This window comes from Geotrypetes seraphini, chromosome 3 (assembly GCF_902459505.1).
Source record: "Geotrypetes seraphini chromosome 3, aGeoSer1.1, whole genome shotgun sequence".
NCBI classification, from domain to species: domain Eukaryota; kingdom Metazoa; phylum Chordata; class Amphibia; order Gymnophiona; family Dermophiidae; genus Geotrypetes; species Geotrypetes seraphini.
Window position 1 is genome coordinate 241,771,658 of NC_047086.1, and position 501,224 is coordinate 242,272,881.

The 501,224-nt window shown below is 44.1% G+C and overlaps 3 protein-coding genes, 1 non-coding gene and 1 pseudogene across 8 annotated transcripts; 3 read left to right on the forward strand and 2 right to left on the reverse strand.

Annotated features, from left to right (window-relative positions):
- Positions 1 to 6,958: 6,958 nt before the first annotated feature.
- On the forward strand, positions 6,959 to 7,029 carry TRNAG-GCC. Its single transcript has one exon. It is a non-coding gene; the product is annotated as a tRNA-Gly (tRNA).
- A 373-nt stretch (positions 7,030 to 7,402) lies between these two features.
- Positions 7,403 to 178,984, forward strand: KATNA1 (katanin catalytic subunit A1). 4 transcript variants are annotated; one of them, XM_033937758.1, is made up of 11 exons: positions 7,406 to 7,659; positions 14,187 to 14,356; positions 36,920 to 37,077; positions 53,646 to 53,847; positions 89,944 to 90,062; positions 104,053 to 104,158; positions 121,364 to 121,522; positions 144,122 to 144,248; positions 147,059 to 147,193; positions 163,094 to 163,220; positions 178,166 to 178,984. In XM_033937758.1, exons 2-11 carry the CDS (start codon positions 14,195 to 14,197, stop codon positions 178,362 to 178,364), a joined length of 1,494 nt encoding a protein of 497 aa, XP_033793649.1. In that variant the 5' UTR covers positions 7,406 to 7,659; positions 14,187 to 14,194; the 3' UTR covers positions 178,365 to 178,984. The 4 variants fall into 4 exon arrangements, with proteins under 4 accessions (XP_033793653.1, XP_033793649.1, XP_033793652.1 ...); XM_033937761.1 differs by having other exon boundaries at positions 53,664 to 53,847; XM_033937759.1 differs by lacking the exon at positions 7,406 to 7,659 and adding an exon at positions 7,768 to 8,165.
- Positions 178,985 to 230,047: 51,063 nt separating this feature from the next.
- GINM1 (glycoprotein integral membrane 1) lies at positions 230,048 to 333,520 on the reverse strand. 2 transcript variants are annotated; one of them, XM_033937798.1, is made up of 8 exons: positions 333,269 to 333,510; positions 327,841 to 327,897; positions 327,154 to 327,250; positions 302,372 to 302,508; positions 289,273 to 289,432; positions 249,702 to 249,832; positions 241,373 to 241,536; positions 230,048 to 230,641 (listed from the first exon to the last, which is right to left on the reverse strand). In XM_033937798.1, exons 1-8 carry the CDS (start codon positions 333,371 to 333,373, stop codon positions 230,506 to 230,508), a joined length of 987 nt encoding a protein of 328 aa, XP_033793689.1. In that variant the 5' UTR covers positions 333,374 to 333,510; the 3' UTR covers positions 230,048 to 230,505. The 2 variants fall into 2 exon arrangements, with proteins under 2 accessions (XP_033793689.1, XP_033793690.1); XM_033937799.1 differs by lacking the exon at positions 241,373 to 241,536 and having other exon boundaries at positions 230,477 to 230,641; positions 333,269 to 333,520.
- A 28-nt stretch (positions 333,521 to 333,548) lies between these two features.
- Positions 333,549 to 474,128, forward strand: PPIL4 (peptidylprolyl isomerase like 4). The gene is made up of 13 exons (XM_033937797.1): positions 333,549 to 333,998; positions 340,269 to 340,336; positions 342,026 to 342,090; positions 369,874 to 369,991; positions 384,349 to 384,491; positions 388,516 to 388,612; positions 392,189 to 392,305; positions 407,704 to 407,828; positions 426,075 to 426,141; positions 442,917 to 443,028; positions 458,010 to 458,106; positions 463,876 to 464,014; positions 472,986 to 474,128. Exons 1-13 carry the CDS (start codon positions 333,929 to 333,931, stop codon positions 473,220 to 473,222), a joined length of 1,455 nt encoding a protein of 484 aa, XP_033793688.1. The 5' UTR covers positions 333,549 to 333,928; the 3' UTR covers positions 473,223 to 474,128.
- On the reverse strand, positions 366,164 to 369,462 carry LOC117356675 (annotated as a pseudogene).
- Positions 474,129 to 501,224: the final 27,096 nt, after the last annotated feature.

Below are 501,224 nucleotides of genomic sequence, written 5' to 3' on the forward strand. Positions count from 1 at the left end.
AAAAGCAACGATTAAACAAAACATTGAAACAAAAGGAAAAAGGATAGGGATACAATATTAAAATAAAAGGAAAAGGTACAGGAAAAACATCAGGCAAGTGGGGTTATCCGAAATAAACCTTCCCCCCCCCCACCCCGTTAAATCTCAAAAGCGTCTTTAAAGAGTAAAGCCTAAAGGCTGTCCTGTTCTTTACCCTCTAGTCCTGGCCCTGGAATGTTTGCACATTTAGCCTATCATACCTCCCTTTTACAAAACTAGTACATTTTTTAGTGCTGCCTGTGGCAGTAACAGTTCTGATGCTCATAGGAATTCTAAAAGCGTTGGATCTGTTACCACCATGGCCGGCACAAAAAACTGCACTATGGTTTTGTAAAAGGGGGGAGGGGGGATAGTGTTTGTAGTAATATAAAAACTACAGTACTTTGACCAACTTGTTACCCAAATGCTGGCCTAATTTAATGAGATGAAAGTTGGCCATTTAAATCTGAAACTCCCTATCCACATTGATGATGGAAGCTAATGTTTATGACAACAGAATTGAGTACCTCAAGCATTTAAAACATGGGTACCACTTTTGGATAACAGACACTATGGGGCTCATAATCAAAACTGAAATATGTCTAAAAACCCACCCAAGTCGGCACTTGGACGATCTAAAAGACAGGTCGTCTAGTGCTGGTAATTGAAACGGCTTTTTAGATGTATCCAGGGACTTTTTAGGATTCTGAACAACAAAAGATAGAAAAAAAATAATTTTATTTTCTGTTTTGTGATTACAATATGTCAGATTTGAAATGTGTATCCTCCCAGAGCTGGTGTTAGACAGCAATTGTGAACTAGGATCTGAAAGAGAGAGGAAAAGTTGTTTTTATTTATTTTGTTTACATCACAGAGCCAGCATGGGGTTGGAGAGGTTGTAATTGGAGAATGACATGGGGAAAAAATTTGTCCCCGTCCCCACGACCACCATACCTGTCACCACCCTGTCTCTACAACCAATGTCCCCATCCCATCTCCGCAACCACTGTCCCCGCCCTGTCCCTGTGACCACTGTCCCCGCGACTACTATCCTTGCAGCATCCATACAAGCCTCAGTACTGCAATATTTAGCTTACTAGTATTTTAGCCCGTTACATTAACGGGTGCTAGCTGGCTGTCTTTTTTCCCCCCCCCACTTCACTGTGCAGCAGCCACAGCAGCATTTCCTCCACCTCCATGTCCCTATGCAGCAGCATTTCCCCCCACCCTACTTCCCTGTACAGCAGCATTTCGATCCACCCACTTACCTGTGCAGCAGCCACAGCAGCAGCATTCCCTCCCCCCAAACCACTTCCCTGTGCAGCAGTAGCATTTCCCTTACCCCCCTTCCCTTCCCGCGGTACCGCCCCCACACAGTACCCTGTGCACAAGCAGCATTTCCCGGCCTTCCCTGTGCAGCATCTGTGGCCATCCCTAGCGGAAACAGGAAGTAGTCAGAGAGGGCGGGCCACAGTGGACAGAAGACGGCGAGGCAACGCTTTTCTCTTAATTTAAAGGCGGGTGAGCCGGCTAGAAGGAGGCTTTGGTGGTGGTGGTTTGGGAGGTGAGTGAGGGCGGGAGGGGGGAGTCGGCGGCTGTGCTGTTTCTCCGAGTTGTCTGGCCACCGCATCCGCACTCCTGCTTGCCATGGACCTACTGATCACAGATCAGAGATCATGGAAGCACGCAGGTAAGTGCGCATGCGCAGCTAGGGTTTTATTATATAGGATTCCTTCCTTATAAATCAAAGTTCTGGCTGCTGAACTAGAGAGAGATGTTCAGCTGGCAGGACTTTGTTTATAAATTTTTATAAACACAACTAATATATTACTTTATCCTACAGCAAAAAAAAAATAGAATTTTTTTTTTCTACCTTTGTTGTCTGGTTTCTGCTTTCCTTATCTTCTCATTCAATTCCTTCCATCCACTGTCTGTCTTCTCTCTGTGTCTTCCATTTGCTCTGTTACTGTGCCTCTCCCTTCACCCCCCCCAATTAGTCTGGCATCTCTGTCTTCTTCCTTTCCAGCATCTTCTCCCCACTCTCTGTTCCCCATTTCCCTTCAGCATCTTCTCCCCATCCTGTCCTCCACATTTCCCTTCCGCGTCTTCTCCCCACTCTCTGTTCCCCATTTCCCTTCAGCGTCTTCTCCCCACTCTCTCTACCCCATTTCCCTTCAGTGTCTTCTCCCCACCGTCGTCCACATTTCCCTTCAGCGTCTTCTCCCCACTCTCTGTTCCCCATTTCCCTTGTGGCTCTGCCGGTGCCGGCTTCTGCGATGGCCCCGGTCAGCGCCCAGAATAGCCTGCGTCTCACGTGCTTCCAGAAGAGGCTGGAAGTCCTGCTGGTTTCATATTCAATAAAGAAGCACAAAAATGGTCAGGAACAATGAAGTTCAAAGTAAAATAAAGCCCCAATTTATTGAGTTCACAAACCCTGGACAGGGTTTAGTTCATTCTTTCCATGAACAAAAGCAAACATGAAAGAAAAACTGGGTTGCAAAAACAAACAACCTACACCTTCCTTGCAGGTATAACAGGTGAGTAATTCCAGAGTCTGTGCTAGTCCATTCTTAATAAGTCTGCCTTTAGTCAGCAGGCAGGAATAAGATTATGCACTTTCTTTGTGGAATGGAAGTGCTGCAATCAGGCCTAGGTTGAAGCAGGCCTGTCCCAACCAACTCACAAACAGTTGGTGGGGGAGGGGAGTAGTTGAATCCACTTATTTAAATCTGCTTTTAAACAGTATGCCACAATTGGCCCTACAATCCCAACCAAGGATCTTGTGTGGATTCTCCCCAAATCTACCACCCCTATATAGAGTCCAAATTGCAGTCTCAATCAGCCTCCAAAAGGCAAACACAAAGAAAAAACTTTCAAACAAAATAAACCTGATTTGAGACTTCCAGGTTTAGGCACCTTTGCAGTGTGAGCCCAGCACTGCTCACCGGCTCCACACAGGTACATGCAGGTTTTCAAAATCCCCAACAGTCCACAAAACTAAGCACAGCAAACAGTAAAGGAATTGCACTTAGCTTTCATCTATTGCAGTGGTTTCTGAATCCATGGCAGTGTCCATAAATTCCATGGCCTCTGGGTTGTCTGGCTGGCTGGCTTCAGAGACAGGGGTAACATCTGCCATCTCCACATCCTGATTCTGAGAGGGTTCAGGAGCCCACTCCCTTGAGCCTCCTTCCTGGGCTGCCCCAGGACAGACTGATTGGTTTCTCCTGAGCTGTGCCTCTAAAGCCCTAAGCTGGACACGCCCTAACCTACAGGGGGGAGGGACGATCTGTAGCTTCTGCTGGGCTTTCTGGTTAGCCCTAATTGGGCTCAGCAGTTGTGCCTTGGCTGTGTTGTGAGCCTGCCTCCTAGGCTTTTCTTTTATCAAAGGCACCTCCTGCTGCACCGGGCTATTCCCACTCTCATCTTTCCCTCCCCAGTCCTCTTGTTGTAGGGCACCCTTGCCAATGACTGAGCTCTGGGAACTGTTTGTAGGAGGGCTGCTGTACTGGTCTGCTCTCCTAACAGTCAGGGGTTTTTGTCCCTTCTCTGTCACAAACCTCACTCTGGTGTCGGGTTTGTGACACCCTTCAGCGTCTTCTCCCCACTCTCTCTTCCCCATTTCCCTTCAGCGTCTTCTCCCTACTCTCTCTACCCTATTTCCCTTCAGTGTCTTCTCCCCACCCTGTCTTTCACATTTCCCTTCAGCGTCTTCTCCCTACTCTCTCTACCCTATTTCCCTTCAGTGTCTTCTCCCCACCTCATCCACATTTCCCTTCAGCGTCTTCTCCCCACTCTCTGTTCCCCATTTCCTTTCAGCGTCTGTTCATCTCCACCCCCTTCAGCATCTGTTCCTTTCCTTTCCACCAACATCCTTCCCTCTCGCCACCTCATCGCCCTTCAGCACCTCTCGCACAGTCCGAGCATCTCCCTCCCTCCCCTTATCTTTGCGGCACGTTTTAAGTTTACAGAGCAACCTGCTCAAGCCGCTGGAGTCTGCCTGCAGTCGCGTGCGTCTGTAAGTGGAAGCTTCTCTGATGCAACCAGAAGTTGCGTCAGAGAAGCTTCCACCCACAGACACATGCAACTGCAGGCAGACTCCAGCAACTTGAGCAAGTTGCTCTGTAAACTTAAAACATGCCGCAAAGGTGAGGGAGATAGATTCGGCCGGTAAGGAGGGAGGGGGCCATGCGCGATCGATGACCGTGCGCATTTCCTCCCTTAACTGCAGGGACAAGGTGATTCATCGCTCCACGGGGCGGTGGATGGCCTTGTCCCCGTACCTGCCGTGAACACTTTTTCCCCCACTGTTTTGGCGGGCTACCCATGGGTAACAGCCACTGTGTCATTCTCTAGTTGTAACCTTATACTTCTACTAAGACTAAGGGGTTGTTTTATTAAGGTGCGCATTTAGTGCGCACTAAATCAGTGAGCGTACCTTAATAAAAGGACCCCTAAGTATCTTAATAAAAAATTTGGCCCGCGACTTAGCCTATGTTTTAGCTTTCAGGCCCTTATGTGATTGAGTTTGACACCCTTGCTCTAAAGAGAAGGCTTTTAACCTAGATTTGAACACTGCTAGAGATGAACTTGATGCACTGACTCAGGCAGTCTGTTCCAGGCTTATAGTGCAGCAAGACAGAAGAGACAGAGCCTGGAGTTGGCAGTAGAGGAGAATGGTACAAATAAGAGACACTTACCTAATGAAGAGAGTTCCTGGGGAGGAGTATAGGCAGAGATAAGAAAGGAGAAATACTTAAGAACTGCAGAGTGAATACACTTGTAAGTCAGAGGAAACATCTGAAAATAACAATTGTTTCCAAGGTCACTCAATTTAGGAGAAAAGCTCTTTTAGCTTTGAAGTCAAGTTTATTTATAATTTGGTATACCGACCATCGACAAATATCTGGCTGGTTTACAAAACAAAAAATATATAAAATAATAAAATAGGGCAGATTGTAGGCTGGACAAGAGCAAGGACAAGCCTAAAGTATTGTCCTTGGGCGCAACTTATTTTTTAAAGTTTCCTTGTAAATCTTTGGTTTCCTTTTAAAACAAAGACTATTTTCTTTGATTCTCTACAACTTGAACAATTTTTTTAAATGCAAGAGAAGTAACTGGTTAAGGCCTCCTTTTACGAAGCTGTGTTAGGCTTTTTTATTGCCATCCGTGATGGTATTAGCTCCGATGCTATGAGTATCGGATGCTAATATCGCCGCAGCCGGTGATAAAAAAAAGCCTAACATAGCTTCATAAAAGATGGGGTAAATGAGGAGTAATAAATGAATACTGTGCTTTAGATTGTGGGAATTATTTTTCTATTATTTCTTGATTGTTATGTAAAAGATAGTTACGCTTCTATCCCTTAAAGTAGACTAGATTGCAATCTTTATTTTCTTTGTACTTTGAGATGATATCTGTATTCTGAATCTAAGAGGTAATTTTGAAACTCTAATAAAAAATAATCATCAAAAAGGAGTGAAGGAGATGAAAGTTCAAAAAAAGAAGGAAAGCTAGGAGTCAAAATCAAAGTTCCTGGCTTTCTTTCTTTCTGTCTATCTTTTTCTTTCTCAGGTTCCAGCCTCCTCAATTCCCTCTCTCACTACAACTGCAGTTCTGTCTCCTCTAAATTCCACCTCTCTTTCACTTCTTTAGGGCTGAGCTGAAGCTGGAAGCCCTGAATATGTATACCCTAGACTAGCTTTCCACTTCTTCCATTCTGTAAGCTTGTATTTGATGACTTTGTATTGTGACCACTTCGCTGTTTGTCCAGCACCTTTTGTTGTAAACCGCCTCGAACTATCATGGCTTTGGCGGTATATAAGAATAAAATTATTATTATTATAGGAAAGGAGGGACAGGGGAGATATGTTTCAGACATTCAAATATTTGAAGGGTATTAATGTAGAATAAAATCTTTTCCAGAGAAAGGAAAATGGTAAAACCAGAGGACATAATTTGAGGTTGAGGGGTGGTAGATTCAAGAGCAATGTTAGGAAATTCTACTTTACGGAGGTGGTGGAGAGGTGGAGAGGAAACAGTGATGGAGTTCAAAGAAACGTGGGATGAACACAGAAGATCTAGAATCAGAAAATAATAGTAAATATTGAACTAAAGCCAGTACTGGGCAGACTTGCACGGTATGTCTGTATATGGCCTTTTGGTTGAGGAAGGGCTGGGGAGGCTTCAATGGCAGGGAGGGTGTAGATGGGCTGGTGAGTTTTGATGGAGATTTCAGCAGCTGGAACCCAAAGCACAGTACCGGGTAGAGCTTTAGATTATTGACCAGAAATAGCTAAGAAGAAAAAATAAAAAAACAATTTAAATTGAATCAGGTTGGGCAGACTGGATGGACCATTCGGGTCTTTATCTGCCGTCATCTATTATGTTACTATGAAGTCCCTGATGTCTACTTTATTATTAATTGAGTCAAGCTCCTTCTGGTTGAAGACCCAGACTATAAAACTAACGGCCTCTTTTACAAAGCCGCGCCATCGGCTGCCAGGCGGCAACAGTCCCGAAGCCCTTTAAATCTCTATGGCTTTGGGGCCGTTAGCGCAGCTTTGTAAAAGAGGCCCTAAGTTTTAGTTTAGTTTTTAGTTTAAAGCAAAAACCAGAAAAGTGAATGGCCAGATTCAGGATAAAAGTGTGGTACCTGTGTTTATAAAGGTTAATAAATATAAATAGAATATGACATATTTTCACTTAAATACTTTTAATACATTTTTGACCAACTGTCAGAAACCAAAACCTCCTTTCTCAGGAGGCTAACTACAATATGAAGTCTTATTTTTTTTAATTTATATTTGTAATGTACAGTATGTATAACACCATCAGGGGAAAACTTTTGCTCATATCAACGGAATCCTTATGAGTTAGTCAAAAATTATGATACAGTAAAATGTATTCAATGAAATGTATCCACCTCTTCTTCAAGTAGGCATTGGTGGTTCAGTGGTAGAATTCTCGCCTGCCACGCGGGAGGCCCGGGTTCGATTCCCGGCCAATGCAACTATACTTTTTGACTTTCACCATTTTTCTTTTCTTAAGCAACAGCACTATTGAAAATATTTCAGTTAAATTTAAACAGTGTTGGTATTTTTCATCCGGAGTTAAATAAGTCATTATTTTATCCAACGCAGTCATTAGAACAACCCTTTTTTTAACTCTCGAAGCATTGACTGCTAAAAAAAATCCTTATTCCTTTCCCCAAGTTCGATCAGTAATTTCTGTCTCTGCAGGACCACGGTGAAAGCGTGTTAATATCGCCCATAGAAGTAAAAAAAAAACAAAAAACAAACACCCGCAGGAGGTGAGGCTTACGCGCAGTTGCGCACAGAGGAAATGACGTAAACAAACTGACTTCAAAAACTTTAGTGCCGGGTATTTGCGTTAGGTTAGGTTGGGATACAGCGAGGGAGAGTGGAGCAGGAGGAGGAGTGGTGGTGTAGGTGGGAAGGTTGGTTGCGGCCGTCGTTTCTAAGTTGGACATTTCACTTGTCGGGGGCAGACTGCAGCTGCTCCTTGACTGTATTTTCGTCGGTTGGTTGGTGGAGGGCGGCTTGAGCTTGCCAGCCCTAGCCGAGAGGAGTGCGAGAGCAGAGCAGGAACAGTGCGCGCGAGAGTCCGCGTGACCCACAGGTGAGCGAGAGAGTTCGCGCGCATCCCTCTCTCGAAGGGTTGGTTATGTTTCCGCTTGTTTGTCCTCCTGTAACACAGCTGGCGCTACCTCTGCTAACAGCAGTAGTTCTACTTTTCCCTAGTTTATCGGCATCTTTTGAAGTCTCCAGTCTTTTAATAGATGTGTCTAGATGCCAATAACTTTATTTTGATCTTAGGTGTGATGTTTTCTTTTTCTGTGTTTTGTTTTCCTTACTTTTTTGATTTGTTACAATAGCTGCCACCCTTTAATTTCGTAAGATGCCTGAAATGCGTAGTTTAAGATTATCTTTTTTTGTTGTTGTTTAAATTTTATTTATTTAATTTTTTTACGATTTTGCTACTTGTAAAAAAATAATAATAATAAGTCCAGAAAAACAAACGTAGCAGTAGCTGAGGTTGTTGCATTGTTTGTTGGTGCTTTTGCTGCTTCCTGTAGTGTCAGAGGTGAACTGTGGCATGGGAACTTTAAAAGGCTGCAACAGCAGGTGGGGCTTCTTTAGTTTCCTACTAACATCCTGCATGATACTTCCCAGTTCAATTGTATTCATCTTTAAAGCTGAGCTGCCTGTTTTTAATAAGGCGTCATTATGAGAGACCTGCCCTGAATTGTTGCTTCTGCCACTTCTGTATTTGCCCTTAAACAGTAGAGGAAGACATTGTTGACTGATTTGGTAGAGGTAACCTTCACTCCAAGTTGAGGAATCAAAATACAAATCCTTTGGCCTCATAATTTTAGCATTTGCAGGGGGTTTTCCCATTAGACTTGTGTTTGTGATTCTGAACCTTCCCATCACATTTTTCAAGTGTATTATACATCAAGTTGTGTGTTTTTACTGTGCTATTTATTTGGATTTATTAATTGCCTTTATGAAGAGAGATTCAACTAAGGTGGTGTACTACAGCAAGTACAATTGAACATATTATATTGCTTTCCAGTGTTTGTAATACACACACACACACACACACACACATTTATCTTAGTATGATGCTTGGTCAGTTTTGGATCTCGGAGGAATAAATTGGGCACTCAAAGGTGGTACGTTTCTGGATGAAGAAAAAGACTCTGTGGTTTCTTGCGGTACAAACAAGAAAGTTCCTGGATCTCAAACTGTGCCCTGGAGTTTCCAGGATTGTTTCAGAAGATTTAATGGTATCCCCTTGCAGGTCTCCCACAAAGGAGGTGCTGTAGGCCACCCTTCAGTTCAGTGCCTTCCCCCCTCCCCTCCAATGTACAAGTCTGATCTACTTTCTTGTTCAAAAAACAAGGACAAGAAGGAGCAGCCCTATCTTGGACCTAAAGGTGGGGTGGGAGGACGGCAATACTGCTCTATGGGTTCCACGTTTTTATGATGGAAACCTCATGCTCAGTCATTGCAACTGGGCAAGTTTCTAATTTCCCTGGATATGATGGAGCCTATGCATTCAAATCAGGGAGCTGCACAAGTGTTTTCTTGCAGTTTGTTTTGCTCAGATACTTGAAGGTGACAAATTTTATTTTGCAAGTCCAACAAGCCCTGTATCAGGGGCTGCAAAAGGGGAAGCAGCCTTTAGAGTGTCTAACCCATTAGATAAAGCAGTCAATTGAAGCAGACTATATTTTCAAGGTTCAAAATTGTTCTGGAAGAAATGAATCCAGGTTTCATCCTGGTCAGAGACCAGAAGATATCTGTAGGATGGCAGTATGGTTGTTATGTTACAAGCTTGATGTCCTGGCCAAAGAGGGTGGATTCTTTCTTCCCCTCTCCCCCCTCCCAAGAGAGGCTCCTAAGATGTCTAGCTGAATGATGAGGAAGGAGACATTCATACCTTTTTAAAATTAATTTTCTTGAATCCTGCTAGATCACTCCAGGGTTTGCCCTGGTAGTCTAGGGCAGTGTTCTTCAACTTTTTCACACCTATGGACCGGCGGAAATAAAAGAATTATTTTGTGGACCGGCAAACTACTAAGACTGAAATTTAAAAAAACATTTTCACCCCGTCTCCGTGAATTCGGTCCCCGCAAACCATCTGATCCCATCTGCACAAGCCTCAGTTATGATTTTATATTGAACATATTTTATTAAAGTATAAAAAGAAACAATATTCTGTACAATTGTCATTTTATAAATACAAATATATAGAGCAAGGACCAACAAAACCCTTGTTTCCCTTCCCCTCCCCTTCACATATATCCCCTCCACTATCAAGAAAACTGAACAAGCCAAATTATTACAGAATGCTACACAGAAATATCATGTTAACAGAATACTGTAGTCACACATGACAGGAATAGTGTTAGGGGAGTGCTGGAAGCTAAAGAAGCACTGCCTGGGCTTTGCAGTCCCCAGTTATGTCTCTAGAAGGATATATAGTTCAAATCTGATATATTCTAATGACAAAATAGAAATAAAATTATTTTTTTCTACCTTTATTATCTGCCCATTTTGTTCTGCTTTCTTCTGTCTTTTCTTAAATTTATTTCCAAGGTCTTCAATCTATCTGCCACTTCTGTCCCTTCCTGTCTTCTACCTATTATTCCAATATCCAGAACCTCCTTTTTCTTCTTACTGCATCCACCCTGTGTCCAGCATGTCCCACCTACTCCGTCAAGTCCTACTCAGTCAAGTCTGCTTTTTTCTTTCACCCTACAACCTCCATGTCCAGCATCTTCCTGTGTTCTTTTTTTTCTTCCCGTTGCTGAGCCAGCCAGCCAACCCACCATCTTCCCCCATCCCATTCCAGTACCTCCCCTCTTTTCCCCATCTTAATCCAGCAGATACCTTCCATCACTCTACTCCCTCCATTCCTTATTCAGCATCTTCTTCTTGTCTCCTTATTCCCTCTTCACCATGTCCAGCATATCCCTTCTGTCTCCATACTCCCTCTACCCATGTCCAATATCTGACTTCTGTCTTCATACTCCATCCTCATGTTCAGCATTTTCCATGTCTCTCTGCCCCCTGCAAGGTCCAGCATCTATCTTTGTGTCCCTATTCTTCCAATTCCCACCTAGTTCCAATAACTATCCTCCTCCAAGGGAATCCACCATCTCCCTTCTGTCACACCAATCCCCCCTCCTGGGTCTACCATCCCTTTCCCACAACATCTATATCACATTTTTCCCTCTCCTCATAATCCAGCATCTCTTATTTCCTCCCTTGGCTGCTGGCCCCGATCCACTCTTCCAGCACTCGATTGCTATTAGCCCTGCCTTCGACCCCGGTCCTGCTAAACTTGGCAGCAAAAACAAAGACAAATCCTACCCTACCTTCAATTATGGTCCCGCTAAATCAGATGGCTAGAATGAAGACAGAAGCCGCGGGACCTTTCCTCTTGCCTGAATTGCTATTCGCTACAAGCTCTGCTGGTCTCAATCCTGCTCCTCAAACACAGGAAGTCACTTCAGAAGGGAGCGGGATCAAGATCGGCAGAGCCTATAGCGATGCAGGCAAGAGCAAAAGTCCCGTGGCTTCTGTCTTTCTTTTTGCCGGCCGTTTGTAGCAGTACCGCAGCTGATCTTAATGCCGGCCCTGGAAGGGAAAGGGGAACAGATGCCCAACAGGAAATTTAATTTGTAGATCTCGCCGACCCTGCGCGGACCGGCAGAAATTTTCTGCGGACCGGCGGTTGAAGAACTGTGCTCTAGGGTACTTAGGATTTTGTTAGAAGTCTCTCTGTTTCTCTCTATTTTAGAGTTTGGGATCAGAAGAATTTAATATGTTTTGCAGAGTTTCCTTAAAGGATGCTATTTGAATCTGGGTCCTTTACTTAGGCTATAATATAACAATACTGAAGAATTTCAGCATGTACCAGCCCTTATACTGATGTCACCAGAATGGTTCATATGCTCTACCTTTCTATATGCTGGTTAGAAAGGAACGCAATCTGCTGGTATAGATTGGTCTAGCACAGTGGTCTCAAACTCAAACCCTTTGTGGGGCCACATTTTGGATTTGTAGGTACTTGAAGGGCCGCAGAAAAAATAGTTAATGTCTTATTAAAGAAATGACAATTTTGCATGAGGTAAAACTCTTTATAGTTTATAAAACTTTCCTTTAACAGTTAAAAGGAAAGATATATAAACTATAAAGTTTTACCTTATGCAAAATTGTCATTTCTTTAATAAGACATTAACTATTTTTTCTGCGGCCCTCAGGTACTCTATTTTTTCTACAGCCCTCACATTTAAAGTTTAATATCTTTTCTTTCTCAAAACTGACACATTTCAATCACTATATTGAAAATAAAATCATTTTCCCTACCTTTGTTGTCTGGTGACTTTATTTTTCTGTACTTTCAACTATGTTTCCAGGGCCTTCTTGTCCTTTGACTGTTTTTCTCTCCGTCTTCACATTCATCGTTTCATCCATCTTTGGCATTAACTTAATGTTCAATTTTTCTGCTTTCTTTACAAAATCTACGTTTCCATGTCTTCCCTTCCCTTCCTATCTCTCTCTTCTTCCGTCCTATTTTCATGGTCTGGCATCTCTTTTCTTCCTTTCTCTCCCTCTCTCCTTCCTTCCCTCTCTTTCCCCAATTGGGTGCAGCAGCAACAGAAGCAGCATTTCCCTTCCCCCTTTCCTGTGCAGCAGAAGCATTTCTCTTCCCCTTTCCCTCCCCCTCCCTTTCCCTGTGCAGCAGCAGCAGCATTTCCCTTCCCTCTTTCCTGTGCAGGAGAGGCATTTCTCTTCCCCTTTCCCTCCCTATCCCTTTCCCTGTACAACAGCAATATGCAGCAGAAGCATTTCTCTTTCCCCTCCCCTTCCTTGTGGAGCAGCAGCGTGTCTGGCCGGCTCAGTTGATCTTTCCATTCAAAGCCGTGGGTGGCGGCTCCTCGCGAGGTCCGTGCCTGCGTCTGAAGCCTCTCTGATGTTGTGACGTCAAGAGAGGCTTCCGATGCAGGAGTGGATAGCACGAGGAGCCGCCAACCCGCGGCTTTGAACAGAACGATGGACTGAGCCGGCCAGACACGCTGCTCCAAAAGGAAGGGAAGGGGGAAGAGAAATGCTGTCTTGATTGCGTCCAGACCGTGGGCCGCAAAATAGACCTGGAGAGCCGCATTCGGCCTGCGGCCCGCTTGTTTGAGACGGCTGATCTAGCACAAAGGTAGGCAATTCTGGTCCTCAAGAGCCACAGGCAGGTCAGGTTTTCAGGATATCCACAATGAGTATGTATGAGATGGATTTGCATACACTGCTTCCTTGAGATGCAAATCTATCTCATGCATATTTATTGTGGATATCCTGAAAACCTGACCTGCCTGTGGCTCTCGAGGACTGGAATTGCCTACCCCTGGTCTAGTAGGATTCAAGAATTAAGGAAATTTTAACAGAATGAATAAATGTCATCTTTTTTGGTATTTTTCTTTAAAATGTACTTTTATTGTATAAAACAAAGTTTATATGCCATCTTTGCTGTAAAGGAAACTTTTTTCCAATGGATTTCAAAGCCTGATTAGAAATGGTCTGTTCCTGATGGCTCATTGAGGTCCTTGGTTTGATTCCTGGGTCATCGCTTTTCCTTGCTGTTTGCTGGGGGGGGGGGGGTGTTGATTCTTTTATAGGCTCTGGGAAATAGACTAGTAGTAGTAGTAGTAGTAGTAGTAATTCAGTTGGGTAGTAGTAGTAGTAGTAGTAGTAGTAGTAATTCAGTTGGGAGTGGAGACAGTTTGCTGGAGTCTATTGGGCTTGGCATCGGGAGATCTTCTGTGTCCCGCCTGCTCTCCTGTTCTTAGAGATGATAGTCATTCTACATAGATTGAACTAAGGGCTCCTTTTACTAAGGTGCGCTATGCGATTTAGCGCGTGCTAAACACGCGCCCATTACGTCTATGGACGTGTTAGCATTTAGTGCGTGCTAAAACGCGTAGCGCACCTTAGTAATAGGAGCCCTAAGTCTTTACTTTTTCTCATTATCTGAAATTATATTTTATTTTGAGTTTATAATATTATATTTTGCTAATTTAGGTTGAATCTTTGCATTACTCCCCTTTGTGTTAATCTATAATACCTCTTCCCTCTCGGGTATTTCTATTTCCTACCTATTTTATTTTTCTTCTTACATTTGTTTTATTATTTTTTTATTCGTTTTATTTATATTTCATATATCTTTCTTTTTTAATTAGTTAATTTTGTTATGTTAAATGTTTAATAATGGTTCTTTAGTTAGTGTGAGCTTTTCTGGACCTATAGGGAAGTTTTAAGCATCTAGTGCCTACTACTGTAACCCTTTCTGGGCTCCTGGAGAGGATGGGCTATAAAAATGAATGAATGAATAAATAAATAAAAACACAATGACAACAAGAAGTGACTGGATTTAAGATGGATGATTGCAGGGTTTTGGAAAGAGCTGTGATGCATGGTATTTGGCCAAGTACCACTAACAGACTTAGGAACATTATGAAACAAAGATATATTGAGGTACTTGAGAATGAAAGTTCATGGTGCAATAGCTCAACAGAAGCCTGTCTTGTTTGAGATAAATAAAAGCTTTTGACTGGATGATCTCCTCCTCTTCCCCCCCCCCAGTATTCAACATGAGTCTTGTGATGATTAGTGAGAATGTAAAACTGGCCCGTGAGTATGCCTTGCTGGGAAACTACGATTCTGCATTGGTCTACTACCAAGGAGTTTTGGATCAAATGAGCAAATACCTTTACTCAGTCAAGGATGCTTTTCTGCAACAGAAATGGCAGCAGGTAAGAGACTACATAAATGTTTCAGTATCTAAATATCTTCTGGTATGTTTATCTATGTGCTGAAACGCTTTTTAGTTAAAACAAAGATTATAAAATGACAGATTACAAAAAGTTCCCCCCCCCCCTTATTGAAATGCCCTTGAACACAAGATTGGGCAGGAAAATCCACAGTTGATTTAATCGATGTACACTCTGTGCTTAAAGCTCTTGCACCTTATGCATGTAACATTATGTTGAGGTTTTAAATGGTATAGAAATTTTTAAAATAAATAAATGGTCCCGCTCTTATTTCAGTATTTGGCTGTCTAAAGGTGGACTTCTTTGAAATGTCCAACATGCCACTGATGTCCAAGCTTTAGCAGTTCATGGCTCTTGCTTTTGTTTCCACTGAATGGCAATTCTGTTGGCACTAGAACCTGTCTCTATCATGAGATGGCACCTGATACACTGCATTTGCCATTGTGGCTAAATCTTTGCTGCTTTTCTGGCAGGTGGAGTCTGGCTGTAGTCTTTTCTATATTACTACTCTAACTTATGATTCTGCCACTGCTATCTGCTGTTTTCTGAAGCACTGTCCTAAGTGCCTAGATATATTGTTGCCCAATTGGAAAGATTGGCTGAATGACCATCTTGGGTTCTTCAGTGTACTATGGGTTTCATTGCCTACTAGGAAACAACCTTGTTGTGACTAATCCACTGTATGATATCCCACCCAAACCTGCTCCTCCAGATTATAACACCAGGATTTGATCTAGTTTTGGGTTTATCCTTCATGCAGGGTTTGTAGTTATGATTTCTTAATTCCATGCCCTAAGAAAATCAGGTCTACAAGTCCCCACATATAATTAGCTAAATTCAGAGCGCTGTTGACCCTGTCAAACAAACCTGGAGCCAATTGGCAATCTTTGTCTACCCCTACTCAACTACTTGCTTCTCCGTTCCTCTCTTCCTTAACCATACTCAGCTGCAGTATCCTTTTTCTTTTCCCACCCCATTACAATCTTATTCTTTCCTTCCCACAGACTTCCCCTTTCTAACTTCCAAATCCTAATTGGGGAAAAATACCTCTGGTATACCTCAGTAAGGGTCAGACAGGCTGATTGACTCATCACTTATCCAGTTGGTGACATCTGTGGATGCTGATTGATTTTTGGTGGCCATTTCTACATTTGGTGAGACCTGAGAAATTCAACTGACCTTGTTGAGTAGGCCTTTAGTTACTCTTTCTCTTTGGCAGAATCACTTAGGTTTTATAAATAAATAAATCTTAAGTGGGTTACAAGAATACATACATAAAATACAATTAAATCAGTAATATAATCCTATTATATAAAGTGAGCAAGCTCTGGTTTATCTTGAAAACAGTTCTAAGGATTTTGATGAAATAGGGTCTAAAGTACCTCACTTGAAAGATGGTGTTCCTAATTGCTCTCGTGTCTCGTGCTCTGGTTACGGACCCGCCTTTTACGGTCTTTCATCATGACAAGGTGGTCCTTCATACTCATCCCAAGTTCTTACCCAAGGTGGTTTCAGGTTTTCACCTCAACCAGTCCATTGTTCTGCCAGTGTTTTTTCCAAAGCCCCACTCTCATCCTGGTGAAGTGGCGCTTCACACTCTTGACTGTAAGAGAGCATTGGCTTTTTACCTCCAGCGCACCCAGTCTCATCGGAGGGCTCCTCAAACTCTTCCTATATTTTGATCCCAATCGGTTGGGCCGTCCTGTTTCCAAGTGCACCTTGTCCAACTGGTTGGCTGCTTGTATTTCCTTCTGCTACGCTCAGGCTGGTCTTCTGCTGCCGGGTCGGGTCACGGGGCATAAAGTCATAGCGATGACGGCGTCTGTCACTTTCCTCAGGTCCATGCCTATAGGGGAGATCTGCAAGGCCGCCACTTGGTCCTCGGTTCATACATTCACCTCTCACTACTGTCTGGATACTTTTTCCAGGAGCAACGGCCAGTTTGGCCAGTCGGTTTTGCGTAATCTGTTCTTCTAAATTGCCAACCTCCAAGCTAACCAGAGGTCACCCACATGTCGAGAATATGCTGCCTGATTGTCATGGGATAAAGCACAGTTACTTACCGTAATAGGTGTTATCCAGGACAGCAGACAGATATTCTCGCAACCCTCCCACCTCCCTGGGTTGGCTTCTTTGCTAGCTATCTGAACTGAGGACCACATTGAGGAGACGTGCCCTTTAGCTGAGCGGGAAGGCACACGCATGCGCGGTGCATAGCTAGCAAACTTGAGATCTTCAATCAAGTTTGCTTGAAAAGCTATCCGCGACGGGGCTCCGTGGATGACGTCACCCACATGTCGAGAATATCTGCCTGCTGTCCCTGGATAACACCTCTTACGGTAAGTAACTCTGCTTTTCCTCAGATTACTCCGGAGCCTATCACCTCTTAACTTCATCCTATGCCCTCTCATTGCAGAATTTCCTTTCAAATGAAAGAGACTTGACTCATGCACATTTATATTATGTAGGTATTTAAACGACTCTATCATCTCCCCTTTCCTGCCTTTCCTCCAAAGTATATAAATTCATAGAAACAAGTCCTTGGACTTTTATCTTGTTGAATTTGGTTATTAACTCTGGAATAATTCAATATGCATCAGTAAGCAGCAGAAGGTCCCTTTTCATAACACCTCAAGCCCTATCAACCATTGCACCTACAACGATAAGCAAGCGAGCAAGACACCAGAGTGGTAACTTGCTACCCTGCATATAAAAGGGACTAGCACCTTCTCATACCTTAAACTCTGAGGTAAATACAGTAATATATTTTGTTAATAGGGGGAATAGCCTGATAAGGCAAATACTTTTTTAAGAAATCTAAGTGGAGAGAGAAAGATGGACTTGAGGAAGTTCTTCAATGCCCTAAGATTGTTTATTGTAGTTTTCCATTTGTTCAATCTTACGGTGGATAACTAATTTGTCCTTGATAGTTGCTGAAACATTTTCCTTCAGTTCTTTAACTTCATCTTGCACTTGCTTCACTTGACCCATACATTCTATTTAACCATATCCACACTTTGAGACAAAGTCTCAATCTTACACACAATCTGGGAAATCTCTTGTGCTGATTTCTCTACCATTGCATCTAGCTTTTGCAGGGCTTTCCAAATCCCTTTCAGGATGACCACCAAGGGAGCTTTATAGGTCTCTAATGTTCCTCTGTTGGCAGTAGCAATTGAGTCACTGGGTCTTCCTTCCTCTCTTTTGCAGTCAGCCTGTATTACCTGAGTTTCAGTGTTTTCTCCAAGGAGACCCCGTAGCTTTGTCGGACACGATGGATTGATAGCAGTTGATGGGGACAGTGAAACGTCCCAAAGCTGTGTGACACAGGGCACCTGGTCAAGGCAGGAGATGTCCTAGTCCATCAGTTGCCTAGAGACCTGGGTGGTCCGTGTGACCCTGGAGGAGTTTCAGCTGCAGGGAAATAAATTGGAAAATTCCATGGTTGTGTTGTACATCAACAGGCAGGGCAGCACCAGGAGTCAGGCTGTGGCCTTGGAAACAGTCAGTCTGTCAGTAGGCAGACACGCATATGCAGGCTCCTATGGGGTCCATATTGTAGCCAAAGACAATGTGCAAGAGGATTTTTCTCAAGTCGCTCTCCTGGATGTGGGAGTTTGGAAGCTGGAGCTTTAGGACTTTCAGCTCACTGTGGACTGCTAGGGTCCTCCCTTAGTTCAGCTTTGACATCCAGAACCAATGCAAAAGTGGAGTGTGGGGTTTTTTTTTTGTTGTTGTTTTTTTCAGTTACTAGAAGGACCTGGCATCTCGAGGTAGAAGCTCAACTACTGGCTGAGACTGTGTCTTCCCTCCTTGGCTTCTCATTGGCCACTTGTTGCACAGGATTGTATGCCATCATCTGGTCTTGCTGGTGATGCTAGATTTGCTTTGCAGATCTTGGTATACGGATCTCTGGCATCTGCTGGTGGAGGATCCAGTCAAGGGCTGGTAGAGATGGAAAATCCAGGTCCCTTTTGGCTTACAGTATGGCCATGGAGAGGTGACTATTAAAGAAACGTGGGGTTTTCCTTCTGTGATTTCAACCCTGCTTCACTCCAGGAAGTCCTCTGAATATCTGGCTTATGTCGGGGTCTCTGCTGTTACAATAGTAACCTATCTATGGTATGATCAAGATTTTTCCAGGTTACTCAGAGGCATGAAACTCTACAAGGAAGGGGTATACCCTCCCAAGAATGGAACAGAGTTCACTTTCCAATCATTGTAACTGTTTCAATAAAGATCACACTTCAAGCTAGGATACAGATAAATAAAGAATGTATCACAATTTTTCAATGCTTCAATGTGTCATTGCTTTCTTTTCTTCATGAATAGTGTTAAGTTAACATCACTGAAACTGGGTAAGTTATAAAATAATAACTTAACTTTATGAAGGGTTTGGGGTCCCAACGTGGCCCCGTTTCGCTTTCTTCCTCAGGAGACCCAATCATAAATTTGATAAAAGTCCTTTAAAACTCTGAATAATATTAGAATTGGTGATGTATAATTGCTTCACTGCTGGAAATTGCTCTCTCTTCACAAAGTTATTCTCAAACTGCCAGCTGGATAGTAACCAGCTGCCAGCTGGCAGTTTGTGAATAACTTTGTGAAGAGAGAGCAATTTCCAGCAGTGAAGCAATTATACATCACCAATTCTAATATTATTCAGAGTTTTAAAGGACTTTTATCAAATTTATGATTGGGTCTCCTGAGGAAGAAAGCGAAACGGGGCCACGTTGGGACCCCAAACCCTTCATAAAGTTAAGTTATTATTTTATAACTTACCCAGTTTCAGTGATGTTAACTTAACACTATTCATGAAGAAAAGAAAGCAATGACACATTGAAGCATTGAAAAATTGTGATACATTCTTTATTTATCTGTATCCTAGCTTGAAGTGTGATCTTTATTGAAACAGTTACAATGATTGGAAAGTGAACTCTGTTCCATTCTTGGGAGGGTATACCCCTTCCTTGTAGAGTTTCATGCCTCTGAGTAACCTGGAAAAATCTTGATCACACCATAGATAGGTTACTATTTTAACAGCAAAGTCAGTTCACATTTTTGACTAAAGCAATTTTTGACTTTCCCTCGTTTTTACTAGTATTACCCCCGTGATATCAGAAGGAAATATATTATGTCGGGGTCTGGCATATGCTTGAATCTTGGAGTAGGGAAAGGTCTCCCTAGAGGGCTCAGATTCCCAATGTTGGGGGTTTTTTGGTTTTTTTTTTTTTGGTAGCAGCAAGGCCTGGAATAGGGCTGGCCTTGCATTCCTGGAGAGTCCAGGAGGCTGTGTTGCCCAGCTTTCAGGGAAAGTGAAGGGCATCTCTTTGGCTTTGTATAGAGAGGTGGTTCAGTTTCTGAAGGGGAGTGGTGCATTAGTGCTCCCTTTGCCCTTCGTTTTCCTTCTTGGGACCTCAGTCTGGTCCTCTGAGTGCTGTATGAGGCTTTATTTGAGCCTTTGCTTCTGGCTTCTATCAAAGATCTTACCCTTAAGATGGTATTTTTGATGGCCATCATCTCGGCTAGGAGGGTTTCAGAATTTCAGATCCTTTCATATCGGGAGACCTAACTCTCTCCTTGGAAGATTTCATGTCTTCATGCATGATACCATCCTTTCTTCCAAAAGTGGTGTTTCCTTGTGAATCAGGTTTGTTTTCTGTCCTCTGTAGGATCAGGATTGTCGCTGGAGGACCAGAGTCTTTGCAAGCTGGATGTCAGGAAAACAATGCTCTGGTATACTTCCATGGCCCTGTAGGATCAGAATAGTCGCAGGAGGACCAGAGTCTTTACAAGCTGATGTCGGGAAAACGCTGCTTAGGTATACTTCCATGGCCCTCAGAAGAACAAGCAGTCTTGAAGGCCTCCATTGTGAGGTGGATTAAAACTGCTATTGAGCCTGCTTACATAGGCAAGAACTACCTGGTTCCTCAGGGGCTCAAGGTCCACTCTACTAGGGCTCAGGTTGCTTCCTGAATATAGGCAGTGCCCCCTAAGAAGATCTTCATGGTAATGATGTGGTTGTTCCTTTGCTAATCACTACGGTTTTGATGTGCTGGCCAGAGCTCACTCTAACTTTAGCAGAGCTGTTATTTGGGGGGGAGAGGAGATCTTGTCTTTCCCCGCCCAATAGATCTGCTTTAGTACATTCTATTGGTTCAGAACATTGGAAGCTGTTGCTAAGAGAAGAGAAATCATCTTCCCTAGTAATTTTCTTTTCTTTAGTTAGTGATATTATTTTTCTAAGGGTAGGATTTCAGATCTTGGCTTGAGTTCTGGGTGTGTGCTCTTTCCTTTCAGTTAATTTCAAATAAAACAAACAAAAAGGGCCAGTTCTAATTCTGATTGGCACCCTTACAAGGTTTCCTGTGAAGTAGCTATTCCCTTTTATATACAGGGTAGCAAGTTGCCACTCTGGTGTCTTGCTCGCTTTCTTATCGTTGTAGCTGCAATGGTTGATGGGGCTTGAGGTGTTATGAAAAGGGACCTTCTGCTGCTTGAGCAGATGCATACTGAATTGTTCCAGAGTACCACAGCTTATACTGTGGTGTTACTGGTAAAATTTCGTTTTCTCTGCCTCCATCTGCTGATAGGAGGAGATAACAGCCTATTGGTTCAGAACAGTGTTGCTAACTAAAGAAAATAAATGACCAGGTAAGACAGTTTCTCCTTTTCATGCTAACAATGCAACCATTACATGTTACCTTTGATCTTAAGTTATTTCCTCTCAAACTTTTATTAAAAAATAAATCAATCTTGTGGCAGTATTTCCCAATAACTGCAATGTATTTAGCAGTTTCTCTGCAATACTGCAACTTAGTGAATTACAGTAATCCAAGTGAGGAAGTATAATTGATTGAACAATTATTTGAAAACTTTGAGGACTTAAACTAAAGCTTAAAAGAGAATTTATTTGTTCAAATCCTTTACACAGAAACCCTAAAAATGTCAATTAAAAAACCATTTGACTTATCCAATCTAGCCATCAGTACCAGCTTACTAAACTCCACAATTCCTTCTCCGTCAGAGATCCTCTGTGCTTGTCCCCATACTTTCTTCAATTCAAATACACTGCTTGCTGCCTCTACCTCCGTTAGGGCAATGTGATGATGTGTGGCCTGACTTTTCAGTAAAAAAGTACTGTATTTCCTTGGATTGCTGCCGAGTCTGTCCCCTTACCCCTTTATTCTATGTCCCCCTCACTCAGAGCTCATAAATACCTCTTATTCCAAGTGATAAATATCTGTTGTGATATATGATTCAACCACTCTTAATAGCTATAAATTTCATAACTTTACTGAAGCTTCGGACCTCAGACTCACCACTCATTGCTCAAATGTTTATCATAGTGATAAGCTTGACGTGTTGTCACCTCACTGGCCCACTTTTTTATCCTAATTGGATTTCAATATTTAAAGTGCAGCAGTTTTTAAAGTGCTTAAAAAGTGCCTTAAAGTGCTACTAGTCAAATGCTTTTACATATGTACTAAAGGTTTATGACATCTCGGTTTTTATGATCATAGAAACTTGGATCCGACATGTTTCGCGTATTCAACGCTTTATCAAGGATCGTTTACCACAATCACTCCGTTGTCACCCGACCATTCATTTACAGCAGGGGTGCCCACACTTTTTGGCTTGCGAGCTACATTTAAAATGATCAAGTCAAAATGATCTACCAACAATAAAAATTAAAAAAACACTAAGCACACTGTACGCAGAGAAAATGTTAATTATCATTTATATTTCGGGGATTTTCAAAGAGGTCAAGGCAGATGACTTATGCAATATCACCTCAGTAACAATTATACAAAAATAGACAAATATACCCCCTCCATTTTTACTAAACCACAATAGCAGTTTTTAGCTCAGGAAGCTGCGCTTAATGCTCTGCGCTGCTCTCTATGCTCATAAAATCTAAAAAAAATGCTATTGCGGTTTAGTAAAAGAGGGCCATAGTGCAAAATATAGACAGCAGATATAAATTCTCAAAACGGACACGTTTTGATCACTAAATTGAAAATAAAATCATTTTTCCTACCTTTGTTGACTGGTGATTTCATGAGTCTCTGGTTGCACTTTATTCTTCTGACTGTGCATCCAATGTTTCTTCCCTTCTTTCAGCCTCCTGTATGCTTCCTCTCCTCCAGACCTTATTCCTTCCCCCAACTTTTTCTTCCTCTCTCCCTGCACCCCTCCGCTTTCTTTCTTTCTCCCTGCCCCCTTCTTTCTTTCTGTCTGTCTTTCTTTCTTTCTCTCTCCCTGCCCTCCTTTCTGTCTTTCTCTCTCCCTGCCCTCCTTTCTGTCTATCTGTCTCCCTGCTCCCCTCCTTTCTGTCTGTCTCCCTGTCTTTCTCTCTATCCTCACCCAAGCCACCACCGCCGCATTCAGGAAACGGGCCACGGCGGCATTCTGAGCTCTTTCTGCTTCCACACCGTAAAGAGGACTCAGAAGCACCGGGACCAGCCTTCCCCACTCGATGTCAATTCTAATGTCGGAGAGGAAGTTCCGGGCCAGCCAGGCAGTGATTGACTGGCCCGGAACTTCCTCTCTGACGTCAGAATTGACGTCGGGTGAGGAAGGTTGGTAGGCCTGGCACTTCAGCTTCCTCTTTATGGCGTCGGGAAGCAGGTCGAACACAAAGGCAACACGAGTCTATCATGGAGCCTGGGATGGGCTCCGCGATCGACTCGCATTGCCTTCGCGATCTACTGATCGATCATGATCGACTTTTTGGTGTGGCGCCGTGGCGAGAACAGCCATGCTGAGCAGTGAGCTTAGCACATATGCACACTTCGCACGCCTGCCAAATTAAAAATAGGTATATTGGGGGGGGGAGGCTTGGGGGGGGAGGCCTACCTGCCCTGTCCCTACCTACCTGCCTGCCTTCCAACCACTAGGCCTGCCTGCCAGCCACTAGGCCTGCCCTTTGTCCTGTCCCTACCTGCCTGCCCACCAGCCACTAGGCCTGCCTACCTTGTGCCCTGTCCCTACTTGCCTGCCGACCAGCCACTAGGCCTGCCTGCCCTATCCCTACCTGCCTGCTAGCCACTAGGCTTGCCTTCCCTGTGCCCTGTCCCTACCTGCCTGCCAACCACTAGACCACCAGAGAGGGGACAGGTTACAGAGTCTGGCAAGGAGTGTGGGGTTGGGTGCAGAGCTTGGTAGGGAGAATTTGGTTCAGAATACTTTTTTTCTTGTTTTCCTCCTCTAAATCTAGGGTGCGTCGTATGGTCCGAAAAATATGGTATATCCTGGTATGTTTGCATCCCATCCATGGGATTCACTGAACCATGTCTCTATGATAGCAACAATATCCAGGTCTGCATCTAACATCAGGGCTTGTAGATCATGAACTTTGTTGCTTACACTGTGAGCATTTGTGGTCATCGCTTTCCAGCTATTTTTCAGCAGTAATCTCCTTTTTTGTATAGTTTTTGTTTTGTTTCACTTCCCATTCCAATGCTAAGAAGTGAGTTGCTAATATTGTTTATGTTGCAATCTTTTCTACCATCACATCTTGTTTTTTTGCTGGGGGTGGCCTCTATAATTGTCCTTCATACATACGCCACCCCGTCCTTCTAGTTTAAATGCCTAGAAACATATTGCCTGAATTTCTCAGCTAGGATTCTTTTTCCTTCCATGGTAAGGTGCAGCCCATTATTACAATATAGTCTCTTGTTTTTCCATGTATTGCCTCATCCTCCTATGTACCTAAAGCCTTCTTGATGCCACCTATTGAAGTTCTCAGTGTTCTGTACTCGTTCCACACCCGTTCCAGAAGTAGGCTGTACTTCTGAAAAAGCTAGTGTCTTTACAAAAGGTTTTAACTCCTCTTCCAATTCCCAAAAAGCTTTCTGTGCTGCAGGTAGGTTATTGTTGACTAGGTCATTTGTTCCAAGGTGGATAACAACATCAGGGTTCAAAATCTTTACTTCTTCTCTAATTACAGTCAGTATTGGTCTGGCATTCCTGGTAGCTGAGGATCCAGGAAGGCATTTCACTTCTTTAAGTTTCTTGACCTGTGCTCCAAGGTTAATCCCTCTGATGATGGAATCCCCTAGCAGTAATACTTTTCTGATTTGAGCTTTTTTATATGTGCTTTGGGGATGCTTTTCTTCACTGATTCTAGTTCCTCCTCAGTTCTTTTATCTTTAGCATCACATTGCTCTAATGGAGCCCAGGGATTCTTTAGAGGCAACAATTGTGAAGGTGGATGTCTGTGCCACATGCCGCAGTCTACCTGAGCCTACTGTGATCCATTTATTCCTGGGTTGTTTTATTCTTAGGTGGAGTGGTGGTAAATTGGTATATTTGTATGGGGTAATTGTAGTTGCTTTAATTGCCTCCAATTAAAGTATACAGAGTTCCTCTTTGATACTCTGTTTATTTATTAGACATCTGTGTGGAACACTGTCAAAGGCTTTGCTAAAATCTAAATACACCACATCTAGTGCACATCCTGTATCCATTTCTCTGGTAACCCAGTCAAAGAAATTGATCAGATTTGTCTGACAAGACCTACCTCTAGTGAATCCATGTTACCTATGGTCCTGTAATCCACAGAATTCCAGAAACTTCACCATTTTCTGTTTTAAAAGCGTTTCCAGCATGTAATTCCCTACTTCTTCCTTACTTCCACTTTTGTGGAGAAGGACCACATTCGCCCTTATCCCAGGACAAGCAGGCAGGTATTCTCACTAATGGGTGACGTTATCCAACAGAGCCCCGATGCGGACGCTTCTTTGAAGTTTTAAGTCGCCCGCACCGCGCATGCGCGAGTGCCTTCCCGCCCAGACCAGGGCGCGTCTCCTCAGTTCTTACTTTTCCGCGGAGCTGAGAAGTCCGTCTTCGACTCTCTGCGCGAAGTTTTCTTCACTTGTGCCTTCTAAGTCTGCGGTTTTGGTTTTATTTGATCTTAATCGCTGATTTTTGTCGTGTTTTATTGTTTTAAAAAAAAAAAAAATTCATCGTTCCGTTCGACCGGGCAGGCCACGTGGCTGCAGCCCCGCAGCTTCGATCTTGTGGCGGAGCTTTTCCGGCCTATGTTCCGGCCTATCATCAGTTTTAAAAAGTGTAACAAGTGCCAGCGTGCGATTTCGCTAACGGACCCTCTTCGACGCTGTGTTTGGTGTCTCGGGCCTGAACATCTTCCGAAATCGTGCCGGCCTTGCTCCACACTCACTGCACGTGCTTTCAAGCGCCGTTGCGTCTTGTGGGAATCGCTGTTCATGGAGTCCTCAACGGAACCATCGACCACGAAGGGACCTTCGCCATCATCCGCAACTCCACAGCCTACCATCTCTGCGGCTCCGAGTCTCATCAAGCCCGCCTCGTTTGTCCCGGCTCATACTCCGGCGCCTGCTGCGATGCCTTTCTCAACCTCCTCAGGTCAGGTAGCCCAACAGCCCATTCCCCTAGTAGTGTTAAAAGTGCTCAAGGCGAAGTCCAAGCACTCGCACACTGCTCCAAGGGAGCGCGAGGCCCGCGCAGGTGGTCCCATTTCAGATGCGGATCCATCCTTGCCGGCCTCGTTCCAGACCATGCTACAGAAGCAATTCATCGAGCTCTTTACCACGATAGGGCCTCAGCTTCTTTCCCAAATCCAGCCTGGGCACGTGGAGGCCTCCCGCGAGGTCGAGCCCCCTCCAGTGCCTCAGCGGGGAACACACTCAACAGGGAGCAGAGTCTCTGCGAGTGTCTGGTCTGGCAACAATGCATGCATCGCAAGGAGCAGAGTCTCTGCGAGTGTCTGGTCTGGCAACAATGCATGCATCGCAAGGAGCAGAGTCTCTGCGAGTGTCTGGTCTGGCAACAATGCATGCATCGCAAGGAGCAGAGTCTCTGCGAGTGTCTGGTCTGGCAACAATGCATGCATCGCAAGGAGCAGAGTCTCTGCGAGTGTCTGGTCTGGCAACAATGCATGCATCGCAAGGAGCAGAGTCTCTGCGAGTGTCTGGTCTGGCAACAATGCATGCATCGCAAGGAGCAGAGTCTCTGCGAGTGTCTGGTCTGGCAACAATGCATGCATCGCAAGGAGCAGAGTCTCTGCGAGTGTCTGGTCTGGCAACAATGCATGCATCGCAAGGAGCAGAGTCTTTGCGAGTGTCTGGTCTGGCAACAATGCATGCATCGCAAGGAGCAGAGTCTCTGCGAGTGTCTGGTCTGGCAACAATGCATGCATCGCAAGGAGCAGAGTCTTTGCAAGTGCCTCCATTGGAACCGATGCACTTTGATGCAAGGAGCAGAGTCTTTGCGAGTGCCGCCGTTGGAACCAGTTCACTCGATGCAAGGAGCAGAGTCTTTGTGAGTGCCGCCGTTGGAACCAGTTCACTCGATGCAAGGAGCAGAGTCTTTGTGAGTGCCGCCGTTGGAACCAGTTCACTCGATGCAAGGAGCAGAGTCTTTGTGAGTGCCGCCGTTGGAACCGATCACTCCGACGGGGTTCGAGCCTCTACGGCAACCACCCCTGCTTCGATCGACCGCTTCCAGCCCCATCCACTACCTGGGGGCCTCAGCGAAGACCTACTCGCTTCGCCCATCGAGGCCGACCTCTCGACACAGTCCGCATCACCGATCGAGGCACTCCTCGAGGCACTCGTCCAGGCAGGCCTCGCTTCATCGGAAGCAAGCATACCTGGAGTATTTGCTACCGACTACTAATCCTCCACCGATGCCAGAGCTCGAGGACACGATGAGATCTCTCTCACCTTCTCGATCCCTGTCCCCAATGGATCCAGAGGCCTCGACCTCATCGAGCCCGTCCCGGGGCCCTGCAACAGCCGACCAATTGTCCTTCTCCTCGTTCCTTCGACAGATGGCTGATGACATGGACATCCCCCTGGATACGGGGTCCAAATTCTCGAAAGAATACCTCGAGACTATGCGCCTCCCTCAACCACCTGCGGAGTCCCTCAAGCTTCCCTTACACTAGCTGCTGGACCAGACCTTCGCACGGTGCCTCGAGACACCTTATTCGATCCCCGCAGTGCCGAGTAAATTGGACACCAGATACCGCACTGTCCATCGTAAGGGGTTTGACAGCTCGCAGCTCTCCCACCAATCCCTTTTGGTGGAGTCCTCACTGAAGCGGTCCCATCCCTCCCAGGTCTACGCCTCCGTCCCACCTGAGAGAGGGAAAGACCATGGACCGGTTCGGCAGGAGAGTTTACCAGAACTCCATGATGGCCTCGAGAGTTCTGAATTACAACTTCCACTTCACAACATATTTGGAGTTTCTTTTGTCCGTATTCCAGAAGTTTATGCCCTACGTGGATCCTAGGGCTCAGTTCGAGTACCAGGAGGCGCTGGCCTCATTATCCCAACTCTGGGTACAGCTTATGCAATCCTTCTACGATGCCTTCGAGCTTTCGGCTCGAGCCGCAGCATGTTCGGTGGCTATGCGCCGGCTGGCGTGGCTGCGTACCATCGACATGGACCCCAACCTCCAGGACAGGCTTGTCAATGTTCCATGCGCCGGCTCCGACCTCTTTGAGTCCATCGAGGTGGTAACCAAGAAGCTCTCGGACCATGAGAAGTCCTTCCAGTCCATCCTGCGTTCGAAGCCCAGGCCTGCTCCTCCTCGTCAATCACACACACCGTTGATCTACCAGCGGCATTACCCCCCGAAACAGGCTCCCCCCATCCGACAGCCTGTGAAGAGGCAGCACCCGCAGAAACATCAGCAAAAGCCTCAACCATCTGCTGTCCCTAAGGCTCCTCAGCCCTTTAGACTGTCTCAAAGAGGGCATAACCTCTGTCGTTCTGCCATTTTTAGTGATTCCACCTATCGGAGGTCGCATCCATCATTTTTTCCATCGATAGACGACTATCACCACCGACCTCTGGGTCCTCTCCATCATCAAGGAGGGATACTCCCTTCAATTCCACCAGGTTCCTCCGGAACATCCTCCAAGAGAGTATCCTTCCAACTTGACACAGACCGCCCTTCTTCTTCAGGAAGCTCAGGCCTTGCTGCAGCTTGGGGCTGTCGAGCCGGTCCCTCGGGACCAACAGAACAAGGGGTTTTACTCCCAGTACTTCCTTGTTCCGAAGAAGATGGGTGATCTGCGACCCATCTTGGACCTTAGGGTGCTCAACAAATTTCTGATCAGAGAAAAGTTTTGCATGTTGACCCTGGCATCACTGTACCCCCTCATCGAGCAGAACGATTGGTTATGCTTTCTGGATCTGAAGGAGGCCTACACTCGCATCCCCATTCATCCGGCCTCCCACCAATTTCTCAGATTCCGGGTGGGAAATCTTCATCTGCAATACCGAGTGCTTCCCTTCGGCCTGGCCTCATCCCCCAGAGTCTTCACCAAGTGCCTGGTAGTGGTAGCCACGGCACTCAGGAACCACGGCCTCCAGGTGTTTCCTTACCTGGATGACTGGCTCATCAAGGATTCCACGTCTCAAGGAGTCGACCTCGCGACTCAGAAGACAATTTGGTTACTACAACATCTGGGATTCGAGATAAACTTCCCAAAATCCCATCTACAGCCTTCCCAGACTCTCCCCTTCATCGGGGCGATTCTGGATATTACCAAGCTCCGAGCATTCCTCTCTCCCCCATGCATGGAGGATCTGTGTTCTCTCGCCCGTCCATCCTGGCGAGACAGATGATGGTCCTGCTAGACCACATGGCCTCTACAGTACATGTGATTCCATTTGCCAGATTTCACCTTAGGACTCCTCAGTGGACCTTGGGCATCTCAGTGGTCCCAGACGTCCGACCCTCTGACTCAACACATCCAGGTCACTCCTGCTCTGCAACAGTCTCTTCGCTGGTGGATGCTATCCTCCAATCTCTCCAGAGGTTTGTTGTTCCAAACCCCCCGCCATCAGAAAGTCCTCACGACCGACTCGTCGACTTATGCCTGGGGGGCTCATCTGGACGGCTTCCGCACCTGGGGTTACTGGACCAGCATGGACTGCCAGTGCCACATCATTCTCCTGGAACTCAGGGCGATCTTCAACGCTCTCCAGACCTTTCAACATCATCTTCGCGACCAGGTTGTCCTCATTCGCACAGACAACCAGGTCGCCATGTACTATGTGAACAAGCAGGGAGGCACGGGTTCGGCCTCCCTCTGCCAGGAAGCTCTGAAGGTGTGGGATTGGGTGACTCGCAACAACACCTTCCTCAGAGTGGTCTACATTCAGGGGACGGACTTGAGCTTGAGCCGTCTCCTGCAACCTCACGAGTGGACTCAAGTCCACACCCCTTCATCACATCTTCTCCCTGTGGGGAACACCTCAGATAGACCTCTTTTCAGCCCCCCACAACTTCAAACTGCCTCACTTCTGCTCCAGGATCTAAACCTCTCAGCGCCTCGAGGCAGATGCATTCCTCCTGGACTGGATGAATCGCTTTCTATATGCGTTTCCTCCATTTCCTCTCATTGAAGTCAGACCATGCCACCATGATCCTGATTGCTCCACGGTGGCCCAGGCAACCTTGGTATTCCCTTCTATTCCAACTCAGCAGCAGGGATCTCTGCTTCACCCCAGCCTGCAGTCTCTACACCTGACAACTTGGTTCCTCTCAACGTAAGGACTTTTCATCTCCTTTGATCCGAACAAGTTGGGACGTCCTGTTTCTAAGTGCACCATCTCTAACTGGATGGCGTCTTGCATCTCATTCTGCTATGCCCAGGCTGGATTGCCCCTTGACAGAAAAATCACAGCCCATAAGGTCAGAGCGATGGCAGCTTTTGTAGCTTTCCTCAGATCAATGCCGATTGGGGATATTTGTACAGCTGCCACTTGGTCCTCGGTTCATACTTTCACTTCACACTACTGTCTGGATACTTTCTCTAGACGGGATGGACAGTTTGGCCAAACTGTATTGCAAAATTTATTCTAAGATGCCAACTCTCCCACCATCCCATTCTGGTTAGCTTGGAGGTCACCCATTAGTGAGAATACCTGCCTACTTGTCCTGGGGTAAAGCAAAATTACTTACCGTAACAGTTGTTATCCAGGGACAGCAGGCAGCTATTCTCACGTCCCACCCACCTCCCCTGGGTTGGCTTCTCTGCTAGCTATCTGAACTGAGGAGACGTGCTCTGGTCTGGGCGGGAAGGCACTCACGCATGCGCGGTGCAGGCGACTCGAATCTTTGAGTTTTTCTTCAAAGAAGCGTCTGCATTGGGGCTCCGTTGGATCACGTCACCCATTAGTGAGAATAACTGCCTGCTGTCCCTGGATAACAACTGTTACGGTAAGTAACATTGCTTTCTCCAGTCTTCCGTTACTCCTCCTGACTCTAGAGACTCGTTGAAAAGGTCAGTCAGCGGAGCTACCAGTTCTGCAATCTTTTGTAGTTTATGAAAGCCTAACCTCTTATTCCTTACCTTCTCAGCTACTACTTTTGAGAACTAAAGCGGCCTTCTTTTCCTCTTTCTTTTACTTGCTTGCCTCACAAAAAGGTTTGTCGCCCTTACAATCGTTCCTCTCAGTTTTGTCCACCGCATTTCCACTCCTTCCAGACGTTCCCATCCAGACAATAATTCCTTGACGTAAACCCCCATCCAAACAAAGTTAGTTTTTTTTTTTCCAAGTCTAGAACCTTTGCTTTTGAATGAGCCCTCTCTATACCCATCTTAATATTAAACAGTACCATGCAGTGATCACTAGATGCCAGATGATCACCTACTGTAACATCAAAAACACTTTCCCCATTTGTAATAATAATAATAACTTTATTCTTCTATACCGCCACAATCTTGCGACTTCTAGGCGGTTTACAATCAAGAGAGCTGGACATTCAGCGAAACACAATATGCAAATATACATAAGAAATACAATTAGCATAGACTTTAAGAAAGCAAGAATATAGAAATACAATTTGCTTAGCAAGAGTATAAGATGTACAATTTTGGTAGGTAATGTCCGAGAGGACCTGTTTGGAATAAGCCGCATGTTTTAGCAAATAACAACGAAAAATTACGATATTATAAAGATAATAGTTTATATGTATCACAATTCCGTGAGATTCAGGTGGACTAAGGAGTGGGGGGATAAAGGTAGGGGGTGATGGGAAGAGGTAAGGGGGGGTAAAGGTAGGGGTAGGAGAGACCGTTCTTGGGGAGAGAGAAGGGAAAGCGGGTCAATTGTTTAGGTATTTCAGGAACAGGTATGTTTTTAGGCACTTCCTAAATTCCCCGTAGATAGTAGGCGAAAGCAGTTGATTTAGGTCTTTACCCCATAGGGCTGCTTGGTGAGAGAGAAGGTGTTCGTGGTGTTTTTTCAGTTTGCAACCTCTAACTGGAGGAGAAATGAATTTTGAGTGTGAGTTTCTCTTGCGTTTGTTGTTGGAAAATGAGAAAAGGTCTGTTATGTACTTGGGGGCAAGTCCATAAGTACCGTATTTTCACGTAGATAACGCGCACCCGTGTAAAACGCGCACACGGGTATAGCGCGCGAAAAACACAAATTTATGTACAGAAATTTTTATATACCGCGCACACCCGTATACCGCGCATGCTGCCCGACTCTCCTTTCGCCCGCCCCGACTCTCCTCTGGCCACCCCGACTCTCCTTTTGCCCACCCCGACACTCTATTCTGATTGGCCCAGGCGCCTTAGGCCCCACCAGTAGGCAGAGCTTTGGGACGGATGGGCCAATCCGGCCTCATTCCGTCGTTGGCTGCCTGCCGGACAGGCGAGTTTGACTCCCGTCTGTCCGGCCAACTACACAAAGGTACGGGGAAGGGGGGTGGGGGTGTCGTGGGGGTCGGCCAGGGGGGTCGCGGGTCGGCTGGGGGTGGCGGTCGGAGGTTCTTGGGGGGGGCTGTCGTTGGGGGGAGGGGGGTTTGCGTTGAGGGCAGGATGGCCTGGAATCCCTCCTGCTCGTAATGTAGTGCGGGGTGGGGGTAGGGGGTTGCCGTGGCCAGGAGGGTTTGGGCTCCCTCCTGGCCCGAACAACTAGCGGGGGGGGGGGGTCACCAGGGCCAGGAGGACTTGGGCTCCCTCCTGGCCCGATATTGTCGGGGAGTTGGGCAGTGTTCCCGCTAAGCTGCGTTGACGTGCGCACGCGCACAAAATATTACCTCGCAGCGCACAAGTTTCTCGTCGCAGCGCACACAGTGTAGAGCACAGTTCTTCAACCGCCGGTCCGCAAACAAAATCTTGCCGGTCCACGAAGGATTCGGTCCCCGCCGCAACGAAAGGCCGGCGTCAGCTGACTTGCAACTTCCTGTTGCAGTCGCTGTGCCGGGACTCCTGCCTTCGCCGGGACTCCTGCCTTCCACCGCGTTTGCCTCCTGCCTTGTCTCCGCACCTCCAGACCAGCAGCGGCAGCTGTGTATGCTTTTAACTTCGGCACAGAGCTGCCCCTAATCAATAGTTTAGCGCGGTTTCATAAGGCAGCCTCGGGGCCTTTGCTAGGCCGGCCCACATCGCATCATCGAAGCGGGCCGGCTATCAAAGGCCCCGAGGCTGCCTCATGAAACCGCGCTAAACTATTGATTAGGGGCAGCTCTGTGCCGAAGTTAAAAGCATACACAGCTGCCGCTGCTGGTCTGAACTCTTGGGCCGCTGAAGGAGGGCAAAAAGCAGCTGTCCTGGAGGTTTCCCTTCCTCTCGCCTTTACAGGTTCCTTTTTTCCACCTTTTTTTTTTTCCTTCAAACGGCAACGGGCCCCAGCATCGACATCAATCAAGTAAGTTCCACTGTCAATCAAGCGGTTCTGCTCGGCCAAAGCTTCCCCTGTGACATGAGCCACCCTCAGGGGAAAGAAAGTGACCCACAAAGGTGAGGGGAAGGGGGGCAGATGATGGAAGTTGGGGGGGGGGGAGAGAGAGAGAGAAGGGGCAGATGATGGAATGGAGGAGATGAGAGAGAGAGAGAAGGGGACAGATGATGGAAGTGAGAAGAAGGGAGAGAGAGCAGAAGGCAGATGGATGTCAGTTGAGAAGGGAGAGCAGATGCTGAATGGAAGTGGGGAAAGAACACATACTGGATGGAAGGAGGAGATAAATAAAGGGGGAAGAAAATAGTAAGATAATGGAGGGGTGAGGGAAAGGGGTGACAAGCTGTGTGTAGACACAGTGAAAAGAGGGAAACGGGACTAAATAGTAAGAAAGAATTTAATTTAGATGGAGGCAGAAAATAGAGAAGGAAGACCAGAGAAGAAAAGGGAAGAGAGAGCAGAGAATGATCAGATCTGAGTGGAGGAAATGAGAAGAGAGATATGCTAAAAACCACAGGGGGGAGGGAAGGATAGAGATGCCAGACCATGAGGGGAACAGAAGGAAGATGATGGATGCTAGACCAAATTGGGGGGTGGGGGGGGGGCAGGAGGAGAGATGGCAGGGAAAGACAGACAGTGAATGGAAGGGGCAGATGCTGGACTGAAGAGACAGAGAAGGTTATCATGCTGCTGTACCGGGCCATGGTACGCCCTCACCTGGAGTACTGCGTCCAGCACTGGTACTTTAAGAAGGACACGGTACTACTCGAAAGGATCCAGAGAAGAGCAACTAAAATGGTTAAGGGGCTGGAGGAGTTGCCGTACAGCGAAAGATTAGAGAAACTGGGCCTCTTCTCCCTTGAGCAGAGGAGATTGAGAGGGGACATGATAGAAACATTCAAGGTACTGAAGGGAATAGACTTAGTAGCTAAGGCAGGGAGAACGAGAGGGCACTCTCTAAAGTTGAAAGGGGATAGATTCCATACAAACGTAAGGAAGTTCTGTGGTAGAAAGCAACATATTTATTTGGCTCATAACTTGCTGGCGCCCGATATTTTTAGCTCACAGTGAAAAAAGTTTGCTCACAACACCCGCCCGCTTAGAGGGAACACTGGAGTTGGGGAGTCGGCGGGGCAAGAGGGCTTGAGCTCCCTCTTGCCCCGATCGTGACGGGGGTGCCGCGGTTGGCTGGGGCAAGAGGGCTTGAGCTCCCTCTTTCCCCGATCGTGTCGGGTGTCGGGACCACCAAGAGGAAGCAGCAGGACACCGGTAGGAGCTTCTACATGATGGGGGGGGGGGTCGGGAGGCTGTGGGGGTGCGAGCGGTCCTTCAGGGTGGGGGTGCGGGTGGGAGTGCGTGCGAGCGGCCCTTCGGGGTGGGGGTGCGAGCGGTCCTGCGGGGGGGGGTGAATCGGACGTTGGGGGGGGAACTATGTAAAAAAAATTTTGTACAACGCGCTCACGCGTATAACGCGCAAGGGTATGCGCGGTACGTAAAAACCACGTATAAAGTGCGCGTTATATGCGAGAAAATTCGGTACTTTAAAGCAGATGCAGGCAAATTTAAACCTTACTTGTGCTTCTGTTGGTAGCCAGTGCAACTGCCGATAGTAAGGTGTCAAGTGGTCGAATTTCTTCAGCCCGAAGATAAGCCTGACCGCAGCATTTTGCATTATTTGAAGTCGTCTCATATTCTTTTGGGAGATTGCTAGATAGGCGATGTTGCAGTAGTCGAGTTGACTGAGTACGAGGGATTGCACTAGGATTCTGAAAGTAAATGTATCGAAGTATGATTTAATGGATCTGAGTTTCCAGAGTGTAAGAAAATCCTTTCTGAATAGGGAGTCCACTTGTTCCTTCATAGTTAGGCATTGGTCTAGAGTAACACCTAATATCTTTATGTTGGGCTGGCTAGGGTAGTTGAGTTTATTGATGCATAGTGGGGTTTTATTGTCAAGTGGGTGAGGGGAGGCAACGAAGAATTTTGTTTTTTCTGTGTTAAGTTTGAGCTTGAAATCTGTCATCCATTGTTCCATCTCATTTATGGCATCGGATACCTTGGGAATGGTTTTGGAGATAGAGTTAGCGAATGGGATGATGATTGTAAAGTCGTCTGCGTAGCTGAACAGTTTGTAAGCATTAAGTCCAAATGACCCCCATCCCACGTGGGTTCCATTACCAATTGCTGGAACAGTTCTCCTTGTAGAGAATCCAGGATCTCCCTACTTCTAGAAGACCCCGCAATAGGGATACTCCAATTAACATCCGGCATGTTAAAATCACCTATTAATAAGACTCCGCCTTTTTTAAATATATTCTGAATGTCTACTATTAAATCTCTTATCTACTTCTTCCGTCTGTGAAGGAGGCCTGTATATCACACCAATGTAAATATATTCACCATTCCCTCTTTCCAAATTGATCCACAGTGCCTCTTCCTTGCCTTGCAGATCCTACAATTGTGTGGCTTTAATATGATCTTTAACATAACGCTACTCTCCCTCCTTTTCTTCCTATCCTGTCTTTCCTGAACAGTTTATATCAGGGGTGTCCAACCTGCGGCCCGAGGCCTGTGAAGTATTTTGTGCAGTCCCGGTCAAGGGCGATGCAGTGCTTCTTCTGCTTCCCCCGGGTGTTTACCTTCTTGCCGGCTCCCTTCTCTGTCTTGCTGCAGTATTTACACGTTTGTGAGCCCCAGAAACATTTTTTTCAGCCAATGCGGCCTAGGGAAGCTGAAAGGTTGGACACCCCTGGTTTATAGCCTGGTATAACTACATCCCAGTCATGGTTCTCCGTGAACCACTTCTCTGTGATTGCCACTATATCCAACTCCTCTTCTTCCATCACAGCTTCTAGATCCAGAATCTTATTTCCCATATTTCCAGACATTGCCCTTTTTTTCCCATCTGTATAGAGGTATTCAGTATTACTTACCTGAGGGCTTAATATGCACCTGGGAGCTTTTGAACACTCCAGAGCTTTATTTTAGTAGAAAGCTTCTTTAATGTTTTGAAGTGATAGGGAAGCTTTCTCATTTGGAAGTGTAAGATTGCAAGATGAGTACTATTACAGATGATTCTTCAGTTTTATTGAGGATTTTAAATAGTGACTGCTACTTTTTTATTTTATAACTGGAAATGAAGTACTCTACTAGACAAGACCAATCATGTTTCCTTCTGGAATGTTATCACCTGTTAGGATTTTGTCACAATAAAAGCATAGCTAATTTTTGCATGGACTGTCTCATGTAATAAGCTAATGAGAAAATTAAAACTTAACCACCCTTAGCAAATAGTGAATAAAGGTAAGAACGGGTGCTCAACATAGCCATGTTTCACCTAGGGCTGTTTCTGGGGTACATATAACACAGCCCAACCCTATACTGCAGGTCTGGTTGGAGATACTGTGCTTTTATGTGCTCCTGAAGCAGCACTAAGTCAAAACGTGGTCACTTTTAGGCACATATTCTTAACCACCGGAGCAAGTAGTGAATAAAGATAAAGCTTAATTTTCTCTGGCTTGCTGTTAATTTTTTTTTTTCCACATTGGTTCTTGTTAGCCAACTGCCTGGTTTTCTGGCTTAGAGAATGACATGAGATCTCAATATCCCTGTCCCTGCAAGTTCTGTACCCATCTCTCCCATTCTTGCAAGCTCTGCCTTAACCGTACAAGCATCAAACACTTATGATTTTAAAGTGTTCAAGGTTTGTGCAGATGAGGACAGAGCTTGCAGGGACAGGACAGGGACAGAGAGATCCCATGAGGATGGGGAAAATTTTTGTTTTCTAGGAAGGTTTTGCTTTTCTTACAAATTGTCATTGATAAGATGCTTAACATTTTGTTTTGACAGATTTGGCAGGAGATAAGTGTGGAAGCTAAACATGTCAAGGATATCATGGCAACATTAGAAAGTTTTAAGCTAGATTGTACACCTGTAAAAGCCACACAGCAAGATCTTCCATCTCAAGATGGTGAAATCTGGTCCATGCCAGTACCTGTTGAACGTAGGTAAGGGGGAATTACAGGGGCTTCCTAATATGAAATTTGTCATGTAAAGCTTACCAAAATATATGCTGAGTAACAAAAAAATGTTTTGTACATCTTCACAAACTCTTACATTGGTGAATAAAATCCATACTTGCACCTGATCTTTGTTAGATGCTTTTGCATATTGCAGGAATTTGTGCTAAGCCAGTAACTGGCAGAATACATATTGGAGCTCAAAGTCTTATTCCACTTTTGTGCAAGGCCTTCCAGAGTCTTACTACCAGTATTAATACTGGGCCATACTTTATTCTGAAAGTAGAAACTGAAAAGAGAATAAATCAGTTCATATAAGCAGATGTAGTGCAAAGCTACACTATTGTCTTTGCACAAGAAGCCTATATTCCTTAGCAGCAGCAGCAGATGAATCCAGAGACCAATGGGATAGCACACATCTACCAGCAGATGGATATAGAGAAACTGATTATAAGAACATAAGTAGTGCCTCTGCTGGGTCAGACCAGAGGTCCATCGTGCCCAGCAGTCCTCTCACGCGGTGGCCCATCAGATCCAGGACCTGTATAGTAATCCTCTATCTATATCCTTCTATCCCCTTTTCCTTCATGAAATCATCCAGTCCCTTCTTGAACCCCAATACCGTACTCTGTCCTATCACACCCTCTGGAAGCGCATTCCAGGTGTCCACCATCCTTTGGGTGAAGAAGAACTTCCTAGCATTGGTTCTGAATCTGTCCCCTCTTAATTTTTCCGAATGCCCTCTCGTTCTTGTAGTTTTCGGAAGTTTGAAGAAACTGTCCCTTTCCACTTTATCCCCTTCATGATCTTGTAAGTCTCTATCATGTCCCCTCTAAGCCTCTGCTTTTCCAGGGAAAAGAGCCCCAGTTTCGCTAATCTTTCAGCATATGAAAGGTTTTCCATACCTTTTATCAATCGCGTCACTCTTTTCTGAACCCTCTCGAGTAACGCCATGTCCTTCTTAAGGTACTGCGACCAATATTGGACGCAGTACTCCAGATGCACCATCGCCCGATACAACAGCAGGATAACTTCTTTCGTTCTAGTTGTAATACCTTTCTTGATAATACCTAGCATTCTATTTGCCGCCTTAGAGGCCACTGTGCACTTTGCTGACAGTTTTATTGTCTTGTCCAATATTACCCCCAAGTCCTTCTCTAGAGTACTTTCACCCATTACCAGTCCTCCCATCGTATAGCTGTACTTCTGGTTTCTGTTTCCTACGTGCAAGACTTTACATTTCTCTACATTAAACTTCATCTGCCATCTCATTGCCCACTCTTCTAGTTTATTCAGGTCCCTTTGTAAGTCTTACAATCCTCTTTTGTCGTGACTCCACTAAATAGTTTGGTGTCTGCAAATTTTATTACTTCGTCCCTGCTTCTAGATCGTTTATAAATACATTAAACAGCAGTGGTCCGAGTACCGACCCCTGCGGAACACCACGCGTGACTCTCCTCCAGTCAGAGTAGTGGCCCTTCACTCCTACCCTTTGCTTCCTATCCGCCAACAAATTTTTGATCCATCTATGTACGTCTCCTTCCACCCCATGGTTCTTTAGTTTCCGTAGTAGGCGTTCATGGGGTATCTTGTCAAAGGCTTTTTGGAAATCTAGGTATACGATGTCTATTAGAGAATGACACGGGGAAAAAAATCTGTCCCCGTCACCGCCCCGTCCCCATCTCACCATCCTCTGCACCGCCCCGTCACCGCCGTTCCCTTCACCACCCCGTCACCACCGTTCCCTTCACCACCCCGTCACCGCCACTGCCATCCCATTCACCGCCCCGTCACCGCAGCATGCATAAAAGCCTCAAACAGGTATGATTTTATATACTTATCTTTATTAACGTATTCCCATGGGTTACATACTGAACATGTGCTGGATTCCTCCATTCTTGCAGCACATGTTCAGGAATAGGATTCAATAACCCATGGGAATGGACACAGCACACTACTACACTAGTACTCGGATTAAAAAAAAAAAAGAACCAGCTCCCAGCTCAGCCAGACTCCCATCTCCAACCGGTCAAAGAATCCACTCAGATAAAAAAAAAAAAAGGACCAGCTCCCAGCTCAGCCAGACTCCCGTCTCCAACTGGTCAAAGAATCCCCCCCCACCCCTGCCGCTGCCGCCGCCAACCCTGGGCAGGCAAGTAGTAGGAAAGTGTGCACCTTACCTCTACTTGTAGCGCCAAAGTTTTCAATGAAATTTCAGCTCCTCCAAGTCTGCAGCAGTGACTCCTCTCCAATCCAGGCAGCGACTCAAAAAAAAATCCTGGGCTTGCCTCTCAGCTCCGAAATCCCCCGATTTTCAATTGCTACTGCAACCCATTAAATATCATGTGTGGCAGTAGCGATTGGTCCCCTTCTTGAGCAGGAAAGAACTGACTAATGAGGAGCCAGAATATTGAAGGGGGCGGAGTCAGGCAACATGCAAGTCGGGTAGAGAGAGACGAGTTGGAGGAGACCATATGGCCGACAAGCATGGCCGCCGGAAAAAAATCAGACACCTGTCCCGAAGTGAACCTAACACACGGTGAAGACCCGGTAAATCGCGGTATGTAGAAGGGGATACATTTGCCTGCAGGGACAAATCTTTTCACCGTTTTTGCGGGCGGTGAAAACTTTTGTCCCCGTGTCTGCAGTGATTTGGCTATGGAGTCTCCATAGCCCGCAGCCAAACCGCAGCCACGCCGCGGTTCCCCGCGGGGATCGCTCCCCGTGTCATTCTCTAATGTCTATGGGGTCCCCTTTGTCCATTTGTTTGTTAATTCCTTCGAAAAAGTGCAATAAGTTCGTTAGGCACGATCTTCCCTTGCAGAATCCATGTTGGCTTGTTTTTAGCAGTTTATTCCTTTCTAGATGCTCATCGATGCTGTCTTTTTTCAGTGCTTCCGCCATCTTCCCCGGAACCAAAGTCAAACTTACCAGTCTGTAGTTCCCCGGGTCACCTCTCGATTTTTTTTAAAGATGGGCGTAACATTATCTATCTTCCAATCATCCGGGATCACGCCTGTTTTCAGGGATAGATTACAAACCCGCTGTAGTAGTTCCGCTATTTCCTCCTTTAGTTCTTTCAATACCCTAGGGTGGATTCCGTCCGGGCCCGGAGATTTGTCAGTTTTTAATCTATCTGCTTATGTACGTCTTCAAGGCTTACCTCTATGGATGTTAATTTTTCTGCTTGATCTCCTTTGAAGATTTTTTTCAGGTTCTGACACGTTGGATGTGTCCTCTTTTGTAAATACTGACGAAAAAAACATGTTTTAGTCTGTCCGCCACTTCTTTTTCCTCCTTCACCACTCCTTTCCTATCTCCGTCATCCAGCGGTCCCACCTCTTCCCTTGCCAGCTGCTTTCCTTTAACATATCTGAAGAACAGTTTGAAATTTCATGCTTCCCTGGCTAGCATCTCTTCATATTCTCTTTTTGCTCTTCTAACCACGCGGTGACATTCTTTTTGATGCTTCCTGTGCTCTTTCAAGTTCTCCCTGGTTTTGTCCTTTTTCCATTTCCAGAATGAATGTTTCTTGTCTCCTATCGCTTTCTTCACTTCTTTAGTTATCCATGTCAGATCTTTTTGCATTCTTTTCTAAATCTGGGGATATACAGATTTTGTGCCTCGCTCACTGTATCCTTGAATAAAGACCAGGCTTGCTCTACAGTCTGTGATTTCTTTGAGTTGTTCCTAAGTCTCTTCCTTACCATTACTCTCATCGCTTTGTAGTTTTCTTTCTTGAAGTTAAAAGTTGTCGCTGTGGTTCTCTTTCCCTTCGATATTCCTACTTCAACTTTGAACTTGATCATATTGTGATTGCTGTTTCCCAACGGTCCCTCTACTTCCATTTTCTTTGCAGGACCTCTTAGCCCATTAAGGATTAAATCCAAAGTGGCATTCCCTCTCATCGGTTCTCTGACAAACTGCTCCATGAAGCAGTCCTGTATAGCCTCCAGAAATCCGGTCTCCCTAGTGCATTGTGAGTTTCCAAGACTCTAGTCTATCCCGGGATAGTTGAAGTCTCCCATAACGATCGTGTAACCGTTTTGCATTCTCGCTTCAACTCGGCTTTCATGTCTTCGTTTGCTTCAGTTTGCCCAGGTTGATGATAGTACAGGCCCATCTTTATCTCGGCCCTTTCCTTTCCGGTTTTTTAACTCATAGTGATTCCAATTTGTTGGTTGTTGCCGCTGTGTCCACTGTGGTCGAGTGCATGTTTTCCTTTATGTATAGGGCTAATTCTTCTCCTTTCTGGCCTGACCTGTCCTCGCGATAGAGTTTGTACCCCGGCAGTGCTATGTCCCATTTGTTTTCTTCATTCCACCATGTTTCAAAGACCCCAATGAGGTCTAGGTTCTCTTTTTTGGCCATGACTTCTAATTCTCCCATTTTATTCCTTAGGCTTCTTGCATTAGTATACATGCAATTTAAGTCCTGGTATTTTTCTGTCTTCCTTTTCTTTTTCTGCACTACGATCTTTATTTTCTTATCCTGTGCTACGATCATCTTGTCATCCTCTTCTTGATCTGTCAACTCTAGTTTTTTGCCCGTTGCGTCTTCCCAGCATTTTTCCCACTCAGTTTCCTCACGGGATACCTTCTTCCGAATTGTCGACACTTGGTCGACTGTCAGCTTTCCCCTTCTTAGTTTAAAGCTTGCTCTATTCCTCTCCTGACATTGTTTGCTAGAAGTCTATTTCCTGCCGCGCTCGGGTACAGTCCATCTCTCCTGAAGAACTTGTTCTTGCCCCAAAACGTTATCCATTTCCTCATGAAGTGGAACCCTTCTTCCTCACACCATCTCCTCATCCATGCGTTTATTGACTGTACTTCCATCTGCGTCTTTATATCCTATTGGCTGGCACACCTCCTGCATCTTCAGTATGCTCTATCTCCCAGCAGGTGATGGTCGCTATTCAACTAGCTCCTGGATTCTGGCTGTGACTGGATAGTTATTTTCTTCTATTGAAGAGAAATCTCAGTGAGATGTCAATTTTATTCTCCTGTTGAGGTTTCTCTTCAGTGAGACAGGGATGTCCGGCTGAACGTTGCTGGCTTTAGGGGTTACACCTGGGCCCCCTAGGTCCCTGCCTCACCCTCCCTCCAGTGATAGAGGGTATGACTGGATCTCTTTATATTTTTCTTCTTTCCCTTAATTAAAAAAAAAAAAAAAGACCACAGTGACTATTAAACAATTCTGCCCTCATAGTGCTGGGCAACCGGCATCTCCTGGCACTATCAAAAAAGTTGTGAGTATATGTTTTATTTGCACTTCTTTTCTGGTTGTGGTGGAGCTGCGGGTTCGGTGTGAGTCTACAGAAGGAATATGTTTTTTATCAAACGCTATATTTTGTAGAGTTGTGGAAATGGTTTAGTGACTGACAAGTAAATTTACATTTGTATGAAGTTTATTCAGAAAATGGCTTCGGGTGTATGGATAGAGCTCTGTTGATGGAACTAGTGCCTTCCCGCGTGTTGTAGGCGCGCGCTTGTTTTCATACTCTGGCAGCAGTGCCACAGCGGTAGTGGGATTTCACCCTGAGGCGGACTCTGCTTGGCAGTTCCCTCGGCCGGGTGGAGGTAAATATTTGGATGGCTCCGGGTGTGTTCTTCATATAGCTAGTTCCTGACTGAGCGCAAGAGGCGTATGCTTATTTTCCTAAGTTGAGAACGAAGCAGCATTCATTTATTTCTCTCCAATGCTCATTTTAAGCATTTTATACCATAACAGTGGGAAAAATATTTTAATGGTTGGCTCCGGGTAGGTTTTTAATGCATTGTTGATAGAGCCAGCTCATTTCACCATGAAACATGCACGCGCTTGGGTCTTCAGCACTAGTGAGAGCACTGCATCGTTCATGGAGTTTATTTTGCAGCTGACTTGGGTCACTATTCCGCGGCTTCCCTGTTTTGGGGTTCTACGCGTCAGGAGTATTTCAATAGCTTTTGCAACTTTTGCGGTGATATACCTTGTGTGTGTGTTTCCCCACTCTCTCTGCTTGAAAAGACTTAACTACTTTAATTGCGACTGTACTGTTATTCCTCACAGTGCTTAAGAAAGAGATTCTGCCCTGTGCTCAGCCGCCCAGTCTCGGTTTTTTGCCGTTATGGGTTGGCAGAAGGCAAATTGCTGCACAGTGATGTCAGCGGCATGAGAGTACCCTGTGTTTCATATGGGTATCTTCTTGTCTGTCTCGGTGTCTCTGAAGGCTGAGTCTATGTAGGTTTAGAGTTTTTCTTATTCTTTGTGCCTCTGTGCAGCGCTGTGTGTGTCTGATAGATTTCTGAACTGTCTTTTCTATTTCTAGTGTGCCAGGGACTGCAAGTGTCAAAGCTTCTTGCACAGATTTCTCAGGTTGTCATCTTCTCATGGCACCTGCTAGACAGTCCCTCAAACTGGCAGGAAGAGCTGTGTGGCTCTTTCTAACCTTCTACCTATTCTCCCAAATACACAGAGTAGCAAATGCTATGTGGCTGTTGGAATCATCCCTGAAGCTCTCTTTAGGGATGTGAGCTTTATCTGATAACAATTAGGATGCAGATTGTTTCCCATGGGGTAGTCAATGCAGCTTCTAGATTAAGTCTACTACGTCTTCACTTTAAAGGCAGTAAGTTTTTGGCTAACATTACATGGAGTTAGTACTATTTTCAGAATTCCAACATACTCGATCTTACATCGCAAAGCTGGATTTTTTGGGGGGAAGTTCCTTTCTTCTTCCAGAATTTCCAGCTCTTGTCCAGCTGTTCCCCGACTGTCTGCTTTTCATTCTGAAGGGATTTTCACTTCGTCTGGTAATTATGCTTTCTCGTGAGGGGGGAGACACAATGATATCAGGTCAGGGGGCTTTGGACATTTTTCAGGATGCTTGCAGCTTTGAATCCTCCTCCCATTTCAGATTCTTTCTTGGAGTGACCATGTATTGAGCTTCTAAAGGTTACGTTCTTGCGAGACACCTTTTAAGTGTTACTGGTACTCGGGGCAGTAGTTTTAGTTCTTCCGGAACTAAGGGAAGTTATTCCATTTACTTCATAGTGCCTAAGATGGGGTAATTGGTCAGACGGGGGCTGGATCTCATTCTGGTAAATTAGTTTCTCAGAGTTAGACATTTCCAGAGAAAAACGGTGAGAATATGACATTCCAGCTCTTTGGACATTCCAGCTCTTAGTATAAAGGTGAGATCTGCTAGAATTAGACCTCATGACCTCATCTCGAAATTCAAAGCTTCCTAGCTTCTTCAGCAGACGCAAGGAGTGGCAGTCAGAGGGGGTAGCAGCGTTGCTTCTTTCTCGCCTCTGGTTTCTCTTTTTAAGTGTTTTCCCCTGGATGGATTGGATGGATTTGCCATCTCAAGCTCGCTTTCAGGGCACAGTAATTAGAGAATCTCCAGATTGGCTGCACCATCCTTGAAATGCGGATATGATGAGTCTTTCGACGGCCGAACTGTTAAGATTCCTGGTATCTCCGGATTTACTCACCTAGGGTCTGACCAACATGGATATTCGTACTATTTTGGTATTACGACCTAGCTTTTGAAAAGTCATGGCTGACGTATAAGGGTTATTCGAAGCAGGTTATTTCTTCTCTTCTCCAGGTGATAACAGATGTCTTCACCTGTGGCTTATGCTTCCGTTTGGAGGCTTTTCCTTTCTTGGGTACCTCTCAACATTGGCACGCTTCCAGAGTTCTATGATTTATATTCTTTCTTTTTTGGCACAAGCGTATTGCCAAGGGCTTAGCGTTCAATTCCCTTCAGTTTCAAGTGGCAATCTTAGCTTGTTACAAGGGCTAGGTATCTCGCTCTTCGCTTACTTCTCATCTTCATGTAGTTCAAGTTTCAAGTTTATTAAAATTTTGATTTGAACGCAATATCAAGTATTTTCAATGTGTATAACAATAGTAATTTGGGGGGTCAAATGACAACCGTTAGAACAATAAAACATACAATCTTATCCATAGTTATTTGAAGATACATAAGGAATTCAAGAATAAACTACATTTGTTTAAAATAAAAAAAAAAACTAAAAAAGAAAAACATTTAGGGAAGAACAAAATCAGGAGGGGTATTAAAAAGTTTTCAGTTCCTAAAAGGAGTACAGTATATTCGTACACCTCTTAAGAAGCCCTGTCCGGAGTACAGTCTTAAGGTACTTCTTTGCAGTTTACAGAAGGCTTCATTTCAACCTTGTCTTTTGAGACTCTAAAAGGCTGTGACGTTGAACACAGTGTTTCTTGTGGCCATTGCTTCAGCTTGGTAGTTTTCTGAGTTGCAGGCCTTGTATGGCGCGAATTTCTGATTTACAAATTCTGGGGTGTCAGTTTGGACAGTACCACAATTTCTTTCTAAGGTGGTGTCATCCTTTCTTTTATGCCATTCTCACTTTTCCTTCCTTCTTCCTGGGAGGAGGAATGGGGAGGCGAGCTTTTCTTCACTGCATTTTTTTAAAAGTGCTTAGCATTCACCGCAATCTGTAGGTTTCTAACAACTTTTAGTCGTTTAGATCAGTGGTTCCCAACCCTGTCCTGGAGGAACACCAGGCCAATTGGGTTTTCAGGCTAGCCCTAATGAATATGCATGAAGTAAATTTGCATGCCTATCACTTCCATCATATGCAAATCTCTCTCATGCATATTCATTAGGGCTAGCCTGAAAACCCGATTGGCCTGGTGTTCCTCCAGGACAGGGTTGGGAATCACTGGTTTAGATCACCTCTTTCTATTCTTCAAGGGATGTGACAAACGTATGGCAGCGTCCAAAGCCTCCATCGCTTGAAGGGTCCAGGAGGACATTCTTTACGCTTATTTGATGGCAGGGAAGCGGCTATTGGAAGAACTTCATGATCATTCAACCAGAGCAATGGTGGCTACTTGGACATAGTCCAGAGGTTTTTTTTCCTTGGAGGAGTTTAGTCATGCAACTACTTGGTTTTCCAATAATACTTTATCTCCGCATTACCGGTTGAATGTAGGGGCGCATGCGGAGGCAGTGATTAGTGCTTCGGTTGTTGTGGAGGCGGTGTTTGCTTCTCACCCAGATTGAGGATTGCTTTGCTACATCCCATTGGTCTCTGGATTCATCTGCTGCTGTTGCTAAGGAAGGAAAAATTGTGTTCTTACCTGTTAATTTTCTTTCCTTTAGACGCAGCAGATGAATCCAGAGCCCTGCCCTTTTGTGGATATTGACTGTCTGTTTTTTCATTTGCAACTTTCAAAGTCTGTTATTATTGATAGTTGTATTCTGTATTATTACCTTTTGAAATTTGTTATGGGAAAGAAGTTTTTTACATGCTAAGCATATTGATGGTTACGGATGCTTGGGCAAGGAGCAATACTGAAGATGCAGGAGGTTTCTCTTATCTCTACCTGCTGGTAGATGTGTGCTATACCATTGGTCTCTGGATTCATCTGCTGCGTCTAAAGAAAAGAAAATTAACAGGTAAGAACATAATTTTTCCTTTGCATTCATGCAGTAAAAAAATTGGGTAGTATGCATTATGAGAAGCTGAAGAAGAATACACAAAAGCTTCTGTAAGATTGCATTTCTCTTAATTTTTTCAGCTATTGCTGGTGATGTCTTTATAAGGTGGATGCTCACAGTAAGATATATTACTATATGATTTTATTTCATTTCCTAGGAAAATTTGTGTAAAGACTTATCTTAGGACAAGTATATTCTCACATGTGGTCGATGTCCATGGAACCTGGTATGGACAGTGCAAAAATGTACTGATACTTTTAAGTTTTTTGCAAATCTTGAGACTCTGCCTGTAGTGCACATATGCCGGTGACTTCCCACCTGACATTGGCTCACAGGACCATCAATTCTTAGTTTTCTGCGGAGCTAAGAAGCTGTGTTTGTTTGAAGGTCTTCCAACAGCCCATCGCTCAGGTCATCAGGTGTACCGCTCTCCCATGCCAAGGTATTGTCATACTGAAGTATGCATGCGTAGGACCGCAGGATGGATATGGTACAAACAATTTGAGGCCCTGGCTCTGGGGATCAGGGCTGCTGCTGCCGCTTCCTTTGCTGTGAAGGCCTGCCACAACAGATTGCACTGGATCCTTTCAGCGGTGGATGCCTGACCTCATCTTGTATGGCAGGGGTATCAAACTCAATCACATAACCTATGTTTTAAATTTTGGCACCTTTAAGTCGTGGGCTGAATTTTTTATTAAGATACTTAGGAGTCCTTTTATTAAGGTACGCTAACTGATTTAGTGGGTGCTAAAGATTAGTAATAATAATAATAAGCAGTTTATATACCGCAAGGCCATAAAGTTCTATGCGGTTTACAATAGTTAAAAAAAAACAATAGAAGAAGTTGAATAGAACTAAAAAAGTTGAAAGTCAATAATTAGAGACACTAAAATGATCAAAATAGTGCATAATATTTTTACAAATTAGCAGCCTAAATACTTTGAAAACAGATATGTTTTTAGATGTCTCCTAAATTCCTCATAAGTGTCGGTAAGCAAAAGCAATTGTTCTAAATCCTTACCCCTAACGCTGCTTGATATGAAAAAAGATTTTGATGATTTTTTTTTTTAAGTTTACATCCTCTTAAAAGGTGAAAAAACAAAATTCAGATGTTAGTTTCTCTTATGTCTTTTGGTTGCAAAAGAGAAAAGCTCAATTATATATTTGGGAGCTAAACCAACAAAGCCTTAAAACAGAAGCAACCAAACTTAAACTTCACCTGCGCCTCCATTGGCAGCCAATGCAGTACTCGATAGGAGGGTGTTACGTAATCATATTTCTTCAACCTAAAAATCAGCCTGACTGCCACATTTTGTACTATTTGCAATCGTTGCATATTCTTCTGGGAAATTGTCAAACGGGCAATATTGTAGTAATCAAGCTGGCTTAGTATAAGAGACTGCACTAAAACTCTAAATGATGAAACATCAAAATAGGACCGAAGCTTTCAAAGAGTAAAGAAACTCTTTTTGACCAGAGTCCACCTGGTTCTTCTTAGTCAAGCCCTGGTCCAGTAGTATTCCCAAAACCTTAATGGTAGATTGAATAGAGCTGAATTGAATGGTAGAGCTGAATTATTTATATGCAATGATGTTTTAGTATCAAATGGGTGCTGTGAAGCTACAAAAAAATTAATTTTTTCTGAGTTAAGCTTCAGTCTAAATTTAGTCATCCATTGCTCCATTATACTTAATACTTCTGTTGCTTTAGGAATAACTTCAGGAAGAGAAATAGCAAATGGAATAGTGATCATGAAATCATCTGCATAACTAAACAGCTTTATACCCAGCTGGGACAATTGCGCATCTAATAATGATATATAAACATTAAAGAGCAATGGGGACAATGGTGAACCTTGTAGAACACCAGATGAATTATTCCAAATACCTGAAAGATCATTATTGAAACAAATTTGATAGGTGCGAGACATTCTAACACCTCTCCTCTAATACCAATAGCATCCAAACATTGAAGCAATTTCCCATGGTCCACTAAATCAAATGCAAAACTCTTATCAAATTGCATGATCAAAGCATTAAGACTTTTACTAAACAAAAAATGTAAATTGATTACTGTCTCAGTACTAAATAAAGGTCTAAAATCAGATTGAGATTCATGCAAGAGAGAAAATTGATCAAGATAATTCCATTAGTAGAAAATGGATCAAACCTTCCATGATTTTTACAAAAAATGGGATGGATGTTACTGGTCTATAATTACATTACATTACATTACATTACATTAGTGATTTTTATTCCGCTTGTACCTTGCGGTTCAAAGCGGATTACATAAGAAGAGAACTGGACATTTCCAGGATGGTACATGACAATAGAGAATACAGTTTGAGGATAGAGACTTAATAACAGAATGATAGTAAAGACTTAGTAACATCGGAAGATGTTTTGGACGGCAGTGTTTTGGTTTCTTGGGGGATGGGGTGAGGGAGGTTAGTGATTAATGCTAATGATTCTTTGGGGTTTTTTTTGGAACTGAAGTAGTTATAATATGACCATTATTAGTGAGGAATTTTCCATTCTTTAAATCATTCAGATAATTCAACAAATTCAGTTTAAAATCTAATGGAGCTGATTTTATAATTTCCAGTGGACAAAAGTCCAAAACACAATATGATGTAGCATATTTGTTATATAATTTAATATAATTATTCCATTCTAAATCATGAAAGGAGCTCCAAATCATATCCGCTTGTATTACATTTCCTTGCATATTAGGCATTTGATATTCATGAGTATCATTTATCGAGCAATTATTTCTTAGAGTTTAAATTTTTAAATCAAAATGCTGAGCTAAATCATTTGCTAAAGGTAACATAATATTATGCACATCTCCCTCGTTATTCGCAGGGGATAGGGGCAGAGCTGGACTGCAAATTAAGAAAAACCTCGAATATGTTCTGGTCCGGCTCTGACCCACCCCCGCCTCCCTCCCACCTTCCCCCTGGCATCCCGGCCTTACCTGGTGGTCTAGCGGGCTTTTGGGGCAGGAGCGAACTTCCTACACTCCTGCCCCGTGTAGATTGCCAATAGGAAATGACTGCCTTGAGTTCCCGTAATCTCTTTTTTTTAAATTTTTTTTATTTATGCAAATTTAATAATTTAAAGGTTTTCTATCTGCCTCAAAACATCTCATTTTTGCTCAAAAACAGGTGGGATGAACTCGGGCAGGATACTTCGGATTCATGCCCTTGGGGGGGAGGGGTCCATGATCCAGTCCATCTGAGGAAAGTCAGAAGTCTAAATTTTGAACCAGAGGGAACAGTGCAAGTGTGTCCTCGGTGAAGCGCCGACGGGATTCAGCGGCAAAATCCCACAAAAGTTCAAAACTGGGACCACAGGGGCAGGGATTTCCCCTCCCCCTAAAAAAATTAATGTTTCAGGCCTATCTGATTAACAAGAGTCCTATCAATACATCTGTAATTGCAGCCCTGCTAGCAATGGGGGTTCTCCCCTGCCCAAGCATGCAAGTTCCCAGCTGAAGTGCCATGCGTAATCTGGGGACAGTCTGCCTTTGGATGGCTCGGATGAGGATTCTATTTTTTATGCCTTTACTTTCCATGACAGGAACTTCTACAGTTGGGGTGATGATACTGCAGCCACAGGACTGTAAAACCCAGATGAGGGATGCTCCGGGTCATAGGGAGGACCCACTGTGCACACATTGTTCAGACCATCAGCACTGATGAGGATGATCTTGGAATTCCTCCCAGGAGTTAAAGTTAGAGACTCCTCAGACCTCCCTTATGAGTAGCACTAAACCACAGTCATCTTGTTTCCATACCAGACATCACAAAGGTTCTTATGGATCACTGGGAAGTACTGGAAGAGCCCCTGCGGGTAGCCTAGGCTCTGTTCGATGGCTGTTGGCATTTAACCAGCTTTTTGTTTTTAAAAAGGGGGGGATTCTCTGGTGGTGCTGTGTAATGCATTGCGAGGGGTATCCAGTCCAGGGATGCTGGTCACTTCCCAGAGGAAGTGGTTGTTCAGTCGTTTGGAAGTTCAAGCGATTCGTTTGGCTTTCCTGAAATTCGAAAGTGCACTGTAGAACCAAGGCAGTGTGAGTCTTCTCGGACAATACCATGACAATAGCATATGTCAATCGTCACAAAGACACAAGGAATGCACCTTTACACTTGGAAGCCCAATTGCTCTTTCAATGGGCAAAAACTCACCTTCTAGCACTTTCAGCAGTGCACTTAGCAGGGGTGGACAATGTATAAGTGGATTTTCTCAGCCACCAAACCCTGGATCCTGGGGAATGGTCACTATCCTAGTAAGCCTTCACGTGTATAGTGAAGAGAAGGGGATGTCCAACATTTGACTTGATGGCATCGGCTTCCAAGAAAATGGCTCGGTTCTGTAGCTGAAGACATGAACCAGGAAGCAAAGGTCTGGATGCCATGGTCCAGCCGTGGCCAAAGATGGATCTTTGCTACACCATTCCTCCATGACCCATGATAAGCTGTCTGCTGTGCAGAATCATGGCTCGCCAGGGAAGAGTGATTCTAGTGGTGCCAGATAGGCTGAGACACCTGTGGTATGCAGACTTACTGCATCTACAATTGGGTCAGGGTCTCAAATTTCCCTGTCACACACGTGTCCTCACGCAGGGCCCAAAGCCCTGCAGGAGTTGGAATGTTTGGTCTTACAGCGTGCAGCACTAGTATGCTGGAGCTACTTGGGTGGTAGTGTTGCTACCATTGCAGTGTATGGGAAGGCCTGGGAGTGTTTCCAATCCTGGTGTGCTCGGAAGGGTGAAGATTTGGGCTCTGTGTTGATCCTAATGGTGCTCGCTTTTCTCTAGAAGGCCTGTAAAAGGGCCTAGTAGTCAGTTCTCTGAGAGTTCAGATAGCTGGGCTTTCTTGTTTCGGTACCTAGCCTCATGGGAGATCTTTTGCAGTTCATCCAGATGTGGTTTGATTTCTGAAGGGCGTGTTAGGCTCCGTACTCCTTTGCTGTAGCTGTTTCCCACTTGGAATCTTAACCTGGTTCTCAGGGCTCTTGCAGGTCCACCTTATGAGCCACTGGACCAAGCTTATTTGATGGATCTCGCCATCAAAATGATGTTTTTGGTAGCCATTACCTTCACCCAAAGTTTCTGAACTTTAGGTTTTGTCCTGTAGAGATCCTTTTCTTAGAATTCCAGACTCAAGCATGACTGCGCACAGTCCCCTCTTTCTTGTCGAAAATGGTTTCTAGCTTTCACATCAATCAAGAGGTGCATTTGCCAGTCTATGCACCCTCTGGTTCGAGAAAACATGACAAGCTGTTAATCTCTGGATGTGCACTGGCTTTTGCTGAGGTATTTGGAAGTCACAAATGAGTTTTGTTTGTCAGATTATCTGTTTGTCCTAATGGAGCAGCCTGAAAAGGTCAGCCGGCCTCGATTTCCAGGTGGATTCGTATGGCCATTTCTTCTTCCTATAGCAGAACTGTGAAGTGGCCTCCCATCTCTGAAATACCACGCCACGTGAGGCGTTGCTTCCTCTTGGGCAGAATCGTCAGCGTTTTCCTTAGAAGAGATTTGTAGAGCCGCCATTTGGTCTTCACTACATACATTCACAATGTTTTAGAATAGATGTAGTGGCCTAGCAGGATTCCATCTTTGAATCTTCGATTCTAGTAGCAGGCGCATCAGTCCCACCCTTTGTTTGAGGGATTGCTTTATGTCTCAAAGATTCAGGAATAGAGTGAGGTTGTACAAGAAGGAAAGATTAGAGCAGGGGTGTCCAATGTCGGTCCTCGAGGGCCGCAATCCAGTCGGGTTTTCAGGATTTCCCCAATGAATATGCATTGAAAGCAGTGCATGCACATAGATCTCATGCATATTCATTGAGGAAATCCTGAAAACCCGACTGGATTGCGGCCCTCGAGGACCGACATTGGACACCCCTGGATTAGAGTCTTACCTCGTTAATCTTCTTTCTTTTAAACCCACACTCTATTCCTGATCTCCGCCCTGGGAGATACTGATTCGCCTGCTGTCTGCCTCAATGAGTACCGGTAAGTTGAACTTCCTGTATATCTTTGAAAGAATGCCATCCATGAATATCGCATTCTTCAATCCAGGTGGTCTAATGGTAATATGCCCACACGCTGCTAGTGCAGGCTGAGTTCTCATTGTTCAATTGTTTGTTCTATTTTCCAAATGTTTTATCATTTGTTGCAGTGTTTAATAATATGAGCAGATTAGACATTTTCTCAGGGAGTTCCCCATACTCCTCCTTCTTCTGTGTCCTCTATAGGAATGACTGACTGCTTTGTTACACACTGTAGAATTGGAGGGCTGTTCAGAGGTAAGAGAGGAGGAACAAAAATGTGCAGGATGAAGCTTCCTACAAGAATTGTCATGAGAAGGGATTGACTACACGAAGATTCAGGATGAATAGAGGTGGGTTTACAAGAAAGAAGATTAGCAAGGTAAGTACCTAATTTTTCCTTGTTTTCTCAGTCTTACCATATAGCTGGTTCTTTTATTTCTTCATTTCAGCCTATGTGGCTGATGTTGCTTGGCTCCTGGTCCCTGTACCAAATTCTGCAAGGAAATGCAGAATTATTCACAGGAGAGGAGTTCTGGTGCAAATTGTGTAGTTGCATAGAATTCTGCTGGAATAAAGGGTTTTTTTTAAAGTCTTTAGTGGTAAACATTGATTTAAGTGAGTAAAAGCATGTTTTGAAAATTGCCTCCTCCACCAATATGTGGCTAGAAAGTACATGCGTTTTGTGTCAATATGTATACTTTTTAATTGTAGTGTAAACACTGGGTCTGGGTTGGGGAAATTAAAGTATGTGTGAAAACTTTATTTTCATATTGATAGTATTCTTGCATGCACTTTGAAAGTTGGTACAAAGTACAAGGATAGAAAAATATATACGTACCCCATTGGATCTGAATTTTCAAAGGGAATCTGCTGGAGTTTTCTTTTGACAAAGAGATACCTACAGGTCATCCAGGTGCTTTGAAAACTGTGTTAATATTTTAATGAATAGAACCAGGATTTATTGTCTGTTTTCCCTGACCTCATAGAACTAACGAATAAAATCGAATTGTTTTTGTGTTTTTGTATTTTAATATGTGTAAGACCTTCCCCAGGACTTAGGAAGCGGCAGTCTGCTCAATGTAATGATCAGAGGCTTCAAAATAATCGCTTAAGTGCAGCAATCAGAGGCCAAAGCCGTCCACCTTCTAGAAATGCGAATGATAGAGTTAAACCAGTCCGAAATCGAGAAAAGAAGGATCAACAGAATAAAGGAAAAGAAGAAAAGGTAATTTATATATTAGGATGCTCAGTTTTCTTGTCCTGTAACATGGTAATAGTGCTTATATTCTGTCAACTCCCTGATATCAGGTTCAAAGTAGATAACATATAAATGCAATGTATTTTAAGAATTTAATAGAAAAATGTTTTACATTTTTCAAAGATTTACAGAATAGTAAATAAGATGGAATGGTTCTCAAAATGCAAGAAATACTACACTTTAACTGCTTATTAGAGAAATGAAGTGATCATGGATTTTTATGTTCAAAACTGTTTATTGGTCAAAAACAAATTACAAATACTCAACAAACAATCAACACTGACCAAATTTTCTTATATAATCCCCAAACCACCCCCCCACCCCCCACCCACCCTCACAAAAACAAAACAAACAAGGCGTGGAAAAATAAATAAGTAGAGTTGCAGGAAACAAAATCACATAGAGCTACTCGCTCAAATATTCAATACATGACTACGTGCATACCCAGTTAGGGATACCCAAAAAGGCTCCCAAATAAGCTGTAAAGAACGTCCCTGTACAGAATCCATCTCAGATATATACAAGCGTTCCATTTTTAGTTGAGAAATCATCAAAGAGCGCCACTGCGATAATGTGGGAGGCGTGGCATCCATCTAATGAACCAAAATTGACATTTTCCCCCAACAATAATGCACGCTTCAGAAAAAGACGAATACCTCTCGGTATAGGATGAGTCAATATAGAAGTAGAAAATAACATCTTCGGATGAGGCAAACATCTTGTATTCCAAAGACGTGCAATATGTCTATGAAGAATGGTCCAAAATCTCAGCACCATAGGACAAAAATAAAACATATGTCCCAAGGTGGCATTTACCCCCCACATTTAGGACAACAAGAATCTAAACGGAGTGCCACACGATAAGCCCTAGCTGGAGAAATATAAATACGCATCAGCAGTTTATATTGCATTTCAATCATAGGAATAGAAGCCCAGGATTGTCTCAAGGATTTCAAAAAAGACCGTAATACAGCAACCGAGATGGGAATTCCCAAATCTAAAGACCACCGATCACTCAAAACAGCGAAATCATATTCCGGGGCTGCCTCCAACAAAATTTTATGATAAAAACGCAATGGTATAAAAGATTGCGCTTCTAAACAATATACCTCTTTCAGAGATTCAAAAACAGACCTCGTTAAAGTTTCAGATGGTAACGTACGAATATAATGTTGCAATTGCATATACGGAAATGCATCACCCGGAAGCAGTCCATACTCTTGAACCAAAACAGGGAATGGACGCAACTGCCCCACGGCTGTAAGAACATGATAAAGATATACCACCCCTTTTTCAACCCAAGAGTCAAACAACGAAGATTCCATTCCCGGGACAAATTGCGGATTACCCTTAATTGTCAATAAAGGAGATCTCACAGAGGAGTGTCCAAAGAATGCACAAGTCCATTGCCAAGCCTGACGAACCACACAGTAAATGGGGTATTGAGACAACATCTGGGTTAAATATCGAGCGGGAGCATGCAAAAGAGTGCTAACAGTATATGGAGCAAGAAGTTCAAGTTCCACCGGTGTGACAGAGAAATGGGAAGTCCCTCTATACCAATCATTAAGATGACGAAGTTGACAAGCCACCGCAAAATTATGGATATTTAGCAATCCCAACCCCCCCTTATCTCGTGACAAAGTAAGAGTCGTATAAGAAATACGCGCACGTTTACCTGACCACAAAAATTGCTGAATAGCTCTCCGAAGATGAAGATGATAAACCGAAGAACACAATAATGGCAAAATTTGAAAAATATACAACCATTGTGGTACAACAATCATATTAAATAACGCAATACGCCCCATTAAAGTAAGGGGAAAGGACTGCCAAACACGCAATTTTGTTTCTGTACCCTGAAGCAAAGGTTCCAAATTAAGCAAAGATAAATCAGACAGGGATCCAGAAATCCATATACCCAAATACTTAATCTTGCCATCCGCCCATTTAAGAGGAAAAGTGCCTTCCCATTCAGTTTGCACCGATATAGGAATTTATTTATTTTATTTATTTATTTATTTATTTAGATTTTTATCCCGTCCTCCCAGTAGCTCAGAACGGTCTACAAGTGAACATACACAATGGAGAGTAATTTGACATATAAGAAGTACAACAGATTTAAATGTTTGGACTATAAGAATGTGATGTAATTTATATAAAGGGAGAATAAGCAAATTAAGAGTAGACTTTACATATAAGTAGTTTAGTTTAAGAACAGTTCTATGAGTTTAGATACAGTTTGTCAGTGTAAGGACTAGGAGAGGACTATATTGAAATTTAAGGAGAAGATAGGCAGAGGAGAGAGGGGGTTTAAGGGGGGGAGAAGACAGAGGGTGATCTTTAGTTGAAGAGGAGGGTCTTTATCAATTTGCGGAATGTTAATAATGAGTTCTGTTGTCTGAGTTGAGGGGGGAGTTGGTTCCAGAGGTGTGGAATGAAGTGGCTGTAGGACCGTTTGCGGGCAGTTTCTGTGAGGAGGGACCTTCCGGGGGGGGGGGTGCATAGGCATATCTCCGATTTTGAGCGGAGGGTGCGAGTGGGGGTGTAGATGGGAAGCTTGGATTTTATGTAGGAGGGGGTGGAGGAATAAATTCTCTTGTGGGCAATTGTCAGGGCCTTGAAGGCACAGCGCTGGCTAATTGGGAGCCAGTGTTCAGCACGGAGTGCTGGGGAGATGGGATCGTGGTAGTTGAGGTTGTGTAGGAGGCGGATAGCTGCATTTTGGACCCGTTGAAGGCGTTTGAGATTATTTTTGGTTAGTCCATTAAATAGGGAGTTACAATAATCCATTCTGGAAAGAACATATGCGTAGAGGAGTTGGGCGAGGTCCGGTGTGGAGATGTAGGGTTTGATCCTTTTCAGTTGGCGAAGGTAGTAGAAAGAGGTGGAGATTACTTGGGATATGTGGGCAGATAGGGATAGGTGTCCGTCTAGGGTTACTCCTAGGCTGCGAACCTGATCTGTTGCCGTTAGTAGAGTGGAGTCCCATGCTAGTTTAGGACGTGGGTATTTGGTGTTTTTTTTCCTGATCCATAAGAGTTCGGTTTTAGAGGCGTTAAGTTGAAGTTTGTTGTTTGACATCCAAGTTTTCATGTCAGAGAGGCAGTGTTGGAGGTTAGCAATTTGTCAGAGAATTGCTAAGGCTTCTGATTTATGAGCATTCAATCGGTAACCAGAATAATAGCTAAATTCCTCCAACACCCCCAAAGCATGATGTAAAGAAGATTGTACATTAGTGAAAACCAGAAGCACATCATCTGCAAAAGCCAAAGATTTGACTAAGCCCGATTTAAATTGAACTCCAACCACATCTGGATCCTTTTGAAGAGTTCGTAATAAGGGTTCAAAATACAACAAAAACAACAAAGGAGACAGGGGACACCCCTGTCGCGTTCCCCTATAAATTGAGAAGGGAGCAGAAATACAACCATTTACCAACAAAACTGCTGAAGGCAACGCATAAAGAGCAGTTAACACCTTTCGGAACCACCCTTGAAGGCCCATATAATCTAAAACTTGAAAAAGATATGACCAACTAACTTGGTCAAAGGCCTTTTCCGCATCCAACCCTACTAATAATAGGGGTTCCCGCTCAAACTGACAATGCGCTACCGACAATAATACCTTCCGTACATTTAAAACAGACTGCCTTCCCTTCACAAAACCAACCTGCTCTGCACAAATATATTCTGACAAAAAACCGGCCAACCTAGTCGCCAAAATCCGAGATAATATTTTCAAATCAACATTGATGAGGGATATAGGGCGGTACGAATCAGGACAATGTTCTGGCTTACCAGGCTTAAGAATCAATGAAATCAAAGCCTGATTAGCAGGGGCCGGAAAACCACCTGCATCAATACCAGCTGTATAATAATCCACTAATGGACTTGGAACCAAATGCCAAACAAGCTTATAGAAATCAGAAGAATAACCATCTCTACCAGGAGCCGTACCACTCTTCATTGTCCGGATCGCTTTCTGAATCTCCAAACCAGAAATCAGACTATTTAAAGCACTTAAATGACGAGCACTAAAACGCGGTAATCCCGCATCAGCCAAATAGTCATCCAGAGGAGGACCAGATCCTAATGGCTTTTCCGCGTAAAATTGACTAAAATAATCATAAAAAACCTTTGCGATATCAGCAGTAGATGTTACTCTAGTACCTCCCACCGATTCCAAATATGAAATAAAACTTGTTCTATTAGCAGTATTCAAAATGTTAGCCAAAAGACGACCCGGTTTATTACCATAGCGATGATATGTATGAGCCCTAACATAAAAAAACTGCTTTGCTCTATCATGCAAAAGGGCACTAAGAGCTGCTCGGGCAGATAAATAATTTTCCTTATTATGTGCCGTGGGAGAAGCAATATAAATAAATTTAAATCGTCTACATTTTCGCTCCAATGTAATAATACCCTGTGTTAATCTTCTTTTAAGAGCTACCGTAAAGGCAATAATATCCCCCCTTAATACTACTTTAAGAGTGTCCCAATAAAGCAAAGGAGTATTACAATGTTGTGCATTAAAACGCTCAAACTCTTCCCATTTCTTATAAAGATAATTTTGAAAATGTAAGTCTGACACCAAATACACAGGAAAACGCCAAGGATGACGCAAAAGCGGGTCCCCCGGAAACTGAAAATCCGTCCAAATCAACGAATGATCTGAACATGCCATGGAACCAATTACAGCCTCTACAACATAAGTAAATAAATCATGTGTCAAAAAAATATAATCAATACGAGACCAAGTTCCGTGCGCTCTAGACAAATGTGTAAAATCAGAATCAAACGGATGTAATAAGCGCCAAGGATCTAATAAATGTAAAGCCAGCATAAAGAACGGTAACCCCTTTCGATGACCCATGATCGAAGTACCACTACCTTGAGTACGATCAAGACGAGGATCAGCCACCAGATTAAAATCCCCTAACACCACCAAAGACTTCCCCAAATAAGGAGATACCAAACCAATCAATTTTTGAAAAAAAGCATGCTCATAAACGTTTGGAGCATAAACCACCAACAAATACCAAAGTTTTGTTTGATATTTAATACGGACCAATAAGTATCTACCATAAGGATCTACAGACAGGCAATGGACTTGGCACGGAAGATGTTTCCTTATCAAAACTGCCACCCCACTACCCTTTTTATTTTGATTAGATGCAAAAAACACTTGGCCCACCCAATCTTTTTTCAATTTAGCATGTTCTATTGCAGATAATTTAGTTTCTACCAAGCATGCAATATCCACTGCTGTGCGATTTAAATAGGTAAAAATTTTGGAACGCTTGATTGGAGAATTTATACCTGAAACATTCCAAGATGCCAACCTCAAAGAACTAGGAGACTTCATTACAGCTTAAGTATCCATAAACAAACAAAACCAATAAACAAATTATATAAAATAGTACTGATCTCCCAGACCCCAGCCCCTATCTGAGAGATCTCCATGAAAGAACCATATACAATCCACCTAGAAAATTCCTGCCCACTTTCACCCACACCACGCCTCACAAAATGAATCAAACCCCCCCCAAAATAAACCAATCCCAAAAATATCCCCAAAACTCCCCAAAATCTCACATTCCACAACAATCCCAACCACCCCCAACCTATACCTTCACACAAACAATCCACCCACTGCATCCCCCCAACCAAAACCGGGAGAAATGCGAAGTCACGCTTAATGCTACCGGGACCCCGTGCCCCACCGACCCCAACACCCATAGGAAAAGAAAGCCACCACCCAAAAGAATCCACCAGGCCCATACATTATAAGAACCAGCATAGGAAAACAAAAGTCCTCACAGAACTGAAAACACTCCTGGTGCCCTCAAAATCAATGTCCACAATGAAACATATAGTCAGATCTTTGATCCACCATCCACCGGTTGTAAATTAAGAAACTCCTGAGCCTTCTGAACAGAATCAAAAACAATCCACTGGCCCTCCGAAAAAATCTTCAATATAGCTGGATATAAAAACATAAATTTTTGCTTCCTCTCAACCAACTTAGAACAAACCGCATGAAAGGGCCTGCGTTTATCCAAAAGAGCAGCGGAATAATCCTCAAACAATCGAATGAGATGATCTTCATATTTCACTTCACTCCGCTTTGATTTATATTGCCGCAAAATTTCAGTTTTATGCAAATAATTATGAAATTTTACCAGCACCAGCCTAGGACGAGTCTCCCCCTCACGCCGACGGCCCAGGCGGTGCGCCCGCTCCAAGCGCACCACCCCCGAGCCCTCAGAAAGAGTGAAAGTCTGTCTGAGCCAATGCTCCACAACTCCAATAAGAGCAGAATCAGAAACAAGTTCAGGTAAGCCCAGAATACGCATATTTCCTCGCCGAGAACGATTTTCAAGATCGTCAATTTTATCCGCTTGAGCTCTAACCAAAGTCTGTAAAGTAGTTAACTCCGCCTGAAATCCATGAGTCTCGTCCTCGACAGCAGAAACCCTCGATTCCAACTCCGTCGTCCTCCGCGTGGTTTCGGTCAATAATTGCTCCAAACGGGACATATGCCCCGATAGCTGTTCAAATCGCGGCTCCAATGCCGACACCATTGCCGTGGTAAGATCCGCCAGTGCAGCTTCCGAAAATTGAGTAACTGCGCCACTACAACTAGGCCGCTCCGCCATCTTGTCCTCCACAGATTTTACCTGATCTTTCTTTGCGCCTCTTGCAGCCATCACCGGACTTGGTGGCGTTGTCAAGTATCTGTCCATAGAAAGCCACCTATTGAACACAGTCCTAGGGTGAACCTCTCAAAGTTTCAAGAAAAGTATAAGGTCGATGAGGCAGGAGGTTCCCAGAGCAGGGCTGAAACACGTCCTTCCCCGTTCACAGCATCACGTGACTCCATGGATTTTTTTGTATATTTAACTTTAACAAAATACACTAAATGAGAATCATTAGCTCGAGAGGTTAGGTGGGGGAGGGGAAGAAAAGAAACAAAGAAACTAAATACCCTGTATGAGTAGGAGGACATTCAATGAAGTTACAGGTAAATAGTTTTAAAACCAATAGGAGGAAATATTTTTTTCACTCAGAGAACAGTTAAACTCTAACACATTGCCAGAGGTTATAGTAAGAGCGGATAGCATAGCTAGTTTTAAGAAAGGTTAGGACAATTTTCTGGAGGAAAAGTCCGTAGTCTGTTGAGACAGATGGGGGGATGCCACTGCTTGCCCATGATCGGTAGCATGGAATGTTGCTACTTTTGGGAGTTTTGCTAGGTACTAGTGGCCTGGACTGGCCATCGTAGGGATGGGCTACTGGGCTAGATGGACCATTGGTCTGACCCAGTAAGGCTATTCTTATGTTCTTATCTTATAAATCCAGCATGACAATTTAAAAATAAATCATGTTTTAATTGGGAGCCAGTGAAGTCTCATCAAGGTAGATGTTGCATGATCAGATCTTTTTAATCCAAAAATTAACTTAGTGGCAGTGTGTTGAATAATTTGCAATCTAGAAATCTGATTAGTAGAAATAAGGCAACAGACATAAGAGAAGTTCACATTTGAACTTCGTTTCCCCTCTATTTAGAGGATGTAAACTCAAGACACCATCAACGCCTTTTCTCACATCAGACAGCATTATGGGGTAAAGATCTAGAACAATTGCTTACGCCTACTACTTATGGGGAATTCAGGAAACGCCTAAAAACATATCTGTTCCTGAAATATCTAGACAACTGACCCGTGCAACTCTTTCTCCTCAATAACTGATCCCTTGAGCTGTTAATCACTAGCTTCCACCATGTTAAGTTCAATCTATTTGTACCATCTTTTAATCTTTGTAAAACCACATAGAACTTCACGGTCCTGCTGTATATAAACTGTTGTTATTATTATTATTATTAAAGACTGTTGCAATAGTCTATTTTCAGAAGAACTAAAATATGGAGAAATATATTTAAATGCCTGCTTTCAAACAATGAGCAAAGCCACCTTAAGCAATACGTTTAAAGAAAGTCGCTCAGGGGGAGGGGGAGGGAAAAGGAAAATTTACAATTGTTTATTATGTTTCTAAATTGGTTAGTATTGCACATAGAGTAATGAACCTTACTCCTAAGTCACAGTATGTGGCGTATGATCTTAATCTGTCAAATTTACTGCCAATACTTTCTGAGCCTGAGAGCTCAATGTATTATGTTGAAATATTGACATCAACAGCAAATAAAGGCTGTCTTGCTCATTGAGGCAGCTTATTTTCTCTATGTACTATAAATCCTTGACAATTATGTTTCAAGAATTTATATTTCATAATAAAAATATATTGCCAAAATATATGGAAAAAATGGATTGGATTTAAAAAAGTTAAAATTGCACTAGCAGAGATAGTTATTTACACATTTTTCTGAAGATTAGATTTCTTTAATAGTGGTTTACATGACACTGCTTGTTTATCAAATGAACATTTCTTAAGCTGGTGTGTGTCTGACTGACTTCCCTCCCCCTCCAAAGTTGGGAAAAGAAGGATCAACATTATAGAGGAAAAGAAAAGGTAGTCTTTAATTATATCCAAGTGCTTAGTTTTCCAATGAAGCAAAATGGATTGTTGCATTGCCCAAGGGGGGAGCAAGGCAAATCTACAATGGTTTCTTTTGGGAGCAGTGTCTCTCAAGAAGCTGTATTATCCTAGGACAAGCAGGCAGCATATTCTCTACATGTGGGTGACGTCACCGGAGCCCCCTAGCGGACGTTTTCGCAAGCAGACTTGCTTGAAGACCTTCAAGCTTGCGATTGGCCCACGCATGCGCGTGTGCCCCTCCCGGTCTAGGGCATGCGCCTCCTCAGCGTGTCCTCAGTTCTCTGTTTCTGCGGAGCCAGAAGCACTGCTCCCTTGCTTTGCGCGATATCGTTGTCCCTCTTGCACCGCGGCTTGTTTGGTTAGTTTCTTTTGAGTCGCTGTGCTCATGTCTGTTTTTTTTCTTCTTTTTTATTTGTTTTTCGGTTTGTACTTTTTTGACCGGGTTCCCGGTCTTACTCTGGCTGCCTGGCTTTGCAGGGCCGCGACCATCATTTTTCTTATGTCCTGGTCTCATTCCGGGTTTAAAAACTGTACTAAGTGCAACTTGGTTATCTCCATCTCCGACCCTCATCGTTGGTGTGTGGAGTGCCTGGGTGCAGAGCACCGCGCTGAGTCATGCCCCCGTTGTGTGGCTTTGCAACCGTGGGCTCTTCGGAGAGTGGCCAAGATTCTCCAACTCTTTGGCCCCATGGGTCCTGTGGGACAGGCCTCGAGCTCGGCCTTGGCGCCCTTGTTGGGTGCTTCGGCCTCGAAGTCCCCGTCGGCCTCGAAGGTTCCGGCCTCGGCCCCTCCTGTTACTCCGGCCTCGGGTAAGTCTCCTCTTTCTTCCTCAGGTGTGCCGGCAAAGAAGCCTACCTCCGAGTCTCATGCCAGTGCCATCTCATCGGCATCTTCAAGACATCACTCTAAGCGTGCCTCCTCATGTAGGGAATATTCTTCCTCAAGGTCGCCCCCGAAGGAGCGCACTGCTGCACCTAAGACCCAACCACCTTTGGTCTCGGTGCCTATGTTCGAGGACATGCTTAAAGCTATTCTTACCACGCAGCTTTCCTCGGTGGTGAGCCAACTGGTCCCAACTTCGACGCCTTTGACCTCTGTCTCGACCCAGTCTCGGTCTGACCAGCCTGAGCATCCTCTCGTTTCTCGAGGCCCTGCCCGCAAGACTCGCCAGGTTCCCTCGAGTGATTCTTCATCCCCCGGGTCCCCTGTGACTTTTCAGGGTTCCAGACCAGGGGTCATTTTTCCCCCTGCTACTTCGGGGCAGGTCTCCGCCCGTGAAACCTTCTAGACACACGGTTGTTCTCGAGTTGGACTTGGGGTTGTGTTCCCCATTGACACAGCTACCAGCCTCTAAGGGGCCTTCTTCGAAACCGGTGGAAGACTTCTCCTTTACCCAGTCTTCCCTGAGGTGTCGCCAGTTACTTCCTCGGACCCCGGGGTTTTCACCGGACCACCTAGCACGGGGTCGTTTCTCGATGCCCCCCAGACACTTTAGTAGGGCCTCTTTGGTCTCCCATTCGCAGGACTCCAAGGCTCTGGCTTACTATTCGAGTGAAATTTCTCCCTCTTTCTCGGCTGCCCCCAGATCTCACTCAGGTTCTCCTCAGGAGGACGAGTCCTTTTCTCGACACTCCTCCTTTACTCGTTTCATCTCTGACATGGGTAGGGCCTTAAAACTGGACCTCCAGGAATATCTGGAGGAGATGGGTGTTGATCATCTGCCCTGCGAGGCGTTGCGCTTGCCTTAGCACCAGGTTCTCCGGCAAACATTTCTCCGGAACCTGGAGACCCCCTATGCGGTCACGGCCATTCCCTTCAAGTTGGAGTCCCGTTACTGGACGATCCCAGTTAATGGACGATCCGAGTTAAGGGGTTTGAGAGTTCTCAGCTTTCTCACCAATCCTTGGTGGTTGAGTCTTCCTTGAAGTCCAACCTCTCTAAGGTTTATGCTGCCGTCCCTCTGGTTCGAGAGGGCCGTACGATGGACAAGTTTAGTCGCCGTCTTTACCAAAAGTCAATGATGGCGAATCGTGTCCTCAACTATAACTTTCTCTTCACGTCCTACCTCTGGTTCTGTATGGACACCCTCCGCTTGTTCCGGGAGGATGTTCCGGAATCTCAGGGTCGGGAGTTTCGCCTCCTCAAGGAGACCCTCTCACAGCTCCGCCTCTATATGTTCCAGGCGGCCTACGAGCCTTCGAGTTGTCCTCGAGGGTCACAGCCTTTGCGGTCGCCATGCGTCGCTTCGCTTGGCTCCGTCTTGTGGATATGGATCCGAATCTCCAGGATCATCTTGCCAATCTCCTGTGTGTGGATCATGAGCTTTTCGATGAATCTATCTAAGTGGCCACCAAGCGCCTATCGGACCACGAACGGTCCTTTGCCTCTCTGGTGAAACTTAAACCGAAAGCCCCCCCAGCTCGGCAATACAAAATTCCTCTCTGGAGGTATCCGCAGAAATCTACTCCTGCGTTCTCCCGTCCTCCCCCGAAGCGGCCTCAACAACAGCAGCAACGTCAACCTATGGCCCAGCCGCTGGATCCAACGAAGACTGGGCCGCCTTTTTGACAATTCCTTCCTTTTTGAGCCTTCGAGTTCCCTTCCTCATGGAGCCTTCCCCCCTCCCCATCGGGGGTCATCTCCATCATTTCTACACACAGTGGGAAGGTCTTACCACCGACAGTTGGGTGCTTTCCATCATCTGGGAGGGGTACTCCCTTCACTTAAGTCACGTACCCCCAGACCTTCCTCCAAGAGAGTTTCCTTCTGCTCGGTCTCAGCTGCCTCTCCTTTTGCAGGAAGCTCAGGCCCTTCTTCACCTGTGGGCGGTCGAGGAGGTTCCCCCCAGACCAATGAAACACCGGATTTTATTCCCGGTACTTTCTGGTGCCCAAGAAGACGGGGGATCTGTGTCCAATCCTGGACCTCCACATTCTGAACAAGTTTCTGGTCAGGGAATGGTTCCGAATGCTCACCCTTCCTACTTTGTACCCCCTCTTGGACAAAGGGGACTGTCTGTGCTCACTGGACCTCAAGGAGGCATTCATGCACATTCCGATACACCCGGCCTCTCGCCGGTATCTGAGATTCCGGGTGGGGGATCTCCATCTCCAATATCGTGTTCTTTCCTTTGGCCTGGCGGCCTCTCCGAGGGTCTTCATGAAATGTCTAGTGGTGGTGGTTGCGGCCCAGCGTCTCCGCGGCCTGCAGGCATTTCCCTACCTCGACGACAGGTTGATCAAAGCATCCTCTCACCACGAAGTTCTGCGAGCGACGAATCAAACCATCTTGCTCCTTCAGAGCCTTGGCTTTGAGGTGAATTTCCCCAAGTCTCAGCTCTGTCCGTCCCATTCACTGGAATTCATCGGAGCGGTCCTGGACACGATTCGTCTCCGCTCCTTCTTGCCTCGGCCTCGACAGGAGACCCTTTTTTGCTTATGCCGGAGGGTAGCCCATCTGTCTTCGGCCCCGGCTCGGCTCATGATGGTCCTCCTAGGTCACATGGCCTCCACGGTTCACGTGACTCCTTTTGCCAGACTTCAACTCCGTATTCCCCAATGGACTCTAGCGTCCCAATGGAACCAGGATCGGGACCCTGTCTCTCAACTCATTGTCATAACTCCTTTGTTGAGGTAGTCTCTCCGTTGGTGGATCCTCTCTTCCAATCTTTCCAGAGGTTTTCTGTTTCATGCTCCTCCTCCACAGAAGGTCTTGACTATGGACTCGTTGGCCTACGCTTGGGGGAGGGGCTCATCTGGACGGTCTTCGCACTCAGGGTCTTTGGTCCAGTGCCGAACGACTTTGTCACATCAATCTGCTGGAGCTTCGAGCAATCTTCCTCGCCCTGAAGGCTTTTTATCACCTGCTTCTTGACCGAGTGGTGCTGGTCCGCACTGACAAGCAGGTCGCCATGTATTATATCAATAAACAGGGGGGAACGGGGTCCCAGCAGTGTTCCCTCTAAGCGGGCGGGTGTTGTGAGCAAACTTTTTTCACTGTGAGCTAAAAATATCGGGCGCCAGCAAGTTATGAGCCAAATAAATATGTTGCTTTCTACCACAGAACTTCCTTACGTTTGTATGGAATCTATCCCCTTTCAACTTTAGAGAGTGCCCTCTCGTTCTCCCTGCCTTAGCTACTAAGTCTATTCCCTTCAGTACCTTGAATGTTTCTATCATGTCCCCTCTCAATCTCCTCTGCTCAAGGGAGAAGAGGCCCAGTTTCTCTAATCTTTCGCTGTACGGCAACTCCTCCAGCCCCTTAACCATTTTAGTTGCTCTTCTCTGGATCCTTTCGAGTAGTACCGTGTCCTTCTTAAAGTACCAGTGCTGGACGCAGTACTCCAGGTGAGGGCGTACCATGGCCCGGTACAGCAGCATGATAACCTTCTCTGTCTCTTCAGTCCAGCATCTGCCCCTTCCATTCACTGTCTGTCTTTCCCTGCCATCTCTCCTCCTGCCCCCCCCCACCCCCCAATTTGGTCTAGCATCCATCATCTTCCTTCTGTTCCCCTCATGGTCTGGCATCTCTATCCTTCCCTCCCCCCTGTGGTTTTTAGCATATCTCTCTTCTCATTTCCTCCACTCAGATCTGATCATTCTCTGCTCTCTCTTCCCTTTTCTTCTCTGGTCTTCCTTCTCTATTTTCTGCCTCCATCTAAATTAAATTCTTTCTTACTATTTAGTCCCGTTTCCCTCTTTTCACTGTGTCTACACACAGCTTGTCACCCCTTTCCCTCACCCCTCCATTATCTTACTATTTTCTTCCCCCTTTATTTATCTCCTCCTTCCATCCAGTATGTGTTCTTTCCCCACTTCCATTCAGCATCTGCTCTCCCTTCTCAACTGACATCCATCTGCCTTCTGCTCTCTCTCCCTTCTTCTCACTTCCATCATCTGTCCCCTTCTCTCTCTCTCTCATCTCCTCCATTCCATCATCTGCCCCTTCTCTCTCTCTCTCCCCCCCCCCCCCAACTTCCATCATCTGCCCCCCTTCCCCTCACCTTTGTGGGTCACTTTCTTTCCCCTGAGGGTGGCTCATGTCACAGGGGAAGCTTTGGCCGAGCAGAACCGCTTGATTGACAGTGGAACTTACTTGATTGATGTCGATGCTGGGCCCGTTGCCGTTTGAAGGAAAAAAAAAAAGGTGGAAAAAAGGAACCTGTAAAGGCGAGAGGAAGGGAAACCTCCAGGACAGCTGCTTTTTGCCCTCCTTCAGCGGCCCAAGAGTTCAGACCAGCAGCGGCAGCTGTGTATGCTTTTAACTTCGGCACAGAGCTGCCCCTAATCAATAGTTTAGCGCGGTTTCATGAGGCAGCCTCGGGCCTTTGATAGCCGGCCCGCTTCGATGATGCGATGTGGGCCGGCCTAGCAAAGGCCCCGAGGCTGCCTTATGAAACCGCGCTAAACTATTGATTAGGGGCAGCTCTGTGCCGAAGTTAAAAGCATACACAGCTGCCGCTGCTGGTCTGGAGGTGCGGAGACAAGGCAGGAGGCAAACGCGGTGGAAGGCAGGAGTCCCGGCGAAGGCAGGAGTCCCGGCACAGCGACTGCAACAGGAAGTTGCAAGTCAGCTGACGCCGGCCTTTCGTTGCGGCGGGGACCGAATCCTTCGTGGACCGGCAAGATTTTGTTTGCGGACCGGCGGTTGAAGAACTGTGCTCTACACTGTGTGCGCTGCGACGAGAAACTTGTGCGCTGCGAGGTAATATTTTGTGCGCGTGCGCACGTCAACGCAGCTTAGCGGGAACACTGGTCCCAGTCCCTATGCCAGGAGGCGATGCAGCTCTGGGATTGGGCCATTCGCCACAACATTTAGGGCCAACACAATTGTCTGGCGGACAAGTTGAGTCGTCTTCTGCAGCCTCACAAATTGTCCATCCATTCCTTGACCCTGCGTCAGGTATTTGCTTGTTGGGGGACTCCGGACGTTGATCTGTTTGCGTCCTCCCACAATCACAAGCTGCCCCGTTTCTGCTCCAGGGTAGAGAGTTGCACGGGAACAGAAATCCCACCCGTCCCCGCCAGGATCCTCTCCGTCCCCACCCATCCCCGTCAGGATCCTCTCCGTCCCCGCAAGGAATTACCTTCATCCCCGCCCGTCCCCATAAAAAGCAGCAATTACTTCTGACAGGATCATCAATTCCACAGTTTCTTTTGTGTTTGCGCAGCTGTTTTCCTTGTGGAATCTCTTTGGTGGAACCCTTTTTTTGTTTTCTGTTCAGGTAATTAACTTATAAACCCCCTCTTTTACTAAGGCTGACGTGTCCATTATATTATATGGACGAACCCTGCTTCCAAAGCCTTCCATCCCCGTGGGAGTCCCGTTGGCTAGAGGGGGGTTCCCGTGGGGATCCCATGGGCCAGAGGGGGGTCCCTGTGGGAGTCCCGTGGGTTAGGGGGGACCCCCGCGGGCCCACGGGATTCCTGCGATCCCCATTCCCGTGCAGACTTCTACTCCAGGGTCTACACCACACTCAGACTCGAGGCGGATGTTTTCCTGCTGAATTGGACGAACCTGTTTCTATATGCATTCCCTCCATTCCCTCTGATTCTGAAGAGTCTCGTCAGGCTTAAGTCCACCAGTGCCACCATGATCCTAATAGCTCCTCGGTGGCCCTGACAGCCGTGGTTCTCCCTTCTGTTGCAACTCAGTTCCAGGGAACCTCTTCTTCTGACTGTTTTTCCTTCTCTTCTTACGTAGAGTCGAGGTACTCTGCTTCATCCCAACCTTGAGCCTCTGCACTTAACGGCTTGGTTCCTCGAGACTTAATGCCCTTGTTCCAGTTCTCACAGCCTGTGCTGGACGTCCTGGAGGCGTCTCGGAAGGAGTCCACTCGCCAATGTTTCCATCAAAAGTGGACCTGTTTCTCTTCCTGGTGTGCTACTCGACAGCAGGAGCCGTTGTCTGCCTCCTTATCTGCTGTCCTTGACACTTGTCTGGCGCTGGACTCAAGTCCTCCTCGGTTTGAGTCCACCTTAGTGCCATTGCTGCTTTTCATCAGCCAATTGACGGGAAGCCTATCTCTGTTCATCCTGTGGTTTCCCGTTTCATGAAAGGCCTTTTCCACGTTCATCCGCCCCTTAAACCTCCTCCCGTGGTTTGGGATCTTAACGTGGTCCTTGCTCGCTTAATGAAACCCCTGTTCGAGACGCTAGCCCATCAGGGTCAGTGAGCTTCAGGCCTTGGTAGCGGACCCTCCTTTCACTGTCTTCCATCATGATAAGGTGGTGCTCTGTACCCATCCTAAGTTCTTGCCTAAGATTGTTTCTGAGTTTCACATCAACCAATCCATTGTCTTTCCTGTGTTTTTTTCCGAAGCCCCATTCTCACCCTGGAGAAGTGGCTTTGCATTCTCTTGATTGTAAGCATGCGCTGGCCTTCTACTTGAAGCGCACCACTCCGCATCGTTCTGCTTCCCAGCTGTTTCTCTCTTTCAACCCTAATCGTTTGGGTCGTTCTGTTTCTAAGCGGACCATTTCTAACTGGTTGGCTGCTTGTATCTCCTTTTGTTACGCTCAGGCTGGTCTCTCTCTGCCGGGTTGCGTCACAGGCCACAAGGTCAGAGCGATGGCGGCGTCAGTTGCTTTCCTCCGCTCGACTCCACTTGAAGAAATCTGTAAGGCTGCCACTTGGTCCTCGGTTCATACCTTTACCTCGCACTACTGTCTGGATATTTTCTCCAGGCGTGATGGCCATTTTGCCAGTCCGTTTTGCAAAATCTGTTCTCCTAAATTGCCAACTTTCCATCCCATTCTGGTTAGCTTGGAGGTCTCCCACATGTAGAGAAAATATGCTGCCTGCTTGTCCTGGGATAAAGCACAGTTACTTATCGTAACAGGTGTTATCCAAGGACAGCAGGCAGATATTCTCGCAACCCACCCACCTCCCCGTGGTTGGCTTCTTTGTTAGCTATCTGAACTGAGGACATCCTGAGGAGACGCATGCGCGGGCCAATAGCAAGCTTGAAGGTCTTCAAGCAAGTCTGCTTGCGAAACGTCCGCTAGGGGGCTCCATTGGTGACGTCACCCACATGTAGAGAATATCTGCCTGCTGTCCCTGGATAACACCTGTTACGGTAAGTAACTGTGCTTTATCTGAGTTGTAGCCACTCAGGCTCTGTCCACCAAATAATTGTGAATGAACCAGTTGTCCAGATACAGATGACGTCGGATCTGTTCTCTCCAATAGAATGCTGCCACCACCAGAACCTTCAAGAAGGTTTGGAGTGCTGTTGCTAGCCTGAAGGGTGACACCTAGAAGTGAAAATGCTCTTTGAGGATGCAAAAGCACTGATGCACTTTGACCTGGAATGTGTAGATGTGATTCTTCAGGCCCAGAGAGCAGATAAACTCCCTGGTTAGATGGTCGCTATGAGTTGCCATACTGGGAGAGACTGAAGATTCATCAAGCCCAGTATCCTGTTTCCAACAGCGGCTAACCCAGATCACAAGTATCTGGCAAGATCCCAAGGAGTAAAACAGATTTTATGCTGCTTATCCTAGGAATAAGCAGTGGATTTCCCAAAGTCCATCTTAATAATGGCTTATGGCAGGGGTTTTTAACCTGGGGTCCATAGATAGTTTTCAGGGGGGTCTGTGAGGGTCAGATAACATTTATATTCACTATATAGCCTGGTACTGTTGGATTTTTTTTTTCTCTCACAGATAATGAGAGAGTAGTATTTATTGATTTAATTAATTCTGTTTCTATCCCGTTGTCCCCAAAGAACTCAGAACAGCTTACAGATACATATTATTTAGTTAATAGGTCGCTGTTTGACATAATTATAGTACAGTACAAGTTTATAATGCAAGGTTGTATCCTAACTTGAGACAAAATAGGGGTCTAATAACAACAAATATAGTTTACAGGTTACAATTTGTAGTAGTAAGTAGTAGTAGAGGATTGTATTTCATAATTATGAGTGGTCATCACTTTTGCATAAAGAGTGGTTTTTTTTAGATTGTTTACTTTAAAGTTTAATAATACTTTTATATGTTTGCGACAAATCTTGATTAAAATAAAGTACATTACTTTCATTGCATGCAAAGTTGTGTTTGATTTCTGGGGAGGTGGTCCATAGCTTTCATCAGATTCTTAAAGCGGTCCATGAATCTAAAAAGGTTAAGAATCGCAGGCTTATGGATTTGTTTTAGGAAATAGGCAAACCTTTTTAAAACCCTGCTAAGCTAACTGCTTTCACCACATTCTCTGGCAATGAATTCCAGGGTTTAATTACACATTTGAGTGAATAAATATTTTCTCTGGTATGTTTTAAATGTACTACTTAGTAGCTTCATCTCATGCTCCCTAGTCCTTTGACGTGAAAAACGTCTGAGGAAATTAGAAAGTCATAGGATAGGAGGTAATGTCCTATTATGGATTAAGAACTGGTTAAAAGATAGAAAACAGAATAAGGTTAACAAGGTCAATAGTCTCAATGGAGAAAGGTAAATAGTGGGTTTCCCCAGGGGTCTGCTTTTTAACATATTTATCAGTGATCTATAGATAGGAACAACTAGTGAGAGAATTAAATTTGCTGATACGTACAGAGTTGTTCAAAGTTGTTAAATCGCAAGAGGCAGATGACATTTAACATGAGCAAGTGCAAAGAGAGAGGAACCCAAATTATAGCTATATGAGGCAGGGTTCCATGAGTCACTGGCCAGGAAAAGAATCTAGATATCACTGTTGAGGATGGATTTGATTTAAATCAATTTAAATAACTAGTCAGACTTGATTTAAATCATGTTTATCCCAGGACAAGCAGGCAGGTATTCTCACTAGTGGGTGATGTCATCCGACAGGGCCCCAATGCGGACGTCTCACAAGCATACTTGCTTGAAGAAACTTCAGAAGTTTCGAGATGCCCGCACCGCGCATGCGCGAGTGCCTTCCCACCCGATGCACCGGGCGCGTCTCCTCAGTTCTTTGCTTTCCGCGGAGCTGAGAAGTTTGCTTTAACTCTCTGCGCTGAGTGAACCCGTGTTCTTGCCTTCTAGTGCCGCGGTTTTGAGTTTATTTTCTCTTAATCGTGTGTTTTCTTCTGTTGTTTTATTATTTTAAAAAAATAAAAAAAAATTTTTCCGACCTTGGACTCGGGTTCCCGTTACTCCAAGGAGTACCTGGATACCATGCATCTGCCTCATTCTCCTGCTGAGTCTCTTCGCCTGCCTCTCCACAAGCTCCTCGACCAAACCTTCATGCGATGTTTTGAAACACCGTATTGCATTCCTGCCGTTCCTGGCAAACTGGATGCCAGGTACCGCACAGTACATCATAAGTGGTTTGAAGGCTCCCAGCTCTCCCATCAGTCACTCTTGGTCGAGTCCTCCCTCAAGCGATCTCATCCGTCCCAGGTGTATGCCTCGGTGCCACCGGGCCGTGAGGGGAGGACCGTGGATAAGTTCGGGAGACGAATCTACCAGAACTCGATGATGGCTTCCCGAGTTCTCAATTACACCTTCCATTTTGCCACCTATTTGGAGTTCTTCCTTCCAGTACTTTGGAAGTTTATGCCTTTACATTGAATCTCAAGCTCATTTTGAGTTCGAGGAGGTCGTCGCCTCGCTGTCCCAGCTGCGGCTTCAATTGATGCAATCCTCATATGATGCATTTGAGCTCTCGGCACGGGCTGCCGCCTGTTCTGTGGCCATGTGTCGCTTGGCATGGCTTCGAACCATTGACATGGACCCGAACCTCCAGGACAGACTGGCCAACGTCCCCTGTGCAGGTGCAGATTTATTTGATGAGTCTATTGAGACCGTGACGAAGAAGCTGTTGGACAATGAAAAGTCATTCCAGTCCATCCTTCGTCCCAAGCCTAAGCCTGCTCAGTCTCGACCTTCTCGACCGCCTTTGATCTATCAGCGGCGTTACACTCCCAGGCAGGCTCCTGCTGTGAGGCAACCAGCGAAGAGACAACCCCTGCAGAAGTCTCAACAAAAACCTCAGCCTTCTGCTGTTCCCAAGGCTCCTCAGCCTTTTTGACTCTCTTGTCGGGAGCATAACCAACACCGTTCTGCTATCCCCTGTCTTTCCAATTGGGGGTCGACTCCATCATTTTTATCATCGATGGATGGCTATAACCACCGACCTTTGGGTCCTTACCATCATCAGAGAAGGATACTCTCTTCAGTTCCATCGGGTCCCCCCGGACCATCCTTCCAACTTAACCCAGACTGCCCTTCTTCAGGAAGCTCAGGCTTTGCTCCGGCTTCGGGCCGTCGAGCCAGTCCCTGTGGACCAACACAACCGGGGGTTTTACTCCCGGTACTTCCTTGTCCCGAAGAAGACGGGCGACCTGCGTCCAATTCTGGACCTCAGGGTGCTCAACAAGTTCCTGGTCAAGGAGAGATTTTGCATGCTGACCCTAGCTTCTCTCTACCCCCTCCTCGAGCAGAACTCTGGATCTCAAGGAGGCCTACACTCACATTCCCATTCATCCGGCCTCTCGCAAATTCCTCAGATTTCGGGTGGGACATCTGCATCTGCAGTATCGAGTGCTTCCATTTGGCCTGTCCTCGTCTCCCAGAGTCTTAACAAAGTTTCTGGTGGTGGTGGCTGCTGCACTCCGGAACCATGGTCTTCAGGTGTTTCCCTACCTTGACGACTGGCTCATCAAAGCCGCCTCGACTCCAGGGGTCATCTCGGCGACCAAAAAGACTATTTGGTTTCTGCAGAGTCTGGGATTCGAGATCAACTTCCCAAAATCTCATCTGCAACCGACCCAGTCTCTTCCCTTCATCGGGGCGGTTCTCGATACTATTCGACTCAGAGCATTCCTTCCTCCTCAGCGCCTGGATGCTCTGCTTCATCTCTGCCAGTCAGTGTCTTCTCGCCAGTCCATCTCAGCGAGACACATGATGGTTCTCCTGGGCCACATGGTCTCTACAGTTCATGTGACTCCGTTTGCCAGACTTCACCTCAGAATTCCTCAGTGGACTATTGCTTCTCAATGGACACAGGTGTCAGATCCTTTGGCTCGTCACATCCTGGTCACTCCTGCTCTTCAGCAGTCTCTACGTTGGTGGATGATCTCTTCAAATCTATCCAGAGGTTTGCTGTTTCACTCTCCTCCCCACCAGAAGGTTCTCACGACCGATTCCTCGACCTATGCATGGGGGGCTCATCTGGACGGTCTTCGCACTCAAGGCTTCTGGACCAGTGCGGACCGGCTGTGCCATATCAATCTTCTGGAACTCAGGGTGATTTTCAATGCTCTTCAAGCTTTTTAACATCTACTTCACGACCTGGTGGTCCTCATTTGCACGGACAACCAGGTCGCCATGTATTATGTCAACAAGCAGGGGGCACGGGGTCGGCCTCCCTCTGCCAGGAAGCTCTCGGAGTCTGGGATTGGGCGATTCGCCACAACACCTTCCTCAAAGCTGTCTACATTCAGGGGAAAGACAATGCCTTGGCGAACAACTTAAGTCGTCTCCTCCAGCCTCACGAATGAACCCTCCATTCCAGGCCCCTTCATCAGATCTTCTCTCAGTGGGGGACACCTCGGATAGACCTCTTTGCAGCTCCCCACAACTTCAAACTGCCTCAATTCTGCTCCAGGATCTACACTCCTCATCGCCTTGAGGCAGATGCCTTTCTTCTGGACTGGAGGAATCTCTTTCTATATCAAGTTTCAAGTTTCAAATTTATTAGGTATCTTGATGAATCGCTTAATCAAACTTCAAAGCGATGTACACATTAAAATTTACATTTGTTAGGTAACTGTACAATACATACAAATATAAAAAAAAAAAAAAATTACACTGTTTAACATACTCTTAACATTAGGTAAGGAGGGGTGAAATTCAATTCATTAAAGTAAAGAAGAGACATTCAGGGAAAAAACACAAGGGTAATAGTTAAAAAAAATATATAATAAAGTACAATGGAGTAGTAACATAAAAAAAATCAGTTTGCAAAGGCATCTTTAAAAAGAAAAGTTTTTAAGTTACTTTTAAATTTTCCGAATTCCTTCTCCTCCCTTAAAAAAATAGGGAGGGCATTCCAAGTCTGAGGTGCAGTACATGAAAAAATAAATTGCCTTCTCGTATTTATACTTTTTAATGAAGGAATAGACAATAAGTTTTGTTTGTTGGATATATGCGTTTCCTCCGTTTCCTCTCATTCAAGACTCTGGTCAAGTTGAAATCCGACCATGCCACCATGATTCTGATAGCTCCTCGGTGGCCCAGACAGCCTTGGTACTCCCTTCTACTTCAACTCAGCAGCAGGGAGCCATTCCTTCTTCCAGTGTTTCCTTCACTGCTTACTCAGCATCAAGGATCTCTGCTCCATCCCAACCTGCAGTCTCTCCACCTGACAGCTTGGTTCCTCTCAACGTAACTCCTCTCCAGTTTTCCCAAGCTGTGAGGGATGTATTGGAGGCTTCCCGGAAGCCTGCTACTAGACAATGCTACTCCCAAAAATGGACTAGATTTTCTAACTGGTGTGTTTCTAATCGTAAGGAGCCTCAACGAGCCTCCCTATCTTCTGTATTGGACTATCTTCTACACCTGTCTCATTCTGGCCTCAAGTCTACATCAATACAAGTCCATCTGAGTGCAATTGCGGCTTTCCATCAGCCTCTGCAAGGGAAACCTCTCTCTAATCATCCTGTGGTTTCCAGATTTATGAAAGGACTTTTCCATGTCAATCCTCCTCTCAAACCTCCTCCAGTGGTTTGGGATCTCAATGTTGTCCTTTCTCAACTTATGAAACCTCCTTTTGAGCCTCTCAACAAGGCTCCGCTGAAGTTTCTCACTTGGAAAGTGGTTTTTCTTGTTGCCCTCACTTCTGCCCGCAGAGTCAGTGAGCTTCAGGCCTTAGTGGCGGATCCACCTTTCACAGTATTCCATCACGACAAGGTGGTCCTCTGCACTCATCCGAAATTCCTGCCTAAAGTGGTCTCTGAATTTCATCTCAACCAATCCATAGTTCTTCCTGTGTTTTTTCCAAAGCCTCATTCTCATCCTGGAGAATCAGCTCTTCACACTCTGGACTGCAAATGTGCTTTGGCTTTCTAGCTGGATCGCACCAAACCATACAGAACTGCTCCTCAACTTTTTGTCTCCTTTAATCCGAACAAGTTGGGACGCCCTATCTCGAAGCGTACCATCTCCAACTGGATGGCGGCTTGCATCTCTTTCTGCTATGCCCAGGCTGGATTACCCCTTCCCTGTAAAGTCACAGCCCATAAGGTCAGAGCAATGGCGGCCTCTGTAGCCTTCCTCAGATCGACACCGATTGAGGAGATTTGTAAGGCTGCCACTTGGTCCTCGGTTCATACATTCACCTCTCACTATTGTCTGGATGCTTTCTCCAGACGGGATGGACCGTTTGGCCAAACAGTATTACAAAATTTATTCTCCTAAGTTGCCAACTCTCCCACCATCCCATTGAGGTTAGCTTGGAGGTCACCCACTAGTGAGAATACCTGCCTGCTTGTCCTGGGATAAAGCAATGTTACTTACCGTAACAGTTATTATCCAGGGACAGCAGACAGCTATTCTCACGTCCCACCCACTTCCCCTGGGTTGGCTTCTCTGCTAGCTATCTGAACTGAGAAGACACGCCCGGTGCATCGGGCGGGAAGGCATTCACGCATGCGCGGTGCGGGCATCTCGAAACTTCTGAAGTTTCTTCAAGCAAGTATGCTTGTGAGACGTCTGCATCGGGGCTCTGTCGGATGACATCACCCACTAGTGAGAATAGCTGCCTGCTGTCCCTGGATAACAACTGTTACGGTAAGTAACATTGCTTTTTCTACAGGCTCATTCTTGCTGGTATAATCTTAATTTTTACAACCAGATATCATCAGAATAGGCTAGTTCTTGATATACAGCTCAAAACAGTCCACTACAGAATTCCATCTAACATCTTGTGGAGTATTAGCTTTGTTCACCCATTCTTTTCAGAGCTGCTGCTCTAAAATGATTGCTATGGAAGTATTTAACAATTTCAACAAGGTTGGTCTTTATTTCTTGGACCCTGAAACCTTTGATTATCTGGGATACATTTGCAGCATTGTCTGTAATCTAGACATTTGAATTTTTATTCACTTTTTATTATAGCTTTTCCTGATACTTCCTGTAAGTATTCTGCTCTATGTGCATTACATCTATGTGAGGTATCACGTGTTTTGCAAGAAAGACATTCCCTTCTTCTGTTATACAATCACCTCGTACAATGGTATCATTGTGGATATTACTCCACCTATTAAAACTTACCAAAAAATTTAAACATCGCATGAATATACAACCTTCATTTTACATAATTTGAAAACTAATCCTTATTTTGGACTATAATGTTAATCTTAAATAGAAAACTATCTTTAGATAGATTCCCCCCCCTCAAAATAGCATTTTATTTATCCCCCCCACACACACTTTAATCCTTTATTTGGCATTGTTCAGAAGCAACATGTCTTCTTTAGCTCTTTAGAGAGATCTACATCTCCAAATGCCTGTTTACTTGGAACTGTTGCTCTCATTCAATATCAAATTACGTAAAGAAGCCATTTTACCATCTGCAAATTAAAGGGTTAAATTTTTTAAAAATCAGATTAAAAATAAAATCATTGGAGACCACATGATACTGTGAGTGGAACAGGACTTATTTGCCTGTTGCTGCTCAGGGGAGTCCCCCAGAATTGCATTTCATTTGCTACTAGACAGTTCCTGCCTGCTAGATATTTGGTGCTTTGGGGAGTAAATAGCCTTATGGATAGACTTATAAAGGCTCCAGATAATATGGTTAATTGATCTAAAAATAAATAAATAAATAAAAACACAAAGCTCCTAGTGGTAAGCCACTGACGACAAGATGGCGGAGGCACATTCCTTGGGGCCTGTGCCTCAACCACTGCACTTGAAAGGTGAAATAACCATGGTGGTTGTCCAAGTCCTTGAATCTTGCTTCCAATCACTCGCAGAACAAATTACTTCAATGCACAAATGTGCTCACTGATGTTGCAAAATACACTGGAGAACTGGAAGGACCAGTCACACATTTCCCAAATGAATTTTGACCAGCTGAAACGGTAAGTATTGGAAGCAGCAGAAAAACTGGACAACCTCAAAAATAGATCCTACTGTGATAACTTGAGACTTGTGGGGTTCCTCTGAAACTCTCCAGAGGCATGGCTCACCCTAGTTCTGGAGGACTGGCTGACTGATGTGTTCTCTCTGAATCAGGAGGCACAGCTTTATCGGATCGAACAGGACCACTGCTTGGGCCAGCAAAGGGGAAGATGCAGTGTGGCCTAGGCCAATAATTATTGCTTAATTCCATAGCTATAAGCAAAAGGCGGAGATCCTCCAATGCTATAAACTGAAATTAACTGAAGCATAATATAAAAACTTATCCAGATTTTTCAAGATTATTCACAAGTGTCATTGGACCTATCATGCAGTATAACGTGACTAATGGAGCGCAAGTTTGGCTTCATGTTACTCTACCCGGCTTAGCTAAAGATTTTACATTGACTCTGGAAGCCATTTGAGGCAGCACAAGCAGCAAATGATTCGTTGGTTATTTTCCAGTGAAAGGAGGCAAATGAGATGTCCAAAAATCAACCAGTTACTTTTATAGACCTTATGTGGCTCTTTTTTTATAACATTAATAAAGTCTATAATATAATGTCCATCTTGGTAAAAGGATTTCTAGGAGACTCCCAAGTCTGTCAGGAAGGTCAATTTTAGTAAAGGGATCTCCTCGATAGATATCAGGTAGGTCCTAGATCAGGGGTGGGCAACGAGGGCTGCAATCCAGTCGGGTTTTCAGGATTTCTCCAATGAATATGCATGAGATCTATTTGCATGCACTGCCTCCCATTGTATGCAAATGGATCTCATGCATATTCATTGGGGAACTCATAGAAACATAGAAAATGACGGCAGAAAAGGGCCATAGCCCATCAAGTCTGCCCACTCTAATGACCCACCCCCCTGACTTTACTCCCCTAGAGATCCCACGTGAATATCCCATTTTCTTTTAAAGTCTGACACACTGTTGGCCTCAATCACCTGCAGTGGGAGTTCGTTCCAATGATCGACCACTCTTTCGGTGAAGAAGTACTTTCTGGAATCACCATGAAACTTCCCTCCTCTGATTTTCAGCGGATGCCCTCTGGTGTTCGAGGGTCATATAAGACAGAAGACATCATCTTCTGCCTCGATAAGGCCCGTGATATACTTAAACGTCTCAATCATGTCTCCCCTCTCTCTTCGTTCCTCAAGTGAGTACAGCTGCAATTTATTTAGCCGTTCCTCATACGTGAAATGCTTGAGCCCCAAGACCATCCTGATGGCCATTCGCTGGACCGACTCAATTCTCAGCACATCTTTCCGGTAGTGTGGTCTCCAGAATTGAACACAATACTCCAAATGAGGTCTCACCATGGATCTGTACAATGGCATTATGACTTCAGGTCTCCTGCTAACAAAACCTCTACGGATACAACCCATCATTTGCCTTGCCTTTGAGGAAGCCTTCTCTACTTGATTGGCAGCCTTCATGTCATCACTAATGATCACCCCTAAATCACGTTCTGCCGTGGTCCTAGTCAAGATCTCACCACCTGACTGGATTGCTGCCCTTGTTGCCTATCCCTGTCCTAGATAGATGTCAGGAAGGTCAATTTTAGTAAAATTGACCTTCCTGACATAGACTTGGGCGTCTCCTAGAGATCCTTTTATCAAGATGGACATTATGTGGCTTTTTTTTTTTTTTACATTAAGTAACTTGGGGGGGGGGCGTGGCTTGGACACGGATGAGAGAAGATGGGTAGTTGCAAAGCTCTCCCCTGCCTTGCACTTTAAGTATATTTAAATATATTTATTTTTTTTCAATTCAGCTTGAAACTATTATTTACCTTCATATCTTCATGGCTTCAGCTAGGCAGATGAAAATAGAGGCAGATTTTGGAGTGACAGGAGGAAGGAAGAGGTTGAAACCCGACCCTCCGACACCATCAAAGATTCCCTTGCCTAAAGATATGATGGATATTGTGACGATACTAAATAGTATCAAAGATTTGCTTAGCGATACTAATGCTAAGGTGACTAGCTTACAAGCGGATGTGGCCAATTTATCACAGCAGCTCACAGTCTCTATGGCTAGAACGGATAATCTGGACAGTCGTGTCACGATGGTGGAGGAAAAATTAATTAAATGTGACACAGATCACTAGTTGATTTTAAGATTAAACAGAGATCTTGAAGATTTGAGTAACTGTACTAGACGGAGTAACATCCATTTGCTTAGATTGCCTGAGAATGTTGAAGGGGTTAATACCATCAGTTTTATTGAGGGTTTTATACCTCAGCTTTTATCCCTGCAGTTTGCGGCCCCTTTTGAAGTGGAGCGCGCCCACTGAGTTCCTATGCGGTTGAATAGCAACTTTAAAGGACACCGACCCTTCATCTTTAAGGTACTAAGATTTAACCAGGCACTTGAGATACTACAAGCTGAGAAGGAAAAGAAGATTTTAAAATGGAAAAAGGTGAAAATATCCTTAGGTCTAGATTTTGCTAAAAGAACAGCAGAATTAAGAAAACAAATGTTGGCTTTCAGACCACAATTAAAGAATATGGGAGTAAGATAATGGATTATTTTATCCTTTGGTGATGAAGATCACATTTAATAATAAAATCTAACAATATGACACTACTGAAGCACTTAAGGAGTTCATTGAACTGCATCAAAACACTATGGAACACTAGCAAATTTATCCGTGACTGAGAGACGGTTGGAGATTCCATAACAGGGTTTTTTGTTTTTTTTAAATATATACAGATACAAATGGTTAAAGTTCTTTTGCTTGAATATTCAAAGTAAAATTTTTAATTACAATTAGTACTGCTGAAGCTATATAATTTAATGAAATCTGACAGTTTTAAGGAAAGACAAACCTCCTGAAGCTACCTCTTTGGTCAGTGGTTCCTGATTTCCTCTGAATAAAGATTTAACCTCATCTCAAGAGGAATACACTGGAGAGATGTTCTGGAAATGAGCTAATTAATATAGAACACTTTCACGAGAAAAAACAATAAATGATTTTTTCACGGTTCCGAGTATTTGTGCTATATATTTCTGGAAATGAGCTAATGCCATCTGGTGGATTAGCTGAAGTTAGTTTTCCTCTACAATAAAAATAGCTTTGGTATGGATATGGAGCATTGCATATAGAAGTGAGATTCAACGGGTGTAGTGTGCAGTTTGAGAATAAATATAACATGACGATGGTTGTAGAGAGGGAAATTGAAGCCGATATGTGACCATTTTTGATGGGTTTAACTTATTATTTTTACAACTAATCATCAATCAATGTAACATATATACTAGTGTAAGTAATTCCCATTGATATAGGTTTATATAAAAACAAAAAGTTGCGTTTGCAGTTCTACAAGAATTATCCATCTTTTTGCCGGTTTTCAACTCATTTGATTGGACAGAATTTTCTGTGTGGGATTGGATGGGAGAGTGTCGATCATTAGCTGGTCGCTGGAGGTGTGGTTATTGGGTGTACTTGTGGAAACTGAGAAACGAGGCCGAGGCGGGGTGAAGATGGCTGCTCCCCCTTCAACTTTTTCTAGAAACGCGATATGTCCCCTCTTAAATGTCCAATCTTTATTGCTGAAATGTCATTATGATTGGGGAAGGAGACTGTCAGAGACGCAGCACTTGGTCTGTAATAATATACTGTATAGTCTATGATATAATATATTAAAAGACTTGTGTTGGTTGCAGTGTTATATATTTCATGCAGTAATTTTAATTTATTTTTATTTTTTCAGGAGGGTAGAGTTAAGAACGGTAAAAGTGAAATCAGAATGTAGATTATCTAAATTGGGGGGTTATTTGATAATAGTTTTTGAATGGGTTATAGATGGTGAGAGAATGTTGGGTTAGGATATTTATCTGCTTACTAGTTTTTAAGCCCGTTACATTAACGGGTGCTAGAATAGATGTGTCTGTCTGTCTCTCTCCTTGGCTGCTGTCTGTCTGTCTTTCTTTCTCTCTCTCTCCTTGGCCACTGCCTGTCTGTCTGTCTTTTTTTCTTTCTGTCTCTCTCTCTCCTTGGCCACTGTCTTTCTTTCTTTCTTTCTTTCTGTCTCTATTCTTGGTTGCCTTCTGTCTTTCTTTCTCTATCTCTCCTTGGCCACTGTCTTTCTTTCTGTCTCTCACTCTCCTTGGCCACTGTCTGTCTGTCTTTCTCTCCTTGGCCGCTTTCTGTCTGTCTTTCTATCTGTCTCTCTCTCTGTCACTGCCTAACTTTTCCATCTTAGCATCAATGTGTGTGTCATTCTGTGTATATTCAGTCGGCACCTCTTGCTTTACACTACCCAAACTGTGGTCTTCTTCCCGGTTCTTGTCTTCACCACTCTCATTCTGCTGGGCTGCAAATTCGCCATTCACTGGGACAGAAACATCTGCTCAGGGCTCCTTCCTCTCTGTCTCATTCGCAGCTTCCTCTCCTGTTAGCTTCTCAACGTTCTTCTCAGCTTTGTCCTTCTCAGTCATGCTGTTTTTGTTTGTTTTCTGAAGTGACCCCATCTTTGGTCCCAGGATACGGGATTTCAGGCGTGAGTAAACCTCAGCAACCTTCTCCATTTGCTTTGAATAGGGTTATCGACCTTCAGTGCAAACTTGATCTCACTGTGGAGTTTCCGCAGCTTCTCTTCCACAGATGGCTCTTTTTTTCCTTTCCTTGCTTTATCCACCTTTGGAGGTCTGCTTCTGGTCTTTTCCCCCTCAGCACGGGCTTTGTTTTCCTTCTGATTTGGTTTCCTTGCTGACTCAAGACTGCTGCTTCTTCACATCATCACCAGTGTTGCTGTCACTATCACTGTCTTGCCCTTTTTCCATCTGTTCTCCGGAACTGCCACAGGCTCCACCACTGTACGCATCGCAGAAGCAGCATTGAGAGAAAAGCGTTGTACCGCGCTACCGCTGGCTTTTCTGTCTTCTGTGCACTGCGGCCCGCCCTCTCTGACTACTTCCTGTTTCCGCTAGGGTTGGCCGCAGTGGATAGAAGATGGAAAAGCCAGCAGTAGTGCGGTGCAGCGCTTTTCTCTCAATGCTGCTTCTGCGATGCGTACAGTGGTGGAGCCTGTGGCAGTTTATGGAACGTGTGGCAGTTCGGAAGAACAAATGGAAAAAGAGCAGGACAGTGATAGTGACAGCAACACTGGTGATGACGTGAAGAAGCAGCAGTCTGAGTCAGCAAGGAAACCAAATCAGAAGGAAAACAGCGGTGCAGCGCTTTTCTCTCCATTTAAACGCGGGTGAGCCGGCGAGAAGGAGGAGGTGGTGGTTTTGGCAGTGAGTGAGGGCGGGAGGGGGTAGTTGCCGGCTGTGCTTTCCCGATCTGGCCGCCGCATATGCACTCTGGCCACAGACCTACGGATCAGGGATTACAGATCACGCAGGTCTGAGTGCGCATGTGCGGCTAGCGTTTTATTATATAGGATGGAAGTGTAATATTGCTTATGGAAGTGTAATATTGCTAGAGCCTGATGAATAGAGGCTTATTGGGGTTGGATATTTAAATAGTAATAAAGGTATGGATATGACATGATATGATTGAGACTAGTCGATAGCTTTGCTGTTCCTCTATTTATTAGGTTGAGTTAATTTAGTCTATGTATGATTTGGCTTAGTTAATGAATTTAAGTTAATCTTGCAGGTGTATCTGTTTATTAATTAGCTTATTCTTAAATATGTATGAGCTTTGATAAATTACATATCAGTGTTCATTCATTATTTATTAGGTTGAGTTAATTTAGTCTATGTATGATTTGGCTTAGTTAATGAATTTAAGTTAATCTTGCAGGTGTATCTGTTTATTAATTAGCTTATTCTTAAATATGTATGAGCTTTGATAAATTACATATCAGTGTTCATTCATTATTTATTAGGTTGAGTTAATTTAGTCTATGTATGATTTGGCTTAGTTAATGAATTTAAGTTAATCTTGCAGGTGTATCTATTTATTAATTAGCTTATTCTTAAATATGTATTTGAGCTTTGATAAATTACATATCAGTGTTATTTATTCATTATTTATTGATTAATGGTTTATAACAATGCTGAGATTTATTAGTACTTACAGTTTTAATTATATTGATTATTGGATAATAATTTGATTTTAAAGAGGAGTTGTATGGTATCAAATGGAATATACTGTTAATGACTTATCTTAAATATTTGAATTGCTTTAATGTAATTTATTTTTCATGATTTATATGTGTGAGGAAATTATTAGTTTTTAAGTTCAATGTATATTTGTAAGGGAAGGTTATAGTGTATGTACTGGGTGTTCTAAGATTTTGGTATATAACCTTTTGGTTTAATTTAACATGTATGTATCAATTTTATGGGGTAACTATATGGAATATTATATTTTGTACAGGGGGAGGGGTGGGGATTGCAGGTCTCTATATACGTGTCCAAGTTTGCCATGATTTATTTAACAGATGGGGGTTTGGGTTTGGGGGGTCTTGGATGTGCGTGTGTGGTTATTATTGGAATATGACTTATTTTTATATTTATTTTCATATCCCATTCAATTAGAATGGCTTTAAAATTTTATTCGTTAAATGTCAATGGGCTTAACCATCCCATTAAGAGGAAAAAAATTCTTAATTTTTTAAAACAGGAGGCAGATGTTTGTCTTTTGCAAGAAACACATTTATCACACATTGAGGCTGCCAAGTTGGTTGGGGGTGGGTTAAGTGTTGTTTTTGTGCCTCTGCGGTGGCAAAAAAGGCTGGTGTGGCTATCCTAGTCAATAAAAGATGTTCTGCTATATTTGGTAATGTTCGGCTGATCATTTGGGCAGATGGCTTCATGTAGATATGACCTCGGGAAAAGATGGCCTGACGCTATTTAATATTTATGCTCCTAACTCAAATCAGGATGAGTTCTTTAAAAAATTCCAAAATAAAATTCTGTCACTGGCTACATCTAATTTAATTGTAGCCGGAGATTTCAATGCTGTCATGTTTATCCAACAATGAATCCAACATAGTAAGCCGATGAAATCACTAGGTCTAGAGACAATCTGCAAGCTTGTGGATTGAAGGACATATGGCGGATTCTTCATTTTAATGCTCGTGAATTTTCTTTCTGCTCACTTGTTCATAAATCATTTTCAAGAATTGATTACATTTTTGTGTCAAATCATTTAATTCAACAGGTAAGAAAAGCCAGCATAGACCCGATCCTTTTGACGGATCATGCTGGCATTTGGATTGATTTTCAGTTTTCTGAAAAAGATTATACTAGACCTGTTTGGAGATTTAATAAATAAATTGCTTGCAGATTCAAACTTTCTTGAGGAAATTCAAATAAAAATGAATGAGTATTTTCAACTTAACGCCTCAGAGGAAATCTTTTTTGGAAATTTTATGGGATGCTTTCAAGGCTACAATGAGAGGGCAAATAATTTCATATTCGGTGCACATTAGGATACAACTAAAATTGGAGTTTTCTAATTTGGAACAAAATATATTGACTTTAGAGTCACAATTGGCCTCAAAATGGGAACAAAATACTTTGCGGGCCCTGTTGAAAGCTAAATATAGATATAATGAGATTTCCTCACAATTGGCTGGGAAAGATTTGTTTTCTCAACAAGCTCTGTATTATGGAAACTCAAATAAAGTGGGAAGATTATTGGCTAACTACCTAAAAGCAAAAAAAAGAAAAGTAAAGACTGTGGCTATTAAAGATGAGAAATGTAAAACTCATTCTCAAATTGGAAATATTTTAAAACAATTTCTGGATTATTACAAAGCTTTGTATTCTTCTGAGCTTTTTTCAAATAAAGAAAGTGAGGGTTTAGAACAGGGGTGCCCAACATGTCAATCGCGATCGACAGGTCGCTCGCTCAGGTGACCCTAGTCGATCGCAGAGCAGGTTCCCTTCTTCCCTTCTCTTTTTCCCCCTCCTGACTGGCCTGCTCCTGAATTCTGCTGCTGCCTCCGCTGCTCAACATTAAAAAAAAAAAAAAACTGGCTTGGAGAATTTATGCTCCGGGGGCTAACGTGTGCTTGTACCGGCTTCCTTTCTCTTCTCTCTGAAACCGGAAGTTATGTCCGGGGGGGGGGGGGGGGGATAAGTTCTCTTCCCTCAAGTTCTTCTACTGTGCACAGACAATCAAGTTGCGATGTACTACATCAACAAGCAGGGTGGAACGGGCTCTCGCCTCTTGTGCCAGGAAGCCCAGAAGATCTGGACTTGGGCCATAAGTCACCATCTATTCCTGAAAGCTATTTACATTCAGGGAGAAAAGAATTCCTTAGCGGACAAGCTCAGCAGAATTCTCCAGCCTCACGAGTGGACAATCGATCCTTTCACTCTACAATCCATCTTCGCTCAATGGGGCACTCCTCAGATAGACCTCTTTGCAGCTCCTCACAATCACCAGCTGCCCCTATTCTGCTCCAGACTCTACTCTCCTCACCGTCTGGCAGCGGATGTGTTTCTCCTCGACTGGTCAGATCTGTTCCTGTATGCTTTTCCTCCTCTGCCTCTCATGTTGAGAACCTTGTTCAAGCTCAAGAGGGAACGAGCCACCATGATACTGATTGCTCCGAGGTGGCCCAGGCAGCATTGGTTCTCCCTTCTACTTCAACTCAGTTCCAGGGAACCTTTTCTTCTTCCTCTGTATCCTTCTCTGCTTACACAGCATCAGGAGACCCTTCTGCATCCCAACCTCCAGTCTCTGCACCTGACAGCTTGGTATCTCTCGGGCTGACTTCTCATGATACGCTTTTGTCTCAGCCTGTTCGTTCAATTCTGGATGCCTCCAGGAAACCGGCCACTTTGCAATGTTATCGTCAAAAGTGGACACGATTTTCTTCCTGGTGTCTTCTCCATCATCATAATCCCACTTCTCTTGCAGTGGAGACCTTGTTGGATTATCTTCTTTCTTTGTCCGACTCTGGCCTCAAGTCCACTTCAATCAGAGTCCACCTCAGTGCTATTGCCGCTTTTCATGAGCCAGTCCATGGAAAACTCCTCTCAGCTCATCCCCTGGTATCCAGGTTCATGCGGGGTCTTTTCAATGTGAAACCACCTCTTAAAGCCCCTCCTGTTATCTGGGATCTCAATGTGGTTCTTTCCGCCTTAATGAAGCCTCCTTTTGAACCTTTGGCTACCTCTCCTTTCAAATTTCTCACTTGGAAGGTACTTTTCCTTATTGCCCTTACCTCTGCCAGGAGGGTCAGTGAGCTACATGCACTAGTTGCAGACCCACCTTTTACGGTCTTTCATCATGACAAGGTGGTTCTGCGTACACATCCAAAGTTTCTCCCTAAGGTTGTCTCTGAATTCCATCTCAACCAATCCATTGTTCTGCCTGTCTTCTTTCCGAAACCTCATTCTCATTCTGGGGAACAGGCTCTACATACTTTGGATTGTAAGAGGGCTCTAGCTTACTATCTAGAGCGTACTAAACCCCACAGATCAGTTCCCCAACTCTTTCTGTCCTTTGATCCGAATAACTTGGGACGTCCTGTTTCTAAACGTACGTTGTCTAATTGGCTGGCAGCGTGCATTTCCTTCTGTTATGCTCAGACCGGACTGACACTGGAAGGTTCTGTCACGGCCCATAGAGTCCGAGCGATGGCAGCATCTGTAGCTTTCCTCCGTTCCACTCCTATTGAGGAAATCTGCAAGGCTGCTACTTGGTCCTCAGTTCATACTTTTACATCTCATTATTGTCTGAATGCTTTCTCCAGACGGGATGGACACTTCGGCCAATCTGTTTTGCAAAATTTGTTTTCCTAATGGCCAAACTTCCCTCCATCCCTCTTTTTGTTAGCTTGGAGGTCACCCATCAGTCAAGAATATGCTGCCTGCTTGTCCTGGGATAAAGCACAGTTACTTACCGTAACAGGTGTTATCCAGGAACAGCAGGCAGATATTCTTGCGTCCCACCCACCTCCCCGGGTTGGCTTCTTAGCTGGCTTATCCTAACTGGGGACCACGCGCCTCTGTCGGGCGGGAAGGCACTCGCGCGTGCGCGGTGCGGCCTACCAGAACTTTCCAAGTTTTTAGAGTGCAATCACTCTAAAATTGTCCGTACCGGGGCTCCGTCGGTGTCGTCACCCATCAGTCAAGAATATCTGCCTGCTGTCCCTGGATAACACCTGTTACGGTAAGTAACTGTGCCTTTTGGTTTACGAGCATGCTTCTGGAACAAATTATGCTTGTAAACCAAGGTTCCACTGAATTTAATTCATTCCCATTCCTCTGGAAGGAAGAGGGTATAAAATATTTAGGTATCATGATTCAAAAAACTCTGGAAGACACAATGACGGTAAATGAAAAATCTTTATTGCTGAAAGTCAAAGAAATGTGTGAGCATTGGAACCTATTACATCTCTCTTGGTGGGGGAAGAGTCCAAACTGTCAAGATAATGATTTTGCCTGTAGTTTGCTACCAAATTAGTATGTTGCCAGTTTATTTTCAGGGGTCCTTTTATAAAAAATTAAATGGAATTCTCACTAAATTTATTTGGCTGGGTAAAACTGCTAGAATAGCTTTAGTATCTTTGCAAGAATCAATTGTGGCGGGTGGGGTAAATTTCCCAAATTTTTATAGATACCGTCAAGCTTTTATTATGCGACAGGGTATGTATTGGATCCTTCCTGAAGTCTTGGAGCATCTTCCGGACTGGCTTTACTTAGAATGGCAACTTATGTCCCCATTATGGTTATCAAAAATCAAATTACCAGCTTTCTTATCACTTATTTGTTAATTAATGTTTTTTCTTTATTTCCCCCAATAAATATTTTTTTAATGTTAATAAGAAAAAACATATTAATTAACAAATAAGTGATAAAGCTGGTAATTTGATTTTTGATATATGAATACACCAGTAATTTACAGTGGTACCTTGGATTACGAGCATAATCCGTTCCAGGAGCATGCTCGTAATCCAAAATGCTCGTTTATCAAAGCGAGTTTCCCCATAGGAGATAATGGAAACTCGCTTTGATGCGTTCCCCCCCCCCCCCCCGAGAACCGGCATCCCCCCTGCCTCGAACCAGCACCCCCCCTGCCTCGAACCAGCACCCCCCCCCGCCACGATCCGACCCCCCCCGCCACGATTGGGCACCCCCCCCGCCACGATTGGGCACCCCCCCCCCCCGACGCTTCTTACCCTCATCTGGGCACTTTTGAAGAGCGGCCTCCTCGTCTGCTGGGCCTTGAGCATCTGAGCATGCTCAAGGCCTGCGAGTTCACGTTCATGTCATCTAGAGCTGAAGTAGATTAAAAGGTACACATGCATGTGTAGTTAGCACTGCCAAACTTATAGAAGATTAGAATGCAATCTATGATAATGTGTCCTGCTGTTATTGGAGATCACTTGCTACTAGTGAGTAACTTTAAATTACAGTAAAGTGAATTTAGTTTAAATGCGATTCAGTTTATTTATTATTTTTGTGTGCCAGTTTAAGTACTTTTCTTTTCTTCTAGAACAAGTCATCTGAGGTTTCGGAGTTGGAGCCAAAGAAATTTGATGGTACTGGTTATGATAAAGACTTAGTAGAAGCTCTGGAAAGAGATATAGTTTCTCAAAATCCCAATATCAAATGGTAAGCTTAATTAAGACACTTAAACTTAGCAAGTGCTTAACCTCAACCAATTTTTTTTTTCAAAACTCTTCTTAAAGCATGTGTATTTGTACTTTAAAAAGTGTATATGTTTTTAAAATGTCAGGATTTTATGTGCAAGAAGTACAGAATAATGCAAAAGTATTCGCATAATAGATTTAAAGTATGGTACAGAACTTGCATAAAAACAGAAGCAGGTATGTCTTATATAATGTAGATTTGGTCACATGTGAAGTCCAGTGGGGTGTTGGGTGGGGGTTTGCTTAAGGGCAGCAGCGGGAGAGAGTGGATATCCTTTCCACTACCGGGGGGGGGGGGGGGGGGGGAGGGGTTGCTTGACAGTGGCAAATTTTTCTGCCTGGTCTGAGATGTCAAACCTTACTTTCTTGTAAATGCCTGAGCCAATCCAGCGCTCAGGCACTGACCAGAAAGTAAGGCTATAACAGCTCAGATCTGCTGGAAAATTTTGCTCGCAAATGTAAGACTACAAGGTTGAGGGAGTAAACAGAGAGATAGACAAAGGCGACCCAGTTGACATTGTATATCTGGATTTTCAGAAGGCATTTGACAAGGTTCCGCATGAACGACTACTTCGGAAAATTGCAAGCCATGGAATCGAGGGTGAATTCTCACGTGGATTAAAAACTGGCTGGATCATAGGAAATAGAGAGTGGGGTAAATGGACAATACTTGGACTGGAAGAGCATCACCGCAGGGCTCGGTGCTTGGACCCGTGCTCTTCAACATCTTTATAAATGATCTAGACAATGATTGACATTGAGGTGATTAAATTTGTGGATGATACAAAGTTATTCAGAGTAGTGAAGACACAGGGGGATTGCGAAGATCTGCAACGTGACATACCGTATTTGCCGGAGTATAAGACGACTTTTTAGTACCTTAAAATCCTCCCCAAAGTCGGGGGTCGTCTTATACGCCGGGTACAGTTTACATGCCCTTACTTGCGGGGCTGGATGTACTCAGTCGCGCGGCTCTTCTTCTCCCTACCTTCTCTGCTTGCAGCACAGAGCCGAACGGAAGTCTTCCCGACGTCAGCGCTGACGTCGGAGGGGAGGGAGGGCTTAAACAAAGCTTAAACAAAGCCCTCCCTCCCTCCGACGTCAGCGCTGACGTCGGGAAGACTTCCGTTCGGCTCTGCTGCAGGCATGGCAGGTAAGGAGAGAGAGAGTACCAAGAGAGAGGGGCGGCCGCCCCGCCCCGGTTGCAGCACGTCCGGCCAGGTCCCCTTACTTTTGTGGCACTTCCCCGACCGACCGATAACAGCCCGGGTCCGACAATCCTCCCTGCCCTGTAGCCGCGAATCTAAATTACCTTCTTACAGCAGCTGTAAGAAGGTAATTTAGATTCGCGGTTAAGGGCAGGGAAGTTTGTCGGACCCGGGCTGTTGTCGGTCGGTCGGGGAAGTGCCACAAAAGTAAGGGGACCTGGCTGGCTGTGCTGCACCCGGGGCGGTAGAGAAGGGGGGGGGGGAAGGACTCTGAAAGCACTTGAAGACAGAGGAGGGAGAAGAACGCTGAAAGCACATGGGGGAATACAAAGGGGTGGAGAAGGAAGAAGGGGTCATCTTATACGGCGAGTATAACACAAAACTCTATTTTTTAACTAAAAGTTGGGGGGTCGTCTTATACGCCCAGTCGTCCTATACGCCGGCAAATACGGTAATCAAGCTCAAGAAATGAGCATCGACATGGCAAATGAGGTTCAACGTGGATAAGTGTAAAGTGATGCATATAGGTAACAAAAATCTCATGCACTAATACAGGATGTCCGGGGCGGTACTTGGAGAGACCTCCCAGGAAAGAGACTTGGGAGTTATGATCAACAAGTCGATGAAGCCATCCACGCAATATGTGGCGGCGGCAAAAAGGGCGAACAGAATGATAAAGAAGGGGATCACGAACAGATCGGAGAAGGTTATCATGCCGCTGTACCGGGCCATGATGCACCCTCACCTAGAATACTGCGTCCAGCACTGGTCGCTGTATATGAAAAAGGACATGGTACCAGTGGCGTACCAAGGGGGGGGGGGGGGTGGTCCGCCCCGGGTGCAGCCTTAGGGGGGGGGGTGCACAGCCGGCCAGGTCCAGAAAATTCAGCGGTGAATGGTGTTGAAACAGCTCCCTTTCTCCCTCCCTGCCCCTTACCTTCGTGGCGCTTCCCCCCCCCCTGACCGACTGACCGACAACAGGCCCGGTCTGACAAACCTCCCTGCCCTGTGGCCACGAGTCAGACATCGGTTGAGGATGACTCCAAGGATTTTAATGGTGGAATTGATTGGGTAAGTTAGCCCGTTTAATTTCAGAGAGGTATTTGTAAGTTTGTGGTTGGTACTTGCGAGGAAAAGCTTAGTTTTTTCTGGGTTTAATTTTAGTTCGAATTGTGTAGTCCATTGTTCTACCATAGTGAGAACAGATGAGGTGAGTTGTTCAGTCTCTTGTGTCAGTGAGGTTATGGGGATGATAATTGTAATGTCAACTGCCTATATGTATGATTTCAATTTTAAGTCAGATAACATATGTCCCAGTGATGCCATGTAGATGTTGAACAGAGAAGGAGAGAGAGGGGAGCCCTATGGAACTCTGCAGGGGTTAAACCAAGAATGGGAAAAGGTTCCATTGCTGTGGACCTGGTAAGTGCGGTTTTTAGGAAGTCTGTGAACCAGGTTAGTACCTGTCCCGAAATGCCAGTAGAATTGAGGCATCTGATCAGAATGTCATGGTCAACAAGGTCAAAGGCACTGTTTAAGTCAAACTGAAGTACCAGTGCTCTTTTTCCCAGAGAAAACAGATGGAAGAGGTGATCAGTTAACGTTGCTAAGACAGTTTCTGTACTGTAGTTTGTGCGAAATCCTGACTGGGAATCGTGTAGAATGTTAAACTTCTCTAAGTAGGTCATGAGGTCAAGATTTAACTAGACCGTCCATTAGTTTGAGGAAGAGAGGTATGTTAGCAATGGGTCTGTAATTGGCGGTCAAAGAGACTGGTTCTTTGGGGTTTTTGATAATTGAAGTTACAAGAATGTGGCCGAGTTCCAGCGGGAAGTAGCCAGTGAACAAAGAGAGACCCAGTTAAAAAGTTCAGCTTTGAATGGGAAGGGGGCTGTTTTCATGATAAGTCAGTGGACAGTTATCTAGCAGGCAGTTGGATTTAGCATATTTAGAGTAGAGCTTGATGAATTGGTTCCAATCTGGGTTTTTGAAATGATTCCAGATCATGTCAGCAGTTGAGCCTTCGTTTTTTAGAGCAGGTAGATTGATTGATGGGTCTGTGCATGTAGCTGCGAGAGACGTTTTCAAATTACGAATTTTTGTGGCGAAGTAGTCGGCTAGGTTTTCAGCAGAGGGAGGGAGATCTGTATGGGAACGTTTATGTAGATCAATATCAAATAAGGAATTGACTATTCTGAAGAGTTCTAGAATTGATTGTTTGGGAGTAATGTTTGCAACGCTTTTCTTTAATCATTCTTTTGTACTCTTTAGCTTTTAGTTGCCAAGTGTATCTCATCATCTTTTCCTGATTTGCACCATATTCTTTCTAATTTACATACTTCTCATATTAATGCTGATATGTCGGCATCATACCAGCTGGCTGATAAGCAGCGTCTCTTCTTACATACTTTCAATAGACAAATATAGTTCAAAATATAAAAAGCAGATATAAATTTTCAAAACTGACATTTTGATCACTAAATTGAAAATAAAATCATTTTTCTTACCTTTGTCTGGTGATTTCATTAGTCTCTGGCTGCACTTCTTCTGACTGTGCATCCAATATTTCTTCCCTTCTTTCTGCCTCCTGCATGCTTCCTCTCCTCCAGACCTCATTCCATTCCCCAACCAACATCTCTCTCTGTTTCTCCATGAATCCAACTTTTTCTTCCTCTCCCTGCCTTCCCCCCTACTGAAGCCACCACTGCAAATTTCACCCTGCCACCCGACACACTCTGTTCCTCCCCTCAACTTTTTCTTCCTCTCTTTCTGCCTGTCCCCACGCTGAAGCCGCTGCCGCTTCCTCCCTGCCCCACTGCCAAAGCCAATATGCTCCATTCCCACCCCACCCCCTGCCGCCACTGTAACAGGAGTGGGCCAGGCACGTACAGCGACTGCACATGGCCAGCCCCCAAGCCTCTCCCCAACATAAATTCTGACGTTGGAGAGAAAGTTCTGGCCCAGGAGCAGCATACATTGTAGGCAGCTATAGAGGAGTAGTATTTGCTGTTATTTTCAAAGAGTCAGTATATATATATATATATATGGAAACACAATTTATCAATTGAAGTCTGAGTACCTATATATATATATATATATATATATATATATATATATATATATATATATACAGTGGTGCCTCACACAACGAACTTAATTCGTTCCAGGAGCAAGTTTGTTATGCAAAAAGTTCGTTATGTGAAACGCGTTTTCCCATAACAATACATGTTAAAAAAAATAATTCGTTCTGCAGCATAAAATATGCTAAGATGACATAAAAAAAGATAAATTTGTGAAAATGGTGGTCTTGCTGAGGCCAAACTCTTTGACGAGGTCACACTGTTTTACCCCACATTCACTCCTTCTAATTATTTCCCGTTTCATTTCAACAGAAATCACCTTCCTGCTTCATGATATATAAAAAATATTGAGTTTATCTTAAAAGGACGACTGTATACAGTGAGAGAGGGCAGTTAAGTGCAGTGCCTGCGCGGAAGGATGCAATACATCGGCAGCTCGGGCGACTTCGTTGTGTGAAACGAAGTTCGTTGTATGAATCAAGACATGAAGTTCGTTGTGTGCAGCGTTCGCTGTGCGAGGCGTTCGTTGTGTGAGGCACCACTGTACACACGTATATATACATATATCATCTCGTCACACATTCAGACTCTTGAGGCAGGCCCAGTTGGGGCCGAAACATGACTGTGTCGAGTCTTGAGATTTAATATATGGGATTGAACATCATCAGTCACCTTCATTTTTTCTGCTGTCTTCATTTTTTATAATTGTTTCCACCATTTTGCCCAGCACTGAAGTCAGACTTACCGGTCTGTAATTTCCTGGATATCCCCTGGAACCCTTTTTTTAAAAATCTGCGTAATATTGGCCACCCTCCAATCTTCAGATACTACAGATGATTTTAGTGACAGATTACAGATACTAACAGCAGGTCAGTTTCATGTTAGAGTTCTTTTAGTACCCTGGGATGTATACCATCCGGTCCAAGCGATTTATCACTTTTTAACTTGTTGATTTGGCTTAGTATATCTTCCAGGTTCAGTGAGATTCCTTTATGCTCTCATCCGCGTTCTCAGTAAGGTCTCATTTTACACTATGTCAAACGCTTTCTGGAAGTCCAAGTAAATTATGTCCACTGGATCTCTACTATTCATTTGTTTGTTCACTTTCTCAAAGAATTGAAGTAAATTTGTCAAACATGACTTCCCTTTCCTGAAGCCGTGTTGACTAGATCTTATTAGGTTATGATCTTCCAGGTGTTGTACAATGATATCTTTAATTAGTGCTTCAATTATCTTCCCAGGAACCGATGTGAGACTCGCAGGTCTGTAGTTTCCTGGTTCACCTCTTGATCCTCTTTTGAAAATTAGGATGACATTTGCTATCCTCCAGTCATCTGGTATTTGCCCGGTTCTAATTGACATATTAGCTAAGGATTGTAATAGTTCCCTAATTTCTACTTTAAGTTCCTTTAATACTCTCGGGCGAATTCCATCCGGTCCAGGGGATTTGTCACTTTTTAGTTTGTCAATCTGAAAGTATAACATGTCCAACTCCACATTTACTGTTGCGAGGCTTTCCTCTATGCCTCCGGTGAATATCCTCCCTGTTTCTGGCATTGTTGTAGTGTCCTCATTTGTGAAGACAGAGGCAAAGAATGAATTTAACATATCGGCAAACTGTTTGTCTTCTTTAATTGACCCTTTCCTTCCTTGGTCGTTGAGAGGGCCCACTGCCTCTCTTGCTGGTTTCTTTCCTTTTATATATCTAAAAAAGGGCTTGAAGTTTTTGGCTTCTTGCGCTATCTTTTCTTCATAGACTTTTTTGGCATCTCTTACCACTTTATGACACTTTTTCTGGTCGATTTTGTGACAGTTCCAGGCCTCTGTCGTTTTTTCCCATTTCCATTTTTTAAACGAGTTCCTCTTTTCCCTCACTGCGTCCTTCACCTCTTTGGATAACCAAGCTGGTTCTCCTTTGATCTTTTTTCGCCTTCCTTTGAATATCTTCGGTATGTAAAGATTCTGTGCTTCTGTGATGGTGTTTTTCAGTAGAGACCATGCTTGATCAACTGTTTGGATTTCTGCTTTGCCCTTCTTGAGCCGTTTTCTAACTATGGTTCTCATGCTGTCATAATTTCCTTTTTTGAAGTTAAAGGTTGTGGCTTTAGTCTTGATTAGTTTCCCCTTTCCGATGCCAATGGTAAAATTGATCATATTGTGATATCCCCTGGAACCCTTTTTTTAAAAATCTGTGTAATATTGGCCACCCTCCAATCTTCAGATACTACAGATGATTTTAGTGACAAATTACAGATACTAACAGCAGGTCAGTTTCATGTTAGAGTTCTTTTAGTACCCTGGGATGTATACCATCCGGTCCAAGCGATTTATCACTTTTTAACTTGTTGATTTGGCTTAGTATATCTTCCAGGTTCAGTGAGATTCCTTTATGCTCTCATCCGCGTTCTCAGTAAGGTCTCATTTTACACTATATCGACGTGCTGGCCTCTTCAATTTGTCCTTGGGCTGGAGACTCTGCCTCCAAAACCACTCTAAGCAGACTTCTTTCAAGGGTCAGCTTCCTTTTTTTGTAACGGTCTACGTGTCACCAACGCCAGTGTTGCTGATCGCCCTATGCACAAGCCTCACTGAACATCAGGAGGGCACAATAGTACTTTGTCCCTCCCTCAGACCTTGTTATAATTCCATTCCAATTGTAACATTTCCAGGTATACTTGTACATTCGGCTACCATATGCTACTGCCTCTAAACCACCCCTCCCCCCAAAAAATAGTCCCTATGACACCAGAGGATGGCAGTGCTATCTCATATCAGGGGCCATCTCTCTCAGTTTTACCAGGAGTGCCCTTAAATATCCTTCAATCATGGAGTGCTGGACATCTTTCAAGAAGGGCACAAGGGTAGACTACTTTCGTCTCCTTCTGGACTTGTTTCTGGAGCCTCTGGCATGAAGCCGGAGAAGTAATTAAGAGTACGTGCTGCTCTGCTGCTTCTCTTGGACATCTAAGCAGTAGAGCTCATTCCAGGCACCGAACAGGCTTTGGCAGATTTTGTTCATTGTGCCAAAGAAAAGCTCTGTGGACTGGAATCCAATTCTGGCTATACAGTTGGTCAATACCTTTCTATGGATTTCTCCTTTCCGAATGGAAACAGTGTCCACTGTCTTAGCTGCTGTCTCTCCCAGGGAGTTTCTATCATCCTTGGATCTCACAGAAGTTTACCTCCATATTCACATCTTCTGGAGCATCGCAGGTTTCTGCATTTTCCTGTTCAACAGTATTTCCAGTTTACAGCTCTACCCTTTGGGCACGTAACATTCCCCTGCATTTTCTAATGGTAATGGTGGTGCCTTATCTCTGCAGGGAGGATGTCCAGGTCCATTCTTACTTGGATGACTGATTGCTTTGGGCTTCGTCTTGACAGGAGTGCATGTGAGCGGTGGAGAAAATGGTGTCTCTATTACAACGCTTGGGTTGGATTATCAATTTCAAGAAGAGCCAGTTGACACTGTCACAGCCCTTGGTGCATCTAGGCATTCTCTTCAACACACTGTAGGAATGTGTGTTTCTTCCCAAGCCACACAGACAGAATCATCAGAAACAGACCTCCTGGAACTTCTAGTCCCTCTTGCCTGGCATTTTTTGTAGGTGCCGAGGTCCATGGCAACTTCCCTGACAGCGTTCCGTGGGTCAGGACGTGCATTTACCCTATATAGGAGTTCCCCCCCCTTTAGATGTCGCTCTCCTGATCAGTGCCAGCTTGCAGCAGTTTTCGCTGGTGGCTTCAGGGGGAAGCTCTCTGCCACAGCAAGCTTCCTTGGATCACAGAGTGGTTCACTGTTATGACAGATGCGAGCCCGTTGGGCTAAGGCGCTCACTGCAGAGACTGCTCCATTCAGGTACTGTGAGTTCCTCATCAGAAGCACTGGTCGATCCATTGTTTGGAGCTTTGGAGCATTCAACTGGCATTGCATGCTCTCCTGTCCACTCTGGAAAGAGAAGTGGTATGAGTTGTCTGATTGCTCTACCTTGGTGGCGTATGTGCATTGTCAAGGGGTCACTAGAAGCACTCCCTTGGGCCAGGACACTTGCATGCTGTTTCGCTGGACGGAATTACATCTTCTGACTCTCTCTGTGGAAGGAGTAGGTGCTAGTCCAGCAGGCTTCCTCAATCGACAAGTCCTGGACCTGGGAGATGGGTCTCTCATGAAGTGTGTTCTGTCTTGTGCAGCGCTGGGACCAACTACAGATTGCTTTGCTGGCTTCCACCAAGTACTTGAGTCAGGCGATTCTTTGGTCACAGATCAGAGGGAAGCTGAGGTCTAGACATCTTAGTTCAGCCCTGGCCAGATCATGAGCTCCTTTGTGTTCCCTCTGGGGCCTCTGATTGAGATCTGCCAGATAGTGCCACATCCCAGCCTAGTGCTCCCAGTTGCTCTGGACTGGCCTTATCGTCCATGGTATGTGGATCTTGTACATCTTCAACGGGACAGGAAGTTCCAGCTCCCTCTTCATTGCAGCCTTCTTGGTCAGGGTCCGGTTCCCATGGAGATCCCACAGCGCTTTGGTCTTCCAGCATGGATCTTAAGCGCTCAGCCTTGATGAAACGAGGTTTTACGGACCTAGTCATCTTGACACCTTGGAGTCCAAGAAACCCTCTTTATGGCTTCTTATGCCAAGCCTGATAGGCTTTTTAATAGTGGTGTGCCAAGGACCAGGTGGAGCCTGTGCAGGCTCCCATTCCAGTGGTTCTGGTTTTTCTTAAGGCGTGCCTGGATAAGGGTTTAGCGGTGGCATCCCTTAAGGTTCATGTAGAAGGCCATTCATGAATTTAGGCATATAACAGTTCTAGTGCACTTACAGCACATTCAGATATGCCCAGATTTCTGAAAGGAACGCTTCGTTTATGGCTTCCCTTTCGTCAGCTTTTCCCTACCTGGTCTCTTCATATTCTTCTGCAGTGTGCTGTGAAAACCCCATTTGAGCCACTACAGGTTGCTTTGCTTCATGATCTGATGATCAACAGTGGCTTTCTAGTGGGCATTGTGTTAGCACAGTGTATTTCAGAGCTTTAGGCTCTTTCGTGCAAGGAACCCTTTCTTTGGTTCACAAATGCGGGAGTTCTCTGTACTGTTCCTTCCTTTCTACTGAAGGTGGTTTCGGATTTCCATGTCACCCTAGAAGACTAATGTTCAGCTGTCTGATCATTTTTGTCCTGACTGGCCCATCTTTGTGTGGTAGGCCAACTTCTATGGCCATGATTGCCCTGACTTTGTATGGATATTTCCGTGACTTTCATCACCCACAGCAAGCAGCTACTGATTTCTCTTAAAGTCCACTTAATCTAGAAGTGTTGCTACATTGTGGGCGGAGTCTTGAATGATTTATCCAGATGAACTTGGCAGGGCAGCTACTTGGTTCTCTCTTCATATCTTTATCCGGTTTTACTGGGTGGATGTGAAAGCTCGCTCTAATGCCACTTTTGAGATCTTGGTGTTGAAAGCAGGTTCTTCTGTCCCTCTTAGATGCTGCCATGGCTTTGATACGTCTCCTAGAGTTTGGAATCCAGAAGGGGCATAACAGAATGGATGATACGGTTTTTCAGTTATAACTCCCCTGTATCACTCCATGGTGCGACCTCATCTGGAGTATTGCGTTCAATTCTGGTCTCCCTATCTCTCAAGAAAGAGATAGTGGTGCTAGAAAAGGTTCAAAGAAGAGCAATCAAGATGATAAAGGGGATGGAACTCCTCTCGTATGAGGAAAGAATAAAAAGATTAGGGATTTTCAGCTCTGAAAAGAGATGGCTGAGGGGAGATATGATTGAAGTCTACAAAATCCTGAGTGGAGTAGAACAGGTAAAAGTGGATCAAGTTTTCACTCCATCAAAAATTACAAGGGCTAGGAGGGGACAATCGAAGTTACAGAGAAATAGTGAAGCTCTAGAACGCATTGCCAGAGGTTGTGGTAAGAGCGGATAGCGTAGCTGGTTTTAAGAAAGATTTGGACAATTTCCTGGAGGGAAAATCCATAGTCCTGTTATTGAGAGAGACATGGGGGAAGCCAGTGCTTACCCTGGATTGATAGCATGGAAGGTTGCTACTCTTTGGGTTTTGGCTAGGTACTAGTGACCTGGATTAGCCACCGTGAGAACGGGCTACTGGGCTTGATGGACCATTGGTCTGACCCAGTAAGGCTATTCTTATGTTATGAATTGCCTGCCTTTGTCTGCAGTATCTTCAGCCAGTAGTTGGGCCTTGTGAGGGAGTTCCTTCTTCTGTCAGTCTATATAATACTGGAGTACTGGAGGCAGTTTCCTGTATGTGCTTGTTGTATATAGCAGGTGAGTTCTGCATTGTTCCTAACTATTCTCTGTATTGACTGTTGCCTCTTTGTTAATTATGTTATGTCTTGCAGAGCAGAACAGAAATTGTGTATGTTGCCAGGGAGGTTCCCCCATGCCCCCCCCCTCTTTTGTCATGAATTTGTTTTGGTATGGTTGTTTTGCTTTGGGACTAAACTGCAGGGGGCTCTGTCTTTCTTTGAGGTAGGAGGAGCACATGCTCAGAAAAGTGTTTGGATTTCTGCAACTCGTTTTCTGGGAAGAGTTTGAACACCTAAGAGTATGGAATCTTACAGGGACTAACAAATAAGATTATCAAAAGTAAAAACCTAATCTTCTATTACATAAGAACATAAGAAACGCCTTCACCGGATCAGACCTAGGTCCATCTAGTCCGGCGATCCGCACATGCGGAGGCCCAGTTAGGTACTCCCTGTAGGAGACCCGGATTTCCCGTATCCCTCGATATGATTTGCAAGAAGGTGTGCATCCAACTTGCGCTTGAAACCCAGAACAGTAGTCTCCGCCACAACCTCCTCCGGGAGAGCATTCCAAGCACCCACCACTCGCTGTGTGAAACAGAACTTCCTGACATTTGTCCTGAACCTGCTGCCACTCAGTTTCAGGCTATGACCTCTTGTCCGTGTCACATCTGAAAATGTCAATAATGCTGCTTCCTGGTCTATTTTGTCAAATCCTTTTAATATTTTAAAAGACAGATGACATCTTCCTACTCAGGGGACCCTCGGCCACAAGAGGGCATCCGCTCAAACTCAGAGGAGGGAAATTTAGGGGTGACATTAGGAAGTATTTCTTCACGGAAAGAGTGGTGGGGCACTGGAATAAGCTTCCGGAGCAGGTGGCCAAGGCCAACAGCGTGCTTGACTTTAAGAATAAATGGGACATCTACGTGGGATCCCTACAGAGGCCTAGTAAGACACTCAGACTTGATAGGGCGGGTCAGTAGAGTGGGCAGACTTGGTGGGCTATAGCCCTTTTCTGCCGTCACCTTTCTATGTTTCTATGTTTCTATCAAATCCCCTCGCAGTCTTCTCTTATCAAGGGTGAACAGTCCCAGTTTTCTGAGGCGTTCTTTGTAGCTCAAATTCTCCATACCTTTGACTAGTTTTGTGGCTCGCCTCTGCACCCTCTCCAGCAGAGTTATATCCTTCTTAAGGTATGGAGACCAGTGTTGGACACAGTATTCTAAGTGTGGTCTGACCATTGCTCTGTAAAGTGGCATTATGATGTCCTCCGATCTACTCGTGATCCCCTTCTTAATCATGCCCAACATCCTGTTTGCTTTTTTCGCCGCCGCCACGCATTGAGCCGATGGCTTTAGGGTTCTGTCTATCAGTACCCCCAAATCCCTTTCTTGTTCGCATTTGGCTAATGTCACACCCAATATCCTATATTCATGTTCTTTGTTTTTCTTTCCCAGATGCATCACCTTGCATTTGTGTATGTTAAAATTCATCTGTCACTTTATCGCCCACTTTTCCAGCTGGTTCAGATCCTTCTGAAGATCCTCGCAGTCCCTTTGAGAGCCAACCGCCCGACATAGTTTTGTATCATCTGCAAACTTGATTATATTGCATGTTGTTTCCTCTTCCAGGTCATTTATAAAAATATTGAACAAGATGGGCTCAAGAACCGAGCCCTGGGGGACTCTGCTAGTCACCTTCTCCCAGTCCGAGAATTTCCCATTTATGCTTACCCTCTGCATTCTGTTCTCTAGCCATTTGCCGATCCATCTGTGCACTTCTCCTCCTATTCCATGACTTAGTAGTTTACTCATAAGCCTTGCGTGTGGGACCTTGTCAAACGCTTTCTGGAAGTCCAAGTAAATTATGTCCACTGGATCTCCACTATTCATTTGTTTGTTCACTTTCTCAAAGAATTGAAGTAAATTTGTCAAACATGACTTCCCTTTCCTGAAGCCGTGTTGACTAGATCTTATTAGGTTATGATCTTCCAGGTGTTGTACAATGATATCTTTAATTAGTGCTTCAATTATCTTCCCAGGAACCGATGTGAGACTCACAGGTCTGTAGTTTCCTGGTTCACCTCTTGATCCTTTTTTGAAAATTAGGATGACATTTGCTATCCTCCAGTCATCTGGTATTTGCCCGGTTCTAATTGACATATTAGCTAAGGATTGTAATAGTTCCCTAATTTCTACTTTAAGTTCCTTTAATACTCTCGGGCGAATTCCATCCGGTCCAGGGGATTTGTCACTTTTTAGTTTGTCAATCTGAAAGTATATCATGTCCAACTCCACATTTACTGTTGCGAGGCTTTCCTCTATGCCTCCGGTGAATATCCTCCCTGTTTCTGGCATTGTTGTAGTGTCCTCATTTGTGAAGACAGAGGCAAAGAATGAATTTAACATATCGGCAAACTGTTTGTCTTCTTTAATTGACCCTTTCCTTCCTTGGTCGTTGAGAGGGCCCACTGCCTCTCTTGCTGGTTTCTTTCCTTTTATATATCTAAAAAAGGGCTTGAAGTTTTTGGCTTCTTGCGCTATCTTTTCTTCATAGACTTTTTTGGCATCTCTTACCACTTTATGACACTTTTTCTGGTCGATTTTGTGACAGTTCCAGGCCTCTGTCGTTTTTTTCCCGTTTCCATTTTTTAAACGAGTTCCTCTTTTCCCTCACTGCGTCCTTCACCTCTTTGGATAACCAAGCTGGTTCTCCTTTGATCTTTTTTCGCCTTCCTTTGAATATCTTCGGTATGTAAAGATTCTGTGCTTCTGTGATGGTGTTTTTCAGTAGAGACCATGCTTGATCAACTGTTTGGATTTCTGCTTTGCCCTTCTTGAGCCGTTTTCTAACTATGGTTCTCATGCTGTCATAATTTCCTTTTTTGAAGTTAAAGGTTGTGGCTTTAGTCTTGATTAGTTTCCCCTTTCCGATGCCAATGGTAAAATTGATCATATTGTGATCACTTGTCCCCAGCGGGGCCGTAATCTCTACATCTGCTGTCCTTCCAGTAATGCCATTTATGACCAAGTCCAGGATTGTGTTTCCTCTTGTCGGTTCTCCCACCATTTGTTCAAGGAAGCAATCTCCTATCATTTCCAGGAATTTTAACTCCCTGCCGCAGATTGACGTTCCCAGTTTCCAGTTTATCACCGGAAAGTTGAAGTCCCCCGTGATCGTTACATTTCCTTTGTGAGAAACCTTAGGAAATTGTTATGCCTGCTGAAATTTTATAGCAAATCAAACTTTGCAGGATTAGTTCTATAAGCATATTATCTTTAACCAGCTAAAATTATTATTTTTTTTAACTAATCTTGTTTGGAACCAGTTTGGTGCTGTATTAATAGCTGTGGTATTGTCAAATTCTTTTTCCCTAGGGATGATATTGCAGACTTAGAAGAAGCCAAAAAATTGCTGAAGGAAGCTGTAGTTTTACCTATGTGGATGCCAGAGTTCTTTAAGGGAATTAGGAGACCATGGAAGGTAAGAAGAAAATGTGTGTATCTGAGAGATTATTTAGGTAGGTTTCCACTGACAGTATAGTATGAAACTGAATATTACTATTTGAGCTTTTGTAATGATACATTTTTACTACTGCTATTATTTATTTATAAAGTGCTACTGATGGATGCAGTTGATGAAGTTTTGTACACAAACATGTAAGAGGACTCATCATAGAAAGAACTTTTTGAGGGGAAGCATAAATTGCTCTGTTCTTGTTTCTGTGCTCTGTATTTAGGATTTTGTACACTATTAGAAAATTGTTGTAAGGTCATCGCTGTACTCTTTGAGTAGGAGGGATAGTGGGGATGGGAAAGGTAATTTTAGAACTGTATTTGTGTTGATCTTTTGCTATTTGATATCTTTTATGTGTGACTTTAGAATACATGTGGGTATTTTCCCATCTTTTAAGAGATGGTACCTGCTTGTTAGTGCTTGGTCTATTCAAGACATGCAAATGACAAATAAGGGTTAAGGAATTGCATGTAGTATGGGATTAATTAAAACAATGAATATTGAACAGGTGAATAAGGTGTTAAAAATTGAGAGCAGCTTCAAAAAAGTGTACTTTGTTGCATTACTTGTAATGTAAGCTTATCAAATACTTATAGTAAGTAGGAACTCAACTGCATAAACTTCTCTAGTATTTATTTTTTTTATTTATTCAATTTTCTGTACCGTTCTCCCAGGGGAGTTCAGAACGGTTTACAAGAATTTATTCAGGTACTCAAGCATTTTTCCCTGTCTGTCCCAGTGGGCTCACAATCTACCTAATGTACCTGGGGCAATGGGGGATTAAGTAACTTGCCCAGGGTCACAAGGAGCAGCGTGGGTTTGAACCCACAACCCCAGGGTGCTGAGGCTGTAGCTTTAACCACTATGCCACACACTCCTCTCCAATCCCTCCAGACTAGCACAGATGAATGGTGTTTACTTTCCTTTACCAGCAGGTGGAGACTGAGAACAGATGACTTCTGAGACTGGTATAAGTGGGCTGTGCAGTCCTCCTAAAGTCAGTCTATTCTCAGTCTACAGCAGGTGGAGATGGTAAGTCTGTGCAGTCTGTGCTGTTTATTTTGAGGAATTCAAAAAAGCTTGATTTCTCTCAGTACTATAGTATTTAGCTGGATGGATTTGGGGGCTCATGGGGGTGTCTCCATTAGCCTTAGGGAACTAAACTCAGGCAGCCGAGTCCCTCCCCCCCTTCCCCTACCTCTCTCAGCTACTTAGCTCTTTGCTTTTGGGCGTAGACAGCAGCTTGAAGAGCCTGTTGGGACTACCTATTACTCGAAAAGGATTAATTAAATTCTTGTACAACCCCACTCTATTCCTGAATCTTCATGTAGTCAATCCCTTCTCGCAAGAAATCTTGTAGGAAGCTTCATTTGCATACTTTTGCTTCTCCTCTTACCTCTGGGCTGTCCTCCCCTCAGTTGTCTTCCTACAAGCGAGATAGTAAGAGCTGGTCTTTTCTGCTTGTGTTGATTTTTCTTTAAATTCAGTATTTTTCCGCTGTTTCAGGAGGCTTCTTTTTCGTGCTGCCCACCTGTGGAAGACTCGGATGATCAAGATTCTATTTTCATGCCTTTACTTTCCCTGGCAGGAACTTCTACAGTGGGTGATGATACTGCAGGACATGGATCTTGGGGTATGCTCCAAATCTTGGTGAGAACCCCACTGTACGCAGACTGTTTAAACTGTCAGCGCTGATAGGGACGATCTCTGAATCCTTCCAGGATTTAAAGCTGGAGGCTCCTCAGGCATTGGCTACACAATGCTCACTTATGAGTAGCATTAAGCCACATTCAGACATCACGAAAATGCTTACGGATCACCGGGAGATGCCGGAACGACCGCTGTGGGTGGCCAAGGTTTTGATCAAGCTCTGTCCGATGGATGCTGCATTTAATTAGCTCTTTATTCCCCCCAAAGGTGGATTCTCTAGTGGTGCAAGTTACCATGTGAGGGCAGCATGGTGGTGAAGGATGCCCAAGACTGCAGGATAGATTTTGTGCTAAAAAGATTTTTGATTTGGAGCCTCTGGTTTGAAAGTGGCCACAGCGGTATCATTTGTCATCCAAGCCTGTCTGTCACTCCAAGTTGCTCTATGATCCAGACACTATTGTGGACAAGGATATTCTGTTTTTGATTGCTAGAGTGGATTATGTGTCTGATTCCCTGCATGACCTTTTTAGGGTTGTGAGCATGCTGTTGGCTTACTCTATCTCCACCCGTAGGATACTGTGGATTACAGTGGTCAGGTGATTCTTCCTCCAAGGTTACTCTAAGTAAACTACCATTTAAGAAGAAATTACTTTTTAATAAAGGCTGGATGACCTTATGGCCAGTGTACAACACTGTAAACCAATATCCTTACCAGACAACAGACCTCAATCATCTTGGGGATCAAGTGTAGTACTTTTCATGCCTCCAAGCAATGCCACAAGTATTCTAGAGGTCCCTCAAGCCAGAAACCATTTCAGAATGCCAGATAAAGATTTGAAGGGGCTAGGCACCTGGTCTGCCACTAGACTAAAGAAGCAGCTTTGATGCCAGGCCAGTGGTCAAGCCTCCCTGCATTGGAGGGAGGCTTTTGACATTTTTGGAGGAATAGACAGAAATCATCACATCGCTGAGTGCTGGACATTCAGCGGGAGGATTACAAACTTGAGTTCTATCGTCCCCTTCTGGATCTTTTTCTGGAGTCCTCAGCGGGGAAGCCGGAAATGGCAGCAAAGGTAAGAATAGTAGTCCAGAGATTGCTGGATATAGAAGCCATAGAGCCCATTCCAGAGGAAGACTCTGGCTCAGGCAGATACTTGGTATATTTTATCATGCCAAAAAAAGGCACTGAGGACTGGAGACCAATCCTGGATCTCAAAGTGATGAATGTGGCCCTCAAAATCCCACAGTTCTGAATAGAAGTGGTGAGGTCAGTGATCACGTTGGTGGCATCGGGAATTTCTAGTCTCTCTAGATTTGACGTAGGCCTATCTATGTATTTCCATTTTTACAGTGTACAGGAGATATGAGGTTCCATGTACTGGAACAGCACTTTCAGTTCATGGCTTTGCCTTTTGAGCTGGCATCAGCACCCTGGACCTTCACTAAGGTGATGATGGTGGTGGTCACAGCCCACCTAAGCAGGATGGGCGTTCAAGTCTATCTGTATCTGGGTGATTGGCTCATCAGAGTCCAGTCCGAATCCAAGAGATACCACCAAGTTGTCTAGTTGGCTGCAGAAGCTTGGTTGTATGGTCAACTTTGGGAAGAGCCACCTAGTTCCAGTGCAAGATTTAGAATATTTGGTGGTTCACTTAGCCACGGGAGCAAAGTATTCGTACCAGAAGCACGCAAAGAGAAACTTCTCCAAGTGATCCGAGACTTTCAGAGCACACCCGCTTTGACAGTCTGGCAGTACTTGCAGTTGCTGAGGTTGATTGTTGCAGCCATGGACGTCATACCTTGGGCAAGAGCCTTCTTTCGCCCACTCCCAAGAAGCGCTCCTTTCCAGTTGGTGCTTACGGATGGATCTGCTGGATCAGCTACTCCCTTGGACAGTGGAGGCTTGTTGCAGTCTAGTCACTTTTTCCAGAGGAGTTCCCCTCAGTATCTCAGCATGGGTGATGCCAGCCTTTTCAACTGGGAGCACATTGCGAGGAATGCCCGATCCAGGGATGGTGGTTCCCTTCTCAGAGGAAGTAGTGATCAGTCGCTTAGAACTTTAGGCAATTGTCTGGCTATTCTGAAATTTGAGAATGCCCTACAGAACAAGGCAGTTCAAGTCTTCTCAGACAATGCAGCGGCAGTAGCCTATGTCAATTGCCAAGGGGACACAAAAAGTGCACGCCTACGCCTAGAGACCCAAATGCTCCTTCAGTGGCAAGAAAATCTTCTAGCGCTCTTGGTGGTGCATGTATAGGGGAGAATATGGTGCAGTGGTTAAAGCTACAGCCTCGGCAACCTGAGGTGGTGGGTTTAAACCCATACTGCTCCTTGTCACCCTGGGCAAGTCACTTAATTCCCCTCATTGTCCCAGGTTCATTAGATAGATTGTGAGCCCACTGGGCAGACAGGGAAAAATGCTTGAGTACTTGAATAATTACTGTAATTCATGTAATTTGTTCTGAGCTCCCTTGGAAGAACAGCATAGAAAATTTAATAAATAAATAAAATGTAACAGGAGTGGACAATGTACAAGTGAACTTCCTCAGCTGATAGACCCTTCTCATTTGAAAGCACGAACCAGGAAGTGAAGTGTCTGTATACAAATGCTAGAAACCTAAAAATAAAGTAGGAGAGTTAAAGTATATAGCACAGAATGATGAGATAAATATGATAGGCATCTCGGAGACCTGGTGGAAGGAGGACAATCAATGGGACAAATTATATCGCAAGGTACAAATTATATCGCAAGGATAGAGTACCGTATTTTCACGTAGATAACGCGCACCCGTGTAAAACGCGCACACGGGTATAGCGCGCGGAAAACACAAATTTATGTACAGAAATTTTTGTATACCGCGCACACCCATATACTGCGCATGCTGCCCGACTCTCCAGTCGCCCGCCCCGACTCTCCTCTGGCCACCCCGACTCTTCTTTCGCCCGCCCCGACTCTCCTCTCCTCTCCTCTCCCCCTTGAAGTCCTGTCCCCACCCTGAAAGCCTGATGCCCCCCCCGACGTCCGATTCATCCCCCCCCCGCAGGACCGCTCGCACCCCCACCCCGAAGGACCGCTCGCACGCACCCCCACCGCCTCCCGACCCCTCCCATTATGTAGAAGCTCCTACCGGTGTCCTGCTGCTTCCCCTCTTGCCCTGCCGACTCCCCGACACGATCGGGGCAAGAGGGAGCTCAAGCCCTCTTGCCCCCCCGACTCCCCGACACGATCGGGGCAAAAGGGAGCCCAAGCCCTCTTGCCCCGCCGACTCCCCAACTCCCCGACAATATCGGGCCAGGAGGGAGCCCAAGTCCTCCTGGCCCTGGCGACCCCCCCTAGTTGTTCGGGCCAGGAGGGAGCCCAAATCCTCCTGGCCACGGTGACCCCCTACCCCCACCCCGCACTACATTACGGGCAGGAGGGATCCCAGGTCCTCCTGCCCTCGACGCAAACCGCCCTCCCCCAACAACCGCCCCCCCAAGAACCTCCGACCGCCCCCCAAGCCGACCCGCGACCCCCCTGGCCGACCCCCACGACACCCCCACCCCCCTTCCCCGTACCTTTCTGTAGTTGGCCGGACAGACGGGAGCCAAACCCGCCTGTCCGGCAGGCAACCAACGACGGAATGAGGCCGGATTGGCCCATCCGTCCCAAAGCTCCGCCTACTGGTGGGGCCTAAGGTGCCTGGGCCAATCAGAATAGGCCCGGGAGCCTTAGGTCCCTCCTGGGGGCGGGGCCTTGGGCACATGGTCGGGTTGGGCCCATGTGCCTCGGGCCCCGCCCCCAGGATCCTGCGGGGGGTGAATCGGACGTCAGAGAACTATGTAAAAAAATTTTGTACAACGCGCTCACGCGTATACCGCGCAAGGGTATGCACGGTTTGTAAAAATACGTATAACGCGCGCGTTATATGCGTGAAAATACGGTAGATCAAATTGAAGGGGGGGTTGCGCTATATGTTAAATAGGGAATTGAATTAAATAAAATAAATATTATGCATCACAAAGCAGTGTGGAATTCTTATGAATAGAAATTCCATGTGTGAAGGGAAGGAATATAAAGGTAGGGTTATACTACCGTTTCCCGGGACAAAATGAGCAGACAGATGAAGAAATGTTTTCAGAGATTAGAAAGCTGGAGAAATGGGCAACACTTTAATAATGGGTGATCTTAATTACAATATATAGAAAAAATTATCTGCTAGACACTTATTTCAGCCTTGCTAAGTTCAAAATCCCATCATTGTCTAGGTCAGGGGTGTCAAAGTCCCTCCTCGAGGGCTGCAATCAAGTCGGGTTTTCAGGATTTCCCCAATGAATATGCATGAGATCTATTTGCTTGCACTTCTTTCATTGTATGCTAATAGATCTCATGCATATTCATTGGAGAAATCCTGAAAACCCGACTGGATTGCGGCCCTCGAGGAGGGACTTTGACACCCCTGGTCTAGGTTGAGGAGCACCAATAAAAATTGGAGAAAAAAGGAATTTCAGTTAAAGGGCTTCATGGGTCCTAAAAATTCTCCAAGAGGTACTACAACTCCAAATAAAAAAAAAAACAAAAAAACTGTCACGGTATAATAGTCCAATAACCACTTTTCTCAGTAAGGGTAGAAGTATAGCTTAACTGAAATGATAATCAAAAATGTGTTGTCAGTACAAGCATATCTGAGCACCAGCACTGCATATGTCAAAGACAAAAAGAGGGTACTTAGTTTCGCACAGAGGCTCCAGCGATGTTTCTCCTTGCTGTATATTTCTTCCAATTCTGTGTGACCAGTCCCCTCCAAAACCCAGTGCTCTTGCGAGAAAAAAACCTGAACAAATTCAAAAGGATTCAAAATGGCAAAAACTCATAACAGTTTTTTTAGGTAGTTCAGAAGCAGAAAACCTGTGAGGGAATCTGTGGGACTGTTGGATGATCAAGGAGCAAAAGGGGCTCTCAGGGAAGATAAGGTCATAGCGGAAAGACTGAATAAATTCTTTGCTTCGGTCTTTACGGAAGAAGATGTAAGAGATGTACCTGAACTGGAAATGGTTTTCAAGGGTGATGATGCAGAGGAACTGAAAGAGATCTCAGTGAATCTGGAAGATGTACTGAGCCAAATCGACAAGTTAAAAAGTGATAAATCGCCAGGACCGGATGGTATACATCCCAGGGTACTAAAAGAACTCAAACATAAAATTGCTGACCTGCTGTTAGTGATCTGTAACCTGTTGCTAAAATCGTCAATAGTACCTGAAGATTGGAGGGTGGCCAATGTTATGCCAATTTTTAAAAAAGGGCTCCAGGGGAGATCTGGGAAATTACAGACCGGTAAGCCTCAATTCAGTGCCAGGCAAAATGGTAGAAACAATTATAAAAAATTAAATTATGAAACACGTAGTCAAACATGATTTAATGAGATGAAGTCAGCATGGGTTCAGCTGAGGGAAATCTTGCCTCACCAATTTGCTTAATTTCTTTGAAGATGTGGATAAAGGTGAGCCGATTGATATGGTGTATCTAGATTTTCAGAAAGCTTTTGATAAAAGTTCCTCACGAGAGGCTTCTGAGAAAATTAAAGTGCCGTGGGATAGGTGGCAAAGTTCAGTTGTGGATTAGGAATTGGTTATTGGATAGAAAACAGAGGGTAGGGTTAAATGGTCATTTTTTTCAATGGAGGAGAGTAAACAGTGGAGTGCTGCAGCGGTCTGTACTGACTGGTGCTATTTAACTTATTTATGAATGATCTGGAAATTGGAACGACAAGTGAGGTGATTAAATTTGCAGATGAAACTAAACAGTCCAAAGTTGTTAACGCATGTGGATTGTGAAAAAATTGCAGGCGGCCTTAGGAAATTGGAAGACTGGACGTCCAAAAGGCAGATGAATTTCAATGTGGACAAATGCAAAGTGATGCACTTTGGGATGAATAACCTGAATCACAGTTACCAGATGCTAGGGTCCACCTTGGGGATTAGTGCCTAAAAGAAGGATCTGGGTATCATCGACATCACTATAGTCATCCCCCTTACATCCCTGTCATCTGAAACAAAGAATCACCTGTCATTTATTTTAAATCAGATCTGATTATGGATGACCAAATTCAAACTAAAACTCAACTCTGACAAAACCAAATTTTTCTTTGCAAGCCCAAATGACAAAATTAAAAGACTCAACAATTTTTGAGAACGGTCAGGCTTTCCCTATTGAAGATTCCATAAAAATTCTGGGAGTGACCCTGGACCGACACCTTACCCTAAATGTACACACGGACGTTTTGGTTAAGGAATGCTTCTCGATCTTATGGAAACTCAAACCATCAGAAAATATTTTGACGCAGTATCATTCCGCTTATTGGTTCAATCTTCCATTCTAAGCACACTTGACTACTGCAACATCATTTATTTGGGTACCTTCAAAAAACCCTACTAAGACTCCGAATCATTCAAAATTCAGCGGTTCGACTGATTTTTGGGTTGAGAAAATGGGAACGCATCAGTCCCTACTATCAAAAACTTCACTGGCTGCCCTTGGAAGCATGAGTTTTGTTTAAATTTTTTTGCCTTTGCTATAAATCAATTTTTGGCCTGGCCCCTATGTATCTGGTTTCTCAATTTAATCTGGACAGTTCCATTAGGTTCACACGCAGAATTCATTTGTTCTCCTTTCCATCGTTAAAGGACTGCCGCTACAAAATATTCCTGGACAGAACTCTTGCCTCCCAGGCAGGTAAATGGAACGACTGGCTGGCTAACATCATCAACCAGTCCTCATCTTACCTCGATTTTTTTTGAAAATCAAGAAAAACGAATTTGTTTAACCGATTGTAACCTATGAATCTCTCCTCCCAACCTGTACCTTATTTCCGATGACTTTGTATTGTAACTACTTCGATGACTTTGAATTGTAACTACTGTCCAGCGCCTCTTGTTGTAAACCGCCTCGAACTATCATGGCTTTGGCGATATCTAAAAATAAAATTATTATTATTATTATCATAGACAATACGATGAAACTTTCTACCCAATGTGTGGCGGCGGCCAAAAAAGCAAACAGGATGCTAGGAATTATTAAAAAAGGAATGGTTAACAAGACTAAGAATGTTATAATGCCCCTGTATCGCTCCATGGTGCGACCTTTATGTGGAGTATTGTGTTCAATTTTGGTCTCCTTATCTTGAGAAAGATATAGTGGCACTAGAAAAGATTTAAAGAAGAGCGACCAAGATGGTAAAAGGGATGGAACTCCTCTCATATGAGGAAAGACTAAAACGATTAGGGCTCTTCTGCTTGGAAAAGAGACTGCTAAGGGGAGGTATGATTGAAGCCTATAAAATCCTGAGTGGAGTAGAACAGGTACAAGGGTTGATTTTTCACTCCATCAAAACTTACAAAGAGTAGGAGGGGAAACTCAAAGTTACAGGGAAATACTTTTAAAACCAATAGGAAGACATTTTTTTTTTCACTCAGACTAGTTAAGCTCTGGAACGCATTGCTAGGATGTGGTAAGAGCGGATAGCGTAGCTGGTTTTAAGAAAAGTTTGGGCAAGTTCTTGGAGGAAAAGTTCATAGTCTGTTATTTAGAAAGACATGGGGGAAGCTACTGCTTGCCCTGTATCGGTAGCATGGAATATTGCTACTTCTTGGGTTTTGGCCAAGTACTAGTGATCTGGATTGGCCACCATGTGAATGGGCTACTTGATTTGATGGACCATTGGTCTGACCCAGTAAGGCTATTATGTTCTTATGCCATGTTTCAGCCTTGGTCAATAGCAGGTCATAAACATAGAAGATGACGGCAGAAAAGGGCTACAGCCCATCAAGTCTGCCCACTCTGCTTACCCACCCCCTGTCTATGCCCTAATGACCCAATTTCCTTATCTTGACCCTCGTAGGGATCCCACATGGGTATCCCATTTATTCTTAAAGTCTGGCATGCTGTCTGCCTCGATCACCTGCACTGGAAGCTTGTTCCAATGATCAACCACACTCTCTGTGAAGAAATATTTTCTGGTGTCGCCATGAAATTTTCCGCCCCTGAGTTTGAGCGGGTGCCCTCTTGTGGCCGAGGGTCCCTTGAGAAAGAAAATATCATCTTCCACTTCGACACGTCCCGTGAGGTACTTAAATATTTCGATCATGTCTCCCCTCTCCCTACGTTCCTCGAGAGTGTAGAGCTGTAATTTGTTCAGTCTCTCTTCATACGTGAGACCCTTGGGCTCCGAGATCATTCTGGTGGCCGTCCGCTGTCTTCCCTCCAAGGCCCAAGGTAGCCCGTCTGCTGTACAGAATCATGGCACATTGAAAATAGATGAGTCTAGTGGTGTCAGATTGGCCGAGATGGGAGGGGATGACTGTGGTTTGGTACAACTACAGTGGGAGTCGGGGTCTCGCGCTTTCCTGTCGTTCTGAACTCCTCACGCAGGGTCCAGTGGTACTGCAGGATCCAGAATGCTTTGGTCTTATGACATGGCTCTTGAGCGCTCAGCACTAGTGTGCAAAGGGTTACTCGGATAGGGTAGTTGCTACCATTTTAAGCAGTGAAAAGAAGTCGTCAGTTGCAGTGTACGCAAAGTCCTGGAAGTGTTTCCAATCCTGGTATGCGTTGGTCCCAGTGGTACTCGCCATTCTTCAGGAGGGCCTGAAAAAAGGCTTAGCGGTTGGCTCTCTTGAGAGTCCAGATTCCCGGGCTTTCTTGCTTCGGCCCCATGGGGGTTCTCTTGCAGCTCATCCAGATGTGGTTAGATTTTTAAAGGTCGAGTTATGACTCTGTTTTCCTTTGCGGTAGCTGTTTCTGATTCGGAATCTTAACCTGGTCCTTAAGGCACTTGCGAATCCACCCTATGAGCCACTAGACCAAGCTGCTTTGATGGATCTCACCATGAAGACAGTATTTTTGGTGACCATTATCTCTGCCTGGCGAGTGTCTCTGAATTTCAGATTTTGTTCTGTAGAGATCCGTTTCTTAGAATTACGGAATCCAAGCATGACTTTGTACACAGTGCCCTCTTTCTTGCCGAAAGTGGTTTCTAAACATAGAAACATAGAAGATGACGGCAGAAAAGGGCCACGGCCCAACAAGTCTGCCCACTCTAATGACCCACCCCCTAATTTCTTCCTTGAAGTGATCCCACATGCTTATCCCATTTTCTCTTGAAATCCAGCACACTGCTGGTCTCAATTACCTGCAGTGGAAGACTATTTCTAGCTTCTACATCAATCAGGAAATGTGCTTGCTGGCCTAAACACCCTCAGGTTCGAGAAAACAAGACAGGATGTTAAAATCTCTGGATGTGCGCAGGCTTTTTGCTGAGGTATTTGTAAGTCGCAAATGAATTTCGATTGTTGGCTCATCTGTTTGTCCTGGCTGGTGCGGTCCAAAAGGGTCGGCCAGCGTCAAAGGCAGTTATTTCCAGATGGATTCACATGGCCATTTCTTCCACCTATATCTGTGCCATTTCTTCCTCCTATCTCGGTGAAGGTCCTCTCCATGCGAGGCGTTGCTTCCTTGTTGGCAGAGTCTTTGGCGGTTTCCCCAGAAGAGATTTGTAGAGCTGCTACTTGGTTATCTCTGCATACATTCATGAAGGTTTAAAGGATAGACATGGCGGCCAAGTGGGATTCTGCATTTGGATCTTTGATTCTGGTTGCAGGCTCATCAGTCCCACCCTACGTTGGAGGGACTGCTCTGTTATGTCCAGAAGGTTTAGGAATAGAGTGGGGTTGTACAAAAGAGAAAGAATAGGGTCTTACTTCATTAATTTTCTTTCTTGTAAACCCACACTTTATTCCTAAAAATACCTTCGGGTAGCCTATTCTTTCTCATGAGAAATGATGTAGGAAGCTTCATTTGCATACTTTTGCTCCTCCTTTTACCTCTGGGCTGTCCTCCAATTCCTCAAAGTGTAACAAAGCAGGCAGTCATTCTTGGAGAGGACACAGAAGAGGGAAGGGTATGGGGATACTCCCCGAGAAATATGTATGATCTGCTCACATCAGTAACAATACAACAAACAATCGAATATTTTGAAAACAGAATAAACTAGTGAACAATTAGAAACAGCTTGCTCCAAAAGTGTGGGGCAAGGGGGCTGGGTTTGCCAGATCTGCGGTTATATAATGGCGGCTACGCTGTTTCATTGGGTCCATGAGGCACATGCGAAGAGCTATCGATTCGCACTGAGGGATTCCTGGCTTTCTGCTTACATTGGCTTATCTCTCAGGGCATGTGGAGAGGGGGTGTTCACTTGGGCTGTAAAATCTGGCTAGATGCATTGCATAAGGCCTGGAAGTGGTGGCAAAAACGTTGGGGGTGGGGAGGGGGTGGCGATGGACAACTTGGCTATGTCTCCGGTGCTTGGAAATCCACAATTCCTGCCAGGGTTGGAGGGGACTAGCAAATTGGAGGACTGATTTGGGCAGGGTAGATATCTAGGTCATTGCATGGAGGGCTTGGGTGTAGGATCTTTTCCCACACAGGACATTCTCAAAAAATGGTGGGGGATCCAATTCCAACCTTTTTTTCTCCTATTTAGAACAATGCCATTATTATCTTAGCAAACTCACCAAGTCGCCCCAGGGATGAACTTTTCTCAAGCTTGATCATTACTTCTGCATCTTCTCTCTTTTGCAAATTCTGTTTCCGTTGGGGAGGGCTACCTCCTTTATGGCCTCTTTGGCTCAGGCTTGGACTCTGGATCTGGGGGAAGAGGTCTCTGAGGGTTTTCTCCTGGGTTGTTTTGTTTCTGCTGCTTGCAGTTCCTGCAATGCCTGTTTGCAGGAAATGCAGTTTAAGAACTTGCATCAGACATATGTCACTATATGCTCGGGGACTAGAGCTGGTCTGTGGGAGTCCGATGAGTGTCAGCGATGTAAGCGTGCCAAAGGTAACCTTATACATATGTTGATTGAATGTGAAGATTTAGCAACCTATTGGACTGGAAGATTTGCAGTGTAGGGGGTACTCTTCATCACATCCATCACGATACAATGGTCTTATCAGATTCTGATTTTGGGTCATGTAGGTGATCTGGAGGAGCAAGGTTTGACAACTGTTCAGTGCACCTTTATAGCCATAGCAATCTTGCTGACCAAGTGGCACCTCATGTGGGAGTGGATGGCTGAACACTCCTCCGGCTGTGTAGGCATAGTCCGGGTTGATGTGGGAGATGACTCACTGGGAACTTTGGAGGAAGCGTCGGGACTAGAGGTCGAAGAAGAAGCAATACTGGGCACTGTGGCATGCCTTTCTGGAGGGGGTACTGGGGAGGGTGTGAGCGGGTCTAGTAGTCTGGCCACTCTGTGTTGCGTCATGACATAGAAGGTTGGGGTGGGGGTTGCTTGGGAGGGGTGGGGGTATTAGGGTGGGGATTCCTTCTATTTTCCACCAGGAGGGGGGGATGTGGGGGTCCAGGGCTGGGAATGGTGACAAGTTGTACTAAAAATCAAGGTTTTGTGTGTGGCATGCATTCTGATGTTCTGTTTGGTGTGAGAGGCAGTCTTGGGGGGGGGGGGGGCCTTCCCCCAGGGTGCCCAGGCATTATTCCTGCTTCTTGATATACATATTGTATATTTCTGCATTTGTATTGTTGCTCTCTGTCATTTGCATTTTGTTTTTCCTGCTGCCACAAATCTAATAAAAATTATTTACAAAAAAAATAGTGTGGGCATGTGTACAGACCCCCAGGACTGAACAATGCAGAATTCGTGGATCATAGAAACAAGAAGTCCAACTTGCTGATACTTGTTCATTCGACTGCTGTCTGCCTCAATAAAGTACCGGTAAGTTGGACTTCTTGATTTCCATGGTCTTTCTCCTCCTGCGATGAGTGGCGAATGCCTCTGAAAGTGCTCAGCCTGCTCAGCCAGCTTGATCAAGGGGGTGGTTCTTGGCCCACCATAGGGGGTGGTTCTTGGCCTACCACAGTGGATGGTTCTTGGCCCACCACAGTGGCAGTTACCCGCGGGTAGCCCGCTGAAATGGTGGGTGGGGGGGGAGTGCTCACTGCGGGCTTGGGGACAAAGCCATCCACTGCCCCGTGGAGCACTCCTTGTGGAGCAGTGATGGGCTTGTCCCCGCAGTTCAGGGAGGGAAGGTGCGCGGTCCCATCCCTACCTCCGACCAAATCTATCTCTCTCCCTCCCCCTTACCTTCGGCGCTTTAGAAAAGAAACTGAAGCCGGTGTGTGTGTGGGCGTAAGCTTCTCTTTGTCCAGCTCCATTCTGTCTTACAGCTTGGCTTTTGAGAAGGCATATTTGACCAGAAGAGGTTATTCTGGCTGGGTGGTTTTAACTCTGTTAAGCTCTAGGAATGTGTCCACGTCTCGCGCTTATGTCTGAATTTGGCGTTTGTTCGAGGGCTGGTGTGTTTTGTGCTCCGTAGCTCCCTTTCGATTGTCCTTGCCGCAGATTTTGGATTTCTTGCAGAACTATTCAAAAAAAGGGCCTTGCATGGTTGTCCTTTCAGGTGCAAGCAAGTGGCCTTGGCTGCTTTCAGCAGAGTGATTCAGGGGATGTACCTAACGGTTTACCCAGATGTGGTTTGTTTTCTGTGAGCAGTGCATCTTTTGCATCCTCCTGTGCATTCGCCAGTGCCCTCCTGGGATCTTAATCTGGACTTTTCAGTTTTGGTTGAGCCTTCTTTTGAACCCTTGGGGAACCTCTGTGTCCTCTCACCCTCGAAAATATCTCATCCTCTAAAATATCTGCTTGAAGATGTTCTTTTTTAGTGGCCATCACATTGGCGCAGTGTGTATCAGAGTTGCAGGTTCTTTCTCATCGGGCTCCCTTTTAAGTTTTTTTTTTTAAGGGAGCTTGTGGTCCTGCATCCAATTCCTTCCTTTCTGCCTAAAATTGTCACGCCTTTACATGTCAGACGGTAACCCTCCCGGTGCTAGGGAGTAGGCATGGTTCTTCATACCAGAGGCAGTTGCACAAATTAGATATCGGGCAACTGTTGCCTACTTATGCTAAGTGGACTCTGATGTTCTGCCATTCAGACCATCTGTTCATTTTCATGAGTGGTCCTCAGAGGGGAGGCAGTTTCCAAGGTCACCATCGCTCGCTGGATTAAGGAGGCTATTGCATTTGCATATCCGTTAAAGAAGGTGGTCCCTCCAAGCCTCACTTGACGAGGGGGCAAGCAGCCTCCTGGGCAGAACAGGTATTGGTACCCTCAGTGGATATTTGTGAAGTGCAATTTGGTAGTCTCTGCATTCCTTTCTGCGACATTGAGTAGACATACAATTGTGACAGGATGCAACCTTTGGCACAAGGGTTCTTCACACGGGGCTTCAGAGGTCCCACCCATAATGGTCGCTGCTTTGGTACTTCCCATTTTTCTGTGCTGTATGGAGGGGACACGAGAGGAGAAATTAGGGCTTACCTGCTAATTGTTTGTCTTTTAGTTCCTCCAGACTGGCACAGGACCTGCCCAAGGTTGGTCTGTCAGTTTGTGTAGAGTGCGGTGAGTGAAGATTTTTTGTTCTCTTTTTTGTTTTCCAGAGAAGATGGTGAGTTTGAGATCTTGGTCTGCAGTGGGAAGTAAGGCATTTCTTTTTGGGCAGCTGTTCTTGGTGTACTGGGTTAACTAGTGAAAGATATTAATATAGAACTAAATCTCTTCCAGAGAAGGGAAAATGGTAAAACTAGAGGGCATAAATTGAGGTTGCAGGGAGGAAGACTTAGGAAATTATTTTTCACAGAGAGGGTTGCGGATGCCTGGAATGCCCTCCCGAGGGAAGTGGTGGAGAAGAAAATGGTGACGGAATTAAAAAAGGTGTGGAATAAACACAGAAGATCTTAAATTAGAAAATGAATGGTATAAGTTAAAGAACTAAGGATGGTACTGGGCACGGTCTGTGTCCCAAATATGGTGATTCGGTACAGGATGGGCTGGGGAGGACATCAGTGGGAACTCCAGTAACTTGGAACATGAGGATGTTGCTGGCCAGACTTTATGGTAGGTATCCTGCAAATAATGGGATGATTGGATAGGCTGAAGTGAGCTTTTTTTTTTTTTTTTAGAATGGCAACTCCATTAGTTGGAACCTAGGACAGTACCAGATGGACTTTACGGACTATAGCTCAGCAATAACAAAGAAAAAAGACAAGTTAATTTAATCATGAATTTATAATGTTGTAGAGCATTACCTAAAAGTCTAGGCCTAGCAGTATTAAGATGATGCTCTCACCTGAAAGCCTAGCAATATCAGCATTCCATAACAAGCAGTCATGGTTGCTTTGGCTGAATTGTCATCAGTGAAGCTCTCTTCTTGCTGTTAGAAGCCTGTTGGAGCCGAGTTCCTTATCAGTGACGCTCCCAGGCTATTCAGACAGCATATCTGGCCAGACTGAATGGGGCTGTCTGGGATTTGAACTTTCACACACAAATCTTGATTTTTTTTCTCTGGTATTTGTTCATTCTGTCTAATCTAGATGTAACCTCATATTTTGAAGACGTGTATCATTTTCATATTTTGGGAACATGTACCATTATGTACCATTCTGTTTGTTTGGAAGGTGAACATTGTGCGAGAATGTTATAAAGGAAGCCCTCAATGTGTAATCTTTGAAGTTCAGCTGTGGGGGCTGACAGGTCGCCCAGCTTATCCCTTGGATTAGCTCCAAATGTCCAACCATTGAGAGTTTCCCGATCTATGAGGGCAGGATGTAGTTTGTTTTCCATGGTGAAGTATGATTTCTTTTCACTTCTTTGTAAATAAATGCTATATTCATTTCTTAGAGGAAGCGTGAGTGTGTGTAATACTGTTTTACCATAAAAGTCAGTGGGCTATTAAATTGTTTTGGTCCTAGCTTCATGTAACCTTTATAGTTAGGCAAAACAAATGTGTATAACTAATGGACAGAATCGATGGGACCATTCAGGTCTTTATCTGCCGCCATTTACTGAATTACTATGTTAGTATTGAGATATGTGTGTGTGATTCCTCTGGTTTCTATATTTATGAAGCATTTAAAAAAATGTTCATGGCAAAAAGAGCGGCTTCTCTGCTGTTTGGGATTTGATAACTTTAGGGGGACTTCCCACTTATACCTATGTCTTAAGTCATCTGTTCTCAATCTCCATGTGCTGCTAGAAGAGCATAAACTCCATTTGTGCCGGTCTGGAGGGACTAAAAGAAAGAAAATTAGCAGCTAAGCCCTAATTTCTCCTTGTTTAACTGGAATAAATATAGTATGAAGTTTAACTGGCTATGAATGTTGTTTTGAAAACATACGTATTACTGTTCCAAAGGCCTGGTAAGTATTGTGTACACCGGTATTGCAAAATTTCTGCCCTGAATGGAGGAAGTTGTATTCACCAAGTATCTGAAAAAATTTGGGCAAATGGTATTCTTCATATATAAAGGTGTTGAAGTCCTTGGAATGAGCTATATATTGTGAAAATGTACTTGTGAATAAAATAAAAAATAGCAGAATAATCCATTTTTAGCTTGTCCTACAGACCTCTACATCTGTGTTTAAAATTTGTTCAAGTCCTTGGTTTTAATACTTTGAATAACCTTATTTTTAAAACAGGGAGTATTGATGGTTGGTCCACCAGGAACTGGGAAAACACTTCTTGCAAAAGCTGTGGCTACAGAATGCAAAACAACATTTTTCAATATTTCTTCTTCAACACTTACCTCTAAGTACAGGGGAGAGTCTGAAAAGCTTGTTCGTTTGCTGTTTGAAATGGTAAATATTTATGATGGTAGCTATATATGACTGTGCACCTGTTTGTACAGGAGTCTATGGGGTAGATGCACAAAGTCTACATTTCTCAGACTGATTTTAGCCTGTATAACTGAAATGTTATTTATCCCAGGACAAGCAGGCAGCCTATTCTCAACATGTGGGTGACATCATCCACAGAGCCCGGATGCGGACAGCTTCGCAAGCAGACTTGCTTGTAGAACTTTTAGAAAGTTTGTGACTACCGCACCGCACATCTGCGTGTGCCTTCCTGCCCAGTGCAGGGAGCGCATTTCCTCAGTTCTCAGTATTCCATGGAGCCGAGAAGTCTTGTTTTCGATGCTCTGCGCTAGACTCAGTTCTAAACTTTGTGCTTTCTCTCACCGCAGCTCATGTTTTGTTATTTTTCAGGGTCACTGTGTTTTTTTGTTCGTTTTCATTTCTAAAAAAAAGAGAGACTTTAATTTAAATTTTTTTTTGTCACGGTGGAGCCTGCTTTGCGGCCTCCACTGGCAGGTTTTAATTTTGCTGAGGCCATCTTTCCATCTATGTCCAGGCCGGTCACAGGCTTCAAGAAGTGTAGCCATTGCCAGCGCGCGATTTCCCTCACTAACCCACATAGGTTGTGTGTTCAGTGTTTGGGACCTGACCCTCGTCCGGAGTTGTGTACTCGCTGTGTAACCTTCAACCTTAAGCCCGCAAGCGTCGTCGAGTTCAGGTGGAGAAACTCTTTGGTGGTATGGATCCCCTTGCCCCGACCTCGACCTCGCATCCGGTCAAGCTTCTCACAGGGGTTCTTCCTTCTGCCTCAATCTCGACCTCGTCTTTGATCAAGCCTACCTCATTCGGGACCTCATCCTCGAGTAAATCTGCTAAGTCTTCTCCTGATGAGACGCTTGCCTCACTGCCTCCCTCAGGTCAGGTGCCAGCAGTGGTTATCAAGCTGCCTGTCTCTAAGTCGAAGAGTCGTTCTTCCTCAGAGACTGTTGCTGCAACAAAAGTGCCAGATCCTCCAGTCTCGGAGTCACGTTTGGAGGCTCTGATCCAGACCATTTTGGATCGTCTGTTGGGGAATATCCGTGCAAAACATACTCCTGCCTCAACTCTGCTTCCTGAAGTCCAGCCTGAGCACTCAGCAGTAATACCTGGAGTTGAGTCCTTGGCTGGGCCTTGAGCTGAATCTCCTCACTCTATACAAGCAGTCGAGTCCTTGGGAGTGCCTCGAGAGGATTCAACACTCTGTATGCAAGGAGTCGATTCTTTGCGAGTGTCTCTTCTGGAGCATAAGCACGCTATTCAAGGAGCTGAGTCCTTGTCAGTGCCTCGAGATGCCTCGACATCAGGAGCTTAATCTCTTGTGGTGTCTCGATCTCCAGCCTCCAGCCCTCATTCCTCGTATAAGGCATCACCCTTCCTGAGGCATAGGGCAAAGACTCCTCAATTTTCTCAGCGAGACCTGCCTGGTTTGAGGCACAGTTCTCCACATCAGTCGAGGCATCCATCAAGGCTCCTCTTCTCGAGACATGCCTCGTCTCTCTCCACCTCGAGGCTTTCTACTCTGAAGTCGAGGACGCCACCTCCATCTGCTTCTCCTGCGAGGCATTCTTCTCCCAGTGAGTCGTCTATATTTGCATATTCAGGTCTCAGGTGTGAGGGAAGCTTCGCTCTTGTTCTCTGCTCTTCGAGGCGCTTCAAGGTCACCTTCCCTTCGAGGTCAGCCTACTTTGGAACAGATATCCTTTTCTTCTTTCCTACGTCAGATGAGTAAGGAACTCAATATTAATTTGGATTCTGATTCCAAATACACTACTATTTAGAAGAAATGGGTATGTCTTGACCTCCTGCGGAGTCTCTTAAAATACCCATTAATAGACTTCTTTCTCAAACTTTCAAGAGGAACCTTGAAACACCTAATGCCATTCCTGCTGTACCAAGCAAGCTGGAATCCCATTACAGAATGGTCTACTACAAGGGCTTCGAGAAATCTCAATTATCCCATCAATCCCTTCTCGTGGAGTCCTCTCTGAAAAGGAACAAACCCTTCCAAGGTTTATGCCACTGTCCCTCCTGGAAGACAGGGCAGGATCATGGACAAGTTTGGTTGCCATTTGTATCAGAATTCTCTGAGGGCAACTAGGGTTTTGAATTACAATTTTATCTTCATTTCTTATTTCAAGCATTTGGTTGACACACTGACTGCATATTTCAAGTATGTTCCTCAACACCGTCTTGCAGGTTTTCAGAATACCATTACCACTCTGAATGCATCTCCTTCAGTCTTCCTATGATGCATCTGAGCTTTCCTCAAGGGTCACTGCCTTTTCAGTGTCTATGCACCAGCTTGTCTGGCTTTGCACTGTTGACATGGATCCTAATCTTCAGGATCGCCTCGTCAACATTCCTTGTCAAGGCAATGACTTGTTTGATGACTCCATCGAGGAGGCCACCAAGAAGTTGTCTGAACATGAAAAGTCATTTGCTTCCATCATCCGTCCTAAGCCTTCCACCTCTAAGGGCTTCAGGCCTCTACCATCTTACCAGCGGCATTTCCCACAGAGGGCAGCTCCTTATACCAGAGCACTTCCTAAGATTAACAACCACAGCGGAGGCAGCAGAAACCTCAGACTCCTGCTGCTCCTAAGGCTTCAACCTTTTTGACCATCTAGTACAGAGCATAAACTCCATTGTTCTGCCTCTGTCCTCTCCCCTTCCCATTGGAGGTTGTCTCCATCATTTTTACCATCGCTGGGAGATGATTACATCAGACCTCTGGGTACTGTCTATCCTCAAGGACGGATACTTTCTTCGTTTCCTCCAGATTCCACCAGATCTTCCTCCAAGAGAGTATCCTTCCAATCCATCCCAGATCACCCTTCTTCAGGAAGCTCAAGCTCTGCTTCATCTCTGTGCCATTAAGGAAGTTCCCTTGGAACAGCAGAGCAGGGGGTTTTACTCCCATTACTTCCTGGTTCCGAAGAAGATGGGCAACCTGTACCCCATCTTGGATCTCAGAGCACTCAACAAACTTTAGTCAAAGAAAAATTCTGCATGTTGTCTATGGCATCCTTATATCCCCTTCTAGATCAGAACGATTGGTTATGCTCTCTAGATCTTAGAGGCTTACACTCAGATTCCCATTCATCCAGCCTCTCGACAGTTCCTCAGATTTCGGGTGGGAAATCTGAATTTCCAATGCAGATTGCTACCCTTCAGCCTGGCTTCCTCCCCAAGAGTGTTCACCAAGTGCCTGGTGGTGGTAACAGTAGCTCTGCGGAGCCATGGTCTACAGGTATTCCTGTAGCTGGACGATTGACTCATCAAAGCTTCATCATCTCAGGGGTTATTGTAGCAACCCAACAGACTATTTGAATCCTTCAAAATTTGGGGTTCGAGGTCAACTTCCCCAAGTCCCAGCTACAGCCCTCTCAAATGTTGTAGTTCATTGGCGCTGTCTTGGACACTATCCAACTCAGAGCATTCCTTCCTCAGCAACGTCAGGATGCTCTCCTTCATCTCTGTCACAAAGTGTCTTCACTGCCGACAATTTCAGCAAGACACATGATGGTTCTACTAGGTCACATGGCGTCTACCGTTCATGTGACTCCTTTTGCCAGACTTCACCTCAGAATTCCTTAGTGGACCCTGGCATCCCAGTGGGCACAGACTTGCGACCCACTCTCTCAACACATCAAAGTGACTCCTTCATTGACACAGTTTCTCTGCTAGTGGATGCTCTCTTCCAATCTCTCCAGAGGTTTACTGTTTCAAACACCCCCTCATCAGGCAGTCCTCACGACAGATGTCTTGACCTATGCTTGGGGGGCTCAGCTCGATGGTCTCTGTATTCGAGGCCTTTGGTCCAGCACAGATTATCAGTGTCGCATCAATCTGTTGGAACTCAGAGCGATCTTCAATGCTATCAAAGCTTTTCAGCATCTTCTTCACGACCGGGTAGTCCTTATTCGAACAGACAACCAAGTAACCATGTATTATGTCAACAAACAGGGAGGAACTGAATCTCTCCCTCTTTGCCAGGAAGCTCTGAAGGTTTGGAATTGGGGCAATCCTTCACAACACCTTCCTGAAAGCTGTCTATATTCAAGGAGATAAAAACTATCTGGTGGACAAAATGAGTCGTCTTCTGCAGCCTCACAAATGGACACTCAATTCCTTGCCTCTCCATCACATTTTTGCTCCAGGATATACTCCTCACCACCTCGAGGCAGATGCTTTCTTTCTGGAATGGACGACTCTGTTTCTCTATGTGTTCCCTCCATTCCCTCTGATTCTTAGGACTCTTGTCAAACTCAAAGAGGAGCATGCCACCATGATTCTGATAGCTCCTTGGTGGCCCAGGCAACCTTGGTACTCCCTTCTACTTCAACTCAGCACCAGGGAGCCTCTGCTTCTACCAGTATTTCCATCTCTCCTTACACAGAGTCAAGGGTCTCTGCTTCATCCCAACCTGCAGTCTCTACACCTGACAGCTTGGTACCTCTTCACTTGACTGCCTCACTATAGTTGTCTCAATCTGTACAGGACATTATAGAGACTTCCAGAAAACCTGCCACTAGGCAATGCTACCATCAGAAATGGACTGGGTTTTGTGCTTGGTGTACCATTCATCACAAGGAGCTGCAATCTACCTCCTTGTCTGCAGTTTTGGATTACCTGTTGCACTTATCTCAATCAGGCCTCAAATCCACATCCATTCGAGTCCATCTCAGTGCAATTGCTGCTTTTCATCAGCCTGTCGAAGGGAAACCCCTTTCTGCTCATCCTGTGGTTTCCAGATTTATGAAAGGACTTTTCCATGTCAAACCACCTCCCGTGGTTTGGGATCTCAATGTTGTTCTTGCTGAATTGATGAAGCCTCCTTTTGAACCAATGGCTTTGGCTCATCTGAAATATCTCACTTGAAAAGTGTTTTTTCTCATTGCACTCACATCAGCTCGTATGATCAGCGAGCTACAAGCTTTAGTTGCAGACTCGCCTTTCACAGTATTTCATCATGCCAAGGAGGTCCTCCATACTCATCCTAAATTATTACCTAAAGTGGTTTCAGAATTTCATCTCAATCAGTCTATTGTACTTCCAGTGTTTTTTCCAAAGCCTCATTCTCATCCTGGAGAATCAGCTCTTCATACTTTGGACTGTAAACGTGCTTTGGCTTTCTACTTGCAAGCACTCAAGCACACAGATCTGCTCCTCAACTTTTTGTCTCCTTTGATCCAAACAAGTTGGGACATCCAATCTCCAAGCGTACCATCTCCAAATGGTTAGCTGCTTGCATCTCTTTCTGATATGCTCAGGTTGGACTGCATCTACAGTGTCGAGTCACAGCCCATAAAGTCAGAGCCATGGCGGCATCAGTAGCTTTCCTTAGATCTACTCCTATTGAAATCTGCAAAGCTGCCACTTGGTCCTCGGTTCATACATTCACCTCTCATTATTGTCTAGATATTTTTCCAGATGGGATGGCCATTTCGGCCAGGCATAGAAACATTGAAATAGTGCCATGGCCCATCTAATCTGCCCACCCCAATGACCCTCCCCTACCTTTCTCTATGAATAGATCCCACGTGTCTATCCCATTTGGCCTTAAAATCAGGCACGCTGCTGGCCTCAATAACCTGAAGTGGAAGACTATTCCAGCGATCAACCACCCTTTCAGTGAAAAAGAATTTCCTGGTGTCCCCGTGCAGTTTCCCACCCCTGATTTTCCACGGATGCCCCCTTGTTGCCGTGGGACCCTTGAAAAAGAAGATATCTTCTTCCACCTCGATGCGGCCCGTGAGATACTTGAATGTCTTGATCATGTCACCCCTCTCTGCGTTCCTCGAGTGAGTACAGCTGCAACTTATCCAGCTGTTCCTCGTACGGGAGATCCTTGAGTCCCGAGACCATCCGGGTGGCCATTCTCTGGACCGACTCCAGTCTCAGCACATCCTTACGGTAATGCGGCCTCCAGAATTGCACACAATATTCCAGGTGGGGCCTCACCATGGATCTATACAATGGCATAATGACTTCAGGCTTACGGCTGACGAAACTCCTGCGTATGCAACCTATGATTTGCCTTGCCTTGGATGAAGCTTGCTCCACTTGATTGGCAGTCTTCATGTTCTCACTGACGATCACCCCTAAGTCTCGTTCTGCTTCAGTTCTTGTTAGGATCTCGCCATTAAGGGTGTAAGTCTTGCATGGATTTTGGCTGCCCAGGTGCATGACTTTGCATTTTTTGGCATTGAAGCTGAGTTGCCAGGACCTAGACCAGCACTCCAGTAGGAGTAGGTTGTGCATCATTGAATTAATGTCTGTTGTGCTTTTGCCCACTACATTGCTTAGTTTGGCGTCATCGGCGAATAATGTTATTTTACCTCGCAGCCCTTCTGCCAAGTCTCCTATAAAGATGTTGAATAGGATCGGGCCCAGGACCGAGCCCTGCGGCACTCCACTGATTACCTAAGTCATTTCGGAGGGGGTGCCGTTCACCACTACCTTCTGAAGCCTACCTCCAAGCCAGTTCCCAACCCATTTCGTCAATGTGTCGCCCAATCCTATAGAATAAAAGAATTCATAAAAGAGGTATTCCTCAAGGTTCCATTTTATCACCTCTTTTATTCAATATCTTTCTATCACCACTTTTAAGCTTATGTCAATCCATCGGTTTTACAGTTTTTGGCTATGCCGACGACATTCAGCTACTTCATCCTTTAGACCCGAGTAATATTAATGAAATTCAGGTAATAAACAATAAACTTGATCATGTTACACCTCTAATGATTAATTCACATTGGCTTCCAATAAGCCATCGAATCAAATTCAAAATACTACTTCTAGTTTTCAAAGCCCTAACTTACAAGGAACCGCAGTTCATTACCCGGATGCTTACTCCATTCAGCGCAGCTAGGACTCTTTGATCATCCTCCAATAATTTATTAACAGTTCCATCTTTGAAAATAATCGGAACCAGAAGACAGGATATGTTTTCGGTTATAGCACCTCTTCTATGGAACTCCATTCCTCAATTTATTAGAAATGAAAAAGACCTTGTCTCCTTTAAAAAATCCTTAAAAACTTATCTCTTCAAAGATGCTTTTAATCTATGATTTTCTCAACCAAAATTTTTTTTTAACTTGCTATTTTAAAGTCCTATTCCCCTTATGTTATTTTCCTTTATATGTTCTTCAACTCCTGAAAAGAAATTGTAATTTCTCCCTTTTTTTCTTCCCTATTCATGTATTGTCTTATTTAGTTTGTCTTTTATTTATTATTGTATTAGTTGTTATATTTTAATTTGTATTGTTCATCGCTTAGGAAATTAAATAGGCGATTTATCAAGCATTAATAAAACTTGAAACTTGAAACTCATCTTGCTCAGCAACCTGCGGTGTGGTACGCTATCGAATGCTTTACTGAAGTCCAGGTATATGATGTCCAGGGACTCCCCAACATCCAGCTTCCTCGTCATCCAGTCAAAGAAGCTGATCAGGTTGGATTGGCAGGATCTCCCCTTAGTAAATCCATGTTGACGGGGATCCCGTAGATTCTCCTCATTCAAGATCGTATCCAATTGGCGTTTGATTAGAGTTTCCATTAGTTTGCACACTATTGATGTGAGACTCACCGGACTGTAGTTTGCCGTCTCCATCTTGGAGCCTTTCTTGTGGAGTGGAATGACGTTAGCCGTCTTCCACTCCAACGGGACGTTACCTGTACTAAGGGAGAGATTGAAGAGCGCGGATAGCGGTTCCGCCAAGACATCACACAACTCCCTGAGCACCCTGGGGTGTAGGTTGTCAGGCCCCATTGCCTTGTTAACCTTAAGCTTTGACAGCTCGCAGTAGACACCGTTGGGTGTAAACTCGAAATTACTAAACGGGTCATCTGCATCAACCCTTGTCTGTAGCTGAGGGCCGAGTCCTGGCGCCTCGCGGGTGAAGACTGAGCAGAAGTATTCATTTAACAGTTGGGCTTTTTCCGAATCCGCCTCTACATAGTCTCCGTCTGGTTTCTTAAGACGTACTATCCCGCCTGAGTTCTTATTTCTGTCACTGATATACCTGAAGAAGGATTTATCTCCTTTCTGGATGTTCTTCACTAGAGACTCCTCCATGTGGAATTTGGCCTCCCTAACTGCTGTTTTGATGGCTTTTGACTTGGCCAGATAGACTTCCCTAGAGTCCTGTTTCCCTGATTGTTTGTAAGAGATGAATGCTTTTTTCTTCTCCTTGATGAGGTCCGAAATCTCCGCAGAGAACCACTGTGGCTTATTGTTCCTTCGCCGTTTACTTACTGATTTAACATAGCGGTTTGTTGCTTCTTGTATGGTGGCTTTCAAAGTCGACCACATTTCTTCAACGTTATCTGTTTCTGCTTGGCTTTGTAGCGCCTGGTGAACGAAGTCTCCCATTTCTTTGAAGTTTATGTCCTTGAATTTGAGGACCTTGGTCAGTGTGGTAGATTTAGTGAAACCTTTCCTGAGATTGAACCATACCATGTTGTGGTCACTGGAGGCCAATGTGTCGCCCACCGAGACTTCTGTGACACTTTCTCCATTGGTAAGTATCAGGTCCAGTATTGCCTGATCCCTTGTTGGTTCCAACACCAGTTGCCTGAGTCTTGCTCCCTTCATAGAGTTTAATAGCCTCCTGCTGCTGCCTGAAGCAGAGGAAAGCGTGTCCCAATCCACATCAGGCATGTTGAAGTCACCTAACAATACTGTGTCCCCACGCAAGGTGATATTCTCTATATCTCCGATTAATTCCATATCTAGGTCATCCTGTTGTCTTGGGGGGTCTGTATATTACGCCAAGATACAGGCATTTGTCCTTCCCTCTGGCCAAATTTGCCCAAAGGGATTCCCCAGTGTAGTGGACATCTGTGATTCTGGTGACCTTAATGTCATCTTTAGTATATAATGCTCCTCCCATTTTGCCCTCCCTGTCCCGGTGAAGCAAGTTGTAACCCAGTATGACCATGTCCCACCATGTCTCGGATATCCCTACCACATCCAGGTCGGCATTCCTCATTTCTGTTTCTAATTCCAGGATCTTGTTTCCCAGACTGTGGGCATTTACGTACATAGCCCTCCATGTTGTATGTTTGTTATGTCTCGGTGGGGATGTTCCCGCTTGAGCTACTTGGACACCTTTAGCATTATTCGCATGTTTTGTACTTTCCCTAGACCCAGAGTTACAACGTGCACCTATCCCGGACTCCCCAGACCCAGAACTACAGTGTGTTCCTATCCCAGACTCGGAAATGTGTGTACCCTGTGGGGGTATTCCCGCTTGGGCTACTTGAACTCCTTTAGTACAATTTGCAATGTGTGTTCTCTCGCTGGACCCAGAATTACAATGTGTACTCCCTCTAGACCCAGAATTACAATGTGTACTCCCCCTAGACCCAGAATTACAATGTGTACTCCCCCTAGACCCAGAATTACAATGTGTACTCCCCCTAGACCCAGAATTACAATGTGTACTCCCCCTAGACCCAGAATTACAATGTGTACTCCCCTTAGACCCAGAATTACAATGTGTACTCCCCTTAGACCCAGAATTACAATGTGACCCAGAATTATAATATGAGCTAACCCCAGACTCGAAAGTGTGTATACTCTTCCCTGACCCAGATCGGTGTTTACTTACCTTAGTCTCAAAAAAGTATTGGCAGCTTAGCTCGCCAGGTAGGTTGTTTGTGCCCGTACCCTCCCCCAACTTACCTAGTTTAAAGCCCTGTGTAGTAGGCGGGCTAGACGGTGTCCAAGGACGTTCTTCCTTCTTCTGGTCAGATGTAACCCATCTGGTCCCTGTAGTCCTTGCAATGCCTCTCCATGGTGCAAGAACCCAAAGTTCATCTCCTTGCACCATCCCTGCAGCCAGTCGTTTGCCCTCTGGATGCGATCCTCCCTGGCACTGCCCTTGCCCCTTACTGGGAGGATCGAGGAGAAGACCACCTGCACAGCCATCCTCCTCAGCTTCTCACCCAGGGCTCTGAAGTCTTCAGGTATGCTCTCCGGGGTGCTCCTGGTGGTGTCGTTGGTTCCGACGTGGATGAGAATCATGGGGAAGTGGTCACGGGGCTTGATGAGTCTGTCCAGGCAAGCGGTTACATCCCGGATCCTGGCCCCTGGCAAACAGCAGACCTCTCTTGATTGCAGGTCTGATCTACAAATTGGACTCTCGGTGCCCCTGAGCAGCGAATCCCCGATGACCACCACTCTGCGCTTCTTAGGGGTGGGCCGATCTGTTGACTCCGGAACTGGAACCATCTGCTGAACAACTTCCTGTTCCTTGTTGTCAAGACATTCCTGTAGCAGCTGGTATCTGTTCCTCAGGGTGATTTGTGATGTCGATGTAGAGCCGCCTTGTATGTGAGAGAAAGAGACAGAATAAGGTCTTCTGTGTTTTCCTGTGGAGGAAGTCACCAGCTGCCAGGAATCAGCGTCCCCAGCCACTTCCTGTATTCCGACGGTTGGTCTCAAGTTTGCAGGTTTGGATGCTTTGGGTGTCTCTAGGATGGTCTTGTCAGGTTCCTGTTCGGCGATCTGAGACAGCTCCTGGATGACTCCATCAATGAAGGTCTCGTCGTCTCGGATACATCTTAAGCGCTGAACCTCCTCTCTCAGGCTCCTCAGCTCTAGCAAAAGGCTTTCATCTGGCTGATCAATTCCTTCCGTCTGTGTGGAGACTGAGACATCTTTGAGGGGTTGGCCTCGGCCTGCACAGAGACCTCTGCCCTCCGTCCTGGCTTCCCTTCCATCTGTACAAAGACCTTAGCCATCCCTTGGGTACTTTCGGTGACTGGACTGCCTGTCTTGATAGAGATTATCTCACCAGCAATATTAAAGAAATATTTCACCTGCTTTGGACCATTTATACTTTCATTTGTCAAAAAGAGTCTCCTTACTGGGACCTTACCCAAGGCATGGAAATCAGCTGTAATTCTCCCTATTATAAAGGATCGTAAAATTAGTCTTGATGACCCTACTAATTACCGCCCTATCGCCAACATTCCGTTTTTAGCAAAAATTACTGAAAGGGTGGTATTCAATCAATTATCAGATTTTGTCGAGTCTACAAACGTTTTGCACCCTAATCAAACTGGTTTTAGAAAAAACCACAACACTGAATATTCTTTAATAGGTCTGACCACAAAAATTATTTATCATCTTGACCACCATGATTCCGTTATTCTTTTTTCCCTTGATCTCTCAGCTGCTTTCGACACTATCGACCACTCGCTTTTATTGGACCGATTACAAAATATAGGTGTCTGTAATACTTCATTACAATGGTTCACTTCCTTCTTAGCCGATCGTTCTTCAACAGTAAATTTCAATAATGCAAACTCTAAACTATTCTCTCAGAATTACGGAATCCCACAGGGCTCCATTCTTTCTCCACTATTATTCAACGTTTTTCTTTCACCCTTACTTAGTTTGAGCCAATCTATCGGTTTCACTATTTATGCGTATGCTGACGACATTCAGCTTGTTCATTCATTTAATCCCGAAAACATCAATGAAATACTTGCAATTAATCAAAAACTTGAAAAAATAAAAAACTGGCTTTCACAAAACAAATTAGCATTAAACATTACTAAAACTAAAGCCTTATTTTTTCCAATGAAGCAAGGATTAACATTGTCAACGCCTTTTCTAATAAGCAACCTACCAATTAAAATAGTATCATCACTAAAATTACTAGGAGTCACTATTGATGACAAATTCTCATACCATGAACATATCAGCAATGTGGTAAAATGCTGTTTTTTTCGCTTGCGCCTAATCCGTTCGATGTCTAAATTTCTGGAACCTAAATCATTGAATATTTTAATACACTCTTTGGTCATGTCCAAATTAGACTATTGTAATTCACTCTTATTAAACATTACACAAAAAGAAAAAAAACGTCTTCAAATAATACAAAATACTGCAGTTAAAATCATTCATAATGGCAAAAAATACGATCACGTAACACCCTTTTTAATAGACTCACATTGGCTCCCGATTAATCAACGAATAACCTATAAAATATCACTTCTAATTTTCAAAGCTCTACTCAATAATGAACCTTTATTTATAGATCAACTATTAATTCCATATAGCTCGTCCCGAGCATTAAGATCAACTGCTTTAGGAACACTTACTGTACCTTCTCTAAAGATCATCGGAACCAGACGTCACGACATATTTTCAGTCATGGCTCCCCTCACTTGGAATGCCCTTCCTTTATACATTAGAGTAACCAAAGACCTGAACTTATTTAAATCAAATTTAAAAACTTTCCTTTTTAAAACTTCTTTTAATATTTAAAACCTTCTCACTTAATATTATTTTTTAATCCTTTTTTTTTTTTTTTCAGCAATTTTAAATAATTTCTATTTCTTTTTTTCTCAACTTCTCTTAATATGACTTTTTAAACCCCCAACCCTAATGTTTTTTCCTCTTTCATATTTTCCATTTCTTCTCCTCTGAGAAACGCAATATGTAACTTTAACCTACTTTATCCCTTCCCATTGTTTCTCAAATTTGTCAGTATTGTCTGTCTGAAGTTTTTATGTACCTCTTTTAAAACTATGTATAGTATTTCTTTTTAATTGTTGCTCGCTTAGTACAAAATAGGCGATTTATCAAAATCAATAAAACTTGAAACTTGAAACTTGAAGTCTTGCTGCTTCTAGTTCTACCTGCCATTTACAAAAGTTGTTTTTTTTTTTTTATATATATATTTGTTAGGATGGGGGCTGTTAGGTGTTGTCAGAAAGTGTTGAGGTTGGAGGGATAGAGGTAGCTTGTTAGTTCTTGGTCTGGGAGATAGAGCAGTGTTACAAAATTTATTCTCCTGAATTGCCAACTCTCCCTCCATCCCATACTACTTAGCTTGAAGGTCACCCACATGTTGAGAATAGGCTGCCTGCTTGTCCTGGGATAAAGCACAGTTACTTACCATAACAGGTGTTATCCTGGGACAGCAGGCAGCTATTCTCACAACCCACCCACCTCCCCTGGTTGGCTTCTCTGCTAGCTATCTGAACTGAGGAGACGTGCTCCCTGCACTGGGCGGGAAGGCACTCGCACATGTGCAGTGCGGCAGTCACAAACTTTCTAAAAGTTCTACAAGCAAGTCTGCTTGCGAAGCTGTCTGCATCCGGGCTTCGTGGATGACATCACCCATATGTTGAGAATAGCTGCCTGCTGTCCCTGGATAGCACCTGTTACGGTAAGTAACTGTGCTTTTTGAGAGCAATGCATAGACTTTTGGCTTTTGCTTTACCTGTATGGAAGCAGTGACCAACAATTCCTTGTAATGCTAAAATCAAAAACAACTCCCCCCCCCCCAAAAATCTGTTCTGACTGAAAACTACCGACAGCTCTGAGCTGCTGATAGTCCTGTGCTAACTATCCTATCAAGTGCCTGAGCTCTGATTTGGCTTGGGCACTGACAGGCAAATCAGCACTGGCAGCAGCCCTCCTTTAAATCCAAACCACAGCCATGTTTTTGGAGGAGAGTGGTTTGTTATTTGGAGGGTCTTTTGGCTTTTCTTTAGCTTGTTTTTTGTTAGATAAATATAAGATGTTCCGACTCTCTAATCGTTTTCACCGGCTTTTGGTATGGAAGGCAGGGGTATTGGCTAAGACAGTAATCCTGCAGGTATGGACTGTTGCTGAACCCCTTCCTTTTGGGCTTGGTGGATTCGCCTGCATGCTCTCATGTTGATGGAAAGGGAACAGATGCGTACTTCCTTTAAACAGAAAAATATTTTTTTGAAAATCTGGGGACCTTATCTTGATTCTTTACCACACAGAGCTAGAAGTTTAGTGCTTAATTCCTTTTGATACATATTGGTATGATTGCTGGTCCGTCATGGGTTGGGGATGGTTGCTGTGGAAGAGGCAGAACCCCCTTTTTTTTCTTTTCTTTTTTCTTGTTTTTGGGATTTGTTTACGTTTTGGGACTTCTATGACCCTTTGTTTTTCCTTTCTTCTAGGGCTGGGGTCTTTAAGGAACCAGGGCCTTAGCTACTTCTCATTTGCTGTAACCTGCTTGCCTGATGTCTTGGGGGAGAGGGGATTGGAGGGGATTTTCTTTTTGTTCAAGGGGGGTGGAAAGTATTGTGGTGGATGTGTGGTTAAAAACCATAGTCATCCCCTTGCAAACTTAAAAATTCTCTAGCCGTTCAGAGGACCCCTGACCCGCCCCCCCCAACCTTGATGGTCCAGTGTACCTCTGATTCCCCTCCCTCCCTCAGCCTGACCTGAATGCCAGTCCAGGCCCCCTAGCAAGCACATAGCCCTTGTGGCTTAGTGAAATCCCTCCTTTCCCCTCATACCTATAGTTGGAGGCAGTAGGAAAACCATGTGCCCCTGTCAAAATTTTGGTGCCCTGCTCTTCCCAGTTCATCCTGGGATGCATTGGGAAGAGCCTAGTTACCTTATAAGAAAGAAAAAACCCTTATGGTAACTGCGCCTCTCCCAGTTCATCCCAGGATGCACCGAACAGGCCTGGGCACCACCATTTTGACAGGGACAGGCGCAGGAGAGGGTGGTGGCTTTCCTTCTGCCTCCAACTATAGGTTTGAGGGAGGTAGAAGGATTTCACTAGACCATCAGGACAATGTGTTTTCAAGGGGGCCTGGCTTGGGTCCTAGGGCACTGGGCATTCATATTGGGTCCATTGGGGAAAGGTCAGAGGGGACCACTGGGGAATTTTTCAAGGTTGTAGGAGGAGTTCAGAGGAGTCTACTGGATTACCAGGGAATTTTTTGTTAGGAGTCTAAACTGCACAGCTCTTGTGGGCATGTGTCACTTAGGCATTTACCGTTCAATGCTCAACATTTAACAGCACGCATATAATTTGTATGCTTTTAGTGTTGAGCATTGATTGGTAAATGCAGACTGGTGTTTCTCTGGGTGGCAAGTCAAATGGGTGGCAAGTCAAATGTGCATGCAGACAATTGCGCACACGACAATTGAGCGCAGCTACAACTGAGCGAACGATAATTGTGCACAGCAAGTGACAACACATTCGTGCTTGGGCAGGAAATTTGACCAATACAATGACTCGCATGATATTCACGTAAGGATGTAAGGAACGTCACTGTCATACATTTTGTAAGTGCAATTTTATCACTATGGTTACCTAGGCTGAGAATATGAGTCATGTGAATGCATTTTCGTTACTATGGTTATGTTGGCTCCTTTGATATGTGCCGACAACAGCATGCCCTTCTTTTGCTGCCTGACTGTTAGAGGTAAAGATCTGGGTGAGTGTTATCTCGCTAGAACTTTCTCTGTAACAGGTATTTGTCTTGCGTGGATTTGACTTGCTCTTGGTGAGAGCGACACTACTTCTGTAATGCTCTGGTTATTTATTGATCTGGAATATAATGGGTCTATAGTTAAAATTGTGAACAACCAGAAACAGATTGTGTGACATCTGAAATGTTGACTTGCCACAGCAACAGAGAAACACCAGGAGGGGACAGGGGAGGGATGAAGCAGGTTAGCTTGGGTCAGATGAATAGACACTGGGGGTATAGGAAGGAGGCACTAGGGGCAGCGGACCACAATACTGCAAACACAATACTAAATATAGACCTATGCGCATTTGTCTTGTGTGCTTTGTCATAAGAACATAAGAATTGCCGCTGCTGGGTCAGACCAGTGGTCCATCGCACCCAGCAGTCTGCTCCCATGGCGGCCCCCAGGTAAAAGACCAGCCCTATCTGTGTACGCTCCGGTTCAGCAGGAACTTGTCTAACTTTGTCTTGAATCTCTGGAGGGTGGTTTCCCCTATAACAACTTCCGGAAGAGCGTTCCAGTTTCCCACCACTCTCTGGGTGAAGAAGAACTTTCTTACGTTTGTACAGAATCTATCCCCTTTTAACTTTAGAGATTGCCCTCTTGCTCTCCCTCTTGGAGAGGGTGAACAACCTGCCTTTATCTACTAAGTCTATTTCCTTCAGTATCTTAAATGTTTCTATCATGTCCCTTCTCAGTCTCCTCTTTTCAAGGGAGAAGAGGCCCAATTTCTCTAATCTCTCAAAGTACGGCAACTCCTCTAGCTCCTTTACCATTTTAGTCGCTCGTCTCTGGACCTTTTCGAGTAGTACCGTGTCCTTCTTCATGTACAGCAATCATTGCTGGATGCAGTATTCCAGGTGAGGGTGTACCATGGCCCGGTACAGCGGCATGATAACCTTCTCCGATCTGTTTGTGATCCCCTTCTTAATAATTCCTAGCATTCTGCTTGCCCTTTTTGCCGCTGCCACGCATTGTGCGGACGGCTTCATCGACTTGTTGACCAGTACCACCCCGGACATCCTGTATTCGTGTATAAGATTTTTGTTACTGACATGCATTACCTTACACTTATTCACGTTGAACCTCATTTGCAGATGCCATGTCGAAGCCCATTTCTCGAGTAGCTATCACGGACCCTGGAGTGGAAAGTAAAATCAAGCTCCCCGGGATGGTGCACACACCAGACATCCATGAAGTCAAGTGTGTTCATCAGAAAATTAACCCCCAAGCCCCCCCCCATACTTGATAGATCGTGCCAGTTTGCTAACTATGTTAAAATCTTCTGCCACGAAGGGCATATAAGTTGGTAGGGTAGCCAATTTTGCCACTATATCAGAGAAGAAATGGTGGGAATACACATTAGGAGCATATATATTGCAGAGAGCTACACGTTGGCCCTGCAGATCCCCTGCCAAAATAAAATAGTGGCCCTTAGTGTCTTTGGAGTACCTTGTGGGTGTTAAGGGCCAATCTTTTGTGAATCAATGTGGCCACACCTCGTTGTTTAGAATTATAAGAGGAAAACACTACCTCACCCACCCAGTCCCTCTGCATCTTTCTATGCTCAGTCACAGACAAATGGGTTTCCTGGAGGTAGCTCACATCAGTCTTTTCCTTATTTTAAAAGATCAATTTAGTTCACTTAACTGGATGTTTTTGGGTAGGACCCACAGTGCGCTTCGTGATGCACGTTGTCTGTGGGATATACCCAGGTGAAAGCCTTTGATTTATAGGTGATTCCCCAGAAACTGATCAATCACCTTATTTATTGATTTAAAACAGTTACCTTTAAGTGTTGTGTGCAAATCCTTAAATAACTTGGAAGCAGGTCCTCTAAGAGTTTGTATTTAGTTATGGGACCTCTTCTTACATTTATAAGGGGTTTCTATTAATTAGAATTGAGATCTGCTACATTCAGGGTCAGAAACTGTAAATCAGCCATAATCCCTTAAATAGGAAAGAAAAAAGAACCAAAGGAGAGAGATTAGTTTGCAGCCTCAAGAAGACTGTACACCAAGATGGCCTCCCAGCCCAGATGTCCCCAGTGGAAACATATGCTGAGTTCGCTTGACACCGCCTTAGTGTTTTTATATAGAAAGTGTTTTAGTCTAGATTAGTATTTTATTTAAAGTACTTGCTCAGCAGAGATTTTAGAGGGTTTATTTTTTCTTGGCATAGGAAGTCTCTCTGTTAGTGCACATAGGCTATCATTTCAAGGGGATATTTTAAAATTGCTATAGTATCAGTATAAAGCACAGCTAATAGGCACAGGCAGCTTCAGTTTAGGCTTGAATTCCCTCCCTCCTACTCCTGGCCTGATTTCTGATTTGTAGGCACCTTGAACAAATTAGAGATTGGTTAATTATTTTTTTAGCCTTCTATTAGCTAGTAATTAGCTCAAGAAATAGTCTAAGAAATTCTTGGAGGGTAATCTACCAATTACAACATTACAAAATAATAAAAATTAAACATTACCATAGCCTAACATATAATTAGCAATCTTAGAGGACCTTAGTGTACATATTCCAGTTCCCATAGCAACTTAACAAAGAAATCACCAATATTAAGATGCAGGCAGCAGTCCAGCAGCAAAATGGGGGCTATCCAGTCTTTTGCCTTGAGTGTCACATGTTTGATTATCTCCCAGTTGGTGAGGGGTCTTATGTGTGTGCTCTGTGCAAAGAGCTCTTAGCACTCAGAGAATGGATCTGATCTCTTGAGGCTAGAGTAGTAGACGGAGGAGCTGAGGGAGACAGAGGTACACAGAGGAGACCTAGAGGGACGTTTACGAGACCGAGCTCATGGTGATGGGGACAAATTTTTTTCCCCATGTCATTCTCTACCATTTACCAAAACCAAAGACCCTGTTCTGTGGTGGAAATAAACTTACACAAACCTGAGTATATATGTTAAAGTTTTTAGAAACATGATGGCAGATAAAGGCCAAATGACTCATCCAGTCTGCCCTTAGTAACCATTATCTCTTCCTCTCTCTGAGATCCCACATGACTATCTCAGGCTTTCTTGAAATCACAGTCTCGGTCTCCACCTCCTCTACCTGGAGTATGTTCCACGTATCTACCACGCTTTCTGTAAAAAAGTATTTCCTTAGATTACTCCAACGCCTATCACCTCTTAATTTCATCCTATGCCCTCTCATTCCAGAGCTTCCTTTCAAATGAAAGAGATTCGACTCATGTGCATTTACATCATGTAGGCCTTTAAACGTCTCTATTATATCTCCTCTCTCCTGCCTTTCCTCCAAAGTATACAGATTGAGATCTGTCTGTCCTCTATGATGATCACACATCATTTTAGTAGCCTTCCTCTGGACCAACTCCATCCTTTTTATATCTTTTTGAAGGTGCAGCCTCCAGAATTGTACACAATATTCTAAATGATATCTCACCAAAATCTTATATAGGGGCATCAATACCTTCTTTTTCCTACTGGCTATACCATCCTTCTAGCTTTCGCTGTCACCTTTTCAATCTGTTTGGCCACCTTAAGATCATCACATACAATCACACCAAGTCCCGCTCTTCTGTCATGCACATAAGTTCTTCACCCCTAAACTGAACCGTTCCCTCGGGTTTTTGTAGCCCAAATGCATGACCTTGTATTTCTTAGCATTAAATTTTAGCTGCCAAATTTCAGACCATTTTCCAAGCTTCGCCAGGTATTTCTTCATGTTATTCACACCATCCTGGGTGTCTACTCTATTGCAGATTTTGGTATCATCCACAAAGAGGCAAATCTTGCCCGACAACCCTGCAGCAATATTGTTTATAAAAATGTTAAAAAGAACATGCCCAAGAACTGAACCTTGAGGCACACCACTGGTAACATCCTTTTCCTCAGAACAATCTCCATTAATTACTACTCTGTCATCTTCCACTCAACCAGTTCTTGACCAGTCAAAGGACACTCAGTTTATTTATTTGAAGTCTGTGGGAAACACTGTCAAAGGCTTTGCTAAAATCTAAATACACCACATCTAGCACGCTCTCTCTCTAGCACCAATTCTCTGGTCACCCAGTCAAAGAGATTAATCAGATGCGTCTGACAAGACCTACAGTCATGTGAAAAAATCAGGACTCCCCATGAAATATTCAGCTCTTTCTTAAGAAATGTTCACATCGATGTCAAATCTTTTTTTATTTATCTCTGGAAAAGAAAGTAATGTAATTGCAGGTAAACAACAAAACCTTTCCTTGATTTACTTATGAAACAAAATATATCCACAAAAATGTGTATTCTAACTGAGGAATAAATTAGAATACCCCCACATATCCTCCCACTTACATTACATTACATTAGTGATTTCTATTCCGCCTGTGCCTTGCGGTTCTAGGCGGATTACAAATTATAAGAGATCTGGACATTATCGAGAGAATTAGGAGCTCAAATCACACACAGGTGTATCACATTAGGTGCACATGATTAGAACATCGTTATTCAGCATTTTGAAGGAGGTTTGACCTACTTAAACCTCAGACATTTAGTTTGGCATGCTCATGACTGCTGCGGTGAAAGTGAACACAATGGTGAGATCAAAAGAGCTGTATGAGGCCTTCAGAAAGAAGATTGTAGCAGCTTATAAGTCTGGTAAGGAAATTAAAAAGATCTCAAAAGAATTTGACATTAGCCATTCCACAGTCCGGAAAATAGTGTAGAAATGGAGGTCTTTCCAAACAACTGCCAACATGCCCAGGTCTGGCCGTCCAAACAAGTTGACCCCCAGAGCAGACCATAAGATGCTCAAAGAAGTCTCCAAAAACCCTAAAATGTCATCATAGGACCTACAGCAGGCTCTTTCTACTGTTGATGTGAAAGTGAATACCTTTGCAATCAGAAAGAAACTGTACAAATTTAACTTGCATGGGAGTTGTGCAAGGAGGAAACCTTTGTTCTCTAAGAGAAACATCAAGGCCATACTGAAGTTTGCCAGAGAGAACGTAGACAAACACTAGGACTTCTAGAATAGTGAGTCTAAAATTGAATTATTTGGACACCAGAAAGGAGGACATGTTTGGCATACACCAAATACAGCATTCTAGGTAAAGAACCTCATACCAACTGTGAAGCATGGAGGTATAAGTGTCATGGTTTGGGGATGCTTTGCTTTAGCAGGACCTGGCCAGCTCACCATCATAGAATCCACCATGAATTCTACCATGTATCAGAGGAACATGTGAGACCATCTGTAAGAAAATTAAAGCTGAAGCAGAACTGGACCCTGCAACATGACCCAAAACATACCAGTAAATCCACCAAGGACTGGCTAAAAACTAAGAAATGGAGAGTCCTGGAGTTGCCGAGTCAAAGCCCTGATCTTAATCCCACTGAGATGCTGTGGGGTGATTTGAAATGGGCTGTACATTTAAGAAACCCCTCAAACATCTCACAGCTGCAAGCATTCTGCATTGAGGAGTGGGCCAAACTTTCCTCAGACCAATCTCAGAGACTGGTTGATGGCTACAAGAAGCGTCTCACTGCAGTTATTTCAGCCAAAGGTGGTAACACTGGCTATTAAGGTGTAGGATGTCCTCATTTATTCCTCAGTTAGAATACACATTTTTGTGGATATCTTTTGTTTCATGAGTAAATCAAGGAAAAGTTTTGTTGTTTATCTGCAATTACATCAGTTTATTTTCCAAAGATGAATGAGAAAAAGATTTGACATCGATATGTGAACATTTCTTAAAGAACTGAATATTTCATGGGGTGTCCTAATTTTTTCACATGACTGTACCTCTAGTGAATCCATGTTGTCTCCGGTCCTGTACTCCACAGGATTCCAGAAACGTCACCATTCTCTGTTTTAAAAGTGTTTCCATTAATTTGCTTACAACAAGAAGTCAGACTTACCGGCCTATAATTCCCTACTTCTTCCTTTCTTCCACTTTTGTGGAGAAGGGACCACATCTGCTCTTCTCCAGTCCTCTGGTACCACTTCCAACTCCAGAGACTCTTTGAATAGGTCAGTCAGCGGAGCCACCAGTACTTTCCTAAGTTCCTTCAGCACCCTTGGATGTACACCATCTGCCCCCATCACTTTATCTACTTTTATTTTAGCTAGCTCCTCACGAACACAACCCTCTGAAAATCGATCAGGGTCTATCACTCCTCCATCCCTATTCATGTTTGTTTTCTGTGGTCCCACTCCCAGCACTTCAGCTTTGAACACAGAACAGAAATATTTGTTAAACAATTCAGCCTATTCTTTATCAGCTTCTACATATTTCTTCCCTTCATCTTTGAGTCTCGCAATACTACTTTTGCACTTCTTCCTATCACTAATATACAAGAAATGTCTTGTCTCCCCGTTTTACCATGTCAGCTATTTTTTCTTCCATTTGCATCTTTGCTTTCCTGACTATACGACTAGCCTGTTAACTTATCCAGATATTTTGCCTTTCTTTCTATTTCTGTGATCTTTTGTAGTTTAGGAAAGCTAACCTCTTATCCCTTACCTTCTCAGCTACTACTTTTGAGAACCAAAGCGGCCTTTTTTATCTTTTTTTACTTTCTTGCCTCACATAAAAAGGTTTGTCACTCCTCAAATTACTCCTTTCAGTTTTGTCCACTGCATTTCTACTCCTTCCAGACATTCTCAACCAGACAACAATTCCTTGACGTAATGTTCAGTGCAGTTTTTCTGAAAGGGGAACTTGCGTTTCTAATGAAAACAACTCAAATCAAACATAGCAAACTTTCAGTAGGTCTCTAAAGAACAATTTACCTTAGTTCTAAGATAGAGGTAAGGAATAATATTCCTAAGAGTAACACATACTCTGAGTATGCAACAGAGGCAATTACAGTAATGAGGCCATTTACAAAAATTAACATGTGAGCCCTTAACTGGCACCTGCTTTAATTTTAATTTAAAAGATGATATGTCAAGTCTTCATAAACAAAAACACAAACATATTTTTTAGGTGGTAAGCAGGCTAATCAGCGTGTGGTAATGCAGATGTGCTAATCGATTAACATGGAAACATATTCTCCGCCTCCAGACACACCCCTTATGGAAAAGTTTTTTTAGCATGCAACGGTCATAAAATTTCTGCAAGGTGACTCAGCTTATCTGTGCTAAGCTCTTTTAAGCTGTGGTAAACACGTGCTAGTAAAATAGGCTCCACTGAGCATAATGGGGCTTGAATTAAATGCATTATTTTTAACATACGTTAATAAATCTAATAGCTTTCTATTTTTGTTTAATGAAGAAAATGTGCTTATACAAATATCTACAACTTTTTTCTTTCTTTTATTTTCTCCCTTAGGCACGATTTTATGCACCTACAACTATATTTATGGATGAGATAGATTCCATTTGCAGTCGCAGGGGAACATCAGAAGAGCATGAAGCCAGCAGGAGGGTAAAGGCGGAACTGCTCATTCAAATGGATGGTAAAATAATAACCTGGAAAACTTAACTAAGATTTCAATCTAATCTGCGTTAAGATTTTTGCACATAAACTGGGCCAGAAATATGAGCCAAATTTTTTGCCTAATCAGGAAGCATTAGGGTGATGCATAAACGCTTCTCCCTTCGTATTTGCAGTGATAGGGGATTAACAGACCCGTGAATACAGAAAAACTGCAAATAACTTTTTCATATGTTATTTGTGGTTTTCTATTAAAAACCATTGTGAATATGGTGAAACCGCGAATAACAAAAAAGCCAAGATTCGTGATTTTAGTTTGAAACATTTTCAGTACAGTATTTATTGCAATTTTTGAATAACAGTGTTGTACATTAAACATGGGTGATAAAGTATAGAGTACAATACTTATCTCTTACTCAATTGGTGTCTCAGTCTGTATATTCCTCCTCATCGTCCAGCACATGTACTGCATGCAGTGCAGGAGGAGGAGAAAAAGGATAAGTGAGTACCAGGTGCCTCCTCAGACAGTGGAAGTGGATCTTTAGTATGTGGTACAGGTGTAGGAGGAAGATGAAGGGGATGCCTTCTCATGGGTGGAAGAGGTGGATGGAGAGGCAGTGACTCTAGGTGTCTTTTGGAAATACATTGTGATTTCCGTCTGGCTCTTCTGCTTCTTCATTTCTTTATATATATTCATGTGTACAGAAATCACTGCTTCTACTAACTCCTTCACCTTTAACGCACGCACCATGGATGGGTCGATGTCATAGAAAAAGTCCATCACACCATTGCAATACTATCCACTGTAAACTTGTCTTCTAGCACTTTTTCTTCTACTCCTTCCTCCTCTTCATCTGGTATTGCCTCTCCTTCAGGAGCAGTCAGGTCAATTAGGTCATTTTCCGTTAGTTCTTGTGCTTTGGTGTCTGTTAAATCTTGAATATCCTCTATATCCATATTTTCAAAGCTTTCCCCACCCACCTGCTTTGCCAAATCCACGATGTCTTTCAAAATTTCTTGGACAGGCTCTGTGATATTGACAGTGTTTTCCCGTTTTACACATTCAGGCCAAAGATTCTTCCAGCACAAGTTCACTTTCTCTTGACAGCTTTCACCGCTCTTTCAATAATATTGATGGCATCGGCAATAGTGAAGTCCTTCCACTTTTCATAATGTTCTTCTCGTTGGTGCCTTTGTCCATTGCATGGACAATACTCTCCAATGAATACCTTGTGTAGTGTGCCTTGAATGTCCCCCTGGTAGGAGAGGCTGGATGAGAGATGGTGTGTTGGGGTCATGTACACAATCTGAACACCCTCAATGTGGAACTCATGTGGGTCTGGGTGTCCAGGGGCATTGTCCAATATCAACAGCACCTTGAATTCCATTCCTTTATTGGCCAGGTATTTTCTTACTTCAGGCACAAAACATGGATGAAACCAATGTAGGAACAGTGGGCTGGTTGTCCAAGCCTTCTTGTTGCTCATCCAGTAAACAGGCAGCTTGAACTTATCTTTTCCCTTCAAGGCTTGGAAGTTTACGGCTGTATAAATCAGTGTTGGCTTTATCATATGGCATACTGCATTTGCCAAAGCAGCATGGTTACTCTATCCCTTGCAGCCTTGAAACATGGTGGTCGCTTATCCTCTTTGCTAATGAAAGTCCTCTGTGGCATTTTCTTCCAAAATAGAGCAGTTTAATCGGCATTGAATGCTTGGCTCAGGTTCATATCCATTCTCTCAATAATTTCTTTAAAGGTAGCAGGGAACTCCTCTAGCTGCCTCTTGGTTGGCAGATGCTGCTTCTCCTGTCACTTTCACATTACGCAGGCCATAGTTGTGATGGAATTTATCAAATCACCCTTTACTGGCCAGAAAGTTGATGGATTGCGACAATCCGCCTTCCCTGCTCTTCAAGTTATCATACAAGACTTTGCCTTTCCTCTTATCATCACAGTCTACCAGAATTCATTCTTTCTCTCATTGCTGACCTTCAAGTGTTTATTCTGCTGCCCCTCAATATATCTCCTTGCTTCTGTCTCCTTATACACCTCCGTTCCTCAGATAAGTTGCTCTTAGCTTTACCCTTCTGCTCCACTGCCAAACCCAGAATTCGTTCCTTTCATCTAGCTGCCCCCTATGCCTGGAATAAATTACCTGAGTTTGTCCATCAAGCCTCTTCCTTCCCTTGCTTAAAAGCAGACTGAAAACCCACCTTTTTGATATAGCGGCAGCCTTCAATCCATAACCCTATTCCTTTGCCCTCCAACCCAGTCTGCTGATCAACCATTCCCCATAACTGTATCCATGACATTCTGTTTGTCTTGGCTGTTTAGAGTGTAAGCTCTTTCGAGCAGGGACTGTTTTCTTCTCTGTGACTCTGCAGTACTGTGTGCGTCTGGTATCACTTTAGAAATAATTAATAGTAGTAGTAAGAGATAGACAAATTTGGAGGACCATGCATGGAGGAAAGGGAAAAATACTGCTCTTGCTCTCCTGCGGTTGGTAAGAGAATGAATGAGGGAAAGACGATTTGGGGTATGAGCTAGAGGGCAGGATACGTATGTGGTGTGACAGCTAATTGTGGTGACCTAGGCATTTACCTATTGCTAGGGCTGGCCCTGCTTCCAGCTGTCCTGTTATACTGATAAAAGGCATATAGCATTGCACAATTCATATTCATTCCTCTTGGAAGACAGATAACACAAACAGCCAGCTGCTTTTATATATGAGAAACTATATGGCTATTTTCCATGCTTTATTATATTGACATTGTAGGCTAGAATTCTACAGAATTAAGTGCATGTATTAATTTTCCTGTGTTTTTGTGTAGGTGTTGGTGGGGCTTCAGAAAATGAGGACCCTTCTAAAATGGTTATGGTCCTTGCAGCAACTAACTTTCCATGGGACATTGATGAGGCCCTAAGACGACGTCTGGAGAAAAGAATTTACATTCCCTTACCATCAGGTCAGGTTTAAATCTCTCTTATGATTCTTGTGACTTTCCTTAGACAAGCAGGCATGAGTCAGGCATATAAATGGGTGATGGCATTGCATGTTGCTGGTTTAGAACAGCTTTTGGAGAGCTCAAAACTAAATGTAAAAGATCCCAGCATGTATGGTCTTTCACTTACACAACTGTGTCCTCGCACTTCAATTTTTTTAACTTACTCAGCCACAAATGAGCACCACCAGGATTCTATGAGAATGGTGCAAAGATCCTTGAAGGTTCCCAGGCCCAGAATACAGTCCTCTTTGGAACACTCACATAGACCTGAAGGGAGGGCATCCTCTGACTTCAAATGTGCAGGGAATGTGCAGGCATATTAGCGCTAACATATATCAAGATGTATTCCCCATGCACAAGCCTGGGAATCCATCTTCAGTGCAGTCTGCTCGGTGTAAAAAAAACAAACAAACCCAAAAACAAGCCTGTGTATCCTGTTACATTCAACCTCTCTTGGCATAATTATAGCACACACACAGCGCAGATTGCTTTTATATTCTTTGTAGGATCTTTTTCATACTTGTAGTGAAGGTATAGCATGGGACTCCTAAGGATAGGGACATAAACAATCAACAACCACCTCAAATATGCCCTAAATGGAACAATCGGGGGACTTTGGGACACTACTGCACTACTCACACACACATACACCAATCACTCACCCACAGTTTGAAAAAAAGACACAGAAGAAAAGTGGAGAAAAAGCCTCAGTTAAGCTTCATATGGCAAAAAAACTCCACTTTTGTGTCTCAAATGTGTTAAATAATCAGTGGTGGAAAAAATTAGGCACAGTAGCAGCCCCCCAAAAAACCACCTCATCAAAAGCTCGCCAAAAATTTCACAAATACATTGTGTGGAAAAAGTCTGCATTTCAGTGCAACTTGAGCAAAGAAAACAAAAATGACTTAGCTGCCAGTGAAGTCCCAGCTGTCTCCAATTGTGCTCACAAATCAAGAACTACTCCCGGACTTCATAGCCAGTCGGCCCACCTGACGGGGAAATTCCGTTTTGCTCTTGCTGCCTCAGGGGTATAATACTTCCTGCTACATAAGTAATCCAGCACAACCCTCCATGCAAAACTCTCACGCACTCCACAATCAATGATCAGATCATATATCTCTCTTGAATTCAGAACCCCAAAGAGGTCATTCTTTGCCATGCTTGTCCTCATGTTCTGAAATATTGCATAGTGCACACAAGGACTTTCCAAATTTCAATTTCGCCCTCTGGAATCCTCCATAGATAAAGAGGAGTATTCTACAGGGATTCTATTCCCTTTCAGCATAGAAAGAAATTCCTCCTAAAGGAATTCAACCAAAGACTTGTTCCTTATGAAGATATTTTCTACCTAAGATTAATACAGTATATGGCAAGAGAAGTGCCTTTCCTTTTCAGCAGAAAGTAGAGCCATATGTGGGTGTCTTTGGGCTTTTGAAGTTCATAGAGACTCTAAAGCAGGGATCTCAAAGTCCCTCCTTGAGTGCCGCAATCCAGTCGTGTTTTCAGGATTTCCCCAATGACTATGCATGAGATCTATGTGCATGCACTGCTTTTAATGCATATTCATTGCGGAAATCCTGAAAACCCGACTGGATTGCGGCCCTCAAGGAGGGACTTTGAGACCCCTGCTCTAAAGGGTGCTGTTGCTATATCAATACAGTCTTCAATGAGAATAGCAATTTTTGTTTCCTTAGCATCAGCAGCAGATGAATCCAGAAATGTATGGGTTATAACCATCTAGAGGATAACATCTGAATCTGTCAAATAGGATGGTCAGTATTTCTGAATCTCCAATAAGGGGTAGATGGTCTTCCAGCAGCTCCTGGTTTCTTCTGTAGATATGGCTTCTTTTTTTTTTCTAAAATCTTTATTCATTTTTCATCTTATAATAAGTGCACAATATTACATCATAATAAATTTATACACTTCACTTGAATTTCTTTCTGTTATTATCTTAAATACATGAATTTATTCCCTCCCCACCCACCCTTCCCACAAATATTATAATCATAAATTTCATATAAATATTACATTCTTATCTAATGATTAAACCTTAAATAGAACTTTATACCACCCCCCTCCCCAATATTATAATTGTACTTTTAATGGAAAATGGCGTCTATTCATTGCAATAAGTTGTTAATGGCCCCCAGATCTTTTTAAAATTATTATAATTTCCTTTTTGTATGGCAATTATTCTTTCCATTTTGTAAATGTGGCACAATGAGTTCCACCAGAAAGTATAGTTAAGTCTACTATAATTTCTCCAATTCCTGGTGATATGTTGTATGGCGACTCCTGTTATAATCAAAAGTTTATTATTACTTGATGAAATTTGACTTTTTATTCTCATTGATGTACCGAATAGAATTGTATCATATGATAATGCTACATGATTTTCTAATAAACAATTTGAGACCAAATTGATTTTCAAAAGGCCATGATACAGGGACAATAGAATATTAAATGATCCAGAGTCCCTGCTTCCAGATTACAATGCCAGCATCTATTAGACTTAGAGCTATCCAACTTAATCGAACTGGGGTCCAAAATGCTCTATGTAACAAAAAGAACCAAGTTTGTCTCATAGATGCAGACACTGTACATCTCATTCTCCAAGACCAAATTCGTAGCCATTGAGATGCAGAAATTTGATGCTTAATCTCGATGCTCCAAATGTCTCTAAGACCAGTCTTTGTTTTTTTATTCATAAATTCAGATATTAATTTATACCACTGTGTGGCCTGGTGTCCCAAGAAATCCGCTTGAAAGCATAAGAACTCCAGACTATACTGATTATTAAGATTTTTCCATTCAGGGAACCCTTCCTGAATAGCTTGCTTCAGTTGCAACCATTTAAAGCTTTGTGATTTATTAAGACCATATTTATGTTGCAACTATGAAAAATCAAGCAGTTTACCATTTGAAATACCATCATTTAAAGTCCATATACCTGCAATAATCCAATGCTTCCATACAATTTTAAATCCGCCAATTTGAATCTTGGAGTTTAGCCATATAGATTGATTTGTTGAATTGTATATTGGGTTAGGTGTTAAATTACTGATATAACGCAATGTTTTCCAAGTATCCATCAGTATTCTGTTCTCTTTATATATTCTAGGCATCTTTATACTGAGAACATGAGATAAATGTAAAGGAAACATGAGTCGCCATTCCAAATATAACCAATCTGGGGTATTCTCCATGAGCTCTGGGAGGACCCAATACATACCCTGGCGTAAAATATAGGCTTGATGATACCTATAAAAGTTTGGAAAATTTATCCCACCCTCCGCAATTGGTTTTTGTAGAGATACTAAAGCAATTCTAGGCATTTTACCCAGCCAAACAAATTTTGTAAGAATACCATTTAACTTTTTATAAAAGGAACCTTGAAAAAAAATTGGTATCATACTCATTTGATAACAAACTCATACTCATTTGATATCATCATTTTAATAGTTTGGACTCTCCCCCAACCAAGAAAGATGTAGAGGATTCCATTGCTCACACATTTCTGTTACTTTTTTTTTAATAAAAATTTTTCATTCTCTTTCATTGTGTCTTCCAGTGTATTTTTTATCCTAATACCTAAATACTTTAATCCATCTTCTTTCCATACAAATGAGAATGAATCAAATAAGCCTTTAGTACAAAGCACATTAAGTAGAAGAATTTCTGACTTGCTCCAATTTATCTTATACCCTGAAAATTTTCCAAATTTCTCTATCAACTCTAGCAAACATGGAATGGTAGTTTCTGGATTTCTCAAATAAAGCAGTATATCATCTGCATATGCAGAGACTTTATATTCCCAATCTGTACGAGGAATATCCTGTATCCCCTTTGCTTGCTGAATGGCTAATAACAAGGGTTTTAATACAATATCAAAAAGCAAAGGAGATAATGGGCAGCCTTGTCTAACCCCCCTCTGCAAATCAAAACGCTCTGATAAATTATTATTAATATACAATCTTGCATCAGGGGAGCTATACAACGTCTGAATCATTTTTATAAATCCTGAACCTATACCAAACCAATCTAATGCTTGATACATGAAAGTCCACTCAACCCGATCAAAGGCTTTCTCCGCGTCTAAAGAGACAGAGAAAGCTGGATCATTTATGCCTTTTGTTAAATTTAACATATGAAAAGCCAGTCTGGTATTATTAGAGGAGTGTCTCTTAGCAGCAAATCCTGTTTGGTTCATATCAATAATAAAAGGGAGAGCCTTAGCTAAGCGTAAAGCCAATGTCTTAGCTAAAAGTTTTCCATCAACATTGATTAGCGAGATAGGCCTGTAGATATGGCTTCTGTTGTGGTTCATTTGAGCCTGGGGGACCTTAAGCTTCTCCTGATGCCTTTCATAAGGTACACCGGGTGGTGCCAAGTCCCTTCCTTGCTCCCTCTCACTCCTCAAGGCCCAGCCCAAGCAAGAGGGAGGATCTTCGGGCACCGGCATGTCCTGTGCATTGGTGCTGGTGCCAGTTAGGGATAAGTGATTGTGTTTGGGTGGGTGAGTGGGAGGATGCCGGTTCGAGGGGGGGGCTCACAAATCGAGTCAAGTTCGGTTTCTGAGGTGCAGATTTTACAAATGTTTTGCTTGTCTTGCAAACCACGGCACTCAAACTGAGGTTTGACTACATCTCTGTAGTTTACCAGTCAAGGGTAGGGGTTTAGGTAAAGAGGTATGTTTTTATTGCTTTTCTAAATCTGAGAAGTCCTTTATGGGATCTGATGCAGTTGATTCCATTGACTCAGTATGAAGTGGGAGTAGGATCGTCGCTTTGTGGTTTGCAGTTGAAGGACATGACCAGGGGGCGTTTTGAAGCGTATTTCATCCTAGGAGCGGAGGGACTGGTTCCAGCACATACGGAGGAAGCTTAGTCATCACATACGGTGGTGCCATGTCATGTAAGGGTGCTAGAGCCTGGGAGACAGGGTCGCAAGCACAGAGATTTTTCAGAAGCTTGATCACTGCGTTTTGAACACTCTGGAGGAGACATATGTTCTTCACCGAGAGATGTTGAATAGTGCATTGTAGTAATCCATATGGGACAGTACTAAGGCATAGAGTAGTTGGGCAAAGTCAGACTGTGAAAAGTAGTTCCTTATTTTTCAGAGTTGTTACAAGTAGTAAAATAAGGAACTTACCACCTGAGAAATATGGTTGGAAAGCGACAGGTTTCGATCAGAGTATTTCTAAGCTGTGTACTTAGTCTTTTGCGTTTATAGTAGTCGAGTCCCAGCACAATGAGGAACGGTCACGGTGTTTTTTGTGGATCCAAAGACATTCCGTTTTTGAGGCATTCATTTGTAGTTTGTTGACTAACATCCATATGTGGATTTCTGAGAGGCAGGTTAGGAGTTTTGCAATCTGGACGTCACGGGTTTTTCCTAGTGGTAAGTATAGCTGGATGTCATTCGTGAAGGAATTAATCCGTATTTGATATTTGTGGGCTATCTCTAGGACAGGTTTAACATAGAGATTGAATAGTAGGGGGGGTAGCAGAGCTCCCTGTGGAACACTGTATTTGATCGGTATTGGTTTTGATAGCACGTCGATTAGAACGCTTTGGGATCTGTTATTTAGGAAAGAGGAGAACCATCATAGCGTGATGTCTGATTTCTGTTTTAGAGAGCCGCAAAATGAGGAGAGGATGATCAATAGTGTAGAAGGCTGTGTTGAGAACCAGCAGCACCAGAAGGACATTGTTAACCTTGTCCATGAGTTTCCAGCAGTCGTCAACGATGTCAAGAAGGATGGTTTCAGTACTATGGAATTTCCTGAATCTCAATTGAAAGGCGGATAGGACGCCTTGTTCATCAATGAAGGAATGTATTTGGGATAACACTGTTTTTTCCAGGATCTTGGAGACAAAGGGTAGGTTGGAGACAGGTCTAAAGTTGCTGGCTACATTGTGGTCGAGCATGGATTTTTTTCAAGATCGGTCTGATGACTGCCGACTTCCAGTTTGTGGGCACTATGCCTGTTTGTAGAGAGGTGTTGATGAGAGGAAGGATGCAGTTTACAAAGGCATCTTTTGCTGCCACTAGGAGGCGCAGGTGTCTAGGAAGAAGCTAGAAGGGCAAATTTTGTTTATAAATTTTTATCAACACAACTAATATATTACTTTATCCTAAAGCAAAAAAAAGAAAATAAATATTATTTTTTTTCTACCTTTGTTATCTGGTTTCTGCTTTCCTCATCTTCTCCTCATTCAATTCCTTTCAACCACTGTCTGCCTTCGCTCTCCCTTCCATCTCTCTCTCCACCCCCCTCCCCATTGGTCTGGCACTCATCTTCTTCCCTCTGCTCCCCCCATAATCTGGCATCTCTCTCTTCTCCATTTCCCTTCAGCGTCTTCTTCCTACTCTCTCTTCCCCAGTTCCCTTCAGCGTCTTCTCACCTCTCTCTCTCCCTCAGTTCCCTTCAATGTCTGTTCCTCTCCACCCCACCTTTCCTCCCTCTCTCCTTCTCTTCCCCTTACCTTCATGGCAGGTGATTTTTAAATTTTCTTTCTAGGAGCAGCCGGAGCCTTGAAGTCACGTGTGGCTGCTGGAAAGTTCTCCTCTGATGCAACCGGAAACCAGAAGAGACTTTCTGGCAGCCACATGCGACTTCAAGGCTCTGGCTCAGGTGTAAAATGACACTGTTGTCCACCTGCAATGTCCAAACCACTGATCTGCACACTAACTGCTCTCATCCGTCTGAGCTCACATAGAGGCTGCCCAGATCTTACCAGTCCTTGAAGTGAGGGCAGTGGTCATAAGTAGTGCATGCCAGATCACTTGTTCCCTCCCAGAGATTCTCTGAGCCCTGCCACAAAGTTGCTTCCTGAGCAGTACATCAGTGAGAACAACATGAAACAGAGAAGAGGGATCAAGGCCAGAACCCTTAGTATTGGGAGGGGTCGGGGGTGTCAATATTCATAAGCTGTGTGTTGCCAGTGGCTGTGCCAGCTGCACAACACTTTATTTTATTAATTTCAGTCACTTACACAATATTGGCTGTTTAAGTTGTAAAAGGCCAAAGTTATCAGTTTTGATTTGGGCAGTTCTGGAACAGTGCTAAAAGATAGCTGACAAATGGTAACATTGAACTGCCCACTGGATAACTTTAAGTGCTATAAAAATACAAACTATATGCAAACACAGAACTTGCACTCTGCCAAAATAACTCAAAATTAATTAATAAAAGGGAGCCCTCAGTTATTAGCATTCAGCAGTACGTATATTTGTTACTATGTCAAACGTTTGTATGGAACTTTAAAGCTTCCACCTAATAACATCCCTGAGTGACCGGCATTAACGCATAATAAGTGCTGATATAAAATCACTTATTACGGGAAGCACAAAAAGAGCTCTACTTGTTCTCAGGCTGCTGCTTCTGCTGAGAAACCCACTCCGGGGTGCTATCCAAACACTGCTCCAGGGCTTGACGAGGTGCCCCCATGCGACTTCAAGGCTCCAGCTGCTCCGAGAAAGAAAATGTAAGAAATCGCCCGTCACAAAAGTAAGGGGAAAGGAGGGCGATGTACGGCAATGGCGATCGGACAGACCCCACCTTTACTCCCTCCCTTCTCCTTGTGGCGGGCAATTTGTAAATTTTCTTTCTAGGAGCATCCGGAGCCTCGAAGTTGTGTGTGGCTGCCAGAAAGGTCTCCTCTGATGCAACTTCTGGTTGTGTCAGAGGGGACCTTTCTGGCAGCCACACATGACTTCAAGGCTCCAGCTGCTCCTAGAAAGAAAATTTAGAAATCGCCCGCCACGAAGGTAAGGGAGGGAGGGAGAGAGGGAGATGCCCAGATGGACAGAGTAAGGAGGGAGGGAGTGCGATCGGTGACTGTGAGCGTTCCCTCCCTTAACTGCGGAGACAAGGCCATTCACCGTTCCATGGGGCTGTGAATGGCTTTGTCCCCATAGCCAAGGTAAACACTGCTTTTTCCGCCACCGTTTTGGCGGATTACTTGCGATTACCTGCGGCTTACCACGGGTAAAAGCCACCATGTCATTCTCTAGTTCCGAAGAAGACGGGAAGTCTTCGTCCAGTCTTGGACCTCGGGGGTCTCAAGTTTCTAGTGAAGGAAAAGTTTTGGATGTTATCCCTGGCACCTTTATATCCCCTCTTAGATTGCAACGACTGGCTGTGCTTTCTGGATCTGAAAGAAATCTACACTCACATTCCAGTGCATCCGGCCTCCATGCGATTCCTTAATTTCCAGGTGACTTATCACCATTATCAATACAAAATACTACCCTTTGACCTTGCATCCTCTCCCAGAGTGTTCACCAAGTGGTAATGGTAGTGGCAGCAGCACTACAGTCTCAGGGCCTTCAGGTCTTTCCTTACTTGGATGACTGGCTAATCAAGGGCCCTACATCGCAAAAGGTGACAGTAGCGACTTGTATAACAATTCTCTTCCTTCAACAGTTGGGTTTCGAAATCAATTTCTTACAAATCCCAACTTCAGCCATCTCAGCCTCTACAATTCATAGGAGCTCTACTAGACACCATTCGTCTCAGGGCGTTTCTACCACAGCAAAGATAAGACAATTTGATTCAGCTTTGCATTCAGACTTATCTGCTATCAATCTCAGCCAGACAAATGATGATACTCCTGGGTCACATGTCTTCCACAGTACATGTTACTCCATTTACGAGGATTCCTCAGTGGTCTCAAGCATTCGACCCACTCTCAACAAATTACAGTCACTCCTTTGCTTCAACAGTTACTGTAGTGGTGGATGAACTCTTCCAATCTCTCCAGAGGATTTTTGTTCCATACCCCTCCTCATTAGAAAGTTCTGACCAAGGACTCATCCACTTATGCTTTGGGAGCTCATCTAGACGGTCTTTGCATGCAAGGTCACTGGTCTGCCCAGGACTGTCTTTGTCATAGAAATCTGTTGGACCTCAGAGCGATCTACAATGCTCTCAAAGCTTTTCAGCACATTATGACCAACACCCGTCCTCTTTATCTGCACGGACAATCAGGTCGCAATGTATTACATAAACAAGGAGGCACAGGGTCCCTCCGTCTTTGTCGGGAGGCCCAGAAGATTTGGACCTGGGCCATTGCCCGCAATATTTATTCAAGGGGAACAGATTTCTCTTGCAGACACTCGGGTTTCTTCAACCACAGGAGTGGTCACTCAGTTCTGCAGTCCTGCATCACATCTTCTCTCAGTAGGGTCTCCTCAGATAGACCTGTTTTTGTCCCCCCACAACCACAAGCTGCCCCAGTTTTGTTCCCTACAGTACTCTCATCACCGTCTGGAAGCGGATGCTTTTCTATTGGACTGGACTTGCAAGTTTCTCTTTGCTTTTCCTCCAGTCCCTCTCATTCTCAAAATGTTTGTCAAGCTCAAGCAGAAGTCAGCCACCATGATCCTTATAGCTCCTCGGTGGCCCAAACAGCCCTGGTTTTCCCTACTTCTTGAACTCGGTGTGAAGGAACCAGTACCTCTTCAAATTTTCCCATCTCTTCTCACACAGATTCACAGATCTCTTCTGCATTCTAATCTTTCAGCGTTACATCTGACAGCTTGGTACCTCTCGGCCTAACATTGGTTGACCTTCATCTTTCTCAGTCTGTCGGACTAATCTTGGAAACATCCAGAAAACTGTCCACGCATCAGCGTTACCAGCAAAAATGGACACTGGTTTCCACCTGGTGTGCTATTCATCATGAGGCTAAAACTACCTACGTCTCTTCTGTATTGGACTATATTCTACATTTATCCAATTCAGGTCTCAAAACCACTTCAATTAGAGTTCATCTCAGTGCTATCAATGCTTTCCACAAGCTAGTCGAGGGGAAACCTTTCACTGTTCATCCTCTTGTGTTCAGATTCATGAAAGGACTTTTCAATGTCAAACCACCTCCAGTGTTTGGGATCTTAATATGGCCCTTGCTGCTTTGATGAAGCCTCCTTTTGAACCAATGTCTGTTGCTCATCTCAAGTACCTTACTTGGAAAGTGGTTTTTCTCATCTCTCTTATTCAGCTCGACGAGTCAGTGAGCTTCAAGCACTGGTGGCGGATCCTCCTTTCACAGTGTTCCACCATGACAAAGTGGCGCTTCACACCCATCCTAAGTTTCTTCCAAAGTTTGTCACAGAATTTCACCATAATCAATCTATTGTACTTCCAGTATTCTTTCCTAAGCCTCACTCTCATCCTCTTCATCCTCTGAACTGCAAAAGAGCATTGGCCTACTATTTGCAGAAAACTCAACCGCATAAAACATGTCAACTTTTTGTTTCCTTTGATCCTAACAAGTTGGGATGTTCTGTATCCAAGAGAATGATTTAAACATGGTTGGCCTCTTGTATCTCTTTCCGTTATGCTCAGGCAGGGCTAACTGGGGAGTCGTGTCGCAGCTCAAAAAGTCAGAGCTATGGCAGCTTCAGTTGCTTTTCTTCGTTCCACTCCTATTGATGAAATCTGTAAAGCTGCTACTTGGTCCTCAGTTCACACATTCACATCACATTACTGGCTGGAATCTTATTCCAAACGGGATAGTCACTTTGGCCGAGCAGTATTGCAAAATTGATTTTCCTAATGGCCAACTCTCCCTCCATCCCATTCTAGTAAGCTAGGGAGTCCCACATGTGAGAATATGCTGCCTGCTTGTCCTGGGATAAAGCACAGCTACTTACTGTAAGAGATGTTATCCAGGGACAGTAGGATAACAACCCACCCACTTCCCCTTGTTGGCTATTTGTCATCTCTTACCATTTCCTATATTCTCATTATTTACTCTTGGTAAATGATCCTGGGTATCTACCCAACATAGTGTGTTCTTTACAGCTCCAGCTTCTTAGAATGATCCTTCTTTGCCTCTACACTCTTGGGTTATTGTATAAGAAGTTCAGTGTGGCATTTCACTTTGGCATAGCCTTTGGAGAGTTGAGTGTTGGATTTTTATTTTTTGCCTGCTGAGATTAATTACCCTCCCCTCCTCCACATGTGACAATTGTACTTTTTACCCTGTTTCACATTATGTTAGCTATCTTTGGTTGATTGTGGCTTTCCTATTTTTATTGGAGTTCCTTTCTTTTTCTACTTTAACTATAAACCACCTTGACCTACTCACTAGAAAAGGTGGTCTAGAAAATCCCAATAAATGAGAAATCTAAGTTCATGGGGATTTATTTCTTGACTAAGCAGTTTCCTTCTGCTCTTTTGCACTTCAACTCAGAACTGGAGCCGGGATCTAGCACCATGAACCTTCATTGCTACTAATCAAGACCTATTTCTTTGGAAAATGCTGTTCTCTTCTGATTGAGGAGGCATTGCTCCAGGCACGAGTCTCAACCTGCTTGTCTGACATTGCTACCTGGATGTCTCACCAACATTTAAAATTAAACATGGCCAAGATTTGAACGCCTTATCTATCTTCCTAAACCTGCTTCTTCTCTTCCTCCGTCTCATCAAACTCACAACTTTGGGGTTGCTTCTTGTGTAATAAATCACAACATCTTCTCTGAATGCCAGTGGTTTGAATACGTCAAACATAAAATAGTCCTTAGTCCATTATATTTCTTCTGTTCTACTTATGCTAGTGCTAGGTATTATATAACCTGTCTGAGTTTGCATGATTGGCTTTTCTTGTTGTCTTTAAACTTGTGCATTTCATACTGATATTTTGTTGATTTGGAAAGTCAGCAGGGATAGGGGAAGGGCACAAATTGTAAAATGTTTTGATATCAATGTAGTGTAGATTAAGTTTTAGTTTTAAAATAAATTTTGGCAAAATATATGCTTTTAGTCTGCTAATCCTGGCAAAAATGCTTTCTCTTTGCAGAATATATAATTGTGAAATGTTTTGATATCAATTGTTCAAGCCAGGCTTAGAAGACTTGAACATCGAGGACAAAAGAATTGCCAGAATGGATTCTCTCTCCCATATGATTGGGCTAGAGACTCCGTTCTGTGAATTAGTGCTGCCCAATTCAGCAAAAAAAATTTGATTCAATTCAGCCTATTGAAGTGGTTTTTCAATTCGATTTTCTTGCCCAATTGGGTGTTTTTTTCAAACATCCTGGTGGGTTTATTTTATAGCCTCTTCACCCCCTTTGCCTTCTCCTAACCGTGCTGTGGTGTAAACAAAATAAACAAACAAAAAAGACTTTTCCTCTCTCTGTTAATCCTAGCTCACGTTTGTGGCCTAACATTCTATTCAACTTATTCTATTCAACTTATTCATAAGTGATATGACGCAAGGACTTAGAGGAAGGGTATCACTGTTCGCCGACGATGCCAAACTTTGCAACATAGTAGAAACATAGAAACATAGAAAGATGACGGCAGATAAGGGCTACAGCCCATCAAGTCTGCCCACACCATTGACCCACCCTTATAAGTCTACTGGCCCCCTTAACTCTACTGACCTGCTGTATTAAGTCAATATCCTAGCAACCCTATTCATTGGTATGACCCTCGCAGTCATACCAATGAATAGGGTCGCAATGAATAGTAGGCAAAAGCTTTTTACCTGATAATATGACACAGGACCTACTGCTGCTGGAACGATGGTCAACAACTTGGCAGCTAGGCTTCAATGCTAAAAAATGCAAGGTAATGCACCTGGGTAAGAGAAACCCGCGCAGAACTTATGTACTAAATGGTGAGACCTTGGTTAGGACCACGGCAGAACGTGATCTAGGGGTGATCATTAGTGATGACTTGAAGGCTGCCAAACAAGTGGAGAAGGCTTCCTCCAGGGTAAGACAAATGATGGGTTGTATCCGTAGAGGTTTTGTCAGCAGGAGACCTGAAGTCATGATGCCGTTATACAGATCCATGGTGAGGCCTCACTTGGAGTACTGTGTTCGGTTCTGGAGACCACACTACCGTAAGGACATGCTGAGGATCGAGTCGGTTCAGCAAATGGCCACCAGGATGGTCTTGGGGCTCAAGGATCTCACGTATGAAGAAAGACTAAAAAAATTGCGGCTGTACTCACTTGAGGAACGAAGAGAGAGAGAGACATGATTGAAACGTTTAAGTACATCACGGGACGTATCGAGTCGGAAGATATCTTCTGTCTCATGGGACCCTCGACCACCAGAGGGCATCCGCTGAAAATCAGGGGAGGGAAGTTTCATAGCGACTCCAGAAAGTACTTCTTCACAGAAAGAGTGGTGGATCATTGTAACAGACTCCCACTGCAGGTGATTGAGGCCAGCAGCGTGATGGATTTTAAGAGAAAATGGGATACTCACGTGTGATCTTTAAGGGAGTGAATTCAGGGGGGCGGATACTTGGAATGGGCAGACTTGGTGGGCTGTGGCCCTTTTCTGCCGCCATTTTCTATGTTTCTATTTTCTAACATCAGCTCTGGCAGGATACACGTTTCAAATCTGACATTTTGTAATCACAAAACAGAAAATAAAATTAGTTTTTCTACCTTTTGTTGTTTGGTCATTAATCAAATCTTGTTGGTCCCAGGCTCTGGTTGTCTTCTGATAACTTGCTTGCCAGGGTCTCCTTTCTTCTTTCTTTGTGCTAACCATCCATCTGCCATCGCTGTCCTCCCCTTCCGTTTCCCTTCCCTCCCCCGGAGGTCTGGCATTTTTCCTTTTTTTCGTCTCCCTCCCTAGATCCACCTTTTCTTAACTACCCTTTCATCCAGCATCTCTCCCTCCTTCCCCACCACCCCAGGGTCCACCATCTCTCCCTTTCTTTTCCCAACTACCCTCCTATCCAGTATCTCTATCCCCTCTCCACACCATTCCTTGTGTCCAACTTCTCTCCCTTTCTATTCCTTCCCTCCTAAATCCCATTGTCCATCATCTCTCTCCCTCTCCTCTATTTTTAGACCCATTATTTCTTCCCCCCCCCAAAGTCCGGCATATGCACATCTCTTTGAACCCACCTTCCCTCCCTCCCTCCGTGTACTTCTACACCAGGGCCTCCTTCCCCTGAAGGCTTGCCTGTCCCTCTGAAGGCCTGTGCCACCATCCCTGAAGGTCTACTCCCCCTTAAAGGCTTGCGTCCCCTCCCCCTTAAAGGCTTGCGTCCCCTCCCCCTTAAAGGCTTGCGTCCCCTCCCCCTTAAAGGCTTGCGTCCCCTCCCCCTTAAAGGCTTGCGTCCCCTCCCCCTTAAAGGCTTGCGTCCCCTCCCCCTTAAAGGCTTGCGTCCCCTCCCCCTTAAAGGCTTGCGTCCCCTCCCCCTTAAAGGCTTGCGTCCCCTCCCCCTTAAAGGCCTGTGCCACCATCCTTGAAGGCCTGTCCCCCCCCCCCCCGAAGGCCTGCTTGCTTATGTCCCCCCCCCCCGTCAGAGGCAGGATCGCGGCAGAGGAAACAGCTCTGAAGTAGTTTGCAAAGATTGCTAGCACCACGATTTTCTCTGCAGGCTGCTCCTATAAGGTAAATGGTGCGGGGAGGCCAGGGGGGAAGCCGGACACCAGCACTTCACGACTGACCCTCCCCCCTTGTCCTCTAAAGCAGGTGCGTCAGCGGCCGGCCAGCAAGAGCAGCGCTTCTTCTCCTGCTTTAGGGGGTGAGGGGGGAGGGTCAGCCAAATCAGGAAGCCAATTTTTTTGTTTTGTTTTAAATCGATTCACCCGAAGTGAATCAGTGAACCGATTCGAATCGTACAGCACTACTGTGAATTCAAATAACAGACATGAAGACAAGCCATGTAATAAACAAGTAGATTTTATTATCAGTGCTCCCATTGTCTGGGAAAAGCAAGCCATCTGAATTTCAGTGCTCTTCAAAGAGAGAAACCAAGGACAAACAGATTTATACCCTATGTGACATCATTTGTAATAATTATCATGCTTTAGAATACAATGGCACAGTTGATCGCATGACTTCCTTTCCAAAAATGCCTTACGTCAATGTTACTTTTAAATCCTTAATTTTAATGTTAAGTTCATTCTGTTAAGTTTTTAAACCCAGCAGGTGGCAGTGTTTCACTTCGTCTTTCTAAATCACTTTTGATATCTGACCTTTTCATATATCAATCATGTAAGTAAAAAGCCTAGTCTTGACGTCTACATCCTGGCATCTGTATGACCTCCCAATTAGCACTGTATGTTCTAATCTACAAGGAACAGATTCTCTCTGTAAAACACCCAAGTTTCCTGTTCCTCTGAGAACCTTATCCCAATGGATGTGTATGAAGAATGGTACATAAATTTGTCTTAAAAGTCACAAAATCAACCTTCTGAACTTCCGTAGCATTAGCTAAAATGTAGAATCAGGAATGCCAGTCTGTGAGCTTAATCTCTTAATTACAAAGCCTCAGTGCTGAGACACTGTATTTTAATTTTTTTATTTTTCTTGGGGAGTTGGCTGAGGAGGATTCTTTGAGTTTTTAGCTATTTTTCACTCCCAGTGTCACTTACACTTCATTGTGGTTTAGCACTTATTTGTATTTTGATTTCTGCACATTTGAGGCAATCCATGATGGTGTGCAGGCAGAGGTGATGTACCTTTGCCCCCTGTGTGAAGCACTGGAGTTTTTCTCCCTTTGCTGATCCTCCACACTGAGGTTGCCTCTTTCCCTAAAATTATTGATTTATAAAGGTTCTATTTATTATTGGGCTTACTGCTACCTTGCTTAGGGATGTCCTGTTAGCATTCTACACTCTCAGAATCCTTAGACTGTTTTTTGCCTTTTCTTTTGGATCTTTTGAAGCTACTTTAACTGCCAGCATTGGGTGGTGATTAGCATACAAAGGTGCTAAATCAGACCCAGTTGAATTTGTTACATGACTTGTGATTTGAGTGATTTATTTAACATCCAACCCTATGTTCAGATTTCAGATTAGAAGCTCTTTTGGGCTGCTTTATCTTGTACATTGCCAGAGAATAATTGTTTTTATCTCTTATTTTTAGCAAAAGGCAGGGAGGAGCTATTGCGAATCAATCTACGAGAGCTAGAACTGGCTAATGATGTTGACCTTGAAACCATAGCAGAGAATATGGAAGGATACTCTGGTGCAGACATCACCAACGTGTGTAGGTATGTTATAGATACAAGCCATGTTAGAGGCCAAAATTTTTCAGATTCTCTTACATTGTAGATTTTTGTTCAGTTGCTCTTATTCTGATCAGGCAGCTGTAAGCAGAGTGTAATTAAAGCTAGACTAAATTATATGCTATTTTCATTGGCACGATACACAGTAGAACTGAATTTCATATATTTCAAGTTAAGTTTTTCCTAATTAAGCATTCTATTTTTCCATTTGTGAAATGGAATCTAGTTTAAAGAAAATGGCAGTTGATTCTAGAATTTGGATAGCTTCTGGCTTATCTGTGGAGCTTCACATTAATAATATTAAGAATGCTTTTTTAAGTTAAAATTATTGTGTAGAATGAAAAATATTTTATGTATCAAGCTTCTGGACTCTACACAGTAGGGTTGTTAATCTCTTCCAGCCTTAAAATGCAGGGAACTTAAAACCAATTTCTATCTCCTTCTCTTGTGATCATCTCCTGTTAACTCACCCCTGGAATTCCAGTTTCATTTCCTGGTTTGGCGATTTTTTTAATTTTTTTTGGGGGGGTTCTTTAAAAATGTTTTTTGGGTGGTTTCCCTGCATTCCCTACCCCCCCCTCGTGCAAAATCGCCATTTACCAGGTTCCTTTTGTTTTTCCCGGGCTGTTTTAGGGCAAAATTGGCACTGTGGCGGCCATCTTGGATTTTCTTTAAAACTTTCAAAAGTATATTTTTTTTACCTTAGCTTCATTTTTGCTCCAAACTTCACAGGACAGGATGGTATGGATTCATGCCATAATTGCAATGGATGGCTGTCAGATTCGCAGCCATGTGTCATGTGCGCAAATTCTGTACTCCCCTCTTTCAGAAAGGCCCCGCTTACCTCCACTTCGACTGGCGACGCGAATGATGAGTCTGGTGCACTGAAAAAGGGTGCAGAGAGCGCTTCGGTGAAACGCAAGCGCAGCTCTGGAGAAAAGCCTCATAAATCATTTAAGCACTCTAAAACTGATGCATGCAGAGCGTCCCTTGCTGCCGGTGATTTCTTTCCCCCAGAATTTGTAAACATGATATATCAGGCTTTTCTGGGTAAAAAGTCTATGCCTGTTTCTCCACAGGATGTGGCCTGCCCCTCCTCTGGATTCCAGCATGTCTCTATGTTCTGTTGAAGGGTGCTATCCTGGTTAATAAGATTTGTTCTGCTGTATTCGGTAATTCTAGAGCTGATTCTATGGGTAGATGGCTCCAAGTTGATATGAGTTCAGGAAATGATGACCTGACCCTTCTTAATATTTATGTTCCTAATTCTAATCAGATGGAGTTCTTTAAAAAACTCCAACAATTAATTCTATCACTGGCTACATCTAATTTGATTGTAGCCGGAGACTTCAATGCTGTCATGAATCCATTATTGGATAAACAACTAAAATCACTAGCGGCCTCTTTTACAAAGCCGCACTAGCGGCTGCGCTGCGTTAACGGTCCCAAAGTGGCTTTGTAAAATAGGCCGTAGGTCTTGATGATCTTGTCCAGTCATGTGGATTGAAAGATATATGGAGGCTTTTTAATTTTAATGCTTGTGAATTTTTTTTTTCTCTCATGTTCATCAATCATTTTCAAGAATTGATTAAGTTTCAAGTTTCAAGTTTATTTAACTCTTGATATATCGCCTATTTTGAATATTCTAAGCGATGTACATAATATAATAAAACATAAAAACATTAATATAAACTTAAAAACATCAATTTTCAATATTAACTAACAAGAAAGCGAGGAAAAGGGGGTAAAGTTACAATAAGGGCATAGGAAAAAAGGGAAAAACAAAAGGTTGGGTAAATAATTACAAGGCACTCTTTGTGAATGTTAATTTAAACAAAGTAGATAAATTAGAATTTTTAAAGGTCATAGGCATCCCTAAACAAATAAGATTTAAAAAAATTTTTAAAAGCTGAGAAATCTTGTTCCATTCTAATGTACTGGGGAAGGGAGTTCCACCATTGTGGACCTGCGACAGTAAAAATATCTGCTCTTCTCGTACTGATGATTTTTAGAGAAGGGATAGATAGTAAGTTTAATTCGGATGAACGTAAAGATCGTTGTGGTTTGTAAGGGATCAGTGATTTTGATATGAATTGTGGTTCGCTAGATATTAGAGTCTTAAAGATTAAAAACATTATTTTGTACATTATCCTATGGTTAATTGGTAACCAATGCGCGTTTCAGATAATTTAACTCAACAGGTTACATAGATCCAATCCTTTTGATGGATCATGCTGGCATTTGGATTGAATATCGGTTTAATGAAGCAGATTCTACTAGATCTGTTTAGAGATTTAATAATACATTGCTTGCAGATTCAAACTTTCTTGAGGAAATTCAAATGAAAATGAATGAGTATTTTTAGCTCAACGCCATGGAGGAAATCTCTTTAGAAACAATTTGGGATGTTTTCAAAGCTACAATGTGAGGGCAAACAATTTTGTATTCAGCGCATGTTAGGAAATTGCTAAAATCAGAAATTTCAAATTTGGAACAAAGTATTTTGACTTTAGAGTCACAATTGGCTTCAAAATGGGATCAGGAAACTTTAAATGCCCTGTTGAAAGCTAAATCTATAATAATAAAATGCTAAGCATGCATGCGCACTCTTACCGTGTGGTTCCCTGATCTGTCAGGCTGTGGCGGTAGGAGTGCGCATGCGCGCCAGACAAGCATCCCTGCTCTCCACCTTGCGCAATATGGCCGAAGTTTCTTTTTAACTTAAAAACACGCTGCGGCGGCTCCTCTCACGAGCCGCTCCTGCTTCGGAGAAGGCTTCCGACACAGGCGGCGATCGTGAAAGGAGCCACCGGAAAGTTAAACAAACAGAGGGGACCGCGGGAAGGAAAGGGAAGGGAGGGGGGCAAGGGACTAAGGGAGCCATGGCTCTATCCTGTCGGTTCCCAGAAACAACCTACTTCTCCCGCGGCCCAGAAGACCTACCCGACAACCCCGGACACTGAGCTCAACTAGCTCTCCATGGCCCAGCAGAGGCCCCGTGACAGAGTGCGTTGGCATCCGACTAGAAGATGGAAAGATACAAGCAAGACAGACACCCTGCAGAAAAAAAACCCAAACAAACTGAATTCTCTGTGCATCCTGAGAACACAAACTGAAAAGATAATGAGGTAAACTATAAGTAGCACAAGGGCCTGGTTTCCAACAGGTGGAAGCAATGGAGTCCAAATCCCACCAACGCCAGATGGAAATAGGGAAGGTAAAAGGGGAAATGGGAACCTGAATATGGGTAGGTAAAAGGAAGGGAGAAGGGCTACTGCTGGACAGGGGGAGCAGAGAAAGGGTGCTGCTGGATAGGGGGGAGAGACAGAAAAAGAGAAAGAAAGAAAAGAAAAGCCTATTCTAGCACCCGTTAATGTAACGGGCTAAAAAACTAGTATAAATATAATTAGATTTCCTCACAATTGGCTAGGAAAGATTTGTTTTCTCAACATGCTCTGTATTATCGAAACTCGAATAAAGCAGGAAGATTATGGGTTAATTACCTTAAAGCAAAAAAGAAATGTTAAAATTGTGGCTATTACTGATAAGGGTAAAATTAATACCCAAATTGGTAACATTTTAAAACAATTTTTGTATTATTACAAAGCTTTATATTCTTCTGAGCTTTATTCAAATAAAGAAATTGAGGGTTTAGAATTTTTAAAATTAATTCATGGGCTAAAAATTCCCGAGCATATAAAAGGAAATCTTGAAGCGCCTATATCACTTAAGGAACTCCAGGCAGCATTGAAATCCCTCAGATTTGGATCCGCTTCGGGTAGTCATGGATTCATGGTGGAGTTCTTCAAATCATTTCAAATTATACTTTTACCTCATCTTCTAAATATATATCAATTTACTACTAACTAAAGGTTGTATTTCAGGTACTATGGCGGAATCTTTAACCATTGTTTTGCCAAAGCCAAATAAAGATCCCATGTTGGTTTCAAACTACAGGCCTATTTCTTTAATTAATGTGGATGGAAAGCTTTTGGCTAAGGTATTGGCTCTAAGATTAGCCAAGGCTCTCCCTTTTATGATTGATATGCACCAGGCGGGTTTTGCTGCTCAGACATTCCTCAAATAACACCAGATAGGCATTTCATATGCTAAATTTAGCAAAAACAATGGATGATCCAGCCTTCTCTGTCTCTGTGGATGCAGAGAAGGCCTTTAATCGTGTAGAATGGACTTTCATATATCAAGCGATGGATTGGTTTGGTATAAGATCCGGATTTATACAAATATTCAAACCTTGTATAGTTCCCCTTCTGCCAGATTATATATTAGTAATACTTTCTCAGAGAGTTTTCGTCTGGAACCCTTGATGTGTTGATGCTATAGCTCAGGTAAAGACTTGCATATCTCCACTGGGGTGCTTTTTTACAAGTCTGATTTAGAGGGCTTCTAGGAGTCTGAAAATTAACCAGAGGCCTACCGTGTATCAGGCAGATAGCTCAGGATATCCCATTTAAATTAGAGAACAAGGAACTCATTTCCTTGACCACCTAAGAAGACTGATGGTACCTGTTCACAAGATCCTGAAGGAGGTTCAGATGAAAATGTGGGGAGGCCCAGCCAGGTGTACACCTGGCATAATTTTAGTCACCCATATCCCTCTATACTTCTCGTAAGGAGATGTGCATCTAGTTTGCTTTTAAATCCTAGAATGGTGGTTTCCGCAATAACCTCCTCTGGGAGAGCATTCTAGGTGTCCACAAGTCGCTGCGTGAAGCAGAACTTCCTGATATTCGTCCTGGACTTGTCCCCCCTCAGCTTCAGTCCATGTCCTCTTGTCCGTGTCACATTGGACATTGTAAATAACTTTTTTTTCCCTGCTCTATTTTGTTGATTACTTTCAGTATTTTGAAAGTCTCGATATGTCCCCTCGCAGTCTCCTCTTCCCAAGGGAGAACAATCCCAGTCTCCTAAGTCGTTCCTCATATTCCAAGTTCTCCATACCTTTTACTAGCTTCGTTGTTCGTCTCCGCAGTTTTATATCCTTCTTTAGGTTGGGAGACCAATGTTGGACACAGTATTCCAAGTGTGGTCTGACCATTGCTCTATAAAGCGGCATTATAACCCTCTCCGATCTACTCGTGATTCCCTTCTTTATTATGCCTAACATTCTATTTGCTTTCTTTGCCGCCACCACACATTGTGCCAACGGTTTCAGGGTCCTATCTATCAGTACACCCAGGTCCTTTTCTTGTTCGCTCTTACCCAGAGTTGCACCTGACATTCTATACTCGTGTTCTTGTTCTTTCTGCCTAAATGCATTACTTTGCACTTTTCCACATTAAACTTCATCTCCCATTTCTCTGCCCATTTCTCTAACTGACACAAGTCACTCTGGAGTTCCTCACTATCCTTCTGCAATCTGATTGCCCAGCATAGCTTTGTGTCATCTGCAAACCTGATGATCTCACTGGATGTTCCTTCTTCTAGGTCATTGATGAAAATATTAAATAAGATGGGCCCAAGTATCGAGCCCTGGGGTACACCGCTAGTCACTTTCTCCCAGTCAGAACTTCCCATTTATGCCCACTCTCTGCTTTCTGTTCTCCAGCCATTTGCCTGTCTATCTCAGTATATCTCCCTCTATTCCATGGCTTTGTAGTTTCCTGAGAAGTCTTTCATGTGGAACCTTGTCGAATGCTTTCTGGAAGTCCAAGTATATTGTTTATTGTTTATTGTTTATTGTTTAATTAGTTTCTTGATTAAACGCTTTATCGATTCTGCAAAGCGTTGTACAAAGCACTTGATAAAATAACATTGTAACAAACAGAATTACCATTAAAACAGACTTTTTTTAAAAAAAAACGAAAATACAAAATTATTAGACGAACTACAACACGTACTAGGTTAAATAAGGACGCACTAACAAACGATACATGAAGGAAAAAGGGAGGAAATACAATAATTATAGTAAATGAGAGAGACATTAAGGGAAAAAAACAAAAGGGCAGGACTTAATGGAGAAAAAAGAAGGAGAGAAAAGAGAAAAGAAAAGAAGAGAAAAAAAAAAAAAAAAAATGAAATAACTTCAATTAAAAGCATCTTTAAAAAGGAAACATTTTAAGCTACTTTTAAACGTTTTTAAATTATTTTCTGTTTTTAGATAAAGCGGAAGAGCATTCCAAATAGTAGGAGCTGTTACAGAGAAAATAGAGGTTCGACGTGTACCGATTATTTTTAAGGAGGGGATATTTAAATTGGATTGGGTTATGGATCTTAAAGATCTTGGTGGATCATAGGGAATCAATATTCGATCAATAAAAGCTGGGGAATTAGTCTGCATAGTTTTAAATGTCAAAAGGGCAATTTTGTAAGTTATCCTGTGTGAGATAGGTAACCAGTGGGCATCTTTTAACAGAGGAGTAACGTGGTCATACTTTGTTGCTCTGTAGATTAACTTAATTGCCGTATTTTGAATTAGTTGCAGACGTTTTAAATCTTTGTGAAATATACCTTTTAAAAGCGAATTATGTCTACTGGTTCTCCACTATCAATTTATTTGTTCACTGTCTCAAAAAATTGAAGTAAATTTGTCAAACATGATTTCCCTTTCCTGAAGCCATGTTGACTGGCTTTCATCAGGTCGTGTGTATCCAAGTGCCGGACTATGCTATCTTTAATCAGTGCTTCGACCATCTTTCCAGGGACAGACGTAAGACTCACAGGTCTGTAGTTGCCCAGTTCTCCTCTTGATCATTTTTTGAAAATTGGCGTGACGTTCGCTATCTTCCAGTTGTCCGGTATCTGTCCAGTTCTAATTGACAGGTTGGCAATTTTTTGCAATAGTTCTCTGATTTCAACCTTCAGTTCTTTTAAGACTCTTGGGTGAATTTTATCCAGTCCAAGGGACTTGTCACTTAAGTTTGTTGATCTGGTAGTATATCTGGTCCAAGTCCACTTCTACTGTGGTGAGGCTGTCCTCTGTTACTCCTTTGAACACTTTCATTGTTTCTGGTATTGTTGCTGTGTCCTCCTTCGTAAAGACAGACGCAAAGAAGGAATTTAGTCTGTCTGCAATTTGTTTGTCTTCCTTGATGTACCCTTTCATTCCCTGGTCGTCCAGCAGTCCCACCGCCTCTTTTGCGGGTTTTTTCCCTTTTACGTATCTAAAGAAGGGCTTGAAATTTTTGGCCTCTTGTGCTATTTTCTCCTCATAGTCTTTTTTGGCATCCCTCACCGCCTTGTGACATTTTTCTGATCAATTTTGTGTTTGTTCCAAGCTTCGGTTGTTTTCATGCGTTTCCATTTTTTTTTTAAAGAGTCCTTCTTTTCTTTTATGGCTTCCTTCACCTCTCTAGTAAGCCATGCCGGTTCTCCTTTGCCTTTAGTTTTCCTTTCTTTGGAAATCTGCGGAATGTAGAGATTTTGTGCTTCCGTGATAGTATTTATCAGTAGGGACCATGCCTGATCTACCGTCTAGTTTGTCCATTTTTTTCTTGAGCTGTTGTTTCACCATGGCTCTCATGCTATCGTATCTTCCATTTTTAAAGTTTAAGGTCGTGGTTAAGGTTTTTGTACGTTTCCCTTTCGCAATGTCAAGTTTGAAGTTGATCATGTGATCGCTCGTCCCCAGCGGGACTGTGACTTCTACTTCTTTTGTCGGTCCCATAATGCCATTTAGGACCAAGTCCAAGGTGACGTTTCTTCTCGTCAACTCTCCCACCATTTGTTCCAGGAAGCAGTCCCCTAGCGCTCCTGGCCTCCTTGCTGCAGTTCGAGGTTCCCAGATTCCAGTCTATCCCTGGGAAATTGAAGTCTCCCATGATTATTACATTACCTGTCTTACATTCTTGTTTAATTTCCTCTATCATTTCTGAGTCTGTCTCCTCCATCTGTCCTGGGGGTCGATAGTAAAGGCCAATTTTTGTGTCTACACCATTGTGTCTAGGAATCTTGATCCAGAGGGACTCCAGCTTCTCTTTCCTTTCCGTCGTAGCCTCTCTAACAGATTCTACTTCCTGAACATATAGGGCAATACCTCCACCTTTCTGCCCTACTCGATCTCTTCTGTATAGTTTCTATCCTTGTAGTACTGTGTTCCATTTGTTTTCATCATTCCACCATGTTTCTGTTATGCCAATGATTTCCAGTTAATCGTTTCTTGCTATTGTCTCTAATTCTCCCATTTTGTTTCTCAGACTTCTAGCATTCGTATACATACATTTGAATTCCCTTTGTGTTACCTTCTTGGGCTTTCTAAGCTTAGCAGTCTCTCCTGTTTCTTTCATGGTATCCTTTTCTGCTCCTGCGTTGTATCCCTTATTTGCTTTGTGATCGTCCCCTCCTGTGTCTGGGTAGTTGTCCGTGGTTCCTTCTTCAGGGCATCCTGTTGCCCTGGCCATCGACTGGTGGTCGACTGTTGGCTTTCCCCTTTCCTTTAGTTTAAAGCCTTCTCAATGGCCCTCTTCATGTTGCCCGCCAATACTCTTGCTCCTTCCTTGTTGAGGTATAGTCCGTTCTTTCTGTAGTACTTACTTTTTCCCCAGAATGCCGTCCAGTTGCGCACGAAGTCAAAGCCTTCCTCTTCACACCATCGTTTCATCCAGGCATTGATCGCTTGCATTTCCCCTTGTCTCTTTCCATCCGCTCTTGGTACCGGGAGGGTCTCAGAGAAAGCCACCTTCACCTCCCTGATCTTCAGTTTTCTTCCGAGTGAACGGAGCTGGCTCTTCATCTCTTCCCTGTCATACTTCCGTCCGCTCACATCGTTGGTTCCCACGTGGATAAGCACAGCAGTGTCCTCTTCCCCTGCGCTGTCTAGGATCCTGGAGATCCTCTTGGCCACATCCTTCACTCTTGCTCCAGGCAGGGAGGTGACGATTCTGTCCTCTCTCCCTCCTGCGGTGTGGCTGTCCACATGACGTATAATGGAGTCTCCTACGATGATCCCCATGTTATTTATTCGGGGGTTCCTTGGGGGTCGTAAATCCACGTCCATGGTGTAGGGCCAATCTTCTTCCTCCTGCGATACGTTTGAAGTTGTTTTTGGCTCTTTGTGTGGGGGGACGTCCTCATGCGGTCTCTCTCTTTCTCCTGGTGTGCGGTCGTCCCCTATCTCAGCTTCAGTCTCTTCTCTCCTCTCGTCCAGGTCATCTTCCTGGGTTGCTCAAGTACAGTTCTCCAGCCCTGGGATCTCCACATGTTGCTGGTGAGCTTCCTTGATGAATCTTTCTAGCTCCTTGACTTCTTCATTTGCACTGAACTCCACTAGAAAATTCTCCTGTTCGCGGATTCTATTTTCAAAGGTGAGGAGTTATTTTAGTTCCTTCACTATCTCCTCTAGTAGCTGGACTTGCCGTTTCAAGCTATCCGGCTCCATGCACCGACTGCAAATGTATGCCTGAATCCCCGAAGCTCATCTTCTGACTTCCTTGGGCTTCCATTTCTTGCTTCCTGTCTGAGTGATATGTTGTGAACCTTCTGTCTCTGTCAACTGGATGTTTTCTGACTTCCTGTTTGCTGTCTTCCTATTTGTTGTGAGTCTGCTGGTGCTGCTGTGAGTGCTTGTTTCCCCTCGTTGACCTATGCTTGGGGGGGCTCACCTAGATGGCCTCCTTACCCAGGGCCACTGGACCAGCACGGACCACCAGTGCCACGTCAATCTCCTGGAGCTCAGGGCGATCTTCAACGCCCTCCAGACCTTTCAACATCTCCTAAGCGACCAGGTTGTCCTCATCCGCACAGACAACCAGATTGCCATGTACTACGTGAACAAGCAGGGAGGCAAGGGATCGACCTCCCTCTGCTAGGAAGCTCTGAAGTGGTGGAATTGGGCGACTCGCAACAACACCTTCCTCAGAGCGGTCTACATTCAGGGGGCGGACAATGCCTTAGCAGACAGCTTGAGCCGTCTTCTGCAACCTCACGAGTGGACTCTCAACTCCACGCCCCTTCTTCACATCTTCTCCCTGTGGGGCATGCCTCAGATAGACCTCTTTGCAGCCCCCCACAACTTCAAACTGCCTCACTTCTGCTCCAGGATCTACACCCCTCAGCGCCTCGAGGCAGATGCATTCCTCCTAGACTGGACGAATCGCTTTCTATATGCGTTTCCTCCATTTCCTCTCATTCAAAAGACCCTGGTCAAGCTGAAGTCAGACCATGTCACCATGATCCTGATTGCTCCACTGTGGCCCAGGCAACCTTGGTACTCCCTTCAACTTCAACTCAGCAGCAGGGAGCCATTCCTTCTACCAGTTTTTCGATCTCTGCTTCACCCCAACCTGCAGTCTCTACACCTGACAGCTTGATTCCTCTCAATGTAACCCCCCTACAGTTTTCCCAACCTGTGAGGGACGTCCTGGAAGCTTCACAGAAGCCAGCTACTAGGCAATGCTATCACCAAAAATGGGCTAGATTCTCTGTTTGGTGTGTTTCCCAACACCAGGAGCCTCAACACTCCTCCTTATCTTCGGTTTTGGACTATCTTTTGTACCTGTCTCATTCTGGCCTCAAGTCTTCCTCGATACGAGTCCATCTCAGTGCAATTGCTGCTTTCCATCAGCCTCTTCAAGGGAAACCTCTATCTGCTCATCCTGTGGTTTCCAGCTTCATGAAAGGACTGTTCCATGTCAACCCTCCTCTCAAACCGCCTCCAGTGGTTTGGAACCTCAATGTTGTTCTTTCACAACTTATGAAGCCTCCATTTGAACCTCTTCACAAGGCTCACCTGAAGTACCTCACTTGGAAAGTGGTGTTTCTCATTGGCCTCACCTCTGCCCGAAGAGTCAGTGAGCTACAAGTCTTGGTTATGGACCCGCCTTTTACAGTATTCCATCATGACAAGGTGGTTCTCTGCACGCACCCGAAATTCCTTCCTAAAGTTGTCTCAGAATTTCATCTCAACCAATCCATTGTGCTTCCAGTGTTCTTTCCAAAGCCACATTCTCACCCTGGAGAATCTGCCCTGCATACTCTGGACTGCAAGCGTGCTCTAGCCTTCTACCTAGAACGCACCAAACCTTACAGAACTGCTCCTCAACTTTTCATCTCCTTTGATCCGAACAAGTTGGGACGTCCTGTTTCTAAGCACCCCATCTCCAACTCGATGGCGGCTTGCATCTCATTCTGCTATGCCCAGGCTGGATTGCCCCTCGACAGAAAAATCACAACCCATAAGGTCAGAGCGATGGCAGCTTCTGTAGCTTTCCTCAGATCAACACCGTCTGAGGAGATTTGTAAAGCTGCCACTTGGTCCTCGGTTCATACCTTCACTTCACACTATTGTCTGGATACTTTCTCCAGACGGGATGGACAGTTTGGCCAAACAGTATTGCAAAATTTATTCTCCTAAGTTGCCAACTCTCCCACCATCCCATTCTGGTTAGCTTGGAGGTCACCCATTAGTGAGAATACCTGCCTGCTTGTCCTGGGATAAAGCAATGTTACTTACCGTAACAGTTGTTATCCAGGGACAGCAGGCAGCTATTCTCACGTCCCACCCACCTCCCCTAGGTTGGCTTCTCTGCTAGCTAGCTGAACTGAGGAGGCACGCCCGGTACATCAGGCGGGAAGGCCCTCGCGCATGCGCGGTGCGGGTGACTCGAAACTTCGAGTTTTCTGCAAAGAAGCGTCTGCATCGGGGCTCTGTTGGATCACGTCACCCATTAGTGAGAATAGCTGCCTACTGTCCCTGGATAACAACTGTTAAGGTAAGCAACATTGCTTTCTAAGTCGCTCTGCTGGGCGACCAAGTTTCCTGGCTCCTTCTTAAGGCTTCTTCGCAAAGGCGAGGTCACTAAGGCGGGCACCTTTGTCGCTCGCCTTCGTCGCACGTCGAATGACTGCGCGCAGTTTGCTCCTTCCCTTTTAAGGGGGAGTTCGGCGCTGCCTTTGACGGGGTGGGGGGAGCTTACTCTCGCCGTTGCCCCAAGCTTTCCATTCTCTGCCTCCTTCCCTTTAGTTTCTTGAGCTCCCTTCCTCCTTCACCTCGCTGCTCCTCTCTCAAAGCTCAGCACCGTGTGTGCCACTTGGCTATTCCCCTTTTAAGGGGGAGTTCGGCGCTGCCTTTGCCGAAGCGGTGGGGGTGGGCGGAGCTTACTCTCGCCGCTGCCCCAAGCTTTCCATTCTTCTCTGCCTCCTTCCGTTTAGTTTCTTGTGCTCCCTTCCTCCTTCACCTCGATGCTCCTCTCTCAAATCTCGGCACTGCTCCCCCTTTATTTTTTTCTATGAAAAAGGTGGTCAACTCTATGTACAAAGTCCAGAAGGCTCCCAGATTTGAGAAGCAACAGCTTCCTCCTCATTCCATGGTTGTCAAATCTGCACTCAAAACTAAACTTTTCTAAGACTTGCTCTTCAGTGCCCCCTGGGAGGAAAGCTTGGACATATTGGAGTCCTTTCAGAGAATTTCCCCATTTCAGAGAATTTCCACAGAATGTTATGCACATGTCCTGCATAAAATTCTAGCTCTTCATGGGCATTAACTTGCTGACACTGTGCACAGTGTAGTGGAGTTTGCCAACACCCTTCCTAGGGTTCAAAACCCCCAGATTATTCTGCAGCTGGATGAGGTACAGGGTTTTAATGGTTTCCAAGATAACCTAGCATCAGTTCCTGTATCCATTCCAGATGATCTGTCAGTAGGATGGAAGGTAGGGATTTTATTCCAAGTATTTCTTAATACAAAGAAAATGGGAGGATTCCATCCCATCCTATATCTAAGGACTGTGAAAAAATAACCTACTCAATTTCAGAACATAAGCATAAGAACATAAGCAATGCCTCTGCTGGGTCAGACCTGAGGTCCATCGTGCCCAGCAGTCCGCTCATGCGGCGGCCCAACAGGTCCAGGACCTGTGCAGGATAGTTCTCTGGGCTCCCTAATACCAGTACTCCAAAAAGGAGACTATCTCTGTTCTATTAATTTAAGATTCCTATACCAATATTCAGATATACTAAAATCAGAAGTATCTAAGGTTCATCATAGGGGAAATACCACTACCAGTTTTCCATACTAACCTTTGGCCTCTGTGTGCTATCCTATCTTTTATGGCGCTCCTTTTTATTTATTTATTTAGTAATTTTATTGATGTAAACCGCTGAGGATTATGTTAAGATTTGGCGGTAATCAAATTTTAATAAACACAAACCAGCTTCTTGTATGTTTACAAAATCTCTAGGTGTTATAGCGGCATATTAAACTGGGGTTCACATGTCAAATGATTGGCTGGTGCTGTCCTAGTTCTCTATATTAGAAGATACGAAAAGGAATAGGTTTATCTCCATTTGAGACAAGTCCATTGGATTTTATCAACACTGTGGACTTGGGTCATTGGGAGCCTTTGATTCATAGTATCTGTCACCAGTCCTCTGCAGGACTTGTTATTCTGGTTGACAGTTCATTACAGATTGATACAAGGAATACACTTTCACATTCTTCAAATTCAAGGGACACATGCCAGATGTGTCCAAACTGGTTTGGTATACTCGTGATGAAAGGTTTCACATGTAGTATGTATGAGTCTGCTTATGAGAAGCTTCATCAGATACATTTTCTGAAGCTCAGGAAAATATGGAACACACCTAAAGGCTTTCAGACAGAGTTTAGTTATGCAACACATATTTGATGGGTAAAGACAATATGAAGCAAACAAACTTCAGTTAAAAATCCTACTTCCCTACAAATGGTCCTTGGATGGTGACCTCACATACAAATTTTTGTAAGAGTTGGGTACCTTCTCGATAGATCTTTTTATTACTTTGTTATATAAGAAGTTTCCTCAATTATTTTCCAAGATGGGGACTAGCCCCAGATACATTCTTTATTCATCAGGAAGATGATTGTCTCCTTAATACTGTGCTTCCCAGCTAATCAGATATTTAGGATATCCACAATGAATATTCTTGAGAGAGATTTATATGTACTGCTTCCATTGTTTGCAAATCTTCAAGAATATTCATTGTAAATATCCTAAAAATTTAGCTAGGGAACCATTGCTTCCCCCAAAGGGTATCTTCCAATTTCTCTAATAGCAGGAATTCTTTTGAAGTTCAAGACCAAGGAACCATGATTCTAATCACTCCTTATGGGCTGTGGCAAGACTGATTTCCCCTTCTGTTCAAATCCTCCTTCAGAAGTCCTAAGAGATTGTAATGTATTCAACAGTGATAGCTTAGGATCAGGGAACACATCCCAGCAATGAGTCCCTAGCTTTTGCAGAAAGAGGAAGACAGGCAAAAATATCTGGAAAAGTTAATAAAAGTTGGTCAAATAGTCAGGGAAGCAAAGATACAAATTGAAGAAAAAACAGCTGACAAGGTGAAATGGGGAGACAAGCTATTTTAAAGAAATTTGCATATAATGGAGGCAGTGTATGCAAATCAAGTTTATGCATATTCATTGTGGATATCCTGAAAACCTAACTGGCAATTCAGACTCCTGGACTGAATTGAGCACTCTTTAGAAGCCACATGGGATATTCATGGCTGTAGGCAGTTTGTTTCATAAATTCTGAAATTGTAGTTGAAGGTCAAAAGCTTTCTAAAGATTTTTCCTTTGAATGGGCAATTGATCAGTGATGCTTTCCTTTTTACCTCTTAATAGTTGGGCATCTTTTAAAGAAATTTGTTTTGAGATTTTAAATCTTAGATTTCATGGAGTGAATTTGGATGTGTTTGCCTTTTTAAAGATTTGACAATAGTATACTTTGCTCTAGAGATTTGACACTAGTATACTTATTGCTCTAGCTGTGCCACTGTTAACAAGTAATGTCATTGGGAAAAGTTGTTGTGTTCTATCTTCAACTGCTGATAGTGACATAAACCCATATATCTGTACTGGTCTATTAGTCTTGATGTGCTTATTGAACTGTTGATCCAGTGCTTGAAAACTTACTTTAACATTTAACTTTAAATGAACTTATAAGTAGATAAATGTCTACAAATTTACCTGTGGTTTATTTCTCTGTTTACAGGGATGCATCTCTTATGGCTATGAGAAGACGCATAGAAGGTTTGACACCAGAAGAAATCCGGAACCTTTCTAGAGATGATATGCACATGCCTACTACCATGGAGGACTTTGAAATGGCTTTAAAAAAAGTTTCTAAATCTGTATCAGCTGCAGACATTGAGAAATACGAGCAATGGATAGATGAGTTTGGATCATGCTAATTTTTCTCCTCTCTCCTAATGCTTAAAAAAGCTTGTCATCTGTCTTAAACTGTTTTAGATATTATGAATAGTATAGCGTATTGGAGCACAGAATGCTATATTTAACTTTCTATTTTTTTATTATGATTGAATTTATAGGGAAAAATGATTGAATTTATAGGGAAATGGCACACTGATTCTGGGTAAATAAAAGTATTTTAAACATAACATTGATAGTTAATGACTAAAATCAATATCACACTACAATAAAATGTATTTTCCTTTCCAGCAAATAGATGAAACAATATAACCAAGAATAGGTGCACATAATATTATCACAAATGTCAAAATAAGTATATCCAAAACAAAGGGAGGATGATAAAAATGATACTGAACAAGAAAGGCAAAAAATAGAAAAGCAGAAGAGATGTCACTACTATCATAAAAGCAAATATACCGAATACTTTTCTTTAAAACTACAAAAATAAACATAAATATAAAATTCTTAATTTAAAAACTCAGAAAAGCACAGAAAATAATGTGCAACAGTAATTTATCAGTCCTCATTGCACCATGAGGAATTAGACTTTCAAAACAAAAAAAAAAACAAGCCAGCATAACTATGGGAAACAATGAGCACCTTGTGTTTGCTTCATGTTCCAACATCCTTACTTTGGCCTTCCGGCCAGTAAGTCACATGGCTATATGATGAGTGTAACATTCATCATATTGCAATCTGAACTATGATTCAAAGGAAATATGTGTCCTGTTCTTGGATGTCTAAATTCTGTATGAATTTTCACAAAAAAAATGGTTTTTGACATTTAAAATATCATTTCTTGCCAACAGATGTATTGCTGAATGTAAGTACTATTAAGGCTCTCAAGTTTTCTTTCTTGAGTAGACCATGGTAAAATGTTTCTTTGAAATACTTATCTGCTTCAAAGACCTACCAATGTCTCTTTAGGACCTTCTGTATTTCACTAGCTAATCCTAAGAATCTTAATGTGCAAACAAAATCTTGTCTGTCTTTCATTTAATTCATAACAAATCCACCCTGTTTGTCATCTTAGCTTTGTGATTTCCCCCTCTGATGTGCTTCTTGGGATAATCTGCTCCACCAGATCTTTGGCATCTTTATCAAATTCATCTACATGGTTGAGTCACATTATTATGACCACCACCTACCTCCGATGTCAGGGATGCACAGCCAATGAATGAATGCACGTGTTGCACGCAGACTTTGTGGGTATATAAGGTGCTGAAAAAAAACAACACCCAGCAATCATTGTTGGACATACACAAGCTGGTGGTGTCAGCATTATGGTCTGAGAAATGTTTTCTTCCTCCGCTTTAAGGGTCTGGGTCCCTTGATGGAGAAGATGCGGTATATAAACCTAAGGCTTAGTTTAGTTTAGTTTGATACCTCTGGAAGGCACTCTCAACTGATATGGGTATCTCTCCATCTTTGCAGTACATGTTATAGAAACATAGAATATGACGGCAGAAAAGGGCTGTAGCCCATCAAGTCTGCCCATGCTAATGACCCACCCCCAGACTTTACCCGGCTAGAGATCCCACATACATATCCCATTTCTTTTTGAAATCGAGCACGCTGCTGGCGTTAATCACCTGCAATGGAAGTTCATTCCAATGATCAACTACCCTTTCGGTGAAGAAATACTTCCTGGCGTCGCCATGAAATTGCCCACCTTTGATTTTCAGTGGATGACCTCTTGTGGTTGAAGGTCCTTTAAGAAAGAAGATATCGTCTTCCACCTCGATGCGGCCCGTGATATATTTACAAGTCTCAATCATGTCCCCCCCCTCTCTCTACGTTCCTCGAGCGAGTATAGTTGCAGTTTATTCAGTCTTTCCTCATATGGGAGGTTCTTGAGTCCCGAGACCATCCTGGTGGTCATTCGCTGAACCGACTCGATTCTCCGCACATCTTTTTGATAATGTGGTCTCCAGAATTGAACACAATATTCAAGATGAGGTCTCACCATGGATCTGTACAGGGGCATTATGACTTCAGGCCTCCGGCTGACGAAACCTCTACGGATGCATCCCACCATTTGTCTAGCCTTGGATGCAGCTTTCTCCACCTGCTTGGCAGTTTTCATGTCTTCACTAATGATTACTCCCAAATCACGTTCTGCCCTAGTCCTAGCTAAGGTCTCACCATTCAGAGTGTAAGTTCTGCACGGGTTTTTGCTGCCAAGGTGCATGACCTTACATTTTTTGGCATTAAAGCCTAGCTGCCAAGTCGATGACCAATGTTCCAATAAGAGCAGGTCCTATTCCATACTGTCGGGCAAGGTGCTGTTATCTACTATGTTGCATAGTTTGGCGTCGTTGGCGAATAGTGTTATTTTACCTTGAAGCCCTTGAGTCAGGTCTCTTATGTATATGTTGAAAAGGATCGGTCCTAAGACCGATCCCTGTGGCACTCCACTGGTCACCTCCGATGTATTGGAGGGGGTACCGTTAACCACTACCCTCTGGATTCTACCGCTTAACCAGTCATTGACCCATGTCGTCAATATCACTCCCAATCCCATCGAAGTCATTTTGCTCAACAATCTACGGTGCAGGACGCTATCAAAAGCTTTGCTGAAGTCCAAGTACACGACGTCTAGAGACTTCCCCATATCCAGTTTCCTTGTAACCCAGTCAAAGAAGCTGATCAGATTGGATTGACAGGACCGTCCCTTTGTGAATCCATGCTGCTGGGGATCCTGTAGATTCTCCTCGGTCAGAATCGTATCTAATTCGTGTTTAATAAGTCTTTCCATGAGTTTGCTCACTATTGAGGTGAGACTGACTGGTCTGTAATTCGCAGCCTCCGTTCTGCAACCTTTTTTGTGCAATGGAATGACGTTAGCTGTTTTCCAGTCCATGGGGACTTTTCCGGTACTTAGGGAAAGATTGAACAGCACGGATAGTGGTTCCGCCAGGACATCACACAACTCCCTAAGAATCCTGGGGTGTAGATTGTCCGGTCCCATGGCTTTGTTCACCTTGAGTTTTGATAGTTCGCCATGGACGCTGCTGGGTGTAAACTTGAAATTTTGAAACAGGTCTTCCAAGGTTTGCCTTGCCTGCAGTTGTGGACCGGTCCCTGGCGCCTCACAAGTAAAGACTGAGCAAAAGTATTCATTTAGTAGTTTGGCTTTATCAGAATCCGTTTCTGCATAGGTCCCGTCTGTTTTCCTGAGACGTACTATCCCATCTGTGTTTCGTTTCCTGTCGCTAATGTATCTGAAGAAGGATTTATCCCCCTTTTTAATGTTTTTCGCTAGTTGTTCTTCTGTTTGAATCTTGGCCTCTCTGACTGCCGCTTTGACTGCTTTAGATAGTCTTCTTTTGCCACCCTGTTTCCAGTATGCTTGTAGGAAATAAAAGCTTTTTTCTTTTCCTTGACAAGATCCGAGATCTCTGCAGAGAACCACTGGGGCTTGTTCTTCCTCCGTCGTTTGCTTACTGTTTTTGTATAGCGGTTTGTTGCCTCATGCAAGGTGCATTTCAGGATTGACCATATAGCCTCTACATTATTGGTTTCAGCTTGGTTTTGTAGTGCCTGATGGACGAAGTCTCCCATGCGTTTAAAGTCAGTGCCCCGAAAGTCGAGGACCTTTGTTGCTGTGTTTGATCTAGTGAAGCCTATCTTGATGTTGAACCATACCATGTTGTGGTCGCTGGAGGCTAGTGTATCACCTACCGAAACTTCTGAAACGCTTTCTCCGTTGGTGAGTATCAGGTCCAGTGTCGCCTGATCTCTGGTGGGCTCCAGCACCATTTGTTTGAGTCGCGCCCCTTTTATGGAGGTTAAAAGCCTTCTGCTGCCGCAGGTAGTAGCGGAAAATGTCTTCCAATCAGCATCAGGCATATTGAAGTCTCCTAGCAGAACCGTGTCCCCGCGTAAAGTGATGTTCTCAATGTCTTTGATTAGTTCCATATCCCTGTCTTCCTGCTGTTTTGGGGGCCTGTATACTACACCCAGATACAAGCATTTTTTGTTTCCTCTGGCCAGGTTCACCCAGAGTGATTCCCCGGTGTAGTTGACATCTGTGATGTTGACTGTCTTCCCTATGGCCAATGGGATCTTTCAACAGAACAATGTGACATGTTATACCACCAGAATTGTTTGTGAGTTGTTTACAGAGCACAACCAAGACTTCCAACCACATCCCTGTCCTCTGAATTCCCCAGACCTTAACCCAATAAAGCACATTTGAGACCACCTCCATCAGTATGTTTTACTAGATCCACCACCACACACCTATCAGCAACTATCAGATGCACTGCAGTCTGTATGGCTCCAGATATTTCTTGCAACCATCCAGCATCTTATTGAGTCACTTTTACAGTGTCTGGCTGCCTTCTGTGCTGCTAGAGGTGGTTATTCTGGATATTAGTAGGTGGTCATAATAATGTGACTCAACCATATAGATTGCTACATAATCTTCAGATTACGTTTTTTGGCATTGAAGATTATGTAGCAATCTTCCCTATTATTTCTAAGATTTAGTAAGGTAACTTTCATAGTACAAAAGTTTACCTGTGGGTTTTCTGAAAATAGTGTTAGAGAAACTGTGTAGTTTATTAACCAGGAAAAAAACCCCTATAGGCTCCACCAGCATTCTATCTCAAGTATAAGATTTGTAACTTGGAACTGAAAGGCTGAAGTTAGGACCCAAAGTTTCCAAGTTTATTTAAGTTTTGATATACCACCCATCATGGGACATCTGAGAGGTTTACAAATATTGATAGCAAAAGAAGATAGCTGAGAGGGGTGGAAATGGTAGCAAGAATAAGTTGGAAGAGAAACCGTAATGCATGATAAGATAGTGGTTTGGGGAAGGAGGGAGAGCTGTCCAACTGGTGCAACAGGCTGTTCGGTCATCTCAGAACAGTGCTGATGGAGGGCTAATGATTAAAGGATGGGCATTTGACTGAATGCTTCATTGGAAAGTTTTTAGTAGGGCTTTGAATTTGTCAAGGGAGGATTTGAGCCTGAGGTAGGGAGGGCTCCATTAGAGAAGATGGGATGGTGTTGTAAGTTATGATGAGTGGGCTAACAAGAATTTGTTGGGAGGAGCAAAGTACATAGGAAGGAGTATAGGGGATAAGGTAACTTGTCGAGTAAAGAGGATCTCTTTGATCTTAAATACTAGAATTATTGTCCTGTATATTAATCTGTGTGTGGAGTAATGCGATTGAAGCTTAAGACTACTGTATCTCTTATCATGACCTATCACACAATGAACTTGAACTAATACAAAGCACTTCCATCAAATTGAACATGGGAGCTCAAAGTATTATTACCAAGGAATGGATTAATATATTGAAGGCATGAGGTTTGAGTAAGATTTTAATAGTTTGGATCATCTGAAGTTTGTAAAAGCAGCATTGTATTGTTGATGAAAGCTGAGTTTCTCATCTAGTGTAAACACAAGGACTTTCTTGGAGGACGACAAGGGGACTGCAGTACTCTCAAGAAGAATGGGGTTGCTAGTTGTTGAGCTACTGTGCATGAATAGAAGTGCTTTTGACTTGGAAGGGTTAAGAAATAACCTGTTGTCTTTGAGCCAAGATGTTATATTGATGAGAAACCAATTTGTACTAAGGATTTGAGGTATTTGCGACGAACTAGATTACAAAACTAGTTGACAGACAGATGTCAGAGTGGTGGTTAAAGGAATTCACTCAGCGGAAGGAAAGATGAATAGTAGTGTCTCAAGAATCTGTGCTGGGGCTGATTCTGTTCAATATATTTGTGAGCAATAATGCCAAAGTTAAGTTTGCTTTTTTGCAGATGATGCTAAGATTGTAACAGAGTGGACACCCCAGAGCAGAAAATATGAAAAGCATCTGCAAAACTTAAAAGAATGGTCTGTTTGGCAAGTAAGATTCATTGCAATGAATGCTGGATTGCTTAAAGTCTTTTTACATCCTTAGCCAGACAAAGCTTTCTATGTTACTATGGAGTTAACCACTGAGTGTTCTAGTTTATACTACAAAGTCTAAATATTTTCCGAATAAGAATGAATCTCTAGGACATGTTCCTCAGTTGGCAACATACAGATTGGTGATTTAGAATTATTACCACTAGTATATGAATATTAAGCAGTTTACAATACTACTATAATAAAAGTGGAGGTCACAAAAAAACTAAAATACATTTGGGATGCTAGAGTGGCATATGACACAGTACCCATAATCTGTTGGAAAAATTATTTGTGAAAACAAATTTATTTCTCTAAGGATCTCTCAAATTAAATGACCTGTTATCTAAAACTTTTTTTGATAATTTTGAGTGTTAATGTATAGATTCCATGTCGAAAGTAGCCAACAAAACTGAGGTATCACTGTCAAATTCTTACAAAAAGTTAATGATGTAGCTGAGATCCCTTGTATGATTTCATCCAGTATGAAGGGACTAAGGCCAGGATTCTAAAAACCCCGCATTAAAAAGTAACAGTCTGCTAATGCAGCTGTCTTGATAGTGAATTGAAAAAAGCGAGACATTCTTAAAAAATTTCACATGCAAATGAGGTCAGCGGACAGCAGCAAAGATTTGCTAAATTTGCAGGTGCTCATCGCTGGTGATAGCAATGGGCATATACGCAGAAAAAAAATACATCAGGAAAAACAGCAGGAGAGATACCAACACTCCCGCTGCCCTGAAATCCTGACCGTGCCACCCCCCACCCCACCCCTGCAGCATGAGAGATGCCTACACAGTCCTGCTGCGCACCCCCCCACCCACCCTGCAGTGGGAGAGATGCCCATTCTCCCTGCTGACCCCCTTGTCATATAACACCCCTCCCTGCCTCTGATTCCCCCGCCCCCTCCCCCTTACCTCAAAATTGATGCACGCAAGATGGCGTCTTAGCTGGATAGACACCGTGAGGCTCTGATTCCTGAAAACTTTTAAACATAATGCTTCAAACATTGCCGCTGGAATGGGTAAGAGAAAGGGGAAAGTTAGGACTTACCCCTCCAAGTCCTCTTTCCTCCATCCATCGATTTTTGATTTGCACGGTGCGCCCCCCCTCCCCTGGATCAGGTACTGGCAAAGAGGCAGTCTTACCCACGCTCAACATTACACTGAGCCCAGAGTTGAGACTTCTGCCCATGGATCCAGGAATGGAGTTACACACCGAGCAATTGATGACCCCCCAGGGAGAGAGTAGTCCTGCGGATAACTCATCATCAGAGGGGAGGCTTCGGAGCGCAGGAGGAGACACTGGTATACAGGACACCAATATGGGAGTTGAGTTAAAGCTCCCCTTGGAGACTGAAGGAGCTGTGGGAGGTTCATGGCCCCGAGGAAGCTCCAGGTCTGTGAACTATGACCAGCTGCAGCAGAATACTGGTGAGAACAGTGTTACTCCCATGGTTAAACCTACACATGTCACTTTGGATTCCATGTAGAACGCTGTTGCACACTTGGAGAAGATTGTAATTGGAAACAAAATTTTGATGGATAATTCCTTGCAAGATCTTAAGACCAGGATTATCACACAGGAAGCAAAAATTTTTGAATTAGAGAGAAAAATGGAGGAAGCTCAGAAATACCTGAAAGAAAATAAATCTAACACACTGACTTATAGTCAGGGTTAGTTGGATTGAGAAGTGGAGAAAATGGAGAATTATACCAGAAGGTTAAATCTATGTTTTGTTAACTTTCCTCATTCCAAGAATATAGCCCCTGTTGAACTGCTTAAGAGATATCTGATTGAAGTTCTGGGGATCCCAAAAGAAGCTGTGCCTCCATTCTCCAGAGTTTACTTTGTGCCGGGGAAAAAACAACAAGCCCAGGTCCAGGGAAAATTACCAATGGACAGCTTGAATGTCATGCAGTTATAGGAAACATCTATTGAGGAAGAGAGTATAAGATCAGCACTCCCAGTGACATTTGTTTTTTTGTCTGATAAAGACTGGGTGATGAGACTTTTTTTTTTTTTGAAATAGTGACAAATTGTTTTTGGGAGGGAAAGTATGGATATTTCCTGATGTCTGTGTGGATACACAGGAAAAAAGGAAGCAGTTTTTGATGTTGCGCCCCCAGGTTTTATCCCAGGGAGCCCATTTCTTTTTACGTTTTCCCTGTAAATGTTTAATCCAATTTGAATCAAATAGATATCTTTTCTTTGATCCCAAACAATTAAAGGCTTTTCTTGAAAATAAGCGTAAGATACAGGTAGGTCCAAGTGATGGGTCCAAGGGAAGAAATTAGAGAATAGTCTAATGAGGAAGATTGTGTGAAATTAGCTGAGATGTCATTAGGTATTTGTATTATTTCTTAAATTGTAGTGCCTCTTTTTCCTATTAATTTTCTCCCTCCTTTAAATTGTGGGTTTATATGGGATTTACCAGATAGTGAGGACAAATCTACAATAAGTGGATTTCTTGCTAGACCTCAAATACCCAAGGCACTACTTTTAATTCTATTCATGCCCTTATTGGGGGTGGTGTTTTCATCATTGGTCTTAGCAAATAGCATGTGCAATAAATCTTTTTATTAATTTTCAACAGGCTCTGCATAAATTATAAAGTGCATACAGTGCTGTAAAAGTGCTCTATAGTGCTGTAAAGGAAAGGCACTAATCTTTGTGCCTGACAGCTGCCCAACCGTTTCATTTCTAGTTTCGTCAGGGGCTATGCCTCCTTAGTTACAAGCACTAACATCTACCCTCCTCCCAAAAACCCTGTGTCGTCGAAAATGGGCCTTACCCTCCTTGGTGCATATTGGGATGCACCGGGAAGGTGCTTATGGCTTTGATTGGCCTGGATGCCCCATAGGAGGGGCCTTAGATGTCTGGGGCAATCAGAGGGCCAGAATTTCTATTTAATTTATACTCTAGCTTGGATGTGGCAGGTTTAGCAGAGGGGATGCAGCCTGCATGCTTTAATGATCCCCAGCACTGGCTAACACAATCAAACTTGAGTTTTCAATTTTGGCCATTCTTTAATTTCAACTAATCAACATTAAAATGATAATTTGATATCACTTGTATTTTGCTCCTTTTCTAGAGTTCTGTAAAGTTCAGTGTATTCCTAGGGGTCTTAGAATGCTTAACAAACCTGAAATGTTTCAGGATGACAGATTTATTGATAAATTGTGTTCCATTTTGAACAAATGATCATTAATCTAATGAGTCACATAGTTAAGACCTCTAAAAATAAAATTGATAAAACCAAAAATAGAGTTGATAAAAAAATTGAATCCCTTTAAGAGAGATCTTAACAAGAAATTTAAGCCCCCTTTTATCAAGCTGCGTAAAGGATTTTTATCGCAGACCGCTGCAGTAAACTTTCCACTCATAGGAATTCTATGAATATCGGAGCTTTTACCACAGCGATCTGCGATAAAACGTGTACGCAGCTTGATAAAAGGGGGCCTTAGACTTTAAGAAGTGAAATTTGAAAAATTTAAGAGATGACAGATGGCACTATAAGGTTATGGGTTTGTTTGTTTTTTGTTAAAGCAGGAATGTTAAGAATAAAGATCATTTTAGAAAAAGAGAGATTCTGAGAAACAAAGGTTTTTTTTGTTTTTTGAAAGGAGACTAGAGATAAATATTGCAAACTGAAAGTAGGAAATTTATATGAAGCAATTTAGCCAATCTTTTTGCATCTCCTTGCTTAACTCCTAAATTTTTTCTCATCAACTTAGGAAGAAAGAGATTAACTTTGGACAGTCAAAATAAGCAATATGATGTTCAGAGGCATTACCCACCACTCAGACGGTAGTATGCCTAAGTACTGCATGGAAAACTGGCTGGTACTGATGATGGAATGAAAAGGGGCAGCATAACCGCCACACCACCACAATTCACATCCAGATCGTACAGCTTCAAGATGAAAACTTGGTCTTTCAAGATGAACACTGATGAAGTCCCAGTGTGCTCAAATTCTATAACGTTGCACATTCAAATTCCAGAGCGCACAACTAGCTTTTTTGTGCCTATCATAGGTGCATTTCTGTCAGCCATTGAGCTAGTATAACTGCTCCCACCTAAAGTTAGGTACATAAATGCAAACTAAAGCTAGCATTCTATAATGGTAGTTGTGCACACAATTGCTATTACAGAATTTGCACTTAGTGTGCAATACATCATCCCAGCACCTAACTTTAGTTGATCTATGCAGAATTTATCCCTAATGTTTAGCAACTTGAAACAACTTTCTTGCTGTTGATTACAAAGGGGAGAAGTGCTGTCATAATGAACAGAGAAAATTGCATTTAAGAGATCAAAATGCAGTTAGACTATAGATATTCTGTTACATCTACTCTGGATTTCATGTGTGTGGTGATCAATCCATTCCTGTGAACTGGACTTGTAGAAGTGAGAATACTTGCAGCATTGAGCACCTTCCATATGGAAGTAGAGCCCAGTGCACCCAGTACTTCTGCAAGCGAACTATGTAGAGGTATTTCTGATCTGCTTAGATTTTTTTTCTTTCTTGTGTTCAGTTTGTTTTACTGAGGCTTTTGTGCCTTGAGAGCCCATTTTGGGGATCCTTGCACCGAGTCAGAAGGCAGCTCTGTAGAGCAAGTACTTGGGTGGACCTGGGGCGCCAGTCTGCTGTGTTTCTTCTGGGTTCTGGATCTGTTTCCCTGGAGCCAGCTCACCTTCTGAGTTTCTCAATGGCTTAAGCGCAGGCTTAAGAACCCTCATGGTATCGGCACTGGCTGCATATTTACCCCACCTGTCACGCTTTAAGGTTCCCTGGGGGTGGAGGTTGACCAGTCCAAAGCTTCCTTGATTTGGAGAGTCACTGGAAGTATCCATAGCAGAAAGTCTTTTCCACCATTTTCAGCTGCATTGAAAAAAGATGTAGGCAGGCACCAGCAGAGAAGTGAGTATAGCCCCATTCATTCCTATGGGAGAATCAGGGTGGGTCTGAAAATCCCAATTTTGAGTTTCTGGGGTTAGGGTTCAGGTCTTCTACCTCCAGAACCCCCTGTTACTGTGTTTGTGAACATTTCAAAAAGTCTCCATAGGCTGATTTGGTGCGATTTTACTGGCAGTAGTCATCTTGGATTTCAAACGATTTTTTATTTTCAAAAGCCTTTAACTGCCTTAAAACCCCTCAATTATGCTCCCAATCAACAGGATGGCATCCTCATGGGCTGAGGACAGAAATTCATGTAAAATGTGTTGAGTTGCCAGCGGAAGTGTCAGTACACTGCATGCTGTAATGCACACAAGGGAGGGGTGGAAGCCTCGGGCTTAACCTCATCCTCCAGGGATGGTGAACCATTGTGGGTCCGCGACATGGGTAGAAAACACCTTCTGGGACTCTCTTCTTGCGATGCTGTGAAGCAAAGGTGTATAGCATCTTGGGACCCTGTGTGAGCCCAGCTGGAGGACTTGCAGGCTTCATTTACTTCCGCTGTATAGGCTTCTCCCTGTAATTTGTGAATCTCATGTAGATAGCCTTGCTGACACATCCAGGACAGGTGGCCTAGCCTGTGGTCACACAGCCATCAACCCAGGGAGTGTCTTCACTGGTGTCTGCTTCTTGAGTAAGCAAGCTGGTGCCAGTGACCTTTTGGATTACAATGGGTTGGCTAGAATGCCAGATTTCATGCCACGTTTGTCCCAGGACTCTGAATCAGTCATGAATGATGCTGGTTCCCTGTTCGGACCTGGCACCTTCCCTGGCTTCTGACTAGCTTGTATCAGCTGCCTTTTCAAGTCTGTCTCTGTCTACCATTTTTTTGTTTGAAATAATTTTTATTAAACAGAAAAGCACTGAACAGCCAAGGAAAACATTGCATTACAGACAGGACTAGGAGTGAGCAAAACATCAAAGCAAACAGGGGAGCACCCCCCCAAAGGAGGGGGAAAACCAACCCCACAAGGTCCTGAAAAGGGCAAGTCAATTCAAAAGCCACCCCGACTCAGTCCGCATAAGCAAGAAGCACAAAGTGCATGCAAGCTGAGCAGTACAATTCAACGTTTTGTAATGAACAGAACCCCCAAGTGAAACACATGGAAAGAAAACCCCAATATCCAGCCAGCTCACACGCACCACATCTTCCATACTCCAGTCATACCGACCCGCACCCTCACACACCATCAACCATCCAAGCAAGCGAGGAAACAGATATCTCCCCCCCCCCCCCCCAGTCCAGTGAAAGTGAATGTGGGCAAGACACACATCCAGTCACAGAGAGCCAACCTCCAATATGGTAGCATCCCATAGAGAGCGGTACAGGCGCCGGGACGCTGACAGCGGCTCCGGGCTAATGCGAGCCACCTCGAGTAAGGAGCGCTTCCATCCTAGTACCTCAGGCGCATTGACATCCATCCAGAGACGGAGCCACTCACGCTTGGCCACCAATCAAAGCGGTGTACAGAAAGCGCCAGTGCTCCGAACTAAGGCCCTGGTCTAACACCTCCCCCTCACACCCCAGTAGAATAAGTAAATAGGACCACTGAAAAGGCAACTGCACAACCCGAGCCAAGAAATCCAACACCCCATTCCAGTAAGTTTCCAGCTGCGGACATTCCAATAACATGTGTACAAGGGTGCCACGCATACGCTGACATTTAACACATAGATCAGATCCCCAAAGGCCCGCCTCCTGCCCCATACCCTAGTAAAGTATGTGCGGTGTAGTATTTTGAATTGTATTTCCTGCAGGGAAACGTTCCGCGCCCCTCTAGGGATGCTGGAAAAGGAGGCAACCAACATCAACCCCGACCGGCTCCCCTAACTCCTCAGTCCATTGGGAAGCCAAACCAAGGAGCCGAGGGTCCGGTCGTTCCACCCGGGCCATCCTATACCAAGTAGAGAGAGAATTCATAGAGGCAGGAAGAGAGAGAAAGATGTGGTCAACCTTCAAGAAACGATAGCCAGTAGGGGCGCATTTCCGAGAGGCCTCATAAAAATGACGCAACTGCAAATAAGCAAAGAAAGGCATATCAGGGAGAGACCAGTGACGGCGGAGGTCAGCAAGGGGAGGGAAAATCCCATCCGCAGATGGCAATGATTCAACATGCCCCAAGCAGAAGCAAGTGCCAAAGCTGGCCTCCAGGCCTCGTGCTCCACCGACACCTGGTAGGAACGCAGGGTTACTCCTAACAAATTGAAAAGCCCAGTGGTCCCGCGATCCCCCCCCCCATCCGGCGCCACCACCAGAGCAGCGCACGCCTCAGCGGATCCATCCAAAGAGAATTACAACCCGTCCTGGGGCGCCGCCACCTAGGGACGTCAAGACAAGCCAGCACACAGTGCGGGGCCACCCAAGAATTGAACAATCTCGGGGGAGCAAATCGGGAACCTAGCGTGTAGAGTTCATGCACCCAGCGCATCAGGGCCGCCACATTATATAACCGGAGATCCGGGAGCGCTAAACCACCCCGGTCTCTGCTCTGCGTGAGTCTCCAAAACCCGACACGGGCCCTCCGGTTCCGCCAGATAAAAGAACCAACAAAGGACCTGTAGGCCCTCTCCTCAGTCGTTCGCAACCACAGGGGAATCATCTGTAAAGGGTAAAGAATCTTGGGCAACAGAACCATTTTTACTAAAGCAATAGGGCCAAAGAGCGACAGGGGGAGGTCCCCCCATCGATGACAAGCATCCCGAAGTTGGGCAAGGCGATTCACAATGTTGCTTCGATAAACCACGGCCCAATCAGCGCTAAGAAAGATCCCAAGATATTTAAGCTCTCCCACCGCCCACCTAAAAGGGAAAGAGGGCAGAGCTCGCGATGCGCAAGGCAAAGTGACAGGGAGCGCCTCAGACTTACTGAAATTAATACACAGTCCGGAGAAAGCCCCAAAAGAGTCAATGAAGATAGTTATGCAAGGGATAGAAACCCGGGCATTGCCGACAAAGAGCAGCATATCATCCGCAAACATGGTAATCTTGCATACCTCCGCCCCCACTCGGATGCCCTCTACACCCGGGGCGTCTCGTATCTTAGCCGCCAGTGGTTCAAGCGAAAGTATAAACAACAACGGCGACAAGGGGCACCCCTTCCGGGTCCCTCTCCGCAAAGGAAAAGGAGCCGTGCGCTGGCGGTTAATAAGGAGCTGAGCGGTAGGAGCCGTATACAAATGGACCACCCATTCAAGAAAAGAGCCTGTAATGCCAAAGCGGCGCAAGACCCAGAAAAGGTAAGGCCAAACAACCTTATCGAAGGCTTTTTCTGCGTCTAAACTAGCCAGCAAGTCGTCCCCAGGGCATCCCCTACCCTCCCTCAAAGCCACCAGTGCCTTGAGAATGTTAGCCGAGGAAAAACGACCAGGCACAAAACCCACCTGGTTAGGATGTACAAGCAAAGGGACAACCTGAGCCAGGCGCTTAGCCAAGATAGCCGTAAGGAGTTTCATATCCTGATTAAGCAGGGATATGGGTCTATAAGAGCCCACCAAGGTGGGATCCTTGCCCGGTTTAGGAAGCACCACGACATGAGCATGGTTCTGCTCCGGGAGAATTCTATCCGAGGCCTACATATCACCAAACATGGCGCATAAGGCAGGGCCCACATGATGTTGTAAAATCTTATAAAACTCGGGCCCCATGCCCCATGCAAACTTCCTGCAGCCTTAGCAAGTTTCAAACGACCAATGGCCATGGAGATCTCCCGACAAGTAATAGGAGCATTGAGTAAGTCACGGTGCGCCTCCGAGGCAGATGGGAGGTTCAAGTCTCGAAAGAAAAGGTCTCGAGCCTCAGTATCATACACGCCCGCGCTATAAAAACATACAAATTGGGTCTGGATAGCCATCTCCGTCCGATGCGACACATTCGAGGAGTCCCGAATATGGGAAATGCACGCTGCGCGACGGTGTGGGCGAACCAGGTTGGCCAGGAGCTTCCCCGCCCGGTTACCCCACCTATAAAGTTGAAACTTGTACACATCAAGATGAGTTAAAGCCCACGCAGAAAGAATGGCGTCAATTTGTTTACGCAGACGGAGATACGACTGTCGAGCTTCCTCAGAACTGTGCTGCAGATGATATAACCGACATTCCCTCATCTGTTTTGCCAACGACGTAAGTTCAGCATCCCGGAGCTTGCGCTTGCGAATAGAGTAGGCTATTATGCAACTGCGGAGATAAGCCTTCGCCGCTTCCCAGAATATGGTGTCCGAGACCTCGGTCCCTTCATTCGTCTGCTTATACTTAGACCATTCCTCGATGAGATAGGTGTGAAATTCCTCATCTAGATACAAGGAGGGATTAAAACGCCAAATGCGATCAACCAGAGAGCCACTTCCCCACTTGAGAGTCAATGTCACAGCAGCGTGATCACTGAAAGGGACATCCAATATGTGGGTGCGCACCGTCCGCCCAATGGAACGAGAGGGGAGTAAGAAGTAGTCCAGACGGGAATGACAGTGGTGAACCCCTGAAAAAAAGGTAAAGTCCACCTCCCCAGGGTGGTAAACCCTCCACACATCCTGGAGGTCCAACTCTCCCATCAGGAAGTTCACCCCCCTACGCTCATTATCCGCCGCCACTGGTCTCGGAGGCTTACAATCAATGGAAGGATCGCTAGTGATGTTAAAATCCCCGCCCACCAGGAGTTCATAATTCGGTAATGCTATCAAATGGGCCACTAGAGTAGAGAAGAAAGAGGGAGTGTAGACATTAGGAGCGTAAACATTGCAGAGCACCACAGGTCTATCATTCAAAGTCCCCGCCCAGATGATAAAGCGGCCCTGAGGGTCCCGGATAACCCTGTGTGTGACCGCTACCACCGCCTTATGGATGAGAATAGCCACCCCCCTCTGCCTAGATGAATAAGAGGACGCCACTACTTCCCCCACCCAGTCACGCTGCAACTTCTGATGTTTGCAGGCTGTGAGGTGAGTCTCCTGTAGAAAAGCCACAGAGACTTTTTCCTTCTTCAAGAACGACAGGACCTTCGTGCGCTTCATTGGAGAGTTGATGCCTGCCACGTTCAACGTAAGACACACCAAGTCAGCCATAGCCATGGGAAGTACCCAGCACCAATGCACCGTCCCAACGATACATCACAGAATCCCTGAGGGTCTCCCAGCCAAACCCCCAAGAACAAGCAATTGAGCCCCAAACCCTCCACTGAACTAGAGAATCGCCCCCCCCACAGCCAAATCCCTCCTCCCCGCCCCATGTCCACAGCACGCAAACATGCACACCCAAGCACACCCCACACAAACAGTCCACAGCTCACCAGACATACAATACCCCATCCGTTCACCCTCCCGCTCCTCCCACCCACGCCCATCCAACACCCCAGCCATCCCCTCCCCCCCACACTAAAAACATATTTCTGAAAGTCCCCCCAACCCCCTCACGCAAAAAGACCCAGAAAGCCTCAAAAACCACCCCACCCCCAATAGCAAACCTCCCAGCACAAGCATGTCCAAAGGCAACAAATAAACAAAGCAAACAAAAACAAGGGGCACAGTTTGGAATACCAGACACCCTAAGTCCAGAGTCCAGGATCCCTGTGTGCAAAATAAGAAAACAGCAACCTAGTCCAGGGATCCGGATGGGCATGTCCTGAGCAGGTGTCAAAGCTGAAGTAGCAGCAGGTGCAGCAGGATATTACACCCCGAAAACAGCCATCAGGGCAGCCATGAACCTGACAGAAAAGAAAAACAACGTTGGCCCCAGAGCCCCCCCAAAAGTGAAACACAGGGCAAAGGTTCAAGACTATCCAGCCCCGGGTTCAGTCACCAGAGAGACAGGATCTGGAGAAAGTCTTAGGGAAACAAAGCAAATCTTCTCAGGGGTCCGGAGGTATAGGCGCCAAAGATCTTATATAAGCCTGTAACGCCTCCACGTCCTCGCAGGTCTTCGGTCCCCCGGCCTCAAAGACCCGGACCCGTGCAGGATATTGCACCACGAAGCGTAGGCCTCTGTTGCAGAGCTCGGTGCAATAAGGCGCCAGGGCGCGCCGGCGAGCAGCCACTTCAGCGGAGTAGTCATTGAAAAGTAGGATCTTTACGCCCTCACGCTCCAGCGCGCCCTTTTTTCTGTACAGAGCCATGACCTGGGCCTTGTCAGCAAAGTTCAGATACCTGGCAATAACAGGTCGAGGCCTGCCCGCGCCCTCTCGGCGCTGGCCCAGACGATGCACCCTCTCCACCAAGGTGCGCGATCCTTCTGGGGTAAAACCCACCGCGCCAGGCAGCCACCTCTCCACCAACTCACGCAGCTCAGCGTCTCGGATGTTTTCCGCCAGGCCCACCAGTCGAATATTGTTGCGGCGGCCGCGGTTCTCCTGGTCTTCCAGCCGCTCGTGAAGGGTCGCGCACTGAGCCTGCAGGGCCCGAACCTGCGTCTCCAGCGCCCCAGAACAATCCTCCTGGGCAGCTATGCAGGACTCCGCGGTCTGAAGTCGCTGACCATGTCGCTCCAAGCAATCCCGCACATCCTCCACAGTTGCCTGGAGCTTAGTGAGCCGTTCATCTATCGCCGCAGAGATGGTCCGGGTCAATTCCTTGACCGCGTCGTCCTGGAGTAGCACTCTCGGCGGGGTCGTAGTTCCGGACGCCATCTTGGGAGCTCCGTGCACACGCTGAGCCCGAATCGGCCGCGGGGTCTTAACGGGCATAACTTGCCCGAAAACTGCTGCAGAGAGCCGCCGAAGCAGCCGCTAGCTCCCCACAGCGTTCCGCTCCGCCCTGCACCGAAGAAATGATAGGAGCAAAGCAGGAAGGCTTTAAAAAGCGAAGATTTAAGCGCGAGAGGGTCGGAGCACGAGCAAGGAGCTGCCGCTCAGCTCAACGTCATCACGTGACCCCTCCTGTCTACCATTTTATTTCTGATGCAGTTTCAGAATCGGAGCTGGAAGCACAGCTCTCCACTTCTCACTGCAGGGTCATGAGTGGTTTCAATGACCTTTCTTTCCAGTGCATCCAGATATTGCTGCCCTAGTCACGGAACAGTGGGAGACTCCAGACAAGTCCTTGCGGATGGCTAAGGCCATGGTACAGCTTTATCCCATGGCACCTGAATTTCAGCAGTTCTTTGTCCAGTTGAAGATGGATTTGGCAGTTGCTCAGATCACCAAGTGTACTGTTCTCCCAAACAAAGGTGGTGTTATGCTGAAGGATGTTAAGGACTGCAGTGTGGACATGATTCTTAAGAAACAATTTGAAGCTCTTGTGCTGGTGATCAAGGCTGCTGCTTCGTATAACTATAACAACAAACATCTTTCTACTCACTATGACAGATTCCCAGCTTACTCATTAATAAATAGATAGACAATGTAAATCCAACAGCTTCCAAACTCTTCTAAAATGAATTAAATTATACTTACAGCAGCTACTTCTTCATACTTTCGTACTAAACAGACAACAATCCACCATGCAACCTCAGATAAAACAGAACTGTTCTTCCATTCAGATAAAATATGTTCTATTGCTAGACCCATTAATATATCAAACAACTTTGATTCAGATTTATGTAAGATTTTGGGTAAGGCTGCAGATTATAAGACTAAGTTTAAGTCAGTGACAACCTAAAATAAAAAATATTTTCAATTCTTCTCCATACATTTATCCAAAACTGTTGTACATTGGTGCAAGTATATATAACATATGTTTAAAAGTCCCCACCTCCATATTATAAGACTAACTCTTATCAGTCCCACTCCTTGACAACTTGGACACTTTATATGGTGTGCAAAGTGCCTGATGAGTTACATAAAATAAGAACTGTCACAGAGGCAGAGAGAGGGTCTGCAAACCCTTAACCAAAAGAGTACCCATTCCTCTTCAACAATTGCCCCTATATCATGTTCCAAAGCCACACAACTTATAGCTGTCTTAAACTTGAGTTCTCTATACGGAGGATGCAAATATATTTTTTTTTTGTCCAAACAATCCTACAAAGAAATCACACATACCCGTATCTCCTTTCTGCACCAATCCAAACAACTAGGAACTCCACAAACAATATTGAAGTTGTAACCACCAGTAATATGGTAATCCTAAATCAAACTTTCTGCTCAGGACAGTAAAGGACTTAAATTTATCACCACTCATTAGTTGAGTGAAGTACCATATACCTTTATTCTGCAATTTAACCCAATTTAACGTATGTCTCTGGATTTTTAAATCGGGGAAATAAAATTCAACATAGAAACATGTTACTCTTTCCTCAACTAAAAATAAACACATGGTCTCTTCTGAACTTCTACTTCTTCGATGCCAACTATGTTCCATAGAGAGACAATGAAGATGTCATCACTCTACTTCTACACTTAAACATTATAAAGAAATAGCCACCCTCTACCAACTTACAATCCAACAGGGAAAAAAGAAATACTACTCCAATTGTATAGCTAAAGCAAATAACATCAGATCTCTTACGCAATTATCAGATCTCTTACAACCCAAATATTGTAGTCCTTCCCCTTTTTCCCTCTCGTTCCTGTTTCAGTCTGTGCGATTCATCTTTATCTGAAGTGCATATGTTTGTTTAATATTTTATGTTTCCCCATTTGTTTTAAATATGTAAACCACCTTGAAGCCTGATTAGGCAGCATATCAAACTTTTAATAATAATAATAATAATAATATTTTATTTTGTATACCGCCATACCCAGGGAGTTCAAGGCGGTTCACAACAGGTAGATGAATTACATACAGTGCGATTCGAAAAAAGAAGAACATAACAAGGCAATCGTGGGGACAAACTCGTTTACATAAACGATTTAGGAGGGGGAAGGGCTAAATACGGGATACATACAGTGTGCTGCAGTAGGATACAATAGAGTTTAAGAGAGGAAATTAGATAAGAGCATATTGTAATACCTTTATCCCACCAGCCTAAGATTTTGCAAACTACTTTGAAGACAAAATGAAAACAGTGCACAATATATTCATGCAACCACTGACATCACAATCTCCAAGTTCACCGATCAAACACAAACAACTGTCATTTAACACTACCACAACATTTTCAACCCCATCATTATCTGAGATTAAACAGACCATACAAACTATAAAAACGTCCAACAGGTCTCCTGAAACAATCCCCCTGGCAATTCTTAAAACATTTCTTCCTATATTTGGTCTGTTAGTTCAAAACATGGTCTTTAATAGTCTCTTGACAGGAACAATGTCTGTTGGAAAAAACCTACTATTTGTCCAAAACTTAAACAACCAAACATCCTACTTGAAGACTGCTCTAGCTATCAGCCAATTGCCAATCTTCCATTTTTCGCTAAGCTGAGCTCGTATTCAATCAACTGTCATCTTTTAGAAAAAACCCCAAATGCTTTATATCCAAATCAAACAGGCTTCAGACCACATCATTCCATTGAACTTTCATTAATAGGTCTGACTACTTTGATCCTACACTTTCTCGATCACGGGAAATCTGTTCTAATTTTGCTAGATGCAACAGCAGCAGCATTTGATACTATAGATCACGTACTACTTTTGAAAAGACTTCAAATTATAGGAATTTCAGGAACAGCTTTACAGTGGTTTAAATCATACTTCACAAATCGATCCTACAAGGTAAAATTGGAAAACTCAGCATTAAAACCCTACACACAAAACTTCGGAGTACCCCAAGGCTCTTTTCTTGGGATTAACTAAAGCCAAGTTGTTGAAAGCTCTGTAGATTCTTATGAACTCTGCAGCTAGACTGATTAGTGGCATCACTAAAACAGCACACATTAACCCCAATTTTGAAACAACTTTATTGGCTACCTATTGAACAACAGGTTCACTACAAAGTGTTATCTCTGGTATTAACAGAGAGTTTAATTAGCCACTTTCTGGTTTCAGTATCTGGAAGGTCTACAGCCCAAACTGAGCTTTACAATCAGAAGGTGGCATGAGATTATTAGTGAATACTGAAGGAAGTATGAGATATGTAGCTACAAAATCTAAGATGTTTTCATTGGCTGGCGTGTCCCTTTGGAATAGGTTGTCAGGACATCTAAGATTATGTACTGATAGCTTAGTTTTCAACAGTTTCTTAAAACTAAAGCGGTTTGTGGATGCTTAGTTGTAGAGCCATATCAACCTATACTTGGAATGTGGTTTCTGTTTTGGTTCTGGTCATTTCAGTCTACAAGTAGACTGATTACTAATTGCCTCTGCTATAAATTGATTGTTTGAAGGATATTCTAGGCTGGGTATTGATTGTTTGCTGGGAGGGAATCCCACATATGATCCTGCCAGGACAGATAGGGAAAATGGTTAGAGTGCCTGATTACTAGTCAATGTATTGTAAACTGCTTTGATATCTGTAGAGGAAGGTAGTATAGCAAATAAGTTCAAGTAGTGGAATGGCTTCTAGTAGAGTGAGCTTTTAAGGCTGATAGTACTGACTACCTATGGAGAATATAAGGGAGAACTATTTGAGTATCTGAATGTAAACTGCTTAGGCTATAAGTGGTGTATTAATACTAAAAATAAATGATGAAATTGCTTCCTTTAATCCAGTGTTGAGGGTTTTAGATGATAGGTTAGTTGCTTTTTTGGAGGGGAACTATCTGCTTTCCTTATCCATGATGCCACTTCAACATTCTACCCATATAGCACAGTTACTTACCGTAACAGGTATTATCCAGGGACAGCAGGCAGATATTCTTAACGTATGGGTGACGTCACCGACGGAGCCCCGGTACGGACCTTTTTAACTAGAAAGTTCTAGTTGGCCGCACCGCGCATGCGCGAGTGCCTTCCCACCCGACGGAGGAGTGCGTGGTCCCCAGTTAAGGTAAGCCAGCTAAGAAGCCAACCCGGGGAGGTGGGTGGGTCGTAAGAATATCTGCCTGCTGTCCCTGGATAACACCTGTTATGGTAAGTAACTGTGCTTTATCCCAGGACAAGCAGGCAGCATATTCTTAACGTATGGGTGACCTCCAAGCTAACAGAGAGGGAGGAGGGATGGTTGGCCATTAGGAAAATAAATTTTGCAACACAGATTGGCCGAAGTGTCCATCCCGTCTGGAGAAGGCATCCAGACAGTAGTGAGTAGTGAACGTGTGAACTGAGGACCAAGTGGCAGCCCTGCAGATTTCCTCGATGGGTGTGGAACGGAGGAAAGCCACAGAAGCAGCCATAGCTCTGACTCTGTGGGCCGTGACAGCACCTTCCAGCGAGAGACCGGCCCGAGCATAACAGAACGCAATGCAGGCAGCAAGCCAATTGGAAAGCGTCCGTTTAGAGACAGGACGACCAAGACGGTTAGGATCGAAGGTCAGAAAGAGCTGAGGAAACGAGCGGTGAGCCCTGGTACGGTCAAGGTAGTAAGCCAGGGCACGCTTACAGTCCAGCATGTGCAACGCCTGTTCCCCAGGATGAGAATGGGGTTTAGGGAAAAAGACAGGCAACACAATGGACTGGTTGAGGTGAAAAGCCGAGACCACCTTGGGAAGGAATTTAGGATGGGTACGCAGAACCACCTTGTCATGGTGAAAAACGGTGAAAGGTGGGTCTGCAACCAGTGCATGCAGCTCACTAACCCTCCTGGCAGAGGTGATGGCAATGAGGAAAAGCACCTTCCATGTGAGGAATTTGAGTGAAGTTGTTGCAAGAGGCTCAAATGGAGGTTTCATGAGGGCTGATAAAACCACATTCAGGTCCCAGACCACCGGAGGAGGCTGCAGAGGTGGTTTGATATTAAAGAGGCCTCTCATGAACCGGGAAACCAGTGGATGAGCCGTGATAGGTTTTCCGAGGATAGGCTTATGAAACGCAGTGATGGCACTGAGGTGGACTCTGATTGAGGTAGACTTGAGGCCAGCGTTTGACAGAGAGAGCAAATAGTCCAGTACAGGTTCCACCGCTAACGAGGTGGGATCGTGATGATGCAGTAGACACCAAGAGGAGAACCGGGTCCACTTCTGATGGTAACATTGGAGGGTGGCCAGTTTCCTGGATGCTTCCAAAATGCGATGGACAGGCTGAGATAGATTCTCTGGAGAGGTCAGCCCGAGAGAAACCAAGCTGTCAGGTGGAGCGAGGACAGGTTGGAATGTAGTAGAGACTGATGCTGCTGTGAAAGTAGAGTAGGAAACACAGGAAGAGGAATGGGCTCCCTGGAGCTGAGCTGGAGCAGGAGGGAGAACCAGTGTTGGTGGGGCCACCGAGGAGCGATGAGAATCATGGTGGCTCTGTCCCTGCGGAGTTTGAATAACGTCCGCAACATTAGAGGCAGTGGAGGAAAGGCATAGAGGAACCGATTCGTCCAGTCGAGCAGGAATGCATCTGGGGCCAGACGATGAGGAGAGAAGAGTCTGGAGCAGAACTGGGGCAGCTGATGGTTGTGAGGAGCTGCAAAGAGGTCCACTTGTGGAGTGCCCCAGCGAGCAAAGATGGAGTGGAGCGTGGGGGGATGCAGAGTCCACTCGTGAGGTTGAAGGATGCGTCTGAGAGTGTCGGCCAGGGAGTTCTGTGCGCCCTGGATATATATAGCCTTGAGGAAGAGACTGCGGGCCGTGGCCCAGGTCCAAATGCTGAGAGCCTCTTGACACAGGAGGCGAGATCCGGTGCCGCCCTGTTTGTTGATGTAGTACATGGCGACTTGATTGTCTGTGCACAGGAGAAGAACCTGAGGGTAGAGAAGGTGCTGGAAGGCCTTGAGCGCATTGAACATGGCTCGGAGTTCCAGGAAATTGATGTGATGTCGACGCTCCTGAGGGATCCAGAGTCCCTGGGTGCGAAGATCTCCCAGGTGAGCTCCCCACGCATAAGGGGAGGCATCCGTGGTAATGATCATGGAGTGAGGGGGTGGATGAAAAAGGAGACCCCTGGAAAGATTGGAGGAGTTCAACCACCATTGAAGAGAGAGCTGAAGAGACGATGTCACAGAGATGGGATGCGAAAGAGGATCTGTGGTTTGCGACCACTGGTTGGCTAGAGTCCACTGGGGAGTTCTGAGGTGGAGTCGTGCCAGGGGAAGAACGTGGACCGTCGATGCCATGTGGCCCAGGAGGACCATCATCTGTTGAGCAGGTATGAATTGATGAAGGAGCACCTGCCGACAGAGGTGGAGCAGGGTCCGGAGCCGGTCGGAGGGAAGGAACGCCCTCATTAGATTGGTGTCGAGAACTGCTCCGATGAACTGAAGGCGCTGCGTGGGAAGCAGATGCGACTTGGGGTAATTGATCTCGAACCCCAAGAGATGGAGGAAAGAGATGGTTTGATGAGTGGCTTGCAGCACAAGTGGAGATGTAGTTGCTTTCACCAACCAATCGTCCAAGTAGGGGAACACCTGTAGGTTGTGAGACCTGAGAAAGGCCACTACCACAATAAGGCACTTGGTGAACACCCTGGGCGATGATGCGAGACCAAAGGGCAGCACTTTGTACTGATAGTGGTGATGCTGTATCTGGAAGCGGAGGTAGCGACGTGAAGTCTGATGGATTGGAATGTGTGTGTAGGCCTCCTTGAGGTCTAGGGAACATAGCCAGTCGTGTTGAGACAGAAGAGGGTAAAGCGTGGCAAGGGAGAGCATTCTGAACTTTTCCTTGACCAAATACTTGTTGAGGCCCCTGAGATCGAGGATGGGACGAAGGCCTCCTGTTTTCTTGGGTACCAGGAAGTAGCGGGAGTAGAATCCCTGACCCCGTTGGTCTGGGGGAACTTCTTCGATGGCATTGAGAAGGAGGAGGGATTGGACCTCCTTTAGGAGGAGTGGAGTTTGGGAGGAGTGAGAAGCAGACTCTACGGGAGGATTGTCGGATGGAAGAGTCTGAAAATGAAGTGAGTATCCGTGGCGAATGATGTTGAGTACCCACTGGTCTGATGTGATGACCTCCCAGCGATGGAGAAAAATGGTGAGGCGGCCTCCGATTGGTTGAGGAAGAGGCGCCAAGGGTTGGAGACTGGCTATGTCCTGGAGAAAGGAGTCAAAAGGGCTGAGGAGGTTTAGATTGAGGCAGAGGCTTGGTCGGCTGGTGAGATTGAGGGCGTGCCTGAGCGTGCTGTTGCTGGCGAGGACGGCGAGATTGCTGCTGAGGAGGATTAAGCGGTCTGGCAGAGAATCTGCGTTGATAAGAGGACTGAGGCCTGTAAGGTCATGCAGGTGGAGTCTTCTTTTTAGGCTTAATCAGCGTGTCCCATCTGGTCTCATGAGCCGAAAGTTTTTGTGTTGTGGAATCTAGAGACTCTCCAAAAAGTTCATCACCAAGGCAGGGCGCGTTGGCGAGGCGGTCTTGGTGATTTATGTCAAGGTCAGACACCCTCAGCCAGGCTAGGCGTCGCATGGCCACAGCCAGTGTGGAGGCTCGGGAAGTGAGTTCGAAGGAATCATAAATCGAGCGCACCATGAATTTCCTGAGTTGAAGGAGGCTGGAAATCTGCTGTTGGAAAAACGGGACCTTACGCTCAGGAACGTATTTTTGCAGGGCGGCAAGTTGCTGGACCAGGTGCTTCATATAAAAGGAGAAGTGGAAGGTATAGTTGTTTGCCCTGTTAGCCAGCATGGCATTTTGATACAGGCGCTTTCCAAATTTGTCCATTGTCTTACCCTCTCTGCCAGGAGGGGTGGAGGCATAAACACTGGAGCCCTGGGATTTTTTTAATGTGGACTCCACAAGGAGACTCTCATGAGGCAATTGAGGTTTATCAAATCCCAGAATAGGGATGACTCGGTATAAACTGTCCAGTTTTCTGGGGGCACCCGGGACAGTAAGGGGGTTTTCCAAGTTTTTATAAAATGTTTCCCGTAAGATATCATGTACGGGCAGTTTAAGAAATTCCTTGGGAGGTTGGTCGAAGTCCAAGGCATCTAAAAAAGCCTGGGACTTTTTGGAGTCGGACTCTAATGGGATTGAAAGAGCCGCTGACATCTCCCGAAGGAATTTCGTAAAAGAGGATTGCTCAGGCTTGGATGTGGTATCAGCCATAGAGGGTTCCTCATCTGTGGAAGAGGCATCCTCCTCGGTACCGAGTGGGGATTGTTCCCATAAGACCGGGTCTCTGACGGCAGGCTCAGTATGGCGGGTTTTGGAAAGAGATTTGCCAGAGCGCATGGATACGGTACCGGGAGATGAAGACCGGTGTCGATCCCTGTCCTGGGAGGAATGGTGCCGAACGCGGTCCCGGGAAGACCGGAGTCGATCCCGGGACCGGGAGGGGTCCTCCGCAGTGCAAGTCTGGAGCTCAGGCTGGGCAGATAAGACCAGCATGGAGGTGTTCAACGGTACCGAGGGGGTGGACACCGGTGGGATGGTGCGAGGCTCGGGCCGGTCCGGCACCGGAAGGAGCGGTGCCAGCAGGGTCGGTAGAAGGTGTTGGAGTTGCTGCTGTAGCTGCTCCTGTAATTTGTCCTGGAGGATGGCCGAGATGCGGTCCTCCAATGGGGGCACCGGTACCGTTTTAGTTTTCTTCGGTACCACAGGTGCTGCTCGACGCTCTGGCGATGAGGAGGCCGATGACGAGGCACTCACCGAGATCGGAGCGGAGCGTTTACGGGATCTGCGGGACGCCGGAAGGACCGGTGTCGCCGCTGTGGCTGGAGGGCGCTCAAGGGAAGTGGAAGGCTTCTTAGCCGGCTTACCTGGCGCTATCGACCCCGAAGAAGGGTCAGGCGGTGTCAATGTGGTCGGTGCCGATTTAGGCGGCGCCGTCGATGTCGGGGCCGGATCCATGGCAGAACTGGTGCCGAAGAGGAGATTCTGCTGGATTTGCCGGTTCTTAAGTGTGCGTTTCTTGAGAGTAGCACAGCGGGTGCAAGTGTCAGCCCGATGCTCTGGACCCAGACACTGCAGGCACCAATTGTGTGGGTCCGTTAGAGAGATCGGGCGTGCACACCGCTGGCACTTCTTGAAGCCCGGTTGGGGGGGCATGAAGGGAAACACGGCCTCCGCAAAATCAAACCCGGAGGTCTGTATGATTACAACAGGCCCCGCCGGGGCCGGTTGAAGAAACAAAGAAAAAATTAGAAAAATTTTTTTTTTTTTTTTTTAAATAGAAAAAAGGAATCCGAAAGGGAAAATGAGAAAAAAGATTTTAAAAAAAGCGCGAGCGGAAAGGCAAAAAGAGAGATTTCAACAGCCGTTGAAAGCACACGCGTCTTCTTCGCTCCGCGGAAACGAAGAAACTGGGGACCACGCACTCCTCCGTCGGGCGGGAAGGCACTCGCGCATGCGCGATGCGGCCAACTAGAACTTTCTAGTTAAAAAGGTCCGTACCGGGGCTCCGTCGGTGACGTCACCCATACGTTAAGAATATGCTGCCTGCTTGTCCTGGGATAACCAACTTATGTAACACTGCAGATTCCTTTTTAATTCTCACTTCCTTAAAAACAGGCATGGAGATGGACTGGTTTCACTGAAAAGCAGAAACCACTTTAGAAAAAAAGGATGGTACCAGTTAAAACTAATCATTCTTACTGCAAAAAAACCTAGAAAGGTTCCCTGCCAGACAAGACTTGCAACTCTGTGTTGAGAAGTGCAAATTGCAATGTGAGTAAGAACCTTTGTGGAGGTTTCCCTTAGAGGTTCAAAGGGTGCTAAAATGAAGGCATACAAAACTAGGTTCAAATCCCAAGAAGCGAAGACTGATGATTGCCTGGAAAAATGAATCACATTCTAGTGGGAGGATATACTCGTGCCTTGCACTAGTCCTCTGAAACAAGCCAATGCTACCATTTATACCTTCAAACAACAACCACCACAAAAAAAGCCCAAAAGCTAATTCTTCATTCAGTTCATCCTGCAAGAAATTAAAAATGTCAAATGGACAACCAGCAAGGAACTAGGCCCTTTTTTGCATACCAACCTTCAAACATCTATATTCTAAAATACACCAAAGTAGCATCCTTTTCTGCAAGATAAAAGGATTTAGATAACTCTACCTAAGAAAATTGTATTCCTTATGTGCCCTTTCAAGATCAAAGTCATAAGACAAAATAGAGACATGTCCTGCATGCTGTTTGGATCTTATACCAAGAAGAGAGTCTTGGTGGAGAATATCAGAGGCTCTTCCACCTTCCTCCTCAGATCTCTGTACCAAGCCCTCCTGGGCCTTTTTTGAATCGGAACTACCCATTCTGCAAATCCTTATCTTCTATATGTAATATATCTGCATGGTCTTGTACCAAGCTATCTCGTGGAACACTTCATGTTTGCAGAATCCAGGTGTTCATTATAATCTTACTTTATTTGCCTTCCCTTCTGTAAAAGGCTGTGTACATCTAATATAATAAAATGCTAGGCCGCGCATGCGCACTAAAAAAATGTGTTCCCTGATCTGTCGCGAACAAGAGAGTGCGCATGCGCGGCCCCCACTGTGCATGGTTCTGCGTCCATCGCGCTTATGCTCAAGCTGCCTCCACGGCTCCTCTCTCGAACTGCACCAGGATCGAGAGAGGAGCTGCGGCGGCGGCGGCTTTCAACTAAAAAAAAAAAAAATAATAATACACAGCTGGGGGTCGCCGCTCTCACGGTGCTGGCGGCCGGCGAACCCTAATTGCGGCGGCTTTCAACTACAAAAACAAAAAACAGCTGAGGGTAGCAGCTCTCACCCGGCTCTCACGGTGCGGCGACCGGCGAACCCTGATGAACATTGAATCAAAGGAAACAACCGGGGATGCCTAAAGAAACAAAGTTAGGAGCTCTGGCGGCTGCCAATCCACTTCTAATGCTCCCTCTCACCTACTCCCGCTACGGAACTCGCCTCCCTGCTCGCGCACATCTCCATCAAGGAAAAACAGCATTACCGACCGAAGTTTATTTTAAAGTTTAACGCCGCTGCAGCGGCTCCTCTCATCAGCCACACCTGCGTCGGAGAAGGCTTCCGACGCAGACAGCGATAGTGCGAGGAGCCGCCGCAGCGGCTTTAAACTTTAAAAATAAACTTTAGCCGGTAGTGCTGTTTTTCGTGATGGAGTTCTGCGTGAGCTCTCCCAGAGCCTGGCCCGCACCAAAACGCGCTCCTACGGCAGTAGGCTAGCGTGACTGCGCCTCTGGCCGAGAGCTACATGGAGCACCGCTGTCCGGGACCCGACTCATTTGCCGCCCCCCTCTTCCCTTACCGCGGGCCCGACTGGCGATTTAAGCAGCGTGTCAGCACTCTTCGGGCCCTTCTACTGCCCTGATTTACTCTGGCACGTCCGGAGCAAATCAGGGCAGTAGAAGGGCCCGAATCAGCATGTGAAGACTGCTGACACGCTGCTTAAATCGCCAGTCGGGCCCGTGGTAAGGGAAGAGGGGGGGGCGCCAAATGACTCGGGCCCGCGACTGTTTGTAGTCGCGACTGTGGGAAGGGAAAGAGGGTAGAGGAAACGCTAATGCAGGCACAGGGAACTGGTGTGGGGGGAGGGAATGCAGCTTTGCACAGACAGACAGAGGGAGGAAGGAAGACAGAAAGACAAGAAGAAAGACACAGGGGCAAGTGCACAGGGAACTGGTGTGGGGGGAGGGAATGCTGCTTTGGACAGACAGACAGAAGGAGGAAGGGACACAGAAAGACAAGAAGAAAGACACAGGGGCAGGTGCACAGGGAACTGGTGTGGGGGGAGGGAATGCTGCTTTGGACAGACAGACAGAGGGAGGAAGGGACACAGAAAGACAAGAAGACACAGGGGTAGGTGCACAGGGAACTGGTGTGGGGGGAGGAAATGCTGCTTTGGACAGACAGCTGGAGGGAGGGACACAGAAAGACAAGAAGAAAGACACAGGGGCAGGTGCGGGACAGCGGGAGTCGCGTCAGGAGGGGTGTGGGATGCCGCAGAGGGAACTTTTCCAATGGGTGCAACTGAGCGGCTGTCGGGAGCCTCTGATCACGGGCAGAGCAAGGTAAGTGTATCATAGGGATAAGAAGGAGGAGGGGGGGGAGAAAAAGGAAGAGACGCCTACTGCTGGACAGGGGGAGAAGGAAAGAGGTGCTGATGGACGGGGGTGGGGGGTGGGTGAAGAAAAAGGAACGGAGGCCTAATGTTGGACAGGGGGAGAAGGAAGGTGCTGCTGGACAGGGGGGAGGTAAAACAAAGGGAGAAGGGCTGCTGCTGCATAAGGAGACCTGTGAAGGTGGTGGACACAGGGGAGGTAAAAGGAAGGGAGAATGGACAGGGGGAGCAGGCAAGGGGTGGTGATGGACAGCCAAGGAAAAAGAAAGACAGAAAGAAAGAAAACGGCTAAGGAGAGAGAGAGAGAGAGAAAGAAATAAAGAGAGACACACACACATATATTCTAGCACCCGTTAATGTAACGGGCTATAAGACTAGTAAAATATATTTTCATGGGATAATAATTTTAACAATTTAATAGTAAGTTCTACTTCTTATCAGATTTTTAAATTGTTAACTTACCCATTTGATAAATTTCTGTAAATTTAATTTTGTACTTCACTGTGCATGTAGTGGTTTTTTTGTTGTTGTTGTTAATGGCACTGAACTATGAAATTTTACAGTATATAAATACAGTTTTATGTTATCCTTCCTATCAAGTATCATGGTGGAAAGACAAACAGAAGACACAGCTGTGGCCAGGGTTAAAGCAAGTATCTACCCTTTCTGCAACAGACTAGAGTGACACGAACGATTCAGCGAAAGTACAGTTAATTGTCGCAAATCAGCTGACCTCAGTACATGGATTAGGCACATAACATTGAAGTACTTTCAAGAAATAAGAAGGTATGGAACAACAATGTTTTAAAAACAAGTGTCAATTTAAAATGCACCCTATAAGCAATTAGAAGCCAATGAAGTGATTCCATTGAACCAGTAACAGATTCAAATGATTTGGCGTACCATCACATGCTGTATAACCCATGTAGTCTTGCTTCAGACAACCTCAAATAGAGGCTGTTACAAAAATCCAGCCTAGATAACACTAAGCTCTGAACCACCACCTGAAAATAACTTTTAGATAGCAATGACTTCAATCTAGTTAGCACCTTCAGTTGAAAAAAAGCAACATTGCACCAACTTAGGGCTAGATTCACTAAAGCCCTCTTACCTGTCCGATCCTGTTCCGCTCTGTTTCAGAGTCTTTCTGGGTGACCCATTTACTAAAGGCTCCCCATGCAAATCACCTAATCGTAAACACGCCCACAAGCAATCCCACAGATTGCTGAAGACCGATTGCGACGCATGCGCAGACCATCATTGATGGCTGTACATGTGATCCCGCATGTGCTGCTTTCCTGCACCAGCGGGAGGGTTGGGGAAGTAATGGCTGGCAGGCAAGCAAGGCAAAGGCGGCAGCCCAGAAGCAGAGGGGGAGAACTGCCAGACTACGGAACTGAACACGAAACCCGCCCCGACTCTCCTGCTCTCTGCTGCCCTTCCCTGCAGTGCGAGCCTGTGGTTTTAAAGCAGGGCTGCACTGCGGGGAAGGGTGGCAGAGAGCAGGAGAGTCGGGACGGCATTTTTCCCCACAGACTCAGCAGGCTTGCTGCTTGAATACAGGAGGCAGGCAGGGCGGCAGGCATGCACGGCAAAGACAGTTGAATCCATGCATTTTAATTTGTGAAGTACATTTTTGTTTCCAGGAAGAACTTATCCTTTCTCTTTCCCAGAATACCAGGTCTCAGGCTGCTTATCCTGATGCGCGCTGCCAAACTGAGAATGAAAGTTCCACTCACAAGTACGAGACTGAGCTTGTAACAATGGAAAGGCAGAGAGTAGAGTATTTTAAGCGTGTCTTATTAACTCCCCCAAGGACTGTTGTTGCTGCTGCTGCTCTTGCTTAAAAAATGCACTGCGGTGGTCTGGCTCCTCCACGTAGCGCACACATGGCTGCCCCACACTACACAAAAAAAGTGGAGTTTTTCATATCCTATGATCACCTGCAAGCAGGGAGTTTCAGGGCTGCAGGGCTGGTATTTCAGCATGGGAGAGAGCAGGAAAGGAGTGAGTCGCTTGGTGTCGGATCAGCCAGCCCAGTCGGTGTGCCTGAAAAATGTTGGTTAATCGCTGCCTTGCTAGATTTACATGCCATTTCTCTAATTTGCATGCGCGGATCGGATCAGGTGCGGACATGATCAGCAAGAAGGTTAGTGAATCGGGTCAGGGTCGTAAAGAGGTCGCAAACCGATCGGTACACGATCGGTTTGCTTAGTGAATCTAGGCCTTAGACACATAAATCTGCATTGTAAGCTGCAAATCAATAATACCTAAACTAAAAATCAGATTTTTAATTGGAACCTGCATTCCATTGAAAACACCTTCAACAGGGGTCCAACAACAATCAATCTGTCTTCACAACATTCAGGGCTAGACTATTCACTTGCATCCAGTACTCAATCTTCTTCAAACAAATATCTAACATCATACGACCAGAAGAATAATCTCAAATCACAGGAAAAAAAAGTTGCAGAAACTGAACTATTCCAAATCACCTTCATAGTCCGCCCTGCTAAGTAGGATACAAACTACTCATAAACCTTTCCTCTCAGCCCAAATGCATATAGCTGCTCCATCAATATCACCGTATCAAATCCGGAGAAATATGTCCAGTGAGACCATACAATAAGAATCCTTATCCAAACCTTGTTTTAAAATATCAGAAACAGATTACAAACTCTCACAACTATGGCCATATCCAGCAACTCATGTTCTTCCACAAATTCCAACAATTGCTGCAGCACAATCTTCTCAATAATTTTAGCCATTTTTTCATAAGTTCTGCAGGGTTAAGATTCTCCTTTTTTAACAAAGATTTGACTATTTTCAGACAAGCTGGCAAACATCCTTCAGATAAAGATCTATTAACTATCTTAATCAACAATGGTCCAATTTTGTCCCCTAAGCCTTTTATTACCAAAGAGGAACAAGGATCCAGCAATGCTGGAGTTGGGTTCAGGCCCTGTAAAACACAACTGTGCTGCATCAATTTCTTTAAAACCCTCCACACTACAGTACTATCACAATTAATCTACACTGCTATTTCCTCAAACTGTCCTGAAATTTCACCCAAAGATCTGTGGTTATTTGGCTTCACCTTTGACAGGACAATGCCAGTTTTCCCTTTACCAGAGCATTTGGAGAGAATACCTGCAAGTCTTCATTGTGGACCTTTAGCATTCTTCCCTACAGATGCAAGGAACCCTCTGCCGCCTCTGTGTGAACCCTGACAGGATTACCCTTTGAAGGGAAATCTTGCCTTCTAAATAAAATTTACTCTGCCTGATCTATATCGTCTATCTTCTGTTAAATGCCCTTGCCCGAGAACTTTCTAGCTACAGAGGACTTAAGCTGATCTTCCAAACACCTAGGCACTTTGGACTCTGAAAAAGATTTTACCAACTGCTCTAAATTTTCACCAAACAGTAAGTTTCCTTTAAAAGGCAATGACCACTGACCAATTCCAGAGCCACACAGACAACAGAAACCCACAACCAGAACCATCATATTCTTGGCTGAGGCCCTAGTTAAGTCAAGCAGAGTGTCTGCCACATAGGAAGTGCCCAAATTCAAAAAGGTTGGAGGCAAAAGATCCCCAAGTGAGGTGTGATCCAAAATCAGTTCCAGCTGCTCAGCTCACCTAAAACAAACACAGGCTACATAACCTAGACTACTTTGACATCTTACTGCAACAAAGATTCCATTCTACAAACCCGAGGATCCATCAAGGCAGCCTCACCTTTTACTGGTATAATCTTCATTTTTACATCCAAAACCAAGTCATCAACCCAATGTAGCTCAAATTGATCTGCAGAGTGAGAGTCAACCAAAGAATCCATTGTTTCACCCTAAAATCTGCATCAGGAATTTTCCATTCAGCAATATCATCATCCACTACCTGAAGCAAAGGGAAAGCTTTATATGATTTACAGATCCCTACCAGCAAGGGTCCTGGGCGAAGGAAGAGATTAGAGGGCACTTCCCCCAATCTTAAAAGTTGATCAAATCTGTGCAATTAAGGTTGGTTACTCATCCTTACATAAAATGCAAACTATTCTATTCTTATTTATATTTCGCACTATTCCCATAATAGATTCTAGGTGGATAACAGCAATTAAATATTGCCCAAACAAAATTATTAATTTAACAATCATTAAAAATAAAAAAATTTATAACAATTTTCTAAAGATATAATATTTATAAGAAATGTTTCTTAGTGCAGCTTAAAGATCATTCCAAAGCCTTTGTTCCTATAAACCCAGAAGATTTATTCATCAAAGATTTCAAATGACCATATGAACTTATGGAACAATGACTGTTTATACCAGTTCTGTTTATTTATTGGGAAAGTTATATACTTCATTAAACCTTCTGGTCCTATTAATACCCTGCAACAATTTACTGTATTTTTCACTCTATAAGATACACCTGACCATAAGACACACCTACCTGTAGAGGAGGAAAAACCAAGAAAAAAAAAATTCTGAACCAAATGGTGTACCCTGTCCCACCGCCCTGCCCTGTACCCCCTCTGGAGGTCCAGTGATAGGCTGGGAGAGGGTACAGGGCACGTCTAGTGGTAGGTAGTCAGTCCCCCCTCCAGTAACTTTTTTAAAAAATTCCGGTGGTCCAGCACTATAAGTGTAAAGCAAAAGAGGATGCCAGAACTTACCCCCCTCAAGACCAGGTCTGGAAGCCGCCGAGACACAAAGGTGTTAGAGCCCCTCGGCTTACTGCTGCGGCGATGTCCCTTGCTGAACGGCTGCCACCTCATCTCTTGCGGCAGAGCAGCGCACAAGGCAGGTGCGAGCTTTTCACACTCCTGCCTGGTCCCGTGTCACTCCCTGAATGGCTGCCGTCAGTTCTCGCAAGTTCCATGAGAAATGACGGCAGCCATTCAGGGAGTGGTGCGGGGCCAGGCAGGAGCACGAAAAACTCATGCCTGCCTTATGTGTCACTATGCCGCAAGAGATGAGGCAGCTGTCCAGCAAGAGACATCGTCGCAGCAGTAAGCCGAGGGGCTCGAACACCTGTGTGTCCCAATAGCTTCCAGACCTGGTCCCGAGGGGGGTAAGTTCTGGCATCCTCTTCTGCTTTACACTTACAGCACTGGACCCCTGGAATTAAAAAAAAAAAAGGTACCGGGGGAGGTGTGTGTGGGGGGGGGGGAGGTGTTTAAAAAAAAAATTGTTAATCGCTCTATAAGATGCACCTACATTTCCACCTAATTTTTTGGGGGGAGAACAATGCATCTTATGGAGCAAAAAATACAGTATATATAACCCATTTAAAATTTACTCTTTTCTCAATCTTCAACAAATGTAATTGATTCAGAAGAGGAGTAATCCGGTCATATTTTATTACTCTAAAAATCAAATGCAGATGTATTTTGAAGCAACTGTAGTCAATTTTTTTAAAATTCAGTGTAACACCACAATATAAAGAATTACTGTTTGGATATATTGTTACACTTATTGTAAATTTGAAAATGAATAAAGAATTAAAAAAAAAAAAAAGAATTAGTTATTCAACTGAGGCAGGACAATAGCTCTTACTACCGTTTGAAAACTCTCTAATGATAAAACTAAACGTATTGCCCGTAACTGGTGCAAATGAAAAAAGACTCACTTTACCAATCCATTTGATTATCAAATGTCAAACCACAATCCACAATAATTCCCAAAGCCCTAGATTTTTCTTCTATCGTAAGAATTGCTCCAGTACTCAGTACTATTTTCTGGCCAAAAAAACCCACTTGGATTACCAAAACAAACTAATTTAGTTTTTTGTTTATTTACTGTCCTTGTCCTCACACTAGTTAAATTCATCTAAATGTTTTGTAACATTCAAAGAGCCAAGACATGCATATGTGTGTGAATGTGCATAACCACACTCTCTCATGTATCCCCCGAAGCCTTCATCCAAACTATCTATCATACATACCTTCTCCCCCACCCTTCAGTCTCTTTTTTCATGTACACTCTGGCTTTCAGCCAGTTTCTATTGCACCTGGCTGGCTTCAGCTGGATCGATTCCTGCACGATTCCGAGTTCTCCACTGCAAGACTGGGTATCTTCAAACTTGAGCTGCATAGTACAGAAGTTCGGGTTTGAAACATGGTTTCAAGTCTTACCAGACTTGAAAACATAAGAGGTCCTGGAACTTCATACATCATACAACTCAAACTTGAAGAGAGCTAGAATCTAAGCACGGAAACCAGAAAGCATAGTTACTGTAACAGGTGTTATCCAGAGACAGCAAGCAGCTTTTCTCAACATATGAGTGATGTCATCCACAGAGCCCAGATGCGGACAGCTTCGCAAGCAGACTTGCTTGAAGAACTTTTAGAAAGTTTGCAACTGTCGCACTGTGCATGTGCAAGTGCCTTCCTGCCCAATGCAGGGTGCACGTCTCCTCAGTTCAGATAGCTAGCAGAGAAGCCAAGCAGGGGAGGTGGGTGGGTTGTGAGAATAGCTGCCTGCTATCCCTGGATAAAGCACAGTTACTTACCGTAACAGGTGTTATCCAGGGACAGCAGGCAGATATTCTTAACGTATGGGTGACGTCACCGACGGAACCCCGGTACGGACACTTTTAACTAGAAAGTTCTAGTTGACCGCACCGCGCATGCGCGGGTGCCTTCCCGCTCGACGGAGGAGAGCGTGGTCCCCAGTTAAGATAAGCCAGCTAAGAAGCCAACCCGGGGAGGAGGGCGGGTCCTAAGAATATCTGCCTGCTGTCTCTGGATAACACCTGTTACGGTAAGTAACTGTGCTTTATCCCAGGACAAGCAGGCAGCATATTCTTAACGTATGGGTGACCTCCAAGCTAACAGAGAGGGAGGAGGGATGGTTGGCCATTAAGAAAATAAATTTTGTAACACAGATTGGCCGAAGTGTACATCCCGTCTGGAGAAGGCATCCAGACAGTAGTGAGTAGTGAACGTGTGAACTGAGGACCAAGTGGCAGCCTTGCAGATTTCCTCGATGGGCGTGGAGCGGAGGAAAGCTACAGAAGCAGCCATAGCTCTGACTCTGTGGGCCGTGACAGCACCTTCCAGTGAGAGAATGGCCCGAGAATAGAACGTAATGCAGGCAGCAAGCCAGTTGGACAGCATCTGTTTAGAGACAGGGCGACCTAGACGGTTAGGGTCGAAGGACAGAAAGAGCTGAGGTGACGAGCGGTGAGCCCTGGTACGGTCAAGGTAGTATGCAAGGGTACGCTTACAGTCCAGCGTGTGCAACGCCTCTTCCCCAGGATGAGAATGGGGCTTAGGGAAAAAGACAGGCAACACAATGGACTGGTTGAGGTGGAAGTCCGAGACCACCTTGGGAAGGAATTTAGGATGGGTACGCAGAACCACCTTGTCATGGTGAAAAACTGTGAAAGGTAGGTCGGCAACCAGTGCATGCAGCTCACTAACCCTCCTGGCAGAGGTGATGGCAATGAGGAAAAGCACCTTCCATGTGAGAAATTTGAGTGAAGTTGTGGCAAGAGGCTCAAACGGAGGTTTCATGAGGGTTGATAAAACCACATTCAGGTCCCAGACGACTGGAGGAGGCTTCAGAGGTGGTTTGACATTGAAGAGGCCTCTCATGAACCGGGAAATCAGGGGATGAGCCGTAAGAGGTTTTCCGAGGATAGGCTCATGAAACGCAGTGATGGCACTGAGGTGGACTCTGATTGAGGTAGACTTGAGGCCAGCGTCGGAGAGAGAGAGCAAATAGTCCAGTACAGTTTCCACCGCCAATGAGGTGGGATCGTGATGATGTAGTAGACACCAAGAGGAGAACCGGGTCCACTTCTGATGGTAACATTGGAGTGTGGCCGGTTTCCTGGAGGCATCCAAAATACGGCGGACAGGCTGAGACAGATTCTCTGGAGAGGTCAGCCCAAGAGAAACCAAACTGTCAGGTGGAGGGAGGACAGATTGGGATGAAGTAGAGACTGATGCTGCTGCGTAAGTAGAGTAGGAAACACAGGAAGAGGAATGGGCTCCCTGGAGCTGAGCTGGAGCAGGAGGGAGAACCAGTGTTGGCAAGGCCACCGAGGAGTGATGAGAATCATGGTGGCTCTGTTCCTGCGGAGTTTGGATAACGTCCACAACATCAGAGGCAGTGGAGGAAAGGCATAGAGGAACCGATCCGTCCAGTCGAGCAGGAATGCATCTGGGGTCAGATGATGAGGGGAGAAGAGTCTGGAACAGAACTGTGGCAGCTGATGGTTGTGAGGAGCTGCAAAGAGGTCCACCTGTGGAGTGCCCCAGCGAGCAAAGATGGAGCGGAGCGTGGGAGGATCCAGGGTCCACTCGTGAGGTTGAAGAATGCGGCTGAGATTGTCGGCCAGGGAGTTCTGTTCGCCCTGGATATAGACAGCCCTGAAGAAGAGACTGTGTGCCGTGGCCCAGGTCCAGATGCGGATGGCCTCCTGACAGAGGAGGGGAGATCTGGTGCCGCCTTGCTTGTTTATGTAATACATGGCGACTTGGTTGTCTGTGCACAGGAGAAGGACCTGAGGGTAGAGAAGGTACTGGAAGGCTTTGAGAGCATAGAACATGGCTCTTAGTTCCAGGAAATTGATGTGATGTTGACGTTCCTGAAGGGTCCAGAGTCCCTGGGTGCGAAGATCTCCCATGTGAGCTCCCCACGCATAGGGGGAGGCATCCGTGGTGATGATCATGGAGTGAGGGGGCAGATGAAAGAGTAGACCCCTGGAAAGATTTGAGGAGTTCAACCACCATTGAAGAGATTGCTGAAGAGACGATGTCACAGAGATGGGATGAGAAAGAGGATCCATGGTCTGTGACCATTGGGTGGCCAGAGTCCATTGAGGTGTTCTGAGGTGAAGGCGTGCCAGAGGAAGCACATGGACCGTCGAGGCCATGTGGCCCAAGAGGACCATCATTTGCTGAGCAGGAATAGAGCGACAAAGGAGCACCTGATGGCAGAGGCGGAGCAGAGTCCGTTGGCGGTCTGAGGGGAGAAATGCCCTCATCAGAGTGGTGTCGAGGACGGCTCCAATGAACTGAAGTCGCTGTGTGGGAAGCAGATGCGACTTGGGGTAGTTGATCTCGAACCCCAGGAGATGGAGGAAAGAGATGGTGTGATGAGTGGCCTGTAGCACAAGTGGAGACGTAGGAGCTTTCACCAACCAATCGTCCAAGTATGGGAACACCTGGAGGTTGTGAGACCTGAGGAAGGCCGCCACTACAATAAGGCACTTGGTGAACACCCTGGGTGATGATGCGAGGCCAAAGGGTAGCACTTTGTACTGGTAGTGGCGGTGCTGAATCTGAAATCGGAGGTAGCGACGTGAAGTCAGATGGATTGGAATGTGAGTGTAGGCCTCTTTGAGGTCTAGGGAACATAGCCAGTCGTGTTGAGAGAGAAGAGGGTAAAGCGTGGCAAGGGAGAGCATTCTGAACTTTTCCTTGACCAAACACTTGTTGACGTCCCTGAGATCGAGGATGGGACGGAGGTCTCCTGTCTTCTTGGGTACCAGGAAGTAGCGGGAATAGAATCCCTGACCCCTTTGGTCTTGGGGGACTTCTTCGATGGCATTGAGAAGGAGGGATTGGACCTCCTGAAGGAGGAGGAGGGTTTGAGAAGAGTAAGAAGCAGACTCTACGGGAGGATTGTCTGGTGGAAGAGTCTGGAAGTTGAGAGAGTAGCCGTGGCGAATGATGTTGAGGACCCACTGGTCTGATGTGATGAGCTCCCAACGGCTGAGAAAAAGTTGCAGGCGTCCTCCGATAGGTTGAGGAAGAGGTAACGCCGGTGAGAGACTGGCTATGCCCTGGAGAAAGGAGTCAAAAGGGCTGAGCAGGTTTTGACTGAGGGAGAGGCTTGGCAGGTTGATGAGATTGGGAGCGAGCCTGAGTTTGATGTTGCTGACGAGGTCGGCGAGGTTGTTGCGGAGGTGGCTGAAGAGGTCTGGCGGAGAACCTACGTTGGTAGGAAGACTGCTGTCTGTAAGGGCGAGCAGGTGGGGTCTTTTTCTTCGGTTTGATGAGAGTATCCCACCTCGTCTCATGAGCTGAGAGTTTCTGGGTGGTGGAATCCAGGGACTCTCCAAAAAGTTCATCGCCAAGACAAGGTGCGTTAGCCAGGCGGTCTTGGTGGTTAATATCGAGGTCAGAAACTCTCAGCCAGGCTAGACGTCTCATGGCAACAGCCATAGCAGATGCTCGAGAGGTCAGCTCAAATGAATCATAGATGGAGCGCAACATGAATTTTCGGAGTTGGAGCAGACCGGAAATTTGTTGTTGAAAGAGAGGGACCTTACGTTCAGGCAGATATTTCTGTAGAGAAGAAAGTTGATTCACTAGGTGCTTCATGTAGAAGGAGAAGTGAAAGGTGTAATTATTGGCTCTGTTTGCAAGCATGGCATTTTGATAAAGGCGCTTGCCAAATTTATCCATCGTTTTCCCCTCTCTGCCAGGAGGGGTGGAAGCATATACACTGGAGCCCTGGGTTTTCTTCAAAGTGGACTCCACCAGAAGGGATTCATGGGGTAGTTGGGGTTTGTCAAACCCCGGGATAGGAATGACCCTGTAGAGACTGTCCAGTTTTCTAGGGGCGCCCAGTACCGTGAGAGGGTTTTCCCAATTCTTATAGAAAGTTTCCCGTAAGATGTCGTGGACAGGTAACTTGAGAAATTCTTTGGGTGGTTGCTCGAAGTCTAGGGCATCTAGGAAAGCCTGTGACTTCTTAGAGTCAGATTCCAAAGGTATAGAGAGAGCCGCTGACATCTCTCGAAGAAATTTGGTGAACGAGGATTGTTCAGGCTTGGAACCGGTATCAAGTGTGGAAGGTTCCTCATCGGATGAGGAAGGCTCCTCATCGGTACCGGGTTGGGATTCCTCCCATAGTTCCGGGTCCCTGTCGTCGGGGTGCGTGGGACGGGACGGCGGTGTGGATGGTTCTGCGTGGCGAGTCTTTGAGAGAGATTTGCCAGAACGCATGGAGACGGTACCGGGGGAAGAAGAACGGTGCCGGTCTTGGTCTCGGGGAGCCTGGTGCCGTTCCCGATGTCGGGGAGGATCGGCGTCAGATCGTAGTTGAATGAGAGGATTAATGGGTTCCGCCGAGAGTACCGGCATGGATGTGTTCAATGGCACCGATGGAGTGGACTCCGGTGGTAAGGAGCGATGCTCGGGCCGGTCCGGTACCGGAAGTAGCGGGGCCAACATTGCCGGCAACAGATGTTGAAGCTGTTGCTGTAGTTGCTCCTGCAATTGGGTTTGGAGTATGGCCGCTATGCGGTCGTCCAGAGGAGGCACCGGTACCGCTTTTTTCTTTTTCGGTACCATAGGTGCCGCTTCACGCCCCGGTGATGAGGAGGCCGATGACGAGGCACTCACTGATATCGGGGCGGAGCGTTTGCGGGGTCGGCGCGATGCCGGGAGGACCGGCGTCGCCGTTGTGGCAGGAGGGCGCTCAAGGGAAGTGGAAGGCTTCTTAGCCGGCTTACCTGGCGCTATCGACCCCGAGGAAGGATCAGGCGGTGTCGATGTAGTCGGTGCCGACTTCGGTGGCGCCGTCGATGGTGTGGCAGATTCCATGGCAGAACCGGTACCGAAAAGAATATTCTGCTGGATCTGCCGATTTTTTAACATACGTTTTTTAAGAGTGGCACAGCAGGTGCAGGTGTCAGCCCGATGCTCTGGACCCAGGCACTGTAAACACCAATTGTGTGGGTCAGTGAGAGAGATCGGGTGTGCACACCGCTGGCACTTCTTAAAGCCCGGCTGAGGGGGCATGAATGGAAATACGGCCTCCGCAAAATCAAACCCGGAGGCCTGTATGTTGGCAACAGGCCCCGCTGGGGCCGGCCAGAAAAATAAGGAAAAATACTAATTAATAATGTTTTTTTTGTTTTGAACGAAACAAAAAGAAAAACCCGAAGGGAAAAGTAAAAAAAGAGAAATACGTGAGCGGGAAGGCAAGGAAGGAGATTTCAACAGCCATTGAAAGCACATGCGTCTTCTTCGCTCCGCGGAAACGAAGAAACTGGGGACCACGCTCTCCTCCGTCGAGCGGGAAGGCACCCGCGCATGCGCGGTGCAGTCAACTAGAACTTTCTAGTTAAAAGTGTCCGTACCGGGGTTCCGTCGGTGACGTCACCCATACGTTAAGAATATGCTGCCTGCTTGTCCTGGGATAACACCTGTTACAGTAAGCAGGCAGACTATTCTCAACATAAGGGTGACTTCCAAGCTAACCAGAATGGGATGGTGGGAATTTTGGCAATTTAGGAGAATAAATTTTGTAACACTGTCTGGCCGAAATGGCCATCCCGTCTAGAAAAAGCATCCAGACAATAATGAAAGGTGAATTTATGAACCGAGGACCAAGTGGCAGCTTTACAGATTTCCTTAACCCCCAGAGACCCAAATATAGAAAAAAACGTAAAAAAATTTTTTCGAACGTTCACATGTTGTTATAGGAGGCTTGTGATCCCTAAATCAGTGTTTTTTTTTTTTATTTTGACATTTTAGTAACTTTTGGGGAGGATGTTGTAAAATTGCAACGCTGGGCCTGTAAGGTAGCAGAATTTCAATAGTGTCACTCTCTCTCTGAACACATGTAAGGAATAATTAAAAGTTTATTTGTACTTTACAGCTTATAAAGACCCACCTAAGTTTATGTATATACACAACAACAATAGTATAATAAAGAAAAAAGTAATTTTTATTATCAATTTAATACAAAAAATGAGTATCATATAAAAACGCAAATTTTTCCCTGTGAAGCGCCCATTGACTTCTATCAGCGGTAATCAAGAAATTTCGTGTTTTTGCACAAAAAATTTCATGTTAGCGCAAATACGGGTAAAAACGGCCACGCTATGAAATAGCACTTGTGCTATCTTCATAGCACGGTTTTGTGAATCGAGCCCTATATGTGCATGTTTTATTTGTTCATTTATTCAGTTATGGTAGTTCCAAAAACAGTTATTTTGCTCTGAAAAGCACAGGCGAACATTGCACTTCCTGCAAAGTGTGTTGGTATAGCCTTTTGCACAGTGTCGGCACCGTCCTCTATCGGCTTTGATGGGAAAATGTCCAATCATGTCCTTGCAAACTTCCTTTGGAGGGTGTGCATTTGACTTTTTGGCTGTCATGGCAGCTGAAGAACCTCCATCATCTGTAAACTGCCTCTTTTGGGAAGTCAAGGTGCCCCCTCTTGATGAAACTGGGCTTGCAGATGGTCGCCCTCGCTTTGACACTGACCCAGCCGTTCCGATCAGGATAAGAGAAGATGCCAACTGGGCCTGAAACATTCTCCTGTTTAGCATCTGTTTCTTTGGGATATCCAAAGCTTTGCAGTCCCTTTTGTACAGGAGCCAAGCATTGATCACAGCTAGGTTAATGGTGTGCCAGAAGATGTAAAGGTACCAGCGGTAGGACTTCAGTGGAAACTTGTATTTTGCTGCAAATGAGTCTAACAAATCCACTCCGCCCATGAATTTGTTATAGGCAGCCACGATATAAGGCCTCTCAACTTCAACAAATCTTTTGGCAGTTTTGTCCCAGCGTTGAATCTTCTCCACTGGTTGTGGGCCAGCAAAGGAAGACACAAGTGTAACCTGTCTGTTGTCAAACCATTTCACAGCACAAATGTTGTGATTTGACTCCACTCTGACATCAAAGCTTCCTCTTCCCTTTTTCTTCAAGCTTTTCTCATCCTCAAGATTACAGTTTGGAAGGCGCACTTGTCTGGCTGTTCCTGTGTAATGAATTCCACAATCCAGCAGCCTAACTATCAATGGGATGCTGGTGAAAAAGTTGTCTGCATAGATCTTGTAGTTGTGACTATGTGGAAGTGTGGAAGCAAGTTTCATCACAACATCCCCTGATAGTCCAAGTTCAGATCTTGCCCGTATTCCATTCACACTGCCTTGGTACACATCAAAATCACAAAGTATACCAGAGATTCCAGTCCTTGCCCACAGCTTGAACCCCCATGGGTTTGGCTTGCCACGCATGTACTGTTTGATGCTGCTGAATTTCCCCCTGAAAGGGATCATCATTTCATCAACAGAGTTATGTTCTTCAGGGACCACTTTTAGGCATTTCTCTCTGAAAGCATCAAGCCATGGTCTGAGTTTCCAGAGTTTGTCACTTTTTTGTTCCATCTCAGACACGGTTAGATTGTTCACAAAATGTAATGATGTCAACAGAGACTGGAATCTGTTTCGTGACATTACATCAGCGACAGGACTGTATCTTGTGTCTGCTTCCCAGTACATACGGACTCCAGGCATTTGGACAAGACCCATCTTCAGATACATGCCAATCATCTGCTCTATTTCCTTTGTGTTTGTGTTTATAGATGATCCTTTCTTCTGAAAACTGTACTGATTTGTGTTATCTGCCAGAGCGTTGATCATATCTTCTGTCACAAACTTCTGAAAGTACTCCAGTGGTGTGCAGAGGGAATGGACATCATTACTCCAAAGCAGGCAACAGGGTTGTATGACTTCATGGCCAGATAAACAGACCTATTTACACATTCAACCATCCAATGGTGTTGCAGAACTGAACAATAGGTTCTATTAGTAATGTACATGAAGTTTTAAAAAGAAAAAAAATGGGGGAGGGTTTATTTTGTAGCCTTAAATGTGATGTTGTAATATTACAACACTGGGTCTCAGGGGAGTGCAGACAAAACCTTGCTATCACTTTGACCCACTGTTGTAAAATTACAACATAGAAATAACCAGCTCTAAATCTCTTAAAATCAGTATATTCAATGATGTCATAAAATCTGCATGATCTACACATATTAATGATCACATAAAAAAATATTTCAAGCTTTTTACTTACTTTAGTCCTGATGTATCCCGTCCAAAACAATAAGATGATATACTCCAAAGCAGGCAACAGGGTTGTATGACTTCATGGCCAGATAAACAGACCTATTTACACATTCAACCATCCAATGGTGTTGCAGAACTGAACAATAGGTTCTATTAGTAATGTACATGAAGTTTTAAAAAGAAAAAAAATGGGGGAGGGTTTATTTTGTAGCCTTAAATGTGATGTTGTAATATTACAACACTGGGTCTCTGTGAGTTAATAGGAGTAGATCTAAGGAAAGCTACTGATGCCGCCATGGCTCTGACTTTATGGGCTGTGACTCGACTCTGTAGATGCAGTCCAGCCTGAGCATAGCAGAAAGAGATGCAAGCCGCTAACCAGTAGGAGATGGTGCGCTTGGAAATCGAATGTCCCAACTTGTTAGGATCAAAGGAGACAAATAGTTGAGGTGCAGATCATTGTGGCTTAGTTCTTTGCAAGTAGAAAGCCAAAGCACGCTTACAGTCCAGAATATGAAGAGCTGTTTCTCCAGGATGAGAATGAGGCTTTGGAAAAAACACTGGAAGTACAATGGATTGATTGAGATGAAATTCTGAAACTACTTTAGGTAAGAATTTAGGATGAGTACGGAGGACCACCTTGTCATGATGAAATACTGTGAAAGGTGGGTCTGCAACTAAAGCTTGTAGCTCGCTGACCAAGCGAGCAATGAGAAAAATCACTTTCCAAGTGAGATATTTAAGATGAGCTGAAGCCATTGGTTCAAAAGGAGGTTTCATCAATTGAGCAAGAACAACATTGAGATCCCAAACCACTGGAGAAGGTTTGAGAGGTGGTTTGACATTGAAAAGACCTTTCATAAATCTGGAAACCACAGGATGAGCAGAAAGGGGTTTCCCTTCTATAGGCTGATGAACAGCAGCAATTGCACTGAGATGGACTCGAATGGATGTGGATTTGAGGCCTGATTGAGACAAATGGAACAGGTAATCCAAAACTGAAGACAAGGAGGTAGATTGAGGCTTCTTGTGATGAATGGTGCACCAAGCAGAAAATCTAGTCCATTTCTGATTGTAGCATTGTCTAGTGGTAGGGTTCCTAGAAGCCTCTAAAATGTCCTGTACAGATTGAGAAAATTGTAGAGTGGCAGTTAGGTTGAGAGGTACCAAGCTGTCAGATGTAGAGACTGCAGGTTGGGATAAAGTAGAGACCCCTGACTCTGTGTAAGAAGAGAGGGAAAAACTGGTAGAAGTAGTGGCTCCCTGCTGCTGAGTTGAAGTAGAAGGGAGAACCAAGGTTGCCTGGGCCACTGAGGAGCTATCAGAATCATGATGGCATATTTCTGTTTGAGCTTAAGTATCTTGAATATGAGAGGGAATGGAGGGAATGCATAGAGAAACTGATTTGTCCATTCCAAGGAGAAAAGCATCTGCCTCCAGTTGGTATGGGGAGTATGTCCTGGAGCAGAACTGCGGCAGTTTGTTGTTGTGGGGAGACGCAAAGAGATCTGAGTTCCCCACTGAGAAAAAATGTGATGAAGAGGCGAGGAATTGAGTGACAATTCATGAGGTTGTAGAAGACAACTCAATTTGTCCGCCAGATTGTTTTTCTCTCCTTGAATGTAGACAGCTTTCAGGAAGGTGTTGTGAAGGATTGCCCAATTCCAAACCTTCAGAGCTTCCTGGCAAAGAGGGAGAGATCCTGTTCCTCCGCTTATTGACATAGTACATGGCGACTTGGTTGTCTGTCCAAATGGTAATTACCTGGTTGTGAAGAAGATGCTGAAAAGCTTTGAAGCATTGAAAATCACTCTGAGTTCCAACAGATTGATGTGACATTGACAATCCGTGCTGGACCAATGGCCTTGAGTAAGGAGACCATCGAGATGAGCCCCCCAAGCGTAAGTCGAAGAATCTGTCGTGAGGACCTTCTGATGAGGGGGCGGTTGAAAAAGTAAACCTCTGGAGAGATTGGAAGAGAGCATCCAACAGTGGAGAGACTGTCTCAATGAAGGAGTCACTCTGATGTGTTGAGAGAGTGGGTTGAAAGCCTGAGCCCACTGAGATGCCAGGGTCCACTGAGGGATTCTGAGTAGAGAGCTGCACGGGAACAGGGATGACGGGAATCCCGCGGGCATCCCCCTTCGGGTCGTGGGGATCCCGTGGGGACGCCCCCTAGGGTTGCGGGGATCCCGTGGGGACGCCTGGTCTAGGTCCTGGCAACTCAGCTTCAATGCCAAAAAATGCAAAGTTATGCACCTGGGCAACCAAAATCCATGCAAGACTTACACCCTAAATGGCGAGATCCTAACAAGAACTGAAGCAGAACGTGACCTAGGGGTGATCGTCAGTGAGGACATGAAGGCTGCCAATCAAGTGGAGCAAGCTTCATCCAAAGCAAGACAAGTCATAGGTTGCATACGCAGAGGCTTCGTCAGCCGAAAGCCGGAAGTCATTATGCCATTGTATAGATCCATGGTGAGGCCCCACCTGGAATACTGTGTGCAATTCTGGAGACTGCATTATCGCAAGGATGTGCTGAGACTGGAGTCGGTTCAGAGAATGGCCACTCGGATGGTCTCAGGACTCAAGGATCTCCCATACGAGGAACGGTTAAACAAATTGCAGCTATACTCACTCGAGGAGCACAGAGAGAGGGGGGACATGATCGAGATGTTCAAGTATCTCTCGGGCCGCATAGAGACGGAGGAAGATATCTTCCTCTTCAAGGGTCCCACGACAACAAGAGGGCATCCGTGGAAAATTAGGGGAGGGAAACTACGAGCTGACACCAGGAAATTCTTTTTCACAGAAAGGGTGGTTGATCGCTGGAATAGTCTTCCACTACATGTGATCGAAGCCAGCAGCGTGCCTGATTTTAAGGCCAGATGGGATCGTCACGTGGGATCTATTCACAGGGTAAAGGAAGAGGAGGGATCTATTCACAGGGCAATGGTAGGGGAGGGACATTAGGGTGGGCAGACTGGATGGGCCTTGGCCCTTATCTGCCGTCTATTTCTATGTTTCTATGTAAAGCAGAAACCAGGCAACAAAGGTAGGAAAAGAATTCTATTTCTTTTTTTTTGCTTCAGGATAAAGTAGTTGTGTTGATAAAAATTTATAAACATTAGAAGCTCTGGTAGAATCCCGTGTACAAACTATGTATTCTTCCCAATTAATATTTCCAAATTAATAAAGTCTTTTTGCTTATTTGTAAATGGGTTTCTACCAGAGCCTTTAATTTAGTAGCATAATTAAATGAAATAACTTTTTCTGAAGTTTAGAGGGACGGGTGGGGACGGAGGGGATTCCTCACGGGGATGGAGGGGATTTCTCACGGGGACGGGTGGGGACGGAGGGATTCCTCACGGGGACGGGTGGGACTTTGGCGGGGACGGGTGGGATTTCTGTCCCCGCGCAACTCTCTAGGTGAAGTCTGGCAAAAGGAGTCACATCAACTGTAGAGGCCATTTGACCTAGGAGAACCATCATGTGTCTCACTGACAGTGTAGTGAGGGATGACACTCAGCATTGAATTGTAGTTCTGTTCCTTTTTACCTTGTGTACTGGTAGGTCTATAAGTCCATTTGTCTAACCCACTATTTTAAATTTTAAATGGTATGTCTAAATATATGTTTATATTTTTTATTAATGTTGTATCTCACTTAGTAAAGCTAAATAAGCGATTCATCAAACTAAAATAAAACTTGAAACTATGTGACAAAGGTGAATGAGAGCATCCCGACGCTGCTGAGGAAGTAATGCCCTGAGTTGTACAGTTGTAGAGTTTGAGAGGGCTTTAGCTGGGACTTGGGAAAGTTGATTTTGAACCCCAAACTTTGAAGGAACCAAATAGTCTGTTGGGTCTGTTGGGTCTGATGAGCCAGTTGTCCAGGTATGGGAACACCTATAGAGCATGGTTCCGCCGAGCTGCTACTAGGCACTTGGTGAAAACTCTTGGAGACTATGCCAGGCCGAAGGGTAGCACTCTGTATTGGAAATCTGAGGAACTGTCGAGAGGCTGGATGAATGGGAATGTGAGTGTAAGCCTCTCTGAGATCTAGAGAACATAACCAATCGTTCTGATCTAGAAGGGGATATAAGGATGCCAGGGCAACATGCAGAATTTTTCTTTGACTAAAAATTTGTTGAGTGCTCTTAGATTCAAGATAGGGCGGAGATCACCCGTCTTCTTTGGAACTAGGAAGTAATAGGAGTAAACCCCCCTGCTCTGCTGTTCCAAGGGAACTTCCTCAATGGCACAGAGACAAAGCAGAGCTTGAGCTTCCTGAAGAAGGGTGGTCTGTGATGAATTGGAAGGATACTCTCTTGGAGGAACATCTGGTGGAATCTGGAGGAAACGAAGAGCATCCTTCCTTGAGGATAGACAGCACCCAGAGGTCTGATGTAATCATCTCCCAGCGATGGTAAAAATGATGGAGACGACCTCCAATGGGAAGGGGAGAGGACAGAGGCAGAACGATGGAGATTATGTTCTGTACTAGACGGTCAAAAAGGTTGAGAGGCCTTAGGAGCAGCAGGAGTCTGAGGTTTCTGCTGCCTCTGTTGTTGTTGCTGTGGTTGTTTCTTAGGAGGCGCTCTGGTATAAGGAGCTGCCCTCTGTGGAAAATGCCTATGGTAAGATGGAAGAGGCCTGAAGCCTTTAGAGGTACAAGGCTTAGGCTTAGGACAAATGATGGAAGCAAACAATTTCTCATGTTCACACAATCATTTAGTAGCTGTCTCGATGGAATCATCAAACAATTCACTGCCCTGACAAGGGATGTTGGCCAGACGATCTTGAAGATTGGGGTCCATGTTTACAGTGCGGAGCCAGGCAAACCAGTGCATTGCCACAGAGAAGGCAGTGACCCTCAAGGAAAGTTCAAATGCATCATAGGAAGATTGAAGGAAATGCATGCGGAGTTGAGTCAGAGTGGTAACTGAGATTTCTCGAAGCCATTGCAGTGGACTATCCTGTAACGAGATTCCAGCTTTCCTGGTACAGCAGGAATGGAATAAGATGTTTCAAGATTCCGCTTGAAAGTTTGAGAAAGAAGTCTATTAATGAACAATTTAAGAGACTCCGCAGGAGGATGAGACATACCCATTTCCTCTAAGTACTCCGTAGAATATTTGGAATCAGAGTCCAAAGTAATATTGAGGTCCTTACTCATTTGACGTAGGAAAGAAGAAAAAGATATCTGTTCCAAGGAAGGTTGTCCTCGAAGAGAAGGTGGTGACCTCGAGACGCCTCACAAGACAGAGAACGAAGTTGAAGATTCTCTGGAGTACTGATACCTGAGATCTGAATATGCAGGTATAGATGACTCACTGAGAGAATGGATAGAATCCCTCACACGAGAAGAAGTATAGGTGTAAGGCTCTGGAGGTGGTGTCCTCGACTTTGGAGTTGGAGGCCTCTAAGAGTCTCGAGGCCTGGAGAAACGAGGTCTTTCTTGAGAAGAGGATCTGTGCCTCAATAGATGCCTCGACTGATGTGGAGAACTGTGCCTTGAACCAGGCAGGTCTTGCTGAGAGGAACGTTGAGGAATCTTCGCCCTATGCTTCGGAAAGGGTGACACCTTATTCAAGGAAGGAGGGCTGGAGCCTGGAGATCGAGACACCAAAAGGCATTGAATTCCTTGTGTCGAGGCAGCTCAAAGCACTGACAAGGACTGGACTCCTTGAGTAACGTGCTTATGCTCTAGACGAGACACTTGCAAAGACTCAACTCCTTGCATAGTGTGTAGAATCCTCTCAAGGTGCTCCTTGTATAGAGTGAGTAAATTCAGCTCGAGGCACTGCCAAGGACTTGACTCCTTGTGATACTGCAAGCACTAGCGGTGAGGGTCTGTGACAGAGATGGCCTGAGCACAGCGACAATGCTTTTTGAAACCTGTCGGGGGTGGGACATGGACGAGAAATCAAACTCAATGGCGAGAATTGTCCATAAGGCCCTGCTGGGCCAAAGCCCATGATGGCAAAAGAAAAGAAAAAAATGGGTTTCTTTTTTTTAAAGATAACAGAAAGAAAAATGAAAAGAACTGACAAAAAAGTCACAATCCGCGAGAGCGGGAAGGCAAGTGAAAGAAAAATTTTTAACAGTTGTTGAGACGCGTCTTCTTAGCTTTTCGGAAACTAGAAAACTGAAGGGACCGCACGCTTCCGTCGGGCAGAAAGGCACTCGCGCATGCGTGGTACGGGCTGATCGCAAACTTTCTAAACTTAAAGTTGCAATTCACTTTTCAAGTGTCTGTACCGGGGCTCCGTTGGTGATATCACCCATGTGTGAGAATATGCTGCCTGCTTGTCCTGGGATAAACTAAGAAATGGAGAGACCTGGAGTGGCCGAGTCAGAGCCCCGATCTAAATCCCACTAAGATGCTGTGGGGTGATTTGAAATGGGCTGTACATGCAAGAAACCCTTCAAACATCTCACAGCTGAAAGAATTCTTCTTTGAGGAGTGAGCCAAACTTTCCTCAGATAGATGTCAGAGACTGGTAGATGGCTACAAGAAGCGTCTCACTGCTGTTATTTCAGCCAAAGAGGGTAATACTAGCTATTAGGGTGTCCTAATTTATTCCTCAGTTAGAATACACATTTTTGTGGATATCTTTTGTTTCATGAATAAATTAAGGAAAAATTTTGTTGTTTGCCTGCAATTACATCACTTTCTTTTCCAAAGATAAATAAAAAAAAGATTTGACATTGATTTGTGAACATTTCTTAAGAAAAAACTGACTATTTCATGGGGTGTCCTAATTTTTTCACATGACTGTGTGTGTGTGTATATATATATATATATATATTTTTTTTTTTTTTTTAATTATTGCTATCTAAGCCTTTTGCCTGCCAGTGCAACATGGGTATAATACCACAAAGTAGCTTCAGGAGTCATGCTACATTAATTATCATCCAAAGGCATGTGATAATGGAGATTAAATAAACAAGAGAGGATAGGGGAGAAATAGAAAACCAGGAAAAGTAAGTGTCTGTCACGAAAAATCCTCAAACCTGTATCAAATAGGTACATTAAAAATAGCCCCTTTGTATTCATGTTTTTACAAAAAAAAAAAAAAAAAAAGTACTGCTGTCCAAGCCATAAATTTAATTTTAACATAAAAAGTTCATACAAAAGGCACATTGTATCCTTAAACTGATTACAAACTATTTAAAAGTGCTTTAACACCCCAGAATAAAGTTATAAGAATCCACATAAATACTGTAGTTATGACGACAATGTATGTTTTGTATTCTGGGATGTGATCTGGGGAGGTAATTGATTTCAAACTTTATTTTTAGAAAAAATTGCATCAATAAATGTCTCTGCAAACAAATCTAAAACCTTACATTTATGCACTATAAAATTTCCATAGCAGCTATCAAACTGATTTTCCCCACTCTTAAAAGGTGAGGGAAGGTCAGCAGTTGGAAACTGACTCCATTCATGCATTGTATGGACATGATACCATTGTGCATTGGGAGGTAAAGAGGCTGGAAGGTCTGAGCTTCAGTTGCAGGCAGATGGAAGATTTCATATCAAAGGTCACTTTGCCAAAAATTTAGTGTTCAGAGTAGACAGTTTCACTTCTGCATTATTCACAGTTTTCTCTGAAAACTCAAGATGTAAGGGGGTAATGAGCACTGGTACAGCATAAACATCACCAATAGGGAGAACATTCCTGCAAAAGAAAAATGTGCATTGTTAACATTTCTCATTCATCTTAATATAGTGGTACTTAAGACACTTTCTATCAATGTACTGGAATTTTGGATACTCTCCTCTTAGATATTTTAGCATAATTTTTTTTGCCTTTTTAAACAGGCATCTTAGACTTAAGCTGCTTATGCAATGGGACTTGTTTAAACATACAGTTTAATAGGATGTTAGAAAATCCGGTAGCCTTGACATATGATACTATTTTATTTGGAACAACTATGAGAGCAAGGAGTCAAATCTCGTCAAATAACAACAAACTTTTATTTATTTTGACTGGAGTAGCAATACAGCAAATAACATACATTTGGAAAAAGTATGACAGGTTAAATTACAATTTCTGGTGGAATTCTGTATGTCATATATACAAAATGGAACTCACAATAGCAACGCAAAAAGGTTATTTTAGTAAATTTCAGAAAATCTGGGGACCATTAACAGATTTTTGTAATGAATGATTAACTTTTCCCATGATAAGATATTTGATTAGGGGGGGAAATGGGTGGGATTTACTTGTTGTTTCATAATACATGATTATTTGAATAGTTTCATAGTAATGATACTTCTATGTATTATTGAGTAGGGAGGGAGGGGAGGTTATTCTATTCAATAAGAATAATTTATATATTAGATTTTTTACATAATATTTTAAATATTACAGAATATTAATTTGTAATGAAATGTTATACTTAATGCATATATGAGAGTTAATCATGTGTGTATCTTTAAGTTCATATGAGTTTAACTGCTACACTTGTTGTAACATGCAAAAATGAATAAAGAATTAAAAAAAAATAAAATAAACAAACAGTTTGCCAAATAAATAGTAGCAGCATTCCATGCCACCCTTATTTTAAATGACAAAAACCAAAAGCATTTTTAAAAACTAAGCAGTTCGTTGAGGCATGACCTTAGCAGAACCATGTTAGGAGAAAGGGAACTCAATACCTGTGCAGGAAAGTCTTAGAAAACTCTTGATTTCATTGGCATTGGTGTACACACCAAAGCCATAACTTCAGTTATGCCTTTTTGCACCTCCTGACCTAGACAAACATCATGCCTTTATACAGTTGCTAATCTAAAAGGTAGCACTAGCTTCATTGGTTTTGCTGCTACAAAATAATCTGCACGTCTGGGAGTTTTTATCTTTGTTTTATATATCCATTAGGGAAGAATTTAACAATGAAATCAACTATAATGAAGAGAGGAGACTAAACTCCAGTTTTTCTTGTAACTTCTGTCTGAAAATGATTGTGTGTGCTGCATCATTTAAGCTTGAATCATAAAACAAATATTGATTTGCCATAAAAGCCCAATTCATTATAAGAAAAAGTTGCATATACCTCCTTAATCAGCTTAAAAAAAAAAAGTGTAGAAATGTATGAAGATATAGAAGTAGGGAAGCATGTAAGACAGGATTCATGGAATTCTTTCCAGTTCCTTTAAACATACATTGTTGCCAGAACATTATAGGCCAATTTCAAATCTGCCTTTAGGTGGGGAGAGTAGTGACAGATCAATTAGTGGAGTATATTGCTGCAAAAGAAGTGTTACATCCAAAGCAAACAGCCTATTGGCATGGACATACTACAGAGACAACATTGTTAGAGGTGATAAAATGAATTGCGTCTTTGTTGGTTTCTTTAGATTTGTCAGCTTTTGATACAGTGGATTCTGTGTTGATGTTATATGGTGGTTGTACCCGCCAAAACGGTGACCCCCAAAAAAAAGGTCACCGCGAGTTCGGGGACAAGGCCATTCACTGCCCCGTTGAGCAGTGAATGGTAGCACGGGGCGGTGAACAAGTAGTGAACGCGCGTTCAATCCGGCAGCCAACTCTCTCCCACCGGCCGTCCATGCATCTTCCCTCCCTCTTTTTCCCTTACCTTTTCTTCTTGAAACTGGCGATTTCTAAAAGGCTATGAGCTGTATTACAGCCGGAGCCTTGAAGTCGCGTTGCGTTGCGTTGGAAAAGTCTTCTGACGCAACTTCCTGTTTCCGGTTGCATCGGAGGAGACTTTTCTAGCAGGCAACTCGACGTGACTTCAAGGCTCCGGCTGTAATACAGCTCGTAGCCTTATAGAAATCGCCAGTTTCAAGAAGAAAAGGTAAGGGAAAAGGAGGGAGGGAGGGAAATGCACGGCTGGCCGGTGGGAGGGAGCTGCTGGATCGCGTGAAGGGTGCTGGGGATGGGGGGATGGAGAGGAGAAGACGCTGAAGGCGGGGACGGTGACGGGGCGGTGAAGGGGACGGCAGAGACAGGGACGGGGCGGTGAAAGGACCAGCGGGGACGGGGCGGTGCAGAGGATGGTGGTCTGGGAACGGGACGGTGACAGAATTTTTCCCCGTGTCATTCTCTAATGTTATATCAGCTGCAACAGTTGGGGATAGGAGGTATGGTGCTGGCATGGTTTCAAAGTTTTTTAACAGAACAAACTTTCTGTTAAAGGAGAAGATCAGGTCTCAACATCACGAAAATGATTGAGTGGGGTCCCACAGGGATCCCCTTTGTCCCCCATCCTTTTTAATATGTTTATACATTCTTTGATGTACCTAATTCAGTCTTTTGTGATTAGTGCTTTTATGTATGTCGATGACCTCCTCTTAATTTGGTACACTCAGAAATCACAAATAGATTATTACTCCTTTTCATAAATATTTGCAAGCAGTTGAGGATTGGATTATGAAGCATCAGATATTGAGTGTAGAGAAGACAGTAGTGTGTTAAGTCTATAATGGTTCAATACTACACCTTGTAAATTGCTTACCGTATTTTCGCGGATATAACGCGCACCCGTGTGAAACGCGCACACGGGTATAGCGCGCAGAAACCACACTTGTATGTACGGAAACTTTTGTATACAGCGCTCATGGGTATACCGCGCATGCTGCCCGACTCTCCTCTGGCCACCCCGACTCTCCTTTCGCCCTCCCCGACTCTCCTCTGGTTGCCCCGACTCACCGTTCACCCGCCCTGACTTTCGGTGCACTGCCCCGCCTCTCCGTGCGCTGTCCCGACTCTCCGTTCACCTGCCCTGACTTTCCGTGCACTGCCCCGCCTCTCCGTGCGCTGTCCCGACACTACATTACGGGCAGGAGGGATCCCAGGCCCTCCTGCCCTCGACGCAAACCCCCTCCCCCCCAGCCGACCCGCGATCCCCCTGGCGACCCCCACGACCCCCCCACCCCCCTTCCCCGTACCTTTGGTAGTTGGCCGGACAGACGGGAGCCAAACCCACCTGTCCGGCAGGCAGCCAACGAAGGAATGAGGCCGGATTGGCCCATCCATCCTAAAGCTCCGCCTACTGGTGGGGCCTAAGGCGCGTGGGCCAATCAGAATAGGCCCTGGAGCCTTAGGTCCCACCTGGGGGCGCGGCCTGAGGCACATGGTCCCATGTGCCTCAGGCCGCGCCCCCAGGTGGGACCTAAGGCTCCAGGGCCTATTCTGATTGGCCCACGCGCCTTAGGCCCCACCAGTAGGCGGCGCTTTAGGATGGATGGGCCAATCCGGCCTCATTCCTTCGTTGGCTGCCTGCCGGACAGGCGGGTTTGGCTCCCGTCTGTCCGGCCAACTACCAAAGGTACGGGGAAGGGGGGTGGGGGGGTCGTGGGGGTCGCTAGGGGGATCGCGGGTCGGCTGGGGGGGCGGTCGGAGGTTCTTGGGGGGGGCGGTCGTTGGGGGGAGGGGGGTTTGCGTCGAGGGCAGGAGGGCCTAGGATCCCTCCTGCCCGTAATGTAGTGCGAGGTGGGGGTAGGGGGTCGCCGTGGCCAGGAGGGTTTGGGCTCCCTCCTGGCCCGATATTGTCGGGGAGTCGGCGGTCCTTCGGGGTGGGGGTGCGAGCGGTGGGGGTGCGAGCGTCCTTCCGGATGATGAATCGGGCGTCGGGCGGGGTGTGAAATATGTAAAAAAAATTTTGTATACCGCGCTCAGGCATATAACGCGCGAAGGGTATGCGCGGTACGTAAAAACGCGTATAACGCGCGCGTTATATCCGCGAAAATACGGTACTCTTTTTGGAAGAAAAATGCCAGTAGGCCCTCTTTTGGGTATCTGGGGGGTCAGGGCTTTACAGTACTGTGAAAATTACATGTAGGGATTGATTGATGGCCCTTCATTTTTGACCTTGATATACCGGTATTCTTTATTTATGACTAAATTAGATTATGAAAATGCAATACTGTCAGGTTTGACCCTGCAAAATGTAGTCATCCATTTATTGAGTGTGACGGGTCAGTTCGATCACGTCAACCCATTGTTGATATCTAATCACTGGCTAATCACAAAGAATAAGTTTTAAAAGTCAGGTAACATAAAATTTTGCAAACTCCATCTAGGGCAGGGGTAGGGAACTTCGGTCCTCGAGAGCCATATTCCAGTCGGGTTTTCAGGATTTCCCCAATGAATATGCATTGAAAGCAGTGCATGCAAATAGATCTCGGGCATATTCATTGGGGAAATCCTGAAAACCCGACTGGAATACGGCTCTCGAGGACCGGAGTTCCCTACCCCTGATCTAGGGCACTGTGCTCCAGTAATGCCTCTTTATTTCAGACACTGGCTAAATTTGCTAAACTAGAATGTACGAGATGGGGGGGGCCTTTTTTATTATTATTATAATTTAGCCCCTTTTCTGTGAAACTCTTTGCCAAAGACTCTTAGAGAGGAACTGCCTCATGTTCGGTTTCAGAAATGTTTAAAGGCTTATTCTTTTCAACAAACTTTTGGCATATTATTATTGGGAGGAATGAGATGGTTGATGTTGAAGATTCCGTGGAATGCAAAGAACATGAAATCTTTTATTTGGAAAACAGAGAATGTATGAGATATTTCCTTTTTGACTGCAATATTATTAATGATAGAGTTCCTTTCACCCTTTTATGTTTTATATTTGATTGTACACTGATGATTTTAATTTTTGGTAATAAAGTGGTATATTAAGTTTAAATAAACCTGTAAACTCACATGCATGTGTATGTATTGCTAGAGAGCAATTTCTCCAAATGGGTTAGTTTTGTATATATCAGGCCAAGAATGAACATCACTCCTAAACCAGGGCATGTGGAGTATAATCTCAGTCTCTCAAATTTATTGTTAATGCTCACTGTAAAACTTGCAGCATGGCAAAGAGTTTCCCTCTAGAGTTCATAAGATGTAAAATATACAAGCAACCTATTCAGGTGTGTTTGGAAATTCATTTTAATTTCCACATTCCAAGGCTGAGGCTGTATGCTAAGGAGGACAATGAGGCACAGCAAAGCCCAGGCACTGGTGTCACATGGTACACCTGATCATGATTCATAACATACTAGTTGGGAAACACTCTATTAAGCTTCAGACAGCCTCTGTATAACAATACTTTTGAAGGCAACCTGATGCTTGATTATTTCAACAGTACTTATTACAATATACTATCCTGTTTCTATTGGAATAGCATGCAAATTTAACATGAAAATGTTGTAGCTTTTGCATTAGCATACTCATGGCTCCCTGCATTCATTAGCAGGTGACACTATAAAATATTTGGGGGGTAAATATTCAGCCACTACCAATTTTATGTCTTGATATTCAATGTGGGCTATGTCTAGTCATTGGCACTGAATATCTGGTGTACATAGTTAGCTGACTCTTATGTGGTTTAGTGTGATATTCAACTGAACCACCTAAATGGAACTGTTTTATGCAGTCCGATTTGTCTGGTAAACTTAGGTGATTAAGTGCTAGTCAACCCACAAAATCGCCTACTTTCATTTTAGCAGTTAGTGCAGATATTCAGTGGCACTAATCTCTCTTGCCTGTTTCAATCAATCACATTGAATATTAACTGATTTAGTTTTAAACATCTTGGTTTTTCCTGAAGTTCTCCACATTACTATACAATGGACTAACAAAATATGTTTAGTGTATTTTTAAAATTTATACCTTCAAAAGCTTCCTAAATAAGAAAGCCTTCAATAATCAAACATTTTGCAAGACATCCTGGACAGAACTTATATGTTTGGAACTAGACCTCTTTTTTAAGAGTCTAAGTGCAACAAAAGTGCCCAAACTGACCAGATGATCACTGCTTGCATGCCCAAACTCCCCCAGTACTCACAGACTCCCTCACAATCTTTGGACAAAGGATGGAAGGAGGGGGCATGAACTTGGGACACAGAATGAAGGAAGGGAGGGGAAGAGCCATAGGATGGAAGAATGGAGGCAGGGGAAGAGATGCTGAGGTGGGGAAGGGAATAGAAAGGGAGAATTGGGTGTCTAAGTGAGAGGGAAAGAGAGATGGTGCACATGGGGAGATGAAGAAAGAGGAGAATTGTAGAGCATAGGGAGGGAGAATTATTGGACATGGTGGTGAGAGAGCATTTCTTGACCAAGGAATTTATTTGGTCCTTAAAAGTGAGAGAGAAATCAAAAAGACTCCCACTATATTAGCAGATAATTCAATCTGTAAAGAGGACCCAGATACCAGTGCTACAGTAGGAGGAAGACAGTCCAATCTTGGATCTAACTACAAAAGTTTAGTTTTAGTTGTATTAAGCTTCATCCGGACAGAAAGAGCCTAGTAGGCTTGAAGTTTGTAAATGCAGAGATTTACTTTGGAAACTAGATTGGTAATATCCGAGTCGCTCTCAATCAGTATAAAGATATCATCCGCTTAAATGAATAGCGTTTCCCAAGCTGACAGCTTAAAAGGTATTCAATGCGGTCATTAAAAGATTGAATAAAATTGGAAAGAGTGGAGAGCCCTGGGGAACACCACAGGAATGCTGCCAGGAATTGGACCTCTGGACCGCTTCAAGTCTTTTTGTGTCCTTCACCAGACACGGTCTCCAAAACTGAACATAATACTCCAAGTGGGGCCTCACCAACAACCTGTATAGGGTTATCAACACCTTCATTCTTCTACTGGTTACGCTTCTCTTTATACAGCCCAGCATCCTTCTGGCAGCAGCCACCGCCTTGTCAAACTGTTTTTCAACTTTAGATCTTCGGACACTATCACCCCAAGGTCCCTCTCCCCATCCATGCATATCAGCCTCTCACCTCCAGCATATACGGCTCCTTCTGATTATTAATCCCCAAATGTATTACTCTGCATTGAATTTTAGTTGCCAGATATTAGACCATTCCTCTAACTTTTGTAACTCCTTTTTCATGTTTTCCACTCCCTCCTCAGTGTCTACTGTGTTACAAATCTTGGAATTATCAGCAAAAAGGCAAACCTTTCCTTCTAACCCTTCAGCAATGTCACTCACAAACATATTGAACAGAATCGGCCCTAGCACCGATCCCTGAGGGACTCCGCTACTCACCTTTCCTTCCTCCGAGCGACTTCCATTAACCACCACCCTCTGGTGTCTGTCTGTCAATCAGTTTCTAATCCAGGTCACCACTTTGGGTCCTAACTTCAGCCCTTCAAGTTTGTTCAAGAGCCTCCTATGAGGAACTGTGTCAATGGCTATGCTGAAATCTAAGTAAATGACATCTAGCATATGTCCTCGATCTGGTTTTCTGGTCACCCAATCAAAAAATTCAATCAGGTTCGTTTGACACGATTTACCTTTAGTAAAGCCATGTTGCCTTGGATCCTGTAACCCATTAGATTCTAGGAAGTTTGCTATCCTTTCTTTCAGCAACACTTTCATTATTTTTCCAACAACCGAAGTGAGGCTTACCGGCCTGTAGTTTCCTGCTTCATCTCTGTGATCACTTTTATGAATAGGGACCACATCCGCTCTTCTCCAATCTCCAGGAACCAGTCCCATCTCCAGAGATTTGTTAAACAAGTCTTTATTAGGACCCTCCAGAACCTCTCTGAACTCCCTCAGTATTCTGGGATGGATCCAGTCCGGTCCCATCACTTTGTCCACCTTCAGTTTTTCAAGTTGTTCATAAACACTCCTCTGTGAATGGCACAGAATCTACTCCATTTTCCCATATAACTTTGCCAGACAACCTCAGTCCTTCTCCAGGATTTTCTTCCGTGAACACAGAGCAGAAGTATTTGTTTAGCACGTTTGCTTTTTCCTCATCATTTTCCACATATCGGTTCCTAGCATCTTTTAGTTTAGAAATTGTATTTTTTATCTTCCTCCTTTTACTGATATATCTGAAATAATTTTTGTCTCCCTTTTTTTTACATTTTTAGCCATTTGCTCTTTCGCCCGTGCTTTCGCCAGACATATCTCTCTTGGCTTCTTTCAGTTTCAAGCAGTAGTCCTTTTTGCACTCCTCTTCTTGGGTTTTTAAAAATATTTCAAGAATGCCAACACTTTTGCCTTTATTTTCTCCGCCACTACTTTGGAGAACCATGTTGGTTTCCTTTTTCTCTTGTTTTTATTTATTTTCTTCACATAAAATTCAGTAGCCATTTTTATCGCTCCTTAGACCACTGTTTTTCCACTTCTCTTAACAGCTCTTTCTTCAAGTACTCTCCCATTTTATTTAAGTCTGTACGTTTGAAATCTAGGACTTTTAGTATTGTGCAGCTACCCTCCACTTTAGCTGTTATATCAAACCAAACTGTTTGATGATTGCTACTTCCCAGGTGAGTACCCACTCGTACATTAGATATATTCTCCCCATTTGTGAGGACCAGATCCAATATCACTTTTTCTCTCATGGGTTCCATCACCATTTGTCTGAGCAGACGGAACATTCCAGTCAAAAATCCGGCAGGTTGAAATCTCCCAACAGCAGTGCCTCCTCTTTCTTTCCAAACTTTTGAATATCCACAATCAAATCTTTATTAATTTGCTGTGATTGAGTCGGAGGTCTGTAGACTACACCCATGTAGATAGAAGTTCCATCTTCTCTTTTCAGAGTGATCCATTATCGCTTCTTCCTTTCCTCAGGTTCCTTGCATTTCAATCGCTTTGATATCGATCTTTACATAGAGAGCTACTCCTCCACCTTTTTGACCATCTCTGTCCTTTCTAAAAAGATTATATCCCGGAATGTTTGCATCCCATCCATGGGATTCACTGAACCATGTCTCTGTGATAGCAACAATATCCAGGTCTGCCTCTAACATCAGGGCTTGCAGATCATGAACTTTGTTGCTTAGACTGCGAACATTTGTGGTCATCATTTTCCAGCTATTTTTCAGTGGTAATCTCCTTTGTTGTATAGTTTTTTGTTTTATTTGACTTCCCGTTGCAATGCTAAGACGTGAGTTGCTAATATTGTTTGTGTTGCAATCTTTACTATCATCACATTTTGTCTTTTGCTGGGGGTGGTCTCTATAATTGGCTTTCATACATATACAACCCCCACCTTCTAGTTTAAATGCCTAGAAACATATTGTCTAAATTTCTCCGCAAAGATTCTTTTTCCTGCTGTAGTAATATGTAGCCCATCAGTACAATATAGCTTCTTGTCCTTCCATGTATGTCCTTCCTCCTATGTACCTAAAGCCTTCTTGATGACAACAGGCTTTGAGCCACCTATTGAAGTATTCTGTGTTTTTAACTCTTTGCTCACCCTTTCCATATGCAGGCAGTACTTCTGAAAAAGCTACAGTCTTTACAAAAGGTTTCAAGCCCTCACCAAGCTTCCGAAAGGCTTTCTGAGCTGCAAGAGTAGAGTTGTTGGCCAGGTCATTTGTTCCCAGATGGATAACAACATCAGTTTTAGACTTCTTAGTTTCTTCCTTAATTATAGACAGTATTTGTTGGGTACTCCTAGTAGCCAAGGATCCAGGGAGACACTTCACTATTTTAGGCTCCTTGTCTTGTGTTTCAATGTTAATGCCTTTGATGATAGAATCCCCTAAAAGCAATAATTTATTTGCTTGAGGTTTCTTACTCTTCTTTTGTGAGTGCTTTTCTTCATAAGTTACCTTCACTGGTTCCAGTTTGATTTCAATTCTTTCTTGAGCACTGCAATGCTCTAATGGAGCAAAGGAATTCTATACGTGCAATTGTGAGGGTGTATGTTTCTGTGTCACGTGTTGCAGTCTGCCTGACCCTACTGTGATCCATATATTCCTTGATTGCATTACTCTGAGGCAGTGGTGGCAAATTGGTATGGTTTTGTGGAGTGATGGAAATTGCTCTGATTGCATTCAACTCCTGCTTAAGATTTCTTAGCTCCTCCTTAATACTAAAAGGCTAAAGACCGTTGGTATGATTCTGTGGAGTGATGGAAGTTGCTTTGATTGCATTCAATTCCTGCTTACGATTTCTGAGCTCCTCCTTAATACTAGAAAGCTGAAGACAGATGGGGCAAGCCCTAAGTGTCCAGATGGTGCGCCTTGGAAGTAAAGCACCACAATGATTGCACTGAATAAAGGTCATCTTGATTGGATGGTATAGGAAGTGACTGATATATCGACAAGAAAAATACTTATCAGTGGTAATCCAGGGAAAGGTGGAACAATTTGTCCTTAATTCAGCAAGGAACCAAGCAAATGAGAATTAGATATTTAAGGGTGGGAGGGCCTAGGCAACCAGAGATGTGTGAGCTGTGTTAGCAGTGAAACCTATCTTAGTGAGCAACAGTCACAATACATACTATCTACTGTCTACAGCAACTGCAGCCCATTAGAGAACCTGAGCCAAGACTGCTTGAGAGAGTCCAACCCCTTCATTAGGGTGACAGGCTATTCCCCTTAAGTTATTCTAGTTTTTGTAGCCATTGTTATACTAAAAACATTATAGTTCTTATCTTCAGATATAACTAAAACTGCAAACGAGTTACCTGCTTTCACATGTAGGGGAAACCAACTTTAGGAGATTTACAACCATAGCAGCTCCTATAACTCCAATTGCCACCACTTCCATGATGCTTAAGTAGATAGGGAGGAATGCAAGCCAGACTGGACACAATTCCTTTCTCAGCTGCTCCACCCACTGGCACATAACCTGTAAACAAGGACACACTTCAGTAGAGAATGACACTGAATATATTCTTCATATAAAAATTTGTTTAACTATCAGCTAGGTGCTGGGCTTTTTCTGCACTTACCTTTATTTCTCTTCCCATCTTCTATCCTCTAATCCATTGTTTCTCAAACTGGTCCTAGGATACCCTTTAACCAATCTGGTTTTCAGGATATCAACAATGAATATCATATATACGAAGTAGATGCCTCTGTTTTCTGCCTGGATCAGTACCAACTGCCTACAGAGTTCTTTATTTAAAATGACTGATGTGTCTTTCAGCCCTCAACCAATTTCTTTGTGTATGCTGTAAGCCAAGATTGCCTCGTCACCTGATTCTTGAAAAATCCATAGTGGTTAAAGTGTAGCACTGAGTAGCAAAGGAAGAACTGTAAGCAGGTCTTCCTTTGTGAGCCACTATTGCAACATACTCTGTAGTGTAGGAGAACTGAAGATCTTGCTGGATAAAAGGTTAATAGGTTGGATTCCATTGGAATTTTACGTCCCACTGTGCCCTCCTCATGTTGAGAAAAACTAAAGAGGTCACAATGGTATGTATTCTAGGTAATCTTTGGTTCTGATCCAAGAGGAGACCTGAACTGTTTGAACAGAACAGATTGGACATGGCCTTATACCCTGGTGAAATTCCATGCAAAAAATTTGAAAATTCTGTGCACAATATTTCAAAATTCTGCAAAGTTTATTTGTTGTGTTTTGCATAGAACTCTTTCCTGCCCTTTTCCTTTCTCAGGTTCCAGCCTCCTCAGTTCTCTCACACTCACACTCCAACTGCAGTTGTCTCCCTCTAAAGCCAACCCTTCTTTCACTTGCTCCCCGAATCCACTCCTTGGCCCCTACAGTCTAGCACCTCTCTCTCTGTTCCTCTCTTCACTGGCTAATAACCTCTTCCTCCACTTCCCATCCCCTTTCTGGTCTTGGTCATTCTCTCTTCCTCTCTATATGCCCATTGGCTGAAATGGTGCTACTTGGCTGAGGCTTTGCCGCACACTGCTGCATTGATGATGTCATACGCTTCAATATATTTATGTTTATGTTTATTAAGGTATTTGATTAAACGCTTATTCGAAACTACAAAGCGTTTTACAAAATATAAAAATTAACATTTAAACAAAAAATTTTTGACAAATAAAACAAACTTTATCATGATAACAAATCTATTATTAATTAAATTAATAAAAAAAATTACATGACCAACAACAAATACATACCGGGTAAAAAGGACCGTAAAGCCCCTGGACACAAATAAGAAAGGGGGGAGAAATACATTTGATATAGAAAATGTAAGAAACCAGCTGTATTTAATAACCTAGTTTTCAACCCGCGGCCATGGTTACAACTCGTGATAGCCCCGCAGATGGTGAATGTTTCTGCTTTTTCTGTTTAATAAGTTAGGTGAATTGAGGCAGATTCTGCTCTATACGTTGTCAGATTCTCAAGAGTAAATAAGGCTCAACTATCTCTAACTTTGTTTTATAGTATCCCTTGACCCTGAAGAAAGGTTTCATCTTGAAACATGCATGTTGGGAGAGGAGAACACAGGAATGCTTCACTATAAGTTAAGTGAGGTTCCTTTTATTTCATATTAATAAGATAAAGAAAAAGTCACATAAAAATAAAAATAAATGAGATTAATAAAGATTTGACTGATGCAGAGTTCTAGCATCTGGCTTTGTTTGCCTAATTGCTTCTTGAAGGTCCATACAAAAAAATAATTGCAAAAGAAAATTATTTTCTAAAAAGAAGAAGTATCAATAATAAAGTAGAAAGGAAATGAGATATTGAACAGTTAGCCTTTGGTATGATAGTATAATATTTAGACAACTAGTACATGATTTTCTTGAGGGTCCAGCATCCTAAACACGGCGCTTCTTCGACGCAGACCCTGACTCAGCCTTGGCTGTTTCTGGAAACAACTTAGACCCCCAGAGCAGCCCATCTATACTCCTAGGACCCTCAAGAGATCTGAGGAGGTTGAGCCCAAGGCCCTCACAGCACGTGAAACATGGACAATCCTCAGCTGGCCGTCTAGTGCAAATTTGGCACAAATCCAGTGTATCAGAGCTTGAGGAGTCCAATTATGGTGATGTTATGCAAAATCAAGGTATATCAAGGCCGATAGAGGCTTTTTAATTCAAATCGGGAAATCCAAGATGGCTACTGAGATAGCGATTTAAGTACATAAGTAGTAGTCGCCTCCGCCGGGGCAGACCAGAGGTCCATCCTGCCCAGCGGTCCGCTCACGCGGCGGCCCATCAGGCATATTGCCTGAGCAGCAGTCCCTGACTAATTTTATGCCTACCTCTACACTTATCTCTAAACCTTCCACTGCTCTTATCTGTACCCCTCAATCCCTTTGTCCTCCAGGAACCTATCCAGGTCTTCCTTGAAACCCTGTACTGTGCTATTTCCTATCACGGCTTCAGGAAGGGTGTTCCATGTGTCCACCACCCTCTGTGTGAAAAAGAATTTCCTTGCGTTTGTTCTAAACCTGTCCCCCTTCAATTTCATCGAGTGACCCCTTGTTCTTGTGGTTTCTTTCAAATTGAAAAATCTGTCCATGTCAACCTTTTCGATGCCCCTCAGGATCTTGAAGGTCTCTATCATATCTCCTCTGAGTCTCCGCTTCTCCAGGGAGAACAGCCCCAGCCTCTTCAGTCTGTCAGTGTATGTAAGGTTTTCCATACCCTTAATCAGTTTAGTTGCTCTTCTCTAGACTCCCTCAAGCATTGCCATGTCCTTTTTGAGGTACGGTGACCAGTACTGTACACAGTATTCCAGATGTGGGCGCACCATAGCCCGGTACAGTGGCAGGATGACTTCCTTCGTTCTGGTCGAGATACCCTTCTTAATGATACCTAACATTTGATTTGCTTTCCTCGAGGCTGTGGCGCACTGTGCCGATGCCTTCAATGTCGTGTCTACCATCACTCCCAGGTCTCTTTCCAGCTTACTGACCCCTAGCGTTGATCCCCCCATTTTGTAAGTGAACATCGGGTTCCTTCTCCCTATATGCATGACCTTGCATTTCCCCACGTTGAAGCTCATTTGCCACTTTTTCGCCCATTCTTCCAGTGTCGTAAGATCCCTTTGGAGATCCTCGCAATCTACCGTGGTTTCAACCTTGCTGAATAGTTTGGTGTCATCTGCGAATTTGATGACCTCACATTTTGTTCCCGCCTCCAGGTCGTCGATGAATATGTTAAACAGGAGCGGTCCCAGCACTGACCCTTGAGGAACCCCGCTCGTGACCCCTTGCCAGTCTGAGTAGTGGCCCTTTACACCAACCCTCTGCTTCCTGTCTGACAGCCAGTTTTTGATCCATCGGTGGACCTCCCCTCGCACCCCGTGATTCCATAGTTTCCTGAGCAACCGCTCATGTGGTACCTTATCGAAGGCTTTCTGGAAGTCTAGGTAAATTATGTCTATGGGTTCACCTTTGTCCACCTGGCTATTTACCCCCTCAAAGAAGTACAACAAGTTTGTGAGGCACGACCTACCCTTGCAGAACCCATGCTGGCTCGACCTTAGCTGTCCATTTTTTTCGATATGATCACAGATGCCGTCCTTAATCAGCGCCTCCATCATCTTTCCCGGGACCGATGTGAGGCTCACCGGCCTATAGTTTCCCGGGTCGCCCCTTGAACCCTTCTTGAAGATGGGCGTGACATTAGCTATTTTCCAGTCCTCCGGGATCTCTCCAGTTTTTAGGGATAGGTTGCATATTTGCTGAAGTGTCTCTGCTATTTCATTTCTTAATTCCTTGAGCACCCTTGGGTGAATGCTGTGGCACTAAAATAAGTTTGGGGCTTTTTAATTCAAATCGGGAAATCCAAGATGGCCACCGAGATAGCGATTTTGGCACTAAAAGCAGTTTGGGAGAGCTGTATAAAAACTCAAAACATTTGAGGAAACGGTTTTTTAGAGGTAGAGGACCCCCAAACTGGTCCCCAGAACTCTTTAAATTTATACTTTAAGGTCTCCCCTATCCCGATTTTTCTCATAGGCTGCAACAATGTTCCACACCACAATCAAAAGTATCAACAGCAACACAAAGTGGAACACGAGGTCCTGGAGTCATAGGAATTAAGACAAAAATGTATTTATTCCTCAAGATGCCATGTAGTCACAATGATTGAAGGTAAATAAAAATCAATACGTTTAAGATTACATTACATTACTCTGATGTCTTCTATCCTGCCAATACCTTTCAGTTCTAGGCGGTTTACAATAAGAAATTAGCCTGGGCATTCCCACTGAGATTACAAGGTTTTTTTGGGTTTTTTTAATTTTTATTAAGTTTACAAGGTTAAGGTTACAAGGTTGATAGCTATAGTATGCCTCGGGATCTGGGAATGATCAAAATGGTTTGGTTAGATCATTTGACAAATTTCTTGAATAGTATGATTTTTAGTTCTTTCCTGAATGTGTTAAGATGTTAGTTTGAATTTCCTACGTTCAGTACTCATAGAGTGAGAACAGGACTCTACATGGGCCGTGTTTTGGCAATGCTTTGCCTTCCTTCAGGGGTCCTTTGGACAAAAGATTAAAAGGACATATAAAATGAGAGGTATGTGAATGGAGTGATAGTATCTTAGTACCAGTGAAATGGATGGGTGAATGAATGGAGAGGTGAATGAAGTGGTAAATTAAAAAGGAGAATTATACCACGAGTGAGAAATATACTAACCAATGCTTGAACCTTGAATGGGATTTTGATTTTCAATGACTATTTAAGCAAAAGAACAGGATATCAAATTGTGGATATCTAGGTTGAAGGTTTAGAGAAATAAAACTCCTAAGTTGTAAATCGAAATGAGTGAAAATCAATATGTGCTGTGTGACAAACAAGCTAGTGTAATCAATCATCAAACTACTGATAGCTGTGATGCAGCTGGCTCCCACTCTGGCCCTCTGGACTGATTCAGGGCTTCACTCAAGACTCAAAGTCTGGGGCAAACCTTGCTACAAGGAGAACAGTCCCCTAGGGCTCCTTTTACTTAGCTGCGTTAGGGCTTTAACGTGCGGAATAGCACACGCTACAATGTCAAGTGCACTAAATGCCGGCATTAGTTCTAGCCGCATAGCGTGAGGTTAGTGCGCGCTAATCTGCTGCGTGCGCTAAAAATGTTAGCGCACTTTAGTAAAAGGAGCCTCTAATGTCCTAACTACTAGAGCAGGCTGGCTAGTCCAGGTATAGTCAAACCTTGGTTTGCAAGACGAGCAAAACAATCGAGCAAACTTTAACTCACAAAACGAGCGTTGACTCGATAAGCGAGCTGCCACCACCCCACCCCGGGAACTGGCTTTGCTTCCCCTAAAAATCCCCCTCTCCCCCGAGGCCACTAGTGCTGCTCCCTTCCATCGCGACCAAGATGATCAGTGCTGCTATCCACCTCCTCCCCCCACTGACCAGCACTATGCTTACCATACATGCGCCGGTGCTGCAAATGCCTGCCACTGATGTTCTATGCTGGGCTGCTGCAGGGCCTTGAGCATCAGCGCATGTTCAAGGCCTTCTGGCTCTCACCCTTTTCTGAGATTCTCAGTCGTGAAGGGAGGAAACAGCGCCGGTGGCCTTTGGGGAGAGGGGGATTTGCAGGGGAAGAGAGCAGTGCCAGAGGCCTCGGGGGTGGGGGGGGGTCAAAGTACAGGACAGCAGTGGGAGAAGTGTTGGACTACAAGAAGGGATAAGGGTCGGGTCAGAGAGATGTATTAAGTCAGTGCAACATAGGCCTGTTTTTGGGATGTGAAACGAATCATCCGCGTTTCCATTACTTCCTATGGGGAAACTTGCTTTGATATATGAGCACTTTGGATTACAAGCATGCTTCTGGAACGAATTATGCTCGCAAACCAAGGTACCACTGTACTCTGAAACCAGAGACGTATGCTTGCTACTGACTTCTTCACTGAGAGTCTGTATCTTCTCGCAGTCAGCTATCCCAGAAGATACTGGGAACCTCTGCAACACCAAAAGCTTTGAAATTTGGTAATGTAGAGGAGGGAGATACAAGAAGGCGGCAGCAGGTAGCAGCGGTTTTAACACCTGAATCTGCTCTGCTTTTTTCCTCATTTCTCAATAATGCCGCACTCGAAGCCTAAGGGAAGTGTCCGGGCTGACCCCATTGCAACCAGGACATCTACCCCGCTACAACGCTCGATTTTGGATTTCACCACCACCCCTGTAATATCTCAACAATCACCTGGAGTTACACCCGGGTATGCTTAACCCAGAGAAGCAGTTGGAGACTTTGGGTTTGAGACTTCGCTCTCTCTTTCGGGCACTGTTCCACTGCCGCACTCTGCCGAAGCCGCAGTCTTGCTGGAAGTGCCCTGTCCTGAGACAGAGTCAGGGGAAAACCCAAATCAAGGGGCTGGACCTGCGACATCATCAACTCGGCAGGGAGAATTGAGTGCTGGATTGAATGCTGGCCCAGGAAAATCAAGACCAGCGCTGATTACTCTTGAGGCAATTTGGGAAGCCCTCGAGAGGCTGAATTCCTCTATAACAGGATCTTCAAAGCAAATTGCCTCCCTTGTGAGTACTGTAGATGAGCTTGGGCACTCAGTTAAAAATAATAAGGAAGAACTTAATAAAGAGATTAAACAGAGTGTTGTGGAGGTCCAGGTTGTTACAAATAATTTAGTAAAAGAAAGAACAAGTATGACCAGAAGAATGGAACAACTACAACCGTAGACTGAATATTCGAGTATTAAGTTTTCCTAAATCCCTTGGAGTAGCTCCAATTGATATATTTTTTTTTAAATATCTGACTGAAATATTGAAGTTTTCATCTCAACATATTCATTCAATTAATTGAATATTTTATTTGCCTGTAAAGAAAAATGCAGGAACTACTCCTCAGATGCAGCCAGAGTTAGTGTCACCATTAAATGTAACAGATCTGCTTGAATCCACATTCTCCGAGAACACAGAAAGAGCTATCTTGTTAATATCTTTTGTCTTTGAACAAGACTTGAATGCTATTATGAAATTGTTTTTTCCTAATTCTCAATCCCTGTTTTATGGGGAAAAAGTTTGGCTGTTTCCTGACGTCACCAAAACTACACAGGAACGTAGGAAACTATTTCTTACAATGCGAAATGAAACCTTAGCTTTGGGAACAACTTTTCTTCTTGCTTACCCATGTAAATGCTTAGTCAAATTTCTAGGTGTTAAATATGTTTTTTTCATTTCAGATTAGCTAAGGTTTTTTCTGGACATGAAGACCCTAGTACAGGGGAAAGATCAGCAGTGAACAGTTGTGTTAATTAGAGAATTAACTGCCTTGCCTATTTCCTTTATGTTATTTCTTTAGTTTGAGTCTTCTTTCACTCTTTAGTATCTCTCTCATGAGGTCGGAGGAAGATGTTTTATTTTCTTAAATATTTGATGTTCTGTTAAAGGGTAAAATGTATGAGTTATCTATTTGCATTCTGTTTTTCCTGAACAAGAGGATTCTTGTGAAATACTGGAAATTAATAAAAAGATAATGAAGGAAAAAAAAAAAAAAAAGAAATTTGGGAATATAAACCCAAACAATAAAATAAAAACGTCAGAGCAGATCAAAAACCTTCTGAACATGCTTGTAGAAGGGAAAAAAACTGAGGAAGGAGGCAGACCCAAGAAAAGTGAATGACATCTTCTGTAGAGCACATGATTTGAGGTTAACTACCCATCCATTCAGGACCTCTATACCCGTTGCACTAGAATTTGAATTTACTGCTGATTTTCCCATGACAAATTCTTATTGCATCACATGTGAAAAACAGAAGAAAACCAATATGTTACAAGAAAGCACAGCCCATTATATATTAAGCCTTGGAATTTTTTACTCTAGCCAGTATACTACAAGTTGCAGCCAAAATTAGAAATTACTAATTAATTAAAAAAAGGTTAAGGCCCCCTTTTATCAAGATGCAGTAGAGCATTTTAGTGTGGGCTGGCAAGGTAAATGCTCCAATGCATTTACCTCACCGGTCTGCACTAAAACATTCTACCACAGCTTGATAAAAGGGGGCCTAATTTTTTTTTAAGATCAGTTGAAGGAACAAATCTCCCCATCCCACATTCATAAAACAAGAAAAAAAAATAAAGGAATGGTGCATTTCCTTCAGTAAGTCACCTTGTAAGAGGATGGAGATGCTACCCTGAGTGGGGTCTCAGGTAACTTGCCAGGTGCTGTGTCTTCTTCAACTGTTGTCTCCATTTGCTGTAGAAGGTACTGACTTGTTGTCTGAAGTGGTGCTTGAACCTCTGTAAAGAAAGCAATTGCTAAAACCTCAGTTCCTACTCTATATAATATACACTCTCAACTCTAAAAATGTATCTCCCTTCCACCTCTTTGGCACATTTTGAATATACAATGAACGGAACAGTGTACACTCCTACTATCGAAATTACTAAATTGGGATTTTCTTTAGATTAAAAAAAAAAAAAAAAGATTTCCCCCATCTTCCAGAACTGTACATATAATCTGAGACATTTTCAAAAGAATATTCAAATCAGAATTGAGGACATCCCACTCATAATGTCCAGTCCTCCCAATCTTACAGTCCTTTTTAAATAGGAGAAACACTGAAGTTTCAAATACTTGAGAATGTCAAAAATGAACAGCCATCTAAAATAAAATAAATTATGAAAGCCGAAAAAAAAAAATCTGGGACAAGGATGGTCTGGGAGTATCAATATGAAAATGGTCACACAGATGTCCTTGCAGAACAGAGGGGCATCCTGTTCGTCAGTGCAGTGGATTTGAATTCAAGGCATCCAGGTTCATATTTCACTGCAACTCATTTTACATGATGAGACTTCCAGCGACAGGGAAATACCTACTGTATCTGAATATATACCACCTCGATAGACCTCAGACTTGTAGGTATCTTTAATATTTAGATATAAAATATATATCTGTTTATGGAGGGCTCTGTTTTATGATTTTACATACTATGGGGCTCATTTTCAAAAAGGACAAGTCCAAAAGATGGCATAAACCTGCACTTGAACGTCTTACTAGTCAAAATGTCCAAGTAGTCATTTTTAAAACTGACTTTTTAGACATCTTTCTGATTGTTTTGTCTCCAATGTATCTAAATCATAAGGGGGAGTGTTAGAAGTGTGTTTTGGGTGGGATTATTTTACAGCGATAAACATTTTACAAAAAGTCCAGGGCACAATTTGGACATTTTGGGCTAGATCTGTTTTTAAAACAAGTAAGGGCCAAAAAGATACCCAGATGACCACTGGAGGGATGAAAATATGGCTCCCACACGCTTCCCCAGAGATCATTGATCCTCTCCCACTCCCCAAATATCTGCATTAAACAGTACTATATGACAGCTACAGATACTATGCCCGGCCAGTCTGTAGGCAGTAATTAGTGCTATAAATTAATTATCAGTAATTAGTCCTAAGTTATACGGCTCTCGGGGGTCTAGGGAAAAGCACAAAATTACAAATCCAGGGAACAAACCTTTTGCTTGCTTCTTTACTTGGGTTAAGGCAGACAAAGTAAGGTAAAGAAGGCTTTATTCAGAATTTTAGCATTCCATAGAAAGAATAAAATTGTGGCATACAACAATGCTAAGATTAGATATATGCATATATATAGCACCGTTAGTGTGCAAACACTTAGCAAATCAGGATCAGGCACAGAATATGCATGTAGAAACTCAGATTTCCTAGAGACAGAAAAAAACACACAGCTAAAGTTTATAACTAAGTTAATTACCATGTCCTATAAACCTTTCTTTTTCAGGCAACTGCCCTGTAACTCTATCTAACCAGCTGAACAGTAGAGAAAATTCCTGCTCTCACCATTAGTTTATAGAGGGGTGTCTTCACGGGGTGTGAAGAATTTCTCTTCCCAGGTAGCTATCCCGAAGCATGCCCAAGTTCTGCTGGTCTTAGACAGATTACTGCAATGCTGATGTACCAGGTCTTGTCGTATGGTAAATGCCTGCACAATAGCTGTCAGTCTTGTGTGTGTCTTTCAGAGGAAATGTTCACAGGTCTCTGAATTCAGACAGTCTCTCACTCTCTTCCCAGGGCATCACAGCACAAGGAAATTTCTTGGTAATCTTGTTTCTGGGGTAGCACACAAAGTTACACAAATCTAAGCACCGAACTCATCTAGCACCTCTTTGTCTGCCTAGCACCTCTTTGTCATCTAGCACCTCCCTTCTCGGCCATGGGTGCCCCCCCCCCCCAAGGATCAATCAGTGCCCGTCCTGCAGGGGCATTCTTCGGTCACATAGCAGAATGATAAAAGCCTGCTTGCTAGATGGAGCCACAAATCATGCCATAAAGATAAGGTACCAGGCACGAATTGTCCAAGTTTTGCAGATGTAGTCTCTCTCCTCCACCCAAAAATGGTGGAAGTGGATAATAAAAAAACAATGAATAAAAATACTCCACTTATTTAATATAGGAGCACTATCCATAATGGAAGAAAAAGCCTAAGGTATTATCACGGCAGAGCAAAAAATTCTCAAACCTCCTCCACCCACATCATCGGCAAAAAACTTGTGAAGATGCAAGTGATACAACATATAAGCCATATAAGCTTATATGTTGTATCACTTACATCTTCACAATTAGAAAAGGCAGCTAATGAACTTAGTCCTGCATAAATAGAGTAGTGGTTTTTGCACATTCCCTTCAGAAGTTTTTTGCCGATGATGTGGGTGGAGGAGGTTTGAGCATTTTTTGCTCTGCCATGATAATACCTGAGGCTTTTTCTTCCGTTGTGGATAGTGCTCCTATATTAAATAAGGGGAGTATTTCTATTCATTGTCTCTCTCCTCCACACATTCCCCCAGGAAGCGAGGGGCCCCAGTGCTGGTAAAGATGATCTTGTCTTAACACACATAGCTAGTAAAATTCCAAGGTGCTGCAAGCGGGAGAGAAAATGGTTCTTGGCCTAAAAGGCCTCGAGATCGTCACAAAATCAACGAAGTAAAAAAGAGATATTATTCCAACCATATTACGAAAGCAAAAAATTCCTATGCTTTATTTTCGTTTTTTCTTAAATTAATTTATTTATGCTTTTTCAAACAATAACACAAGTATCCACTTGTTACAGCAAATCAGAGTATCCAATAATAGCAAGGTAAATTCCAATATTAACATAAAAATCAAAAGAAAAGTCATTCCAATATAATTAGAATATAGAAGAGACACAAAATTTCAGAGATAGGGGGATATCAATTAACAAGAAACAAACCAATATAATAAAGAAAATGGCTTAACGTGTAGTAAATATCCGGTCTTCAATTACTGCTACCCTTATAGCATTTTCTTAGTATCCAGAATGCTAAGGTGTTCAGGCACATAAAAAGATATATTTAATTCCGATGTATCTTATTAAACATTTACAAGTAACTAAGCAAAAAGGTTGCCCCCAAATTCTTTACTTCCTCTCTCATAGCAAGAAACAACTTCCTCCAATCTTGGGTAGACTTTGTCACATCTGGAAAACTCCAAATTCTCTGACCCAAAAACAGGGCCTGAGAGTGTTGGAAGAAGATTCTCATTAAAGAATTTAAATCTTGTTCAAAAACTAAGGACACTATGGGCTCCTTTTATCAAGGCGCACTACAGGGGTTAGCGCGTCGGACATTTCATCACGCGCTAACCCCTGCGGCAGCCTAAAATCCTAACGCCTCGTCAATGGAGGCGTAAGGTACTAGCGCGGCAGGCGATTTAATGCGAGGTATTCCGCGTGTTAATCCGTTACCGCGCCTTTGTAAAAGGACCCCTATAAGTGTACCATGATATTCAATATCTTCTTGGGTGGTTTCCAATATACCAGTCAGATTATTTAAATCAATAGAATGAGGTTTATCATTTTGTTTAGCTGGTAAAGAGGATTCAACTTTTCTTGGAAGATAAAATGCCTTATTACTTCAGCAGGAAATTTAAAATTCTCATTAAGGTACTTTTTGAACATATCAAGTCGAGTAGTAGACAAAGGCTTAGGAAAATTTATATCGCTAAGATTAAGTCTCCTACTATGGTTTTCCAATTGTTCAGTCTTCTTTAAAAAGAAAAGTCTATCTTTAGTCATAGTTCCAGTTGATTTTGAACTCATGCAATTTCTTTATTAATTTGCTCAAATTTACCAGTAGTTTCAATTTGAATATTGTGTATCGAGGTAGAAAGGTCGTCCAGTTTATTCACTATTGTACTTATATCACCGGCAGATTTTGTAGCCGCATCTTCTTTCTTCTGGAGTACTCACCAAATGCTGTCCAATGTCACCTTAGTTGAGGAGGTGTCCTCCGCTCCTGGACTTGATGAAAACTCGGCACTTGGGGCATTGTCAGGCTTCCCACTGGACTCAGAAGGACTGCTGGGCTCACGTTCTCGACGTCTTCTGGCGCCGGCTTAGGTGGCAAACAGATAGCTGGAGGGGAGAGTGAGATCTCAAATCCCAAATCCCAAAGCTCTGGATGCTCCCTCAAACAGAGTCATTGCTGGGCTCTTACCCCCTTTGAAGCTGGCCGGGGAGCTGGTGAGAAAATGCTCCATCCAAACTTGACCAGGCAAAGGGGATCAGCCCGGAGAAAGCCCATACATTTAGTGTGAGGCATCGTCGATGAGAAGAAAGAAGAAAAGCCCTTCTTTTACAAGATAAATTCTGAAGAACAGCAAGGCATGGTGGAGCATAGTTCACTAGCTGTTAGCACGCCGCCGCCATTTTGTCTCTCTACTCCCTCTGCTCTATTTTCTATTCTAAAAATACTAACACCACCAAAGTAAAAACAGGTTAATAGCCAAAAAAGCTAGCCATCAGCACAAACTCTAGCAACTTATTTCGTTAAAAAGGTTGAAAAAATCAGAGCCAACATCCAAGCAAAAATACCCCCAAAGATTATAAAGAAAGACGAACCACTAAACTTACCTGTCTCAAAATGTTCCAAATTCAACACACTTACACTAACTGACTTAAAAAGACTCCTTCAAAATATAAATACCAAAGGTTCTAGACTTGACCTGTTCCCCCCAATACTCATAAAAATGTTTCCTCCCAATTCTTGGACCAATTATACACAAAATAGTTACTAGTAGTCTATCCACAGATACAATCCCCAAACTGGAAAAAATCATCTATTCGACCAATCGTAAAAGATCATTCCACGTCTTTCAATGCCAAATTACCGTCCAATTGCCAATCTTCCATTTCTTGCAAAGCTAACAGAAAGAGTAGTATTTAACCAAATTACAGACTTTATTGAAAAAACACAAGTTTTGCACCCTAATCAGATGGCTATACGCAGGAAACGATGACAAGAAACTGACTGGGTTGATGGTCAGTCTAGAAGAGGTATGCAGGCAGATTGATAGAGGGAGTGTATGGCGCAGTGATTAAAGCTACAGCTTCAGCATCCTGAGGTTGTGGGTTCAAACCCACGCTGCTCCTTGTGACCCTGGGCAAGTCACTTAATTCCCCCATTGCCCCAGGTACATTAGATAGATTGTGAGCCCAGACAGGAAAAAATGCTTGAGTACCTAAATAAATTCATGTAAAACCGTTCTGAGCTCCCCTGGGAGAACGGTATAGAAAAGTGAATAAATAAATAAAAACGATATATCCCCTGAACCGGATGGCATCCATCCGAGGGTAATCAAGGAACTGAAAGGGGTTATAGCTGAACTGCTTCAACTAATAACCAATCTGTCGATCAAATTGGGAAGTATTCTGGAAGACTGGAAAGTGGCAAATTTTATGCCGATCTTCAAGAAAGGTTCTAGGGGAGATCCGGGAAACTACAGACTGGTGAGTCTGACCTCGGTACTGGGAAAGATGGTAGAGGCGCTGATAAAGGACCGCATCATTAACCACCTTAACGGACACAATCTGATGAGGACCAGCCAGCACGGCTTCAGCAAAGGAAGATCTTGCTTGATGAACTTGCTGCACTTCTTCGAGGGAATTAACAGGCAGATAAACAAGGGTGACCCGGTTGACATTGTAGTTGACATTGTATATCTGGATTTTCAGAAGGCGTTCGACAAGGTCCCGCATGAATGACTACTTTGAAAAATTGCCAGCCATGGAATCGAGGGTGAAATACTCACATGAATTAAAAACTGGTTGGCAGATAGGAAACAGAGAGGGGGGGTAAATGAACAATACTCGGACTGGAAAAGCGTCACGAGTGGAGTGCTGCAGGGTTCATTGCTTGGACACATGCTCTTCAACAAAATTATAAACGACCTGGAAATTGGTACGACGAGCGAGGTGATAAAATTTGCAGACTATACGAAGTTATTCAGAGTAGTGAAGACGCAGAGGGATTGCGAAATCCTGCAACGTGACATAAACACAATCGAGCAATGGGCTGCGACATGGCAAATGAGGTTTAACGTGGATAAGTGTAAAGTGATGCATGCCGGTAACAAAAATCTTATACACTAATACAGGATGTCTGGTGTGGTACTTGTAGAGACCCCCCAGGAAAGAGACTTGGGAGTACTGGTCGACAAGTCAATGAGGCCATCCGTGCAATATGCGGCGACGGCTAAAAGGGCGAACAGAATGCTGGGAATGATTGAAAAGGGGATCACGAACAGATCGGAGAAGGTTATCATGCCGCTGTACTGGGACATGGCACACCCCCACCTGAAATACTGTGTCCGGCACTGGTCGCCGTACTTGAAAGACACAGTACTACTCGAAAGGGTCCAGAGAAGAGCGACTAAAATGGTTACAGAGCTGGAGGAGTTGTCATACAGTGAGAGATTAGAGAAACTGGGCCTCTTCTCCCTTGAAAAGAGGAGACAGAGGGGACATGATCGAAATGTTCAAGATAATGAAGGGAATAGACTTAGTAGATAAAGACAGGTTGTTCACCCTCTCCAAGATAGGGAGAACGAGAGGGCACTCTCTAAAGTTAAAAGGGGATAGATTCCATACAAACATAAGGAAGTTCTTTTTCACCCAGAGAGTGGTGGAAAACTGGAACGCTCTTCCGGAGGCTGTTATATGGGAAAACACCCTCCAGGGATTCAAAACAAAGTTAGACAACTTCCTGCTGAACCAGAACCTACGCAGGTAAGGCTAGACTCATTTAGGGCACTGGGTTTTGACCTAAGGGCCGCGGCGGGAGTGGACTGCTGGGCACAATGGACTACTGGTCTGACCCAACAGTGTCAATTTTTATGTTCTAATGATTTAGAATCAAACACTCAACAAAAATTCAATGATTGGTTTAATGAGTATACTGTACTTTTTGTATCACCACAAATCAGTTATGCTCACGTCTCCCTAGATTAGAGAATGATACGGGGAAAAAATTTGTCCCAGTCCGCTTGACTATCATCCCTGTCACCACCCCATCCCCGCGACCACTGTCCCCGCCCTGTCCCCATCCCCGCCCCATTCCCATGACCACTGTCCCTGCTACTACTATCCCCGCAGCATTCATACTAGCCTCAGTACTGCAATATTTAGCTTATTCCTTCCTTATAAATCAAAGTTCTGGCTGCTGAACTAGAGAAGATGTTCAGCTGGCAAGGCTTTGTTTATAAATTTTTATCAACACAACTAATATACTACTTTAACCTAAAGCAAAAAAAAAAAAAAAAGGAAATAAATAAATATAATTTTTTTTCTCTACTTTTGTGGTCTGGTTTCTGCTTTCCTCATCTTCTCATTCAACTCCTTCCATCCACTGTCTGTCTTCTCTCAGCGTCTTCCATTTGCTCTGTTACTGTGCCTCTCCCTTAACCCAACCCCCAATTGGTCTGGCACCCATAGTCTAGCATCTCTGTCTTATTCCCTTCCAGCGTCTTCTCCCCACTCTCTGTTCCCCATTTCCCTTCCAGCGTCTTTTCCCCGCTCTGTTTTCCCCATTTCCTTCCAGCGTCTTCTGCCTGCTCTGTCTTCCCCATTTCCCTTCAGCGTCTTTTCCCCGCTCTGTTTTCCCCATTTCCCTTCAGCGTCTTCTCCCCGCTCTGTCTTCCCCATTTCCCTTCAGCATCTTCTCCCTGCTCTGTCTTCCCCATTTCCCTTCAGCATCTTTGCCCCTCTGTCTTCCCTGTTTCCCTTCAGCATCTTCTGCCCCTCTGTCTTCCCATTTCCCTTCAGTGTCTTCTGCCCACTCTGTCTTCCCCATTTCCCTTCGTCTTCTGCCCACTCTGTCTTCCTCTATTCCCTTCAGCATCTTCTCCCCACTCTGTCTTCCCCAATCCCCATTTCCCTTCAGCGTCTTCTCCCCACTCTGTCTTCCCTTTCAGCGTCTTCCTCCCACCACCACCACCCTTCCCTCTCACCACCTCACCGCCCTTCAGCACCCCTCGCGCAGATTGAGAATCTCCCTCCCTCCCCCTTACCTTTAAGGCACGCTAGTAAAGTAACTCGCTGAAGTCGGCCGAGCCTGCCTGCAGTTGCGTGTGTGTGGGCGGAAGCTTCTCCTCTGACGCAACTTCCGGTTGCGTTAGAGAAGCTTCCGCCCACACACACGTGACTGCAGGCTGGCTCGGCCGGCTTCAGTGAGCTACTTTACTAACGTGCCGTGAAGGTAAGGGAGGGAGAGGGAGATTGTTTTGGTAGGTAGGAAGGAGGGAGGGGAATGCGTGCGATCAGTGACCATGCGCGTTCCCTCCCTTAACTGCGGGGACAAGGCCATGGGGCGGTGGATGGTCTTGTCCCCGTGCCCGCAGTGAGCAATTTTTCACCCCCTCCACCGTTTTGGCGGGTTACCCATGGCTAGCCGTGGGTAACATCCACTATGTCATTTTCTACCCTAGATCTTTCTGCAGCTTTTCACACTATTAATCATTCACTTCTACTTCACAGACTTTCAGACCTTGCATTGAATTGGTTTCAATCTTATCTCACAGATTGCCAATCCAAAGTAACTTTCAATAGCTCATTATCCAACTCCTTCCCCAACACCTTTGGTATTCCTCAAGGATCAATACTCTCACCACTCCTTTTTAATATCTTCCTTTCGCCTCTCATGACACTCAGTCAATCAATTGGACTCACGATGTATGCGTCTGCAGATAACATACAAATTCTTTACCCACTAGACACCAAGAACCCCAATGACGTATCTGATTTAAATGCAAAACTAGAACAAATTAGCGGCTGGTTAAGTGACAATATGCTAGTGCTAAATATTAACAAAACAAAGTTATTCCCGTGGAAAGATGGCCTCACCTTAAAATCACCTATTCTAATAAACAACTGTGTTCTCCAATCAGTCACCTCAGTTAAAATCCTAGGTGTAATGCTTGATCAGAAACTTACTTACCATGACCAGGTTAGTACTGTCGTTAAAAACTGCTTTTTCAAATTACACATGATAAGATCTCTAGCAAAAGTGCTAGACCCAGCGGCCCTAAACAAACCAACTCTCTGGTTATTATAAAATTGGATTACTGTAATTCCCTTTATAAAAACCTACCTCAAAAAGAAATAAGATGTCTACAAATTATACAAAATTCAGCAATAAAAATCATAATGAACTCAAGGAAATTTGATCATGTCTCGCCACTTCTGAAAAATGCACACTGGTTGCCAATCCCCCATAGAATAACCTTTAAATTAGCACATTTAAAATCCGTCAGTCAAAACAACCTGTTTTCCTGGACAAACTACTTACCCCTTATGCCCCCTCAAGGACGCTAAGATCAACAGATCATAATCTACTATAAATCCCTTCCTTAAAAGTTATTAACACACGACAAGATGATATTTTTTCAGTAAACTGCACAGCAAACATGAAACTACTTACCATCATCTGGCATCCAGTGATCACTGCATGGTACAGTTTAATATTAAGTCAGGAATAGAGAGGGCTTATTTAAAAATAAAGGTTCTAGACTTTTAAAAATCTAACTTTGTTTAGATGGTGGATTATGTCAAGGAATTGTTGTCTTGATGGGAACGTCTGAAAGGAGAAGAAATTAAGTGGGCAATAATGAAAGGAGTTGGTAATCTTTTTGTGATGTAAGTAAGTAAAAATAAGAGGAAAAGAAGGCCGCTTTGGTTCTCAAAAATAGTAGCTGAGAAGGTAAGGAATAAGAGGTTAGCTCTCATAAACTACAAAAGATCACAGAAAGAGGAAGGCAGACAAAAATATCTGGAAAAGTTAGAATCATAGAAACATGATGACAGATAAAGGCCAAATGGCCCATCTAGTTTGCCCAGCCACAGTAACCATTAACTTTTCCTCTCTCTAAGAGATCCCACGCGCCATCCCACGCCTTCTTGAATTCAGATAGACTCTGTAAACTGCTCTGAACTGCTTGTGGCATTGCGGTATACAAAAATAAAGTTATTATTATTATTACTACTTACTCCGGGAGACTGTTCCACACATCTACCACCCCTTCTGTAAAAAAAAGTATTTCCTTAGATTACTCCTAAGCCTATCACCTCTTAATTTCATCCTATGCCCTCTCATTCCAGAGTTTCCTTTCAAATGAAAGAGACTCGACTCAGGTGCATTTACGCCACATAGGTATTTAAACGTTTCTATCATATCTCCCCTTTCCCGCCTTTCCTCCAAAGTTAAGAGCGGCTGGTCAAGTAGTCAGGAAAGCAAAGATACAAATGGAAGAAAAAATAGCTGATAGTAAAATGGGAGACAAGACATTGTTTTAGATATATCAGGAATAGGAAGAAGTGCAAAAGTGGCATTGTGAGACTCAAAAGTGAAGGGGAGGAATATGTAGAATCTGATAAAAGGCTGAACTGCTTAACAAATATTTCTGTTCTGTGTTCACAGCTAAAGATCCAGGAGTGGAACCACAGAAGACAAATGCGAATAGGGATGGTGCAGTGGTAGACCCTGATCGATTTTCAGAGGGTTGTGTTCATGAGGAGCTACCTAAATTAAAGGTAGACAAAGTGATGGGGCTGGATGGTGTACACTTGAGGGTGCTGAAGGAACTTAGGGGAGTTCTGGTGGCTCAGCTGAATGAACTGCACAGATGGCATACATGACCTGATGACCTGGGATGGCGAAGTTCAAGTAGAGTTTTCCTTTTTTTTTTTTTTTTTTAATTCTTTATTCATTTTCAAACTTTCATCAAGTGTACAGGCATTAAATAAACAACATTAAAGTACAACACTTGCAACTCTTATTACTGTATCTTATAATATGCATAATTATAATTAACCCTCATCCCATCCCCCCTACCCATTATTCTTTGCTGAGATAAACAATAAAATGTGACCCTCCCCCCCCAGCATTAGATGGTGTATCTTTCAATAGAAAAAAAAATGGCATTTAATCATTACAATAATTCGTTAATGGCTCCCAAATTTTAATAAAATTCTTATAATTACCATGTTGTATAGCTAATGATCTTTCCATTTTATATATGTGACAAAGTGAATTCCACCAAAACTTATAACTTAGTCTACTATGATCTTTCCTTTTTTTTTTTAGTTCAATAAATTTTTATTGAGTACTAGCTGATGCACGGGTATTTAATTATAGCAATAACACTGTAAATGGATTCAAATAAAGATACTTTATAGTGGTGAATGAAATTATTTTTTTACAGCTTAATAAAAAGTACAATATTCAAATTATAATGTGAAATATTTGACAAAATGAATACAATACAACTAACGCAAACGTGATTATAAACAAAATTTTTAGTTTCACCTCCTGGAGCAAGAACATATAAATTCTTGGGTGAACCCACCCTTGAGCAAGCAACATAGAGTTGTGGGCCGCGAGACCCCCAGAACATATCACCCCAGGTAGTGAGGGATCAGCATACCAAGTTTCGTTCAAATCGGTCAAGCCGTTTTTGAATTACAGGGAGAAAGGCAGCTTTTAACATTTTTTCCATTGGCATGAATGGGTGAAATCTGATTTTCTGTTTGTAGCTCCGCCCACGTGTGCAGGTGGGCCGCGAGACCCCCCAGAACATATCACCCCAGGTACAGAGGGATCTGCATACCAAGTTTCGTTCAAATCGGTCAAGCCGTTTTTGAATTACTGTGAGAATGGCAGCTTTTCACATTTTTTCCATTGACATGAATGGGTGAAATATGATTTTCTGTTTGTAGGTCCGCCCATGTGTGCAGGTGGGACGCGAGACCCCCAGAACATATCACCCCAGGTAGTGAGGGATCTGCATACCAAGTTTCGTTCAAATCGGTCAAGCCGGTTTTGAATTACAGTGAGAATGGCAGCTTTTTTCATTTTTTCCTTTGACATGAATGGGTGAAATCTGATTTACTGTTTGTAGCTCCGCCCACGTGTGCAGGTGGGCCGCGAGACCCCCAGAACATATCACCCCAGGTAGTGAGGGATCTGCATACCAAGTTTCGTTCAAATCGGTCAAGCCATTTTTGAATTACTGTGAGAATGGCAGCTGTTTACATTTTTTCCAGACATGAATGGGTGAAATCTGATTTTCTGTTTGTAGCTCCGCCCACGTGTGCAGGTGGGCCGCGAGACCCCCAGAACATATCACCCCAGGTAGTGAGGGATCTGCATACCAAGTTTCGTTCAAATCGGTCAAGCCGTTTTTGAATTACTGTGAGAATGGCAGCTTTTTACATTTTTTCCATTGACATGAATGGGTGAAATCTGATTTTATGTTTGTAGCTCCGCCCACGTGTGCAGGTGGGCCGCGAGACCCCCAGAACATATCATCCCAGGTAGTGAGGGATCTGCATACCAAGTTTCGTTCAAATCGGTCAAGCCGTTTTTGCGTGATCGCGGCACATACACACACACATACATACCTCCGATTTTATATATATAGATTTTGAAAATTACAGGGAGCAATTCAAATACATTAAAATAATATGCAGCATTGTGTATACAGGATCTACAAATATATATTTAACTGTAGAGATTCATTGTAGTAAGAAAAGCTCAAAGTAATGGAATTGTTCGAGGAGACTGTATGAAGAAAAGATGAAGGAGAACAGAAATAGAGATTAAAAAAAAAAAAAGAGTAAAGAGGAGGAAGGGAAGACAGGAGTGTCTACAAAGCTGAGCGTACATATGAATCCAAAAATGACCATGGTGATTTTTTGCTTTTCAAATTCATGGAGGTTCGGAGTGTAATTTTATTATCATATGCATACGATTCAAATCTATGATACATACATAAAGAGTTCCACCAAAACGTATAGTCTAATAATGAAGATGATTTCCAATTTTTCAGAATGTGCATGAGAGCAGTCACAAACATGGTATCGATGAGTTTAGGAAGACAATTTGATTGCGCGAAACAGGGATGTTGAGATCGAAGTATTATAGTGTCCATAGAAATCTCTTCTGAGCAATTAGTGAGAAATCTCTTCTGAGCAATCTCTTCTGAGCAATTACAAGATTGTATGGTGTTCCAAACTTGGGTCCAAAAAGAGCGGACAAAAGTACAATGAAAAAACATATGATCAAGAGATCCCTCCTCTTTCAAACAATTCCAGCAAACAGAGTCTTGCTTTAAGTTGGCTTTCCACATGCGAAGTGGGGTCCATATTGCATTCCACATAACAAAGAACATTGACTGTGAAACTCTAGAGGATAAAAGCGGGCGGTTTGTTGAAGACCAAAAGAGTTCCCAATCAATGTCAGAAGTCGGAGTGGTGAGTATAATATCCCAGTGTTTCATAGATTGAGGTGAAAAAGTGAAGGAGTGATCTCTCAAAATATTATAGAAAAAAGATATAGCTTTTCCTTTTGATAGAGTCAATAAGGACCAATGGCGGATAGTATTTTTGGAAGTCATGAAGTCAAAGCGTATATGTACAGAAGACAGCACTTCAATGAGTGAGAGCCACTGTGAATAAACAGAAGAGGGAAGCAGGTATGTGGAACAAAATATATCAAAAGGAACTGACGCTGTAAGAGTAAACAACTACTGGGCAAACCATATACCTGCCCGCTGCCACCGTTTCCATGAAAGGGATTTGCCTTGATTTTGAATTTTGGGATTGTTCCAAAGAGACATGAGTGGGCTAACACTAACTGAGATCTCAGCTATTTTGTCTAAATGATGAAGAGCATGCTGCGTTGAATTCAACAGAGAGTACCTTCTCAAATGTCTGGGTATTGATATCGTTAGTAAGCAGGAAATATGTAAAGGTTTGCATAAAAAGCACTCCATTTCAAACCAAGCAGGAGGGTCTTGAGGAGATGAGTCAGTAACCCAGTAAGCTCCATATTTAGCTAGTGAAGCAATATAATATTGATAGAAATCTGGAAAGTTAAGGCCACCATTAATCTTAGAGGCCTTCAGCTTGGCTAAAGCAATTCGAGGTTTTTTCTTATTCCAAATAAATTCAGATAGTTTCCTATTTAGCCAATGGAAAAACGACTTCCAGCATAGAAGAGGAAGCATAGAGAGGATGTAATTAATTTGAGGTGCTAGAGTCATTTTGATGGATGATATTCTACCCACCAAGATAAAAAAAAGTGGAGACCATCAAGATGTAGTATTAAGAACTAAATTTTTTACTTTAGATATATTGAGATCTTGAGCAAGAACCGGATCCTTGTGTATTAAAATTCCCAAGTATTTCACAGCTTCATGTGACCATGAGAATGGAAAATTAGCCAAATCTGATTGAAGAATGTTATCATTCAAAGGAAAGATTTCTGATTTCTCCCAATTGACAGAATATCCGGAGAGGGGGGAATATTGTTTGATAATATGTATAAGATGAGGAAGAGAGGATAGAGGATTTCTAAGAAAAATTAAAACATCATCGGCATATGCTGCTAATTTGAAGTCTCGATCAGATGAGGGGATACCGTTAATTAAGGGGTTTTGTCGAATAGCAGAAAGACGAGGTTCCAACACTAAATTAAATAGCAGTGGTGAGAGAGGGCAGCCCTGTCTAGTGCCTCTATTAAGGGAAAATTTATTGGATAAAGAATTATTAATCAAGATGCGGGCAGTGGGACAGTGATATAGTGTTTCTATCCATTTCATGAAGAATGAGCCAAAATTGTACCATTTCAAGATAAAGGAAAGGCCACTCCACTCGATCAAAGGCTTTTTCAGCATCTATAGCTTGGCCTATTATAGGGTCTGACATTGTTTTAGCGTGAGCGTTAATATGATGAAAGAGGCGCAGGTTATCTCCTATATATCTTTGTTTAATAAACCCTGTTTGATCTTTATGTATAAGAGATGGAATCACTTTGGTAAGTCTTAATGAAAGTAATTTTGCCATTATTTTGTAATCTAAATTAAGGAGGGAGATAGGGCGGAAGTTTTTAACCAAGGTGGCGTCCCTGTCAGGCTTAGGAATTACTACAATGGTGGCTTCAGTGAAATTAAATTGTTTATCTGGAGTGGAATGGAGGAAGTCATAATAATTAAGTATATGAGGAGCTAAGATGGTGCGGAATTGTTTAAAGAATTCGTTAGTAAAGCCATCCGGGCCGGGGGCTTTCCCAGCCGGTAGGGAAGATATGGCAGCTTCTATTTCTGATATGGTTATCGGAAAATCTAATTCCAATTTAACAGAATCTGATATGGTCGGGTGAGTTAAGGAGGAAAGAAAGGAGTCTATATCTGATTCAGGAGCAGCAAATTCGGATTGGTATAATGAAGCATAAAAATTTTCGAATTGAGAGGAAATTAAAGATCTGATTTTGACTAATTGACCTGATGGATCTTGAATAGACGTGATATGTAGTCTTTTGGATTTAATTTTAAGGTATCTGGCCAAAGGCCGACCCATAAGATTATCTCCCATATAATGACCAGAATTGGAAATGAAGATATCATGCCTGGCTGTACATGAGACTAAAGTATTATATTCGTATTTAAGTTTTTGGATACTTTGGAGAATAGTTGGGTCATGTAGGTGATTAGACATATGTTGTAGTTTTAATAGAATTTTCTAATTCTTTTTCCTTTATCATGGATTGTTTTTTTTTTCCAAGAGGCAATTTTTATCAATTCACCTCTAAGGGTTGCTTTGTATGCTTCCCATACAATGGAAGGACAAACTTCAGGATCTTTAGAGTTATTTTCAAAAAATTCCACTGTGAAAGAATTAATTTTTTCAACAGTTTCCTCATCTAAGAGTAAGGTGTTGTTTAGCCGCCAAGAGGGAGATTCTTTGCGTGGAGCCGAGATAGAGATATATAAAGAGATGGCAGCATGATCCGTGAGAGAGATTGGATGTATAATAGCATTGCTAAGATCCTGAATGAGAGAAGAGGATAGGAGAAAGAAATCAATTCTCGAATAGGTATTATGTGGTGGTGAAAAATGTGTGTATTCTCTACCTTTCGGATGAAGTAATCGCCAAGGGTCCACAAGGGAGAAGGCATCATTTAGAGCACAGGTGTCAAAGTCGGTCCTCGAGGGCCGGAATCCAGTCGGGTTTTCAGGATTTCCCCAATGAATATGCATGAGATCTATGTGCATGCACTGCTTTCAATGCATATTCATTGGGGAAATCCTGAAAACCCGACTGGATTACGGCCCTCGAGGAGGGACTTTGACACCCCTGATTTAGAGCATGAAGACCTGTGAAAGACTTGGATTTGGAGGGTTTACAAGAAGAAGATCTATCAATATACAAGTCTTGGGTTTGATTAAAATCCCCTCCCAATATCAGAGAACAAGAAGCAAATTCAATCAGCGCCAGCTGAATATCTTTAAAAAAATCCGGGTGATCTTTAACCGGGCCATATATATTGAGAAAAACAAAATCCACTGAGTGCAACGCAGCATGTACCAGACACCATCTTCCCTCCGTATCTGTTTTTAATGAATGAATAATAGGAGAGAGTTTATCATTAAAAAATATTGAAACACCATTTTTCTTTTTATAAGTTGCAGAGGAATATAAGTGAGTGGAAAATCCCTTTAGTTGGAATTTCGTGGCGGCAGCGGATGGGAGATGAGTTTCTTGCAAGAAGACTATATCTGGGTGTTTGTTGGACACATAATTAGCTATCTTTTTTCTTTTAATGGGATGGTTCAGACCATTCACATTAAAGGAAAAAACATGTAAATCAACCATAGTGAATGATATGTATTGGTGAAACATAGAATATATCTCCTCTGTCGAGAAAAAATAGTTGATGTATTTGTAAGATCAAGTAGACACTCCTGTCTAAGAAGAAAAATAGAAAGAGCAAGAAATTAAGAGAAAAAAAAATCAGTAATGTCAGCATAATGTATGGTCATGAAAGGAATAAACCATACTATCATGCATATTTTAAAATATTTTAAGGGTGCTCCTGTGAGCACGGAAGAATAACACATGTGGAGCAACTAACAAAGTCTACACCTAATCTATCTATATATATATAAAATCGGAGGTATGTATGTGTGTATGTATGTGTGTGTGTATGTGCCGCGATCACGCAAAAACGGCTTGACCGATTTGAACGAAACTTGGTATGCAGATCCCTCACTACCTGGGATGATATGTTCTGGGGGTCTCGCGGCCCACCTGCACACGTGGGCGGAGCTACAAACATAAAATCAGATTTCACCCATTCATGTCAATGGAAAAAATGTAAAAAGCTGCCATTCTCACAGTAATTCAAAAACGGCTTGACCGATTTGAACGAAACTTGGTATGCAGATCCCTCACTACCTGGGGTGATATGTTCTGGGGGTCTCGCGGCCCACCTGCACACGTGGGCGGAGCTACAAACAGAAAATCAGATTTCACCTATTCATGTCAATGGAAAAAATGTAAACAGCTGCCATTCTCACAGTAATTCAAAAACGGCTTGACCGATTTGAACGAAACTTGGTATGCAGATCCCTCACTACCTGGGGTGATATGTTCTGGGGGTCTCGCAGCCCACCTGCACACATGGGCGGAGCTACAAACAGTAAATCAGGTTTCACCCATTCATGTCAAAGGAAAAAATGAAAAAAGCTGCCATTCTCACTGTAATTCAAAACCGGCTTGACCGAATTGAACGAAACTTGGTATGCAGATCCCTCACTACCTGGGGTGATATGTTCTGGGGGTCTCGCGTCCCACCTGCACACGTGGCCGGACCTACAAACAGAAAATCATATTTCACCCATTCATGTCAATGGAAAAAATGTGAAAAGCTGCCATTCTCACAGTAATTCAAAAACGGCTTGACCGATTTGAACGAAACTTGGTATGCAGATCCCTCTGTACCTGGGGTGATATGTTCTGGGGGGTCTCGCGGCCCACCTGCACATGTGGGCGGAGCTACAAACAGAAAATCAGATTTCACCCATTCATGTCAATGGAAAAAATGTTAAAAGCTGCCTTTCTCCCTGTAATTCAAAAACGGCTTGACCGATTTGAACGAAACTTGGTATGCTGATCCCTCACTACCTGGGGTGATATGTTCTGGGGGTCTCGCGGCCCACAACTTAGTAACATAGTAACATAGTAACATAGTAGATGACGGCAGATAAAGACCCGAATGGTCCATCCAGTCTGCCCAACCTGATTCAATTTAAAAAATTTTTTTTTTTTTCTTCTTAGCTATTTCTGGGCGAGAATCCAAAGCTTTACCCGGTACTGTGCTTGGGTTCCAACTGCCGAAATCTCTGTTAAGACTTACTCCAGCCCATCTACACCCTCCCAGCCATTGAAGCCCTCCCCTGCCCATCCTCCTCCAAACGGCCATACACAGACACAGACCGTACAAGTCTGCCCAGTAACTGGCCTAGTTCAATCTTTAATATTATTTTCTGATTCTAAATCTTCTGTGTTCATCCCACGCTTCTTTGAACTCAGTCACAGTTTTACTCTCCACCACCTCTCCCGGGAGCGCATTCCAGGCATCCACCACCCTCTCCGTAAAGTAGAATTTCCTAACATTGCCCCTGAATCTACCACCCCTCAACCTCAAATTATGTCCTCTGGTTTTACCATTTTCCTTTCTCTGGAAAAGATTTTGTTCTACGTTAATACCCTTTAAGTATTTGAACGTCTGAATCATATCTCCCCTGTCTCTCCTTTCCTCTAGGGTATACATATTCAGGGCTTCCAGTCTCTCCTCATATGTCTTCTGGTGCAAGCCTCCTATCATTTTCGTCGCCCTCCTCTGGACCGCCTCAAGTCTTCTTACGTCTTTCGCCAGATACGGTCTCCAAAACTGAACACAATACTCCAAGTGGGGCCTCACCAATGACCTGTACAGGGGCATCAACACCTTCTTTCTTCTACTGACTACGCCTCTCTTTATACAGCCCAGAATCCTTCTGGCAGCAGCCACTGCCTTGTCACACTGTTTTTTCGCCTTTAGATCTTCGGACACTATCACCCCGAGGTCCCTCTCCCCGTCCGTGCATATCAGCTTCTCTCCTCCCAGCATATACGGTTCCTTCCTATTATTAATCCCCAAATGCATTACTCTGCATTTCTTTGCATTGAATTTTAGTTGCCAGGCATTAGACCATTCCTCTAACTTTTGCAGATCCTTTTTCATATTTTCCACTCCCTCTTCGGTGTCTACTCTGTTACAAATCTTGGTATCATCTGCAAAAAGGCACACTTTTCCTTCTAACCCTTCAGCAATGTCACTTACATACATATTGAACAGGATTGGCCCCAGCACCGAACCCTGAGGGACTCCACTAGTCACCTTTCCTTCCTTCGAGCGACTTCCATTAACCACCACCCTCTGGCGTCTGTCCGACAGCCAGTTTCTGACCCAGTTCACCACTTTGGGTCCTAACTTTAGCCCTTCAAGTTTGTTCAACAGCCTCCTATGAGGAACTGTATCAAAGGCTTTGCTGAAATCCAAATAAATTACATCTAGCATATGTCCTCGATCCAGCTCTCTGGTCACCCAATCAAAAAATTCAATCAGGTTCGTTTGGCACGATTTACCTTTTGTAAAGCCATGTTGCCTCGGATCCTGTAACCCATTAGATTCAAGGAAATACACTATCCTTTCTTTCAGCAACACTTCCATTATTTTTCCAACAACTGAAGTGAGGCTCACCGGCCTGTAGTTTCCTGCTTCATCCCTGTGACCACTTTTATGAATAGGGACCACATCCGCTCTCCTCCAATCCCCAGGAATCACTCCCGTCTCCAGAGATTTGTTGAACAAGTCTTTAATAGGACTCGCCAGAACCTCTCTGAGTTCCCTTAGTATCCTGGGATGGATCCCGTCTGGTCCCATCGCTTTGTCCACCTTCAGTTTTTCAAGTTGCTCATAAACACCCTCCTCCGTGAACGGCGCAGAATCTACTCCATTTTCTCGTGTAACTTTGCCGGACAATCTCGGTCCTTCTCCAGGATTTTCTTCTGTGAACACAGAACAGAAGTATTTGTTTAGCACATTTGCTTTCTCCTCATCACTCTCCACATATTTGTTCCCAGCATCTTTTAGCCTAGCAATTCCATTTTTTATCTTCCTCCTTTCACTAATATATCTGAAAAAATTTTTATCTCCCTTTTTTACATTTTTAGCCATTTGTTCTTCCGCCTGTGCCTTCGCCAAACGTATCTCTCTCTTGGCTTCTTTCAGTTTCACCCTGTAGTCCTTTCTGCTCTCCTCTTCTTGGGTTTTTTTATATTTCATGAACGCCAACTCTTTCGCCTTTATTTTCTCAGCCACTAGGTTGGAGAACCATATCGGCTTCCTTTTTCTTTTGTTTTTATTGATTTTCTTCACATAAAGGTCCGTAGCCATTTTTATCGCTCCTTTCAGCTTAGACCACTGTCTTTCCACTTCTCTTATGTCCTCCCATCCTAACAGCTCTTTCTTCAGGTACTTTCCCATTGCATTAAAGTCCGTACGTTTGAAATCTAGGACTTTAAGTATCGTGCGGCCGCTCTCCACTTTAGCCGTTATATCAAACCAAACCGTTTGGTGATCGCTACTACCCAGGTGAGCACCCACTCGAACATTAGAGATACTCTCTCCATTTGTGAGGACCAGATCCAATATTGCTTTTTCCCTTGTGGGTTCCGTCACCATTTGTCTGAGCAGAGCCTCTTGAAAGGCATCCACAATCTCCCTACTTCTTTCCGATTCCGCAGACGGAACATTCCAGTCCGCATCCGGCAGGTTGAAGTCTCCCAACAGCAGAACCTCCTCTTTCCTTCCAAACTTTTGGATATCCACAATCAGATCCTTATCAATTTGCTGCGATTGAGTCGGAGGTCTGTAGACTACACCCACGTAGATAGAAGTTCCATCTTCTCTTTTCAGAGCAATCCATATCGCTTCTTCCTCTCCCCAGGTCCCTTGCATTTCGGTCGCTTGGATATTGATCTTTACATAGAGAGCTACTCCTCCACCTTTATGACCATCTCTGTCCTTCCTAAAAAGATTATATCCCGGTATGTTTGCATCCCATCCATGTGATTCACTGAACCATGTCTCTGTGATAGCAACAATATCTAGATCTGCCTCTAATATCAGGGCTTGCAGATCATGAACTTTGTTGCTTAGACTGCGAGCATTTGTGGTCATCGCTTTCCAGCTATTTTTCAGCGATAATCTCCTTCTTCGTATGGATTTTTGTGTCGTTTCACTTTCCGTTGCAATACTAAGAAATGAGTTGCTGATATTGCTTATGTTGCAGCCTTTACTACTATCACATCTTTTCTTTTGCCGGGGGTGGTCTTTATAATTGTCCTTCGTACATACACCACCCCCACCTTCTAGTTTAAATGCCTGGAAAAATATTGTCTAAATTTCTCTGCAAGGTTTCTTTTTCCTGCTGTAGTAATATGTAGCCCATCAGTGCAATATAGCTTCTTGTCCTTCCATGTATTTCCCCATCCTCCTATGTACCTGAAGCCTTCTTGATGACACCAGGCTCTGAGCCATCTATTAAAGTCCTCTGTGTTTTTCACTCTTTGCTCTCCTTTTCCATATGCAGGCAGTATTTCAGAAAAAGCTAAAGTCTTTACAAAAGGTTTCACGCCCTCACCAAGCTCCCGAAAAGCTTTCTGTGCTGCAAGTGTGGAGTTGTTGGCCAGGTCATTTGTTCCCAGATGGATAACAACATCAGTGTTAAAATCCTTAGTTTCTTCCTTAACTATAGTCAGTATTTGCCTGGAACTCCTGGTAGCTGAGGATCCTGGAAGACATTTCACTATTTTGGTCTCCTCGCCCTGTGTTCCAAGGTTAATGCCTCTGATGATGGAATCCCCCAACAGTAATAGTTTTCTGTTTTTGGCTTTTTTATTTGTACTTAGGGTGCTCTTGTTCTCTTGAGTTTCCTTCATTGGTTCCAGTCCCACCTCCCTTCTGTTTTCCTGAGTATCGCAGTGCACTAGTGGAGCGAAGGAATTCTGTAGAGGTAATATTAGTGAAGGTGGATGTTTCTGTGTTACATGTCGCAGTCTTCCTGAGCCTACTGTGACCCATTTATTCCTGGGCTGTTTTATTCTTTGAGGTAGAGGTGGTAAGTTGGTATGATTTTGTGGAGTGATGGAAGCTGCTTTAATTGTATTCAATTCCTGTTTAAGTTTGCAGAGCTCCTCCTTAATACTGGCAAGTTGAAGACAGATGGGGCAAGCCTTAAGCCTCCAAATAGTATGTCTTGGAATTAAAGCACCACAGTGATTGCATAGAATAAAGGTCATCTTGATTGGTTGTGAAGTCCTGATTATATGGGTCTCTATATATGAATAGTGGTCCCTGGGGTTGGTGGGACTATAAGTAAGACTACTAGTAAGGCAGAAATATAGGCTCTATACCACCTAAAACACAGTATTTTAAACAAAACTGCAGGAAGAAGAAATAAGATTTAACAGAGGAAAGAGAAGGATTTTTTTGTGCTTTTTTATATTTTTTTTTTTAGTAAGAAACAGGGAGGAGAAGAGAAATTAAGCAGATATAATGCTGAAAACCAGTGAAAAGAGCAGAATATGAAATGGTAACTTAGCTTTTAGAAGTTCACAGGGCAGCCTTGTTTCAGCAATGTCCCAAAGATAATGCAATTAACCTTAGAAGTAAAACAGAACCCCTCCCTTCTCCACCTAATCAGCAGAAAACAATGGCTGAATACTGGTAAGACAGAAATATAGGCTCTATACCACCTAAAACACAGTATTTTAAACAAAAACGCAGGTTCTATCAGTGCTACCCTAAAACACAGGATTTATAACAGGATTTTCCCTACTTTAGTCCCCCTGAGCCACAGACACCAGAAATATAGGCTCTATACCACCTAAAACACAGTATTTTAAACAAAAACGCAGGTTCTATCAGTGCTACCCTAAAACACAGGATTTATAACAGGATTTTCTCTACTTTAGTCCCCCTGAGCCACAGACACCAGAAATATAGGCTCTATACCACCTAAAACACAGTATTTTAAACAAAACTGCAGGAAGAAGAAATAAGATTTAACAGAGGAAAGAGAAGGATTTTTTTGTGCTTTTTTATATTTTTTTTTTAGTAAGAAACAGGGAGGAGAAGAGAAATTAAGCAGATATAATGCTGAAAACCAGTGAAAAGAGCAGAATATGAAATGGTAACTTAGCTTTTAGAAGTTCACAGGGCAGCCTTGTTTCAGCTTTATGTTGCTTGCTCAAGGGTGGGTTCACCCAAGAATTTATATGTTCTTGCTCCAGGAGGTGAAACTAAAAATTTTGTTTATAATCACGTTTTGCGTTAGTTGTATTGTATTCATTTTGTCAAATATTTCACATTATAATTTGAATATTGTACTTTTTATTAAGCTGTAAAAAAATAATTTCATTCACCACTATAAAGTATCTTTATTTGAATCCATTTACAGTGTTATTGCTATAATTAAATACCCGTGCAACGCCGGGGCATCAGCTAGTGTGCTTAACTTAGCAGATTATACAATATATGTATTTCATTACATAGCATGGTGAGATAAGAACTTATTGGCACAGTCTGAGATATCAAGTCTGGAATTGATTTGAGTAGACATAGAACTCAGATGAAACTGCACAGTTGATGTTAAGTAGAATTAAACCGCTGGATCCATCATTGGGGTACCGCTGGCCACAATCACAGGTATAGAGTCTATAAATAGTTGTGCGGCTACTTTGTCTGTGAAAGTGTGTAGTTTCCCATCTCTCCATATGCGTAGAGACGCCGGGTACACAAGTGCAAACCGCACTCCCCGACGGTGAAGCGTGGAACATAACGGCACCATCTCTTTGCGAAGAGTGGATACATGTAAGGAATAGTCATTAAATAATAGCAGTTTTTGACCTTCATATTCAAGTCGACCATATTTCCAAAAGGCTTGCATGATGAGCTCTTTGTCTTTCCAGTTTATATATCTAGCAATTGCTGCTCGCAAGCGGTTGTTATCTTCCATACGTTGGCCCAAGCGGTGTGCCCGTTCGCATAAAAATCCAGTCTCTGGGGTCATCAGACCAAGTTTTTTTGGGAGCCAGATCTGAAAAAAGTGGTAGAGATCTTGGTCAGCACGAAATTCAGGTAGTCCCACAACTCATAGATTATTGCGGCGTTGACGGTTCTCCTGATTATCCAAACGTATTGTCAATGTTGCCACTTGATTCTGCAAAGAATCACTTTTTCACGATCTTGCAATGCTGCATCTTCGTTTTCAGTCACCCTCTGCTCCACTGCTGCAATACGACCAGTATGTGCTTCAAATCGATCATTAATACAGTCTACAGCCGCCTGTAATTTAAGAAGTTTATCTTCCAGGGCCGCGGTGACCATTTTTTAAATTTCCTGGGCCCATTCACCCCAGTGTGTCGATGTTAGAGCGGGAGTCGGTGACGCCGTCATTTTGAGCACGGGGCAGGCTGATTTATGTTTAGGCGTTTTCGCCGATCTTACCGGCATTCCTGTCTGATGCGCACTTTTAAATGGCCCCACATATACACAGCCGTCGAGAGAGACCCACAGGTGAAGCAGAAACAGTTCGATTAAAGTTAAAGTTTATTCGTTAGGCAGGCTAGAGAGCTTCAGGAATACTTGTGACCTCAGGCTTCTTATTCTTGAGCAGCAGCGCTGAAGAGATTTTCTTTTTTTTTTTTTTTCCCCCCCTATGTGCCGGTTTCGCCGATTTTGCTTATTGAAAGCTAAGATTTCGCACCACCGGTGTACCTACGACCTCGCCATGACCCAGGACTTTTTAAGAACGGTGCAGGTAGAGATTGTGTTTCGGCGTTTTCGCTGATCTTACCGGCGTGCCTGATACTAATCGGAGGCTTCACACACAAATACTGCGAAAACCCCAGAGGGAGCAGAGATGGTCTGGGCAAATTTATGTGTTTTATCTGGGTAGGCGTGTGGAGGTCGTGGGTTAGAAAATTCAGAAGCAGTCGTTTTTTTTCAAATCAGCTGCATCACATGACCGGGCCTCTTGTTGCTAGGCAGCGCGATTGAATACGGGCCGCTTTTCTTTCAGTTTTTGTTAGTTTCAGAGGCTGTAAGTCGATTTCGGCAGCGAAATATATCCAACAAAACAAAAATTATAAAAAATAAAAGCACGATTCTGATTGTTATTAGGTGCGGATATGAGGAGCTGTCACTACATACGTGTAGTCTCCGCGGCGATCAGGCCACGCCCCTACTATGATCTTTCCAATTCCTAGTAATATGTTGAATGGCGACTCCTGTCATTATCAATAAAAGTTTATTGTTATTCGCTGATATCCGGCTCTTTTTTCTCATCGATATTCCAAATATTATGGTATCATAAGATAATGCTACGTAATTTTCCAATAAACAATTTACTTGATTCCAAATTGAATTCCAAAAGGCTAAAATATAGGGATAGTGAAACAAAAGATGATCTAAAGTCCCTACTTCAATGTTACAATGCCAGCATCTATTAGACTTTGAACTATTTAACTTCTGTAATCTAACCGGGGTCCAAAATACTCTATGCAAAAGAAAAAACCATGCTTGTCTCATAGATGCAGACATTGTACATCTCATCCTCCAAGACCAAATTTGTGGCCATTGAGATGCTGAAATCTGATGCTTAATCTCAATGCTCCAAATATCCCTAAGACCATTTTTAGCCTTTTTTTTAACATATTCACTAATAATTTTATACCACTGTGCGGCCTTGTGTCCCATAAAGTTCACCTGAAAGCATAAAAATTCCAAACTGTATTGGGTACTAAGACTTCTCCATTCAGGGAACCCCACCTGAATGGCCTGCTTCAATTGCAACCACCTAAAACTTTGTGATTTATTTAAGCCAAATTTATGTTGCAACTGTGTAAAATCAAACAATTCAGCATTTGAAATAATATAATTTAAAGTCCGTATTCCTGCAATCATCCAATGCTTCCAGATGATCTTAAATCTGCCAATTTGAATCTTGGGGTTTAGCCATATGGTTTGATTTGTTGATTTACTAATAGGAATAGCTGTTAAATTGTTAACAAATCGTAAGGTTTTCCAAGTATCCATTAGAATTCTATTATCCTTATATAACCTGGGCATCTTGATACTAAGAACATGACAGAGATGTAACGGAAACATGAGTCGCCATTCCAAATATAGCCAATCTGGAGTATATTCAATGAGATCCGGGAGGACCCAATTCATACTTTGACTTAAAATATAGGCTTGATGGTACCTATAAAAGTTGGGGAAATTTACCCCACCCTCCTTAATTGGATTTTGTAAAGATACTAGAGCAATTCTTGGAGTTTTACCATGCTACATAAATTTGGTAAGAATGGAATTTAATTTTTTATAAAAAAAACTCCTGAAAAAACACTGGTATCATTCCAAATTGATAAAAGCCACAGGCAATATCATCATTTTAACAGCTTGAACTCCCTCACTAAGATAAATGTAATGGATTCCAATGTTCACATAATTCTGTAACCTTTTTAATAAAAGTTTTTCATTCTCTTTCACAGTATCATCTAATGTGTTTTTAATCCAAATAGAAATAAACCTTTTTTTTTTTTTCGACGATAAACGACGGCCAAGAAGGAAAACACAACAAATAAAGCACAGCGACCGAGCTAAATAACCCAGACGCGGTGTCAGAAGGCAGAAAAATAGGAGCTCAATTTCCACAGGGCTTCTGGCTCCGCGGAAAAAACTGAACTGAGGACCACGAGGTGGGATGCGCCCTCTAGTGGGCAAGAAGGCATGCACATGCGTGGTGCAGTGTAGCAAACTTGAAACTTCAATCAAGTTTGCTTGAAAAGCTGTCCGCGCTGGGGCTCCGTAGATGAAGTCACCCACATGTGAGAATATGCTGCCTGCTTGTCCTGGGATAAAAAAAGAGTATGCATCAAACATACTTTTTATACAATGCACATTAAGTGGAAGAATTTCAGACTTGTTCCAATTTATTTTATATCCTGAGAACTTTCCAAAATTTTCTATCAATTCTAACAGACAAGGAATGGTTATGGAAGGATTTCTCAAATAAAGTAAAATATCATCTGCATATGCAGAGAGTTTAAATTCCCAGTCATTACGGGGAATACCCTGTATCCCCTTTGCTTGTTGAATAGCTACTAATAAGGGTTCTAAAACTATATCAAAGAGCAAAGGGAATAATGGACAACCCTGTCTAACTCCCCTATGCAAATTAAAACGTTCTGATAAATTATTATTAATATATAATCTTGCCATAGGAGAACTATACAAAGTTTGAATCATTTGAATAAATCCAGAACCTACACCAAACCACTCTAATGCCTGATACATGAATGCCCATTCCACTCTATCAAAAGCTTTTTCCGCATCTAAAGAAACAGTAAAAGCCGGTTCATTCATGTTTTTTGTTAAATTTAGTGTGTGAAAAGCCAATCTTGTATTATTAGAAGAATGTCTGTTCGCAATGAATCTAGTTTGGTGTACATCAATGATAAAAGGGAGAGCCTTAGCCAACCTCAATGCCAATGTTTTAGCTAATAGTTTTCCATCCACATTAATTAAACATATAGACCTGTAATTTGAGATCAAAGTGGGATCTTTATTTGGCTTTGGCAAAACAATAGTCAAAGATTCTGCCTTAGTACCTGTAATACAACCATTATTTAGATGAAATTGATATAAATTTAGTAAATGAGGTAAAGAACTTTGAAATAATTTATAAAACTCTACTGTAAAACCATCCCCACCTGGAGCGGATCCAACTCTAAGAGATTTCAACGCTGTTTCTAATTCTTTTAATGATATAGGCTCTTCTAAACTTTTTTTTATATGATCAGGAAGTTTTGGACCCTCTATAAGATTTTAAAATTCCAAACCATTTTGTACTTTATCAGCAAAAGACTCGGAAGTATACAGATCTTTATAAAATTTAAGAAATTGACTTAACATATTTTCAATCTAAGTATGTGTATTTCCTTTATCATCTTTTATTGCTATAATTTTTATTTTCCTCTTCTTTGCTTTAAGATAATTTGCAAGTAACTTCCCGCCTTATTGGAATTTCCATAATACAAAGTTTGTTGAGAAAACAAATTTTTCCTTACCATTTTTGTTTAGTGAGTTGTTTTTAATATGTGCAGAATATGAAATAATACTACCTCTTATAGTAGCTTTAAAAGCGTCCCATGATATTTCTGTACTAATATCTGCTGAAGTATTTATTTGGAAAAACTCAGATATCTTTAACTTAAATTCTTCAAGAAAAATTGAATCTGCAACCAATGTATTATCAAATCTCCATATTGATTTCTTATCTTTTTCACCAAAATTTAATTTAATCCACACCCCTCAATGATCAGATAAGATAATTGGATCAATGGAAACTTGTGTCACATTCTGTACCAATGAATTTGAACCCAAAATATAATCAATTCTTGAAAACGACTTATGAACTTGTGAAAAGAAAGAAAATTCCTGATCATTAAAATGAAGTATACGCCATATATCCTTTAAATCACAAGATTGTACCAAATTCTCTAGCCCTAATGATTTTATATTTTTGCTTGGTTTTTTATCCAAAAAAGAATCCATTACAGCATTAAAATCTCCAGCTACCACTAAATTAGAAGCAGCCAGTGTGAGCAATAATTGTTGTAAATTCTTAAAATAATCATTTTGGTTCAAATAAGGGGCATAAACATTAAACAAAGTCAAGGTATTATTTCCCATTCTCATTTCCACCTTAATCCATCTTCCTAAGGGATCAAAATCTATCAATTGAAAGGAAGCAGAACAATTGTTACTTATTAAAATGGCCACTCCCGCTTTTTTCCTAACTGCAGGGGCAAAAATACAGTGCTTTACAGAATCCCCTTCGAGTTTCTTAGATTCTATATCCGATAAATGCGTCTCTTGGATATAATATAATATATATCAGCCTTCTGTTTTTTCAAGAATGTAAGGATTTTTTTTCTTTTTACTGGGTGATTGAGGCCATTTACGTTGAGTGAAAAAATTTTAATCTCCATTATATATATTCATTATTAAATATCTCTTCCAAATTTCAAAGCATAAGTAAAGAATAAAAATATGATTAAACACCATTTTCCATATTAATAGATCTTGAATAATACACCTCCCCCAATTATCATTAAACCCTCTACTATTACCCATCCCCTCCCTAAATAATGACATTAATAACTTGGAACCACACATATAAGTTCAGGAAAATCCAGAAAAATCACTAACAGACCACAAATATAAATCAATTTTGTAATACATTAATCATGTTTTTATCTATCTTGTCAATAATATAATCAAGATCCTTAAGCAAATATAATTGACCTTAATAATCATGCCCTTAGAAAAGAAAACCTAATTCTTCAAATACTATTGACATTAGTGATGAAATCTATTACTTGACTGAATAATAAATATAATATATTAATTTATAGATTCTCATAAATAATATTCATTTCTTCCTAACCATATATAATCCATAACTAACCAGACATAAATACCATTTACATTAGCAATGAAATATAGTACTTGAGTGAATAAGTAAATAAAATATTAATATATTTATATATTATCATAAATAATATTCATTTCTTTCTAATCCATAACTAATCAAATATAAATATCTTTGACATTAGTGATGAAATATATTACTTGAGTTAATAAGTGAATAATATATAATTTTATATAGAATTTCATAAATAATATTAACATTTTAACCATGTAAAATACAGTGTAAAATGCATTAGCTACCCAAACTTAAAGGAATAAGTTCATACATCTATATAATAAAATGCTAAGCGCGCATGCGCACTCTTACCGCGTGTTTCCCTGATCCCTGATTTGTCGGGCTGTAACCGGCAAGAGTGCGCATGAGCTACACCAGGACGCCTTTGGTTCCGCGGTGGCAGGGATGGCGGAAATATTAGAGAGGCGGCTGTCTGTTTCAGGCGCGCGTGGCAGTGCGGAGCGGCGGCTGCCATGAGGAGGGCTTCACAGAGCGGCGCTGGCGGCAGCTGCCGGGAGGAGGGCTTCAGGCATGCGAGGCGGCTGGTGGCTTCAGGCGTGCACGGTGGCGCCTGCAGGCCGCGGTGGCTTCAGGCGGCTGGCAGACGTGAGAGGAGGTAAGGGGTGCTGCTGGACAGGGGAAGAGGTGCTGACGACGGTGGTAGAAAAAGGAAGGGAGGCGTACTGCTGGACAGGGGGATCTGGAAAGAGGTGTTGATGGACAGGGGAAGAAAAAGGAAGGGAGGCCTACTGCTGGACAGGGGGAGCAGGAAAGATGTGCTGATGGACAGGGGGAAGAAAAAGGAAGGGAGGCCTACTGCTGGACAGGAGGAGCAGGAAAGAGGTGCTGCTGGACAGGGGAAGAGGTGCTGATGGACAGAGAGTGGGGGGAAAAGAAGGGAGGCCTACTGCTGGACAGGGGGAGCAGGAAAGAGGTGATGATGGACAGGGGGCAGGTAAAACAAAGGGAGAAGGGCTGCTGCTGAATAAGGGGAGCAGGCAAGGGGTGGTGGTGGATAGCCAAGGAAAAAGAAAGACAGAAATACAGAAAGTGGCTAAGGAGAGAGAGAAAGAAATAAAGACAGACACACACACATATTCTAGCACCTGTTAATGTAATGGGCTATAAGACTAGTTATCAATAAATTTATTTTAAAAGAACAACATGAAATTGATATGAGACCAATACACAAAGAAAGATAAATGCTATAAATACCTTCACTTATTAGAATAAATCATATACAGTGGTGCCTCGCATAACGGACGCCTCGCACAGCGAACGCTGCGCACAACGAACTTTATGTCTTGATCCGTACAATGAACTTCGTTTCACACAACGAAGTCGCCCGAGCTGCATCCATCCGCGCAGGCACTGCGCTTAACTGCCCTCTCTCCGCCTGGTTCCCTCTTGCCCCCCCCCCGACTCCCCGACACGATCGGGGCAAGAGGGAGCTCAAGCCCTCTTGCCCCCCCCCGACTCCCCGACACGATCGGGGCAAGAGGGAGCTCAAGCCCTCTTGCCCCCCCCGACTCCCCGACACGATCGGGGCAAGAGGGAGCTCAAGCCCTCTTGCCCCCCCGACTCCCCGACACGATCGGGGCAAAAGGGAGCTCAAGCCCTCTTGCCCCCCCCGACTCCCCGACACGATCGGGGCAAAAGGGAGCCCAAGCCCTCTTGCCCCGCCGATTCCCCAACTCCCCGACAATATCGGGCCAGGAGGGAGCCCAAGTCCTCCTGGCCACGGCGACCCCCTAACCCCACCCTGCACTACATTACGGGCAGGAGGGATCCCAGGCCCTCCTGCCCTCGACGCAACCCCCCCCTCCCCCCACCGACCGCCCCCCCAAGAACCTCCGACCGCCCCCCCAGCCGACCCGCGACCCCCCTGGCCGACCCCCACGACACCCCCAACCCCCTTCCCCGTACCTTTCTGTAGTTGGCCGGACAGACGGGAGCCAAACCCGCCTGTCCGGCAGGCAGCCAACGATGGAATGAGGCCGGATTGGCCCATCCGTCCCAAAGCTCCGCCTACTGGTGGGGCCTAAGGCGCCTGGGCCAATCAGAATAGGCCCGGGAGCCTTAGGTCCCTCCTGGGGGCGGGGCCTGAGGCACATGGGCCCAACCCGACCATGTGCCTCAGGCCCTGCCCCCAGGAGGGACCTAAGGCTCCCGGGCCTATTCTGATTGACCCAGGCGCCTTAGGCCCCACCAGTAGGCGGAGCTTTGGGACGGATGGGCCAATCCGGCCTCATTCCGTCGATGGCTGCCTGCCGGACAGGCGGGTTTGGCTCCCGTCTGTCCGGCCAACTACAGAAAGGTACGGGGAAGGGGGTTGGGGGTGTCGTGGGGGTCGGCCAGGGGGGTCGCGGGTCGGCTGGGGGGGCGGTCGGAGGTTCTTGGGGGGGCGGTCGTTGGGGGGAGGGGGGGTTTGCGTCGAGGGCAGGAGGGCCTGGGATCCCTCCTGCCCGTAAGGTAGTGCAGGGTGGGGTTAGGGGGTCGCCGTGGCCAGGAGGACTTGGGCTCCCTCCTGGCCCGATATTGTCGGGGAGTTGGGGAATCGGCGGGGCAAGAGGGCTTGGGCTCCCTTTTGCCCCGATCGTGTCGGGGAGTCGGGGGGGCAAGAGGGCTTGAGCTCCCTTTTGCCCCGATCGTGTCGGGGAGTCGGGGGGGCAAGAGGGCTTGAGCTCCCTCTTGCCCCGATCGTGTCGGGGAGTCGGGGGGGGCAAGAGGGCTTGAGCTCCCTCTTGTCCCGATCGTGTCGGGGAGTCGGGGGGGGGCAAGAGGGCTTGAGCTCCCTCTTGCCCCGATCGTGTCGGGGAGTCGGGGGGGGCAAGAGGGCTTGAGCTCCCTCTTGCCCCGATCGTGTCGGGGAGTCGGGGGGGCAAGAGGGCTTGAGCTCCCTCTTGCCCCGATCGTGTCGGGGGTGCCAGGGACCACACGGAGTCACCCACCGTACCACCCGATTCGGGTAAGCGCAGGTATTGGTGGGTGGCTTATTTGCGGGGGGGTGCCTTATTTTACATTTTTTTCTAAAAAGGGGGGGCTGTCTTATTTGATGGCCCTGCCTTATCATCGGGGAAACACGGTAGAAAAAAAAAAAAAATGAACAGTTAAGTCCCAGTTTTTGCCGCTGAGACTCTGCCCTCTCACTGTAAAATTAGACTCTACTTAGTCTGTCTTTAAATTTAAAAAATGTGTGTTGTTTTAAAAAACAATTATGTTTTTAGATGTATCTAAATAAAAATAATAACCAAAAATTTATCTTTTTTTATGTCATCTTAGCATATTTTATGCTACAGAACGAATTATTTTTTTTAACATGTATTGTTATGGGAAAACGCGTTTCACACAACGAACGTTTCACATAACAAACTTGCTCCTGGAACAGATTAAGTTCGTTGTGTGAGGCACCACTGTACTTAGAAATAATTTAGTCAATCTTAAAGAACCTTCTCCTGGAGACAATGAAATACATACATAAAAATCTCATATACTAAGTGAAATGCATTTCAGTTTAGAAATAGATAATAGTACTTCGTATATTGCTCCACCAATAATGAACGAATTAATATCTTAAAACTAAATCCATTAAATCTCCTTCATCATGTCTTAATATGCATTAACACCCCCATAAGATTATTGCTTCTATGTCTCACGACATAGAACCGCAGCAGTCATATTGCAGAGAACTCCGAAACTCCACTATCCAATTATTCATCTTATTATGCATAGTATATTCATTTTTGCAACTCAGTACCTGTTTCACCTCAGAGATTTCACCATTAAACGCTCAATACTCAGATGGACTAGCTATTGATCATAATAACTGAATTTGAACGAGTCCCATTTCCGGATATTGAGAGATCAGTTTTTTGCAATATGGTTTCCTTGGTCTTTAAGTCACTAAAACAAACCACGAAATCTCAAGGCTTAGTTCCCGGAAGGGCAATCAAAACTTGAAGGGTCCACTCAATATGGATATTCACTGCAGGTCGGGGTTATAGATCTTTAGCAAGTAACAAAAACACTATTAGTTGAGCTACTTTTCACCAACACCAAAGATTCTAGTTTACTCCGAATCCTACGATTAGCCTGCTGACTTCTATTATCGAAATCACCAAGATAGTCATGAATGAAGACTTGCTGTGCTTGCAGAACTCTTACGTTTTGCTTTTCTAAGTGGCCTATACGAATGCCCAGTTCTAATATCAAGGTAGTAAGTTCATCCCGAAGTTGTGTCCTTTCATTATAAATCAGAACATCTCCCGGAGATCATCCAAGGGATCCAGCGAGATAAGACTGCAATTTTCTTCTGCGGTAAGTTCCATGTCAATCAATGGAGTAGCTGCACTTCCTTCCATTCGGCACCATTTAGGTTAGATGGGCTAAAGGCAAAAACTTTAATTGTTTTCATACTAAATGCACCTTAGAAACTTCTGCACACTGTGCTAAGTTCTCTAAGTAGATCAGCAGTTTGAGGTTGAACTCACCAGCCATATTATTATCGCGGCATCTTCTTAGCTGGGATTAGCAACCAACACAAGGTCTTTATATCTACATTGTATTCCGATTTCGTTTTCATTGCTCTTTTAAAATATTCCCTCTGCAAATCCTTCATCAAATTCTTGACTGCATAATAATAGCATCTAAACCTAAAAACTTGCCTCTAATCCCTGCCGATCTCAAGCAGACAAAAAAGGTGAATGCTAGTGTTTCTCTTTCAGAAATTTATAGCCACTGCATAATACTACTATATATACTGATTTTAGAATTCTGAAAGCATTCCATCTCCTCAGGTCGAACTTTGAAGGTTCTTTCACTGTTACAAGTCAAATAATATTGAAAAATCCAACTCATATACTTATATTAATAACTGATGAATTAAGGTAAAAGAAAAATCAAAAATGGATCAAATCAAACCTCACAGATTCACTCATTCATAGGTTGTTCCTTTTGACTTAAAAACTTCTTTAGCTTCTCAGGATTGTCAAAGCTAAGCGTTTTATTATCCACTGTTATTTTCATGACAGCTGGATACAGTAAACCGTACTTAGCACCAATTTCTCGTAACGAAGGTCTTAAATCTAAAAACTGTTTCCTCCTTTCTGCTGTGGATTTAGCAAAATCCGATACGATATGGATCCTGGCATTTTGGCACCGCAGGTTTTGATTCTCCTTTGCTAGCCGAATAATCTCTAGGGCGTGATGGTATCTTAAAAGTTTAAAAATTAGCGGGCGAAGACCAACAAATTTATCAGGTCTTCTGATAGGGACCCTGTGTGCACGCTCGATCTCAATCGGATGTTTTGATTTAAATTGTTTTCATTATGAAGTTTTCATTATGAAGTTTTCTAAAAAGGAAATTGGATTCCCTTTCTCCACCCCTTCCGGTACCCCTAATATTCTTAAATTCGACCTTCTCATCCTGTTTTAGCAATCCTCCAGCTCCTTGGTAAGGAAAACAATTTTCTCTCTGTCTTCTTTAAACTGCTTCCTTTCAATTTCAAACCCCTCCACATTCTTTTCCAGTTGGTTTACTTTTATTTCCATTATCTCCGTTCTCCTATTTAGTGTAGATACTTCCTCTTGTAAATCATTTAATTTTCTTGAGTTTGACAAAACGATTTATTTAATTGCTTTGATTTCTTTAAACATTTCCTCTTCCCATTTGCTATCTTTTGGTAACGGAGTTTTCGATGGTGTTACTGGCTCTGGTTTCGATCTCTTCACACTTCCTGCATTAGTCATCGCAGAGTCAGCTTTGCTTTGCTTCCCCGTAGCCATTGTAACTATTAGTATGATAAAAATGGCAAATTTATATAATCCGATATTATTTTAAGACAAAAATGTCTGTATTCATCGGGAGCTCCCTCTTCACCCGACCATTCGCGTGCACCTCCAAGCCACGCCCCCGAGTAGAGTTTTCCTGATGAAAGGGAATAGAGGAATGCACAGAGGAACTTGTCCCCCCAATGAAATAGAAAAGTGCACTTGAGGGTGGAGATTGTTCAACACAAGTAAGGAAATTGTCACTCTTGAATAGAAAAGCCTGACCTTGAATGATGTTTAAGAGTACTCCTATGAACTCCAAGGTTTGAGACAGTTGTAGATGCGACTTCTAGAAGTCGATAGCAAGCTCTAGAAGCTCAAGAAGATGAACTTTTGAGATTATGGTAATCTGAGATGCTTGTGATTATGAAGCCTTAATCAACCAGTCATTCAAGTAGGAAAATACATGAAATCCCCATGAGGGAAGGTTTGCTGTAATTACTACTAGGCATTTTGTGAAGACACGAGGAGCAGTGGCTAGTCTGTAGGGCAAGACCTTGTACTGGAAGTGTCAGGGACCTATGCAGAAGTGAAGATACTGCCCGTGAGCAAGTAGGATGGATATGTGAGTGTACGCTTCTTGGAGAACTAGAGAGCAAAGCCAATCTACTTTTTCTAGTAGGGGTAGAAAAGTTCCCTGAGAAGCCATGCCAAACTTCTCCTTCAGCAAAAATTTGTTTAGGCCTTGGAGATCTAGAATGGGTCAAAGACCACTAGTCTCTTTTGGTATCAGGAAATACTCGGAGTAGAACCCCCTGGCCCTGCAGAGGAACAGGTTCTATTGTATTTAGATGGAGATGGGCTCAGAATTCCTGGTGAAGGATGGTCTTCTGGAGGGAGCTGGTGGGTGGTTTGGAGGCTTTTTGATTCAACATAGCCCTGAGTAACAACTTGAAGCACCCACTGATCTGTTGTGACAAGAGTCCAATGCAGGTGAAAATAGAGCAATCTACCTCCGATGGGGAGAGTGGAAGGTAGAATGTAGGAAACACAGGCAATGCTCTCTAGAAAAGAGTGAAAAGGACTTCTGTTGTTTGGACCAAGAATGAGGTTGAGACTTTTGTTGTTTTGCTTGGGAATGCTGACCAGCAGGCCTAGAAGATGATGAAGATGGTTGACTATAATGACGTTTCGTGTTGCAGTAGTATGAACATTTAAAATAGAGCAGATTATCTTCTAGAAGAAGAAGGCATAGACAAAATCGACATGGTGCCTATGTGTTTTTTAAAAATGTTATCAGTCACTTCTTCAACCTTGTCTCCAAACAGATCATCACCCTTGCAAGGAACATCCGAAAGATGCTCCTGGATTGAAGTTTTCAGATCAGAAACTCTAAGACAAAATGAATGGTGTGTAGCAATTACCACTGCTGATATTCTAGAAGAAAACATTGAATGCATCAAAATATGCCTCTAGCTAGGAACTCTCTTGTAGTAAACAAGTTCTTGGATAACCGTTGGAATTCTTTAAATTTGTCCTGAGGGAGGAATTCCTCATACTCTGAAAGTTTTTTAAGCAAGGATTTTAAATGAAGAATAAAACAGGTAGTTCATTTACGAGCATGAATGGCCCATCTAGTCTGCCCATCTGCAGTAACCATTATCTCTTTCTCTCTCAGAGAGATCCCACGAGCCTATCCCAGGCCCTTTGAATTCAGACAGTCTCTCTCTACCACCTCTTCTGGCATCTACCAGTATTTCCTTAGATTACTCCGGAGCCTATCACCTCTTAACTTCATCCTATGCCCTCTCATTCCAGAGTTTCCTTTTAAATTAAAGAGACTTGACTCATGCGCATTTACATTATATAGGTATTTAAACGTCTCTATCATATCTCCCTTCTCCCGCCTTTCCTCCAAAGTATACAGATTGAGATCTTTAAGTCTGTCCCCTTACGCCTTATGGTGAAGACCACATACCATTTTAGTAGCCTTCCTCTAGACCAGTGGTTCCCAAACCTGTCCTGGGGGACCCCCAGCCAGTCAGGTTTTCCAGATATCCCTAATGAATATGCATGAGAAAGATTTGCATATAATGGAAGTGACAGGTATGCAAATCTCTCTCATGCATATTCATTAGGGATATCTGGAAAACCTGACTGGCTGGGGGTCCCCCAGGACAGGTTTGGGAACCACTGCTCTAGACCAACTCCATCCTTTTTATATCTTTTTGAAAGTGCAGCCTCCAGAATTGTACACAATATTCTAAATGAGGTTTCACCAAAGTCTTATACAGGGGCATCAAAACCTCCTTTTTCCTACTAGCTATACCTCTCCCTATGCAACCTAGTATCCTTCTAGCTTTTGCCATCACCTTTTCAAACTGTTTGGCCACCTTACGATCATCACATACAATCACACCCAAGTCCCACTCTTCTGTCGTGCACATAAGCTCTTCACTCCCTAATCTGTACCGTTCCCTCGAGTTTTTGCAGCCCAAGTGTTCTCTGGTGGAGACTTACGCTTTTGAGGTGGAAAATAAGGATCAGAATGTATGTTATAGGATTCTTTTGCTGACAAATTTGGCAGATCCTCCTCAGAGTGGTATGAGATATCTGAGACTCCTCAAAATACTCTCTTTTCTCGTAAGTGAATCTGGGAGTGTGTGTTGAGGAGGGTAAAGGCATGGGTTGATGCTCAGATCCAGGAGATAACTCCTCTGCCCATGACGATGCGTGGGTAGAATGGGTCAGTGCCAATCCCAATGCTCCTTGATTAGGGGTACGTGACCTTTTCCTTGATCAACGCCTTGATGTATCCTCGGGCTATTACTATGTGAGAATATCATACCTGCTTGTCCCTGGAGAAGCAATGAGAGGGATTATAATTGGAGCCCCAGGCACTACAGACACCAGTTGTGTATCTAACTGATTTGGTCCTTGTCGAATCCATCCTTATGGAGAAGTAATGAGAGGGATAATTGGGGCCCCAGGCACTGCAGACAATAGTTGTATATCTAACTGATTTGGTCCTGGTCAAATCCATCCTTATAGAGAAGCAATGAGAGGGATTATAATTGGGGCCCCAGGCACTGCAGACAACAGTTGTATACCTAACTGATTTGGTCCTGGTCCTGGTCCAATCCATCCTTATGGTTGCGATTCTTTAAGCTGTAGGGGGCTTTTTACTGGAATATATAATTAAAGAAGAAAGCCACTGCAAGATCAAATGACTATTTGAAGTGATACCTATTCGGGGTGCCTAAGGGACCCCTATAGAGGCTTACACTGGACAGGACGTAAAAAAATGAAAGGAAACTTAAAATGGCCTCAGGCGCTAACAGGAATTGGCACCACATGAAGGATTTAAAGAAGAAACTCTCAAAATAATAATAAAATTGTTATTTATATACCGCCTATCAATGGAGGTTGTCTAAGATGTTTACATTCAGGTACTCAATCATTTTTCCCTAACTGAACTAGTGGGCTCACAATCTATCTAACATGAGCTCCCATGAAGACTGACCCATTGGCTTCACAAAAAGATAAAGACTAAGGTGATCTTGAAAAGCAGCAGGAGGTGAGAAACGACATGCATGTGTGATGTGAAATCTCAAAAGCTTTTGAGAGATATCGAAGCTGGAGTAGTGTTCTTACACAGGACTTATTAGGTGATGCCACCTGTACAGTGAGGACTTGCTATCCTGCTTGCACTCTGAGAAATAATCATGACCCTTGAAACAGAAATCTATTGTCTTACTGTCTTGTTCACCCTTTACTTTGAATGTGCTATACATTTTAACAATTATGTGTCAACAAAACCACCAACCTTCAGATTTCTGTCTTTTTTGTGTTTCAGCAGCTCAAGATGCTTATTTCAAGGACTTTACATATTTGCAATCTAGTAAGAGTATGTACACTTGGCTTTCAAATGAAAACAGTCTTGATAATGATGTCCACTGAAAGGCTCATTGGTAAAGAGGAAATATAAAAATCACTTGTCATTCATTTGTGAACCAGATACAGTGAATACATATAATTAGATGCAAAACAAATGGATGTTCGCATAGAATCCCCAATTTCCCACCCCTGACAGTGCCCCTATTACAGTGAGCAATCACTGCATAGTTCTGGGAACCCTGAATTTCTCAATATAGTACCTTTTCCTGACAGATTAGGAACTGTAAACAGGATATCTTTGTCCCTTGAGATGGAATATAGCATGCTCTCCTTCAAAGGAGTGCTGAAACTCGAGTATCTGAGCACATGCATCTCTTCATTAACCAGAAACTCTATCTCTGTGGTGTCTTCTTGTTGAATCTGCAAAAGAAATGTAGAATGTAACTTTAAAATTCATATTATATTTCAAAGGAGAACAGGCTAGTAGGGTCAAACTCAAAGTCTTAGAGATGTTTTAACATGCCAAAATACTGTATCAAAGCAAAACTATTTACAGTATGCTATACACATACATACTTTTTATCGTTTGTCGGACAACACTTTGGAAAAACTGACCACTGCACTAGAGAATGACACAGTGGCTGTTACCCGCAGCTAGCCTGCCCGCCAAAACGTTGGGGGTAAAAAAAAAAGTGCTTACTGCGGGTACGGGGACAAGGCCATCCACCGCTCCGTGGAGCAGTGAATGGCCATGTCTCCACAGTTAAGGGAGGGAATGCGCGCGGTCACCAATCACGCACAGCCCCTCCCTACTTCCTACCTACCGGCCGCATCTATCTTCCTCCCCCCTTACCTTCGTGGCGCGTTAGTGTAATTTGTGCAAGCCACTGGAGCCTGCCTGAAGTCGCTTGCATCTGCGAGCAGAAGCTTCTCCTCTTATGGAACCGTCAGTGGTAGCTATGATTTGGGTTATTTTTCCCAATGTGCATCATTTTGCATTTGTCCAAATTAAATTTCATCTGACATTTGAATACCCAGTCTTCCAATTTCCTAAGGTCTAGTTGAAATTTTTCTTAGTCCACATGCATTTTAACAACTTTGAACAGTTTAGTGTCATCTGCAAATTTAATCATCTCACTCGTCGTTCCAATTTCAAGATGATTTATAAATAAATTAAATAGCACTAGTCCCAGTACAGATCCCTGCAGCACTCCACTGTTTATCCTCCTCCACTGAGAAAAATGGACAATTAAACCTAGTGCGTTTTCTGTCCAATAACTAATTCCTTATCCACAAGGAAACACTGGCTCCAATCCCATGACTCTTTAATTTTCTCAAGAGCCTCTAATGAGGAAGTTTATCCAAAGCTTTCTGAAAATCTAGATACACTACGTCAACCAGCTCACCTTTACTCATATGTTTATTCTTACTTTCAAAGCAATGCAGCAAATTGGTGAGACAAGACCTCCCTTGGCTGAACTCATGCTGACTCTGTCCCATTAAACCATGTTTCTCCATGTGTTCCATAATTTTATTTTTTCATAATGGTTCTGACTATTTTTCCCAGCACTGAAGTCGGGCTCACTGGTCTGTAATTTCCCAGTTCACACTGGAACCCTTTTTAAAAATTGGCGTAACATTAGCCACCCTCCTATCTTCAGGTACTACAGACAATTTTAGTGACAGGTTACAGATAACTAAAAGCAGCCAGCAATTTCATGTCTGAGGTCTTTCAGTACCCTGGGATGTATATCATCCGGTCCAAGTGATTTATCACTCTAACTTGTCAATTTGGATCAGTATGTCTTCCAAATTCACTGAGATTTCTTTCAATTCATCCTCATCATCACCCTTGAAAACCCTTTCCGGTTTAAGTAGATCTCTTACATCTTCTTCTGTAAAGACCAAAGCAAAGAATTCATTCGGTCTGTCTGCTTTAAACTTATCCTCCCTAACTGCCCAATTTGCTCCTTGATGATCCAACAGTCCCAAGGATATCATCATAGACTTTCTGCTTCTGATATACCCGAAAAGCTGCTACTATAAGTTTTTTGCCTCTTCATATTTGTTTTTAGCCTTCTTTATCAATGCTTTGCATTTATCTTGCCAGCATCTATGTTGCTTCTTATTTCCTTCATTCAGAGCGATAGCATCAATGCATGGTCTGAATCAAGAGACTCTATGCTGAAGAGACCTGCGACGCTTGCTGGGAAGGGGATGTCTCGGTAACTGACGTCTCCGATGCTAGATTTTCTAATGTCGATGTAGGAACGGAACTGAACAGCTTCTCCTTTTGAATCCAACGGGCTTTAATGGAACACTTTTGCAAGGTGGAACACTTAATAAAAGATTCAATTCGGTGATCAGGGCCCAAACACTGAAGACCCCAATTATGGGGGTCGGTTATCGAAATAGGCCTTTGGTACCTGCAGAACTTTTAAAATCCCATCGTTGGTTTCAACATGGGAAAAATCTTGCTGGAGAGATTAAACAATGGTGAATGAAATCCCACCGAGGGACAGAACCTCAAAGCTGGAGCTCGAGGTTGGGCAAATATTTTTATTATTATTTTTTTTTTTTTAAGAAAAAACTTAGAATAGCAAACTATATTAACAAAAGTTAGAAACTATAAAAAAGAAATGCGAAGCGGGAAGACAACACTGACTGAACAGAGTCCAGTCAAAAAGAGACTTCTTCGTTCCACGAAAAATGAAGAACTGAAGTACCGTGAGCCTCATCGGGCAGGAAGGCAGTTACACATGTGCGGTGTGGGCAGTCGTGAAATTTCTTAAAACTTAAAGTGACAGTCCACTTTTCATACTCCGTGGATGATGTCACCCATATATGAGAATAGCCACCAGGGCTCCATGGATGATGTCACCCATATGTGAGCGTATGCTGCCTGCTTGTCCTACGATAATCCTATTTAAACCAATGCTCCTGACCAGTATTTGTGGTCCTGATGAATTTTCTGCCAAGTTTTATAAATTATTACAAGACCATATAGCCCTGCCCTTGGTGGGCTATTAAGAACACGTTTTGAGAGATGGTCAATATCCTTGGTGGGCTATTATGAACACGTTTTGAGAGATGGTCAATATCCTTTGTAAGCTAATTGGGCAATTATTGCTGCCATTCCAAAACCCAGCAGGGGTGCCACTTTGGTAGACTTCTACCTCCCAACTTCTTTGCTTAACTTTGAATTAAAACTTATAGCAAAGATTCTTGCTAATAGATTGACCACTCTGTTACCTGAAGTTATTCATCCAGAGCAGCCAGCTCATGTAATAGTCACTGATTTGCAATACTCTGACTGGTGTTAAGATTCCCTCTTTATGGATCAGTCTAGATCAGGGGTCTCAAAGTCCCTCCTTGAGGGCCTCAATCCAGTCGGGTTTTCAGGATTTCCCCAATGAGATCTATGTGCATGCACTGCTTTCAATGTATATTCATTGGGGAAATACTGAAAACCCGACTGGATTGCGGCCCTCAAGGAGGGACTTTGAGATCCCTGGTCTAGATGCAAACTTATATGCCTATCAAAATCTAAAAGAGGCAATGTATTTTTTCAAACAAGAACTGGATCTTTAAAAACAGAGAGCTATTTTTGGTTATACAGTAGTCTTGATTAATTTTGAAGTTGGGGCCATTTTAGATTCAAATGAGTTGATGGCCAGTTGCCAAATATCTTTCTTTGTAGGGTTACGACATTGTTGACTAGAGTACGTGAAGGAAATCCATGCCCAATAGCCTATCTTCAAACTTTTCATTGGGGGCTATCCAAAAAAGGTGAGAATTTTCAAAATGTATTCTCTTTGTTTATTCAGAAATGTATTGTCCTTTCCTTTAAGGATGTGGTTTTTCCCCCCCCCCTTCCACCTGTCTATCAGGAGCTTGACAAGATAGGTAGAGTAAGAAAACAAAAAACGAGTGACAACAAAAGATTAGGTTCTTACTTTTGCTAATCTTCTTTCTTGTAAATCCACTTAATTCCAGGACCAGAAGGTTATTTCTGTCTACTCGCCAGGACTTTATAGTAGAGCTGCACGGGAACGGGGACGGGGATGACGGGAATCCCGCGGGACCCCTAGGGTCATGGGGACGCCCCCTAGGGTCACAGGGTTCCTGCGGGGTTGGATGTACTCGCGAGGCTCATCTTCTCCCTACCTGCCCTGCCGCAGCACACAGCCGATCGGAAGTCTTCCACAATGTCAGCGCTGACGTTGGAGGGAGGGCTTAAGCAAAGCCCTCCCTTCCTCTGACGTCAGCGCTGATATCGGGCGTGGCGTACCAAGGGGGGGTGGGGAGGGCGGTCCGCCCCGGGTGCAGCCTTTGGGGGGAGTGCACAGCTGGCCAGGTCCCCTTACCTTTGTGGCACTTCCCCTGACCGACCGACAACAGGCCCGGTCCGACAAACCTCCCTGCCCTGTAGCTGCGAATCTAAATTACCTTCTTACAGCAACTTCAATACTCCAGCTGCTGTAAGAAAGTAATTTAGATTCGCGGCTACAGGGCAGGGAGGTTTGTCGGACTGGGCCTGTTCTGTTGTCGGGCGGGCGGGGAAGCGCCACAAAGGTAAGGGGCAGGGAGGGAGAAAGGGAAGAAAGGTGGAGTGGAGAGGAAAGACCCTTAAGGGAAATGGGTAAAACTGAGGGGGGAGAAGGACGCTGAAAGCACTGGGGAAAACAAAGGGGTGGAGAAAGACGCTGAGAGGACATGGGGAAGACGGGGGGGGGAGAAGGACGCTGAAAGGACATGGGGAAGACAAAGGGGTGGAGAAGGACGCTGAAAGGACATGGGGAGAAGGACACTGAAAGGACATGGGGAAGACGGGGGGGAGAAGGACGCTGAAAGGACATGGGGAAGACGGGGGGGAGAAGGATGCTGAAAGGACATGGGAAAGACAGAGGGGGAGAAGGACACTGACAGGACATGGGGAAGACGGGGGGGGAGAAGGACACTGAAAGGAAATGGGGAAGAGAGACACTGGCAGGGAAGAAGACAGAGATGCCAGACTATGGGGGGAGCGGAAGGAAGAAGATGGGTGCCAGACCAATTTGGAAGGGAGGAGAAAGGGAGAGGCACAGTAACAGAGCAAATGGAAGATGCTGAGAGAAGAGAGATAGTGGATGGAAGGAATTGAATGAGAACATGAGGAAAGCAGAAACCAGGCAACAAAGGTAGGAAAAAAATTCTATTTCTTTTTTTTTTTTGCTTCAGGATAAAGTAGTATATTAGTTGTGTTGATAAAAATTAATAAACATTAGAGGCTCTGGTAAAATCCCATTTACAAACTATGTATTCTTCCCAATTAATATTTCCAAATTAATAAAGTCTTTTTGCTTATTTGTAAATGGGTTTCTACCAGAGCCTTTAATTCAGTAGCATAATTAAATGAAATAACTATTTCTGAAGTTTATGGGGACGGAAGGGATTCCTCACGGGGATGGGTGGGGACGGAGGGGATTCCTTGCGGGGACGGGTGGGATTCCTCACGGGGACGGGTGGGGATGGGTGGGACTTTGGCGGGGACAGGTGGGGTTTCTGTCCCCGCGCAACTCTCTACTTTATAGGAAACCTCAAACTTCAGAGACTTAAAACTCTCTCCCTCTTACTTCATCACTATCCCTGAAAGTTAGTCTTAAAGCAGCCAGGAACATCTGTAGAGGATAAGAACGAGAGAGGGGAATGGAGAAACTCCCCGGCAAATAAGTCTAGTCTGCTTATATCAACAAATGCAAACAGCAACAATGAAAAACAAGAGAAGAGGTCATGAAACAATAGAAACCTGAACGACAAAACACTGCTATAAGGAGACACAACCTGCACTGTCAGAAGGGATTACCCCCCCCCCCCCAAACTAAGTTCTAAATCCATTCTGATGGCACTCAGGTCAGAAAACAGAAATCCAGCTTACCAGTACTTGGAAAGGCAGACAATTGGCAAATCAGCAAGAAATAGGGCGGGTTCCCAGAAAAAGTGTGGATTTACAAGAAAGAAGATTAACAAAGGTAAGAACCTAATCTTTCATTCTGTACAATCCCACTTTATTCCAGGACCAGTGGGAAATAACAGAGCAGTTCTGAAAAATCAGGGTGGGACTGATGAGCTCGCTGCCAAAACAGAGGCAGCAAAAGCAGTATCCTGCTTGGCCGATACATGAATCCTGTAAAACTTGGTGAACGTATGCAAAGACCAGGTAGCGGCCCTGCAAATCTTATCCAGAGAAACAGCCGACGAATCTGCTCAAGAGGACGAAACACCTCTGGTAGAATGAGCCCGCACTGAAAGGGGGAGCTTCTTTCCGGCCACCACATAAGCCGCGGAAATGGCCATACAGATCCACCTGGAGCTCATATCCAAGGACCGCAACACCCAATCCTGCTCACTCAGCTGGAGAAAGCAAAAACAGGAAGCTGGACTTCCTGATTCACTTGGAAAGTAGAAACCACTTTCGGATGAAAAGAAAGAACAGTGTACAGCATCATACCAGAATCCATAATATGCAGAAAAGGATCTCAGCAGGAGAGAGTCTGAAGCTCTGAAACCCATCGGGCTGAGGTAATAGCCACCATGAAGATCATCTTGATTGTGAGATCCATAAGGGACGCTTACTTCAAAGACTTATATGACGGGCGAGCCAAAGAACGGGGAACCAGGTTAAAAAACCAAGTCAGACAGGGAAGGTGCAATGGAGGCCTAAGTCGCAGAGCGCCCCGTAGAAAAAGGGCCACATCCGGATGAGCTGCCAATGAGCCCTTCAAAGGAGGAGGGGGGACAAAAACAAAAGACCGGCAATCTGCACCGGATGAGAAGCTACCGCTAGGCCCATCCTTCAGAAACTCCAGGATCCAATGGAACAGACGGGTCCACCTGTCTCAGGAAGCACCAAGCCTGATAACATCTCCAAGCCTTCGCATAGGTCGCCACTATGGATTTCCTTTTACTGTGAAGCAATCACAGCCGAAGAATAGCCCCTGCTAGTTAAGGCTACATGCTCAAGAGCCATATCGTAAGACCAAAGTGGTCTGGATCCTGCATACAATCAGACCCTATGCGAGGCGGTGAGAAAGACAAGGTAGCCAGAGCCTCCAATTCTGCTGGAGCTGAACCAAGTCAGCATACCAAGACCACCTTGGTCAATTGGGAGTGACTAGGATCACCGGACCTCCTTGAGCTGCTATCCATCTCAACAGGCACCCTATCATGGGCCACGGAGGAAAGACATATAGGAGACCTTCCCATGGCCAGGGCTGAACCAGAGCATCCAGGCTTTTGCTGCCGGCCTCGTGACAGCGACTGAAAAAACAATCTACTTTCTTATTGGCCGCAGGCACCATGCGATCAAACATGGAACACTCCCACTGATCTACTATGCAATCGAACGCTCTTTGAGATAGAGACCACTCTCTGGGGTCCAGAGCGCTGACTGAGAAAATCCACTTGAACATTGTCCACTCCTGCCAAGTGCGCTACTGACAGTACCACTAGGTGTCGCTCTGCACACTAGAAGAGAAGTTGAGCCTCCACGTTCAGAGAGGGACTTCTCATGCCCCTTTTCCAATTGACATAAGCCATTGCCGTGGCACTGTCCAAGAATATGAGGACTGCTCGATGACAGAGACAACCCTCAAAGTGGAGGATAGCCAGTCGAATCGCCCAAACCTCCAGGTGATTGATTGACCACTTGAGCTCTGAGGGAGCCCACTGGCTCTAAACAGGGTCGGTCATACACACCATTCCCTAGTCTTTGAGACTCGAATCCGTAGACAGAATCACCCAATCTGAGATTTGGAGGGAAGGCCCCTGAATAACAAGAGGGGACACAACCACCAAGCAAGATTGCTCCGTGCTACAGTCGTCCAGGGCAGAGGTGCAAGGAATCATGATCGTTGCCACCATGGTCCTCAGAACCTGTGGGTACTGCCATGCTATTGGGACCGGAGTGGCAAGAAGGTCCCTGATAATCTAACAGAGCTTCTCCTGATGGGACACAGGCAGGAACACTTTGTTCTGTCCCGTGAGAAAAAAACTGCTATGTATTCCAAATCCTGCATCGGCTCAAGGTGACTTTTCATGAAATTGATCACCCTGAAATTGATCACCCAGCCCAGGTGCTGCAGCAACTGCACTACCTGCTGAACAGCCTGACGCCCCTCATACTCCGAGGGAGCTCTGATCAACCAGTTGTCCAGTTATGGGTGAACCAGGACACCCAGGGTGCGAAGATGGCACTGTCTCCATGCAGAAGCGAGGCACTTTCAGCGCCGCATTGACCACCTTGAGGTCCAGAATAGAAAGCTGTACGGGAACGGGGACGACGAGAATCCCGTGGGTTCCCCCTTCGGGTTGTAGGAATCTCATGGGGACACCTCCTCTGGTCGCAGGGATCCTGTGGGGACCCCCCTCGTGGTCTCAGGGATCCCGCGGGGTTGGATGCAACTCAAGCCGTGAGGCTTGTCTTCTTTCCTACCTGCCCTGCAGCAGCACACATAGCTGACCAGAAGTCTTCCTCGACATCAGAGCTAACGTCGGAGGGAGGGCTTTGCGTCAGTTACATGCAGCATGTAGAACAACGAGCCCTGCACGCTGCACGTGACTGACGTGAAATCTTCCATCCGACATCAGCTCTGACCATGGGGGAAGACTTCCGGTCGACTATGTGTGCTACTGCAGGGCAGGCAGGAAATAGAAGACGAGCCTCGCAGCTCGAGCTACCTCTCAAGAGCTCCATTTGGATGATAAAAGAAAATTGCTGATAAGGTAATTTGCTGGAAGATGACGGTTGATCCAGGGCTTTTGCTTGCCAGAAACAACAGGCTGGAATTTCCTCTGCCTGGTGCCAGCAACATTCCGGGGCTGGATGGGGTTTCCAGAGAATTCACGCAAACATTGCCTCTCTGAACATAAAGCAGAGTTCATCGGCAGAAAATGTTTAGAAAGAGCCCCCTCTTCCTCTGTTCTGGTAATGTTTCTGGAGGTTTTTTTTCCCCCTATAACCTCTTTCCCTTGCCTTCTCTCTTCCTCTTGCTGCCTCCAACCCCTACTGTTATCTAGACATGAACGTGGGAGGCAAAACGCAGGACACAGAAGAGGTCGAACGTGGGAGGCAAAACGCAGGACACAGAAGAGGTTGAACGTGGGAGGCAAACATGGGACAGAAGGGGGTTGAACGTGAGAGGCAAATGCGGGACACAAAAGGGGGGGAGGGAGTGCATTTTTGGACACAGAAGGCATGAACATGGGACAGAGGATGGAGGAAGGGAGGGAAAGAGATACTGAAGGGGGGAGGGAATGAAAAGGGAAAATTGGGTGTGGGTGTGTCAGTGAGAGGGAAAGAGAGATGGTTGTGTACATGGGGAATGGAAGAAAGGAGAATTTTTGGTCATAGGGAGGGAGTGAGGTATAGATGATAGAATAGATAGGAAAGAGAAAGATGAGAGGGAGAAATGTGGTGGAAAGGGAACAGTGGAACAGATTGAAATGGATGCAAGAGGGAGGAATATTGGACATAATGGTCAAGGGAATGGAGGGAGAGATTTGACATGGTGCTGGAGAAGAGTGATAGAAGGAGAAATGTTGGACATGGGGCTGGTGGGCAGGGGCGAAAGATGCTGCACATGGTCCTGGGGATGAGAGGGATAAATGCTGGACCATGATAGGAGGAACCAATGGACAGCAACAGAAGAATTTACAGAAGATAGGAAAGCGGAAAAAAGAAATTCGGACCAACTTTATGGAAAAATAAGCCTCCAGACATCAAGGGTAAAAAATGGAATTTATTGACTAAAATGTGTTAGCTTTGGGAAATGTATATAGCAGATGTCTTTGTATTGTGTTCAAAAGAAAAGGAAATGCTTTTCTGGTTTTATTTCTACAGTGTTGAAGTTCTTGCTGACCCTTGCTGTGGTTGGTGGGGATCCCCAAGCACCGTCAGCAGAGGACCTTCTCTAGAGACAGCCAGAACTCCCCTCCACCAAGCGCAGCAGTTGCTGGCAGCATCCACGAGTCACTGAGGTGCCAGCATCTGTGACTCAGGGACGCTACTTCTGCCTGCCAAGCTTGGCAAAAAGGACCCCCAGCCAAATGCAAAGGAAGTCCTCAGCTGACAGCTTGGGGATTCTCATCAGCTGAGTATTTATATTTACATTAGAGGCTCTGGTAGAAACTCGTTTACAAAGTATATAGTCTTCCCAATGAATATTTCCAAATTAATAAAGTGTCTTTGCTTATTTGTAAATGGGTCTCTACCAGAGCCTTTAATTCAGTAGCATAATTAAATGAAATAACTACTTCTGAAGTTTATAGGGACGGGCGGGGACGGATTTGATTCCAGCGGGGATGGGTTTGATTCTACCGGGGACGGGCGGGGATGGGTTTGATTTCTGTCCCCGCGCAACTCTCTAGTCCAGAATCGGTTTCCAATCATCAGAGCCTTTCTTTGGAACAATGAAGTATATTGAGTATTTCCCAGAGCCTTAGTCTCGCTCTGGAATGGGTTCTATGGCCGAAATATTGAGTAATTTGCAGAATGTAGCCAGTACCCGAACCACCTTCTCGGTGTGACCCACCGGGGAATCCAGAAAATACTTAGTCAGAGGACAAAGAAAATCATTTGTAGCCATCACTGAGAACATCAAAGACCCAGCAGTTGGAGGTAATGGCCTGCCACTCTGCCAGAAAAGACAACTGCCCCCCCCGGATGTGCGGGAAAGGGGAGGACACCAGCCTGGCATCAGAATTGCTTCTTTGTAGGATCCGTGGGAAGACTCCCCATGGACTGCTGACATCCAGAACCACTGAAGCGCAGTCTGGCAGACAAAGAGGACCATGGCCCGCTGAACCGTTTAGATACATGTATGATAAACGGTGTATCAAAAATAAAAAAAACTTAAACTTGAAGGGCCCAGTACGGACGAGAGTACCTGAAGGGACGAAAGTTAAGATGCCCCGAACCCCTGGAAGAGCAGGAATTATTCACAGGCAGTGACCTGGGCCTACGATCCTGTACACTGGCCATAAGGTCATCCAGTCTTTGGCCGAACAGCTGTCCCTTGAAGGGAAAAGGGCTCAAGGTCACTTTAGAAGACAAATCTCCAGACCACTGCCAGATCTAGAGCATCCTGCGAGCCAAAACGGAATAGGCAGAAAACTAGCAAAGACTTTCAAGATGTCATACAAGGCATCAGCCATATAATCCACTCTCAAAATTATAAAATCCAAGCCATGAAGCACTGCAGTGTCAGGATCATGGTATAGCTTGGAATGGTCACGAAAGAAGAGGCTGACACAGCCTTAACACCAGTGGCTGCTGAATCAAACAGACACTTAAGGACAAAATCCACACGTTGGTCCTGAACATTCTTCACGACCACTCCCCCATCACTGGGGAGAGAAGTGTGCTTGGTGACTTGCATCATCGAGGAATCCAACTTCGGGGAAGCAAAGAGTTTGTTAAAAGCATCCACTATGGGATAAAGCCACGCCATGGCACGAGCACATTTCAAGGGACCCTCAGGAGTCTCTCAGATGTTCATAAGAATCTGAACAAGGTCAGGATGATCAGGAAAAGAAGCAGATTGTGGCCTCTGGTCACTCATGAGGGAACATTCTGCAGTGACAGGCTGCTCAGACTGCCGCTTTAATTCCTAGAGAGATTCAGAGATTGAATTCACAAGATGAGCGTGCTTGAAAAATCTGCGCACAGTGGGATCTTCCCCAAATCAGAGGCTCCGCACTGATCCGGATCATGGAGATCCACCAGATCTGCCACATCTGCAGCCGCCGCGGTGCCCCCCCTGCGAAAGCAGAGGTATGGAAAACATATCTGGCATAACCACGGGCACTACCGCCTTACCTGCCAGCACCAAGGGGAGGCAAGAGAAAGACCCTGGTTCACTGTGGGAACCCGGGGTCCCTGTGACTGGTATGGAGGCCGGCGGAAGGGAGACAGGCAGAGACTTTTTAGCCAAGTATGCCCAATACAGCATACTAACAAAATCCGGGGAAAACCCATCCTCCACAGCCAACTGGTATGCAGGGGAGCCGACCCCTGCATACCAGTTTTGGAATGTTTGGAGGATTTACAAAGTTTATCTTCCGAGATGCGCATGTGTTTCATTGTAGCGTCATCTGTGCACTCCCCAGGGCCCCCTGACACCATTTTTGAAGGAGTAGGGGCAGAAGGCGCTAGAAGACCCTATTTGAAGGGCAAGTCTTAAACCCCTTGTGTGCTGCAGTGCACATGGAATGCAGCTGCGCATCCCACAGACATCCACCGCAAATGAGGCATGAATCCATCACATCCTACCCTGGGGAGGCCATCTATGTGGTTTTCTTTCAAAAACAAAGCTGGCAAGTGTAAAAAATAACTTAAAAATTAAATTGGGAAAAATCCAAGATGGCTACCACAGTTGTCAATTTTGAATAAAAATAGCCCAGGAAAATCACAAAGAACCCTCAAAAACGGTGATTTTAGGGGTGGGGATGGGGTAGGGCATGCAGGGAAACCACCCAAAACCCCCTTTTTAGGACCCCCCAAAATCATTGATTCAGGCTGTCAGACTGTACGCACAGAAAAATGTGCTGACTGGAAAACACTGCAGACAGAGCTGAAATAGCTCATATGGAGATCCTCTACCTTAAATAGCTGGAAAGCTGGACTTCGAGCCTTATGACTGCCCCACTGGCCGGACCTTCACAACCAGGTACTTCTGCCACCCTTAGACACTCGCAAAAACACCTGGCGGAGGAATGCAGTCTGGCTCCGATCCCAGGCGTGCCACCACATACCACGCAGCCTGCACTCAACCCACCAGTGGACAAACCTGGGGTGAGCAAGCTCCCAAGGGAACGGTTTCTGAGCCCTGATCTGAAGTGCAGGTTGTCCAGAGAGTTTACTGACAAGCAGGGAACCCCATAGAAGCAGACTTTTCCAAAGGTCTGCGATCTCCCGCAGTCAGAGCTGTTGCCACAGGGATCCTCCGCAGCATGAGGGTGAAAATCGCAAATTCAGAGACCGAAATTACACGAAATAAAACATGAGCAGAAAAGATAAGCTCCTACAGTCTATGATGAGGTAAGATGGGGAAGGTTTTAAGACTGAAGTCTCTGAAGTTTGAGGCTTCCTACAAAGTTTTGGCGGTAGACAGAAATAACCCATTGGTCCCGGAATAAAATGGGATTGTACAAGAACAGGGGGCTGCCCCAGAGCTCTCCAGGGACCACCAGTGGTCCCTAGGCCTTGTTTTTGAAGAACACTGGGTTATCAGGATATTGTTCCAGTTTTCCTTATTCATCATCGTCATGCTTATTTTTTCTTTACCATGATTATGTCTGAAAATCAGCACAGAACTTTACCTGCTTGCCTCCTACTTCCATCACCTCCTCCTGCACCACTATCAGCTTTATATGGGATCCAAGCACCAGTGGCCACTCATGCACCAGGATACGGACAGCAACCTCTTGTATGCGCCCTGTGGTGCTTCCACTTTCCACTGTCACAGAGAAAGAAGCACAATATGGGCATACAAAGGAGCAAGGCTAGGTGAATGAATTTCAGGGTCAAATTCCAAATGTTTCTACAAACAGTAAAATAACTTGACTCAACATATTAATCCAGCCGCAATCAATAAACAAGCTGAGGTGCCAAAAACCCTGTTCATTGCTGCAAATTCTGGTTTCTCAGACAGCATTTTCTCCATAGTAAGAGAATGGTTGGTTGAAACCAGGCCTGCAATCAGGGTTCACATAACCCTTAGGGTAGTATGAAATACTAAATTATTCTGTTGAAATAATCTATGAAAGTTAGATGAAGTAGTTTTATTCATGGTGAAAGTTCTTTCAAAGTTCAAGATTAAAAAAAAAAAAAAAAAAAAAAAATCTTATTTTTATAAACTGCTTTTTTTTTTATTTTTGATCATTTGAAATTTATGGACTGGTGAAAGGTAATGATGAAGTGATCTCAGACAATTCGCCATGAAACAAGAAAGAGTGATGTCTGTGTCAGTATCAGCAGCAGCTAAGTGTGAGTTTACATGTATCATTTTTGCCACATACATCAAATTATTCATTGGTTGTGAAAGGAGAAATTAGAACATAAGAATTGCCATCTCCGGATCAGACCCTGGGTCCATCAAGTCCGGTGATCCGCACACACGGAGGCCCCGCCAGGTGTACCCTGGCATAGTTTTAGTCCCCATATCATTGTATGCTTCTCAAGGGAGATGTGCATCTAATTTACCCTTATCCGTATCATTCTATGCCACTCTTAAGGAGATGTGCATCTAGTTTACCCTTAAATCTTAGAACTAGATAAGAATTAGGTTCTTATCTGCAAATTTTCATTCTTTTAGTCCCTCCAGACTGACACAGAATGGATGGATTTACGTACCTCTGCCAGCAGGTGGAGACTGAAACACATTGACTTTTGACAGTAATACAAGTGGGCTGTGCAGTCCCATCTACAATCAGTCTGACGAATAGCCAAGCAGAAACTAACTAGGCTGAACAAGAAAACATACTGACTCCACTCTCACATGAAGAAAACAAATTAAGTGTTAGATGTTAGATACTGATTAGAACCTTTAAAATGTCCCCACAGTTCGCCAGCTAAATCAGATGAACCAAACACCATTGCTCTTATTATACTCTCCAACAACCAGAAAAAACCAATACCACAGAAAAAAACGTACTCTTCGTGAAAAAACACCAAATAAAATGGCAGGGCGGGGTCTGTGCTGATCTGGAGGGACTAAAAGAAAGAAAATTAGCAGGTAACAACCTAATTTATCCTTCTTTATTGCCCCTCCAGACTGGCACAGAACGGATGGGACGTACCAAAGCAGTACCCAACATGTGAAGGGACGCCACAAGAACATGCTCACCGAACACTACGTCCCGACGCACCTGAACATCCACATGGTAGTGGTGAACAAAGGAACGCAGAGAAGAACAAACCGCTGCTTAACAGATATCCACCGTTGGCACAAGAAAACTCTCAGCCCAAGAGGCTGCCTGACCCCGAGTAGAATGAGCCTTGAGAAAATCCGGAACAGGTTTCTTTTGAAGAAGGTATGCCAAAGCGATAGCCTCCTTGATCCAGCACGCAATTGTAGCCTTGGAAGCAGCGTCCCCTTTACGAGGATCCGTTAAAAGGACAAAAAGACGATCCAACTGATAGAACTCCTGGGTCCGCTGATGTAAGAAGAACCCTATGGACATCCAATTTGCACAACTGCCTCTGCTCCAAACAGCCCTCCCGGCAAACCCAATACCGGAAGGACAACAGACTGGTTATCGTGAAAAAGCGAAACCACCTTTGGAAGAAAGGAGGGAACCGGACGCAGCACAACCCGCTCCCTAGAGATCTCCAGAAATGGAGGCCTACACGTAAAGGCCTGCAATTCTGAAACATGTCTCGTAGAAGTGGCCACCAGGAACACCGCCTTAAGAGTAAGGTCCTTCAATGTGCAGGAGACAAGAGGCTCGAAAGGAGGACGAATAAGCATGGAAAGAACCAGATTGAGATCTCAGGCGGGAACCGAGGGACGAACTGGTGGCTGGATCAATTTTGCTGCTCTCAAGAATCACATCACATCCAGAGAAGTGGCCAACAGATCATGAAAAGAAGACAAAGCCAAATCTGAACCCTGAGGGAGGACTGGGCAAGGCCCTGCTCCAGGCCATCTTGCAAAAACTCCAAGATATGAGGCAAAGATGCGCGAAAGGGAACTACACCACGCGCGGAACACCACTCCTCAAAAAGACATCAAATGCACACATAAGCCCGAGAGGTGGAGTTTCCAAGAATCCAAGAGGGTGGAAATCACTTTATCCAAATATCCTTTCTTACTTAGGCTTTCCCTTTCAAGAGTCAAGCCATAAGACAAAAGGGACCCGGATCGAATATGGGAATGGAACCCTGAGTCAGAAGCTCGGGCAAGAGGGGCAGTGTAAGAGAATCTCCCACAAGAAGATGAACCAGATCTGTGTACCACGGGTACCTGGGCCAGTCTTGAACTACCAGGATCACGCAGCTTACATGCCAGGCAATCCGAAGAACTCTGCCCACAAGTGGCCATAGCAGAAAGACATACAGACATGCACCAGAGCATCCAGCCCCTCAGTCTTGAATTCCCTGCGCCAACTGAAGAACCTTGGCACTTTGGCACTGACACTCGTAGCCATGAGGTCCATGTCTAGCCAGTACCTATGACTGAACAATCAATTTGAACATTTACAATCTGAGATACCACTCACCGGGATCCAGCACATGACGATAGAGAAGTCTTCCTGTACATTGTCCTCTCCCACTATGTGGGAAGCCGAGATGTCCAGAAGATGAACCTCTACCCATTCCAAGAGAAGAGAGGCCTCCTGTGCCGCTATATGACTCTTGATTCCCCCCAATGATTGACGTAAGACTCACTCCCTGAACCAGATTGGAAGACTGGAGCCACAGCGCAGGCTGCAACGAACTAACCCCCTAAGAGGGACGGGAGAGTCCACATCATGAAACTTTTGTGACCTCTGCAAAAGAAGTGCAAACTGAAGAGGGTGCATGTGAGCCTGAGTCCACATGATTACTTACAGGGAGGTTGCCATCGACCCCAGAACCTGCAGAAAATCCTGCGCCCAAGGGCAGTGACAATACAAGAGGGAGCGAATCTGCAACTGCAATTTTAACATCCGGGTCTCGGGAAGGAAGACTCTCTCCCCAGGTCAGTGTCGAAGAGAACTCCTAGATACTTCAAGCGCTGAGACGGAGGCAATTGGCTTTTGAACAAATTGACTACCCAGCCTAATGGCTGCAGAAACTCCACTACTCAAGTTGTGATCCAGAAGCTCTCCTGAAAAGACGTCGCTCAAATGCCCTCCTTGCGCACGGCCGCCGCCACCACTACCACCACCATATTCTTGGTGAAGGTCCACAGAGTCATGGCCTAACTAAAGGGAAGCGCACAAAACTGATAATGCTTTCCCAAAATCGTAATGCGAAGAAATCGCTGATGGGAGGTTCAAATTAGAACATGCACATAGGCCTCCGTCAGATCGAGAGAAGTCAGAAATTCCCCAGGCTCAAAAATTACGGATTTCAGGGTTTTCATATGAAAAGACAGAACCCAGAGAGCCCTGTTGACAACTTTCAGATCCAAAATGGGCCAAAACGACCCCTCTTTCTTGGGCACCATGAAGTAGAGTACCTGTCGGTGCAAATCTCCTGAGGAATTACTGGGACCACCGCTTTGAGGTCTAGCAACCTGAGCAGTGTCTGACGAAATGCTCTCTTCTTCCAAGCTGCCTGACAAGGAGAAGAGGGGAAACGATCTGGGAAAAGCTGGGAAAACTCGAGAGCATAGCCATTCCAAATCACTTCTAGGATCCACTGATCCATTATGATCTTGGCCCACCTCCGGTAAAACTCCCACAACTGGGCTCCCACCGGAACCGGGGGAAGGACCTGCCATGAGTCATTGGGCTAAATGGATGGAGGAGGAGCCACCGGCGGAGTCCTGACTACTCCGCCCACCCAGCGAGCTCCCCGAAAGGACTGCATGCGCTGAAAGAAGTGACCTCTGGAAGGCAAAACTCACGCAAACGCCCTCGGGTGGAGCCACCCTGCGGTGCTTTGCGAGTCATTTATCTGGAAGATGAGGCACCTTTGAGTCTCTCAAGGCCTGAACAAGCTTATCCAACTCCTCTCCAAAGAGGAAAGAGCCTTGAAAGGGAAATTTACTTAGCTTAGACTTAGAGGCAGCATCCACCGACCAACCCCGAAGCCACAGAGTACTATGGACAGCTGATGCCCTCAACAGATCATGCATAGCATCAGAGAGGTAAGAAGCACCAAGCTCAATCTTAGTCACTTCCTGATCCACTAAGGACTAGTCAGCCGACTCCCGGTCAACAACCCACTCAGACCACCAGAAACAAGCTCAGGCCACGAGACCACCACACATCGCCGTTTGAACACATCAAAACTCCATCTTAAGGTCCTGAGGGTCTCTAAGGGCTGAACCGCCCTCAACTTGCACTGTATGTATATGTGCGATAGCCAAGACCACCGCATCCACAACAGGAGCCTTAAAGGTATCCCAATCCCAGTGTTCTCCCCAGCGCTTTTCAGCCGGGCGCTCCGCCCAGCAAATTTAGATGCCCGCCCAGCTGTCATCTTCCGAATCCTGCTGCCGCCACTGCTTAATGCGCAGCCTGAAGAGCCGCCGAAAGACTCCCGCCCAACTTAAAACAAAACCCAGCAAGCAACTCAAACCCGGCTTCCCTCCAAAACCGGAAGTTACGTCGGGGGGGGGTGGGGGGGGTAGGGAAGAGAAGCCGGCACGGACCATTAGAGCCCCGGAGCATGCGGGAGATAGGCCAGCCACGGAGGGAAGCTTACTTGCTCTTGCTTACTTCAGGCATTTCTCGCTGCCAGGTCCTGCCTACTTTCTGTTTCCGCGAAGGCAGGACCCGGCAGTGAGAAATGCCTGAAGTAAGCAAGAGCAAGTAAGCTTCCCTCCGTGGCTGGCCTATCTCCCGTATGCTCTGAGGCTCTAATGGCCCGAAGTAAGCAAGAGCAGCAAGTTGTAAGCTTCTCTCTGTTGCTGACCTTTGGGAGATAGGTCAGCGACGAAGGGAAGCTTGCAACTTGCCTTTGTCTGTAGCGAATCTGCCAGGTGTGTGAGACGGGGGAAGGGGGGTGAATGGTAGGAGAAAAGCTGCTGTACCCAATTAGAGGGGGAGGGGGAAGAGAAATGCTGGTGCTTCTGCTGTACCCAATTGTGGGGGGGAGGGGTTAAGAGAAATGCTGATGATGCTGCTGCTGTACCCAATAGGGGGAGGGGGAAGAGTCATGCTGCTGCACCCAATTAGGGGGGAGGGTGAAGAGAAATGCTGCTTCTGCTGTACCCAGTGGGGGGGGGAAGAGAAATGCTGATAATACTGCTGTACCCAATGGGGGGGAGGGGGAAGAGAAATGCTGCTGCACCCAATTGGGGGGGAGAGAGGGAAGGAGGGAGAAGGAAGATCAGGAAAAGGAGGAAAGAGATGCAAAGACCATGGGAGGGAGGGAAAGAAGATACCATACCATGGAGTGGAAGAGAGAGATGCCAGGGCATATGGGGGGGGGGGAAGCAGGGCCAGATTAAAGGATAGGCCCAGTAGGCACAGGCATAGGGCCCAAAATGGTCAGGGGGGCCCGCAAGTGCTGTGGTTTGAGGCCTTACCCTTGCTGGATTCGCTGGCATGAGCAGCCTCATCATCATCCCGGGCGCCCCCCAACCTGATCCGACCCTCCTTTACCTCCTTCCCTCATCAGTGACGTGCCAGAGGGAATCATGGCAGGAGAAAGCCCTGAAGCAGCCTGCTTAGAGTATCGTGATGGGAGGGAGGGAGAGATAGGAGGGTCGTGGGGGGGGGGGGGAGAGTAGCAGTCTGCCCCGGGTGATCGGCCTGGTGTCATGAACTTCTTTGGCTAGCAACAGCATTTACAATTCACTGCTGTTGCCAGCTTCAGGTCTTCCTCTCTGCCGGGTCCTGCCTACTTCTGTTTCCATGAAGGCAGGACCTGACAGAGAAGGCCTGAAGCTGGCAACAGCAGTGAATTGTGAATGGTGCAGCCTGAAGAAGTTCATGACGCCAGGCCTTGGGTGACAGAAGGAGGAAAGGGAGCAGAGGGGGAGAGACTTGCTGCACCCAACTGGAGGGAGAAAGAAGATGAGGGAGGGAATGAAACGAGATGCCAGGGATTGGAGGGAAGGGAGGGAGGAAGAGATGCCAGGGCATGGAGGGAAGAAGGAAAGTATGCCAGATCAAGGGAAAAGGAAGGGGGAAAGGAAGGAGGAGATGTCAGAGCATGGAGGGGGAGGGAGAGATGGAAAAAAAAGGAAAGGAGATGCCAGAGAATCAGGGAAGGGAAGATACCAGACTGTGGGTTGCGAAGGAAAGAAAGGAGAAGAGAGAGATGCCAGAGCATAGGGGATGGGGTGGTGACAGAGAGAGAAAAATGGAGAGGTGGCAGAGCAGAAATCAATCATGTACTAAGGAGAAGAGAAGGGGCATAGGATAGACAGTTTATTGAAGGAGCATAAAAAGAGGAAAGATGCCATATGGAACGGGGAGAGGGCAGACAGTGGATGGAAGGGGTTGATGCTGCATGGAAGACAGAGCAGACAGATGCTGGCTAGAAAGAAGAGTGAAGACAAGATGATTAAAGCAGAAATGACAAAAGGTAGAAAAAAAATTTTTTGTTGCTTTATGTAGAATCAAGTAGTATTGTATCTATTGATTAAAATTTATAAATAGGAAATGGAAATAAGGAAGTTTTTTGGGGCCTAAACCCCTTTCCTTAGGTCAGAACAGGATACCATAACTGCAGGGGTGCCCAAATGGTCGAGCGCGATCGACCAGTAGATCGCAAAGGCAATGTGAGTCGATCGTGTTGCCTTGGCAATCTTTTTCTTCCTGCCTCCCTGAGCCAGGCCAGGTGCGTACAAGCGCCGGACTCACAAGACTTCACCTCCGACGTCAATTCTGATGTCAGAGAGGAAGTTCTGGGCCAGCCAATCACTGCCTGGCTGGCCTGGAACTTCCTCTCTGACGTTAGAATTGACATCAGAGGTGAAGTCTTGTGAGTTCGGCGCTTGTATATTCCTGGCCTGGCTCGTGGAAGCAGGGAGAAATCGGCATGGTGACTTAGGGGGTAGGGAAAGAATCGTGGAAGTGGAGAAATTGGCGCGATAGTTTGGGGGGGCAGGGGGAGAGAGACAGAAAGAAAAGGGGAGGGGCAGAGAGAAAAAAATATTGGATTTATAGTCGGAAGAAGGAAGTGCAAACAGAGACTCATGAAATCACCAGACAAAAAGGTAGGAAAAATGATTTTATTTTCAGTTTAGTGATCAAAATGTGTCTGTTTTATATCTGCTGTCTATATTTTGCACTATGGCCCCCTTATACTAAACCGCAATAGCGGTTTTTAGCGCAGGGAGCCTATGAGCATCGAGAGCAGCGCAGGGCATTCAGTGCATCTCCTTGCTCTAAAAACCGCTATTGCGATTTAGTAAAAAGGGAGGGGGTATATTTGTCTATTTTTGTATAGTTGTTCCTGAGGTGACATTGCACAGAATCATCTGCCTTGACCTCTTTGAAAACCCGCGGAATATAAATGATAATTAACATTTTCTCTGCGTACAGTGTGCTTTGTATTTTTAAAAATTTTTTATTGTTGGTAGATCATTTTGACTTGGTCATTTTAGTAGCTCGCAAGCCCAAAAAGTGTGGGCACCCCTGCTGTAGAGCCATTTCTTGTATGACTGGATGAGCTATATTTATCTTTTTTTTTAGTTGTTTAAATTCATGCAGAAATAAATGGCTAGATTGAACCTAATGAATTCATTAACGCCTTTCCCTTTTTTAACCTCTATACCATTTGAAAGAGGGCAAATTTAGTAAAAATATTCTGGCACAAGTGTCAAACCTTAAAAAAGGAAGTCATATTGAGCATTGGAAAATAATAATAATAATTAACTAATAAAAATAGTACACATTTAGGGCTCCTTTTACTAAGTTACGATAGTGGTTTTAGCGCGCGCTAGATGCTAATGCCAGCATTGAGCTGGCATTAGTTTTCCCACGTAGTGCAGGGGTTTGCGCGCGCTAAAAATGCTAGCGCACCTTAGTAAAAGAGGGGGTTAATTTTCCCCACAACCAAATTTCCCCATCTCGCCCCAACCGGCTACTTTTTCATGCCACCCGGCTGGAAAAAATTTCTGGGGAGAACACTGCAATCCTCATCAGGAATGGGATAAAGTCTGGCCATGGACCACACCAAGCAAAAAGATGTGTCCTGCGTCTTCCAATGTGAGTGCACCATCTCGAAAATCCTAAACTAAAGCACAGGGAAAGGGAAAGGGATTGGGACTTGTATACCACCTTTTGGTAGTTATAAACCACACTCAAAGCGGATTTACATACAGGTACTTCAAGCATTTTCCCTATCTGTTCCGGTGGGCTCAACTCTACCTAATGTATTTGGGGCAATGGGGGATTAGGTGACTTGTCCTAAGGAGCAGCATGGAATTTGAGCCCACAACGTCAGGGTGCTGAGGCTGTAGTTCTAACCACTGTGCCACACACGCAGTGCTACCCAGATCCCCCAAAACCAGAGGGTTCAATACTCGAGGGGGGTCCTTAGCTTCCTCCTCAAAATGCAAAACCTAAGATACCTGGAGAAGAAACCACTGCAGCTCTTCCCGGTGAAAAATGTGTACAATCGACGCATCCTCGCCAACTGGCATCTCCAAAAATCCTCCATCCAAAACATCCGTCCCCCCTTAAAGTATCTTGGAGCTCCTCCCCAAGATCCAAGTCCTCATCTGGCGAAACTGGATCAATCATAAAAAGGTCCTCATCCAAAGATACCTGCAAGCGCATGGACGATGACTGAGGAGGCAGAACAGAGACAGCTTTCACAGCAGACAGTACAGGGGCGGCCGTGAAAGGCAAAAACTCCCCAGAAGACCCCGCAACCCCTGAGACAGAAGCAGGACCCTCAGCTGGCTATAAATAAGCCTTGCACACAGCTAAAACAAAATCAGGGCAAAAAACCCTTGGTGGCAGCACTTTAGAACTCACTGCAGATGCAGAAGAAATAGTAAAGACCTGTTCCTGTCTATCTAAAACAGGAGGAAGGTTGCCTGAGGCCAGGGACAAAATGGTATAGCTTCCCGCCAAAAACTGAAGGAAGCCCCACCGAAAAACTGAGAGAAGAAACAGCAGCAGGGCCCGACTAGAACCCGCCGCTAAATCAGAACTGCCAGCCAATGTAATGGAAAGGGAATCCCCAGCACCCTTGGTGGTAAAAGAAGATGTATCTCTCTGTTGAGGAGATCCTGGTGTGGGTAGCAAGGAAAGCCTGGGCTTCTCAACCGCCCTCCGCTGAAGAGCAGTACATGAGCGAAGGGGAAACCTGCACGCCAGCACTCAAAGCTAACACCGGTTCCCCCTAGAAGTGACCGGAACACTTAGCGCACACGCCGGCCGCATCCACCGCATAGGGCGCACTTCTACTTTTTAAAAGTGATCATAACGTATATACTGGAGACCTATGCACAAAATCACCTCAGGCCCTTTTATGCTCTTTTTTTTTTTTTTGGCAATCTCGCAGCCCACAGCTGTAAAGCTCTCAAATCTGTTGTCTGTGCCTGAAATGTGGCCAGGCACACAGTTAAGGCTCTTCTAAAGAAATAAAAAGCAGGGAGGTGAGGGAAATGGGAGAGGGGACTCGACCCTTTCAAGTATGGCACCTCTGAGGTCGGCAGGACCACTGAGTGGGTCCCCCAAGCTCTGTCCAGAAAGCAAAAAGGGACAAGAGAAAAGGTCACTAATCAGATCCAACAGGCCCTAACTAACCAAAGGAAAGATGGCACAGGCTTGCCACCTCCACCTGCTGGAGACTGAGAACAGACTGATTGTAGATGGAACTGCACAGCCCATGTATACTACTGCCAAAAGTCAATGTGTCTCAGTCTCTACCTGCTGGCAGAGGAACGTAAACTCATCTGTTCTGTGCTGGTCTGGAGGGTTTTGCAGTGAATATTATGCAGAAAACACAGGAGATGATACCTTTATCGACTATGAAAGCAGAAGGAAAACAACGAAGATGACTGACTGATTGATGTTCAATCTCATTTGTGTGGAATCAGTCTTCAATTCTAAATCCTGTATTTCAATATTCATTCACTGATTGATTGGAATACGGTGTATATCTTTGTTTTAAATTTTTTATTCATTTTCATATATCAACAAGTGTAACATAGAAATTTTAAAAGATCACATAAAACATACACTTGAATTCCTTTCATGTATCACTGTAAATACAATATATTATTCTGTATTTATAAACAATAATACCTAAAATATCTGTATTACCTAATATGTATAATAATTGTTGTTAAAATTTAAACCCTTCTTTCCCAATACACATAACAATTATAATAAAAATAATGACAAATATTTTATGAGATAAATTAAATAAAATGAATCTCACCCCCCTCCCTTCTTAATAAGATTTTTATTATGGGAAAATGATTTCATTCATTACAGAAATCTGCTAATGGTCCCCAGATCTTCTGAAACTTGCCAAAATAACCTCTCTGTGTTGCTAATGCACGCTCCATTTTATATATATGGCATACGGAATTCCACCAGAAGTTATAGTTTAACCTATCATAATTTTTCCAATTATATGTAATTTGTTGTACTGCTACCCCAGTCAGTATAAATAAAAGTTTGTTATTGTTTGAAGAAATTTGACTTTTTGCTCTCATTGCTGTGCCGAATAAGATAGTATCATAAGTCAAGGCTACTGGGTTTTCCAACATCCTATTTATTTGAGGCCAAATTGAATTCCAGAATAATGATATGAATGGGCAATAGAATAATAAATGATCTAATGTCCCAGCCTCAAGATGACAGTGCCAACATCTATTAGACCTAGAGCTATCTAATTTTTGTATGCGAACAGGGGTCCAAAAAGCTCTATGCAAAAGAAAAAACCATGTTTGTCTCATAGATGCTGACACTGTACATCTTAACCTCCAAGACCAAAGTCATGGCCATTGATTTGCAGTAATCTGGTGCTTAATCTCAATGCTCCAAATATCCCTAAGACCATGTTTTGGTTTTTTATTTACAAATTCAGCTATTAATTTATACCACCTTGCGGCCTGGTGACCCATAGAGTCCATCTGAAAACATATGAATTCTAGGCTATGATAATTAATAAGACTATTCCATTCAGGGAACCCTGCCTGGATGGCCTGCTTCAATTGCAACCATCTAAAATATTGTGATTTATTTAAACCAAATTTATGTTGCAATTGTGAAATTTCAAGCAGTTTACCATTATTTATTACATCTTCTAAAATACGTATTCCTGCCAACATCCAATGTTTCCAGATGATTTTAAAACCGCCGACCTTGATTTTAGGGTTTAGCCAAATCGTTTGAGTTGTTGATTTATTTATTGGAATAGGAGTTAGATTACTTATATACCTTAAAGTTTTCCAGGTATCAACAAATATTTTGTGTTCCTTATATAACCTTGGCATTTGGATACTAACAACATGACCAAGACGCAAAGGAAACATGAGTCTCCATTCTAGCCAGAACCAGTCTGGTATATTATCAGTGGGCTCTGGGAGGATCCAATACATACCTTGACGCAGAATATAGGCTTGATGATACCTATAAAAGTTTGGAAAATTTACCCCTCCCTCCACAATTAGTCTTTGCAAAGACACTAAAGCAATTCTAGGAATTTTACCTAGCCAAATAAATTTTGTTAAAACCCTATTCAATTTTTAATAAAAAGACCCCTGAAAGAAAATTGGTATCACTCCCATTTGGTAACAAACTACAGGTAAAATTATCATTTTTACAGTTTGTACTCTACCCCACCAAGATAAATGCAAAGGATTCCATTGCTCACACATTTCTGTTACCTTCTGTAAAAAATTTTTCTCATTCATTTTCATAGTCTCATCCACTGATTTTGCAATCCAAATTTCTAAGTATTTTAAACCATCTTCCTTCCAAATAAAAGAAAATGGATCAAATAAATCTTTTGTACAATGAATATTTAATGGGAGAACTTCCGATTTATTCCAATTTATCTTGTAACCTGAAAATTTTCCAAATTTCTCAATCAATTCAAGCAAACATGGAATGGTTGATTCCAGATTTCTCAAATAAAGCAATATATCATCCGCATATGCTGAAACCTTATATTCTCTATCTGAACGCGGAATGCCCTGTATCTCCTTTACCTGTTGAATAGCTAACAATAAAGGTTCCAAAACAATGTCAAAAAGCAAAGGAGATAAGGGACCTTGTCTAACCCCTCTCTGCAGAATAAAATGTTCTGAAAAAGTGTTATTAATATACAATCTAGCAACAGGGAAGCTATACAACGCTTGTATCATTTGTATAAATCCTGATCCTATACCAAACCATTCCATTGCCTGATACATGATGGTCCATTACACTCAATCAAAGGCCTTTTCTGCCATCCAAAGAAACAGAAAAGGCAGGATCATTAATATATTTTGTCAAATACAACATATGGAATGCCAGTCTAGTATTATGAGAAGAATGTCTTTGAGCAACGAATCCTGTTTGATGCATACCTATAATGAAAGGGAGAGCTTTAGCCAATCTTAAAGCTAATGTCTTAGCTAAAATTTTACCATCTACATTACCGTATTTTCACGCATATAACGCGCGCGTTATACACGATTTTTACAAACTGAGCGCGTTTTACAACTTTATTTTTTCATTCCGATCCGGCATCCCCCCTGCGAACTGGCACCCCTCCCCCGCGATCCTACATTCCCCCCAGCACCGCAAAACATCTCTTACCCGATTGGGCACCGGCACCAGCACCAATGCACAGGACGTGCCAGTGCCCGAAGATCCTCCCTCGTTGGTCTGGGCTGGGCTGGGCGGTACGGTGCGAGGGAGATCCTCCTTCTTCCCTGTGCCGGCTGGACTGGGCTTTGACCATTTGCGCATGCTCAAAGCCTTCTGGTCTCGCTCTCTCTGAGATTCTCTGAGAATCTTGGAGAGAGCGAGACCAGAAGGCTTTGAGCATGCGCAAATGCTCAAAGCTCAGTCCAGCCGGCACAGGGAAGAAGGAGGATCTCCCTCGCACCGCACCGCCCAGCCCAGACCAACGAGAGAGGATCTTCGGGCACTGGCACGTCCTGTGCATTGGTGCTGGTGCCCAATCGGGTAAGAGATGTTTTGCAGTGCTGGGGGGATGTAGGATCGCGGGGGAGGGGGGATGATGCGAGCGGGGGGGAGGATGCCGGTTTGCAGGCCAGAAGAGTAAGCGGGAGTGGGAGGAGGTTATAGCAGCATGCGCGGTATACACGTGTGCGTGCTATATAAAATTTTTTTTTACTGAAATGCTTTGGACCCACGCGCTATACGCGTATGCGTGTTATACACATAGGCGCGTTATATGCATGAAAATACGGTAATCAAAGAAATAGGCCTATAATTTGACACCAAAGTAGGATCTTTATTTGGCTTAGGCAAAACTATAGTTAAGGACTCCGCCATAGTGCCTGTGATACAACCCTTATTTAGTTGAGTCTGATATAAATTTAATAAATAGGGCAATATGATATTTTGAAATGACTTATAAAACTCTATCGTATAACCATCTCCACCTGGAGCGGATCCAACTCTAAGGGACTTCAAAGCTATTCCTAATTCTTTTAAGGATATTGGCTCTTCTAAACTTCGTTTTATATGTTCAGGAATCTTTGGACCCTCTAATAATTTCAAAAATTCTAAACCATCCTTCCTTTTATCTAAATAAGGCTCAGAAGAATAAAGAGCTTTATAAAATTTTAAAAATTGTTTCAAAATTGGTTCAATTTGAGTATAAACTACACCATTCTCATCTTTAATGGCAACTAATTTTGTTCTTCTTTTTTTCGCCTTAAGATAGTTTGCCAACATTCTTCTCAACTTATTTGAATTACCATAATACAAAGCTTGCTGAGAAAATAAATCCTTCCTTATTAATTTGGATGAAATCTCATTATATTTACCTTTGACTTTTAAAAGATCTTGTTGTGTAGAATATTCCCACTTTTCTATTAACTTCTCTTCCAAAGATTTAACTTCTTTTTCCAAATCAGTAAGTTGTTTTTAAACCTGTTTCTGAAGATAAGCCGAATAGGAAATAATTTGTCCTCTCATGGATGCTTTAAAAGCATCCCATAAGACTTCTATGGAGATTTCATCTGTATCATTAATTTGAAAGTAATCTTTCATTTTTAATAGGAGAATCTCACAAAATTTCGGATCAGCCAGCAATGTATTATTAAATCTCCATATAGGTCTATTATTTTTTTGCTCTACCATTTTAATTTCAATCCACACCCCACCATGATCAGACAAAATAATTGGATCAATGGCAGCCTGTGCGACTTGATTTACTAATTGATTTGAAACAAAAATATAATCTATTCTAGAAAAAGAATTATGAACATGGGAACAAAATGAAAATTCCCGACCATCAAAATGAAGAATACGCCAAATATCTTTCAAGTCACAAGATTGTACAAAATTATCCAAACCTAATGATTTTATAACTCTCCTAGGATTCTTATCCATCAATGGATCCATAACAGCATTAAAGTCCCCAGCTACTACTAAATTTGAAGCAGCCAGTGGAAGAATCAATTGTTGCAGAGTCCTAAAAAATTCATTCTGGTTTGAATTAGGGGCGTATATATTAAAAAGCGTCATGGTAGTATTTCTCATGCTCATTTCCACATACACCCACCTTCCAAGAGGATCCGCTGCCTTAAATCTAAATGAAGCAGAACATTTTTTATTTACTAATATAGCAACACCTGCCGTTTTCCCTACCGCTGAAGAAAAAAAGCAATGTTTGACCCAATCACCTTTCAGTTTTTTAGACTCATTATTTGACAGGTGAGTCTCTTGTATATAGCAAATATCCGCATTCTGTCTTTTCAAGAATAACAATGCTTTTTTCTTTTATCGGATGATTAAGACCATTAACATTCAGGGACATTATCTTAAGATCCATTAGTCATTTTTCATAGCTTGTAATTACAAAAATCCTACCCTGAATATATTGTAAAAAATCCAATTCCCCATAAATAAAATATATCAAAAAGCATCATCCTTTACCCAAATCCTCAAAACCTAACACCCTCCCACTCCCTCCCTCCCCACCCCATACATATACGTAAACTTGGAAACACAAGATAAGATCAGGTATAAATCAACTCCTCACAAGCTTAAAATTCAGTTATATAACAATTACTCCACAATTTTAAACTTATAAGTGAATTCAATATAAGCTCAGTTATCCATATAACCCTCCTTTCTAATTAATAATGAATAAAATACCATTGTATGCAATAACTAAGAAAAATCATAAACAACTCATGTCAAATAGAACAAATTAATTATATATATCTGCGCACTTAGACATATATTACTATTAAAACCAATTTTTATACCCAGTATAAATTATAACAATCTATTACCCAGAATTTGATATAATCAATCAAATCAAATTGATATTAAATGGCTTGAGCTATACTATATAAAGTATATTCCAAAGTAATATTTCATATAACCTATGAACAAATATATCATTTTTCTAAATCAATCAACTACTACATTTGCTATTTCAGCATACACCATTCAACCAATATGTCACATAAACCATTCTCCCATTTAGAGAAGAATTGAACATATACATCTTATTTTCTCCACCTCCTCTCATTCACACTTATCATTCAAACATTTAATATTTCATCCTTAGTTGGAATGGTAACATTAATAAAAGAGAATACTACATACTCAATTTGTATATATTATATAAATTCTAAATAAATGTACATAAATTAAAATCATAACTTATGTAGATCTGCCTCAAATATATCTTACTCCTTTTGCAAGTATCCTTATTTATTCCCGTCACAGTGTCAATTTTATTCTCTCTTCTTTTATTTTCCCCGATGCTATGCAGTCTTGTTCTGCTACTAGGACTTCCTTGAGCTTCATTTGGCTTGCTATCGCTTCATATAATAGATAGTTTAAAGTTATAATTATTTAACTCTCATTAGACTATTACGCATCACTTAATCTTTTAGCGTATACTCTGCTGCTTATATAACTATTCCAGTTGTACTAGTATAAAGGAAATCTCAGCAAAGACAATTTCAATCACGTAGCCATTGACGAGAAGTCTGAAAAGAACTACTGTTGCCTCCGAGTTCCATTCTTCCTTCTATTTCCTGATGAAAAAGTGGATTCGACAACGCTGTAACCACTCGCCTCTGTCTTAGAAGCCCCACCTCCATTTCCTTTGACGTGTCATTGTAGCAACCAATCCTCTTCTCCTTCCTGTAATCCTCATTGGTATAGCAGCAGATATCCTTTTACCACTCCTATATTGACGGTCTCAATTAATAATTAGAAGAATACTTCCTTTACAAGTTCTCAGGATGACTATTCACAGCTAGACACATGCAAACCAATTTGCAATTCAGTTCAGCTGAGAAGAATGCCTGCGTGTGTATGTCATCCATGACATCAGCAAGTATATGCAGTTCCAGTTCTATTCTCGTGGCAGCCTCGCATCATAACTTTTAAAAGTAAGTAAAGATTCCAAGACTCTAAACAGTCATCTTATACTAAAACTCCATTTGTAATTTAAAATATCAATTTTAATGGCTAAAACAAACAAAACTTTAAACCACAACCATCAAAATAAAAATTCCAAGACATATTTAACTTAGGAAATCATTGGTTGCTCACATTGCTCTATAAATTCCTGTAATTTGTTATGGTCAGTAAAATTGTGAGTTTTATTTGCTAGAGTTACTCTCATTACCGTGGGATAAAGAAGCCCATATCTTGCCCCCAGTGCTCTCAGCTGTGGTCTTAAATCTAATAGTTGCTTCCGTTTGAGCGCTGTTTCCCTGGCAAAATCAGGCACAATATGTATCCTTGCGTCCTGACATCTCAGATTTTTATTTTCCTTGGCAAGTTGGCATATTTCCACCACATGCTGGTACCTTAATAATTTGAAAATCAAAGTCCTTGGACCTTTTTGTGAGGGTGTTCTTTGACCAGGTATCTTGTGCGCTCTCTCAATCTCAAGAGGCACTCTAGATTTTAAAGGTAAAACTTTAGGAAGGAATTGCTCCAGAAAAGTTATGAGATCATTTTTTTCAACTCCTTCTGGCATCCCAATAATGCGCAAATTGTTCCTCCTCTCGCGGTTCAAACAATCTTCCAAGTCTCTTTTAACTATTTCCAATTCCTTCCAAGCCTTTTTATTTTGCATTACCTCCGTGTGCACTTCCTCTGATTTTTCCTCTAAATGAGTTATTTTACTATCCACCAAATCTACTCTCTTGGTGAGAATGGCCACATCCTCAATTGCCTTCTTCAATTCCCTCTTTATTTCCAAAACGATATCTTTTATCTGCCTAAGTTCCACCATCACATCCTGATCTCCCTCTGCAGGTAACGGAACTTTTGATGGAGTCCCCGGCTCCGGCTTTGATCTTTTATTACTGCTTGTCCCGGATCCTCCAGCTCCTGAATCGCTTTTATTTTGTTTACCCGATGCCATTGTCTGATGTTCCCTAGTATTTTCACCAATTTAAAAGATATTTGGAGCTGATTTATAGAAATAAGAGCTGGAGATGGAAAAAGGACCCAACGGAGGAAAATCACCAGACGCACAGGAAATGCCAAAAGGAATGCCACCGGGAGGTTAGAAAAGCAAAGGGGGAATACGAAGAGGGGCTGGCCAGAGAGGCGAAAAACTTCAAGGCATTCTTCAGTTACGTTAAGGGAAAGCGACCAGCGAGAGAGGAGGTGGGGCCGTTGGACGATGGGGATAGGAAGGGAGTGATTAAGGAGGATAAAGAGGTAGCTGAGAGGTTGAACACGTTCTTCTCGTCGGTTTTCACGAGTGAAGACACATCTAATATACCGGACTCAGAGGAGCTCATGAGTGGGGAACAGGCTGAAAAATTGGATCACATAGAGGTAAGTAAGGAGGATGTCCTCAAACAGATAGACAGGCTAAAATGCGGCAAATCACCGGGCCCGGACGGGATCCACCCAAGGGTTCTGAAGGAACTAAGACAAGAAATAGCGGGCACAATCCAGCATGTTTGCAACCTATCCTTGAAAACTGGTGAGGTACCAGAGGACTGGAAATTGGCGAATGTCACACCTATCTTCAAGAAGGGATCGAGGGGTGACCCCGGGAACTACAGGCCGGTGAGCCTGACTTCAATTATAGGGAAGATGGTGGAAGCTATGATCAAGGATGGCATTTGCGAGCACATCGAGAAAAATGACCTATTGAGAACAAGCCAGCACGGATTCTGTAAGGGAAGGTCGTGCCTAACGAACCTTCTGTACTTCTTTGAGGGAATAAGCAGTCGGGTGGACAATGGGGAACCCATAGACATCATTTACCTCGATTTTCAAAAGGCTTTCGACAAGGTGCCACATGAAAGGCTGCTTAAGAAGCTGTGGAACCACGGGGTGGGAGGGGATGTGCACAGATGGATCAAGCACTGGTTGTCGGGCAGACTGCAGAGGGTCGGAGTAAAGGGTCAATATTCTGACTGGCGGGGAGTCACGAGTGGTGTACCACAGGGGTCGGTGCTGGGGCCATTACTCTTTAACATATTTATCAATGACCTGGAAAAGGAGGCAAAGTGCGAGGTTATAAAATTTGCAGACGATACCAAACTGTGCGGCAGAGTTAGGACCAGGGAGGAGTGTGAGGACCTACAAAGAGACCTGGACAAGCTAGAAGACTGGGCAAACAAATGGCAAATGCGCTTTAACGTGGACAAATGCAAGGTCATGCATATAGGGAAAAAGAACCCGTTGTTCAACTACAAATTGGGGGGGGTATTGTTGGGAGACAGCAGACTTGAGAGAGACTTGGGTGTGCTGGTGGATGCATCACTGAAGCCATCTGCACAGTGCGCAGCAGCCTCGAAAAAAGCCAACAGGATGCTTGGCATCATAAAGAAGGGCATAACAACCAGAACACGGGAAGTCATCATGCCATTGTATCGAGCGATGGTGCGTCCACATCTGGAATACTGCGTTCAGTATTGGTCGCCGCACCTCAAGAAGGACATGGCGGTACTTGAGAGAGTCCAAAGGAGAGCAACGAAAATGGTAAAAGGGCTGGAACACTGCCCATACGCCGAGAGGTTGGATAGGCTGGGGCTCTTCTCTCTGGAAAAGAGGAGGCTCAGGGGAGATATGATAGAGACCTTCAAGATCATGAGGGGCATAGAGAGGGTGGATAGGGACAGATTCTTCAGACTGAAGGGGACAACAGGTACGAGGGGGCATTCGGAGAAACTGAAGGGAGATAGGTTCAGAACAAACGCAAGGAAGTTTTTTTTCACCCAAAGGGTCGTGGACACTTGGAATGCGCTACCGGAGGAAGTGATCAGGCAGAATACGGTACAGGGATTCAAACAGGGATTGGACGGATTCCTGAAGGATAAAGGGATCGTGGGATACTGTGGGAGGAGCTGGGATGTAACACAAGTATAGAAAGCTAACCAGGTAATGAGTATAGAAACCAAACCAGGTCGTGCATGTGCAAGACCGGAGGGTTAGGACCTCGATAGGAAGACAGGACTTAAATGAGAAACCAAGGTGGCAAGGGAGCCCCTTCTGGTGATACAGACAGGTCGTGACCTGTTTGGGCCGCCGCGGGAGCGGACTGCTGGGCGGGATGGACCTGTGGTCTGACCCGGCAGAGGCACTGCTTATGTTCTTATGTTTAACACGGAGCCAGTCTATCACCCGACCATTTGCCTGCGTGTCCAAGCCACGCCCCAACACGGTGTATATTGTAGGCAGTAAAAGTAGAGCATTGATTGCCACTCCTTTCTACTTCAATAGATTCCACTGTTCTCCCTAGCATGTTTTAGTTGGGCGCTCCATCCGGCTAATTTAGGTGAGCACCCTGCTGTCATCTTGCATCCGCACCACCAACATCGAAGACGCGCGCCAATCCTCTTCCCTGCCCCTACTCCAGGGGTGTCCAACCCACGGACTGCATGCGGCTCAACAAGGAGTTTTGTGTGGCCCAGCTTCTCCCTCCCTCTGGCGGGTATTTTTCTGACCGGCTCCTCGTGCACAATCTGCGGCTGTGTCAGAAGCGTTCCCTCTGACGTCACAACATCAGAGAAGGCTTCTGAATCAGCCGTGAATTGCACGCGAGGAGCAGACGCTGCCCGCAGACAACTGCAGCAGGGAGCCGGTCAGAAAACTACTTTCCGGAGGGCCACACAAAACTCCTTGTTGGGCTGCAGGTTGGACAACCCTGGAGTAGGAGCAGGGAAGAGGATTGGTGCACGGCTTGCAAAAAAAAAAAAAAAAATGTGTTCCAAGAAGCAAAGTGACTGTAGGAGTCCTGAGAATCTGACTGGAGTTTCTGAATTATTAGTTGGTGAAATTGGTGAGTATTTTATGGTATTTCATATATGTGGTCTTGAATAAACTCAGAACTTTGTATAAGGGATTGAAACCTTCATATACAGTACAAAATGGGAACAGACCAAAATAACTTGACCATGTCTTTAAATTTATTTCTAATTTCTGCACTGGCAGCTATGACTGTGTTTGAATGACATTCACTCTATCCAAAAGGAAGAAGACTAAAAATTATTCCCAAAGAATAGTTCCTCATGCAGAGGGATAAAAGTTCACTGCACACAGCTGGTGGAAATGCCCAAAACCAGGTGCTCTAGAAATCCAGATCAATTGTAGATACCTTTGATAACTCTTCAAAAGCATTCTAGAAATGTTAGTCTTCAAGCAGCCAGGAACCTCTATAGCAGGACAAGAAACAAAAGAGAGAGAGGGGGAACAGGGAATTCCCTGCCAAACAATCAATCCTGCTCAAGTTAACATATTCAAAACAGCAACAATGCAAAATGTAAAACAGAGTATGAAACATTAAAACCTGAACTATAAAACAGGGTTATAGGGAGACACAGCCTGTACAGTCAGAAAGGGTGAAAACTAGTGCTGCCCGATTCGCAATTCGAATCGGTTTACTATTAAAGAAAATTGGACTTACCGATTCGTTGGCCCCGTTGCTACTGCTGCTTTTGCCTGGCCAGGGAGGAGAAGAGAGAGCCTTGCTGCCCCAATCTGCACCAGAGACTCGTTCGGGCTTCCCCTCTGCCACCGGAGTCCTTGCTTCTGATGATCTCCCCCCAAGTCCATCTCCCCCCTCCACCAAGTTCATTTCTCCCATCTATCTTCTCCCCATCTACCGCCTAGAACTGAAAGTTATTGGTGGGATAGAAGACACTAATGTAATGTAATAATGATCTTCAGGTTGCCAGTCAGACCCTATGTCTGACTGCAGCTCCACCCCTGCGGACCGATGGACATGCACCAGGACAGGTGAAGGTGAGAAGACACAGCTGGCTCCCTGCAAGACACCACCAAGCCTCCTAAGGGTGCCTAACAGCCTGCGCGCAACCCCTGCTTAAAAGTAAGTGAGACAACTTCAGAGACGGCCCTGAGCTCCAAAGAAATCTAAGCAGGCTGGCTAACAGGTACCCACTAGGATTGGCTTGTCAGCTACAGACTGAAGTCTGTGTGTTCTCAATGTAGGCAAAAGCTGACGAAATGCTCCGGGCACAAGAATTCCGAGAAAAAAATGGACTAAAAACACAAAATAAAATAATAAAGATGAGAGAGCAGAATAAACACACTCCTGCTGGCACATGCGCAGAAGGAAAAAACTATAGGTGGAGCTAAGGAGCTTAGTGAACTACAGAAGAGACACAGAGAAAAATCCGAAATAGATTTCTTCTGCCATGGCCATGGGGACTCAAACCAATTGTCTAGAATGTCTACCTAGTGCACTGGAAATATATATTTTATAAATTTCTTAAAGAACTCTTTAACATATGAAGATTCGAGGTAACCCCCCTTTGAATAAGATATATTATATTCCTGTTAAAAAAAAAGTGTTGTAGTTCATCAGTTAGAATTGATCAAGCTGATTTATCTACTGCGAGTGTAAACCTAACTGGATTATTGGAGACTTCTACAGAAGATATAACTATTTGGTCCACTTTATTTTTATTTTTTGTATTTCTTCAGGACAAAAATGCTTTATTGCATTTATTCTTCAAGAAAGTGGACTGTAATTTTTTGCAGGGATAAGATTTTGATCTTCCCTGATGTATCTAAATAGACACAGAATAGAAGAAAGTTTTTTCTTGTTTTACGTCATCAAGGGCTCCTTTTACGAAGGTGTGCTAGGGTTTTTAGTGCACTCTACCGCCTCCTAAAAAGGAGGCGGTAGTGGCTAGCGCGCTTGAGAATTTAATGCGTGCTATTGCGCACGTTAAGGCCCTAGCACGCCTTTGTAAAAGGTGCCCCAAGTTCTGGCTCTAGGCTCATCAACATTTCAGTTGTGCTATCCTTGTAAATGTTATGTTACAGGAAGTTAGATATATATTTTTGAGCCATTTCAGTTGCAATTTTTCCAGTGAATTTTCAATGTCATTGTATTTAAGGCCTTAGATATCAAGGGTAGCTTCCCGTGCTTTTCTTCATTATAATTGATTTTTCTTTTCTAGCTCCTTCTAGATTTTCTTATTTTTGGGCTCCCAATTGTGGACTAATCTAAGTGCAACTAAGGAAAATCTTTGGAATATTTTTCTTTATTCTTTTTATTCTCTTATGTGAAATGTTGCACTTTTCATATGGAAGATTTATATCTTTTGTAAATTATTTAATTTTAAAAAGCAATAAAACAAAATAGGATTCCTCAGGGGGCATTTTTCACCTTTCAAGTAGACGGGGAGGGGTTTGAGGGGAAACCAATGAGAGGAGCTTCAATGTCTCTTCTGTCACCCAGGATCAGTCCAAATCAGGCTCATAAATGTACTCACCTAGAGATATCAGATTCCGCCTGCCTTGTATAAATGACACCATGGTTGGGCCTGGGAAAGGGGTGTTGTGGTTCCATGGACCCCCCAGAGATCAACACCGGTTGGGTGCATGTTTGTTCCAACGCCTCTTGACACCTCAGTGTCAATGTGCTCCTCACAGGCAGCACAAGGGCTTCCACAATGTCCTTAATGTCATAGCTTTTCTGCTGAGCCCCTCCTCAAGGGCTGCCATCAAAGAAGACTGGGGCTTAGCTGAGTTAGTCATGTCATTGGGGTAGCATGAGTGGCCTGGTCTCAGATCAACTGAAGATGGTATGCCCTGTTCAGTTCCTGGGAAGTTGAGATGCCCTTAAGTTGGGAGTGCTTTGAGGGCACTGGTGACTTCAATACATTGCTGTTCTTGACATCATGCCATGAAGGGAGCTGATGCCAATGCTTCTTAGTCTCTGCCCAAACACATGGCAATACAGTCCTTTGGTATTTAGAGGATGATGACAAATTCTTCCTTTCCTCATGAGGGGATCAGAGGATGCCCGATATCAAGGAAGGTGGAAGCCCTCTTGATGGTGATGCATCTCCAACATCCAATGCAGTTCTCGAAGCCATAAAGACTGATGCTGAAGTTGAAGGACCAGACTTCTCAGAACCAAAATTCCATTCACACTGCTTCTCTTAACCCTTAATACCTCTCCTTGATATTTGTGAACAGAGTTTACAAGAAGAGAGATTATGATTAGGCTTCAGACACAGCTGAACCCAGTTATGAGTGTCTCTGAGGAACATGATCCCATCATACCTGAGGCACTTTTAAAACTACCCTATTTCCCTGAAAATAAGACCTACCCTGAAAATAAGCCCCACCCTCCCATCTCTCCCTCCCATCTGATCCGCGAGACAGAAATAAATACCTTATAACATATTGGCAGCAATCTAGGCAGGCTGCTTCGTGGCCTTCTATTGCCCGGGGTTCCTCTGCCGCAATGCTGATTATGTCATCAGAAACGCAGCAGAGGAACCCCGGGTGATAGAAGGCCGCGAAGTAGCCTGTCTAGATTGCTGCTGACACTGCCGGTTTGTTATAAGGTATTTCAGTCTCGTGGGTTCGGATGGGAGGAAGAGATGGGTAGGTTGGGGGGATGGGAGGGATAGAAGCTGCAAGGGTTCTGCTGCACAAGGGATGGGAGGGAGGGATAGAAAGATACTGCACAAGAGGATGGGTGAGAGGGGAGGAAAGATGCACATGTGGGGGAGAGAAAGGAAATAGGAAGATTTGGGATGGAGGAGAGGAAGGGAGAGATGATCATTGTACATGAAAAAAATAAGGCATCCCTGAAAATAAGACCTAGTGCCTTTTTGGGGCCCAAAATTAATATGACAGTGTCTTATTTTCGGGGAAACACGGTATTGGGAGTAAGTAAACTCTCTCACCTTCAGTACACTGACAAGCTTCCTAATGATCAGCAGGAAAAATCACCAGAAATTCATTTTTAGGCAGCACTTGTCATGATCTTAAGGTTCATTAATTTGTATCACTTTGTTCGCATTTGCATGCGTGTGTTTTCTAAGGCAACTGAAGGTATGAGGTACCCCGCCACAGATACTCACATATTACAGTAGGACACATGACTCGTGTAACACCATTCTTCACAGGGAAATCATTGACAAGGACCTGTCCATTGAAAAATGAAATGTTGAAGATCACCTGCAAGAACAAAATGTAGGTATGAGATTAGTTGGATGCTTTTATAGATAAACTATAAGCAAGTAGGGAAAGCATGCAAAGCATGACTCATGGATTTTTTTTAACCTATTTGCAAGGGTTTATGCATGCATGTGTGTGCACTCAATTTGCGTTTGTATCTCTAAGAAGTGCTCACAGGATAATGTAATGGAAAAAATTTTTGATCACATTATCTCAGTCCTTCATGTGAACACTGGCTAATATCTGCCTTACTAGTGTGTTAACTCCTTATTTGTTTATACCATAAAAAGGGCTAAACCAGTAAAGCAGGTTCCGAGATGAAGATCTTATACAGACACTTAAGTAGACCACAAGAATATAAAAAGTAGGCCTAGATGTCAAAACAGTTTAATCTGGATTTTAAAAATTAAAGTTATTTGTGATGGGTCTCAGTTCAAAAGCAGGCTTGTGGATGCAGACTTTTGGTAAGTATTACAATAAATAAAGCATATTTTAAAGTGAAAATGTAAAAATGTCAGCAGTGGATGTTTAAAGGAAACCATATATAGAAATGAAAAAGCATGGTTGCTGACAGTGTGCAAAAACTGTACCTGTTCATGTATGTCCTCAATTGATTTCAGATTTGTAACATTAATTCTGATGCTCTCCTAGAAAAAATATACATGTATATTGAAGAATGTTTGTTTACACTCCTAAAACAAAGATGTGCCACTGGAAGCAAAGAAAGATTAGGCTCTTACCTCGATAATCTAGGTTCTGTTAAGATACAAATGAGTCCATACTTTAGCTGTTGATTCCCAATTCCCCAAAAATTTCAGAAGGGTATCACTTTAAGATCTTGAACTCCTCCCCTTGGAAAACAGCTCCCTCTTCAGTTGGTACCAAAGCAATCAAACTCCACTGAAACAAAAGAAAAGAGAAGGAGGGGCATGGGAAATGTCCTCGGCAACAAACATGTTTTGCTCTGTTTTGAAACTTAGGAAACAGAACACTGATCAATAAATCTTTAAGAAGCAAACAGTGAATGATAAATCATGTACGAGTGAGCCAACCTGCTAAGTGCTAAGGAACATATGTTGAACAATGGTCCGAGTTCCAGGCCATTACTGAAAATTAGTTGGTGAACGTTATTCAATGTTTAAACAGGACTACATGTTCTTTAGATCCCTGTTGGAGTGTTTGCTATATTCAGGGAAGCGATAGCTCCATCTATCATGAGTCTAGTGACATGATCGCTTCAGGAAGGCATTGTTCCATTGTTACTAAAGAAGGCGGTTGTCACTCAGCTGCCTGCTGTTCCAGGATAACACCTATTATGGTAAGTAACTGTGCTTTATCCTTAGACAAGCAGGCAGCATATTCTCACAAATGGGACTCCTTAACTCGAATAAAAGGGATGGAGGGAGATTTGGGTTCCAAGAACTTAGAAAAACTCAAGTTGCCCCGCAAACTTAGACCTAATGTCTGATGCGCGATTGCAGAGGCAAGGGAAGGAACCTAATGGACAAAATAAAGAATGGATTCCTATGTTCCACTAGAGGTAAATGGAAAAATCTGATAAAACCTATGTGCATGGAGGTTGAAAGATAATAAACAACCTCCTAGAGTCAGCTGAATCTAAATATATGTTTATCTTCTGGCAATTTATAGCCCTGGAGTCAGATACAGTCAAAGAGGACGGGCCAGGGTAAAGTAGAAACAAGGCCGAGAATCCATTGATTATCATCACAGGAAGTAAGGATGGGATTGTGAAGGCCATTTAATTTTGAACTAAGTTTGAAAAAAATACAAGAGGTCTTCTTCACTCCATGGAAAACTGACGACCTCATGAGCTAGCATTGGGCTGGAAGGCACTCGCACATGCACGGTGCAGGCAGTCTAAAAAGCTTGCTAAGGCTTAAAGTGATACTACACTTTTCACCCCCCATACTGGAGCTCCGTAGATGACGTCACCCATTTGTGAGCATATGCTGTCTGCTTGTCTAAGGGTAATAGCAATTTTAGGGTTTTGGAGGAGGAGGAACCAAATTCTAACCCCAGAAACCTCTAAGAATGAAATTTACAGACCCCCCCACCGATTTTCCCCTTACTCACTATGACTTCTGGTGCCTGTTTGTTTGAATCAGCCTGTCTGTAGGGAAAGGATTTCTGCCTCAGAAATCATCAGACTTTGACTGTTGAAGGAATTCTTCTGGCAATCAGTTGGACAGATCACGACCATGAACTCCCACCTCCGAGATTCCTCGCACAGTGATGGGGGGGGGAGAAACTACGCAGTTGGCTCCTTAATACCCAGAGGGCAGTTACACAGGGGCTCCACAGCCTGCGCTCATACCTCTGATGAAATCAGCAGGCAAGCTGCTCCCAGGTGGACGGACTCTGAGCTCCTGAAGGGACACAAAGCAGCCTGGCTCCTTAAGTACTCAGTGAGATTGGCCTGGGAGCAGCAGTCCACTCACGCAGGACTGAGCCCCTTCCATGACGGAATAAGCCCAAGAGGACCTCCGAGCACCGAAGCCACAAAGAAATTAAAAAATCCGATGGAAATATACCTGAAAATAACAAAAATCAGCAGAGCAGATCAGAACAAACCTTCTGAGTTTGCTTGCAGAATGAAAAACTGAAGAGTGTTCTCCACTGCAGAAGGGGAGACATTCAAGATCTTAAAGTGATACCCTTATGCAGTTTCACAGGAAGTGGGAATCAACAGCTAAAGTACGAACTCCTGTGTATATTTAACAGAATAAGAGAATCTTGGAAGCAGCTTATCAAAAAGTATTTCTGCAGAAATAATCTAACCCAGGGTTTCAATCTACATTATTCTGCTACTATAACAGAAATGATTGAAACAACATGATGTCCCATCCAGAGCTATTTTTTTTTTTAAATTCTTTATTCGTTTTCAAATTAAACAACAAGTGCACAAAATAATATATTACAACAAATTATTCCAGAATAGCACTTTGATATCTGCCATATAAACATCTAGTAAAATCAATAACCCCCCTACCACCCCCCTCATCATATTTTCAATAAAAATATACACATATTATATATCATAGTATAACATAATATGTAACATTATTTCTAACTCCCTCCCCCCTTTAGTGTGCTAAAAAAAGAAAACGAAAAGGAGAAGAGAAGAAGTGATGACTATTCACTACAATATTTTGCCAATGGCCCCCATATTTTTATAAATTTAATATATGTCCCTCTTTGTACTGCTATTACACGTTCCATTTTAAATATATGGCATAATGTATTCCACCAAAATGTATAACTAAGGTTTCTGTAATTTTTCCAATTGTTGGTTATGTGTTGGATGGCAACCCCTGTCATAACTAATAAAAGCTTGTTGTTCTCTGATGATATCTGATTCTTTTTCCTCATCATCATGCCAGAGGGATCTGAACCAGCTGGAGAAGTGGGCAAAAAAATGGCAGATGAACTTTAACATAGACAAATGCAAGGTGATGCATCTGTGTAAGAAAAACAAGGAACATGAATATAGGATATTGGGTGTGACATTAGGAAAATGCGAACAAGAAAGGGACTTGGGGGTACTGATAGACAGGACCCTAAAGCCATCGGCTCAATGCGCGGCGGCGGCTAAGAAAGCAAACAGGATGTTGAGCATGATTAAGAAGGGGATCATGAGTAGATCGGAGGACGTCATAATGCCACTTTACAAAACAATGGTCAGACCACACCTAGAATACTGTGTCCAACACTGGTCTCCATACCTCAAGAAGGATATAACTCTGCTGGAGATGGTGCAGAGGCGAGCCACGAAACTAGTCAAAGGTATGGAGAATTTGAGCTACAAAGAACGCCTCGGAAAACTGGGACTGTTCACTCTCGAAAAGAGAAGACTGCGAGGGGATATGATTGAAACTTTTAAAATATTAAAAGGATTTGACAAAATAGGCCAGGAAGCAGAACTACTTTTTCAGATGTGACACAGACAAGAGGTCATAGCCTGAAACTGAGTGGCAGCAGGTTCAGGACAAATATCAGGAAGTTCTGTTTCGTACAGAGAGTGGTGGACGCTTGGAATGCTCTTCCAGAGGAAGTTGTGACAGAGACTACTGTTTTGGGTTTTAAGCGCAAGTTGGATGCACACCTCCTTGCAAATCATATCGAGGGATACGGGAAATCCGAGTCTCCAACAGGGAGCACCTAACTGGGCCTCCGCGTGTGCGGGTCGCCGGACTAGATGGACCAAAGTCTGATCCGGTGAAGGCGTTTCTTACGTTCTTATGTAAATAGCACTGTGTCATAAGAGATTCCGGTTGGCCCAGGCATCTCAGGCCCCACCTGTGGGTGGGATTTGAGTCGCCTGGGCCATTCAGGTCCTAAGGCCAGCCATTCAATGGATGGCACCCGTCCGTCCAACCAACTTTATTGAAGGTACGGGGGTGGGAGTGGTCAGTGGGGGGGGGCAATCAGGGTTCAGGGGGGGCCCTTGTGTCGAGGGCAGGAGGGCTTGGGCTCCCTCCTGCCCCAATCCTGTCAGAGAGTTTGGGGTTGGCTGGGGCAGGAGGGCTTGGGCTTCCTCCTGCCCCTATCTTCATCGGGGGTTTGAGAATGCCGCGGGTCAGGAGGGATTGGCTTCCCTCCTGCCCTGATCGTTGTCGGGGAGGGGGGGGGGAGAGGGAAGGGTGGATCACGGCAGAGGAGATGAGCCATCTCTCCTGCCGCGATCATTGCTATAGGGAGTAGGCAGGTTGTTGGGGCCGCTGAGCTGATCGCAGCAGCCATGATCAGCTCAGCAGCCCCTTTTCGGCACTTATACCTGTTTTGACTTGGTCTAAGTCAAAATGTATAAGTGCCGACTAGGCAACCTGCCTAAAGTTTTGGTTATACCTGCTGCACGCCTAGGTCTCCCGCCCTTTCCCCTCCTCTAAAAACGTCTCTTTTCTCTCTGTGCGTTTAGAGGCAGGGGAAAGGCCTAAGCTGGTTTTAGATACATCTAAATCCAGCTTTGATTATGGGTACTTGGACCATCATGCTTTTTGATTTTCCAAGTACCCATTTAGGCCACTTTTTAGACGTTTTTTTTAAAATTATGAGCCCTGTAGTGTTCATGTTTGAATGATTTTTTTTATAGTGATCGTACCGGTCAAAAGCTAAGGATATTACATTACATTAGTGACTTTTATTCCGCCATTACCTTGCGGTTCAAGGCAGATTACATAAGAGATTATCTGGACAATTCCAGAAGAGTTACATAGTAGAGCGGGTTACTTTGGGAGAATGAAATTATATAGAACAGTGGTCTCAAACTCAAACCCTTTGCAGGGCCACATTTTGGATTTGTAGGTACTTGGAGGGCCACAGAAAAAATAGTTAATGTCTTATTAAAGAAATGACAATTTTGCATGAGGTAAAACTCTTCATAGTTTATAAATCTTTCCTTTTGACCAAGTCTTAATAATAATATTGTCATTTATAGCTAAAGAGACATATGATCAAGAAACTGTTTTATTTTACTTTTGTGATTATGATAAACATACCGAGGGCCTCAAAATAGTACCTGGCGGGCCGCGAGTTTGAGACCACTGATATAGAAGGATTATTTGAGGAGAAGACATAATTAAAATGCCTGAAACAGTATAAAAATTATGTCAAGTGTGAAGAGGAGCTATTGTGCCCCTCTATCCTAAAGAATGTTCAGTCAGATCTATGGAAAAGCTGGCACCCTCTCCTGAATGAGTTACAATTATTTGACTCGCATGGGTAAAAGCTGATCATCTTTTTAGAAAAAGAGCTCCCGAGCAAAATGTTTGCTTAACCCGCCGATCTCCAGTGCCCCCATCTTCCTCTCTCCCATCAGCGCTCACTCCAGCTTTTCCGTACTCTCGGTCTATCCGCCCGCGCCATCAACAGACGAGGAAAATATCCCAGGAACAAACCGGTTGAAAAGAGAGCAGAAGCCTCTAGTGACGGCGCCCAAAACAACACAACAACCCCCCACACGTACAGACACATGCAGTCAAGCAGCCCGTCCCACGATACCTGGGGGTGCAGAGCAGCGTCAGCCAGTGAAGGGCCAGAGAGCAGGAGCCTAGGAAGCAGCCACAGACAGAACCAGGACCAAGGAGGCCAAAGCACAGTTTCCATCTTCCCCGGGAGTCCCAACGGGAAGAGGGGGCACGAGCTCCACTACCACAACATCCGGGGACACTGATAGGGTATGTGCACGCGTAAGCGCGCGGCCCGTTTCTCACTGAAGCGCACCCTCCCTACCTGTCTCACGCCAAGCCTACAAGAGATGCTGATTGGCTACCAGGCACGCGCGCGCTTTCTCACGTACAGTGGCCGCAGTAGCGGCCATTTTTGACTGGGGCAGGGAGCTCTGCCCAGCAAGTTGGTAGTTATTCGTTGGCCTCGACACTAAGGGCTAAGGGGAAAACGGAAGTTTGGTTGGATTGTTAGGTCCCGGAAGAACAGTGGTTGTTCTAGCTTGTTTCGTCTTTTTTATTTTTTTATTTTTTGCAAGAACCAGTTGGTAGTTGCCATATTTATCCTGCTTACTTAGAGTTTATTTGCCCGCCTGAGAAGAACGAAAACTGGTTGTTTTGACGAAACACAAGCGCTCCGTCCGTTCTGTGGCGCGTGCTTGTACAGGATTGGGAGGACCTAAGTGACGTCCGTGGTAAGGCTTTTGCTGCTGCCATGGCTGTGTTGCTGGAGACCACGCTGGGAGACCTTGTCATCGATTTATACACAGAGGAGAGACCGAGAGGTAACTTGGTGCATTGGCACCCGTAGAATTATTAGCTTGTTGAGCTTCTTGGACTTGTTAACCGGTGAAAAGGAGGGTTGGCCCCTCTGATAAGCAACGTAATTTTTGTCAACCGAGATTTCTGATCTTTATAGCTGAAATTGTGATCTTTCTTAAGCCAGTCAGTAAAGGAGGAGGCGTAAGATACTATGCACTAGTAAGAAAGGGTAGATGTTAAGGGGCAGCATCTTAGCCATAGAAACCAGCCCTGTGGGTGCAACAGCGAGTGCTGAGCAACCCAGTACAAAGTAAGATAAGACTAGCCATATTGGGTCTGACCAATGGGTCTATCTAGCCCAGTATCCTATTTCCAACAAACAATGGCCAGTCCAGGCACCTTCACTGTGCCCAGGAGGGTAATTTTTTGTTGCATTTAGTTCTTGTAATCGTTTTGAAAAGTTGTCTCCTATGACTTTGGCAGCTTGTGTATGCTAGTTTCTGTATTAAACAGGTAGCACACAATAGGGTCAAAAGGGAAAAGGGACTGCTATTTTATAGTTAACTTGGAGATGATTACGCCTTAATTGTTAATGTGCTAGATAATTATGGTGTAGTAGTAAATACCACCTGAAAAGGTGTAGCTAAGTGCATGAGGTGATCAGTAATGTAGTTAATTTGCAGTCAAGTCATTTTTTTCTGTTTTAAATTGAATAGGAAGATGCTGGAAATACCCCAACAGTTAACAAAGTTGGGGGGGGGGGGATTGGGACGTATACTACTTTTTATAGTTATTCAACCACACTCAAAGCAGTTTACATACAAGTAAGTACTTCAGGCATTTTCCCTATATGCCCCAGTAGAGTAAGGTAATTTGGCAGTTCTGGTATTCATTTTGGTAATTAGGGTAACCTGCAGTAACTGAAAATTATCCTGTAATGCCAAAAAAGACAAAAACTCAATCTGGCTTTAGAAAAAGAAGATGTAGACTGATGCTTTTCAGCTTCTGCTTGAGGAATATTGGTTTATACAGTGCCACAATATCTAATGTAGCCAAAAGGAATCCTGGACTTGTAAATGGCTAAAAACTAATGAAATCACCAGAATCCTGCATATGTAATTTAATAGAAGGAGCTAAAGATTAAAGAAATTAAGTTGAAATTGGTTCCAATTAGGAACCACTGCTTGTCACTATTGGGTGACCTGGAGAAGGACATAAAGATTTATACACGAGTATTTTTTGCATAAACAGTTGGATGCTTAAATGCAAAATCTCATACGTTTTCTGTATCAGGAAGCCTTTAATTTGGAGAAATACCGTATATACTCGAATATGTCGATCCAAATATAAGTCAGGTGGCTTAATAGTCAAGTGCCCTGCACGGATCTCCCTCCCCTGTCAGGCTCTGCACCCAGCCCCTTTCTCTCCATCTCCTGTCAGGTTCTGTACCCAGCCCCCTCCCTGGCAAGCTCTGCACTCAGCTGTCAGCCCCCTTCCCTCCATCACCTGTCAGACTCTGCACCCAGCCCCCTTCAGGCTATGCACCCAGCCCCTTTCCTTCCCTTCCCCCTCCCTCCCTTGTCAGGCTCTGCACCCAGCCCCGTTCCTTTCCTCTCTCCCAGGCCCTGTACCCTGACCTCCTCCCTGTCCTGTCTGTCATACCTGCTCTGCCAATCCCTGGTGGTCCAGAGGTGCAGCGGGCAGGAGAGAGCTTTATGTACTCCTGCCCTGCTGCTAACCCGGTCATTTGGTTGTTGCCATGGCCGCCGCGAGTTCTTGTTTCTTCAGCCGCTGAGCAGCACCGAGCAGGAGCACGGAAAGCTCGTTCCTGCTCACTGCACCTCTGGACCACCAGGAATTGGCAGGGCAGGTACGACGGACAGGGAAGGGGGCAGGGTGCAGAGCCTGGCGGCGACCTGCAATAAGTCTGGGAGGGGGGACAGTAGCCCAAATATAAACCTTGACCCCCATTTTTGGCCCAATTTTTTTGGCCCAAAAACCCAGTTTATTTTCGGGTTTATACGGTAATTGTGATGTAACTATTGTGGGATTAATGTACTGGGTAAAGATTTAATTGGAGATGTACTAATGAAATGAGCTGCGCTGTGATTTGTATTTGTTACTGTAATTTAATTGTATTTTAATTGCTCATTGCCTAGAATACAAGATTATGCAATGCATCTAATGTTCTGTCAATATTCTGCCTTATCTCTTTAATTAGGTCTGGTTGTTTTTTTGTCTGTAAAAGGTAGTAACCATTAATTGTCTGTCTATTAATAGTTCTTATCTGAAAATACCCCTCCTCCCTTTTTTTGCAGGTTTTGTCAGAGATTTGTCCTTGACTTAAGTGGACATTTAGCCCTAGATTCTGTAAAGGATGTCTAACTTTAGTCGTGGTTTAGACGTCCAGCTGAGCGTGATTCTATAAAGCATAGACCCATTATACAGAATTGCGCTCAGCGAGTCTAGACAAATAGTTAAGCATCCTTTACAGAATCGTCTTTTAGGTGACACATAGACGTCTACACAACATCTATCACATCTCATTATTAGAATGGAAATTTTATGCTGTTTTTCAATAAATTGTTGATGTTTAATAATGCATTATTTTTGCAAAGCACATTAAAAAAATTAATATATTGCATACTAAAGCTTCTATTTTTTGCTCTAAAGAGGACTCCAGGTTGATATAAAGGTCAAAATATGTTTAATAATGCATTACTTATGCAAAGCACATGAAAAATATACATATTGCATACTAAACCTCATTTACAAAAAGTTAAGGAAATAACACTACTCGCACAATAGCTACCATTCAGAGCAAATGGAAGTGCCTGGTGCACAATCTTGACATCACTGTGGATATCATCAGTATGCATCTAGATGGCAAATTGTCACACAAAAAGATTGGAATATGTGCTGAGTTACCTGACCATCCTTGGATTTGAACCCATGACCTTCAGAGGATGGAAGAGCTGCCTTTAACCACTGAGCCATAAGTGCTTCCTTTCAGTCAGGGGTTCCTACCATGATAGCTTAGGACAGGGGTATCCAATCTGTGGCCCAAGGGCCATATGCGGCCCCAGTCGAAGGCGATGCAGTGTTTTCCTCTGCTGCCCCCGGATGTTTACCATCTTGCCGGCTCCCTCCTCTGTCTTGCTGCAGCGTTTGCGCGGCTTCAGAAAATTTTTTTTGGTCAGTGCAGCCCAGGGAAGCCAAAAGGTTGGACACCCTTTAGAGAATGACATGGTGACAAAATTCATCACCGTTCCCGTCCCTGCGGATAATCGCGGTAAACCATCTTCATGTCATTTTTTAAGGAGAGAGGGAAGAATCAGAGTATGAATGGCCACAACCACTGACCCTCAAGCTTTGCTTTGAAGAATGCTGGTGTAGAAGGACTGAGGCTGAAATAGACACTAAAAAATGACATGGGATTATTTCCCGCGGTTATCCGCGGGGACGGGAACGGTGATTAATTTTGTCACCGTGTCATTCTCTAACACCCCTGACTTAGGAGATCCTAGCCATCTCAGGGTAAAAATAACTTTCCTTCTGGACCTTTTTCTGCCCTGTCCGTCGTACTTGCTCTGCCAATTCCTGGTGGTCCAGAGGTGCAGTGGGCAAGAGCGAGCTTTCCGCGCTCCTGCTCAGTGCTGCTTGGTGACTGAAGAAACCAGAACTCGCGGCAGCCAAGGCAGCAACCAACTGACTGGGTTAGCAGTGGGGCAGGAGCACCTTCCAGCTGTATTTGCGTAGTTTTTCAATGACGAGTGGAGAGTTACATCTTCCCCATGACCAAAAAAATTTTGATGAGCTCAATGAAAAGTCAAACAATTTTATGATTTTTGCTTATGATCATGAAGACATCATCATCACAGACAAAGTTCCATATAGAAGTGTCATAGCAGTGTATTATCGTGATTTTTTTTTTTTACAAAAAACGCGCAGAAAAATGCACAAAAACCCGACCTCATTTACTCTTGGTTGAGCCACTCATTCTTTACGACAATGCTCGCCCGCACATAGGGAATGTCATTGAAAAACTACATGAATACGGCTGGGGGGTGTTACCTCATGCTCCCTACAGTCCAGACATGAGACCACCAGACTTTGACCTTTTTCCAAAGTTGAAACAACCTATGCGTGAACATTGTTTTGCATCTCTGGAAGAGCTTTCTTCCGCCGGTACCTGAGCCATTCGGCAACTGAACTAAAACGGTGTCTTGGATGGAATAATGAAGCTTCCCGGACGTTGGGATGTGGTCATTGCAAAGCAGGGAGACTATATTGAAGGATTGTAAAGAAATAGTTCGTTCCAGAAGTATGCTCGTAAACCAAATTGCTCGTAGATCAAAGTGAGTTTCCCCATAGGAATGAATGGAAACTCGCTTTGATTCGTTCCACCAACACCCCCCCCCCCAAACCCGAGGCTACCGGCGCTGCTCCAATCCCCCCCCTTGAGGCCATGGCCACTGCTCCATACCCCCCCCCCCCGCGATCTTACATGCTCCCCCGAGCACCAAAACGATATCCCTTACCCCGATTAGGTACCAGCACCAACGCACAGGACATGCCAGTGCGGTGCCTGAAGATCTTCCTTCTTCTGTGCTGGGCTGGGCGGTGCATCAGCGATCCTTCCTCTTGCTTGTGCTGGGCTAGACTGGGCCTTGAGCATTTGCGTATGCTCAAGGCCTTCTGGTCTCACTCTTTCCGAGATTCTTATATCATGCACTCACTTGGATTTTGAGGATTGTCACAGGGGCAGCCCAGAGAGCGTGTACCTTTAGGATTCTTAATAGAGCATATTTCACCCAGGTACAGGCATTTTATCCTGGAATGGTAGACATTGCAATGTGTAGATGGTGCGGACAGACTGCTAATACTCTTTCTCATGCTGTGTGGCTTTGTACTCATGTTAAATAATTTTGGCAATCCATTCTCTCCTACTTGGGGAAGCTCTGGGGGGGGGGGGGGTTTGTAGTGGTTGGTTTTCCCACGGGGGTTCTCTTTGGTCAGGATGGTAGCTGTCGGGTATAAGGGGTGGGGAGATGCTCATTGTTCCATAAGGCTTGTATGGTTTGACACAAATGTATTTTACAGTACTGGTTGAAGGACTCTCCTCCTAGCTTTTAGTTTTGGAGAAATCAATTTCATTTATTGTTGACATCTGAGACTAGGGAGGCTCGTTCCGCTCCCCGCTGAAAAAGGCTCCCAAGTCTGCAGAAACAGTCTTGCCTTATAGGTCTCGGAGTTTGATTTTGAATAAATTGGATTTCTGAGAGACAGTGTCTAGCATGTAGTGTCCTCTGTGAATGGTTCTTCCATGATCACCACAGCTCAAAGGGGTGGGGGGGGGGGGTCCAAGAGGGGGGAGGGGACTGTTCTGATATGTAACAACTAAACCCCCCCAAAAAAGAGGAAACTGAAAAAATATATTGAGAGAACTAGTCTCCCCTGACCCAAAAAGAAGGATTAGGGGGAGTCAGCCAAACGGACACCTACCACTCAATTTTTAAAGTGAATGGGAAGCCCTCGGTCTCACAGCCTGCAATGGGAACTCCTCTGTTTAGCGCCATTTTCAACTTTGCTTGATTATCTTTCGGCTGGTTACTTCAGAGCACACAGCGATAGTACAGCTGGTTCCTGAGGAAGGGGGTTTTCCCTTGAAACGGAGCTCCATTGGACGGACTCATTTCATGCTGGCTATTCTTTCTCCAGATTTTCACAGAGAAACTAAGTACCTCAATTTTTTGTGATTGTATCGGCTTGGCTAATTCTGGACTCTACTGTACCCTCGATTGAGGGGCAGAGACAGCCTAACTTATTTATTGATGTGATTATTTATGATTATTGCTTTTTCACCGTTAGCACACTGGTTTGTGCACTAGTTATGTTTAAATTTGCACGTGGGTAAGCCCGGGGATGTTTCACCCTTTTGGGTGTATGACTGTGACAGCTGGTGCATTAGGAACTAGTTCCCGCTGCAGGCTGTGAGACTGAGGGCTTCCCATTCACTTTAAAATTGAGTGGTAGGTGTCCGTTTGGCTGTCTCTCCCCCTCATCTTTCTTTTTGGCTTTTTGATATGTTGACAGTACAGAGTGGGGGAGGGGGTTGTAAGAGTTGAAACCTCCCTGTCTTGGTTGGACCAGGTTATGTATTTTGTCATGTCATGTTGTCTGGTTGTATTTTCTTGTTGGTGTTTTCTAATAAAAATAGATTTCACAGTAAGTAGTGAGGCATGTATACAAATTAAAAATTAAAGTAAAAAAATCTTTCTTTTCTTTTTCAGCTTGTTTGAATTTTCTGAAGCTTTGCAAAATCAAGTACTATAATTACTGTCTCATTCATAATGTTCAGGTAAGTGCTCCATGATTTTTTTTTTCTTACATCTTTCTGCTGATTCCATATATTTTAGTACAGCAGTCCCCGGGTTAAGAACAGGTTCCTTTTTTAAAACCGTTCTTAAGTTGAAATTGTATGTAACGTGGATCCTATTTTTCTTCCACCTTCTCCGTCTCCTTGGGCCCCTCTTGCATCCCTTTCCATTCATCCCACTGTTCCCTCTCCACCACCACATCCAACTCCCTCTCATCATTCTCTTTCCCATGCATCTCTACCTCACTCCTCTCCCACCAATATGTTCAGTAATTCTCCCTCCCTATACCCAACAATTCTCCTCTTTCTTCATCTCCCCATGTGCACTATCTCTTTCCCTCTCCCTCAGACACCCAGTTCACCTTTTCTATTATCTCCCTCACCTCAGCATCTCTTTCCTTCACTCCTTTCATTCTTCCATCTTATGGTTCATGCTCCCCCACTCCCTCCATTCTGTGTCCCAAGTTCATGCCCCCTCCCTCCTTCCTTCCATCCTTTGTCTGAAGTTTCTGCCGCAAGTATGTGCCTCCCTTCGGCGGGTGTTTACCTTCTGGCCGGTTCCCTTCTCCTTCCAGCCACAGTCATTTCTCTGCACAAAGCCGCGGGCAGCGGCTCCTATGCACGTCCCGCGGCTGAGCTGGAAGTCTTCTCTTGAATGTCGGAGGAAGCTCCTCCCACGTCAGAGGGAAGGCTTCTGGCTCAAAGTAGGACACGCGTAGGAGCCACTGCCTGCGGCTTTGTGCAGAGAAATGACTGTGGCTGGAAGGAGGAGGGAGCCAGCCAGAAGGTAAACATCCACCGGAGGGAGGCACATACATGGGGCACAGAATGGAGGGGAGGGAGAGAGAGGGGCATGTTGGGACACTGAAGATAGATCAGGACCCCTGTTCATAAGTACGAGCCCAGTGTAAGTCGGATGTTCATAAAATGGGAACTGCCTGTATAATCGAATATAAACTGATCCAAATATAAACGGAGGTAACCTTTTTTTCCCCAAAAAAAGGAGGAAAGAAGGTTGACTTGAATATAAACCAGGGGGGGGAGGTGTTAATATTCAAGTGCAGTGCCTTGCTAGGCTCTGTACCCTATCCCCCCCTCCTGAGGCCTTGCAGGTCTCCACTGGCCCTGTGTAAGTCCTGGTGGTCCAGCAGTGGGCTGGGACAGCGGGATTCCCTCCCGCTCTAGCTGATTCTAAGAATTTTTACCTGCCTCCCCCGTGTACCTTTTAAAATCCCTCGTAGTCCAGCAGTGAACCGCAACAGGAGTGACCTTCCTTTGTTCCTGCCCATGTAGAGCTGTTAGTTGATTGGCTGCCGTGAGTTCTCACTCATATTGATAGCCCATATTGATAGCTACGTATACCCCTAAAATGGCCACCTTCCCTTCCTATTTTTAGGGGCCCTTTTAGTAAAGCTTAGCGCAGACTAATGCACATTAGCATGCACTGTGCCACATGACTCGTAGCTATAAAATAGGATGCACCGCATTTAGTGAACGCTATGTTTTAATGAAAAGAACCCCCAAGTGAATTTTAGATATCGTTTTGGTAGGTGAAGCATTAGGAAGTTAACAAATTACTCGGGCCTTGAAGAGAAGTTTACTTTTTCATATATATATGAAAGTTGACAATTAAGTTTATTCAGCATTTTGCTGTTTCATTGGTGGTTACAGAGGGACTTTATCATACAAACTGGAGATCCGCTGGGGACTGGTCGAGGAGGAGAATCTGTGTTCTGGTGAGTGCATTGTGTTTACATGTAGAAAACATTTAAATTGCTTTGAAACATGATTGCTGGTAAGCAGTTTGAAATTTCTGTGTCTGCAAGGAGTTCTGAAATATAGAGTTGCACGGGGACAAAATCAAACCCGTTCCCGCTGGAATCAAATCCATCCCCGCCCGTTCCTATAAACCTCAGAAGTAGTTATTTCATTTAATTATGCTACTGGATTAAAGGCTCTGGTAGAGACCCATTTACAAATAAGCAAAGACACTTTATCCCAGGACAAGCAGGCATGATATTCTCACATGTGGGTGACGTCATCTACGGAGCCCCGATGCGGAAGCATTTTCAAGCAAACTTGATTGAAGATTTAAGTTTGCTCTGCTGCTCCACGCATGCGTGCCTTCCTGCTCCACTAGGGGGTGCATCCCCTCGTGGTCTCCAGTTCAAAATTTTCCGCGAGCCTAGAAGACGTGTTTTTCAGGCTCTGCCCCAACTGCCTTCTAGCACCGCGATTTTTTCTTGTTTTTTCACGATTAAGTCGCTGTGCGCGAATTCCTTACCTTTTTACTTGATTCCTGCTTCGTTTTCAACGACCCGGAGGCTTCCGGGTCCCCGTGGCCACGTGGCTAATCGAGCCGCGGCTACTTTCGATTTAATGTCACGGCCTTTGACCGGCTTTAAAAAGTGCACCCGGTGCGAGCGGCTTCTTTCTCTCACAGACCCGCATCGCCGGTGCATCCTTTGCCTGGGGGCGACTCATCCAACCGACTCCTGCCCCCAGTGCGCTATTTTCCAAAACCGGGCCCTCCGCCGAAGAAAAGCCCGCATGGCGGATCTCTTCACCCCAGACCAACCCTCCACCTCGGCCTCGAGGTCGGCCCTGGCCTTGACCTCGGCCCCGGAAACCTCGGCATCGCCTCGAGACTCGACCCCGAAGTCCTCGGGACAACAGAAAGCCTCGGCTCAGGGTAAGTCCCCTCTTCCCTCTTCAGGTTCTGTAACAGCGAAGAAGCCAGCCTCGGGGACAACGGCGACGCATGGCGGAAGCCCCATGCTTACAGCCCCGTCTAAGCCCTCCAAGCCTTCGGGCCGTGCCTCCACCACACGGGAATACTCTGATACGAGGTCGCCCCCGGTGGAGCGCACCGAGGCAGGGGACATGCCTTCGATGCTGTCCGTGCCCGTCTTCCAGGACCTACTCCGAGCGATGATCACGTCGGAGCTGTCCGCTGCAATGGCCCAGTTTCAATCGGCCTCGACCTCGAATGTGCCAGACCAGCCTGAGCCTCACACCGAACAACCTCGAGGAAAGGTGCGCAATCCTCGCCGCATCCCATCCTCCTCGGACTCCTCGCCGAGACGCCCGAGACGTTCCCCCTCTGCGGACCGCCGAGGGGCAAAACGTCGGGCTAGAACGACAGAAACCTCGAACCGCCGTACCTCCAAGAAGGCCCGAGGTTCACCAACCCTACGAGGCCGTTCTCCCACACCTCGTACAGGACCACTAAGGGTGGCTGAGTTATCACTCTCCAACCCTCGCATCCTCCGAACTCCCCCTCGGACGCATTCTCCGAGGGAGTCCGGATCGAGGTCACCAATCCGACATCGATCGGTACCCCTAACCCCGGCATCGTCTCCGAGGGGCTCCTCGAGACGCCGAAGATCGACAACCCCGGAACACTCTCACAGTGCTTCCCCAGCCTCGGAGCGTGGATCAGAGCATGAACCTCGATACTCGAGGGAAGCCTCCTTATCCTTCTCCACCCGACGAAGGTCTCGTTCCCCGACCCCGCACGGGGCCCCGGGGACATCTCGCCCATCCTTCACTCACTTTGTCCAAGACATGGGCCACGCATTGGACTTAGACCTCCAGTCCGACTCCAGATACTCGAAGGAGTACCTGGCGGAGCTGGATATGCCATCACCGCCCAGAGAGTCCCTTCGCTTACCACCTAACCCGGTACTCCAACAGGCCTTCTTCAGGAACCTGGAGACCCCCTACATGGTCACGGCCGTACCCTCCAAAATGGAGGCCAAGTACCGCACAGTACCTTACCCCGGATTCGAGCAACCACAGCTCTCCCACCAATCGCTGCTAGTGGAATCCTCCTTGAAAAAGGCTCACCCGTCCCGGGTCTCAGCAGCGGTCCCCCCAGGCCGAGAAGGCCGAACCCTGGACAAGTTCGGCAGGAGACTATACCAAAACGCAATGATGGCCTCTAGGGTGCAAAGCTACACTTTCACCTTCACTTCATACCTCAAACATCTCATTGGACTATTGAGAGCCTTTGAGACTGACCTACCGGCCTCCCGGCAGGGAACGTTCAGCCTGCTTTTAGAGTCCCTCTCCAACCTGCGCCTTCACCTATTCCATGCGGCCTACGATGGCTTCGAACTCTCCTCCAGAGAAGCAGCCTTCGCTATCGCCATGCGCCGACTAGCTTGGCTGCGCCTGGTCGACATGGACCCCAACTTACAGGACCGGTTGGCTAACCTCCCCTGCGTGGGAAAGGAATTGTTCGATGACACTATCGAGGTGGCGACAAAACGCCTCTCCGAACATGAACGCTCATTTGCCTCCCTTGTCCGGCAAAAGCCCAAACCGCCAACGCCCAGGCCATACAGGGCCCCTCCGCGCCGCTACCCACAAAAGTCCACCCCTGCTTTCTCGCGGCCCCCACCCAGACGTCCGCAAGCCCATCACAGGGCCATGCCCAAGTCTCAACCGCCCGCGACCACCAAACCATCCCCGTCCTTTTGACGGGACACGCGGAAGGGGGCGGGCCCCCTCCGCCATAGTCCCAGGCCGCCTTCCCATCGGAGGCCGTCTCAAAGCCTTTTACCATCGTTGGGAACAACTCACGTCGGACACATGGGTCCTTGGCGTGATCTCATCAGGGTACTCTCTCAACTTTCGGGCCATTCCCCCGGACAATCCCCCAAGGAATTGCCCCCCCAACCGGACCCAGCTACCTCTACTCCTCGCCGAAGCTCGAGACCTGCTTCGCCTGAGAGCAGTGGAGAAGGTCCCCCCCGACCAACGGGGGAAGGGCTTCTACTCCCGTTACTTCCTGGTACCGAAAAAAACGGGAGACCTACGCCCAATACTAGACTTGAGACGCCTCAACAAATTCCTGGTACGGGAAAAGTTTCGGATGCTCTCACTACCAACACTCTACCCCCTGATCGACGAGGGCGACTGGCTCTGCTCCCTCGATCTCAAGGAGGCGTACACACATGTCCCAGTGCACCCCGCTCACCGCAAGTTTTTGCGTTTCCAAGTAGGGGACTGGCACCTACAATACCGAGTCCTCCCCTTCGGACTAGCATCATCACCTCGGGTCTTCACCAAGTGCCTCGTGGTGGTAGCAGCAACCTTACGTTCCCAGGGCCTCCAGGTATTCCCCTACCTGGACGACTGGCTAATCAAAGCCCCGTCCAAAGAAGGGGTTATCTCAGCGACCCAACAGACTATTACCTACCTGCAAAGTCTGGGGTTCGAAATAAACTTCCCAAAATCTCAACTACGCCCCTCGCAGTCCCTACAGTTCATCGGGGCCACGCTGGACACGGTTCGCCTCCGTTCCTTCCTCCCCCCTCCGCGCCTGGAGACGTTAGTAAGTCTGAGCCGAAGGATCTCTCGGCTGACCTCAGTATCAGCTCGACAGATGATGACCCTTCTGGGCCACATGGCCTCCACCGTCCATGTCACACCATTCGCCCGCCTCCATCTGAGAATCCCTCAATGGACCCTGGCGTCCCAATGGCGTCAAGACCGAGACCCGATCGACCGCTCCGTGACAGTGACTCCTTCATTGCAACGATCGCTCCGCTGGTGGGCCGACTCTTCAAATCTTTCCAAAGGTTTGCTCTTCCTTACCCCACCCCACAGCAAGGTACTCACCACGGACTCGTCGGAGTACGCTTGGGGAGCCCATCTGGACGGCCTACGCACCCAAGGAATGTGGTCAGCACAAGACCGTCGCTGCCACATCAACGTGCTAGAACTTCGGGCCATCTACCTCGCAGCTGTAGCCTTCCAACATCTACTCCGCGACCGAGTGGTTCTCATCCGAACCGACAACCAAGTAGCGATGTACTATGTAAACAAACAAGGGGGCACAGGGTCTTGGCCCCTTTGTCGGGAAGCCCTACGCCTCTGGAAATGGGCAATCTCCAACAACACCTTCCTTCGGGCGGTGTACATACAAGGAGAACAAAACTGCCTGGCGGACAGACTCAGCCGCCTCCTCCAGCCACACGAGTGGTCACTACACTCTCAGGCCCTACGAGGAGTGTTCGAACGGTGGGGGACGCCTCAAATAGACCTGTTCGCGTCCCCTCACAATCACAAGCTGCCTCTCTTCTGCTCCCGGATATACTCCCCGGACCGACTCGAGGCCGACGCCTTCCTCCTCGACTGGGAGGGAAGGTTCCTGTACGCGTTCCCGCCGTTTCCTCTGATACTGCGGACCCTTGTCCACCTGAAAACAGTACAAGCCACCCTGATCCTGATTGCCCCTCGCTGGCCACGCCAGCCGTGGTTTTCCCTTCTACTTCAACTCAGTGTCAGAGATCCACAGCCTCTGCCTCTGTTTCCCTCTCTACTGTCACAGAGTCAGGGTTCGCTGTTACATCCCAATCTTCAATCTCTTCATCTGAATGCTTGGTTTCTCTCCCCCTGACTGCTCTCCCCGTGTCTCAATCAGTCAAGGAGATATTGGAGGCCTCTAGAAAAACCTCGACGAGAACCTGCTACTCCCAAAAGTGGACCAGATTCTCAACCTGGTGCTCCTCCCACAGCCAGGACCCGGTGTCGGTCCCCGTCCCCCTGGTCCTGGACTATCTACTTCAACTATCTCATTCCGGCCTAAAGACCAACTCCATTCAAGTACACCTCAGTGCGATTGCGGCCTTTCATCAGCCCCTGGAAGGGAAAGCCCTCTCGCTCCATCCCTTAGTCACTCGCTTCATGAAGGGTCTGCTGAACGTCCACCCCCCTCTCAAACCTCCCCCGGTGGTTTGGGACCTTAACGTGGTTCTGGCTCAACTAATGAAACCTCCATTTGAGCCCCTAGACAAATGCCATCCAAAATTCCTCACTTGGAAGGTAATTTTCCTACTCGCGCTCACGTCCGCACGGCGGGTTAGTGAGCTACAAGCTCTGGTAGCGGACCCACCCTTCACGGTATTCCACCACGACAAGGTGGTACTCCGCACCCATCCAAAGTTCCTGCCTAAAGTAGTGTCTGATTTCCATCTCAATCAGTCCATTGTCTTACCTGTGTTTTTTCCCAAGCCCCACTCTCACCCCGGAGAAGTGGCGCTCCACACTCTTGACTGCAAAAGAGCGTTGGCCTTTTACCTCCAACGCACTCAGCCACACCGGAAAGTCCCACAACTGTTTTTGTCCTTCGACCCAAACCGGTTAGGTCACCCAGTTTCCAAACGCACCTTGTCCAACTGGTTGGCCGATTGCATCTCCTTTTGCTACGCTCAGACTGGTCTCGCGCTGCATGGTCGAGTAACGGGACACAAAGTCCGAGCGATGGCAGCCTCCGTAGCCTTCCTCAGGTCCACACCTATTGAGGAAATCTACAAGGCTGCCACGTGGTCTTCGGTTCATACCTTCACCTCCCACTACTGTCTGGACTCCCTGTCCAGAAGCGATGGCCGATTCGGCCAATCGGTGTTGCGAAACCTATTTGCTTAAATTGCCAACTTCCCTCCATCCCTCTTCAGTAAGCTTGGAGGTCACCCACATGTGAGAATATCATGCCTGCTTGTCCTGGGATAAAGCACAGTTACTTACCGTAACAGGTGTTATCCAGGGACAGCAGGCATATATTCTCACAACCCGCCCACCTCCCCGAGGTTGGCTTCTTGGCTAGTTAAGTGAACTGGAGACCACGAGGGGATGCACCCCCTAGTGGAGCAGGAAGGCACGCATGCGTGGAGCAGCAGAGCAAACTTAAATCTTCAATCAAGTTTGCTTGAAAATGCTTCCGCATCGGGGCTCCGTAGATGACGTCACCCACATGTGAGAATATATGCCTGCTGTCCCTGGATAACACCTGTTACGGTAAGTAACTGTGCTTTTTGGGAAGAATACATACTTTGTATAAGGGGTTTCTACCAGAGCCTCTAATGTAAATATAAAATATAAATACTAATCTGATAAGGACCATATTTATGTTGCAACTGTGAAAAGTCAAGCAGCTTACCATTTGAAATAACATCGCCCAAAATTCGTATACCTGCAATCATCCAATGCTTCCAGATGACCTTAAGTCCGCCAATTTGAATCTTGGAGTTTAACCATATAGTTTGATTTGTTGATTTATAGATTGGAATAGGTGTTAAATTACTAACATATCGGAGAGTTTTCCATGTATCCATAAATATTCTGTTTTCTTTATATAATCTAGGCATTTTAATACTAAGAACATGACATAATCTCAAAGGGAACATGAGTCGCCACTCCAACCACAACCAATCTGGAGTATTATCATTGAGCTCTGGGAGGACCCAATACATACCCTGTCGCAAAATATAGGCTTGATGATACCTATAGAAATTGGGAAAATTTACCCCCACCCTCCGCAATTGATTTTTGTAGAGATACTAAAACAATTCTAGGAGTTTTGCCCAACCAAACAAATTTTGTAAGAATGATAAAATGCATGGAAAACCTTTCATATGTGGAGAGGCTGGGGCTTTTTTCCTTAGAAAAGCGGAGACTTAGAGGGGACATGATAGAAACTTACAAGATCGTGAATGGTATAGACAAGGTAGAGAGGGACAGATTCTTTAGACTTGCGGGGGTAACAATAACAAGAGGGCCCTTAAGAAAATTGAAGGGAGACAGATTCAGAACAAATGCTAGGAAGTTCTTCTTCACTCAGAGGGTGGTGGACACCTGGAACGCATTTCCAGAGGAGGTGGTAGAGCAGAGTACGATTTTGGGATTCAAAAAGGGATTGGACGAATTCCTGAAGGAAAGGGGAATTGAAGGGTATGGTTAGAGGGATACTATACAAGGCAAAATGTTGTATGTAAAAGATCACTAATAGGTCTTTGACCTGGAGGGCCGCCGCAGGAGTGGGCTGCTGGGCACGATGGACCTATGGTCTGACTCAGCAGAGGCGATACTTATGTTCTTATGTTATTTTTATAAAAGAACCCCTTTAAAAAAAATGATAACATTTCCATCTGATAACATACCACATGCAATATCATCATTTTAATAGTTTTAACTCTCCCCCACCAAGACAGATGTAATGGATTCCATTGCTTGCACATTTCTGTTACCTTCTGCAATAAAAATTTTACATTCTCTTTCATTGTGTCTTCCAGCGTGTTTTTTATCCAAATATCCAAATATTTTAATCCATCTTCCTTCCATACAAAAGAAAATAAATCAAACAAGCCTTTTTGTACAATACGGGGTTCATAATCAAAAAAAAAAAAGTCTAAAAAGTGTCCTGAATGGCTACTTGGACGATCAAAAAGCCTGATCGTCTAAGTACCCATAACCAAAGCTGTTTTTTAGACGTATCTAAAAACAGCTTAGGCCTTTCCCCTGCCTCTAGACGCACAGAGAAAAGAGATGTGTTTAGAGGAGGGGAAAGGGCGGGCAGTGGGCGGGAGGTGGGCCGACCTATATCTAGGCATACAACAGGTATAACCAAAACATTTACAGGTTGCCTAGTCGGCACTTAGACCTTTTTGACTTAGATGAAGTCAAACCAGGTCTAAGTGCCGAAAAAGGGGCCAATGAGCTGATGGCTGCTGGCGCCATCAGTTCAGTGGCCCGGCAATCTACCCACCGCAAGCATCGCGGCAGGAGAGATGCCTCATCTCCCCTACCGCGATGCCATCACTCTTCTACCCGAACTGCTGCGACCCGCAGCAGGAGAGATGCCCTATCTTGGGCACCCTCCTGCCTGGATCGTTGGGGGGGGGGGGGGATTCTGTAACCGGTGTTGTTTTTGACAGACACCGGTTACAGAATCCAGTTTTTAGGTGAAGGACTGGCTCCTCCTTCGCCTAAAAGCCCTTCTGTTGGATGTTTGGGGCTTAGGCATTTTTTTGGTTCATTATGGCCAAAAAGTATAAACATAAATAACTATTAGAAGGAGTCTTCAAGCATTTAACACTTTCTAATTTCTCAGGCTAACAGACCTCAGCGGTACCATTCTGTATGCCACTAAACTTTTAGATCATACAGACTTAATTGGCAGCCATGGTCATCATAGGCCTCTGTAATAGTTTTTAAATATATAAATACTTTAAATATTTTAGTGCAAATATATATCAAAATAGATACTCATCTTCATCTACGCGGGGGAGCTTCTTGAGAGGGAACCGCGCCGAGGCCACATTGATTTTTCGGCGGCTCGGTGCGTGCAGCAGAACCCAGCTCTACTCCTCCCCGTTCCAGCGGGGGAGCTTCTTGAGAGGGAACCGCGCCGAGGCCGCATTGATTTTTCGGCGGCTCGGCGCATGCAGCAGAACCCAGCTCCACTCCTCCCCCTTCCAGCGGGGGAGCTTCTTGAAAAGGAACCGTGCCAACGGTGCTTGGCCGTTCGGCACGCCAGCGAAGGCGCCCGGCTAAGGCGCGTGCGCCTTAGTGTGCGCCTTTGTGAAGCAAATACAGTGAAGACGTAGGGTTCTGAAGCTCACAAAACGGTTGTGAAATAAAAAATCAAAATTAAAAAAAAACCCACCAACTAAAGGTAATTATTTAGCTTTTCCCACTACCAATTAGTTGCGGTACCTAGTTAGACATAATTGTTGGTATACCTTGTTATACTTGTTAAAATTGCTGGTATACCTGTTATACTAAATGCTTGGTATACCTTGTTATACTTGCTGGTATACCTGTTATACTAAATTGTTGGTATACATTGTTTTACCTTGTTAAAATTGTAGGTATACATATTATATTAATTTGTCGAAATACATTGTTATACCTATTAGCCGTTATACTTAATTGTCGGTAATACTTAATTGTTGGAATATCTTGTAATAGTTGGTTATACTCAAGCGTTGGAATACCTTGTAATATTTAACTTGTTGATAGACATCTTGCACCATCCAGTTTAAACATTCATAAACACCAAGAACAAGTCCCATTATCCACTCACACAACTTACTCAAAATTCTTACACAAACCCTACTTATAGGCATAGGCATAGGCCCTCCCAAAAGACAGCTAACACCAACAGAGCAAAGAACTTTAGTACTAACACCCCATTCCACACACAAAAATGGCAACATGCACACCCAAACTCATCCTAGTCCTACTACTGCTCTCCCTTCTCATAGAAAAATGGAAAACAGCAGGATACCACACACATTCTGTACCTATCCTCACAACAACACGCAGACTGGTTCAACCCAATAGGAAACCCCAAACCCCCAGAACCCTGTTACCTTGTCCTTCATTCAACCAAGAAAACATTCCCACAATCTGGGGAAAAAGACCACCAACAAAAACTAAGGCAAACACACAAAAACTTCATACACCATCTAGAACACTTATCAATACACTCACTACTCACTCTCACTAAATTCACATCAATAACATGCGCATATATGAATATACGATCTATCAACCCAAAGACAGAACTAATCAAAGACTGGCTGATCAAAGATAACCTAAGCTGCCTCTTCCTAGCCGAAACCTGGCTCACTTCCGACTCAGACCCTTGCATTACCGAATTTTGCCCAAACAGTTACAAACTAGAGCTAGTATGCAGAGAAAACAGAAGAGGTGGAGGTCTAGCAATCATTGTAAAAAAACAACCTCAACATTAAAGTCCTTACCAAGCACTCCAACCCTCACCTAGACCTTCTAGCATGCCAACTCTCTGATAACTCTCACAGGAACTCTGAACTGCCTTCTATGTTATGTCACACCAGGAAAATGGAATACCTCTAAACAAGAACTTGAAGAATTTATCTTCCAGAATTCCCTCGCGTCCACACACAACCTGATCCTAGGAGACATTAATCTCCACTTAGAAGATAATACCTCCAAGTACCAGTGTTCCCGCTAAGCTGCGCTGGCGTGCGCAGGCGCACAAAATATTACATCGCAGCGCACAAGTTTCACGTCACAGCGCACACTCGAGCGGAGGTGAGAGGAAGCGGCGGCGGTCTGCCCTGATCGCCTAAGATGCAGCAGCGGCGGCTCCTTTCATGATCCCCGTAAATTACGGGGATGCCGCCGCTGCTGCATCTTAGGCGATCAGGGCAGACCGCCGCCGCTTCCTCTCACCTCCGCTCGAGTGTGCGCTGTGACGTGAAACTTGTGCGCTGCGATGTAATATTTTGTGCGCCAGCGCACGCCAGCGCAGCTTAGCGGGAACACTGCCTCCAACCAAATAGTGGATATTCTTACATTCCTCAACACCCTATCATACCAAATACTCAACCCCGAACCCATGCATGAAAAGGGCCATCAACTAGATATTGCCGCTTACACATCTCCCAACCTCAACACACAAAATATCCATATCACCAACGGCTCATGGCATCCTACCTTATGGTCTGACCAGTACAAATACACCTTCACCATCAACTGGGAGCATAATAGCATCAAACCTACCCCACGCAAATCAAGCTTCAAGTCCAGACAGAAAATCGAACCTAATACATTCTGGGACACAGTAGATCCAGCAATAGACTTAAACAACCCCAAAGAATTCATAAACACCTGGCGTTCCACAAGTGAATCCACTTTGAACAAACTAGCACCACTAAAAACAAAAAACAAAGTATGCAGACCATCAGACAAATGGTTTGACACCGAACTCCTACATCTAAAAAGGCAATGCAGACAATTAGAAAGGACATGGAAAAAACAGAAACAAGACCACAATAAAACAGAATGGAGATCCCAAATCAAACAATACAAAATCAAACTGAAGGATAAACGCAAAGACTACTACTCCAAACTCATTGGCACCGAAAAACCGGACACCAAAAAACTTTTCAGCATTGTAAAAAACCTCACTGATACCAAACCCCTCCTCGCTACCCAAGGAACCCAGACACCAACAGCTTCTCAACTAGCGGACCACTTCAAAAATAAAATCACCACAATCGGATCCACATTCAACAACTCTCAAAACATCATAGAAGAGATACTAATAAATCCCACAATAGACGAAGCCAGCTCAGCAGATAGGACCTGGAACAACTTCCCAACGACACAATGGTCAGACCTTGACCGGCTGTACAAAAAATACAGCAAATCTTCCTGTGATCTGAACAACTGTCCTCCCTATCTACTAGCCACAGCGTCCACTAAATTCATAGCATGTCTCACGATATGGCTGCAAACCACCCTCAGGGAAGGTCAGTTCCCTCCGGATCTTAGCGAAATCATAATCACTCCCATACTAAAAGATCCCAAAGGCCCTATAGACAACCCAACAAACTATAGACCAATCGCTTCTATCCCACTATATGTCAAACTCATAGAGGGTATAGTAGCACAATATCTCACCAATTACCTAGAAGACAACCACATTCTGCATCCAACTCAATCTGGTTTCAGAGCTAACCACAGCACAGAAACACTACTGGTATCTTTACTAGATATAGCCAGACAGCACCTCAGCAAAGGAAACAAGTTACTAGTCATCCAACTCGATCTTTCAGCAGCATTCGACTTAGTTGACCATCCAATACTACTCCAGATACTAGATGCCATAGGAATATCAGGTAAAGTCCACAACTGGTTCCAAGGATTCCTTAAAACAAGATCATACAGAGTTAAGCCAAAAGATCTTCTATCCGACCCCTGGACAAACCCATGCGGAGTACCACAAGGATCCCCTCTTTAGCCCATACTTTTCAACCTCTTCATAGCTTCCTTAGGCACTGCCCTAGACGCCCTAAATATAACATCTTTCAGCTATGCGGATGACATAACCATTCTCCTCTCCTTCGACATCCAAGACCCCATCTCCAACAGACGCCTGAAAACAAAACTGGAAACTGTAGAAAAATGGATGAAGAACCATAAGCTGAAACTGAATGCAGAGAAAACCAAATTCCTACTACTAGAAAAGGAACAAAAACCATCCCTAACAGAACTGGAAGTAAACGCAACCAAATATCCAATACAGAGCACTCTCAAAATTCTAGGAATACAATTAGACAGATGCTGCACAATGCAAACACAAATCCACAAAATCGTACAAAAAGCATTCTTCACCATGCGAAACCTAAGAAAAATAAGAAAATTCCTTACCAAAGAACACTACAAGCTCATTGTACAATCCCTCATACTTAGTACCTTAGATTACTGCAACAGCCTTTATCTACCTTGCCCAAACAACATGATAAAACAACTACAGACTGTTCAAAATACTGCCATCAGACTCATCTACTCACTTAGCAAATTTGACCACATCACTCCCGCCTATGTAGACACGCACTGGCTTCCGATAAAAGCAAGAACTCAGTTCAAATTCTATTGTCTACTATTTAAAGTAACCCATGGCACTGCCCCCAGCTACCTAAACAACCGCCTACACCGCTACCACTCACCCAGATCAAGGAGAACTCAGAACCTATTCACCTTCCCCCCTCATAATGGTACCCGACGTAAGAAACTTTACGACAGCCTCCTGGCGACACAGGCAGTGAAAATTGACCCCACCATCACCAAACTGATGATCAAAACAACAGACATCAAAGTGTTTCGAAAAGAAATCGAAACAGTTCTATTCAAAAAACACGTCCTTACTTACTAATCTCCTCCCACTCGTACATGCTTTCTCCCCTGTGAATAACACACTAGTCAATTCCTCGAATCATACCAACCAAAAAATATCCAGACCGCTAAATAAGCATCTACCACATGTATCCAATAAACTTATCCCTTCAATGTTAGGTTATCCTCCTCAGCTACCCGAATATATTGTTATTCTCCACTGTTTCCTGTAAGTACTTGAATCTTTACTATGTAAAACTATGTTTCCTGTAAGTACTTGAATCTTTACTATGTAATTCCATCGGATAAATACAGATATCCTCTAATTTGTAACTATCAACTGTATCATGTAATGTACATGAATCTTTGTTAAACAATTCTCTCGGTAATGTCCAGATATCTTCTAATTTGTAATCCGCTTAGAACCGCAAGGCACAAGCGGAATAGAAATCACTAATGTAATGTAATGTAACCCCCCTCTGCAAATTAAAGTGTTCTGAAAAATTATTATTAATATATAATTTTGCAACAGGGGAGCTATACAATGTTTGAATCATTTGTATAAATCTTGAACCTATTCCAAACCATTCCATAGCTTGATACATGAAGGTCCATTCCACCCGATCAAAGGCTTTCTCTGCATCCAAGGTCACAGAAAAAGCCGGATCTTTCATGGCTTTTGTTAAATTTAACATATGAAAAGCCAATCTTGTTTTATTAGATGAATGTCTTCCAGCAGTGAATCCAGTTTGGTGCATATCAATAATAAAAGGGAGAGCCTTGGCTAAACGTAAAGCCAAAATCTTAGCCAAGAGTTTTACATCTACATTAATTAATGATATAGGCCTGTAATTTGAAACCAATGTGGGATCTTTGTTTGGCTTTGTCAAAACTATAGTCAATGATTCCGCCATAGTACCTGTAATGCAACCCTTATTTAGTTGAGACTAATATAATTTTAATAAATGAGGTAATAGGGTAATTTGAAATGATTTATAAAATTCTACCGTGAAACCATCACCACCTGGAGCGGATCCAACTCTAAGAGACTTCAACGCTGTTTCAAATTATTTCAATGATATAGGCTCCTCTAAACTTTTTTTTATATGCTTAGGAATTTTCAGCCCCTCAATTAGATTCAAAAACTCTAAACCATCTTTTCTTCTATTTTCATAAGGCTCAGAAGAATATAGGTCTTCATAAAAATTTAAAAATTGACTTAAAATGCTTCCAATTTGCGTATGTGTCTCTCCTTTCTCATCTTTTATTGCAATAATTTTTGTTTTTCTTTTCTTCGCTTTAAGATAATTTGCCAATAATCTTCCCGCCTTATTTGAACTTCCATAATACACAGTTTGTTGGGAAAACAAATCCTTCCTTACAAATTTTGATGAAATCTCATTATATTTACCCTTTGCTTTTAATAAAACCTGCAGGGTATTTTGTTCCCATTTATCAACTAATTTAGCTTCCAAATGTTTAATTTCTTTTTCCAAGTCAAAAAATTGTTTTTTAAGTTATTTTCTAATATATGGCGAATTTGAAATAATATTGCCTCTCATGGTAGCCTTAAATGCATCCCATAATGTTTCTATGGTAATTTCTTCTGAAGTATTAATTTGAAAAAATTCAATCACTTTTAATTTAAATTCTTCAAGGAAATTTGAATCCGCAATCAATGTATTATCTAATCTCCAAAAAATATACCAAAATATAAATAAATACCAATATCGGTAGAAATACAAATTATAAAAGAATTGGTATCTTAAATGATGTTCTCTCCGTAAATGTCCCTGGGGGGGATACCAAAAGTAAAGGGAAAAAAATATATATTTACCCTAATAAGAAATGACAAATAATGAAAAATGCAATCAACAAAATAGATCAAAAGAAATAGTCAGTACGGGCCCTATACCCTCGTTTCAACCAAAGGCCCCGGGCAGTGTTTATACAGTGACAAACACTTAGAAATGAATCTAAATAAACTCTGCCCCGTACATCATGTTTATTCTTTTGAAATATGAAATGTATAAATAAATAGAAAATAGTTATTTAAATAAAAACACTATCATCCCCAGGTGTAGACATCGGGAAGAAAATCATTTCAAAGAATGTCTCCCTGAAACCTTACTTGCAAAAACACAAAATGTGAATGAATGAAAAGTAATCACAATATAAAAAGTGACTCAAAATCGTCAAAACATCAAAAAACAAGTATGTGAAACTAAGAAATGTCCTCAGTCTGTATACCAAAAATACCAATGTGCCTGTCAATGAAAAAACTAAAAAATGTGATAAAAAGTAGAAACCAGTGAAAAGCAGTAAAAAGTACTTAGCTCGGCAAATTCAAGACGGGATGAAGTTCAAAGTTCGAGGTTCAAAGTTCAAAATTCGCCAATGATGACTCTATAATGCCCCTACTATGTCAGTCCCGCTCATATGAAAAGTGCTCGTTGAAAGGTGAAATTGTCAATACATTAGCCGTAGTACTTGAGTCTAAATCAAAAGAGCTGTTCAAAAGTGTCCATTCAGCTTTTCGCTCTGTTTTGCTCACACATTCCGTTCACTCGTATATCTCACTCGTTTGTCTCATTCATTCTGCTCACTCGACAGGTCCTGTTTCAATTTCCTCATCAGGAGGGAGCAAAAAAGTTAGGAGAATGACTGAAGATTTTATCAAGAACGCCACGTCCTCGAATATGAAGGACGGAGTGATCCTCTGCAGCGGCTCAATCAAGCTGCTCTGACAAATGAATGCCTGAAACAAGGAGTTCTTATATTACAATTTAAAGAGCCCCACCTGGACCAACGCATACGTAATGACGTAAAAAAGATATCAACAAAATAAAAAAGGAAACAAAAAAAGAAAACAACTTTTATGTAAAACATTTATCAACATTTTCATTCAGGCCATAAGGAGAGAATGCTTGTAGAGTGAAAATCCAGAAATTTTCTCTCAGTAATAAATGATTTTGTCTATCTCCCTTATAGGTGATGGGAATTTGTTCCAACACACACCACCTGAGTTGAGCAAAAGTATGGTGGTGTTTCAAACTATGGGCCACCGTAGGAGCCGTTAGTTTTTCAGTCTTAAGGCAACTACGGTGTTCAATTAGTCTCACTCTGATAGCCCGGCTAGTACAGCCTATGTAAATTAATCCACATGGACACGAAATGACATACACAACATAAGATGAAGCACACGTTGTCACAGCTCTCAACTGATACCTCCGCAGAGTTTTAGGATGTGTCCAAGAATTTCCTTGGTACGAAGTAATACATACCGAGCAATGGCCACACGGACCATGCCCACCTTCCGTTATCGAAGGAAATTGATGGGTGGTAAAATCTGAAGAAACTAGATGTTCGGATAAGTTTCTGCCTCTGGTAAAAGCAATACAAGGGTGATCTTTGAAAGCCGGATGTAACTGTAACACATGCCAATGTTCATGGAGGCTCTGGGCCACCAGAGCGGATTGAGTTGAGTGGGAGATGGCACAAATTTGATTAGTGGATATTTCTTTGTTTTTTTGCACAAGAAGTAAATCTCTGTTGGCATAACGAGCTCGCAAATAAGCTTTCCGGATGACAGACTCAGGATAACCTCTGCTTAAGAATTTATCTCTTAGAATCCTGGCTTCAATTTGAAAATCATGGAGATTAGTACAAATCCTTCTTGCCCGTAAGTATTGACCTATCGGGATCGCCGCTTTAAGGCGTCTGGGGTGGCAACTGGTATAAGATAAAAGATTGTTTTTTTCAGTATGTTTGTGATGCATCTTGGTGTGGAGGCTACCCTCTTCACAAATCACTTCTGTGTCTAAAAACGACATACTGTGAGCATGACAGGTGTGAGTAAATTTGAGGTTGGTTGAAAGAGAGTTGATCCAGGAAATAAAAAGCTGAAGGGACTCCCTGGATGATGTCCAGATGAAAAAAATATCATCTATGAATCTCAACCAACATGCCGTATGTTGGAAATAAGGATGGACATATAGATATTGTTCCTCAAAGTTGGTCATGAATAGATTAGCTATACTAGGGGCGGCCGTGGTACCCATGGCCACCCCTCGATTTTGTTGAAAAAAATCTTGATCGAACTTAAAATAGTTCCTAGTAAGAACAAAAGTAGCTAAGTCCAACAGAAACTTGGTAGAAACTCTGTCAGAAGTGTCCCGTAGATTTAAAGTGGACTCAACGACTTGAAGAGCCTCATTCTGAGGTATACTTGTGTAGAGGGACACAACGTCCAAAGTTACCAGGATGCTATCAGGAGAAAGAGGGCCAATCCCCTCAATACTTCGGAGAAAGTCCGAAGTATCTTTAATGTAAGATTTAGCCTGACACACAAAGGGTTGCAAAAAATGGTCAAGAAATTGGGACAAGGGTTCTAGTACAGTGTCATGCTCACAGTATGTCATTTTTAGACACAGAAGTGATTTGTGAAGAGGGTAGCCTCCACACCAAGATGCATCACAAACATACTGAAAAAAACAATCTTTTATCTTATACCAGTTGCCACCCCAGACGCCTTAAAGCGGCGATCCCGATAGGTCAATACTTACGGGCAAGAAGGATTTGTACTAATCTCCATGATTTTCAAATTGAAGCCAGGATTCTAAGAGATAAATTCTTAAGCAGAGGTTATCCTGAGTCTGTCATCCGGAAAGCTTATTTGCGGGCTCGTTATGCCAACAGAGATTTACTTCTTGTGCAAAAAAACAAAGAAATATCCACTAATCAAATTTGTGTCATCTCCCACTCAACTCAATCCGCTCTGGTGGCCCAGAGCCTCCATGAACATTGGCATGTGTTACAGTTACATCCGGCTTTCAAAGATCACCCTTGTATTGCTTTTACCAGAGGCAGAAACTTATCCGAACATCTAGTTTCTTCAGATTTTACCACCCATCAATTTCCTTCGATAACGGAAGGTGGGCATGGTCCGTGTGGCCATTGCTCGGTATGTATTACTTCGTACCAAGGAAATTCTTGGACACATCCTAAAACTCTGCGGAGGTATCAGTTGAGAGCTGTGACAACGTGTGCTTCATCTTATGTTGTGTATGTCATTTCGTGTCCATGTGGATTAATTTACGTAGGCTGTACTAGCCGGGCTATCAGAGTGAGACTAATTGAACACCGTAGTTGCCTTAAGACTGAAAAACTAACGGCTCCTACGGTGGCCCATAGTTTGAAACACCACCATACTTTTGCTCAACTCAGGTGGTGTGTGTTGGAACAAATTCCCATCATCTATAAGGGAGATATACAAAATCATTTATTACTGAGAGAAAATTTCTGGATTTTCACTCTACAAGCATTCTCTCCTTATGGCCTGAATGAAAATGTTGATAAATGTTTTACATAAAAGTTGTTTTCTTTTTTTGTTTCCTTTTTTATTTTGTTGATATCTTTTTTACGTCATTACGTATGCGTTGGTCCAGGTGGGGCTCTTTAAATTGTAATATAAGAACTCCTTGTTTCAGGCATTCATTTGTCAGAGCAGCTTGATTGAGCCGCTGCAGAGGATCACTCCGTCCTTCATATTCGAGGACGTGGCGTTCTTGATAAAATCTTCAGTCATTCTCCTAACTTTTTTGCTCCCTCCTGATGAGGAAATTGAAACAGGACCTGTCGAGTGAGCAGAATGAATGAGACAAACGAGTGAGATAAACGAGTGAGCGGAATGTGTGAGCAAAACAGAGCGAAAAGCTGAATGGACACTTTTGAACAGCTCTTTTGATTTAGACTCAAGTACTACGGCTAATGTATTGACAATTTCACCTTTCAACGAGCACTTTTCATATGAGCGGGACTGACATAGTAGGGGCATTATAGAGTCATCATTGGCGAATTTTGAACTTTGAACCTCGAACTTTGAACTTCATCCCGTCTTGAATTTGCCGAGCTAAGTACTTTTTACTGCTGTTCACTGGTTTCTACTTTTTATCACATTTTTTAGTTTTTTCATTGACAGGCACATTGGTATTTTTGGTATACAGACTGAGGACATTTCTTAGTTTCACATACTTGTTTTTTGATGTTTTGACGATTTTGAGTCACTTTTTATATTGTGATTACTTTTCATTCATTCACATTTTGTGTTTTTGCAAGTAAGGTTTCAGGGAGACATTCTTTGAAATGATTTTTTTTCCGATGTCTACACCTGGGGATGATAGTGTTTTTATTTAAATAACTATTTTCTATTTATTTATACATTTCATATTTCAAAAGAATAAACATGATGTACGGGGCAGAGTTTATTTAGATTCATTTCTAAGTGTTTGTCACTGTATAAACACTGCCCGGGGCCTTTGGTTGAAACGAGGGTATAGGGCCCCTACTGACTATTTCTTTTGATCTATTTTGTTGATTGCATTTTTCATTATTTGTCATTTCTTATTAGGGTAAATATATATTTTTTTCCCTTTACTTTTGGTATCCCCCCCAGGGACATTTACGGAGAGAACATCATTTAAGATACCAATTCTTTTATAATTTATCTAATCTCCAAACAGACCTGCTATTCTCTTGCTCCTCAAACTTAAATTCAATCCATACTCCCCCATGATCAGACAAAATGATAGGGTCTATGGAAGCTTTTGTCACTTGTTGTACTATTTGGTTTGAGACAAAAATATAATCTATTTTTATAAAGGATTTATGAACCCGTGAACAAAAAGAAAATTCCCGCTCATTAAAATGAAGTATCCGCCATATATCTTTCAAATCACAAGATTGTATCAAATTATCTAACTCTAAGGACTTCATAATTTTACTAGGTTTTTTATCCATTAATGGATCCATAACAGCATTGAAATCTCCAGCCCCTATCAAATTAGAAGCAGCCAGTGGGAGTAGTAATTGTTGTAATTTTAAAAAATTCACACTGATTCATATTTGGGGCATACACATTAAACAGATCCAGGGTATTATTTCCCATGCTCATTTTTACATGCACCCACCTACCCAAGGGATCAGAATCAATCAATTGAAAATTAGCTGTACACTTTTTATTAATATGGCAACCTCAGCTTTTTTTCCAAGTGCAGGGGCGAAAAAACTATTTTACCCAGCCCCCTTCCAACTTTTTTGACTCCACCATTGATAGGTGTGTCTCCTGTATAAAATATAGATCTGCATCTTGTTGTTTCAGAAAGGCCAACATTTCTTTCCTCTTTATTTGATGGTTAAGGCCATTAACATTTAATGAAAAAAGCTTAACCTCCATTATATATTTTGTTTTTTAGATATTCAGATGTAATTAATTTAAAATGAACAGACACCATTTCCAATATTTATAATTTTGCACATAAAATTCCCCTATCCCTAATATTTCCTCCCCTAACCTTCCCCCCACCCTCCCTCCCCAAATCTTTATTAAAAATGTTAACTTGGTGACACACATATTAGATCAGGTCATGATAAGCTCCCCTTAGACCCTCTTTAAATCAATAATCAAAAATAAGTCACATAGGAAATACTTATTAGATATAATAATTCTTCATAACTTATTCTAGTTCATAAATTATACAATATTATCTGTTTAATAAATTAGTATACACTTTAGAAACCTTTTCTAATACCATATATTAGTATATCTAAACAATAAGTTATATTTCAATTATTTCACCCTATAATTAATATATTTTAATAATATTCTTATTCCAACTTAGTACCATTTAATACCTTACAATAAGACTTTTTTTAATCTAAGATAGAAATCAGTATTAGATTCAAATCTCTCATAGTTCCCTTTATCAACTAATTATGTAACTTATGATATAGAATTCATTAATTAACATCCATATTTTATCATCCTCTTATGTTTAATTAAAATTTACATAAAATTTCATCATTAATCTTATTTTTCCCCAACTTATATAATTTAATACAACAAATTTAAATTTATTGAATCTGCACAAGACTAAAAACATAACAACCATCTTTTGGGGAATGTATTATATTACCTTTACTAAATCTTTTAACTGAATCAATTTATTTATTTAATTAATTAATTAAATTTTAATAGTAAGAATCCAACGAAAACCCATAATCAGAACTAAGCACATTTAAAACCATTCAGAGTCTATTTCTTATATTTCAATTAATATGAGATATAAATAAATATAGATTAACTTCTACCATTATAATACCTTCCCTTGAAAAATCAATTCACTCTTATGGGACTATTAGAACATTTCTCCATCTATATTTTATACTTAAATTACTTGCATTTATCTAAAGTATAAAAAAACCCCAAAATTAATAAAATATCTTATTTGTTGCATTTACAAATCTTCCTATGAACCATGAATCTACAGGAATCTTCTTAATCTTGCTAAGGCATTATCTTCCGAAAATAAATCTTATATAATTCCTCTCAACCAACAAACGAACTTCAGAACCTGACATTGTTCCATACTTTCCAAATGCCTGGATTAGATTCTTTAACTTATCAACACCCCTCTTGTTTTGTCAGAGAAAATTATGCTATTCCTGTACATTCTTTCATTTTATCACCAACAGCAGTCAGGGAGGCCAAACTTCGTATGGAAGAAACTCTAGCGAAGAACATCAAGAAAGGGGACAAATCCTTCTTCAGATACATTAGCGACAGGAAAAAGAACACAAACGGGATAGTACGCCTTAGAACGCCAGACGGGAATTATGTGGAAACTGACTCCGATAAAGCCAAACTACTGAATGATTACTTCTGTTCAGTCTTTACCTGCGAGGCACCAGGGCACGGGCCTCGGCTGGATGCAAAGCAAAGCATGGATGACCCATTTCAGAAGTTTGAGTTCACACCAGCTGATGTTTACAAAAAACTGTCAAGACTCAAGATGAACAAAGCCATGGGACCGGACAATCTGCACCCAAGAGTGCTCAGAGAGCTATGCGATGTTTTGGTGGAACCGTTAGCCATGATCTTCAATCTCTCCCTAAGTACGGGGAGAGTCCCCCTGGACTGGAAAACTGCCAATGTTGTTCCTCTGCACAAAAAGGGTTGCAGAGCGGAGGCTGCGAATTACAGACCAGTAAGTCTCACATCAATAGTGTGTAAACTCATGGAAACTCTACTTAAAGGGAAATTAGACACGATATTGGATGAGGGGAATCTGAGGGATCCCTGTCAACATGGATTCACTAGGAGCAGGTCATGCCAAGCCAACCTTATCAGCTTCTTTGACTGGGTGACAGGAAAGCTAGACTCGGGAGAGTCTCTGGACATAGTGTACTTGGATTTCAGTAAAGCGTTTGACAGTGTCCCACACCGTAGACTATTAAACAAGATGAAATCGATGGGGTTAGGTGAGAAACTAACGGCATGGGTCAACGATTGGCTGAGTTGAAGACTTCAGAGGGTGGTGGTCAATGGCACCCTCTCTAAGACATCGGAGGTGACTAGTGGAGTGCCGCAGGGCTCAGTCCTGGGACCATTCCTTTTTAACATATTCATAAGGGACTTGACCCGAGGGCTTCAGGGAAAAGTAGCGCTGTTTGCCGACGACTCCAAACTGTGTAATATAGTAGGTGAAAGCGATCTCACGGATGGTATGGCGCAGGATCTGATCAAGTTGGAAAACTGGTCCTCAACATGGCAGCTGGGCTTCAACGCAAAGAAGTGTAAGGTGATGCATCTCGGCAGCAGAAATCCATGCAGAACATACACTTTGAATGGAGAAACACTAGCTACGACCTCAGAAGAACGGGACTTGGGAGTAATCATCAGTGCAGACATGAAGGCTGCCAAACAAGTGGAGAAGGCCTCATCCAAGGCAAGGCGGATGATGGGATGTATCAATAGAAGCTTCGTCAGTCGTAAACCTGAAGTCATAATGCCACTGTACAGAACCATGGTGAGACCTCATCTGGAGTACTGTGTGCAATTCTGGAGGCCACATTACCGTAAAGATATATTTCGAGCTGAGTCAGTCCAGCGAATGGCCACTAGGATGGTCTCCGAACTCAAGGGTCTCTCATACGAGGAAAGACTGGGCAAGTTGCAGCTCTACTCTCTGGAGGAGCGCAGGGAGAGGGGTGACATGATTGAGACATTTAAGTACGTCACAGGTTGTGTCGAGGTGGAAAACGACATATTCTTTCCTAAGGGACCTTCAGTCACAAGAGGGCACCCTCTCAAACTCAGAGGAGGGAGATTTGGTGGTGACACCAGGAAGTACTTCTTTACAGAAAGGGTGGTGGATCACTGGAACAAACTACCGGTGCAGGTGATCAAGGCCACTAGCGTGCTCGACTTTAAGAATAAATGGGACATCCACGTGGGATCTCTACGTAGGTCGAGTAGCACTCTGACTTAATGGGGTGGGACAGTAGAGTGGGCAGACTTGATGGGCTATAGCCGTTTTCTGCCGTTATCTTTCTATGTTTCTATGAGTGTTTTGCTTTTAGATTCTGAAGTCACCATAAGCAAAATCCAGTGAACTGTAAACAAGAATCATTAACGTATTATACTTCAGATTTTCATTTTTAGAATGAAGAGTAGGAGAGGGATGAAGACCAACTGTACTTAAAATAAAATATTCTCATAAAATGTCATCGACTTGGCAGCTAAGCTTCAATGCTAAAAAATGTAAAGTGATGCACCTAGGTAAAAAAAATCCACACAGAACTTACACACTAAATGGTGAGACCTTGGCCAGGACCACGGTGGAACGTGATTTAGGAGTGATCATTAGTGTTGATATGAAGGCTGCCAATCACGTGGAGAAGGCTTCCTCCAAGGCAAGACAAATGATGGGCTGCATCCGTAGGGGTTTTGTTAGCAGAAGACCTGAAGTCATAATGCCGCTGTACAGATCCATGGTAAGACCTCATCTGGAGTATTGTGTTCAATTCTGGAGACCACACTACCGGAAGGATGTGCTGCGAATTGAGTCGGTTCAGCGAATGGCTACCAGGATGGTCTTGGGGCTCAGGGATCTCACGTATGAAGAAAGGCTAAAAAACTGCAGATGTACTCACTGGAGGAACGAAGAGAGAGGGGAGACATGATTGAGACGTTTAAGTATATCACGGGACGTATAGAGGTGGAAGATGATATCTTCTGTCTTACAGGGCCCTCGGCCACCAGAGGTCACTCGCTGAAAGTCAGGGGAGGGAAATTTCATGGTGATGCCAGGAAGTACTTCTTCACCGAAAGGGTGGTCGATCATTGGAACGAGCTACCTCAGCAGGTGATTGAGGCCAACAGCGTGTCACATTTTAAGAGAAAATGGGATATTCACGTGGGATCTCTAGGGGAGTAAAAGTCAGGTGGGTGGGTCATTGGTATGGGCAGACTTGATGGGCTATGGCCTTTTTCTGCCATCATTTTCTATGTTTCTATGTTTCTACTGTGAAGTCCCTCCTTCCAGCCGGATATGGAGAGTGATATCAAGTGTCCAGCTCATAGCGTCCAAATACATTCATCTTTATCATGTTACTGCCTTCCGTGATCTGACCCTGAAGCCACAACTTCCTCAAGTCCTTTGATGCTCGAGCTTGAGCCCAACAAATAGCTCCAAATCTTACTCACTGGCCAGGTTTTCCAACAATGACTCCCTGATGTTTCCATGGCTTCTCGGTGTTCCATGTATTTCTCCTTCTTCTCTTTGGTAAGGGCAGAATTTCTTTTATTGCGCAACTCAGTCACTTTTCCTTTATACCGCATTTGTCTTTCTGTAGATTCCTGCAGACAAGTTATAATAGAGAGGACACCAGAGATAGAAAAATGTCTTTCAAGTTTCCTGTTGGATGTCCTAGAGTATTGCAGCCTGGCATAGAACAGTTCATATTGAAATTGTCACTTTCATGGAAGCCGATGAGAAAGGTCACTGCCAAAGACCTTTAGCAACATAACCTTAACTACGTTTTCATCATGTGACATATTAGGACTAGAAATATCTTTGTCATACTCCAAGGATGGAGCATTCCCTGTTAGGGACCTTAGAGGAGATTCATCCTGATCAGATGCATTTCTGTAACTCTAGTACAAAAGTCAACCACTTGCTCAGTTTCCAATCCAGACGAGCGGGTCTTTCAGAGTGGATATTATCTCGTACTCACAGGAGTGGGCTGCTGTAAACTGCTTGTCACCCTTTCGAAATACACTGACTTTTCTGCACCAAACGATTGCAGATTGTGAACTGAGCTGGAAACTTGAGAGCTCCAGACAAACCCGGCTGAAGAACGGGTCACCCGTGTAGATCGCTGAGAATTCCCATCACTTTCTGAGCTGTCTGTGTGCTCAACATCCGTGAAGAAATAAGAATCCTCTATTCCATCAAACTGCTGTCTACTTTTATTCTCCTGTGCGGCAATTCAGATCGCTAACGGTTGCACAACCAGTCATTTTGCCTGCGTATTTCCAGACAAGTTCAGGCGTTCCATTTCTGAATTTCAATCCTGCTCCAAACATCAGAGGATCTTCGTGGAGAGACTCCTTTAAAGATCATGTATTCTAACTTTATGTATTTTCAATAAATTGCAGAATAAATGTAATTTCCTCAAAAGTATTCATTTAAAGAATCTTGAAACTACAACCCAAAATAGAAGATGGGAAGGCATTCCATTTCACATTGTTTCTGCCGTTGAATCTTGTAGTTTAAAATGAATCAAAAAACGTTCTTTAACGTTTTCCCCATAAGCTTTCACGGAAAATATAATTGACTCATAGCCTATAAAAATATTTCAAAGGAAAGTTAAAAATCAAACATTCCGCACAATCAATTTTTCTTCAATATATCTTCTCAAATTTATGTCAGCATGGGCTGTTCCTGCTGATCAATGAATTCATGTAACTTTTCTGGATCATCATAAGTAATTGTCTTATTCTCAAAAATAATTCTCATTAGTGATGGATATAATAAACCATATTTAGCCCCCATAGCTCTCAATTGTGGTAGCAGCGCTAAAAAACCTTTTCTTTTAATTGCTGTATTTTTAGCAAAGTCAGGAACAATATGAATACGCACATCCTGGCACTTCAAGTTCCTGTTTTGTTTTGCCAATTGGAATATTTCTAAAACCTGTTGATACCTCAGCAGCTTAAATATTAAAGGACGAGGACCCTTTTGCCTATCATCTCTCTTTACAGGGATTCGGTGAGCCCTTTTGATTTCGAGAGGGAACTTTGATTTTATAGGCAGTATCTTAGGCAAAAAATTCTCTAGAAAGGAAATAGCACTCCCTTTCTCCACCCCTTCTGGGAGACCTAAGATACGCAAATTACTCCTCCTCTCACGATTTGAAACATCCTCCAGCTCTTGGGTAAGAAGTTCAGTTTTTTTCCGATCCAATTTGCTTTTGACTATCTCCGTTTCAGCTGTCTCCACTCTTTTCTCAAAATTACTTGTTTTAATTTCAGCCTGTTCCATCCTCCTGGTAAGAATAGACACTTCATCTGTGAGATCATTTACTTTATTAGCTATGCCCGAAACGATCTCTTTTATTTCTTTCAACTCATTCACAATATCGCTGTCGCCATTTTTTGATGGCGTTGATTTCAACGGTGTTTCTGGCTCCGGCTTTGCTCTTTTGACAGCGCAGATGTTACAAACGCTAAATTAGAGAATGACACAGTGACAAAATTCATCACTGTTCCCGTCCCCGCGGATAACCGCGGGAAACCATCTTCATGTCATTCTTTAAAGAGAGAGGGAAGAATCAGATTATGAATGGCCACAACCACTGACCTACAAGCTTTGCTCTGAAGAATGCTGGTGTAGAAGGACTGAGGTTGAAATAGACACTAGAAAATGACATGGGATTATTTCATGCGGTTATCCGCGGGGACGGTAACGGTGATGAATTTTGTCACTGTGTCATTCTCTATACGCTGAATCACTTTTATTCTGCTTTCACGAAGCCATTATACAGCTCTTACCCTTTTCTTAAAAACAAATTGCAAAACTTTTGCATGACTTATTATCCCTAACAAGGTCTATAAAAACGGAGCTCATTTACTGTACAACCTTCTCCATGCGCAACCAAGCCACGCCCCCTCGATAAGAAGAGTTTCTGTACTGTGATTGGATCAAAAACCATGTTGAAATGGAAGGAGTACAGAAAATTTATCCAGATAGTCAGATAATTGCTTTGAGACAATGGTTTCCAAGATCTTCTTTAATAAAGGGATATTTGCAACTGGGCAATAGTTAAGGGCCAGAGATGGATCTAGACCTGAATTTTTTTAAATAATGGATTTAATATAATGCATCCTATATCTAAATTAAATAAACCACTAGCAAATATATGATTGACCAACATTGTAAGCCAAGAGATAATGAAGGTAGGAATATTAGAAAAGATATATGATGGGACAGAATCAAGTATACAAGTTTTTTGACTAAATTTAGAATAAAGTTGCAATAGTTGGGGTTCTGTGATAATGTCAAATGAATTCCAATATCTATCTACTGGAATATCAAAAGAAGAATTTTCCACATTTAGTGGATTAAAAGAAGCCAATGTGTTAGAAAATGATGACTGGATTTTTAAAACTTTATCCTTAAAAAAAGAGGCTAGTTCTTTTTCAGATGGTTTGGATAGTTTGTTTGTTTGATCAGATAATGTAGTTATAGATTTCCATAGAGAAAAAAGAGCCTTACTTTGATCTTTAGCTGTATTAATTTTGTTCCCATAGTTCTTGCTGAGTTAGCCAATCCCAGATATTCAGCGTCAGGTAACTGTTTAGGGCCTCTGAATATCTTTGCTAGCCAGTCAATCACCTATGTAGTTAGTTGGTTAGCAGTATATTCAGCTGTCCTAACTTTTTGTGGTGTGTTAGCCAGGCATTGGTCATACAGTACTTGGTTATTCAGTTCTAGTAGTTGTGCATATCCTGGCACTGAATATCTAGGGTTAGTTCAACTCTATGGCTGGCAGCAGTTTGCAAGCTACTAAAAATTATAGACTGAATATCCACCCCCAATGCCATTTTCTATATATTTTCAAAATTAACATTCATAATAAACCTGCATTTTTCTATTAATAACCTTTTATTCTACTGTTGTTTAACTCCATGAATGTGTGTTATGCTTTTTTTTCCCCAGTAAACTCTATGGGGATCAAGCTAGGTATTTTGAGGCAGAAAAAACACCAAGAATCAAACACAAGAAGAAAGGAACAGTGTCCATGGTGAACAATGGGAGTGAACAGCATGGATCTCAGGTGAGCAGAGTAGGGCCTGTTTCTGTAGCAATGAAAAAGAGGAAGGTCCTCGGGGAAAGTAAGCTGTTCAGTATGAAGCAGATGGCTTTTAGGTACTCAGCTCCTCAGCTATGAATTTGCTTCTGGAGGACCTTTGACGCAAAGAGGTCTATTCTTTGTTTAGAAAATGGGAAAAAGCCTGGCTATTTGGTGAGCTCTTTCATAAATTGACTGAAGGGTTTGAGTACGCTTAATCTTGTCTTCTGTAATTGGATGAACTTATATAGATTGGTAGGATAAGATCAATTAGGAAGAAAAATGATAGGAATTACAGTACAGTCAAACCTCGGTTTGCAAGTGTTTTGCAAGACGAGCAAAACACTCAAGCAAATCGTGCCTCGCAAACCGAGTGTTGACTCGATTTGAAAGCCCCCTTCCCCCCTCCCCCCCGAGAACCGGCATTGCCCGCCCAAACCCTTACCCCGATCTGGCACCGGCACGCAGCACCAACCCACAGGACATGCTGGTGCCCGAAGATCCTGCCTCTTGCCGCTGGGCTGAGCCTGTAGGTTGGTGCTGCGTGCTGGTGCCAGATCGGGGTAAGGGTTTGGGCGGGCGAGGGTAGAAGCGTGCCAGTGGGAGTAGGGTCTTTTTGGGATGGGGTGGGATGGAAGCGAGCAGCGCCGGGGGGAGGGGAGGGAACCAATTAAGCGAGTTTCCCTTACTTCCAATGGGGAAACTAGCTTTGATATATGAGCTCGCAAACCAAGGTTCCACTGTATTTCATTTTGAGTAAGCAAGCTGGGATATAAGGAAATCATTGTGAAAGGAGATACATTTATTAGTTATTTTTTTCATTGTTTTGTACCTTGTTGAGAGCTTTATGATAAAGTGAACCATTAAATGTAGGAAAAAATGAATAATACCAAGGTAGGCCTAGAATTGGGGGACTAGATGGAAATGTTTGATTTTTTTAGACTAGAGAATGACACGGTGACTGTTCCCTGCGGGTGACCACAGATAACCCGCCAGAACAGGGGAAAAATCAACTTGTTGCTGCGGGTATGGGGACAACATCATTTGCCACCCCATGGCGAGTTCAGGGAGAGACGCTTGCCATCTTCCCGGTCATTAGAGTTTCTGGGGCTTCTCTTTGTCTCCAGACAGGGTCATGTGTTTCTTCTCAGGGACAGTGGACAGAACCTTCATCAGCAGATCAGAATTCTCTTGGACTGTCCGGCTCTCTTGGCCTGGTTTTGTCTGCAGGTTCTTGGGTCTCAGGCAGCCTTCTTGGAGGCGATCCCCTGGGCTGGAGCACGCATGTGCCCTTGATGGGAGTCCCTCCTGTCTTGGTGATTTCCACTGAGTTTCCCCCTTCAGATGTCTGGTCGGAGCCAGCTAGGGGCAATTTGAGCTGGTGGCTTCAGGGGGTGGTTCTTGGCCAGGGCTGGCTTCTTTGGTTTTCTGAGTGGATGATTCTTATCATGGATGCCAGCCTGTTGGGTTGCAGGCTCACTGCGGGGCTCGCTCCATTCAGGGACAGTGGACTCCTGGTCCACAATGTTGGTTAACCAATTGTTTGGAGCTTCGGCAGAAAGACCATTAGGGCAAGTTTTTTTGACACCATGGTGGTGACATATGTACATCACGAAGGAGCTGTAGTGTTCTCTCTCTCTTTTGGGCCAAAAAGATCAGCGGCGTTTCACTGGGTGGAAGCACATCTTCTGTCTTTCTCGGCAGCCTATGGGGGCCGAAGTCGACAATGTTCTGGCAGTCTTCCTTGGCCGACAGTTCCTGGTCTCAGAAGAATTGCTATTGTGGCTTTGTAAAAAGGGGCCCTAATTGCTTACTGTGGTTGTACAACACTGTACTGTACATTACTGTATTTATTTTCCAGCACTGTTATGTGCAGTTGTTAGGATGATTTTTTTTTTCATTTCTCAGTGTTACTTCTAATGGTGAGAAAGCCATGGTGTATTGTATTGGTTGATGAGCAGACTAATTGCTTACTGTGGTTATGCAATACCATACTGTATTTTTTCAGCACTGCTCTGTACAATTATTTTGTTTCAGGAATGTTACTTCTATTAGCAGTACTGCAAATAAAAAAATATCTTTGCAACATTCTAAATGTTTTACTATGGGTTTTTCTCAAATGCTGTCACATGCAGAAACCTAACCCTATTTTTCTTATAGAATTCATTATTCACTTTATGTGGTTTTGAGGCGCAAAATGTACTATGGGAACCTAACTTCTATTTTCCCATAGATGCAGCATTTTGTCTGATTTTGTGGTTTGTGAACTTTTTGGGAACCATACTATCGCAAATAACGAGAATGGACTGTACTTGTCACTGGCAAACAGAGAAGAAAGGTTACTTGGAGTTCCCAAAATTGGTTGTGGAACTGGCAAACAGGAAGCTGAAGCCTGCCTTACAGTACTGCCTTACAGTACGACAAAGAAACAATAAACCCCAATGGTTCACCGCGGAGATCTCGCACCTCATTAAGGAGAAGAAAAAAGCGTTTCTCTCCTACAAGCGCACGGAGAAAAGAGAGGCAAAAGTAGAATATAGGACCAGGTCTACAGCGGTCAAAATGGCAGTTAGGGAGGCAAAACTTCGAGTGGAAGAAATTCTGGCAAAAACCATTAAAAAGGGGGACAAATCCTTCTTCAGGTATATTAGTGACAGAAAAAGGAACACAGGCGGGATAGTACGCCTTAGAAGACCGGACGGAAGTTACGTGGAAGCAGATTCCAATAAAGCCGAACTACTGAATGAATACTTCTGCTCAGTCTTCACCTATGAGGCACCGGGACACGATCCCCAGTTGAAGGCAACACAAAGCACAGAAGACCCGTTTTAGAATTTTGAGTTCACACCAGGTGAAGTTTACAGTGAACTGGCAAGACTCAAGGTGAACAAAGCCATGGGACCAGACAATTTGCACCCAAGAATGCTCAGAGAATTGAGCGATGTCCTAGCGAAACCGTTGGCTGAGCTATTCAATTTCTCCCTAAGTAAGGGGAAAGTTCCCCTGGACTGGAAATTAGCTAATGTCGTTCCTCTGCATAAAAAGGGTTGCAGGGCAGAGGCTGCGAATTATAGACCGGTGAGTCTCACATCAATAGTGTGCAAACTCATGGAAACACTAATTAAAAGCAAATTGGACACAATCTTGAATGAAGGGAATCTTCGGGATCCCTGTCAGCATGGATTCACCAAGGGTAGGTCCTGCCAGTCCAATCTCATCAGCTTCTTTGACTGGGTAACAAGAAAGTTGGACTTGGGAGAGTCTTTGGACGTCGTGTACCTGGACTTCAGGAAAGCTTTTGACAGTGTCCCACACCGCAGGCTGCTAAGCAAGATGGAATCGATGGGGTTAGGAGAGACACTAACTGCATGGGTCAATGATTGGCTGAGTGGCAGACTTCAGAGGGTGGTGGTTAATGGTACCCTCTCTAAAACATCGGAGGTGACCAGTGGAGTGCCGCAGGGCTCGGTCCTGGGTCCACTCCTTTTCAACATATTCATAGGGGATCTGACTCAAGGGCTTCAAGGTAAAATAACACTATTCGCCGATGATGCCAAACTATGTAATATAGTAAGTGAATGCAGTTTACAGAATTATATGGCGCAGGACCTGCTTACATTGGAAGGTTGGTCCTCAACCTGGCAACTAGGCTTCAATGCTAAGAAATGTAAGGTCATGCACCTCGGAAGCGGAAATCCATGCAGGACGTACTTCTTGAATGGAGAAACTTTAACTAGGACTTCAGCAGAACGAGATTTAGGAGTAATCATCAGTGCAGACATGAAAACTGCCAATCAAGTGGAGAAGGCTTCATCTAAGGCAAGGCAGATATTGGGTTGTATCAATAGAAGTTTCGTCAGCCGAAAGCCTGAAGTCATAATGCCGTTGTACAGGGCCATGGTGAGACCTCATCTGGAGTACTGTGTGCAATTCTGGAGGCCACATTACAGTAAAGATGTGCGCAGAATTGAATCGGTTCAACGGACGGCCACCAGGATGATCTCGGGGCTCAAGGGTCTCTCATACGAAGAGAGACTGAACAAATTGCAGCTCTACACTCTTGAGGAACGTAGGAAGAGGGGAGACATGATCGAAACATTTAAGTACCTCACGGGACGTGTCGAAGTGGAAGATGATATTTTCTTTCTCAAGGGACCCTCGGCCACAAGAGGGCACCCGCTCAAACTCAGGGGCGGAAAATTTCATGGCGACACCAGAAAGTATTTCTTCACAGAGAGAGTGGTTGATCATTGGAACAAGCTTCCAGTGCAGGTGATCGAGGCAGACAGCGTGCCAGACTTTAAGAATAAATGGGATACCCATGTGGGATCCCTACGAGGGTCAAGATAAGGAAATTGGGTCATTAGGGCATAGACAGGGGGTGGGTAAGCAGAGTGGGCAAACTTGATGGGCTGTAGCCCTTTTCTGCCGTCATCTTCTATGTTTCTATATTTTACTGGATGAGTAGAGTTTTTGGAGATGAGTCTGGAGACTGGTGTTTGATACCATTGCGAGTAATACAGGTCCGAAGAATGGTGCATACACCTTCATTGAATCATCAGTAGGATAAGAGTTAGTATGGCTCGCCTGTGAATATCATATGATGAACTGGTGCATGGAAGCTTCTTCACCCAACTGTTTGGAATTAGTGGAGGTCCAGATGTTGCGGTGTCCAAACATTTCAGCAAAATTGGCCATACATAGATCAGGATTCGTATGAGGTTGCTACAGACGATATGCTTGATGCAGACACATCGGTCCTTCGGAAAGAAATTGCAACTTTCTGCAGAATAGCCTTGAATGCATCATATCCAAGGGAAAACTACAAGGAGCTTCTTGAGCTATGTTTCATTTTTCTTGGCAACTTCTTAGATTCAGATAAGGTATAGCAGGAAGCTTTATGTATTAGGTTGATCTCAAAGATGATTTGTTAATTTTATTGATGTAAATTACACTTCTCCCTCTGTATCCACAGGGGTTAGGGGCAGAGCTGGCCCGCGAATATTAAAAAACTGCGAATGATATTCGGGCTGGTTCTGCCCCTAACCCCTGCCTCCCTCCGGCTATTTTAAGCTCCTGCCCCGTGCAGATTGCTCATAGGAAACGACTGCCTTGAGCTCCTGTCGTAGTCTCGAGAGACTATAGGAGCTCAAGGCAGCCATTTACTATGAGTGATCTGCATGGGGCAGGAGCGTGGGAAGATCACTCCTGCCCCGAAAACCCGCTAGACCACCAGGTAAGGCTTAAGGGGGTGGAAAAAGTGCGTCTTATGGAGTGAAAAATACGGTATATAGTCTTTGGTGTGTTTGCCACAAATGGACAAGGAAAAAGGCCCAACAGTTTCTGGTTAAAGATCCTACACACTGGAGAGATGATCTAAATTACCAATATTTGAAGCAGTCAGCTTCATCAATGACAGTAGTCAACAACTCCGCTGAAAGAGCAAGTGTCTTAATGCAGCAGTAAAATTCAAGTCTCTCAAAGAATGAGGAGCAGAAACAGCTCCTCCTTTGCCTTGTTGCTCAGCACAGAAGGACCTATCCAACTTGCTCTAAAGCAGGGTCTCAAAGTCCCTCCTTGAGGGCCGCAATCCAGTCGAGTTTTCAGGATTTTCCCAATGAATATGCATGAGATCTATGTGCATGCACTGCTTTCAATGCATATTCATTGGGGAAATCCTGAAAACCCGACTGGATTGCGGCCCTCAAGGAGGGACTTTGAGATCCCTGAAGCCACAGTGGTGAATACTGACTGAATTTAATACTACTGTTCAGTGTTCGTATAACAAACATTTTGTATTTATGAGTGGCCGCTGAAGAGTTCTCAGCCCAACCAACAAAGTTGGGACAGTCTCTATTGAGGGCTATACACTTGGACTAGTGATTTTCCACTTTTTGTTTTGTTGGAAAAATACAGAACAAAAAAGTGGAAAATCGCTGAACTAAGTGTATAGTCTTCAATGGAAACTGCCCTAACTTTGATGGTTGGACTGAAAACTTTTCAGTGGCCTCTCATTGCATTAGGCCAACAAGCCTATTTTCAGCTGTATGTAACACAGTATGTATTTTAACTTCTTTCCATGTGCATTTGCTGACAATTAAGGTTTAGATGGAAAATTTAATATAAATTCTGTACTTGCATTTTACATTTAAAATCATTGAGCCTCTTCTAAATGTTCACCAAAAGGCTTATAATTTGGCTCAATTAACAGCGGCTAGACATAGAACAAAAATAGATTTGTGGACATCATGTCTTATGAACTTGATGTTTTTGGACCACCCTACATACCACACATGCACGGGTAGGGTTACCAGATTTTTCCATGGAGAAACCCGGACACATAGCTCTGCTCCATTCTGCCTCCAGCCCTGCCCCCCATAAAGCCTCGTCTTTCTTTGATACATGTTTGTTTTCTTATATATTCACTGTCTTTAATAAACTGTTTAATACATAAAATTAGTAGTTCCCCTCTGTATTTTTTCCCTTGTTTTTTGTCATTTTTTAAGTTTTCTTAATTTTCACTGTGCTAGGCCTACTTTTCAGCCAGAGCCTCGTGCTCAATTTTAGTGTGCCCCTTCTTTTTTAGCTCAACATTGAGGAATTTAATTTATTTAACCATGATACTTTTTTGCAATGTCCAAGAAGACTACCCCCCTCCGGTAGCTTCAAGAGATGTACCCAATGTAATCGTGTCATCTCGATAATAAACCCGCACAGCTGGCGCAGCGAGTGCTTTGGACCTGCTCATATACCAAATGAGTGTTCTCTGTGTTTGAAAATGCAGACCAGAACCCAGAAGCCTCGACAGGTACAAGAGAAGCTATTTGGCTTCTCAAAGGCTGGTCCATCAACTTTGGCACTGGAAGCATCGACATCGATAGATGCCCAAGCATCGGGACCAGTGGGAGTACACTAGTATCAAGGGGGTCTCCACCAGGGCTGTGAAGTCAGTAGATAAATCCTTCGACTCCAACTCCTCAGTTTCTGGTACCCATGACTCCAACTCCTCTGTATTTAATATACTAATGTATTTTCCATGTTAATTGAAGGAAGGCAACATACACACCATTTAACCATGGAACTACTGGCTAGGAAGCTAACGTTCTACTGTATTGGCCAGTTATTGTTTTATTATTTTCATCAGCAAATCTAACATTAATAGCAAAATAATTGACTCTGACATGCTCATGCATCCATTTTTATGAAGACAAAATGTCCCTTCAGACCTTTTCATAGTTCTTCCTTTTTGCATTTGGCCTCTTCAATTATAAGTTTCCTTATACTTTCTCTTTCCAGAGAAACACAAAGTTTTTTAGCCATTTCTCCATTTAGGCCTAAAAAGGCTGGCTGTGAAAAGAAAGATAGTGGTACACTATTCTTTACTACCATTTCAATAATGTGGTTTTTGAATTTTTCTGGTGTCATTGTTATGGTAACTTTGTCAGATATAAAGAATCTTCTTAGTTGTGTTTGGTCTCCAGTAGATTTCGGAACATTTTTTATTCCAGAAGTAGATGGAATATTTTCATTGATATCTTTTTCATTCACAACTTCTAACACTTAGGATGAAAATGCTGCAAGTGTCTTTTCAAATTTGATGCTCTTAATTGGTGCATTTTTGTTAGACCCACTGAAACTGCTAATTTTTGCATCACATTGTTTTTCACCATCATCTTCAAGAATACATTGGTACACGGCAGTACATACATACAACACAGCACTATACACACAAGCTATAGCCCTACACTAAACTTGGATATAATTTGTCCTATACAGCAAAAAATGCACAAACATATACTATACACACAACACAAAGCCCTACATTTTACTCAGAAACACACACACAATAAGCACTATACACAAACATTCATACATTCCTGCACCATACAAACAAACATACACATAGACCTGCAGTTTTATCCAGAAACATGCATGCAGCCTTCCTTCATAGTACACACAAGCAGCCATGCAGTTTTAAAATAAACATGAACATTTACGGTTGAATCCAAAAAGCTATTCCTCCAAATTCTTCTAAGCTCTTTTAGCAGACAGAGGAAGTTGAGCAGGCACTGCTGTTTTATCTTTGTGTGCTGATCTTCTGCTGAAGACATGCATTCATGTGAGTCTATGCATCCCTATACCTACTGTGAAGATTCTGGATGTGAAGACAAAAGTATCACATGTGCTCCTGGCATCTACTTCTTGACCAGCTGGCAAAGTTCTTCAGCCTGCTCCTGTGGAATCGAATCAGCCAGAGATAACATACTGTGAGCCAAAAATCTCAAGTATGTGCTCATGAAGAGCTGATAGCCCTGGATGCAGGAGATTAGCATTAAGGCCTGGATTCCATAAAAATAGTGCCTTAAGTTAGGCGCCTAACTTAAGAGTTTCAAAACGCTGTTAAAAAATGAAAAAAAAAAGCTTACAAGACAAAATGTAGGTGCCTAAAAAAAACAACAACAAACTATCATGCCTATGAAGGCATTTTACAACATCTAATGCACTATAGGTGTGGCTAACACTGGAAGTGGCATTAGGCATTGTAGAGCACCTCCATAGGCACGATTCACGTGAAAAGGTAGGCATTGGAAGTGTAGGCCTTGAAAACCCTGGCCTAATATTTCTGGCACCTACTTTACACCTGGCCGTGATTCTGCAGCTGGTGCCAGTACATGATTGACAATTGACTGGCGCCGCATATAGAGCTGCTGGCCAATGCCAGCACCGGTTGCAGAATCTGGCCTGAAACATCTTCCTCCCAAAGAAATCCGAAGTCTTGGTGAGGAGCCAAGGCATGAATCCTAGCACTCTTGGCTCATTTCAGAGCAGATTCTACCATCAGAGAGTCATGAGGAAGCCCTCTCAAATCCAAGAGATTTTTAAATGATACAGGATACCCACCTTCTTAGGCACGACCTCCACTGAGAGTGGGATCTCCCAATTCCTTGTCAATGTGTCCTTAAGAATAAAGTGCAATGGTACTGTGACCCCTTCCTTAGGAGGAGACTCAAAGTCCAAAACTTCTAGTATCTTGACCTGAGGCTCCTCCTCTATCTCCAACTTTTGTGGGATGGTCAAAGCCATCTCCTTGACAAAACGGGTAAAGGAGAGAGACATTGGTGGAAACTTCCTTCTCTCCCGAGGTGGTGACAGGTCAAAAGGGATGCCATATAATAATAATAATAATAACAGCTTATATACCGCAATACCGTGAAGTTCTATGCGGTTTATAGAAGATTAAACAAAGGTAACAAATTGAATTGACTTTAAGAGGGGAGGAAGAAAGAGAATTAATAGGACAGGAAATTCATTGTTGAGGAGAGAGTGATCAAAAGGACAAGTTAATCGCTATAGAGGGGAGAGAGAAGAGAGGATCAGTTGTCTGGATGCTTTAGGAACAAGTGTGTTTTTAGACGTTTCCTAAATTCCCCATAAGTAGTGGGCGAAAGCAATTGTTCTAGGTCTTTACCCCATGATGCTGCTTGGTGTGAGAGAAGGTGTTCATGGTGTTTTTTCAGTTTACAACCTCGAACTGGGGGGGAAACGAAATTGGAATGTGAGCTTCTCTTGTGTCTGTTGGTTGAGAAGAAGAAAAGGTCAGTTATGTATTTAGGGGCAAGTCCGTGTAGTACTTTAAAGCAGAAGCAGGCAAATTTAAACTTTACGTGCACTGCCATTGGCAGCCAATGCAGCTGCTGGTAGTAGGGTGTCACGTGGTCAAACTTCCTCAGCCCAAAGATCAGTCTGACTGCTGCATTTTGCATCAATTGTAAACGTATGACTCCTCCTCCACTTCCAATAAATAGTGTGGCTCCTCCTCTGAATCTCAAGAGTGGTCCCAGAGTCCCCCTTCAAAGTCAGACTGAACGAATAGGGACTCAGCCTGCCTCAAACCAGTGGAATATTTTGAAAAGTGTTGAGGTACAGTCCTACTATTAGAGTCTGGGAAGGCTCCCCCCCTAGTGTCGATGGCGGTGCTGCATGCATCGACACTGACTGACATCTCTTCAGGCACCAGCATAGGCTCTGAAGAAGCTTCAGGGAACAGCAAGGATAATCTCTGCAGATGCAAACACCCTCGATGCTAGAGTGGGTTGCAGCTGTAGGATCTGTGCTAGCTGCTCCCTGAAGATTGCTCGGTACCACTCATCAGAAATAGGCATCAGCAAAGGCTGGAGTGTCAGTGCTGACCAGGAAGCAGGAACCTGGCTGCTCAGCGACTTGCACGTTGACACCTCTACTAAAGAAAAGGAGCTTTCCTCTCTGTGTTGATGCTTCACAAGTATTGGAGTTTCCCATGCCCCAGTGTCATAATTGTTTGCGGGCATTTTTCACCGATCTACGCTGAAAAGTGGGCAAATTTTTTAAATGTTGCAAGGGAAATTACGTTTCATGTAAAATAGCCATATCTTCTGAACCATTGCTTATTTTTGAATAAAATTTTCAGTTTCTTTTCTTATATTGAATTCTTTATTATAATTTGAACACATTTTTAAAAATTATTTTGTTATAAACAATTTCAACATTCAAGGTTAATTTAAAACAATTTTTAAAACTACTCTTTTATACTTAAGAAATTTAAGGAAAGACAACTGAATTTACCGCTATTTTATTTATGATTTTGATCTCCCTTCCGACCCTAATTCCACAAATCATCAGGTATCTCTTCACCGCCAAACATCTAACGATAGATAATGTGTAATTTTTAATTTGCCGAATAGCTGTGTTTATACTTTTGCCGCACCCCAGTGCTAATTTGTAGAAACCGAGTTTTGTTGGTTCCCACTCTAGTGATAGTATGCAAAAACATGTTTACTCGTTTCCCAACAATGTGTTAAGTACTTCTCTGATGTAAGAATAAAGCCCAGTGCATAGTTGTATTTCTACTAGTGTGAAGTTCAGCTGAGCTATTATACAACCTGACATTCAAATTATTGTAATCTGGATTATGTACATTTCAACAAGTGTTTTTATTTTATTTCAGATATAATGTATTTAACAAGTTCATTTGAGAGTAAATAAGTGAAATGATGTAGGTGTAGGTGAGTGCTATGGCCTGATGTATGTTCAGGTGTCCTGCCTGCACTCTCCATATATGCTCTGATCCAGAGCTAAACTTTTAACATCATTTTGCACCTAATACTAGGAAGTTAGTTAAGTGGCCCCACTGCCAGTTTTGGTCTCCTTATCTCAAGAAAGATATAGTGGCGCTAGAAAAGGTTCAAAGAAGAGCAACCAAGATGATAAAGGGGATGGAACTCCTCTCGTATGAGGAAAGACTAAAAAGGTTAAGGCTCTTCAGCTTGGAAAAGAGAAGGCTGAAGGGAGATATGATTGAAGTTACAAAATCCTAAGTGGAGTAGAACAGGTACAAGTGGATTGATTTTTCACTCTGTCAAAAATTACAAAGACTAGGGGACACTCGAAGTTACAGAGAAATGCTTTTAAAACCAATAGGAGGAAATTTTTTTTCACTCGGAGAATAATCAAGCTCTGGAACGCATTGCCAGAGGTTGTGGTAAGAGCGGATAGCTTAGCTGGTTTTAAGAAAGGTTTGGACAAGTTCCTGGAGGAAAAGTCCATAGTCTGTTGTTGAGAAAGACATGGAGGAAGCCACTGCTTGTCCTGGATTGGTAGCATGGAATATTGCTTCTCTTTGGGTTTTAACCAGGTACTAGTGACCTAGATTGGCCACTGTGGGAACGGGCTACTAGGCTTGAAGGACCATTTATCTGACCAGTAAGGCTATTTTTATCTTCTTATGCTCTAATCAGTCCCTATTTTGGCAAACTGCAGCTGCATGCTCCTTAACTACGAGGTTTTCTGGCAGGAAGAGGTGGCATCCTTACTGCTGTCAAAGGTGTAGATACGTGCCTGTTTCTCACTCTGCCCAGCAGTCCCAATCCCAACGTTCCTGATCTCGTCAGCTCTACAACAGAAGATCCAACTGGCTCTCCGGTCAAAGCAGGGGATGAGCTTTTTGACTGGCTTCAGGAGAGCATAGCTGCTGTCACAATTAACTGTCCCAGATGACCTACTGTTGGGAGAGAGGCTGAATTTTTTTCCATCAGAGATGGCCCCTTGTAACCTATGACTGGTGGATTCTTCAAATAGTCCATCTTAGTTATGTACTAAATTGGCATCAGTGAACACCAGAATTTCCCACTGAGAGTATCTTCCTCAGTTGTCAGCACAAGCAGGTACTACTAAAGGAAATCTCTGCTCCTATTAAGGCTAATGCAATCAAACCATGGGAAAAGGGTTTTTTACTCCATGTACTTTCTTGTGCCCAAGAAAATGGGTGATTTCATTCCATCTTAGACCTAAGGGCTTTAAACAAATTCCTGGTCAAAGAAACATTCAGGATGCTTTCCCTGGGTACCCTTCTTTCTATGCTTTTTGGACTTAAAGGATGCCTATGCCCACATTTTGATACTTCCCAGTCACAGGAGATATTTCAGATTTCGAATAGGGAGACGCCACGACCAGTAAACTAAACCAAACCTTAAGCTTATATACCGCATCTTCTCTATAAATATAGAGCTCAACACGGTTTACAAAAATTAAGGGAAGTACAGTGGGAGCTGGTGGTAGGGGGAAGCGGAAATTTACAATTTTGAAAATAGCCAAGTTTTTAGGTGTCTTCGGAATAGTTGGAAAGAGCCCAGCACAGCTGGGCAGGGAAATTATTCCAAAGCTCTGTAGTTTTGAAGTGAAGAGATTTCCCTAGTTTTCCAATGTAGGTAATTCCTTTTAGTGAAAGGAAAGATAATTTGAGCTTTTGAATAGATCTGGTGTTGTAGTTAGGCAGACACATTTAAAGTAGACCCTGGAAATTACTGAGAGCCAGTGGAGTTGTAGCAAGAACGGCGAAACATGGTCAAATTTGCTCTTTGATCTGCTGAAGTCTTTGAAGAATTTTCTTGGTCAGAATTAAATAGACCGAGTTGCAGTAGTCCAGCCTCAAAAGAATGATTGATTGAACAAGGACAGCAAAATGTTGTTGATGGAAACAGGATCTCACTTTCCTCAACATATGGAGGCTAAAAAAGCATTTTATTTTTTTTTTTACTAGAGAGTTAAGATAATCAGTAAATGAAAGTGTTGAGTCTATAATGACGCCCAAAACTTTTCTTGAGAATTCAATCTTCAGTGAAGGTCCAGAAGGCAGTAGAATGAACGGAGGTAGCTGATCTAACTTTGGGCTAAGCCAAAGTAGTTTTGTTTTTGATTCATTTAGCTTCATATGTACAGTAAGGGCCCAAGATTGAAGTTTCGTTATGCATTCTATAATATTCTTGGTAAGGTTAGTAAGATTCAAATCTATCTCGAGAAGGACAAAGATGTCATCTGCATATGTATACAGTGTTTCAAAGGGGGAGAGTTGGAAAAGCCTCAAGGTGGACATATAGATATTGAAAAGAATAGGAGACAGAGGTGATCCCTGTGGTGCTCCGCATGACGGCTTTCAGAGTGATGACCTGGTGCCAATCATATTAACAGTGTATGAGCGAGGACATAAGAATTTTGAGAACCAGTCTAAGACTCAGAAAGTTGATAGATCAGAATGTTGTGGTGAATGATGTCAAAGGCTTCAGATAGGTCAAATTGTATTAGCAAACTTATTACAAGAGTGTAGTTGCTGAACCTTTGAGATTAGTGAGACCAATAGAGATTCGGTACTGAAGTTAAGTCTGAAACCATATTGTCAAGGTAACAGAATGGAAAATCTCTCTAAATATGATGAAAGTTGAGCAGATATGATAGACTCTAACATTTTGGTCAAGAGGGGAATGTTTGCTATGGGTCAGTAGCTAGACGGTGAGGAAGGGTCTAGGCCAACTTTTTTCAGTAGTGGGGACAGAGCAATGTGGCCCATCTCTTCAGAAAATAAACCTGACAGTAAGGCAGAATTTATAAGTCTGGTGAGCGATGAGATAGCCTGAGTGGGCATTTTCTCATATAGGTATGAGGGAAATGGATCCAAGACGCATTTACAAGATCTTAATTTGTGACACAGTTTTGAAACCTGAGCCTCAGATACATACTCAAAGGTAGTCCAGGATCTGTCTACTGGGATAGAAGTGGTATTGCTGAGCACCAGAGAATCATAAGAAACCAATGATGGAAAAGAGTTCCTTATAGTAGCAACCTTGTTGTTAAAAAAGTTTGCTAGATCATCTGCAGTTACCACTGCTGCTGTTGTTAAAATCCATTCTATGCATTTGTAAAAGAGGGGGGTATATGTGACTTCTGATTTTTTTTGATTGGACATCTATGCTTTGCCATATGTGCTTGTACCTCAAACACATGCTGTAAGCTTTTTGCTTTTCTTTTTGCAGTTTCTCATAACCACAGGAGAAAATCTAGATTATCTTGATGGTGTCCACACAGTGTTTGGAGAGGTAACAGAGGGCATGGATATACTAAAGAAGATTAATGAAACCTTTGTTGATAAAGACTTTGCTCCTTATCAAGACATCAGGTATGATTGGATTTTCTATGCTTTTTTCCCATTTCAGTATGTTGTGTTACTTAAACCAGGTTGTCATGAAAAAACATGTTTATTTGAGCATAAATTGTGTCACAAACAGGTTGTCAGGTTTTCATCTTGTTGCCTTCTAATGCAAAATGTTCAAACTAAGGTGTTGCAATTACAAAATTGTACGTGGAGCAGAGAAATCACACAAATAACCTTGGCTTCCCTATTAATGCAGCAGTTGAATTGAGCTCAGAAACTGAGGCATCTTATGTTAAGAGCTGTGTTTTTGCTTTAGTATATATAGTGATCTACCTGTAGATCACGGAGGGGTCAGAGGTAGATCACCAGCTCCACTTGGCTCCATCTCTCCAGCAGCTTGCCCCATCGCTACCGTGTTTCCCCGAAAATAAGCCCTAGTATGATTTTTGGGGTAGGTCTTAATATAAGTCCTATCCCCGAAAATAAGCCCTAGTTGCTGGTGGCAGCAGCAATGTTACTTCCCCCCCACCCCCAGATGCGGTACTGCTGCTGGTTGTGCTGCTTCCGTTCTCGGCGCTGTGCGCGAGTGACAACTGGACTGAACTTCCAGAAACGTTGGAGCTGCTGGACCTGGACCCCCACCTTTCAACAGCAGCTCAAAGAGGTTTTGAGTGGCAGCGCGCTGCTGAGCCAGTGTCTGATGCGCTTCGCTCGGCCGCTCTGTCTCTGCTGGTGCTGTTGGACCCAGTTCCAGGAGCTGAACTGCCTGCTCAACAACAGCTTGTCAATGCCACAGGTGAGAGAACGGGCTGGCGCTGCTGGCTGGCACCCCTAGCTCCCATCGCCCCCTCCCCCCCAAATAGCACTCCCTCTTATACTCTTCATCTGATAGCCCGGCTCCCACACTCCTCAAAGTGCTGCTCCCCTTCCTCTCACCTCCCCCACCCCTCATCTTTCAACATTGCTCCCCATCCTGGCTCCCTGCTCTCTTTCCTCACTGCACTCCCAACCCTTATCTGGCAACACTGCTCCCAACCCCTCCCCCTCATCTGGCAATGCTGTCTTCCTGCCCTCCCCTCTCCCACACTCTTCAAAATTCTGCTCCCTTTTCTCCCAGTTCCCTCAACCCTCATCCTGCAACACTCCTCCCCCACCTCTCATCTGGCAGCAGGGGGATGGGAGGGATAAAAAATGCTGTACAAGGGATGGGAAGGAGGAAGAGATAGAAGCTGCAAGGGTTCTAATGCACAGGGGAGTGGGGAGGAGGGGAGGGATAGAAGCTGCAAGGGTTCTGCTGCACAGGGAGGAGGGGAGGGATAGAAAGATAATGCACAAGGGGATGGGTGAGAGGGAAGAAAGATGTTGCACGTGGGGAAGAGAAAGGAAATAGGAAGAATTGGAGAGGATGGAAGAGATGATCATTGTACATGGAAAAAAATAAGACCTACTGCCTTTTTTGCCACTCTAAATTGTGCTACAATCTGGAAACTATCGTAGACAAAGATCTCCAATTTTTAATAAATGGAATAGATTATGTGGCTGATGCTCTGTATGACTTTCTCAGTCATGTGCAAAATGTCAGTTTTCTCCATTTCTGCCCGCAGGATGCTATGGATTAGACAGAGGGTGGGGGATTCCTCTTCTAAAACGACCCTGAGTAAACTGCTATTCAAGGGACAGTTTTTGGTAAGGGGAAGGGAGGGAGGGAGATGCCCGGATGGACAGCGGGAGGGAGGAGGCTGCTGGACCACGTGCTCGGTGACTGCGTGTGCTCCCTCCCTTAACTGCAGAGACAAGGTCATTCACCGCTCCACGGGGTGGTGAATGGCCTTGGCCTTGTCCTTGTGTTGACCTCTTTTTTTTTTTTTTTTTGTCACTGTTTTGGCGGGTTACCCGCGGCTAACCACCACAGGTAACAGCCACCATGTCATTCTCTGGTTAGAACCTTTAGATGAGGATTTATTTGAAACAACAGTCCTTTGGAAAGATTTGAGGAATTCATTCACCACTGAAGAGACTGATACAGCAATGATGTGACAGTAATCTTCTGTGAAAATAGAGTGAGAGCATGAGACCATTGAAACGCCAGAGACCACTGAGCTGTCCTGAGATGAAGTCTGGCGAAGGTGATAACATGGACTGTAGAGGCCGTGTGGCCTAACAGTCTCATCATCTGTCTGGCTGAGATGAATGGAAGATGATAGTCTTGATTGCAAAGTTGAATGAGGTTGTCCCGTCTTTGTTGTGGTTGAAACGCCCTGAGTTGTATGGTGTCGAGTAGGGCTCTCATGAACTGTAGAGTTTGAGAAGGTTGAAGTTGAGATTTGGGAAAATTGATCTTGAACCTTAAATGTTGGAGAAACAGAATCTCTGATTGAGTTGCCAAGCGTACTCCTTGGGAAGAAATGTCAAACCAGTTGTCGAAATAAGAGATCAAGGGTTTCAAGTTTTCCCTTAACATTGCTGCAACAACCACCAGGCACTTGGTGAACACCTTTGGAGAAGAGGCTAGGCCAAAGGGTAAAACCTTGTATTGAAAATGTTGATGGACAATTTGAAATCGCAGAAATTTTCTTTGAGCTGGATGAATTGGTATGTGAGTATAAGCCTCTTTGAGATCTAGAGAGCATAGCCAATTGTTTTGCTCTAACAGGGGTTACAAAGTTCCTAGAGACAACATTTAAAACTTTTCTTTTACTTGAAACTTGTTGAGGTGTCGGAGGTTGAGGATCGGTCATAGACTTCCCGTCTTCATCGTAAAAGCCCTGATTCTTCTGGGAAAGGGGGTAATACCTCTATAGCATTTAATTGAAACAGAGCTTCTACTTCTCGAAGAAGAAGGGATTTCTGCTGAGGATTGGAAGAAGACTCTCTTGGAGGATGATACCGCAGCAAGAGTCTAAAGACATTCAATGATTTTAACACCCGATCATTTTTTCTCAAACCCGAGGGTATGAAGGCAGGCAAGCATACTTCCTGATTGATGTGGAAATTGGAAATCATTTCAATAAGAAGGATGGTACTGAGCACAAGGATCTCTGCAGGACAAAGCCTGAAGTTCTAACACTCTCCAGGCGGAGATGATCGCCACCATAAACTCTGTTTGATGGTAAGGTCCATCAAGGAAGCTTGGTCCAAAGTCTCATAGGGTGGACTAGCTAGCGCCCGGAGAACCAGATTAAGATTCCATGTCGCAAAAGACTGTCCCACTTGAGGGCAGAGCCTAATACACCCTTCAAAAATCTGGCTACGTCTGGAAGTGTAGCTAGGGTGCTTTTATTGATCCTGGATCCAAATTAGAAGAATCCAGCTGTTTGAACTCTCAGGGAGCCAACCGCTAGGCCTTTTTCTAGATTTTCCTGGAGAAAAGTGAGTATGATTGAGATCAGAGCCAAGTTCGGGTCTTCACTCCTCTGAGAACACCAAGTTTTGAAACACTTCCAGACCTTTGCATATGCTTCTACAGTTGACTTTTTTCTACATCTCAGAATGGTGGAGACCACTCCCTCCGTGTAGCCTATGTTGGCCTATCATGGGCCACAAAGAAAAGGCATATAGAACGCTTAACTTTGGCCAGGGTTGAACCAGGGCATCCAGGCCTTCACTTCCTTGTTCACATCTTCAACTGAAGAAACGATCCGCCTTCTTGTTGGTAAACAATGCCATCAGGTCGAATGTTGGTTGCCCCTACCGATTCACTATGCAGGTGCATGCTTCCTGGGACAAGGACCACTCCCCATTGCCAGGGTCCTCCTTTTCAAAGACACATACATATGTGCAGAGGGATTAGAAAGAATTCCATAGGATATGCCCTTCATACTTTCCCCACTTATCTGTAGTGAGTTCTAGTACCCCAAACCCTTCTAGGAGCAGACATGTATGTATTTTTGCTTCCTCTGTATTAATGTTCCTGGCTACAGTGATTCATGGGTGATGCCTGCTGTACATGTTTATCAATTAAATTATTTTTGAGTGTATGTTGTGAGTTTTGTTGCATATATTTTGTGTAAACCAAATATATATTTTATTGCCTGCTGTTCCCTGATAGGATAAATCATACAGTGATTCTGGATGATCCATATGATGACCCTCCTGACTTGCCAGTTCCTGATAAATCACCAGAGCCCACCAAAGAGCAACTAGATGTAAGTGATAAACCTTGTAAAGCAATGCAGGCAGATGAACATAGTGTAGTGAGGTATTTGACAATAAATAGTTATTCATTTTGGAACATTAGAACAATTTAGAAAACTATCTATGAATCTGTTCTCATTCAACATGCACTGCAACAGCTTCCCTTCTTAACTCTCTTCTGTAGAAACACGTAATAGTTCAATACTTAGATTAACAATATCATTGCCTCCCAATAAAGAGGTGGGATGACAGGTTTGCCCTGTGGCCGGTGGAGGAGAAAGGGAGGGAGAGAGAGAGTCCCCATGGGTTGGGTTTGCTGGCACAGTCAGACACAGCTCTGCTCCTCTACTTGTGAGGTAGGTCAGTTTGAGAACAGTGAGCATTTTGGGAACCACTGACCATGTGGAATAGTGATCTCATGTACCCCTCTTTGACTTACTCTGGAGCAGGGGTCCCAAACCCCTGGTCGCGGCTCACTAATGGGCTGAAGCCATCTGACAGGCGTACTGCGAGAGACCTGCCGGCAATGGGCATCTCTTTCCCTCATCTAGCCATCTCCCTCCCTTCCCCTCCCCTTCGTAGGTGCTCTTCAGAATTTTCTCTTCATTCTGGGGTGTCCGAATGTGATAACCATTCTCACAAGTCCCGCGTGACTGCCCCAAAGCTTCTCCTCTGACACACTTCCTGTTTCTGCCTGGGTGGCTTGCGTCAGAAGAGAAGCTTTGGGGCAGTCATGCGGCACTTGTAAGAACGCTGCCGCATCCAGGCACTCGGAAACAGAATACTCTGAAGAGCGCCCATGAAAGTGAGGGGAAGGGAGGAAGGTGGCTTGATGAGGGGAAGAGGTTCAGTGGTGCTGAAGAGAAGTGGAGGGAGAGGGGGGAAGGGTAACAGACACTGAAGGGAAGGGGAGAGAGAAGAGTGCAGACACTGAAGGGAAGGGGAGAGAGAGGAGAGCAGATGCTGAAGGGAAGGGGAGAGAGAGGAGAGCAGACGCTGATGGGAAGGGGAGAGAGAGGGAGGAGAAGGTGCTGGTTGAGAGAGTGAGAGAGGGGAACAAACACTGAAAGTGGGGAAAGAGGGAGCAGATGCTAGAAGGAAGTGGGGAAGAGAGAAAGGGGAGCAGATGCTGGATGGGAGGGGGGAGAGAGAGGGGAACAGACTGGAAGGAAGCGGAGAGGAGAGAGCGAGCACATACTGGATGGAAGGAGGGGATAAAGGAAGAGCACATGCTGGATTGGGGGAAGAGGATAAATTTAGAGGTACTTGAAGGGGTGTGGGAAAGAGGTGGCAAGCTGTAGGTAGACACAATGAAAGGGAAATTGAGGACTAGAAAGTAAATAGTTTCAAGTTTAATAAAAAATTTTATACCGCCTATTGGTCTTCTAAGTGGTTTGTACATAATAAAATAGGGTAACATACATTAAAACATTCAGGACCTACTGGAACAATAGGATTAAGATAAAGAATTACATAATAAAATAGGAAAGAGAGCCATATAGGGGAAATACAAAAAGAAGGGAGATCCCATCTGATAATCAAAACAGAAATGAAGATGTTTAATAAGGTAAGTGCATTAGAGGTTGAATGCATCTATAAAAAGAAACGTTTTTAGTTTTCCTTTGAAATGCTCTAGCATGGGTTCATTCTGTAGTTCCGAGGGTAATGAGTTCCAAAGAGATGGGGCTGTGATGGAGAAGTTTATTGTTCGTGTAGTGCTAATAATATGGAGAGATGGAACCGTTAAAAGATTTTGTGATTGTGATCTCAGTGTTCTAGCTGAGGTGTAGGGAATTAGAAAATTGTTTAAGAATTCTGGCTGGTTGTTACAGAGTGTTTTGAATGTTAAAAGTATGATTTTATAGGTTATTCTGTGTGGAATAGGGAGCCAGCGAACTTTTATCAGAAGAAGTGTGACATGGCCAAATTTTTTTCACATTTTCAATAACTTTTATTGCTGTGTTTTTATAACTTGCAAGCTTCTGATTTCATTCTGCATGATGCCTTTATATAGTGAGTTGCAGTAATTTAAACATGAGATTACAAAAGAATGTACTACTATGTTCAATGCAGAGGATTCAAGGACTTTGGAAAGAGAACGTATTAAAGCCTATAAAAGCATTTTTGAACGATAGTACTCATTTGCTGATGAAATGTTAGTTTACTGGCCAGGATAACTCCCAGGAGCTTTATAGATGACACTATGTGTAAAGGTGTAGAGTTGAGACTCACTGGTGATTGTAGTTGAAATCCTTCTTTGCATGGGAATAATATTGTTGATGATTTTGAGATATTTAGCACTAACATATTTATTTGGAGCCAGTAACTTATTTTTTTCCATTTTCTGGCTGATGTCCATAATTTCACTGTGGTCGTTTGTTTCCAATGGGTGAAGTAACTGGAGATCACTGACATATGCAAATGGGGTAAAGCCTATTGATTGACATAATGTAAGTAAGGGGGCCAAGAAGATATTGAATAGTAGGGGTGACAGGATAGAGCTTTGGGGGATTCTGTAATTTGAACTGTGACTATCTGATTTTGAATTATTGTAGTTTACTGTGAAGGTCCTATCTGCAAAATAAGATCGAAACCATTCCAGTACATGATCAGTGACTCCAATGGATTTGAGTCTTTGCAGTAATAGGATATGGTCAATTGTGTCAAAGGCATCCGAGAGATCTAAGGAAATGAGTAGAGCAGATTTGCGGTGGTCTATGTGGTATAGTATTTTAGTTGTTAATCCTATAAGGGAGAGTTCAGCGGCATGGTGTTGTCTAAAGCTGGTCTGATTAGGGTGTAGAGCATTTGTTTTTTCTACAAAATCTGAGAGTTGAGTAAAGACTACTTTTTCTGCTATTTTCACAAGAAGTGGGATGGTTCTGACATTTTCCCCTTATGATTTTTGATAATTGGATGTATTGTGGATTCCTTCCAGGCTTTTGGCAACTGTCCTACAGATAGGCTGTTAGAGACAAATTTGTGGATGTGTTCTCCAAAAATCGAGAAATGTCTTTTTAGTAGTAAAGGTAGAAATATGTCCGAACTATTACCTTTTATGTTGAGGGATTGAATGACATGATGAATATCCACTAGATTCAGGAGAGAGAAATGTGAGCATTTTGAGGTAGGTACCTCAGTTGTGTTGTGTGAGATGATAATGTTGTTAGTTAACACACAACAAACAGATCCAACAAAGTCTGCAGTACAGTAGGCAAGAGCAAAAAACAAGAAAAAACTGCAGATCAAAATGTACAAGATGTAGGCTATGTTTATTTGTACCAAATATTAATGCAGTTACTGATATCACCTTACTACAAACTAAGGGACCCAACACGGTCCGTGTTTCGGAGAACACACCTTCTTCAGGGGTCCATGGTTGTTAAGGTTTAAGATAAACCGCAATGAGAATGGTATAAAACAAAAGCCTGTGTGAATGAAACGCAATGTTCTGCAGGTGCATGAAAAAAAGACATAGAAGAGATCAGTTGTTTCACAGTGTACATTGTCTGCTACATGAACCAGCAATTCCCATATAATATGTGTTTGGATTTCTATGATTTATGTGTTTTGTTCTCTTTGTGCAGAGTGGTCGAATAGGAGCAGATGAAGAGATTGATGATTCCAAAGGAAGATCTGCTGAAGAAATAGATGAAATCCTGGCAGAAAAAGAATCAAAAACTCAAGCTGTTCTTTTGGAAATGGTATATAAATTATTTTTTACTCTAGTGTTTAGGGCTTGAAAATAAATTATTGTATGCAGTTCATATGTTTATTGGCATTGGGCAAACATTGAAGAGGTAGGAGATGAAGCTTATGTTCACATGTAGACATGACTGTGGTAGATCACTGAAAGTATTCAGAATCCAAAACTGAACTGAATAGAAAATCTGAATATTTTCAAACGACTCTTGAGGATGCTAATGTTGAATGTTTAGAGTTCTGCTAAAAAAAAGCCATACTCAATTCTCACCTATCTAAAACATGAAACATTGAACTTTTACCTCAGGACTGCCCTCTGACCCAGTTGTCTTCCTACACGTGAGACAGTAGGAGCTAGTCTTCAGTTCTGGCAGTTGGCTCATCAGTCCCACCCTGAATTTGAAGGACTGCTCTGTTATGTCCCATTTGTCCAGGAATAGAGTGAGATTGTACAAAAATGAAAGATTAGGTTTTTACTTCGCTAATCTTCTTTCTTGTAAATCCACACACTATTCCTGGAACCTGCCCTGGGAGTTGCTGATTTGCCAATTGTCTGCCTGCATAATTACTAGTAAGTTGGACCTTTGGTTATTTGACCAGCCTTTCTAAGATTAGCTAATATTCCCACCCTGTTGGTACAGGCTATGTCTTCTTGTTGTTCTAATTTTATGGTTTATCAGTTTTCTGCAATCTGTTTTATTTATTTAAAATATTTATAATCCACTTAATAAACTAAGCGACTCACAAATTCACATTCACAATATCAGTAGACAAAACCACATTTGTCGGACTTTACAAATCCTAGCCTTGCACTGTGGTGTGCCTGTTGGAGTTGGTTCAGCAACGTGGGAGGGTGTCTGGGTTCATCTTAAATCTTGACAAATCTGAGCAAGATGTTATTGATGAGGACCTAGACTCTTTGGGAAATTTCCAGGATCCTCTTGGGGGGTCGGATTCCGCCAGCGAGGGATTCGAGCACCCCCCAGCTGGTGCGCAATTTTCAGTGGGAAAAGCTTCATGAGTTAATTCTTCAGGTCTCCTCAGTTTTGCACTTTGAGGACACTGAGTCTGAGCGCCCTGCTTACGGTGGACCCCTTGCTTAAGGGGATCCACTCTGCTTCCCGCTCTTTTCCTATGCATCAGGATATTCGGGATATTATGCTTGCACAGTGGCAGGTGCCGGAAGTGCCCTTTCGCTTTGCGCACTCCATGGCCCATCCCTGAAGGGGATAGGGATATACTGAAGTCGTCTGTAATGGACACGGTGGTCTCTGCCATCTCTAAGAGGCATACCATGCCTGTTGAGGGTGGGGCGGCCTTGCAGGACCCTGAGGAGCGTAAGTTGGAGTCCCTCCTTAAACAGAGTTTTGATGTGACAGCTCTGGTGGTCCAAGTGGCGATGTGTGGCAGGCTGGTGGCTCGGGCTTGTTTTCGCTGGGCATGGGTTTGATTTCCACCGTTTCCGCCTTGGTCGAGGGGCTGCCTCTTTTCAATCCCCTGGGTCTCCTGCTGCCCGTCCTGCCCAATGACTCCTTGTCAGTGCCCATCTTGGTTCTGGTGGGCGCCCGGCTAAGGGATTTTTATCCAAAGTGGGCAGACATCTCGTCTGATCAGTGGGTTCTAGAGGTGATTCGGGACGGTTATGTTCTGGAGTTTGCCTGTTCTTGCCAGATCGTTTTCTCGCTTCTCCCTCGCAGGTGATATGGAAGCAGCAGGTCTTTCACCAGACCATTCAAAGATTGTTGGATCTCCATGCGGTGGTTCCTGCTTCCCCGCAGGAGTGGGGCACAGGTTGGTTCTCGATTTACTTTCTGGTGCCATCCTGGATTTGAAGAGGGTCAACAGGCTCTACACGTGCCTTCCTTCCGCATGGAAACTTTGCTGTCTGATTCTGGTGGTTCAACCGAGGGAGTTTCTGACCTCTCTAGATCTGATCGAGGCCTACTTGCACATTCCTATTCGGGCCTCCCATCATCGCTTCCTGCACTTTGTGATCTTGGGGCAACATTTTCAGTTCTATGCACTTCCCTTTGGTCTGGCCACGGCTCTGCGGACATTCACCAAGGTGATGGTGGTTGTGGTGGCAGCGTTGCGCAAAAGAGGGCATTCTAGTTCATCCCTACCTGGACTACTGGTTGATTCGAGCGCCCGGGTCACAGCTCGGGTGGTGGAGTTTTTGGCAGTCGCTGGGATGGGTAGTCAACCTTACCAAGAGCCGGTTGGCTCCCTCTCGGCACCTGGAGTATCTTGGCGTGCTGTTCGACACCTCCTTGGGGAATGTCTTCCTTCCAGAGGCCCGGTTATGCAAATTGCAATCGCATATCCGCCTGCTTATGGCGTCCCGGTGTCCTCGGGCACAGGATTTCCTCCAAGTCTTGGGGTTGATGGCGGCTTCCCTCAATGTAGTGAGCTGGTCGCAGGCCCACATGTGTCCTTTTCAGTATGCTCTTCTTCGAAGGTGGTTGCTTCAGAGGCACAATCTGGATCACCCTGTTTTGCTTCCGGGCTTTGCTCAGGCCAGTCTTCGTTAGTGGCTCCAGACCCCCCATCTTATACAAGGGACAAGTCTGGATCAGTCGCAGTGGACGGTTCTGCTCACAGATGCCACTCTTCTCGGTTGGGGAGCTCAGTGTCTAGGTCACTCAGCTCAGGGCACCTGGTCCATGGATGTTGCTTCTTGATCGATCACTGTCTTGGAGACCAGAACCATCCGTCTGGCGTTGCTAGCCTTCCATTATTTTCTGATGGGCAAGTCAGTCAGGGTTCTGTTGGACAATGCCACTATAGTGGCCTATATCAGTCATCAGGGGGGCATCAGGAGCACTTTGGTTGCACAGGAGGTGACTGCTCATGGTCTGGGTGGATTCGCACCTTCCAGAAATATCAGATTCCCACATAGCTGGAGTGGAGAATGTTCAAGCGGACTTCCTAAGTCATCTCGTGCTAGATCCCGGAGAGTGGTGTTTCAGCCAGGTGGCTTTTCAGTTGATAGTGCAGTCTTGGGGTCAGCCCCTCATGGCCAGAACTGTCAACACCAAAACACCCTGCTTCTTCAGTCGTTGCATAGATAGTCAGGCCGAAGGCCTGGTGCTCTGGTTCAACCATGGCCAACGGAGGGGCTGTTGTATGTGTTCCCTCTGTGGCAATTAGTGGGAAGAGTTCTTCTCTGCATAATTAGCCATCTGGACCTCGTAGTTCTGGTGGTTCCAGATTGGCTTCAACAACCGTGGTGGCAGATCCTCTTCCTCTGCCTCTTTTGGACAACCTTCTAACAGGGTCCCATTCCAATGTTCGATCCAGGTCCCTTATGTCTTACGGCTTGGCTTTTGAAAGGGGTCGCCTAGGTAAGAAGGGGTATTCAGTTAAAGTGATCAAAGTAATTTTCGCTCTGTAAGATGCACCTGACCATAAGACGCACCCTAGGTTTATAGGAGGAAAACAAAAAAAATATTCTGAACAAGGGCTCTGCACCCAGCCCTCCTTACTCCCTGACCTCTCTCCCTGCCAGGCTCTGCTCCCAACCCCACACTCCTTGCCAGGCTCTGCAACCTGTCCCCCCCAGTACCTTTTAAAAACACCCCCTGCCCCCTTTACCTTTTTAACCCCCCCATACCTTTTATGGTCAAACAATTTTTATTGATGCTATCCAGAAACAAAGTCAGGAAACAAATGCAACCACTATTGTCATGCGGGAATGTAGCTAATACAAGGAACATCTAAAGTCCAGCATCAGGTTTTCAAATTATAACAAAAAAAAGACAGAACGATACAGGAATTTTGCATTGCAACAGGTACAAAAGTGCTAGAATGGAAATACAACAGTGAAGATACAATCGGAGTAAAACAACACAACTATCCCTCCATCCCCCAGCCCAAGAGATGCCGTTGGATGCGAACAATAGAGAGATCAAACCATGACTATACAAAAAGAATACCTAACTGTCCGACAAGCCCAAGAAGGGAACCACAGCCTACCAGGAGGACATGCCATGACCATCACTAATAGAAACCAAAATACTCCCCAACCCACTGGAACAACATAACACACCAGGGCTCTGGACTCTTGTGAACCCTAGTGAGAAACCCCTTCCAAGACCCATGAATCCCCGGCTCTTCCGAACCCCCACCAACCAAAACTCCCTTCCCCAGTCATGCAGTGAAATCGTCCTACCTTTTAAAAACAACCTTATAGCCTGGTGGTCCAGCGTGTATCGTCATGGGCAGGAGGCATCTTTCTGCATTGCTGCCTGGGCCTGCACAACTTCTTGACTGGTTGCGGTCAATTCTCGCGGGGCTCACAAGAACTGATGGCAGCCAGTCAGGAAGCGGGGCAGGCTCAGGTAGCAATGCGGAAAGCTGCCTTCTACCTGTGCCGTTACACGCTGAACCACCAGGCTATAAGAGTGTTTTTGAAAGGTAGGATTGGGCAGGGGGTGTTTTTTAAAGGTAGGATGGGGCAGGTGGTGGTTTTTTAAAGGTACAGGGGTGGTGGTAAAATTTTATATCTTCACTGCATAAGACGCACCAACATTTCCACCCACTTTTCGGTGGAAAAAAGTACGTCTTATGGAGCGAAAAATACGATAATCCCTGTCCCCTTTGTTTTAACTTTGCATGTCAGCATGTTTTTTTCCTTTCTAACTCTGGGCTATTTTTCTTTCTGAGAACTGTAGCTTATAAAACTTTAATATTCTTATTCAGTTCAATTCTATCATAGCCAATTTAAAATAACCTTTTACAGACAGTTCCACAATTCACCTGTCTCATTTACCCTAAACAATTTCAAAGTTAATCTCTTAATATCACCTTGCATGCTTTTCTTTTCCAATTTTAATTATTAATAGCTGGACACACCCATGGTGTCTACATATCTTCAGTAGTGCTTATTCAGCACTTTTGGACTAATGTGGTGACTTACCTATCAAGACTGAAAACAAAAACTGTGGATACTGATGTTCTGGAGATAATTTACCTTTCAAGACTTATATAAGCGATTACCTTATCAAGCCGATTTTCTTCTGTTTTCTAATTTCTCTCCCTGGGCATGAGAAGTGCCACTAACTGCTTTTTTGAGCGGTTGTTCCTTTTGACACGCAAATGCATTTTACACAGTTGGGTCCCTTCAGTGACCAGAGTAGAAAAATGATGTTTATACCTTGTTACGCATGGAACGCCTTGATGTTGAGGGCATCACCGGCTGCATGGCACTTTATACAGATTTGGTCACCAGTTTATGACAATTTGCCTTCTAGAGCCCGTAGCTACTTGCTGAATATATTAATTGTGTGTGTTGAAGGGAGGGGAGTGGGGTGGGGGTGGAACTCTATTGAGTATTGTGTTGGTTTTTGATCGAGAACCATGAAGAACAAACATGTGTGGCCCGCTTTGTTCTGTGTTTCTTTGATGTATAAGTGTTGAAATTAAATAAAAATTTATTGGAAAAAATCCTAGCCTTACTACCCAGAAATCAAATTGCTATAATCTCTTGTTTTCTAAGTCTGATTCCACATCTCACTTTTAAACATAACTTATCAATATTAAGTAAAAGCCTGGTCAAAGAAGTATGTTTTAAGCAGTTTCTAAACTGTAAGATATTTTCACAAAATCGTATTGCACCAGGTGTCTCATTCCATAAAAATGGACCTGCAACTGAAAAACAAGATTCTCGTATTTGCATATTTCACTACATCCCTTTTCCATACATCCAATAACATATCACTCTCTGATTTTAATGATCTACCTAGTCTGTACATTATCAAGAATTTTCTCAGATAATCAGGTATGGTATATCCCTTGTTGAATTATTTTCAAAATTTTTAATTTTATTCAAAAATTAATTTGAATCCAATTAATTTGAATCCAGTGCAGTTTCTTTAAGACTGGTGTAATGTACTCAAAAGGAGCTTTTCCCATCAACATTCAAGCTGCTGAATTCTGAACAATATGCAGTGCCCTCAAGTGGACAGCAGAAAGTCCTAATAGACTGCATTGCAAAAGTCAAGTTTTAAAAGCACCATTGATTGTAACAGATGAGGAAAACATGTCTTGAGAGTACACCAGAGGTGTGTGATTGAATTTTGTGTTTGACTTGGAAAGAGCAGTACATACGGTAGTGAAACAGTTTGCCATGCTGCATACTCTTACAGACACATCTTCATCATCTGCCATGATGAAACATATGAGGGGTACAGATAAGAGTAGAGGTAGATTATAGGGATGGGATTAGAGGTAAGTTACAAAATTAATCAGGGACCACTGTTCAAGCACTAGACCTGATGGGCTGCCGCGGGAGCAGATAGCTGAGCAAGATGAACCTCTGGTCTGACTCAGCGGGGGCAACTTCTTATGTTCTTAAGTTCTTCCTCTCTCTGTGATCTAACAATGAAGACTACAGCAGTCCAACAACAAGTTCAGAAATGTTGATGTATAGCTTCTCAAGAACCAGCACAGAATTGCCATGTCTCTGCTGCAGACTTATGTGCCTTCTCGTTCTTTGAGATCACAAGACAGAGCTTTTTTTTTGTCTGTTCCCACTCTTCATTCTGTCTCCAAAGTCCGAAGCTGCAAATCAATCTCTTATGTTCCAAGTAGCCGGACATTTACTATGGAACTCTGTTCAAGATTCTATCCATCTGACCTTTGATTTTTTTGGCATTTCGGAAAAGTTTGAAAGCCCATTTTTTTTAGACTAGCCTTTATAAATTTTGGTTACTTTGTAATCTTGTAATTGCTTTGCTTTTTATTTTAAGGCACATGTGTAAGTTGTTTATTGTATGGTGTTGTTCTAATAATCTGCTATGTTTTGATTATGTATGTAATGTTTTGTTTTAATTATGTATCATTGTTATCCACATAGATGGTTGATATGCGGGCTACAAGTGTTTTAAATAAATAAAATGTCTGTTTCTTGGAAAGAAAATCAGAGGCAGTCTCATTACTTCAGTCAGTCTTTGTAGAATTCAAAAGTGTCCAGGCTTTTATAGAATTCAACATCATTCATTAGTTGTGTAATCTGCCCTCAAACGATTACACAGCACAAAATCTTATGCTCCAGTTCCTCCAGACAGAAAAGTTAGAATATTTGACTCTCTTGGCAAAAGCATTTTCCAATCATCTTTGCTTATCAACAGAATTATGAACTACCAATTCTTCATATCCATTTATTTTAAATCCGTACTTAAACAACTGTCAGAATTTGAGGAATATCTCCCTCCAAACAGGCTAAAACAATTTAAATAATTATCTAAGAACTTGTTCAGTACGAGAAAGAATATGGCTAGATTAGGGGTAGGCAATTCCAGTCCTCGAGAGCCGTAGGCAATTCCAGTCTTCGAGAGCCGGAGCCAGTTCAGGTTTTCAGGATATCCACAATAGATATGCATGAGATAGATTTGCATCTCAAGGATGCAGTGCATGCTAATCCATCTCGTACATATTCATTGTGGATATCCTGAAAACTTGACCTGGCTTCGGCTCTCGAGGACTGGAATTGCCTACCCCTGGGCTAGAGGAACATTTGATGTATTAGATATTTCTTCCCTAACATCTGCAGTGGCGATTGTAATGTGTCGTTTGGCCTGGCTTAGAGTATTTGATCTGGAAACTTTGGTCCAAGAACACTTTTCCAATGTTCCTCATAAGGGCAATGACCAGTCTGGGGATAAAATTGAAGATGTGGCAGATAAGATCAAAAACACACAGATACTATGACCACTTTATCTAAACCACAAACCTCTCAATCTTCTTCATCATCTAGAAGATATTCTGCCTCATCCAGATGTTCATATTACTATAACACCAAATGGTATTACAATCAACCATCTCTCCATCATCTTCCAGGCTTCCTGCTCAGCGATCTTGTGCAAGGCAACAAAGGACATTAGAAATCATATTCTAGATCTCAGTCCAAACAGCAGTCCTCCTTTTGACTCTTTTTTTTCTAGAGAGCATTGCCAACATTTCCAATATTTTTCTTCCCAATCTCCACAGATTAATCTACTAACATCAACATTGGATTCATATAACAGATCAAAGGGTTCTTCAGGTTGTCACTTGAGCATGTTCAGAAAACCTCCAAATGCCCCCCCCCCCCCAAAAAAAAAAAAAAGAAGTCTCCTTTCAACTCCCTATAAAAGACCCTCCTTCACCAAGAACTCTCGCCCTTCTCCAATTAAACTTAATAGAACCTTTTCCTCTGCAGGCGAGGGGCCAAGGGGTTCTACTCAAAGTATTTCTTGATACCAAAAAAGACCGGAGGCCTTCAGCCAATTCTAGTTCTCTGTAACCTCAACAAATACTTGTTGAGAGGAAAAATTTTTGCATGGTCTCTTTGGGAACCGTTCTACCTCTACTCAAAAGAGGTGATTGGCTTTGCTCTCTAGATCTCAGAGGCCTACACTTACATATACTTCCTTCTTGCTCACAGAACGTATCTTCACTTTCGTATTGGATTTTGACATTTCCAGTACAAAGTCTTGCCTTTCAGACGACTTCAGCCTCTCCTGTTTTCACAAAATGCCTAGTGATAGTTGCAGCAGTCCTTTGCACATGGGGATTTTAAGTATTTTCCTACTTGGACAACTGATTGATTTAAGGCTTCTTCATCACAAACAGCTCAGTATCATCAATTATTGTAGTTCACCCAAAGTCCTTTTGTGCCTTGTTAGTCCTTTATGTCTTTGTATCTGTCAATATATACTTTTGTTGTGTACCCCCTGATTTCAAATATTTTGTATAATCGCTTAGTATTATGATAGGCGATTTATCAAATAATTATTAAACTTGAATTCAACAATCCATCTCCTGGAACTGCTTGGGTTTGCTGTCAACTACTAAATGAGATATGAACTCAGAAGCTGGAGTTCATAGGGGCTCTCCTAGATAATACTTGGGGTCGATCTTTTCTACTGAAGCAGAGAGTAGACAATCTCATTCTTCTATGTGAGTCTCCTCCCTTCGATACATTTCCGCACATCAGATGTTATACCTTTTCAGTCACATGGTGTTCACAGTACACATCACTCCATTGGCACACCTCAACTCAGAGTTCCACAATGGACCCTGTTGACCCAATGTTTTCAAGCTATGGGGCATCTTTCTGCTCCAATTAAAGTCACCTTGGACCTCTGCCATTCTCCCCAATGGTGAATAATTCCTCACAGTCTCACTCAAGGTCTTCCCTTCTAGCATTCCTGCCATCATAAATGTCTAACTACAGATGCTTCAATGTTAGGATGGGGTGCTCATCTAAGCCTCCAAACTCAGTCTCACCACGAACAAACCCTCCATAACAGTCTTCTCGAACTGCGAATAATAGGCAACACTCTCAAAACATTCCATAACCATCTCCTCCAAAAGGTAGTTCTTGTTCATACAGACAGTCAAGTTGCCATGTTCTATCTGCACAATTAAGAGGGCATGGAATCTCACCCACTTTGCATGGAAGCAATAGAAATTTGGAGTTGGGCAACTGCTCACATCATACTTCTCTGAGCAGTTTACTTATCGGGGAAACACAATGTCTTGGCAAACAAATTAAGCAGACTCCTTCAGCCTCACAAATTGTCTCTCAGCACATCCATCTTACATCAGATTTTTTCCAAATGGAGAACATCGGATCTCTTCACTTCTCCCCACAACAACAAACTTCCAAGATTCTGCACCTTCCAATCACATGGTGTCGTATGCCTTCCGCATTCATGGGGGGGGGGGGGGGGGGACAGATTCCTCTACGCAGTTCTTCCAAAGCCTCTCACTGGAAAAACTCTACTCAAATTTCACCAAGATCAAGGTACTCTGATACTCGTAGCTCTGTTTTGGCCACTCTAGGTTTGGTTTCCACTCCTAGAGCTCTCAACCAAGAAACCGTGTTAAGTTACAGTCATTCCCAATACTACTGATGCAGAACAAAGGATCCCTCTTTTACCCCAAACCCCGCTCCTTATCGCTGGCTGTGTGATTTCTTTCACCGAGCAAGTAAATGCTTTCTCCCTCTTGGCTGCAGTATCTTTCGTCGTTGAAGCATCTAGAAAGCCTACCACCCATGTCTTTCAGAACCTAGGATTCCTCAACAATATGCAGAATTCTGTGCTAGCACCCACAAACATTGTCCAATTCATAGGGCCCTTATGAACACTCATAGCAAGAGCTTTCTACCAGAGAACAGGTTACAGACACTTCAACAGCTTGCTTGTTGGATTTCTCTTGCCGCCTTTGCCTCAGTTTGCAACATCCTACAACCGTTAAGGTACATGGCAGTAACTGTATATGTTGTTTCATTAGCCAGGATGCACATGAATCCGCTGTAATGTAATCTGAAACTACACTGGAACTAGCATCTATACGCCTCTCACTTTACTGGTAACTTAAGTGATCAAATCTTGTAGTGAAGTGTCATTTTCAACCTTAGCTGCCTCAGTTAATCCTGACCTCAGATGGCATTCATAGTGGGTTGGGACATCTGCCTCCTATAATTGGAAACCCAAGGTACTGGGATTCCCATACATAAATCTGCTGGAGCCATCCCCAATGCTCTTTGGACATTTTCAACAGGGATCCATTTCGAAGGCCAAAATAAGCATACAAGGTGGTTTAGACTCCCTTCACCTCTTTAAGAAAGCTTTAAAGATTCGGACTAGCAGCTGAATTGAATATTACTCTTTAGGCTTCAGACTAGATAGCCAATTCCTCAGTTACAAGCTGAACACTCATAAATGAATTTTTCACTGAAATACAGCCAAAATACTCTGATTTATGGGGGTCAACATATAATTGGGGTGGTTTTTTTCCCCCCTCCTAGGGCAACACACAATGTCCTCTTTCCTGTTCTACTCATCTAAGTCCTTGCAAGCTTGCTCCAGGCACTTCTTCAGTGAAACCAAGGCTTTCTACATATTTTTTCACCTTTTCCCCATATTTCCAGGGTACTTCAAAATAATTTATACAGATGGAGCACAGTTTATTCTCATTACTCCTCATTGTCTGATAAATCTGGCTCCAGTGGTTTCTCAGTCTTTCTGTATGCAGCCCTCCTAACACAGGTCAGATCCTCCATCCTGACCTCTAGAGTCATCGTTGAGCAGGTCCTCCATGACTCATTGCCCATCCCAGAGACAGTAAAGCTAAGTACTCTTAGCTGCAAGAAAGCCTTTAATGTGAAAATCATACAAGTCTTAAGTTCTTGAACAATCCCACTTTATTCTGGAACCATGGGTTATTTTCCAATACCCACCAGAACTTGTAGGAAGTCTCAAATTTCTGAGACTTAAGCTCCACTCCTCTTTCCTCAGCACTGTCCCCTCAGGAACCTGTTTAATTCCTACAAGCCATATTGTAAGAGCTTGTCTTTTCTGCTCGTGTTTATTTTCTCTAAATTCAGTGTTTTTGTTCACAGTTTTCATCCTCTTGCTGCAGAGGTTCTCTGCAGGAACAGCTCTGACTGCGGGAGATTGCAGACCTTTGGAAAAAGTCTGCTTCTAGGGATTTGGCTGCTTGTCAGTGCACTCTCTGGACAGCCTGCATTTTAGGTCGGGGCTCCGGGGATTTTTCACTTTGGGTCCTGGCTCACCCCAGATTCCTCTGCTAGTGGGTAGAGTGCAGGCTGCTTAGCTCCGTGGAGGTATTCTCTGGATCAGAGCCAGACTATTCCTCCACCAGGCATCCACACGGTGTGTCTGTGGGTGGTGGAGGTGCTGTGGAAGTCTGGCTGATGGGGCAGTCTGAAGTTTTGAAGTCCAGCTTGCCTGCTTCCTAAGGCTGAAGATCTCCCTGTAAGCCGTTTCAGCTCTTTCAGCAGTGTTTTCCAGTCAGCACATGTCACAGTGAGTACAGGCTGACAGCCTGAATCAGTGATTTGGGAAGGGGGAGTATGAAAAAGGAGGTTTGGAGTGGTTTGCCTGCATGTCCCACCCATAAAATCCTAACATCGTCGTTTTTGAGAGCTTCTTGTGTTTTTCCCGGGCTATTTTAGTGAAAAATCAGCACTTGTGGCGGCCATCTTGGATTTTCTCAATTTGAAATAAGTTATTTTTAGCACTTGCAAGCTTTGTTTTGCTAGAAAACTACTCAGATAGACTCCCCAGGGCAGGATTTGGTGGATTTATAACCTATTTGCAGTGGATAGCTGTCGGGTGCGCAACTGTGTTCTATGTGTGCTGTTGCCCCACGAGGGGGGTGAAATTTGCCCACAACTTGTGCCTTCAGCCTTTGAAGGGTGTCTTCCCCTATTTCTGCCCAGGTGCCTTTGAAAATGGCATTGGAAGTCTGAAAATAGAAGGTGATATTTGGGTAAATAAGCTGTTTTGAATACTGCCCATGCTATGCACAGGTGAAAGTACACATGAGGATGAATGTGCATTTTTACCCACAGTGGTCAGGTTCAGAGTTAAGGTAGGTTTGGGAAGACAATAATATGCATAGTTTTTACATTATCAAAATTACAGGCATCATTTTTTAGTGAAAAGATATCTGCAGAAAAAGCAAGTGCAGATAGTAACATAGTAGATGATGGCAGATAAAGACCTGAATGGTCCTTCCAGTCTGCCCAACCTGATTCAATATAAAAATTTGTTGTTTTTTTTCTTAACTGTTTCTGGGCAAGAATCCAAAGCTCTGCATGGTATTGTTCTTAGGTTCCAACTACTGAAGTCTCCGTCAAAGCTCACTTCAGCCCATCTATATCATCCCAGCCATTGAAACCTTCCCCAGCCCATATTCTACCAAATGGCCATATACAGACACAGACCGCTCAAGTTTGCCTAGTACTGGCCTTAGTTCTTCAATATTTACTATTTTCTGATTCTAGATCCTCTGTGTTCATTATGAACTCCGTCACCGTATTCCTCTCCACCACCTTTCTCGGGAGCGCATTTCAGGCATCCACCACCCTCTCCGTAAAGAAGAATTTCCTTCCATTTCTCTTGAGTCTACCACCCCTCAACCTCTGGTTTTACCATTTTCCTTTCTCTTGAAAAGATATTTTCCTACATTAATACCTTTCAAGTATTTAAACGTCTGAATCATATCTCTCCTGTCCCTCCTTTCCTCTAAGGTATACATTTTCAGGGCTTTCAGTCTCTCCTCATACGTCTTTTGGCACAAACCTCCTATCATTTTCATCACCCTCCTCTGGACTGCTTCAAGTCTTTTTGTGTTCTTCGTCAGATACGTTCTCCAAAACTGAACACAATACTCCAAGTGGGGCCTCACCAATGACCTGTACAGGGGCATCAACACCTTCTTCCTTCTACTGACTACGCCTCTCTTTATACAGCCCAGAATCCTTCTGGCAGCAGCCACTGCCTTGTCACACTGTTTTTTCGCCTTTAGATCTTCGGACACTATCACCCCTAAGGTCCCTCTCCCCATCCGTGCATATCACCTTCTCACCTCCCAGCATATACAGTTCCTTCTGATTATTAATCCCCAAATGCATTACTCTACATTTCTTTGCATTGAATTTTAGTTGCCAGATATTAGACCATTCTTCTAACTTTTGTAGATCCTTTTTCATGTTTTCCACTCCCTCCTCGGTGTCTACTCTATTACAAATCTTGATATCATCAGCAAAAAGACAAACCTTTCCTTCTAACCCTTCAGCGATGTCACTCACAAACATATTGAACAGGATCGGCCCCAGCACCGAACCCTGAGGGACTCCGCTACTCACCTTTCCTTCCTCCGAGCAACTTCCATTTACCACCACCCTCTGGCGTCTGTCCATTAACCAGTTTCTAATCCAGTTCACCACTTTAGGTCCTAACTTGAGCCCTTCAAGTTTGTTCAAAAGCCTCCTATGAGGAACCGTATCAAAGGCTTTGCTGAAATCTAAGTAAATTACATCTAGCATATGTCCTTGATCCAGTTCTCTTGTCATCCAATTAAAAAATTTAATCAGATTTGTTTGACACGATTTACCTTTAATAAAGCCACGTTGCCTCAGATCCTGTAACCCATTAGATTTTAGGACATTCACTATCCTTTCTTTCAGCAACACTTCCATTATTTTTCCAACAACTGAAATGAGGCTTACCAACCTGTAGTTTTCTGCTTCATCTCTGTGACCACTTTTATGCATAGGAACCACATCCGCTCTTCTCCAAACTCCAGGAACCACTCCAGAGATTTGTTGAACAAGTCTTTAGGACCCGCCAGAACCTCTCTGAGCTACCTCAGTATCCTGGGATGGATCCCGTCCGGTCCATCGCTTTGTCCACTTTCAGTTTTTCAAGTTATTTATAAACACTTTCCTCCGTGAACAGTGCAGAATCTACTCCATTTTCCCATGTAACTTTGCCAGACAACCTCAGTCCTTCTCTAGGATTTTCTTCCGTGAACACAGAGCAGTATTTCTTAAGCACATTTGCTTTTTCCTCATCACTTTCTACATATTGGTTCATAGCTTCTTTTAGTTTAGCAATTCCATTTTTCATCTTCCTCCTTTCACTGATATATCTGAAATAATTTTTGTCTCCCTTTTTTACATTTTTAGCCATTTGTTCTTCCGCCTGCGCTTTTGCTAGATGTATCTCTCTCTTGGCTTCTTTCAGTTTCACCTGGTAGTCCTTTCTGCATTCCTCTTCTTGGGTATTTTATATTTCAGGAATGCCAACTCTTTTGCCTTTATTTTTTCTGCCACTAGTTTGGAGAACCATGTCAGTTTCCTTTTTCTCTTATGTTTATTTATTTTCTGCACATAAAGTTCCGTAGCCATTTTTATTGCTACTTTCAGCTTAGACCACTGTTTTTCTACTTCTCTTATGTACTCCCATCCTAACAACTCTTTCTTCAGCTACTCTTCCATTTTATTAAAGTTCGTATGTTTGAAATCTCAGACTTTTAGTATTGTGTGGCCGCCCTCCACTTTCGCTGTTATATCAAACTAAACCGTTTGATGATCGCTACTTCCCAGATGAGCACCCACTCGTACATTAGAGATACTCTCCCTATTTGTGAGGACCAGATCCAATATCGCTTTTTCCCTCGTGGGTTCTGTCACCATTTGTCTGAGCAGAGCCTCTTGAAAAGCATCCACAATCTCCCTACTTCTTTCCGATTTCGCTGACAGAACTTTCCAGTCCCCCATCTGGCAGGTTGAAATCTCCCAACAGCAGCATCTCCTCTTTCTTTCCAAACTGTGATTTCTTCCTAGGTATTTTTTTCAAAGGAAAATTTGTATTTTTTGCCCTTTGAGAAATGGTGTAAAGCTCACAGAAAATACCTGCATAAATTTGAAAATTGCAATAATAATTTTTGGCTGTGGCTCTGTGAGCTTTTCTGTTAATTTGATTAACTGTGACAGGAGGACAAACACTAGCAGAGGCACACAGAAAAGCAAATGTCTCTACTAAACAGAGAAGTTGTGAATTTGCTCTCCCCTTGTCTTCCTTTCTCCTTACTACAGATTGGAGATTTGCCTGATGCTGATATCAAACCCCCTGAGAATGTGCTATTTGTCTGTAAACTCAATCCCGTAACCACAGACGAGGACCTGGAAATCATTTTCTCACGATTTGGAGCTATAAAAAGGTTAGTTTATTTTTATTAGAAGAATTGAAATACTTTACTAAAATAAATAGAATATTTTATTAGACTTTACGAGGTTAGTACAAACAATTTATTAATAATTTTCACTAGAACTGTTCATTGGAATTTGACAGGCAAGTGAAATAGAAGTATAGTGGAAAAATTATATTTATTTCATATACTGGAATTCAGGCAAAACACTGCTATTATAGCAGAATGCAAATGGCACAGAGCCTTGTGACTAGAAACAGCATGTAAGGCCAACTATGAAGTCTAGACCTACCATGAGAGAAGGAATGAATAGGATAACAATGCAAAATGAGAACATTTTATGAACAAAAAAGAGAACCATAAAGCTGAAAATATCAAGAACTCCACCAAACTGAAGTAGGTGTCCACAGGAAGGGAAGTTCCATAAGGAAGGAGCAAGAAAACCGAATGCTTCTTTGAAGATGATCCCTAGCCTAGGTTTTGATGGAGGAGGATTGATCAGGAGTCTGTGTAAGTCCTAGTTGTTACTCTCAGCAAGTCCTCTTTCGTAAACAAATTCATAATGTGTAAAAAAAAAAGTTTCAACAAATTTGGACCATCCATCCTGGTTTAGAATTATTTTTCTTGATGATTCCATTACTATCTCTGGTTATACTGTAAATTGATTATCCCAGGACAAGCAGGCATGATATTCTCACATGTGGGTGACGTCATCTACGGAGCCCCGATGCGGAAGCATTTTCAAGCAAACTTGATTGAAGATTTAAGTTTGCTCTGCTGCTCCACGCATGCTTGCCTTCCTGCTCCACTAGGGGGCGCATCCCCTCGTGGTCTCCAGTTCAAAATTTTCCGCTGAGCCTAGAAGTCGTGTTTTTTCAGGCTCTGCCCCAACTGCCTTCTAGCACCGCGATTTTCTTATTTTTTTCTCGATTAAGTCGCTGTGCGCGAATTTTTTCTTGTTCAACTTGTTCCTGCTTCGTTTTTGAACCGACCCGAGGCTTCTGGGTCCCCGTGGCCGCGTGGCTACTCGAGCCGCGGCCACTTTCGATTCTATGTCCCGGCCTTTGACCGGCTTTAAAAAGTGCACCCGGTGCGAGCGGCTTCTTTCCATCATAGACCCGCATCGCCGGTGCATCCTCTGCCTGGGGGCCGCTCATCCAACCGACTCCTGCCCCCAGTGTGCTACTTTCCAGAACCGGGCCCTCCGCCGAAGAAAAGCCCGCATGGCGGATCTCTTCGCCGCCGACCAACCCTCTACCTCGGCCTCGAGGTCGGCCCCAGCCTCGGCCCCGGCCTTGACCTCGGCCCCGAAGACTCGAATCCGAAGTCCTCGGGACAACAGAAAGCCTCGGCTCCGGGTAAGTCCCCTCTTCCCGCAACAACGAAGAAGCCAGCCTCGGGGACACCGGCGATGCATGGCGGAAGTCCCATGCTCACAGCCCCGGTGAAGCCCTCTAAGCCTTCGGGCCGTGCCTCCACCACACGGGAATACTCTGATACGAGGTCGCCCCCGGTGGAGCGCACCGAGGCAGTGGACATGCCCTCGATGCTGTCCGTGCCCGTTTTCCAGGACCTACTCCGAGCGATGATTTCATCGGAGCTGTCCGCTGCAATGGCCCATCTACAACCGGCCTCGACCTCGACCCCGCATGTGCCAGACCAGCCTGAGCCTCGCGTCGAGCCACCTCGAGGAAAAGCGCGCAAGCTTTGCTGCATCCCATCCTCCTCGGACTCCTCGCCGAGACACCCGAGGCACTCTCCCTCCACAGACCGCCGCGGGGCAAAACGTCGTGCTAAAACGACAGAAACCTCGAATCTCCGTACCTCCAAGAAGGCCCGAGGTTCCCCCACTCTACGAAGCCGTTCACCTACACCTCGTACAGGACCGCTGAGGGTGACGGAGCTATCACTCTCCAACCCGCGCATCCTCCGAACTCCCCATCGGACCGGGGCTCCGATCCAATGTTTAAGACTTTCACCGAGGGAGTCCGGGTCGAGGTCACCGATTCGTCATCGATCGGTACCCCGAACCCCGGCATCATCTCCAAGGGGCTCCTCGAGACGGCAGAGATCCACGACCCCGGAACACTTTCACAGTGTTTCCCCGGTCTCGGAGCGTGGATCGGAGTAGGAACCTCGATACTCGAGGGAAGCCTCCCCATCCTTCTCCACCCGACGGAGGTCTCGTTCACCGACCCCGCAAGGGGCCTCGGGAACATCCCGCCCATCCTTCTCTCGCTTTGTCCAGGACATGGGCCACGCTTTGGACTTAGACCTCCAGTCCGACTCCAGATACTCTAAAGAGTACCTAGCGGAGCTGGATATGCCATCACTGCCCAGAGAGTCCCTTCGCTTACCGCCTAACCCGGTACTCCAACAGGCTTTCTTCAGAAACCTCGAGACCCCCTATATGGTCACAGCAGTACCCTCCAAAATGGAGGCTAAGTACCGTACAGTACCCTTCCCGGGATTTGAACAACCGCAGCTCTCCCACCAGTCGCTGTTGGTAGAATCCTCCTTGAAGAAGGCTCACCCCTCCAGGGTTTCAGCGGCGGTCCCCCCAGGCCGAGAAGGCCGAACCCTAGACAAGTTCGGCAGGAGACTATATCAAAATGCGATGATGGCCTCTAGGGTGCAAAGCTACACTTTCACCTTCACATCCTATCTCAAACATCTCATTGGACTACTGAGAGCCTTTGAGACTGACTTACCGGCCTCCCGCCAAGGAGCGTTTAGCCTGCTTGCAGAGTCCCTCTCCAACCTACGCCTCCATCTATTCCATGCGGCCTACGATGGCTTCGAACTCTCCTCCAGAGAGGCAGCCTTTGCTATCGCTATGCGCCGACTAGCTTGGTTGCGCCTGGTCGACATGGACCCCAACTTACAGGACCGGCTGGCTAACCTCCCCTGCGTGGGTAAAGAACTGTTCGATGACACTATCGAGGCGGCTACAAAACGCCTCTCCGAACACGAACACTCGTTTGCCTCCCTCGTGCGGCAAAAGCCAAAACCATCCACGTCCAGGCCATTCAGGGCCCCTCCGCGCCGCTACCCACAAAAATCCACTCCTGCCTTCTCGCGGCCTCCGCCCAGACGCCCACAAGCCCACCATCGGGCCCCGCCCAAGTCCCAACCGCCTGCGACTACCAAACCGTCCCCGTCCTTTTGACGGGACACGCGGAAGGGGGCGGGCCCCCTCCGCCGTAGTCCCAGGCCTCCTTCCCATCAGGGGTCGCCTCAAGGCCTTTTACCCTCGCTGGGAACAAGTCACGTCGGACGCATGGGTCCTTGGCGTGATCTCATCAGAATACTCTCTCAACTTTCGGGCCATTCTTCCAGACAACCCCCCAAGGAATTGCCCTCCCAACCGGACACAGCTACCCCTACTCCTCTCCAAAGCTCGAGATCTGCTTCACCTGAGAGCAGTGGAGGAGGTTCCCCCCGGCCAACGGGGTAGGGCTTCTACTTCCGTTACTTCCTGGTACCGAAAAAAACGGGAGACCTTCGCCCAATACTAGACTTGAGACGCCTTAACAAATTCCTGGTACGGGAAAAATTTTGGATGCTTTCCCTGCCAACCCTCTACCCCCTGATCGACGAGGGCGACTGGCTCTGCTCCCTCGATCTGAAAGAGGCGTACACACATGTTCCAGTGCACCCCGCTCACCGCAAGTTCTTGCGTTTTCAGGTGGGAGACCTGCACCTGCAATACCGAGTCCTCCCCTTCGGCCTAGCATCGTCACCTCGGGTCTTCACCAAGTGCCTCGTGGTGGTCGCAGCTACCTTACGCTCCCAGGGTCTTCAGGTTTTCCCCTACCTGGACGACTGGCTGATCAAAGCCCCGTCCAGGGAAGGGGTTATCTCAGCGAACCAACAGACTATTATCTACCTACAAAGTCTGGGGTTCGAGATAAACTTCCCAAAATCCCAACTACGGCCCTCGCAGTCCCTACAATTCATCGGGGCCACGCTGGACACGGTTCGCCTCCGTTCCTTCCTCCCCCCTCCGCGTCTAGAGGCGTTAGTAAGTCTGAGCCGAAGGAACTCACTGATGACCTCGGTATCAGCTCGACAGATGATGACTCTCCTGGGCCACATGGCCTCCACCGTCCATGTCGCACCCTTCGCCCATCTCCATCTGAGAATCCCTCAATGGACCCTGGCCTCTCAACGGCGTCAAGACCGGGACCCGATCAATCGTCCCGTGACAGTGACTCCTTCCTTGCAACGATCGCTCCGCTGGTGGGCCGACTCTTCAAATCTTTCCAAAGGTTTGCTCTTCCTCGCCCCTCCTCACAGCAAGGTACTCACCACAGACTCGTCGGAGTACGCTTGGGGAGCCCACCTGGACGGCCTCCGCACTCAGGGGATGTGGTCAGCAGAAGACCGCCGCTGTCACATCAACGTGCTAGAACTCCGGGCCACCTATCTCGCAGCTGTAGCTTTTCAACATCTGCTTCATGACCGGGTGGTTCTCATCCGAACCGACAACCAGGTAGCAATGTACTACGTAAACAAACAAGGGGAAAAGGGTCTTGGCCCCTCTGTCGGGAAGCCATGCGCCTCTGGAAATGGGCAATCTCCAACAACACCTTCCTTCGAGCGGTGTACATACAAGGAGAACAAAACTGTCTGGTGGACAGACTCAGCCGCCTCCTCCAGCCACACGAGTGGTCACTGCACTCTCAGACCCTACGACAGGTGTTCGAAAAGTGGGGGACGCCGCAAATAGATCTGTTCGCATCCCCCCACAATCACAAACTGCCCCTCTTCTGCTCCCGGATACACTCCCCGGACCGACTCGAGGCCGACGCCTTCCTCCTCAACTGGGAAGGAAGGTTTCTGTACGTGTTTCCGCCGTTCCCTCTGATCCTGCGGACGCTGGTCCACCTGAAAACGGTGAAAGCCACCCTGATCCTGATTGCCCCTCGCTGGCCACGCCAGTCTTGGTTTTCCCTTCTACTTCAACTCAGTGTCAGAGATCCACTGCCTCTGCCTCGGTTTCCCTCTCTACTATCACAGAGTCAGGGTTCGCTGTTACATCCCAATCTTCAATCTCTTCATCTGAATGCTTGGTTTCTTTCCCCCTGACTTCTCTCCCCGTGTCTCAATCAGTCGAGGAGATATTGGAGGCCTCTAGAAAGACCTCGACGAGAACCTGCTATGCTCAAAAGTGGACAAGATTCTCAACCTGGTGCTCCTCTCACAGCCAGGACCCGTTGTCGGTCCCCGTCCCTCTGGTCCTTGACTATTTACTTCAATTATCTCACTCCGGCCTAAAGACCAACTCCATTCGAGTACACCTCAGTGCGATTGCGGCCTTTCATCAGCCCCTGGAAGGAGAAGCCCTCTCGCTCCACCCCTTAGTCTCTCGCTTCATGAAGGGTCTTCTGAATATCCACCCTCCTCTCAAACCCCCTCCGGTGGTTTGGGACCTTAACGTGGTTCTGGCTCAACTAATGAAACCTCCATTTGAGCCCCTAGACAAATGCCATCCTAAATTCCTCACGTGGAAGGTGATTTTCCTGCTTGCACTCACTTCCGCCCGGCGAGTTAGTGAGCTACAGGCTCTGGTAGCGGACCCACCCTTCACTGTTTTCCACCATGACAAGGTAGTACTCCACACACATCCAAAGTTCCTGCCTAAAGTAGTGTCTGATTTTCACCTCAATCAGTCCATCGTCTTGCCCGTGTTTTTCCCCAAGCCCCACTCTCACCCCGGAGAGGTGGCGCTTCACACTCTTGACTGTAAGAGAGCGTTGGCCTTTTACCTCCAACGCACTCAACCACACCGGAAAGTCCCACAATTATTTTTGTCCTTCGACCCAAACCGGTTAGGCCACCCAGTTTCCAAGCGCACCTTGTCCAACTGGTTGGCCAATTGCATCACCTTTTGCTACGCTCAGGCTGGTCTCGCGCTGCATGGTCGAGTAATGGGACACAAGGTCCGAGCGATGGCAGCCTCCGTAGCGTTCCTCAGGTCCACACCTATTGAGGAAATCTGCAAGGCTGCCACGTGGTCTTCGGTTCATACTTTCACCTCCCACTACTGTCTGGACTCACTGTCCAGAAGCGATGGCTGGTTCGGCCAATCGGTATTGCGAAATCTATTTGCTTAAATTGCCAACTTCCCTCCATCCCTTTTCAGTTAGCTTGGAGGTCACCCACATGTGAGAATATCATGCCTGCTTGTCCTGGGATAAAGCACAGTTACTTACCGTAACAGGTGTTATCCAGGGACAGCAGGCATATATTCTCACAACCCGCCCACCTCCCCGAGGTTGGCTTCTTTGCTAGTTAAGTGAACTGGAGACCACGAGGGGATGCGCCCCCTAGTGGAGCAGGAAGGCACGCATGCGTGGAGCAGCAGAGCAAACTTAAATCTTCAATCAAGTTTGCTTGAAAATGCTTCCGCATCGGGGCTCCGTAGATGACGTCACCTACATGTGAGAATATATGCCTGCTGTCCCTGGATAACACCTGTTACGGTAAGTAACTGTGCTTTATTGTAACTCACTATATTTATTTATTTATTATACTACTTATATGCCCCACAGGGATCCTAAGTGGTTTACATTATATGGTGGTCAGGTACTCAGTGTACTGGCCCGGCAAGCTTACAATCTAACTACAGTACCTAGGGTAATGGAGGGTTAAGTGACTTGCCCAGAGTGACAAAGTCTACCATATATTCTCAACTTAGGAGACATCAGGTTAACTAGAACACTATAAAATTAATGTTTGGAAAGAAAAAATTTGATCATGTCAGCCTCTTTGTTAATTTCTGAACATTAGTTGCCTGTTTCCTCCCCTGCTTGTTTTAGGTTCTTGACCAGGGGTGCCCACACTTTTTTGGCTTGCGAGCTACTTTTAAAATGACCAAGTCAAAATGATCTACCAACAATAAAATTTTAAAAAACACAAAGCACACTGTACGCAGAGAAAATGTTAATTATCATTTGAATTCAGGGTTTTTTTCCAGAGGTCAAGACAGATGACACTAAAATATGCAATGCCATCTCAGTAACAACTATACAAAAATAGACAAATATACCCCCTCCCCTTTTACTAAACCGCAATAGCAGTTTTTAGTGCAGGGAGCTGCACTGAATGCCCTGCACTGCTCTCGATGCTCATAGGCTCCCTGCGCTAAAAACCACTATTCCGGTTTAGTAAAGGTGGCCATAGTGCAAAATATAGACATCAGATATAAATTCTCAAAATGGCCACATTTTGATCACTAAATTGAAAATAAAATCATTTTTCCTACCTTTTTTGTCTGGTGATTTCATGAGTCTCTGGTTGCACTTCCTTCTTCTGTAAATCCAATATTTGTTTGTTTCTACCTTTCTTTCTCTCTCTCTCTGCCCACCCTCTTTCTTTCTGCCTTTCTCTCTCTCCCCCTGCCCCCTCGTTATTTTCCTTTCTCTCTCTCTACCCCTGCCTGCCTGTCTTTCTTTCCCCCCATGCCTCCCTCTTTATTTCTGCCTTTCTTTCTCTCTACCCCTGCCTGCCTGTCTTTCTTTCTCCCCCTGCTCTCCTTTATTTCTACCTTTCTTTCTCTCTACTGCCTTTGCAATCTACCTGTCGATCGCGATCAACCATTTTGACACCCCTGTTCTTGACCATTATGCACCAAGTCATGCACACTAAAATACCATCCTTTTCTCTTTAGCTTTCTTATCTCTTATGTCACCTCTTGAACTCTTCTTGCTGTACTTTTCCATCATCACATCTGGCTTGATACTGTTCATCATACCTGTTAAATGTTGTTGCATCATCTCTCGCTGAATCCTAGTTCCTAAAATTTAAAGATGCTCAGTGAAACACCACCATGTGTTCTTCCGTCATTGTTTACTCTTCTCTCTTTTTTTATTATTGATCACATTGTAACTTTTATTCCTTTTGTATTTTCTTTGGTATACATTTTTGTTTTACCCCTAATTTCTTTTGTGCACTATAATTTAACAGCTTAGATGTATTTTTTAATATGATATACTATACAGTATTACAAAAATTAAATTTATACTTGAGTAAGAAACCCAGTGAGCCAAGATCAGTATTTTTGAGTTTTATTCTGCAAGAGCCTGGGAGTCACTCTTATCTCAAGAGAAAGGGAAAACATGATCCCAACGTTTGGCATTATACAGTAATTTTACAGCTATGTTTTGGAGAAGCTGAAAACGTTTTTTAATTTATAGTTTATTTTCTCACTTAGTAGAAAGTTAACATTACTGCATTGGTACCACTTAAAATTCTATCTGGATACACTGAACAATATTACAGAACTTATTTCCTCTCTGCCACCCTTTGGATAAGAAACCACTAGAGGGTGGAAATGAAAGTGAGAATTGTTTAATGGAGATGTTACTGTTTGTAATGGGTCTAGTATGTTTCTCATTATTTACTGCATGTCTGAAATGTTAAGTCCACAGTGAATGTGATATGGATAAAGTTTAATAAAATGCTTACTTCTCTCCTAAATACAGTCCCATGAGAATACTGGGTCAGATCAATGATCCATCTAGCCCAGTTTGCAACTGTGGCAAATCCAGGTCACAAATACCTGGCAGAAAGCCAAATAGTAGCAACATTCCATGCTACTGATCCCAGGGCAAGCAGTGGCTTCCCTTTTGTCTGTCTCAATAGCAGACAATGGATTTTTCCTCCAGATACTTATCCAAACTTTTTTTTAAAGCTAACTGCTGTTACCACATCCTCTGGCAATGAGTTCCAGAGAATAACTATTCGTTGCTTGAGAAAATATTTCCTCCTATTTGTTTTAGCATCATTGAGTGTCCCCTAGTCTTTTTGTATTTTTTGAAAAAGTAAAACATCGATTCACTTTTACCTGTCCTACATTATTCGGGATTTTGTAGACCTCTATCATAACTCAGCCATCTCTTTTTCAAGCTGAAGAGCCCTACCCTTTTTAGCCTTTCCTCATATGAGAGGAGTTCCATCGCCTTTATCATTTTGGTTGCTCTTCTGTGAACATTTTCTAATCCCTCTATGTCTCTTTTTTGAGATATGGGGACCAGAATTGAATGAAATACTCAAGATCACATACATCCCCCTTCCTCATCTGAAGCATAAGCTTTTCCCGCTAAATTTGTTTTGCATTCCTGAGTACCAGCTGGCATTTCTTTAGCTAGAGTTCTTTAGACCGCTCAGAAAGTTGCATGTACTATGAATATGAAGACTCTTCCACCCCCTTCCTAACTCAGTCAATATTCCTCTTCCATAATACCAGTTCATGTCAAGCGGTACTGTACTTTATTGTGTAGATTCTAATATTTTTTCCACAACTGCACAAATAATGACCATATTTCTTGAAATAAGCTTAACCATTGATTCTTAAATTCTGTTAACTCACACATCCCATGGATAGAGCACATTCTCAATAATATCTCCTTGCTGTCTATTTAATTGTTTGGTTTTCCAACATATAGGTATTTCCAATTCTGCTGCTAGACACTACATCTTAATTAATCTCTCTTAAGTGAAATAAGTCTAGTGGTATCACACTTAACAGAAACGGTTCAAGCTTTTTCCCTAATTCTATCTCAGTGCTTTCTCGAATATAACCTATAGCCCTCTTCCAGATACTTTTGTACTGCAGGGTATCCTGTGACATATGAATAAATTATCCTGACCGTCTGTACCCCCACCAGCACCACTCATCCCCCTGCTTATAGATCTTGTTGGTTCTCACTGGAGGGAGGTACATTCTATACATAGCTTTATAGCCATTCTCAACTAGAATGCCCTCTCATTTCTAAAGACTTGCAACCACTCCATCTTGTCTTGTATTTTCTGTCCATTGTCAATCCCCCAAAGCCTTTAAAAGTAGGAATGTGAGAAATTTTGCTTCCACAGTAAATTATGTAATGCAGAGAAAAGGCCCTGTGTCCCTCTTACTGACCTACACAACGTTCTTTTTGAGGTCTTTCCCATGTGCCCCTAAAGTGATATAACTTACTAGCTGTAAAAAATTATATTCATCTGTCGTATATAATCGCATATAAACTGAGATTTTGGGGCCAAAATATTGGCCTACAAATGCTGGGGAGGGGGTCTCGGTTTATATTTGAGTCCACCTTAAATTCTGGTGGTCCAGTGATGTGGTAAGCCAGGATGGGAGCGATCCCTCCCTCTCCCGAGGTGAGGTGTTGGGTCCTGTCCTGGCTGTCAACCGGCTGTAGATCATCACTTGCTCCTTCCTTCCCTGCTGTAGAATTAATACGCATCCCCTCCCTCCCTGCTGTAGAATCAGTGTGCACCCTTCCCTCCCTTCCTGCTGTAGAATCAATGTATGTAGAATCACCATGGGCACCCTTCCTCTCTCCCTCCCTTCCTTGGAGAAGCAGCGTAGGCCTCCCCCCAGCCTACCTTAATCCAGCGGGGTAAATCGGGGCAGAAGCGATCTTCTTATACTCCTGCACTGAAAAAATGGCTGCCGTGAGTTCCTACAGCAATTCATGAGACTACTTAAAGTCTGCAGGAACTTATGACAGCCATTTGTTCAGTGAGACTGTGCAGGCAGGAGCGTAAGATGATCACTTCTGCCCTGACTCAGCCAACTGTACCACCAGTGATTAAGATATGCCCGAGGGGGAGGCCTAAACTGCTTCTCCAAAGGAGGAAGAGAGGGGCGCATGGTGATTCTACAGCCAGCTGACAGCCAGGACAGGACCCAACACCTCACCTTAGGGAAGGGAGGGATCGCAGGAAGGGGGCGCACGCATTGATTCAAAGGAGGGAGGGAAGGAAGGGGCACATGGTGATTCTACAGCCAGCTGACAGCCGGGAGAGGACCCAACACCTCACTTCGTGGAAGGGAGGGATCATTCCCATCCCGATTTGACTCACCATACCACTGGACCACCAGGATTTAAGGTGGACCCAGGGAGAAGCCAGCGCTAGGTTCAGGAGAGGCAGGTGGTGTACAGCTGGGTGGCACTTGAATATAAACCCTTTATTTTAGTTAACATTTTTCCCCTATATACGGTACATCTCCCAACTTGTACAGATCCTTAATCGCACTAAAGGGCTTTAATCTGCCATCCCTATTCAGCACTCACCCAATGCATGCCAGCCTTTTATCCCCACACTAGCTATTTGCCCAGGAGGAGATGGCTCATTACCACAAATTGGAGTGAACTTTGTAATCCTGTTTTGAACCATCTAGATCAGTCTGTACTTTCTTCCAGGCCTTAATAATGATCTCTGTTAAAGGGTTGATGAGATTCGCAATATTAACTCCAATCTCATTAATCAAGGTAGGTCTCTTAGCGGTGGTCCATCATAAGCTTGAAAGTGTTTCTGACTGTAAGCACTACTGTCTTGTGCGCAATTGACCTGCGCGCTATTGTGTTGTGCTTGAGTGTCTTGCGTGCGATTGCGCACAATTGACCAGCCACCACAATCATAATAGAGATGGACTCTTCATATCTGGTTGATAAGAGTAAAACAGTAATAGGTTTTTAAAGTTGACAAACTTCAGAAGAGAGCATGAATTAACTGAATGCTGTGTTATGACTAGACCTTACTCATTATAAGATGAAAATTTTAGAAATCTAAGGTTCCTGCTCTATTTCCTGAGCTAGGTCTTCAGGTTGGGGATACTGTGAAGGCTATGGTCATAGACCTGGAAGGGGGGAAGGGAATTACAGTCATTGATCAATGGTGACACCTACTGGCTGGATTCAGGGTCTATCATACCAAAGGGTAGATATTCGGCCAATGTGTGTGTTTTATTTTGTTTTTTTATGGCCACTGGCGATTAAATGGGATTTTCAGCACTTACTATTATTGTTCCATTCTCCTCTGCTCGCAATCTTGGAGTTGTCTTTGACTCTGACCTCTCATTTTCTACGCACATCTGACAGACTGCTAATACCTTTAGCTTCTCTCTCTACACCACCACCAAAATTTGCCCTTTCCGAGCACACAACCCGGCCCTTTGTCTATACTCTCATAACCTCTTGCTTAGACTACTATAATTTACTTCTCCTGCTGAACTGCCACTCCCTCCTGTAATCTGTACAAAACTTCTGCTCACCTCACTACATTCATCTCAAATCACATTACTGGCTTCCTAGCCACTGCCGCATACAGTTCAAACTCCTATTACTAACCTACAATCGTATTCATGCCGCAGCCCCTCAGTATGTCTCCTCTCTTATCTCTTCTTATACGCCTCCCTGAGAACTCTGGTCCTCAGATAAGCTGCTTTTATCCATACCCTTCTCCTCTAGTGCCAATTCCAGACCTCATTCCTTTCATCTAGTTGCCTAGTAAGTCTGGAATAAACTCACCTTGTTTAAAAGCAGGCTGAAAACCCACCTTTTTGATATAGCCTTCAATCCATAACCTTACTCTCCACTGCTCACCTAACCAGCTGATTGACCATATCCCCTAACTGTATCCCACACCTTAGCATTCTGTTTGTTTGTCTTTGTTTGTTTAGATTGTAAGAAGTAATTAATAGTAGCAGTAGTAGTAGCAGCAGAACATCTTATTGGTTGGATGGGCCAAATAAACCAAATCTTCACCTTTCTACCAAGCTTTCTAATTGCTTATAAACATTCTGGGCAAAATATTGGAAGGTCAATAGCTCCTGCAGCCTGCTCCATTCTGCTGCCGCCACCTTATGAATGAAAAAGAAGCCATCATAAGCATCACTGCCCAACACAGTAACAAAGGTGTCAAGCTTTCTCATGAAAGAAAATGCCCAGCGCTTAGTTGTCCACTGCACAGAAGGAGCTGACCCAGGTAAGAAGGAAGGTGCTTGTCAGAAAACTCATAGCCCACCACAACTTTCCCAGAAGGCAGTTATTCCTAGACTAGGAGGTAAACATAGAAACATCTCCAGTGTCGGGGGATCTTGGTTTTGGTGGGACTTGGGGGCATGTTCTGTGGGGTTTGTGAAGCAGGGGGATCTTATGTGGGCTGGGCTTTGGACCCCTTTCTTATTTTTCAGATTCAAGGTGGCTCTTCTGTTTTACCCTGACTATGGGTGATCCCTCTCTGAAGGTGTGCTCGTGGAATGTGGCAGGTGTAAACTCGCCGGTGAAGCGGTCTAAGCTATTACAAATTCTATACAAATATATACAAATTCTATACAAATATATACAAATGAGGAGGTACGGATTTTTGCAGTTAGCACCGGAGTTCTAATATATGAGACTTCATTGCCCACTTTTTTGGAAGGGTTCAGCAGTGGCTTTTCGGTTCCCTGACGCAGTATCGAAACGTGCACGTCAAAAGGAACCAGCGATTCTCTAAAACTAAGTTTTATTCTTTTTAGAGTTTCATACCCAAAATGATAAAGCTATAACCTATTTGGTTTTGTGTAATCAACTAGAGAGATATATACCATTCTTCTCACACTGTATTGGTATGGTTCAGGAAACCTTGACCCTGTCTCGTCCATCCCGAACACGTTTATCCTTTCACCAGGTCAGCTTGGGAAGTTTTAGTGATCCTTGGAATTATGATGCAGTGGCGGTGGTTTGGAATCAGGACCTCGCTTCTACTGAGCAGATTACTGGTGAGGGCTTGCGTCTTCTTATGCAACATCTCCCGCGCCTGACTCGCTCGGTGGTGTTGCAGGAACAGCACTACAAATTCTTGTTGAGCCTTTACATCTCCCCATACAGGTTGCTGGCATTGTTACTCATGCTGATTGTTCTAAGTGCCATTCCATGCCAGCTGGTCTGTTTCACATGTTTTGGTCCTGCGACAGAATACAAACCTTCTGGTCCTTTGTTGGTTTCCATCTGCAGACGATTATAAAGAAAAGAATTCCCCTGAGGGCGGATGTTTTCCTTTTCTATCAATTCACCTCTTTGGGATTCTTTAAGGGTAATTCCTTATTGCTGAAAAAAGCTTTGTTGCTGTCTCGTAAATGCATCCTTTTGTTATGGAGGCAGGCAGATGTGCCTACCTTTACTATATGGAAAAATGAATTGTTTACCCTGTTGAAGTATGAATATGTGGATGTTAAGAATTGTGGCCCTGATCAATGGAGGAAATTCCAGGCAATTTGGGCTCCTGTTTGGGACAGTTTGTCCCATGGTGCCCGAAGTGCTCTTTTGAATTTCTGACACTTGAGTGCTTGGAGGGGTGGGGGGGTTTTGGGGGTGGGTTGGTGTTTGAATTCTTGGTTGGGACCATTTGTCTCCGCGCAGACACCACGCGGTAGACTCTTTCATTGTGTGTTTTGGTTTGTTTCTGATTGTTTGTTTCTGAAGCGAGAGCAGCGCAGATGCCGCGCTGCGGTAGATGGCCTGCAGTTAGAGGAGCTGGAGGGAGCTTCCCGCGAGACCCACTGTCCGGATGTGCTTGATGGATCGTGCTGGAGCGGGGGACTCGCCCCCCGGTGTCCAGCTTCGGCGCCCCATGGTCGGTGCGGTCCTCTTCACCGCCTCCGCCTGTCTCCTGCGCACCTGGCTCCAGCGGCAGCGGCCTGTTCAACGCTTGCCCAGCCCGGAGTCTGAGAACTTCTGCCCCGAAATCCCAGCGTCCATCAGCCCGGCTTTTCTCCAGAATTTCTCGCCGATGTCGCACAATCCATGCACTGTGAGGAGCATAGCAGCAGCAAAGCAGGGGTTCCCTGTCAGCCCCAGCTCTTGCGGCACCAACACACCAAAATCAGCACCGGACGGCTTTTCCGCAGAAGAGGAATTCTTATAGTCACCACAGGCCTCATCTAGGGCAGTCTCCTTGGAGTAGCCATACAGGGTAGCGGCTGGAGCACGGGCAGTGTGTCGTGGGGAGGATTGCATGGAGGAGACCATCGCAGAGGAGGAGACATGGGCATCCTGGGACTATCAACCAAATCTCTTTCCTGAAGAAGTCCTTTTTCTGGGAATGTAATCGTTCCTCCAAAACTTACTTGCTCCGCTTAATCACTGTAGCTGAAACCATGGATTGAAGACAATGTTTTATTTTTCTTTTTTTCCAGTTTATGAATTATTTTTAATCTTATTCATTGTTTTGCCACTTGTTTTTGTTTTGTTCTATTTCTATCATTTAAATTTCTCCAGAATTCTTTTGTTCAACAGTTCCTCCTTCTGCATCTATTCCTTTCTCTCCTCTCTTCTACCTTCCAAAGTACTTAGTTCAATACAGTCTTGTTAGAATGTTTATTTTCTATTTTTCCTCTGTCTTTACTTTTCACTTCTTTATTACTCTCTAGGTACTTTAGTTAGATTGTGAGCCTTCGGGACAGTAAGGGAATTTCTAAGTACCTTTTTTACTTATAATTTTAATGTATATTTTCTGTAAACCGCTTGGAACATAACGGATGTAGCGGTATATAAGATAAATTACATTACATTACATTGTATCTGTTTCCGGATTATTGTATATTTCCTTTTGTATTTTCATTTCAAAAATAAAAACTTTGAACAAAAAACAAACAAACAAGAAAAACCCCATAGAAACATGATAGCAGATAAAGGCCAAATGGCCCATGTAGTCTGCCAATCCGCAGTAACCATTATCTCTTTCTCTCTCCAAGAGATCCCACATGCCTAACCCAGGTTCTTTTGAATTCAGACACAGTCTCTGTCTCCATCATCTCTTCTGGGAAACTGTTCCATGCATCTACCACCCTTTCTGTAAAAAAAGTTTTCCTTAGATAACTCCAGAGCCTATCACCTCTTAACTTCATCTTATGCCCTCTCATTGCAGAGTTTCCTTTCAAATTAAAGAGACTCGACTCATGCGCATTTACATTACGTAGGTATTTAAACGTCTATCATATCTCCCCTCTTCCGCCTTTCCTCCAAAGTATACAGATTGAGATCTTTAAGTCTGTCCCCATATGCCTTATGATGAAAACCACATATCATTTTAGTAGCCTTCCTCTGGACTGACTCCATCCTTTTTATATCTTTTTGAAGGTGCGGCCTCCAGAATTGTACACAATATTCTAAATGAGGTCTCACCAAAGTCTTATACAGGGGCATCAACACCTCCTTTTTCCTACTAGCCATACCTCTCCCTATGCAACCTAGAACCCTTCTAGCTTTCCCCATCACCTTTTCAACCTGTTTGGCCACCTTAAGGTCATCACATACAATCACACCTAAGTCCCGCTCTTCTGTCGTGCACATAAGCTCTTCACTCCCTAATATGTACCGTTCCCTTGGGTTTTTGCAGTCCAAATGCATGACCTTGCATTTCTTAGCATTAAATTTTAGTTGCCAAATTTCAGACCATTCTTCAAGCTTCGCCAGGTCTTCATGTTAGTCACACCATCCGGCGTGTCTACTCTATTGCAGATTTTCATATCATCTGCAAAGAGGCAAGTCTTACCTGACAACCCTTCAGCAATATCGTTTATAAAAATGTTAAAAAGAACAGGCCCAAGAACAGAATCTCTTTAATTATAGACACCTGAAAGGAGTTATGTCTTCCTTCTGCCCAGACTTGGTGGAGCTTGGGTTTTTCCCATATGCCTGGAATAGACAGGAAGATGAACTTTAGTTTACTTGTTAATTTTCTTTCTTGAGTCCTGCCAGACCAATCCAGAAACCACCCATGGAAGCCATGGCATTTGAGGATGAAAACAGCAATTGCATTGCGTATTTTGAAGTTATTTGAAATTAATTTTCCCTTGGTCATAAGTGTTATGTCTGATTTACTGACCAGGGAGAGACATTTTTGACTGTTTCAGGTTGGTTATGGTGACATTTTGGAAGCTCACTTGTCTTTGGTTATTTTATCTTGGGTTCTTAGCTTTGACTTAGGTATGCTGAAAAGTGGAAGATGGAGTGAAGTCAGTTCTGAATGTTCTTACTTGTCTCCATCTGCTGGTTGGAGGGGTGCATAACTCTTTTGTGTGGACTGGTCTGGCATGACTCAAAGAAAAGAAATTAACAAATAAGTTTAAATTTTACTGTTTTACCATGCTGTATGTTGTAACTAATTTGTGGCTTCTGGATAACTGTGTGTTCATCAGGGGTTCTCAACCCAGTCCTTGGGACACACCCAGTAAGGTCTTCATGATACCCACAGTGCAAATCTATCTTGTGCTTACTGGCTGGGTGTGTTCCAAAGACTGAGTTGAGAACCCCCTGGTATACATGATTATGAATAGTTATATAGAGCTAAATTTGGTCATTATGGGATTTGTTCCATTATATTTAACAGTAGGTTCTTTACTGGTAGATCACAAGTACACGGGAACTTAAGGTCTGGAACCATGCTGCCAGAGCACCATAGACTGAATATTAGCCACAGAAATATGAGTTATCTTTAACTACTCTCACAGAAGTAGAGTAAATATCAGACACTTAAAAAACACAAATTAAACCTTTAGGGTCCTAATGAACCTCCCTACATTTAAATGGAATTTGCAGGGAGTGTACTACATTTTGTGCATATTCTTTAATACAGTGCTTCTCAACCTTCTTCTGGAAGCACACCCACCCAACTGGTTGGGTTTTCAGGATTACCACAATGAATATGCAGAAGAGATATTTACATGCAATGAGTTTCCATTATATGTAAATCTCTCTCATGCATTTTCATTGTGGCAGTCCTGAAAACCTGACTGACCATTGCTTTTTAATGCACCTTTTTATGGATTAAAAATAATCACAAACAAAATGGCACCCTAAAATTAGTGCATCTTATTAAATCTTCTCCTTTAGATACTGTGAACCCTTGCTATCTAGATCAGTTTTTTCAACCACAGAAATTTCCTGCCGGTCCACAGGACCGGCATGTGCATCAGGCCCAAAACTGTGTTCTTCAACTGCCGGTCCACGGTGCGATCGATGTATTGTTAATAAGATTATATTGTGTGTGTATATGAAAAATGAATGGAAAAAATAGTGTTACAATTAGGACCATGGGGGCAGGGATGGGTTGGAGATTGGGTAGAGATGGGCAGGGTCTGGCTCAAGACTTAGCCCAGTGTTCTTCAACCGCCGGTCTGTGGACCGATGCCGGTCCACAAAATAATTCTTTTATTTCTGCCAGTCCATAGGTGTAAAAAGGTTGAAGAACACTGATCTAGATAGTATAGATAATGAACTGTCACATAGTGATAATAATTTGGCTGCAGAATTCACATTCAAGCAGTTGTAGAAGGTTTGGGACTTTGAGTGTAAATTTCAGAGCCAGAGTACTATTGTGGGAAGAGTTCAGAAGAAAAGGCAGAAAAGTTTTAAGTTGAGGATAACAGGAAAAAAAAAGTAAAAATGATAATGACTTTGCCTCTGATCCTTAATTTTTCAGCTGTGAAATTATCCGTGACTGGAAGACCGGAGAATCTCTTTGTTATGCTTTCATTGAATTTGAAAAGGTATATTAAGATCCAGGTAAACTAGATGGTTGTATGCAAGAATCCAGGTTTCATACTTTCTGCAATGGTTGCCCTTTTCAGATTGGTAACTTCTAATGTGGAGATCTGCTTTATATACAGTCAGTTCTCATTATTTGTGGTAGTACAGTTCCTGAAAATGTTCGTGAACTGCAAAATTGCAAATAACAAAACATTGAGTCTATGGGAAATTCTGTTACATAAACATAGGAATATATACTCTAGGTGAACATCCTCTGGTCACGAGCTGTTGCAGAAGGATGTCAATCATATCTTTCAGTTCCTCTTCCTTCACCAGTGGAGTATAGTACCCTCTTCAGTTTTTCCTTCCGTAAGCAAACTGAGGCCAGGATTCTCAAAAGCCCACATTAAAAAATAACGGTCTGCTTACGCAGCGGTTTTGATAGCGAATCTAAAAAAGCTAGACATTCTCAAAACAACGCGCATGTAAATGAGGTTGGTGGACAGCAGTGAAGATTCACGTCCGGGCCAATCAGAGCCTTAGGACCCTTTCTGGTGCATCCAGGGAGAGTCCTTCACCTCCAAAACCTCTTTCCCTGAGTTTTATAAACTTCAGGGGAGCCCCCTGGCCTGATTTTAGCCATGAATTTGCTGTTGACGGCCATCTTGGATTTTAAACAATCTACTTTTTTTTTTTTTTTCCTAAAGCCTTCATCTACCTCAAAATTCCTTGATTTGGCTCAAAATTGATTGGAATGGACTCCTCAGGCTGTTCTGTTCCCATATCATTATATAAAACACATTCACATGGATTGTGCAAAAATACGAATAGCTACAACACAAGCCACTGGGAGGAAAGGCTTCGGATGATAAGTTTGAGTCACTTTTGTACCTAAATTTTTGACTACTTGTTATTTATTTGCATTGCACAACACAGAACCTTACGAGGCCCCACGGGAGGGTTTTTGCCAATGAGGTTCTCCGCCTAAATACCTTATGCCACAGCTGTGGCGGTGGAAGGGCTCTGTGTGAGGCTTTTCCTCCCAATGGTAGTACATTCGACTCGTGTTGTAGCTATTCGTACCTTTGCATGATCCATGTGAATGTGTTTTATATTTTGATATTGGATTTTTCACTACCACTGAGTTATTTATACTGTTCCCATATCATGCCAGTTTTGCACTGGATGGCTAGCCGAGGAGTATCCGTGTACTGCGTGCTTTGGGACATGCGAGAAAGGGGTGTAAACTTTGGGCTTAGCCTCCTCTGAGTCCTCTAGGGTTGGGGAACCACAAGGGGTTTGGCTAGCTGGGAAGAAATCCCTCCTGGAGACCTTGAACAGTAATTATGTAAAACACAAGTGCATGGTAGTGGTGGAGCCTAAGAAAAAAAACAGTCCAAGGTCCTGCAGGGGTCTATGGGGCCTCCTGATCAAGGGTTTGTCCTGGACTTCATGAATCTCCTGTGGAAAGCTTATTTGATGGGTCTGGGATGCTCTGCGCTGCCTGCGATGACACCAGCATTTGGACTGGGGAGAGTTTCCTTCCCAGGGGCCCTCCCCACTGCTAAGGAATCAGACAACCAGCCTGAATGACCAAGACTAGAAGGATGGTGCTCCTTTATTTTCCCGGAGCGCAGTTTCTTGTCTAGAAGATTCTGATTCTCTTTCAGGGACTGGAAGTCAGGAGGCAATAGTCCTGTGTACCAGCACAGGACCTGGTGTGCAGCAAGGGGGCTGCACAAACCCAGATAGACAAACTTCAGAGTAGGGGGAAAAAAATATTTAATAACACAGCAGTGTGGAGTCTGCTTCTTCACAGGTGTCCTCTTAAAGCTTTAGTCTTTAAAGAAAATACCAGCTGCTTCCAAGGCTTGAACTAAACTCAGTCCATGTTCTTTGTCTTCCTCCCTTCCCCCGCAACAGTCAGCAGCACAGCTCCAGTGAACAGTTTTAGAGAGTATTTGGTTATAACCTTTAATCAGGCATTGGAATAAAGGTAGAATTTCCTTATAGCAGCCCTTTAACTTTAAGCAAAACAGACTAGAGCCCCTTTTTAGTTTCTCCAGGTCCTACTTTCAGTCTGGACATCCTCCTTCTACCACTGGCTCTTCCTTTTAAGTTCTTCTGAACTACTTCCTGGTTTTTCCCTCTTTCTCCCCTCCCCCCTCCATGAGGCTGTCTCTTTGCTCTTGATTTACTCGAAGCTGGCCAGGAGGAGGAAAGCCGGGTTTCCTAAGGGACCATTTCAATCTTGAGGTAAGGGATAAGGTTTCATAGTCTCTGTCACATACCCTCCAACTCAGCTCAGCCAAGTCTGGGTGAGCGCCTGTGTCTTGGAAATCCATCGCTCGAAACAAAAAAAAGTCTGCATTCATGTGTTCCCGGCCCAGATGATGTTTCACTTCATAGTTAAAGGCTTGGAGATGTAGGAACCATCTCATAATTCTAGCATTTGTGTCCTTATATCGGGCTATCCGTTGAAGAGGTTGCCCCAGGAGATAATATTGCAGCATCTCCAGGGCCCACTTCACAGCTAGAGCTTCTTTTTTAATCGCATATTTTTTTTCTAAGTTGGAAAGAATTTCCAACTTATAAAACAATCTGATACTCTTTCCAATTTCTTTCCTGCGAGAGGACCAATCCCAGACTGACTTCTGTTGTGTCCATATGGACTGTAAATAGACAGCTGAAGTCGGTTGATAAGGACTGATTCCAAGCAGATTGTTGTTTTTAGTGTCCAAAATGTGTTGTCCTGCTTCATTGACCATTAGATGACATCCGGAGCTTTCTTCTGAAGTAGTCCTGTCAAGGGCTCAGCTTTTTCTGCGAAGTTGGGAATAAATCGTTAGTAGTACCCTACCAGGCCTGAAAAGACCCAGGCTTGTTTCTTTGTATGAGGAATTGGGGTATGCTTAATGGCATATACTTTTGTTTATTTGAGGTTTGACCTGTCTTCGGCCCATTATGTATCCCAGGTGGTAAACTTCCTGACCTCCGAGAAAACACTTTTTTTCAGATTGGTAATCAGTCTAGCTTTTCTTAGGCTGTCTAGGACGCCCTCAAGTTGGATCAAGTGTGATTTCCAACTGGTACTGTAAACCACAATGTCATCAAAGTTCCTCACGAAAGGCTCCTGAGAAAATTAAAGTGTCATGGGATAGGTGGCAAAGTTCAGTTGTGGATTAGGAATTGGTTATCGGATAGAAAACAGAGGAAAAGGTTATATGGTCATTTTTCTCAATGGAAGAGAGTAAGCAGTGGAGTGCCAAAGGTATCTGTACTGGAACCGGTGTTATTTAACTTATTATAAAGATCTGAAAATTGGAACAACGAGTGAGGTGATTAAATTTGCAGATGACACTAAACTGTTCAAAGTTGTTAAAATGCATGCGGATTGTGAAAATTTGCAGGTGGATCTTAGGAAATTGGAAGACTGGGTGTCCAAATGACAGATGAAATTTAATGTGGATAAATGCAAACTGATGCACACTGGGAAGAATAACCTGAATCACAGTTATCGAATGCTAGGGTCCACCTTGGGGGTTAGCACCCAAGAAAAGGATCTTGGCATCATTGTAGACAATACGATATAATCTTCTACCCAATGTGTGGCGACGGCCAAAAAAGCAAACAAGATGCTAGGAATTATTAAAAAAGGGTTGATTAACGAGACTAAGAATGTTATAATGCCCTTATATAACTCCATTGTGCAACCTCACAGAGTATTGAGTTCAATTCTGGTCTCCTCATCTCAGGAAAGATATAGTGTTCACCACTGGAATCATGTTTTGATTAATCCACTGCTCTGCTTCAGGGTAGTATAATGAAGCAAAGGTTCCTCATTTAATTTCATTTACTTAAATGGCATCAGAACTTAAATTCAAAGTTTTAACTCGGTGGACCATTCAGAATATCAGGTGTACCATGCGTCATTGTATTATACACCAATCATAGTAAGGGTATCCATTGTAATTCTTCTTCTAATCCTTTTGAATATAAAGTGTTGAGTATACAAAGCCAATATTGTTCATTTATGCTTAGTGAGCTGAATGTGTACAAATCTCTTAATGCAGGGATGTCAAATTCCCTCCTCGAGGGCCGCAATCCAGTCGGGTTTTCAGGATTTCCCCAATGAATATGCATGAGATCTATTAGCATACAATGAAAGTAGTGCATGCAAATAGATCTCATGCATATTCATTGGGGAAATCCTGAAAATCTGACTGGATTCTAGCCCTCGAGGGTCTTTGACACCCCTGTCTTAATACAACCAATATAAAGTTTTAAACAGGGATATAAGAGAGAGCACAGTTACTTATCGTAACAGGTGTTATCCAGGGTCAGCAGGCAGATATTCTCACATATAGGTGACGTCATCCATGGAGCCCAGTGTGACCAGCCTGACAAGCAATCTTGCTTGAAGAAACTTTCAGAAAGTTCGCGACTGCCACACCGCTCATGCACGAGAGCCTTCCCACCCAATATAGGGCGCGCGTCTCCTCAGTTCAGATAGCTAGCTAAGAAGCCAACCAGGGGAGGTGGTTAGGTTGTGAGAATATCTTCCTGCTTTCCCTGGATAACACCTGTTATGGTAAGTAACCGTGCTTTATCCCAGGACAAGCAGGCAGCATATTCTCACATATGGGTGACCTCCAAGCCAACCAGAATGGGCTGATGGGAGTGTTGGCGTTTAGGAGAATAAATTTTGTAATACTGTTTGACCAAACTGACCATCCCGTCTGGAGAAGGAATCCAGACAATAATGAGAAGTGAATGTATGAACTGAGAACCTAGTGACAGTTTTACAGATTTCCTCAATAGGTGTAGATCTAAGAAAAGCTACTGAAGTTGCCATTGCTCTAATTTTGTGGGCTGTAACTCGATCCTCTAAATTCAGACCAGTTTGAGCATAGCAAAAGGAAATGCAAGCAGCCAACCAGTTGGATATTGTTCTCTTGGAAACTGGATGAACCCAACTTGTTTGGATCAAAGGAGACAAAAAGTTGAGGAGAAGATCTATGTGATTTGGTCCTTTGTAAACTGAAAGCCAAAGCATGCTTACAGTCCATAGCATGAAGGGCTGATTCTCCAGGATGAGAATGAGGCTTAGGGAAAAACACTGGAAGAACAATTGATTGAGATGAAATTCTGTAACAACTTTTGGTAAGAACTTTGGATGAGTCCGGAGCACCACCTTGTTGTGATGAAAAACTGTGAAAGGTGGATCCGCTACTAAAGTTTGAAGCTTGCTAACTCTGTGAGTAGAAGTGAGAGCGATAAGAAAAACCACTTTCCAAGTGAGATACTTGAAATGAGCCTAGACATTGGTTCAAATGGAGACTTCATCAATTGAGCAAGAACCACATTGAGGTCCCAAACCACTGGAGGTGGTTTGAAAGGTGGTTTGACATTAAAAAGTCATTTCATAAATCTCAAAACCAGAGGATGAGCAGTAAGGGGTTTCCCCTCTAGTGGCTGATGAAAAGCAGCAATTGCACTGAGGTGGACCCTAATGGAGGTTGATTTGAGGCCAGATTGAGATAAATGAAATAGGTAATCCAGAACTGAAGACAAGGAGGTAGATTGAGACTCCTTGTGATGAAGAGTGCACCACACAGAAAACCTAGTCCACTTGTGATTATAATATTGTCTGGTGGCAGGTTTTCTGGAAGCCTCTAAGATGTCTGACAGATTGAGAAAACTGTAAATTTGAAGTTTTGTCGAGAGGTACCAAGTAGAGAATGACACGGTGACAAAATTCATCACCGTTCCTGTCCCCGCGGATAACCGTGGGAAATAATCCCATGTCATTTTCTAGTGTCTATTTCAACCTCAGTCCTTCTACATCAGCATTCTTCAAAGCAAAACTTGCGGGTCAGTGGTTGTGGCCATTCATACTCTGATTCTTCCCTCTTTCCTTAAAGAATGACATGAAGATGGTTTCCCGCGGTTATCTGCGGGAATGGGAATGGTGATGAATTTTGTCACCTTGTCATTCTCTAGTACCAAGCTCTCAGATGTAGGGACTGTAGATTGGGATGAAGAAGAAAACCGTGACTCTGTCGCGGGGATCCCGTGGGGACGCCCCCTAGGGTCACGGGGATCCCATGGGGACGCCTCCTAAGGTCGCGGGAATCCTGCGGGGTTTGAAGCAACTCGAGCCGCGAGGCTCATCTTCTTTTCCCTACCTGCTCTGCCGCAGCACACAGCCGACCGGAAGTCTTCCCGATGTCAGCGCTAACGTCGGAGGGAGGGAGGGCTTTGCTGCGGCAGGGCAGGTAGGGAAAAGAAGATGAGTCTCGCGGCTCGAGCTTCATTTTGCTGGCAATTTGCTTGCAGATGAGGGCTGGGAGGCGGAACACAAAAGGGGGGGAGCATTGTCTCATTTCCAGCCTCATAAAGGGTGAATCAACCCCCATAGACACTGGCTCTTCACTTTATTATCCTTTTTGGTGGTGGCTGGAGTCTCGGCAGCTCTTTGCCAGTCGGAAGATGGTGACCTCTCCGTCCTCCCCTTCCTTTCCCCCGACCCTGAATATTTCCTGCCGTTTCAAACGCAAAGCTTCCACCGCCGAGAGGGAAGCTTTGATGCCGGCAAAGAGAGAGGGAGAGAGGATGGCCGAGGCCGAGCCGGCGTGGGTAGGACAGCTTTTTCGGAGGGGGGGATGAGCCAAATACCCTTCTGGGCCAGGCCACTGGTTTCCTGCATTTGGGCTGCTCTTGTGGAGCTTCCAGATGGATTTAGCCTGATCTCTTTTTAAATGTTTCTTACAGACTTAGCTAATTCTGAAGGAGGTAGATGTGAGAATTATCTGATCCCTGTTTCACAAAAGGAAGAACCCCCCTCCCCCCCCCCCCGGGGTGACTGGGACTAACACAATCAATTAGTAAACGAAGGCAGATGAAGATCAATTTCTCACCAATAAAACCTACTCTGCCCTGAGTAGCGTAAGTTGGAGTCCCTCCTTAAACAGAGTTTTGATGTAACAGCTCTGGTGGTCTAGGTGGCAATGTGAGGCAGGCTAGTGGCTTGGGCGTGTTTTTGCTGGGCCAAGCATGTGTTTAACAGTAAATCTGAGGATTGGGAATTGCTCAAGCGTGAGGTGGCAAAGATTGAATTGGGTGCTTATCTTTCAGGTGCCATGTATGACCTCTTGCGAGCTTCTGCCAAGTTGTTGGCATTTGCAGTGGCAGCTCGCCGTACCTTATGGCTTCGCGCTTGGTCAGTGCTAAATTGACAAAGTTTCCTTTTAAAGGATCTTCCTTGTTTGGTGAGGACCTGGATAAGTTGGTTCATACTCTTACTGATTTTAAAGTGCCTCGTTTGCCTAAGGATAGGACTAGGCCGCTGGCTTGAGGTGGTGCTGCTCGTGTGCGTGGGAGCGTGATTTCCACCGCATCCACCCTGGTTGAGGGGCTGCCTCTTTTCAGTCTCCTGGACTCTAGAGGCATGTTCTTCCAGCGCATGCAGTCATTTTGTGGGGCTTGCTGGGGTGTGGGTAGCGCCCCCACCGAGTCCCCTGCCGCCCCTCCTGCCCAATGACTCCTTGCCGGCGCCCGTCTTCGTTCCGGCGGGTGCCCGGCTGCAAGAATTTTATCTGAAATTGGCAGACATCATGTCCGATCAGTGGGTTCGGGACAGCTATGCTCTGGAGTTTGCCCGTTCCTTGCCAGATCTTTTTCTCGCTTCACCCTCGCAGGTGGCATGGAAGCAGCAGGCCTTTTTTCCAGACTCTTCAAAGATCGTTAGATCTCCATGCGGTAGTTCCAGTTCACCCGCAGGAGTGGGGCACAGGTTGGTACTTGATTTACTTTTGGTGCCAAAGAAAGAAGGGATCGTTTGACTCATCCTAGATTTGAAGGCTCATCATGTGCCTTCCTTCCACATGGAAACTCTGCAGTCTGTGATTCTGGCGGTTCAGCCGGGGGAGTTTCTGACCTCCCTAGATCTGACAGAAGCCTACTTTCACATTCCTGTTCGGGCCTCCCATCATCGCTTCCTGTGCTTTGCGATTTTGGGGCAACATTATCAATTCTGTGCACTTCCCTTTGGTCTGGTCATGGCTCCGCAGACGTTCACCAAGGTGATGGTGGTCATCATGGCGGCATTGCGCAGAGAGGGCATTCTAGTTCATCCCTACTTGGACGACTGGTTGATTCGAGCGAAGTTGTTCCAGGAGAGCACCCGGGTCACGGCTCGGGTGGTGGAGTTTCTGCAGTTTCTGGCATGGATAGTCAACCTTTCCAAGAGCTGGTTGGCTCCATCTCAGTGCCTGGAGTATCTTCCGGAGGACAGGATAAGCAAATTGCAATCTCAAATTCGACTGCTTATGGCATCCCGGTGGCATCAGGTGCAGGATTTCCTCCAAGTGTTGAGGTCTATGGCGGCTTCCCTCGATGTAGTGAGGTGATCGCGGGCCCACATGCATCCTCCTCAGTATGCTCTTCGGAGGTGGTAGCCTCTGAGGCACAGTCTGGATCATCCTGTTCTGCTTCCGGGCGTGGCTCGGTGCAGTCTTCGTTGGTGGTTCCAGACCTCCCATCTGGACCAGTCGCAGTGGATGGTGCTGTTCACTTATGCCAGTCTTCTCGGTTGGGGAGCTCAGTGTTAGGTCACTCAGCTCAGGGCACCTGGTCCATGGAGGAGGCTTCTTGGTCGATCAATGTCTTGGAGACCAGAGCCATTTGTCTGACGCTGTTAGCCTTCGAGTCCTTTCTGATGGGCAAGTCAGTCAGGGTTCTGTCAGACAATGCCATGGCAGTGGCCTATGTCAATCATCAGGGGGGCACCAGGAGCACTTTGGTAGCACAGGAGTCGGCTTTGCTCATGGTTTTGGCGGAGTCTTATCTTCAAGAAATATCAGCCTCCCACATAGCCAAAGTGGAGAATGTTCAAGCGGACTTCCTAAATCATTATGTGTTAGATCCCGGAGAGTGGTGTCTAAGCCCCGTGGCCTTTCAGTTGATATTGCAGTCTTGGGGACAGCCCCTCATGGACCTGATGGACACAAGTGTCAACCCCAAAACACCCCACTTCTTCAGTCATCACAGAGACAGTCAGGCCGAAGGCCTAGATGCTGTGGTTCAACCATGGCCAACGGAGGGGCTGTTGTATATGTTCCCTCCGTGGCCATTAGTGGGCAGAGTTCTCCGCCTAATTTGACATCTGGGACTTGTGGTTCTGGTGGGCTCCAGATTGGCCCCAATGATCATGGTACAAGGATCTGGTGAGGCATCTGGTGACGTATCCTCTTCCTCTGCCTCTCTTGGACGACCTTCTGACTCAGGGTCCCATTCCAATGTTCGATCTGGGTCTCTTCTGTCTTACGGCTTGGCTCTTGAAAGGGGCCGCCTAGGTAAGAAGGGGTATTCAGATAAAATGATCTCAACTCTCTTGGGGTCCCAGAGGCTTTCTACCTCTCAGGCTTATGTGAGGGTTTGGCATCTATTTGAGGAGTGATGTAATGCGCATGGAGTGGTCTCTTTTCACGCTTCCCTGCCTAACATCTTAAAGTTCTTGCAGAATGGCCTGCAGGGGACTGGCTTGGTCTTCTCTCTGGGTTCAGCTTGCAGCCTTGTCAGCCTTTCATGGGTTGTTGAAAGAAAGGTTAGCGTTTGACTGCCATTTCTGATGTGATTTTCTTCTTGTGGGCAGCCAAATTGCTCAAGTCTCCATACGACCCTCTGTTCCATCTTGGAATCTGAATCTGGTTCTCTCAGTTCTAATGCGCCCACCTTTTGAGCCATTGGGTGACTGTTCTTTGAAGGACCTTACTCTTAAAGTGGTCTTCTTGGTGGCCATTACTTCTGCTAGATGTGTTTCTGAGCTTCAGACTTTCTCTTGTAGGGCTCCCTTCTTGGAGTTTTCTAGGGAGAGGGTTGTCTTGAGGCCTGTTTGCCAAAGGTAGTTTTTCCTTTTCATGTCAATCAGGCAGTGGTCCTCCCGGTGTTGGGTAGCCAGGAGAGCTCTTCTGAGCAGAGACAGTTGCGCAAGTTGGATGTCAGTCAGGTCCTTCACTCTTATGTGCAGAGGACCCAGGAGATCAGGAAATCAGATCATCTCTTTGTCCTTCTCACGGGTCCTTGTAAGGGGGATGGCGCTTCTAAAGCTACTATTGCGTGCTGGTTTAAGGAGACTATTGCTTCCGCTTATCTTCTGAAGAATATGTCTGTTCCAGAGCTTCTCAAGGCTCATTCCACTTGGTGTCAGGCAGCTTCTTTGGCTGAGTCTTCTCTAGTACCTCCAGTGGATATTTGCAAGGCTGCAGTTTGGTCTTTTCTGCATTCCTTTGTCAGACACTACTGTGTGGATGTTCACGCGCGTCGGGACATGGTATTATTCCAGGACAAGCAGGCAGCATATTCTCAACAGTGGGTGACATCACCAATGGAGCCCCGCAGCGGACAGCCTCGAAAGCAGACTTGCTTGAAGATCTTTGTAAGAGCTTCCGAGTGCTGCACTGCGCATGCGCGAGTGCCATCCCGCCCGAGTTAGGGCGCGCGTCTCCTATGAGGAACCTCAGTTCAACGTTTTCTGCAGAGCCGAGAAGTCCTCTTCTTTCAGCTCTGCAGCCTTCGTTGCCTTCTCTCACCGCAGTTTTTGTTATTTTATTAGTCGCTGTGCTCGCGTTTTATTGTTATTTTCTTTCTTATACAATATTTTTTTTTTAAAAACCTTATTTTTTCTTTTGGCAGCAGCCTTATTGCCTAGGCCTGGCCGCTTACCTCGTTCGGTATGTCGGGCTTTGTTTTTTCTATGTCCCGGCCTCTAACCGGGTTCAAAAAGTGTAGCCAGTGCAACAAGACCCTTTCAATCACCGATCCTCATAGTTGGTGTATTGTTTGTCTGGGTCCCGAACATTGTCCCGACTAAGTCCTCGACCTCGACTCCAGCTTCTGCCTCCACCAAGGCCTCGGCCTCGAAGGCCTCGGCGGCAGCTCCTCTGAAGACCTCAACGGGTAAGTCTCCTGTATCTCCTTCAGGTACTACTCCTAAGAAGCCTCCAGAGTCACAGGCATCTGAGGGCATATCTACCGGCTTACCTGCCTCGACTAGACCTCCAGTTAAGCGTGCCTCCAAGCATCGGGAATACTCAACCTCGAGGTCGCCCTCCTTGGAGCGCACTGCTGCACTTTCGAGACCTGATCCTTTTGTCTCAGTGTCCATGTTCGAGAACATGTTAAAAGCCATTCTGACCATGCAGATTTCCTCGGTCATGGCTCAACTCCTCCCGTCCTCGACTCTGCTTCCTGTGAGCCAGCCTGAGCGGCACTCTGAGACCCCGGTGGAAGCACCTAGAGGCAAGCCTCGGAAGTCTCGCCGGTTCTCATCAAGTGATTCTTCACCTACTTCTCGGACACAGTCTCTTCCACCTCGACCGAAGGATCATTCGAGGCATCTCGCTTCCAAGCTTCCTCAGGAGACATCTCTACAACAGAAACCTTCGCCTTCTCTGGATACTGAGACTTCTATGCCTCGTTTATCCAAGGCTACTGAGACTTTTTCCAAATCCAAACATAAGTCTCATAAAGCTATTACATTGGCTGCTTCTCCTCGAAGTCCATTGAGGTTGAAGACTCCTCCATCGAGACCGTCTCCGAGGGAGCCTTCTCCTCCTGCCTCGACCCAATCTATTCCTTGAATCCCGGGAACTTCACCATCGAGGGTTTTGAAGCACACGCATTCACTGACTCCTCCTCACGCAGGTAGTGCAGCTTCCTCAATCACTGTGCGCCTTGATTCTGAGCCTCTGTCTCAGTATTCCAGAGAGGCTTCTCCCCCCTACTCAGTAGTTCCTCAGTCTCGCACTCCTTCTCCTGAAGATGCCTCAACCTCGAAGTCTGCCACTTTTGCCAGGTTCGTCTTCGACATGGGAAAAGCTCTTCAACTGGATCTCCACTCTGATTCCAAGTATACACCTGAATACTTGACAGACATGGAGTTGCTTCATCCACCCAAGGAGACCTTGAGGCTTCCTATGACTCCAGTATTGAAGCAAACTTTCTTAAGGAATAGGGAAACTCCTTATTCCATCACAGCTATTCCATCTAAGCTGGAATCCAGGTATCGCACAATACCTTGCAAAGGCTTCGAGAAATCTCAATTATCCCATCAGTCTTTGGTGGTGGAATCTTCTTTAAAGAAAGCTTATCCATCTAAGCTTTACGCTGCAGTCCCTCCAGGCAGGGAGGGCCATACCATGGACAAGTTTGGCTGCAGATTATACCAGAATTCCATGATGGCTAACAGAATTCTCGATTATAACTACATTTTCATGGCTTATTTTAACCATTTCCTCAAATTACTACCTAAATTCTACCCGGCTCTTGAGGAACAAAGTCTTCCAGAATTCAAACAGATCATCAGAACTCTGTCTCAACTTCGCCTCTTCATGCTGCAAGCCACATACGATGCTTTTGAGCTCTCTTCTAGAATTTCGGCCTTTGCAGTAACCATGCGCCGTCTTGCCTGGCTCCGCATTGTTGATATGGATCTCAATCTGCAGGACCGTCCAGCGAACTTGCCTTGCCAGGGAAATGAACTCTTTGATGATTCTATTGAAGCTGCTACAAAGCACTTCTCTGAACATGAGCGCTCTTTTGCTTCCTTGATTTGGCTGAAGCCTAAGACTTCTCCTGCTTGGTCATACATGCAACCACCGCATCGTTATCCCCAAAAAATGACACCAGCTTTCTCCAGGCCTCTGCGTAGAAGGCCTCCACAACAACGACAGCAGAAGGCTCAGACTCCTGCTGTGACTAAATCAGCTCAGTCTTTTTGACATTCCCAGTCTGAGCATGCCAACCTCCCATTTGGCCTTAAAATCAGGCACGCTGCTGGCCTCAATAACCTGAAGTGGAAGACTATTCCAGCGATCAACCACCCTTTCAGTGAAAAAGAATTTCCTGGTGTCGTTATCGTCGAAAAAAAAAAAAAAAAGTTTTTGTTTCGGCTCCGGGGGCTCCCGGCAGCCGTGGCCGCGGGACCTCGCTCGTTCCCGGCCCTTGTTTGAGTTCATTTCCCGTCCCTTGATAGGCTTTAAAAAGTGCACCCGGTGCGATCGGTTGCTCTCTATCACCGATCCCCACCGGTGATGCCTGCTTTGCCTGGGTGCAGATCACCCTCCTGACTCCTGCCCTCGGTGCTCCACGTTTCAACCTCGTGCTCTCCGCCGCCGGCGTGCTCGTATGGCGGAGCTCTTTGCTGTGGATCCCGCGGCGGGGAAGGCCTCGACGTCGGCCTCGGCCCCGGCCTTGACTTCGGCCTCGACTCCCTCAAACTCGCCGCGGCCGACTTCTTCCTCGAAATCGACCTCGAAGCCGACAATGGGTAAGTCCTCGCTTCCTTCCTCTGCTCCAGGGTCTTCGAAGAAGCCATCCTCGGGATCCTCGACGGGGGCGGGTGGGTCGTCCTCGCCCCCCCCTGGGTGTCCAAGTCGGGTGCCCCGCGGGAATACTCGTTACTGAGGTCGCCCTCAAGGGAGCACCCGCCGACTTTGGACATGCCATCTATGATGGCAATACCCGTCTTTCAGGACATGCTCCGGGCGATGATCGCCTCTTTGCTGTCCTGCGCCCTGGCCCACCTGCAGCCGACTTCGGCCCCGGCAGCCTCGGTCTCGGCAGCCTCGGCCTCGGCTCCGGGGGTCCCGACCTTGACCCCGACCTTGCCCTCGACCTCGGTAGTCGACCAGCCTGAGCGGAGTGTGCGGCCTCGGGACAAGGTGCGCAGGGTTCGACGGATTTTCCCTTCTTCTTCCTCGTCGAGGTCCTCCCGGGGATCCTCGGCCTCGGGCGAAGCATCGTTCCCGTAAGCCTAAGCGCCCTCGGGGGTCGCCTCGGTGGCGGGGTCGCTCTTTGCCGGCGAGGAAAAAGAAGGCTCTCCCGGTCTCGGAGCTCCGGCTGGACAACCCAAGGCTTGTGCGTTCCTCGGAGGGCAGGGGATCGAGGGACTCCTCCCCGAGGAGGATGGAGCTTGCTTTGGTGCCTCGTACCCCGGGGGCTTCCCCGAGGGGTTCCTCGGGGCATCGGAGGTCGCCAACCCCAACGAAGTCCTGTGGTGTGGCTTCGTGGGGCTCGGAGTCTGGTACCGGTCTGGAACCCAGGTATTCCCGTGAGGCTTCTCCATCTTTCCTAACGGGCCGGGCCTCTCGCTCTCCTTCCCCGACCTCGAGACCTTCCTCTTTCTCGAGATTTGTCATTGACATGGGGAAGGCATTGGACCTTGACCTTTTGTCTGGGTCCCAATACTCAAAGGAGTTTTTGGAGGAGCAAGATTTGCCATATCCCCCACGTGAGTCTCCGCGTCTGCCCTTAAACAAGATTTTACATCAGGCATTCTTGCGGAACATGGACTCCCCTTATGCGGTCACGGCGGTTCCCTCAAAAATGGAGTCAAAATACCGCACGGTCCCCTGTAAGGGCTTCGAGAAGGCGCGGCTGTCCCATCAGTCCTTACTGGTGGAGTCGGCTCTGAAAAAGTCCCAGCCTTCTCGGGTTTCGGCTGCGGTTCCGCCTGGGCGTGAGGGGCGGACCCTAGATAAGTTTGGGCGCCGCCTCTATCACAATTCGATGATGGCTAACCGCGTGCTTAACTACGCTTTCACCTTCTCTTCCTACCTGCGCAAGATGGTGAAGGCGATGCCACGTTATCACGGGGTTATTCCGGATTCGCATAAGAAAGACTTTGGCGAATTTATGGAGACCTTGTCTCAGCTGCGCTTGTTCCTCTTTCACGCCATCTATGACGCTTTTGAATTGTCGTCACGTGTCTCCGCCTTTGCGGTGGCAATGCGCCGTCTTGCGTGGCTGCGCACTGTGGATATTGACCTGAATTTGCAGGAGCGTCTGGCCAATTTGCCATGCGTCGGCTCGGAACTATTTGATGAGTCGCTGGAGGCGGCGACTAAACGCCTGTCAGAGCATGAGCGCTCTCTCGCCTCCTTGGTCCGCCCTAAGGCCAAGTTGGCGGCTCCGAAGCAGTATAGACCTCCACAGCGGCGGTATCCGCAAAAGTCTACGCCGGCATTTTCCAGGCCTCCTCCCAGGCGTCCGCCTCAGCAGGCCAGGACACAGCACCAGAAGCCTCCAGCGCAAGGGGAGTCTAAGCCGGCGCCGTCTTTTTGACGTGCTGAGCGGATGGGGGCGGGCCCCCTCCGCGCTCTCACCGACCCCGCTTCCCATCGGGGGTCGGTTAAGGATTTTTCATTCGGCCTGGACTTTGATCACTTCGGACACTTGGGTGCTCCGTGTCATCTCGGAGGGTTACTCACTAAACTTCATGACTACGCCGCCAGACAATCCGCCGGACGCGTCTCTGTCAAACCGAGCACAGCTTCCCCTTATTCTTTCGGAAGCCAAGGCCCTGTTGAGCCTTCAGGCGGTGGAGCGGGTTCCCCCAGATCAACGGGGATGGGGGTTTTACTCCCGTTATTTTCTAGTCCCGAAAAAGACCGGGGACTTGCGCCCCATTTTGGACCTCCGGAAGCTCAACAAGTTCCTTGTCCGGGAGAAGTTCCGTATGTTGTCGCTTCCGGTCCTGTACCCGCTGTTGGACGAAGGGGACTGGATATGCTCTCTGGACCTGAAGGAGGCTTATACTCATGTTCCGGTGCATCCCGCCCAGGTTGTGTCTGATTTCCACCTCAATCAGTCCATTGTTCTTCCGGTGTTCTTTCCGAAGCCCCACTCGCATCCTGGCGAGGTGGCGCTTCACACGCTTGACTGTAAGAGGGCGTTGGCTTTTTATTTTCAACGCACTCAGTCTCATCGGAAGGTTCCTCAATTATTTTTGTCCTTCGACCCTAATCGGTTGGGACATCCTGTTTCCAAGCGCACCTTGTCCAACTGGTTGGCTGCTTGTATTTCTTTTTGCTACGCTCGGGCTGGTCTCGCGCTGCATGGTCGGGTCACGGGACATAAAGTCCGAGCGATGGCAGCTTCTGTCGCTTTCCTCCGGTCTACTCCGATGGAGGACATCTGCAAGGCTGCCACTTGGTCTTCGGTTCATACTTTCACCTCCCACTACTGTCTGGTTACGTTGTCCAGAAGCGACGGCCGGTTTGGCCAGTCGGTTTTGCATAATCTGTTTTCCTAAATTGCCATCCTCCCACCTGCCCTTTTTTTTTGGTTGGCTTGGAGGTCACCCACATGTGAGAATATGCTGCCTGCTTGTCCTGGGATAAAGCACAGTTACTTACCATAACAGGTGTTATCCAGGGACAGCAGGCAGATATTCTCACAACCCGCCCTCCTCCCCGGGGATGGCTTCTTTGCTGGCTATGGAACTGAGGACCACGAGGTGGGGATGCGCCCTCTAGTGGAGGGAGAAGGCATGCACATGCGTGGTGCAGCATAGCAAGCTTGAAACTTCAATCAAGTTTGTTTGAAAAGCTGTCCGCGTTGGGGCTCCGTAGATGACGTGAGAATATCTGCCTGCTGTCCCTGGATAACACCTGTTACGGTAAGTAACTGTGCTTTATCCGTCATCTGGGTTGTAGAAGAATAGAACAGAATAGGACTATATCTTGACCTATTAAATTGTAAGCAGGTTTGTATCAGTCTGCGAAAGATGTTGCTCAAAATTTGGCAATTGTTTTATTAAAGACTTCAGATACAAAGTCATATAAAAGTTGTAATTAAATATTCTGTTAGCAAGCTTTTGTCCTCTTTTTCTCCATCTGCTGATTGGTGTGAATAACCCACAGGTTTTGGACTGGTCTGGAAGGACTAAAGGAAATAAAATTAACAGGTAAACCTAATTATTCCTTTCTTTCTCTTTTGGCATCAATTTTAGGAGGAAGACTGTGAAAAAGCTTACTTTAAGATGGACAATGTACTCATAGATGACCGTCGGATACATGTGGATTTTAGCCAGTCTGTTGCTAAAGTAAAATGGAGAGGAAAAGGTTTGTTTCAGATTCTGTAATTTTGTTGTGTACTTCTGTTTAAGGTCTTCAAATCCATGTCTGTTATTTTCTCTATAACAGCTGGGAGCCAATACTTTTTTGTTGGCTGGAGTATTTGATATACATCCCAAAACTGCCTTGGGGTTGAAAACAACATTCCTTTAGAAGATTGTTACATTGTGGTATTACACTGTTAGGATAGAATTGTTTTCAGTTGGAATTGAAAAATCTCTCATATTTGTTATTTCTCAGTTTAACTATTTAATAATACATAAAGTAGCTTGTGGAGTCAAAGTTCTTAGCAGTAGAGGAGTAGCTTAAGAACCTGGGAATTGGGATGATTTCCACTGCAGCTACTTGTGACCTTGGGCCATCCATTGCCCCAGGTACAAAAACTTAGATTAGGAGCCTACTAGGGACTCTAAACATAGACAAAACTGCCAAAGTTCTAGGAATCATAATCGACTCCACTCTCTCAAACGAACCCCAGATCTCCAACTTATGGAGAAAAGCCTTTTACAAACTGAAGCAACTAAGACTGATCCAACCTTATTTCCATAATCACCATTTTGCCATTCTGGTCCCAATGTTGGTCTTGTCTCAGCTTGATTACTGCAACTCACTGTACTCAGACCTGAGTTCCTCCCTACAACACAAACTACAAATGATTCAAAACACAGCAATCAGACTACTCTTCAGATTAAAAAAATATGACGCTATTTCAGAATACTACCACAAACTTCACTGGTTACCCATATATGCACGCACCACATTCAAACTATCTTGCATCATGTTTCCATACCCTATAGCAGTGTATCGCAAACTGTGTGCCGCGGCACACTAGTGTGCCTTCTGAGATTTTAAGTGTGCCACGACACACAGGACAGAAAGAGGCTTTGGCGCCTATGTCAGCTGACTTCTCCTACTGTCACGTATGCTGGGACTGAGTTTTACGGTCGCGTATCTGCCGGGACTCCTGCCTTTTTCTCTCTGTACCCCCAGACCAGCAGCAGCAGCTCTGTGTACTTTTAATTTCGGCACACAGCTGCCGCTAGCAGTAGCTTAGCCATGGTTTCATCAGGCAGCCTCGAGACCTTTGCTAGGCTGGCCAACATTGCATTATCGAAGCGGGCCGGTCTAGCAAAGGCCCCGAGGTTGCCTGATGAAACTTTGGCTAAACTACTGCTAGCGGCAGCTGTGTGCCGAAGTTAAAAGCACACAGTGAGATGCTGTTAGGCTAGAGCGATGAGAGGTATTGCTGGGGAGGGAAGGGAGAAGGGGTACTGCTGAACATGGGGAGCAGGGAAGGGAGAAGGGGTACTGCTGGACAGGGGGAGCAGGGAAGAGAGAAAGGGTACTGCTGGACAGGGGGGGAGAAGAGGCACTGCTGGACAGGGGGGGAGAAGGGGTGCTGCTGGACATGGGGAGGAGGGAAGGGGTCCTGCTGGATAGGGGGGAAATAAAATGAAGGTAGAAGAGGTGCTGCTGGACCTGGCAGAAATGGAGGAAATGGAAAGGTGCTACACACTGGAGGGGAGGGTGAAATGGTACATGGGGAGAGAGCATGTTGGATTAGGAGGTGGGAAGGAGGACTGCCACTCGAGGGAAGAGGCAAGGACAGAGAAAGCATGCAGGAAGCCTGGAGAGGTTGAGATGGATAGGGAGGACAGAAAAGAGGGAAGGAAAAATATTGCACTGGGGAAGGGGGAGAGGGCAGGGAGTGAAAAGTTGGACATGGAGGGAGAGAGAGATGTTGGTTGGGGGAGGGAAGGAGGACCAGAGGAGAAGCATACAGGAGGAAGAGAGAAAAAAAAATGTTGGACTGGTGGAAAGGAGGGAGAAATGTTGGACTGGGAGGGGGGCCAGAAAGGAGGAAAGGAAGGGAGATGGACTGCAGGGGGCAGAAAGGCAGAAGGGAAAGAGAAATTTTACACTGGGGGAGGGAGGAGAGATGATTAAAGGAAGGGAGAGATATCAGATCAGGGAATGGAAGGGAAGGAGGGGAGTCTGGTAGCACTATTGAAATAATCATAATAATAGTAGTAGTAGTAGTAGAGAAAGATGCCAGATTATGAGGAGGAGAGAGATGCCATACTGGGAAGGGGGGAAAGGAAGGAGAGAAATGTCAGACCACGGGGGAGGGGGAGGAGAGAAGGAGAAAGATGTCAGACCATGGAAATAGGGAGGGAAGGAGAGAGAGATAGAAAGGGAAGGGAAGACATGGAAAAGTAGATTTTGAGAAGCAGAAAAATGAAAATATTGAATGTTAAGTTAATGCCAAAGATGGATGCAAGGCAGAAAGTGATGTCAGAGAGAAAAACAGTCAATGGATAAGAAGGCCCTGGAAACAGTTAAAAGCACAGAAACATAAAGTCATCAGACAACAAAGGTAGGGAAAATGATTTTATTTTCAATATAGTGATTAAAATGTGTTGGTTTTGAGAATTTATATCTGCTGTGTATATTGCGTGTATATGAAAAATGAATGGAAAAAATTGTATTACAATTAGTAAACAGGGTGGGATCTGGGGAAGAGCTTGGGTGGGTCTAGAGCAGTGTTCTTCAACGATTTTTTCAAATTTTTTGGACAGCCCTGAGGCGTTTTGAAGCTGTTTTTTGTCACCAAAATTCTGCTGTGGTGGCCATATTGAATTTCTCTTTTTTTCAAATTTCCCCCTAAGTTCCCCAACTTCTTCAAAACATCTCGTTTTGCCTCAAAACTGGTAGGAATGGAGTCCTCAAACCCTAATACCCCTACATCGTGCCTTATTTGTGCTGGATGGCCAACTGATAAATGCTACACGACAGAGGAGCAGGAGCATCGGACATAGCCCCTCCACAGTCTTTTAGAGCTGGAGAATGACGAACGGGCCTGTTGTTAGTGGGTGGGGGGTGGGAAGCATCTCCGGGAATCCCGGGACAGCAGTCCTGAGCATTGTAAGGGCGTAGATGTTCCACAGCCCAAGAAAAGGTGATCCTCTATACTAAGGGGGAAGGAGAGTTGCCCACTCAGGCTTTTACCACAGAGATAGCAACATAAGAATAGCCTTACTGGGTCAAAACAAAGGTCTATCAAGCCCAGTAGCCTGTTCTTACAGTGGCCAATCCAAGTCACTAATACCTAGCCAAAACCCAAAGAGTAGCAAACATTCCATGCTACCGATCCAGGGCAAGCAGTGGCTTGCCCCATGCCTTTCTCAATAATAGACTTTTCCTCCATGAAATTGTCCAAACCCTTCTTAAAACCAGCTACGCTATCCACTCTTACCACAACTTCTGGCAATGCTTTCCAGAGCTATTGGTTTTTAAAGTATTTCCCTTCAACTTCGAGTGTCCCCTAGTCTTTGTAATTTTTGAAAAATTGATCCACTTGTACTCGTTCTACTCCACTCAGGCTTATGTAGACTTAAGAACATAAGAACATAAGCAGTGCCTCCGCCGGGTCAGACCACAGGTCCATCCTGCCCAGCAGTCCGCTCCCGCGGTGGCCCAAAAATAGGTCAAGACTTGTCTGAATCATCAGAAGGGGCTCCCTTGCCACCTTGGTTTCTCATTTAAGTCCTGCCTTCCTATCGAAGTCCTAGCCCTCCGGTCTTGCACATGCACGACCAGGTTGGTTTATACTCATTACCTGGTTAACTTCCTATACTTGTGTTACATCCCAGCTCCTCCCTCAGTATCCCATGATCCCTTTATCCCTCAGGAATCCATCCAATCCCTGTTTGAATCCTTGTACCGTACTCTGCCTGATCACTTCCTCCGGTAGCGCATTCCAAGTGTCCACGACCCTTTGGGTGAAAAAAAACTTCCTTGCATTTGTTTTGAACCTGTCTCCCTTCAGTTTCTCAGAATGCCCCCTCGTATTTGCTGTCCCCTTCAGTCTGAAGAATCTGTCCCTATCCACCCTCTCTATGCCCCTCATGATCTTGAAGGTCTCTATCATATCTCCCCTGAGCCTCCTTTTCTCCAGAGAGAAGAGCCCCAGCCTATCCAGCCTCTCAGCGTATGAGCAGTGTTCCAGCCCTCTTACCATTTTCGTTGCTCTCCTTTGGACTCTCTCAAGTACCGCCATGTCCTTCTTGAGGTGCGGCGACCAATACTGAACGCAGTATTCCAGATGTGGACGCACCATCGCTCGATACAATGGCATGATGACTTCCCGTGTTCTGGTTGCTATGCCCTTCTTTATGATGCCCAGCATCCTGTTGGCTTTTTTCGAGGCTGCTGCGCACTGTGCAGATGGCTTCAGTGATGCATCCACCAGCACACCCAAGTCTCTCTCGAGTCTGCTGTCTCCCAACAATACCCCCCCTAATTTGTAACTGAACAACGGGTTCTTTTTCCCTATATGCATGACCTTGCATTTGTCCACGTTGAAGCGCATTTGCCATTTGTTTGCCAAGCCTTCCAGCTTGTCCAGGTCCCTTTGTAGGTCCTCACACTCCTCCCTGGTCCTAACTCTGCCGCACAGTTTGGTATCGTCTGCGAATTTTATAACCTCACACTTTGCCTCCTTTTCCAGGTCATTGATGAATATGTTAAAGAGTAAAGGCCCCAGCACCGATCCCTGTGGCACACCGCTCGTGACTCCCCGCCAGTCAGAATACTGACCCTTTACTCCAACCCTCTGCTGTCTACCCGACAGCCAGTGCTTGATCCATCTGTGCACATCCCCTCCCACCCCGTGGTTCCACAGCTTCTTAAGTAGCCTTTTATGTGGCACCTTGTCAAAAGCCTTTTGAAAGTCGAGGTAAATGATGTCTATGGGCTCCCCATTGTCCACCCGACTGCTTATCCCCTCAAAGAAGTACAGAAGATTCGTTAGGCATGACCTTCCCTTACAGAATCCGTGCTGGCTTGTTCTCAGTAGGCCATTCCTCTCGATGTGCTCGCAAATGCCGTCCTTGATCATAGCTTCCACCATCTTCCCTATAATTGAAGTCAGGCTCACCGGCCTGTAGTTCCCGGGGTCACCCCTCGATCCCTTCTTGAAGATGGGTGTGACATTTGCCAATTTCCAGTCCTTTGGCACCTCACCAGTTTTCAAGGATAGGTTGCAAACATGTTGGATTGTGCCCGCTATTTCCTGTCTTAGTTCCTTCAGAACCCTTGGGTGGATCCCGTCCGGGCCCGGTGATTTGCCGCATTTTAACCTGTCTATCTGTTGGAGGACATCCTCCCTACTTACCTCTATGTGCTCTAATTTTCCAGCCTGTTCCCCACTCATGAGCTCCTCTGAGTCCGGTATATTAGATGTGTCTTCGCTCGTGAAAACAGACGAGAAGAACGTGTTCAACCTCTCAGCTACCTCTTTATCCTCCTTAATCACTCCCTTCCTATCCCCATCGTCCAACGGCCCCACCTCCTCTCTCGCTGGTCGCTTCCCCTTAATGTAACTGAAGAATGCCTTGAAGTTTTTCGCCTCCTTGGCCAGCCCCTCTTCGTATTTCCCTTTTGCTTTTCTAACCTCCCGGTGGCATTCCTTTTGGCATTTCCTGTGCGCCTGGTGATTTTCCTCCGTTGGGTCCTTTTTCCATCTCCGGAAAGATACTTTTTTGTCCTTTATCGCCCTCTTTACTTCTATTGACATCCAAACCGGGTCCTTTGATCGCTTGTTCTTGCAGCCTTTCCTGAAATTGGGGACGTACATTCTCTGTGCTTCCTGCAGGGTGTTCCTGAATAGGGTCCAGGCGCTTCCCACAGTCTCCATCCTAAAGATGTTTCTGAGCTTCCTCCCCACCAATTCCCTCATAGCAACGTAGTTCCCTTTCTTGAAGTTCAGCGCAGTTGTTGCGGTCCTCCTAACTATGGGTGTCCCTCTTTCTAATGTGAATCTGATCGTGTTGTGATCACTGTTGCCTAGTGGTCCTCCCACTTCTACCCCTCTTGCAGGCCCCCCTAATCCGTTTAGGATGAGGTCAAGAGTAGTACCCCCTCGCGTCGGTTCTTTGACTAGTTGCTCCATGAAGCAGTCCTTCACAGCTTCTACAAATCCTGTCTCCCTAGTGCAGTTGGAGTGACCCGTACTCCAGTCTATCCCTGGGTAGTTGAAGTCCCCCATCACTGTTACACTTCCAGTCCTGCACTCCTGTCTCAATTCTGCTTCCAAGTCGTGTCCGACTCCCTCTGGCGTACCAGGTGGTCGATAGTACAGCCCCAGTTTTATGCCCGCACCCTTGTTTCCCGGTAATTTGACCCACAGCGATTCCAGCCCCTCTGCCTTCGTTGCCATATCCATCCCGACCGAGTGGATAGAGTCCTTTATATATAGTGCTATGCCTCCCCCCTTTTTGTGGGTCCTGTCCTTCCTATAGAGCTTGAACCCCGGCAGCGCTACATCCCATTGATTTTCCTCTGTCCACCAAGTTTCTACAATTCCAATTATATCTAGGTCCTCCCCTTTGGCGACGACTTCTAGTTCACCCATCTTGGCCGTGAGGCTTCTTGCATTTGCGTATAAGCACCGCAGGTCCCGTCGTTTTTCTTCCACCTCTACATTTACCTGGGCCACTTGCCCTTGGATTTCTGGCAGTTTTCCCGCTCTCTGTGTTTCTGCTTTACCCTCAGCCTTTACCCTCTTAGCTTTCAGCTTCCCCACATTCCTGCCACCCCACTTTCCCGCTTTTCCTCCCCTCAGCTGTCTCTCTTCCAAGCTGAAGAGCCCTAATCTTTTTTTATTTTTAAAAAATCTTTTATTTATTAATTTCAACATATTTTTGCAAGAAAAATCTTGTTTACAGAAAAACAAAGTATAATGTTGTTTCACATTGTAAAATTAAAATTAGGAATACTCTTTAAACACTCCTTAGACCCTATTTTTTTAGGGGGAGATTGGCAGAAAAGTTGAGAAGATGCTGTAAGAAAAAAGGAAATAATAATATAGGAAATAAACTTAACAATCGTCTCTGCATTTTACTTAATCACTCGGTCCTTGTGGGGCAGTTCTTTTTAGATGAAATATTTTATAAATCAATTTGAGCATTTTGCCTTTCGAATAAATCTTGGGAAGGCTTAATTGGCAAGCAGTAAGAAGAGCCCTAATCTTTTTAGTTTTTCCTCATACAAGAGGAATTTTATCCCCTTTATCATCTTGGTCGCTCTTCTTTGAACCTTTTCTAGTGCCGCTTGATCTTTCTTGAGATAAGGAGACCAGAAATGAATGTAATACTCCAGGTGAGGTCACACCATGGAGTGATACAGAGGTATTATAACATTCTTAGTCTTGTTAACTACCCCTTTTTAAATAATTCCTAGCATCTTGTTTGCTTTTTTGGCTGCTGTCGCACATTGGGTAGAAGGTTTCATCGTATTGTCTACAATGATACCCAGATCCTTTTCTTGGGCACTAATCCCAAAGGTGGACCCAAGCATCTGGTAACTGTGATTTGGGTTATTCTTCCCACTGTGCATCATTTTGCATTTGTCCACATTAAATTTCATCTGCCACTTGGATGCCCAGTCTTCCAATTTCCTAAGGTCTGCCTGCAATTTTTCACAATCTGCATGCGTTTTAACAACTTGAACAGTTTAGTGTCATCTCCAAATTTAATTACCTTACTTGTTCCAAATTCCAGATCTCATTTATAAATAAGTTAAATAGCACTGGTCCCAGTACAGATTCTTGTGGCACTCCACTGTTTATGCTCCTCCTTTGGCATGCTTATGCACAAGGCCAAACTCTGCTGGTCAGGTCTGCTGGCAAGCAGTCCAGCATTCGGGCCCCTCTGGATACTCAGAGCATTTCTTCTCTGAGGGTGAAAGCTATTACGGATTCTGATGGTCCATCAGACAGGGACTTGGGGACAAGGGGTCAGATTTAACTCCTTTATTGTCCCAAAGTGAGGCCTCCCTGGCCATAGACAAGGGAGAGGGTCCTTCTCTTTGCTGACTCTTTAAGTCATCTGCGTTGCTAGACATCATTTCAGAGTCCCTTCAAGAACTAAAGATATACCCTCCAAACCCCGACCTCCCAGTGTTTTCTTCTAAGCAGGATCTGTTTTCAACTCATGTCTTTCCCATGGCACGCATACATAAGAATCTTTGTCACAGAGCCCTGAGAGACTGCTAAAGACTCCCTGAAGGTAGCTGAAACCATGACTAAGTTGTATGCCGTGGATCAGGAATTCCAGCAAACGTTTGTTATGCCAAAGGTGGATTCCCTAATAGCCTAGGTGACCAAACGCACTTCCCTACCAAGTGAGGGAGGCATAGTTTTAAAGGATCCACAGCAACTCAGAGTGGATATGGTCCTCAGGAGGCAGTTTAAAGCTCTAGCCTTGTGGCCTCCTTGCCTATGTGGCACTTGCCTATCATTCCAGGCTACAAAATTAGAACCTAGTGGAGGCTGAGCCCTTGCCACAGCTTGTGTTGGCTGGAATAGACTACTCATACTTAGCAAATATACTCTATGATATGATCAGAGTCAAGGGAAAAGTCTCAGCATATTCGATCTCCACCTGTCATATGCTTTGGATCAGACAGTGGGTGGGTGATTTGACCTATAAAGTGACACTGAGCAGTCTCCCATTCATGGGACAGATGCTTTTTGGGAAGGGCCTAGATGATCTTATGGCCAGAGCTCCACTCAAGATCTTTACCAGATTGCAGACCCCGAGCAGCCAAAGGCCACAGCCAAGGGTCCTTTTGTTAGTCATGGCATTCTCACCAGTACTCCATATGAGACTCTAACCAGAGAGCCTTTCAAGGTTCCAGACAGAAATTTTCCAGGAACCAAAGAAACTAAAGTTCCATTTCTGTTTCCTGTTCCGCAGTGCCAACCAAAAAGCCACAACAATGCCAGCTCTCAAGCCACTCCTCTGAAAATTGGAGGTCAGCTCTTGGACTTTCCGTTTAGTTTTTTTCTTTAAACAGTATAAAAAAGTTTTATATAAATCAGTAGTACTTTTCTGAATTGCCTCTAGTCTGTCCACATCCCTTTGAAATACTATGGCCTCCAGCATTACATACGGAAATCCATAAGAATTGCCACTGCTGGGTCAGACCAGTGGTCCATCATACCCAGCAGTCTGCTCCCGTGGCAACTCCCAAGTCAAAGACCAGAGCCCTAATTGAGATCAACCTTGCCTGCATACGTTCTGGTTCTGGTTCAGCAGGAACTTGTCCAACCTTGTCTTGAATCCCTGGAGGGTGTTTTCCCCTATAGCAACCTCAGGAAAAGCATTCCAGTTTTCCACCACTCTCTGAGTGAAGAAGAACTTATTTACGTTTGTACAGAATCTATCCCCTTTTAACTTTAGAGAGTGCCCTCTCGTTCTTCCTACCTTGGAGAGGGTGAACAACCTGTCTTTATCTACAAAGTCTATTCCCTTCAGTATCTTGAATGTTTCTATCATGTCCCCTCTGTCTCCTTTTTTCGAGGGAGAAGAGGCCCAGTTTCTCTAATCTCTCGCTGTATGGCAACTCTTCCAGCCCCTTAACCATTTTAGTCGCTCTTCTCTGGACCCTTTTGAGTAGTACTGTGTCCTTCTTCATGTACAGCGACCAGTGCTGGATGCAGTATTCCAGGTGAGGGCGTACCATTGCCCGGTACAGAGGCATGATAACCTTCTCCGATCTGTTCATGATCCCCTTCTTAATCATTCCTAGCATTCTGTTTACCCTCTTTGCCGCCGCTGCACTTGTGCGGACGGCTTCATCGACTTGTTGACCAGTACTCCCAAATATCTTTCCTGGGGGTTTCTCCAAGTACCGCCCTTGATATCCTGTATTTGTGTATAAGATTTTTGTTACCAACATGCATCACCTTACACTTATCCATGTTGAACCTCATTTGCCATGTCGCTGCCCATTTCTCGAGCATGTTTATGCCCTGTTGCAGGTCTTCGCAATCCTTCTGCATCTTCACTACTCTGAATAGCTTTGTATCATCTGCAAATTTAATCTAATCTAATCTAATCCTTAGGTTTGTTTACCGCATCATCTCCACGTTCGTAGAGCTCGGCGCGGTTTACAGTAGAAGAAATAGGAAGGAACTACAACAGAGGGTTAGAGGTAGAAGTGTGAAGAAAATTTAGAGGACTTGGGATGCCAAGATAAAAGAGTTTCCTTGATTCCTAAGTTGGAGGGAGACTTACATTTTTGAGAAAAGCCAGGTTTTCAGATGTTTGCGGAAAACTTGGAGAGAGCTCAAGTTCCAAAGAGGGGAGGTAAGGTTGTTCCAGAGCTCGGTGATTTTGAAGTGGAGGGAGGTCCCTAGCTTTCCTGTGTGCGTGTGAGCTTTCCTTTTAGCGAGGGGAAGGCTAGTTTTAATTTGTGGGAGGATCTGGTGGTATTAGGGTTTGAGGAATTCCAAGAAAGAGGGATAAAGGGAGGGAGGATACCGTGTAGGATTTTGAAAGCTAAACACGCGCATTTATAGTGGACCCTGGCGATTATCGGAAGCCAGTGGAGCTTGGCCAGGAGCGGGGAGACATGGTCAAATTTACTTTTAGCGAAGATGAGCTTGGCCGCGGCATTCTGAATCCGTTGGAGTCTGTGGAGGTTTTTCTTAGTTAGGCTTAGGTAGATAGAGTTGCAATAGTCCAATCTGGAAAGGATGATGGATTGGACAAGGAGGATAAAATGTTTTTGATGGAAGCAGGATCTAACTTTCCTCAGTATGTGAAGGCTGAAAAAGCATTTTTTTTTACCAAGGATTGGAGGTGGTCATTGAAGGACAATGTGGAATCAATGATGACGCCCAAGACCTTGCTCGAGAACTCAAGCTGCAGAGAGGAGCCAGAGGGTAGTGGGATGGAGGTGGGTAGGTGATCTAGTTTTGGGCCAAGCCAAAGAAGTCTTGTTTTGGTCTCATTCAATTTCATTTGCACAATATGGGCCCAGGATTGTAGGTTCATTATACAAGACGATATGTTCTTAGACAGGTCGGTGAGGTTCGAATCAGCCTCAAGGAGGACAAGGATGTCGTCTGCATAAGTGTAAATTGTTTCAAGGGGGGATAGGTGGAGGAGTTTTAGGGAGGACATATAGATATTGAAAAGGATAGGAGATAGTGGAGAGCCATGTGGGACTCCACAATTCGGTTTCCAGGGGGAGGATGAGGTGCCATTCATGTTAACAATGTAAGAACGAGAGCGGAGGAATTTGGAGAACCAGTCTAGGACTGTGGAGTTGATGCCTATCTCAGAGAGTTGGAAAACAAGAATATCATGGTGGACAACGTCGAAAGCAGCAGAAAGGTCAAATTGAAGGAGGACGGCGAACTTGTTTCGAGAGTGAAGTTGTTGAACCCTTGAAATCAGGGAAGACAGTAGGGATTCGGTGCTGAAGTTAGGACGGAAATTTAATCACCTCGCTCGTCGTACCAATTTCCAGGTTGTTTATAAATATGTTGAAGAGCATGGGTCCTAGCACCGAACCCTGCGGCACTCCGCTCGTGATGCTTTTCCAGTCCGAGTATTGTCCATTTACCCCCACTCTCTGTTTCCTATCCACCAAACAGTTTTTTATCCACCTGAGTAAGTCACCCTCGAGTCCATGGCTCGCAATTTTTTGTAGTAGTCGTTCATGCGGGACCTTGTTGAATGCCTTCTGAAAATCCAGATATACAATGTCGACTGGCTCGCCCTTCTCTATCTGCCTATTTACTTCCTCGAAGAAGTGCAACAAGTTCGTCAAGCAAGATCTCCCCTTGCTGAAGCAGTGCTGGCTGGTACTCATCAGATTGTGTCCATCAAGGTGATCAATGATGGGGTCCTTTATCAGCACCTTTACCATCTTTCCCAGTACCGAGGTTAGACTCACCGGTCTGTAGTTTCCCAGATCTCCTCTCAATCCTTTCTTGAAGATCAGCGTAACATTCGCCACCTTCCAGTCTTCTGGAATCTTTCCCGATTCGATCGACAGATTGGCTATTAGTTGAAGCAGTTTAGCTATAGTCCCTTTCAGTTCCTGGATTACCCTCGGATGGATGCCATCCGGTCCCGAGGATTTATCATTTTTAAAACTATCAATCTGCCTGCATACTTCTTCTAGACCAGGGGTGCCCAACAGGTCGATCGCGATCGACCGGTAGCTCGCCAAGGCAAAGTGAGTCGATCATCCAGGACTCCCTTTGCCTTGGCAATCTATCGGGCCGATCAATCTTCCTCTCCCCGACGTCAATTCTGCTGTCGGAGAGGAAGTTCGGGCCAGCAAATCGCTGCCTGGCTGGGTGGAACTTCCTCTCCGACGGCAGAATTGACGTCGGGGAGAGGAAGATTGATCGGCCCGAAGCAGAGAAAGCATGGTGCCGGCGGTGCCGGCGGCTTTGGGGCCTGTTATCCATTGGTGGCGTTTGGGTCCTGTTCCCCGATGGCAGCGGCAGTGGCAGTGGCTTGGGGAAGGGCAGGGAGAAAGAAAGAAAGGGGCACAAGCAGGGAGACAGAAGGAAAGAAGAGAAACAGGAAAAAAAAGAAAAGGGGCATGAAGAGAGAAAGAAAGAAAGGGCAGGGAGAGAGGAAGATAAAGTTGGGGGAGGGAATGAGGTTTGGAGGAGAGGAAGCATACATGCTAAAAGAAAGATTTGATGCACAGTCAGAAGAAGAAAGTGCAACCAGAGACTCATGAAATCACCAGACAAGGTAGGAAAAATTATTTTATTTTAAATTTAGTGATCAAAATGTGTCTGAATTTATATCTGCTGTCTATATTTTACAATATGGTCCTCTTTTACTAAACCGCAATAGTGGTTTTTAGCACAGGGAGCCTATGAGCGTCGAGAGCAGCGCTGGGCATTCAGCGCAGCTCCCTGCGCTAAAAAATGCTATTGTGGTTTAGTAAAAAGGGAGGGGGGTGGGTATTTGTCTATTTTTGTATAGTTGTTATTGAGGTGACAGTGCATAGAGTCATTTGCTTTGACCTCTTTGAAAAAACCCCGGAATAGGAATGATAATTAACAATTCTATGCGTACAGTATATGTTGTGTTTTTTTTTTAATTTTATTGTTGGTAGATCATTTTGACTTGGTCATTTTAAAAGTAGCTCGCGAGTAACAAAGTGTGGGCACCCCTGTTCTAGACTGACCGTCAACCCTATCAATTTCCCGTCTTTATTTCCCGCGTATAGCCTTTTGCATTTTTCCTCTTAGGTAAATACAGACGCAAAAAATGTGTTCAGTTTGTCGGCGATGGTTTTGTCCTCCTTTAGCACTCCCTTTATTCCATGGTCATCCAACGGCCCCACCTCTTCCTTCGTGGGTCATTTCTCCCTTAATATATCAAAAGAACGACTTGAAGTTTTTCGCCTCTTGGCTATTTTTTCCTCAAAGTCTCTTTTGGCCCCTCTTACCGCCTTATGGCACCTTTGGTGCTGTTTGTGCTTTTTCCAGTTTTCATCCATTTTTGTATCTTTGGAGTTCCAATGTTGCTTGTGATTTTCCACAGCCTTCCTGTATGCTTCCGTGATGAACTTCTCTAACTCCCGGACTTCTTCCTCAATGGTTTCCGCTGTCTTGAAGTTTTCTGCCTTTCTGTCCTCCTCCTCCACTGCTCGAAGTGCTTCTAGTTCCAGTATTCTGCCTTCCAGTTCCAGTATTTTGCCTTCCAGGAGTCTACTTGTTTCTTCAGTCCCTCCAGTTCCTTGCATCGAGTGCATACATAAGACTGACTCCCAGAGGGGAAGTAGTCGTACATATGGCAAACAGTGCAGAAAACTGGGTAGCTCAACATCCTGCTTCTGTCTGCTACTTCCATTGCTGTCCGCTTGTCGGTCTGCTGTCTGAAGTGGTTTCTCCCTGTTTGGTTGTTTCTTGAGTGTCCTCTGTGTCTGCTGCGGTTGCCTCCTTCTCTTCTATGCAGTGACTCGTCCCTCCTTAAGGCTCTTCGCAAAGGCGCTCTCGCTAAGGCGAGCGCCTTCATGCGCCATTGGCCCCTCCCCTTTAAGGGAGAGCTCCGGTAGATGACGGAGGTGGGCGGAGTTAACTCTCACCTCTGCCCTTGCTCTCTCCTGTTTTCTGCTCCTGCTTCCCTTCTTTCCTACTTTTCTCCTTTGTTCCTCTCTGGCTTTTCTCCTCTCCTGTCTCCTAGCTCCTTTACAGAGCCTCCTCTAGCTCAGCGCTGTTGGCCCCTCCCATTTTAAGGGGGAGCTCTGGTAAATGACGTCGGGGGTGAGCAGTGCTAACTCTCGCCGCTGCCCTTGCTCTCTCCTGCCTTCTGCTCCTGCTTCCCTTCTCTCCTGCTTTTCTCCTCTGTTCCTCTCCTGCTTTTCTCCTCTCCTGTCTCCTAGCTCCTTTACAGAGCCTCCAGATATGGTTTCATTAATGGTCTGTCCTAGTTGTACCTAAGCATTTCTCTGGCTTTACCTACCACCTTCTGTCATTGTTGAGGAACTCTAAGATGTTCAAACATCACCAAACTTTCTCCTATTTTGGAGCACATAAACCAATGCAATATCCTTAAGGGGTGCTCTAGTGCAGTGTTTTTCAACTTTTTTACACCTATGGACCGGCAGAAATATAAGAATTATTCTGTGGACCGGCATTGGTCCGTGGACCAGCGGTTGAAGAACACTGGGCTAAGTTGTGAGCCAGACCTTGCCCATCTCTACCCAATCTCCACCCCAGACCCCGCCCCCATAATAGTACTAATTGCACCTTGCACATCCCGTGCCTCATCTGGAAGCCTTCCCGCTGACGTTGCAACATCAGAGAGAAGGCTTCCAGTTCAGGCGCAGGATGCCCGTAGGAGCCACTGCCTGTGGCTTTGTGCACTGAATCAGTTAGGGAGAGGGAGTTGGCTTGAAGATAACGCCGCATTGATCGCACCTTGGACCGGCGGTTGAAGAACACTGTTTTGGGCCTGATGCACGTGCTGGCCCTGTGGACTGGCAGGAAATTTCTGTGGACCGGCACTGGTCCATGGACCGGTGGTTGAAGAACACTGCTCTAGTGGCTTTACTGCACTTCAAATGCAAGACGCTACACTTTCTGTGTATTAAATTTTAATTGACTCAGGCTAATGCAGATTATTTTGTTCTTTAATCAGGTGGAAAATATACCAAAGATGATTTTAAGGAGTATGAAAAAGACCTAGATAAGCATTCCAAGCTTGCTCTGAAAGACAAGATGAAACCAAAACAAGAGTATCCTTAAAAATTCAGTTTCTCTGTTGTAAAAATGATTTCTCTAGGCTATTAGGGATTTTTATACTGAAAACACAGAGGGCAGTTCATTAAAAAAATGCCTTTCTTTTATAAAATATTAGCCTAATCGGGTATATATGTGCGTGTATGCTTAGGTGCAAGTGCTTATGCCAGCCTTAGAACTTGTGTAAATATTCATTCCGAGATATGTGAGTAACTTTTATAATATTATTTGAATAAATGTGTGTTGTGTTCACACTCCACCCATGTGAACATCCACCTGTAAAATATGTGCTATCGAAGATACTATGTGCGAGCATTTACAGAATAGCACATAGCTGGACTTTTGGAATTTGCAAACTTGTATACACACACATGTATATGCCATGTAAATGTTATTGCATTCTTTATAGAATTACCCTCACAGTGTCAAAGTAAACCAAGGGTTGCAATTCAGTATTTTTTAAAATCAAGGTATCTATGTATGTAGCCACAGCAATATTTTTGTCATAAGGTATAACGTTTTGTTTATAAGCCAAAAAAACATTTCGAGTAATAATCTGAAACAGTACAGCATTTTTCTTGTATAAAGAGTTCTAGTGTGCTTTCCAGATCAAAAGTTCAAACTTAAACATGTGTTTCCCTTGGTGGATGGTCTGGCAGCTTATTTCTGGCATATAAAAGCTTACCAAGGAGAGATGGAATGAGGATCTTTATTATGTAATTGCAATTGTAACAATTGACATACAGAGGAAGATCAGTTAATGGCCAGAGCCAAACAGGGTAATAGTGGGAGAGGGATACTTTGAAGACACTTCACAGAATGATTGTACAGATGGTAGAGTTAGTAGCATTATATTGTCATCAAAGAGTAGGGAGAGTGTGTCGCAGTGGTTAAAGCTACAGCCTCAGCACCCTGAAGTTGTGGGTTCAAACCCACGCTGTTCCTTGTGACCCTGGGCAAGTCACTTAATCCCCCCATTGCCCCGGGTACATTAGAGAGATTGTGAGCCCACCGGGACAGACAAGGAAAAATGCTTGAGTACCTGAAAAAAATAATTTAAACCGTTCTGAGTTCCCTTGGGAGAACGGTATAGAAAATTGAAAAAATAAATAAACTGTCGCACTGGATTCTCATCTAGGTCTTTTTTTATGGCGGTTCAGTGCTAACCAAACAATTTATCGTAGACAAGTTGACGACACAATTGCTGATCTGCATTGGTTTCCATATTTAAGCTAAATCGTATTGTCATCTGTGCTAATGGTTGTGGAAGGAAGGGGTTGATGTTGACTGTCCAATTTTATTATTTATTCTGTGGGGTGTGTCCTGTTAAATAATGATCAATGGGCAATACAATTCTAGTCTGCATATAGTAGAGGCTTAAGGAAAACAAGCAGCTGAAACGACATTGATCCATCTATCACCGAGCTTCTTCAACATGGACATTTTGATGTTACAGTGAAGGATTACCGTATTTTCACGTAGATAACGTGCACCCGTGTAAAAAGCGCACACGGGTATAGCGCGCAGAAAACACAAATTTATGTACAGAAATTTTTATATACCGCGCACACCCGTATGCCGCGCATGCTGCCCGACTCTCCCATCGCCGCCCGACTCTCCTTTCGCCCGCCCCGACTCTCCTCTGGCCACCCCGACTCTCCTTTCGCCCGCCCCGACTCTCCTCTCCCCCTTGAAGTCCTGTCCCCACCCTGAAAGCCTGATGCCCCCTGACGTCCGATTCACCCCCCCCGCAGGACCGCTCGCACCCCCACCCCGAAGGACCGCTCGCACGCACTCCCACCCGCACCCCCACAGCCTCCATACCCCCCCATCACACCCCCACAGCCTCCATACCCCCCCCATCATGTAGAAGCTCCTACCGGTGTCCTGCTGCTTTCTCTTGGCGGTCCCGGCCCTTCCGTGAGCCCTGCTCCTGCGCTGCTTCCTCTTCCAGCGGTTTGCCCTTTCTCTAACGTCAAGCCCTCTTGCCCCGCCGACTCCCCGACACGATCAGGGCAAGAGGGAGCTCAAGCCCTCTTGCCCCAGCCAACCACAGCACCCCCGACACGATCGGGGCAAGAGGGAGCTCAAGCCCTCTTGCCCCCCCGACACGATCGGCGCAAAAGGGAGGCCAAGCCCTCTTGCCCCGCCGACTCCCCAACTCCCCGACAATATCGGGCCAGGAGGGAACCCAAACCCTCCTGGCCACAGCGACCCCCTACCCCCACCCTGCACTACATTACGGGCAGGAGAGATCTCAGGCCCTCCTGCCCTCGACGCAAACCCCCCTCCCCCCAACGACCGCCCCCCCCCAAGAACCTCCGACCGCCCCCCCAGCCGACCCGCGACCCCCCTGGCCGACCCCCACGACACCCCCACCCCCCTTCCCCGTACCTTTGTGTAGTTGGCCGGACAGACGGGAGCCAAACCCGCCTGTCCGGCAGGCAGCCAACAATGGAATGAGGCCGGATTGGCCCATCCGTCCCAAAGCTCCACCTACTGGTGGGGCTTAAGGCGCCTGGGCCAATCAGAATAGGCCCGGGAGCCTTAGGTCCCTCCTGGGGGCGGGGCCTGAGGCACATGGGCCCAACCTGCGGGGGGGGGGGTGAATCGGACGTCGTGGGGGGGAACTATGTAAAAAAAATTTTGTATAACGCGCAAGGTTATGAGCAGTTTGTAAAAACCACGTATAATGCGCGCGTTATATGCGAGAAAATACGTTAATTGCTGGTCCTGATTGCCTGTTAGTATTATGTGACAGCCTTTATTGCCATCACTGTTTGCATATACATTGGCGAGCATGAAGAGAAGCATGGGGATGAAAGATGGAGACAAGGCACGTTGAAATTTGAGATAAAGATAGTGGTGAGAAAGAAAACATGAAAATTTCAGGGAGTTAAAGATTGATATATGTCTTATAAGTTACATATACAGTGGTTATGCCACAAAATGAATGCTGGTGAAAAATATTGGCTCTATAGCACTGCTATCAGAAGATCCTTGTTCAATGTCTGGCTTCTGCTTACTTAGGAGCTCCTTAGGAGAAGAGTGTGGTGTAGTGATTAGAGCTATAGCCTCAGCACCCTGAGGGTATGGCTTCAAATCCTGTGCTGCACCTTGTGACCCTGGGCAAGTCACTTAATCCTCCACTGCCCCAGGCACATTAGATAGACTGTGAGCCCACCGGGACAGATAGGGAAAATGCTTGAAGTACCTGTACGTAAACCACTTTGAGTGTGGTTGTAAAACTACAAAAAAGGTGGTATTCAGATCGCAATCTCTTTTCCTTTCCCTGATGTAGCAAGCCTTGCAGTAGAGTCAGAACTCTCACTGCAGAATTAGCAATCCAAAAATACCATTGTAAGCAATGGGAATGCTATTACTGCTGCATTAAAATCCCAGTGATTGACTCAGGCACTGACAGAAAGGGTGACATTGGAAAAAAAAAAGGTTGTAGGTAAGCATGCCATGGCATTTTTCTTCAGTCCTCTCCCCCCAAACCCCCCCCCCCCAAAACAAAAAAAACCCCACACACTTTCTCCTCCTAACCTGATGCCCCCTAATCCAACACCTTTTCCTGCACCTATTCCCCCTCAAATATCCCTGGTGTCTAGTGACACTTTATATGAAAAACTGACCATGCCTGATCCATCATATCATTGGGAGCCAGGCACTGCCATTTTGAAGATGACAGTGCTACAGGCAGGAGTGAGTGGGTATTGGTTCTGCCTTATTTAAGGTATGGGGTTTGGGGAGGCCTAGGCAAGGGGGAGGGTACCACTAGACATCGGGGAGGATACCACTAGACACCAGGGAGGTTTGTTTGTTTTTTTAAGTTAATTCATGTTAGGTGTTACTAAGTAATAAAGGAGGAAGGGAAGAGAGCCACTAGACTATCAAGGCCAGGATTTTTTTTTTTAAATATCTGGGGAAGGGAGATCATATCAGGTTGGGGGTTGGCCACTGGACTACCACAGACCATTGCAAATAGCAATGCAAGACAAGCTGGTTGGGTTGGAGGGAGAGACATGGTGCCTACTAGACATCTACTCCTTTCAACCAACCCTTCTGTGCTGTCCTGGAGAAATTTCCCCTGTGCATCAAAAACCTTTATTTATTGCATATCCACAGAATTGATAATGACTACTTTACCATACACAAGTTAACACCCATGCTTAAACCATTTATACATGGTTTGGCTGGTAAAACCAGATTAAACCTGCAATAATGCTTTTTGCATTGGCCTCTTGGAGGCAATCTTTGCCATTGCACTGTTGTGCTGCCCACTTACTAGATTCAGGGTTCACACATATTGGGTTCCTGAAAAAGCTGTGGTTTGTGGCCCTCGGACAGGTAGCATTACTGCAGTGGATAGGCTAGATAAGAGTTGTAAAATATGGGGAAACTTTTTGTTGGTAAATGAAAACTTTGACAACTTAGTTAAAATAAAGGCTAGTACTCATTTGAAATAGGCATATATGATTAGGAGCATAAGGAAACTGCCTGGGTTAAAAAAATAGAAAAACTAGGAAAAATCTAAAATAAAGCCCAGCACCTGTTTCCCTTTTTCCCTCAATCCCCAGACCAGATCCAGTAACTATCACCCTTCCTGTCAGACCCAGACCAGACTCAGTAAATGTCCTCCCAGCCCAGATCCAGTAACTCACCCTTCCCTTCAGCAGCCCTCCTTCACTGATACAGCAGCCCCCCTCCCTCCCTGCACACCGCTGTCTTGAAACCTTCTTGCTCTCGAATCCCTCCTTTCGATGAAACTTCTGGTGAACCGGAAGGAGGGTCTCAGCAGCAAGAAGGTTCCTGGAGCAGTGCTGCATGCAGGAAACTTCCACTCTGGGAGGCAGGAAAGGGCCGACCCAGGAGAGTCCGTGGGTTTGTGTATTTTTTTTTTCTTTTTTGTTGCCACCGGCAGTCGGAAGGAGAGAGGGAGGATGCAAGGGCTTTTGGAACTGTGAGAGGGAGGGAGGGGGGCTGCTGGACTTGCAAGGGGAGCTGCTGCTGCACCCGCGATCGCTGACCGGGAGGGGTGAGAAGGGAGGCAACTCGTGGCAGATAATTTACTGCGGGAACAAGGTCGTTCACTGTTCTACAGGGTGGTGAATGGTCTTGTCCCTGTACCCGCAGCAGCTAGTCAGTTTCTTCCTCCATTCCTGCAGGTTACTGCAAGAAACAGTCACCGTGTCATTCTCTAGTAGTTAGGAACTGAGTTCTACCAGAAAGTTTTTCTTAATATATATTTTGGAATACCTCTGGAACTCAGCACTCAGTTAACCCTTTATTTGGTATTGTTGCTCAGATGTAACGTGTTTCTATGGCTCTTATGGGAGATCTGCATCTCCAAATGCCTGTTACTTGGCTCTGTTGCTCTCGTTCAGCATCAAGTTAACGTAAAGCAGCTGTTTTCAACATTTACCAACTAAAGGGTTAACTATACAGTATAATCAGATTTGTGGTTTTATGTTAGATTTTTATGTATGTTTGTTTCTGTAAACCACTTAGGAGTAAGCTAGGTATATATAAATAAAAAGGTGCATTCTTTATTTTCTTAAGGAAATACATGTTCATTTACAGTACGCTAAGGTAACATGAAGCTCAGTTCACTGTGGTGGAGATTAGAATACAAACAGAAATCTAGTTTGGCCTCTGTTTCCTTGATACATAGTGCAGATTAGGATGTAGCTTTGATTACATTCTCCAAGCTGTGGCAAAAAAAACCAAACCCAATCGCTGTCCTTAACAGACTCATGTAGCATTAAATATGACCTAGTGTTAGAAGAAGAGATGGAGGATTCCAGTGCAGGACACAGACATAAAAGCAAAAAGCACAAGAAGGAGAAAAAGCACCACTATTCCAGTGAAGAAGATGAAAGGAAAACAAAAAAATCCAAGGTAACGAACAGCAAATTTATACTGTATGTGTTGAGGAGCTATGCTTATATCTGTTAAACTTAAATCAGTATAATTAACTCTTATGTTAAGGAAAAAAAAAGAGTTACAAATCAGGTTTCTCTCCATGTTTCTAGTATTTTCTTTCTTCTCTTCATAAATATTGGCCTGAGTACTACTGCTGCATGCCTCGTATTCCACCAGGGTCATTATACGCACATTACTCCTCTTCTAAGGTCGCATCACTGGCTCCCTGTCCGTCTCCACATACGATTCAAACTCCTCTTATTGATGTTCAAGTGTACTTGCTCTGTAGCTCCTCAGTATCTCTCTTATTTCCTATATTCCCCCCGGGACCTCCATTCAGCAGACAAGTCACTCATGTCAATACCCTTCTCTACTGCCAACTCCCATCTCTTTTCCTTCTATCTTGCTACGTCGCATGCCCGGAACAACCTGTCTGGCTTGTTAAGTTAGGCTCCGTCTCTATTCGTATTCCAATCCAGACTGAAAGCCCACTTATTTGAAGCTGCATTTAAATCCTAACCCTACCAACATATCTGTCTTTCATCCCCTTAATGGTCCCCCACCACCTCTTCATTCTCCTCCAATTCCCTTCTTGAGCACTAAGTTCAGACTCCCCTTTGTCCTATGTGATTCCACCTCATCAGCTCCCCTCTAATTCCCTACATGAGCTCTTGTTCTGACTCCCTTTTTTCCTGTGTCTGTCATAATTAGATTGTAAACTCTTCCAAGCAGGGACCGTCTCTTACATGTACAATGTGTACTGTGTGTGCCTGATAGTGCTATAAAATAATAAATTGTTGTTGTACTGGCTCTTTTCCCTTCAGAATCAATGCTAGGAAGTTCTTCTTCACCCAAAGGGTGGTGGACACCTGGAATGCGCTTCCAGAGGGTGTGATAGGACAGAGTACACTACTGGGTTTCAAGAAGAGATTAGATGATTTCCTGAAGTTTCAAGTTTATTCGTTATTTAATTGATCGCCTATCACAATTACTAAGCGATTTACATATACAAAGAATACATAATAAAACAATAACAATAATATAGTAAAAATATAAAAATCATTTAAAAACTAGACAAATTACAACAGGAAACACTGGGATAGAGGGGAAAGAAATACAATTTATAATAGGAAAGGAGGGACCATTAAGGGTAAAATACAGAAGGAAAGGGAAAACAAAATAATTTTTTGAAATAGTATACATAGCTGACTAAAATGAAAGGGAGTTATAAAGAGCAATTGGTATTTCAATTAAATATTGAAAGCGTCTTTAAAAAGAAAGCTCTTAAGTTGGCTTTTGAATTTATCAAGATTTTTCTCCTCCCTTAAATAAAGTGGGAGAGAATTCCATGAGGTCACAAAGAAGTCAGCTGGAACAAATTAAAAGCAAAGTAAGGATAAAACCACAGAAATATTGAAACTGAAACATAAAATATAAAATAACAGCTTTAAAAACCAAAACAGTTAAACTTTAAGGTGCTAATAGTGCTTCGGGTGAAGGTGAAGGAAAAAGGGATTGAAGGGTATAGATAGAGAATTACTATACAGGTCCTGGACCTGATGGGCCGCCGTGTGAGCGGACTGCTGGGTGCGATGGACCTCTGGCCTGACCCAGCAGAGGCATTGCTTATGTTCTTATGTTTATGTTCTTATGTACTGCAAACTTGAGTGGTAAAAAGAGCAGGCTTTAACTGCTAAGAAAAGTAAATTTGTGGGTCAACTCAGTGGCAGTGTTATGTGCTGCCATGAGGAGGGTCCCTAGTTTTGATCCTCCTCGCACTCAGGGTCATCTGGGGATTTTGAGACAGTGGTTACAGACGGGGAGGAGGGAAAATGGTCTTGGTCATCATTAAGGTTAACATGTAATAGCTGGATTAAGAGCCCACGATACAGTTACCAGTAGGATCCCTGGTGGATTGCTCCTAGCCTCAGCACTACTGCAGCAATGATCAGGATATAAACAGGGAATGTGAGTCTGAAAATAGGCAAAAAATCTCCCCAGGTTGAAAATGAAGGGCAATTAAAGATGCATTTGATATATTCATTCCCTGTTTCTACCTGTGCCATGGTCCTTATTGTAGGGAACACATTGTGTAGATTAATAGTAATTTAGACTTTGAATTGTCATGTTACAAAACTTAAGTTCAATATATTTTATTAATAATTTCAAATATAAACAAGTCATAACTCAAACAGTTCACAGAAATGATAGGCAAAACAGATTAATTACAATAATCAGTATACAAATAACGTTGACACTAAGACTAAACATACCTAAACATAAGAAAACTAACAGCATGAATGTACATTAACAAAAAAAGATATTCATTTTAAATGTGATATGTCGCTATATTTTGTGAGGGGATTCCAAACTTTTTTAAAATTATGCAAACATCCCTTTTTTTCTGCAAACACTCTCTCGTACTTAGCAGTTAGACTTACTAAATTCCACCATTCCATGTATTGCTGAATAGTTCAAAGCCTCTTGCCACACTTTCCAATTGATTACTTTATCTTCAATTTTAAACCTGACATTATTCCAAATAGACATATGTGTTATAGTAGACCAAGCCACAGGAAGTGCAGAGTTTATTGCTTTAACTGCAATTGAGGCACTTCATATTAATCTATCCTTGCATCCAAGTACTTTGTTAAACAGTAGTAAAAACTTGATAGGATAATTGTTCCATTTATAGGCAATAGCCTGAATCCAACTAAGTTGATCAGCTGTGAAGTTGACATCCACAAAGTATCTAGAGGCTAGTTTGACAATGTATGCAGTGTGGTATTTCCAAAAACTAGGAAAATTAACCCCTCCATCCTTTCTTAGCTTTGAGAGTTTCTTAAGAGCAATGTGTTGAAGCTTATTGTTCCATAAAAAAACTGTAAGTATACTTTCCACTTTACGATATAAATTTGAATTGAAATATATCGGCAACATGCTCAAGACATAATTAATTTTGGGAACAATCATCATTTTTATAATATCCAATCTCCCCCACTATGATAGCTTTAATGGTGACCACTGCTTAGTTCTTTAGCTTTTTGAAGCACAAATTCCTCATTCATCTGCATTGTTTCGTCAACAGTAGGGCAGAAATATACACTAAATACTTCTTTATTTTTGACAATTTAATGGCATTAATTCAGATTTAGACATGTTAAATTTTTATCCAACAATAATAGAATATGATTGTATTGTTTCAAGAATAGCAGGTATATAGCTGGGTGTAGAGCAGTGTTCTTCAACCTTTTTACACCTATGGACCGGCGGAAATAAAATAATTATTTCGTGGACCGGCAAACTAATAAGACTGAAATTTTTTAAAACCCCATTGCCGCCCCATCCCCGCGAGCTCGGTCCCATTAACCATCTGATCCCATCCGCACAAGCCTCAAATAGTTATGATTTTATATTGAACATATTTTATTAAAGTATAAAAAGAAACAATATTCTGTACAATTGTCATTTTATAAATATAAATAATACAGGGCAAGGATCAACAAAACCCCCATCTCCCCTCCCCTTCACATATATCCCATCTACTATCAAGAAAACTGAATAAGCCAAATTATTACAGAATGCTACACAAATAAATATCATGCTAACAGAATACCACAGTCACACATGGCAGGAATGGTGTTAGGGGAGTGGAACTAGGGCAACTGCCTCCTGGTCAGAGAGAGCCCTAAGCCAGCTGGAAGCTAAAGACGCACTGCCTGGGCTTTGCACTCCCCAGTTATGTCTAACATCAGCTCTAGCAGGATACATATTTTAAATCTGATGTATTCTAATCACAAGATAGAAATAAAATTATTTTTTTCTACCTTTAGTCGTTTCTGGTTTCTGCTTTCATCTTCTTTTCACTCTCTTCCATCTAGCGTCTGCCCTCTGTTTCTTCAATCCAGCATCTGCCTCTTCCATCCACTGTCTGCCCTCTACCCCTCCCCCTTCCATATGGTATCTGCGTTCTTTCTATGCCCCTCTCTCCTACACCAGATCTAGCATCTTTGTCCCTCTTTCCTTATTTTTCATCTGATCCCCCTTCCCAGCATCAGTCTCTTTCTACTTTGTCATTCCTCTGTCTCTCCCCTGTCCCTCATCTGATATCTCCATTCCATCCTGACTCCTTCCCCTCCTCTAATCTCCCTGCCAGCTGTTTCCTTCCAATGTTCCTCCTCCCCTGTCCAGCAGTACCTTCTCCCTTTCTTCCTCCCCTTATCCAACAGTAATTCTCATCCCTTCCCCTTCTCCCCTGTCAGCAGTAGCCCCTTCCCCTCCCTTGTCCAGGAGTACCCCTTCTCCATTTCTTCCTCCTCTTATCCAACAGTAATTCTCATCCCTTCCCCTTCTCCCCTGTCAGCAGTAGCCCCTTCCCCTCCCTTGTCCAGGAGTACCCCTTCTCCCTTTCCTCCTCCTCTTATCCAACAGTAACTCTCGTCCCTTCTCCCCTGTCAGCAGTAGCCCTTTCCCCTCCCTTGTCCAGGAGCACCCCTTCTCCCTTTCCTCCTCCTCTTATCCAACAGTAACTCTCGTCCCTTCCCTTTCCCTTCTCCCCTGTCAGCAGTAGCCCTTTCCCCTCCCTTGTCCAGGAGCACCCCTACTCCCTTCCCTCCTTCCCTTTCCAGCAAATGTTTCCTCTATGTAGGCTAGCGGCAGCTCTGTGTGCTTTTAACTTTGGCACACAGCTGCCCCTAAGCAGTATTTTAGCTGTGGTTTCATGAGGCAGCCTTGGGGCCTTTGGTAGGCTGGCCCGCTTTGATGATGCGATATGGGCCGGCCTATCAAAGGCCCCGAGGCTGCCTCATGAAACCGCGCTAAAATACTGCCTAGGGGCAGCTATGTGCCGAAGTTAAAAGCACACAAAGCTGCCCCTGCTTGTCTGGGGGTGCGGAGACATACGCGGCAGGAGTAGGAAGTGGAAGGCAGGAGTGTCGGCATAGCGACGGCAACAGGAAGTTGCACGTCAGCTGACGCCGGCACTTTTTGCTGTGGCTGGGGACCCGAATCCTTCGCGGACCAGCAACATTTTTTTGCGGACCGCTACCGGTCCGCGGACCGGCAGTTGAAGAACTGTGGTGTAGAGTAAATCAAGACATCATTGGCGTATGCAGAATATTTGACAATCTTATTACCAAACAAGCTTTTTAATCAGCTCTGATTGAAACATAGGCGCCTATCAAGAAAGCGCGATTCTGTAACAAGGTGCCTCTAAAAATTTAGGCGGCCTTGAAAAAAATAGGCGCTATGCATGTTAGGCATGGGTGTGGCTACATGTTAGGCGCCTTGTGGCAGAATCACTGCTCTTAAGTGTGCTTATGCGGTCAGCTAGGCGCCTAACTTTTAGTTGTGCCTAGAGCTGGCCTATAATAGGTTCCACTCAGCATGATTCATTAAATAGCACCCAATTTTACTTGTATCACGCTGAACAGTGCCTAATTAGGCGCCTAATTTTTGGGTGCTTCTTATAGAATTTGCCCTTTAATCCCCCATTGCCCCAGGTACATTAGATAGATTGTAAGCCCGCCGGGACAGGCAGGGAAAACTGCTTGAGTACCTGAATAAATGCAGGTAAACCGTTTTGAGCTCCCCTGGGAGAACGTTATAGAAAATTGAATAAATTAATAAAATAGAAAAACAACTGCACAGCTATCTGTGTGTGTATGCATATGTGCCTATATAGGCAAGGCAAAAAGGGGAATGAACCGGAGACACAGCAACAGCTTTAAATTCTCAGGCAATTAGCAGCATAATCACATTAGAGCTTACAACAGCATTCACAGTTGTATACCCTAACAGGGCTTGGAGAGGCGAGGAAACACTGCTCCCCAGTGCATAAAAACAGAAGTACTGTATATACGCGAATATAAGTCGAGACCCCCATTCCTCCCCCCCAAAAAGGAGGAAAAATGGTTGACTCGAATATAAGTCGGGTGGCTTAATATTCAAGTGTCCTGCCAGGTTCTGCACTCAGCCCCCTTCCCTCCCTGCCCTGCACTCAGTCCCATTCCCTACCAGGCTATGAACCAAGCCCCTCTCCCTGCCAGGCTCTGAACACTGTCCCACCTTCCTTTCCTGTACCCTCTTCCCCCTAAAAAGAACCAACCTCATCAACGATGTCACAATGGCTTGATTGTCCCGTACTTCCCTCTGCCCTCTAATCCAGCCAGCTGATTAACCCTTCCCCTTAACTTAAACCACCCAGTGGTAGGCCGGGCAGGAGGGATCCCTCCCGTCTCGTGCCAGGCCAACACTAACAATTACCACCCTCCCTCGCATAATTTCCTATTTTTATTCATTAACACATTTTCATTCATTCTTATGTAGATAACATTTGGATTTTTGCCAGTTACATTCTAATTTACAACAGGTTTATTTTAGTAGATATTAAGTGAGAATAAGTACTATGATGAAGACTTAACGTTGGAAGTAGTCCTTGTTTTTAGTGAAGTAGAAGACTTCAAGGCCTGCAACATAGTAGAATTCCAGCAGTTTAGCAAAATATCTGGGTCACTTTTATTATTGATACTTGAACTGAGGACCGAAACGTTTGAGTCAAATTTACCTCTAGTTTTAAAAGATATATCCCACGCTGAAATCCTCCTTTAGATTGTAAAGGTAGTAGTCAGTAGCGCACTCGGGCTGGCACGCAGGAGCGAACTTTTCGTGCTCCCGGCTGGCCCTGCACCGCTCCTTGATAGGCTGCCGCGAGAAACGTTAATCCTGCAAGAACTTGCGGCAGCCTATCAAGGAGCAGTGCAGGGCCGGCCAGGAGCACGAAAAGCTCGCTCCTGCGTGCCAGCCCTGGTGCACCGCTGGCTACTACCTTTACAATCTAAAGGAGGATTTCAGCATGGGATACACGCGTATCCCAGGGAACAGGTACGCGAGGGAGGGTGGTAATTTTTAGTGTCGGCCGGGGCAGGAGATGGGAGGGATCCCTTCTGTCCCGGCCTAAGGCAGGCCTGCAGGAAGTTCGGGAGGGTTTCGGGTGGTCACTGGGGGATGACCCAAATATAAACTGGGACCCCCATTTTTGGCCTCAAAATCCCGGTTTATATTCGAGTATATACGGTAATCACAAAATGAAAAAAAACTGTGCAGTTAAATGATAGAGTTCCATTCTATCATGTCATTGAGCCCTAGAGGTTTCACAGCATGCAGCTCAAATATCCAAAATTGTTCTCTTAGTTGGATTCTAGCACTCCGATCACCCTGGAAATTTGAAGGAATTTGCTCAATCACAAACCAACGTAACTGGGTGAACACATGTTGAAACTCCAAGCAGTGACTCACCATAGGGGCGGTCAGGGTAGCAGTATTGAGTTTACTTTTATGCTCTACCAGCCGAGTCCTGATCTGTCTGCTTGTGCGCCCTACGTAGATTTTTTTGACAGAGACAGATGATAATATATATGACCCAAGCTGACACACAAGTAGTATAAGCTCTCAAACGATAGCTTTTGTGGTTAATGGGATGAATCCAGCCATAGACATTCAGTGTGGCTATGCTGAAAGCCAGACTCTTGAGAATTAGAAGTAGCTTACTCCCGCAGTAGGCCAAACTTCTGTCATAGAGCAGAATATACGAGTAGCTCCTTCAAGAACATTTTCCATTGCTTTTTAAAAGCCAACTGGTGGTTTAAGTGCAGTGTTCTTAAGATGGGGTTGTCAGAGTTACTTTTAACAATCTTGCTAGCCATGCCCAAACTGAGAAATATGAGCTAAGCTGGGAATCTCACTGGTTTCTTGTTTGTCGGCAGATAGCATCAGACGGGCCTCCCCTTTTTTTTGTTAAATAAATTGTGCTATGGAAAATGTATGAGGGGAATTGCTGATTATTGTGAGCTGTAAAATCCTAATAATTTCTCAGCATCTTCAAATGAAAGTATTTCTAGCAAACTGCAAAATATCTAGCTCATCAAAACATGGCTATGTTGAGAATAATGGACCTCCTTTGTTAAATATCTTTTCCATTTGTTTCACATTTTCACCGTCATATTTTGACTAAGTAGTTAAAATCACTTTGGAGCTAATTAAGTATGGCTGTATGTTTATCTATTTATGTGCCTTTATCTATACACAGAGCAAGAGAGAGAGCATATCAATATTGATATATAGATATTTATGTCTAATAGCACTATATAAATGTTTGATAGTAATATATTTTAAGGAAGTCTATAGTAGTTTTCATTTTTTGTTTTTACTAAAGTCCAGATTTTTCTTTGATCGTTTTTTGTGATTTATAGCAAGGTATGCCAGCAGATCACTTTTTTGTTTGGTTTTTCATTCTTTCCTTTTCCAGTGATACTGTTTTGGAGGCTGCAATCACAGTATAATTTGCCAGTAAAGATTAGTATATTTTGAGCAAAAATTGATAATTTAATTTCTAATACATTTTTCAGTTGGATGGACAGCTTTTGTGGACAGAACCTAAAACCTAATTTAGTTGTCACTGCCAAATGATACTTGATACAGTGTTGTCCATATTCCCTTACATTTTCATTTAGCTTTGAAGATTGGACTTTTTCAGCATTATTATAGCTGTATCCTGATTCTCCTAAGTGCTGACATATGTCTGGCTAGACAAACAGCTACAGAACATTAGGATGTGCAGGAAGATCTAACTGCATGTTTGACATTTCTTGTCATATAAACCAAGAAGAGAACTCCTTGTATAGATTTTTAAAATTTTTATCCCCACCATACCTTTTAGCTCCATATTCATAACATTACCAAGAATTCTTAGCAATATGACTTTTTCCATTGTCCCCATCTTAGGCTAGACATTCTCAAGAGAATAGAAGGGCTGCTTCAACTGAGTGTTTTATTTTATCTTTCTAAATTTGAGATTGTGTATGCATTTGTGTGTGTATATGTAGATATAGATATATAATATAATATAATTTTTTAATGCATATTAATGGGTTGCTCTCTTCCCTGGCAGAACTTTGAGAAGGCGCTGCGGCATCAGAGGTCTACAGAAGAATTCTGTAAAGAGAAGCAAAGAAAAGACAGATATAGCAGCCGAAGTCGTAGTCGGTCATGTGATCGTAATGGCCACTCCAGTTCAAGCAAGTCTAAAGATAGATACAGAGAGGAGCCCCACAAGAGGAATCAGGACAGAGAAAGAGATAAAAGCCCAAAAAAGTCAAAAGACAAAGAACGATCTAAATATAGATAATTTTGGATAGGTTGGGAAACAGTAAATATGGGAATATATCTTATTTACACCTCTTTGCCTCCATAATGCTCACATGGTGACACGTCAAAACCACATGGGACAAAAATGCACCAACAATCATGCGCAGGCGCTCCACCTTAAAACATTTCCTGTTAGCATTCTGAGGGTGTGTATGGGGGGGAACCCCTCACTAAACTAACAAGTGTATGCGCTACCGTTGGGGGAGGGGAACTCCCCCCCACTACACTAAAAACTGTCCAATACCCCAAAAATGAAGGAAAATGGCAGCGTGAACACTTGTAATTAAACTGGAGAATTCCCACCCCCACCTCAGAGCGTTAACAGGAACTATTTTAAGGCCACGCGCACAAGTCAACGGGATTGTCGGTGCATTTTTGTCCTGCGCGCTTTAGTTATGGTACCTGCTCACATATGGGTTCTTTAACCAAGCTGTAGTAAAAAGTGGCCTTAGTAAGCTCTTACGTAGGTCTTTCTCATGTGCTAAGGCTATTTTTAATGCTGCCAGAAAATGACCAATTTTTCCTTTTTCAGAATTACTGGCCACGTGTTAATGTTGCCATTAGCATACAGCCACAATCACAGCCATGTAGCTGCACAAACGATTCTCACTGTTAAGCCCACTATCTGCCCAAAGACATGCCTCTCCATGGAAAAAATTATTTAGCATGTGGTTTGCATGTCCATATTCAGAACTTGCCACAGGATGCCTCAGCATATTCTACAGTAAGCCTTTAAAGCTTACCATAGCTTAGTAAAAGGAGCACATTGAGAGTTGGTGATAGCTAAACATACATAATGGGTGTATATTGTTGATGATGTAATGGCATTACTGATGTTATAGTATGGTTTTCATTACAAGCATTGGGGAGGAATCCCAAAGTTTTACCATCCTATTTTATTTACTTTTCCAACTTTTTCCCTTTTTCTTATATTGTTTGATATATATTTTTCTACAGTATATTACTGAGGAGGCACACATTCCAGCCATCATCCTTCGTAGTTCTAGTTGCTGTAGAATATTTGTGTAGAATATTTCAGTAAAAGCTTTTGGAATTTGTTAGAAAACTTAGGATCCGTATCTACTTGTTTAAAAATCTATTTTTGCATGTTCATCTTTTTTTATTTATTTGGATTTAACATGCACCTTTTTTGGTAGTACCTGAAGGTGTGATATAGTCATTATTGCCCTATCTTTGGAAGGCCGACAATCTCTAAGTTAGTAGATGCAATTGAAAGTATGATGATATACTACTATTTATTTGTTTAGCACTGCTAGATGTACAATATGAGAAAAGATGTTGAAGGGGCAATGAAAGAAACAGTCAAAAGTGATACCAACAAACACCAGAATGGCAACCTGGATAAAATTTATTAGTACATCAACCCTATGAAGGCATGTTGCAGCATCCGTCTGCATCAGGGGTAATAAATCGTATTGGACGAAAGTCAGAGCTCTGCTGACTATATTAGACTTGCGGACTGAAAATCTAATTTCATGCATTCTCCAAGGACAAGCGGCATGTAGGTGATGTCATCAGCAACACCCAGTATGGATACTACCATCACTTTACTTTTTTTTTTTGACAGTGCCCATACTGTACACATGCTGGTGCCTTGCTGTCCAGTGTCTTGTGGGACCATTAGTTCTTCATTTTCAGCAAAGCTGAGAAGCTGTGCCTTCAGTTCATCGAACATTAACCCTTATTTTATGTCTTCCAGTACTTATTTTTAATTGTTTTCCTCATAGTTCATTGTGTTTATTGCTTTCCAGTATTTTACCCAGCTTTAGTTCATTTTTGTCAAATTTTTTATTTTTTTAGCCTTCAGGCCACTATGGGCCCTTTTTTCCCCCCAGGAGTGTTGATTGTTTTTGGCATCCTAGTTACTCGAGCTCCCTGGTGCATTGAGCCCTTTGATTTTATGTCAGCTGTTTTCATTAGAACATAAGAATTCCCATACTGGGACAGACCAAAGGTCCTTCAAGCCCTATTTCCAGCAATGTCCAACCCAAGTCACAAGTACCTGGAAAGAGCCCAAAAGAGTAAAACAGATTTTATGCTGCTTATCCTAGGAATAAGCAGTGAATTTCCCCAAGTCCATCTTAATAATGCCCTGGACATTTCTTTTAGGAAGTTATCCAAACCTTTTTTTTAAACCCTAATAAGCTAACTACTTTCACCCTTTTCTCTGGCAACAAATTCCAAAGTTTAATCACACATTGAGTGAAAAAATATTTTCTCCTGTTTGATTTAAATTTACTAATTAGCTTCAATACATGGCTGCTAGATACTCATATTTTTGGAAAGAGTGAACGAGCGATTCATGTTTACCCATTCTACTCCACTTAGTATTTTTTAGACCTGTATCCTATCTAGCACTGCCTAAGTAGATCTAGGCTTTACCAGGTGCTGGTACATTAGGCCAGGTTTTATCTGGGCCTAATCTAACAGCACCCAATGCAAATGCCCAGTGACACCTAAGTCAACCATGTCTATTCTCTGCCCCTAACCACACCTGCTTTTCAGGTAGGCACATTTAGGTGTTGGAGGGTGCCTCAATTTAGGTGTCACTAGGCACCGCTCTGAATTCTACATGGAACTCTTAATTGTTTAATTTTTAAAATGTTATCAATTAACTTCAATGGCATGATCACTTATCATGCCATTTAAGCTAATTAACATAATTTGAGTTGTGCATGGATTTTAGTTAGGCATTACTAGGTGTTCGTAATCAGGGTATTCAGCAGCATCCAATATAGATGCCATTTATAGAATCTGGTCTTTAAGGTCAAATTCTATTTGACACCTAATCACTGAAAAGGATGGCACTTTTGGCAATCCATACACTACCTCCAGAATTGGGTGTAGTTTATAGACTCACACATAGCGCCCATCCATGTGATTAACATTTACTCATAGCCATTTATGCCAATAAAAACTAGACCTAAATATCTCCATGTCAAAGAGGGAGGCTTTACAAAATATTCTCAATGTAATCGACTCTGTCCCACATAATTGGTGTATCCAGTGTCTGGGTCCTGAACATTGGGACATTAGTTGTGTTATATTTTGTGATTACAATATGTCAAATTTGAAATGTGTATCTTGCCAGAGCTAGTGTTAAACAGCGAGTGTGAGTTAGGACCTAACAGGAAAAGTAATTTTTGTTTATACCACAGCACCGGCATGGGATTGGAGAAGGCAAAGGAGGGGGGTGGAAAGGCTACAAAGTAAATCCGCCAGGACATTTGGAAAAAAAAAAAAAATCCTGATTGGGCAGGAAAAGTAAATCAAATTGAATTGAATCAAAAAATCAATTCAATAGGCCAAATCGAATTGAAAATTTTTTTTCCCTGAATTGGGCAACACTAGTTTGACAGATATTTCCAACCATTCAGGTGAGGACTTGCCAGAATGCTCAACAGAAGAATCCTATGGTATACTCTTTGATCCCTCCCTCTTCAAAACACAAGTCTCCACCACAAAGTATATCTTTTATTATCTTTGTAAGACAAATGGGGCAGGCTTTACCCATCTAAATGGAAACAGAGGAGGAGCCTCGCTACGAATTATTTGAACTTCTTGACTATGAAGCACCACCAAACAAATGCATTAAGGGTTCCTAAGCATATGGTCTTCAAAGATACCTTATTTAAGAATTTGGAGAATCTCCTGTCTGTCTAGACACAATGGGGCTCATTTTTAAAGCACTTACAAAGTTCCATAGGTTACTATAGAACTTAGTAAGTTTAAGTGCTTTGAAAATAAGCCTCGATGTATAAAATTCAAAAGTGTACTGTATAGAAATTGACACAACTCGGTTTCAATATCGTGCATTACTTGTGGAATCTGCATTGGACTCTTTTAGCAAATGCACTGTCCAATCATCTATGCTCATTAATAGAATTACAGACTACCAATTTTACATGTCCATTTATTTTAAATCCTTATAAAACCAACAGTTTGAGATATTCCTCCCTCCAGACAAATTAAAACAACTTTAGCAATTGTCTAAGAACATGTTCACTACGACAAAGTATTTGGCTAGAGGATTTTTCAATGCCTTTGATGATTCTTCCAGAACATGTGTAATGGCAATTGCAATGCACCATTGGGCTTGGCTTAGAGTGTCTGATCTGAAAGGTTTAGTACAACAATGCCTTTCAGATGTTCCTTGTAACACAGAAGCTGCTGCTAAGATTAAAAAAAGCACACAGATATTATGGCCATCTTCTTCATTGTCTAGAACACAGGTGTCAAAGTCGGTCCTCGAGGGCCGGAATCCAGTCGGGTTTTCAGGATTTCCCCAATGAATATGCATGAGATCTATGTGCATGCACTGCTTTCAATGCATATTCATTGGGGAAATCCTGAAAACCCGACTGGATTACGGCCCTCGAGGAGGGACTTTGACACCCCTGGTCTAGAAGATATTCCTCCTATTATAACACCAAAAGGTGTAACAATTAGCCATCTTCATCTTCTATACCTACTTCTCAAAAAGATTTAAAAAAGCACACAGATATTATGACAATCTTCTTCATTGTCTAGAAGATATTCCTCCTATTATAACACCAAAAGGTGTTACAATTAGCCACCTTCATCATCTTCTATACTTACTCCTCAACAAGACAACAAAGGACACAAAAATCAGAACCTCAGACTGAACAGAGGTCGTCCTTTTTACTCCTTTCTAGAGAGCATTGCCAAAATTTCCGTACTTCTTCCTCCTAATCTCCCCATCAGAGACAAGTTGCTTTACTACCATCAACATTAGACTCTTGCCACAACGGATCAGTGGGTGCTTCAAGATGTCACTCAGGGCCATGCCCTGTGCTTGCTCAGAAAACCCCAAACCACCTAACAAAAGAGTCTCCTTTCAACTCCCACCAAAAGATTCTCCTTTGCTGAGAACTCTGTCTTTCTTCAGCTAAACTTGGTGAACCTGCTCCTCTGCAGCACAGAAGACAAGGAGGCTGAAGGCGGATCCATGCGGTGTTCAGCACACCACGCCGCAAATCTTGTCCATTTCTGAGAATAGCATTGTCAAGTGGAGTTCTTTCTAGAGGCCTCGAGAACATCCCTCACCGACCGGGAGAAACCTAAGGAGGGAGGCACATGGAGAGGAACTAAGCTGTTAAGTGTAGAGACTGCAGATTGGGATGCAACAGCAGAGAAGGAAACAGGCAGTAGCAGAGGCTCGCAGACACTGAGCTGGAGGAGCAAGGAGAACCAAGGCTGCCGGGGCCACCGAGGCGCTATCAAGATCATGGTGGCGCAGACCGACTTGAGATGCACCAGCGTCCTGAGAATCAGAGGAATGGGAGGGAACGCACAGAGGAACCCGTCCATCATCGAGCAGAAATGAGGCAACTTGTGATTGAGGGGCGAAGCGAACAGATCTATCTGCGGAGTCCCCCACCGGACAAACACCTGCCGCAGAGTTCGAGAATGGAGGGACCATTCGTGCGGCTGAAGAAGGCGGCTCACTTTGACCGCCAGACAATTCTGCTCGCCCTGGATATACACCGCCCAAAGGAAGATGTTGTGGCGTAACGCCCACTGCCAAAGACGAAGGGCTTCCCTGCAAAGCGACAGGGAACCCATACCTCCTTGTTTGTTCACATAATACATCGCCACCTGGTTGTCCGTACGCACCAAGGCAACAGAATCCTGCAGCAAATGACGAAAAGCCACCACGGCGTTGTAAATGGCCCGGAGCTCCAAGAGGTTGATGTGGCAGCGACGGTCCACACTCAACCAAAGACCCTGGGTCCGAAGGCTGTCAAGGTGTGCCCCCCAAGCATACGCCGAGGAGTCCGTTGTCAGAACCTTCTGATGCGGGGGTACGAGAAAGAGCAAACCTCTGGACAGATTGGCAGAGCTGGTCCACCAACAGAGCGAGCGTCTCAAGGAGGGAGTCACCGCAATGTGCTGAGAAGCGGGATCCCAATCCTGCCGCCACTGAGACGCCAGAGTCCACTGAGGAACCCGAAGATGCAATCGGGCAAACGGCATGACGTGAACGGTGGAGGCCATGTGTCCCAGGAGAATCATCATCTGCCGGGCCAAGACTGAAGCCTGCTGAGACACCAGCTGACTCAGGCGCAGGAGGACAGCAGGGGGCAGAAACGATCGGAGGCGAACCGTGTTGAGCACAGGAACTTGTTCAGGTTCCGCAGATCCAAAATGGGACGAAGGTCCCCGGTCTTTTTGGGTACCAGGAAGTACCGAGAATAAACTCTGGAGCCCCGTTGGCAAGGGGGAACCTCTTCCACAGCCCGCAGGCGAAGGAGGGCCCGCACTTCCAAAAGAAGTAGAGGAAGTTGCGCCCTGTCGGATAGAGACACTCCAGGAGGTCTGTCTGGAGGCAAAGCCCGGAAGTTGAGGGAGTACCCCTCCCGAATGACACTGCTGGGGAGGTAGCTGGTAGGTCTTGGGCGGAGCGGGTTTCACCTTAGCCCGGACCAAGGAAGCAAAGGAGTGTTCGGAGAGGCGCTTCGTGGCCACTTCTCCTTGGCTTTCCTGGTTTTCCACTTGCTGGCCTAACCACTCAACAACTCCTCTATTTTAATAAATATGTTGACTCTGTGAAGGGGTGGAGCCTTTTGTGTTTTGCTAAATACTTACGAAAGACTGTAAATAAAATAAATGAGTGTATTTGTATATGATTGAGTAACATGTATATATTGTTATGTACATGAAAGCACTACATGCTTTCTTTACAGACCTAGTTTATCTAAAGTACATGGTGTGATGAAAAGTCAGACCAACTCCTGAAAATTATTTGTGCAGCAGTGTGAATTTGTCATTTTTGCAATCCACACATCAGATATTTCTGCCTAAGGTAATCTCTGTTTCAAATAAATTGAGTCTTGGACTCTGTACTTCCTAGTAGTAAGTAAAAGTTATTTTACCTTATGGAGGCTACGAATCATCAGATCTTACTTTGAATTTGCTGCCTTTAGACTACTGGTTCAATCATTATCACTAAGTCTTCTTGACTATTGTAATATTGTCTACTTGACAATCACCAAGAAAGAACTAGCGAGACTAGTATACAGAATACAGCGGTTAGATTGATCTATGGCTTGAAGAAATACGATCATGTCACTTTCTTTTATTGTGAGCTGCACTGGCTGCCTATGTAGGCTCAGGTATTGTGTAAGCTGGGTTGCTTCTGTTATAAGGTTCTATATGGTTCAGCCCCCCTTTACTTGGTTAATAGATTTTCTTTAGCTTCATCGAAACATAGTAGAAAAATCCATGCCCTGTTTAATTTTCCTTCTGTCCAGAGTTGCAAAAGCAAGAAATTTCTTAATCATACTTTAGCTTTTCAAGCAGCTTTTCACAATAAAGAATTTCAAACACTACTGTTTACAGCTTACTCCTATAAACATTTTAAAACACAGCTAAAGACTTATCTTTTTTCCAAGCGTTTGACTAACTTATTCCATTACTGTTAATAATCTTTTGTAAACTGCGTTGAACTTATGGTTACGCAGTTAACAAGCACTATGTTATGTTACTTAAATCAGTGATTATAAATTGGCCTCTAAACTGAATGAGTGTCCTGTCTATTAATAGGACTGTCCTTTATCTGAAATTTTTGTATAATAGTGGCATAACTGCATCTAAGATGTACAGTAAGATGCATCACATTGCAATGACTTTCTGTTTTTTATCACGCAGAAGTTGAAACTTTTAAAAACATACCCGATTTTGAGATTGCATTTAAGCTCAAAAATCAATCACGTGGTTTTTATCATAAATAAAGATGATCAGATCCATTCTTAAGTAGGAAAGTTGATATCACAGCAATGTGATTCAATTAGTTCAGTGAATAGGCAATGATCTGTACAAGAAAGATAAGAATGTCAGACAAGGAGTAATAGCTTTTCTATATCATCTTTCCCACTATTATAGAACTTGTGGGCATAGTTATGTCCATTGACCAGGAGGTGGAGATAGAGAAAACAGAACTGAGTTATTAGGCACAGCAGCTGTTCATATTTTCTATCTCTAGCAGGTGATACCTCACAGCTCCAAACATTGAATAGTTTGCTCCTGCTCCAATTAATCAACTGGCTCCTAAAACAGTCACAGCTGGAGATCTGTGGAGCCTGCAAACCCTCCTTCCTTCCCTCCATTTCTTTTGATTGAGGGGTAGGGCACAACAACCCTTTAAAAAGTTTTAGCTGAAATGGTGATTGGCCAGAGAGAAGAGCTGCAAATTGGAGGCAAGAAGAGGAACTTTGACTAATTTCAGTAAAGTGTGATAAGAGCAGTACAGGGTGATGCAGTCAACAGGAATAAGTCTTAACTCCTTTTATTTAGAGAGACAGAGATGTGGATATTGTGTGAAGGAAGAGCTCCTATCTTGCTGGTAATCGAAACCATGTCAGGGCATGGTAGCAGATAGACCAGAAACTTGTAGCTGCCATGTTTCATGGACCTTTAGGATACTGTACTGCCTGCAAGCTGGGAAAGGCACAGAAAGTGCATGATAAATCTGGTGAATTTTTGTCACCTCCAGTCTTACCATGATATTTGGATTCCCCAGATGCAGCTCTCTCTGCCTTCATTTCACAATCTCCTGTTCAGGCAAGGCTTGCTGGTGTCTCAAGGACTATGTTTTCTCCTGATTTTGTCCTATTACTGAAGCAGGCATATCTTTTGAAGCAGACTAACTCTTTCTCTTTAAACCTGCAGGATCTGGCTAAGCTGGAATCTTCTCAGTTGTCTCCTCTTTCTTTTTTCTTCCAACTTTTTATTTATTCAAGTTAAACTTTAACATGACCAGATAACATCACCAAGGATATAATATATAAAGAAATCATCATCAAAAAAAATAAAGAAAGAAAATATATATAATCACACGTTGTTAGACTATAATAAATGGGGGAGAAGCAAAAAAAGGCAGAGAGAGAGATAATAATTTTAATAAGAGAAAAAGGGAAATAAGACAGTGCCTGACCGTGTTCCAATTACTGTGGAGGTTGGAGAGATGGTCTCAGAGGAGTACTTGAGATGACTAATTAGATAGAAAATTAGTCAAGTGCAGTAAATCAATATATATAATAATAATTCTTTATATACCACAACAACCAGTAAGTTTAGAGTAGTTTACAATAAGAGCAAACCAATATAACATTGAGAATATACATTCTCAAGTAACATTAAAAGAAGTTGTTTACCTACAATAATTATATAAACCATTTTTAAACAAATATGTTTTTACCTGATGCCTACATGACAAATAAGATTCAGCACAGAGGGTCCAGAGAAGGGCGACTAAGATGGTTATGGGGTTGGAGGAGCTGCCGTACGGCGAAAGATTAGAGAAACTGGGCCTCTTCTCCCTCGAACAGAGGAGATTGAGAGGGGACATGATCAAAACATTCAAGGTACTGAAGGGAATAGACTTCACCCTCTCCAAGGTAGGGAGAACGAGAGGGCACTCTCTAAAGTTGAAAGGGGATAGATTCCGTACAAGCATAAGGAAGTTCTTCTTCACCCAGAGAGTGGTGGAAAACTGGAACGCTCTCCTGGAGGCTGTCGTAGGGGGGAAAAAACCCTCCAGGGATTCAAGACTAAGTTAGACAAGTTCCTAATGAACAAGGGCGTACGCTGGTAGGGCTAGTCTCAGGGCGCTGGTCTTTGACCAAAAGGGCCACCGTGTGAGCGGACTGCTGGGCATAATGGACCACTGGTCTGACCCAGCAGCGGCAACTCTTATGTCTTATAATCCAATATTTCCCTCCAAAGCCGCATAGCTTGAACTGCCAATAGCTTCTCTATATATCGCTGATTTGGTTGACCATGAAACCCAAAGTGATTAGTATTACAGGTGACCCATGAATGACACACTAGTGAAAATCGCTGTACCAACTCATGCAAAACCTTAAAAAGATATTAGATGATGGTCGGTATAGCAAACACAGAAGAAACTTGGTAAACAGTACTCTAGCTCAAATGGATAAACAATGTAAATAATAGTTATATGGTCATTCTTCTTTAATGAAAAATTTTGTTGAACAGCTGTATTCTGTGCTGTTTGCAATCATTTTAATAAATACTAAAGACAACTCAGGTAAATAAGATTGCAATAATCACGAGTGCTGAGCACCAACGTTTGAACGGTCTAAATTGTGGTTCAAAAAACATAATTTAGTACTTCAAGGAGCCCACATCAATTCTTCCATATGCTCATTTCATATAACTCAAACCAAATAAAGCATATGTTTTCTAGTAAAATAATAAATCCTTTAAATTGTGAAAAGTGTTCAGTGCCCTTGTCTCCTGCAAACATGAGCTGCTAAGAGAACAATGTTGGGACCATCATTTAACTTTTCTGTCCCTATATGAACTCACTTCCTGAACTAGATACAAATCTAGTTGTTACTAAATTGCAACTACTAGTTTTGATGCAATACACATTAAACATCAAAACTTAGTAGCACTTATCTGTTTGTTGTTGGAAGTGACATCATAATCTTTGTTAGGTGTAATTTCTAAAGCAGCCCAGCAGGGTTTTTCTTTTTCCTCTGTTCCTTTTCCTTAAAGTGACTTGCGCTCTGTGAATACACATAAAATGAACTGCTCCCCTACTTAGACCCAAGTTTCACCAAATAAATCTTCCTCAGGAGGAGTAACTAAAAGAAAATAAAAACGAAAAAGATCTACATAAGCCACCTCCCACAAAGCAAACTACAAATGAATAGTGCAACATAAAATAGTATTTTGAAAAAATTTATTAAACTTGGCAGTCAGACCTAGGTGTGAAAAACAGGAAAACCATTGCCTTATCTGTATAATGCTTACTTGTGCTGAAGCGAGCAATCCAAATCGTAACCAGCGTCCAATGCAACGCTATCGGCAATAGCTAACTGTCAGATTTGCCGAGGCAAATTTAAAAAGCAGTGCAAATGTGCTGAGACGTATAGTGGAACACTGGTTGAACAAAAATCATCAGGAAAGTGATCTGAAATATTTGACCCTTTTTCATATTCAATTATACAGAGGTGGGAAGGTGTCATTGACTCCTGAGAAAATAACAGTGGGGTACTATGGACCCAAATGGTTTAAATACAGAACAAAAGTGGGTATAGATTGAGCTTGTAATTTCATCAGTATTTATATCTATAGAAGGTTCCCTTCATTTTATAGTTCTCCATTGATTGTAGTACTAACTGAGGTGATATTGGAGCAGACAATCCTTTTCGGTTGCACTGATGGTGAGCCCAGGGATGGTCAGAATGGGTGGCCATTTTGAAAATTTCCTCTTTTAAGAGTAAAAATCCGTTTTGAATTCCGGTTGTCATCGAAGCACCATGTTTGTAACCAGTCCTGCCATTAAGCTACGGTGTATGTTCTTTGTTGTGACCCATTCTGAGCTCCCGGGAGAATGGGATAGAAATCTAAATAAATAAAAGGTGCTACATGTATTCTATAAATGCACCTAACCCCAGAGGCAGTTTATAGAATAGTACAAAGCACAGATTTTTGTGACATATATAGAATTTTGTCCTATATAAACAGGGACTTTTACTATTATCATTTTGCACATCCAAGCATGTTTGCATATGCATTTTTATGTTGTTGTGGTTTATTATTTATTTTTTATGTTATGTAATGAAAAGAATTGTGTTTTGTACAGACCCCTGATGCAGGTGGTTATGTCAAAACCCAGCCCTTGTTGAGTCTTTCCTTAAAGAACTGCTCTGTTAGCCCAACCCTGGAGGTCCTTGGTGCTTTTTTTTTTTTTTTCTTTTGCTATTTTGCATAGTCTGTCTATCATTAAACCTGAGAGGCATTTTAGTGAGCAGCAAGAATGACTGAGAGACTCCAGTAATGCTCATAATAAAGGAAACAACAAGATTTGCAAAAGAGGAGGAAAGAAATTCAAAACATTAGTTCATCTAAAAAAATACTTCAAGTATAGTAGGAAATATTAAATGTATGTTGATCAAAACCAAACACATGAATAGGTACAAAAATTCCCACTCCCGATGTGGGGAGGTAGTGACAAAAAATAACAATACAGGACTCTTTTGAGGCCCTGTAATTGGAATGAGTACACTTTAAATCCTTTAACGAAGATCCATTGGAGGGCAAGTCTGGTGTCAGCAGCCGCGGTAATTCCAGCTCCAATAGCGTATATTAAAGTTGCTGCAGTTAAAAAGCTCGCAGTTGGATCTTGGAATCGAGCTGGAGGTCCCCCGTGAGGCGAGCTACCGCCTGTCCCAGCCCCTGCCTCCTCGATGCTCTTGACTGAGTGTCCCAGGGGTCCGAAGCGTTTAGTTTGAAAAAATTAGAGTGTTCAAAGCAGGCCGGTCACCTGAATACTTCAGCTAGAAATAATGGAATGGGACTCCGGTTTCTATTTTGTTGGTTTTTGGAACTGGGGCCATGATTAAGAGGGACGGCCGGGGGCATTTGTATTGTGCCGCTAGAGGTGAAATTCTTGGACCGGCGCAAAACAAACAAAAGCGAAAGCATTTGCCAAGAATGTTTTCATCAATCATGAATGAAAGTCGGAGGTTCGAAGACAATCAGATACCGCCGTAGTTCTGACCATAAATGATGCCGAATAGCGATCTGGCGGCGTTATTCCCATGACCCGCTGAGCAGCTTCCGGGAAACCAAAGTCTTTGGGTTCCGGGGGAGTATGGTTGCAAAGCTGAAACTTAAAGGAATTGACGGAAGGGCATCACCAGGAGTGGAGCCTGCAGCTTAATTTGACTCAACATGTGAAACCTCACCCGGCCCGGACACGGAAATTAAATGTAAGGATGAAAGGTTGGTAGTTGCAGACCAGATCATATGTAGACTCTGTAGGAAAGAGCCAAAAAAAAGCTGGTTGTACAGTTCTGATGGCAGATAATGACCACGCGTGGCTTTTATCTGCCATATTATACTATGCTACAAAATGAAAGGAGATGTCTCATCCATTGGAAACTTTGTAAACAGAGTAACATCACTGTACTAGAAAAGCATTGGGATCATGACACTAAGAAAATCATGGAGAATGAAGAAGCAAGAAAACTGGACATAATGATAAAGGAGAAAAACACTAGAATGGCATGGTTATAGATGTAAGCCAATCAATATAAGGGAAAAACAGCTGTATAAATGAATACCCAGAAACCAGGAACAATAATCACACTGTTTGTACATGTTTTCAGGGTGTTACAATAATCCAGTCAAAAAATAATAATGACAGAAAATCGTAAGCACAGAAAAGTGGAGAAAAACAGACCTCATACACAGACCACTGGGACTATCAGTACCCTAAGCAGTCTATATCATCACTGGTCTGTGAAAAAACTCCACACATAGAGATAATAATAATTTTATTCTTATGTACCGCCAAAGCCATAATAATTCAAGGCGGTTTACAACAAGAAGTGCTGGACAATCAGGAAATAAAACACAATATAAAATTTCAAATTTATTAGGTTTTTATATACCGCCTATCAAGGTTATCTAAGCGGTTTTACAATCAGGCACTCAGGCACAAATCATCAGTACATCCATACAATGTGAGAGTAAAAACAGTAAAACTTTAACTTACAAATCGATTAAATAACTTTGTTTTTACTAATTTTCTAAAACTGAAGTAGGATGAGGAATGCATAATGATATTAGCCAACCATTCATTTAATTTATCTGCCTGGAAAGCAAGAGTTCTATCCAAGAATCTTTTATATTGACAGGCCTTTATTGTAGGATAAGTGAACATATGAATTCTACGAGTAGGCCTGTTAGAACAGTTCAGTTTAAAATGAGAGACCAGATATGTAGAGGCCAACCTAAATATTGATTTAAAACAAAGACGAGAATTTGAACAGAACTCTTGCTTCCAGGGGCAACCAGTGTAATTTTTTTTTATAATAAGGGCTTATATGGTCCCATTTTTTCAAACCAAAGATCAATCTAACAGCTGAATTTTGAATAACTCGATCTCATACCCTATTCAACCCCACACTAAAACTTCTGGGAGTACTAATTGACAGAGGCTGTACCACAGATCAACAAGGTAATAAAAGCATCATTTGTGACCATGAGAAATCTAAGACAAATCCGAAAATTCTTTGACAGGAAACAATTCCTACTGTTGGTATAATCCCTTATCCTTGGATTAATAGAGTTCTGCAACATACTATACCTCCCATGTACAGCAACCATGATGAAACAATTACAAACTATACAAAATACAGCCCTAAGACTCATCTACTCATTGAAAAAATATGATCACATCACAGAAGCATACCATGACTCTCACTGGCTCCCAATACAGGCAAGAGTACACTTCAAATTCTACTGCCTACTATTCAAAGCCATTAACGGAGAAAGCCCAACCTACTGAAATAACCGACTAATTCAATCCTCCTCATCCAGGCACAGGAGAACCCACTCACTATTCACATACTCACCATCCAAAAATGTCAAACAAAAAAAACTATATGACAACCTAATAGCCACCAAAGCAGCTAAACTGGATAGACAAATCAACATCTGAGATACTAAAACCCTACTCTTCAAAAAATACATAAAACCTATCTAACACGAACAATTCCTACCTAAACCCCACCTACCCACTCTACACCCTTAATATACTCTAATATGCTTCTAACTATCCAACTATTGCTAAAATGCCTCTATTTACCCATCACTTATCTTAAGATCTCGACAACTCTTTGGTAATTCTTATTACCCAACATTTATCACCTTAAGATAACGACAACTCTGGTAATTCCTATGTAACTCTTATGACATCTCTTATGCTATTCCTGTAAATTTTTATGTAAACTTTTATGTAATCTCTGAAAATTTTTATGTAATCCGCCTTGAACCGCAAGGTATTGGCGGAATATAAATCACTAATGTAATGTAATGTAATATTTTTGAAGAGTGAACAAGCAATTCACATCTACTCTTTCCACTCTACTCAGTATTTTATTGATTCTATCATATCACCCCTGAGCCGTCTCTTCTCCAAGCTGAAGAGCCCTAGCCGCTGTAGCCTATCCTCAGGGAAGCCATCCTAGTCCTTTTATCATTTTCATTGCCCTTCTCTGTACCTTTCCTAATTCCGCTATATTTTTTTTAAAGATATGGCAACCAGAATTGCACAAAGTATTCAAGGGGTGGCTGTATCATAGAATGATACATGGGCATTATAACATTTTCATCTTTTTTTTCCCATTCCTTTTCTGATAATTCCTAACATTCTATTTGCTTTCTTAGCTGCCATCGCACATTGAGCTGAGGCTTTCAACATATCCTCAGCAATGACACCTAGATCCTTTTCCTGGGCAGCAACTCTTAACACAGAACCCAGCATCATGTAGCTATAGTTCGGGTTCCTCTTTCCCACACGCATCACTTTGCACTTGCTCACATTAAACATCATCTGCCATTTTGATGCCCAGTCTTCCAGTCTCATAAGGTCCTCTTGCAATTTTTCACAATCCTCTTGCAATTTAACAACTATTAACAACTTTGTGTCACTAGGTATTCCCATCTCTGGATTATTGATAAATATGTTAAAAAGCAGCAGTCTCAGCACAGACCCCTGGGGAATCCCACTATTTACCCTTCCCCATTCAGAATATTGACCATTTAAACCTACTCTCTGTTTTCTGTCTTTCTTAAATCCTATCCCATGACTTTGTAATTTCCTCAGAAGTCTTTCATGAGGTACTTTGTCAAATGCCTTTTGAAAATCCAAATACATTAAATCAACCGGCTCACCTTTATCCACATGTTCATTCACCCCTTCAATGAAATGCAGTTCAAATCTTTGGAATATCAAACAAATCGGCTGAAGACCATCTTGTAGGGTGAAATGGGCCTTGTTGGCCGCACTTTAAGCTAAGAGCATGTTCTATATGGGCATTCAAATTAATTTAAGTTTAGAGACAATTTTGATTTTTTAAAAATGTTTTTGATATTTCAAAGATTTGAACAAAGTAAAAATATTTTCACAAAAAGCAGAAAATAATATAAAAAAGAGGTTTTCAGGACTAATGAATGACAACTAAACCAATATAACAGAGCTATGGCTTGGCTTTCTGAAGTCCTTTCCCTCACAGTTACCCACTTTTTGGTTTATATACTCTTTTGCTGGCTTTGTACAGAAATAATAGTTCAAAGTGGATTACATTGGAAGAGAGCTGGACATACTTGCATGGTCTGTATATGGCAGTTTGGGAGAGGATGGGCTGGAGAGGGCTTCAATGGCTGGAAGGGTGTAGATGGGCTGCAGTAGATTTTTGGCAGTTGGAACCCAAGCACAGTACCAGGTAGAGCTTTGGATTCTTGCCCAGAATTAGCTAAGAAGAAAAATTAAAAAAAAAATTTAAATTGAATCAGGTTGGGCAGACTGGATGGACCATTCGGGTCTTCATCTGCCGTCATCTACTATGTTACTATGTATAAACAACCAAATCTGTAATTCCTCTAGCACGTTTCACTCCATGTATGTTAACTTGCAACGAAACAACAAGGCAAGCAGTCCACTAAAGAATCCAACATGAAACAAAAGAAGATTGGCAGAAAAATAAGGAGATTCAAATCAGGTTAATTCAAGGTGCTCCCAAGAACCATGCCTGATACATTTCACCAAACAAGGCTAGTCAACGCTAACAAAAAAACCCCATGTCTTTCATACAAACAGAACACAGAAAACACCTTTGCCTACTATGGAATATTTAATCACAAACTAACCTCTCCCCCTTTTACAAAACTGTAAGTCTGGTTTTTAGCCACAGCCAGTGCTAAAAAATGCTCTACAGTTTTGTAAAAGGGGGAATAAAATATAAATATGTAGACAAAGGTTAAATAAAACCACCAAGAAGCTGGACTCTGCATACAATGCAACACCACAGAAACAGCGATGTCCCCTAAAGCAAACAGCAATGTCCCCTGAAGCAAATAAATAAATAAATAGAATTTTTTTTTCTACCTTTGTCTTCTCTGGTTTCTGCTCTCCTCATCTTCTTGTCACTCTCTTCTTTTCATCTTCTGTGCATCTTCCAGAAATTGTCTGCCTCTCCCTTCCATCTCTTCCCCCCCCCCCATTGGTGTGGCATCCATCATCTTCTCTTCCCTCCTCCAATGGACTGGCATCTCTCTCCTCTCCTATATCACCATGGTCAGGCATTTCACTCTCTTCTCAGCATCTAACCCCTTTCTCTCCCTTCAACCCAATTCCATCCAGTATCCTTCCCTTTATCAGCCCCTCTCCTTCCACTACCCTGCTCCCTTTCTCTCCCTCCACCACCCTTCCATCATCCTTTCTCTCTCCCAGGGCAACGCCTCTCCCCTGCATCAACAGCATCGCCCCCCCCCCCCACCAATGGCAACAGCCCCCCCCCACAGTAACAGCCCCCCCCCCTGTAGTAATGGCAATGGCCCCCCCTGCAGTAATGGCAGCGGGCCCGCTGCAGCTCGCAGGGCAAACCCCAGGTATACCTGTTTGAGACAGCATGCTTTGTGCTTCTTCAAGGCTCAGGGTCCATTCCCCTGGGAGCCAGATCACCTAATTTATCAGAGCCTTGAGCGCAAACTGTGGAGCCAGGGCCGGATTAATCACTAGGCCAACTAGGCACGTGCCTAGGGCCTGAAACTGTGAGGGGGGCCCGATGAAGGAGGGCAATTCACCTTGCTATTTTTCAATGGCAATGGGCCCCCCTGCAATAACGGCAACGGACCCCCCACCCGTAGCAATGGCAATGCAGCCGAATGTATTTCAGGAAAGTCCCGCGATGACTGCTTCTGCCGGTCCAGCCCCCTCCGACGTCACTTCTTCCAGAGCAAGTAAGTGACGTCGGAGGGGGCTGGACCGGCAGAAGCAGTCATCACAGGACCTTTCAGTAACACATCTGGCCGCATTGCCATTGCTGCGGGTGGGCCCGTTGCCATTGAAAAATAGCAAGGTGAATCGCCCTCCTTCACCGGGCCCCCGAGTCTTGAAGAAGCACAAAGCATGCTGTCTCAACAGGTATACCTGGGGGTTGCCCTGCGAGCTGCAGCCTGCCCTTGTGGAGTCTGCATCCTCTCCCAGGCAGAGTAACCCCCCAAATGGTAGAAAAATACCTAAAAATAATGAAAGCCAAACAGAACAGATCAGAACATAACTTCTCAGTTCACAGTTGGAAAAACTGAAGAGGGCATTATACTCTACTGGTGGAGGAGGAAGATCTGAAAGATGCGACAGACACCCTTCTGCAAACACGTCGCAAGCACAGACTCCTGTGTTTATATAACAAATGCAGCATTGTTGTCTGGCACTGCTTTGGCAACATCTTGCATTGCTATAAACTCTGCTGTTCAGTGGTCTTGGTCATCTTTTGCAGCTGCCACCAGAGCCTCTCACTATTTTCTTACCATTTACTTTGTCAGATATCCAGATTGTGGAGAAGACAATATAAGGTAGCAGTATTTTTGGGTAGGGATACAAAGAACTCCACTACTCATATCTGCTTCTCAAGTTACCATCACATGCCCCCCCCCCCCCAATCTGCAGTGATCTAAAAGTTGTTACATTTGTTTGGTTGCTATGGTTCTTCAGGTTGCTGATTCTTCAAATGCTATTTTTAATTACTTAACTTTTTTCTCAAGATAGCCAGTTTTTTTGTTCATCCAAACTGATTCAAAAATCAATAAAGTGATAAGTTATAATGCCTCTACTATAATGATCCCATCATTCTAGGTATGGATAGTTTTAAGCAATTGAAACTATTTGAGCACAGCTGTGCTCATTTCCTCATTAGTGCCTAAGTGGTTTGGCTTAGATCTAGGGTGTTAAAGTCCCTCCTCGAGGGCCGCAATCCAATCGGGTTTTCAGGATTTCCCTAATGAATATACATGAAATTTATTTGCATGCACTGCTTTCACTGTATGCTAATAGATCTCATGCATATTCATTGGGGAAATCCTGAAAACCTGACTGTATTGTGGCCCTCGAGGAGGGACTTGACACCCCTGGCTTAGACGGTTATGTTGCATTAGTAACTTTCTTTTGCCAAATGTATTGCCATCTAGTGGTAGAGATGCAGGCTGCTATTTTTAGTGGGTTAAATGTGTGTACTGAAAGTATTGTTATATGTTGCTCTTTGAATTATTGTGAATGTTTTATGCTGTAAACCGCTTAGTTATAGGTGGTTAAGAAATAAATTAAATAAATTATAAAATCCCCCCTCCAAAAAAAAAAAAATTAAGCTCTCTAGTTCGGTTCCTTTTAAAAATGCCATTTATATTTTCTCTGATTTGCTCACTGGCATTCTATAAGCATACATATACTGGAAGATAAGGTTCTTACCTCGGTGATCTTCTTTCTGTTATAAGATATACGCTAATGTACTGAAGCTGTTGCCCTTTTTAGTTGTGAACTTTGCAGAAGGGTGTCACTTATATATTTTAACTCCTCCCCTTCACCAGTGGAGAATAGCTTTCTCTTCAGTTAGTACCAAAACAATCACACTCCACTGAAACAGAAGAGGAGGGGCATGAGGAACTTTCCCGGAGACAACATATATATTTTTTGCTCTGTAACTCATGAAAAAAGAACAATAATCAATATCCAGGAACTAACCTGCTATGTGCAACTAGCACTATCGCATAAAAATGTGGATGTTGTCATATGGTCTGAAATTGAATGTTAATAAAACAGAAGTTATGTTTGTGGGTCATGATCTGGAAGAAATTTAAGTAGAAAAATTGAATGTGTTAGGTGTGAAAGTAGAAGTAAAACAGGAGTTGACAGTTTTGGGAATCTGCATAGATTCAACACTTATGATCGGGAAACAAATTTTGAAAACCATCCAATGGGGATAAGCACAGCTGCATACCCTATAGGTTGAAATCTATTTTAACATCTTTCAACTTTAGATCTGTGGTACAGGGGCTGATTTTGCCAAATTGGATTATTGTAATTCACTGTATCCGGTCTGACACAAGTAAAGAACACCTGATACACCTAGAATGGCTCACATCATGCCAGTCCTGTAACAACTCCACTGGTTATCAATTAAACAAAGAGTATAGTACAAAGTTATGACCCTGGTCCACCAGATTTTCTACAGATCGGCACCTATGTGGTTTGGTACCCAGTGGGAGATCTATAGAATGCTGAGATCTGAGGGAGCTATGATATTAGCTGTGATTAAGGAAAAAAGTACAGTATGTTGCTTCAAAATCAAAAATGTTTAGTATTGCTGGGGTACATCTATGGAATAATTTACCTGGGCATCTAAGATTATGCACGAATTGTACTAACTTTTTGTTGAGGCTTATTTGCAATGAGGCTAATTTCATTCTAACAGCCTTGATATATTGTCTCCATGGAAGATGAGATTTTGAGAATGTTGGTCTTTTATGTTAATATGTTTTATGGTAAATTTTTATGTTATCTTAAACTCTTTATTCTTGGGGGGGTTTTCTTCTACATGCTTATCCAAATGACAGAAGTCATCTCGTGATAGACACCAGCAATGTCTGAGACAGCAAACAGGCGAATTGTAGATCTGCAAAGGGCAGGCTGTAAAAAATCCTGTGTCTTATAACAGAAAGAAGATTACCAAGGTAAGAACCTAATCTTCCATTCTGTTGCAGACATAGGATTCTATACTGAATCTGATATACCAAAGCAGTTCCAGACGTCTAGAGAGGGACAGATGAGTCTGCCCGCAGCACCGAGGACCCAAATGTGGCATCCTTTTGAGCCGCCACAGCCACTCTGTAGACCTTGTAAAGGTATGGAGAGTAGACCAAGTAGCTGTTGTACAGATTTCATTGGGTGGAACAGCCCGGGACTTCGCCCAGGAGGCAGACACAATTCTGGTCGAATGCATTAGAGATAGGTGACTGTTCACCGCAGGCAATGTAGGAAGAAATTACCTTATGAATCCATCTAGCAATCAAAGCCTTGGAAGCCCCAAGGATCTATCCTGTCCCCTCTTCTTTTCAATATCTTTCTGTCTCCTCTTCTGACGGTGGGTCAATCCATAGGCTTCACCACTTTTGCTTATGCTGATGATGTACAGCTAGTTCATCCGATTGATTTGAATAATATTGAGGAAGTCAACTCCATTAATCAAAAACTCGAGAAAATCAAATCATGGCTTGATGCAAATATGTTATCACTTAACATTGATAAATCCAAATTAATGATTTTCCCTCTTAAAGAAGAGCTAACTCTCAAGGTCCCTTTGAAATTCGAATCTTTTCCAATTAACATGGTTCCCACTCTGAAACTCTTAGGAGTAACTTTTGACTCTAAGTTTTCTTTCCACGATCACATCAGTACGGTGGTTCAGAAATGTTTCCACCGCCTCAGAATGATTCGTTCTCTTTCCAAACTCTTAGACCTTTCCTCCTTAAATACACTAATCCATTCTTTAGTCATCGCCTGTATAGATTACTGTAACTCCCTCTATAAGGGTATCACCAGAAAGGAAATACGACGCTTACAGATAATACAAAGCACTGCTGTTAAAATTATTTATGGTGCTAGAAAATATGACCATGTTTCACCTCTTCTGATTGATGCTCATTGGTTACCGGTTGAACATCGAATTAACTATAAAATCTTGCTATTAACTTTTACTACCAAATCATTCAATCAACCAGCATTTATCGATCAACTTCTTACTCCTTATCACCCAACTAGATCTCTTCGCTCTACATCGCAGAATCTTTTAGTTGTCCCATCACTCAAATCGATCAACACTTTGAGATCCAATAATTTTGCTGTTACTGCTCCTACCCTTTGGAACTCATTGCCTTCCTATTTGCGGACGGAGCTTTCTATTAAACAATTTAAAGCTAAACTCAAAACTTTTTTGTTTGATGATGCTTTTGAATAAAACTGTCCTTTTTAGGACTAAACAATCGTTAGTCTTTCCCTTCCTATTAAGAACATAAGAACATAAGCAGTGCCTCCGCCGGGTCAGACCATAGGTCCATCCTGCCCAGCAGTCCGCTCTCGCGGCGGCCCAAACAGGTCACGACCTGTCTGAATAACCAGAAGGGGCCCCCTTGCCACCTTGGTTTCCCATTGAAGTCCTATCTTCCCATCGAAGTCCTAATCCTCCGGTCTTGCACATTCACGACTTGGTTGGGTTTCCATACTTATTACCTGGTTAGTTTTCTATACTTGTATTACATCCCAGCACCTCTCTCAGTATCCCACGATCCCTTTATCCCTCAGGAATCCGTCCAATCCCTGTTTGAATCCCTGTACTGTACTCTGCCTGATCACTTCCTCCGGTAGCGCATTCCAAGTGTCCACGACCCTTTGGGTGAAAAAAAACTTCCTTGCATTTGTTTTGAACCTATCTCCCTTCAGTTTCTCCGAATGCCCCCTCGTACCTGTTGTCCCCTTCAGTCTGAAGAATCTGTCCTTATCCACCCTCTCTATGCCCCTCATGATCTTGAAGGTCTCTATCATATCTCCCCTGAGCCTCCTCTTTTCCAGAGAGAAGAGCCCCAGCCTATCCAACCTCTCGGCGTATGGGTAGTGTTCCAGCCCTTTTACCAGTTTTGTTGCTCTCCTTTGGACTCTCTCAAGTACCGCCATGTCCTTCTTGAGGTGTGGCGACCAATACTGAACGCAGTATTCCAGATGTGGACGCACCATCGCTCGATACAATGGCATGATGACTTCCCGCGTCCTGGTTGTTATGCCCCTCTTTATGATGCCCAGCATCCTGTTGGCTTTTTTCGAGGCTGCTGCGCACTGTGCAGATGGCTTCAGTGATGCATCCACCAGCACACCCAAGTCTCTCTCAAGTCTGCTGTCTCCCAACAATGCCCCCCCCAATTTGTAGTTGAACAACAGGTTCTTTTTCCCTATATGCATGACCTTGCATTTTTCCACGTTAAAGCGCATTTGCCATTTGTTTGCCCAGTCTTCCAGCTTGTCCAGGTCCCTTTGCAGGTCCTCACACTCCTCCCTGGACCTAACTCTACCGCACAGTTTGGTATCGTCTGCAAATTTTATAACCTTGCACTTTGCCTCCTTTTCCAGGTCATTGATAAATATGTTGAAGAGTAACGGCCCCAGCACCGATCCCTGTGGCACACCGCTCGTGACTCCCCGCCAGTCAGAATATTGGCCCTTCACTCTGACCCTCTGCAGTCTACCCGACAACCAGTGCTTGATCCATCTGTGCACATCCCCTCCCACCCCGTGGTTCCACAGCTTCCTAAGCAGCCTTTCATGTGGCACCTTGTCGAAAGCCTTTTGAAAATCGAGGTAAATGATGTCTATGGGTTCCCCATTGTCCACCCGACTGCTTATTCCCTTAAAGAAGTACAGAAGGTTCGTTAAGCATGACCTTCCCTTACAGAATCCGTGCTGGCTTGTTCTCAGTAGGCCATTTCTCTCGATGTGCTCGCAAATGCCGTCTTTGATCATAGCTTCCACCATCTTCCCTATAATTGAAGTCAGGCTCACCGGCCTGTAGTTCCCGGGGTCACCCCTCGATCCCTTCTTGAAGATAGGTGTGACATTCGCCAATTTCCAGTTCTCTGGTATCTCTCCAGTTTTCAAGGATAGGTTGCAAACATGCTGGATTGTGCCCGCTATTTCTTCTCTTAGTTCCTTTAGAACCCTTGGGTGGATCCCGTCTGGGCTCGGTGATTTGCCGCATTTTAACCTGTCTATCTGTTTGAGGACATCCTCCTTACTTACCTCTATGTGCTCCAATTTTTCGGCCTGTTCCCCACTCATGAGCTCCTCTGAGTCCGGTATATTAGATGTGTCTTCTCTCGTGAAAACCGACGAGAAGAACGTGTTCAACCTCTCAGCTACCTCTTTATCCTCTTTAATCACTCCCTTTCTATCCCCATCGTCCAACGGCCCCACCTCCTCTCTCGCTGGTCGCTTCCCCTTTACGTAACTGAAGAATGCCTTGAAGTTTTTCGCCTCTCTGGCCAGCCCCTCTATTGTTTTTTCCCTTTTAAATGTACTTTATCTTATTTTAAATATTGTAGTTCTTCCCTTTTCCCCTTTTGTATGGAGTTTACTTTTTTTTGTCTTCAGTGATTTTTCGTTTGTTGTAACTTTTAATGATCTGTTGTAACTTTTAATGATTTGTTGTAACTTTTAATGATTTCCCCAATTTTTACTATTATTGTACACCGCCTAGAAATTTATATAAGCGATATAACAAACTTTTTAATAAACTTGGAAACTTGGAAGCTGGCCTGCCTTGTCTTGTTTGACTAGTTAGCACAAAACGATGGTTGGATGGACATGAATCGTTGATGCTTTCCAGGTAGTGAAGTCCTGTTTAGCCGAACCCATAGGGTGAAAAGTGGATGAACGAATTTCTTGACATGAAAAGCTGAGACCACCTTCGGAAGAAAGGAAAGTGTTGTCTGCAGTGAAACATTAACCTCTACACCTGAGGAAGGGCTTTCTGTAGGAGAGCCTGGAATTCGGCTCACAGAGACTATGGCCACCAGAAATACTGTCTTGACCATAAGGTCCAGAAGAGACGAGTCTTGCAGAGGTTCGGACAGGGACTGAGAAAGGTTCTTCAAAACAATATAAAGTTTCTAAGAAGGAGTAGTCTGGCCCAAGAGGACAATCTGAGCACTCCTTCAAGAACTCAATGACAATTGGATGAGATCCCAGTGAATGCCTACCACCTTGAGTCCGGAAACATGAGAGGTTTGAGGGATTCCATCGCTAGGTTTTTTTTCTAGTCTCGCTTGTAGAAATGCCAGGATTACAGGAAATGTTGCCTCAAAGGCTCTACCTGTTCTGTGGAAAGCCTTCTAGGTCTTAGCATAAGTAACAAACATCTGAGGCTGCTTAGCTCTAAGTAGAGTTGCAACCCTTATGCGTTAGGGCTGTGTGCTCAAGAGCCATGCCATAAGATGGAAGCACTCTTGATTCTCCATTGGGGACTGGGCCCTGACTGAGAAACCCCAAATGAAGTGGCAAGCTTGTAACACCTGCCTCTATGTAGCTGCACTAGATCTACATATCAAGGCCAATGAGGCCAATCTGGAGCTACCAGACACTGGTGGTTTGTGATTCTGCAGATCATCTGGACCACCATGGCCCATGGTGGAAACACAAAGAGACGTTCTGTGTGCCAGGGCTGAACTAGGGTGTCCAGCCCTGTACTTCCCGGTTGGGCTCTTCAACTGTAGAAATGAGTGTCCAGCCCTGTACTTCCCGGTTGGGCTCTTCAACTGTAGAAATGAGTGTTCAGCCCTGTACTTCCTGGTTGGGCTCTTCAACTGTAGAAATGAATAATCTTTGCGTTCTTGGCTGAGGCCATGAGATCCATTTCCGGTCTTCCCTAGTGCTGCACAATGAGGTTAAATGCTCTTTGGGATGGAGACCACTCCCCGGATCCAGAATCTGCCGGCTGAGAAAGTCAGCCTGGACATTCTGTATTCCTGCCACGTGGGCTTCTGCCCATTTGAACAACTGTGCCTCCAGGTGCAATGTGAAACTTCTGTCCACATAAGAAACTGCGGTGGCATTGTTAGAGAATACTCTGACTGCCTTTCCTACTGGGGAAGTCTCCAAGGTTTTAATGGTTCTCAGTTCCAGATGATTTATAGACCACTTGTTCTCCAATGGTGTCCACTTGCCCTGGAGCAGGTGACCACAGCAATGGGCCCCCCAGCCGCTCAGGCAGGTATCGGTGATAAGGAGTTCCCCAGGAGCCACCAATGTAAGCTGCTCCCTGCCTCCCATGTCCAGGGGAGCTGCATCTGAAGAGAATGAGGTTGCAGGGACCACATCGAGAGGAGGGAAACCTGGAGTGGATGCATATGTGCTCTTCTCCGGGGAAAGACTTCCAGGGTGGGTACCATATAGCCTAGTACCTGAAGGTAGTGTCAGGCTGTGGGCTTTGGCATCACTAAGATCTCTGTAATCTGCTTCCTGAGCTTCTGCTTGTGTGGCTCAGGAAGGAAGACACGGCCTCACACCGTGTTAAAATAGACTCTCATATACCAGATACTTCAAACACTGAGTTAACTCTAGCTGACTCTTCCTGAAGTTGACTATCCAACCGAGGCCCTGGAGCAGATCCACCACTTGCTTCACTGCATGCTTGCCTTCCAAATTTGTAGGGGCTCTGATTAACAAATTGTTCAGGTATGGGTGAACTTGTATGCCCATCCTGCAAAAGTGAGCCGCTACCACCACCATCACCTTAGTGATGGTGCACAAGGCTGTAGCCAATCTGAAAGGTAGCGCCACAAACTGGAAGTGTCTCTGGAGAACATGGAATCTCAGATATTTTCTGTGGTCTGGAAAAATGGGAATGTGAAGATATGCCTCCGTTAAATAAGTGAGGCTAGGAATTTCCCTGCAGCCACTGCCGCAATAATTAATCGGATCATCTCCATGCGGAAGAATGTAACGCACAGTGCCGCATTTATGGATTTCAGATCCAGGAACGGTCTCCAGTCTTAAGTGCCTTTCTCAGGGACTATGAACTATATGAAGTATCTGCTGGAGCCCAGTTCTTTTAATGACCCTCCCCTCCCTTGATTTTCTCCATAGGGAATAATGGGAGTACTCACTGTGGATTCTCTGATGCCTATCAGCTTGTAACAAAGAAAAAACTGCAGACCAGAGTACAAGATGCAGGCTTGGTTTATTTTAACAAATATATATTGTGGTTAATGTCACTATACAAACCAGGGGACTCAACACGGTCTGTATTTCAGTTAACATGTCTTCATCAAAACAAACTGCAACACAAATAAGCTGAAAAGATAAGATGAATGAGCTAGTTGTATATGAACAAAAATAAAACCTGGATAAACAACCATTATTTATTTAAAAAATATATAAAAACAAACATTTGTTAAAAAAACATGTACTTAAAAGTCAATGTAAAACACATAATAATAATAATAATCAGTAGTTCTTGGTTAAGACTTTTTATTTGTTAGTCACACAGCTGTGACTTTAAGTCCAGGTTTATTTAAGTCCAGGTTACCATTCTGGTTATTATTCATTTTACATAGACTTTTTAAAATAAATAATGGTTGTTTATCCAGGTTTTATTTTTGCTCATATATAACATTCATGGTTGTCATTCACCAGTTCACATTCCGTTCATCCATGTTTATTTATCTATTAGGTTCTGTTATGTGTCTATCTATTTATAATATTTTATTTTTATAGTTTTGATTAGTCTCATCTTTATTTGTTAGCACCCCTGATGAAGGCGTGTTAACTGAAACACGGACCATGTCGGGTTCCCTGGTTTGTAGAAAGGTGGCGACATTAACCGCAATATATATTTGTTAAAATAAATCCAAGCCTGCATCTTGTACTCTGGTCTGCAATTTTTTTCTGTTTGTTTCGATTGTGCTTTACTGCAGACGACTTGGATTGTGTTTTTGTTTGGCCTATCAACTTGTTAACAGCCTGCCTGCAGGGAAAGGATTTCTGCCTCAGAAGAGTGGAAAAACAAATCTACCACTGGAAATCTTCTTGATTCTGGTCAAAGGGACTATCTGACTGAAGACTTCAACCTCCATAGATCCATGTGACGCATGGGGGGAGATTATACCCAGCAAGCTCCCTGATACCCAAAGGGTTGTTACACAGGATCCCTACAGCCTGTGCTCAAGCCTCTGATAAATCAGCAGGCAGGCAAGCAACAGACCCCAAGCTTTTGATGAATCACAAAGCAGACTGGCTCTACAAGTACTTTACGACAATGGTTCTCAACCCTGTCCTAGAAGGACCACCAGCCAGTCAGAGACTTACATGTAATGAAGATGATAGGAATGCAGATCTGCCCCATGCATATTCATTAGGGCTATCCCAAAAACCTGACTGGCTAGTGGTCTTCCAGGACAAAGTTGGGGACCACTGCTCTAAGAGGTACCTGCATGCTGCAGCCTGCCTTGTAGGTCCATGTTCTTTCCCCAGCAGAGTAGCCCCAAGAAGGGGACCTCTGAGCACCAAAGCCACGCAGAA

Bases quoted from the DNA above. Each gene is read 5' to 3' on its own strand.
- PPIL4 (XM_033937797.1), top strand. From the start codon at position 333,929: ATGGCTGTGTTGCTGGAGACCACGCTGGGAGACCTTGTCATCGATTTA. The intron at 384,492-388,515 runs GTATGATTGGAT...GTTCCCTGATAG, and splicing joins GCTCCTTATCAAGACATCAG to GATAAATCATACAGTGATTC. The intron at 458,107-463,875 runs GTATCCTTAAAA...AGACTCATGTAG, and splicing joins AAGATGAAACCAAAACAAGA to CATTAAATATGACCTAGTGT.
- KATNA1 (XM_033937758.1), top strand. From the start codon at position 14,195: ATGAGTCTTGTGATGATTAGTGAGAATGTAAAACTGGCCCGTGAGTAT. The intron at 14,357-36,919 runs GTAAGAGACTAC...TTGTTTTGACAG, and splicing joins TGCAACAGAAATGGCAGCAG to ATTTGGCAGGAGATAAGTGT. The intron at 144,249-147,058 runs GTAAAATAATAA...GTTTTTGTGTAG, and splicing joins ACTGCTCATTCAAATGGATG to GTGTTGGTGGGGCTTCAGAA.
- GINM1 (XM_033937798.1), bottom strand. From the start codon at position 333,373: ATGGAAACTGTGCTTTGGCCTCCTTGGTCCTGGTTCTGTCTGTGGCTG. The intron at 302,509-327,153 runs GTGAGTATCTGT...TCTCTGTGACAG, and splicing joins CATGTGTCCTACTGTAATAT to TGGAAAGTGGAAGCACCACA. The intron at 230,642-241,372 runs GTAACTCGTTTG...TTTCTTTTGCAG, and splicing joins TCCCCTACATGTGAAAGCAG to GAATGTTCTCCCTATTGGTG.